The sequence below is a fragment of the Halichoerus grypus genome, chromosome 8 (assembly GCF_964656455.1).
Source record: "Halichoerus grypus chromosome 8, mHalGry1.hap1.1, whole genome shotgun sequence".
Lineage (NCBI taxonomy): Eukaryota > Metazoa > Chordata > Mammalia > Carnivora > Phocidae > Halichoerus > Halichoerus grypus.
Window position 1 is genome coordinate 68470708 of NC_135719.1, and position 496110 is coordinate 68966817.

Below are 496110 nucleotides of genomic sequence, written 5' to 3' on the forward strand. Positions count from 1 at the left end.
CAGAGATTATCCCCAGAAAATCAAAATATATTGTAAAGTCATAGTAATTACTTTGATATTGGTGCCAGAATAGACAAATAGATAGAAGGAACAAAGAATCCCTGTATAGGGATGCCTGGGTGGTTCAGTTGGTTAAGTGTCTGCCTTCAACTCAGTTCATGATCCCAGGGTCCTGGGATTGAGCCCCATATTGGGCTCTCTGCTAAGTGTGGAGCCTGCTTCTCCTCTCCCTCTGCCTGCCACTCTGCCTGCTTGTGCTCTTTCTCTCTCTCTGTCAAGTTAATAAATAAAATCTTTAAAAAAATAATAAAACTAGTAGCAGAACAAGTCCTTACTATGTGCTGGCACTGTGCTGAACATTATCTCATTTAATTATCACAGCAACTCTACGAAGAATTAACTATTACTTTTCCTATTTTAAAGATGAGAAAATGAAAGTAAAGTAAGATTAACAGGCCTCATGCCACACAGCTGAATGTGGTAAAGCCAGGCATCACACCAGGATGGGTCTAATGATGGAGCCCAGAATCTTAGCCAGTCTACTTGACCATGATGTGGCAACATGACCAAGTGGCTCCTGACAACAGGAAAAGGTGGTGGAAGAATCAGAGATCGCACTGAGAACTCTAGGTTTGGAGATTAAAATGGTAACTCTATTGAAAGAAATGTGTAGTTGGGAAAGAGAGGAAGTTTAAAGGGGGGAATGAATTTTGTTTCAGATGTGTTGAGTATGTCAATATGGTATACATAGATCAATTTCCCCAGGGCTAAGATGGGGTTTAATGGGACACAAGTGAGTTTTTAGGCCCAATCTATAAATTAAAGGTGTTAGTTTTAATGGGGAGGAGATAGTAAAGCCAATTTTCAAATTTAAAGACACACATTATTTTTGTTAACTTGATCCTCTGTGTTGCATTTACATGGTGATAAGTAAGTTTTTAAAAGATTTTATTTATTTCTTTGACAGAGAGAGAGACAGCGAGAGAGGGAACACAAGCAGGGGGAGTGGGAGAGGGAGAAGTAGGCTTCCTGCCGAGCAGGGAGCCTGATGCAGGACTCGATCCCAGGACCCTGAGATCATGACCCGAGCTGAAGGCAGACACTTAACTGACTGAGCCACTCGGGTGCCCCATACATGACAATAAATAATTTTTTTAACAAGTAACATATTTCCACTCCCTGACGTCAGGGACATTCACTCAGTCAAGTGACAGGTGAATTTGAAAAATCTAGAGAACATAAGTTATCATCGTTGTTCTGCATTCTGCAGAAAACTTTGGTGGTAACTTGAGTCCCTTGTAAGGCTCAGCTATTTCCAGATGCTGGACCCCGCCTGTGGTTTCTCAACAAACACCCTCACCCTTATTTATTATATCAAATAAGTTGTCAACAACCCATAGTCCTGCCTTCTTCATTACCAAAAAGTCTGAGTCAATTGCTGAGGTAATCACCATAGGTAACTATACTAGGACGGTGGCCAAACTACCCAGAAATGGAATGAAATGGGCTATTGGGCAGTGAAGTACATTACCGACTGGTCAATCTCTGTAGACAGGGGCTCCTTCAGCAAAAATAAGGAAGGCAAGAAAAGAGAAGGGCCCTACTTGAGCAGACATAGGCTTTTTAAATAGTCATAATTGCTTCTGTTTATTGAGAGCTGACTGTGCCCAGAAGTGAGCCAAGCGCTTTCAAGAATTATCTCCTGTAATCCTCACAACCCTGTAAAGAGGTACTATTATCATGTCCCTGTTGAAGATGAGGAAACTGAGGCTTAGGGAAGGGATGTAATGTATTCATGGACACAGGCTAATCATAGGGACAGGATTCAAACTCAGGTTTGAGAATCCTATAGTAATCCAGTCTCAAGATAGCTCCAAGGCTTGGACTGAATCCCACAGCACTGCACTAATCTGCCTTGTAAGAACAACCACCATGACAAAATGCCTTTGACATTTTACAGACCCAAACTGGAATAGTCGAGTTAGCGTCAAGGGAAGTACCTCTGAGAATGCACTGCTGGTCGGACTGGCCATACCGTCAGCATCAGCCCTGCCCCTGGAATGCCAAAACTCCCTCCATGCATTGTCAGCCCAGCAACCTGAAACCCATTTCTGTTGACTTTGAGACCTAAACCTTACATAACCCTTCACTGTCTCTACTTCTTTTACAGGCCCATGATTTCATGCCACGATAAAGTCAAATAACCCAGGCATTGGTTTCTGTTGCAGCAGCTGAACACACGCCATCAAGGGAAACCATTGTCCTTTTGTCCAGATCAAACAACCAAGCATGAAACTATGATGGAAATGTATGGCATTTCCCCGGGGCTGATGTAATAAAGTTAGCTGCCCCAGGTGCCCAATCCCTGTATTGTAACTTGGATGGCCAAGTTTTGGGACTAGTGCTAGAGGGTGAGTTAACCTGGAAGTCATTCTCTCATCCAGAAATGTTGCTACTGTTCTGTCAAGTTCCTTAGAAACCAGACTGCTTTTAGCTCCTGGTTTCATATCTATAAACTTATTTGCTGTAGGTCAAAAGTTGAGAGTAGGCATTGACTTCCAGATCCTGGGATAACTACCCCCAAGGAAGAAACGATGTCTATCCTGATATTAGACCTATTAGACCCCTCTGGGAGGCATCTTCCTTACCCCTTCTTGAGAGAATAAGTGTCATTTTCAAGGGACTGTGAGTAATTCTCTGGGCTAGGGCTGATGGAAACAGCCACTGTTTTGAATTTTGGAACTTAGGTTAATGGTTACACTCAGCACTTCATCTGCCCCAGTCCTGAGGTTTTGTTCAAATCACGGGACACATTGTCTCATTCTTAAAAATTGTCCAAATGTTCTCTTTTTGAGAACATATTGATGCTATATTTACAAGGAAATGGGGACTCCCATTTTCCTCCCTCTAATGTAAATCTTGAGTTTCTGCCTTCACAGAAACTCCATTTTATTGATTCATTTGTAGTTATTTATGGGGTCATAAATAATGGGCTGTGAAAAAAGATGGAGGCACAAGAGAAGGAGACCAAGATCTCTGTAAAGCAGCAAAACTCTTACCTGACCCAAGTCAACACTTCTCAAGAGATGAAGCCATCTCTCATTCAGGGCTTCTGGTGAAAGTAGAATAGCTAAGCCACGTAGCTGTCCTTAAATTCCGGCCTGGCCCATTGCCTTGTTACAGGATTTCGTCAGCCAAAGTTAGAGAACAGCCATAACTTGCCTTAATGATTTTTGCCCAAAGTCTGTCCCAGCCAATGACAATCCAAACTAGAGTAATCATTTACATCACCACAGACTGATGCAGAATGATCTTAACCTGATTTCCTGTCAGGTTCTGAATAAACCTTCTATCATCTATCACCTAGAGATGACTCTTCCTCTGGTTTAAATTGTTTTTCAGGGAGTTGCTTGAGCTCATTCCACATGTGAGTTGGACCTTCCCAGAACAGGCAGGGAATTTTCAGGCACAGGTGGAGTCCTAGGTCCTGCAACAGGGTTTTAGGTGCTATGGAATTATTGAATGCAAACCAAGGAAGGGTTCTCCTTATCTCTTTGTTCAAAAGACCAGAGGGGGCTTCACGCCATGGCTAAAACCCAGTCACAGAAACTCAGTGTGGAATGTACTCAGTCAACTAGAGAATATTCAGCAAGTAAAGAAAAGATCAGAATGACATACTCTTTGTAGAGAAATAGTACATGCCCTTTTAGTAGAAGTGGAAAAGGCAAGACCCTTCTGGGCAGGCACAGGGTGTATAGGAAGGGAACACAGTTTAGAACCTGGATTCACCACTGGATGAAGTGAGGGAAATCACATAATCTCTTTGGGACACAGTTTTCTCATCTGTAAAATGGGTTTGATAGTACCTACCTCACAAGGTGTATAAAGATCAAATGAAGCAGGTGTTTTGCATGGTACTTGGCAAGTAGGACACACTCAAAACAAATGTTGGTTTCCATCTCCTATTCTGCTTCCTAAAGTTCACATTAATCCCAGATCATTCTGGGTTCTACCACCCTCAGACCTGGGCAAGTGAGAGGGCCCTGCACTTTGGAGAGCTTTCATCAAAGTTTTCTAAATCCCTCTCTGGTGATTGATGGCAGTGTTGTCCAGCTTGGACCTGGTCCCATATGGGCCCCAAACTCTGTTTTTGACTCTTTCAGGCACTCTAACTCTCCATACCTTTCCCTCTCCAACATGGGGTTAACCAAATGCCCTGAGGAGCTCTAGGACTCACATCTATGGGGTTGTCCCTGGGCACTGTGGCCAGGATCAGGTTTCTGGAAGATGGCCTGGTGAACAGATTACTCCAATTGGCCAATGTGATATTTCCTTGAGGGATCCTGCAAGACTGAGCTGCCAGAATGGTGTTGACATGCTGACTTTGGGTGATTCCAATTTTTATTTAGATAAGGACCCTGCAAAAAATATTTGCTCAGGGGCTCTGCAAACTATAAGGGTGGCCCTGCTTTTAGGAACCCAGAAATACTTGTCCCCACAGGTGGTTGGACTTATGTGGGATTTAGTAACATAGTAATTATTTATATGCTAGCTTTCAAAATTATCAAATGTTTGGGCTCTAAAAAGGGCAGCAATTTAAAACGTTGCTTTTAAGTTAAAATTCTAATATCATTCTCATTTCCTTCCCCTTTCTACCAAGGTCCTGTCTCTCTCACAGTCACCAAATCCAGTCGGTTCTAATTCTGCATGTCTCTAGTCCAGATCTCCAAGGTGCCCATTTCTCCCTGGACTATTGCAATGGCCTCACAGCTTCCAGATTCTTCCCACATCATTCAGTCTCCCACACTGACTGGGAAGGAGGAAAAGCCAGTATAAAAATGGGTTACCATCCATAGCAGCACTATTCACAATAGCCAAAAGGCAGAAACAACCTAAATGTACATCAACTGATGAACAGATAAACAAAATGTGGTATATCCATATCCAATATTATTCAGCCATAAAAAAGAAGTATTGATTCATGCTTCAACATGGATGAATCTCAAAAACATATGCTAAGTAAAATAATCCAGCTAGGAAAGGGTACGTATTATGTGATTCCATTTACATGAAATATCCAAAATAAGCAGCTTCATAGAGACAGAAAACAGATCAGTGGTTGGCAGGAGTTGGGGTAGGGAGGAGTGGAGAGTGATGGCTTACTAGGTATGGAGTTTCTTTTTGGGGTGATGAGAGTGTTCTGGAGCTAGATAGTGGTGATTGTTGCATAATGGAATGTACTAGATGTTCCTGAATTTTACACTGTAAAATTGTTAAAATGGTAAATTTTATATATTAACACAATAAAAAAAATACATGTTATCAAGCTGGTCACTGTTATGAGCATCCAGGGCTCAGCCCTGCTTGGACCCTTTGGAAAGCCAAAAAGAATGTACCTCAGAATTTTCCACTTTGAAGGAGAGCAGAGGGAGCATTTATCTACCAGATCCTTTCTCCATGGTCAAGGATTACCCCTCAGGGTATTAACTTTCTTTCCCTTTTAGGTTTGCATATGTGTGAGTACACAGCAGGTCAGAGAAGTGCTGGGGCAGAGGGTGAGAGATTCCTGTTGGAGTTGAGACACAGTGCTATTGGGTCACACCAGACTGTTGCAGAAATAGCTGGAGTTAGAGACGGGCCAAGCGGATGTGAGGTGGGGCACGGGATGTGTCCAGTACACCCTCAGTTTGAATGCATGCTCACTGAAGTAGAAAATAGATGCGGAGGAGGGAGAAACAGGGAAGAGGTCTGGTGGATTCTTGTCACTCCTGATCTTCATTTGGGCTTCAGAGTGTTGTCATCCCATCTCTCTTCAGCCTCACTTCTCCCTCTCTACCACAATCACCTATTGTTCAAGCTTGCCTGCTCAATTTCTTCAGCAGGAATCTTTCTTCCATGGCAAAAGGAAGATCTCTACTTTCTCTCCAGGCTTCAGTCTCCTCCTGCCCTCATCATTCTCCCCAAACTAGTTTAGAATCCATGGTTCATACTTTTAGTCACTTTCTCAAGCAGTTCTAGACTCTTGCTCCTTAGCACTTTCATACCATTTGTCTGATCAAGTCCCAACCCCCCAGTGAAATCAAATCCCAGGTTTCTCCATGGTTACATCCTGGGATAAGCCCCACTGGAGAATGACAGGGCAGATCACCGTGGTAGAAATTAGCAGCTCCATACTCTAAGGTATATTCTTTAATAATAGGATCCTGATGTTTACTTGGACACATTGCTGCCAGGGATAAAAGACTGCATTTCCCAGCTGCTCTTATATATGGTCTTCTGACTGCATTTCAGTAAATGAGGAAGGATATAGGGTGGTTGCTGCAAGAAAGCTTAAGAGAGTTGATTCAGCAGGAAGAGCCACCCCCTCCCCCTTCTGCCTTCTAGTGCAACTCCTGTGGCCGTCTTGAACCATGAGGGGACCTTTGGGATGGAAGCCACAAGCCAAGATGGTGAAGCAAAAAGTAGTTTTTTTAACTATAGAGTACAAACTAAGGGTTAGCAGAGGAGAGGTATGTGGGGGAGGGATGGGGGAAATAGGTGATGGGGATTAAGGAGTGCACTAGTGATGAGCACCAGGTGATGGATGGAAGTGTTAAATTACCATACTGCATACCTGAAACTAATATTACACTGTATATTAACTGGAATTTAAATAAAAACTTTTTTTAAAAAGTCATATTTTTGATCCCTGATGAAATCATATACCAGCCCTAGACTTACCTCCATAATTCCTTTATATGAAAGAGAAATAAAAAAATTTTAAAAAAAGAGAGAGAAATAAACTGATTTTTGAAGCCATTATTATTTTGGTTGGTTTTGTTTCCTGTTATATGCAGCTGAACTTAGTATAATCACCAACCTCAGAAGGGCCTGAAATACTACCTAACAACCCTGTCATCTTTTTCATGCTCGAATTCTCCTCTGTGGCTCTATCAAACCATCACCACTCTCCTCAAGTATCTGACTTTCCACCTCCTACCTCATAGTCAACAGATGACTGGGCCTCTTGCTTCACTGGCAAAACAGACTTCTAAGGGGTGCCTGGGTGGCTCAGTTGGTTAAGCGACTGCCTTCGGCTCAGGTCATGATCCTGAAGTCCTGGGATCGAGTCCCACATCGGGCTCCCCGCTCAGTGGGGGGGTCTGCTTCTCCCTCTGACCCTCTTCCCTGCTCATGCTCTCTATCATTCTCTCTCTCTCTCTCAATAAATAAATAAAAATCTTAAAAAAAACAAAAAAACAACAGACTTCTATTTTCTGATCAGAAATCCCTCAAATTCCTGCCACAAACTTGTTTTCCTGCTTTCACTCCCTCACTACATTTCCTCCTGCTACCATAGAGACAGTTTCGCTCCTGCAGATGAGGCGAGTCTCTCCATCTGGGGTCTGGGTCCCGTTCCTCACATCTTTTCAAAAGTTTTATTCTCTCAGTTATTCTAGAGACCATAAAATGATGTTTGTGGCCCACAGACGTATCCTGTGTTGGGCTTATGTAGGTTTTTTTCCCTTTTATTTTTATTTTACTTACAATAAAGAAATATGGAAGGTAAAATCCATCCTTTTTAGTGTATAATTCCACGAGTTTTGACCAACACATACATTTGTATGCATACTAGCATCACAATCAAGAACAGTGCCCTTACCTCCCAGAATCCCCTGTGCCTCAGGCAAATACTCAGAATGAGCCTGTACTCTCCAGTCTCTGCAGTTCCTGCACTCTATTTTCTACATCCCACTGCCTCATGCATTTAGGTTATCTAGCTAGACCCTTGGACATTTGAGTTTGAAATCCCTGAATTATTGCTTCTCTTTCCTAATCCCTTCCTACTCATTCTTTCCTATCAACATCTGATCATGCTCAGTTCTTCTCCATTAAGGAAAAGCTCTCCTTTGACCTCTCCAGATGCTACCCTTCCCTCACCACCAAACGTCTTAAAAGAGTTGTTATTTGGGGACCCTGTGGTCAAATTCCCCCTTATAGGCCCAAAGTTCTCCTGGTATTCACCATTTGAGTACGAAGTTTTTTCTATTTCTTTGGAAAAAACAAAAAAATAGAAGCAAGTTTTGCTGCATCTTTCTCAAATGGCAAATTTCTGATGTTGCTCCAAATGCAACATGTAACACTACTTCAGAATTTTGGTAAGAAACTTTTACCCAAATCATTCTGACTGGCTCTTTCATGTTAAAATTACAAAGAGTGCAAGACCTACCCATTGCTGTGGGCTCAAGTGAGGGAATATGTTTAGATACAATGTTATATCTACAAATAAATCTGCTTTCACTGTGTCTTTGAAGAAAGCACCCATTATGAGAAACCCTGTGTGTCTTTTCTCCCATAAAGTAAGGGACCCAGATTGACTTAGATATTCGGAAAAGAAGAAAAAAAGAAAAAAAATACCCAACCTTGCCATCTCATCCACAGAGGGTTGAAACAAAGTAGGTAATATCTATATCTATATCTATATCTATCTATCTAGAGAGAATATGTCGGAGGTGGGGGAGGGGCAGAGGGAGGGAAGAGAATCCCAAGCAGACTCACACTGAGCATAGAGCCCAGTGCTGGGCTCAATCTCACAATCCTGAGATCATGATCTGAGCCGAAATCAAGAGTCAGATGTTCAACCAACTGAGCCACCCAGTTGCCCCAAAGTCAGTAATATTTAAATGTTATATTTATATATAGAATATATTGAATATTGTTTTGAGTAGAAAATAAAGGGACAGTGAAAGAATTCTCTTCAATGGGCCTCTTCCTCTTGGTGTCCTAAATTTTTCCCTTCGCTGGTTATTTTTAAAAGAATGAAAATGAAGCCTGGCAAAAGGAAAGGAAGTCCATCCCAACTCTGTCCATATCACTGGATCCATTCCCTCCCCTGCCATGCAGTCCTCTATTCTCTCCAATATCTTTTCCTCTCCCACCATCTCACAATCAAAATTTTTCTCCTCCGCGTCCAATTGTTTTCATGCCACAAGCTGATGGACACTTTTCAGACTTCATGTTACTTGGTGGCTTGTCAGCACTTCCTACCGATAAGCACTTTCTTTTTCTTGAGATACCCTTTCTTTGGCTGCTTGGGATAGCCACCTCCTGATTTTCCTACTACCTCTCTGGCTGCTGTTCAGCCTCTGTGGCCATCCTCCTACTCTACCCACCCTTTAAATGCTGGTGTTCCTCAAAGGTCCGTCCTAGGTGCTCTTCTCACTCTACAACCTTTCCCAGGTGCACATATCCATACCCTTGGCTCCGATGACTGTCTTCTTATGTCTCGAATCCACACTCATCCCCTAAGCTCCAAATTCATCTGTTCAACAGCCTAATCAGACTTTTTGTTGTATGTCTAAAGGGCATCTCAAACTCAACCACAAATCCTGAACCTGACCCCTATTCTGACCCCACAAAATTGGTCCTCATCCAGTGTTTCCTATTTGAAGAACAGCATCACTACCCATCCAGAAGCATGAAGCCAGAAACCTTAGGACTCATGACTCTCCTTCTCCTTCACTCCACATACCCAGTCAATCACCATAGCCTGTCAGTTTTACCTTCTAATGTCTCTAGTGTTCTCCACTGAGAGCATCTCTAATGCCACTACCCTGATCCAGGTCTCCATCATTTCTCTCCTGTTTCACTTCAGGGGTCTCCCCATAGGCTTTCTTCCATCCACCTCTGCCCTCCTCCCCACATTGCTCCTCCAACCTAAAGTCAGAATGATCTCTTTAAATACAAACATGACATTTTACTACCCTGCTTAAAACCCTTAATGGCTTCCCACTGCCATAACCCCAAAACGAAATCTCTGGCCTTCATCTCATCCAATGCTCCCCTTTGCTCTAGGTACTTTAGTCACACTGACCTTCTCTCACAAATGTTAGGGGACTCACATCTGCTTCTTTGTACCTCAGGGTGTTTGTACAGCTCTTTGCCATTTAGCATTATCTTCTCATACTTAGAATTTCCAGTTATCTTATAAAACAAAGTCAAAGATCTTTCCCCATGGGGGCCTTCCTGTCCCACCTTCCACTCTTCCCCAGACTGACCAGGCCCTCTTGAAATATGGTTTCAGAACTGTCTTTACTTGCTCACTTGGAGCTAAGTAATTAGTTTTGAGATGTCTATCTCCCTTGGTAGAGTATAAACTCTATGAGTATAGGAACCATGTCTGTTATTTACTGCTGCACCTTCAGAATCTAGTTGAGGGCCACACTCATGGAAGCTCTCAATTAAAATGTTTGTTGAATGAATCCATAAAAGACTTTCTTTGTTGAGGCACCTGGGTGGCTCAGTCAGTTAGGTGTCTGCCCTCAGCTCAGGTCATGATCCCAGGGTCCTAAAATTGAGCCCCACATTGGGCTCCCTGCTCGGTGGGGAGTCCGCTTCTCCCTCTCCCTCTGCCCCCCTCCCCCTGGCTTGTGCTCTCTCTCTCTGTCTCAAATAAATAAATAAAATCTTAAAAAAAAAAAAAGACTGTCTAAACTTGTAGAGGCTCATTCTGAAAGGAGTCACTCCAGACACCACTTGGGGTTGCAGAATTCCATCTGGGAAATAGTAGCAGCCCCTAGCGACTTGCTACTTGAATCTCCAGTGGAGCTTGGATACAGACACTCTTCACTAATAATCATATGTCTCCTCTGGGGACTAACAACCATACATCTCTTCACTAATAACCATGTCTACTCCACTAATAGCCATATGTTCTCCCTGGGGTTGGTTAGGGAAATCACTACTGTTTCTAAGTGAATAAACTTTGGAATTCATAGTGCTATCCATTTGAGAAGCAGCTAGGTCCCAAGTCAGTGCCTGTAATTAATTTGGAATTGCTACTTCCTCAGGCCTACTACATCTTCATTAGATGTATCTCTTTCAGCCCAAAGCCTAGAGATGCTCACTGTACCTTTTTTGCTCTGAAGGATGGCCGTCTCTTTGACGTATACCATGTAAACCACATTTCCTGTCATATCATTCTAAACATACCTTTCTAATTTGATGAAAATCTGTTTAATTGTATCCACAGAGCCTAGAACAGTGTCTGGCACATGACAGGCACTCAATACATTTTCATGGATGAACGAATGAAATGCATGAAAACTATGAGCACATTTATCAAGGAAGTCATCCAGAAGAAAGGAATGTTTAAGCTAGAGTTCTAAAGAAAGAGGAATAGTTAACTATGAGAATAGAAGAGGGGAGAATATTCCAGGAAAATGCATGTAAGGTGTTGGACAGGGAGAAAACAGATGTTCCCAAGGAACCAGGAAAGCTCAGGGGAAATCCCAAACTCCTAACCATAATTTACATGACCAGTGGGGTTCAGCCTCTTCTTCTCTGACCCCTCCCTCCAGTCATTCCCCCCACCAACCTCACCACTTTTCCTCTGACGAATGCTTGGCAAATATTTGTCAAATGAATGAATGGCTGCAGCAGAGAGAGAATGAATCTGAAAGATTACTCTGGGTGTTGTGTGGTATAGGGATCGTGTGTGTTCAAAATGTGGCCATGGGAGGCCAGTTAGAAGGTAGAATGGTCCAGGAGAGGTGATAGTGAACTGAGCTGGTGGTAGGTGGGGTTGGAATAAAAAGAAGTGGAGGAAACTAGATTATGTTCAGCCTGAAGAAGTAACAAAGTCTGGTTGTAGCATAATTGATGGGATTAACACATACAAAAAAAGAATAAAAATATTTTTGGCCATTTTGGGGTTGTTCTTGGCAAAATTAGGCATTACCTCCACCCTAGGTTTTGGATGCTTAGGCAAAACTCCTCCATTACTTTTCCTCCATCATTTTCAAGTGGCAAAGGAACCTCCTGGAAAATGGGTATTAGGAGACCAACATGACTAACTTCCTTTGGATGTTTATGCATTAAAACAAGTTTGATGGCCTGGGTGGTCCAGACTGAGGTCAGACAGACAGGCAGGGACTCACAACCAGGAAGGGGCTGTTTGGAAGAAAACCCAAGAGTCCACAGCAGGCGTTCAGGAGTTACCCAGGCAGTGGGTGTGGCTGATCTTATTAACCCCTCCTGCTACACCCTCCCAGCTATATAGCTAAATGCCTCTGCAATCCTCCCCAGCTTGTGGGGTTGGTCAAGAACCTCTAGCCTGGCAGAGCCAGTCAACCCATCCTTGAAAGACTGCAGCTGAGTTCCCATTCTCCAAGCAGGCACACCGGCTGTCAAGAGAGTAGAGCTGATTTGTGCTCTACAAAAGTAAGCAACCCTGGGCAGTTCTAGGGGAGGGGATCTAGTACTTCTGGGGAGGGGAGGGGATCCCAGGAGTTACTTGACTTCCAGCTAATTTCAGAGGGGAAGGATTGGTGTTGTTGTAGTTCAGATATCATAGAAAATGGGCTTTATTTTGCAAATGGCTCAGCCTGTTCAGGTGGAATCATGCAAATGACACATAGCAAGCAGGGAGTCTAGAGAAGACAAAGTATACATATGATTATTTCAAGTGTGATCAGTGCTGTGAAAGAGAAGCTAAGCGTTCCAAGAGAGTAAATATGGGGTCTCAGCTAGTTAGAAAAAGCTTCTGTGATGAAGTGACATTTCAGTGGAGGACTGGAGAGGAGGTAGAGAGTGTGACCAGGGAAGGGAATGGCTTGGGGAGAGGCTTTAATTTAGGAATTGAGGAATTGGGCAGGCAAGAAAAGATCAGCAAGCAAGTGAGAGGAAGAACGGTGGGCAATACCGCTGGAGATGTGGTCAGGGTAGAACATGGTGGCAGAACGTGTGAACCATGTGAAGATTTTGGACTGTGAAGCAATGCAAGCCATTGGTGAGTCTGAAGCAGGGGTATAACCTAATCCGTTCAGGTCATATATGTTTTCCATTCCCTTGAGAATAATCAAGCCAGGAGTAAAGCCAAGGCTGAGTGAGATTGGGCTGGACTAGGCTATGGCAAATTCTCCATGGTTATGAATGTCTCTTTGGGCAGCTTAGCACATCTTGACACGTTCTTGTGTGAATCTCACATTCTGAAGGATCATAAATATTACCGTTATTACCAAATAAAACTGGCTAATGTTTGTGTAGCACTTTAAGGCTTTTACAGACACTATCTATTTGATTCTCAAAGCAACTCTGTGAAGTAGGCCCTGCTACCGGCCCCATTTTATATAGGAGTGGGGTGCTCAGCAAGGCTTACTTGCTTATAGTCAGATAAGTACTAAATCTCAGAAAGGCCAAAGCAGGATCCTGAACTAATTCTCTAACCCAGAAACCTGTGCCCTATTCATTTGGTCATATAACCGTCAAACAGAAGGCTCCAAAAAACTAATGAAGATTTAGAATATTTACAAGGATGAGTAAGAATGTGAATTTGGGGGCTGGGTGGGACTAACAGATTCAATTTTGAACATGTTGAATTTGAAGTGACTACAAGATCTTCAAGTGGAGAAGCCAGTAGACACATACAAGGATGTGGAGCAAGGAGAGGATTAGAGTGGGTCTATTCTGTATTTATTTTAGAGTTAAGGGTCTTCAGAGCTTGCTACCTTGTTATGGGACAAATCTAGTGGATTAACCCTACCAGAGGTTAGTCTACTATCAACAGAGAGATGATTCTATGGTAGAAAAGCTTTTCTGTTCTGGAAACCAAATTTAAAACTTGACTATATTAAGCATTTGTCTTTTAGGGAGAAATCTATAAACAGAATATAATATAATCAGTCGACGAACATGATTTGTAATACCATGATGGATATTGATAACTTAATCATGTGATTCTAACTTAATTAAAAAAACTAGTTGCCGAATATAACTGCTTAGCTAAATTCCAGGTGGGCATGACAATCGTGTATAATGAGCTGGTGTAGGTGGTGGTATGAAAAAATGTTAGGGGTAATCAAAAGCTCAATTTGATCAGTGATGTTTAGGTTTTAAAACTAATCACTTGCTGCTATAAAAGTATACTTTCTAAAGAAGACCGCCACTGTTTTGAGCCTACAAAGGGCAGTCTCCTTTGTAGAGGATACTGTATGTGTTTTCTCTCCACCGATAGATTCTAAGCTCCTTTGGGTTAAAGACCACCTTTGTGTGCCTCAAAACTTCTAATATGGTGCGATCCAGGCATTCAATACTTGTAAAACAAAGGAAGGAAGGCATCAAAGTAGTAGTGAAAATTGGGACACTCAGTCTTTTTTTTTTTTTTTAAGATTTTATTTATTTATTTGAGAGTGAGAGAGAGAGCACAAGCAGGGGGTGGGGGGCGAAGAGGCAGAGGGAGAAGCAGACTCCTCTCTGAGCAAGGAGCCAGGACCCCGGGATCATGACCTGAGCTCAAGACAGATGCTTAACCCACTGAGCCATCCAGGAGCCCCAGGACACTGAGTCTTAATGAGGCTCTTAGGTTGACCAAATGAAATTTCTTTGGTTAACCTGGATAGTAATATGTGGTTATCTTTGGAGTAACCTCTTTTCTAATCTAAGTCCCCACCCAAATAAGTAAGTGAGTAAGTAAGTAAGTAAATAAATAAATAAAATTTGAGATGTGAAAGCTTATTTTTACAAGGCAAAAGTCATTATATTGTTAAAGCTGTATTTTCAAAGAAGATGGCAAATTGTTTTATATGGAAATTCGTACTTTAAGCAGGTCCTGTCCTCAATATACAGTATGATTACCACTAAGGAAAAATCCCACCTCCACATAGACAAAATAACAGCAAGGAAATTTACCAAAATGTATACTACCCTCTACCATTTAAAAAAATCTATTTTCATGGCGCCTAGGTGGCTCAGTCTGTTACCGTCTGCCTTCACGGCTCAGATCATGATCTCAGAGTCCTGAGGTCAAGCCCCGTGTAGGGCTCCCTGCTCAGCGCACCCTCTCTCTCTGGCCTTCCCCCTGCTCATGCTCTCTCTCTCTCAAATAAATAAATACAATCTTTTAAAAAATCTATTTTCAAAATATCTTCAATATGAATTAGAACTTCTGTTACAAAGAGGTGTTTTTTTTAATTCCGTTTTCCTCAAAAGAGCATATAGTTCTAATACAAGAGATTTTTGCACCAGTAACCAAAGTATATTTTTCTGAGCCAAAGTATTTTTTTTTTAAATAAAATAAAGTCCCTGGGGTGTTCAGTAAACATTCGGTAATGAGTAAGTTTAATGCATCTATTGAGGACCATTTCCTAAATACACTCAACACATTAAAAAAAGGCACAGGATGTGACAGAAAGCTTTGGTTACAATAGGTGTGGGAATTTTCGATGAATCACACAGATTAACCCAGAGAATTAGGCATCTCTTACATACCTTTGACAATGACCAGTGAACGTATAAATAGCTTTATGTTTTCTCTGCAGCACTATTCTTCACCAAACCAAATTCTTCCTTCAGGTGTGTTGACCAAATACTTCTGCTTCTCTCTTTACACTGTGAATCAGGTAAAATACACATGTCCACATTTCCAGTCATGATCTTCCTACCCCTTTGCTCACTTTCTCTGAAAAACGTTTTTTTTCCTCCCTGATTAAAAACATCTTAACCTCCCACCATGAAATTTTTTTTTAATTCAGATAAGTATAAATAAGGAAATCACAATCATTCACAATCTCACTGCTTTTAAACAATCACAGTTTATATTTTCTTCCATCTTTTAAAAATGAGTCTATGTATATAAATAATATTCTTTACACCATTGAGATAAGCTGCACTGTTTTTGTACCCTGCTTTCCCCCTCTCCTAGTTAACACTATTTATAGGCATTTCCCCTTGTCATTGGAAACTTTATCAACTTCATTTTTTAAAAAGACTTATTTATTTATTTTAGAGAGAGAGAAAGAGCACGCACAAGCCGGGGCAGTGGGGCGAGGGAAGAGGCCGAGGGAAAGGGAGGGAATCTCAAGCAGACACCCTGCTGAGCACAGACCCTGAGATCATGACCTGAGCCAAAACCAAGAGTCGGATGTTCAACTGACTGAACCACCCAGGCGCCCCTATCAACTTCACATTTAATCAGTGGCATAATAATTCACCATGTCAATGTACTCTGTTTTTCAAGATGCAAAGGTCTCCGGGTCCTAACGGGCTGTTCAAACCCATTTTCATGACCACTGGTGAATGACCTTCCTGAGGGCAGCTCTGCTCCTTACTCATCCCCATCTGGACACTGACTATCTGGAAGTGCCTGATACCAGACTGAGCTGGCTTAGACGGAATTGGGTCCCAAGCGTTAAAGAGAGAGAGGCGCAAAGGGACAGATCAAACCATGCTTTGCCTTCCACATCACTTGAGTCTTCTCAGCTTAAAAAGGAGGCCACAGAAACAAATCCCTCAGCAATTTTTTAAAAGGCTTAGGATAGAAGCTTTTTTCCTTATGCAAAGATGCACCCGGAACAACGGGGAAATTAAGAGCAGGAGGAGTCCTAGGAGGAGAAGGAAATGGCAGCCCCACCCAACTGGCTCAGGATGGGAGAAAAGGTGCTCGGAGGACAACTGTAAATGCTCAGAGACACAATTAGGTTCTGGAATCTTAATACTGATTAGTTGAAGGGCCCAGGCTGACAGAAGGAGGGTGATGGACCAGAGCGAGTACTGGGAATCTGATTTTTCTGAGGTGCTGAATTAAGAGATGGGAGGTGTTTGGGGAGGGTGGGGGGTGAACAGAAGAAACAGGAGAACTTAAATGGATGGTGATAGTTCACTTTGTAATCTGGCTCCTTCCTCCCATTTCCCCACCTTCATTCAGAAGACACAAATCATTGGGGCACAAATCATACAGCCATTCATTTTCATGTGAGTGGATTCAGCTTAACCCTAAAGCTGTGAACAATCTTTTCTTTAACATCTTGTGACTGAAATGGCCTTGGGAAGTCTGAGGAAGTCCATGAGGATCTTGACCTTTACCACCAGGCGCCCTAGGTACTTGGGAAGCCATTTCTGTGGCTAACCCTGCAGCTGTGGAAAGACCACCTCTTAGATCCTAGACCTTTCTCCTGGCCCAACCTCTCCTCTGACTCTCCGCTCCCCTTAGAGGGTGCTGCTCCTGTCCTCTGAACTCAGGCTCTTTTTTGGGTCCCCTCAGAAACTTTGCTGCTGGGAATGTAAAGAACACTCCAGCCTGGCAGGCACACAGGGCCTGCTGGGAGAGGACACTGAACACGGATTCTGTATTTCTTAAAATTGTGTCCAAAATTGTGTATCCCAGAAACTACTAGAGATTAGGGATGTACATGGTATTTTAACACAAGTCAGAGTTTAATAGAGAAGTATCAAGACACCTGTTTTATGCTAGATTCTAGGGTGTTTTTGTGCCAAAGTCTAGGGTAATTTTTCCCCTTGGCTATCCCCAACCAAAGCCTAAATGTTATATTACTTTTTTAAAACTATACTTTAGTTAAGCAAGTAATACACAAAAAACATATGCTTGTTATAAAAAGTAAAAAGTTCACATTTTAGGATAAAAAGGGCCAGGTCCCCCTTCACATACTTACGTACTCCCAATCCTGCTCCTTCCTCATGGGAGAGACCTGTTAACAGTGTGGTTAACTGTTTCCAGATAATAATAGATTATATAGAATTTTTTGTTTTATACAATGGAGTTATATAATACATATTATCTGCTGACTTGCTTTTTTAAAAAACTTAATCATATATCTTGGAAATCTTTGCATGTCAGTGTATACTGGTCTATCAAAAATTTTAAATGAATTATATATAATTTTCCATTCTGGGTATATAAACAATTTATTTAATAAATTCATTAATTTATTTAATTTGTTACTATGCCTTATTCATGGGCATTTAGATTGTTTCCAGTATTTTGCTTTTATGAACAATGTTGCAGTGAACATCCCTACTGATATAACTTTGCATATGTGTGCAAGTATTTTTTATATGAAAGATTTCTAAAAGAAGAACTGTTAGATCAAAGACAATATCCACTAAGTTTTTGATGGGCATTGTAGGAGAGGGAAAACTTCACTATTTTTCCTGCTACCAATCAAGTTCATTGGCTGGGGACCGATAATTAGACTGATAAAAGAAACAGGAAACACACAGAAGTGTATTAACATGTACATTGCACACACATGGGAGCACTCAGTGATGAATAACTCAAAGCGATGGTTAGAATTTGGGCTTGTATAGCATCTCAACAAGAGAACAAGACATTCTTAGAGAAGTGACAAGACAAAGGAAAAGGACTTGGAGTCTCTAGGGCAGAAAATTGTAGGAAGGTAAATATAGGGGGATACTAGTGGAAGAGAAGGGCCAGTTAATAGTTTGCTATGTAGATTCCTCTGGTGCCATCTCTGGGTTGATGAGGGTCTAGAGCTGTCTCTGGTGATGGGCTTCTGCCCTTCCTGGTAGAGAAGGGAGGAAGGACACCTTTGTAAGTGTATGTCCCGCTTTTAGGCAAATAGGGGGAGTGCCAAGAGCTTTTCTTATATCTGCTTCTCAAGCGCCTTCAGCTCAACATAATCTTTATGCCATAGCGGCATATTTTGGGATGGCATATTCTGCTCCTCTTCAATATCAAACGATTTCATCTAAAAAGTCTGTACAAATTTACACTGCCACCATCAATGTATGAAACAGTCCACTTCCATATATACATATTCACAGAATATGCTATTGTTATTCTTTTAAATAATTTAAATGGATCAAAGATAGGATCTCATTATTGTTTTAGTTTGCGTTTCTCTGATTACAGCAAGACTTCTTAATATTTATGGCAACTTTTATATATTATGGATATATATCCTTTGTTACATTTGCTGCAAAGGACCTAAAGATTTAAACTGTATAACCATCCTGGGGACACTTTTCTCCTGCCAGTAGCTATTTGAATTGCTGAGTACTAGGTGTAAACAATCACATACTATAGTTAATCATGGAGATATCATTAAAGGGAAATAGTGTTTCAAAGAAACAGCTTACTAGTACATGATTAACTGACAAGTAAATGGTTCAGAGTCTGAGAAATTCCAGAGAAGAAGAGAGGGACACAGGTGGGCCCAGGAACTGGTTCTGAACTGACCCGCTGGCATTTTCGGATGAGGAGGTTGGGAAGAATCTGTGATTTTCATTGTGTTCTTTAGACCCCTAGGGCTCTACAGAGAAGCCAGGGGACCCTTCCCCACTTCTTCCACCAGAGCAGCTCCTCCTAGGTCTGTTGATTACACTTTCATTTGAATAAAGCACAATATTCCCTTACTTGGGGAAAAAAAAAGTGAAAACCTCCAGATTAGGACCACAAGCCAGAGGTGAAAAGCTAGGCTCTGAAGTCAAACTGTCTAGGTTTGAATGACAATTTTGCCATTTACTAGGTAGTTGACACTTGGCAAGTTACTTAATATCACTGATGGTCTGTCTGCTCACCTGTAATATGGAGTTAATAATATCTTGTTGGGTAGTTGTAGGGATAGAAGGAGATAATGCATATAAAGCCTGGGCTTAAAAACACTCAATAAGTATTACCCAGATATAAAACTATTGTTACAGGTGTTAAGATATCTCCATGTTCCGAAATGCTTGGGGAGGATTTCGTGGAAAAGGTGGATGCTGAGTTTTGCTGGAAGAATGGAGATGTTGGGGATGTAGAGATTGGGGAAGGGACCATCCAGAGGTAGAGCCAGCCGGGCATGATCTATTAGGAAGACACAACATGAATGAAGCAGAGTTTATTTATGGGCTACTGGGAGATAAGAATGGATAGATATGTTGGTACCACGTTATGGAGGGCTTTGAATGCTTGACAAAGAAATTTGGACTTGAACTCTTAGATAATATGACATTTTTCTTCTTGCACACTTTAAGAGACACAGAAACGCTGCAATAGTCTCATCACTTAGGAATCTTCAAGTGCTCTCACAAAGACATACCCTTTCACACTTTTTTAAAGGGAAGAAATGAAAAAGAATGACGTATTTATGAAAGCACTAAACTGATAATAATAATGAGAAGTGGGAAGAGACAAGACACTGACAGAGGAGCTAGACTAAATGCAGGGACAAAGGCTGGAGAAGGGAAGGAGCCGAGTGCACCTGATGTTTGGTGGCAGGTACCAAGTCTCACGGCTGGCTGTGCCTCAATAATTTACCCTTCCTTATCTCTGTCTGGAGCTTTCCGGTCTTTCACCGGTAGCCTAATTGCCTAGGACATTGCTGGCTGTAGATGCTTTTAACCTGCCCAGTCTTCATCCAAACTAGCTTTAGGAAGCCCTGGAAATCAAGTGTTTACTAGCCTGTCACATGCCCATGGATGCACAGGGAGGTCCCTCTTTTCTTCTTGTGAACACCTTTGTTTGGGTCCTCTTAGCCTTTTATCTAGGTTATTACGACAGAGTCTCACTGCCTTTCCCACCCTAGACTTTTGCCCTCTGTTTGGGCTACATACCATAGCCAGATTAATCCTGACCTACAGCTTTGATGGTGCCACTTCTGTTCAAAAACCTGCCTCTAGTCAAAGTAACATTTTCCCCTAAATACAAAAGGAATACACGTTCAAAGCAAAAGCTTGGACAATACCAAAAAACTCAAAGGAAAGAAAAATTTTCCATAGTGTCACCACCTAAAGATAATCCATACCATACCACGTTTGAGGCTTTTTATGCTGCTTTTTAATACCTCATGAATTATTTCCCCATATTCTTTGTTCTTTTTGTTGGTTACACTGAAATGAGAGGAATAAAGTTTACGTATCCAACTCTTACTGTAGGATATTTGGGTTGGACTGAAGATCCTATTGCTTACGTTTTTGTACACAAATTATGATTTTTCTTAGGAAAAATTCCCAGAAGAGGAATTTATGGCTCAAATGTATTTACGTTTTAAGGCTTTCTTTTCTTTTGTAATAAATACTGATAAATTGCCCTCAGAATGGTGTACCATTTTATCCTTCCACTGTAGATAGCTGTACCCATTACTACTGAATCAAAGAGCAGCATCTTGGGCTGGAGTCAAGCACCCCCTCAGGTTGGCCCTGCTGCCCTCATGGGCTTCTCTCTTCCCCTACAGCCCTCTTGCCAAGTTATTCTCCTCTTACTTTATCCATGCTGCATATGTTACTTCAGCAAATATCTCAGAGCACCACCAGGGAAGGCAGGAGACTGTGAAGGTTAAGAGGGAAGGCTCTGGAGCCAGCCTGCATGGGTTCGAATCCCAGCTCTGCCCTGTAACTTCCTGCATGTGGGGAACAATATTAACACCTCCACCACAGGGTGGTTGAAAGAACAAGAATGATTTCAGACACATAAAATGCTTCTGATGGTGCCTGGCACGTAGTAGGTATTCAGTGAGCATTAGCTATCATCAATAGCAATTAGGAACCATGCTCCATCCTAGGCATGGGGGATCCAGGTGTGAGAAAATGGCCAAGGTCTCTGCTAATTCTAGATACTATTAAGTGCCCAGCAGAGAATAAAGAGGGTGTTGTGATGGCAAGCAATAGGGTGAGAGGTGGGGCATCATATTCAGTGGCTGAAGAAAGCCCCTGTGCAGTGGTTACCTCTGAGCTAAGACCCAAGGGCCAAGATGGAGCCATCCTTGAGAGCAGGGCCACCTCAGGCTTTGGTCTCAGGGGGCAGGAGCTTCAGGACTCATCTCAGAACTCATCACGAGCAGATGGTTGTTTAAATGTCCTCCCTGTCTCCCCCCAACACTTTTTAAGGCTAATAATACATAGGGGTATATTTTGATCCTTTAGCACCAGGAGTCATGTAGCTGGGGCTTACTCTCTTCTCACTCAAGTCATTAACCCTGGTGGGCCCGTGGCCGAGTCAAGAAGGCCTCATGGGTGCTGACGTGTTTTTACTAATTGCTTCTGCTTGATTTCCTGCTTTGTTGAACCTCTTCTTGATCCTCTTGCTTTTCTGTTCCTGCTCCCTTGAAGGACCTCCCTTTTGTTCTCTGAAGTCGCTGTCTCCCTGACAGGAAATGCACTTTAGTGAGCCAAATGCGTGATGGCGTTAAGTGGAATAAAAAAGAAAACCTGAGTCTCCAAAGGAAAACGAGTTTTCTCCATAAGCTGCAACCTCAGGCACAGAGAGGAAGGCATCCTCCTTCTTCCTCCTCCCCTTTCCTTCCCAAACCAAGAACCTGCCTGGGTAAAGGGAGAATTGAGTTGGCTGCCCTCAGGAGCTATGCTTCTAGCTGTGAACAGCAACCAGCAAAGGGCTGCCCCCGGTCCTGTTCCCTCCCATGGAAGTGATGTAAGCACGCCTGGGTGCTCTTCACTGCCTCCTTTGGAAATCTGAGCTTTCAGGGTGGAATGGCCACTGGGCGCTGTACATGGGGTGGAGGCCTCCTTCAGAGGCCCCGTGGTTCCTGGTATGAAAATGTGAGACCCCTCAGGGACAGAGAAGATGCAATCAGTTTCTACCAGTATCTAGGCCAGTTGCTTTCACACTTTTTGATTATGACCCACAGTTTACATCATGACCCGGTTACACATAAAATTACACTTGCTCTCCTTATGGTGATACATTGAAAATATGGGTCACATTTCTCTAAATTGATTTTCGAACTACTAATGGATTGGACCTGATTTTTAAAAAAAATGTCCTTAAGTAACTCAAAGGCATCTGTCTTGGGTCTTGCCCTGACTTTTCTTGTTCCAATAATATAATTATTTAAGTGCCTAAGTTACATTGAGAGGTTTAAAAACTTTGTACTATTTAATCCAGTAATTCATCTTTGAATCTACCTCAAGGAAGGAAGGTTACAAGAAGGGGGATCAAGGGATCACAAAGAACATTCTGTTTTTAGCCAAATGTTTAACAAACTTGTGGGAAAGATGCAAATATGAAAGTTGGATTTGATTTTAGACGTGAAAGATATTTTTTAAAGATCTTTTATTTATTTGGCAGAGAGAGTGAGCAAGAAAGCACGAGCAGGGAAAGGGGCAAACCCATATAGGCTGGCTCCAGAGCCTTCCCTCTTAACCTTCATAGTGTCCTACCTTCCCTGGTGGTGCTCTGGGCTATTTGCTGAAGTAACATGTGCAACATGGATAAAGTACGAGGAGAATAACTTGGCAGGGAGAGGGAGAAGGAGGCTCCCCACTGAGCAGGGAGCCCAGTGAGGGGTGGGCTTGATCCCAGAATCAGGGATCATGACCTGAGCCGAAGGCAGATGCTTAACTAACTGAGCCACCCAGGCGCCCTTGTGAAAGACATTTTTAAACACCTAATCCACTTTCCTCATGTAAAGTATTAGATGTAGTCACAGGTAGTTGAACAACTATACTTAAAGAGTATTTCCTAATAGCTCAGCATTAACCTGGAAGAAAGCTCTAACATGATACTCCATTGGCTTCTGACTTAAGCCCTAATGCTCAGAACCATCTTATTACCAGTGACTTGGATGAAGAGCTGGAAAACAGTTTAGGCAATCCCCAGATGGCAAGGTAAAGCATTGAGTGAAAGAATTAGGATTTAAGAAGTCCAGCCAGGTAGGAAAGATGGGCTGAAACTAGCAAACTGAACTCTTTTAGCAAAAACATAAAGAATATATGTGGAAGTTCAGGGGTGCCTGGGTGGCTCAGTCGGTTAAGTGTCTGCCTTTGGCTCAGGTCACGATCCCTCCTTCTACCCCTCACCCGGCTCGTGGTCACTCTCTCTTAAATAAATAAATAAATAAATAAATAAATAAATAAATAAATAAAATCTTAAAAAAAATATGTGGAAGTTCAAAATGTGAATGGCACAAAAACCAGGTGGGTGTTAACATTTGTTTTTCCTCTAGGATGCTGTTTGGCAGCATCCTCAGCCTCTATGCCCAGTTGTGACAACCAAAAATGTCTCCAGACATTGCTAAATTTCCTCTAGGGAACAGAATTTCTCCAGTGGAGAGAACCACTGAGATAAACTGATACGCTACTCGGGAAAAAGACCTAACGGATTTTTGTTTACAGTAAGTGCAATAAATACCACCAGCAAAAATAACTAAGCAAATGAAATCTGAGGCTGCATTATTCTAGCACTACGAGCGATTGGATTCCTGAGGGCTTACTCTCTACCTGCCACTATAGTAAGGTCTTTACATGTGAATCCTCACTCAACGTTCACATGAACCCTATGGGGTAGGAATACCACTGTCTCCATTTTTCAGTGGAGGACACGATGTCTAGGACATAAGTGACTCACTCAAAATCTCACAGCTGAGGTGGTGAGAGCCTGCGCTCTGGCCCATTGAGCTATGAGAGACTTTAATCTGTATATTAGGTGTACACCTCCAGGAGCATCCTGGGAAGAGTCAGTGCCCTCATACACCTGGAATGTGGCTGACAGGTGAGAAATAAGCCACCCACCCAGGATCTTAAAGCCTGTAGCTGAGGTCCCAGCCTCCAGTCAGCTCACTGACTTAACTTGTACAAAATTCTAATATGCTCTTTCTTCTATCAGCAGGACAGTAGAGTAAGTTTTGGAAAGACTGTCAACAAAGGTGGTTAATAGTATGCGGGTGGCCCTTCAAGGGTTAAGTTTCAGCTCTGTGGAGACATTTCTCTTCCTGGGACCCTAATTCTTAAGCCCTGTAGCTCTGGGTCCAGGGGCAGAGGTCATGAGGATCACAATCTTCCCACTCCAGGGTCAGGGCCTGCTACATTGCCCTCTGAGGCCAGACTGTGAAACTAGGAGGCAGGGCTAAGGTCTGGACGTAATCCTACCAAAGTCAGAGTCAGGGTGCCGCGGCTGGGTAATGACCTATCTCCTCCCCCACCCCCCTCCAGTGGAAGCCTTGGAGCTCAGGTCTGTGGACCTGCAGAGCCCGAGGAACAACAAGGAGCATCACACACAGGAGATGGGCCTGAAGCGGCTCATTGTGCGGCGGGGCCAGCCCTTTGGGCTCCAACTACATTTCAACAGACCCTTCCACTTTGGGACAGACTACCTCACCTTTGTGGCTGAGACTGGTGAGTTCACCCGGCCCCAAGGCAAAATTCACCTGTAGGGCTCCCACCTCTCCTTTCTGAGTGCTCCCTCCCCTAACTTTTCCTGGGATCCCCAGGACCCTATAAGTGATGTTAAGGAAAGATTTGGCCAACTCAGAAAACTCAGATCAGAAAATCTATCCAATTGTGATAGAAACAGCTGATTTTTCAATATGCAACAGACACTGCTAACTTTATACATATTATTTCATTTAATCCCCATGATCAGAGTTTCAGGTAGGTAGAGTTATTATCCCATTTTTCAGATAAAAAAACTGAGGCCCACAGTTGGCTTTGCCCTTTGGCTTTGCCCTTTGGCTTGCCCAAAGACACCCAGTGGCAATAAAAGCCTTAAGCCAAAAGGATTAGCAAGAAGGTGAGGGTCCTCCCAGTCTCCCTGGAATCATGTCACATAGATTTTAAACCTCACTCTGGGATCATTCTCTCCCACACAGGACCGGCGTCCATGGAGTTGCTGGGAACCCGAGCCACCTTCTCCCTCACCCAGGCTCGAAAAGGCAATGTCTGGAGCGCCTTTGACTTCACCGTTGACACCAACTCACTCTTAGTCTCCCTTTTCACACCAGCCAATGCAGTCATTGGTCCCTACACTCTGAAGATAGAGATTTCTCAGGGCCAGGGTCACAGTGTGGTTCACCCACTGGGGACTTTCATCCTGCTTTTTAACCCTTGGAATGCAGGTATGACTTGCTCACAGGCCATAATGCTAACCTGATCCAGTGGGAATGCTTGGTGAGGTTCTTCTGAGAAAGCCCAGAAGATACAAGCCACCTATCTATGCCATATATTACCATGTGCTCACTAAAAACCACCTTTACCCCCCCCCCAAAAAAAATGAATGCCATGATAAAAATGAACATGGTGTCAGGTTAAGTGAAATAGATTAGAAAATGGAACACAGTGGGACCCTAATTGTATTACATATATGTGGAGAGAAAGAATGGTTGGAATACACCAAATTGTAACGGTGGGTATCTCTGAGTAGTGGGACTGAATGATTTTCATCATCTTCTTTCTGTCATCTGTATTTTCCAAATCTCTACAACAAGCTTTCTACTTTTACCATCAGCAAATGATAATCATTATGTTCAAAGAACAGAACCTATCACTGGCCTCTAGAAAAGCACAGTAGACTTTTAAGGGGTCCAGTCTTGATTTCTATTGCCATCAACCTGTTCCTTCCCCTATTATCCTGCAGGACACTGTCATCACTGTCTTTTAACTTTATTACTCTGTTTTTTGCCCCCTCCACTATTTAACCACTCAGAGGATGATGTCTACCTGCCAAGTGAAATACTGCTGCAGGAGTATATCATGATGGACTATGGCTTTGTTTACAAGGGTCATGAAAGATTCATCACTGTCTGGCCCTGGAACTACGGGCAGGTAACACTGTCACTGAAAGTGGGCCTGGGGCGGGTGTCCTTAAGTTGGTTCTTAATCAACTCTAGTTGCCCATGAAGGGCCACTAACATAAGTAAGGGTGCGTGGCGCTAGGGCAATTTCCCATCCAGTAAGAGAGGCAAGGAGGGAAGGGGAGATGTCTTGCAAGGTTTTTGTTTTTGTTTCAAGATTTTTAGGTAATCCCTACACCCAACATGGGGCTCGAACTTACAACCCACAGATCAAAAGTGGCATGCTCTACCGACTGAGCTCCAGCCAGGCGCCCCTCAAGTTTTTAATATTTTATATAAAAAACTTCAAACATAATCCAAGTAGACAGGCTACTAAAATGAACCTATCTCTCAGCTCCAACAGTGAGCAATTTATGGTGAATCGGATTCCATCTACACCAGGGGTTTGCAAACTATACTCCACTGATAGTTTTTATATAGCCCCTGAGTTAAGAATGGTTTTCATGGGCACCTGGGTGGCTCAGATGGTTAAGCGTCTGCCTTCGGCTCAGGTCATGATCCCAGGGTCCTGGGGTCGAGCCCCACATTGGGCTCCTCGCTGAGCAAGGAGCCTGCTTCTCCCTCTCCCTCTGCCTCTCTCCCTGCTCATGCTTTCTCTCTCTATATATATATATCTGTGTCTCAAATGAATAAACAAAATCTTTAAAAAAAATGGTTTTCGTATTTTTAAATTGTTGAAAAAGAACTAAAACTTTTTTTGATGTGCAAATTATATGAAGTTTAAACTTCGGTGTCCATAAATAACATTTTATGGGAACACAGCCATCCATGTTCATTCACTTACGTATCATCCACGGCTGTGTTGACGCTACAGTGGCAGAGCTGAGTAGATGAGACGGAGACCCCACAGCCTACAAAACCTGAAGTACTTACTCTCTGGCCCTTTACAGAAAAAGTCTGGTCTATACTGTCTGTACTGTCCCCATCCCTCCCGACTCATCACTGGAATTTTTGGAAGGAAATTGTAGATACTATATCATTTAATCCAGTAATACTTCTGTTTATCGTTCTAAAAGATGATGACTCTTTCTGAAAACTGAACCACAATACATTATCATAACTGAAAAAATGAACAGCAATTCCTTTAATAACATCAAATATCCAGTCAGTGTCCAAAGGGTGGGACTTTTGGCTCTGGGCAACTTTTCCACTCCCAACCACCAACCGAGACTGGTGTACTTTCTGCCTCCCTCCCACTTGCATCTCTGCTCCATCCACACTCACCAGGAGGGTAGTGGGGAGAGAGCAGGGGGCCTTGTCCTGGTCTCCGACTGTGACAACTTGTGTGATTTTTTGAAACTGAAACAAATACCAGTGCATTTGGCAGCCAAAAGGGTTGCAGCATGTGTCGCTTTATATGTTATAAACATATGTCATGAGCCTACACTGGCTTCTCCTGGGCTCCCAGCTTCAGCTGAACTCCTCTACCTGATTTCAAGGCTCCCCACACTCCGCCGTCTCTCCTCTCATGGCTGCCCCTGTATTTATCCATCTGATCTTTTCTACTCCCTCATGTCCTCCAGAAACAAGAATCTCTATGCCCTGTCCTTGGCACCACCAAACTCAAAGACCTCAGGTGAACATCCCCACCCTCCTCTCTTCCTGCCCACCTAGTCCTTCAAAGCCCCCTGGCACCAATGGCCTTCTCTGATCTCTTGGTCAACAGAGATCTCTCACCTCCGAACTCTGTTTGCATTTTTCCATCAGAGCCACACAGGTTCGTTTTTCAGAAATCTGAATCTCATACATTCCCAATTTGATTTGTAAGCTCTTTGAAGGTAGGACCTTGTCTAATATTTAACCCTACCTCTATCCCCAGCATATATGCCCTATCTCTAAAAGTCTGTGTTACGGACTTGAAGTTTCAGGATGCTAGACATTTTTACTCTTCTCTTTTCTCTCCCTTGAAATCACTTGGAAGTTTGAAGAGGACATCATAGATATCTGCTTCGAGATCTTGAACAAGAGCCTGTACTTCTTAGAGAACCCGTCCAGAGACTACTCCCAGCGGAATGACCCGGTGTACGTCTGCAGGGTGGTGAGTGCCATGGTAAGGATAGCAGCCCTCCCGCCTCTGTCTGAGGACGATCTGGGATTCCCCAGGGGCACTGAGGAAATGCACCTGTCTGGCCTTTGCAGATCAACAGCAATGATGACAGCGGTGTACTACAGGGGGACTGGGGAGAGGACTACTCCCAGGGGGTCAGCCCGCTGGAGTGGAACGGCAGCGTAGCCATCCTGCGGCAGTGGTCAGCCAGGGGCAGGCAGCCTGTGAAGTATGGGCAGTGCTGGGTCTTTGCAGCTGTTATGTGCACAGGTGAGTGAGGGGGAGATGGGGATGCAGAGCCATTCATTTAGTTTTCGCGATAACCCTTTGAGGTTGGGCTCTGATGATCTCCATTTTCTTTTTTTTGTTTTAAGATTTCATTTATTTATTTGAGAGAGAGAGAATGAGAGAGAGAGAGAGAGCACATGAGAGGGAGGAGGGTCAGAGGGAGAAGCAGACTCCCCGCCAAGCAGGGAGCCCGACGCGGGACTCGATCCAGGGTCTCCAGGATCATGACCTGAGCCGAAGGCAGTTGCCCAACCAACTGAGCCACCCAGGTGCCCTGATGATCTCCATTTTCACATAAGTTAACTGTGGCTTGTCCATAGCCCCCCAGCTAAGGAATGGCACACACATGGACTCTTACCCGGCACACTGCATAGTCTTGGGGAGTCTTGCATCTTTGCCTAGGAGTGAGGTTGACCTGTTGCAATCATTCGGCAGTCTCCTGGATGGCAGGGGGCCTATTAAAATGGTCACCTGGATAGAGAATCTTGTGATCCCAAAGTGGAGGCAAAGGCAGCTTCTTTCTACCACGGCTCAGGCTTCTCAGCTCCAGGGGAGCCTGGAGTCAGGGACAGGCTGGGGGAAGCTTGAGGTGCAAGCAGATGGTCTGGAAAAGCCTGATCTTACCTGTGGGCAGAGCTGGCAGCTCCCAAATACTTCTCGGAGAGATTCTTGAGGAGTTACAATTGGAGGTTGGCTACTTTGCTAACTGCCTGCATGGAGCATCAATGTTTTATGCATTGTCATTTATTACAATTCAGTGCAAAGGTGTTGATTGGATTATCTGTGAAGATGAGGGAAAGACAGAATACTGAGGTACCTGCCTGTGTCCCCCCATGCAAAGCAGGAGCCCCTTTCACAGTGCTACCTGTTACACTGTGGTGCTCAATGTTTGCTGAATGAATGGATTGGCTCTCAATTGAAGGATGAGGGAACACAGAACAGGGAAGATAGAGACAGAGGCCAAAGACAAAGTTCTAGATTTTTCTGAGAGGGACAGCATAGCTTGGCAGTTAGGTACGGGTGCTGCAGACAGGGGAGATGTTTAAATCTGAGTGTTCAAATCAAGTGGCCTCACTTTGCTCTTCCATTTTCCCCGGAAAATGCTCAGCACAGCACCAGAATTTAGTATGGCCACATTTTCCTGTGCTGGGAAGCCCCTGGTTAGGCAGGTGTCGTGGAGGAGGACTCGGGCCCTTAAATGCTGGGGTGAGAGGGGGAGGTCTAGGTCTGCATCCTTACTCCACCTTGAAGCTTCTCCCTACTCCCAGGCCCTAGAGTCCTGGGGCCACTGAGCGAGGGGACAGCTGCTTCCATCACAAAGCCTCTGGCCACTTGTAGCCCTGGTCTAGCTGTCACCCCTGCAGAGGGGTTGTGAAAAGCCCAGGAGCTGTGCTGGGAGTGGAGAGGTGACTGTGAACAGGTGACTGGCTCCCTTTGGGGTCTTAAATCAATCAGAACAAAAAGATAGGTCAATCTCAATAGTCCTCTTACTTTTCAAAGCATTATTAACCTCCCAGCAGCCTCGGGAGGCACCCTCTGCTCCTCCTGAGCAAGGGAGAGTAGGATAAACCTCCGTCTAAACTCCCCATCTAGGCCAGCATTACCTTAATCCCCAAGCCAGGCAAAGACCCCATCAAAAAGGAGAATTTCAGACCGATATCCCTGATGAATATGGATTCCAAAATCCTCAACAAAATCCTAGCTAATAGGATCCAACAATATATTAAAAGGATCATCTACCACGACCAAGTGGGATTTATCCCCGGGATGCAAGGGTGTTCAACATTCGCAAAGCAATCAATGTGATAGAACACATTAATAAGAGGAGAGAGAAGAACCATATGGTCCTCTCAATTGATGCAGAAAAAGCATTTGACAAAATACAGCATCCTTTCCTGATTAAAACTCTTCAGAGTATAGGGATAGAGGGAACATTCTTCAAGTTCATAAAATCCATCTGTGAAAAATCCACAGCGAATATCATCCTCAATAGGGAAAAGCCGAGAGCCTTTCCCTTAAGATCAGGAACACGTCAAGGATGCCCACTCTCACCACTGTTGTTCAACATAGTACTAGAAGTCCTAGGAACAGCAATCAGACAACAAAAAGAAATAAAAGGTATTCACATTGGCAAAGAAGAAGTCAAACTCTCTCTTTTCACAGATGACATGATACTTTATGTGGAAAACCCAAAAGACTCCACCCCCAAATTACTAGAACTCATCCAGCAGTTCAGTAATGTGGCAGGATACAAAATCAATGCACAGAAATCAGTTGCTTTCTTATACACTAACAACGCAACTGTAGAAAGAGAAATTAGAGAAATGATTCCATTTACAGTAGCACCAAAAACCATAAGATACCTTGGAATAAACCTAACCAGAGAGGTAAAGGGTCTATACTCTAGGAACTACAGAACACTCATGAAAGAAATGGAAGAAGACACAGAAAGATGGAAAAACATGCCATGCTCTTGGATCGCAGGAATAAACATTGTTAAAATGTCTATGCTACCCAGAGCAATCTATACCTTCAAGGCCATCCCGATCAAAATTCCAATGACATTTTTCAAAGTGCTGGAACAAACAGTCCTAAAATTTGTATGGAATCAGAAAAGACCCTGAATCGCCAAGGAAATGTTGAAAAAGAAAAACAAAGCTGGGGGCATCACGTTGCCCAATTTCAAGCTATATTACAAAGCAGTGATCACCAAGACAGCATGGTACTGGCACAAAAACAGACATATAGACCAATGGAACAGAGTAGAGAGCCCAGATATGGACCCTCAACTCTGTGGTCAAATAATCTTTGACAAAGCAGGAAAATATATGCAATGGAAAAGACAGTCTCTTCAATAAATGGTGCTGGGAAAATTGGACAGCCACATGCAGAAGAATGAAACTGGACCATTCTCTAACAACAGACACAAAGATAAACTCAAAATGGATGAAAGACCTCGATGTGAGACAGGAATCCATCAAAATCCTAGAGGAGAACATAGGCAGTAACCTCTTTGACATCGGCCACAGCAACTTCTTTCAAGATACATCTCCAAAAGCTAGTGAAACAAAAGCAAAAATGAACTTTTGGGACTTCATCAAGATAAAAAGCTTCTGCACAGCAAAGGAAACACTCAACAAAACTAAGAGGCAACCCACAGAATGGGGGAAGATATTTGCAAATGACACTACAGATAAAGGGCTGGTATCCAAGATCTATAAAGAACTTCTCAAACTCAAGACCCAAAAAACAAATAAGTCAAAAAATGGGCAGAAGACATGAAAAGACACTTCTCTGAAGAAGACATACAAATGGCTAACAGACATGAAAAAATGTTCATCATTAGCCATCAGGGAAATTCAAATCAAAAACACATTACCACCTTACACCAGTTAGAATGGCAAAAATGGACAGGGAAAGAAACAACAAATGTTGGAGAGGTTGTGGAGAAAGGGGAACCCTCTTACACTGTTGGTGGGAATGCAAGTTGGTATAGCCACTTTGGAAAACAGTGTGGAGGTTCCTCAAAAAATTATAAATAGAGCTACCCTATGACCCAGCAATTGCACTCCTGGGTATTTACAGATGTAGTAAAAAGAAGGGCCATACGCACCCCAATGTTCATAGCAGCAATGTCCGCAATAGCCAAACTGTGGAAAGAGCCGAGATGCCCTTCAACAGATGAATGGATAAAGAAGATGTGGTCCATATATACAATGGAATATTACTCAGCCATCAGAAAGGATGAATACCCAACTTTTACATCAACATGGATGGGACGGGAGGAGATTATGCTCAGTGAAATAAGTCAAGCAGAGAAAGTCAATTATCATATGGTTTCACTTATTTGTGGAACATAAGGAATAGCATGGAGGACATTAGGAGAAGGAAGGGAAAAATGAAGGGGGGGACATTGGAGGGAGAGACAAACCATGAGAGACTATGGACTCTGAGAAACAAACAGGGTTTTAGAGGGGAGGGGGGATTGGTTAGCCCGGTGATGGGTATTAAGGAGGGCACGTACTGCATGGAGCACCAGGTGTTATACGAAAACAATGAATCATGGAACACTACACCAAAAACTAATGATGTATTGTATGGTGACTAACATAACATAATAAAATAAACAAACAAACAAACAAATAAACTCCTCATCTAAACTCCTCACCTCGCTGGCTGAGGTGGGGACCTATGTTCCAAAAGTCACATCTGGCCCTGGGCAGGTGTGTGTGTGTGTGTGTGTGTGTGTGTGTGTGTGTGTGTGTGTGTGTGATGGTGGTGTAGGTGGTGTAATATCTGCTTTGTATAAGTAGATCTTAACTACTTAAGTGAAATTTTAAGTGAAATATGACCTCAGCTTTAAAAAGCCTTTGTAGTACTATCCTGAGATGCCACAAGAGGATGCTGTTGCCTTATCAAAGATGCTTGTTGCCTCTGTACCCGCAGGTTCCCTTTGTCCCTGAGGTCTTCCACTTACCTCTGTAAGTCTGTACTGCCTTTCTATCCTTTCTCTGATTTCTTTCTTACCTCCTCCAAATCCTTGTATTTCAGTAGAATTACAGATTCAGAATTTCAGTACTGAAAATCATCTGGTCCAATTCCTAATTTTGTTACACACAAGGAGACTTAAGACACAGAGAAGTTAAGCCACTTACTGAAGGTCACACAGCTTTCTCCTGAAACTGGCCGCAGCATAAGGCCTAACTTTTCTTATTTTCTTTCGAATTAGCAAATGTTTTAGGTTCTCTGTTTTTAATGTGGAAAGCTGCTGAATGAAAAAAGCCCTAAATGATAAATTCAGTTGCTTATTGTTGTTTTAAGTAACCTTCAAATGATTTCTTTCTCCTAGTGGGATGGAGACCATCAATGGGCAGGTAGGCAGCAGGGTTCTGGGCCTGGGTGCAGTGCTCTGAGAATAAAGGAGTTACAGGTATGGATCTGCAAGAATCTTGGCCTTCTTTCTCTCCTCCAGCTTAAAACTTAGAAAGGATGCATGGGAAACCAATGATTCTGCTTGAAATGAACTCAGTGATTGTCCATGCTTTCCTTCTCTTTAGTAATGAGATGTTTAGGTGTTCCAACTCGTGTGGTTTCCAATTTTCGTTCTGCACACAACATGGATGGGAACTTAACCATCGACACCTACTATGACCAAAATGCAGAGATTCTGTCAACTCGGAAGCGAGACAAAATATGGTAAGGGGACGCCATCTCAAACAGATCTCTGCTCCATCTCAGGACAGGCAGGGAAACTCTGACACGCTTCTCTCTGGTTTTGAGGCAATATCACCCTGCCCTTTGTGGCTGGTGCCCAGAGAGTAATTCCCCAACCTAGGAGACTGTTGTGGATAATTAGATCATCATATCACACTCATTTCAGAGATAGACGACTATTGGGATAACATTCTGAAGCCCACAACCGAATGAATAGATTGTGTGGGTCTGTAAATACTGATCTCAAAATCTGTATGCCTCTTACTCTTCCTTCTTTGAGTCATTCTGTTTGTGCCATTCTCTGCTTGCCCTGTTGGGCCTGGACTTGCTGCCTCTGCCTACTTCCTCAGTCTCTCCTGCTTCTTCCTCCACCTACCTCACTTCCTCGCTGCGTGCATGCGTGTGTGTGTGTGTGTGTGTGTGTGTGTGTGTGTGTGTATCTCTGTGTGTCCCTTCATTTCTGTATCTCTAACCTCTTCCCCTGGCTCCTTTTTCCTCTGCTCTACTTCAGATCTGATTTCCTGTTTTTCCTTTCCAGCTAGTTTCCAGGTAAGATCTTTGAGTTGTGTGAGAACTAGTGGCTGTCCTAGGAACCCCTCCCTCTCTGAGCTCCTAGAGGGCGAAGCATCCTCCATTCAATCAGCAGTGGTATATCTGGGAAGGCGGTATCACTTATGTAGAATTCTGTGTATGAATGCATAATCTGAATCTAATCATGAGGAAACATCAGACAAGCTCAAAATTAGGATCACTCTGGCAAATAAATAAATACCGTATTCAAAATGTCAGTGTAATACAATAAAGGCTGAGGAACCACTCCAGATCCAAGCAGACAAAGGACACTGCACAACTAGATGCAATGTGTGATCCTGGACTGGGCAGAAAAGAATGCCGTAAAGGACATTACTAGGTCAATTGACAAAAGTGAAATATAGACAGTAAATTAGATAAAAGTATTATATCAATAGTAAACATATGAGGTTGATAACTGTACATGATTATGTAGGGGAAGATCTCTTTTCTTAGAAAATACACACTGAAGTAAAAAACAAAAGGAAAAAATATATTTATAATCTTCACATCCATACTGAAAGAAAGCCAATGATAAAGCAAATGGGGCAAAATGTTAATGATAGATGAATTGGGTAGATGGGTATTTTTTGTATTATTCTTGCAACTTTACTGTAAGCTTGAAATTACTTCTAAATAAGTAAAAAAGGGGGGTGAATATAATTAATACATAATAACTTTATGCAGTGCTAGACGGTAGCTAGATTTTTCATGGTGATCACTTCATAATTTATATATATGTTAAATCACTATGGTGTACAGCTGAAACTAATACAATATTGTATGTCAATTACACTTTAATTTTAAAAAACTGATATAAATTACAGCATTCAGTATACTGTCCAGTACCTGGCAAATCTTCTGAAAACATAAATCCTCCTCTTCTTACTCTTTTCTGTAGGAATTTCCATGTCTGGAACGAGTGCTGGATGATCCGGAAAGATCTCCCACCGGGATACAATGGTTGGCAGGTTCTGGACGCCACTCCCCAGCAAACCAGCAGTGGTGAGTGAGGCCTTTGTGGAAGGAAGGGTCTGGGCTCTGTGGGGAGGCTGGGCAGGGGGACTGACCACATGAGCAGGAGGCCCGAAAGGAGCAGTGTTTTTCTCACTTCGTTGCCTTCAGCTGGGTAACCCAGATGAGTCACAGGACCTCTCAGTTGCTTCCTCACCTGTAAAGTGGGGAAGATGATGATAACTACCCCTTCACAGGGTGGCTGTGAGGATCAGGTGAATTTGTGGGAAGCTGAGAGTACTCGGTGGATGTGGGTCTTCTCCATCCCATCTCCCTACCTGCCCCTGTCCCCTCCCCCTGCCACCAGCCACCCCAGTCCACAGGCTGGCAGCTGGCCACCATCCACAACTTCTGTTCCCTCGCCAGGGCTGTTCTGCTGTGGCCCTGCCTCTGTGAAGGCCATCAGGGAAGGGGAGGTCCACCTGCCCTATGACACCCCATTTGCGTATGCCGAGGTGAATGCTGATGAAGTCATTTGGCTCTTCGGGGATGGTCAGGCCCAGGAAATCCTCGTCCATAACACCAGTTCCATTGGGAAGGAAATCAGCACCAAGATGGTAGGGTCAGATCAGCGCCAGAACATTACCAGCTCCTACAAGTATCCAGAAGGTGCTTGGGGCCCCGGGGATTCAGGGAGGGGGGGGCGGGTATAACCTCCTTTGTGTGCCTCCCAGTGAGGATGGTTCGTTCTTGTTAAAACCATCACCGCCTGATCACTTCCTCCTCATGGAAAACTCCTGGGGGCTTTCCTGGACCCTGGCCATGGGGCCCTAGAGTTGCTGGATTGAGCAAATAAAAAAAGAGGGTGCCCATTAAATCTGAATTCTAGATAAATTCAGACAAGCAAATATTTTATTAGTATAAGTGTGTCCCAAATACATTATGCAATATATCTAAACTAAAAATTATTCACTGTGTATCTGAAATTCAAACTGAATGTCCTTTATTTTTCCTGGCAACTCTGTCCTAGGGTCATATCACGATCTCGTTATGTCATGGCAGTGGGGGTGGGAGCAAGGGGGGAGGTGGATGCTTATGGAGGGAAAGGATGCCTGGCCTGTGGAAGAGAGTAGACGTCCCTGCGGAGAAGGCCAGGGGGAGTCAGGCTGCCTGAGTGCCAACCAAGGCCCTGCTAGGTTCTAGCCGTGTAAGCCTGGCTGTGTTCTTACCATCCCTGTGCCTCCACTTCCTCATCTGTAAAATGGGGTAACGTCACCTCAGAGGGCTGTTGTGAGGGCAGGTGAGTGGAATCACAGAAAGCACTTGGAGAAGTACCTCTGGTGCACAGTAGCTGCTCTAGAGAAGTCCACAGTTTGGGGTGAATTGGGGTGCAGCCTGAATGTTGAGTAGCCCCCAGGAGCAAGAGCTGAGGATCCGTTTAGAAGACATGAACATGTATTTTAGAAGTGAGGATGCTGGTGGGGGAAGAAGTCTCTGGCTTTGATGATGACGACAGCATTGATGGTGACAATACTCACGACAAAGAACAATGCTGGGTGCTTGTATTCAGCAGCTCACGTAACTCACAATTCTGGCAACTCTACGAGGCAGGGAGATACACCTGGGTTATAGATGAAAGAACTGAGCACCCAGAGATTCAGGGACTGTGCCTGAGCCAGGATTTGAACGCAGCGCCCAGCAACAGCAATCCCCATGTTCTCAGCCATGATGCTGTCCCGCCTCCTGATGCAGCTATTCATTCACGTGGTTGGGGCTTTGGGAGGGGAGCTGGGAGTTTTTGGGGTGCTTGGTTTCCCAAAAGAGGCCCCTGGTCCTCTCAGTCTCTCCTCACTGAGGTCTTTCCTGGCTCTTCTTTCGGCCAGGATCCCCCGAGGAGCGATCTGTGTTCATGAAGGCTTCCCGGAAAATGCTGGACCCAAGAAGGGCCTCTTCTCCCTTCCTAGATCTGCTGGGCTCCAGGGGCTCTGAGGCCCAGCCCGTGCAGCTGCAGCTTCACCTGGCCAGGACCCCCGAGTGGGGCCAGGACCTGATGCTGAGGCTGCGTGCCCGGAGGGTGCCAGACAGAGTCCACCCCCAGGGTCCCATCAGACTGGTGGTGCACTTCAGGGCACAGGCCCTGTTGCACCAGGGTGACACCAGGGAGCCCCTCTGGAGGCAAATAGTGCACGTGAACCTGGACTTTGGGAAGGGTGAGTATGAGGTAGGCCTGGAAAGGCACCAAGAAGGATGGGAACTTTGGGGTCATAAACAAGGCCGGGGATGGTTCAGCCAGATTACACGGCAAGCCCTGCACCCCAGCACACACACACGCCAGGCAGTGAAGCTGCTGGTGGCAGGAGGTTGCATGTCATGTGCTGTACTGACACCATCCCACCAGGGGAAACACAGCAGTGACCTCTGGGGGCGGTGGGTATAGGGTAAGTACGCTGGATCTCTCTCTCATACACACACACAAACATACTTGCACACACATATAGACTCACACACATATTCTCTCCCACACATACGCATATTCTCTCTCTCTCCCTCTCTCTCTTTCTTTCCAGACTCAAGGTGTCTTTTGTCTGTGCTTAGAGATACAGTGGCCGCTCTTGCTACCCTACGACAATTATAGAAACAAGCTGACAGATGAGAAGCTGATCCGGGTGTCTGGCATTGCCAAGGTGGAGAATACGGGGAGGTCCATGCTGGTCCTAAAAGATATCTCTCTGGAGCCTCCCCACTTATCTATTGAGGTAAGGTGTCTGGACAGAGATGGGGCCCAGGAGCCCTCTGACTCCCCCAACCCAGGGGCTTGGGCTACAGCAGTGATCAGAACAGAGTCCCTGCCTCAGACACCCAATAGATAATTAAAGCCCAGTATGATGTTATCTCATGCTCTGTGCAAAGTGCAGGGCAGAGCGGAAGGCTTCTGAGAGGAGGTGACATTTTGTGGGGGATGCATAGGAAGACACTGTCCAGAGACATGAGATGGAAATGAAGGCATTTTAAGTAAGGAAAACGCTTTGCAGAGGCAGAGAGACACGAGAGGTGTGGCTGGGAGGTGGAGTAGAGGAGTCGGATTTGAGAAAAAACACAAGTCAAATTCCAAAGGTGACTGCAGATAATAATGTAGGTGTGACAGGGAAGAGGAAAGACAAATGAGAGGCAAGCCTCAGACTTTGAGTTCCAAGATGGTGTGGCTGGCAAGGTCATTACATGAGGAAGGAACCCAGGTGGAAGAAGGGTAAATGGAGGGCAGAAATGTTCCCCATCTCCTGTTACCAGGGTTTTTCTTCCCTTGAAGCCTCCTTTCCCCACCCCACCGCCCATTCTGAAGGACTTGTCCTCTGCTTAGTCCCAAACTGGCTTTGCACCTGCTGGATCTGGTAGCAGCATACTCACCCCCACCCAGAACAAGAATTGAGTGGCTCCACATCATCAACCGCCTGGCCCCCTGACCGTTTTCACCGGGCCATGCTGTCAGGTGGTCAGGCCACGGTGTGGCAGACCGTGGGCAGAATCACGGGTGCAGACGCAGCCTGGTGCTGAGGTGAGGACGCTGCCTGCTACCCAGAGTCCTGGGGACCAACAGGATCTGGTGCAAGCACATCAGATGCTGAGGAGACCATTAATTGGTCCACATTGGTAAGGGACCTGGGGATGATTTGTGTGACTATGAGGGATTCCAAAGACCTTTTTACCTGTTCTACTTTGACACCCTCACTAGAATACAAGGGGTTTGTTTCTTTCATTTGAATTTTAGAGAAGTCACGGTGTGTTCTTGCTTTTCTTTGATTCTTTTTTTTTTTTTTTTTAATTCTCTTTTTGAGCCAGAACATGTCCCAAGTATGATCTGGGTGGTCAGAACTCATTTTAGTTCAACATTCGTTTATCAAATATCCACCACTTGGCAGGCACTGAGCTAGGCACGAGCTCTAGAAGTGAGTAGGATAGAATCCCTGCCTCCCACTCACAGGCCAAGGCCATGCTGCCCTATGACACAGACCTCACATGGGATGCACAGACCACACCTGGAAAAACTCACACTGTTTCTACTGTCAGAGCAACATGGGGGGAAGATCCTGCCTGGGGCCTGGGACATCTGGGTTAGATCCTGGCTCTGCCATATTGTGTGACCTTGGCCTTGGAATGATGTCCCTGATAGCATATAGGTGGCACAGAGGACACCACTTCCTTACCCCATGCCTGTGTCAGACATTACTAATTGATCACAGCTCTCTCTGACTCTGGATTTGTCCTCGGGAATCTTTCCAACACACCATTCCTATTAGCCATGATTAACAGACTGGAGCTGGCACTTAAGTTGAAATCAAATTGCCAGCCTGAACTAGATGGTGGGGAGGGAAATCAGTTTCAACGTGGTGGCAATTCCCAGCTGGTAGCGGCTTCCTGGAGCGTTGTGACCTTCTAAGGCAGGTCAGGATACGTGTTAACCTTGAGTACTCTTGGCTCATATTCTTCTCTCCCTGCAGGGGTTGAGCCCTCAGGAAGCAGTCCCTGGAGGTCAACAGAGGGATGGTGACTGAACTGGAGTACAGAAATAAGGCCAGTTGCCCACAATATCCCCACCTTCTCTCCACACAGGTGTCTAAAAGGGCTGAGGTGGGCAAGGCACTGAGGGTCCACATCACCCTCACCAATACCCTAATGGTGGCTCTGAGTAACTGCACGATGGTGCTGGAGGGAAGTGGCCTCATCGATGGGCAGATATCAAAGAAGTAAGTACCATCTGTCTCATGCTGGTCTCTGGCAAGGGGCACCTTGTGGGGTCATAGGATGGTCCTTCATCTCCTGGATGGTGCCTACTTGCCCCCACTTGTGCACCCTCCCTGGGGAAGGTTGAGCTTGGTGGTATTGGGGGGTGGGAGGTTCTTACCCACCAAGAGGGAAAACCAGATCACCCACCCTGGCAGTTACTTAAGGCTCTAACAGGCTCTTTTTGACTTTCAGCATTGGGACTCTGGCACCTGGACATACCATCCAAATTCAAGTGGACCTCTACCCCATCAAAACTGGCCCCCACCAGCTGCAAGTCCTCATCAGCAGCAATGAGATCAAGGAGATCAAGGGCTACAAAGACATCTTTGTTGCTGCCTCCAGGGCTTCTTGAGCCCCCACCCCACCCCCTTGGCCTCCCAATCCCCCAGCCCCTCCCCTCCCCCTACTCCTGATGCCCTTCCAGCCCCCTTGCAGCCCCACCTTGGTCTTTCCTACTCCTGAAGGTGTAATGTTATCTTTGTTCCTTCTCTGTCCTCTTCCTGCCTGCCTGGGGTGAATGGAGCTCTGTTAGAACAGCTGTGCATCTTGGGAAGAGACAATAAAGACGTCTTTATTTGTCACCTGTGTTCTCTCTTCTCCGCTAACAAGGTCCTTGTTATTATTGCTACTGGCTGGTCCTCTGGCCTGGCTGCCAGCTGTGTTGGCTGGGCCCTCCCTGCTCTTCCTGTCTTCTCTCTCTTGCTTTAAGGTCCCCAACCACAAAATAAGCCCAGTAGGATCCCCTCTAAATCAGCTTCTCTGGAATCAAGGATCCCAGGTGTCTCCATTTAAATGGTCTTAGCGAGCCTGCAGGCAGAGGCGGGAGGGAGGTCAGTGGCCTGGGACGACAGTGATTGTGCCGCCAGGGGGACCGGCCAGAGCTACCTAGCAGGACTTCTCTGCTGCCTCCTGAGAGCATGGGAATGGCTGGGCAGGGCTCACTCAAAACCATTTCTACTCAGTCTAGATAAGTTGGAAAGAAGAGAAAAGTGAAAAGGAGCAAAAGAAAAAAATCACCAATAGCTCCCCATCCCAGAAGAAATCTGCTAACGGTTTGCCATGTATCTTTCTATTCACCCCCCTCCCTGCCATTCATTGTGCTTTTTTAAAATTATCATTACATGGCTATCATCAAAAGATAAGAGATAACAAGTGTTGGTGAGGATGTGGAGAACAAGGAACCCTCGTGTACCCTTGGTGGCAATGCAAGCTGGTGCAGCCACTGCGGAAAACAGTACGGAGGTTCCTCAAAAGTTAAATATAGAACTGCCCTCCGATCCAGGAATCCCATGTTTGGTTATTTATCTGAAGGAAATAAAATCACTATCTTGGGGAGATATCTTCACCCCCATGTTTATTTCAGCATTATTGACAATAGCCAAGATATGGAAACAACCCAAGTGTCTGTCAATGGATGGATGGACAAACATGTCTCACACACACACACACACACCCGAATATTATTCAGTCACGAAAAATAAAGGAAAGGCTTCCATTTGCTGCAACATGGATGGACTTTGAGGGTATTATGCCAAGTAAGAGATAAGTCAGACAGGGCATGACAAATACTATGTCACTTACACGTGGAGTTGAAAAAAGCTGAACTCCTAGAAACAGAGAGTAGATTGATTGGTGGTTACCAGGGCCTGGGGGTGAGGGAACTGGGGAGATGTTAGTCAGAGAACTTCCAGTTGGTAGATGAATAAGTTCTGGAGATCTAATGGCATTGTGATTATAGTTAACAATAGTGTCTTACATACTTCAAAGTTACCAAGAGACTAGATCTTAAATGTTCTTACCACAAAAAAGAAATAACTATGTGATGTGATGGACTTGTTAGTAACACAACTGTAATAATCATATTACTATACATAATTGTATCAGATCAACACGTTGTATACCTTAAACTTACGCAGTATTATATGCCAATCATCTCTCAGTAAAAAAATTAAAAACACAGTTACTATAAATTGGCATATTTCCATCATGGAAAACTTGGAAACTCCAGAAACGCAGAAAATGAGAGCATCCTCCTGCAGGTTTTCAGGCATGGGCCCTTCATCCTTGCCACTCCTCACCTGTGCAGGGGCTCTGCAACTTGGCACCTCTCCCCACCCTCTCCCCTCCTCCTCCTCCTCTGTTTTTTTTTTTTAATTTATTTTGCTTTCACAAGCTCCACCCTGTGTGCCCACTGCGCCCATCCCCACTGAGTGCTGTGGGCATTTCTGCGGGGCTCTGTCACTGCTTTGTCACTGCTTTTTCACTGCTGTGTTCCAGCTGGCTCCCACCCACTGAGGGAGACCTAGAACCCGGGCTGGCCCCTGTGGAAATCTGAAACCTTGCTCCACCTGCCAAGTGCCTCGTCCTCTTTTGTTTAGTCATTGCCCCTTCTGTCAGGTTGGTCTGGGGGTACAAAGCTCCCTGGCTTTGTTACTTGTGTCCCTGGAGGGGGGACAGTAGACAGGCTTCCTGCTGGGCCTTCAGGGGCCTTCGTTCGGGGGGGATTAGCCACTTCTACCTTCCCAGTCAACCTTTCAAATAATTTCCAGTCTCCTCGTCCAAAAATTGGCTTAAAAAACTGTACTCTGTAGTGTTTTCTTGTTTTCATGTAGGCAAGCCTGTCTGGCTTTATTTCCCCACTTCAGTTGGACAAGCTAGACAATCTCAAAGTCCCTTCCAGGGCCCAGGACTCTGGGGTTCATGCCCCCTGCTGCAGAGCACCTTTAGATTACGTCCTGACTGACCCTGCTTCACCGTCCTCACCCTCCCCTTCTCTCACAAAACCCAGTGTGCTGGCCTCCCAGGCAGTGGTGTCCACCAATAAACTCTGACAGAAATGTCTGGGGTGCGGAGCAGGGGGCACAAAGTAGGCCGGCCCTCAGCCCCCAAGTCTTCCCCAGCAATCCCCCATGGTGTTCATGGAGACCATGGTGCTCATGTCCTTTTGGCTGGTAGTTTTGGGGTCCATGCTGTTCGGCGTCATTGTGTGATATAAAGCAAAGAGCTCCAGGGCTGAGTCCTGGGTCCCTCGAGTGCAAGACAATACCAACAACAGTAGCAGAGCCAGCCCTCAGAGGGTTGCTGTGAGGATCAAATGAGAGTGTGTTCTAAAGAGCTTTGTCATTCGGGAAGTCCATTCACACATAGAGGTCCTCCCATCAGTTTAATCACCTCTCCTGGGTGACTGTCTCCATTTCTGGTCATAGCAAAAGGGAGGAGGCAGAGGAACACACCTGGACCTGTCAGTTTGGGCTTCCCTTTGCTATTGTCTGTGGGGAACTCCCTCCTTCCCCTCAGACCTGGGCACCCATGGAGCCATGGACCCTGAGTCTACAGATAAGGAAACTGGAACGTGGCTAAGGGCATAGTGGGAATTCATGGTAGGGCCAGAATTAGCATCCTAGTCTCTCTGAGTCTTAGAAAGGTCTGGAGGTACCCCAACCCTATCTTGGTAGAGCCAGCCTAGGGGGATGGTAGGTGAGCCCACACCTCCCTTCTTGAGTGCTCCAGGATCTGCTCTGTGCCCCTCCCTTGCAGGTCACAGCCCTACTTCCTTCCAGACAGGAAGGTGCTCAACAACTCTGCTCAGCTTCCCTGGCTATCCTCGGCCTCCCTTACCCTTGACCAAGGGACAAGCTGCTACGATCAGCGCTGCCTCCCTCCCCCAGCACACACACCTCTGACTAATGGTTTGTAGGAATCGAAAAGCTGAACCTGTAAATCAGCTCATTAGCCCAGCGCCAATGAAATAGGCTGTTATTGTCTGATGGCCATCCAGACCCACCCACCCTCGCTGCACTCACCTTCCTGTCTCTCCTCACAATTAAGCTCTCCTGCCTATGCCTCCTCCACCTCCCCCAGACTAACCCATTTCCACTAATGTGGCAATGGGTTCAGGCATTTATCCATTTGTTCATGCATGGGTCATCTTTTAATTCATTCACTGCCCTGGACAGCAAATATGAACTGGAAAACTGCCCATCCTTCAGATAGTGCATTAAGCATGTACACAGGACTCTGGAGTCTGACTGCCTGCCTTCGAAATCTGGCTCCACTAGGTCTTAGTGATCTTGGGAAAACTATTTAATGTCTTCAAGCCTCAATTTCCCCACCTGTAATAGAGGAACAATAATAGTACCTAACTCATGGGGAACAGCATGAAGATTAAGTGGGATAAGGCACATAACGAATGTAAGACAGTGTCTGGAACTGAAAAGATGTCACTAGTCTTACTAGTAGTTTTACTATTAGCCCCCATCATTAGTAAGCACTGGAGATATATTAATAAGACATAGGCCATGCCTTCCAGGGGGGCTGGGGGGGAAAATAGGTTAAGTATTTATAACGTTGTGTATGAGTCGGCTAATATGGAATGAAAAGGGGGTGCCCTTAAATGCCTGGTGTGGTGGAGAGGATGTTAGGAAGACTTCCTGGAGGGGCAGTGCTTGAGCCTGGATCTGAGGAAGTAGACAACTGAGAGAAGGACATTTCAGAAAGAGAGAGACTGACAGGTGCAGGAGAGGAGGTCTGCATCAGGGGTTTGGCCTGAGTGGAATCCAGGCAGGAAGGAAAGGTCCTGAAGGGCTTTGGGGGCGATGTTTGGAAGTTTGGACTTGACCCACTGCTGGATTATTTTTTTTTAAGATTTATTTATTTGAGAGAGAGAGAGAGAACACGGGATGGGGGGGGGGCAGAGGGGCAGAGGGAGAGAGAGAATCCCAAGCAGACTCCTCACTGAGCACAGAACCCCATACAGGGCTTGATGCCATGACCCTGAAATCATGACCTGAGCCGAAATCAAGAGTCAGATGCTTAACCAACTTAACCAACCGAGCCACCCAAGCACTCCTAGAGGGAGAGTGGGAGAGAATCCTAAGCAGGCTCCATGCCCAGTGTGGAGCCCCACACGGAGCTTGATCCCATGACCCCGAAATCACGACCTGAGTGGAAACCAAGAGTCGAATGCTCAACCTACTGAGCCACCCATGCGTCCCAACCCATTGCTGGATTTTAAGCCAAGAGCAACCTGACTGAACTGGCACTTCAGGAAAATCATGTGGATGGCTCGTTTGGAAAAAGGATGGGTGGGAGATTGGTTAGGAGTTGTCCAGGCAAGGGGGTGTTTCAATGAAGGCAGGGCCAAGGGGCACAGGGAAGACAGACTAATGTTAGGAGATAATCAGGAGCTGGACTGGCAGGGCTCAGCAACTGATGGGCTAAAGGAGGTCAGGAAGATGGAGAAATACAAGGTGGCACCCAGGTTTCTCCCAAAGTGACTGGGCAGGCACCATCCTCACTCATCAAGACCAGAAATGCAGGAGGAAGGGGAGAAGGTTAGGCGGTCCATTCTGGATTAAAGGCCCATGGGTGTGTGAGGTAGTGAATTGTGCATGGATACACACACGGTAAGAGCAGACTGGGGACAGGGAGAGTCGAAAATACGGGAGAGAGAGCGGATGGTGGTGAGTTGAGGTTCCTGAGGAGGCAGGTTAAGGGACCCAGAAAGCAGGAGAATGCAGGGAGAAGGGTCCCACAGGAGGGAAAGGCAGTGTGGGGGTTGGGTGGGGGAGGGCGGCCTTAGAGTGTCCCGCCCACTCCCTGTGAAGAGCCCTTTCCCCTCCTTCCACCTGTCCTCTCCCACCTGTGCTTTTCTCCCTGCACACTCACTCCCAGGACATGTGCTGTTCTTAATAGAATCAATGTCCCTCACTGGCATTCCCACCCTCTTACCTACTTCCAAAACTCCTCCATGAATCTTCCCAAGTTTGCTCCCTCCACTGCTTTTATTTGAGTTTCGCCTTCCCCTGGCAGGTTTCACCCAACACAATAGCTCTGCCAAAAAAGGAGTACCAAAAAAAATCATACCAAGGGTGATTCAGAGTGGGTTCTATTTGCTTTTGATGTCTAGAAAGTGACTTTTCAGGAAAAAAAGCCAAGCAGAGTTCTAGGCTTGAGAACTCTCCCAGGCTCTTGCAGTTGTGAGCTGTAGTCTTGGGACCCTGGTATTCTTTCTCGCAGGGGGCACAGGCCCCTCCATCCCAAGAGGCCCCATCAGCTAACCTCTCCCACCTGGCTCCCCGACTACAGCACAGCACCTGCCATGGAAGGCCCCATTGCCCAAGAGCTAGCAAAAGCTCACATGGCACAAGGCCCTGAGAGTTCATCGGCCTCCACACTTCCTCTCAGCCGAGCAACACTGCCAAGAAAAACCTGAGGGCAAGTGAGAAAACCAGTTGTGATCTGCCCAGTAAGCAGGTGGCAATGCAGCAGTCAACCTGCCTTCGGTGTCTCCTGGAGTCTTGAGGATGGAAGGGGAAAAAAACACTCCAGGACCAGTTTCCTGAAGCTCCACACCGCCCAGCTGTTCTGTGGGGAGCAGCCCAGGAACCAGAGGCAGCCACCATGGAGCAAGGTAGGGGAGGCCCATGGGGCTGCTGGAGCTGAGGGAGAAGGAAGACAGAGAGACCGTAGGAAGTCAAGGGGAGAAAGGATTCAGGGGAAGAAAGGAGTAAATCAAGAACTGAGGTAGAAAGAGTAGAAACCCAGGAACCTCAGAATTTGTTGGTAGCCTGAGACCCAGGAGACAAGGTGGAGGCTGGTTGGTAAACATAGCCAAACAGCTGTGTACCAGCATGCCTGCTTCCACAACCCAGTGGTGCGGGGCAGAGCCAGGGATGAGTGGGTCAGGGATCCTGTCCTCTGCCACTTGCTGACTCCTTGACATTTAGCAAGTCACTTCTCCAGTTTCCAGATCCCAGCCTGAAACATGGGGTGGGGGTGGGGGGGGGTGGCGGTTGACAAGACAATCTTGAAGTTGTCTTTCAGCTCCAACATTCTATGCATCTTCATATCTTCTCTTCTTCCCCCACTTCAGAAGGTCTGTTCCTCATTTTAGCTAATCTTCCCACTACCACTCTCCTCTCTATATCAGCTCCCTCTCTAGAAAGCCTCTATGAAGAGTAAATGGTTAGTTGAAACCATTTATAAGAATGAACTCGAAGCTCTACAAATTTAACAGCCTCACCTTCATTTACTATTTTTTGTGTTTAAATTTTTATAATTTTTAAATAATATTTGATGCATTTTTTTTAAAGATTTATTTATTTGAGAGAGAGAGAGCACAGAGGGAGAATGAGGGGGAGAAGCAGGCTCCCCACTGAGCAGAGAGCCCAGTGTGGGACTTGATCCCAGGACCCTGGGATCATAACCTGAGTCAAAGACAGATGCTTAATGACTGAGCCACCCAGGCGCCCCTAAATTTTTATAATTTTTAACTACACAAGAAATACATGAATACATAGTTGGGGTATGTATTCATGTCCCCTGACTGTCACCTCCAGCCCCAGCCTCATCTCGAAAAACCACTGTGGTCATATCTAAGAGAAACCACTGCTACTAGTCTTTTGTCTCTCTCTATATATAATCAATACAAGACTAGCTTGTTTTTGGTATGTCATGGTATCATCACATTGTACATATTTTTCTACAACTTGATTTTTTTCCACTCAACAGTATGTGTTGGAGCTCTACCCATGTCAATTAGTACTTATAAATCTCCCTCAAAATTTTCTACTTTGCAAAGTATTCCATAGTATGAGTGTAAGTAATTTATTTACCAGTCCAAATTTTTAAAAGATTTATTTATTTATGAGAGAGAGATAGCAGGGGGGAGGGGCAGAGGGAGAGGGGAAGCAGACTCTGAGCTGAGTATGGAGCCGGCTACAGGGCTCAATTGCATGAGCTTGAGATCAAGACCTGAGCCAAAACGAAGAGCAGGATGCTCAACTGACTGAGCCACCCAGGTGCCCCTATACAGTCCTATTTTGATGGGCATTTAGGTTGTTTCCCATTTTCCAGTTAAATAAGCAATGTTGCAGGACACATCCTTATGTATGCCTCTGTACTCATGTGGGAGCATCTCTCTAGGATAGATACTGAGATGAATTATTATAATTAAATTACTATAATTTCCTTTCTATTTCCCTGATCATTTCACCCCCATCTCCCCTCACATCAAGGAGAACAAATATGCCCAATAGTAAATGTACCTTCTATTTGAACATCTGGTATCTGGGGTGAAGAATAATCCCAGCATTATAGGCAGAGATTAACTTGCCCCATGATGTATCCGAAGATGAGATTTGGTCCCAGTGCTTGCTGTGAGGCAAATGTTGCCATAGCTGTTGAGTGTTCTGGGTCACATGCCCAACCTGAATTGGAGCCAATTAGTGATGTCTGTCCAGTCATCTAGTCTCCAAAAGGGGAGAACTTCTTTTTCCACTAATAGGGGAAAACCAAGAGCTTTCCCAGCTGACAGTGGGCTAGATGCCCTTTCTGAACATGAGTGAAGACCAGCAATGGGCAGCAAGTGTTGGGTAATGGAAAGAACACAGGACTTGGGCCAGTAACCATAGGTTCAAGCTTAGACGAGACATGTAATCTGCCTGAGCCTTGTTTCCTCATCTCCAGGTGTGAATGACATGGCATTTCATCCCTCCAACATTGTGGTGAGGATTCAATGAGATAGAGTGTCTAGGATGGTGCCCAGCACATAGTAGACAGGCCTCCAATGAGGTGTTGGTTGAATTTGAAATAAGTGCAGAATGATTATGTAAAAGATAGAGAACTCTATTCAAACTAACAAATATCTTTTTTTTTAAGATTTTATTTATTTATTTATTTAGAGAGAGCAGGGGCAGGGCAGAGGGGGAAGGAGAGGGAGAAAGAATCTCAAGCAAACTCCATGCTGAGTGTGGAGCCCAATGCAGGACTCCATCTCATGACTCTGAGATCATGACCTGAGCCAAAACTGAGTCAGACACTTAACTGACTGAGCCACCCAGGTGCCCTAACAATCTTTTATTACCTACAATGTGCTGATCATTATGCTTATATTTCTTTTATAAGAAACCCCATACCCATTAGCAGTCACATCTCATTCCCACCTCTTCCCAGGCCCTGTCAAACCCTAATCTACCATCTGTCTCTATGAGTTTACTTATTCTGCATATTTCATACAAACTGAATCATAATATCTGACCTTTCATGTCTGACTCCTTTCACTTAGCACAATGTTTTCATCTATATGGGTATACCACATTCATTCATCCTGTAATCAGTTGATGGTCATTGGGTTGTCTCCATCTTTTGGCTACTATGAATAATGCTGCTATCAACATTCATGTACAGATTTTGTGTGAACGTATGTTTTCAATTTCTTGGGTACATACCTAGGAGTGGAATTGCTGGGTCATATGGTAACTCTATTTTTTGACATTTTGAGGAACTGCCATACTGTTTTCCAAAGTGACTGCACCATTTTACAGTCTCACCAGCAATGTATAAGGGTTTCAATTTCTCCACATCCTCACCAACACTTGTTATTTTCTGTCTGTCTTATTAGAGCCATCCCAGTGGGTATGAAGTGGTATTTAATTTGCATTCCCTAATGATTAATGATGTTTAGCATTTTTTCATTTGCTTACTGGTCTTCTGCATATGTTTTTGGAGAAATGTCTATTCAGATCAATTGCCCATTTTTTATTTGTTTTTTTTTTTTATCATTAGGTCGTACAAATTCTTTATATATTCTTTTTTAAGATTTTATTTATTTAAAAGAGAGAAAGAGAGCATGTGCAAGAGAGAGCATGAGCAGGGGAGAGGGGCAGAGGGAGAGGGAGAAGCAGGATCCCTGCTGAGCAGGGAGCCTGATGTAGGCCTCCATCCCAGGGCCCTGGGATCATGACCTGAGCCAAAGGCAGACGCTTAGCCAACTAAGCCACCCAGGCGCCCCTCTTTATATATTCTTGATACAAGTCCCTTATCAGATTTATGATTTACAAATATTTTCTCTCATTCTGTGGGTTGTCTTCTCACTTTATTGATGATGTACTTGAAACAAGAAGTTATTAATTTTGATGAAGTCCAATTTATAGTTTTTTCTTTTATTGCTTGTGCTTCTATTGTCATATCTAAAAAACCATTTCCTAGTTCAAGATCATGAAGATTTACCCCTATGTCTTCTTCTAAATATTTTATAGTTTTAGCTCTTACATTCAAGTCTTTGATTGATTTTGAGTTCATATTGTATATGGTGTGAGGTAGGGGTGCAACTTCATTCATTGCAAGTGTATAGAAATATAATTAATTTTTGATGAATGTGAATGAATGTGTCTACTAGTTCCAAATTTGTGTGTGGATTTGTCAGGTTTGCTATATTCAAGATCATGTCATGTTAATAAAGATAATTGTACTTCTTTCCAATGTATATTGGTTAGAAAATCCAGCACAATGTTGAATAGATGGGGAGAGAGGAGACATCCTTGTTTTGCTCTTAATCTTAGGGGAAGTATCTAGTCTTCCACTATTAAGTATAGTTTTGGCTGTGGATTTTTCATAGATACTCTTTATCAGGTTGGACAAGTTTACTTATTTTCCTAGAGGTAATTTACTTGTTGTATTTTTATTACGAGAGGTGTTGGATATTGTCAAATATATTTATATTTGGTTTATATTTCTTATAATCTACATACAGCTGAGACAAAACAGCTAGGCCTCTATCCTCATTGGCTTACATCTCGTGGTGGAAGACAGACAAATAAAAAAGTAACTACAAAAATATCTGAACATCTCATGCTGATCCTGAAATTAGTAGGCTCTCAGTAAAAGTTTGTTGATAAAAATGAACAAATGAGCATGATATTAACTAAACGAAGCAATTAAGTTTCTTGGTAAGTGATGAAGTTAAGTACTGTAGGTCAGTGGGAGATGGGGAGAAGGGTGGGTCAACTGGGGCAGGCTTCATGAAAGAGGTGGGTCTTCAACAGACCTTGGAGGATAGGTGGAATTTGGTCAGATATTTGGTTGGGACAGATGGAATGAGAGGGCATTCTAAGTTGGGGTTATAGCAGGATCAAAATACATGGACAGGCAAGGCTACCATTTGCTTGAGGACAGATTAGCTAGAGGAGAGGGCCCACACTGGGAATGGTGAGAAGTGAGAATGCAAGTGTAGGTAAAGACCAGGCGTGGAGGGTCATAAATGTCAGGTTAAGGAGTGTGCCTTTTGTATGGTGGGCTGTGGGGTATCTCAGAACTTTTAAAGCAAAACGATGTCATGATCAATTTGTCTTGAAGAAAGATAATCTGGTGATGTGTTAGGAGGGGGTGGTGTAGGAAGCAGGAGACCTGGTGGAGGCTGTTATGGTCACTAGGTATGAAGTGAGGAGGTCAGAATTGTGTAAATGTGGAAAGGGACAGGTGGACACCAGAGATATTTTAATGGGGTAGAGGGACTTGTCCACACATAAATGGATAAAGACTAAGAAGGAGGTAGGTGAGCCAATTGTGCTTTAAAGCTTGTGAGCCCAGGTGTCTGGGGACCACTGTAAGACCATGGTCAAACATGGAGAAGTCAGAAATGGAGCCCTTTTGGGGAAGACACCTTGGAGAACAGTGAGATCAATCTGTATTTTATTAGAAGCTCCAGAAGGTGGAGAGTGGGCCTTTTTCTTTTCTTCTTTTTTTTTTTTAAGATTTATTTTTATTTGAGGAGGGGGAGGGGCAGAGGGAGAAGGAAAGAAGAGGAAACCCAAGCAGACTGCCCGCTGAGTGTGGAGCCCTACTCGGGGCTCAATCTCACAACCCTGAGATCATGATCTGAGCTGAAATCAAGAGTTGGACGCTTAACCGACTGAGCAACCCAGGTGCCCCCGCGAATGGGCCTTTCTTTGACTGTCCTCAGCATCCCAGATCCCAGAGCATTAGGCACATGGCATTAGTGGTGGTCAGAGAGTCAGCAAATTGCTGGGAGCATAGTACTAACTACCAGATCTAGATGTGGAGGCTGGTACGGGGGCAAGTGAAACTGTTAACTTGAGTCCAAAAACTGGATGCTAGGGTGAATCTGGAGACATGCTAGGCTGAAGGGAGTGATCACACTTAGCCAGGACTACAAAAGGGGTTGGACAGAGGCAGAAAACCATGCATCTCCAGGAGGAGGGTGTAAGCAAGATGGGGACAGAGGGTCCTGGAAGCGAGGAAGGGAGGGAAGAAGGAAGTAAAAAAGAGGCACTGGCGTGCATGGATCCTCATTTAATCCTCGTACCAACTGTGTAAGTCTGGTATCATGGAATCTGTTTTACTGACTTGGAAACTAAGGCTCCGAGAGGTTAAGTTTCTTTCTCAAGTTTGTACAGCTAATAAGTGGTGGGCAGGATTGGGCCAGGCTCCACAACCCTGCTCTTTCATATGCCCCTGGCTCCCTGTTGCAGGGCTGGAGGTGGCCCTCACAGACTTCCAGAGCGCCTGGAACAACGTGCAGCACCACACAGACGAGATCAGCTCTGACCGCCTCCTGGTCCGCAGGGGCCAGGCCTTCAACATCACTCTGTACTTCAGGAACCGGGGCTTCCAGCCAGGCCTGGACAATATCATCTTCGTGGCTGAGACTGGTGAGGACCCTTGGGGTGTGTGTGTGTGTGTGTGTGTGTGTGTGTGTGTGTGTGTGTGGTGTATTTAGGGAGATTCTGGAGGGTTGAGAAGTTACTGCAGAGAGCCTCTGTTCTGCTTCCCTCCCAGGACCCCTACCAGACCTGTCCAACGGGACTCGAGCCCTGTTCAGCCTGACAGGTCGTCATGGCCCCAGCCCATGGATTGCCTCACTGGAGACCAACGGGGCCAGCTCCCTGGAGGTGATCCTGTGCGCCCCTCCTGTGGCAGCTGTGGGTCGGTATCTCTTGAAAGTTCATATTGACTCTTTCCAGGGATCTGTCACAGCCTACCAGCTTGGGGAGTTCATCCTGCTCTTCAATCCCTGGTGCCCAGGTAAGGCAGAGTGCCTGTGGGGGTCTCTTGTCTCTGCCCCTTTGTCAATGCCACAGAGAGCCAGGCTCAAGGATTTCTAGATCCCTGTTCCCTGGCTACCAGAAACCTCCCAACTGCATGCACTCAGCATCTACTCCCAAGCACCAACAAACAGGGCAGGGAGAAGTTGCTATTTATTTACTTATTTAGAATTTTAAAAACATGAGCCAAGTCATCTTTACTTAAAAAGAAAACTATTATAATTAAATTTGACCACTATTAACATCTACCTTTACCACACATTTTTAAAAAAGATTTTATTTGTTTATTTGGAGAGAGAGAGAGCAAGCAAGAGAGAGAGGACGAGGAGGGTGTGTAAAGGGAGAAGCAGACTCCCCACTGAGCAGGGAGTCCCAGGCGGGGCTTGATCCCAGGACTCTGGGATCATGATCCAAGTCGAAAGCCAACACTTAACCAACTGAGCCACCCAGGCGCCCCACCATACATTTTTAAGTTAACTTAGTTTTTTTTCATTATAAGAGTAATAAGCGCATTGCATTGAATGTGCAATGAAGTAAAGGGAAAGAAAGAAGAAAGAAGAAAAGAAGAAAAGAAGGAAGGGAGGGAAGGAAGGGAGGGAGGCAGGGAGGAAAGTATAAGGTGACAAGTAAAACCTTATCACAATCTCCAAGTTCCATCTTCCAGAGGAAAATCCTGTTCACATTTTCTTGTGCAGCCTTACAAAAATGTTCTATGCTTAAATAAATATGTATTTATACACATATGCGTATATGTGTGATTATATATTCATACCACAAATGGGATTATATAGTACATAGCATGCCTTAACTTGCTTTTTTCATTCAATAATTCAATTTTGAATGTATTTTCCTATTAATATGTTCTTTTTAATGGCTACAATTACTCCACTGTTTGGATGCACCAAATGTTTTTAACTAGTCTCCTATTTGTGGGTATTTTGGCTGTTTCCAGTTTTTGTCTTAGACAAACAAAGCTACAGGGAATAGCCCAGCACTACCTGTCCCACAATCCCTGTCATCTAAATCTACCTGGGGGCAGAATAGTTATACAGACATACAGACATGTTGTGGGCAGAATGAAGGACAAGCCAAGAGGAAAGAGTGGGAAGAAAGACAGGAAGAGTTGAGAGTAGAGACTTAACAGTCTTACTTCTAGTTCGAGGATGTCCCTTCCCCTTCCTCCCTCTTATCTACCTGCTCCCCCAACCTTATCCTGAGGGGGCCAGGTGAGTCGTACCAGAACCTGAATGGGATCTAGCATCTCCAACCACCTCCCACCACCCACAGCAAGTGTCAATGAGTGGCCCAGAGCTCTCACCCATTAGCCATGTGAAAAGGCCCTGCCACTGGTCAAGGAGGACAGTTGTCTGTCTCTCTCTATCTCTCCCTCTCTTACACACCCCCCTTCTGGCCTCCAAGACTGTGAGTTTCAGACTGTACTGAGGCCTCCCCTGGACTGTGAGGAGGAAAGTGATATCTGTGGGAACTTCTTTTTTGTAGCTGTGCCCCATCCAGGTCCCAGGGAGACTCAGTATGAGAGTAGGGAGCAGTAGGGGCTGAAGTCAGGATCAGTGGCTACCCCATCAGCATGGCCAAGATATTGGCTGGGGAGCCCCACCCTGGAGCTCTGGCCACTGCTAGCCCCCGCTGCGAGGAGGGATGTGTGTGGTCTCAACCGTGAACCCTCAGGTCTCACCACACTGGTGCAAGACCTCAATGAAACACATCTCTCCCAGGGGTCCTCCTCCACCGATGTCCATGCAGGCTAAGTCTGAGGAAGCAAGGAGAGTACTTTTACCTAAGTGTTTGGCAGGACTTTCAGACTGTTCCAGGACCTGCAAAGGGGACACCTGCTCCCATGGCCTTTGTTTATTCTCAATTTTAAAAAGATAATTTTTCATATCATGAAAGTAATACATGTTCATTCCAGAAAATCTAGAGAATACCAATAGGCAAAAAGGGAAAAAAATTACTATTAACACCTTTTAGAATAGCCTTCAAAATCCTCTGCATAAATATGTTTTTAACAAACATCAATTTATGCTGTAACATTATTACGTAACCCATTTAAACTTAATATATCACGTGTAGATTTCAATGCCTATATATACAATTTTGTGATCTTATATTAACAGTGTACAGAATTATGGCTATTTAACCAGCTCCCAAGAACCAGGCGTTTAGGTTGTTTCCAGCTTTTCAGTGTTATAAACAGCACTCAGATAAACAGCTTAGTATCCAAATCTCTGTGCACTTCCTAAATACTGTCTTTAGATTAAATTCCTACAAAAGGAATGAGGAGGTTAATGTCGACCCAGAAATTCTGGTTTGCTCTTTTCCAATCGGGATTAGTTGAGTGTAGCAGAAAGATCATGGAATATGGTATCATATGGACTTTGTATTCAAATTTCACTCTGTACTTACATGTGATTTGGACAAGTTATCGCTTTGAGCCTGTTCCCTCAGTCTTGAACGGGGTCAGGATGTAAATGTGCTTTGCAAACCAAGAAATTCCACCAAAGGTAAATTTTTGCTGTTCAACCTCATGTTTGTATTGAACCCGTGGCTAGTGTTGAGGGATTATAGAAGGTTGGTCTCTCCAAGAACCAGCCGCCTTCTGCCTCTGTTGGTGTCATCCAATGTCTTCCCCAGAGCTCTTTTTTTTTTTTTAAAGATTTTATTTACTTATTTGAGAGACAAAGAGAGCACGAGTGTGGGTAGGGGCAGAGGGAGAGGGATAAACAGATTCCCCACTGAAGCCAGAGCCTGGAGCTCAGAGCCCAGAGCAGGGCTCGATCCCAGGACCCTGAGATCATGACCTGACCCAAAGGCAGACGCTTAGCCAGTTGAGAAACCCAGGTGCCCCCAGAGCTTAGTTTCCATGGGACTTTGCCTTCTGGGGATGGGAATGGGGTGGGAAGGGCAAACTGACTTCTCTGCTTTGTGTCCTCCCACTTTGATTCCTAGAGGATTCTGTCTACTTGGACAGTGAGCCCCAGAGGCAGGAATATGTCATGAATGATTACGGCTTCATTTACCAAGGGAACAAGAACTGGATCCGCCCATGCCCCTGGAACTATGGACAGGTGAGTTTCAGCCCTACTCTTGGCTCATGGGAAGAGGGGAGCAGGAGCAGGGTGGGAGGATTCTCCTCATTCAGGGTCCACCCAGAACTGACAGATGGGAACAGTAAGATGTGAGATGACATCTGGGAGCTAGAGGAGCAGTCACAGATGGTTGGAAGGTGTTCTTTGCTGATCATGTCTTGTTTGGAATCAGGATCTAAGGGAGAAGAGCAGCTAAAGACACCCACCCTGGAATTCCATTGAGCACGATGATGAGGATGAAGGGACAAGAGTGATGATGGCCATGATGGTGCCTGGTTTTTGTTTGTTGAACTGTTTCCAGTAGGGCCCCCTTTGCCTCTCTCACTTCATCCTCATCGCCCAGGCCACGGACCCTAGATCAGTTATGTCACACTGAGGAAACTGGTCCCTGAACATCTCAGCCAGAAGCAGGGTTGGCGAGCAGCAGTGCATTTCCTTCCCGGTTACCATTGCTTCTTTGTTGGTTTTGATCAGATATCTGTTTCATTGTAAAACTAATACATGGCTGTTTTAAAACTTTACAAGGAAACATTGCAAAAATAGGTACTTAGAGTATGAAGGCCATGCTAAGCACTGTCACCAGCATGGTGTATATTTCTCTACATTTTCTTTACTGTGTATATTCTAAAACATTATTTTATTTGTAAAAATAGCATCGTGTTCATCGCAATGCTTTGCAACTCCTGCCTTAATGAAAGTCTGCCTCCCAAAAAAAAAAAAAAAGAAAGCCTGCCTCCCACATAAAGCTCAGCCTCCAGCGGGTGCTCCAGGAAGTCCAGCACCATGCCAGGGAAGAGGGGTCTCTCTCAACACTGTTGCCGGGAGAAGACCAGCCCCGGCTGCCAGATGGCTACTGGCTGGGAAATCCTGGGGGCCCTTGTGGAGTCTTGTGTCCATTTGATATGGGTTCCTCTCCTGGATTTGCCCAAATAGAACTCTAACACATGTGGCTTTAGTCACACAGCCTAGGCCCATCAGGTGGCTATAGGCAAGATGAGACCTGGCAACCTCAATGGGCCCCAACTGACCTCCCCAGCTCCTCACTTAGCATGGACAAATGAGGATCTGGAGAGTCCCTGGAGACAGGAGCTTACCGTCATCTGTGAGCAACAGAAGTGAGCAACTGCTTCTTTCTGAGCCATGGATCCCTCCCTTTCTCCTTCCCTCTCATCCAGTGGACATTGAATGCCTGCTGAGTGCCAGGCAGGGTGCTAGGTGCTAGGGATGTGAAAGTGAATTAAATACGGTCCCTGAGCTCACAGTGTAGTGGAGACTCAGTCGCATAAGCAGGTCACTTACCATGCAGTAGGAATTGGCAAAGACTGAGATGAGCACAGGATGTTCTGGGAGCCTGGAGGAGGAGCACGTGGTTGGGCATGGAGCCGTCAGGGAAGCTTCCTAGGAAGGGAGGTGCTTGAACTGAGTTAGCCAAGTGAAGGCAAGTGGGGAAAATATCACAGAGGGAAGCATGAACCAAAACACAAAGGTGAGAAACAGTTTGGTCTGCTGCAAGGGTTACAAGGAATCTGGTGTTGCTGGAGCAAAATCATGAAGCAGAAGGTATTGAGACATGAGGCTGGAGAAGTAGAAGGGGGCCAGATCAGGGAAGGTATTATGTGACTTATAGAGGAGGTTAGAGCTTTGATTCTGAAGGCTTAGGGGCCTTTGAACATTTCAAAGCAGAAAAGTGAACTGATGAAACTGTCCGCTGGGGAAGATGGGTCAGAGAAGCCTCCTAATCTTGCTTATTGTCCAGGATATTACAATATGGGAATATTACATGGGAATAACTGCATTCATTTACTCTCATTCAACGTTGGAGTTGAATGTATGGAGTCCCTACTATGTGCTGGGTACTGTGCCAGGTCTGCGGCATAGAGTTACAAGAACAGCTGGAGAGAAACAGAGCATATGCTCAGGCAGGGAAGACAGAACTTGGCTCCATCATACCTGAAGCTAAACCAGGCTCGGGTTCAGGGAAAGCCTCAGATAAAATGGCATGCATGCCAAGCCCGAAGGACAAGTCAGCCTGCCTTGGGTGGGAAGTTTCCATACCTCACATGCTATTAGTCATTCTAGAGCCCGAGTCACAGATGCCAAGGCAAGTTGGCACCAGCACCTGAGCAGTAGTTGCCAATGATGAGCTGGGTCAGCAGCTGGAGGTAGAAGATGAGGCAACACAGTTTTGGCAAGAACATCCCATGGGCTCCGGGAGTGTGAGCATTGAAAGGTGAAGAGGGAGAAAGAGACTTTTTAACCAGTCAGACTATTGGGAAAAAAACTCCAGGGATTTGATTTGTAGGATATACAAACCGGGTGGGTTGTGACCACAGAGCGCTGAGACCCTGCACTTGCTCAGGAGGCAGTTCGTGTCTGGGCTACTGGACACAGTTACCTTCCAAACGGGTTTACATTCCACAAACACACTCTATTGGAGAGCCGCGTGGGGTAGGTCATGAATTTCTTTCCATATCTACGTGTGCCAATCATGGGTGTTCTGCCTCTCTGCATCTCCCCCCTTGTAGTTTGAAGAGACTATCATAGACATCTGCCTGGAGCTGCTAGACAAGAGCCTGAACTTCCAGAACGACCCAGCCACAGACTGTGCCCTGCGGGGAAGCCCCATCTACATCAGCAGAGTGGTGTGTGCCATGGTGAGCTGGGCTCTGGCTCTGCCCACCCAAGGTGTGTCTAGGGAGGGAGGAAGGAAGCCATGTGTGGGGTAGGGGTGCCGACTCACAGTGGCCCCCTACAATGGGAGGGATGAAGAGTCAAGAGCAGGGGCCCTCTGGCAAGGCCAATTTGGCTGTGACTAGGGAAAAAATCTGGGTAACAGGTTTTCTCAGCTGAGCTCTGAATTCGCTGGGTGGGGGCCATCGCCTCAATTAATTCCAAATTGCATGTTTTAGGGAAGGCTGAGTGTAGCTCTGGTTTGGGAAATGGTCTTGTCTTTTTGAAATTTCCTTTGCTCTGAAGTATTTTTAAGAGCTCGCAGAGCCGAGCTCTAGCTTTGCAGGGGGTAGGTAGAAATAGAATAATAAATTAATTAACAGTGGAGACAAGTCAGAACGGCTGGCTTCCCACCCCGACCCCTTCCCTAGCAGGTCTGGAAATTCCCACGTGAAATGAGATCAAAGAGTCCGTTGTGTCTCAGGCCCACAGACCTTGGGAGGCAGCCCACACATCACATCTTGCTGAGGAAAAGGACACTTCTAATGTGCCTATGTATGGTTTCTCTTCAGATCAACAGCAACGATGACAACGGGGTGCTCAATGGAAACTGGAGTGAGAATTACTTAGACGGCATCAACCCTGCGGAGTGGACGGGCAGCGTGGCCATCCTGAAACAGTGGCATGCCACAGGCTGCCAGCCGGTGCGCTACGGGCAGTGCTGGGTCTTTGCTGCCATCATGTGCACAGGTAGGGAGCGGAAAGGGCCCCATGGAGACAACCAAAGTGTACTGGCTCATGTCGTAGCCCTCTGAACCACTCTCGTCCCAGGCTTGCACAGGTCCCACCAGGGAACATTTCGAAGGAAGCCCTTTCTGTAAAACTGCCTCATCACTGGCTCCAGGCTTCATGTGTCTGAGCTTATCTTAGAGGATGGTTCTGAGGTAGAAATCGTACCCTTCCCTGTTCTTCCTTTGATTTTGGACAACCTAAGAGCCTGGCTAGAAACTGTCTGGTCCAAGACGGGAATGAGATGAAAGGCCAAGTAATTAGAAAAGTTACAAACTGATTAGTGCCCTTTCTGAGCCTGTAGAGTGGTCTTGACATGGAAGGGAAATGTGCTTCACAGTGGTGGTGTGGGCCACGGGGTCAGAGCAAGATGGCAGTTGAAGTAAAATGACTTTGAATATGGAGTTGTCTCATGTTCAGCAGGCCTAGAGGCCTGACTCAGGATAGGGAGGTAGGTGATGGAGGAAAATGGGAGATCAGTTTTTCAGATAGGGAGTAGATGCTACACTAGTAGAAGAAAAGCTAAAAAAAAATGTATGGGGCGTGGGGGCACCTGGGTGGCTCAGTCAATCAAGCATCCGATTCTTGATTTCAGCTCAGGTCATGATCCCGGGGTCGTGAGACTGAGCCCTGAGAGACGTCTCTCAGGGCTCAGCAGGGAGTCTGTTTGAGATTCTCTCTCTCTCCTTTTGCCACCAACCTCCACGTGGCCCCACCCCCGCTCAGGCTCCTGTGCTTGTTCTCTCTCTCTCAAATAAATAAATAAATCTTTTCAAAAATTAAAAAATAAAATAAATTTTAAAATATGTATGGGAGAAAGAAAGCAGATGGAAGTTGATTTGTAGGTGGCAAGAGGGCAAGCAGAAGAAAGAGGGGGGAGTGGTGAATCTTGAGACAACTGACACCTGGAAATGAGTCACACATTAGAGATAGCAGGAGGAAGCCTTTTGCCTCACCCAGGGCCCAACTTGCTACTGGTCCTGACCCTCACCCTGCCCCCCATGCCTAGGCCAGCTCTCAGCCTCTAGGCATGCATATGTGTATACTTGACTTGGGTCACAGTCAGGAAATTCTTATTCTTGTTAGCTGGGGAAAGAGGCCAAATAACAACTTTTGTTCACAGGACTCTCTAGTCCACCCCAGGGAGGCCAGCTTAGTGTTTATTGCAGGCTCAGCCTTTCATGTAGAAAGTCCCTATATGACAAAGGCGCCTGGGTGGCGCAGTTGGTTAAGCATTTAACTCTTGGTTTCGGGTCAGGTCGTGATCTCAGGGTCATGGGATTGAGCCCCACGTCAGGCTCTGTGCTCAGCGTGGAGTCTGCTTAAGAGTCTCTCTCTCCCTCTCCCTCTGCCCCTCCCCACTGTGTTCTGTCTCTCTCTGAGATAAATAAATAAATCTTGAAAAACAACAACAACAACAACAACAAAATTCCCTATATGGCAAAACCTGGTGCAGTCTCTGTGCACATGTGTGCTAAGCCCATCTCTGGGCTCTTGGAGGAAGCCTAGGGACCTCTCCGCCTCCAGCTGTGAGGAGCGAGCGCCAGGACTCCGGCCAAGGGTACATGGAGGTTTCTGTCAACACCTACAGAGGATGACTTCACATGGGTTGATGAGGAAGAAGTCCTGAGCTCTTCCTCCTCTGCTGCTGCAGAGCCTCGCCTTGAGTTGGAGGCTTTGATTCCCCAGGGACAGGAAACCAGGAATTCAACAGCTTTGATGCTCAGAGCCACAGAGACATGAGTGAACTGGGATGTCTGAGTCATCCAGGGAGCAGGCACAGGACTGGGAGGCAGAGAATGGATCATTCTTGTGCATAATGGAGAGGGAACTTTTCTCTGCATGGAAAAACCTAGAGACTAATGGGCTGGGTGTGTGTGTGTGGAGAGGGAGAGGACCAGGGTTTTGGGTGTGGTTGTCTGGAACTGGATGATGAGAGGGGTGCAGCCAGTGAATGGAGATTATGCAAGGAGAGCAGGCCAATTAAAATGTTTTTGAGAATCATGGCCCCTTAGTGACCTGGGAAGCAAAAGGTTGGGCAAAGTGGGTCAAATGTGGCTTGATCTACCTGTAGCTCAGGCAGCAGCAGCCTTCCCCAAAAGGGCCAGCATGGTGTATATTAATAAATATATCTGTTTGAAAAACTCATTTATTCATCCAGCCACACTTATTGAGTCTTTATTCTAGCTAGGCACGGTGCTTTAAGTACTCTTGGATACAAAGATGGGTAAGACCCAGCCTTTTTCCTCCACCAGAAGTTAAGGATTTATCAAATTCCTTAGCTCCATATAGCTGCCAAAGCACATTTATTAGTACTATTATTTCACACTCACAATAGCTGTCATTTACTGGGGATCTCTTTTGTGCCAGGCACTGTGCTAAACTCTTGACAACCTAGAACAATGGTGAGGCATGTGGACTCTGGAGGTAGGCTGCTTGGGTTCAAGTGCCAGCACTACCATCAGTTGGCTGAATAGCCTTGGGCAAGTCACTTAGGTTGTGCCCCAGACTTATAATGGAGGAAGTAATAGTACCTACCTCATAGGGTTATTGGAAGGATTGAGGGAATTCATACATGGAGAGTACTAAGAATAAATAGCTTCTGGCTACAGTGAATGTTTAGTAAGTACAGCTAGGATCACCTCGTTTGATCCCCCCAAATGACCTTGTGAGGTATGGTCTATCATCATCATCTTCACTTTGCAGACAAGGAAATTGAGCAGCAGGGCCAGTCCCAAGTGTGGCAGGCTGTGACCACTAGGCTGTACTGATGCATAAACCTCACCAGCAGCTGCCATTTACCCAGCATCCTCTAGGCTTCAGGCAAATACTGGGCACTTTCACTCATGACCACCTGCAAAGTAGATATCATTACCATCATCTTACAGATGAGAAAACTGAGGCTTGAAGTGATCAAGTGACTCTTGTCTGACTCAGAAATGCATTCTTCCCTCTGCAGCACTGCTTCTGTTCAGAACGGCCTTTTTAAAATCAACATATTAATTTCAACTTCCTCAAGAAAAATCACCAAAAGGAAAATTTGCATGCATCAAAGATACACTTATAATTTTCGAACGGGCTTTTTCTTTGACATCCATTTAGTTGGCTGTTATTTGGGGAATTTCAGACAAATCTCTGGCCTACCTTTTCTGTACTCCGGGCTGGCCACCCACAGCTCTTAGTCATCAGGCTTTTTCTGTTCTGGCCATCCACTCCCTGTGACCAGGAACCTGGAGAGAGTTCCAGCAGATACCCCCCTCCACTGGCCATTTGTCAGGGTTCTAAGGCTGGTTCCTTTACACTCTCCTTGCCCTTTTATTTATTATTTATTTTTTTAATTATGTTCTCTTTGCCCTTTTAAACTGCACTTTTTTTTCTGTGTCCCAGGGCAGACTAACTCACAGTGCCCCAGTACTATCCCTCCTCACTGCAGTTCCCAGAGCTGGGGTGGGTGTTAACTTCATCACCATGTCTCCCTCTCTCTTGCACTCTCCATGTGGTCTATCTTTTGTTGTGCAGAAGCTGTTCAGTCAGCCCTCAGTTCTTCTTCAGAGGAATTGCTCTATAAATAGGTGTAGATTTGGCGTGCCTGGAGGAGGTGAGTTCAGGGTCTTCCTACGTCGCCATATTGGACCGGAACTCCTGAATTGTACACTTTATAAGGGTGAATTTTATGGTATGTGAATTATATCTCAATAAAGTTGGGGTTTTGTTTTTGTTTTAAAGTCAGGCATCCTAGGAAGGTGCCTGGTCTGTTCCTGCCCACAGCTGCATTGGGTGGGGGCGGGGGCAGCAATGACTTGAAAGACATGAATGTTTACTGTGAGCAGGCCTATGGGGCATGATCCCCTCCTCTGTAGACACCTGGGCCCAGGAGCCATGGTGGGAAGGGTGGTGGGAAATGAGGAGGCTGTGTTGCTCGGGCCTGGGCCCTCCTCCCTTCACCCAAAACTACCCCATGTGTATATCTTTTGTATATTTGATCCCCTCTTATGCCTTGCCTTGCAATGATCCTCTGCTTAAAACTTTTTTGAACACACCTGGGCTAGATGCCCATCTAAGATTGCCTCTCACTCAGTTGTGTAGTGGCCTCTATAAAGTACCTCATTATCTTCATTTGAATACAACTCTTATTCTCATTGTTTTTACTGAGCCTTTAGCTCTCACAAAAGGTACCTCAGCCAACGTCCTGGTGCATTATTTTGCCTCAACCTTTGGCTCAAACACAAATCTATTATTCTCCATTGATTTATGAGACATCTTGGATTGTGTGGAATGTTCCCTTACCAGGTTGTGGGTTAATATATGTCTGGCACCTAGAAAAATACCTGGCACATGATTAGCTTTACATAAATGTTAGCTATTACATTTAGTCGTACTGATACTGTTTTAATCTCAGCCTTTTGGACGCCAGAGGTCTTGCTGGGTCTCACTCACAAAGTGTTTCTAGTCATCCCCTACAATTCAGTTCCCCATCATCTCCATCACCTTTTTTACATTATTTCCTTTCTCTGTTCCATGGAGTGTTTAGGGTTAAATTAATCATATTCCTCATTTCATAATATTTATCATAACAGGTCTGCTTCAGGCCCCTTTTTAAAAAATTAATTAACTAATTGGTGTTTCCTCCCTTTTGTCTTATAACCTGTTCCTATTCACCTCCCCCCATGATAGGGAAACATTTTGATGTATTTAATATGTAACATTGTCTCTGAAAGTGCTCTTACAGAAGAAAGAGTATATTGTTATAGCGCAATGTTTTGTCCAAAATTTTTTTGTTTTATATATTGTATTTTTCATCTTTATAAGTTCCATGAAATCATCTTTCTATCTTCCATTTCACTTCTTATGTTCATGTTTTCCTTTACCTCCTCTTGAGCATATTTATAATATTTAAAATAGCTGTTTTAAGGTCCTTGTCAGTTAATTCTATCATCTCTGTCATTTCTAGATCTAGTTCTATTGATTGACATTTTTCCTGGTTATGAGTCATATTTTTCTGCTTCTTTACATGCCTGGTAATTTAAGTAGACAATTTTTTTTTGAGAGAGAGAGAATGTGTGAGTAGGGAGAGGGACAGAGGGAGAGAGAGAGAGAGAAAGAATCTTAAGCAGGCTCTACGCTCGGTGTGGTGCCTGATGTGGGGCTCGATCTCTGATATCATGACCTACATTGAAATCAAGAGTCGGACTCTTACCCGACTGAGGCATCCAGGTGCCCCTATAGTAGACATTATTTTTTAGAGCAGTTTTAAAATTCATTGCCATTGCAGACAGTCAAGAACAGTTCTAATATGACCTTGTGAAGGTATATCTGAAAAGTCAAGACAATATAACCATCTGGGTTTAAGCAACAATTAAAGGCATAGGAGCAGAAGATACTTTTACCATTTGGAAGCTTAATGTGTCCAGGGAGAAATTAAAAGATGCTAAATATCATCACATTTAAATGCAATCACTTCAACTCTATTAGCTGAAGCTTTGACTGTATTCTTCAGTATAAACCACGGAAGTGTGGCAGCAAAGCTGACCAAACAAATTTCAACAAATGGAACTCTAACTTTCCACTGAATTCTCTTTTAAATGGGAGCCACATTTCCACATGAAGAGGTAGTAGGGGAGCAGTGGAGGGAAAAGAACTGGTGAGAAGCTTTGCAGCCAGTCCTGAGACAGACTCCATGTTTTAATACACCACTGGGATGATGTCCCTCACCAGTCAAAAATGAGCTGTGCTCCTTGAGGACAGGAATGTCTTTCATTTTTGTGTATGCGTCTAACCCATTGCCTGGTTAATCTCAGGGGCTTGATACGTATCACTGAATGAGTGCTGAATGGCTGAGAGAAGAGGCATAGTAATTCATGCTGGGAGTGTGGTGTGGTATCTACCTTGGGAACCCTGCAGCCCTTTCCCAATTCAGATATCTTGTCCACCTTTGTCTAAGTGTCACTGTGTCAGTGTGCATGCACGTGGGTGCACACACAAACACACACACCTCCTTTTTACGGAGGACTCAGCTCCCACAAAATTATCACCATAAGAGTCATCTGAATCTCAGGTCAAACTGTGACTCACTAGGACTGATAGTCTGCAGAAATCTTATCCACAGGTTAAAGACAACTCATGTCAACATAAATTTAATGAGCATCTACTCTGTGCCCAGCACTGTGCTGGAAACAAAGAAATGCAAGAAAAATGTCCTCTATGAGTCCTACTCTAGGCGGATTTGTGATCTGGCTGACAAGATAAGTCAAATGCAGGAGATCCCAGAGAGTTCCATCCAGTGATAAAATATGCGGCACAGGTGAGAGCATGGGAAGGGAGGCCAGTGTGGCGTGAAGTAGGCAGTGAAAACTTCACAGAGAACGGTGCACTGAGAATGAGGTGCTGCCGGGATGCCTAGCGAAGTTGCAGCAGTGGTGTGGCTTGTCGCTAGAAGCATGGGGATGCTTTGAGATCAGAGAAACGTGGGCTTAAATCCTGCCCTGGCTCTCCTCTTTCTGCCATGTGACCTCAACCTCTCTAAGCTTCAGGTTTCTCCTCTTTAAAGTGGTGATAACCCCAGGGTTGTGGAGATGATTTAATGAGATCATGCCTGTGCAGTGCTTAGCACCGTGCCCGGCATGATGTCGTCAGCTGGCAAGGAGGATAAGTGCAACTGGGGATGTGTTTAGAAGCAGCGAGGTCTCCATACAGGCTCAAGATTCAAATTCAGGAGTTGTGGGCACACAGGGAGAGATGAGTCCATGAGACAGGATGAGCTCTTTGCGGGAGGACAGAGTAAGCAGGACAGAGGGAGCAAGAGCCCAGGAAAAATAGATGTGTATGACTGCATGCAGATCTGAGCACTGTTAGCTCCCATCGTGTGATGTGGAAGCTAAGGGAGGCCTCACTCCCCATGTAAACAACCATTCTAGCCCCACCGTAGCCTCACTGGGACAAGCTGTTGTTCCCCATCCCAGGCCTCTCACAAGCCAGGAAGAGGAATGAGTGGGAATGGATCAGGGCAAATCCATCACCACTCAAAGCTTATGCTCTACTGACAGTCAAGCTTGATACCCAAACCATAGCCCAGTCATTACGATAGTGCTGTGTGTCAAGTCAGAAATCACCGGAACGGGCAAAAGATTCATGAGACACTCATTCACCCATCTAGCAACGAGGCACCAAATTTCTGCAAAACAGGTCTGGCTCTGTGTTGCTAATGGCTGTATAATGGTAAAGATGAATATTATACAATCCCTGCCCTCAGGAGGGCCAACTAGCAAACAAATCATTACAAGCCGTGTCCTATGTCTACTAGAGAACTTCAGAGTGCTGTGAGAATAATGACCTGTGTTCAGGTGGGAAAGGTCCATCCAGCCTTGTTGAGTAGGAGCCGATACCATCACTGACACTCCAAGTGGCTGTTTATGAATTCATCAGTCAGGGTGCATTTCGGAGGCTTGCTTCCTGCTCTCCCTGCCCACCCTCCTTGGCGTGCCTTCTCTTATTATCATAAGTGGTACCCACCCTCCTGACTGTAATCTTAGCATAAATATGTTCAGTGCAATGCTCCTGAGTCACCTGAATGCTCTTGCCTTACTCCTGTCTCATGTTCCTTTAGTGGCAGCTTTTCTAAACTTCACCCTCCCCTCTGAGGCTGTCCTGTGTTACCTCCACCCACAATTCACTTGTCAGCTCTCCTCACTCCCTGCCCTCATTCCTTGGCCCTGCACAGACCTGCCACTCCAAGAGAGCTCCAGGTTCCCCTCTGGGCTTCTCTCCTCTCCATTCCAAGCTGTATCCAGAGATGTGTCCCCACCCTGACCTGGAGAGGATTTGTGCCAATATTTGATCACATAGGAAAATGCTTGATGTGTTTAATAAGATGAAAACACTAGAGCGCTGAACTGTGTGCATAATACTGGGAGGGGGGCTCAGAATTGAGTACGAGCTCAACAGTGAAATCAGGATTTGAGTGATAGGTCTGCAACTTCCCAACTGTGTGACTTTGGTCAAGGTTGCCAACTTTTCTTAGCCTCTGATTCTTAATCTTTTAACATGAGGATAATAATAGCAGCTTCCATGTAGAGTTGTCCTGAGGATAAATTAGCAACATGCCTGGTGGGTATTATTATTATTGAATTATTTTTATTATATTATTATTGAATGGGGTGACCTGCCAATGCTGGACTTGAAGTGGGAGGGTCCCCAGAGCATTGGTGGTAGGACAGGCTGGGGGATATTGCTGTACGTAAAGAGTGCAGAAGGGGGGAAATATGGCAGGGGACAAAGAAAAGAAGTTGGCTGGCAAAGGGAAGATACCTCCTCAGGAATAAAAGCAAGGGTGTACCTCCTTTCTAGAATTTCTCTACCAGGTACAAACTCTCACTTTTCTAAGCTTTTGTTACAGTTTCCATCCTTTTCTGCCTTCCTTTGTGATGCTTTCCTTGATAAGTTTCCAAGACAATACACCCATGGGGAAGGGGGAGTCCAAGCCACAGACCTCTTTGTCTAAGAATTTGATGGTCTGAGCCAAAATTCTAGCTATTTGGCTTGAAGATGGAGATTCACGGCCAAGAGAGAAGTGAGACTGAGTCAGGCCACTGAGTCTTGCCAAAGGGGGTGTGCCTGTCCCCTGCTGCTTGCAGGCAGGAGAACTCACAACTTGCTTGGCCTTGGCATTGTTTGTCCGAGCAACCAGAAGCCCAACCTTTGCCCGGAGTCTCTTCCATGAGCCCCAGAGAGGAGCTCAGGAAGGTGGGGAGAGAGGTTGGCAACATCCTCAACCCATAGCCGCAGACAGCTCCTGACCCGTCCTGCAAGTGCCAAATGAATGGTTCCCCTGGGCCCAGGGAATCCGTAGGATTCCTGAATCCACAGCCCATAGGAGATTTTTTTTGGTCTTTCTGCAGTGATGAGATGCCTGGGGATCCCCACCCGTGTGATCACCAACTTTGACTCTGGCCACGACACAGATGGAAACCTGATCATAGATGAGCATTATGACAGCACGGGCAGGATCTTGGAGAACAAGAAGAAGGACAGTGTCTGGTGAGAGACAACCTCTCCGTCTCTTTCCAGGGCAAACCCCTTCAGCAGAGAGCGGGTCAGGCCTGCGCCCACGAGCGTGCTGCCCTCTCATGCCCCCCTCACTTTCACCAGTCCCAGGGCTCTGGATCCCCAACTCAAAGGCTGAGACACAGCTGAACACAAAACCGATTCTGAGTTTAGGATCCTCACATCCCAAGAGCTTTCTCCCCCGGGTGAGGTTTCCCTCTTTGTCATCTCCTTCATTTAATATCAGCCTGCAGCTCTGGCCACAGGCGGGCCTGAAGCCTCACCCCCAGACACACCATGACTGGCCCTGTGAGTCAGCAGCACACACAGGAAAGGGCCATGAGGACGTTTTGGAGGGAGTGAGAGAGAGATTTTTAACTTCAGTTAGTTCTAGAAGCCTTCACTCTCTATTCACAGAAGAAAGCTATTTTCTGAGCAAGTCGAGGCTCACACAGGAGGAAGAGCTGCTACCACTCCCCCACGGAGGTTTGAAGGCCTAGGGTGCACTAAATCTGTCTTTCTACTTAGCGGGCCATTTGCCCACCATCCCCTGCCTTGCTCTGCAAAGAACACAAGCACTACAAGCTCTCCCTTAGCTTCATTTGACACTGACTCCTCTGGCTTCTCCTTTAGGAACTTTCACGTGTGGAATGAATGCTGGATGGCCCGAAAGGATCTCCCTCCTGGATATGGAGGCTGGCAGGTGCTGGATGCCACACCTCAGGAGACGAGCAACGGTGAGGCTGTCCGGAAGGCGGAACCCACTCCCACAGACACCGCCCTTGCCCCTGCCTGACCCCGCAGCAACGGCCCATCATGGCTCTTCTGTTCTCCTCAGGCCTCTACTGCTGTGGCCCTGCCTCGGTCAGAGCCATCAAAGAGGGAGAGGTGGAGCTGAACTATGACACAGCCTTTGCCTTCTCCATGGTGAATGCTGACTGCATGTCCTGGCTTGTCTACAGAGGGAAGGAGCAGAAAATTCACCGGGACACGAATACGGTTGGCAATTTTATCAGCACCAAGGGCATTCAAAGTGATGAGCGAGATGACATCACGGAGAACTACAAATACATAGAAGGTATGACGGAGCCAGCCCCTGCCGGAGACCAAGTCCTGGGGACACCCTCCCAGCCAGCTAGGGAACCAGACAGAATCTGAGGGACAGAACCCAGGTCCACTGTCTCCTCAGTTTTAAGGTCCCAGTTGAGATGTTCCCACTGCCTCACTTGCTTGTGCCCACCGCCACCCCACATCCCACAGGCCAGTGAGCAACCTCCACAAGACGGTCACATTGACCATAGGGCCACTGACAGGCATCCCATCAATAGTATGTGAGTCCTTCCCTCTGCCTTCCTGAAAAGTTAGCCTCCTTCTCAAGATGGGAGGGGATTTAGTAAACCCTATCCTATTAATTTAATGAATTTCATTTGACATATTGTCTAATTAACTTTGTTTTATTGAGTATTTGGAGGACAATCCAGACCACTAACCAGCACCACGGCTAATATAAGGCCGAATGTTTACTCCAACACCTATCCCCTGCAGAGGATGGGTCTGAGGGGGGCGGGGGGGTACCTGGCAGGGGCTTCTTACTCAAGTCAGCAGGGGTGAATAGGCAATTAAAGTAGTCAGGCATGAACTAATTCCCAAAATTTGAGAAACACCAACCACTCGGTTCAACCACAAGGGAGCCAAGTGAAAATATACAGTCTATGAGGGCCAGAAGCTGAGTGAGCGGCAGGAGCTGAGCAAGAGTGAATCAGGAAAATAGGGGAGTGGCAGGTAGCTGAGCAGTTGCTGGGAGTGCTGGGGAGTAGGTATCCGTGGTTTGTCTATGTGGGCCTTTGGGACCCACAGAGAAGCTCCAGAATCTGAGCCTAGGAAGGGGTTTTACACAGTGAGAGGCAAGCATTGAACACAGCCCAGGATGCTGCTCGTCATCCCCTTCACCTCCATCCACTCTGGGGTTATCTTGGTGGGGTGCCCAGAACAGGTCCTGAGGCAAGGATTCAAGTACAAGTGGTTGATCTGTGAGGCCATCCAGGAACTAGTGGAAGGAAGGAGAGTGAGCAAGTGAGACAGGGGAGCGGAGGAGGCCAACACAGGGTGCCTCGTCAAGCCCGTTAGCAGCACAGGCAGCTGGAGCTCAGCTCCTGCTGGGGAGCTCTGTGAGTGGGGTTGCCAGGGAAAATACAGGATGAGTAATTCTTTCATCTAACCATGTCCCAAATTATTTGTTGTTAATCTGAAACTCAATTTACATGGCCCTGTATTTTTATTTGCTAAATCTGGCAACCCTATCAGGGATTCAGTATCAAGTGTAGAACACCACCACAGATTTATCCTACCCAACAGGCAAGGGGGCTAGGCTATTTATCCACCAACTCCTGTCAGTCAGGGATTGAGGCCTTCTCCTTGGGGTATCAAGTCCCTAGCACTTTCGGCCTGCTCCACACATAGGCTAAGGCAGCTCTGGTAGTGAAGAAAGCCTCAACAGAGTGGAAGGTGCTAGAATTTGGAAGTAGGGCATGTGGGCACTGAACTGGCGAGCGCTAAGGGGATGTGGGGGGGCATTGACAGCATTTGCTAGAGGTCCATGGGGTTCCACTGTATTTTGGGGGGTTTGTAGCTATATTCCTGTGGGCCTGAGGGTGCTGCTCAGTCGGGCAGTATTTGCTCTCCTCCCACTCAGCCTAACAGGATCTGGGGGTAGAGCAGACCACAGGTGAGCTAAATCTAATTCATATCTCCCTGGGCCCACTCTTGCTGAAGCAGATGCCTTGAGATCCTCTTCTGCCTGGAACCAGGCTTAGAATAACCCCCAGAGCAAGGGGATAAAAAGTGCCTCTGCCTGGGGAGGATGTGGGGGCAGACTGAAGGGGTGGGGACAGACACTGGGGGCAGTGAGTGCTAGGTGAACACATCTACTAGGATTATTAGGGAAGCATGGGTGAGTATTCCTGCCACGGTACCTCCCAGGACTGAAGCCAGGCCTCTCTGGGAATTCAGCTTGCTTGAATTTTATTTTACTTTATTTTCTTTCTTTCTTTCTTTTTCTTTCTTTCTTCTTTCTTTCTTTCTTTCTTTTCTTTCTTTCTTTCTTTCTTTCTTTCTTTCTTTCTTTCTTTCTTTCTTTCTTTCTTTCTTTCTTTTCTTTCTTCCTCCTTCCTTCCTTCCTTCCTTCTTTCCTTCCTTCCTTCCTTCCTTTCTTCTTTCGGCTTCTCACTTTCATTTCCAGGACTTAGTCTACACCTGATCAATCATTTGGTTCTGGAACAGGAAATCACACCATGCTGCTGTCTTTAAGAGCCTTACTCTTCCCCATTTGTGGGCCTTTATCTTTCCCATGGGGAAGGCAGAATAGAGTCCCATGACCATGAGCACAGATTTTCATGTTGGGTAGATTTGGCTTCCACCCGGATTCTGCACCTTGCAAGTTGTGGGACTTGGACAAATGACAGGACCTCTCTGAGCCCCATTTTACTCATCTATATATGGATTATTTTGTTGTTACTGGCGAGAATGTGGAGAAAGGGGAACCCTCGTGCACTGTTGGTAGGAAGGCAAACTGGTGCAGCCACTGTGGAAAACAGTATGGAGGTTCCTCAAAAAATTAAACATAGAACTACCATATGACCCAGCAATTGCACATTTGAGTATTTCTCTGAAGAAAACTAAAACACTAACTTGAAAAGATATGTGCACCCCCATGTTCATTGCAGCATTGTTTACAATAGCCGAGCTACGGAAACAGCCCAAGTGTCCACTGATGGATGAATGGATAAATAAAATGTTGTGTATATATATATATACACCATGGAATATTATTCAATCACAAAAAAACAACGAAATCTTGCCATTTGCGACAATATGGATGGACCTTGAGGGCATTATGCTAAGTGAAATAAGTCAGACAGAGAAAAATACTGTATGATTTCCTCTCTAATATGTGGAATCTAAAAAAAAAAGAAAAGAAAAGAAAAGAAACCAAGTTCATAGATACAGAATACAGATTGGTGGATACCAGAGGCAGGGGGATGGGATGGGAGAAATGGGTAAAGGGAGTCAAAAGGTAAGTAAATAAACAAATAAAAAAGTGCTAGTGATTTATTTTATTTTTTAAAGATTTTACCCATTTATTGGACAGAGAGAGAGAGCACAAGCAGGGGGAGCGGCAGGCAGAGGGAGAAGCAGGCTTCCCGCTGAACAGGGAGCCTGATGTGGGACTCGATCCCAGAACCCCGGGATCATGACCTGAGCTGAAGGCAGTCGCGCAACCACCTGAGTCACCCAGGTGCCCAGTGCTAGTGATTTAAAAAAAAAATAGTTCTAGGCCTTTTGTGGCACCAAAGAGAAGGTCCAAAGGGCCCTCCCTATCTCCACTGGGGAGCATCAGGCTCCTTGCTCAGTGGAGAGCCTGCCTCTCCCTCTGCCCCTACCCCTCTCGTGTGTGCTCGTGTGCTCTGTCTCATGTAAATAAATAAAATCTAAAAAAAAAAAAAAAGAAAGCACCTGTTGAATGGTAGGGAATGTCTGTTGTTGGAAATGAAGGTTTTAACAGCCCTACAGTGTTTGGCCAAGGCTTACCTCCCTGGGTCAATCTGGCCCACAGCCAATGCTGTCTCTGCCCTTCCAGGTTCCCCCCAGGAGAGGGAGGTGTTCCTGAAGGCTCTTCAGAAGCTGAAGGCTGGAAGGTCTGAAGACCCCCACCAAGCAGACTCACAACATTCCACACCTGAGCCACGGAGCGGGGACGGCCTTTGGAGGCTGCACACACCTTCCCTTCGGCCCAGTGATATTGTCCAGGTCTCCTTGAAATTCCAGCTGCTCGACCCGCCCCACATGGGCCAGGACATAAGCTTTGTCCTGCTGGCTCTCAACATGTCACTCCAGTTCAAGGACCTCAAAGTGAACCTGAGTGCCCAGTCCCTGCTGCATGATGGCAGCCCCCTGCCCCCTTTCTGGCAGGACACAGCCTTTATCACACTCTCTCCTGAAGAAGGTATGGGCTCTGGGTCTGGGCATGGGGACAGTCTGTGTACACAGAGTGCATTATGGAAATGCCAGTGGGGACAAGCCAGACCACAAGGTTCTGGGGACAGATCTCTGTGACACTAGTCTTCCTTAATGTCCCCTTTGGCACAGATTCCTTCTCCCCCCATCCTTTTCTCCTTTCTCTTCCTCCTCCTCCTCCCCTCCCTTTACTACTTCAAGGAAGGGAGCCTGGTTTAGTAGGGGAAGCCTGAGCTTTGGAGACATCCAGAACTTGGTTAGAACCTCAGCTCATCCATTCACCAGGAGAATGACTTTGGGGAAACCATTTTACCTCTCTTAACCTCAGCCTCTCCACCTGAAAACTTAGTACCTGCTTTACTGGGGCTTAGTACATGTTGGTCCTCTCTTCTCCAAAGAAGGGTTCCCCAGATCCAACCCAGGCCTAGCTGATTTTCCCAGCTACTTTCACCTCATCTTTTTGTTTTCTCCCTAGCAAAGACCCATTCCTGTAGAATTCCCTATTCCCAGTATAGCCGGTACCTGTCAACAGACAAGCTAATCCGCATCAGTGCCCTGGGTGAAGAGAAGAGCAGTCCGGAAAAGATCCTGGTGGACAAGATCATCACTTTAGCCTATCCAGCCATCATAATTAATGTAAGTGGCCTGGGGGCTCCTGGGGATCTGGCGTGGGGTTGTGGGGAGTGCAGCCCTCTGAGAGTCTGTTCAGGAAAGCAGCCCCTCTTTTCCACTTCCTCGTCTGGTGTCCCCAGGTACCTCCCTATCGGGAACATGAGATTCATCTGAAAACATTGGACAAGGTGTCCATCCTCTTGCACCATCAAAGTCCTTATGGGTGGACCTTGAGCAGGTGCCATGGAGAGGACGGGAAGAGATCCCGCTCTTGTGCCACCTCCCACTGTTGGCCTTCCCTGGGGTCAACATGAGGAACTATGAGCTCAAATGGGAGGAAGCTGAGTGGGAAGAAAAGCACTGCCTGAGGTCAGCTCAGGTGTGATTTGCCATTTCTTGGCTGTGCATTCTTGAACAAGTCCCTGGGCCTCTGCTTCTTGAACTGTCAGATGAGAGGATTAGACTAGCTGGCCTCTGAGGACACCGCCTGCTGTGACGTTCTGTGGTCCTCTGAATGGGAAGACTTCATGGGTTTCTTCAGTGCTGTCTCCCCAGGCCAAGCAAACTCCTAGACCCTACCAAGCGAGCCTGTGGTGCCCCCTGGTGGGGAGCATCTGGCCAACCCAGCCACTGGAGTCTTGTTTTAGGGAGGGTTTCCAAAAGTGCCTCCAGGTTTCCTGAGGCTACTTCCATCTCTCTACAGTCTTGAATGTTCCATTGCTCTTCACTCACACAATGGGGCGAAAGGAAATGAGCCCGTTATGTTAAGAGGGAGAAATGGGATGGAGTGGACTTGCAGTAAGAAAGTGCCAAAGAAGATTCTATCCATTCAAATTATGCATGAGAATCCTTCGGGATTATTTTACACTTGGAGGAAATCCTTGGAGCAGAGGAAACATCACTAGAGGCTCCAATTTATCCGACTTTTCCATATGCTGGGTTGAGGGATATAAAATATTTTATACAAACATCTATGAATGTATAAATGAAGCACAGTTTTACATAACTATCTCATGTTTCTTCTATTTCATTTTTAAAAAACATTAATGATAACCCATCGAGTTGGTTTTAAACCATAGCTGGAAAAACATGGGCCACAGAAGTCCAGCTCTTCAGGAAATAGATCTGAAGAGCAATGCCCTCTGTAAATGTTTGGTGAATTGGGGAATGAGATTAATCTTCTGCTCCATTCTTCTCCTCTGGATCTCTCTGTTTAGGTTTTAGGAGCTGCCGTTGTGAACCAGCCACTCTCCATCCAGGTGCTGTTTTCAAACCCCCTCTCAGAGCACGTGGAAGACTGTGTGCTAACTGTGGAAGGAAGCGGGCTCTTCAAGAAACAGCAGAGAGTCCTGTGAGTGCTGGCAGCGTGCGGCCTTTGCCCCCATCCTATCCTTTCACGAGCCTTCTTTCTGTTGACGGGCACCGAGGCCAGTCTCTGAGAACACCACGAAAGGAAAGCCCTGGTTGCTCAGTGGAAAAGAGCTTTGGGGTTCTCATGATGCCCATGGTCTTCTAACATTCTCTTTTCTCTGCTACAGCATTGGAGTCCTCAAACCTCAACACAGGGCCAGCATCACACTGGAGACTGTCCCCTTCAAGAGTGGCCAAAGGCAGATCCAAGCGAATCTGAGGAGCAACAAGTTTAAGGACATCAAGGGTTACAGGAATGTCTATGTAGACTTGAGGTTATAAATTCTAGAACAATGAGCCAGATGCATAGATTTTAAGCATCAGGAGAAGGTGCAAGTTCAAATGCAAGCTGTGCCACTCCGCACCACAACAGAGGCTTTGCGGGGCTCCAAAGTAAGCAGCAGAGGAGATGTCAGCGGTGGATAGTCCCCTGGGCCATTTGCACAGCTCCCCAGGACTCTGATCAGAGCCCAGGGACTCTATGGTATCCAATCCAGAAGTGTGAGATAGCACAGAGGTCTGAGGACACTGGTTGGACTTGGTCAGGGCTTACTGCTCCCACCCCAAAAATTGGCTGAGCAGCTCACTGTCATTTTGTCACTGCAGTGGCTAGCACCCTCGTCCCAATAAACTTCAGTCCTTATTCTCACCCCCTTTGCACCCATGCAGTCATCACTTTCCCTGCAGCAGCCCCCACCTATTGCCTGGACGCTGGCAGTGTCCTCCTGTTGCAATGCTGGAGTCCATTCAAGGGTGACTTACTGAGCGCCTAGTATGTGCCAGGCACTGCTCTGAGTGTAGCGGAGAAGACAGTGAGCAAAGCAAAGGCTTTGCCCCCATGGAGCTTACATTCTATTTATGGTGGATGGGCGGGATATAGACAATAGACATGTCAACAGGTAAGGAAGGTATTTACAGATGATGTATCAGTCATGATCTGGTTGGGGAAACCAAAACCCCGTAAGAGTTTCTACATACTACTGACTCTTTGTATCTTGGGGGGAAAAAGCCTACGAGATCTCTCACTTGGCCTTCCTTTGAATCCCTTTCCATATCACATCTAAGATGTCCCTCAATCTTAACAGTTCCAGCCTCTTGGCTCAAAGTCTACCAGTACATTGTGGTGCTGGGTGGACCTGGAATGACCGTGATTCTGGAGATAAAGCCAGCTGAATAATGCAGTGAAGTAGATTTTTGATAGGGAATGAAGTACTCTCAGACCTTTCTATTGGCTGTAGCTTGTGTGTTTGCTCCTTCTGAACCAAAGCAATTCCAATCATTATCTCCTCTCAGATACACTGCTTTCTCATGGCACTGTGCCAAGTTCGAGATGGAGAAAGGCATGATGCACCTGCCCTCCAGGCACTAGCTACATGACTGAGACAGCTATGTTGGGCATATAGTAAATGCATGCACATGAAATAAATACTTCTATTATATATAAACAAAAGGTTAAGTGTAATTGATCAGAGGGAGAGAAGAGGGTGTGGTGAGAATTACATAGCAGGTTGAGGTCCTATTAAAGAGTAGGCTGAGAACCAGGAGAACCCTGACAGCAGGGATCGGGAAGTAACATATAATTTTTTCATTCTGTAACTGTTGCCTAACAATCATGAAAAATGATTTCAGGAAAACATTGTGGATGGGAACATCTTACAGAGACAGTGACCTCTGAAGTACTTGGAACATTTCAACTACCACCCTCAGACTCTTTCATGAATCTTGATTTTAACACTACATTCATTAACACTTTCACTCAGCAAATATTCACAGAGTTTCTACTAGGGACCAGGCCCTGAGCTAGGCAGTGAGGACACAAGAAGGACCAGGGCCTGCCCTCAAGGAGCACAAGTCTAAGCATGTGGAGAATGAAAAATGAATAGGTTATAACACAGAGTGGTGAGAACTACTGTTGGAGTGAGTGTAGGGTGTTGCGGGAGCACGAGGAGGGACAGCTTGTCTAATCTTGGGATTGTGAATCAAGGAAGGCTTCCTGGAGGGAGTGGCATTTAAGCTAAAAGACCAGGAACTAGCCAAATAGACTCAGGGTCAAAGGGGTTGGGGTGGAATAAAGCAGTCAGAAACTGCAAGTCAGTCAGATAGCTAGAGATCAGAGCTGGAGGAGCTAAGTAGCAGGAAAAAATAAGGCTAGAGCCAAGGGATGAAGAGCTTCAGGCAGGCAGTCTAGGGAGTTTAGACAGTGATCACCTGTAGGCATCTGTTTCCTGTAAGTCTTGGATCACAGTCATTGCCTACAATGTCAGTGCTTAGAGTAGATTCCATTTTGCAGAGCTGAGCAGACTTCATGTGATTTGAGAAGCATGTAAAGGACACAGTTCTCCACCCTGGTCTGTTATAGAAGCCTGCAATTCCCATCAGAGTCATTCCTCTGAGTTAAAGCCTTCCCTGAATGTCAAGGTTGTCTTTCAACTCTTCATTTAACATTTATTGAGAACGTATGTGTTGAATATTCTAGGCCCAAGTGATAGAGCAGTAACCAAAGCAAACAAGGCAAAGGATTTGAATAGACATTTCTCCAAAGATGACAGACAAATGGCTAAAAAGCATACAAAAAGATGCTCAATATCACTAATCATGAGAAAAATGCAAACCAAAACTACATTGAGATATTAAAAGTAAATGCCACATGAACCAGTAATTCCACTACTGGAATTAAACAAAACAAAAACGTTAGTTCAAAAAGATATATGCACCCCTATGTTTATTGCAGCATTAGTTACAATAGCCAAGATATGGAAGCAACGCAAGTGTTCCTCCATAGATGAATGGATAAAGAAGATGTCACACCACACACACACACACACACACACACACACACACAGTAATATTATTCAGCCATTATAAACAATGAGATCTTGCCATGTGTGACAACATGGATGGACCTAGAGTATTATGCCAACTGAAATAAGTCAGAGAAAGACAAATATCATATGATCTCACTTGTATGTGGAATCTAAGAACAAACAGACAAAGCAGACAGACCCATAAATAGAGAGAACAAACTGATGGTTGCCAGAGGGGAGAAGAGTGGAGAAATGGGTAAAATGGGTGAAGGGGAGTGGGAGGTACATGTTTCCAGTTATGGAATGAATAGGTCACAGGAATGAAAGGTACAGCACAGGGAATACAGTCAATGCTGCTACAATAGTGTTGTATGGTGACAGATGGTAGCTACGCTTGTAGTGAGCACAGCATAATGTAAAGACTTGTCTAATCCCTATACTGCACACCTGAACTAATGTAACATTGTGTCAACTATACTTCAAAAAAAGTCCTACACTGAGATACTAACTTACACCCATTAGGATGGCTATTAAAAAAACAAACAAACCAGAAAATAATTATTGGTGGGAATGCGGAGAAGTTAGACCCTTGTGCATTGTTGGTAGGCTTGTAAAATGGTGGAACCACTTTGGAAAACAGTATGGCAGTTCCTCAAAAAGTTTAAAATAGAACTACCATATGATTCAGCAATCCCACTTCTGGGTATATATCCAAAATAATTGAAAGAGGGTTTCAAAGATATATTTGCACACCCACATCCATAGCACCATTCACAATAGCCAGGAGGTAGAAACAACCCAAATGTCCATCATTGGATGAATGGGTAATCAGAATTCGGTATATTCATACAATGGAATACAATGCAGCCTTAAAAAAGGAAGAGAATCCTGTCACATGCTACAACGCGAATGAACCTCGAGGACATGATGCTAAGTGAAGCCACAAAGGGATAAATACTGTATGATTCCACTTATATGAAGTATCTAAATTAGTCAAATTAATGATATAGAAAGTAAATGATGCCTACCAGAGCCTGAGACGAGGGGGCAAAGAGGGAGTTGTAGTTTAACTGGTAGAGAGTTTCAGTTATGCAAGATGAAAAGGTTCTTGAGATCTCTTTCACAACAATGTAAACATACTTAACACTACTGAATTGTACGCTTAAAAATGGTTAAGATGATAGAGGCACCTGGATGGCTCAGTGTCCAACTCTTGATTTCAGCTCAGGTCATGATCTCAGGGTCGTGAGATTGAGCCCTGCTTTGGGCTCTGCATTGCGTGTGAAACCTGCTTAAGATTCTCTTTCTCCCTCTCCCTCTGCAACTCCCCACGACCCCTTCTTGAGCACCTGCTCTCTCTCCCTCTCTCTAAAAAAAAAAAAAAAAGGTTAAGATGATAAGTTTTATGGTATGTGTTGTCTACCACAAAATTTTTTTCTATGCTATTCCAACATTTATAACTTTATTAGATAAATAGTGGTGATAACAATAGCATCCATAGCAATGTCAGCAGGAATAAAAATCTCCATTGACTGAGTGCCCAAAAACAAACAAGCAAAATTGGGTTTCAGTCTTTGTAAGTGTTGGTCTATTTCCTATTACCTTTACTCCTGGGGAACAGTCCTTCAGGAGTCCCAGTTGAAAACCGGGGTGTTTATTGGGGTCTGTCATTCCTGGTGGCCGTGGAACTCCAATTTTTATCCTCCAGTCCTATGAGCTCATCAGAAGATGTGCTCAGATTTTCAGGCTGTCATCTGCCAATTGTCAATCAGCAAACATCCTAAAGGGAAAAGTGGCATGCTGTCAGGCTCACCTCTCTCTGCTTCTCTTCTCCCTGAGATCTTGATCCCTCAAATCCGTGCTGCCTTGATGCCTTCAGGCAGAGCTTTGAAATATTTTATTCAGCTTTTCTGGTTACTGTCAACAGGGGTGATAGGATCAAGCTAGTCTGCTCTATCTAGAAGCAGAAATCCTTGAGAGGTTTTTTTTTAAGATTTTATTTATTTACTTGAGAGAGAGAGAGAGGGAGAGCACGAGCAGAGGGGAGGGGCAGAGGGAGAAGGAGAGGCAGATTCCCCGCTGAGCAGGGAGCCCCAGGATCATGACCTGAGCCAAAAGCAGCCACCTAACTGAGTCACCCAGGCGCCCCCCAGTCAGGCTTTTCTTTCCCTTGCAAGTTTTTGTTATTTTTCAAATAATAACAACAACATATTGTCATGATATAAAGATACTAAAGGATATACAGAAAGAAAAAAAAAAAAGCCGTACACCCAGGCACTGAATTTCCCTAGACAGAAGCATTAACTTTCCAGAAATACTCTAGGCAAACACAAGCAAATTCATATATATTCTTCCCCACACCCTTTATACAAAGGTAGCATATTGTTCACACTGCTATGTACCTTGCTTATTCCATTTAACGATGTAGTTTGGAGATTGTTCCATATCAGCTTATGTAGAGCTACTTCATTCTTTTTCACATTTGCATGGTTTTCTATTGAATGCATGTCCCATAATACGTCTATCTAGTAGCTTATTTATGAATGTTTATGTAGTTTCTGATATTTTGCTATTGTAACTACCAGTACAATGGATATACTTGTATAAATTTCATTTTACATGTTTGATTATTTGCATTAGAATATCTAGAAGTGAAATGGCTGAGTCAAAAGTATAGGCACTTAAGGTTTGGGTAAATATTATTTAATTTCCCTTAGAAAGCTATACCAATTTAGGGGCACCTGGGTGGCTCAGTTAAGTATCTGCCTTTGGCTCAGGTCATGATCCCGGGGTCCTGGAATGGAGCCCCACATTGGGCTCCCTGCTCAGTGGGAAGCCTGCTTCTCCTTCTCTCCCTGCCCCTCTGCCTGCTTGTACTCTCTCTTTCTCTCTCTCAAATAAATAAATAAAATCTTTTTTAAAAAATAAAATAAAAGAAAGAAAGCTATGCCAATTTACATTCCTACCAGTACTATAAGAGAGTAACTCATTCCCCACATCATCACTAACTCAGAAAGTTGACAAACTATCTTGGTCAATCTGATAGGTGAAAGAAATGATATCCCAGGGTAGTTTCATTTTGCATTTCTATTAAATGAGGCTGGACATATTTTCCTATATTTAAGAGATACTTGAATTTTCTTTTCTGTCATATCCTTCACCCATTTTTCTATTGATTTGTTGTTCTTATTGATTTGCAGATACCATTTACATTAAGGAAAGTAACAATTTGTGTTACAAGTTCCAAACATTTCTCCCAATTTGTTGTATATCTTGTAACTTTATGGATTTTTCCAAGTAAAAAAATTAAGGAATAAAATTTATCTATTTTTTCTTTATGGCTTCTGGAGTTTGAGTAATATTTTAAAAGGCCTTCCCCAGGCTGGCTTAAAAATAAGTCTATTATCTTTTCTTCTAGTACTTTTTGGATTTAATTTTTTACATTTAGAGTTTGACCCATCTGAAATTTATTTTGTTGTATGGTGAAAGTCAGGAAACCAACTTTACTTTGCAAGCTAGTTGTCCCCAAACCATTTACTAGTGAATCCTTATCTTCCCCACTGATACAAAGTGCCATGTTTAGCCCATACTTAATGTGTACATTTTGGTCAACGTGCTTTTTCAAGTGCAGTGATATCATACTATGTTTTAATATCTAGGAAGCTGGTTATACTACATAAGAAGTTAGAAATGTAGCATGACGAGGCCTACTAGATAGTAAAACACATCTTAGATGTTTTCATCTAAAACATCTTTATATCTTCTTAGATCTTTTTAGATTATATCTTATATCTTTTAGAAATTTCCTTTTGAACCTTAGAATCAGCTTTTCTACTTTCAGAGAAAAAACTTAGCATTTTTATTGGGAATGCACTAAACTTAAGAATAGGACTCTAAATTATCTTTTATAATCATTTTTTAGTTGATTCATGGTTTCCAGGTAAAAATCACATCATCTCCAAATAATGAAAAATTTACCTCTTCATTTCTCATGAAGAATCGTTTTTGGGGGGTGTAAAAAGGCAGCAGCTTCATTTCTTTCTTTTTTCTTAACATAATAAGATTCTTCAAATGGACAATGGTTCAAAGTTTTAAAAGTTAGTGTAAACAGGAGGAAAATTATCTTCCTACCCCCTTCTCCATCTCTCCTCTCCACAGGCACCCGATGTTCCTTGTAGTGTCTTTTATATCTTTCTACAGATGACTCATATGCGTGCAGGCCAGCACAGCTGCCCCGAGCGTGCTCCAGGTGGCACAGTCGTAGAAGCCCTAGCAAAAGCTGGGCTTTAGAAAACCAAAGAGGGCCAAAGAGGAGGTCCTTTCCTGTGTCTTATCTTCTCAGTGACTAAATAAGTAGAAATAGAAAAGACATAGGCCCTGAGTCCCAAGATAGTTCCCACCGTTCTCTGGAAGAGTGTCCCAGACCCGGAGGGCTTAGAAGAGCTGGGGCTCTGACTTCTACTTTTAGGACATTTATTTTTCACCAACAAATTCTACCTCCTTATCTGCTTCACACAGATGAATCCCAGACACACAGGTTCTCTCTATTACCAAAATAGCCACAAACATCTAGCAACTTGAAGCCCAGGATATGTTTAGGGCCTGAGATCTGGAGTTGGATGTGGGCCTCCTGTTTATGGAGTCATCTCTTCCAGAGTCTTCCAGTGTTGTCCAGGTAATATCTCTGAGGGTCTCTTGAGACCACTGAAGCGACAAGCTTAGAAGTTTCCTCTTAGCTTCTCTAGCTGGCGGATCTTCCCCCATTCCACCCCCTACTGCAGCCAGGAGCAAGAGATAAAATGAAAAGGGTAACTCCCAGCAGCTGGCCCAAGAGATAGCAGTGGGGAGGGAGCAAGAGAAAAGAAATGTGTGGGAGCTCACCGGAGGAGTGGAAGGAAACTCTACTATTTACAGATTCTTAAGCCAATGAAAGTACCTCCATCATTTTCTCTCGGGACAGATCCAGAGAGGCAGCACGGAGCAACAGTTCAAGACAGGCATTTTCTGTGGTCGAGTGGAGAAGAGTGGCCTGCAACCATGGGACAGGGTGAGCCAAGCCATTTCTCCATGGGGCTTACTTGACTCTCAGTAGCTCCTCCACAATAACGTGTTTTCATTAAGAGAAATAGGATGGTGGTGGAGGTGATGGTGGTGTGACTCTGGTGGGGGTGGTAGTAGGTGCTGCTGGTGGACGTGATGGTTGGTGGGGCTATGTCGGGGAGTGGTACTGGGTGCTGTGGCAGCGGTAGCCGTGGTATGGCTATGGGTGGCAATATGGTAGGTTGGTGGTGGTAAATCAGTGGTCATAGTTGTGACGACGGTGATGACAGTTAACATGGATTTATGGCATCACAACATGATTATTCTCACTGGGTTGTGACACCCTGGGAAAGCATGAGGATGTCATAGCCTCAAAGCTAAGTGGGAGAGAAGGGGAGGTAAGAGTCAGGGAATCCAAATACAAGGGACAGAGGCCAACATCAAGCAAGAGAATAGGTAGAACCAGAGGACGCAGAAAGTTCAGGGGCCTCTGCATAAGTCTGTTAGTATATTTACTTACAAGACTTACTGTAAAATGAGAACTGCCTGATAGGCTGTCATAATACTCTCAGGCCCCCTCCTTGGAGAGTTTTTCTGGGCTGCATGGGGCCATGGGTTTGGTGAGCCTTTAGGTGAAAGAGCCAAGTATGATCTCAGGTGAGTTGGTTCTACTCTCTGGGCCTGACTCTTCCCGTCTATAAAACAAGAGAATCGGCTCAGTGATTTCAAAACCAGCTTTAAAAATTATCTGTGTTTGAAGAAGAAAGGAGTAGGGGTGAGCAAAATTCCAGGTTTTATTCATTGTTTTGTTTAGGGACCAGAAAAGAAGGTCAACAATGAGGGCAAGCATTGCTCTTACTAAATAGTAATAGTCTCATTTAGTGGGACTTCCTACGCGTCTGACACTGTGCTAAGTGTATTAATACATTAACTCATTTAATTTCTCCAACCCTGCAGGGAAGGATGATTATTCTAAGGAAGAGGAAACTGAGGCTCAGATGGTTAAATTACTTGCTTTAGGTGGCGCAGCTAGTATGTAAGTTGAGCCAAGGATTTGAACCTCAGTTCAACTCTGACTCCAGGGTCTCCGCTTTTACTAAAGTTGTCACATTTACCTCGTCTTCATGACTTCCCTTTTCCACAACAGCCATGGGGATCAAGAACTGTGACTTCCAGGCAGCAAAAAACAATGAGGAGCACCACACCAAGGCCATCAGCTCCCAGCACCTCATTGTGAGGAGAGGGCAGCCCTTCACCATAATCCTGTACTTCCAGGCTCCGGTCTATGCATTTACATCCACCCTGAAGAAGGTAGCCCTCATTGCACAAACTGGTGAGTGGGGCAGGCCTAGACCCCTTTGGCGGCAGGCCGGCGGTGGCGGGGGGCGGCGGGGGTTCTTTCTCCAGCACCTCCTCAGGGAAAAAGGGGCAAATGGCCCACAATGCACCTGAGCCTCAAGAAGTCCTGTCCACCTGGCAGGGCTGTGGTGAGGATGAAATAACATGCATAAAAAGTAGTGTTTATTGGGGTGACTGGGTGGCTCAGTTGGTTAAGCAGCCAACTCTTGATTTTGGCTCAGGTCATGATCACAGGTCCTGGGATCGAGGCCCTTCATGTGGCTCCGCACTCAACGGGGAGTCCGCTTGAGGATTCTCTCTCCCCCTCCACCCTTCCCCCTGCTCTCTCTCTAAAATAGGTAAAATAAATCTTTTTAAAAATCACATTTATTATGACTCAGAAGTTGCTGAGCATCATTATCACTAAGGGGCTCCTTTTGCTTACAAATATATCAGTGCCTGAATGGATCTCATCTAGGCTTAAGATAACATTTAATTGCTGCTATTTATTGAATTTATACTACATATCAGATATTGGGCCAAGTGCTTCACATGCAATATCTCATTAAGACCTCACAACCGTCCTACGAAGAAGGCGTACCACTCCGCCCATTTTATACACTATGGACCTTTTCTAGATGTGGGTCCATGAGCACTGAGAACTTGTGCTCTCCTATCACCCTTTACTGCCACCCATTACTGGATGGACTTCTTCCATCCTCACCAAAAACCAATTTTCACCTGTTCTAACTTTATGATACTTGACTTTATTACTCTGAGTTGTGACCAAAAGGTCCAAATGACTAATTCATCTCCGTGTGACTGCAGGAGAGCACCCTTCCAAGGCCAACAAGACCCAAGCCATGTTCCCAATTTCCCGTTTGGGGGACCAGAAGTGGTGGAATGCAGCAGTGGAAGACAGAGATGACCAGTGCTGGACCATCTCTGTGACTGCGCCCGCAGACGCCATCATTGGCCGCTACTCGCTCCTGCTGCAGGTCTTGGGCAAGAAGCAACTCCTCCTAGGCCAGTTCACAGTGCTCTTTAACCCATGGGCTCGAGGTGAGTTTGGACCTGAACCAGCCTGGGCTGCACAGGGACTCCAGGCATAGGAGCTGGGACACAGCTCTGGCAGGAAGTGACTTCCCCAGGCCCCGGTGCGCAGCTCCAAGGACAGCACCAGCACTCAGTTACTGTGGTACCTGCTCCCTGGATGAATGGCCTCTCACACCCGGGGTCTGTGTTGGTGTCACCCTTGGCAGAAGCAGCCTGGGGCCTCCCCCTGAAAGGAAAGGCTTGTCTCACCACCAAACCCTGGTGCCAGGTCGGGCTCTTTGGTCACAGGAGCTGAGACTCACTGAGATGACCCTGGGAGAGCTACTCTTTATTGTGACAGTACAGGGGCTGAGAACTGGAAAGTGGTTCAGGAATGGACACACCCTGAGGGACGGGCTTCTCGGTTTCTTCCCCGGGCTCCCATAGTCTGTGTCCAGGGTGAATCCAGGGTTTGCAGGACCTGAGGTTTATTTATATAATTTGGGGGACCCTCTTTAAGAAAAAGAATACAAAATTTTGAATTGCTCAGGCCTAAAGTGGTCTGTGCCAGTGAAGGGCCCAAAGCTTCAGCTTCATCAGCTCCACAATAAATCTGCCCTGTTTGGTTGTCTGCTTTTCTCCACTTGTATGTTCTGTTCTTACTACTGGCTGCTGGGTCCTCTCCACATCAACTTAAGTATTTGCTAGAGTGGCAAATCAAACAGCTAGTGGCCTGTAGCTCAGCAGACTAAGGGTGGGCTTTCCTGAGATCAGGTGACCTCCTGCAGCCCAACCAGTGGCTACCTCTGGCAAAGCTGTTGGGACTATTTCATTTTCAAAAGATCATCAGATGTGGTTGACATGCTCCAAACACAAGGAGGGCATCTCCTCTTCCTTCCCATTCTGAAGGTTGAGTCTGTCTTTCCTTTTTAAATCTGCCACCCCCCACCTTAATCCTTGGGGCTTCCTGAAGCATTGCTTAGGGGGATGGAAAACAATTTCGACCAGCTTTCCCTCGCTACCCAGACAACAAATGCAGAGCCTTTTTCTTTCAGGAGTTTCACTGCCAGCCTGAAGGGGCCCTTGTTATACGGCAGGGCTGGGAGACAAAAGGAAACACAGGGAAGCAGAAGAAATCTTCCCGGGTTTCTCCAGCCAGTTCCTAACTCCCTTTCTATGTGGCATCTGAAACCCAGGGGACTCCCTCTCTCCACGTTTCTTGCATGGGGTGGGGTTCTCCAGTCCCCCCTCCTTCAGATAGCCCTGCCTATTTTCAGTTCAGGCTCTTATTTCCTGATTCAAGGGGATGAGCAGGTAGAGCAATAGATAGGAACGAGTGTCCATTCAGGTGCAGCTGCCCCATGCGGGTAAACGTGGAGTCAGGGCCCCTTCAGCTGGGGGAGGATCCATGGCTCTTGACATATTTCCCTCCAAAGCTGAGGCCCTAGTGTCCCTGCCTCGCTGACTCGAACCCACAACCAGAGCTAGGCCCTTGTGGCCAGAGCAAAGACACAGCAAAGACAGTTCTGAGACCATGCTCAGTTCAGTGGGAACTCTTAGTCTTGACTCCATGCCGGGTTTCTCGCGTCTATGCTTGGTTTGACCCTGCCTGGGAAAGGCCTCTCTGTGTGAGTCCGTATGGAGAGGTCTGTGTTGGCAGGGGTGAGTTATTGGCTCTGCTTCTCTGGGAGGTGATTAAGAGATTTTCAGATTATCTGGGACTCAGTCCATCTTAGCATACTTGGAGATGGGACTCTCCTGGACTCAAAAGGAAATTTTATATCGTATAAAGAAAGTCCTATTCATAAGCAGAGAACTTTATAAAAGGGGCCACACCCTGGGGCGGAAGGGGAGGGTGATGCTACCTGTGCTCTGATAAGGTACCTCCCAGAGCCCTGCAGAGCCTGGGGCCTAGCACCTCACTTTGAAGTGATTTTATAGAGAGTCTCAAGATGGAGGAGCAGGAGTCAAGGGCTCCTTGGGCACATGGTTCTGTGATTTTAGGCCTCATGTTCTTCAGGGCTTCCCGATTTTTAATATCCTATCCTTCTGTTGTTGTGAGTACCCTCATCGCAGCAGATGCCTGGAGGGATAATCTGGAAAGCTTTTTCTCTTATTAGTCCCCAGGAACCAGCCTAAGCACCCTCCTCCTCCTCCCCCACCCCCCCACCCAGCAACAGCTGCAGAGAGAGACACTTGGCAAACAGAGCAGATCTCCCCTGCCGCTCCCGGCTTTCTAGAGTGTCCTCCTTAAAGCCTACCAGCCTCCTCATGAACCCCAGCCCGACCCTGTGAGGAAGGCAGCAGGACAGGCCAGAGAGACTGTGGGAGTCTTAGACGCACTTGGACGCCCCCAGGGCTTCCACTGGCTTCTACCTCACCCAGCTCCACCATTCCCTCTGACCTTGTCTTACCAGATGCTCCTCTTCCTTTCTGCTCACCCCTGTCAACCTATGTTTGATCGTTTTTTTTTTCCCTGAAACACTATTTTTAAAATTTTTTTTAACATTTTATTTTTAAGTAATCTCTACGCCCAACATGGGGCTCAAACTTATAACCCAAGATCAAGAGTCGCATGCTCTACTGACTGAGCCAGCCAAGCATTTGGCTGTGAGATATAACAGGCCCACTGGGAAGTTCCCTGAGCTGTTGCCAAATTCTCTTGGGCCAAAAGCACTCTGGCTGCCCATGTCTTCTGGGAACCAGTAGGCTTTTTAAGCTTGGCTTGTTCCTGTCTGTCTGGCGGACCATGAAGGCCACTTTGGCTGACCCAGGGACTCTGACCCCTGTTCCTACTCTGCACCAGAGAAGAGTCTGGGTCCCAGTGGGGTCACTGAAAAAAGGGAATTCCTCTCCAGTTTTCATCATGCCCAGAGCTAAAGAGAAGGCCGGCAGCCAAACCTGACCTGAGCAGGGAGAGCAGAGGCCTAGGTGTGGAGGGCAGGCCTAGCACCCCATAGGCCCTCATCCCTGCCTGCTTTTCACCAGAGGATGCTGTGTTCCTGAAGAAGGAGTCTCAACGCACGGAGTACGTGTTGAACCAGAACGGCCTCATCTACCTGGGTACCGCTGACTGCTTCCACGCAGAGCCCTGGGACTTTGGCCAGGTATGGGGATCTCTGGGAAAGGATAGGGGCCAGTAATTGCCCCATAACCTTCAGTGTTCAGGCCAGACAGAGCTGGCAGGTCCAAAAGCCTGTAGGTTATGAGGCCATTTCTTCTTCTTTTTTTTTTAAGGATTCATGCCATAAGTTTATTTATAAACATCTTGAGTATGTTGAATTCAAGAGTTTGATCCATTTTTCAAAGAGATTGCACCTCTTAAAATGATCCTTTTCACATTTGTTTAATGGATTAATTAAAACACCCTTATTTCTGAAGCAGTTAGTGTCCTACTACAAAATAAGGTGAAGCAAATCCAGATCCAAAGTACAGTCATCATAATTAGTAACTGCCACTTGTTTTCCACTGAAAATGGCCAATTCTTCCCTAGGCCCTCCTCATAGTGGCTTCTACAGACCACAGAGGTTGGTGAACCTCCAGATGCTCTGTCCCAACATAGCGCTCTTGGAAGTTCTGGGAAAGGTGCAGATACCCAAGATCGAAGAAATGATGGCACCACACCGAATCCTTTTTTCACAACCTTGTTCCCTGGTGTATCAGTGAGGCTTCTTTTGGCCATTTCAGCTATGTGGTGCCTCTCTTTCCTCAGGGCCACGTCAGACCATCTTCCACAGCTTCCAGAGTTATCTTCCTAAGGGCCACAGCAAATCAAACCTCTGTTAAATCCCCACTGTCTACAGGATAAAAACTAAATGCCCTGGCTTGACCTCCAAGGTCCTTCAGAGCCAGGCCACTGCTTTTCTTTCCTCAAGAGCCACCCCACGCTCCAGTTTCTGGCCATCCCCTGAACAGACAGGCTGAATATGCCTAGAATACCTTCCCTCCTTTATCACCCCAGAAAATTCCTATCCATCTTTTAAGACCATCAGAATGTTTTCCTCAGCCCCCAAAGGTTAAGAGTGACTCTCCCCACTATGCCCTCTGCTCTGGGTTGGCATCTCTCCTAGAGCCCTGGCCATGTTGCTGAGATCTGTAGTCTACCGGCCTGCGTGTCCCCCTCTGCTCCCAAACTGCGGGTCCCTCAAGAGCAAACGCTGCCTTGGTCTCCTCCCCATGTGGGTCAGTGATGGCAGGAGCAGTAGGAGCACACAAAATGGGCAACAACAAAAATCAAACAATACAGCTCTGGTCCTCAAGGGCTCACGCCCTGTCAGGAAGGTCAGACAACAGAACAGGCAAAGGATGGGACTGCATGGACACAGGGACCAGGGGGCACAGCGGGAGAGAGGGAAAAGCCAGAACTCCCACAGGACACAAGAAGGCAAGGCAGGAAGGAGTGGAACCTGAGTCTGGGAGAAGGATGAGGTGATGGTGGGGGAGGAGTACCCAACCTGGAGGCCCTTCATCACGGTCCTGTGTGCTCCTTCCAGTTTGAGAGCAGTGTCATTGACCTCAGCCTGGGCTTACTGAGCACGGACAAGCAGGTGGAGGAGTGGGGCAACCCGGAGCATGTGGCCCACATTTTGGGTGCCTTGGTGAGTGAGGTGGGGAGGGAGGGGAGCCTTCTGCCGGAGCTGCCTACATTTACGGCCCTGGAAACCTTCAAATCACAAATGGTCCCTTCCTCCCAGGATGTGGGGGTCAGTTCCTGGAGAAAGTCTGAGTGAGGAGGGAGGCCAGTAGCATCCACAAGGGAGAGAAAAGCAAAGGGAAGTATCATCCCTCAGGACCCAAGCCAGGAGGACTAAAACTGGCCTGGAGTTCCTCAGAGCCCTCCTCCCTCCGTTGCCTCCTCCCGTCAGCCCAACCCGCAGGCTTAGGTCTATGGGAAGGAGGGGGTAGGGTCTATCTTGCCCAGTGTTTGCTGCTCAAATGGTTAATTGTTTTCATTTCTAAATTACTCCTAAGAATATACAGACCATGAAGGTAGTTTGGTAGCTTCCTCCTCTCCCTAAATGTCCTTTCTGGGGAACCATGAGTTCCCCATTTCAGCTTGTGCCTCTGGACTCCCCTCTGAAGAAGTGGAGAAGGACAAGGTCAACCTGTGAGGAGGAGGAAGCTTGGGACAAGTGGGCCTTGAGGCTCCAAGAGCAAATGCCCTCAAAGAAATCAGGGTCAGGCAAGTGAAGGAGCACTGAAACCAGCCCCCAGTGAGAGGCAGCTCTCCTGCTCCTCTTGTGATGTGTGCTTTGCTTGCCAATGTGGTCCACAAACCCCTGGCTTCCAGAGGACTAGATAAAAAGAATTCCCCGGGCCCCACTCCTAGAGATTATAATCCAGTGGGGAGGGTGAAGCCCAGGAGTATCCAGATGATTCTGATACAAGTGGTCTAAGCCCTCTTACTCCCTGCCCCCCTCCAGAGGCGGTTCTGTCCCGGGCCCCACATAACATCCACACATTTCCACAAACAGCTGCATGCTCTCAAGGAGAAGAGTGTCCTGCCCACCCCACAGACCACCGCCGCCGCCCAGGAAGGGGCCTTGCTGAGCAAGCGCCGGGGCAGTGTGCCCATCCTGCGCCAGTGGATCACAGGCCAAGGGCGACCTGTGTGTGACAGTCAGGCCTGGGTGTTCGCCGCAGTGGCTTGCACAGGTACAGAGCTGGCTTGCCTGCCGCACCCCCGGGTCACCCTGGCTACTGTACAGCGTGCCCGCCCTGCCCCATGGCTTTCGCCCTGACACCTTCCCTGCCCTTGCCCCAGCAGGAGCAAGCCCCGGTGCTCTGTTGTACATTCTGTAAGCCTCGCCCTGCTGTATACTCTGCCTGCTGTGTAAACTGTCTGTACCTCCTCTCTCGGCCTTTACGCATCCCGGGCCTGTGGGTCAGTCCTACCTGCCAGGTGCCTGCGCCCCTCCTCTTTCCACGGTGTCAGGTGGCACTTCAGACCATGCCTGCCCAGAGGAGACACTGAGAACACTAGCTATACATACCCAGGCCTCCCTGGCATCCCCTGACTCTCCGGCCCCCTCCCATGCAGTGCTGCGATGCCTGGGAATCCCTGCCCGCGTCATTACCACGTTTGCCTCAGCCCAGGGAACCGGCGGCCGCTTGTTTGTAGATGAATACTACAGTGAGGAGGGCCTTCAGAATGGAGAAGCCCAAAGAGGCAGAATCTGGTGAGAAGCCCACAGACTGAGGTCCCAGGCATGGGAGGGCTCCGAATCCACAAGGTATAACCTCACAGCACCCCCTGCACACGCTGAGTGACCCTAGCACTGAGAGGAGACCCTCAAGACTCTTGTAGGCAGGATGCCGATGGTCAGTCGTGGCATGTGCCCCCCACCCCCGGGAGTGTTGCAGCCACCCTTACAGTGTCCTCCCATCCCCATGGCAATAATGACTCTGCCATGTCTAGTCCTCTTCAGGACTACTTTTTTTCACCGAACTTGAATTACTCCTTTGGTACCTTCAGGATCTTCCAGACTTCCACGGAGTGCTGGATGACCCGGCCTGCTTTGCCCCCAGGTTATGACGGATGGCAGATTCTGTACCCACGTGTTCCCAGTGGAGGTGGAGGTAAAGGCTGGGGGTAGGCCCAGTACCATCCTGGGCTGCACAAAGCTGTACAAGCAAGAAGTCCCTCGAAAACAGGAGCAGCAGGAGGTCCAAAGGGGGTCTGCATCTCCTAAAACAGGAGAAGTGGAAGGAATGATAGTGGCCAGCAGAATGCTTACCTGAAGCCAACAGGCTCAAGGGAACAAAGGTGTTAGCCATCTAGGCCCAAGGCCATGGGGAAACTTGCCCTACCTCAGAGCAACGGGCGAGGGAGCAGAGTCTCAATGAAGGGAAAAAGGTCTTAAGATAGCTGGTGGATGTGCTGGGTTAGGGGCTTGTGGCATGGGATTTCTGAGGTTCTGGATGTGGATAAAGAGGGTATCAAGATAGGCTCAAGCTCAGAGAGGAAATCTTCAGGAGCCATAAAAGGATTGCTCTTCCTTTCTCAGCAGCTGAATAGTAATAGAGCCTGGCACATAGTAAGTGCTCAATAAAGGTGACCTACTCCTATCATATCCATAGCAGAGCTGGCTAAGGAACTCTGGTGTACTACATTCCTCTGAGGTTCTACCTGTCCAATTTGAGAGGGCTCCTGCCACAAGCCATGACCAAAAAGTACTGTCACTAAATAACTGTGAATTTCACCACTGCAATGCCCTTTCAGAAACTGCCTAGTGCCCACCTCTGACCTTAATCTTGGGGGAGGGAAAATAGTGTATAGGCTGGGGACAGAGGTTATGCAGCTCTGACTCAGAGAGAGGTCTGGGTATGGTTCCTCTTGCTCACTGACCTTTTTCTCCCTCAGTTCTGGGGTCCTGTGATCTGGCCCCTGTCAGAGCAGTCAAGGAGGGGACACTAAGCCTGACCCCTGGAGTATCAGACCTTTTCGCCGCAGTAAATGCCTCGTGTGTGGTCTGGAAGTGTCGTGAGGATGGCGCACTGGAGCTGACCAACTCCAGCACTAAGTATGTTGGCAACAACATTAGCACCAAGGGTGTGGGCAGCAACCGCTGTGAGGACATCACTCAGAACTACAAGTATCCTGAAGGTACTGGGCAGGGGAGGGCCCCAGGCTTCTCAGCACCTGAAATGCCAACAGAGGGGAAGGGATGGGGCAGAAGGACGCAGGCCAGAGAGACTCATAGTCTTCTCCTCATCATATAAAATAGGGCTTTGTAACCCCATTTGATACTATCAACATTTTGGGCCAGATAACTCTCCATTGTGGGGGCTTGTGCATCATAGGATGTTTAGCAGCATTCTCAGACTGCATCCACTAGATGCCAGCAACCCACAACAACAGGTTGTGACAGACAACCAAAAGTCTCCAGGTGTTTCTAAATGTCCCCTGGGGGGCAAACTTGCCCCCAGTTGAAAACCACTACTATAAAACAACACACTTAATACCAAGCCCAGCTGCCAGAAGATGTTCTCCCTCTCTCCTTCTCGCCCTCTCTTCCAGCACCCCAAATCTGTTCCTTCCTCCATATTGATTAATGGCACCACCGTCACCTATTTGTCCAAACAAGAAGGCTTGCACCCTCTTCAACTCTCCCTCCTTCACTGCCCCACTTTCTCTCATATCTGTTTCCTTATCTCCTTCCTCACTGCTTATAGAAAATTCAGGGCCTCAACATCTCTTGTCTGCAGCATTTTAACAGCCTCCTAACTGGACCCCCAGGTCCCATCTCTCCATTATCATTCCCTTTCCAACTCAGTTTCCAGAGTGAGCTTTCTAAGACACAAAATAATGTTACTCCCCTGCTCTAGAATATTCCATGGCCCCCACTGCCCTTGGAATAAGTCAATTCCTTCACTTAGGAAGATGTGAGTCCCTGCAGATCTGTCCTCAGAGTCAGTATGACTTGTCCAAAAGCTTGCTCTCCCACCATTCAAGGGGCAAATGCATAACACTTGAAGAACTGGAATGACCTGGAAGAGACATGCTATATCTGTAGTGGATCTGCCCAACATAGACCTTTTTTTTTTTTAAGTTTTTATTTAAATTCCAGTTAGTTAACATACAGTGTAATATTAGTTTCAGGTGTATAATATGATTCAACACTTCCATACATCACCCAGTGCTCATCATGACAAGTGCCCTCCTTAATTCCCATCACCTGTTAACCCATCCCCCCCACCCACCTCCCCTCTGGTAACCACCAGTTTGTTCTTTATAGTTAAGAGTGTTTCTTGGTTTGCCTCTCCCTCTTTTCTCCCCCTTTGCTTATTTGTTTTGTCTCTTAAATTCCACATATGAGTGAAGTCATAGGTATTTGTCTTTCTCTGACCGATTTATTTCACTTAGCATAATACACTCTAGCTCCATCCATATCATTGCAAATTGCAAGATTTCATTCTTTTTTATGGTTGAATAGTATTCCTGTGTGTGTGTGTGTGTGTGTGTGTATCACATCTTCTTATTTATTCATCAATTGATGGACACTTGGGCTGCTTCCATAATTTGACTAGTTGTAGAAAATGCTGCTATAAACATCAGGGAGCATGTATCCCTTTGAATTCGTATTTTTGTATTCTTTGGGTAAGTACCTACTAGTACAATTGCTGGATTGCAGGGCAGTTCTATTTTTAACTTTTTGAGGAACCTCCATACTGTTTTCCAGAGTAGCTGCACCCGTTTGCATTCCCACCAACAGTGCAAGAGGGTTCCCCTTTCTCCACATCCCCACCAAAACCTGTTTCTTGTGTTGTTGATTTTAGCCATTCTGACAGGTGTGAGGTGGTATCTCATTGTAGTTTTGATTTGCATTCCCTGATGATGAGTGATGTTAAGCATCTTTTCATGTGTCTGTTGGCCATCTGTATGTCTTCTTTGGAGAAACATCTATTCATGTCTTCTGCCCATTTTTTAATTGGATTATTCATTTTGGGGATGTTGAGTTTTAGAAGTTCTTTATTTTGGATACTACCCTCTATCAGACATGTCATTTGCACATATCTTCTCCCATTCCATAGGCTGCCTTTTAGTTTTGCTGTTTGTTTCCTTTGCTGTGCAGAAGCTTTTTGATGTAGTCCCAATAGTTTAATTTTGCTTTTCTCTTGCCTCAGGAGACATATCTGGAAAGAAGTTGCTATGGCCAATGTCAAAGAAGTCATTGCTTGACTTCTAGGATTTTTTTATATGGTTTCAGGTCTCACATTAGGGCTCTTTTTTTTTTCTTTTTTTAAGCTAAATGTGGCCTTAGAGGGTTGCAGAGCTCTTGTGACTTTGGCATTTGAGTAGCAGTGGGTAAATGAATCTTAATCTTGGACTTTTATTAGAAGGGTCTATACCCTCTGGATAAGAGGCCTGCTTTGTTTCCTCCATTCTTCAGGATCTCCTCAAGAAAAAGAGGTGCTGGAGAAAGTCCAGGAAGAGAGAATGCGACATGAAAAACACAGTGGTATCCATCTTCCCAGTCTCAAGACTGCTGAGCCTCTATACATGTTCTTGGAAGCACCCTGCTCCGTATACCTGGGAGGGAATGCCCAGTTCTCAGTGAGCCTGGTTAACCCCAGTGACCAGGAGAGGGCAGTGCAGCTGGCATTTGGGTTGCAGGCAATATACTACAATGGCATCCTTGCTGCTGAGCTCTGGAAGAAGAAGCAGTCCCTGATGCTTGGTGCCAACATGGGTAATTCTATGGCCCCCCAGATATCCCCAAACCTCAGCTCCCACCCTGGGAGGCAGCAGCCATGGGGCACCCCTGAAGGTCTGAAGAGGTGGCTTCAAGCCCCTGGTGTGCCATTTCTCTGCCATTCAACACATACTTATTGAGCTTCACACAGACCAAAGCCCCCCTAATTTCAACTGCAATCAGATAAGTAAACAGACAATGGTAGCAGTTACAGAAGTGTTTGATAAGGTCAACAGAATACAAGGCAGGGGAGCATCTCACCCAGGTAAAGCAGACTGCACTGGGTCTGAAAGGACAAGGAGGAAGGGCAATGACAGGCAGAAAAGTGCATCATGAATATTCAAGGAAGAAGGAACATGTGCACAGGTTCTTCCTCTCCCCCAAAGTCCTACTTCATTGGTCTGGGGTGGGGTCCAGGCATTGGTACTTTTTAAAAGCTCCCTATGTTATCCTAGGGTTGAAAGTCCCTGGATTAGAGCAGTTGTTCTCAAACTTTGCTGCCTATCAGAATCACCTGGGGAAGTTTGATGCTCAGCCTGCATCCCCAGACCAACTGAATCAGAAACTCCATGGTTGGACCCAAACATCAAAAACGATTTAAATTCATCGGGTGATTCCAATGTGCAGACAAAAGAGAATCAGTGGACCGCAGCTTGTCTACATTATTGCAACAGCCTCCTAACCAGCTCCCCTGCCTCCAGTCTCTCCACCATGTTCCCTTTCTGCAGGGGGCGGGGGCTGGATCACACAGGGGGTTGTATATCACGCCAAGGAGTTTGAGTTTTGTTCTTTGGGCAGTGGGAAGCTGGGGAAAATTTGAACTAGAGGGGCTACTGTGATCAGAAATCCGTCTGAAAAAAAAAAAGAACAGTTGTTGGAATGGAATGGAAGAGGTCATATTAGAATAATGACTCTCAAACTTGGCTCCATGTTGAATCACCTGGGGAACTTTAAAAATACGCTTGCTGCCTGGGCCTCGCTGCCAGAGTCAGATATAATCGATCTGGTGTGTAGCCTGGCACTGGGACTATTTTCATAAAGCTCTCTCTCTGATTCTAATGGGCATCTAATGTTGAGAACCACTGGATCAGAGGTTGGAAGGTTTTGTAATAAGTTAAAGCATGAAGGACAAATTAGACTAGCAGCACTTCAAATGAAGACATATTAAGGAGGTAGGATAGATTGGACTTGTGAGTATGTGTGTGTGGGGGGCTGGTCAGAGTGTTGCTTCCTCTCTAGGATAGGGAAAATGAGGAAGAGCAAGTATGGGGAGGATGATGAGTTCTGTTTATGGTATGTTGGGTTTGAAAGCCCATGAGACATCCAAACAGAGATGGCTAGTAGGCAGCTGGAAACCTAAACCTGGCATTCAAAAGAATGGCCTGGGTTGGAGACCAGATGTGGGAATCCCAGCACAGAGGGAGCGGCCAAGAGTCAGGGCATTGATGAACTCCTGGGAATGGAAGGATTGTGAGAAGAGAAGAGGCTGAAAGGGGAACCCAGGCAGCACCAGCATGTAGGCGGCAGGCAGGGAAAGAACAGGGAATAAGGGAAACAGAGAAGTCAAAGAGAGGAAGGAGCACCCAGCAGGGGCAGCAGAGTGGCCATGAGATTCAAGGCTGAAAAGCAGACGCTGAAGGAGTGGTCTTACTGAGAAGTGATGGCAAAGTCCAGCTTCCTGGGGGCTAAACTGATGGAGAGTTGAGGAAGCGAGACATCGTATACAGTCCTTCCTGGAAGAACAGACCGAAGTCAGCCAGGGACACTGGGTAGAGGGAGGGTGGTTTTTTGCTTATTTAAGATGAGAGAGCAGAATCTGCTTACATGCTGAGGAAAACAATCAACAGAGAGGGAAAGCCTGAAGCCTCCGGAAAAATGGGTTATAACTGATGGTGCAACCCTGAGGGGACATGAGAGGCAACTAGAATAACTATAGCCTACTTTTGGTAGACACAGTGTTAAGTGTTCCATACACACGGTCTCATTTACCCTTACAACAACCTTCTGCGGCAGCAGCTACTATTATCCCCACTTTACAGATGAGGAGATCAAAACACAGAGAGGTTACATAATTTGCCCCAAAGTTAACGAGCAGGCAGTGGTAGGGTCAGGATGGGGCACAGACTTAAAAAGTGGAGGGTTTACTTGGGGGAGGGAGGACATCTCATCTTCCTGGGGATGGTGGGAGCAGGGGTAGATGACTATGTCTGCAGGCTGGGACTGGGAACATGAGCTTGAGAAGATTCCTAGACAGTGAAAGATGCCTTCATTTTCTCAGCAAAAGGAGAAAGCAGAGAATAAGAAGGAACTAAGGGCATATATTCAGCAACAACTGTGTGGCAGGGTCTGAGTTAAGCACTCAGTATCTCATTTAACACAAGCCACCCATCAGGTAGGCATTCTTATTAGACAAGGAAGCTGAGGCCAGAGAGCTTAACTTGTTCTAGTTTGCCGGGACTTTCAACAACCCCACTGAGGTGGTCTGTCAAGAAAGTTGGAGGCAGTGATGGTGGTAGGGAGTGGGGTCTTGACTGAGTTCGTTTGAAATTGCTATGAGAAATGAGGCATCTTTCTGGCTTCAGTGAGATACAGACTCCTTTGCATTGTGTGTAATATTGCCTGTTTCCAGGGCACACACCTTCATGATTTGCACTGACTCCACTTGTCCTGTTTCAGTTAACAAAGCCATCAAAAACCTGGCCTTCTTCCATTTTGAGCAAAGCCCACCAGAGAACAGCTTCCTCAGACTCACTGTCATGGCCACGGCAACACAGTCTGAGCCCAGCCTTAGCTGCTTTGCTCAGGAAGACATCGCCATTTGTAGACCACACCTTACCATTGAGGTAGGCACCAGTCTTTCCCCAAATCACTCTCGTTTGCTCCTGTCTCAGAAGGAATCAGAGCCTCTCAAGCTTCACGGCAAACAACTATGCTGTAGGATTACCAGGAAATGCTAGGTTGAGAGCTCCTTCTCTTGAGATGGTTTCTTACATATGCTATTAAGGTTTACATCTTCCAACTTCTTTTTTTGGTTACATAAAGATTTTAAAAATCAGGGCCTCCCCAGTTGCTGCCTTCATACTTGGGTAATACTAGCCTACATTTATTTAGCAATTTATACATATGCCAATGTATTTTCACCTTCTTTAATACAAAATCCTTGTGAGGTAGAATTATTCCCATTATACAGGTGAGGAAACAGTCCTAGAGATTATCATACCCATGATCATGAAAATGGGATGTTTTAGAGGCTTATGGCTCTTGATCTAGTCCTCTATCCACATGTCTACCCTGACCAAAATGAATGTGATCTGGTCCTAGCCCTCAACGAGGTTATGTTATAGTTAAGTAAATGAGACACAACGTTAGGTCTTTTATGTAAGTGCTTCAATAGAGTACAAAGTCATTACGGCATAAGTGAAGTAAGGGGATTAATCTCAGCTGGTGGGTTTGAGGAAGGCTTAATAGGAGGCACTTATGCTGAGCCTTGAAAAATAGGTAAGCTTTAGTGCAGAGATCGGGGAAGGCCATTGCAGGCAGAAGACTGAACAGAGAGGCCCCAAAGGGAGTCTGAGAGGGGTGCTGGGATGTCATTTAGTCAAGGGAAGTAGAGGTGAGGCTGGAAAAGGGGATTGGGGTCAGACCATGAAGGGCTCTGAATGCCAACCAAAGCTGAATTCTGAACACAATGGGAACCCCTCCAAGGTTTCTAAGAGGAGGAGAGGCACCATCAGAAATGGCCATGGATGAATCAAGGCAAGGGTAAATATAAATGCAGGAAGACCTGTGGAGAGCTAAAGAAGTCAGGTGTGAAGTTTGGGTCCGGATGGCAGAGACAGGAGAGTAACTGAGGAGAGTACAAGGAGGGCGCCTAGGAGGGGAAGCAGTAACTGTAGCCCTGTGCTCTTTGCACCTGCTCCAGGTTTTGCCTCTTCCTACAGATGCCAGAGACAGCAGAGCAATATCAACTTCTTAAGGCTTCAGTCCGCCTCCATAACTTCCTAGATGCTCCCATGAAGGACTGTGTGATCTCCCTCTTTGGAAGGGGGCTCATTTACAGAGAGAGGAGGTACAGGTAAGAGACCACAAGCTTCTTGGGGCGCCTGGGTGGCTCAGTCAGTTAAGCATCTGCCTTCAGCTCAGGTCATGATCTCGGGGTTTGAGCCCCACATGTGGGCTCCCTGCTCAATGGGGAGCCTGCTTCTTTCTTTACTTCTGTCCCCTCCTCCCCCACCCCTGCTTGTGCTCTCTCTCTCTCAAATAAATAAAATCTTTAAAAAAGAGAGAGAGAGACTACAAGCTTCTCATCTCACTGAAACATCTCAACTGGTCAGAAAGGCAGGGACCCAAGATTAATGAGATTTGTCTGCAGAATGACAGCAGAAGTCCACATTCCCTCCAGCAGTACAGGAGTTTCTACCATTTCTCCACTTTTCTCCATTCTTGGCAATACTCAGCTTTCTTTTTTTCCAGTCTAAGAGAAATAAGGTAGTATCTCATTATTGTTTTAATTTGCAACTCTTCATGTTTATTACCCTTTTCTGTTTCCTCCTCGGTAAAAGATTTTTTTTTATCTTTGCCCACTTTTCTTTTGGTGTTTCTGCCTTTCCACCTTGTTGATTTGTAGGAGTTCCCGTATGAGTCCTTTTTGGTTTCAGATGTTGCAAGTATCTTCTTTCATTATCTCTTCTTCTCTCACTGTGTCCACCACATTCTTCGTTGAAAACACAGTATACAGTTTAGAGTTCATGCTGCCTACTCCTGAAATACCTGGTAGTTGTCTTGTTATTGAGCCAATGCCTCAGCCTTATGAAACTCAATGAATCACTCTTGCCAATAAGTTGAGAGGATGGACTGCCAACATTTAACTACATTTTTGTGGTATCCGAGATCAACTGTGGGGGAAAGCTCCTCAAAGGAAATCTGTGCTACTCCTGTTGTTGGTCACAGGTAGGCCGGAAGGTTGCTGACAGGACGCCAAACACACCTGTTAACATACTGACATGTTCTGTATATGTCTACTGTACCCTTACAGCACTGAGCAATGTGAGGGGTCCAGAACCATAGCCTCCCCAAACATACCCCGGTACTACTACCAAGAGTGGGACCAGACTGAAGTCACAGGTGATAAATAACAGATGCAGCCTGGAAGCCCTTAGAATAGGATGTTTTTCTTCCTAACCATGTAATCATTTGCCATAGGGAGGCTCCTTAAAACCTCCTGTTTCAACAGCAAGGTACTTAAATGTTTATTTCTTCACAGTTCACCTCTTCAAGCAGGGAAGGATCAGTCACCGGGACTAGCAAAGCAATGGGACAGAACTACCACCTGCCTTTTCCTTTATTTCAGATTAGCATCCGTGTGGCCTGGAAACACCTTGCACACCGAATTCCAGTTCACACCAACACAGGTGGGGCTCCAGAGGCTCACTGTGGAAATGGACTGCGATATGTTCCAGAACGTAACCAACTACAGAAACGTCACTGTGAAGGCCCCTGAACTTCCCGCTTAAACGTCCAATAATCAGCGCATAATTAAAGTCTGATGTTGATAACATGAACTTGGTCCACTAGAGAAATATGAAAATTATTAGGTATATAGAAAACAGGCCCTAGGAGAAAAAAATAAAAGAACTGGACTCCTTTTATACAAAGTTATCATTTTTGGGGGTTTACGTTATTTTGTTGCTATGGCACTCTCTCAGTTTGAATTTAGTTCCTTCTCTTTATGACTCTTATTACAAGTATAAAATGGCACTTGATAAAAGTAAATTAAAACTCATTTGACGTAAGGAATTTCAACCCAAGTACCCACTAATTGCTCAGAAGAATGAATGCTGTGGCTGATTATACCTAAAAAGACCCTGGGGACATCAGCAGGGCAGATGGGATAAGTTGCACCCATGCAAGGAAAAGGACTGGCATTAGATGTTGTGGAGACCTGCAGTACAGGCATAAGGGCTAAGTCAGGTCACCGGAATACACATCATACAGGTTTATCTTGCTTTCCAATATGTGATCTTCCAGACCAATGCAAAAATATAATTAAGTCATGATGATTGTGCAAAAGGATTAACTGAAAAGGCCCTTAAAACTATATAAACTCTCTTATACATTTACAAATTTTTGATGTATAAAAATTTTGTATTTACATTTGGAAACAGATGTAATATATAACAGAACAATAATACAAGTATGCATAAGAAAAACAAATCTGTTCAATAAAGTGGACAAACCTAACAAATGAGCTCAATACTAAAAAATAATTTTGGAGACATGGATGGAATAATATTCAGAAGGACTTAATGGTAAGAATAATAATATGTAATTGCTGAAGCACTCAGAGGAGCTTTGAAGTCATCAAGTCAGGTGTTGGGTACCTGGGTGGCTCAGTTAAACATCTGCCTTCGGCTCAGGTCATGATCCCAGGGTCCTGGAATCGAGTCCCGCACTGGGCTCCTTGCTCAGCGGGGAGTCTGCTTCTCCCTCTGCCCACCCCCTCTGCTCATGCTCTCTCTCTCTCTCAAAATAAATAAATAAAAATCTTAAAAATGAATAAAAATAAAGTCAGGTGTTTTTATTCTAAATACAGTTCTGATCAGAATCAGACGTTTAGACCTATAAATCCAAATGAAAGAGCAATGTGCTAGTCTCAACCCACTGTATTTCTGGTAGAAAGAAACTCTGGAAGGGTACTTATTGAACTACCGGCAGGTCAGCATTTTATTAAGACTATCAACATGTTTAACAATGAAACACACTTTATAGCAAATAGGGAATAAGGCAGCTTCTACACGAATCTCTGAAAGGCAATTCAGGAACACAAACTCATGCAATTACCATCTGAATCTAGCACAGAAAAAGATAACATACTCGTATAGTTTATAAATAATTGTCAGTCTGTCCTAACCAACAATCTTTGGTAATAATGTCTCTTGACAAATTTGGACAGGAATTCCCTTTTGATCCAGAGAGCTTTCTAGCCCCATTTTAAAAGAAGACATCAGAGGCTACCTGTGATAGTAAGGAGAGAGGAGACTAAATAATGAGTCTGAAAACTCACAATTCAAGTTCATTCTGAGTGAGTTCCTTGATTCTGTTCATGCAATGATCAACGGCATTAATGAGTAAAGGGATCCAACTATCTTCTGGCTGTGGGGTCACATGACTTGCTCTGCAAATGGAATGGGGAGAAAGAGAAGTTAAATTTACACTGTCAAGGGAAAATCTACTCTCAACAGGGAGCACAGAGGAAACTAGTAAGACAAGGCAAATTTCTTTGTAGAAACTTAGCTGCTCCACAACTGAAGTAGAAAGAAAACACCACACCCACCTTCTTCCACTTCTTGAAATGGGGCTTTAGGAATTGAGAATGACTGGATGGGTTTATTCTCAAAAAAGCTATTTGATGAGAAGTCCTTATACTCACTTAGTAATTTCAAGTGCCTTCTTTAAGACAGATACAAGTTTCGCAGACTAGAAAAGAAACAAAGAAGTTACTCACCCTGAGCCCCACATAAAAAGGGAAGGAGAGCTAAGATATATTAAAAGACTCAAGTAATGAACTTTAAAAAAAAAAAAAAACAACCTTGAAGGAAACTGCAAAAACAAAAATTCTGATTAGATTAGGGTGGTAGGATTACAGGATTCTTCTCTATTTACAAAATCCTATTAATATTGTTGATATAACATTCCTATAAGTTTTTAAAATTTTTTAATACTTTTAAATTTAAAAACTAGAAAAAGTTAGACTATAACCTGAATTTACCCCAACTGCGGATAGCTCCAAATATATAGCAGAAACTGTGTTCCTTTTAAAAAAAAAAAAACAAAAAAAAAACCTATGTACAGAATTTTAAGCACACAAATAACAAGATAACATGAGGACATACATATGCCACCAATATATGTTACACATTTTAAAATTTTTATTTGGGGTAACTGGCAAGGCATATTGCTAAAGATGTTTATTTCTTAGGAAGTCAATTTTTAAAAAGTGGATGTGGAAAGAAAAAGTTAACACCAAAAGGATCCTATTCTACTTTAAGGTGTTCACATACTGTGAAGAAACATTTGATGAATTTAATTTCCACCATCTAATTTATCAAATATTTCTAGGATTGATAATTCTGAATGTAAGATATAAGCCATTTGGCAGTTTTACTTCTCTTTCCAATAACTGTAGAGATAATCTGAATCTCTAAAAAGAAGACAAGAGAATTCTCTCTAGCACAATACCCAGGACTTGAAAAAATACAATAAAACCAGATTTTTATAAAGAGCTTGACCCTCTGTAGTTAAATCACCCAATGTGTTTATATTAGAACAGAGTATGTTTCTGGACATGTATTTTTGCCTACACCAGAATTCAGAAACTTAATGACTTTAGATTAATAGGATCCTAAAGTACTGTGGTAATTCAGACTTTCTTTTCAAAGTAGCATTTTCTAAGGTCTTTGGGTTCTTCTAAGTGATTACCCAAGTGGTTATGGAAGAGAGTACTACCAAGACTCATGGCTTCAGTAAATATTTATCGAGCAGAAATACATGTAAGAATTGTGACATTATTGTTGTACCTGCATCCAAATGTAACAAATAAATATATTTCCTATAGCTTAAAGGAAATACTAGTGGTTAGTGAAATCCTACCAGTTAGGTCAGTAGCTATTCCCTCAAAGCTGGTACTTACATTGATTCGCACAGTCAAGTGGCACATAGGTGGATATATGCTCAGAGCCAAATCATCCACGCTAAGGGCAGAAAGCAAAAATAACCATTAACAAAAAAGGAACAAAGCTCAACTGGGTGGTTTCCAGTACACAGTTAAGGATGTGACCAGGGAGAACCTAACTGTCCCATAAATGCCTCTCAATTCCTTAAATTGGGTAACCAGAATCAATTCAACTGATACTTACTAAACACATACATACCCCATTTCACTAGGAAGCTGGGGGGGGCGGGGAACTCCCTTGGTCCATACGATAGGACATGATTCAGTTAAAAATGGGAGGATCTGGGGGCACCTGGGTGGCTCAGTGGATTAGGAGTCTGACTCTTGGTTTTGGCTCAGGTCACGATTTCTGAGTCCAAGTCTGGAGATCGAGCCCCACCCCTCTGGGCTCCGTGCTCAGTGGGGAGTCTGCTTCCCTTCTCCTTCTCCCTTTGCCCCACCCCTGCGCTCCCCTGCTCACTGCTCTCTCTAAAATATTTTTTAAAAATGGGAGGATCCAGGGGCGCCTGGGTGGCTTAGTCGTTGAGCATCTGCCTTCGGCTCAGGTCATGATCCCAGGGTCCTGGGATCGAGCCCCGCGTCGGGCTCCCTGCTCAGCGGAGAGCCTGCTTCTCCCTCTGCCTGCCACTCTGCCTATCTGTGCTATCTCTCTGTCAAATAAATAAATAAAAATGTTAAAAAAAAAAAAAAGGGAGGATCTGAAACCATTAATTTAATAACTGATGCAAGTGGAGTTTATCCATGGAACGCCACTCAAGTGGGCACTATTTTAACCAAGTGATGAAATTTAGTACCACCAATAATGGGACAAACTAACATTACGTGCCTCCCCCATATGATGCAATGAGAAGCACAAAACACTCAAATATGTGATATCCTTGCCAAAAAAATATTTAACTTGAATATAATCTATAATCATGAAAAAGACAATCGCATGAATTCAGACTTTTTGGATATTCTGTAAGACAACTGACCTAGATTCTTTAAAAAGTCAATGTCAAAAAATACTAAAAAGGACAGGGACTATTAGAGTTGCAAGAAGCTACAACCAAACCAGACTGCAAAGATGACAACCAAATGTAATGTGACACTGTGACAGAACCCTGGGTAAAAAAAAAAAAAAAAAGGCTATACAATACATTTGAGAGACAAATGGGAAAATCTGAATATTAATTATTATTCTATTCAATGTTAAATTTCTTGGATGTAATAATAAGAATGTCTGTTCTTAGGAGATAAGTGCTGAAGTATTTAGGGGTGAAATGTCATTGATGTCTGCAACTTACTCTCAAATGGTTCAGGAGGAAAATGGCACATCTATCCATAGAGAAATGAACCAATATTGAAAACCATGTGTGAACAACAGGTGAATCTAGATGAAAGATATATGGGTGTTTACTACAATATTTTTTCAACTTTCCTATAGGTTGAATATTTTCAAAATAAAAAACTGGGGGAAAAGCCTGGGGTGACAGCACAAGCTAAAATATGCTGCTGCTCACATGTTTCAAGTGGGGATGCCGCTTACCTAGGGCTAATCTCATCAGAAATATCCACAATGTCGTCCAGCTGGGCCACCTGATCTTTCTTCCCATTCTCTGCCACTGAGATCCGGATTTTCTTCAGGCAGGCTTTGGATGCTCTCACAAGTGCAAGGCATGGGATTATGAGCTCTTGATCTTCCTCTGACCAATATAAGTCCCGATTGTTTGGACACCCCAACCCATCATCCTCTTCATCACCATGGTTGTCAGGATTGTCCTCAGTGTCATTTAAGAGGCCACAGTATGGGTCACATTCTTCCACGGCCTAAGACATGCCAAAAAAAAAAAAGAGCCTGTTATACTTTCAGCATCATGTCTGAGTTATCCCAAAACATCAGCCAGGTATTTAAGCAATGGCCACAGACTTGATTCACTTCATAAACCCCATTCTCACTCTCCTAGCCCAGCAATGGACAGAGGGGAATGGCACTAAAGCACACAATGGCATAGGGTAGGAGATGGGAGTCGAAATTCAGGAGTGAGGATGGGACTTAATTGAGTCAATGCTTAGGCCATCTCCTTTCTTTTTTTGAAGATTTTATTTATTTATTTGACAGAGAAAGACATAGCGAGAGAGGGAACACAAGCAGGGGGAGTGGGAGAGGGAGGAGCAGGGAGCCCAATGTGGGGCTCAATCCCAGGACCCTGGGATCATGACCTGAGCCAAAGGCAGACGCTTAACGACTGAGCCACCCAGGCGCCCAGGCCATCTCCTTTCTTTATATTCTCATCTACCCTCACCTGCTCCATCTCCTCATGTGCATCCTTCACAAAATCCACACTCTTCGTCAGCATTGAAAGAGCCGCAGCTTTGTTATCTATGAGGGAAAATCAGAAAGCACTAGAATAAAAGAAGAAACCTACAATTCTGTCAAGTCTGCAAATGACAACCAATTGTGTTCCCATTTGAGGAGAGTGCCCAGGATAGTCAACAAGAGCAGTGGTTTAATGTAAAATTTTTCTAATACCCATCGTCTAGGTACCCAGATAGGAGTTAAAAAGCTTTTCATCGTTAACCACAAAAAGAAATAAAATGGACACACGAGGCGTGCGTGGGTGGTTCAGTTGGTTAAGCATCTCCCTTGGGCTCAGGTCATGATCCCAGCGTCCTAGGATCAAGCCCCATGTTGAGCTCCCTGCCCAGCTGGAAGTCTGTTCCTCTCTCTCCCTTTGCCACCCCACCACGTGCTCTCCCTCTTTCTTACTCTCTCTCAAATAAATAAATAAAATCTTAGAAAAAAAAAAAAGGTCACACGATATTTCTCATCAACGTCCTCTTGGATGAACACTGCTTTTGACCCAGCTGGCACCACCTCAGAAGTGCTTCAGTGTGTCCTGGGCAGGACCAGTAGAACAAACCACATTTGTTCAACAAGATAGGGCCCCAGAAAGAGGGCTAAAAAAAGTATGAGAACTAAGAACACTGAGAAAAAATATTAATACTTATCTTTTTATGTTGGTGGTAAACTATATGTATTCTACTAAACTATAAGTTAAAATACATCCATGCTACAAAACTAGAAACTAGATAGGAGAGAACTGTCTGCTTTGGCCAGCAGAGTCAGTGGCCTGTTTCCCACTCTCACCCACCTCTTGGTATCCGAGGCACCTGCTGGCATGCAGTCCAGACACTGTTATAGGAAATAAGGTCACTGTTCTCTGGGCTGGAGAAAGGAATCAATAAGGGTATATCAATAACCAAGGTTCTTCTCTCCTAAAAAGCTCCTTCCTGTTAGTCATCATTCTCAGCTGTTAGTAACTTTGCTGGGAAAATGAGTTTTTTGGGGGGGGGGGCGCCTGGGTGGCTCAGTTGGTTAAGGGTCTGCCTTCGGCTCAGGTCATGATCTCAGGGTCCTGGGATCGAGCCCCGCCATCAGGCTCCCTGCTCTGCAGGAAGCCTGCTTCTCCCTCTGCCCCTCACCCTGCTGTGTTCCCTCTCTCACTGTCTCTCTCTTTCAATTAAATAAATGAATAAAATCTTTAAAAAAAAAAAAAAAAAAGAAAAGAAAATGATTTTTTTTTTCCCTCCCTGAAGCAAGAAACCCCATTAACTGATAACCCCAACTGTGGCATTACTACCTCTGAGCTGGAGTAATGAAAAGCACATCCACAAGTTGAGCCATTCCATCTACGATGTCCAGAGTAGCATTCCGTACCAGCTTTCTCAGGGTGATTCCTGAAGAAACCCAAAGACTAAGTAGCCTGGTCTTCTTTCCAGAAGTCACCATCTGCTTTCTTGAGCATTTAAACCCTTCAGAACTTGAGGTAATGCACACCCACATGCTTTAATTGCAGTGCCAACACAAAACTCAGGTCTTATGTATTTCCCCATGTCATTTTCTTGCTCCTCCCACCATTCCTAAGTACTGTTCTCCAAGAGAGATCAGGAACAAAATCTTTCCAGGACAGCATGTATCCATTCATTAAGGTCAATGGTCCCTTGACAACGGTGGATGAAGCACTTGAAGTTTAAACCATCTGTGACTAACCCTGAAGATCCATGAGACATGTATTCATTTATAATTTTGTCACAATTATATTCAAAGCATTAATCTACGGGCAGAGCTGGAGCTCACTTAACCGTAAGGGAGCTCAGAAACAGGGTGTGATGTAATATGGGTGGAGGAGACTGGGGAGGCCCCTATAGATCCAGCATCTGTAGTGGTTAGAATGGGTTAGAGAGGGAGGAGCCAGTGAGAATTAAAAGCCTTAGAGTCAGGCAAAGCAGGGAAGATGGTGGCACAGCATCCGTACCTTAGCATATAAAGGCTTATTTATGGATGCTATAAGATTATCCGTGAGAGGGTTTTATGAGAGAAAGTTACATTACATGCTCAAATTGAGGACAAGGGAAAAGTCTCAAGACATAAGCTGTTATATTAGCAAAGATCTACCCTATAAACCAAACATTTCTGTGTACACAGTGGCTTACCCTGATCCTTGGGAAGTGAATAGTATACTGCAATGACTGCCGTGATGGCAGCACGCACTTGTTCACAGAACCTCTGGGTTTCCTATGAGGTGATGGATCAATTTCAGAATGAAAAAAAAAAAGGATTAGATTCATCAGCCCATCTACTGTAAAAGAGAGCAGATGTCTGTACAGCATGATCTACAAACATTTTCTGTAGTCCCATAATGACTTAGGCCTTGTGCTGTTCCCGCCACACAGCACAGAGGAGTTAGCTGGACACCAGAGAATGAGGGGACAACTCAATAAAACATTAAGAAACAGCAGGAAAAACTTATTCCTAATACTCTACATCCTGAGATACTCATGATCCGCTGTGAGGTATTCATCATATCTTAGACCAGGAGCTGGCAACTATGGCCCACTGCCAGTTTTTATAAATAAAGTGTTACTGGCACACAGCCACACTCTTGTTTACGTATTACCTCCAGCTGTGTTCACACTACAAGGACGAAGTTAACTAGTTCACCTGCAAAGCCTAAAATATTTACTATTTGACTTTTTAGAGAAAAGTTTGCCAACCCTTAGACCATTAGCCAGGTGTCTGATCTCTCTCTCTAACAGAATCACAATATATCTAAAGGTAATTAGCACAGACTCTACATTGCTCAATGTTGACTACTTTCCTTCTAAGCAGTCACTGACTTTCTCCTCTCTTCCTTGTCCTCACTTTTCCGCTAAATTCTAAGCCAGTGCTCCATAAAATGTGGTCCACAGATTGGTGCCAGTCTTTGAACAGTTACCAGTCTGGGATGGTGGATAAGCACAATGACTGAGAGTAAGTGTTTAAAAGTTTTTATGGCAATGTGACATTGCTTCAACATCCAAACACATAAAAAAAAAATTAATTAAAAAAAAGCCATTCTTCAGTAAACTAACGTGCTAAGATCCTAAGAAAACAATCGTCATTCAAATACATATAATTCAAATAAAACTAAAACTTTTCACCTATGAATGAAACCACTGTCCTGAGCATGTACAGAAAAATAATACTATGCTACCTCCTCATGGTATCCCATTAGCTTTGAATTCTAGCAACAAGTCCTGAGTATATCTGAAAGAAAGGAGGCAACAGATAAGAAAAATAAGGTAATATTACTCCCTTTAAAATAAATATTGACTTTCTTGCACAAAGCTTTTAAAATGCTCTCAAACAATTCATTTCTTATTTTCTCATCATAGATCTCTGGGGTCGATAGGGGGAGAGTTTATCATTATAGGTGCAGCAAAAGAATATTTTTTCATTTCAAAACATCTGGATATATAGATTGAAAAAGAATGAAACTACTGATTATGAAAACCAAATAAGGCAATGAATACGCCATTTTAAAATAACCTTACTTCTGAATTAAGTATACCTAGTTCTAGAAAAACGGCATAAAGCATACCTGGTCATAGCCAACATGTTTACTTTCATCAGTTTTACAGTAACAGGTTATTTAAAAATGCATACATTTGGGGTGCCTGGGTGGCTCAGTCAGTTAAGCGTCTGTCTTTGGCTTGGGTCATAATCTTGGGGTCCTGAGACTGAGCCCAGAGTTGGGCTCCCTGCTCAGCGGGGAGTTTGCTTCTCCCTTTGCCCCTCCTCATCACTCGTGTTCTCTAATAAATAAATAAAATCTTTTTAAAAATAAAAATGCAGGGGCGCCTGGGTAGCTCAGTCAGTTAAACATCTGCCTTCAGCTCAGGTCGTGACCCAGGGTCCTGGGATCAAGCCCGCATCGGGCTTCTTGCTCAGCGGGAGCCTGCTTCTCCCTCTACCTGTCACTCCCCCTGCTTGTGCTCGCACGCTCTCTCAAATAATAAAATCTTTTAAAAAAATAAAAAATAAAAATGCATAAATTCCTTTTCCAGCAATTCCACTTCTGGGAATTTTTTTTTTTTTTCTGATACACATACATACAAAGATTGTCCTAGGCAATTTACCACAGCACTGTTTATAATAGTTACAAGTTGGAAAGAGCTTAAATGTCCACATGAAGTATTGGTTAAATAAATTATGGTTATATCCACTCTACTGAATACCATGCAGCATTACAAAGAACTGAGCAACTTTTTATGTGCTAAGAATCAATGTGCAATCCATGTTGTCGATTTTTTTTAAAGGAAGGTCCAGAAAAGTGTTTATGGTATCCTATCATTTGTGTAAAAAAGCAGGCATATACACATAAGTGTGTATATGCATCGAATATATATGGAATAACACAAAAGTAACTGGGGAGGGGAAATATAAACTTTTTAGCACATTTAACGTTAACATCTTCTGAATTTTATACTGTATACATATGTTACTGATTAAAGTAATTCGATCCGAACGGTATTATGTAGTATAACAGAAAAGGTGTAGTTTAGACATCATAGACCCTAATTCAATCCCAGCTCCACTGCTTATTTACCTTAACCTGAGTTTCTAAGGCTGCTTACTCATCTGTCAGATGGGAATCACGTATGTGAAAACACCTAGCAAATAGCGAGTGTTTAAAAAATATATATCAGAAAGGGGCGCCTGGGTGGCTCAGTCGTTAAGCGTCTGCCTTCGGCTCAGGTCATGATCCCAGGGTCCTGGGATCGAACCCCGCATCGGGCTCCCTGCTCAGCGGGAAGCCTGCTTCTCCCTCTCCCACTCCCCCTGCTTGTGTTCCCTCTCTCGCTGTCTTTCTCTCTGTCAAATAAATAAAATCTTTAAAAAAAATAAAAAAATAAAAAATAAAAAATATATATCAGAAAGGAAATAACCAGGATGAACCGCAGATTGAACGGATACCTATTTAGAACACCTGCCTACGCCGTGCCAGGTACCGCACTTGGCAATTTGGCCTTCACCGCAATCCTCTGAGAACGGCAATCCTATCTGACAGGTGTGGAAAATAAATGCCCTGGCTTGAGTGTAAAAGGTGGAAAGAAAGTGACTGGATTCCTAATGAACGATGCAGCACAAGATTTCCAGGAAAGTACAGCCCACCTGTGGAGAGGGCAGTGGCACTCGAGAGAAGACTTCAGTCAGAGTCGTGGCTTCCCTTGACACGTTCACAGCTGCCGCGTCTGAGGGAAGAGCCAATACGTTAGTGCCAAAAGGATGAGCCTGCAGCTGCTGCATGGGCTTTGAAGATGCCAGCCTTACCGGCTGAGACGTCTCAAAAACACCTCCCAAAATCAATGTTTCATATCCCAAACTCCGAAGTACAAAGGATGGGTAAGGTGAAGTATCCCCACTGAGAGGATGCGGCGGGGGTAAAAGCGGGAGGGAAAGGGGTGGGTACACTGGAAGGATGAGAAATGCTAAGTCCCCAACAGGAGAGGCACTCACTGAGTCTCCTCCAAAACGTCTCAGGATTAAACTCCTTGGTGGTCTCTCGGGCTTCTCCAACTAGTGGGTTTAGCATGTCGGTCGGGCGGTGGCAAAAGGAAGAGCACAGGTAAGCGGAGCCACCCCCAGCCCCCACCTCCTCCGCTCGTGCCCCCGCCCCCGCCCGCGCCACAGCCGGCCTCTTCCCGAACCAAGCCCGCCCCTGCCGTCGCCCGTCTCAAGGGCGTCAGCTTACCCCGCACTCCAGGCAGGAGTAACCGCAGCTCCACTGCCAAGTGCCGGATCTGCTCCAAAGGCGGAGCTAGGGTGGGGACTGCGGCTGTAGGTGCAGCTGCGCTCGCCATCTCAGTAGATCGCCTGGAACCTCCAGACAAAAGCGGCCACGGAAGCTGCCAGGGCCGCACTGCCGTAGGCGCTTAACTTCCGGGAGTCACAGACCAGGGTTCGTTTCCGGCAACAACCCGCCCGGCCCCGCCCCAGAGCCCCCGCCACACCCCTTCCGATCTCCCGAGGCCGGGCCACGCCTTTCTTCCGCTCCGGTTGTCCGGCCCCGCCCCCACCCGCCCCCACCCGCCCCCTCCCGCTCCCAAAACCCTGGTCACAGACGCAACGCCCAGTCGGAGTTCTTAATCATCACTCTTTTATTTGATTAGCTGAAAGCACCCACACCTAAGAAGCCGAGAGCCCATAACCCCGAGAGAAAAGAAGACTTGGAGCTAATATCTCGAGGGTAGTCAGGGGAGGCCCCAAGTTCGTACTGCTTCGCTGCCTCTGAAGTGGCACTCTTGCCGGCTACTGAGTTCCACATACTGTGCTAGGTACTTTACGTGAGGTAACCATAAAAACACACTGGGCTTCTGATACTCCCATACACACATCCAGACCCTGCCCTGTGCATCTCCTGATTAGAACTTTCTCTTCACAAAAGTAAATCAATCCCCTGCCTTCTTGGAGAAGGAAGGAATCGTGGCATTATTTAGAGATTTTTCTGCAGTCCATTCTGCAGGAATCAGAAGTGGGTAATCCCCCCAACTCCTAGGTGTCCCGAGTGCAGCAGCTCCCTGAAGCTCGCCCATCAGCACTGGCCTTCTACCTGCTGCTGGGGCAGAGGCCTGGGCTCCAGGGGCAGATGGTGAGGCAAGGCCTTCAGGAGCTCAAGTGGCTTTTTAACTGTGCTATGAAGGTTCCAAGGTCGGTAGAGTTCAGAGTCCACACACAACGAATGATAACAGGTGTCAACAGTGTCAACCAGGTCCGCAAAGGGGAGAAGAAAAAAGCCAGAGTGCCGTATGTCATATGAAGAAAGTAACAGGAATAAATCTGCCAGATGTACAGCAGTAACATAAGTAGGTGAACAGGTATAATTTTCAAGTATTTTCCTTGACGGAGATGAGACCGGAAGTTGTGACCACAGCACCGCTGCAGCAAGCTCCAACACAGGTAAGCCATCAACGGTATGTTAAAAAATGCCAGCTGGAAAGAGAAGCAGAACAGAACCATTAGCTTATTAGCAAGACCTTAGAGGGTCGGGTCTCATGAACGCATTATTGGTGGCTGCTAAGAATATGTTGCTCTCTCTCGGGGGTTAACTCTCTGATTCTTTATGCTTCAATCACACTTGCTTATAACACTCAAAATAAGTGACTTATAGTTGTGTATTTACCTGTATCCTTTTGTTCATCTTAAAAGTAGGTATCATTTATGTTGAAGCCCTCAGTAATGTTTAAGGTGGAAATGAACTGAATACATACACACTTCTTTTTGGCACAGTGAGGGGGGACTTAGGTATCAATATTTTTTTCTTATCTCTGTATTTTCTATTAATTTTTTTTATTCTAAGTAAACTCTATACCACACATGGGCTCGAACTCAGAACCCCAAGATCAAGAGTCACATGCTCCACCAACTAAGCCAGCCAGGCACCCCCGTTATCTCTGTATTTTTAATTGAAGTAGCATCATGAGTACTGGAATACAAATCAGAAGATTTAAGTTATAGGGACGCCTGGGTGGCTCAGTCGGTTAAGCGGCTGCCTTCGGCTCAGGTCATGATCCCAGGGTCCTTGGATTAAGTCCCACCTGGGGCTCCTTGCTCAGCAGGGAACCTGCTTCTCCCTCTCCCTCTGCTGCAGTTCCCCCTGCTTGTTCTCTCTCCCTCTCTCTCTCTGACAAATAAATAAAATATTTTTAAAAAATTTTATTTATTTATTTGACATAGAGAGACAGCAAGAGAGGGAACACAAGCAGGGGCAGTGGGAGAGGGAGAAGCAGGCTTCCCGCTGAGCAGGGAGCCTGATGCAAGGCTTGATCCCAGGACCCTGGGATCATGACCTGAGCCGAAGGCAGATGCTTAATGACTGAGCCATCCAGGCTCCGCTATAAATAAAAACTTTTTAAAAAAATTTTTAAAAAAGATTTAAGTTATAATCTAAGTTTAGCTGCTGTATGATTCATTAATTCATTCACCAAATAATTATTGTGTGCCCATTACATGGCAGGCACTGTGCTAGGCTCTAAGCTAAGGACACGGTGGCAACTCAGAGAGGATGCATCATAGAGCTTACATTTTAACAGAGAGAAGAGAGACCAAAAAAATAAACACAAAAGATCACTATAGATTGTGATAAATTCAATGAAGGAAATAACTGGGTCACAAGGGGGTAACTGAGAGATGGGTTCTCTGAGGCCTGAAGAACAGGAATGATTGAGTGGAAGGTGGTACATTCCAGGCAGAAGAAACAAATAAAAAAACCCCTGCGGTTCCCAGGAGAGGCCTTGGCCCATTTAAGGCCAATAAGCCTGGAACATGATGAGCCAGGTGGAAACTGAGGCAGTCAATGAAGGAGATAACTGGGTCACATGAGAGTAAGTAACTGACAGATGGGTTCTGAGGCCTGAAGAACAGGAGTGACTCAGTGGAAGGAAGTACATTCCAGGGAGAGGAAACAAGTAAAAATCCCTGAGGTGGGAGAGGCTTTGGCCTATTTAAGGCCCATTAGCCTAGAACATGATGAGCCAGGTGGAAACTGAGGCAATCAGCAGGACCCAGATCATGTCACTGCTCTGCTTAAAGGGTTTTAAGCTGAAGAGTGAGCTGATTAAGGTTTTAAAAGGACAACAGTGGATGCTCTATGGTAAACTGAGAGTAGGGAGGCAAGAGTAGCAGTGGGAAGACCAATCTGGGGTTTCTGCAGTAGCCCAGACAAGAAATAATTATGAGTTAGACTAGCGTGGTGGTAACAGAGATGAAGAGAAGTGGTGGATTCAAGATATGCATTGGAGGGAGATCAAACAAGGTATTACTTGCTAATGAATTAGATACAGGGTATTAGAGGGAAAGGGAAAAATTAAAGATACATCCTAGAAAAACTTACTGAAATTGGAAAGAACTGGGGGAGGAACAGGTTTGAGGTAGAAACTAAAGGTCCTATTAGACACATAATATTGAGATGCCTGTTAGATATCTAAGGGAAGATATGAAATGGCAGATGGGTATATAGGCACTTGAAGTGCAAAGAAGTCGAGGGCAGAGATTAACATATTTGGGAGCCATGGGCCTATATGATACATAAAATCCACTAATGGTGTATTACTTATTAAAATATGAATATATTCCCCACCTTTAGTAAGGCTCAGGTTTTATTTGGTATCAGAGTGCTCCTGAGAGACAGCCTTCATCTACATAATGGAAAACTGAACCAGACTCAGGACCTACTCACATATAAAATGCTGCTATACAGAGAATGTTCTGTCTGTGGTCAATGTTTCCTAGGCAGAAGTCTTCCCTGTTTTGCTGATCACCTTTTACTGTCCTGTTATGAGGTTGTGAACTCATTCTGAACAACATTTTTGGATCTCTTCCCAAACATGAGATCATCACCTGAGATTTTAGTACCTTAGCCCCATTAGGTGAATAAAATACATAAATAGGTAAATACTTTTCAAACCTATATACAGAGATTTGCTATTAGTCAGTTTTTTGTGTGTTTCTTTCTTTTTTTTTTTTTTTTTTAGATTTTATTTATTTGAGAGAGAGGGGGAGAGAGAACGAGCAGGGGCAGAGGGAGAGGGAAAAGCAAACTCCCCAGTGAGCAGGGAGCCTGATGTGGGGCCGGAGCCCAGGACCCTGAGATCATGACCTGAGCTGAAGGCAGACACTTAACTGACTGAGCCACCCAGGTGCCCCTGTGTGTTTCTTTTAAAGGAATCTCAATCCATGTGTAAACGTAATCTATCAGTGTTTTCAAACAAGCAGCAGCTAAGACATCACTGAAAGGCCCAGATCTGGTGCTTGCCCAGTGCAGCTTCCACTGGACAACTGACCCATTTTTCTTGTAAGTCTATTTTTCCTTTCCTCCCTCTGAAACATTTGCCTTCTTCATTATCATAATCAATTTTGGTTTACTTATTTATTCTACTATAAGTCCCTTATTTCATTTTTTATCAATGGAAAAGCACAGTAAAACAAACTACAAAAACAAAAATCTCTTTCACTTTTTATAAACCCTTCCTGCCAAAATGTATTTTAGATGTTTACGAGAGAGTGGTGGAAGAAAGAGCTTAGGAAGCACTTGAAAAACAAACAAAACACCAAATATTCAAGATTGCCCTGCCAGTAAATTAGGAAATATGATCTGTGGTGTTTAGTTGGAGGCTCGGGATTTAATTCATAACTGTTATGCAGTAGTCCAAAGGCCAAGGCATTCTTACATTCCATTTCTGACTTCTTACCTGCAGAATTCCAACTACAAATGTTAGGCTGCCTTGTAGGAAATGTCCATCAACAAAAATCCCAAAGGAAAAGCAGCAACCCAGTTTGCCTTTAGTGATCTCACCAACAAACCATGGTCCTGAAAGAGGCAATGGGCACAGAAGGAGAAGATTAAATGACTATGATTCTGATTATATACATCACAAGGTGCATTTATAGGAATAACAAAGAAGTATGAGAGTAGTTGCTGATAAGCATTTTATTGGCATAATTTTTCTTCTTTATTAATCTCTATGTTGCACCATACGTCCTAGCTAACCAACCACTTGCTCCTTTGCTCTCTACTTTTGTCTGATCATAAAATCATCTGAGTACATGCTATACCTGAATAGATTCAAGAAACAGGTCAGAGTATGTTCAGAAACTTTAGAAGATTCTGTTGCAATAATAATCTCAAAATAATGCATTAACATTTCCTTTAAAAAGCAAAGAGGTATTCTATGGAAGTTAATTTTCCAGATAACTGATATATACTCCTTTAAGCAATAAAACTTCAACCACTTTCATCTTTCTAAAATGCACTTCTTCTCTTTCTTATTAATGAATGTATTCTGACCTTTTCTTGCTGACCCAAGTCATTACTTTGTACATCAACTATACACTTGAGGTTAACATGTATAAAATTTAACTTCTTTAATTTTTCATTTAGAATGCCAGAATGACTTTTCTCTCCTCCCTATTATTTACTGCCCTTCCTAGTGTGCAGGTTTCTGGAACTACTATATTGTCAAGGGTGATTAATGAACAGTCAAGACTTTCTTTCTCAAAATGCAAATACCATCATCTCCTGGTAAGAAGAGGGTTCAGCTTTAAAAAATCATAGGTAATTTTAGACTGTGGACGCACAGTCTAAAAAAGTGTTTTCCCTGCAAGTTTCAACTTTTAAACATGGAGCAACTTCTGTCCTTTTAATGTTTTCTTTTACAGCCAGGAACCAAATCATGTGCTTTCCCTTCTAGTGTAAGGCAAGTGTCTAAAATAGCTTCAACCTATCTTCTAACAAGGAAACTGACCTCCAAAGGGCCATCTGCCATAGCCTGGTACACAGAATTGTAGAGTGTTATATTTTTTTTTATCTAACTACTCTCTGTTCTCTGGTTGGAGTTACTAATGAGCAAAGAAAAATCCTGAAGTGGAATAAAAGTATAAGACAAAGACCAAGCAACAAGTAGGCTAATCTACTCCTAACCTTTAGTCACTAAAGAACATTAGTAAAAAGCTTTAAAAACAGAATCACAGTGCTTCCTGCTTCCATAAGTGGCTAAGTGACTAAGTATTAGGTATAATAATATAACAGAAGAACCTGGATATGCCTGAACTCACTGCTCATCTCAGTTTCTCTTTTTTGAGCTGAGTTTTTAAGGGGCATCCATAAGTAAATATTCACTGAACTACATACTAGACATTTTGCTTAGTGCTGGGCATAGAAGTAAACAAGACAGACAAGACCTCAATGGATATTCTAATGAAGGAAGAGATGATAAACACAAGATAATCATAGATTCTGATAAAGTAATGAAGGAAATAAAAAGTGTGAAGAAATAAAGGATAAAATTTTAAGGTAGTCAAAGAAGGCTGCTCTGCATACACATACTAATTCTTTAATGGTCTTCTCAGCTTAAGTTAACTCAGTGTCAACTAAATGTCCTTTAAACATGTTAGGAAAGAACTTTATTTCCTAAAACCATGTTCCAGGAAATGATTTATGAAGAAGCCATGTGGTGCCGTTCATTATGCTCTCAAGAGTCTAAATGACTCTATTGTCAAAATTCTCCATATATTCTTTGGCAGAATTCTCCACAATTCAGGTTTCCTAATTGACTTACCCAGTGCTGTATATAGGGTTAGCAACAACACAGAATAATAGAAGATGTTTAGTTTGCTCAGGACGTGGAGGGAAAATGAGGTCAAATTTATAAATCCTGGAGACCCTAAACAGAAAAAATTTGAAAAAACCCAGTGAGCACATGCAAAGTTCAATTTCTTTTTTTTTTTTATTAGTTTCAGAGGTAGAGTTTAGTGATCCATCAGTTGCATACAATACCCAGTGCTCATTACATCAAGTGCCCTCCTTAATGCCCATCACCCAGTTACCCCATCCTCCCACCCAACTCCCCTCCAGCAACCCTGTTTGCTTCCTAGAGTTAAGAGTCTCTTACAGTTTGTCTCCCTCTGATTTCATCTTACTTTATTTTTCCTGTCCTTCCCTTATGTTCATCTGTTGTTTCTTAAATTCTACATGAATGAAATCATATATTTGTCTTTCTATGACTGACAAAGTTCAAATTCTTTATAACATTTTCTAGACTTCCATGGGCTATCTTTCGTTATATAGTAACTATACAGATGACACCACTTTAAATTCAGAAGTTGACAGGAAGCCTGATAAGCCGGTCCACTTGGAATTGCAGAGGGGGGGGGGCGCCTGGGTGGCTCAGTCGTTAAGCATCTGCCTTCGGCTCAGGTCATGATCCCAGGGTCCTGGGATCGAGCCCCACATCAGGCTCCCTGCTCGGCGGGAGGCCTGCTTCTCCCTCTCTCACTCCCCCTGCTTGTGTTCCCTCTCTCACTGTCTCTCTCTCTGTCAAATAAATTTAAAAAATCTTTAAAAAAAAAAAAGAATTGCAGAGGGTAGGAAGTTCAAAGCAATGGTGTAGTTGGGAGACACGCATGTGCACACATGCACACATACACACTTTTAAATGATTAAATGATGTAGGTTTGAAATATAGTGCTATGCTCAAAGTCTCTGTTTTCTATGGGATTTAGTATCCAAATGTACAAACTTCCAAATCATGTATCAAAATATATCAAAGAAGTATCAAAATTTCTCCAGTCTAATCTTAAGTATGACTGTCCAATATTCCTTTCCCATATGTGACATAGCTCTTAACTCACAGCCATCCTCTTACTCCAACTGAAAGGGATCCCTAAAGCTCTTCAAATTAAGATCTCTTAAAATATAGTGCCAAAAATGCCAAGCATATGGGCTTCACACAGAGAAGCTCCATTCTGTGGCCACAGACTAAAGTATCACAGATCCTCAACCTCAGCCGCCATTTCACTCATCTGTGTGGCTGGTCATAAACCGGTCAGCAGAAGACTACGACACGAAGCTCGGTACACACTGAGCGCCCCTAGAGGTGAAAGACAGCCTGATATAAGTTAAACAGTATGTCTCTCCTAATAGGCCAACATATCCATTTTGTACTTAAAACACTGTTCAGCCTGACAGTTGATTTTGTACAAAACCTGATAATGCATGACCTCCCCCACTCCGTTACATTCTTGCTACTCATTCCTTAGATTCTTTCTTGTTCCAGTCTGGTACTTCTCAAAGTATTCATCTATATATCCATCTATAATAATTATTTCTTTTTAAAGATTTTATTTATTTGAGATATAGAGAGAGTTGCGTGCGAGCATGAGTGGGGGGAGGGGCAGAGGTAGAAGCAGACTCCCCAGTGAGCAGGGAAGCCTGACATGGGGCTCAATCCCAGGACCCTGGTATCATGACCTGAGCTGAAGGCAAATGCTTAACCAACTGAGCCCCCCAGGCACCCCAATAATTATTATTTATTAAAAATAAATAATCCTTTAGCCTTGGAGGCAGCTGTGCTTTAAACTTTAAGCATAAACTTTAAACGTGATTTTTTATTTCGGCTCCACATTAGAATAACCTGGGGGAACTCTGAGAAAATATTCATGCCCAGGTCTCACTCACCAGAGATTCAGATTTAATTGACCTGAGGGAGAGTGGAAGCTTAGGCTGCAACCCAGGTGATTCTAAGCAGCCAGGACTGAGAAATACTGCTTTAGTCAGAGCTGAACGCCTCAGCCTTGACTGCCCATTGGAATCATCTGGGGAGCTTTATAAAATACTGATGCTTAGGTCCTACCCCTAGCGATTCTGATGTGATTGGTCTAGGGTGCTTTGTAGAGACCGAGATTTTAAAAGTTTCCCAGGGGAGTCTAAGGTGCAATCGAAGTTGAGAAGTGTTTAAAGAAAAGAACTGACCTGGGGTCAGAAGACATAGGTTTCAAGTCTCTCCTTTATCTCTTATTAGCGATGAGACTTTGAACAACCTTCACAACCTCCCCAGTCCTTAGTGTCCTAATCTTTAAAACGGGGACAATAATACCTATTTCACAGGATTGCTGTAAGGATTAAGTGAGATAATGCAGGTAAAAATATGTTGTAAATTTTAAATAACTACACAAAGATATTGGTATCCCCACAGAATGAGGCTGGGGCCCTCAAACATTTATTTATTTACATTATATGCAGGAACATATATGTGTGCAATAATGCTTCTTGAACTTCTTCATAGAATTTGTGAAAATATATATATGCAGGAAAACATTCAGTAGGATGTGTACACTCCCTCTGTAGTTAGCCATTTTACTGTTGAGTCATTGCTGCAGTACTCCCCTCCCCTACAATCAGTCCCTGATCCCAGGGATTTCATCCAAGCCAGGAAGGGGTAAGGAAAATTTAATTCAACAAGTATTTATTGTCTGTTACGCACACACTCAGTGCTGGGTGCTGTGAGAAACAGAAAAGAAGCAGAAAACAAGAGCTCCTATACTGAAGAACTTACAGTCTGGTTGAGGAGAAAATGTATATATACATTTGGGGTGCTTACATAAAGCAAGGTGACTGACTGGCCAAGTATAGCATTAATTGTCAGGAAGGACTACGGGGATTCAGAGAAGCAAGAGCTCATTATGACCTGGAAGGGGTGGAGAAAATGGTATGGAAAAAGAAGGTTTGAGGTGAGCCCTAAAGGAGGCTAAAATATAGATAAGTTTAGAAAAATAACTTAGAGATAATAGCCTAGGCAAAAGCACAGAAGCAGAAATGAGTATGGTGTGTGTAGGGAACAGTGGAAAATTATCTAGGCTGAAATATAGGTAAATGGTTGAAGATGCGGCTAATTAGGTAAGACCCAACTGTGGAGGATCCTTAATATCTGGCAGAGACATTTGGTCATTTTGAGCTATATTGTGATTTTTCCCCCATTTTCAGGTTGAGTTTCATATTACTGCAATGTAGCAGCAAAAAAACTGATTTTTTTTAAAAGCTCAAGTACTGTGGACAAAGTATAGTAAGTTTGAAGAATGCACCTCACAAAGCTCAGGAAAGATAATTTATATTTTTATCACTTGGCAATAGGACATTATATGACACTTAAGAATGAAGTCTTCTGAGAATAAAAGGAACCATGACTAACCTTTATGCTCTGGATATCCCCGGTACCTAAAAGTAATGAGAATGGTGAGCTGGATCAGCACAATTATCACAAAAAGGACCCGGGCCTGCAGAGAAATCAGTGTTAATATGAAACAGATACATGGGTACAACGACAGTTAAGGTTTTTAAAATGGCCTCATTAACAAAAATGGAAAAGACATCATTACCAGAAATGACTATGCAAGAAAAATAAATGACCAAAGAGAATCAAACAACTGATCCACCAAAAAAGAAAATTATAAATTGCCTCATCATTGGGGCGCCTGGGTGGCTCAGTCGTTAAGCGTCTGCCTTCGGCTCAGGTTGTGATCCCAGGGTCCTGGGATCGAGCCCCACATCGGGCTCCCTGCTCAGCGGGAAGCCTGCTTCTCCCTCTCCCACTCCCCCTGCTTGTGTTCCCTCTCTCACTGTCTCTCGCTCTGTCAAATAAATAAAATCTTTAAAATAAATAAATAAATAAAATAAATTGCCTCAGCATTACTCTTTCAGAATTTGGATACTGAGACCAATACTGAAACAAAGTAATTCATAGTTATATAAAGTGATCAAATTAAAACAGTCCACCTTCGCTGTACTAGAAGTATAATTGGTTTTATTTCAAGTTGTAGAAGAGTAAAGAAAAACAGTACACAGTGCACTGCAGGCTGAGTGAACTGAGACCGCATTTTCGTTTGCTTTCTCCGTCAGGGTGGCATTCACTTGGAGATTAACTCACAGTGAAGAGACATAATCTAGGTTCTGGTTTCTCAAAGTATGGACCCCAGCTCATCATTGGGATCGCCTTGTGCCTGTTGGGAAGGCAGAATCTCAGGCGCCATCTCAGCCCTACTAAATCAGAATCTGTCTCTTACTAATGTTCCCTGGTGATTCATAAGTACATCAAAGTTTCCAAAGCCTAATCTAGGTGACTATTAAAAAACCCAAAAGAAAAACAAATGACACAAAAGGAACTTGTAAAACTGAGATATAAATGCCCATTAGTCATATTTCTAAAAAGCTTAATCATACAAGTAATACAAGTAAATTAAAATAATAATAAATTTACATTGTAAGGCTGTGAAGATATATAGTAAAGCTATGTCTGGAAGGTGAAATTAAAGGAGGCTTAAATTTTCTTCTCAACATTGTAGGGTGTCTCTTTGGTATGTTTTATGTCAATACCCAGTTAACAATAGAAAAATGGTTAAATAAATTAAGGTATATTTATGCAAATAGACATCATTTTTTAAAATAATAGAAACTGAAGTCAGAAAATAGGGGATGCCTGGGTGGCTCAGTCGGTTAAGCAGCTGCCTTCAGCTCAGGTCATGATCCCAGGGTCCTGGGATCGAGTCCCACATCGGGCCCCTTGCTCAGTGGGGAGCCTGCTTCTCTCTTTCCCTCTGCCTGCCGTTGCCCCTGCTTGTGTGTGCTCACTCTCTGACAATAAATAAAATCTTAAAAAAAAAAGAAAGAAAGAAAATAGTCAAAACAAATTCCTCAGTAGAAAAAAAAATCAAACCGCAAGAGAATGAAAATTACTATTTTACATTAAAAACTCATATACCAATATATATGAGAAAAAAAAATAAGAGTATCATAATGACATACAATGGATATAAGTAGCGTGATAAAAGAATAATGTGGGGCTGATTTACTTTATTTCTAAATTTTCCAAGTTCTCTACATTAAGCATGTATTATTTATGTAGAAAGAAATATTATTTTTAAAAGATCCTTAATCCAATTTTACACAGTTCCTACAATTCCCTTAGTTATTCTGGTTTTATGGTATTGCTTAGAACTAGGTTCCAAGGGCGCCTGGGTGGCTCAGATGGTTAAGCGTCTGCCTTCGGCTCAGGTCATGATCCCAGGGTCCTGGGATCGAGTCCCGCATCGGGCTCCCTGCTAGGCGGGGAGCCTGCTTCTCCCTCTGCCTCTGCCTCTCTCTCTCTCTCTCTCTCTCTCTGACTCTCATGAATAAATACATAAAACATTTAAGAACTAGGTTCCAAAACAGGTATTACTTGTCAGTGCCTCTGCTGCTTTTAATTCAAATCAACTTTAAAGCATTGTAGTCTTCTAGACAAATAACTAACTTAATTTTATAAGGTTTGTCTTTCTCACCACATGATTATATTAATACTTTGGACCCACCACTAGATTTGACCTAATCTCATCTAAAGCTGAATTTACTCACCACGATGCAATGGTCAGTAAGGAGAATAAATGATGCCAGGGGATCAAATCTGAGATGAATATCCTCTTGAACAGAAAATAGGTGGTGAACACTCTTACTTCTTCCAGCAGAATCCTAGTTATAAGCACAGCAGTGATTCTCATGCACATTTATATGTATAATGTTCCAAGATTAAGGTTCCAGTAACATTTGTCCGTTATCTCTGAATAGCTGTATTTTTTTCATTTATTTTTGCTTCTTCCTATAAGCACTTTAAATATAACTTCTTTTAAACCCTGTAATTCTAGATTTGAACTGGAAATATCAGCATGTACTCACAATATATTTTCTCTTAAAGAAAAATTTGTATTTTCCCTCTCTCTGCTCACTGAAAAGGCCTAAAAATAGTAACAAACCCAAGATCAAGGGGCTAGCTGGGCTACTGCCCAGACTGTACCCTCAAAATAAAATTTCTCATTACAAGATCAGTGCTCTTTAGAGAAATAGCTGATTCCAGTTCTTGAACAAGAAATACACAAGAAGAGCTTGAAATATCTTCATACCAGAAAGCAAGAACACTTAACAAAGACTACTGGGATTATATCGAAAGATTTAGTGGCCAATTTGGAGAGGCTCCCACTAGCCAAAGGTGGGACAATTTGAACATTAAAAATATAAATGCCATGGATTGAAACATACCAAATATATATATAACTTTTAAATTTTGAATTCATAATGATACTAAAAATAAAAGATTCATTTGGTTGCCTTTGGCAGATGCTAGAGAAGCAACTCATTATTCTGAAAATTGGTTTAGAAAAGGGAAGGTGGGGGAAGAATTAAGAATTTATCCCACTTTTCCTGTATGAACTTCTCTATCTGGGTGCCAAAGAGATAAGGGAATTTTTTTCTTTATGGTACTATTCTAATTAATACTCCTTTTACAAGGAGTGCAAATTTGAATACCACCATTGTACAACTCTAATGAAATAATGGACCTAGGCCAAGACCATCAATAGCTGCTGGAAATCCTTCAGTGAAAAGCTGATTGGGTACTTCATAATGCATGGAGAGAAATGCCAGCAGTGTGCTGGAGCTGGCTTGACAGGCTCACAAAAGCCAACTGTTAAATTTTCAGGAATTTTGCAGGCCAGTTGATATGTTGGTAGCTTAAAACCAGCTATGGTAAAAATATTTATACTATGGAAATTGGTATAAATCAGGGAAACACTACAAATCAGGGTTCCCCCTTCAAACCTGTCCCAAGCTGGTGGATAGATATTTACCACCACACCAATGGGTAAAGTTAACAACACCTGAATACAATGATCAATCCTAACATTACTAAAAGAGAGACAACCAGATATCACAGACTTCTGATAAGAGCATAAAACACCAAATGAAGTATTCCTGCCAAAAAACAGACTCAAATCTGATCAAACTCCTAATCTAACTACCAGTTATAGAAACTAGAGGGGGTGGAGGAACATGCTGAAGGATACAACATGAATTTAAACAACATAAATCTAGAATACAGGAAACTCTACAGGATAAAAGATCCAGTTTCCAAAGTTATCTAAAAAATAAATTGCAATGAAAAAAAAAAGGAGAGGGAACCTGTAGATTAAAAGATACTGAAGAGACAAATCAGCTACATGCAGTATTTGAGCCTTGTCTGGATTCTGATTTGAACCAACCACATGCATGTCATATATATATATGACTAATTAGGAAAACTGAATACTAGCTAGTTTGATATTAAGGAATTACTATTGATTTTCCAGGTGTGTGATGGTATTATGGTTACATTTTTAAAAAATAGTTCTTTTAGGGATACATACTGTCATATTACAGATGGAATGACATCATGGTGCAGGGGTATAGATGAAACAAAATTGGTCATGAGTTGGTAACTGTTGAAGTTGGCTAATGGATACATGGGAATTCATTATAGTATTATCTCTTGCATATAATTTTAAAGTTTCCCATCACATAAAAGTAAAAAATAACAAAAAAGAATTTATACTTGTTTTTATCAGACTTTTATTGCTCAAAATGTTATTTTAAGTTGTTTGTTCTTGTTTTAAAGCAGAGTTTTTCTTTAATTTATAGATATAGAGATATAGAGATTTCTGGAGTCTGCTCTTTCAATTGGCAAAGTAGGCACAATAATCTAAAGTTCTGGTTCTCAAACTTTAGTGCACATCAGAACCACCTGGATGGACTGTTGAAACAAGATTGCTGGGTCCCAACTCCAGAGTTTCTGATGCAGAAGTTTGGTATGGGACCTGACAGTTTACATTTCTAACAAGTTCCCGGGTGATGCTGATGCTACTAATTCAGGAACCACATTGAAAATTGATCTAAAGGTCTAGTTGCTACTAGGCTGCTCAGAACTATAGACATTCAATAAAAATAGTGAGCGGATAAAATATAAGACAATAAATTAATGTCTCTCACAGATTTTTCTCAGACTTATCTATAGTATACTGTATTTAAAAGAATAGAACTTGGGGCGCATGGGTGGCTCAGTTGGTTAAGCATCTGCCTTCGGCTCAGGTCATGATCCCAGGATCCTGGGATCGAGCCCGACATCGGGCTCCCTGCTCAGCTGGGAGTCTGCTTCTCCCTCTCCCTCTGCCCCTGCTCATGCTCGTGCTCTCTCACTCACTCTCTCCTCAAATAAATAAATACATAATCTTTAAAAATAAAAATAAAAGAATAGAACTTTCCCATTGACAAATGAAGGGACCAAGTTCCCTATTTAATGTTCAGTAGACTAATCTTTTAAAGTTTTACATATATAGAAGAAAACAGGTCAGTGGTTTCCTGGACATGAGGGTAGAAGGAAGACAGCTGCAAAAGAACACAAGAAAACTTTTGAGGTGATAGACTGTATTGATTGTAGTAATGGGCAAGGATATATATGTATGTCAAAATTCACTGAATTATACTCTTTAAATATGTAGAGTTTTTTGGTATGTAAATTATACCTCAATAATATAAGAAATGTTAAACATGTAAAAAGTATATGTGATTTCACATTTTTACTAGGATTTAACGAAGCAGCCAGAAATGTTTCAAGGAACATGAGCTAAGTTTTTTTTTTTCCTCATAAAATTATAGAAGCTGAGGTTTTGAGGCAATCCAAGGATTTGGGAGTTCCCCATTCCTACAGCGAGCAGGTGTCCTATGATTGCTCCCACTTCCTCCTCATAACTGTAAAGATAGGGAATAATTTATTCTAGGTGCACTTGTACCTTCAGGTTTTCTTTCAATGATCCAACTTCTGATAGAAGGGATATTAAGAGTTCATCCCCAGTCATAATTCCTTTCACATCCTCCCCGAGTTTCTTCTTCCTCCAAAGCAGAACACTTCAAAGATGGGTGGCATTGCAAAGTGCCTTTTCTTCCTTCCTCATCTATGAACTGGGGATAAAACTACCTACCATAAAGGATTGTTATATGGATTAAGTAAAAAATTCTAAGTGACTAGCATTTCCTTAGAAGGAGCTCAGTAAACAGCTCCTTCCTACTCAAAATCCTTCTCTGTCACACACACACACACACACACACACACACACACACACACAAGATAATAAAAATAATTACATGTGTTTTCTGAAGGATTACTTGGTAATCTTCAAACTTAAGACTTAACAGTAGAAGATGAAATAGTTAAAAACTGTCATCAAATCATAAAGTCGTGGCAATCGATAGATTTTTTTTTCAGAAACTAATTCCTGAGCACAGTATCTCCTAAAGAATTTCACAATATTGACGAAAGTGTCCTATTTTGGTAATGAATGAACACTTGCTACTCTGGCAGGTGCTAGTGAATTAAATGCCCCCAAGCTGAATTGGAATAGCAGGCAGACTGTTACTACATATGCTATCAATGCATACTCCCCAAACAAAAAAATTCTCTGGGATGCCTTGAAAATACTCTATCCTACAGCTTTCAAAATAGTGACACAATTTTCCTGTACTTGAGAAAGCAAGCAAAGGCATGGGTACATAAATACATATTTTCTGACTTATTCTATTATCTTTGGGTATGTTGGGGAATTTGCTGCCATTATTAAAAGACTCTAGCCAAAGTTGAAAGACAATAAAAGAATGATTCCCTGGGGCTCAAAAAGAGGGGACTGTGGCCAGTAGTTACACACTGAGAAGTCTAGTTTTTTATCTAACAGAATGACTCCTCTGAGTGCTCATTTCCTGAATATACTAAATCCAGTGTATTCAAGTTTTGTTGTTGTTGTTTTTTTAAGATTTTATTTATTTATTTGAGAGAGAGAGAGAGAGAGCCAGGGAAGGGGGTGGGGAGGAGCAGAGAAAGAGGGAGAGGGACAAGCAGACTCCACATGGAGCACAGAATCTGACACGGGGCTCAATCACACAAAACCCTGAGATCATGACCTGAGCCGAAATCAAGAGTTAGATGCTCAACTGACTGAGCCACCCAGGTGCCCCTCAAATTTTTAATTAGCTTAGTTTCATCTCTATCAATTGACTGAAAAAAAAAAAAACAAAAACAAAAAACCCACAACAGAGTTTAGTGTAGTTACAGCCAAATCCTTTATATAGCAAGTTGAAAATTACTAACTTACCTGGACAGTTACTTCTATGTTATGTGTTCTGTTACTGTAGTTTCTTGGGTTCCACTTCAGTATGAAAATAGGACCAGATAAATGAATAGCTTGCCCTAAATGAACTCCATCAATCTTAACTGTGACAGAAGTAATGGAGGATAAGGAAAAGGCCAAGACTCTAAAATGAGAACATACATACGCATGTGGTTTTAGATATTTTCACTGTTTTTAGAAAGGAGAATAACTCTATTATAACCTAAAGAAAATATAAATGTAGGCAGAACCATCACACTGTATAACTGTTTATATGACCACTACTCATGATCTGGTTTCTTTCTGAATGGTGGCTTTTGGAGTTATATAATTTAGCAAACCTAAGTTGGTGAGAAATTAGAAACTATTTTTGTACTTTTTAGAAAGGAAAATCAATTTTCTTTTGACAAATAAAGCTAGAGTAGATCCAAAGTTCTTTCTGATAAGTCCTGATTTTTCATATAGGAAAAGAACACTGGTTAGTCATCTTACTTTGTTAATCTCATGTTAATCCTACCATCCACTCATTTGTTTCCCAACTGTCAACAAGACGCAGTATCACAAACAGAGCTAAGGCTACCAGGTCCTTTCAGAGAATATAAAGTCTAAATCAGATATCCAGCTCCTATCAAAAAAAACCTGAGAGTCACTTCACTGCTGACCAAAAAAAAAAAAATAGAACAGCTCGATATCATTTTTCCAGATTAATTAGTACATCTTTTTAAAAGTACAATATCCAAAAATGATAAGAGTGCTGTGAAATTGGTACTCATTTGCCTGGTAACATTATAAATTAGTATCTGTTTTAAAAAGTAATTGGGTACCTTATGCACTGCTCGTGGTAATGTAAAATGGTACAGCCGCTATGGAAAACAGTATGGTGGTTCCTCAAAAAATTAAACATATAATTACCATGGGATCCAGCAATTCCATTTCTAGATATATACCCACAAGAACTGAAAGCTGAAAGCAGGGATTTGAACAGAATATACCCACGTTCATAGTAGCATTATTCACAATAGCCAAAAGGTAGAAGCAAAAGTATCGACAGATGAATAAACAAAATGTTGTATATACACACAATGGAATATTAGTCAACCTTAAAAAAGCAAAGAAATTCTAACACACTCTACAACATGGAGGAACCTTGAGGATATTATGTTAAAGAAGCCAGCCAGTTAAAGGACAAATACTGTAGGAGTCTCCTTATATGAGGTTCCTAGAGTAGTGAAATTCAAAGAGAGAGACCAGTAGAATGGTGGCTGCCATGGGCTGGGGAAAAGGGTAAATCAGGGAGTTATTGTTGGATGGGTACAGAGTTTCAGTCTTGGAAGATGAATATTCCGATGATGGATGGTGGTGATGGTTGCACCACAAAATCAATATACTTTAATGCAACTGAACTGTATACCTAAAAGCTGGTAAAATGGTACATCTTATGTTACATATATTTTACTGCATATTTTTAAAAGAAAAATGATTTTAGTTACAAAAAAAAAAGTAATTGGGCAATCTTTATCAACAGTCATAAAGGAATTCATATTCTTTCACCAAGACTCACACCTTTAGAACTTTACCTAAAGAAATTATTCAAATGGAAAAAGAATCTACATGCATCAGATGCTCATTCCCAAGTTAGAAAAAAATTTAAGAGTTCACCGGTAAGATAAGAAAATGGTTAGATAAATTGTGGTACATTCTCTCTGTTGAGAGATAAAAAGTAGGAATTAAAATAGACTTTGTTAATCTCATGTTAATCCTACCATCCACTCATTTGTTTCCCAACTGTCAACAAGACGCAGTATCACAAACAGAGCTAAGGCTACCAGGCCCTTTCAGAGAATATAAAGTCTAAATCAGATATCCAGCTCCTATCAAAAAAAACCTGAGAGTCACTTCACTGCTGACCAAAAAAAAAATAGAACATTACAACTATATAAAAACATGCCTCAAAGAGAATGCCTGAGAAGGAAATCAGAAATGTCAGTAACAGCTCTATTTGGGGTTAGGGGGATTATAGCATGTAAAACATGAAAATAAAATACACAAAAATTGCAGTGGTAGGGTTATGGGTTTCTGGAGATTTTTTAAATTTCAACAGCTTAAAAAAATTATTTTTTAACTGAATGGGAATAAAGCAGTAAGCATTTTATCTTTATATAATGTTTAGATTGTTGGGAAAATTAAAGTACAGCATCTCACAGTTTTCACATGGGATTATAGTCACATTGACTTATTCTCCACTAATATCAAACTGAAAGGAAATTCCGAAAAACTGCTACATACCTGATGTGTGTTGAATGAAGAAGTCTTTCTAGTGGTTCATGTCTAGCACAGCTATATAGGAGTGACTTAGGATTAGTGATAAGAACCACAGGCCACTCGCCAAAGACCAAATCTGCAAAGCTAAAGAGGTCATGATCAAAAGCAAAGATCCGGTACCTAGAGACCAGAGACAATAAGGTAATTTAGTCACTTCATATTATAAGAGGGTATGAAGGTTATACACAGAACAAATGTAAAAATATAAAACTATACTTTCTGAGATCATGAATTTATACAAAGTAAATAATATTGTTTCTCTGTCCTTCTTCCCTTGCCTCTACCGCTTTATAGTTCACGTTTATCACAAATGGAATCTTACTGAAGACATAAATTTACTGTGCCCTAGAACAATGCCTGGTACATAGCATGCACACTTTCATTTTTAAATAAATGCTTGATAAATTAATTCGTTTGGTTTCTATACTTTAAGACTGTTTTGAATCTAAGACATTCATCATAAGCCTAATACCTGATATTCCTCATCTCATCAAAAATGCTAATATTAACATAAACACAATCAGACATCTTTCATTCTTCTTTTAAACCTTTATTCCTATAATTTCAGAGAAATTAACAAAATTTATTTTGGTTCTCTAAATGCATGGTGAGAGGTATAAATATTCATTAAAGAATAACCAAAATTTTATATTTTCTACTTTTTGAACTGAGGAAAGAAATGATTAACTATGGCAGAAACAATAGTGCTCACCAAATACTCCACGTGCTCCCCTGCATTTCCCAGTCTCCCTGGTATTAGGTTGGGACCATGTGACTAGTTCTGGTCAATGGGCTGTAAACAGAAGTGACATGTATCACACTTCTGGTCCAAAGTACTTAAGAGTGGGTATGAGTTCTCCATGCTCTCTTCCCTGCCCTGGGATTGAGGTGTTGAGATAGTGGCATTATGAGATGAAGGAAATCTGAATCCCTGAGTCACCCCATGGAAGAGAGAGGTCCTGGCTCATACCAGATTTACATAAATGAAAAAATAAACATCTGTTGTGTTAAGCCACTGATATTTTCCAGATTTATTTGTATCCACAACAAAGCCTAGCCTAATATTACTAATACACTTTTAAAAGCTCCTCTATTATCCTAACACAACTTAAATGTTTCAAAGGGCAGGTAAAGGTTAGGTCCTTTCAGTAAAACTCCAGATAAAACCCCAGGGGTGGAACAACAGGAGAGCAGGCGGAAAGAGAAAAAGAGGAAATGGTTTCATGACAGCACTTAACTTGTAACTATAGCATTTATAAGAAATAAAGAAGCTGATCAAGGATTAGGAAGGCTATCTAGTAAAAGGCAATCCCAGCCCAGCCCACAACCTCACAGTCATGAATAGACAGGTCTAGCTCAAAGTAACTACAGTTGCCAACTAATTTCAGGCTTCAAGCATAGCTTTTAGACAGTTTCTAGCAGAGCCAACTGAAATGAGTAAGTACCTTCCAAGATGTAAAGCTATCTTTTAATTAATGGAAGTAGTTAAAAACAGAAAGAACATATTCAGCTCAAAAAATATTTACTAACTAACATCTTCAGAGAACTGAGTTTGAATAAATTAAATAGTAATTGATAATAGTTCAACAATGAGATGATACTCATCTATATTTAAGCTACTGTACTCAGTTATTCTCAAAATATGTATTTAGTTCTTTTTTCTCTATATATTTAACTATACTGTATGCTTTTGATAAACAGGCTGTGTTTTCGCATAGAAAGACTTTAATCTTAATAAAACCAACTATCGTGTATTTGAAGAACTGAAATCACTAACATAGTAATAACTACAAAGGTAGATATAAAATTCAGAGGGTGATACAGTTCCAGTTCTAATGTTTCTCTAACTGTGGTCCATAGAACACCTGGTGGGCTTTAAAAAACATGCAGGTCCGAAACCAGACCAACACAACCAAATTCTCTGGAGATAGGGCCTCCAAACTGTTATTTTTAATAAGCTCCTCCACAATCCTTGTGCACCCTAGAGTTTGAGATCTATTTCCTAATGGATGCATCTTGAAAATCCAATGTAACATAGTGATGGCAAACATAACTGTTGCAACGAGGTTTTTACACACTGACACACATAATATCTATATTACTTTAAAAACTTAGGGAGATCATAAGTTTTTCCTTGACTGGGATCACCCATGGTAGCAATAAGAAAACTATCATTGTTTTAGCGAAACTTACACGTATAAGTTTTATTGTGTGGGGTAGTTCCCTTACCTTCTGTTATCCTTCCAGTCTCCCACCTCAAGTTCCAAAGTGCCCTGGAGGTGACGAGTGTGCAAAACAGGCATCAGTCCACCGAGAGTATGGAGGTGCCCACACAAATACGCTGTAGCTGAACTAATCGATGAAAAACGAGCAGAATAAATGAACAGATAACTTGCAATGCCAAACTAATAAAAAGATCTCTTCAGGAGAGCAAGAGTAACATAAAAGAATTACAAGCAATTAATTTTGATTTTGGAATCCTGCCTCACCTCATTATTGACCGAATTCCAGGTGATGGAGAAAGGATAGTGGATGTTGTATAGTGACCAAACCAAATACTGTGGTTACTCCGACTACTCTCCTTGGCCAGTAACAGAAGTTCCTCCATCTGCTTCTGAAATGGCAGAAAAACAGAAGGATCTTTCATTAGGGCTCAGGCTGAAATCTACAGATTAAACATCTGCCTTGAAGTTTTATAATAATAAGTATATTATGTCTAAGGCCTAAACCCTACTAATTAATGACCTGCATGGACCTGTATAAATTTCAAACTGTTTTCATATACATTATAATTCATTTGGTCCTAAAAATAACTCTATGCTAAGTAGGGCAAGTATTATCCCCATTTGATAGAGAAGGAAACTGAGAAATAGAGAACAATCTTTAAATGACATAAATTTCTTTCTCTTTTTACAACAAAGTTCTTTATAGAAAATAAGAACCATTAATCTCTTCAGCCCTGTATACTACATTACAATTAATAAAGAGGAACTTGAAACCAAACTTCTGAAATAAGATGTACATATGTCCACAAAAAGCCTGTACCTGAATGTTCACAACAGCTCAACTCAGAATAGCCAAAAACTAGAAACCATCAGTATATCCAAACAATGGAATGCTATATAGTGATAAAAAGGAAAGAATTACTCAAACACAATAATATGAATTGTAGAAACAAATCACAGAAATATACTGAGCAAAAGAAGCCAGACACAAGAGTACATACTGTATGATTTCATTTACATAAAATTCTAGAAAAAAAATTAATCTATACTGACAGAAAACCCATCAGTGGTTCTCTAGGATTGGGGTGAAGACTGACTACACAAGAGAACTTTCTGGGATGATAGAAATGTTCTCTCTTGATTGTGGTGACAGTTATACCAGCATATATATTTTTTGTCAAAACTCTTCAAACACTTAAAATGAGTGCATTTTATTGTATGTAAATCATCCCTCATAAAGTTGATTTCAAAAATAACTTGTACAGGGGTGCCTGGGTGCCTCAGTCGGTTAAGCAACTGCCTTCTGCTCAGGTCATGATCCCAGAGTCCTGGGATCAAGCCCCAAGTCGGGGTTCCTTGTTCGGTGCAGAGCCTGCTTCTCCCTCTCCCTCTGCCCCTCCCCCCTGCCTGCACACATGCACACGTGCTCTGCCTCTCTCTCTCGCTCTCTCTCAAATAAATAAAATCTTTAAAAAAAAAATAACTTGTACATGTATAAATATACATTAATTATCTGTAAAGTGCTAATAGCAATGAATTCCTGGACCATACCCTCAGGGTTTCTAATTTGATAAGTCTCAGGGAAAGCCTGGGAATCTGCATTTTACAAGAGTCCAGCTGATTTTCATGAAGATGATCTTTGAATCGTATCTTAAAAAACACTGCTCTAAAGAGTAGGCTTTAAAATAATAAGTTAATAAACTCTGTCTAAAGACAGTTGGAGGATAAGAAACCAAATATACCTTCATTAAATAAATGCCTAATATAACACAATGCATTTCACAACATTCTATTCACTTGATTTCAAGGTCTTCTGAACCTTCATATCACTTTGAATCTCTTTCAGCACTTAGCAAATTCTGCCCTTTATTATAGTTATTTCTGCACTAGTCTTATGCCCCTCCACTAGATTAAATATCCTAAGAGGTGAGTGACTTGATCTTGTCGCTCGTGTATTCTTCCATGCAGGCACATATGTCTTGCATGTAGGCAGGTGCTCATTAGTGAGCTGACATCTGTTGTATTAAGAAATAATGAGAGGTTCTCATATGTGACTTTCCAGACAGTTTTAATCCAGCAACAGTTTTCACCTAACTTGCCTTAACAGAAATTTATTTACTTCAGTGGTTGCCCTTCTCTTATTAAAATAAATATAGTCCATTAGTTAGAAATGGCAACTATGGGGATTTAGGAATATACCATATGGTATAAAAGCTGTATGCCCTGCACCTTGCAAAGTGCATGTTGCACTTAGTGTATATTTAATAAATGCTTACTGAATAAATATAAAATGTGAGGTATTTCTTCACGAGATTTGGGGACCAGAACATGGACAGCAGTGATAATGCTGAAGTAGCCAGTGATTTCTTCTAGCCATACTTGTAACCACAGTAAAATTTTTCTCAAGAATTTCTAGATAAGAACTAGTTTACCTAGGATAACCTTAAGTGAGCCACATTTATCCAAGAAAAAACAAAATAGGTTAGCTACAAAGGGAAGTGAGATTTTTACTGTACCTCATCTAAAATTCCAAAGAAATTATAGGGTCTCTTAGGCCCTGGATTTGGGGTGGCATCCAAAGAGATGAAAGAATAGTTGCCAAAGGGAGTACTGTGGACATAATGGAAAGAGCCATCCCTACGTACGGCAGAATATTTCCTAAAAAATATAAGACAGGAAAGTTTTAGTGCAATCATAAAAAAACAGAATGAGTTTAAATTCCTCCCCGTATATCACACTATATTTTGCCTCCCTTTAAAAAATTTCCTAATCTGACAGAGAAATACATAAACTAATCCACAATAAGCTGATGAAAAGAAATTTTAAAGATTTTTCTTCCCATTTTCTATAAGGATTCAGGCAAACTAATTCATAAGTAACCAAACACAAGGTCACCAAGCAAAGCAGAGAAGGAGGCGGCTATTTTCGGCAGTCCACCGAACACTTAAAGAGAGATCAGTCAGAATCCAGTGAAATGGTACTTATCCATCATTGAAAAATTTAGTGAGGACCTATGAAGTGCCTAGCAGAACTCTTGGTGTAATGAGATAAAAAAAGGTGTTTACATCTTAAAATAGGACTACAGAGGCTTAACTCACAATAAAGCCTTGCAAAGATGAAGTCATCAAGAAAAATGTCAGGTCTGGGTCAGTAAATGTTTTTCAGTTCCTAAAAATATATCTGTAACCTATACAGGGTATACATTCGGTAATGAAAGTCCTTACTACCTAAGTATCAACAGTGTTCAGGTGTCTATAAGGTTGGAGAGTGAAGAACAGGGGAAAGGGGGGGTAACATAGTACACAGTGTGGGAACTCATTAGTATTTGTTGAATAAATGTGAAGGAAGGTATAGGTTGGGGACATACCTATATTACTCAAATGTCAAGACATTATAAGAAAATAGATAAGGCACATATGGAAAAATACAAATAAACTCCTGAAACCTAATGTGCTATCAGGGAGCTATATTTAAGCCATGATAGCCATCAAATATATCATAAAATAAACACATTATCACAGATATTATAATTAAAAGTCAATTAGTTCTATTGCCCCTCTTCCCAGTATTTTTAAATTTTCTATTTTGGGGGGCACCTGGGTGGCTCAGTCAGTTAAGTGAGCAACTCTTGATTTCAGCTCAGGTCAAGATCTCAGGGTGATGGGATCCAGCCCTGCATTGGGCTTGGCACTCAGCATGGATTCTGCTTATTCCTCTCCCTCTGCTCCTCCCCCACTCGCATGTGCTCACGTGTGCACACACTCTCTCTCTCTAAAATAAATAAATAAATAAATAACAAAATCTTTTAAAAAAATAAAATTTTCTATTTTGAGGTTTTTTTTCTCTCATTAAAATTTTTATTTATATTTTTCCTGCTTAATTTGTTTTCAGTTATTCTTTAGGATCTTTTTTTTCTTTTAAGATTTTATTTATTTACTTGACAGAGAGACTGAGAGAGCACAAGCAGGGGGAGCAGTAGAGCCACCTGAGCCACCCAGGCACCCCTCTCTGGGCCATTCTTAAGATCAAGATTTAGCTTTAAGCTTTCTCGTTCAGGCTGATCTTTCTGTAATGTCCATATCTCTGGCTGTTTATTAAAATGCTGTTTATTGGGGCACCTGGGTGGCTCACTCATTAAGCATCTGCCTTCAACTCAGGTCACGATCCCAGGGTCCTGGGATCAAGCCCCACATTGGGCTCCCTGCTTGGCGGGAAGCCTGCTTCTCCCTCTCCCACTCCCCCTGCTTATGTTCCTGCTCTCGCTATCTCTCTCTCATTGTCAAATAAATAAATAAAATCTTTAAAAAAAATAAAATAAAATGCTGTTTATTAAAAATTCAGATACAGTTTAGGTGGTTAGTAACAAAAATATAAAGGTAAGAAACTTTCAAATGACTAATAGCTTTACCCTCCTGATAACCAGTCAGACCCAAAGTCCTGTTAATTCTTTGAAAATGTTTCCTAGTTCCATTCCATAGTCACCATCAAAGATACAAATAGATAAGAGAAAAGGAAAGATTTTCATCTCTGACCTTTTCCTTTCTCACATTAAAAACAAAGGACAGGGCGCCTGGGTGGCTCAGTTGGTTAAGCGACTGCCTTCGGCTCAGGTTATGATCCCAGGGTCCTGGGATCGAGTCCCACATCGGGCTCCCTGCTCTGCGGGGAGCCTGCTTCTCCCTCTCCCACTCCCCCTGCTTGTGTTCCCTCTCTCGCTATGTCTCTCTCTGTCAAATAAATAAATAAAATCTTTAAAAAAAAATTAAAAAAAAAAATAATAAAAACAAAGGACAACTTCATCCTCCAAGTTACAGTGACTCTAATTATATGTTAACCAATGCTGTTTGACCTGCCACCCTCCAGCTGATGACACTGTCCCCATATCTATGGACTTTGTTAGACAGGTATGTCTCCTATTCATTTCAAGTCCTTCCATATCATGACTGGACTATTACAGGACTCTCCTATTTGCTCTACAAAACTCCAATCTCCCTGCTTTTTTCCTTATTATCCCTATCTTTTCTCTTTTTTGTTGTGTGATTGCCCTTTATAAAATATTATTTCATTATCTGACTTGTCTCCTTAGGAATCTATACTGGATTATGAACCATTACACAACACATCTAAATTTCTACACCTGTCACTTAAGACCTCCATAAATTGGCTCTAAGCTACCTACCCAATGTCATACCAGTCCTCAAAATGATCCTTTATTCTGGTGATACCAGTTTCCTTACTGTCCCTAAAAGCTCATTCTAGCTTTTAAAATTCTGTGGTTTTGCCTAAAATATACCCCTCAAAATTTCTTACTTCTCCAAATGCAACCCTTCTTTTAAGACTGAACACAAGTTTTACTTCTTTTATTAAGTCCTAACTTGCAACTAGGTAGATACATAAATTCAGAAGATCTAATGCACAGCATAGTATAATCAACAAATCTGTTTTATAAGCTTCAAAGTCACTAAGAGATAGATCTTAATTATTCCTACAAGAAAATGATAATTATGTGATAGTGATCGAGGTACTAGCTAACTCTATGGTGGTCCTCATATCGCAATATATATATGTGTCACATGAACACGTTGTACATCTTAATCTTATACAATGTTATATGTAAATTATATCTCAAAAATAAGATAAAGTCTCCTCTATGTCCAGCCCATGCTGACTTCTGCCCTTTCCGATTTCTCATAGTGATTATCATGTCTACCAAATAATGTAGCATTTCATCAGTCATCCCTTCATGTTCTTTTCTAATTGTTTCCCAAACAATTCTTATCTCTCTTAACTGGACTTCCTTGAAGGCAGAGGCCATATTTTTTAATATTAGCTCTTGTATCTCTCACGCTATCCAGCTAACGATGGGCTCTCAACAAATTCTCACTACTTGAGTGATGGACAATGTAGGACAAAGCTGTGGAATATCCTAGAACTGGAAGTGAAATTGCAACTAAAAGAATCCCAACACATTGAAACTAGAGAACTGGTTTTCCAATGCAAAGAGCCTTTCATAGTCATAGCCTTTTTCACATTCATGGCATATAAAGAAAATTTTAATATTTCTGTGACAAAGTGGGTGACCAACTGGGCTCCTCAGCCACTGTAGAGGCTGAGAGCATCAGTTTCTCAGTATTCCTAAAATCTACAGTACTCTCATAACAAGCTCTAATCTAAGTGACTTCTGATGTATAGCATGGTGACTACAGTCAAACACACTCTATTATATATTTGAAAGTTGCTGAGAGTAGATTTTTAAAGTTTTTATCACAAGAAAAAAAATTTTTTTAATTATGTAAGGTGATGGGTGTTAACTAGACTTATTGTGGTTACCATTTCACAATACATACAACTCTTGAATCACTGTGTTGTATACCTAAAATGAATATGTTATATGTCAATTATATCCAAGTAAAAAAAATGACTAATAAAAAAATGACTTCTGGTAAGTATCAATGGCAAAAAAAAAGTTTGTGTGAAATATTTGAAGTATCATTAGCCAATAAAAAGCATAAAGTGTATGAGATAAAAGGAATTAAAGGAAAGAAAAAGTCTTGGGGGGGGCGCCTGGGTGGCTCAGTCGGTTAAGCGACTGCCTTCGGCTCAGGTCATGATCCTGGAGTCCCGGGATCGAGTCTCACGTGGGGCTCTCTGCTCGGCGGGGAGTCTGCTTCTCCCTCTGACCCTCCCCCCTCTCATTCTTTCTCTCTCTATCATTCTCTCTCTCTCAAAAATAAATAAAATTTAAAAAAAAAAAAAAAAGAAAAAGTCTTGGGGGAAGAAAGGAACTGAATCTGTCATACACACATACACAAAAATTCTAAGTTACTAGAAGTTCTTCTATTAAAAAATATTTTCACCCATTCATTGACTTGACTGCACTCCCCTTGTACTACTTCATGGTCTGTATTCTGTTCACTACAGTACCTGTAATAATTCTCGACACTCTCCAGACTTGGAATGTTGAATGCATCTAATTAAAAAGAAAAGAGCAATGAATCACTAAATTCTACTCCTGAAACCAGTATTACACCATATGTTAACTAGAATTTAAATAAAAATTTGGAAAAAACAAAAAACAAAAAAACCACATGGGAAAAAAAAAGAGCAAACATCATCTATATTAAAAAGAAAAATACAAACATCTTAATGACTAAAGAAAAATGACAATATTTTCAATAACAACTCTAAATGGCAGAATGCCAATAAATTACCCTGATAGTTTTTAAAACTTGATAACAGAATTCAGATTATCTGGAAACTAATTTAAGGTACCCCATATACTGGAGAATAAGAAATACTTTGATATCATGTACTATTCAGAATAAATCAATTTGCCGTTGTAAGACTGGACTGTTGCTGCTGTTTTAATCATGACTGATACATGGATCCATGCCAAGTGTTTCTAAACAGCTAATCACTTTGATAACAGGACCTAAGACCCTCTCTTCTTAAATCTTAAAGAGATTCAGTAAGAAAGGAGTTATATAATGGTAAGGGGTAAGGTAAAAGATGTCATAGAACACTTATCTGGAAATAAAATTATTTCATTGAGCTTGATTGCCTGCTTGCAATAACTAAAATTACTTACCAGCTTGGAATTCCAAGAATCCACTATATTTCTAATAACTTCAGAGAATAAGCTGTTAAGTCCAATTTAAGCCAAAAGAACTTATTGTGTATACAATCCTCTTACTAAGAGAACTACACTGTTATAGTTAAATCTTAATAAAAATTAGTTTCCTCCTATCTTAACACAATATATAAACATATATATATATATATATATATATATATACACACACACATACTATAAGCATTTGTGCTTATACAAGTCAAATTAGATTATCATGACCTCCAAAGGACAAGCTCTGTTCACAAGATCTCATCACAAGAGTCTGATATTTGTTACTTGAAATAAATCAGTAGTTTGGCTTAGTCAGTAGATTGACTAATGCTGTTAAAAAATAAACTTTTTTATTATGTACAGACTTGCTTTTATTGCAAAAGAATTTGACCTGTACCACTAATTAAGATCAGGAAAAAAGGGAAATGTAAATTCAGATCTTCCTCAACTTACAATGGGGTTATGTCCAGACAAATCCATTTTAAGTGGTAAATATTTAAATAGAAAATGCATTTCATACACTGAACCTACTGAACATCAGAGCTTAGCCTCGCCTACCTTAAACATGCTCAGAATGCTTACATTAGCCTATAGCTGGGCAAAATCATCTAACACAAGGCCTGTTTTATAATAAAGTGTTGAATATCTCATGTTGAATATCTGAGAGTGAAAAACAGAATGATAGCATGGGCACAGAATAGTTATAAGGTTAATGGCTTTTTACCCTGGTGATTGTGTCCAGCATAACCAGAGTTTCATATTGCATATTGTTAGCCCAGGAAAAGATAAAAATTCAAAATTCGAAATATAGTTTCTATTGAAGGTGTATCACTTTCATACACTGTAAAGTTAAAAAATCGTAGGTCAAGGGGCGCTTGGGTGGCTCAGTCGGTTAAGCGACTGCCTTCAGCTCAGGTCATGATCCCAGAGTCCCGGGATGGAGCCCTGTATTGGGCTCCCTGCTCAGCAAGGAGTCTCCTTCTCCCTCTGCCACTCCCTCTGCTCATGCTCTCTCTCTCTCTCTCACTTGCTCTCTCTCTCTCTCAAAAAAATAAAATCTTAAAAAAAAAAATCGTTGGTCAAACCATCATAAGTTGAACCATCATAAGTTCAGGATCAGACTTACAGGGTATACCAGAGAAAGCTGTAAGCCAGATATCCCATCATCAATTAATAATTCCTAGCTGCTTTGTAAGAACTATTTATAAAAAGGGCATTTTCTGATCAAACCAAAACTGTGTATTTCACCAGACAGAATTATCTGTTTAAAGTGATAGTTTTAAAAATATATATAATTAGGCATACAGCAGCAATTAATAATCAAATGAAGCAGACAAAGTACTTAACAACCAATAAGAAAGTCAACCTTTATAAAACAAACCTGTTAGGACACTGCTGAAGAGTTCATTTCCTTACTAACAAGACAATAATAATGTAAAAAATGTGAAGGGATTATCCATTTCTCCCCTCATACATAGAGATTTATTTGCAATTTTAATTTTTTAATGTATACACAGTAAAATTCATTCACTGTAATGTATAGTTCTTTGGGTTTTGACAAATGCACAGTCATGTATCCACTGCAATGGAGATACAGAACAGTTCCATCATCCCAAAGTTCTCCCATGATGCCTCTTTGTAGTCGGCCTATCCCCCCACCCTCAACCCTTGGCAACCACAATCTGTTCTTTACAGTTCTGCCTTTTCTTGAATGTCATATAAATGGAATCATACAGTATATAGACTTATGGGTGGTGGCTTCTATTAGCAAAATGTATATCTATCGATCTATATATATGTATTTATGTATGCGGTGTGAATGTATATACGTATGGACTGATTGATTGTAGGCTCCACACCCAATGTGGGGCTTGAACTCATGACTCTAGATCAGGGTTGCATGCTCTACCAACTGAGCCAGCAAGGCGCCCAAAATGGTTATATTTTTAAACACTGTCCTACATAGGTTTTGCTAGAAGCTTTTCTTCATGTAAAGAAGAAATGACCATCCCAACTTTCCCCTCAAAGGCTTAAAGTGATATCTGAAGCTTTAAAATCACATAATATAGTTGTATTTCAGAGTTGTGGCCTTCAGTCTAACTAAAACTATGTTACAATGTTCCCATTTTATAATTTTATATTCTAAATTGGAGAATCTAGGCTCTTGAAGGGAAAAAAATCTAGTTTTAATTATATGTGGGTCTTGACTCTTACCATGATTTCCTTTAACATCGAGCCACTTTGTTTTTTCCATGACCCTTGTCTTCTTCAGAATACCCTGGTAAGTTTGCCATTCTACCTCATGCTGCCTGGATCCCAAGTGTTCCTTTGTTTTGGCATCAGTCAGGTCTCCTGTAGATTTACATAAGACTTGAATCACAATGCAAAATAAACCCAAGGGGGTTAAAAATGTTTTTAAATGCACATCAAAGGAACAAAGATACTTAAGTACTCAACATGTACAAGCATAACAACTTGTAAGTCCATCTATGTCCAGAGCAAGCCCTATAAAATGAGATTTTCTTGGCAGAGACTTTCTTATAGGTTAGCAAGTACCTATTTAACTTCCCGTGGTATTAGAAATGGGTTCTGAAAAAAATTATTTTTAAAGAGAGCAGTACAAAACGCATCGTGAAACTCTGACAAAAATGCAAACTATAAGAAATTCCAACACTCTGGGCAGATGCCTGATATCTATGACAACCATATTTTCCACACCCAAAATCAGGTTATGTAATCTGGCCAAGTGTTATTTCTACAGCAAGAAGTAATCTAGAAGGTGTGGTTGGTCAATGAAATACCAAAATTTCTGGAAAACTAAACGGAAAGTTGAAATGGAGGTTTTCCATAACATAAGGACTGATAATCCATCATATCAGCAGAGGTGTTTCAGTAAGGTGGGTAGGATATGAATCCCCCAATAAACATGGCAGATGCTCCTTTACTTTTTCTACAATGCATTTAGGGAGCAAATAGAAGTTTGAAGACTCTAGAGAACCCAAGTCACACAAGTACCAAAAGATGAAGAAAAGTGTCCTAAGTCACTTTAAACCTCAAACAATTGACAACATAAGATTGACTAATGCTGTTTAAAAAAAGGGGGGGGGGGAGTTAGTTTTAAAAAAAAAGATAACTTTGGGGGCACCTGGGTGGCTCAGTTGGTTAAGCCTCCCACTCTTGGTTTCGGCTCAGGTCACGATGCTCTGCTTGAAATTCTCTCTCCCTCTGCCCCTCCCCCCTCAAAGAGAGGAAAGAAAGAAAAGAAGAAAGAAAAAGAAAGAAAGAAAAAGAAAGAAAGAAAGAAAGAAAGAAAGAAAGAAAGAAAGAAAGAAAGAAAGAAAGAAAGAAAGAAAAAGAGAAAAAAAGAAAGAAAGAGAAAGAAAAAAGAAAAGAAAAAGAGAAAAAGGAAGGAAGTTAGGAAGGAAGGTAGGTAGGAATTAAGAAAAAAACTTCATTTGTGGTTAAAGGGCTTTCCCTAATTCTCTCTCAAATCAGAACTATAACAACGACGAACGAATACAAACATAGCAGACGGTATGTATACTAATGAGAATCATGAGCCTTGCTTCTACTGCTTTGACAAAACCTTGCTATGGCAAGTCATTTAGCTTGGATCTTGACTCAATTATCCATAGGCAAAGGAAATTACAATGTCCCATCTTCTCTAGAGGAGGACTCACCTGGAGCTGGGGCTATAGTGTTCCCAACATGCCCGAAGTGAAAAGCTGCAGCCCTGGCTAGCATTCTACCATCCGGACCACAGAACAACGCGACAGCACGGCAACCCTCCCTACCTGTTGCCAGGACGAGAGCTGGTTGAATGATGCCAATAGTTTCTGAACAGAACTTCTCTAAGTCTACAGCTCTGCCTGGATCACGAAACCTGCTCAGGTGAATGTCGGATATCTGCCGAAAGCAGGTATTAAACAGAGATATCTGAGTCAGGAAGAGGCAGCACGGACAGCAGGCGACCAGGCAGCTCTCTCGAGGCGGAAGGAAATGGCAAGGATGCAGTGCAAGAACGAACCCCCCCTTCCCCCCAAGGAAAGGACAGAGCCCCCAGCCGGGAGTTTGGGTCCGCGGCGATCGCACCCCGGCGGAAACTGCCCGCGTCTCGCCGCGTAGTGACGCCTCTGCACCCACCCCAAACCCTGCTCCCGCTGCGTCACCTGCAGCCCCCAGAAGATGTTGCTGGCTCCGGGGCCCGGCGCGGGGTGTGGGCTCCGGGAGGCGCGGGGCTGGGGCAGCGGCGAGGGCTGACCGGCCAGGCCATAGTGCTCCAGGAGCACGGCCGCCAGCGCCGCTGCCGCCAGCCCCACGACCACCCTGATGACCAGCACTGCGGCCATTCGGCCCGCCCGGGCGCTGCCCTCGCTGTCCCGGGCTCGGCCCGTGCGGCGCCCCCGGGAGCTGCTCTGGCCGCACTTCCGGACTCTATGGTCGCAGGGGCCTAAAGCTCAGCTCGGCCGCCGCCGCCGCCGCACCTGCACCTCGTCGGGCACCTGCCACCCGCCTGCCGCCCGCGTCTCTGGGGTGGGGTGGAAAAAGAAATGAGGGTGAAATAAAGGAAACCGAGACCACCAGCACCAATCAAGGTTGCCGAGGAGTGGCGGGGAAAGAACCCAGGTCCGGGAGGCGGAGTCCTGGCTCCGCCTTAGTCAATCATTGCTGACCCCAGTGGGTCAGTTTCTTACCTATAAAACGGAGCTAATGATGTCTCGCGTGCGTACTTCACAGGCTTGTGAGAATCAAAGTATGTATGAGGACGCCATTTAAATTCCTGTTCAGATGTGAGAGCCGGCTTTCTCTCGGCCCTTCTGATTATTAACACGTTACGTGTTTCCATAGGTTTTTAATAGATATAGTACGTATGTTTTGTAAAGTTATTTTTTCCTAAACCTTATTTCTTACGCACTTGGCTATATAATATCCCGTTGCCTGGGCGCCTGGGTGGCTCAGTCGTTAAGCGTCTGCCTTCGGCTCAGGTCATGATCCCAGAGTGCTGGGATCGAGCCCCGATTCCGGCTCCCCGCTCAGCGGGAAGCCTGCTTCTCCCTCTTCCCCCCCGGCCCTTGTGTTCCCTTTCTCGCTGTCTCTCTGTTAAATAAACCTTAAAAAAAAAAAAAAAAAATCCGTTGTCATGTTATACCGTTCATTTAATAAACTGTAAATACTCCCTATGGGCAGTCACAGGAGAAGAATTAGATTCGGGTCCTGCCCTTAATTTATCTAACCATTCTGTTATTGTTGAACTTTTGGATTACTTATGTTCGGAATGTTCTGAATAAACATTTTTGAATAAACATTCTGAGTAAACATATTGCTGTTCTGAAAAAAACATTTTTTGTACAAATAGCACCCTTTTAAACACATCTTCGAGTTATTTTCTTGGGATATGTTGCCAATATTGAAGTTACGCCAATTTCAATTCATTAAAATACTTTTTGTGTACATTTGGAAAGCAAGACATTGATCTAAGCAGAAAATATAAAGAAACATAAGTAGCTAAAGAACCATGGTTCATTATCTTAGAAGCTTATGTAGAAGAGAGAAATACATTAAGTTTAATATAAGACCAATATGCCATTTGGCACAAGAGACAACAAGATATAAAAGGCCAGAGGAGGTTTACCCAGGACAGATCACATCTATAGAATCAGGAAAAGTTTAAGGAGGTGGCATATAGTAGATGGATAGTATTTTTGAGTGGCAGAGATTGGGGATGGGGTAGGGAGAAGCACTTTCCACCAGGACCTAACATGAATCAAAGCATTAAGGTGCGAAAATGCAGGACATGATGAGGAGACAGTGAGTACTTCAGTTTGTCTAGGCCTAGGGTATGCCTAGAGGAATAGTGGTAATTGTACCAGACCTTTAGTTTGAGCCACATTTTGGAAGGCCTGTATAAATGCCAAGAGTGAAGATAGACCTGGCAACAGCATAGGGAACCAACTGGACAGAGGACAGGTATGGCAGAGACTCCGGTTGGAATGATATTGGGATAATCTAGTACTATGGTCCGAATGTGTCCCCACAAAACTTATATGTTGAAATCCTAATACTCATTGTGATGGTATTTAGAGATGGGCTCTGCCCTTGTGAACAGAATTAGTGCCTTTATAAAAGAGACCCTAGAGAGATCCCTCGCCCCTTCCACCATGTGGGGACACAGTGAGAAATCAGCAATCTGCAACCTGGAGGAGGGCTTCAGCAGAATCAAATCACTCTGGCTCCCTGATCTTAGAATTCCAGCCTCCAGAGCTGTGAGAAATAAACTGTGAGAAATAAACTGTTGTTTACAACCCAGTCTGTGATGTTTTATTTTAGCAGCCCAAATAGACAGACTCCAGGTAGGGGGTAACTGCAAAGTCCTGAAGAAAGAAGATGGGAGAGTGTAACACTGAGATTACAAAGGAAGGATCATATGTAAAATAATTGTGAAGACCGAAACTACAGATTTTGACAGCTGATTGGGTATTTGAAGGAAGAAAAAAAGATAGTTAAAAGTTAGTGCCAAAATTTGGAAACCAAGTGACAAAAATACTAGGGCTATGATGTATGTGTGGAGAGCACTGTCCATATGAATAAAGTTTTTGGTTTTGTCTAATATTGCACTAGAAAAATATCTATGGATACCTCTAAACCAAATTTGGAAGATATGTTTGAGATGATCGGATTTAAAACATAAGCAGTATGGCATATATGATATGCATTTGGAGAGGCCTTAGAGGAACTTTAAAAATATGAGAATTATTTTCCAGAAATGGAATACAACAAGAATCTGCGTGATAGATGATAGGAACAGACATGCTATTAAGACATTTTGGAATTAGAAACATGGTTTAAAGTCACAAAGGCCAGCAGTCTGGATTGCAGACACTGAATTGTAACCAAGCTGCTTCACTCATAGTGTTCATAGGGAGTAGAAACAGGAATTATTTATTTAATGATGGTTAATGATTCTTCAGGGAATACAGCTAATACACCACAAATCATCATACAAGGTGATTCTCAGTTCCTAATAGCCAAAGGGGAAAGGTAGATATCTTATCTCATAAAGAGAGCAAGCAGGAATGCACCATGAAAGCAAAATATCCTAGAACTAAAGTCAAGAGAGAATGTATCATTGGGGCATTTCACAAACAATGGACATTGTCATCAACAGTCATAAATTGAACTATGTGATTCTCATAAACATGTAGAAATTATCTTCAGATTACTATTTCTTATACTAACTTTGTTTAAAAATCAAAAAATATGGGGGCCTGGGTGGCTCAGTCAGTTAAGCATTAAACTCTTCGTTTTGGCTCAGGTCATGATGTCCGGGTTGTGAGACTGAGCCCCACATCAGGTTCCATGCTCAGTGCAGAGTTTGCTTTAAATTTTCTTTCTCTCTCTCCTTCTAACCCTTCCCCCTCTTGCACAGGCTCTCTCTTTCTCTCTCTCAAATAAATAAACCGTTTTTTAAAAATCCAAAAGTACAGTATTTAATCATTGTTCTGTGAAGTTATTTCTGTGGACAGCTAAAGTAATGTAATCAAAATAGCTTTTTGTGTATGTAAGGATTTTTAAATTTCAAAATTGTGATATATATAAAACTGACCATCTTACCCATTTTTATGTATATAATTTAGTGCCATTAAGTACATTCACATTGTTGTGCAACCATCATCACCATCCATCTCCAGAACTCTACAGCATCCCAAACTAAAATGCTGTACCCATTAAATATTGGTGCCTCATCCTCCCTTCCCCACTCCCTAATGAATGTTTTCACCCATGTTATAGCATGTGCCAGAATTTCCTTCCTTTTTAAGGCCAAATAATATTTCATTGTATAAATAGGGGTGCCTGGTTGGCTCAGTCGTTAAGTGTCTGCCTTTGGCTCAGGTCATGATCCCAGGGTCCTGGGATCGAGCCCCGCATCGGGCTCCCTGCTCCGTGGGAGGCCTGCTTCTCCCTCTCCCACTCCCCCTGCTTGTGTTCCTGCTCTCGCTGACTCTCTCTCTGTCAAATAAATAAATAAAATCTTTAAAAAAAATATTTCATTGTATAAATATACCACATTTTCTTTATTCATTCATCTGTTGATGGACATGTGGATTATTTCCACTTTTTGGCTATTGTGGATGCTGCTACTATGATCATCAGTAGGTACCAGTTTTTCAGCTTTTTAGGGAGCACTCCATTCACTCCTTAGGAAAACAAATTTGAGGAGAATTTCATCTAGGTAAGTTAAGGCTCTGTATAAGGAACCTGAAACACGAGCGTTAAGTAAGAAATCACAGATCAAGGAAATTCTCGCACATGCTATAATATGATGAACCTTGAGAACATTATGCCAGTAAAATAAGCCAATCATAAAAGTACAAATACTGTATGATTCCACCTATATGAGGTACTGAGAGTATTCAAATTCACAGAGACAGAAAGTAGAATGGTGGCTGCCAAGGGCTAGAGAGAGGGGTAAATGAGGAGTTAAGGTTTAATAGATACAGGTGGCACCTGGGTGGCTCAGTCGTTAAGCGTCTGCCTTTGGCTCGGGTCATGATCCCAGGGTCCTGGGATGGAGCCCCACATTGGGCTCCCTGCTCGGCGGGAAGCCTGCTTCTCCCTCTCCCCCTCCCCCTGCTTGTGTTCCCTCTCTCGCTGTGTCTCTCTCTGTCAAATAAACAAAATCTTAAAAAAAAAAAAAAAGTTTAATAGATACAGATTTTCAGTGTTGTAAGATGAAAAAGTGCTGTAGATGGATGGTGGTGATGGCTGCACAACAATGTGAATGCATTTAATGCCACTGTACACCTGCGTTGGGCTCCCTGTTCGGTGGGGAGCCTGCTTCTTCTTCTCCCTCTGCCACTCCCCTAACGTGTGCTCTCTCACTCTCTCTCTCAAATGAATAAATAAAATCTTTAAATATATATATATACTAAATTAAAAAATAAATGTGGCAAGCTTGATCTTAGGTTACTATTAAAATGATCACTATTTAGGGGCGCCTAGCTGGCTCAGTCAGTAGAGCATGCGACTCTTGATCTTGGGGTTGTAAGTTTGACCCCACATTGGGTGTAGAGATTACTTAGAATCTTTTTAAAAAAAAAAGAGCACCATTTATATGTCATTTTATGGTTGAGTAAAAGAAACAATGATCACACAGCCACTTTGGAATGAGGCAATCACGACAAGTTTGGATGACATTAAATCCTTTACATATGTTTAAATATATAAGATAGATGGAAAAACAAGTTATAGGGTTGTCAGCTTTCACATTCCTGAGATACAAATGCTACTTTGCCATCCCTGCAATGAAGCATGAATCCAAAAGCCTTAAAAAATGCAGAGAACTAATACCCTCATCAAAAGTTAGGGAAAGCACCAAACTCAGTAATTAAAATGAAAACTACCAGAGAAATATGTTGGTCACATTATTATTATTGTTATTGTTATTATTATTATTAAAGATTTTATTTTTTTTAAGATTTATTTATTTGAGAGAGAGCACAAGCAGGGGGGAGGGGGGCAGGGCAGAGGGAAAGAAAGAATCCTCAAGCAAACTCCTGCCGTGTTTGAGCCCAATGACATGGGGCTCAATCCCAGGACCTGGAATCATGACCTGAGCCAAAATCAAGAGTTGGCTGTTTAACTGAGCCACCCAGGAGACCCTTAAGATTTTATTTTTAAGTAATCTCTACACCCAACATGGGGGCTCGAGCCCACAACCCCGAGAACAAGAGCCACACACTTTGCTCCACTGGCTGAGCCGCCCAGGTGCCCCCCATTATTATTTTTTTAATATTTAAAAGTTAGCCTTTATTTCTTAAGTTGATGGTGGATATACTGGTCTTCATTTTACTGTTATTCTTTAACATGTACATATGTTACATGTAACCTTTAGTATTATAAAGTATTTACCATAAATTCTTATGAGAAACATTTAATAAAAATGCAATAAATGCACTTATTTTTTCCATTAAAAATATGAAAAATATTTAAATGTGCATCTTATTCAACCTGGCATTTCTACTTAAAATAATTTATCCTAAGGTAATATATGGATGTTTATAGAGACTTACCAATAAGTAGGTTTATTTATTTTTTTTTTTAAAGATTTTATTTATTTATTTATTTGACAGAGAGACAGCGAGAGAGGGAACACAAGCAGGAGGAGTGGGAAAGGGAGAAGCAGGCTTCCTGCCGAGCCGGGAGCCCGATGTGGGACTCGATCCTGGGACTCCAGGATCATGACCTGAGCCGAAGGCAGTCGCTTAACCAACTGAGCCACCCAGGCGCCCCAGTATAAGTAGGTTTATTAAAGCAAGTTTATAATAGGAAAAAACTGGAAACAAAATACAGTGAATGTTCTACAATAAGAGTCTTAAAAATAAAATGACACAGCCATATAAGGTAATACCATGCAGTAATCTTAAAATAATTTTGAAAAAAATTAACAGTATGAAAATACATTGATAACATGTTAATGGGTATTCTGTAAAACTGTACAGTATGCCATTTTACACACACACACACACACACACACACACACACACACACACAGAGAGAAAAAACCCTGGAAGCATATACACCGAACTGTCAATGATGGTTATTCTGGGATTCTGAAATTATATGAGATTATAGGTTATTTATATTTTCTCCTCTTTGCATATCCATATTTTCTGAGTTTTCAACAATGACAATGTAAAGAGAAAAGAAACCTTTTATTTTGTTTTGGGTTAGCAAAATTTTTCTATAAAGGCCAGACAGTAAGTGTTTTAGGCTTTGTGGGCCAGGGTGTCTCTATTGCAACTATTCAAATCTACCATTGTACAAAAGCAGCCATAGTCAATATATAAATGAATAAGGTGGCAGCATTCCAATAAAGCTTTATTTATGGACACTGAAATTTGAGGTTTATGTATTTTAAATGTATTATAAAATATTCTTTTGACGTTTTTTCAACCATCTAAAAAAATGTTAGAACTATTCTTAGCTTGAAGACTATATTAAAATAGACAGCAGGTGGATTTGGGGCCGTATTTTTCTAACACCTGTTAAGGACAACTTATTCTTTGCTTGCACAACTCATTTTTCTGCACTGGTAAATTATCTTGATTTTTTCTTTATGTTTGGTCTTCCAAGCTCTTAAAACTAATTCAACCTTAATCTCTTCAGCAGTTGTCTAAACCTCTACCTGGCACTTTTAAAACCTTGAAGTATTGTGTCATTTGTATTTTTCAGAAGCAGCCTCTCCCAGAGCTTTCTGACTTCTACCTGTTTGCTACCACATCTGGTGCACAGCTTAACAGCTGCATCTGGTATCTGCTTTCACTCTGTGCTCAGGGATGGATTCTTTTTGCTGTTGATCTGTTAGTAATACAGTGTTCCATGTATTGCTCATACTCAGCTCATCTACCCTTTAATGCAACTTTTGTTGAACCTTTTCTCCAAAGTGCCTAGCACAGTGCCTAGAAAACAATGTTTAAATATACATATTTATTATTATTACTATTATTTATTATTATTTTTAAAACAATTTTATTTTATTATTATTATTTTTTAAAGATTTTATTTATTTATTTGACAGAGAAAGACACAGCGAGAGAGGGAACACAAACAGGGGGAGTGGGAGAGGGAGAAGCAGGCTTCCCGCCGAGCAGGGAGCCTGATGTGGGACTCAATCCAGGGACTCCAGGATCATGACCTGAGCTGAAGGCAGTCGCTTAACCAACTGAGCCACCCAGGCGCCCTAAAACAATTTTAAAGGAATAAGATGCCTGGATAGAATATATGGATGGTTGGTAGGCTGCATTGACAGGTGCTCAAACCATCATGGGTCCAGCTTGGGTCCTCTTTCCAGAATTTACTCAGATCCTGGAAAAATAAATTTGTTGACGTTCATTTAATCTGTTCACCAAAGCACTTGACCCCATCACTGATGCAGTCTGCTGCAAACTGGGGCATACAGCTCTCCACAAACTTTGTGGAAGGATCCAGTTTGTCTCTCTCCAAGTCAGATTTTTTTAATGATCTTTTTTTAAAGATTTTATTTATTTGAGAGAGAGCGAGACAGAGGGCATGAGTTGGGGGAGGTGCAGAGGGAGAAGCAGACTCCCCACCGAGCAGGGCGCCAGACATGGGGCTTGATCCCAGGACCCCAGGATCATGACCTGAGCCACTTTGAGGCAGATGCTCAATCGACTGAGCCATCCAAGCGCCCCTCCAAGCCAGATTTTATTCTCCTGGTAGGTTGAGCCATTTCTTGCATGTCTAAACAAAGTTCCTTCCATTGATCATTCACTCTCATTTCTTCTCAGTCATGTGCACATTTCCGTGTCCCGGCTCCGCTGTAAAGAGCATGCTCCCTGGAGTTGTATGGACCTTGACCCACATCCCGATTCTCTCTTCCTATTTGTATTACCTTCGGCAAGTTATTTATCTATTTCTCTTCCCAGACTTTTTCCCCTCTACCAGGGCTGAAATGTTTTTGTGGTTTATCACCTGCACAGACAGGATTGTCTGACCAGCAGAGCCCTTAAAATGAAACCTCTGGATTCAGGGCTGAGAGTGAACCCAAGATCCAGGCCTATTTGGACCCTCAACCTAGATTTGACTCAATTTGAACCAGCAATCTGAGTTTCACTCCAGAAATGACTCCCTACGTATGGCTATCTTTATTTTTAAAATGAAGCCAACCCCAGAAATGATATCTCTGAACCCAGGAATGATTCTCCTAAAACTGGTGCTGAAGCCTCCAGTCCTGACTACTTTATCACATTCTCAGGACTTTTCCAGTTCTAACATGGGGCTATCTCCCCACAACTGTGGGAATGACCTTTGTCCAAGACTAAACATTTCTGTTCTAATGAAGACCATCCCCTCTCCATCCTGGTTTTGACCCTAAAGACCTTAATGATCCCTGCTTCTCAGCTCAATACGGGAGTCTTTTTCTTCAAGTATAATCTGCCCCCACATGGGGATGCCATGGTCCACAGACTTCCTGAGAGGACCAGAGAGCCCCAGGCCCTTTCCTTAGCTCAGAAACTAGCACTCTTGGAAACAGCAACTTATAAACAGCAAAAGTAGACTACAGTCACAAGATGAGGACAGTGGCACCATTCTATAATTTTTTTCTTTTTTGTTTGCTTCTTTAAAATTTATATTTCCTTTAGTAAGTACAAAATTCAGTTTGGCTTTATATTGTTTTGTTTTCTAGACTAATCAGTAATAGTAAGTATCCTCCTGTCTGAAGGGTCTGGGTTAACTTTTCCACCGAAATACCGCAAAACAAACAATCATCAATCTAACCAATAAACATTCACCATACTGTAAATACCTTTTCAAATTTGCAGAGGGTACATTGGATTATCTCTGAACATGCTTAATTTTTATATTCAAGTTGCTGCCATTTAAAAACCATGTTCAAGGGCTTCCCAATAGCTACATTTCCAACAGACCAAAGATTATGCAAAATGAAAAACAGTCTCTAATGTTAAAAAGGAAATATTTCTTGACAATGAACATGCCAGGCCCAATTGAGATAATCCAGTAACTCAGTCAATGAATTAGACAAATAAAAGGCTAAGAATTGCCATACATGTAAATGAAAAAATAACTAATATATATGTATATATATCTTAAGCATCTAGGTTGGACTGAAGGTTTCTTTTTGTAAAAGTTGTCAAGTTATTTTTGCAACTTTAGCAAGATTATATCCCAGTTTCCTCTTATTCTTTCATTTAAAGTGCAATGAAATTGCAGAGGGAAAATTTTGCATGTTGGAAAATGAGAGAATCAGAAAACTTCTCAGAGGAAGTCATATATAAACTGAACTCTAAAAAATAAGCAGAGGGGCGCCTGGGTGGCTCAGTTGTTAAGTGTCTGCCTTCAGCTCAGGTCATGGTCCCAGGATCAAACCCCACTTCGGGTTCCCTGCTTGGTGGGAAGCCTGCTTCTCCCTCTCCCACTCCCCCTGCTTGTGTTCCCTCTCTCGCTGTGTCTTTATCAAATAAATAGATAAAATCTTTAAAAAATAAATAAAATAAAATCTTTAAAATAAAACATACATACATACATACATAAGCAGAAATCCCTTTATAGGAAGAGGTGTTGTTATCATTGCTCTTTTCTGATCTAGACCAAGGTGTGGCTTGACCTACTTTAGAACAGAATTATGAATTTCTTTGATTCTTCTGCAATTACATATTTCTTTTTAAATTAGCATCAGCTCACAATAACTTTTGTGAGTAAGTAAGTTGCAAGGTCATTTTTCAGGTGTCATTTTACTGTTTGAAGTATCATCAACAGCTAATATACATTAATTAGTTTTCTCAAAGCCATGGAATGACACAATTAGGACAGCCATACTCAGAACTATGTTTTCCTTTTTGTAAAAGTTGTCAAGTTATTTTTGGGGGGCATTCTAGGCCAAAGGACTAACCTATGCAAAACTACAGAAGTATGAGACTGAATGGGATATATGTGAAATAGGGTGTGGATAGTTTAAGGTGAGGGGTGGCAAGGGAGATTAGACTAGCAAAAAGTGTTTCAAGCCAGATTGAGAAGGGCTTTGAATGCCATGTTTAAGAGTTAAGTTTTATGCTATAGGGCAGTCATCTAATTTATTTAGGTAAGAGAGTCACATGACCAGATTTATATTTACAAATAATTTTGGCAGGAAAATAAATGATGGATATGAGCAAGAGAGTGGAAATAGGGAGACCAGATGGGAAGATTGCTCTTTGCTAATCTGGATGAGGAATATCAGGGATTTGTACCAGACAGGTGGAATCATGTAGGCACTACTATCATCCACATAAGAAAATATGCCAGAGAAAGAAGTCTATTAATCACTGAGGGTTTCTCAACTCTGACTGCTCATTAAAAACACTTGGGAGAATTTTTTTTTTTAATGGATATTCAGGTCTTACTCCTAATTAAATCAGAATCACTAGAGAGACCTGGTATTGGAATTTTTTTTAAAGATTTTATTTATTTATTTGAGAGAGAGAGAATGAGAGAGAGAAAGAGAGAGAGAGCACATGAGAGGGGGGAGGGTCAGAGGGAGAAGCAGACTCCCCACTGAGCAGGGAGCCTGATGCGGGACTCGATCCAGGGACTCGATCCCAGGACTCCAGGATCATGACCTGAGCCGAAGGCAGTCGCTTAACCAACTGAGCCACCCAGGCACCCCTGGTATGGGAATTTTTAAGAAGTTCTCAGGTGATCCTAATGTGTAACCAGGGTTAAAAACCTCCAACACAATCCATAAATGAGGAGTCTAAGGAAAACATAGTTCTGAGTATGGCTGTCCTAATTGTGTCATTCTGTGGCTTTGAGAAAACTAATTAATGTATATTAGCTGTTGATGATACTTCAAACAGTAGAATGACATCTGAAAAATGACCTTGCAACTTACTTACTCACAAAAGTTATTGTAAGCTGATGCTAATTTAAAAAGAAATATGTATTTGCAGAAGAATCAAAGAAATTCATAATTCTGTTCTAAAGTAGGTCAAGCCACAACTTGGTCTAGAGCAGAAAAGAGCAATGATAATTCATAAGTTTATATCTATTTTATCTGGTTCATGTCCTATAAAAAGTCTAATATAAGCATATCAGGATGTTAAATGTGTGCCAGATACCTGATATTTTTGTTTATTTAACAATAAACATTTATATTACAACATATAAAGTGGTAAAAGCGACTCAAAAAAATTTTTTTATTAGAGGTAGGATAGTGAAATGGTTAAAGACACACATTTTGAAGCCAGATAGACCTAGGTCTTGAATCCAGGTTTTGTCACTTAGTAATTGTGGATATGAACAATCTCACTTGTTTAATCTATAATTTCCTTGTCTGTGCAATAGCGATAATAGGAACGACATCATAGGACTGTTTTCAGAATTATACTTTAAAATGCATCTAAAGTCTTTAACATAGTAGCTGACATTTCTAAGTATGTGTCTTGGCTCCTGCACTCAAGGAACTAACAAATTAGAGAAGGAATTAAATTAGGCCATGAAAAACTGTAACATAAGGCAGCATTATAGGTTATTAATAATAATTTAATAGGTAGGAACCTAACAGCTTCAGATAATAAAAACCACCTTTAACTATCTTAAGAAAAAAAGCACATCTATTGAAAGGTTATCAGAGACTCAAAGATTCTGCAAGAAGCTAGGGACAGGCTTAGAAGAAAAGCAGAAACCCAAGGAACTGCCATGGACCAGGAAGCCGGAGGCACAACAGTTGTTACTTTTTTTTTTTTTCCCCCAAGATTTTATTTATTTATTAGCCAGGGAGAGAGAGAGAGAACACAAGTAGGCAGAGCAGCAGGCAGAGGGAGAGGGAGAAGCAGGCTCTCCGCTGAGCAGGGAGCCCGACACGGGGCTCGATCCCAGGACCCTGGGATCATGACCTGAGACGAAGGCGGCCGCTTAACCAACTGAGCCACCCAGGTGCCCCATCATCATACAGAATATTTAAAAGACTCAGGTTAAGATTTAATAATATTTTTACTGCTTCATCAAGGACGTTGGGAAACATGCTTTAAATTCTTTTTTTTTCTTTTAACTGCAAGAGCATGGTAGTCAAGAAATGACTTCTGGAAAGAAAAAAAGAAGAAGAAGAATGTAGCAGGAGGGGAAGAATGAAGGGGGGGAAATCGGAGGGGGAGAAGAACCATGAGAGACAATGGACTCTGAAAAACAAACTGAGGGTTCTAGAGGGGAGGGGGTTGGGAGGATGGGTTAGCCTGGTGATGGGTATTGAGGAGGGCACGTTCTGCATGGAGCACTGGGTGTTATGCACAAACAATGAATCATGGAACACTATATCTAAAACTAATGATGTAATGTATGGGGATTAACATAACAATAAAAAAATTAAAAAAAAAAAAAAAAAGAAATGACTTCTGGATCGTTTTGGTGACTTGTTGAATTTAGTGCCCCTGCTTTTATTTTGTGCTAAGGGGCCAGCAGTTTCACCCATCATTGCTTCTGCTTCAGTTAGTACAAATACCACATGGTTAAAAAAAAAAAAAAGCACATAACTTTTTTATTACCACAAAAGTTTTCACCTCACAAACTTCCTAAATTTTGGGAACTCTCAGACAGTCTGTGGACCACTCTTTGAGAATCAATGTTCTACAACATATTTAGTGGCTGTAGAAAATTACATTATATGAGTGACCACAGTTTATTTAGCCAATGTCCTTTATTGAGGGCATTTGAGTCATTTCTAATTTATCTCCATTACCAGTAATGACGTAGTTTAAACTCCATTTCCATCCTGAATTATATCTTTAGAATACAGCCTTAAAAATGGAATAAATGGGCCAACGAAAAGCATTTAAGAAAAAATGGCTTCTGAATATTGCCTTCCTATAGGTTTACTAATGTACACGTGTATTTTATATGAGTATCCTTCCCGCTTACCAACATGGTGGTTATATATTTTTTAAAGATTTTATTTATTTATTTGAGAGAGAGATCGTGCATGAGAGAGGGGAGGGTCAGAGGGAGAAGCCAGCGGGGCTCCATCTGAGGACCCCTGGATCATGACCCGAGCCAAAGGCAGATTCTCAACCCTCTGAGCCACCCAGGCCCCCTGATGGTGGTTATTATTATTATTTTTTTAAAGATTTTATTTATTTGACAGAAAGAGAGGGAACAGAAGCAGGGGGAGTGGGAGTGGGAGAAGCAGGCTTCTCACTGTGCAGAGAGCCCGATGCGGGTCTGGATCCCAGGACCCTGGGATCATGGCCTGAGCAGAAGGCAGACGCTTAACGACTGAGCCACCCAGGCGCCCCGATGGTGGCTATTTTTAAGGAAAAACAAAAACTGACCAAATTTACAGGCAAGAAATGGAATCTCATTTTAATTTGCATTTATTTGCTTATTAGTTAGGTATTTTTCATATGTTTATAAAAATTGAGTTGCATATTTATGTATTTTGTCCATTTTTCTATTGATATAGTCGTCTTTGGGATTTTATCCGTTGGTCTGTCATGAATGTTGCAGTCATTTCTTCCCAATTTTTGTTTACTTTTTAACTTTGTATAGTTTATTTTTGTATGTTTTAAATTTTGATTAAATTACCTATCAGTCTTGGGGCGCCTGGGTGGCTCAGTCGGTTAAGCGGCTGCCTTCAGCTCAAGTCATGATCCTGGGGTCTTGCGATCGAGCCCCACATCTGGCTCCCTGCTCAGCGGAGAGCCTGCTTCTCCCTCTCCCTCTGCCTGCCACTCTGCCTACTTGTGCTCACTCTCTATCTGTCAAATAAATAACATCTTTAAAACAAATTACCTATCAGTCTTTTTATATTTTCTGCCTTTGGTGTCATGCTTTAAAAAGCCTCCTCCAAAAAATAAAAATAAACAAATTTAAAAAAGGCTCCTCCATCCCAATATTATACAAATATTTACTTTTTCTTCTTTTTAGTAGTTAACTCTTCAATTCATTAAGAATTATTTTGATATGTATACTTTTAGGTAAAGATATGACTTAATCTTTTCCCAAATAGTTAACCTTTAATTCCTCAAGCGTGTTAGATTTATCGTTATTTTCCCCTTTGTTAAAAACATACTATTAAATTACTGGTTTGTAAACAACTTAAAACTTAAAACAATATAGATAAATCTAAAGGAGCTCTTGACCAACTTCCTCCTATCCTGAGAGCTATTAGTTTGTTCTTTTCCCTTTCAGGCTTCTTCCTTCGCATTTTAACGCATATAAGCGCAAATACATAGTTTGCGGCAACTTGGGCCCCCCACTCCCCGCACACACTTAATTCATCTTTATCTTTCCACGGAGGTCTACCTTGTTCTTTTCGACACCAACGCATGGTGTTCCATAATGAGCATGACCATGTTTATTTTGTCTTCCCTCGACCGATGCATGACTACAAGGTTTCAAATTTAATATTCACCAGATCTCCTCAAAGCGGCCGGAGCCCGAGCTTTCTTGTGCGCATGTGCAAGTGTCCAAGGGCTACATTCCTAAACACGGAATAGCTTTGAGTATTTTTTCATTCTGTGGGTTCTGGGGAACCACTGCGGGTACGTAGGGCGACAAACACCCCCAGACCAAAACCTGGCCTGAACGAGACGCAGAATAGGTACTCAGCCCCTGACAGTCTTCCTCCTTTCAAAATGGACGCTGAATTTACTTTTTACCTCGCAGATGCAACAGTTCGCAGCAACGAAACCAGATGCACAACCATTCAGGCACTGGGGACTACAACTAAAAAATTAGGGGAAGAAAAACCTCCAGCCATACCTGCCGTGACGCTTGCTTCCGGGAAGCGGACCGGAAGCCGCTCCTCGATTCTGCGTCAAACCCGACTTCAGGGGCCGTCGTAAAAGTGTCGCCCCTCGTTTCTTGGACCGGCCACAGGTTTCCGCTCGTCTCCGGCCGGGGGTCTGGAACTGCGGGTGTCAGTTTCCCTCAAGATGGCGGACGAGGAGGCCGGGGGTGCGGAGAGGATGGAAGTCAGTACCGAGTTGCCCCAGACCCCTCAGCTCCTGGCATCTGTAAGTCCTTGTAGGCAAGTTCCTTTTGTCCCCCCCAAGTCCTTCCCTACCGCGCTCTGGAGGATGTCGGGCTTCACCCCCTTTCGCGGCTCTGGGGAGGGGGAGTCGTATGGATTGGTCTGGAAGGAAGCCATCGAATAAAAGTTAGTCATTACCCACATTCCTGCCGACCAAGTCTACGGAATATAATGACTTTGTCATTTATTAGTCGTGACGAGTTCAAGCATGTCTCTATCCTTAAGTAGAAAGAACTGGTGATGTTACTAGATGGTCTGGTGTGGGGGCTGAGGCGGGATTAGAGGAAAAGCCATTTTTCGATAGACGCAGTGCCAACCCCTCTTGATGACAGGAATCCAGGACGCTGCACCTAATGTTATATTGCATAGCTGGCTGGGTGGGGCCTGATAATGGCAGGGAATTACTGCCACTGTCAACTCGTCAAGATATTGGGTGTAGGAATTGTAGTCCCTCATTCTGGTGTCTTGAGAACCCCAAGCCAATGGAGAAACCCGTCGTCTGTCCCTTCTTATTAAGGGTGAAGAAACTTCCAGACATTTCGAATCAGAGCAGTACCATTAATTAATATCGCAATCTATACTCTGCCCTTGTATTTTGAAAGAATGGGAAGGCAGAGACAGTGAGCAAATTTGAGTCTATAGTCTGGCCACAGGGAGAAAGCAGATGAGGAGGATAAGAGCTAGGGGGCAATATTGGGGAATGTTCTGGATGTCTCTGGGCATCTAGTGGGGAGATATACAGGAAATATTCAGATATTGATTTCTGCATGATATTAAGTCTTATCACTTTGTCTTTATTGCTGCATATAGAAAAATGTGGGATATACACCTTTCTGAAGTTTTTTGGTTTGTAGTTTTAATAAAAGCATTTTTGGACTATTTTAATCATGCAAACACTTCAGCATTGTTTTATGAGAGAATAAAGTGAGCTCCAGAATTAAGAATCCACCCCAGGGACTGGGGAGACTGGCTGGGAGATAGAAACCAGGTAGGGAGGAAATTGGAATAAGGATTTGGCCAACTATAGCAGTGCGTGCAACCATCTTCTATCTCAAATAGTAGCAACCTCACTTCACTGCCAGTATTGAAGGAGGAAGCATCTCTTTGAAATGAGAAGGTAGGGAAAATTGAGAACCCCTGAAACATCTTAATGGTAGCTTGTGCTTTCTACATCTTAGAAGCAGTACAGAAATTGTGTGGATAGAAGTGTTATTGTAATTTTGTATTGCCAAAGATGGCTAGTGTTTATTTAAAGCTTTGATATATTAATTCCTTCCAGGTGGTACAGTAAAACCTCACCAATCTAGACTCCACTTATTTTTAATTGGAGATAATGGTACAGAAATCAAGGTAGAATTGGGTTGCAAACTCATTAATTCAAGAAATACTGGATTTCTTGGGGCAAGAAGTAGGTTTTGCAAAGTAATGGGTAGATGTCAAGAGAAGTGTAATTGCCTGAGGGAACTCACAGTTTAGTGACACAGATAAGACAAGTGCTCAAAGAACTTTAATACAAGATAGGGTGATGTAAGTGGATGAAGAACTGTGACAGGCCTCATGATCATTTTTCTGGCTTGGATCGTTCTATCTACTTAAGGATTCCAGATACCTCTTTACTTTCCTTTTCTTTTTAAAGCTACTGTCTTCAATTTTATTCTGACAGTGGAGTAAGATACTGGCTTTCCAGTTTACTACTTATTTGCTGTTAAATAAAATAAGCTCAGAGACTCTTTAACATTTGAATGATTTGTATTTTAAATCACTATTGGGAGGTAGGGAAAACAAAAATAATAAATATAGGACAGTTACAAGATTTTAGAAATCTCACCAACTCCATTAGAGCCTTGTCCTTGGTTATACTTTGTTATCCTTAAATCAAACTTTCTTCTTAAACCCCAGGTCATTTCTTTGTCATACTGCTATCAAAAGCATGAAGGCTCTCAAATTCCTAATATCACCTAACATGCAATTAAGGTGAAATAATAGATATGAATTATTGGACATTTATAAAAGTCATTGCTTAAGAATCATTAGAGGAGTTGATTTTGTAGGTCTGGGGTCGGGAATTTTCACAAGCATGCCCAGCTGATTCTGAAGTCCTGGTCTGTGAGCCACACTTTGAGTAAGACTTAACTAGACATTTGGAAATTCTCAATAGAGTGACAGTTGAGATTGTGGAAATGAAGATCTTTGAGGAGAAAAGTGTGTGTGTGTGTGTGTGTATGTGTGTGTGCACGCACGCATCAGCACATACACACAGGTTCAGACACACAGGGAGAGAGGGAAAGAAGAGAGGGAGAAGGACTAGGGACAGGAATGATTGAATTTCAGGGATAGAAGATGGAGGAAGAACCAGAGAAGGACCTAGAAAGGGAGCAGCCAAGCAAGTAGGAGGTGAGAGTAGTACGGTGCCATAGGGTCTAGTTTCTAGAAGAGGGTGGTTTATTGGGTCCAGAAGATAAGGACTGAGAAAAACTGGGAATTCAGAGAGTATATGGGGTGGTTTGACAAAACTTCTGCCTTCTGTCTACTTTGACTGGATTTTCTTTCCTAAGTCAATCTCAGAAGGTATCTCCTGGCTTGGTACTAAGGTCTTTGCTTTTTCCTGTCTACACCCTCTGCCTATGTGATTTCATCCAGTTCTTTGGCTTTAAGTACCATTGGTATGCATTCAGTTCCCAAATTCATATCTCTAGGTCATCTCACCTTTGAACTCCAGATTCACAAATTCAACTACTTGCCTACTTGACATAGCTACTTGGATGTCTGATAAGTGTTTCAAACAGGGGGAGCAATTAGGAAGCTACTGCTATAACCTAAGCCTTAGCTGATGGTGGTTTGTACTAGAGAGACATCACGGAGATAAAGAGAAGTGGATAGATTTGAGAGAGATTTTGGAGGTTTGGTAGAAGCAAAAAGATTTGCTAATGGATTAGGCATGAGGATAGAAGGGAAGAAACAAATCACATCTGGATCCTCAGTTTTTGGCTTAAGCATTCATGGTCATGGTTGGTCATATTCTGAGAGAAAGGACCAGGTTTGGAGAGGGGTAGGAAGGGAGGCTGATCAAGAATTTTGTTATCCCTGTCTCATGGCACTTCCATAATAGCTCTCGAACACAAACAACTCTCTCTGTCTCCACTCCACCTCTCTAGTCCTAGCCACCATCTGTTGCCTAGGCAACTGGAGTGGCCTCTTAACTGGTTCTCTTTGCTTCCATTTCTGCCCTCTTCCAGTTTATTTTCCACAGATCACCAGAGTAATCTTTTTAAGACTAATTCAGATCATGTCAGCCTCCTGCCTAAATCCTTCAGTGGCTTCCCATTTTACTTGGAATAAAATCTAAACTCATTATAAGTCTTTCAAGATCCTGCATGATCTGGCTCCTACATCTCCCCCTCATTTCCTGTTATTTCTCCTAATTTAGTGTTAGCTACACTGGCCTGTTAGTTTCTAAAACAAGCACAAGATCTATCTTGCTCTAGGGCCTGTGCCTTTGCTTGCTGTTCTTTTTTCCAAGAGTGTTTTTCCTCTGCTTTTTCTTGATACTTACCCAGTCTAAAAGATGGGTTCTTCTTATCCTTCTGTGTGTAAGCACCCTGTTTATTTCCTTTACTGCACTTATTACAATCTGTAATTACTATGTTGTCTTTATTATTTAAGTATCTGTCTCTCCCACCAGAATGCAAGCTCTGTGAAGACAAGGATCATGTCTGACTTGTCCACTGATATGTCCCAGTATGCGTTTGAAATAGCAGACATTTACATACTCTTAATGAATAACTGAGAATCAACATTAGTGATTTATTTTAACAAGATTGGTAGTGATTGGGGGAGGGAGTTGTGGAGGAAGGATGGGAAGAGAAATGAAGGAGCATATTAGGATAGTACCTAACACTGGGGTCCAGGTGAAGGTGGGGGGGTGTAGGAAAAGCCAAAACAGGAATTCTGTGGGGAATTGATGGGATTTGAGTTATTAAAAGTTATGATGTTGACATAAACGGAAGACCTGAGCATTATGGTCAGTAAGGGGTTTTGGAGTTTGAGAACATGGAGGCACATCAGGTTCTGTGATGGTAGAGCCAGGTTAGATGAGCCTCTGTGCATTCCTAGAGCACCCTTTTCATACTCCTGTTGTATGTAGCATGTCTCAGGCTGTCCTGAGCATTGCCTGTTTGCTGCCTGTCTTTCCTTCTAGACAAGAAACTCCTTGAGAGCATAAGCTGTTTCCTGTTCACACCTGTATCTCCAGTACCTAACACATTGCTTCAGAATTTCTGTTGAATGCATGCACGAGTGAATGAATGAGGAGACAATAACTGAGGTGGAGTGGAGGTGGAGGTAATAGGAGTTGAGGCGATTAGGCTAAAAGGTTTAAAATTGAAAGAGGAATTTAAAAAAATTAACATTATCGAGTTATATTTTAAGTACAATAAAATGCTTCCATTTTAAGTGTTTCGGTTGATGAGTTTTGATAAATGTATACACCTATGTAACTATTACTAAATTGGGGCTACAGAACATTTCCATTACTCCCAAAGTTATACTGTCTCCAAATGGGGGGATTTTAGGTTTTTTTTTTTTTAAGTTTAATATTGTTATGTTTGTGCTATAATCATTATGAAAATCAAGAAAAAATTTATCTACAATCTCATATGTGTAGTGGATCTTTAAAAGATAAAAATTTGTTTTGATAGTTGACCTTAAAATACTGAGATGGGGCACCTGGCTGGCTTAGTCAGTGGGGCATGTGACTCTTGATCTCAGGGTTGAGTTTGCGCTCCATGTTGCGTGTACAGATTACTTAAAAAAAAAAAAAACTTAAAGAAAAAAGTAAAATACTAAGATATAGAAGAAGGAATAAGAAGTTATATGTTATTTTCAGTGGTGGTGATATTTCTTAGAAATTGAAATCTATATCATTTTAGGCCAGAGGACAGCTTTTTTTTTTTTCTCTCAAGATTTTATTTATTCGACAGACACAGCAGGAGAGGGAACACAAACAGGGGGAGTGGGAGAGGGAGAAGCAGGCTTCCTGCTGAACAGAGAGCCCGTTGTAGGACTTGATCCCAGGACCCTGGGACCATGACCTGAGCCGAAGGCAGACACTTAATGACTGAGCCACCCAGGTGCCTGCACAGCTTTCTATAGTAAGGACACACTTAAAATGAGAAAACTAGGATGAAAACCAAGGTCTCTTGAGCCCTGACTGAAGTGCTTTGTCACCAGATCATAGCAGGGCCTACTGCCTGTTGTTTTTTCATCATCATCTCCTAATTTTGGTTGTGGACAGCTAAGGAAAATTCTGATTTTCAGTATCAGACTCTATAGACCCAAATATGAAGTTGAGGTGTAAAACTGCAGATTAGAGTGATAGATTCAGTCCCACTACCTGTAATAGTCTAGGGAAGAATAGTAATTTAGTGTGGATAAGCTGGTGCTGAAGATGGACTGCTTATGTTTAATAACAGACACTGTCCTGCAAATAAAGAGGTTTTTGTCCTCAATAATGCATGGAGGGACTGGGTAGATATGTGTATAAATCACTGATACAGGATGAACCAATACAGTGTCCTGACCTATTCTCTTCATGTGTGCTGGCCTTGAGGGTTATTTCAGATTTCCCTTGCCATCATTTTACCCATTTCTCTACAGGTGCTAATCATACACTGTGCTCTGTGAAAGTTTCTTTAAGCTTTTAACTCATTGCCTCAGGTGACTTAAGACAAAATATTAAGACCTCTTTAGTCCCAGGTCATCTACTGTGAACTCCTATATGTTCTTTTAAGGTATTCTGAGTTAACATGCCTCCTATTGAAGAAACAATTGTTATTTGATGAATTTGGTTTTTTTTTAAAGCATTTGGTACAGCCTTTTTTTTTTTAAAATGTTAAGTTGCACCCTATAATACACTAAGTGCTTATGGAAATATGCTGTACTAAATAAATGTTACTGAATGACTCTAGAAGAGTTATTGTGCTTCCCTAAGTGCCTACTTACTATCCGGGAATGATATAGGCCCTGTCCAGGTTGGAGTCTACTGTTAATCACTTGAATATAATAATTCTCCTTCTAATAGTTTACTTAATGCCATTCTTCAGAACAAAGTCTATTTGACTTGTTTGGAGGAGTGGGGCTTAACCACTTAACTGTGTCTTTATGGACTACTTTTAAAAATGCCTTTGAACTTTTGGTATTTATGGGTAAGCTAGAATGACTTGAGAACAGGAAGAAAAATCTTTTAATTTATCCATTTATTTTTATATACACACACACTCTACTTTGTAGTCTAAGAAAGGATTTTAGTCCATTTGCAAATATATATTCAATACAGTAGAAAGAGGATATGGGATGTGTACTCCACACTTTAGGAAAGCAGATTTCATTGTTCCAAAGATTTCAAGGAGAGCTTAGAAAATTGGAGCATGAACCTATGATCAGAGAAGAAAAAGGAAGAGAATGACTTAGGAGGAACAGAATGCTTTTAAAAACTAAATTCTGACAGTATGCTTATGTATTATCTTAAAAGAAAAGAGAGGTGACTTATTTGTCCCATGACTCTATATTTGACCCTGGCTTATTTTATCAATGCCATGAAGACATAGTATACTTACTTATCATATTTACGAACAACACAAAGCTGGCAGGGATAAGAAATACGTTATAGGACACATATACAAAAAATGTCCTTAGTCTGAATATTGCATCAAAACTAACAAAGTGAAATTTAATTGTGGTGAAAGTACAGTCTTATACCTCGGGTTAGGTATTTGTATATAGGACCAGGTCTCTTATATGTGATTGACCTAAGGGTTTTAGTTGTCTGCAAACCTAAGTCATAATATGATGTGGCTGCCAAAAAAAAAGAATGTGACCTTTTTGAGCAGTTAAGTACCCTGGATAAGGAAGGTAAGAAACAGTCCCACTCCTCTATACAGAGGCACATTGTGCATGTTCCATAAAAGAGTAATCAACGTAGAGAGTAGTCTGAATACCGTGGGATTAGGGATGGCCAAATGTCATTTCTAGGGATGGACAGATTTCTTTAGTTTCTGTGTTCCAGTGTAGCTCCAGAATAAAGAGACCGATGAGAGACTTAATAGTTATCTTATTTGAAAGGTTGTTCGATGAAAGAACAGAGTAAATTGTATGGATTATTTCAGGCAATATAGGATAAAAATTACAGGAGAGTAGGTTTTGGCTGAATTATGAGCTGTAAGAATGGACATTGGCTGAAAGGAAGTGTTCAGACAGGCTTAGGGAACCAATTATCAGATATGTTATAGATAGGATGCCTCATGGGGTATGCAGTGGAACTAGGGGTTTTGCTGTTACTGTTTGCTTGTTTTTATGAAACTTTATGAATCTGTCAGATAGTATTACAAGAAAACTTTGTGTAACCAAAAGATTTCTTGATGCCTGTAGATACTCTAACTACACTCATCCAGTACTTGCTATGAACGATCCTAGAGCCTCTAGATTTTGTTACTACTTTAAAACAGAAGAGTTGGAAAAAGAGTTTCAGGGAATCTGAAGCCTTGTAGATGTCAGCAGTTGTCTAAGGAAGTGTAAGTTGTGGTTTGAACAAAAAGAACGTTCTAAAAGTACGTTCCTTTTTCAGAATGGTGTTCCCAAACAGGCATCCAAGTCCCTGGGTCAGAATTGAGAACATATCTTAATCTCCATGGGGATGAAGAAAATGTTTGGAATGTTTGGGAATTTAAATGTTGTGAGAACTTGTTTTTACAGAACAGTCAATTAAGAAAACCTTCTCTGACCTCCAAATGTCGAAAAAAAAATTTTTTTTCCTCCTGGACATTGAAATTAAAAATTCTTAATTTTGTGATAGACATTGGGGAGGGTATGTGCTATGGTAAGCGCTATGAATTGTTTAAGACTGTTGAATCACAGACCTGTACCTCTGAAACAAATAATACATTATATGTTAAAAAAAAAAAAAAAGAAGAAGATAGCAGGAAGGGAAAAAGGAAGTGGGGGAAATCGGAGGGGGAGATGAACCATGAGAGACTATGGACTCTGAGAAACAAACTGAGGGTTCTAGAGGGGAGGGGGGTGGGGGGACGGGTTAGCCTGGTGATGGGTATTGAGGAGGGCACGTACTGCATGGAGCACTGGGTGTTATGCACAAACAATGAATCATGGAACACTACATCAAAAACTAATGATGTAACGTATGGTGATTAACATAACATAATAAAAAAAAATAAAAAATAAAAAAAATTCTTAATTTTATTCTTATCTGAAGTGGGTAAAAATATTAAAACAACCAAACAAATAAATAAGAAAATCAAGCCTACTCCAGGCACCAATAATTCCTGAACATGTCACCCAGTAAAATACATGCTGTGTAGTTTTTCTTATCTGGAAACAAAATTAAATCTTAGTTGAAAAAGATTTTTCATAGATGTGGCAGTCATCTAGGAAAAAGTCTTCATGAAAGAGTGAAATTATACTTTATCTCCTATAAGAATTCTATAGTTTTAGAAGGCTTAATGTCAATATTTGCTTTGTTCTCTCTAGCAAGAAATCCATAACATTCAGCAATGACTGAGAACTTTTTTTCTTCAAAGATTTTATTTATTTATTTATTTATTTATTTATTTATTTATTTAGAGAGAGCATGCAAGCAGGGGGGAGGGGCAGAGGGAGAGGGAGAGAATCTCAAGCAGACTCCTCACTGAGCACAGAGACTGATATGGGGCTTAATCCCAGAACCCTGAGATTATGACCTGAGCCGAAATCAAGAGTCAGACACTTAACCAATTGAGCCACCAAGGTGCCCCAAGAGAACTTTTGTTAAGTATTTGTGGTGGGCCTGTGGTGATACAGGGATTTGGAAGGCAGCGTTCCTCCCTTCAGGGAATTTATAGTCTGGGTGAAGAGGCTAGGTGTACACATACAAAGATAATTAATGTTATCTGACAGGGTATTGGTACTGAATGAGTACGTCCTTCAGTAAGTGCTGTATTGGAGTTACAGGGGAGAGAAATTTTCTTAGGCTGATCAGTGTAGTAGTCAGAGAGGAGTGCCTTGAGTTTGATGGACCTTAAGGAATAACTCCCAGCAGGGATGGAAGGATGGAGAGGTAGTGGTAAAATCACTGGAGAGAGCATTTAAGGCATCAATACCCAGACATTCTGCCCAAATCAACCAACAGTATAAAGATAACATTTTAAAATATTAGTTCACACAGGGACGCCTGGGTGACTCAGTTGGTTAAGCATCTGCTCAGGTCATGATCCCGGGGTTCTGGGATCGAGTCCCACATTGGGCTCCTTGTTCAGTGGGGAGCCTGCTTCTCCCTCTGCCTGCCGCTCCCCCTGCTTGTGCTCTCTCTCTCTGACAAATAAATAAGTAAAATCTTTTAAAAAAATAAGAGTAAGGGGCGCTTGGGTGTGTCAGTTGTTAAGCGTCTGCCTTTGGCTCAGGTCATGATCCCGGGGTCCTGGGATCGAGCCCCCCGTGGGGCTCCCTGCTCAGTGGGAAGCCTGTTTCTCCCTCCCTACTCCCCCTGCTTGTGTTCCCTCTCTCGCTGTCTCTCTCTCTGTCAAATAAATAAATAAAATCTTTTAAAAAAATAAGAATAAAATATTAGTTCACACCAAGACATGTAATGACAGAGATACAATTTAAGAATATTTAGTAGTACACAGGAATGTTAGGCAGATGTTAGTGAAGAGTCTTCATTTGGAGGAAAGAAATAAAAAGAAGACAAAACTATGTTTCTTGTATTGTTTTACGATTAAAATGAAATTGATTAGTTAAAAAAAGAAGATAGTAGGAAGGGAAAAATGAAGGGGGGGAAATCAGAGGGGGAGACAAACCATGAGACTATGGACTCTGAGAAACAAACTGAGGGTTTTAGAGGGGAGGGGGGTGGGGGGATGGGTTAGCCCGGTGATGGGTATTAAGGAGGGCACGTATTGAATGGAGTACTGGGTGTTATACGAAAACAATGAATCATGGAACACTACATCAAAAACTAATGATGTAATGTATGATGACTAACATAACATAATAAAATAAAATTTAAAAAAATGAAATTGGGGCGCCTGGGTGGCTCAGTCGTTAAGCGTCTGCCTTCGGCTCAGGTCATGATCCCAGGGTCCTGGGATCGAGCCCCGCATCGGGCTCCCTGCTCGGCTGGGAGGCTGCTTCTCCCTCTCCCACTCCCCCTGCTTGTGTTCTCTCTCTTGCTGTGTCTCTCTCTGTCAAAAAATAAATAAAATCTTAAAAAAAAAAAAAAGGTAAATTTAAAAGTACTGTGCACTTACATTTGGTTGAGTACAATGAGCACTGAACTCTAGGAGTTAGGATATCTAACTTCTGTTCCTGACTCTGATACCAATTGGTTATTCAGTCTTGGAAAAGACAATTTACTTCTCTCTGTGACTCATATTTTTCATCTATAAGATGCAAGACTTGAACCAGAAGATCCCTTAGGTTTTGGTGACTGTCAAATTTCTCATGTTCTTCAAAGTATTCTTCAAAAACTTGAAAAGAACTAATTCTGTGCCTTCCATAATTAGATAACACAGAAAAATTTTTTATTTGGTGTATAGCAGTAAACATACGGGATTTTTTTTTTATTTAGTGCTGTTTGGAGAAAAGAACCTTAGGTATACCATAGAACATTAGGTATTCTTTATTTCATAGTTACAGTTGTTGCTGGATTTGTGGAGGAAACAAGTTGTTGGTCTGTGCGTACCCTAGAAAAGTTGGGAGTTAGAATACTGGAAGGTATAGATGTTTTTTTTTAAGGTTTTAGTAAAATATTTTTAATTTTACAATTAAAAAATTCCCCCAAATATGGAAAATATCACTAAGAATATTATTCATATTAGGTAAGCAAATGTACACATTCTGTGAAAATATGCCAAACTCTCACTACCTACTGCTGTTAACATTTTGGTGTATATTCCTCCTGATTTTTTCCCCTCATATAAAATATTTAGCCACAGTGAGATTTTATACATACTGCTTCGTAACCTGCTTTACCAAACTGTGTATTATTAATGGCTTTCTGTATTAGTAAATAATCATCTTCAGTTTTGGTTCTTTTTTCTTTTTATTTTGAACTCATTTTAGACTTACAGAAAAGTTGTGAAAATAGCAGAAACAGTTCTCTTATATCCTTCACACCTGCATTCCCTAATGTTAGCATCTTACATAACCATAATATAATTATCAGGGACAGGAAATTAATATTGATAGTAACTAAACTATAGACCTTATTTGAATTATAATAGTTTTCCCACTGACATTAAATATTTTTCTGTTCCAGGATCCTATCTAGTATCTCACATTACATTTAGTTATTTCTCCTTTGTTGCCTCTGGTCTCTAATAGGGTCTTATTTTCTTCATAGTCTTTTCAAGTTTATAACAGTGTCTTGTTCTTGCCTTGTTTTTCATGACCTTGACATTTTTCAACAATATTGAAAAATTATTTTGTAGAATGTTCCTCAGTTTGGATTGATGTTTTCTCATGATTATAATGAGGCTATGCATTTTTGGCAAAAATAACACAAAAGTGATACCATAGCCTTCTCAGTGTATCATATTCAGGGATTTTTGGTATCATTATTCTTATAACTGGTGATACTTATGTTAATCACTTGGTTAAGTTGATATCTGCAGGGTTTCTCTACTTTAAACTTTTTACCTTTTCCCTTATAGTTAATAAGTATCTTCAGGGAGATATTTTGAGACTATTTGGCATCACTTTTCTTTTTAAGGTTTTTTATTTTTAAGTAATCTCTACACCCCATATGGGGCTCAAACTTACAACCCTGAGATCAGGAGTCACATGCTCCACCGACTGAGCCACTCGGGTACCCCAGTGACTCTCCTTTTTATCTTTTAAGCTATGTACTTTGAAATTTGCTTTTAAAATTTACATAAATTAAATAACTTTTTATTATACAATTCTGTGAGTTTTGATATTTGCCAGTTGTGTAACCATCATCATAATACAGGTATGGAACAATTCCATTGCACTCCAAAATTCCCTCACTTCAGGGGCGCCTTGTGTGGCTCAGTCGGTTAAGCGTCTGCTTTCAGCTCAGGTCATGATCTCAGGGTCCTAGGATCAAGCCCCGTGTTGGGCTCCCTGCTTAGCAGGGGAGTCTGCTTCTCCCTCTGCACCTCCCGCCGTTCCTGCTCTCTCAAATTAATAAATAAAATCTTAAAAAAAAAATTTCCTCACTTCTACTTTGTAGTAAACCCCTGGCAACCACTGTGCAATCCTCCGTCTTGCTAGTAGTTTTGCCTTTTCCAGAATGTCATATAAATGGAATCATACAGTACATAGCCTTCAAAATTTTAAATTATTTTTTTAGAATATAACTTTGATGTGAACAAATACAAAACTATGTATAAATGCTAGTTTTTACATAACTATGAGACAAACATGAAATACCATAGCTAACCCATTTCAAATGAATAATATTAATTTAATTAGAAGGATGTTAAGTGTAACTAAATTGTCAGTGTTGGGTTGATAGTAGAGATCTGTGCACTCAACCTTCTGTTTCCCTTACCTCTGTTCATTTAAGCTTGCTGTTACTGAGTGCCATTGAAAATTGGTCAGGCTGGGCTGGTAATCATACCTCACATTTAAGCCCAAATGAGTAATCCCCAAATGTCTTTTTTTAACAGGGCATTTCTTGATACTTGGAAAGCTGTCTTGTTTGAAGATAAGAGTGGAATGGTGGTGTTCTTGAAACCTGCATATAGTGTCTATGAAATCCCATGATGGGAATCAGGAATTTGGCACAGAGATGAGCTCTGCTCAGTTCACACAGATGCTGTCACTATGAACATGTCCCCAATTGCTAAGAGGCAGTACATAGCCTTTTGAGTTAGACTGCTTTTACAATAATAGATTTTGATGTTGCATGAATTGATAACTTACTCTTTTTATTGCTGAGCAGTATTCCATGGTTTGGCTGTAACACAGTTCCTAATTCACCAGTTGAAGGACAATTGGGTTATTTCTGGGTTTTGGCAATTTAAAGCTGCTGTAACATTCGTCTTTACTTTTTTGTGTGAACATAAGTTTTCATTTCTTAGGTAGATTCTTAAGAGTTTGATTGCTGGGTCATAAGGTAATATATGTTTAACTATAAGGAAACTACCAAACTCTTTTATAAAGTGGCTATACCATTTTCAGTTCCTACCAGCATTTTCCTTTTCCAGTTTTCTGGATCCTGTTGATATTGTTAGTTTTATATTTTATTTTTTATCTACACCTTAATATAATAGGTTGTGTAGGGGTATCTCACTGTCATTTTAATTTGCATTTCTCTAATGACTAATGATGTTGAACATGTTTTCGTGTACAAATAAGCCATCTGAAATCGTTTCTTTTAAAGAGCAGAAGGGTTTAGGTGTACTTTTGATGAGTCTAATTTACCCATTTTCTTTTATGTTCAGTGCTTTTGGCATTCTAAAAACTCTTTTGCACTCATTCATTTTTATCTCTCAGTAAATGTTATGGTTCCTTAAAACAATTAAACTAAGACTGGGGAATGTTTTGTCTGTACAGCACCTGACTGGTCATAGAATTGTCTTCACAGACCAGGAGTTGCCCATTCCAAGAGGGAAGGGTAATTCTCATCCAATACAGCTGCTCTTTTTTTTCCAGGTATATGTGGTATGTGGGCAACCACTTATTTCCAAAGCTATTTTTTTTTTAATTACCCACTTTCCTTTTACCACTTTCCTTTTGTATTGGTGAGGGATACGATAATATATTGTAAATCACTTTCTCTGAAGTTACAGAATTATGCCAATATTTGTCCCCCTACATCTTCAAGAGGAAACTTGTAACAAAGTCTAATTTTTGTTTTCTTTTCTTTCAGTGGTGGGATCAGCAAGTTGATTTTTATACTACTTTCTTGCACCATTTGGCACAATTGGTGCCAGAAATTTATTCTGCTGAAATGGACCCAGATTTGGAAAAGCAGGAGGAGAGCATACAAATATCCATATTCACTCCACTGGAATGGTACTTATTTGGAGAAGATCCAGATATTTGCTTAGAGAAATTGAAACACAGTGGAGCATTTCAACTCTGTGGGAAGGTTTTCAAAAGTGGAGAGACAACATATTCTTGTAGGTAAGAATTAGAAATTTTCAGGATTGGTTATAATTTCAATTTTGGTATTTTATACTTATTTATGATGTATTTTATTTTGTGTATTACTATTTATAATATACTTAATCATACTTAATTTCCTTTTATTATGCACTTATAAATCTGTTTTTGCTTGTATAGCTTGTTTGTGAATATATGACTTAAACAGTTGTCTCACTTTTCTGTTCTCTAAAAGTATTTAAGAGATGGACTTTTGCCTTGTTTATAATATAGTCCACATACTCTTATCTGAAACCCTAGGGCCAGGTGTATTTCAGAGTTCTAAACACTTTTCCAGGAGTGTCAGGGCAGGATCCTATCATCAAACATAGCATTTCTGTAAGAAATCTATGAATATTCACAGCAAGTGGTATAAATAAAGTCTGTAGTCTTATGTCATTTCAGGTCAGTTTTTGCTACCAAGTGAGATTTGGTGTCAAGGGATTGTGGACCTGTAGGGACAGTTGAAATTCAGTTGAGTAGAAAAAGCCATTGGTAGGAAACTGGAAGCAGCTTTAGGCTTTTTATCCTTTGTAAGAGCGGTGTTTTTTTTTTTTAAAGATTTTTTATTTATTTGACAGAGAGAGACACAGCGAGAGCAGGAACACAAGCAGGGGGAGTGAGAGAGGGAGAAGCAGGCTTCCCGCCAAGCAGGGAGCCCGATGTGGGACTCGATCCCAGGACCCTTTGATCATGACCTGAGCCGAAGGCAGACGCTTAACGACTGAGCCACCCAGGTGCCCAAGAGTAGTTGTTTTAAACATCAGGGAGCACACGGAACGTTTTTATTCCCTACTTCTGCCTGACGTTTTTCATCTTTTAGATCTTAGCTGCACTCTAGTTTTAGTGGGGTTTTTTTCCCCCTTTACTAGAGGTAGTTCAGGTTAGGAGTGAATTTTTAGACTTTATAAATTCAGAGAATTGTTTTTGGCTTCACTATAATTCTAGGTTTGACTGGTTTACATATAGGTTTTTTTTTTTTTTTAAGATTTTATTTATGGGGCGCCTGGGTGGCTCAGACATTAAGCGTCTGCCTTCAGCTCAGGTCATGATCCCAGGGTCCTGGGATCGAGCCCCGCATCGGGCTCCCTGCTCAGCGGGAAGCCTGCTCCTCCCTCTCCCATTCCCCCTGCTTGTGTTCCTCCTCTTCCTGTCTCTCTCTCTGTCAAATAAAATCTTAAAAAAAAAAAAAATTTTATTTATTTATTTGACAGAGAGAGACACAGCAAGAGAGGGAACTCAAGCAGGGGGAGCGGGAGAGGGAGAAGCAGGCTCCCCATGGAGCAGGGAGCCCGATGCTGGGCTTGATCCCAGGACCCCGGGATCATGACCCGAGCCGAAGGCAGATGCTCAACGACTGAGCCACCCAGGCGCCCCTGGTTTACATATAGTTAACAGTTGTTTAGAAGATAGTATCTTTATCCTGTTCTTTTCTCAGGAAAAAAGGCAGCTTTTGTATTTTGTGTACTATTTTGCTACATAGGTAGTAAGGTTTATTTATCTTCTTTATATATATTTTAGCTGAAGCCCAATCAGTTTCAGCTAAAACATAATAGACATTTGCAGATCTCACTTCTCCAAAAGTGTCATGGAGACATTTTAAATTGTCACAACTGGGGCAATGGTACTAGCATCTAGTGGGTAGAGGACAGGGTTGCTGCTGAAGCATCCTGCAGCACGGGACAGTCTCCTCTATCCGCAATAAGTAATTACCCAGTTCAGAATGTCAGTACTGCTGAGGTTGAGAAATTCTGCTCTAAATAGGTCGGTAGATCATACATATTTTCAAGAGTATAGTTAGGCAATCTTTATTTCCTAATAGCCTTTAAAATCATTTTTTAACTTGCCAATTCCATCTCTTTGACCCTTCTAAATCAGATATTTTAAAAATTGATTTTGAACTTTTCACCAATTTATGTTGCTCTTAATGTTTTCCTGAAAAAGTTAAATAAGATAGTGACTTTTAAGAGTTATTATTAGGGAAGAGATTAAGAGAGATTGAATTTTTTTTGTTCATTCAATAAATATTAACTGAATACCTACCATGTGCCCGGCACTATTCTAGGTACTTAGGACATAACAATATACAAAATAAAGAAACATTCCTGCCCTTATGCTGCTTACATTCTAATGAATTTTGTCTTTATCCAAGCCTCATTTACCGATGAACAGTCAGTGTTGGTGAAAATATGTTTATAAATGCAGGAGGGTAAGATGATGACAGGTAATGGAAAAAACAGCTAATCATTTGTTACAAAACTAATTTTAATATGCAACTTAGCAGTCTGAAATCAGGTAGAAGCTCAAAGTAACGAGGATGATTTAAGAAGCAAAACCAAACCTAGGTATTCAAATATGGCTAAAATTATTTGGAATTTAGTTTTTGAGACATTTTCATATTCAGCTTGTGCACCATACAGGAAACTCATTCACATTATATTATAGTCATACCTTAAACATCATTGGCATCCTCTAAATTTTGGAATCTAATTTTTAATCTTTTTCAGAGACTGTGCAATTGACCCAACATGTGTACTCTGTATGGACTGCTTCCAGAATAGTGTTCATAAAAATCATCGTTACAAGGTATGGAAATAGATCCATAAAATCTCTAAATTAGCAGGAACCTGGTGGCCATCTAGTCCAAATTCCTACCAGTACTTGAATTCCTTCTGCAGTAGCTCTGATACATGAACATTTAGCTTTGGTTAAATAACACGATAGGAGAGCTACTACCTCAAGAGGCAGCGCTTTGTAAATTTTTTGTGAGATACATCATTTTTATACAAAAGACTGTATAAGGCATATGAAGAACTTAGAGAATAACTATGAAGCGAACATCTGTGTAACCACTACTTAGGTCAAGAATAGGCATTGTCAGCTCTCAGAGGCCTCCTGTTTATCCCTTCTAGATCACAGTCTTTCTCTCTCCCGTTGGATAGCTTTTCTCCTGTGTTGTGTGATAATGGTTTTCTTGATTTCTCTTTTAGTTTATCACCCAAATCACACTGAATAGTTTTATCTGTTTTTGAGCTTTATATAGATGGAGTCATGCTGTATCTTTTACTTGCTGAGTAGCTTCTTTCACTCAGTATTATGTTTAATAGCTGTAGTTTGTCCATTGATCTTATAGTGTTCAATAATCCATGTTGTCTTTATTCATTGTACTGTATATGTAGACAGTTTCTAGTTTGAGGCTGTTATGAACAGTTGTGCTGTGAACATTCTTATTTGTGTATTTTGGTACACATGTCCAGTAGTTTCTTTAAGGTATATATCTGGAATAGAATGCTGAGTTCTAGGGTATGTGAATCTTCAGTTATAATAAATAATGTCACATTGTTTTCCAAAGTGGTTATACTAATTTATAGTCTCTCCAGCAGTACATGGGAGTTCCCATTGCTGCACATTCTTGGAAGATTTGGTCTTGTCAGTCATTTTAATTTTAGCCAGTCTGGTGGGTATATAATAGTATCACATTGTGGTCTTAATTTTCCTAATTACTAATGAGGTTGAGGGCTTTTTCCTTACTTGTTACATTTTAGACAACTTTATTTTGAGCTGAAATGTATTTCTCAAATATTTGTATTGGTTGTATACTTTGTATACTCTGGACTTAGACAGATGTTATTGATGTTATTGATGGTTCTCTTTAATATCCTGTTAAACATTGTCTAAGGTCCTGTGTAAATGTATATAACATTTTGAAGTTATGTCTGTGTCTTCCATAGAGTTGAAAGCGCTATTCATGTTATGAGACTGGCCTCAACATTACCACTTCTATTTCAGGAGGTGATGGGCAAGAGATTATAGGTATTATTATTATTGTGCACAAGAATAAACAGATAGAGGAACCTATGATATAGTGTGGTTCAAATGTTTTCCCAAGATTGCAAAGCTAATCACTGATGAGATTTATAGAGTTAAGCATTTGTTAACTTTATTCCATATTTCCATATTTCCTCATCACCTCCATTAATTATAGTATTTCTTATGCTGGAGAACCAAAGAAAGAATGCCAGAAGTAGAGACAGGAGGAAGTTGTTAATTTCTTCTCATTTTTACTCTGGGAGACTAATAGGAAAAGATGCTAAAAGTCTTAAGACCAAAGTTTTCCAGTTCCTCAAATTTAAAGACTTCTAAGCTTATGCTTTCCAGGCTTTGGGATTTTGTGGGTCAGTACAATTTGCAAAAGCTTTGGCTGAGACATAGGGTTTTCAAATTTTTCTTTGGCCATGTAAGTTCAATTTTAATTTTAAAAAGGACACAAGGACAGCACCAAATATACCGGCCATTTCCTATCATTTTGTAAAGGAAAAGACATTTTAATTCCAAGAAAGTAGGATAATCCCAGAATAAAGACCAGTCCTTTAAATTGTATCCATGTAGCTCTGTGAAAGAGCTCGCTACATTTCTTCCTTTTCTGGTTTTTCTGTAGACTGGTAAAAACTTGTTTGTTAAATTTTGGGAACCTTTTCATCAAGCTACCTTTAAGTTTTTAAAGCTTACCAGTTTACATCACCACCACAAAGCACTCTTTTATGGAACATACTTAGGTTTACCATCTTGAGGTTCTGCAGAGTTCTTCTTACAGAAGAAGGTGCTTACATGGTTTACTCAGGAACCTTTGAGTCATCAGAAGGATGGGCTATTTTATGACTAATAAAAGATGATGTCTATAAGCTTTAAAAAATATTACCCATCACATGTGAGTGTGAAGGGACAGAACACTTTTGATGAGAGAATATATTGATAGAATCTCTCTGGAATACCTGTATGTGTGATGAAATTTTTAAAGAAAAGCATATGAATGACTAATAAGCATAATACAAGTGAGTAGTAACTTCCAGGGCAGGTAAGAGAATGGGACTCTGGATGATCACACAGGCAGTTTCAGCAGTATTCATATTCTCTTGGGTTGGGTGCTGGGTTCACGGGTGTTCATTTCATTGTTATACTTTGTAACTTACCTATACTCTGTGTATATTCTTTTGTATAATAAAACACTTCATAAAAGAAAAAAGCCATTAAAAAAAAAAAAAAGATTGGAAGAGGTAAGAAGGGATATGTGTTGCTCCAGAGAAGAGGAAGAAGAGTGTAATGACAGGGGACCGACGGAAGATTGGATACTATGTGAAGAAGACAGGACCAAGAAAAACTTTTAGTGGCAGAACAGTCCAAAACAACTTGAGAACAAGAAAATAACAAAGTTGAAATTTTGAACTGTTTGTTCTGCTGTGTGTAATGTGACTCTTTATGATCTCTAGGTTCTCCGTAGTTTATCCCTTAAGAAAACCTACAGTAAGATAAATAAGGTCTTAAGATCTAACGTACAATGTGGTGACTATAGTTGATAACGCTGTATTGTGTAGTTGAAATTTGTTAACAGAGTAGAACTTAGAAGCGCCTGGGTGGCTCAGTCATTAAGCGTCTGCCTTCAGCTCAAGTCATGATCCCAGGGTCCTGGGATTGAGCCCCACATCCAGCTCCCTGCTCAGCGGGAAGCCTGCTTCTCCTTCTCCCACTCCCTCTGCTTGTGTTCCCTCTCTCGCTGTCTCTCTCTCTGTCAAATAAATAAATAAGAACTTTAAAAAAAAAAAAAGAGTAGAACTTAAACGCTTGTGGACACATTAAAAAAAGTAGATATAAAAAAAAGAACATAATACAGTACTATTTTTTTAAAGATTTTATTTATTTATTTGAGAGAGAGAGAGTACAAGCTGGGGAGAGAGGCAGAGGGAGAGGGAGAAACAGACTTCCTGCTGAGCAGGGAGCCCGATGCGGGGCTCGATCCCAGGACCCTGGGATCATGACCTGAGCCTAAGGCAGACCCTTAATGACTGAACCACCCAGGTGCCCCAGTACTATTTTTTAAAAATAACCTGAAGCTAACCTCTGCATTTTCTCCTCAAAATAAACAAGCACCCACTGTTAAAGATTGTTTTTAAATAGATAAATGTTTCCTTTATCTAAAGCAAGGAAAGTGAGTTACAACAAACAATATATAGGCATACCTTATTTTATTGCACTTAATTGTGTTTTGCAGATACTGTGCTTTTTACAGTTGAAGGTTTGTGGCAAGCCTGTGGCAAGTCTGTTGGTACCATTTTTCCAACAGCGTTTGTTCACTCCATGTCTCTGTGTCACATTTTGGTAATTCTCGCAATATTTCAGACTTTTCATTATTATTTTATTTGTTATGGTGATCAGTGATCTTTGATATTACTATTGTAACTGTTTTGGGCTGTCACAAATTGCACCCATATAAGACAGCAAACTTAATTGATAAAGGTTGTGTGTGTTCTTACTGCTCCACTGACTGGCTATTCCCCTGTCTCTCTCACTCTCTTCAGGCCTCCCTATTCCCTGAGACTGAAATGTATTGAAATTATGCTAGTTAATAACCCTGCGATGGCCTCTAAGTGTTCAAGTGAGAGGAAGAGTCACACATCTTTCACTTTAAATCAAAAGCTAGAAATGATTAAGCTTAGTAGGGAAGGCATGGTGAAAGCTGAGTGAGGGCTGAAAGCCAGACCTCTTGTGCCAGTTAGCTAAGTTGTGAATGCAAAGGAAAAGTTCTTGAAGGAAATTAAAAGTGCTACTCCAGTGAACACATGAATGATTAGAAAGCAAAACAGCCTTATTGCTGATATGGAAAAAGTGTGAGGGGTCTGGATAGAAGGTCAAATCAACTACAATATTCCCTTACAGCAAAGCCTAATCTAGAGCAAGGCCATACCTCTCTTCAATTCTGTAAAGGCTGAGAGGGGTGAGGAAGCTACCGAAGAAAAGTTGGAAGCTAGCAGAGGTTGGTTCATGAGGTTTAAGGAAAGAAGCCATCTCCGTAACATAAAGTGCTAAAGTGCGAGATGAAGCAGCAAGTGCTGATGTAGAAGCTGCAGCAAGTTCTCCAGGAGATCTAGCTGAGATCATTAATGAAGGTGGCTCTACTCAACAACAGATCTTCAATGTAGACAAAACAGCCTTGTATTGGAAGAAGATGCCATCTAGGACTTTAATAGCCAGAGAGAAGTCATTGCCTGGCTTCAAAGCTTCAAAAGACATGCTGACTTTTTTGTTATGGGCTAATGCAACTGATGTCTTGAAGTTGAAGCCAGTGCTCATTTGCGTTTCTGAAAATCCTAAGGCCCTTAAGAATTACATGAAAACTAGTTTGCCTGTGCTCTATAAATGGAACAACAAAGCCTTGATGACAACATTTCTGTTTACAACATGGTTTACTGAATATTTTAAGCTCACTGATGAGACCTACTGCTCAGATAAAAGATTCTCTTCAAAATGTGACTGCTCACTGACAGTGCATCTGTTTACCCAAGAGCTCTGATGGAGATGTACAATAAGATTAATGTTGTTTTGATGCTAACAGAGCATCCATTCTGCAGCCTGTGGATCAAGGAGTCATTTCAATGTTCAAGCCTTATTTAAGAAATACATATCATAAAACTACACCTGCTGTAGATAGTAATTCCTCTGATGGGTCTGGGCAAAGTAAATTGAAAGGTTTATGGAAAGGATTCATCATTTTAGATACCATTAAGAACATTCATGATTCATGCAAAGAAGGAAAAAACATGAAAAGGAATTTGGAAGAAGTTGATTCCAACCTTCAAGGATGACTTTGAGGGGTTCAGGACTTCATTGGAGGAAAATAACTGCAGATGTGGTAAGAATAGCAAGAGAACTAAAGCTTGAAGACATGACTGAATTGCTGCAATCTATGATCAAGCTGTAATGGATGACGAGTTGCTTTTGATGGGTGAGCAGTGGTTTCTTGAGACAGTCTTCCTGGTGAAGACTGTTGAAATGACAACAGATTTAGAATATTCCATAAACATAGTTGATAAATTACTGGCAGGGTTTGAGAGGATTGACTTCAATTTTGAAAGAAGTTCAAGTGTAGATAAAATGCTATCAAGTAGCATTGCATGGAACAGAAGAATTGTTGATGAAAGAGTTCAGTCAATGTGGTATATATCCTTCATTGTTGTCTTATTTTAAGAAATTGCTACAGCCACCCCTTCTTCAGCAGCCACCATGCTGATCAGTCAGCAGCCATCAACATCAAGGCAAGACCCTCCACCCGCAAAAAGATTACCACTTACTGAAACCTTAGATGATGGTTAGCATTTTAAACAGTAAAGTATTTTTAAATTAAGGTATATACATCATTTTTTAGATATAATGACAATAATTTAGATACTTAATAGACTACAGTATAGTGTAAATGTAACTTTTATAAGTACTAGGAAACCAAAAAAGTCATTTGACTCACTTTATCATGCTATTTACTGTTTTTGAGTGGTCTGAAACTAAACCTGTATGATCTCCGAGGTATGCCTATATTCATACAATCATCCCCTTTAATCAGAAATAAATGTTTTCAAATGAAGCTTAAAAAGTTATGAAAGAAAAAAATTCTCATGGTATACTTTTATATGGAAAAAGCAAAATATATAAAATTATGCATTCAGTTTTTGGTGTTTCTTTTAAAACATTGTATATATAATACTTAACCATAATTTATTTTAATTGTTTATCTATTATTGGGGGAATGTAATTAGGATTGTTAATTTTTTTTTTATAGTAAGCAGTGTTGCTATAAACATCTTTTTTTTAATTAACATATAATGTATTATTTGTTTCAGGGGTACAGGTCTGTGATTCATCAGTCTTACACAGTTCATAGCACTCATCATAGCACATAGCCTCCCCAATGTCCATCACCCAGAACATCTTTTTTTTTTTTTTTAAAGATTAATCTATTTTAGAGAGCATGTGTGTGGGTGGTGGCAGGGGCAGAGGGAGATGGAGAGAATCTCAAGCTGACTCCACACTGAGCGTGGAGTGCAACCTGGGCTCAAACTCACCACCCTGAGATCATGACCCAAGCCAAAATCAAGATTCAGATGCTTAACCAACCAAGCCACCCAGGCACCCTGCTATAAATATCTTTATGTGTGAATCACTTATCTATTTGTAGGATTATTTCCTTAGGATAGGTTCTCAGAGGTGGAATTACTGGATTGAAAAATATGGACATTTCAGAAAATAGAAAGACAAGCCACAGATTAGGTGAAAGTCTGCAATACATGTATGTGATAAAGGACTGGTATCCAAAATGCACAAAATACTCTTAAACAGTAAGAAAATTAACAACCCAGTTAAAAAATGGGCAAAAGATCTGAAACAGACTTCACTAAGAAGATATATAAATGGCCAACGAGTACATGAAAAATGCTTAGCATCATCTGTTATTAAATTAATACAAGAATGAAGTACCACTACACACCTATTAGAATGGCCTATCCATGAGGATAGGAGCAACAGGAACTCTTAATTCATTCCTGGGGGAAATACAAAATGGTACAGCTACTTTGGAAAACATTTTGGCAGTTTCTTACAGAAGTAAACATACTGTAACCATATGATCCAGCAGTTGTGTTCCTTAATATTTACCCAAATAAATGTAAAACTTACACCCACACAAAAAACTGCACAGGAATGTTTATAGCAGGTTTTTTCACATTTACCAAAACTTGGAAGCAACCAAGATATCCATCAATAGATGAATAGATAAGCCACTTCGGTATACCAGTACAATGGAATTTTTTTTTTTAAGATTTATTTATTTATTTGAGAGACAGAATGAGATAGAGAGAGTATGAGACAGGGGAGGGTCAGAGGGAGAAGCAGACTCCCTGCTGAGCAGGGAGCCCAATGCGGGACTCGATCCTGGGACTCCAGGATCATGATCTGAGCTGAAGGCAGTCGCTTAACCAACTGAGCCACCCAGGTGCCCCTACAGTGGAATATTCTTCAGTGATAAAAAGAAATGAGCTACTAAGAGATGGCAGGACCGTAAATGCATGTTACAAAGTGAAAGAAGCTACTGTGAAAGACTAGATACTGTGTGGTTCTAGCTGTATCACATTCTGGGAAAGGCAACACTGTGGAGACTAAAAAGTTCAGGGCCTGGGGGATGGTGGTGGGAGGGATGGAGGAATGAATAGGTGGAGCACGGGGGATATTTAGGGTAGTAAAACTATTCTGTATGATACTGAAGTGGTATATACATGTCATTATTAATTTTTAGAACCAAAAAAGTGTACAACACAGAGAACCCTAATGTAAATTGTGGACTTCAGTTAATAATAATGTATCAAAAAATAATGTATCAACATTGACTCCTCAATTGCAACAAATATATCACTCTAATACAAGGTGTCAATAATAGGGGAAACTGGTCGGGGGAAGAAGGGGTATATGGGAACTTGGTATTTTCTGCTTAATTTTTCTTTAAACCTAAAACTGTTCTAAAAAACAAAGTCTGTTAATTTTTATGAATTTCAAAAGTTCTTAGTACATTTTGCCAAAGTGCTTCAGGAAAGAATTATACCAAATGTACAAGAGTGGTATAGAATCCCGCAGAACCTGCAGAAACCTTTAAATAGAAACCCTTTAAACTAAAACCCTTCAAACTGAATCCAACTTAAAAAAAATTTTTCCCCACTTCATTGAAAAGTATATTCCTGATTGTTCTAATGTTGTTTCTCGTTGCTTATTCTGGAATGGTGAATATGAAATACCCTTGCATTGCTACTTTGCCATCTTCCTGGATAAAAGGAACAGGCTGTTTGTTTTGCCATCATCCTTGCTGACAGGGCCAAGGTCATTGATTTGATAAGTAGATTAAATTACAGGAAGCCACGATCACAGTAATGTAGCTTTGATCAAACAACCAAAATAGTGGCTGAGTTCACCTAACCAGGGTCTTCTTGTATCTTGGAAACTGATACCAAAACCAGGTCTGCTTCTAACATTGGTGTCCTTTTATTGAACACATTCCAGAGTCAATTACAATAAGTCTGGAGAAGAAAACAAAGCCCACTATGAGTCTTCTTTTTCTTCTCCCTTTCCTGTGTAATGTTTCTACCTTCATTTACTAAATTGCAATGATATGTCTATGTGTCCTTCATCCCCATCTGACTGTAAACTCTCTAGGACAAGGCCCAGGTCTGACTTTACACCTCCTATGTCTTTCATAGTACCTGGGACATAGAGGCTTTCAACAAACGTCTCTTGAAATGAAGTGTTAAGGGGCGCCTGGGTGGTTCAGTCGTTAAGCATCTGCCTTCGACTCAGGTCATGATCTCAGGGTCCTGGGATCGAGCCCCACATCGGGCTCCCTGCTCGGCGGGAAGCCTGCTTCTCCCTCTCCCACTCCCTCTGCTTGTGTTCCCTCTCTCGCTGTGTCTCTCTCTGTCAAATAAATAAATAAAATCTTAAAAAAAAAAAAGAAAGAAATGAAGTGTTAGGATCAAGAAGACTAGATCATAGATAGAGCTGATATCTAACATTTAATTATAAAAATAACCATGAGGGTCTATTTTAACATCAGCCTGCTGTAATCCTACATGATGAGATTTATTCTTATATTGTCTTTGAAACACAACAGCACTAAAAAATAATTTACCCAGGGAATACAATAAAACTATCTTTTTAAAAATTCAAACAGTACAGAAAATATAAATAAAAATTATAGTTGCCATTCTGTCCCATTGTACTTTCTTTGTTAAACTAAATACAATTTAATGTATGTACATCCTTACAAATCTTTATGTATTTACAAACATGTACACACATTTATATGTTTAGGAGGGGTGTGTGTATGTGTGTATGTATATAGATGGGATCTTACTGTATATCCTATCTTGCAGTTTGTTTTCAACCTAACAGTATGTCATGGGGATAATTCTATGTTGATACATATAACAACAACTCCCCTGCCTTATTTAATTGTTGCATGTATTCCTTTGCGGGATTATATCATCATATATATATATATATATATATATATTTTAAAGATTTTATTTATTTATTTGACAGAGAGATACACAGCGAGAGAGGGAGCACAAGCAGGGGGAGTGGGAGAGGGAGAACCAGGCTTCCCGCGGAGCAGGGAGCCCGACGCGGGGCTCGATCCCAGGATCCCGGGATCACGACCTGAGCCGAAGGCAGATGCTTAACGACTGAGCCACCCAGGCACCCTATATCATTATATATTTAGCCCTCTCCTTTTTTTTAGACAATTATGTTTCCAGTTTTTCACTGATCAAAAATATTGGAGTATACACATATACCTTTGTTTTCATATGAACCGATGTATATATATATTCAAGAATGCCTGAGGCTAGATATTTAGAGATAGATTTTCTGGATTGAAGGGTGTATGCATTTAAAATTTTGTTAGATTTTTGCCAAATATTTTCCTTGAATTACCATGAGCTACATTCTCAGTAAAAGAATATGAAAATGGGAACACCTGGGTGGCTTAGTCGGTTACGGGTTTGTCTCAGGTCATGATCCTGGGGTCCCGGGATCGAGCCCCGTGTTGGGCACCCTGCTCAGGGGGAGTCTGCTTCTCCCTTTTCCTCTGCCCCTCACCCCCGCTTGTGTGCTCTCTCTCTTAAATAAATAAATAAAATCTTAAAAAAAAAAAAAAGAATATGAAAATGTTCTTTTTCCGCAACTGTCCCCAATCTTTAATTAGTCTTTTTTTACATTTTGCCATCTGTTAGATAGATTTCAGATTATTGAATAATGTCATTATTTTAATTTGCTTATCTGTAGTATTAACATCTTTTCGTATTTTAATTGTTTAATTTCTTCTATGTATTGTTTATTTCTTTACTCATTTTTCTATTGCCTTTTACTTACTGCTATGTTACATACTTTACAAATATTATCTTATTATGTTTGTCTTTTAAAAACTTGTTTTTGGGGCGCCTGTGTGGCTCAGTAGGTGGAGCATCTGCCTTCGGCTCAGGCCATGATCCCAGGGTCCTGGGATCGAGCCCCGCATGGGGCTCCCTGCTCAGCGGAAAGCCTGCTTCTCCCTTTCCCATTCCCTCTGCTTGTGTTCCCTCTCTCACTGTGTCTCTCTCTGTCAAATAAATAAATAAAATCTAAAAAAAAAAATTAAAAAAACCTTGTTTTTAAGTGTGATTTATTGAGATATAATTTATATAAAATGAAATCTACACTTAAAGTGTACAGTTTGAAGTTATTACAAACATTATACAGTTCAGTAGCCACCACCACAATCAAGACATGTTTTGACATCTGCCAGGTAGGTACCCTTTGCATTCAGTTGCCTTGCCTCCATACCCCTAGTTCCCGGCAGTCACTGAACTGTTTTCTGTCCCTATATTTTTGCCTTTTGAGAATGTCCTATAAATGAAATCATACAGTGTGTAGTGTTTCCTGTGTGGATTTTTTTCACTTAGCATAATGCCTTTGAAATCCTCTCATATATCAGCATTTTGTTCCTTTTATTGCCATTGTATGGATCTGCTACAATTTCTTTTCATCAGTTGGTGCACATTTGTTTCCAGCTTTTAAATAAAGCTTCTTTAAACATTCATGTACAAGTCTTTGTGTGGGGAAATGTTTGCATTTCTCCTGAGTAGCCTAGGAGTAGGATTGCTGAATCTTAAGTGTATATTTGATTTTATAAGATCTGTTTTCTACCTTTTAACTTGATCTATGCTATCATTTGTCTTGACGTTTTAAATATATATATATTGTTAAATTTGCCAGATTTTTTTAAGGCTTCTAGATTTTGTGCCTTGCTTCTATGCCATTCCCTATTCTAAGATTATGCTTTTACTTTTTTTTTTTTTTAAGATTTTATGTATTTATTTGACAGAGAGATAGAGCCAGAGGGCACAAGTGGGGAGAATGGCAGAGGGAGAGGGAGAAGCAGGCTCCCCGCTGAGCAGGGCACCCGACGCGGGGCTCAGTCCCAGGCCCCTGGGATCATGACCTGAGCTTAACCATCTGAGCCACCTAGGTGCCCCTAGTCTGTCAGTTTTAATGGTATCTTTGATTTCCTCTTAATACCTGTGTAATAGTTGATAATCTTATTTTCTCTTTCCCTTGTCCCAATTTTTAGTTGTAGCCCTTCTGATTGTTAGATCATATAATGTTTACGTTCTTCATCCATGTCCTTACTTTTGATTTGTATCTTAACTCTGCAATTAAATTTATAAAATGTTCACCATCTGTCCTTTTTCTGAGGTCTTCCTAGTCACCTCTTGGTCAGATGAAGCTCATCCTCTAAGGGTTGGTGAACTAGTTTGTGGGTCAGATCTGATTCACTGCCTGTTTCTGTATGGCCTGCAAGCTAAGTTTGTTTTTACATTTCTAGGTGGTTGGGGAAAAGATAAAGTAGTAATTTATGATACATGAAAATTATGTGAAATTAAAATTCCTATTTCATGAAAATTATATAAAATTAAAATTCTAGTGCCCATAAATCAAGTTTTATTGGAACATAACCTTGCTTGTGAATGTATTTATTATCTGTGGCTGTTTCTGCACTACAACAGTAGATTTGAGTAATTCAGCAGAGATTATATGACCCGAAAAGCCTAACATATTTACTATCTGTTCCTTTTTTTTTTTTTTTAAGTAGGGCTTGAACTCATGACCTTGAGATCAAGACCTGAGCTGAGATCCAGAGTCAGATGCTTAACTGACTGAGCATCCAGGCACCCCACTATCTGTTCCTTTATACATAAAGTTTGCTGATCTCTGTTCAAGTAGATTTCTCAGGAAGGGCTCATGTATACAGTATTCCCGATGTTCCAACATGTTCAAAATTGTATTTTATAGCTTGGTTGGAGATAACATCCTTGATTTGCATTTTCTTTCCTTGAAAACACAGCTCTGCTGTTGTCTTGTTTTATACGTTGTCATTGAAAAGTCTGATACCAGTCTAATTTTTTTTTTTTTATTAGAGAGAGAGAGATAACGAGAGAGGGATCAAAAGCAGGGGGAGTGGGAGAGGGAGAAGCAGGCTTCCCACTGAGCAAGGACCCCGATGCGGGGCTCGATCCCAGGACCCTGGGATCATGACCTGAGCTGAAGGCAGACGCTTAACAACTGAGCCACCCAGGCGCCCCACCAGTCTAATATTCTTATACTGTGTTATTTCATCTTTTTGCCAGAAAGCCTCAGGACATTTATCTTTAAAGTCTTAGAGTTTTAGTAGGATATACTTCAGAGTTGATCATATTAGGTGAGTTTTAGTTACTCATGGGTGCTTTCAGTGTGTAGATTCAGGTCTTCTTTTATTTTAGGAAATTTCCTTAGATTACAGTTTTAAGTATCAGCTCTGTTCCATTGTTCAGATTTTCTTCTTTGGTGACTCCAGTTAATGCCTGTTTTCTGTTGCAACCCCTTTCTCTCTGACCTTGTATTTCTTTAATTACCGCATTTTCATTTCTTGATTGTTTCTCCTGCTTTGTTTAATGTTATTTATTAATTTTTCATTTGAATGTATTGTCTTGGACACCTTGTAATTTAGAATTCATTTCTGATAGGATTTTCTAGTTCTCTTCTGTTTTTTTTTTTCCTGAGTTCAGTCAGGTCTCATTTATTCCTTTTTTGTCCACTTCTGTTCTTAGTTTATTTCTAATTAAAGCTGCTTTAATCTGATTAAGGGTTTTCATATCCCCCAAATGCTTGTTTGAGGCTATGTAATTAAGTTTGAAACATTAGATTACAGTTTTCTTCAGCTTTGTGATTGGGTTTTGGCTCTTACTGCATTTTTTGCCTTTCTTTTTTGGTAATAGTTCTGTATGAATATGGTCTACTTCTTTTTTATTTCATGGACAGTGTCCACAAGTGCTCTCTTCTATAAGTTTGGTCCTCTTCTGTGTAATTTCTTTTATAGATGATGTTGGTAGTAGAGGTGAGGTGAGGAGAGTGGCCTGTGTTGTTTCTCTCATTTCTGTAGGATCCTTAATTTTCCCTTTTTATTTCCTTTTTTCATTTACTGCCACACTGTTAAGGTTTATCACTTTTTTTTTTTAATGTATTTCATTTTCCTCCAAAAGCAGTGCTTCTCTCAGGTTGCCACTTCTGGTCATGCTCACTTTTGATCTTTCCCTGGGAACTGCCAAGTCTCAACCTATGTTCCTCAACATTGGGTGTGACTTTGTGTGTGCTTCATCTAAGTCCTCTGTACCTCTCTGTTTTCTTTCATGGATCTCTTAAGCTCCTCTCTCGTCTGCATTTGTAGGCTTGAAGCAATAGGCAATAGGAACTCTAATGGAACAAGTCATTTGAAGGCCGTTGGCATTTATTTTTCATCTCTCAGTAATGCTGCAGACATGAATTGTGTGATTTTATTGCTCTCCTTGTTTATTTTATGTTTTGGAGAGGGAGGTTTTGGGGAAGATTCAAAATCAGGCCACTGTCATCATCCTATATCAGGATTCATATATGTTGCATCATTTATTTTTTTGTTTGCAGGAACCCTGAAAGGAAAAATAAATAGTAAATAATAATAGTAAAAGTAAAAGTAAATAATTTTAATTGCAGTGGAACATCAAATAGATGTAAATACTGTAAACATTTCTTAACTATATAAGTATTATTATAATGATTTTTAGAAGTGTGTTTAAGCAGAAAAATGTCATTACTCAAGCATTCTAGGTGTTGCATAGTGGGCTGTTTTGTTTTTGTTTTGTTTTTTTTGCATACTTCACAGTCTGTTCTCCATTAGTACACAATTTTAAAAACTATTATTTAAAAGTTAGATGTTTCAAAGCATATTTGTTTCAAAATTTTGTCAGTTTTGAAGGCTCATTTTTGTTGTGATTAAGTATTCAGATTTTTATTTATTTTGGTTAACTAAAATGGTTTTTGGTTTATTTGGTTTCTATTATATTAATGGCAATTAAGGTTTAAGTATTGGGGAGCATTTATTATTTGAGTCATCTTCATCCTTCTTGCTTTGAATTATGTTTGAAATCAAGACAAACTCATTTTTCATTTATCAGATGCATACTTCTACTGGAGGGGGATTTTGTGACTGTGGAGACACAGAGGCATGGAAAACTGGCCCTTTTTGTGTAAGTCATGAACCTGGAAGAGCAGGTACTACAAAAGAGGTAAGAATAGTATTTTTAAAAATTGCTAATTATTTTAAGCTTGATGCAATTAGATAGAAAGAAATGTTATGTGTATGGGTTAAACTCAATTCCATTAAGAAGCCTGCTTTTTATGTTCCAGTATTTAAATGTAAGGAGTTTTATTCCACTCTGTATTCTTTGTCTAAAGAGTGAATTTCTTCTGCTTGTTAAGCAGTCAATTTGATAAGTAAGAGTAAACGACATATAAGGCTAAAAGAGCAAATGGAACAGTAGAACTGACATGTAACTTCAGTAATTCCTTTTCTTAAAGAAAAAACAGTCAATAAGTTGATTATCTGCTATATATCCTAATCAAGAAAAGTGAGTAAGCCCAGATAAAGGCTATTAGGAAGGAGAATGAGGAAAAAACAAAAACCCACAGATACAGAAGAAATTAAAGGGGTATAAAAGACTCTTGATAAGACTGTGCAAGTACATTTGAAAAATGGATTATTTTATCAGACTGTATAAAATTTCATGATTTTTTTCAAACATGGAGAAAATTTGAACAGTTAATAACCAATGAAGAAATTTGGAATGTTGTTATAAGAAAGTACTTCCTAATAAGTACTTCCTATGTTCAAATGGTTTCACAGAGTAACTCTTTTCAGAACTGCAAGAAATAAATAGTTTTTGTACTCTTTAAACTGTTCCAGATAATCCTCTAGCATTGAATACCCCTAGGGCCCAGATTTTGATCTCTTTAAGTACTATTACCTGACCAGGTAATAGTACTTAAAGAGATCAAAACCTTCTTTCTAGGTGAGTCAAGGAATAGGTAAGCTTATGAGGATGGGTTTGTGTCTAAAGAATCTAGGACCCAGCTTGAAAGAGCTGTCATTGATCGAAGTTGGACAATTGGAGCATCAAAATAATACTAATAACTACTATAATTGATTGAATCATAATGTATGAAAATTCATGAGTTCCTAATAAAACTTGCAGAGAACTTAAACAAACAAATAATTTTGCCATGGCAGTGGTTCGTTGCCATGGCAATGGTTATTATATTAATTTCTCACTTTAAAAACTGGTAATTAAAGAGAATGAACTAAGCATTTATTCTACCATTTTTTAAAAAGATTTTATTTATTTTAGAGAGGGAGAGAGCGTGTGCGAGAGCAGGAGTGGGCGGAGGGGCAGAGAGAGAGAATTTGAAGCAGACCACGTCCTGAACTCGCTCTGAACTGGGACCCCTACTCGGGGCTCTATCCCACGACCCTGAGATCATGACCTGAGCCGAAATTGAGAGTTGGACGTTTAACCAACTGAGTCACTCAGGAGGCCCTATTCTACCTTTTCAATAGGAATTATATTTCATGGTAAACAAGTATTTCCAGTTTATGAGGTAAAGCTCTTCTTTCTAGGTGATTGCTAGCTAGCTAATAGAGACGGGATAATAGAATAATCAACATTTTGCAAACCTTGAGGAAATATTTGATTCAGGCAAGGCTCATTAATGGATGCTAAATCCATTAAGACATGAGTTGATAAAGAACAATATTCACATAGTTCTAAATTGTCATGTCATAGATTACTTGCTAGGCATACAGAAAAAAAGTGAAACTTTATAATGGAGATATCATATTGTCATCTCCTGAAACTGGTCATCAGTATTAGCATCATTACTAATAGTGGGGTGATATGGCATAATGAGCCTCCTCACAGGATGTAAAATAAAGTACATAGGTTAACATCTAAAAATCAGCTCACTTGGCAGCACATATGCTAAAATTGAAATGATAAAGAGAAGATTAGCATGGCCCCTGTGTAAGGATGACACACAAACTGGTGAAGTGTTCCATATTTTTATGATTTCACTCATATGTGGAATTTAAGAAACAAAACAGATGAACATAAGGGAAAGAAAAAAAAAAAAGAGAGAGGGAGACAAACCATAAGAGACTCTTAACTATAAAGAATAAACTGAGGGTTGCTGGGGGCAGGGGGATGGGCTAAATGGGTGATGGATATTAAAGAGGGCACTGTGATAAGCACTGGGTGTTATATGTAAGTGATGAATCACTAAATTCTACTCCTGAAACTAGTATTACACTTTATATGTTAACTAAAAGAAATTTGAAATATTGGGAAAAAATAAAATTTTCTAAAAACTGAAAAAAACATACCGCATGATCATCTTAATAGATGTTGCAACGACGTGGATGAACTAGAGGGTATTATGCTAAGCGAAATAAGTCAATCAGAGAAAGACATGTATCATATGATCTCACTGATATAAGGAATTCTTAATCTCAGGAAACAAACTGAGGGTTGCTGGAGTGGTGGGGGGTGGGAGGGATGGGGTGGCTGGGTGATAGACATTGGGGAGGGTATGTGCTATGGTGAGCACTGTGAATTGTGTAAGACTGATGAATCACAGACCTGTACCTCTGAAACAAATAATACATTATATGTTAAAAAAAAAAAAGAAGAAGAAGAAGATAGCGGGAAGGGAAAAATGAAGGCGGGGGGAATCAGAGGGGGAGACGAACCATGAGAGACTATGGACTCTGAGAGACAAACTGAGGGTTCTAGAGGGGAAGGGGGTAGGGGGATGGGTTAGCCTGGTGATGGGTATTAAAGAGGGCACGTACTGAATGGAGCACTGGGTGTTATATGCAAACAATGAATCATGGAACACTACATCAAAAACTAATGATGTATGGTGATTAACATAACATAATAAAATAAAATTTAAAAAAAAGTTTATGTGGAATTATAAGGGACACAGAATAGCCAAAACAACCTTGAAAAAGAACAAAGTTGGAGAATTCATACTTCTCTATTTCAAAACCTACTGCAAAGCAACAGTAATCAAGATAGTGTGATATGACATAATGATAAACAGAGAGATTATGAGAATAGGTTTGAGAGCCCAGAAATAAACCCACATGTCTGTGGTCAACTGTTTTTCAACCAGAATAGGAAGGGCATATCCCTAAGAAAAGAATAGTCTTTTTATCAAGTGGTACCAGAACAACTAGATATCCACATGCAAAAGAATGAGTCTGGATCCCTAGCTCACACCATACATGAAAATTAGCTCAAAATGGATCAAAGACCTAAATGTGAGAGCTAAAACTATAAAACTCTTAGAAGAAAACATAGAGGTAAATCTTCATTACCTCATATTTGGCAGTGGATTGATAGATATGACAGCAAAAGCCTGAGTAATACAAGAAAAAATAGATAATTGGACTTCATCAAAGGACACTGTCAAGAAAATGAAAAGTATACAGAATGGGAGAAATATGTTTGCAAATCATATTTTCTGATAAGGGACTTGTATCTAGAGCTTATAAAGAGCTCTTAAGGGGCGCCTGGGTGGCTCAGTCATTAAGCATCTGCCTTCGGCTCAGGTCATGATCCCAGGGTCCTGGGATCGAGCCCCGCATCGGGCTCCCCGCTCCAAGGGAAGCCTGCTTCTCCCTCTCCCACTCCCCCTGCTTATGTTCCCTCTCTCGCTGTGTCTCTCTCTGTAAAATAAATAAATAAAATCTTGAAAAAAAAGAGCTCTTAAAACTCCATAATAAAAAGACAACCCAATTTTTAAAACAAGCAAATAGTCATTTCTTCATAGTCATTTCTGGGGCACCTGGGTGGCTCAGTCCGTTAAGCATCTGCCTTTGGCTAGGGTCATGATCTTGGGGTCCTGGGATGGAGCCCCGTGTCGGGCTCCCTGCTCAGTGGGGAGCCTGCTTCTCCCTCTCCCTCTGCCTGCTGCTGTGCCTACTTGTGCTCTTTCTGTCTTTGTCAAATAAATAAATAAAATCTTTAAAAGTAAGTAAAAGCTTTCACCAAATTAGGAATAGAAACAGTGAAACAAGCAGAATACAAAATGGGCAAAAGACTTTAATAGACATTTCTCCAAAGAAGACATACAAATAGCCAATAGGCACATGAGAAGATGCTCAACATCACTTAGGGAATCCTTAAGGAAATACACATCAAAACCATAATGAGGGCACCTGGGTGGCTCAGTTGGTTAGGCATCTGCCTTCAGCTCGGGTCATGACCCCAGGGTCCTGGGATCGACCCCACGTCGGGCTCCCTGCTTGGCGGGGAGCCTGTTTCTCCCTCTCCCCCTGCCTGACACTCCCCCTGCTTATGCTCCCACTCCCTCCTTCTCTCTCTGTCAAATAAATAAATAAAATCTTTAATAAATAAATAAATAAATAAAATTTAAAAAAGGAAAAAAAATGAAGTCATTTCATCAAAGAGTGTGTACACACACACACACACACACACAGCCAATAAGCACATGAGAAGATGCTTAGCATCATTACTCATTAGGGAAATGCAAACCAAAATCATGACATTCTTTTTCCTACCCACTAATGGCTGTAATCAACAAGGCAAATAATAACAAGTGTTAGTGAGAATGTGACAAAGTTGGAGCCCTCATATGCTGTTGGTAGAAATGTAGAATAGTGCAGCCACTTTGGAAAATAGTCTAGCAGTTCTTCAAATGATTAAATGTAGAGTTATCATACACCCTAGCAGCTCCACTTCTAGGTATATACTCAAAATAATTAAAAACAGTTGTTCAAGCAAATATTTAGACATGAATGTTCATGGTAGCGTTATTCATAATAATATTGTTATGACAGTATTATTATAGAATAATATATTACTCATAATAAAAAGTAGAAACAACTCAATGTCCATCAACTCAATGTCCATCCAGCTGTCCATAAGCCTCCTTATCCCTCTGCCTCTCTCTCTCTGTCTCTCGTGAATAAATAAATAAAATCTTAAAAAAAAAAAAAAATGTGTTTAGCCTGAACTTAATAAAACCTTGAGGTTTAACTTTTAGGAAATACAGGGGAGACATGAACATGATAAAGAAGACCACAAGGAAGATAAATATAAATTAATGTAGGACATTTCAAGGCAAATCTAGAAGATAGGAGTTTTTATAGGAAGTATGGCCTGGTTTCTGTCATGAAGAACAAAAGCTGGAAGTGGGGATGGGAGATTCATTTAGATGTAAGTGATGTAGACATAATAACCAAATGCAGTAGATATTTTGGGAAGAATTAAGGAAATTGAATATGATCAAGACATTAGATGATATTTAAAAATTATTAATGTTACTAGATATAATAATGGTATTATAAGTATGTAAGAAAAAAATTTTTAGAGATACATATTAAGTATTTAGGGGTAAAATATAATTAATTTTTACGTTAAAATACTTGAACAAAAAATACATATATGGAAAAATAACAGTTATTGAATTTAGGTAAAAGTGTGTTTATTATACTGATCTTCCTCTTTTTCTGTATTTAAAAAATTTTACTGATTAAAAATAAAAATCAGGGATACCTGGGTGGCTCAGTTGGTTAAGTGTCTGGCTTCAGCTCAGGTCATGATCCCAGGGTCCTGGAATCAAATCCCACATCGGGCTCCTTGCTTGGCTGGGAGCCTGCTTCTCCCTCTGCCTGCCACTCCCCCTGCTTGTGCTTGCTCTCTCTCTCTCTCTCTCTCTGACAAATAAATAAAAATCTTGAAAAAAAAATAAAAATAAAAATCACTCAATTAAACACCAAGTAAATAACAAAAACATAGAAACTGTCCTTAAGCATAGAAGGGGGAAAAGAGAAAGTTTCCAAATTTGTTACCTAAAGCCAACATTATATTGACCTCATATCTGACAAAATAGAGAATTTACAGATCAGTTTTATTAATAATTGTTATGCTGAAATACTAAATAAAACATTACTGGGTGAAATCAAGTTTAAAGGAATCATGTAGCACTATCATGCTTACATTCCTGGAATGACCTCTTGGAATTCACTTGTGAAACCATTAATCCTGGCACTTTCTGGGAAAGTAGCTTCTTTTTTCTTTTCTTTTTTTTTTTTTAATTTTAAAAAATTTTTATTTAAATTCAATTTAATTAACACATACTATATTATTAGTTTCAGGGGTAGAATTTAGTGATTCATCAGTTGCATACAACAACACCCAGTGCTTGTTACTTCAAGTGCCCTCCTTAATGCCTGTCACCCAGTTACCCCATCCCCCCACCCTCCTCCCCTGCAGCAACCTCAGTTTGTTTCCTGGAGTAAAGAGTCTCTTATGGTTTGCCTTCCTCTCTGTTTTCATCTAATTTTATTTTCCTCTGTTTTCATCTAATTTTATTTTCCCTTCCCTTCCCCTATGTTCATCTGTTGTGTTTCTTAAGTTCCACATATGATTGAAATCATATATTTTTCTCTGACTTATTTTGCTTAGCATAATAACCTCAAGTTCCATCCACGTTGTTGCAAATGGCAAGATCTCATTCTTTTTTTTTTTTTTTTTAAAGATTTTATTTATTTATTTGACAGAGATAGCAAAAGCAGGAACACAAGCAAGGGGAGTGGGAGAGGGAGAAGCAGGCTCCCTGCCGAGCAGGGAGCCCGATGCAGGGCTCGATCCCAGGACCCTGGGATCATGACCTGAGCCGAAGGCAGACGCCTAACGACTGAGCCACCCAGGCACCCCAGGATTTCATTCTTTTTGATGGCTGAGTAATACTCCATTCTGTGGAATATAGCTTATATATACATACATAAACACACTACACACCACATCTGGGCTCTTCCCATATTTTGGCTATTCTGGACATTGCTGCTATAAACATTGGGTTGCATGTGCCTCTTCAAATCCGTATTTTTGTATCCTTTGGATAAATACCTAGTAGTGCAATTGCTGGGTCATAGGGCATTTCTATTTTTAACTTTTTGAGGAACCTCCATACTGTTTTCCAGGGTGGCTGTACCAGTTTGCATTCCCAGGAACAGTGTAACAGGGTTCCCCTTTCTCCGCATCTTCACCAACATCTGTTGTTTCCTGAGTTGTTAATTTTAGTTGGGAAAGTAGCTTCTTTGATAACATTCTCAATTTCTTCCAGGATTATTGACCTGAAATCAAAAGTCATTAATCATGTTTGATGATAAAACACTAGGGTATTCCCATTATAGAGAGAAGAAAAGGAAATCCACTGCTGTTGTTATTTAACACTGTTGTGGAAGTCAATCAAATAGACTCACAGAATAAACTGAAATACATCAGTATTGGAGAGGAGGCAAAATCGTCATGATACCTGGAAAACCCAAGAATGTTAACTGAAAAAGAAATAGAAAGTAGAGTTTAGTCCAGTTATTGGTTACAGAACTCATATTAAAAACCATTAGTTTTTCTGTTTAATGTATTCAACAAATATTACTTGAATGCCTTACAAGCAATAATATCTTTTAGAAAATATAATGGAAGGGGCACCTGGGTGGTACAATTGGTTAAGTATCCAAGTCTTGGTTTTGGCTCGGGTTGTGATCTCAGACTCGTGAGATCAAGCTCCATGTTGGGCTCTGCACTTAGCATGAAGTCTGCTTCAGATTCTATCACTCTCTCCCTCTGCCCCTCCTGCTCATGCACGCTTTCTCTCTAAAATAAATAAATCTTGGGGGAAAAAAAAAATGTAATGGAAGAGGGGTGCTCGGCTGGCTCAGTCAGTGGAGCATATGACTCTTGATCTTGAGGTCGTGAGTTCAAGCCTCATGTTGGGTATAGAGATTATTTTTTTAAAAAATGTAATGGAGGAGAAGATCTCATTCATTATAGCATGAGAAAAAATATACTTATGGAATAATACTTTGGAAAAAAATAAATCTGCCAGGTCTATTTTAAGAAACTTGAAAAGTATACTCCAATAGGCATGAAAGAAAGAAAAATCAGGAGATAGGGCGCCTGGGTGGCTCAGTCATTAAGCATCTGCCTTCGGCTCAGGTCATGATCCCGGGGTCCTGAGATCGAGCCCTGCATCGGGCTCCCTGCTCCGCAGGAAGCCTGCTTCTCCCTCTCCCACTCCCCCTGCTTGTGTTCCCTGTCTCGCTGTCTTTCTCTCTGTCAAATAAATAAAATCTTAAAAAAAAAAAGTATCTCTTTTAAAAAAAAAATCAGGAGATATACTTCATTTTTGGATTGGAAGATTCAATATTACAAAAAAATATACAGTATCAAAATTTTTTCTAGAGTTCATCCACAAAATCAGTATTTCCCCAACCAGAATAATAGCCAAATACTCTTTTGGAACTTGACAAAGCAGAAGTTCTTCTGGAAAAATAATCTGTGAGAATTGTCAGGAAAAGCTGAAATAAAGAGTTATGAGTATGAGTAGGTCTAACAGACTTAAAATGTACTAAAGAGCTGTAGTAATACAAATAATGTGACTCTTGCTACAGCAATAGACAGCAAAGAATGGAATAGGAAAGAGAATCTAAATCCAAATTGGTAGTAAAGATAGCATTTCAGATCGGTGGTGGTATGTAACTGGCTGCCCATTTGAGGGGAAAAAAATATAAAGCTTGATCAGATAAATTCCAGAAATATCAAGGATTTTTTAAAGCTTTTTTTTAAAGAAAAGAAATTATGAACTTGTTAGAAGGAAATATGGGTAAATTTTTAAAAATAATCTTGAAGTAGATTGGGCTTTTCTAAGATTTTTCTTTAAATTCAGAAGCCATAAAAAGGAAACGATAATAAATTTCTTCTGCAAATATTAATAACTTCTTTATAGTAAAAACTTTGTCATGAGATTAAATGACAGACCAGAAAAAAACATTGCAATGTATCATAAAGGATAATGATCTATCATTAAGAAACCCCTGGTATTCTGTATGTTTGTGCTATGTGACCACTTGTGTGTAGTGTACTCTATTTTACAAAACTCAGAATGGAAAGAAATGGAATTATATTTGGAGAGGTAAAATGTGTTGTCTTCTCTTGAGTAGAAGCATCAGAGGGCAACAGTATGGGCTCTAGAACAGGTGTCCTCAGTTTGTTTTAGAACCCCACTGATAGCTCTGTGACTTTGGCAGAGTTACTCAACCTTTCTACCTTTCAGTATATCTCTAAACTGGAGATAATACCATCCGCCTCTCAGGGCTGTGAGGATTAAATGAGGTAATACATGCAAAGTGCTTAGCTCTAGAATTTGCCTGGGAGTATTCTAAGGGCCCAGTAAATGTTAGCTGTCGTCATTAGTATTAGTATTACAGCTCCTACTACTTTTCCCATTACCTTTCTTACTTCTGATACTAATAATACCTCACATTTGTATGTTTTAGAATTAACAGAAATCTTTCATGCGAATTATATAATTTTATCCTCATTACTACTTTGTGAGGTAGATACAGTAGCTCCATTTTATAGAAGTAGAAACAGAGCCTCAGTAAAGTGACTTGCTCAGCTTTGCATTATCTAGTCAGTGGCAAAGTTGGACCTAAAATTAAGATCTTTAGATTCTGCGTTCCAGACGGTTTTTTTAAAATCTTGAATTTAGAAATAATTTCAAATTTATGAAAAGCTGCAAAAATAAAAATAGTACAAAGAATAGTCGTATACTTGTTACCCATTCACCAATTGTTAGTCTTTTCCCCCATTTACTTTTATTCAGCATTCGATTTTTAGATTGCCTCTTCCCTCTTACTCGTTTACTTGTCCTAATCTCAGATGGCCATTCCTTCACTTGACAAATACTTATCAAGTGCCCGTTTCTTGATTAAATATTACCAAATGTCCATTACCTGGAATACCAGTGTAACCCTTTCAATTTTATTCTCATTTTTGTTTTAAGGAACGCTTTTAATTCTGATTATTTCACTTTCCTCTTCTAATACGTCAAAATATTTTGAAATCTTTTGGCACGTAGAGAGTGATTTGTGGCTTGGTTTTTATAACCTGTTCATTCCATAACTAGTCATTCTGCAAAAACTGTCTTTGTGTTTTATTTATTTATTTATTTATTTAATATTTTATTTATTTATTTGACAGACAGTGAGAGAGGGAACACAAGCAGGAGGAGCGGGAGAGGGTGAAGCAAGCTTCCCGCTGAGCAGGGAGCCCAATGCGGGGCTCACGGGGCTGGATCCCAGCACCCTGGGATCATGACCTGAGCTGAAGGCAGATGCTTAACGACTGAGCCACCCAGGCACCCCTGTCTTTGTGTTCTTTTTTTTTTTTTTAAGATTTCATTTATTTTTTTGACAGAGAGAGACACAGCAAGAGAGGGAACACAAGAAGGGGGAGTGGGAGAGGGAGAGAGAGAGAGAGAGAGAAGCAGGCTTCCCGCTGAGCAGGGAGCCGGATGAGGGGCTCCAGGACACTGGGATCATGACCTGAGCCAAAGGCAGATGCTTAACGACTGAGCCACCCAGGCGCCCCTTTCTTTTTGTTTTAAATACCTGAAGAATCCTTGGGAGTTAAGTTGACTCACTGAGTTTACAAAACTAGCTTCCCTCCCTCTGCCTCATGGATTTCCAGTCCGTTTGGGGTTTTCCTGAATCATAGTGGCCTCAGAACACTGAATTTAGTCTTGAACTAAGCTGATCTTGGATTTAGAATTAGATTCAAAGGGTGATTGGTCGTTCAGGCTTATCCAAAAAGTAAACCTGGATATTCTGGAACTTACTGATTATCTGGAGGTGAAAGAAGGGCACCTATGGCTAGCATATAACTAATCAATTCATGCAACACAAACAGTCCTGTGTACCTAGCGTTTTGTTTCATCTTTGCTTTGATGAATGTGAAAGCCATACTCTACCAGGTGCATGGCATTGTGCCAGTCATAGTGGGGATCTACCAAGTGTAATCTGCTCTGGCTGATACTAATCAGCCAATCATCCAGCTTTTGGCAATGTCTTTTGAAGAGAGGCCTCTTTCCTGTATATGTATAAAAGCAGTTTCTCTCTAGTTTTGCAGTACATTTCTGGGTTAATTATTAAGTTGTTTTTTTTTTTTCCTGTTTAGATTATAGCCCTTTTGTTTCCTCTCATTGACCTTCTTATTTTCTAAGCATTAGATGCTTTGCTTGAAAGTTTCTTATATACTTACCAGACCTCTTCTAAAGGACTTACTTCTGATTGCTATGGCATGGAAGTAATGAGTTGATTCTTTTAACTCTTCACCTCAGACTACTATTTTGAAGAATTCAAAAGGATATACTGAGCTAAAAAAAATACATATATATGAAATAGGAATGTAGTGGACCAATATTGCTCTTAGTACTTTGGCACTCTTTGTATCTCTCTCTAGTAAATGCTTCTGAACAAAATCTCCAGAGAGAAGGTGACATATTGAAGAGAAGGTAAAAATTGAAATCATAAAGCATTGGAGAGTGAGAAAGAATAGGTGCAAAATAGTAAAAATGTGTAGGTTAAGAGTTTGGTGAATGCAGAATGAAACAGTTCATTAGAACAGTCTGTAGCAGGTAGGTTAAATTTTAATATTAAAGTCTTATATTGAATTTCTACTGGATTTTTTTGTCTTAAAGAGCTCCTTTGTTTTATTTTCCTGTTTACTCTTTGTTTAAACAGCTTATTGAGATGTAACTTGGTACCATATTAAAAAATTCTCCCATTTAAAGTGTATAATTCAGCACTTTTTGGTGTATTCACAGAGTTTTTCATCCATCACCTCAATTATAGAACATTTTCATCACCCCCAAAAGAAACCCTGTATCCATCAGCAGTCACTCTCCATTTCTTACAAACTCCCCAGCCTTAGGCAATCACTATTTTACTTTCTGTCCCTATACATATGCCTATTATGGACATTTTATATAAATGGGATCATATAGTATGTGGTCTTCTATGATTGGCTTTTTTCACCAGCATAATGTTTTCAAGGTTCATCCATGTTGTACCAGGTACTTTTTGGTACAAGTAATATTCTGTTGTATAAGAATTCATATTTTAGGGGCGCCTGGGTGGCTCAGTCATTAAGCGTCTGCCTTCGGCTCAGGTCATGATTTCGGGGTCCTGGGATCAAGCCCCGCGTTGGGCTCTCTGCTCAGCAGAGAGCCTGCTTCTCTCTCTCCCACTCCCCCTGCTTGTGTTCCCTCTCTCGCTGTGTCTCTCCCTGTCAAATAAATAAAATCTTAAAAAAAAAAAAAAGAATTCATATTTTATTTATCCATTCATCAGTTGATAGACATTGGGGTTGTTTCCACTCTTTGGCTATTATAAATAATGCTGCTATGAATATTTGTGTATATGTTTTTGTTTCAGACATGTTTTCATTTATTTTGTATAGATATGTAGGAGTGGAATTGCTGGGTCATATAACTATGCTAAATATTTTGAGCATCTATCAGACTATTTTCCGAATTGGCTGCACCATCTTACATTTCCACCAGCAGTGTATAAACGTTCAAATTTCTCTACATCCTGGCCAGCACTTGTTATTATGTGTCTTTTTTATTACAGTAACTGTAGCAGGTGTAAAGAAGTATCTCATTGTGGTTTTGATTTGTATCAAAATCAAAAGAGCATTTGAATGGATTTTTTAGCTGACTGATTTCAGCAAGCCTTTTGTTAAGGAGGTAGTGGTCTGTAATAAAGAGAACATGGTGGGGCGCCTGGGTGGCTCAGATGGTTAAGCGTCTGCCTTCGGCTCAGGTCATGATTCCAGGGCTTGGGATCGAGCCCCGCGTTGGGCTCCTGGCTCAGCAGGGAGCCTGCTTCTCCCTCTCCCTCTGTCTACCCCCCGCTCATGCTCTCTCTCTCTCTGTATCTCTGTGTCTCAAATGAATAAATAAAATCTTTAAAAAAAAAAAAAAGAGAACATGGTTTTTTGTGGGAGCCAAAGACTCAGGTTTTAGTCATTTCTGCTATTTATAGGCTCTTTTACCTTGGATGGGTTCCTTATCCTTTAAATGTCACGAATTCTCGGACATCTGGGTGGCACATTCCGTTAAGCATCTGCCTTCTGCTCAGGTCATGATCCCAGGGTTCTGGGATCAAGCCCGCATTGGGCTCCCTGCTCAGTGGGGAGCCTCCTTCTCCCTTTCCCTCTGCCTCTCCCCCCCTGCTCATTTTCTCTCTTGTGTGTGCTCTCTCATGCTCTCTCTCTCAAATAAATAATATCTTTTTAAAAAATGTCACTAACTCTCTCCCTTTCTTACAGAGTGGGTATGAGGATCAGTTGAAATAATGAGAAAAGTTTTTTGTAAGGTCTAAGGGATAACCAAATGTTCTCTGATATTACCATAATTAGGCTACTCAGGAAGGCAGAGAACATTCATAAGGGAGAGCATCACTAAAAAGGGGACTCTGTGTTCTATCTCCTTTCCTTTCTATCTGTAGCACCAACTTGGCCACAAGGAATTAAGCTAAACTGATGTGAATAGCAACCCTCCTGAGCTCAACTTGAATTTGTTCCTGAAGGATGGTGTAATGAAGTCATTAAAATAATTACAAATTAATAACATTTTCTCAACCATTTATTTGTATACAATGTTAGTAGTTATATTTTTTCTATATTGTCTTACAGAATTTACGTTGTCCATTGAATGAAGAGGTAATTGCCCAAGCCCGGAAAATATTCCCTTCAGTGATAAAATACATTGTAGAAATGACTATATGGGAAGAGGAAAAAGAACTGCCTCCTGAACTCCAGATAAGGTGAGGACATTTTTCAAAAGGGAGAAGTTTTAGCAAAGATTATAATTTATTGGCATTATGACAATTATGTAGAGAATTCTCTTTTGGGAATACTTCCAAAATGTCCATTTATATGAGATGCTCTGCACAGGCACTAACAGAAAGTAAGCCAAAAGAAGACCCTAAACAGGAGCTGCTGACTTTTAAGAAAGAGCATTTTGGGGGTCTTTTTTTTTGGTCGGAAAACATGAGGTGTTTTCACATTTTATTAGCTACAGTATAGACCCTAGAGCTGCTTCATTCCCTCCCCTCCCCTTCCCCCACCACGGGGTCAGGCCTTCCCAGAAGCCCCTGCCTTGGCTGCCTGGGCCCGCTGGAACTCCTGCTGCAGCTGAGTCAGGGTCTCCCTCTGTTGCTCTGACTGCTGTTCGAGGTCCTGGAGCTGGGATTCATATCGCTTAATTTCAGCTGTGATACAGTCCAGCCTCTTCCCCACTGTGGCCTGAGCCTCTCCCAGCTCCTGTTTGACCAGCACAGGACGCAGAAATTTAAAGACCATGTTGGATGCATCTAGCAGGGCCAGCTCCTCCTTCACAGTATTACTTTTCTGTTAGTTGTGCCTCAAGCTTTGCCACCCCGACATGGATTTACTCAAGTCCTTCTGTAGCTGCTGATATTTCTCCCCCTTTCCCTGTAGCTTCTTCTGGATTAGCTCAGCCCATGGCGGGGATAAAGGCCTTTCTTTCATTATTTGGGCTGGGGGTCTTATTCTAAATGATTTATAAGGACCTAGTAGCTACTCATCCCAGAAGAGAAGTAAATTGCCCAGTTTGATCCTGTCCTAGACCACCACCAGATTCCCCAAGAGGTTTGTGATGGTAATAAGAAGATAGCCCTTTACCATGTGCTTTGATACCTAGGATTATTTCCCTACTAGTTGTAGGGATTTAACATTTTAAAACTAAAACCCAGCAATTTTTAACAGCCATAAGTCTTTCAGTGACAGATTTGCTCTTAACTTACAAAGGTACAAGAGAATTCCAGATCTGATATGAAGATACAGTTTGGGCCTTGTGGGAATTTTTCTATCCATGTAATATTAGGAATTTCACAAAATTGCATCACAAATTCAAATACTGTTGTTCCTTTTACGGATTTTTTTTGTTTTAGGAGGAGAGAGAATTAAGAATTTTAATTTATAAAGACATTAAATGTATTGTTTTGACTCTTTGTGGGCCATAAACTGCTTGGGGAAATAAAGGTCATCAGAGATTGCATCCAAAAAAGCTTTAATTTCAGATATGTGATAATGTCAATTAAACTCTTTAAGAAACTTTGTGTTGTTGGGGTGCCTGTGTGGCTCAGTCGCTTAAGCGTCTATTTTCAGCTCAGGTCATGATCCCAGGGTCCTGGGATCCAACCCCCACGTGAGGTTCCCTGCTCAGCAGGGAGTCTGCTTTCCCTCTCCCTCTCTCTAATAAATAAATAAATAAATAAATCTTAAAAAAAAGAAAAAGAAACTTTGTGTTGGTAAACATGATACTAGCAATCTGCCAGCATGAAAAGGGAGAGTTGCTTGAGTTTGAGTGTATGTATAGCAGCACCAGACTTCAGATTCATAGATCTGAATTTGAGGCCTTCTAACTGCTTTTTGGCATTGTGACCATGGAGAAGTTTTTTTGGTTTTTTTTTGTTTTTTTTTAAAGTAAGCTCTACACTCAACATGGGGCTTGAACTCTTGACCCCAAGATCAAGAGCCAGATGCTCTACTGACGGAGCCAGCCAAGCACCCCTGTTTCCTGAGCTCTAACAGGCCTGAGAAAATCTGCCTCTTAGAGTTATGAGTTGAATAAATAAATAAAACCTTAAAAAAAAAAAAAAATAGAGTTATGAGTTGGATTGAGTATATTATAAAAGCATACTGTAAACTGTTTAAAACTCATAATAACATCTGACATTTGTGTAGCCCAGGACAAGTGCTTTCACATTTTTTATGAGATCCTCACACCACTCTTGAATGTAGATACTATACTCTTTTTAAAGATGGAAGAGGCACTGTCATCTCAGCAAGTTTAAAAGCTTAAGCAGCCTGAGGTCCCTCAATCACATGGTAGTGCTAGCACTTTCAATCTGTACACCTTTTTTTTTGTTAAACTTAAATGTTCCTATAAAACCAGTATCACTTCAAGTAAGTAGAAAGTAAAAGCAAAAACAAACTCAATAAAAATTAAGTGTTAATAAAATCTTACCATTTATCATTGCCTGTCTGAAGGTCCTGAGCCTAGGGCTGTCTCCCTTTGCCGCAGTAAGAGTAGTATTAAAAACATATTGCCACTAAACTGAAAGTAATAATTTACATCTGGAGGTAATAAAAAAATGAAATGGTATCAGGGTTTTTAAAATTTCATGGCACTGTAACACTTAAAATAACTTCCTTTATCAGTATTGCTGTGGTACTTTCTCATACATAAGAAACTACGCGGTGGTTATATGTTATATATTATTTTAGTCTATTTTTCACATTTTCCTTTATTTGTTTCAGTATCTGAATATGTATCTTTTATTTTTTAACAGGGAGAAAAATGAAAGATACTATTGTGTCCTTTTCAATGATGAACACCATTCATATGACCATGTCATATACAGTCTACAAAGAGCTCTTGACTGTGAGCTCGCAGAGGCCCAGTTGCATACCACTGCCATAGACAAAGAGGTTTGTGAGCTTCATTTGAATTCTTACGCTCCCCCATATCAGCTTCCTGGGAGTCAGGTGTTGACTGAGTCCTTGACAAGTGCTCTTTTGTATTGTGTTAGGAATAATCATACTCTTCTTTTATTCCTTATATCCTAGGTAAATTGGTTAAAACTTGATTTTTCTGTGTATCATAATTGTAAATAAACTATTAGCTTTCTTCTTTTATTCTAAATAATTAGAAAGTTACTGAATATATTTGGCAAAAAGTAGTTAGGAATGTCTGCTTTAGTTTGTTTCTATAATTATTTATTAAAATAGCATTCTAGGGGCACCTAGGTGGCTCAGTCGTTAAGCGTCTGCCTTCAGCTCGGGTCAGATCCTGGGATCGAGCCCCACATCGGGCTCCCTGCTCTGCGGGGAGCCTGCTTCTCCCTCTCCCACTCCCCCTGCTTGTGATCCCTCTCTTGCTGTGTCTCTCTCTGTCAAATAAATAAATAAAATCTTTAAAAAATAATAATAAAATAGCATTCTGTAATTATTGAGCACATGAATAAATGCATTAATTTTGACATTTTTAACATTATTTATTACAACTATTTTTAGCATAATACTGATGCTGTGGTTTGGCTTTTTAAAAAATATCTATCTAAAGCAAAATGTGTTCCTCAGGTATATAGAGGGAATATTAACTTAATCCTTGTCCTTGAGAGGAGTGTAATATAGTGGAAGAAGCAGCATGGCATTAGTAATTAGTGTAGTGGTGCTAGGGCTTGAGGAATCAATATCCTGGTCACACCTGTCATCCACTAGTGGATGCCAAGTGTGTTGTGGAACACATGTTGAGGAACTTGTAAATTCATTCATGGAAAGTATTTATTTTTTAAAGATTTTATTTATTTATTTGACAGAGAGAGAGAGAGAAAGTGAGAGAGCACAAGCAGGGGGAGTGGGAGAGGGAGACAGGGAGCCTGACACGGGGCTCAATCCCAGGACCCTGGGATCATGACCTGAGCTGAAGGTAGACACTTAACTGACTGATCCACCCAGGCGCCTGCATGAAAAGTATTTAAAACATATAGCAGGATTTTAGTAAAAACCTAAATTATTATTATTGGATAGAAATAGAGTACACTATAGCAAGTGAAGAACTAACATTCTTGCCAAGCAGGAAATCCAGCATCCTAAAGTATATTCTCTGCTAGCGGTATCAAAAGTTCTGAAGTTTCATAAAGATGTTAAACATTTATGTTTATCGTCCAGGTATTGCCCATCTTACTACTTTTAGGCAGTTGACAAATGATTAATAATTAAGAGCTCATTAGGCCTTTGGGCTACATATTACTTATTGATTGGGATTGTCATTCTACTACTTAATTCTCATGTTTGTTTATAATTAGGGTCGTCGGGCTGTCAAAGCAGGTGCTTTTGCTGCTTGCCAAGAAGCAAAGGAAGATATAAAGGTAATTTTCTGAATTAGGGACAAAAGAGAATTGTAAGAGGAATTCATATTACAGGAGCCGAAGTAGAATAATCACATTGTTGAAGTGGTTTGGTATCCTAAGTAAAGGTAGTATTGGGCCATTTAGACCCAGAGATTTGAAACTGTAAGTGTTATATAAGATTTTTTCTTGAAGAATAGATTACTTAGTTAAAACAAATTTTAAAACTAGTGTTTTGTTTTTAATATTCCTTTCATTTGTAGAGTCATTCAGAAAATGTCTCTCAACATCCACTTCATGTAGAAGTATTACACTCTGAAGTTATGGCTCATCAGAAATTTGCTTTGCGTCTTGGCTCCTGGATGAACAAAATTATGAGCTATTCAAGTAAGCATATTGCCTATTTTTCTTCTTTCTCATAAAATACTGGTTTTTGAAATAGCCACGAATTTGAAAATGTCATTGAGTATAAAACAAAATTTCTTTTTCATTTTTGGTTTATACATTTTGATTAATTTTCAGATTTGTATCTCAAAACGCCATAAATAATATTTTATCAGCTTTTGATTCTTCGATGTTGACAGAATTATTGTTGATATTAAGCTGGGAAGATTAATGTTAATTTTTTCACATGTTATTGTAGGAAACATACTTTTGGGAGGAATATTATGAAAATAAAAGTTATGTGACTTCTTTTGTTTGTAGGTGACTTTAGACAGATCTTTTGCCAGGCATGCCTTAGAGAAGAACCTGGCTCTGAGAATCCCTGTCTCATAAGCAGATTAATGCTTTGGGATGCAAAGCTTTATAAAGGTAGGTGGATCTTTGCTTATGCTGCTTGCCATGAAGCATGACCTTAAAGTGGAGCTATAATCTTTTTTATTAAATCAGTGCTCTTGATTGATAAGATATTGTACGTTAAGAAAAAGTTAACCAATCAATATGTAGTCTTCTGTGTTAAAACTTAAGGATACTTCTAATTATAGTGTTTTTTCGTTTAGTCAGGGCCAGTAAAAAAGAGTATGTGTATATATTCATTTGGTGCCATTATTAAAGCTATGTTAATTTTCATTTTTAAAATCCAAATGCAGAACATACAGTGAAAGGTGAGAAAAAGGCTTAAGGAAATGGAAAAGGGAAGACACAGAGTAAGAGTAATTTTGAGTGAAATAGAATAAAAAGGAATGGAGAAAGCTTGGGCAAGGTAGAGTGAAGTAAGGCAAAGCGGAGGGGCAGAAAGAGAGGGAAAAGGTTTATATATATGTATTTTAAATTCTAGCTATTATTGTGATAAATGCTACTCATATTTGAGTTCTTGAGGTCTGTTAGTATGTGAAATATTTTTATAATATTCTGCCACTTCTAATAGCCGGAATGTTTTTTTTGCCTTGGTGATACTCTTCCACTTCCCCCAAAAATGATCTCTAGGTGCCCGTAAGATTCTTCACGAATTGATCTTCAGCAGTTTTTTTATGGAGATGGAATACAAAAAGTTCTTTGCTATGGAATTTGTGAAGGTAATTGCTCTTTATAAATAGATATCAATAATAGAAAAAGAAAACCATTTTGGAAATGAAGTTGTAGAAACAAAGCAGATAATTATGAATCAGTTTAATTTTGTGATGTATTTCTTTTTTTTTTTACATTTTAAAAATTTTATTATGTTATGTTAATCGCCATACATTACATCATTAGTTTTTGATGTAGTGTTCCATGATTCATTGTTTGCATATAACACCCAGTGCTCCATTCAGTACGTGCCCTCTTTAATACCCATCACCAGGCTAACCCATCCCCCCTCTAGAACCCTCAGTTTGTGATGTATTTCTTTTTCAAAAGTCCATTCAGTTTCACATTTGGGAGTATGGAAGCAGTAGTCTTGGAGAGGAGGTAGGTGGAAAATGACCTGTTTTTTGCCTGGACAGAGCAATAGGAAGTTATCACATTACACATGCATTCATTCTTCTTTATCATTTGTCTGGTTTTTTTTGTTGTTGTTGTTGTTTTGTTTTTGTTTTTTTTGAGTTTTTTCTGTCATATTTTTATTGACTTTTATACATATAAGTGTATATATACACTTTCTCTTATTTGGATAATATTAAGAGCATTTACAACTGCATCTTTTTCTTTATATCTTTAAACACTTTTCTTTTTTTTTTTAATTTTTTTATTGTTATGTTAATCCCCATACATTACATCATTAGTTTTAGATGTAGTGTTCCATGATTCATTGTTTGTGCATAACACCCAGTGCTCCATGCAGAACGTGCCCTCCTCAATACCCATCACCAGGCTAACCCATCCTCCCACCCCCCTCCCCTCTAGAACCCTCAGTTTGTTTTTCAGAGTCCATCGTCTCTCATGGTTCTTCTCCCCCTCCGATTTCCCCCCCTTCATTCTTCCCCTCCTGCTACATTCTTCTTCTTCTTTTTTTCTTTCTTAACATATATTGCATTATTTGTTTCAGAGGTACAGATCTGAGATTCAACAGTCTTGCACAATTCACAGCGCTTACCAGAACACATACCCTCCCCAGTGTCCATCACCCAGTCACCCCATCCCTCCCACCCCACCCCCCACTCCAGCAACCCTCAGTTTGTTTCCTGAGATTAAGAATTCCTCATATCAGTGAGGTCATATGATACATGTCTTTCTCTGTTTGACTTATGTCGCTCAGCATAATACCCTCCAGTTCCATCCACATCGTTGCGAATGGCAAGATCTCATTCCTTCATTTGTCTGTTTTATAACAAGTAAAATTATAAGAGTAGAAGTGACTAGTTGAAAGGCATAGCATGGGAAAGGAACAGATATGCATGCTAAAGGGAGGCAGGAATGAGACGAGCAAGAGTTTTACTTAACTGAGGCTAAAACATAAAGATAAAACTTCACAGTTTTTTAATATTGTTTTATTGATCTGTTGTCTGTCCCTTACATTGTTTTATATATATATTTTGTGGGGAGAGGGGTCTGTCTCTCAAGTTAGGTAAATACATGACAGGTACTTTTTGAATCTTTTACTTTTCCTTATACAAAGGTATCCAGGGGGTGCCTGGCTGGCTCAGTCAGTAGAGCATGTGCCTCTTAATCTTATGGTTATGAGTTTAAGCCCCAAGTTGGGCGTGGAGCCTACTTTATAAATAAATAAATAAATAAATAAATAAATAAATAAATAAGTGTGTGTGTGTATATATATGTTACATATATCTAAAAATAAAGTAACATTAAAAGAAAAAGGTATCAATAAATACTTGTTTCCTCTAATTTTGAGTTGTAGGCAGTTCTGTAAAAATTAGAACAGGTCAGAGGTAGGATCCAGGATAGGATTAGAAAAAGAGAATGAAATAATGACTGTTGAAGGCAAATGATACTCTGGGACAAGATACCTGCACTTGCTGGATTTTACAAGTAGAGTGTTAAAAGTAACACATTTAGTTTCTTGAAAGATGGTAACAACTCAAGCTATTAACTCTATTTTTCTAAAACTCTTAGAATATTGGACCATATCTGTGATCTGAAATGAATTTTTTTTCTTCTACAAAAGCAGTTCTCTCTACTTAAATGAGATTATTTTATACCATGGTTACTTCTTTGTAGGAATTCTAGTGGATAAAATTAAATATGTAGGTCAAGGATCTAACACTCTGCTTGTACATGAGTGGATGTATTATTATTTTTGTTTCCCACTATATCAGGGTTGATTTTTGGCTGGTATGCATCAGTATAGTTAAGAAGTTATTTGCAGGGGCGCCTGGGTGGCTCAGTCGTTAAGCGTCTGCCTTCAGCTCAGGTCATGATCCCGGGGTTCTGGGATCGAGCCCCACATCGGGCTCCCTGCTCCACGGGAAGCCTGCTTTTCCCTGTCCCACTCCCCCTGCTTGTGTTCCCTCTCTCGCTGTGTCTCTCTCTGTCAAATAAATAAATAAAATCTTTAAAAAAAAAAAAAAAAGAAGTTATTTGCAGCCAGCATCCATTCTGTTTAAGGTTGGATTGAATCTGATTGGTTGGTTTTCTGGGTCCTATCAGTTTTTAAATACTTAGAATATTGCCTCTGCCGTATACCACTGCAATAGAATCTGCTAAAGATTGTCCCAGATTCTGTTTAGAGAAAGGATATATGGAACCACCACAGTCCTCTATGACTCTTACGTGTGTGTGTGTGTGTGTTTTGTTTTTTGTCTTTTTATAGTTTTCACTTACAGCTCTGCTAGATTGGGTAGCTGAGTTCATATTTGGTCTTTTGTTTGTTATTCTCTGATATATTTTTGTTCACTATATTATCTTCCCTTTATTTTTTTTTTTTTTAAGATTTTATTTATTTGACAGAGAGCACGAGACAGAAACAGAGAGAGAGCACAAGCAGGGAGAATGGCAGGCAGGGGAGAACCAGGCTCCCCGCTGAGCAAGGAGCCTGATGTGGGGCTCGATCCCAGAACCCTGCGGTCATGACCTGAGCCGAAGGCAGCCACCCAACCAACTGAGCCACCCAAGCACCCCGTCTTCCCTTTAGAAATAGGAATTATAGGGGCACCTGTCTGGCTCAGTCAGTAGAGCAGGCAACTCTTGATCTTGGGGTGGTTGTAAGTTCAAGCCCCATGTTGGGTGTAGAGATTACTTAAAAAATACATCTTAAGAAATAGGAATTATAATACTTTTAATCATATGCATGGAAATAAATCAGCAGCTATTAAAATTGGGATTTTAAAAGTTTTCAGTAATTTATAATTGATTGTCCATTTACTATATTTTTCAGTATTATAAACAGCTGCAAAAAGAATATATCAGTGATGATCATGACAGAAGTATCTCAGTAACTGCACTCTCAGTTCAGATGTTTACTGTTCCTACTCTGGTATGTATTGATCATTTCTTTGCAACCTTTGCAAGTAAAACCTGTTTTGCTTTTTAAGAACTTTGCAGCCACTCTGGAAAACCGTATGAAGGTTCCTCAAAAAGTTGAAAATAGAGCTACCATACGACCCAGCAATTGCACTACTGGGTATTTACCCCAAAGATACAAATGTAGGGATCGAAAGAGGTACATGCACCCTGATGTTTATAGCAGCAATGTCCGCAATAGCCAAACTATGGAAAGAGCCTAGATGTCCATCAACAGATGAATGGATAAAGAAGATGTGGTATACACACACACACACACACACACACACACACACACACACACACACACACACAAAGGAATATTATGCAGCCATCAAAAGGAATGAAATCTTGCCTTTTGCAACGACGTGGTTGGAACTGGAGGGTATTATGCTGAGCGAAATAAGTCAAACAGAGAAAGACGTGTATCATATGACCTCACTGATAGGAATTCTTAATCTCAGGAAACAAACTGAGGGTTGCTGGAGTGGTGGGGGGTGGCTGGGTGATAGACATTGGGGAGGGTATGTGCTATGGTGAGCGCTGTGAATTGTGTAAGACTGTTAAATCACAGACCTGTACCTCTGAAACAAATAATACATTATATGTTAAAAAAAAAAAAAAAGAAGAAGATAGCAGGAAGGGAAAAATGAAGGGGGGGGAATCGGAGGGGGAGACGAACCATGAGAGACTATGGACTCTGAGAAACAAACTGAGGGCTGTTGAGGGAGGGGGGTGGGGGGATGGGTTAGCCTGGTGGTGGGTATTAAAGAGGGCACGTACTGAATAGAGCACTGGGTGTTATACGCAAACAATGAATCATGGAACACTACATCAAAAACTAATGATGTAACGTATGGTGATTAACATAACATAATAAAAAAAAAGTAAAAAAAAAAGAACTTTGCCTAGTATTGAATCAAATTAAAACAATGTCAGTACTATATTGCGCTAATTTCATTTGGAAAACTGAATAATAATTCAGTGGTATCTGCATGTGAAGTATACTTTAGTGGGACCCAAGGACAAGATAGCTTTGGAGTGGTAGTGATGGCATGACCGTTATCCAATAGTCCTGATCCCTGAAGGTGAAGTCCAGAACTGGTTTCTCAGATTCTAGACTAACTTGAGAGCCCTGTCTTTTCAATACCCAAACTACTTTTTTTGCTATTCTTTTATTCTTTAGTTATTGTTTGGGGGCAGGGGTATAGATTAAGATAAAACAAAGCAGGAGGAGAGACTACTCTCAAGCATTTGCATGAAATAGGTGCTGATATGGTACTGTATAGGCTTGGGAGGAGAGTGGAGAATTCTGCTTTTTTTTTTTTTTAATACTACTACTTTTCATGTTTCTTCTGGATAGTTTGGTTAAATATTTTTACTTTCCCATTTCAAAGGCCAGAGAAAAGGATGGAGAAGAGACAGTGGATTAGGAGTGACAGGGAGATAGTAACAGATAGTAATATGATAGAATAGATAGTAATATGATAGAAGTCATGAAGTGTATCTGTGTTCTACTTTGCTCATTGTGTGATTACCGATGGTGAACATTTATGTAGGTAACCTATGTGATGGGCTTGGAGTGTCCAGACAGGTGTTACTGAGGAGTAGGGAATTTTTACTTTTAGAAAATAACTTCTCTGAATTTACTGTTCTGTGAGACTAAGGACTGTGTTTGATGCATTTATTTGAAACATTTATTTAAAATGACTCACTGACCAACCAAATGAATGAATAAATTAAGTCCATACTATCATGAGTTAATAATAAAGAATATTCTTGAAATATTCTGCAGGCTCGACATCTTATTGAAGAACAGAATGTTATCTCTGTCATTACTGAAACCCTGCTAGAAGTTTTGCCTGAATACTTGGACAGGAACAATAAATTCAACTTCCAGGGTTATAGCCAGGACAAATTGGGAAGAGTATATGCAGTAATATGTGATTTAAAGTAAGTTGTTCAAGTGAAATGGTAAGGGTACCTGTTAATTACAGTGTGCTTATATATTCCATTTTATAAATAAACTTACAATCCTTTTGGTTATTTAGAATTCTCCTTATAATGATGGCAAGTACAAAGAACTGTTAACTGTCTCATGTCAATAAATGTTTTAAGTGAAGGCTTCTTAGAGAGTTACAGCCAGGTTAACAAAGAAGGTATTGAGGAGGGGCCTGTTACAGAAACTTTGGGTCTCTTGGGGTCACTAAATGAATCTCCATCATAACTGCCATGCCTTCCACTCACTCTCACTCATGCACTTTGGTTTTGTTCTTTTTACATAGTCTATTTGTACATAGTTTCAGATAATCTTGTTGATCTGAGTTTCTTTTTAATTCCTTTTTCATACGTACAACCAAATTATTAATGCTCATCAGGGGTTTCTTAAGTTTTTTTGCTTAAGAGGATGGAATTTCCTTTTAAACTAAAGTTGGAATCACATGATAGATCACTTTTGGGATTGTTGGACTTAAAAGGAAGTAAGTTTCCATTTATTTTAGAATTGGTGAATATTATAAGGGTTGTGATATATCAAGTATTCAATAAACCACAAGCTTCAAAAAATTCTTTTAAATGGGCACCTGGGGGGCTGAGTCGTTAATCGTCTGCCTTCGGCTCAGGTCATGATCCTGGGGTCCTGGGATTGGGCCCCCAATCGGGCTCCCTGCTCAGCGGGAAGCCTGCTTCTCCCTCTCCCACTCCCCCTACTTGTGTTCCCTCTCTCGCTGTCACTTTCTCTGTCAAAATAAATAAATAAAATCTTGGGAAAAAAAAGAATATATTAAAACAAAATACATTTCATTTAGTTCACCATTTAAAGTAAAGAGCTTCAAGGTGTATAGGATTAATTATTTCTAGTCCCCAGGGGAAAAAATCATTCTAATTTTGTCTACCTCTTTTAGTGACCGGTTAGGGCATAGAGAGGTGGAAACAGGCTTCCAAACTAACCTAGAAATAGTTTGGTTTGCTTAAAAATACATTTGACAGGGGCACCTGGGTGCTTAGTCAGTTAAGTGACCAGCTGTTGATATTGGCTCAGGTCATGATCTTAGGTTCGTGAGATAGAGCCCTGCACTGGTGGCTCAGCAGGGAACCTGCTTCTTTCCCTTTCCCTCTGCCCCTCCCCACGTGCCGACCTTCTCTCTCTCTTTCTCTCTCAAATAAATAAATATTTTTTAAAAAGTACATTTGACAGATTTCTGAAATTATGCATTGGATCCTTGATATTACTAAGGAGAAAGTTTCCAGACCTTTTCAAATTTCTCAGTTTTTAAATATGATTATAAATCTTTCTCTAAAGTTCAGCAAATTATTACATTACCACAATTTCAGTACAGAGATGGTAGATGAATTCAGTAGTGAATCACTATTTAGCCAGTGTGCTTCACAAATTATGCATAAATTACATGTATGCAAAAACAAAAAAGCACAAAATGCACAAAAATGCCAAATGACTGTACTTAAACTTAACAATGTTAAATCGGTGTATTTATTATTCCTTGGTCTAATGTACAGGAAAAATCTTTTTACTATGGGCCTCATTACTGTGAAATATTCTTGTAGCTGAGTTATTTTTTTATCCAGGGAAGTGGTGCATAATCACCTCATTGTTTTATCACATTTTATTTTATTTTATGTATTTCTGAATATAGTTATTCTCTACAATGAATAATTTAGAGTCAGCACATCCCTAGATACTTTACCGTATGTTAAAATTTTAGGGTTGATGGTTTAGATGTTAACTTTAAAGTTTTCCCAGTCTTTTGATTGTTATTACAACTTCTCTCCTACATCCTTACCTAAACAGAGGAATCTCTAATGACAAGGAAAAGGGGAAATTCACATATTTTGAGCAACTAGAAAATCTGTACTATTGTTGTCCATCTGTGATAGGCTAGGTTGCTTCCAAGGATCATTAAGCAGAACAACTTCTGAGTAGAGAAGTCAGGCTTAACTTTGACAGCCGCCTCTCATAGAGCCTTCACATTTTGCTGGGATAATCCTAGCTCTGCGCAGAGCGTCTAATTATTTTAAGAAATTAGAATCCATAATGTTGATGAATCAACATTGTCTGTAGCTTTGAGAACTTTAAAATTATCTCAGAATGGGAAAGTGAAATATTTCTTTGTCTTTTGAAATGATAGGTATATCCTAATCAGCAAGCCCACAGCATGGACAGAAAGATTAAGAATGCAGTTCCTTGAAGGTTTTCGGTCTTTTTTGAAGATTCTTACCTGTATGCAGGTATGATAGTTCTTCTGTACATCAGTAAAATAAATTTATTTTTAAAAATTTAGCCCCAGTCTTTCTTTGTTTTAAGCAAATTCTGTTTGTTATTTGAGGAAGACTATATCTAGTAAAGTAGTAATAAAATTTAAACACTGCCTCACTGATCCTGCTTTAATAGATCTTTAATAGGTATAATTTTGTTACTTTAGTTAACTGCTGCTATTACTCTTTAATGTTTATTGAATGCTTATTATGTGATATGGTAGTAACCACTTTACATGCATTATCTCTGCTGAGCATCATAGCAATCTTATGAGGCTGTTACTATTATTATTTTTATTTTCCATATAAGGGAATTGAAGTCTAGAAATAATTTGACCAGGGTCACATGCAGCTAGAAAGTGACAGCTGGGATTTGAACCCATGCATTCTGACCTTGTATAATAGCCATGTTAAAAAAGCTATGCATATATGAATATGAATCCTAACAATTTTATATTTTGACAGTAGAGGAGCAAAGAAAGAGGGCGTACTATATATATATATATATATATATTAATCACTCTTTTCTTATAGGGAATGGAAGAAATCAGAAGACAGGTTGGGCAACACATAGAAGTGGATCCTGACTGGGAGGCTGCCATTGCTATACAGATGCAATTAAAGAATATTTTACTCATGTTCCAAGAGTGGTGCGCTTGTGACGTAAGTAAAATTTGTTAGTAGGATCAGTGCCTTTTTAAGTGCTCTAATGGTTATTAGTAGTAGAGTTTTATGTAGCAACTTGCTTGATGTAAAATTTTATTATTTAAGTAGTTGTGTATTTGAATTTGTCTTATTAAATTTAGAAGGCAAATCCAGTGTTTGTTTTTTGTTTGTTTTTAAAGATTCTATTTATTTAGAGAGAGGGAGAAAGAGCATGAGCAGGGGGAGGGGCAGAGGGAGAAGGAGAAAGCATCTCAAGCAGACTTCCCTCTGAGCATGGAGCCCAACGGAGGACTGGATCTCAGGACCCTGAGATCATGACCTGAGCCGAAATCAAGAGTCAGATGCTTGGGTGCCTGGGTGGCTCAGTCGTTAAATGTCTGCCTTCGACTCAGGTCATGATCCCAGGGTCCTGGGATCGAGTCCCGCATTGGGCTCCCTGCTCGGCGAGAAGCCTGCTTCTCCCTCTCCCACTTGCCCTGCTTGGGTTCCCTCTCTCATTGTGTCTCTCTCTGTCAAATAAATAAATAAAATCTTTAAAAAAAAAAAGTCAGATGCTTAACCGACTGAGCCACCCAAGCGCCCCAGAAAATCCAGTTTTTATACTTAATTAAAAAAATGTGCTCCATAGTAGTTTCATTTACCTCTGGGAATTGTGGGGTTTAAACAATACAACAAAACACTATTTACATATTTCCTTATGCAATAATTTTAGAACATAACCCTCTTGAAACACACAGTCCTACCCTAGATTCCCTTTTGGGAAGGATGACCTCATTTATTTCTGTTTTGAGAAAACTGACATTATCTGCATCAAATTCTTTCATTTTCTCTAGTTTCTCTGTACCTCTCACATGACATAGTCTATTCATTAAGTTTGTGTCTTCACAATTGGTCCCTTTCTTTTCATCTCTTTCTTTCTAAAACTAAGGTCTCTACCTAGGCTCTTGGTCCTGAGCTACTTCTTCCTGGAGTTGGCTTCCTCATTTGTCTCCTCTACGATTTCCCAGTCTTTCATTCATCTGCCTGTACACCCACAGGACTCCCCTATCCTTAAAATCAATAAGAATAAAAGCCCCTTCATTGTCTCTGCTACTTCTGTGAACTTTCTTTTCTCCTCCTTTCTTCTGCTTCACCGTGAGCAGTTGGTCACAGGTTCAGAGCAGTCATACAGACATGACAGTTTAATCTCGCACTGTAGCTTTGTAGAACAATAAGGACAGGAAATATTGTCCAAACAAATTACTCTAAGAGGGAGGAAAAAGAATTACAAACCACTGGGAAAACATATTTGTGAAAGCATTTTTGAGTGGGTGTAAAAGAATATGCAGAATTTAAGTATGGGGAAAGTGGCATCATAAGCAGAGATACAGAGTAAACAGAGAAATAAGGGGAAGTCCAACTCCTGTTCAGGCAGTGTGGAAGAATAAAAACTAGATAAATCAAAGGATTTATGGATGAAATTAATGAGCAATTAAGCTGGAAATAATGCCTTGGCATCAGTATGTGAATACACTGATTGTGTCTAAAGTGTAACAATGTCAACACACTGCTTCAGGAAGAATTAATGGGTGTCACTGAAGATGACAGATTGGAGAGGGTAATGTTAGGAGACAAGGGAACCAACAGAAAGATTACCATGAAGTCTAAATCTAAGGTGACAGGATCTTAACTAGGGTGGGGGCAGTCAGGGAAAAAGAGAAAGAACCCATAGGAAATAAGGATTATAAAATAAATTTAGGATAAGGAAAACTCAAATCGGGGTAGTATGCCAGGAAGAGAAGAGTCAAAACTGACTTTTCAAGATAGTGTTTCTCACACTAATTTTATCCCAAAATAGGAATTCTATGATCAAATAAATTTTGGGAATATTCCACTTAGAAATCAGCACAGTGATTAATTAAAGGGTTTGAAAAGTTCAGTGGCATTTAAAAAAATCTTACTTGATCTTGTTCAACCTAGCATTTCTCAGTCTTATGTGAACACAGAACTTTTTTCCCCTGAAAAATCTGTTAACATCTAACACACAGAATGCAGTGGCTCTGAGATTTTCTGTGTGGATGAATGTATGAATCATAGTGTCATTAACAGAATAAGGGAAGTTGAGAAGGGAAGTACACAATGAAGCAGAAATGATGACAAACCAATTTAATATATTCTGAATTTGAAATATAAGTGTAAGACCTAAGCAAGAATGTCTAGCACATAAACAGAAATGATATAGCTTAGGAGAGTCATCTCTGCAGTTTTAAATGAGGTGGTAGAAATTAAAGACCTGTAAGAAGAGAATATTGGGAATGTCTCATTTAGTAGGCAGAAGGAATTGGGGGGAAAAAAAGGAATCACTGAGTGAAATCTTTAATCAATAACAGAAGTATCAGAATAAGTATGTTTGTAAAAATCAGAGGGAAAGAAAGTTTCAAAAAGATTAAGGTACTCATCAGGGGTGCCTGGGTGGCTTAGTCGGTTAAGTGTCTGCCTTCGACTCAGGTCGTGATCCCAGGGTCCTGGGATTGAGCCCCGTGTTGGGCTCCCTGCTTAGCAGGGAGTCTGCTTCTCCCTCTGCCTGTGCCCCTGCCCGGCTCTTCCTCTCTCTCTCAAATTAATAAATAAAATCTTTTTTTTTTAAAGATTTTATTTATTTGACAGAGAGAGACACAGCGACAGAGGGAACACAAGCAGGGAGAGTGGGAGAAGGAGAAGCAGGCTTCCCGCAGAGCAGGCTTCCCAGGACCCTGGGACCACGACCTGAGCCGAAGGCAGACGCTTAACGACTGAGCCACCCAGGCGCCCCAATAAATAAAATCTTAAAAAAAAAAAAAAAAAGATTAAGGTACTCAACAGAATACAATGCCACACACATTTTAAGGAAGATGGGGACTTGGAAAAGACCCTCTGAATTTGGTTACTACATAGATCCTTTGAATTTTTTTTCAAAAAGCAGTTCCGATCAGTTGGTAAGGGCAGAAAGCAGACCCTAAAGAAGTTTCAGAAGCTAGAGTGACAATAGCAAATGTAGATGACTTCAGAAAGTTTGGTAAATGTCCAGATGAGCAACGCATACTTTGACCTCATCTTGAATAATTATGCATGCCTTCCGTAAGATGAGGGTTGCCAAAAAATATGTGATATGGCTAGTTGCTGTACCATTTACGTGGTACTTAAAATGTTTTACTTTGATAGTGCATGTGTGTTTGTCTGTCTGATATTTCCACCTAGTTTGCAGATCCTCTGCAGGTATCCCTGCTATACATAAAATAATTTTGTGCTTATATTGACTATTTATTGAATGGTGTGGTAAAGTAGATAACTTAATGTATTTGCATTTTTCTTTTTCTTTTAGGAAGAGCTCTTACTCGTGGCTTATAAAGAATGTCACAAAGCTGTGATGAGGTGCAGTACAAGTTTTATATCTAGTAGCAAGACAGTAGTACAATTGTGTGGTCATACTCTGGAAACTAAGTCCTACAGAGTATCTGAAGATCTTGTAAGCATACATCTGCCACTCTCTAGGACTCTTGCTGGTGAGTGTTTGATTTTTTGCATGTTTCTATTAGCTTTGTTTTTTAGATATTCAGGGTAGTGGAATTATTTCTATTTTTGTTCTGTGCTCAGTATGTACAGACATACTCAGATCAGATACTGCAGTTAAGAGCTGTCACTGTCCTTCAAAGAACATCTATTTAAGAATGCTTGTGTATCTGGGCCTTTTTTTAATCTGGATCAACTAATGGATCCTTATAATACACACTTAAGGACTAACTTGGTAACTCATCTCCCACTCAGACTTAAATATAGCAAAATCTTGTTGCTGGTTTGTTTTTGTTTCAATTTTTTTTTTTTTTAAGATTTTATTTATTTATTTGACAGAGAGAGAGAGCACAAGCAGGGGGAGTGGCAGGCAGAGGCAGAGGGAGAAGCAGGCTCCCCGCAGAGCAGGGGGAGCCCAATGTGGGACTCTATCCCAGGATCCCGGGATCACGACCTGAGCCGAAGGCAGTCGCTTAACCAACTGAGCCACCTAGGCACCCTGTTTCAAATTTTTATTTAAATTCTCATTTGGGTTTTTTTGTTTTTTTTTTTAATTGCACTATAGTTAACATACATTGTTACTGGTTTTTAACATTCTTCTCTGCCTGATTATGCCAGTGTGTTGTGTGTGTCCTTGTTCCTTTCACCACTCAAAGAAAGAAATCATAGATTTTCTTTAATCGTTCTTTGATTTGCATTTCCGTGTAAATTGGCCCTGTCAGGTTTTTGGTTTTTTTTTAAGATTTTTATTTATTTATTTGAGAGAGAGAGACTGAGAGAGAGAGCACATGAGAGGGGGGAGGGTCGGGAGGGTCAGAGGGAGAAGCAGACTCCCTGCCGAGCAGGGAGCCTGATGCGGGACTCGATCCAGGGACTCCAGGATCATGACCTGAGCTGAAGGCAGTCGCTTAACCAACTGAGCCACCCAGGCGCCCCCTGTCAGGTTTTTTTAAAGCAACTTTATATAAGTGCATTTATTTATTTATTTATTTTTAAACAATATTGATAGCAGCTTTCTAATTTAGTTAGTTGGGAAGTAAGGAAGCTCTACTCCCAACATGGGGCTTGAGGCTCACTATCCTGAGATCAAGAGTCACATACTCAGGAACCCTGTGTGGTTCAGTCAGTTAAGTGTCTGACTCTTGATTTCAGCTCAGGTCATAATCTCAGGATCATGGGATCAAGCAGGGCTCCGGTCTCAGCAGGGAGTCTGCTTGACATTCTCTGCCCCTCTATCTCCCTCCCTGTCTGCCTCTCCCTCCCCCGCCCCCTGGTCTCACACACTTGCTCTCTCTCTCTCTCTAAAATAAATAAAATCTTAAAAAAAAAAAAAGAGTCGCATGCTATACTGACTGAGCCAGCCAGATGCCCTACATTTATATTTTTAATTGTGGTAAAATATGCATATAACACAAAATTTATAATTTTACCATTTTTAAATGTATAATTCAATGGCATTAAGTATATTCACATTGTTATGCAGTCATCACTACCATCCATCTTCAGAATTTTTCATCTTTCCCTACTGAAATTCTGTACCTATTCAACATAACACCTCAATCCCCACTCCCTGCAGTACCTGGCAGTCACCATTCTACTTTCCATTTCTATGACTTGACTACTCTAGGTACCTCACGTAATTGAAATCATACAGGTATCCTTTATAACTGGCTTATTTCACTTACTACAGTGTCCTTAGTTTATCCATCTTATAGCATGTATCAGAATTTCCTTCTTTTTTGAGGCTGAATAATATTCCATAGTATGTATATACCACCTTTTGCATATGCATTCATCCACAAATGGATGCTTGGGTTGCTTCCACCTTTTGGCTGTTGTGAATAATGTTGCTGTGAATATGAGTGTACAAGTATCTCTTTGAGCCCTTGTTTTCAATTCTTTGGGGTATGTATCCTAAGTGGAATTACTGGCCCATAAGGTAATTCTACTTTTTAATTTTTTGAGGAAACTCCATACTCTTTCTCATAGCAACTGCACCATTTTACATTCCCACTAGCAGTGCACAAGGATTCCATTTTCTCCACATCCTCACCAACACTTCTTATTTTCTGTTTTTTTAATAGTCATCCTAATGAGTGAAGTGGTAGCCCATTGTGGTTTTGATGTGCATTTCCCCAATGATTAGTGATTATTGAGCATCTTTTCCTGTGCTTGTTGGCTGTGTTTATATCTTCTTTGGAGAAATGTTTATTCAAGTCCTTTGTATGTTTTTTTAATCAGATTTTTTTGTTGTTGCAGTTTTCTATATATTCTCAATATTAACTGGATATCAGATATATGATGTGCAAATATTTTCTCCCATTCTGTGGGTTGCCTTTCTACTCTGTTGATAGTGTCTTTTGAAATTATTGCTAAATCTAATGTCTTGAAGCCTTTTCCTTATGTTTTCTTCTAAGAGTTTTATAGTTTTAGCTCCTATGATTAGCTTTTTGATTAATTTAATTTTTGCACATGGTGTAATTGATGTGATTTGTATGTCACTTCTCTTTTTATAAGAAGAAATACTTAAATTAGTTTTCAATTCTTTTGATGCTTGTTTAAGAGCAGGATAAGGATATCTTGAGAGGCAACATATTATTTTTACATAATGTATAAACACAACTTGCACAATGTAGGATCTTAAATGTATTAATACTACCGTGTTTCAAAATTAGAAATCAAAAGTTTGCATTTCTAAACTCAATAAATGTATATTAACATCTCACAAGTTCCTAAACTTGAGGAGTTAATGAGACAGATTAACTGGGTTTATTCCTTTTTCATTTTTCTCTCTCTTTTTTATAACTGTTAGGTCTTCATGTGCGTTTAAGCAGGCTGGGAGCTGTTTCAAGACTGCATGAATTTGTGCCTTTTGTAAGTAACTCTATTAAGTGTTGATTTACTTATATCCTATTTCTAAATACTTTTTGGTTGATGAGAGGGAAGAAAAATTTTGAAACCTACCTGAATAATTTCCATTCAGTACTTTTATGTCTATATATAAGAACATTGAAATCTGAATCACAAGAACTTGGAATTATCTCATTCAGGTCCATCCATTTTACAGATGAGAAAACTGAGGACTGTTTAGTGCCATAACTTTGAGACACATCCAAGCCCTCTGAAAAATAACAAAATTGCTCATTTGTTTCAGGAGGACTTTCAAGTAGAGGTACTAGTGGAATATCCTTTGCGTTGTCTGGTATTGGTTGCCCAGGTTGTTGCTGAGATGTGGCGAAGAAATGGGCTCTCTCTCATTAGCCAGGTATGGCAAGGCCTGTTCACATTTATGAGTGTGTTCTATTTCTGATCATTTTTTCTTTAATTTTACCTTGTGTCCCTGGATTTTGCTGACTATTTACTTTCTGTTCTCTTATATAAACTCAGAAATGAAAGTTCTAGTAACCATATAGACATTTGTTGTTTTATCCTATTGAGTGGATAGATTAAGTGAAAGCCAGTAGAAACCTCTCCATTAATATAGGTCTTTTCTGAAGATTTCCTTACTTGGGGACCTGTAGTCTTTTTTTTTTTTTTAAGATTTTATTTATTTATTTGGCACAGAGAGAGAGCATGAGCAGGGAGGAGGAGCCAGGGGAGAGGGAGAGGCAGCCTCCCCCCCTGAGCAGGGAGCCCAATGTGGGACTTGATCCCAGGACTCTGGGATCATGACCTGAGGTGAAGGCAGATGCTTAACTGGCTGAGCCACCCAGGCGCCCCCCCACCATTCTTAACTGAAGGCTACCTGAACAATTTTTCCTTCCATTCTAAAGCAAATAAAGAGGAATGCTTTTCCTAAAATGTGGGAAACTGGACTTGTAAAGCTACAACTTGGGAGATAAATGGCTTTATGATTGTAGAAATTGGTTTACTTTTATTGAAATGGACATTTTTTTTTAAGAGAGGGAGATATGACTTTATTAGGAAAAAAAAAAAAAAAACAACTGAGGTGATGAGTTGGTCCTTAACAGATGCCTTGGTGGGTGAGGCTGCTCTTGCCTGCACTGGCCTTCTCCTGCTCCCGCCACCGTGCAGGGTCCAACTCAAAGCAGTGCCATAGCTGCAGGGTCTCATCTGCTGCTGCTGAGTCCGTGGTGGCCCCATCTGGGCTCATGGCCAGACTTAGGACCCAGGCAGTGTGACCTTTAAGCTCAGCCACATTGGCCATGGTTGGGTACTTCCAAATAACCAACTGGTTCTGGGCAAAGCCATGGCCTGAGATGAGCTCCTTGTAGTGGGGAGACCAGAGGATGGAGCACACCTGGGATTGAGCATCCACAGCACTCAGACAGGCCCCAGAGCAGACATTCCAGATTCGAATGTGTCGGTCGCTGGTGCCCCCTCCAGTTGCCAGGACAATGGACTGCCAGGGACACCAAGCTACAGCCTTGACAGCCCCTTGATGCTGGGTGAATGTCTGCAGGAGAACCTAGCCACCCTCTCTAGGAGCACTAGGCCACACATTGACCAAGTTATCGTTGCCACCACTGGCCAAATGTTCGCCATCTGGGGCCCAGCGCAGCCCACGTACCTCCTGGCTGTGGCCACTCAGTGTGGCCACGTGGTGTTCTGCCACCCAAACATCATGGTGGTGGATGTGGCCAGAATGTGAGCCACTGGACACGATATAGCTATTCCAACACAGGGAGCTCACACAGGCAGAATGACTGGTCATGTTTCGAAGCCACTTCTGCTGCTGCACATCCCACAGCTGCACCTCCGCAGTGCCACGTAGTTGCCCTCTTTGATCCAGGCCACAGAGGATATACAGTCCCCAGCCTGCTCCATTTGCAGCAGCTGCAAGATGTCACCAGAGCTAGCACTCCACAAGTACACACTGTTGTCCAACGCCACAGCCAGTACATTCCCAGAGCTCCAGGCAACAAGGTTCAGTCATTCCGGATTTCAGGGGCATCCACGATTCGGTCTGGCAGGGAAGGAATGTAACCGCAGGTCTTCCGGCTGGAGCCAGGCATGGCCTTCTGGCTGTAAAGCACTTTCAGTCTGTTCTGGTAACCCTCTGGGGCATTTTGTGGTTTTCCACTGAGCCGAAGGATCTTGGCTTCCTCCACATCAAAACCATTCAGGTTCAAAGCCCAGGCTTTCTGATGTTCCTTCTTGGTGGGCATCTGGCTATCTGCAGGCTGGTTTTCCTTGCTCAGGAGGAAACTGGCCACCTCCATCTGGGAAGTACTGCGATGGAGGATATAGCGGTCACTGCCAGGTTTGCTGGGACTGGTCTGAGCCTTGGAGATGGATTTGCCGGGAGTTCGGCCTGGGGTCCTGCTGGCGCTGCCCGCATGGGTGAGGGAGCCGGCCCCGCGGCTTCCTTAGCTTTGCGCTGCCAGCGCGCGGGGCGGGGGGGTGGCTGCATTGGGGATAGGCGCGTCCAGTTGCAGCAGCAAGTGCAGGTCACTCTCGAACACGAACTGCGCGGAGCGTCTGCAGGGGGAGGGGTCCTTGAAGTGGGTGCCCACCGAGTCCTTCAGCCCGCAGCAGGTTCCAATCCCAGACCGACTCTGAAGTGGGCATTTTTAACTTAGAGGAAATAAATTATTTCATTGTTGAGTAATAATTAATATAGAGCATTTTAAACTCAAGTATTTTCATGCATATTTCCTTCAAAATCTCACAAATCCCTTAAAATAATTCATAGATGTACAATTTTTTTCCCACTAAGGAGTTCTTGGAATTTTTAGTTTTGAGAAAGTTTTAGAAATAATTTTTGTTGAGAATTCTGTTTAAAATAAAATAATTCTTGTAGCTTCTATTCTACCTTTTATTTTATAGGTATTTTATTACCAAGATGTTAAGTGCAGAGAAGAAATGTATGATAAAGATATCATTATGCTTCAGGTACCTATTGAAATTACTTTGGATATCTATGTCTTAACTTTCCTTCTTAGATCCCTTGTAATGAGAAAAGATACTATAATTATTTTTAACTTTATTTAAAATTTTCTCATTGTTAAAACGGAATATGGCATCATAAAAACGGAAGGGACTACTACATTATCTTCTGCAGACTCTATACTATTTCTGACAGTCCTACTAGAGACAAATGTTTCTTCATTTAATACATGTAGAACTGTGATGCTGCATTTCTTTCACAGATTGGTGCATCTTTAATGGATCCCAATAAGTTCTTGTTACTGGTACTTCAGAGGTATGAACTTGCTGATGCTTTTAATAAGACTATATCCACAAAAGACCAGGTAAGCAACAGAAACAGATATGTGAATTAATTCCAAAGGAAATATTTTTGTTAACAATTTTAATCATATTTAGGATTTTTTATCTTTAGGTATATTTCCAAAAATCACACATATACATACAACATGCATATATATCTACATATGCACACATATACTCTTTATAAAAATTTAGAATATATAGATTAATAATAAGAAAAATCACATGAAACAGTCTGCCTCCTAGAAATGATCACTTTTTTTTTTTTTAATGTTGTTAGTTAACATATAGTGCAATATTGGTTTCTGGAGTAGAATTCACTGATTCATCACTTATATACAACACCCAGTGCTCATCACAAGTGCCCTCTTTAATACCCATCACCCATCTAGCGCATCCCCCACCCACCTCCCTCCATCAACCCTTCATTTGTTCTCTTGCGTTAAGAGTCAATTATGGCAGGGTGCCTGGGTGGCTCAGTTGGTTAAGCATCGGCCTTTGGCTCAGGTCATTATCCCAGGGCCCTGGGATCAAGCCCTGCATTGGACTCCCTACTCAGCAGGGAAGCCTGCTTCTCCCTCTCCTTCTGCCTACCGCTCCCCCTGCTTGTGCTTTCTCCTGCTCTCTCTGTCAAATAAATAAAATCTTAAAAAAAAAGTCACTTATGGCTTGTTTCCCTCTCTCCTTTTCTTTTCCACCTTCCCATATGCTCATCTGTTTTCTTTCTTAAATTCCACGTATGAGTGAGATCACACGGTGTTTGTCTTTCTCTGACTGACTTGTTTCTCTTAGCATAATACACTTTAGCTCCATCCACATTGTTGCAAATGGCAAGATTTCATTCTTTTTGATGACTGAATAATATCCCATTGTATATATATATACCACATCTTCTTTATCCATTCATCAGTCGATGGACATTTGGGCTCTCTCCACAGTTTGGCTATTGTTGATAATGCTGCTATAAACATCGGGGTGCATATACCCCTTCAAATCTGTATTTTTGTATCCTTTGGGTTAGTGCAATTGCTGGATCATAGGGTATTTCTATTTTTAACTTTTTGAGGAACCTCCAAACTGTTCTCCAGAGTGGCTGTACCCGTTTGCATTCCCACCAACAGTGCAAGAGGGTTCCCCTTTCTCCACATCCTTGCCAACACCCGTTGTTTCTTGTGTTGTTAATTTTAGCGTTTCTGACAGGTGTGAGGTGGTATCTCATCATGGTTTTGATTTGTATTTCCCTGATGATGAGTGATGTTGAGCATCTTTTCATGTATCTGTTAGCCATCTGGTTGTCTTCTTGGAAAAGTGTCTATTCATGTCTTCTGTCCATTTCTTAACTGGATGATTTGTTTTTTGGGTATCGAGTTTATTAAGTTCTTTATAGATTTTGGATACTAACCCTTTATCAGATATGTCGTTTGCAAATATCCCATTCCGAAAGCTGCCTTTTAGTTTTGTTGATTGTTTCTTTCGCTGTGCAGAAGCTTTTTATCTTGATGAAGTCCCAGTCATTCATTTTTGCTTTTGTTTCCCTTGCCTTTGGTGACTATGGCCGAGGTCAAAGAGATTTCTGCCTGTGTTCCCCTCTAGGATTTTGATGATTTCCTGTCTCATATTAAGGTCTTTCATCCATTTTGAATTTATTTTTGTGTATGATGTACAAAAGTGATCCAGTTTCATTCTTCTGCATGATGCTGTCCAGTTGCCCTAACACTATTTGTTGAAGAGACTTTTTTCTATTGGATATTCTTTCCTGCTCTGTTGAAGATTAGTTGACCGTAGAGTTGAGGGTCCACTTCTGGGTTCTCTGTTCTGTTCCATTGATCTATGTGTCTGTTTTTGTGCCAATACCATACTATCTTGATGACTCCAGATTTGTAATATAGCTTGCAATCCGGAATCGTGATGCCTCCAGTTTTGTTTTTCTTTTCTTTTCTTTTTTTTAAAGATTTTATTTATTTATTTATTTATTTGACAGAGAGAGGGACAGCAAGAGAGGGAAAACAAGCAAGGGGAGTGTGAGAGGGAGAAGCAGGCTTCCCGCTGAGCAGGGAGCCCGATGCGGGGCTCGATCCCAGGACCCTGGGATCATGACCTGAGCCGAAGGCAGACGCTTAACAACTGAGCCACTCAGGCACCCCTCCAGTTTTGTTTTTCCTTTTTAGAATTGCTTTGGCTCTTCAGGGTCTTCTGTAGTTCCATACAAATTTTAGGATTGTTTGTTCTAGCTCTGTGAAAAATGCTTGTGGTATTCGATAGGTGTTGCATTAAATGTGTAGATTGCTTTGGGTAGTATAGACATTTTAACAGTGTTTGTTCTTCTAATCCATAAGCATGGAATGCTTTTCCATTTCTTTATGTCCTCTTCAGTTTCTTTCATAAATATTCTATAGTTTTCAGAGTACACATCTTTTACTTCTATAGTTAGATTTATTCCTAGGTATATTCTTGTTTGTGGTGCAGTTGCAGATGGGATCGATTCCTTGATTTCTTTTTCTGCTGCTTCATTATTGGTGTGTGGAAATGCAACAGATTTCTGCCATTGATTTTACATCCTGTGACTTTGCTGAATTTAGAAATGATCACTTTTTAAGTTTTGGTGTCTTGTTTTTACACCAAAAATTGGATCATTTTGTATGTGCTTTTTTGTAATTTGCTTTCTCTTCTTAATGAGATATTTGCTATATTTTTTCTTGTCATTAAATACATAGCCACATCATTTTTTATGTCATAATTTTTAATGGCTATATATTATTGCACTGTATGATTGCATTATACCTTAGTCCCCTATTGCTGAAGCGGTTTTCTAGTTTTTTTGGTCTCAGAAACATCTCTGCACCTCAGTTTAAACACTTGCCTAATTATTTTGTTAAGATAAATTTTTAAAAGTGGATTTGCTGAAGAAAACAATGTGCTCTTTCTTAAGACTCTTTTTTTTTTTCTTAAGACTCTTAAAAGTTACTCAGATTTACACTCTTTAGCAGTATGTACATCTGGTATTTTTACCAGATGTACCAGTATGGCACTCGTATTTTTAATCTTTGTTGATGCAGTAGGTGAAAGCTGGTCTTTCATTTGTAGGTGTAGTTCTTTAATTAGCAGTGAGGCTGATCATGTTTTCATGATTACTGGCCTTTTTCTCCCCCTTTCTGATAATAAATTATCTTTCTAGTCCTTCATCCTTTTTCTGTTTTTGTCAGAATTCCTTATTTAGTAAGGATATTCTTCATTTATTGTATTGTTACATTTTTCACAATTTATTATTTGTTGTCCTATACAGTTTCATCATCCTTCATTGCTTTAAAATTTGATACGAACTTATAAATTAGTCCTTACCTACTTTGAATTTATGAATTTATTTTATGCTTTCACATTAGAAGTTAGTTGCAAAGAACCAAAGAATAGGATATAAAATACAAAGCTAATTTTTAGTCATGTTTTATACTCAATGTAAAAATGAGTATCTAATTTGCTACATTGCTTAAATAAGAGATGTGTTAAGGAAAGCTACTGTCACCGTAGCTGGTATCTATTATTTGAAGCCACTGTCCCACCAACCCAGATAAGAAGGAAGTCATTAGAATTAGTTTGTTGACTTAAGGCTCTATGGTAATGATAATGAAAACAATAATATTTTTATTGAGTTATTACTTGCCAGGTATTGTGAACCTTGTGGAATTTGATGTCAAAAAAGGGAGTTATTCACCTAATAATCTGTTCTAGTCTGAGGAAAATACTGGACTGCATGGGCCATGAGCCTGATCCAGAAATGTATGTTTTATGAAAGCTTTTGGTTCATATGTAACTAATTTATTCTTTTTTGATTTAATAGGATTTGATTAAACAATATAATACATTAATAGAAGAAATGCTTCAAGTCCTCATCTATATTGTAGGTAAGATTAAAACATGTTTGAAATAGGATATGAGTTCTTTTTAGAGAGAACGTTAATAAAAACTGTAATTTATCATTTTACTCTCTTCCCAAACATAGCATAGAATATTAATGTGACTAATATGATTGATACGTTTAGAAACCCAGCTTTTAAAAAAGCACAGCTCTATTATATCTTTATTTTTCAGTACCTGATTTATAATTGTTTGGTCTTGTTTGTAGAGGTCTGGAATACAATTATCCTACTTAGAAATGTAGATGAAAAATATCTGTACATTGACTGCTGAAAATCTTATTTATATATGAAATTTCAGGTCTAAAATATTTTCATCGTGTCATTCTATTGAATTACTTTGTGCAATACTGGCCATACTTTTATTTTTTTATGTTCATTTTATAGTCTTTATTGATTTTATCAGCTAAGTAAAAGTTCTTAACTTCTCATTCTGGCTGTTGTTTCTTACTTTACTGCAGCAGACATGGCTTTATATTAGTAGTTCCTAGTGAGGATTCTAGCCATTAGTTAAATCTGAAAACATGGGTTCATTTTACTTGTTGTGAAAGAATTAGTTACTGACTGGCTGCTTGTCTCAGCAGGAAGTATGATAAACCTTAATTGCTAAATGAGATATACATGTGTAAAAGATTTTTAAATTAATGCTATACTTTATTAAATTATAAAAACTTGAGGGGAATTTTAATGTTTGTTCTTGGAATACTATATGAAGAATTTCTAGTACTGTATTAAATTTTTGCTATTTTATATTTTTATTGTTTTATTATTGCTACTGTTATTTTTCTGTTATTGTGTTTATCCAGATTTATTGGGTTTTTCCTCCTATGTGATTTGATTCTTGGTTAATACTTGCTATATTCTTGAGTATAATAAGTTCATTACTTTCAGGAGTCAACATTTAATATATATCATTAATATATATGTGTAAGTAATATATATGTAATTATATTCTATAGTAATTACATATTGTATTGTTATACATTATATTATTATACTTCCATTATTTATAATATATTAACTATCAAGAGCATGCCATCTATATTCTTTGGGTCTCAGATTCCTGACTTGTAAAACTAGAAGCTAATCTGTATGATCTCTAAAGTTCCTTCTAGCACTGAACTTCTAGGGAATATTGTTTTAGGTGAAAGGAAATTGAAAGTTACAAAGTGCTTTACAAATGTTAAGAGGAATGATCTGTTTGAAATGAATTCACTTCACAAAAAGTCATTCTTTGGCTAATGTGTAGAATTTATCAAATCTCTTAGGCAAAAGTTTCCTATCTTTAAAATAACCTTGTTATAAATATCATAGGACTTTTTATACATGCTGTAGTATTGAAAATCAGTGGTGACATAAGGCCAGTTATCATAGGCCTTCTTAAGGCAATTGGAATTAGATGATATGACACCAATGAAGTTCCCATAGTTAACTATATTTTCTCTCTCCATTTGGCAGTTTATTGAGATGAAAAATGGAAATGTGATCATGTGGGCATTTTAGCAACACCAGTCATTCCTGATACATATTATTTTAAGTATTTTGTTTTTGAGTTTCACTTTGTTCTTTCTTAAAATAACAAGTAGAGACAAAATTGAGGAAGATCTTGAAAGAAAAGCTATCGTTCAACAATGGCCACTACTTTTTCAATGCCATGTGCTTTGTTTTCTGATTTAGAAGCACATGCTAATTTAATTGAGGGGCCTTGTTTATAATGTATATGTGTACCTCTGTGTGTTTGTGTGTGTATAAATTACAAGAAAGCCTGTGTTTTTAGATCTCTTCATTTTTCTTCCTCTGGCTTTTACATAATTTTATTCAGATTTTGGAACATGTGCAAATAATTTTTGGTCCCTTTCTCATGGACTTACTGCATTGTTCTGTGTATAAGTGTTCCTGGTAGAAGAGATTTGAATAGAAAATAATGGTTTTACTGTTTTTTTTCATTGTTTGTATTAGGAGAGCGTTATGTACCTGGAGTGGGAAATGTGACCAAAGAAGAGGTCACAATGAGAGAAATTATTCACTTGCTTTGTATTGAACCCATGCCACATAGTGCCATTGCCAAAAATTTACCTGAGAATGTAAGTCCAATACGGTTTTTTACTCCATTCACCTTAAGATGGGATTTTTTTTTCTTTTTTGTTAATTGGAAACTACTATGAAGTTTGAGGAAAATCTATTTGGCAAATTTTCCAGATCTAAACTTTAATTCTGGACTTCGGGGCATTAGGAAACATTTAAGAAACATCATAGCTATTTGTTTTTTGGGTTTTTTTTATTATTATTATTTTTAAAGATTTTATTTATTTGAGAGAGAGAGAGCATGAGGGGGGGAGGGTCAGAGGGAGAAGCAGACTCCTCGCTGAGCAAGGAGCCCGACGCAGGACTCGATCCCGGGACTCCAGGATCATAACCTGAGCCGAAGGCAGTCGCTTAACCAACTGAGCCACCCAGGCGCCCAGAAACATTATAGCTATTTGGAAAACATCTTAGAACAAGAAACTCCCTGACTTTTTGTTTACCTTAAAATAAAATTTCTCCAGAGAAAAAGGGAGCTCCCTGAAATACTATTTGGGTAGTATGTTAGTCTGGATCTTCCAAGAAGCAGATGTCAAGCCAAAACATACAAGAATTTATGAGGAATGATGCCTATGAGAGAAAATGGTGAGGGAGTTTGGAAAAGCTGGGGGAGCCATGAGACTGTCAGGCGAGGCTGATTTCAGGTGAAGAAAGGAAGAAAGGTTAGATAGAAGCATTCTAGACCACTGGGTAATCTACTCCAGGCTTGATGTCTTCCCCTGTATCCCAGAGTGAGCCTGCGTTAGTATCTCTGCTGCCTCTAACTGAGGCCTGCAGGGTGCAGTCTCAGGGCCACCGCAGGTGATACTTATGTTTTTGTATATACTGATTATCGAAGTAATAATTCTAAAGATTATGAGTCTCATATTTTTTCTCCTGAGATTTAATTATGAATTAGAACAATGATTCTTAAAAGAGAATTAGACTTATCTAATATCAAGGTGTTCTAGAGAAGTAGAATAGAGATAAGCTTGGACTATTGGTCATTTTTCCCAAAAAATATTTGTATCTTTTTCCAGTTTCATTGTTAACTGATTCTCAAGCTAACCATTTGGCATAACACCTTCATAATTTCTGCATATCTATCTACCAATTTTATAATTATTAATACATTTTAAGATTAACTTACTTTTTTTTTTAAAGATTTTATTTATTTATTTGACAGAGAGAGACACAGCGAGAGAGGGAACACAAGCAGGGGGAGTGGGAGAGGGAGAAGCAGGCTTCCCACAGAGCAGGGAACCTGACGTGGGGCTCGATCCCAGGACCCTGGGATCATGACCTGAGCCGAAGGCAGACACCTAACGACTGAGCCACCCAGGCGCCCCAAGATTTAACTTACTTTTTTAAAGATTTATTTATTTGAGAGAAAGCCAGGAGCACAAGAGTGGGGGGAGGGGCGATGGAGAGAATCCTCAAGCAGACTCCCCACTGAGTGCAGAGCCCGATGTGGGGCCCAATCTCATGACCTATGAGATCATGACCTGAGCTGAAATCAAGAGTCAGATGCTCAACTGATTGAGCTACCCAGGCGCCCCTAACTTATATTTTTTCTTAGCATCTTTCTAGGCAGTACTATCAGTGAAATAGTAGGTTTAGATTCTGGATTTTTTTTTTCCTAATTCATATTAAAATAAGTGAGTAACTATTCAAAATTTTTAAAATATGTAACTGTGTGCAACCTAAAATAATTTCACATACCACTAGTGATACACATACCGTACTTTGCAAAAGAAATCTTTAGGGCATATCCTAACTTCATTGCTTACCCCAAGTGCATTATTTTTAAAAGAAGTTAAATATCATAATTTTTGCAAAACTATAGGAATCTGTGAGCTTGCTTTAATATCTTTAGTATCTTGACTATGTTCAGTCAGAAAATTATTATAATGCAGAAGCCGGAATACATTTGGGCATCTACATGTGTTTTGCTGTAGATCCCATTTATTTTATAACCTTAGTTTTAGGTGTTGGTACAGCATGGATATGTGCTTAAATGATGTGGATGATGAACATATTACATAAAGGAAAGCTCTTTTTCTTTGAACTGTTGGGCAGGTATGTGTGTGTTTGTGTGTGTGTATCTATATGTATACATATATGAGGGCAAACTCAGATAAAATTTCTTCCATAAGTAGTTTATTTATAGATTTTATTTCTGTTTAGAAATTGATTCCTCAAAACAAAGCTAATTGGTTTCAGACCTAATTTTTTTATATTGGAAGTTGATTTTTTTTATTGCTTACAAAGTACTTCAAGAATGCTGTTGAAATGTATTTCAGTTCACAGTAAGAGAAGGAAAAGTCGTAACATGAAGGTAAAATGACAAAAATATTGTTTCAACAGGAAAATAATGAAACTGGCTTAGAGAATGTCATTAACAAAGTGGCCACATTTAAGTAAGTACTTAATATTTATGCTTATTCTGAGAGATAGACCAGTCTTTGTTCTTGTACTTTGGATACTTTGTAGAAGCTCTGAAGTCCTTGCCTGAGTTCCCAAGAACAAGAATGGAGTACAGATTAGAAAGAGTGAAAGTGAGAGGCACACAATAAGCACTTAGTATGTGTTTGTTGAAGAAATGAGTATCTTTAACAGGTGTATGAGAAATACTCATTTATGATATTAAATGACATAGATAGTAAGTACAGTTGACCCTTCAACACAGGTTTGAATAGCATGGGTCCACTTATACATCGAGTTTTTACAGTACAGTACTGGAGGGTATTTTCTCTTCCTTATGATTTTCTTAATAACATTTTCTTTCCTCCAGCTTTATTGTACAAATATGGTATATAATACGTTTAACATACAAAATACATTTATTAATCAACTGTTTAGGTTATTAGTAAGGTTCCTGGTCAGTAGTAGGCTATTGATAGTTAAGTTTTTGATTGATAAAAGAAATAGAAGATGAACAAACAAATGGAAAGATATTCCATGCTCATGGATTGGAAGAATTAATATTATTAAAATGTGCAAATTATTCAAAGCAATCTGTAGATTCAATGCAATCCCTATCAAAATACCAACAGCATTTTTCACAAAACTAGAACAAATAATACTAACATTTGTATGAAACCACAAAAACCCAGATAGCCAAAGAAATCTTGAGAAAGAAGAACAAAGCTGGAGGTGTTACAATTCCAGATTTCAAGACATACTACAGAGCTATAGTAATCAAAATTGTATGGTCAGATTGGTTAAAATCAAAAACACAAGAAACAGCAAGTGTTAGTGAGGATGTGGAGAAAAAGGAACCTTCTCATACTGTTGGTGGGAATGCAAACTGGTGCAGCCACTCTGGAGAACAGTTTGGAGGTTCCTCAAGAAGTTAAAAGTAGAACTACCCTACGATCCAGTAATCGCACTACTGGGTATTTACCCAAAAAGTAGAGAAACACTAATTCAAAGGAACACATGCACCCCTTTGTTTATTGCAGCATTATTTACAATAGCCAAATTATGGAAGCAGCCCAAGTGTCCATCGATAGATGGATAAAGAAGAGGTGGTATATATTATACAATGAAACATTATTCAGCCATAAAAAAGAATGAAATCATGCCGTTTGCAGCAACATAGCTGGAGCTGGAGAGTATAATGCTAAGCAAAATAAGTCAATCAGAGAAAGACAGATACCATATGATCTCACTCATATGTGGAATTTAAGAAACAAAACAAATGAACAAAGGGGAAAAAAAGAGAGAGAAACCAAGAAACAGATTCTTAAAAATAGAGAACAAACTGGTGGTTGCCAGAGGGGAGATTGGTGGGGGGATGGGTGAAATAGATGATGGGGAGATGAAGGAGTGCACTTGTGATGAGCACTAGGTGTTGTATGGAATTGTTGAATCACTATATTTTATACCTGAAACTAATATAACACTGTTAACTGTACTGGAATTAAACTAATAATAATAATAAAAACCGGTATGCTACTGGCACAAAAACAGGCACATAGATCAGTGGAATAGAAAAGAGAGCCCAGAAGTAAACCCATAATTATATGGTCAATTAAGCTATGGCAAAGAAGGCAAGAATATGCAATGGGGAAAACACAGTCTCCTCATAAATGGTACCGGGAAAAAAAATTGGACAACTCCATGTAAAAGAATGAAACTGGACCACCTATTAACACCATACACAAAAATAAACCCAGCATGGATTAAAGACTTAATGTGAGACCTAAAGCCATAAAAATCCTAGAAGAGAACACAGGCAGTAATTTCTCTGACATTGGCCATAGCAGCATTTTTCTAAATGTCTCCTGACAAGTGAAACAAAAGCAAAAATAAACTATTGGGACTACATTAAAATAAAAAGCTTTTGCACAGTGAAGGAAACCGTCAACAAAACAAAAAGGCAACATACTGAATGGGAGATTTTATAATTCTTTGATTCTTTGAGATACATGAAATGGAAATAAGATTTTAAGTGGATTAATTCTTAAAATTCAAAAAATTCCTACTGGTAGTGAATTTCTACTTTCTATAGTATGGTCATAAATTAGTGGTTTTAAATAACTTTTAAAATAGGATATAGCTTTTTTATGGTTTAATAATACTCAGTAACCTATTTCACTTAAAAATTCAAAAGAAACCAAAAGCTGTTTAGTGTGCTGAACAAATACGAAGTATTCCTTTTGGCTTTGATGCTTTTCCTTATAGTGCTGTATGAAGGATTCAACACTGTTTTTTCTTTTTCTTTTTTTTTAAGATTTATTTATTTATTAGAGAGAGCGTGCGTGGTGGGGGGAGGGGCAGAGGGAGACAGAGAATCTCAAGCAGACTCCCCGCTGAGCACAAGCCCAGCAAGGGGCTCCATCTCATGAGCCTGAGATAGTGACCTGAGCTGAAATTAAGAGTTGGATGCTTAATTGAGCCACCCAGGTGCCCCAACACTGTATTTTCATCTCCGATTTGATATCTCACTACTGTTTTAGAAAGCCTTAGCAAATTAAGTAGGGCATCAATCAAATGAGGTCTGTATAATATAAAATAAGTTTCCTCAGCTTTATTTAAATTTCTTAATTATGAAACACAACTTGGCTGTTATAAGGACTTTGAGCTTGCAGTGTAGGTTTTTAGTTTTACTGTTGGAATGAAATTAGTCATTTCAGTTTAAGCAAGCTAATTGATAAATGATTGTATTTCTTCTAGATTTTGACAGTTTGATTAATTTTTAGGTTCTTATTTTCAGTATTTTATACTACAAGAATACCACAGTTCATCTCTATATTTTCTGTTCAGGAAACCAGGTGTGTCCGGCCATGGAGTTTATGAACTGAAAGATGAATCATTGAAAGACTTCAATATGTACTTTTATCATTATTCCAAAACACAGCATAGCAAGGTAGGAAAGATATGCTTTTCAGTAAATAAGCCTAAAATGCTTTATGGTTTCTAACTCCACAGAAAATTTCCTGGTATTTATGTAGTTTCATACTGGTTCTCACTAATAGGGCCATTATCTCACCCAAGAAATAGTAATGTTATCTAGTGTACAGGCAGTATTTAAATTTTTCTGATTTACCAGAAATATCCTTTATCACTGTCTCATGGGGAGGAGGATTCAGTCAAGAATCTTGCACTTCATTTGGTGTCATGTTTCTGTAATCTCTTTTAATTTAGGGTAGTCTCTTTGCCTGTTTAGTCTCTCATAATATTGCCATTTCTGTAGAGTATGGACTACTGATCTTTTAGAATATCCTACATTCTGAATGTGCCTGATTATATTCTCATGGTTAGATTCAAGTTAAACTTTTTGGGGCAAGAATATTATATAGGTAATATATTGTATCACATCAGTAGGCACATAATGTCTATTTGTCCCATTAAGGGTAATGTTAAGTTTGATCACTTAGGGTGATGTCTGGACTTGTCCTTATAAATGTGATTGAATAATTTCCAGCCCATAGTACGATGCCCTGAATATATAATAGGCACTAAATGAGTATTGTTGACTGAAAGAATGGGGAGTAAAATCTTGAGGAGGGATGTTCCTCATCTGGTTTGCAGTTGCTTTTCCTAGGACAGTCATTTTATTTCTGGCACAAGGTAACATTTTGAATACATACTTAGTATGTATTTTGGTAGGCTCCTGGATCTTTCCTGCCTGCTTCAAACTATTCCATTTGTTTCATGCTTGCCAAGCAGTATATTTAAAGTTACTCTTTTTTTCTTTTTTAATACAAAGGCGGAACATATGCAGAAAAAAAGGAGAAAACAAGAAAACAAAGATGAAGGTAAAAAGTGAGATTCCGAATTGACTCATTTTTTTAAGATTTTATTTTTTTATTTTGAGGGAGAGTGAGCAGGGGGAGGGGCAGAGGGGGAAGGAGAGAGGCAAGCAGACCCCGCTCTGAGTGCACAGCCTGATGCACGGCTCGATCTCACAACCCTGAGATCATAACCTGAGCTAAAATCAAGAGTCAGACGCTTAACCGGCTGAACCCCCAGGCGCCCCTGAACTGACTCATTTTGACTATTTTCTGTGGTTTTTGTATCAGTGAAGCGTATAGTGTTTTTCGTTTTTGTTTTTGTTGTTTTTTAAGAGTGGGCAACTAATGGAAGTGCAACGAACCCTTTAATTCTTGCCCTCACATTAAGTTATGGCTTACATCAATCGGGACAGAATTTTTAAATTTATAGCAATTAGAGTCTATTTTGGGTGATTAATATAGTGACATATTTCCCTTGACATTGATGTGTTCACTGCTCTAAAGGTAACAAAAATCATGTGTTGTTGCATGTAATATGATTTTGACATATGCAATTTAGCATGTAGGATAACCTAAATAAAAATATACTTGTTTGTCTCTTCTGCTATCCATCTTCCACTCACTACAGCATTACCACCACCACCACCTCCTGAATTCTGCCCTGCTTTCAGCAAAGTGGTTAACCTTCTCAATTGTGATATCATGATGTACATTCTCAGGATCATATTTGAGCGGGCAATTGACACAGATTCTAACTTGTGGACTGAAGGAATGCTTCAGATGGTATGTATACTTGAAATATTTTTTCTACTTCCAATACTGTCTCTACATCGTAGGGTTTGTGAGGAGCCAGGGAAAAGAAGATCTTTGGTCTAACTTTGTAACTTCAGTCAGAACCACACTAGAGCACCTGAGACCTGGGGGTCATTAAAAATAGTTTAGATGTGGCATAGACTTCCTTAGTCATACATTCTCATGTTTTTAGTATCCTTACTCTTGAGAACCATTTATACTGGAAAAATAAAAAGCCTGCCCTGCTAATAATAAATCGGTATATCCTTATTGCATTATAATTTTCTACATTTCTTATTTTACTTGTATTATGAGCAAGTAGTGATTTGAAGACAGACTTGAATCTTGGGTTACCCCACTCCTATTTAGGAGCAAAGAATAATTTCTCCATTTTACTGGTAAGTGGGTATAAGTATAATTATTTCATAGAGTTTTTATGAGAATTAGCTCATTAAGTAGAAGCAGCTATTTTTTCTTGATATTGTTATACATAAATTACTTAGTAGTGTCATCTTTGGTAGCTATAACTGGGTATTTAACTTAATTTAAAATTTAATTAATTTAATTTAATTAATTTTCTTTCTTCCTTGGCTGTTATTGGTCTGGAGGTTCTAAATACTGGTCATACTGTAATATGTATCTCAATTTTTGTTATAACAATGGTAAATACATGAGTAAAAAATTTCAGGCCATGGAGATATATATGAAATCAAAGGTTAAAATTTCTCTCCCTACCCCCTAGTGTCCTACCTAGGAGATAAGCACTGTTAAAGGTGTGTATCTTCTGGAAATCATTCCATTTTAGCACATATAGGCCTATTTCATTCTTGATAGATGATTGCTCCATTGTGTGGATATGTATAGTTCGCTTAACCAGTCTCCTATTAATAGACATTTAGGTTATTTTTAGGTCTCCGTGTAATAACACTGAAATGAACATCCTTGTACAAATATCTTTGCATACTTGAGTGTATTGTCATACTGATTCCTAATACTAGGTCTGTACCTTTACATTTTTGATAAATATCGTCAAATTGGCCTTCAAAATGTTACACCAGTTTACTTTGACATAACCAGTGTGGTGGAAAGTGCCTGTTTCCCTGCACCTCAGCCAGCTCTATTTTACTAAACTCTAAAAATTTTGCCACTCTAATAGGTGAAAAACAGGATGGTCTTGTTTCGGTTCACATTTCTTCAATTTTAAGTGAGGTTGAACATTTTTCATATGTGTATTTATCATTTCTCTTTCTGTGAACTGCTTATTTATAACCTTTTCCCCTTTTTTACCTATCAGATTGCTTATTTTTACCTTCATTTAAAATATATTTACCTCTGGAAGCACAGTTTTATAGATCTTTTCATATTCCTCTTTCAGGCATTTCATATTCTGGCACTGGGTTTACTAGAAGAAAAGCAGCAGCTTCAAAAAGCTCCTGAAGAAGAAGTGACATTTGACTTTTACCATAAGGCTTCAAGTATGTTTTAGTATTAATTTTCAGCATAGCTTCAGCTAATTACGAATTTGTAAGTGAAAGTTTAGCTCTTACAGAGTGTTAATCTACCACTCCTTAAAGTATAGACAGTTCTGAAATTAATACTTTTCCTAGCATCTTTAGTTTTTAACTGATGTTTTCAACAATAAAAATATATTTTCAATCCCCTACTACAATCTTTCTCACTGCTTAACCCCCCCCCTTTTTTTTGAGTGGGGGATGCATACATTGATGGTTTCTTACTTTCATTCTTTGTCTCAGTATTACAAATATTTGCTTCTTAATCAACCATAACATTCACACTACCCATCTACAGAAGATATTAATGTTCCTGAATATAAAATGATTGTAGACGTCCAAGTGAATGATAGTGAGTTTGTCTTGCACTGTTTTCTTCCTGGCAGAACAGGATAGGTTTAGATTAGATTTTTACTAAGATGTATTTAGATTTATTTATTACATTAAGACAGTTTCATCAAAGCACATTCCAGGGACATTGATTACGAAACCAATAGGAGAAAAACATCTCATATTCTGTTTACAGACTGTATTTTTTAGGTCCTTGAAGACATCCTAAACCTATTCAGTTTATGGATATAAAAAGCCCCCACTTTCATATTTTTGGGAGCTTTGGTTCTCATTAACTACTTTTACTAGACAGTGAGCCAAGTGGAGGAAAGGCGGGAGACAGATCATTAAAGGTAGCTTTTATTTAGCAGCCCCAGTGGAAAATGTATTAAGAGTTTTAAAATAATTCAAGTTTTTCAAGTTGTTTAATTTAGTACTGAGTACTTCATGTCATTGCAGATTCTTCCATTGAAAAATTAATGTAGTTAAGGGAGTGATTTTGAACTTTGGTTAGCAATGTGAATAACATAACACTATATAACTATAAAGGTTTTTATTTATGATTTGTAACTTTTGTGTTTTAAAAAAGGATTGGGAAGTTCAGCCATGAATGCTCAGAATATACAAATGCTTTTGGAAAAACTCAAAGGAATTCCCCAGTTAGAAGGCCAGAAGGACATGATAACATGGATACTCCAGGTGAACCTGATAAATAAACTGTACCATATCTTAGTTTAAATATTGAAGAATCCTCTGCCTGTAATGTTAAACCATTATTCTCCAATTACAAAGTCATTTACTACTGATTTCATGGTCACTCACATATTTTCATGTTTTAGTGGAGGTTTTTTTTTTTAATAAATTAAGATTTATTTATTTGTGTCATTATTCAGTCAGCATCTGTTGAATGCCTATTATAGTGCCATGGTCATTTCTAGACTCAACAACACAGATAAGGTGCTTGCTATCATGGAGAATACACTAGTTGAGGTACAGTCAATGAACAAGAAAAGGATAATTCAGTAGATGAATAGAGGGTAACTTCAGATGGGTAGTCAGAAAGGCCTCTTTTGGGGTACCTGGGTGGCGTAGTCAGTTAAGCATCCAATTCTTGGTTTCGGCTCAGGTCACGATCTCAGGGTTTTGAGATCAAGCCCCGTGTCGGGCCTTGCACTCAGGGCGGAGTCTGCTTGAGAGTCTCTGTCCCTCTCCCTCTGCCCCTCCTGCTTCTTCGCATTCTCTCTCTCTCTCTTTCAAGTAAATAAATAAATCTTTAAAAAAAAAAAAGTCCTCATTTAGGAGGTGACATTGGAACTGAATGACATGGAGCCAGACTTATAAAAATCTGTTAGAGTATTCCACAAAAAGGAGACCACACTGCAAAAGCTCTAAGGTGGCCAGAAAGAAGGCCAGTATGACTGAAGCACAATGAGGGAGGGAGAGAAGGTAGGAAACAAGGTCAGAGGGGCAGCCAAGAGCCAGATCATATAAGACCTGACAGGTGAGGGTAAAGTGATAGATGTTATTTTTGAGGACAGTGGGAAACCATTAAAGGATTTGAGTGACATAATCTGGTCTCTACTTCTGTAAGATCACTGTGGCTCCTATGGTGTAAGTGGATTATAGGGGACAAGAGTAAAAGCAGGGAAACTATTACAATACTGTTGCAGAGGGGCGCCTGGGTGGCTCAATCGGTTAAGCGTCTACCTTTGGCTCAGGTCGTGATCTCAGGGTCCTGGGACCGAGCCCCATGTCAGGCTTCCTGCTCTGCAGGGAGTCTGCCTCTCCCTTTACCCTTCCCCCCTGCTCGTGCTCTCTCTCCCTATCTCTCTCTCAAATAAATAAATAAAATCTTAAAAAAAAAAAGAAAAGAAAGAAAACTGTTGCAGAAATCCTGTTGAGAAATGAGTGTGACCAAGGCTCAGGTACAGATGGCAAGAAGCTGAACTGATTCAGATGTAATTTGGTGGCAGAATATATAGGATTTGTTGATAGATAATGGTGGAAAGGATGAGGGAGATCACGGAGTCAAAAATGACTCGGATTTGAAGCTTGAACTGTTGGGTAGATGCCACTGCCTTTGGGGAGGAGTGAATAAGGGGTAGTAAGAGAAGCCAGGAATATTACCTTAATGGGAAACCCTCCACATGGAAACATGAAGCAAGACTATGGAGCTTCCCCTCACTGTATTTATTAAAAAATTCTGATGTGATCAGCTAGATACTGTTTTGATAACCAGAATATGGAGTGGTTATTTTCCATATTTACATCAGTTGGAGATCTTTGTATTGATCTGTACTTCAAGAAGTCAGCTTTTTTCTTAACTAGAGATGCTCCTTAAACATGCTTGATATAATATAAGATAATGATGTTATTATTAAGGTTTCTCTTAGAGTAGAATTCACAAGTATTTAGTATTTGTGTTAAATTTGCCAATATAATAATTTTAAAAATACAAACCCAAACAGAAACAGGTAGATAAGTATTCAACTCTTATTAAGAAAATAAATTGAGGGGGCACCTGTGTGGCTCAGTCAGCTAAGTTTCTGTCTTTGGCTCAGGTCATGATCCTGGGGTACTGGAATTGAGCCCCAAATTGGGCTCCCTGCTCAGCGGGGAGTCTGCTTCTCCCTCTCCCTCTGTCCCTCCCCCTCGCTCATGTACGCTGTGCTGTCTCTCAAATAAATGAAATCTTTAAAAAAAAAAAAAAAAGAAAGAAAAGAAAAGAGATCAGGGGCACCTGGGTGTCTCAGTCAGTTAACCATCCAACTCTTGATCTCAGCTCAGGTCTTGATCTCAGGGATTTGAGTTCAAGCCCCACGTTGGTCTCTACAGTGGGCATGGAGCCTACTTAAAAAAAGGAAAGAAAAGAAAAAAAATAAATTGAACTACATTTAGTTCAACATTTATATCTTATAGATACAATGTTATATTGGAGATCTGTGTCCAAAAATTTATTTTCTTTTAGAATACCAAAGTTCATTGTCAAAATAGACAAAAAGTCCAAGTATCAGCTCATACACTTACTAGGTATTTTCCCCAAATGTTTAATATAAAGTTGTGTTGTAAGTTCCTTGTGGGAGGTTTTTACACATGAGAATGTGACTCCTTCAAAATAAAAATAAGTTTTGTGGATGTACCATCCTATTGCTAAAACTTTGATTTTTGTTAAAAAGAATGAGACTGATCTATATAAGCTATTGTGGAAATATCTCCACAGATAAATGTTTAAGTGAAAAAGAAAGATAGGAAACAGTGTAAATGGTAGGGTTGCTTTTGATGAGAATATATGTAAATATAGAAAAATATATATTCTGATAATTTTTTTTCTGCAAAAAAATGGTAATTGTTTTTTGGTTTTTTTTTTAAGAGAAAGCAGGGGAGGGGCAAAGGAAAGGGAGAGAGAGAATCTTAAGCAGGCTCCACACCCATAGTGGAGCCCGAAGCAGGGCTCAGTCTCATGACCCTCAGATCGTGACCTGGGCCAAAGTCAAGAGTTAGACACTTAACTGACTGAGCCACCAGGTGCCCCCTAATAATCTTTAATTTAGTTAATTTTGGGGAGAGCAACTGGCTTCAGGAAGAGAGGGTTTCACTTTCCATTTTGTATTTTTGTCTTTTTATGTCTTTGTACTAAAAATGTTAGTTTAAATTAAAAAAAATTTTTCCCCTGGCAAAAGTAGAGGTACTCTCATATCTGCAGATGGAATCAGCTGATTCTACTGCCTGCAACCTCCTCCTTAGCTGTATTGCTCATCAACTAGGGGAGGTGTTTGTCAGAGTCGGGAGTTACTTTTTATATACTTAAACTAATTATATAACTATTTACATGTGTAACTGTGTGTGTGTATATATGTCAAGTTTAAGTCAAAGATATTTGGTGACATGATGACAAAATCAAATTACTGAATTTTTCTGTGTCTGGTCAGTCTAACCAAATCTTTTAACATTTCATCTGTTTCTCACAGATGTTTGACACAGTGAAGCGATTAAGAGAAAAATCTTGTTTAATTGTAGCAACTACATCAGGATCAGAATCTATTAAGAATGATGAGGTAATAGCATAATAATGGTGATGTTCTTCTCTGTCTTTGAACTTTACTGGTGTAAGAGACCTGCTGCTTTTTTGTTAGAAGGAAACTGTTTGTTGTAAAGTTTGTGAGATGTCCATCTTCTTTTGTTCGTTGTGTTTCTATATCACAGGGATTAGTGGTATTTGACATATAGTTGTCCAGTATAACATATGTATTTTATAAAAGCAGAGGAAATTGATGTACAGTGGAACTCTGTTGGAAATACCATAGTTTATTAATTTTTGAAATATTTTAATATCTGAAATTGGGATATATCCTATAATGACTTCTTATAATTTAATCAGCAGCATTCTTTTCTTAGTGGAACGTAAGATAATGCTACATCTTAGATTCAATGAAATGCGGTAATATTTAGGTTATGAATTTCTATAATATAACGAATCAGGTTTTGATTAATCTTAAAATTATTAGAACACTATTTTGATTTTTTTTATTGTGATTTTTAACTAACCCTCCTAAAAGAAAAACACTGGACTTAAGTTAGATATAAACAAAAAGACACCATACATCTCAGTAATATGTTTAAGTTCTCAGTCTTAGCAGTGCATCTAGTCGTAACTGTTAGATATCATCAAATTGGGTAAAATTGATTAAATGTCAGTGATTAAATGATTGACATATGATTTAAAATTTTTTTCTTTCAACTTTATTTCTTAATCTACCTGCATTGAGTATAAAATGCAATTTATTAGATATTTAAGGTACTTGGGGCTTTTACATTGAATTATTAAAATAACCAAAAGAGCAGTTAGTTGTATGATATGATGGAGCCTGTATGCTCATTTTGAGACATTAGATTGAGTCTAAGCTTAAGCGGTAATCAAATTTTATCAGACTCTTACTCTAGGAAATTTTGCCTGACTGAACAGTATATGTAAATTTCAACAATGGATCTTACCTAATTTTTGTGGCTTCTTAATACCCAGATTACTCATGATAAAGAAAAAGCAGAACGGAAAAGAAAAGCTGAAGCTGCTAGACTGCACCGCCAGAAGATCATGGCTCAGATGTCTGCCTTACAGAAAAACTTTATTGAAACTCACAAACTCATGTATGACAGCACCTCGGAAATGTCTGGGAAAGAAGACTCCATTATGGAGGAAGAGAGGTAAAACCAAGCAAAACTAGAAATTAGCAACTCAGTTTTTTGGAGGGAAAATGACGTATTCATTTTAAATAAAATTTTTCCAAAATATGTTTCATAGTAAGAGAAATTACATTTATTTTTAAACTACGAAAGGCACAGTGAAAGCTCTTAAGGTACTAATTGAATGTAAGTTTATGTTCATAAGCAGTTCAAGTGCACAATAGTTTGTTGAGAGGGTTTATGCACAAAAAGATACAAAATGGGAATGGCACAAATCAAAATCAACTTCTGTTATCTTGTATGTACAGGCTCTTTTATTTATTTTTTTATGTTAAAAAAATGTAAGTACTGATTGTACTTTTTGTGTTTCTTTGAACTTATTATTTTAATATTCTTTTATATTGACATAATATATTGCAGAGTGTATTACATATTGCACAGGCTTTTTTAGATGCACATTTATGTATCAGTTCAAATATTCCACATCATTTTTATGATTTCTGGTAAAAATGACTGCAGTTATTACAGATTGGAAAAAAAAATCCTTCACCTGAAAAAGGTGGTTTATATTCGTTTTTCATTTTTTCTTAAAGAGAAAGAAGACAATGCCTATAGTTGTGGTCATGGATACCACATTAGAAAATGGGAATCGGGGCGCCTGGGTGGCTCAGTCATCTGCCTTCGGCTCAGGTCATGATCCCAGGGTCCTGGGATGGAGCCCCGCATCGGGCTCCCTGCTCAGTGGGAAGCCTGCTTCTCCCTCTCCCACTCCGCCTGCTTGTGTTCCCTCTCTCACTGTGTCTCTCTCTATCAAATAAATAAAATCTTTAAAAAAAAAAAAAATGGGAATCAGTAAATCTAGTGTTCTGGGTCCCACTGTGGTGTGCTCTTGGGGAAATCAGCTAACCTGCTGAGAGTCAAACTCTGTGGGATGTTATATAGATACAGTGAGAAAAGGAGGCAAAATAAGGGTACTTTTAAAAGCATTCCAATTAAAAATATTGTAAATACCTCCTATGCTTATTTTTAAAAACAAGCTTCCACTGCTCTTTAAACAGTGTGTGTTGTGGATAGTTTTAGGAAATTGTGCCTTTGCAATAACAATAGTAACAATATACATAATATATCTGTATTCCTGAAGTTGAATATGCTAACAAGTACCGATAAGAATAAAGACTATATATTTTAAAGATTAAAAAAAAGATATAAAGGTTAAGGTATCCTTGGCTGATGATAGTAATAAAACTAGAAATTAACACAAAACTTTAAACAACAGAAGTTCTAGCCCTCTAGATATTACATATTGGCAGCATACTCCTTAGAAAGTAATGAAAGAGATTACCATATATTTATCCAAACAACAGGATATAAGCAAATATGTGCTCTAGAGTTAATTAATGGCCTTAATATTTTTATTATTTATTTTTTATTGCCTGATTGATTGCATACATAAAATTGTGTTCTCATTGAAAACAATTCAAATAATACAGTAAGTTCCCTTTGACCATCCTCTACATTCCTTATTATTCTGCACAGATAACCATTGTTAATAAATAACTCTGTTCTCTACCTCTTTCTGTGCATTTATTAATGGGCACATAAATGAATTTTGTTTTGTGTTTTTTAATAGGTTATTTTACCATGCCTTTTGTTCTGCAGATTGCTTTTTTACTCAGTGTCATAAATCTTTTCATGTCACTGCATATAGATCTATGGTATAGATTCTACATGATGCTTTATGACTACTGCATAGTAGTCCATAGTGTGTATATACAATATTTTATTTATCAGACTTGGAGCATTTAAGTTGATTTTCCCTTATTTTCCATTTTTCCCTTATTATAAACCATGTGTCAGAACATTTTTAGCTGTTTGCTTTCTTGTACAATTGTATAAGTACTTCTCAAGGATGGAAATAATATGTGAAAGAGCTAAGTCATAATTATTTGAAATTTTAATAGATACTGCCACAGTGTCCTCCAGAGTAGTTTTACCAATTCCTACTCCCAACAGTGTTTGAGAGTTCCTATTTCCTTCATATTCACCAATAATTACTATTATCAGTACTTGAAAAAATTAGATATAATCAACATTATAAGTCTGTGCCAGTCAGAATTTCCCTGATTACTAGTTAGTATTAGGTTGAGCATCTTTTCATATGATTGTTCACTAGTCTGTTGTGTTTTGTCTTCTGGGAATTACCTGTTACTATCCTTTGCCCATCTCTTTTGGATACTTTGCTTTTGTTTTATTGATCTTTAGAAGTCCTTTCAAATTATGGATACTAAACTTTGTTGCATGTTTCCCGTATTTTGTCCCAATTCTTTTATTAATTATAAAGTTAAGCCATAGAGAAGTTTTCAGTGTTGATAAGGACAGATTTATCAGTCTTTTAGAGTTTTAATTTTTTGTATCTTAAGGCTTTCTCAATTCCAAAGTCACAAATATATTTTCTTATATTTTTTAAAACAAAATTTTAATTACAGTTATATTGACACATTTTCCTTTTAAAAATCAAATGTTAGACATAAAGCTAAAGTTCTGTTTGAGCACTGGCCTAAACCCAGAACCCCTTTCTGACCTTCCTCAGTAGATATTCTGGTTACAAGTTTTATGTTTATCCTGTTAGAATGGCTATTATGCTATTACATACAAATATATGTAACTATAGAAATTATATTGTATCATTCAGTGTTTGGTTTTATTTGCATAAGTGTTATTACATGTGTGTCATTCTGCAACTTGTCATTTTCACTTGGAAATCTATGCAATATGTTCTTACATACAAAACGAGCTCAGTGTTTCTCAGTCTTGACATTTGGGCAGCAGTTCTTTTTCATGCTCCATGAATTGCAGGACAGTTAGCATCTCCAGCTCCTCATCCACTCATTCCAGTAGTGTTTCCTAGTCTTTATGATAACCAAAAAAATAAACCTTACCCCACGTCTTGCTGAACACCTCCTATGAGGTTGTACCACACTTAGCTTTTTAAACTGCACCTTTTAAAAACTGCGTAATATTCTGTATTATATAATTCCATTTCATGGATGATAAACATTTAAGTTATTTCCAGTTTGTTGAATGATCTGTGACATTTCAGGGAGCTTCTTGCACAGGGAAAGAGGCAGTATTGCAGAGTAGTTTAGAGCATGGCCAATGAAGTCAGATCACATGGGTTAAATCCTGACTCTGCTACTTCATAGTGATGAGTCATTAGGTAAGTCTCTTACTATCTCTAGGCCTCAGTTTCTTCATCTTAACAATGGAAGGTAATATTAGGACCTACCTCGTAGGATTGTTGTAAAGATTATATGAGTTAACATAATGTGAAGTATTTTAAACAGTATACCTCACATTGCAATTGTGCTTTATAAATATTTGCTGTTATTATATTATTATTACACACATTGAGTACATACTAAGAATTGCTAAATCATTAAGATGTAAGTCTTTATTTTAATGCCTACCAAAATAGAATAGAAACTCAAATGCCTAGTAAGAGGGAATGGATAAAACTATTACTGGCACATATAGTAAGAGTACTGGGCAGCCATTTAAAAATAATGTTTCTGAGGAAATTTTAATGACATGAGAAAACAACTAAGATACAAGTGAATAAAGCAGGATGCAAATCTGTATATGTAGTATGATCTTAATTATGTAAAAAGAATGTTATAAATAGAACATGAACTGGATGGGAATATACGAATGGTTATCTCTAGGTTGTGAGTGTATAATGCTTTTTATTTTTTTCTTTATACTTATCCAGATTTTCCAAAATTTCTTAATAAGCCTCCATTACTTTTATAATCAGAAAAAAACAATAACCCAGCTTCTTGGTACAATAAATTAAGTATAATTATACAGTCTACTTTGTGATCTGCTTTTTTTGCACTTAGCAGCACACAATGTATTTTCTAATAAGCAAATTAACTGATAAGAGTCAGAAAAATCAAGGGGAAAGATTTTAAGCTAATACTGCTAAGTTATTTTTATTTTACTATTTTTGTCCTTAAAGTTCTTGCCCTACAGTTACTTAAAATCTACCAAAATATAAAGACAAGTGACCAAAACATGTGTCCTCATTTCTGGTCGTTTCTCTTGGTAGCACCCCAGCAGTCAGTGACTACTCTAGAATTGCTTTGGGTCCTAAACGGGGTCCGACTGTTACTGAAAAGGAGGTGCTGACATGCATCCTCTGCCAAGAAGAACAAGAGGTGAAAATAGAAAATAATGCCATGGTATTATCGGCCTGTGTCCAGAAATCCACCGCCTTAACCCAGAACAGGGGAAAACCTATAGAACTCTCAGGGGGTATGTATTGTTTAATAAATATCCTTTTGAGCATTTCTTTTCATACTTATGTAATTAGAAAAAATATTGAAAGAAGTTTGGGAATGAGACTGTATTTAGCTTTATTTAGTCAGATCACATTTTATCATGTGTAAAATGGACTCTGGGTCTTTACATGCCATGTTGGCTCCTTTGTTTTATTTTTTTATTTTAATTTTTGTTACACTTGGCCACATTGCTCAGTCTGTCTCTATCTACCTGTCTATCTCCACTTCTCTTTGCTGAACCTTTTGAAGGTAGGATGCAAGCATATGGCTTTCATCCCTAAATATTTCCATATGCATTTTCTAAAGCTAAGGATAATCTATTACATATCTATCATACCATTATAACATTTTAAAAGATGAATGATAATTCAGGAATATCACCTAATCCATATTTGGATTTTCCCAGTTGCCCTCAAAATATCTTTTTTTTTTTAGCTAGACTTTTCTTTTTTCAGGATCCAGACATGTTTCATGCATCACTTTTATTATGTCTATTTTAGTCTAATTTAATCTAGCCTTAGTCACTTAGCCTTTTTTTTTTCATGATAACTTCTTTGAACTTCTTTGAACAATGCAGACCTATTGTTTTGTACAGTATCTTACATTGCGGATTTGTCTGTTGCCTCAAGATTAGGTTCATATTAAATATTTTCTTGGCAGGAACACTAATTAGGTAATGCTTTTGGTTTTTGTTTTGTTTTGTTTTTTGGGGTTTTTTTTTTACATTGCATCAGAGTTAGCTGCTTTATAACATACCCTTGAAATAATAATAATAATAATGATAAAAAGAGACTAACATTTATTGACTATGTACTGTATGCCAGGCACTGATTAAGTGCTTTTTTGTGTATTTACTCACTTAATCCTTACAACAACTCTATGAGTTCGGTACCAATATTGGCTCCATTTACAGGTGAAGGAACTGAGGCATAGAGAAGTTAAATAATTTGCCCAAGGCCATGAGTTATACGTAATGAAACCAGATTTTGAGCTACTTCGTCTTTGCTTTGGATTTTTCCAGTAGATTATAATGCCTTAAATATCCCTTAAAAAGTAATTGAAATTACTCTTAAAATTACAAAAGCAAATTGTGCTTCAATCATAGAAAATCACTTCAACAACTAAGACAAAGCAACTTAAACCTAATGTTCAGAATAAAAATGCAAATCAAAAATAGAGGATGTCATTAATTCATACTAATTTTAAATCCTACCTGGAAGTCTAGCTTTTATTTTTCTCTAAAATTTTTATTTACTATTAAGAATATATTTCCTGCTATCAAGATACTATGGCAGTTTAGTTGGACATTCCTAAGAAAACTTACGGTTAGAAATTTAGACCTGATAATCTCTCTCTCTCTTTTTTTTTTTTTCCATTTTATGACCATGGGGGAGATGAATACATACCTCCTATTTTTGTCCTCCTGTACCAGAAACCGTGGACCCCCTTTTCATGGATCCAGACTTAGCATATGGAACTTACACAGGAAGCTGTGGTCATGTAATGCATGCGGTGTGCTGGCAGAAGTAAGTTGTCCTTCTGACCTGTTCTTGAAAGAAACTAGGAATAGGGCGCCTGGGTGGCTCAGTTGGTTAAGCCACTGCCTTCGGCTCAGGTCATGATCCTGGAGTCCCAGGATCAAGTCCCGCATCGGGCTCCCTGCTCAGCAGGGAGTCTGCTTCTCCCTCTGACCCTCCCCCTTCTCATACTCTCTCTCTCTATCTCATTCTCTCTCTCAAATAAATAAACAAAATCTTTAAAAAAAAATAAAAAAATAAAAAAAAAGAAAGAAACTAGGAATAATTGAAGTTCACTAAAGGACACAAAAAGGCATGTTTTCTCATGTCTTTCCTTCCTTTTTATGTGAATAAGTGAAGCAGTTTTAATTACTAATTTTGTTTGCGTGATACTCATTATCACCTTTAGAAATGGGTGTAAAAAGTTATCAACTTTAAATTTTCACTACCCCTTTGTATTTCTTCTCCATAAGCTAGTTAGTTGCTCTTGATCAGTATTTGTGTAAAAGAAGCTGTAATCTTTCTTCCTAAAAAGTCTCATTTCTCTGAAAACAGAATAAAAAGTATCTTTGAGATAAAATAGGACAAGAAATTCTAGTTCCACCTCTAAAAGAGAAAAATTCAGAAATATAATTCCTAGGAAATCTTTTGTATAGGGTTCACCCTTTTGACATTATTAAAATACGTAATTTTCCTGTAACAGCCTTTACTATTATAGTTGACCATTGGAAACTGAGGGAAGTAGTGTCTACATTGTATTTCCATGCTTTTGAGTTAGGAGCCATGTTATGATTCAGTAGAATTATTTTAAATTTGTTTCTGGCATGGTATGTCCTCCATTTTGCCTCCAAAAGAATGAGTATCCTGTTTCTTCTGTAATTGTAACTTGGGTATTGGGGCATATAGATTCTAAAGACGTTTATTGAAGCAAAAATTCCAGATTTTTGTCTCTTGGATTAGAACAAAGATAAATGCATCATTCTGAATGGACACATGCCTTGGAATTTTGCAGGTATTTTGAAGCTGTACAACTGAGCTCTCAGCAGCGCATTCATGTTGACCTTTTCGATTTGGAGAGTGGAGAATATCTTTGCCCTCTTTGCAAGTCTCTGTGTAATACTGTGATCCCCATTATTCCTTTGCAACCTCAAAGGATAAACAGGTATATTTTAATTCATGTTTTGGTTAATTTTTTTAAAAGCTATCTTTAATCCTTTCATTTGTATCTGTTTTGATTAGATTGCTAGTTTCTTGTGCTATTTAAAGTAAGTAATACTTTTTCTTTTCATAACTTGTATTCTACTTTCTAAATACGATGAAAAGCCCCAGTTTTTGGTCTCTAAAATAACTGTAATGTTCATTAACTCAAATCTGTTATGTTGTGTGTGTATCTTCTAACAGCCATGAAAGCAGTAGAACTTGGATCTCTACCTTAGCATTCACATAAGGAGAGAAGATGCAGAGAAGATTCATTTCTTTCATATAGTCCTTTGATACCATTAGAGTTACTTTTTAGAATTTGGTTTCTCTAAAAGTCTTTGTATTATTATTTTTAATTCTATTTTTTCAGAAGATCCAGTTTTCTAGTTGTAGAGATGTGGACAAAGTGTTAAAGTAAAAAAAACACTAGATTCATTGTGTATCTTTGGATAGCCTTTGAATTTTTAGACTAAGTTTTTTTTGTTTTTTTTTTAAGATTTTTTTATTTATGTATTTGACAGAGAGAGAGACAGCTAGAGAGGGAACACAAGCAGGGGGAGTGGGAGAGGGAGAAGCAGGCTTCCTGCTGAGCAGGGAGCCCGATGTGGGGCTCGATCCCAGGACCCTGGAATCATGACCTGAGCCGAAGGCAGGCGCTTAACGACTGAGCCACCCAGGCGCCCCTTAGACTAAGTTTTTAAACTTTTCTGTTTTGACCATTTACAAATGGAATTTAACAGCATGATAACTGTAACACTTAATTGTATATTTCTGTGTTGTCACTGTTGTATATGATAACAGTATTATTATTGTTACTTTATTTTTTTTAAACTCAACGAATTTGTAATAATCAACCTAAGTTTTGCTAAAGAAAAAGATTTTGTTGATAAAAACACTTTTAACATGTTTCCACAACAAAAGTGCTCGAGGGTGATAGGCTTGGCAATCAAGGTCAATAAGTAGTTGTTCTGTCTCTACTATTCCATGTCATTAGAAAACCTGATTTGGAAATTGTCTTCTACTCAGCATATTGGGACATAAAATGTCATCTTTTAGGAAGAAGGTGGCATTGGAAGCATTTATCTTTTTTGAGTAATTGATATGTTCTAGGCACTCTACCAAGCACCTGCTACATTATTTTTTTAATACTCAAATAGCCTAACAAAGGCAGGTACTGTTATTCCCATTTAAAAGATAAGGAATTGGAGACTATGAGTAGTTTTTACTTGTCCCAAGACAGACTCAGGATTTGAACCCAGACTTGACTCCAAAGCCTTACCTAACTATACACATGAAGACAAAAAACAAATCATAATAAAATTAAGTGACTTTTCCAACTTCTTGTTAGGCTGTATAAGCCTTTTTTTTACACAGTGGTTTCCCAAGTAAGGATTATTAAACATGTAAATTATTCTCTAAAGGAATGTTCAGCACTACTTGTCTTTCACTTCATTCAGGTCCCTACTCAAATGTCATTATATCTTATACATTATAAATGTCAGTATACCTACTTCCCTTGATATCTTTAAGAATAGGATGCTCCAGGGGCACCTGGGTGGCTCGACTGAGCCTCTGCCTTCGGCTCAGGTCATGATCTCAAGGTTCTCCCTGCTCAGCAGGGAGTCTGCTTCTCCCTCTCCCCTTGTCTCCCCCACTTGTGCTCTCTCGTGCTCATGGGCTCTCTCTTTCTCTCTCTCTCAAATAAATAAATAAAATCTTTAAAAGTAAAAAGAAAGAACAGGACACTTCAGGGCAGTCCTTTCTGAAGTTAGACCAATCCTTACAACTGGGTCTCTTTGAACCTGTGACACCTTTAATGTTTAGTAACACCTTGTTACTTAGGATCTGAAATACATAATTATATATAACATTTTTATTAGGCACTTGAACTTACCTATGTATTTGAATATATTTGCCTTTTTTGTTTTTAGAAAATCAACATGAGTATAATCTAAGATGTGAAAGTTAAGGGTGTATAAAAAATTCTTAGGTCAAATTTATGTCCAGATATGTGAATTTTGGCACAGTTCATTGTATAATTTCACTTCACAAGACTGTCTTTTCAACAGTCCCTTTTAATAACATTGTTTCTAATCTTCTTGGTTGTTAATAAAAGTTTGGATCAGGTCCCTGCCCTTATGGAATTTATATTACAGAAAGGAGAGAACAACAATAAACATATGAATACAAAATGAGAAATACTATGACAAAACTAAAGCAGCAAGGTGAAGGGCTAGAAACAGACGGGGTGCATGAGACTATGAACACAGTCATCAGGGAGCTTCTCTTTGGGATAATGACATTTGAGTAGGGACCTGAATGAAGTGAAAGACAAGTAGTGCTAATTTCTGGGAGAAGAGAATTCCAAGCACAGGCAATATAAAGAGCAAATGCCCTAAAGTAGGAATGTATCAGCATGTCGGAGGCACAGCAGAAAGGCAGTATGTTGGAATGGAACAAGCAAAGAACCAGATCGTAGAAGGGCTTATAAGGTTAGAAATTAGAATTTTATTTTTAGTATTAAAAACACATAGTATTTTATGTGTGATGGGAAACCATTGGAGTATTTTGAACAGAGGAGTTATATCAGATTTACATTTTAAAAGATCCTTCTGGCTGTTGTATAATGAATACATAGATAATAATGAAGCACTGTTGTGGAAACTTTGGAAGAACAGTTAATGTATTGAAATAGTTCAGGTGAGGGATAATGTAACTTGGATTAGGGTAGTAACAGTGGAGGTAGAAAGAAGTGATCAACTTGGGTTATATTTAGAAGGTAAAACCAGCAAGACTAACTGCTGGGTTCGAAGGTGGGCTGTGAGAGAATCCGAGAAATCAGTGATGACACCTAGTTTTTTATTTGAGCGACTAGAATGGTGATTCCATTTATTGACATTTGTTACTTCTAGGTGTTGGGCCTATGAGTGGTATCTTACTCATTGTACTTGTAAAATTCTCCTCCCTCCTCAAACTACATTTTTTCTTTTATTTATTTATTTTATTGAAATATAGTTGATACACAATGTTACCTTAGTTTCAGGTGTACAACACAGTGATTTGACAAGTCTGTATGTTATGCTGTGCTCACCACAAGTGTAGCTACCATCTCTCACCATACAACACTATCACAATACCATTGAATATATTCCCTATGCTGTACCTTCATCCCCATGACTTATTCTTTCCATAACTAAAAGCCTGTATTTCTCACTCCCCTTAACCCCTTTTGGCCCATTCCCTGCCCCTCTAGTAGCCATCAGTTTGTCTTTGTATATGGGTCTCTTTGTGCTTTGTTTGTTCATTTGTTTTGTTTCTTAGATTCCACATATAAGTGAAATCATATGGTATTTGTCTTTTCTCTGTCTGACTTACTTCACTTAGCATAATACCCTCTAAATCTGTCCATGTTGTCACAAATGGCAAGATCTCATCCTTTTTTATGGCTGAGTAATATCCTGTTGTGTATATATACCACATCTTCTTTAACCATTCATCTGTCAATGGACACTTAGGTTGCTTCCATATTGTGGCTATTGTAAATGATGCTAAAACTACATTTTTAGACATATGTGTTTCTGTGACCTAGGAAGTTAATCTGAAGGAATTTGACCTTTTTTATACAACCATTTATCCATAGAAAGACTCTACAAGTTCAGCTTTTCAGTTTGAGTTGGTGCCAATGACTTAATAATTTTTAAATGTCATTTTTCAGTGAGAATGCAGAAGCTCTTGCTCAACTTTTGACCCTGGCGCAATGGATACAGACTGTTCTGGCCAGAATATCAGGTTATAATATGAAACATGCCAAAGGTTTGCTTAAAATTATTTTATATTTAGTTGTGTGAGATTTAAGTGTCAGAGTCTTTAATTTTTTCTCTAGTACTAACTGCTCTAAAATACGGTTTGCCAATACAGATTTGCTGAATATCAGGAAGTAAAGGTTTTCAAAGGCAAGACTAAGTTTGGCTTAAATCACTTTATTTGATTAAATAATTTTTATACTGGCAAGCAATATAGACAGTGGTTAATCTAGAGTCACACTGCTTGGAGCTCACTGTCTCTGTGATCTCAGACAAGTTATTTAACCTCTCTGTGCCTTAATTTTCTTGTTTGCAAGGTGGGAATAATAATAGTACTGATTGAAGGATTGAGTTATCCTTTGTAAAGTGAAACAGTGCATGGTACATAGTATAGGCATTAGCCGTTACTGTTACCAATTTCATTAATATGTTGTTATTAATAACAAAACAACATTTAAAAACTGTTACTTCATTTATATATTCCTTACAGTTGAGAGATAAGACTATCTAACAACTCTGAGAAGTAAACAACGGCAGGCAGATTGAGGAAGGAAGTCAAAATTTGAAGAATGCTTGGCAATGAGTTTCCTGGGTTTTTTTCCTCCTGTATTTCCCAGCTTTGACCCCAGGGTAGCCTGAGTCACAGAGCTTTGCAATGGACATGAACAGCAAAAAAATTCAAGAGAGATCCCCTTTTTGGCCAGAGGATCAGGAAAAGAAGCCCCTCAGAACTGGAGAGTGTAAAGGGAATTCCTGTTGTGGTGTTTTCATCTTCTGACCCTCTCCTGAGGTCAGCCCCAGTCATGGAGCTACAGTGCCATGGTGGCCATATAGACACGTAAAATCCCAAGAGAAAAGCAGTATCTCTGGCCGGAGGAACTGGAAAAAAAGGGACCTCTGTGTTCCAAAGAAGGCAGGGTGAATCCTCATTATTTTTTTCTGTCTTTGCCTCACAGCTCCACCCCACAGGTAACCCCAGTCGCCTGAATCTACTTAACAACAGAGGATACTAAAACTGAGGGAAACATGTCATTTTGGCCAGAGGAACTGGGGAAAAGGGCCCCTTGGAGCTAGAGAATATGGGGGAAATCCCAGAGAGGAGAGAGCCTATAGAAGGGGAATCTCCTGTTTTTGAGACCAGCACAAATCTTGGGCTTGCCTCCAAGATGCACTTGTGTAGAATAGGCCCAAAGGAACAGCAGCAGGGTTGAGAATGAAGCTGCATTAAACCACTGCTTAAGTCTCAGACTGACCCCTGAGTAGTACATGTACAGGCAGACCCAAGCAGCATAGCAAAGGCTCTAAGACTAACACTGGAACCACCATACACAGTGAGACAAAACTTGTTGAACCTAATTGGGTTGTTTGCCTACTGAAACAAAAAGAAAGGTACATTTTCCCAGAGAATTTTAACAAGAACCAAAACTTCACAATGTAATATTCAAAATATCCAAGATAAAATCCAGAATTACTCAGCATACAAAGAACCAGAAGAATCTGACCAACTCTCAAGGAAAAAAAAATCAAATGCCAATCCTGAGATGTTTTAACATTGAACTTTTTTTGACAAAAAATTTAAAACACCTATATAATCATTAAACATAAGGTAAAGGTGAACACTTTTGAAATGATTGGAAAAATAGAGTTCTCAGCAGAAAAAAATAGAAACTATTAAAAAAAAAAGAACCAAATGGAGATAATAGAATTGAAAAAGTACTGTATGAAATAAAAATTAAGTGGATGGACTCAATAGTAGAATGGAGATGGGAAGGGTAAGAGTTAGTGAACTTGAAATTAGATCAGTGGAAATTCTCCAGTCTGAGGAATAGACAGAAAAGTGATGGAGAAAAAAAAGAAAGAACATAGCTTTAGAGACATATGGACCCAATTTTTTTAAATCCAATATTATGTCCTGCAAGTCCCCAAAAGAAAAAGGATGGTAGAGAAAAAAAATTCTTTTTGAAGAAATAATGGCTGAAAACTTCCCAAATTCAGCGAAAAATACAAATTTACATATTTAAAAAGTTCAGTGAACCTCAAAGATAAACTGAAAGAAAACCACACCTACATAGATCATACCCAAACTGTTAAAAATCAAAGATGAAGGGGAAAAATCTCAAAGGTAATCAGAAAAAGACAACTTGTTTCATATAGGGGAACAACAATTCTAATTTGATGAGGAAATGGAGCCAAAGTAAGGTTAGTGTTCACCCAAGGTCTTAGTAATGGTGGCAGAGCTAGGATGCAAACCTAGGCAGCTTGGCTCCAGATCGTCTGCTCTTATTCACTAATGTATACTGCCTTACTAATAGAATACTACGCATCCATTAAAAATGGAACTATAGAGGGGGAGTTACCAATGTGGAAAGACATTTATGATCCGTTGGTGAAAAAACAAGATACAGAACAGTACTGTGGTTTTGTCTTTATAAAAAAATCTGTATGTGTAACATTCATATGGAGAACAGAAGAATATCACCCAAATGTTATTAGGGTAGAGAAATTTTAAATGATCGTTTATTGCTTGTTAACATTTTCTAAGTATTCTAAAATGGTCATATATAATTTTAAAAAGCTAGGAAAGTGTGTGTCACATAAACCCTCATGATTTTTCTTTCTTTTTCTTTTTCATTTATAAGGAGAAAACCCAACAATTCCAGTCTTACTGGATCAAGGAATGGGCGATTCCACTTTTGAGTTCCATTCTATCCTCAGTTTTGGAATTCAGCCTTCGTAAGTATCTAAATAGTTAAAAGAAGTTTGTAAATGGCTGTGAAAATAAGAATGAAGAATAATCCTTCCTTCCATCCTCCCATCTCTCCTTCCTGCTTTATTTGTAAAATTATTTCTTTACCCCATTTTTATCTTGTTTTCTTTCTCCCTGAAGTTTTATTTGTACAATAAAATTAAGTGGTTTGAGGTATTAAAGTACTATGTATTAGGGTGAACCATGTCTATAATTAACCATTTTTGACCAACGAAAATGCCATTTCTCTATAGTCCTGCCTACAATAAGAACAGCATTTAAGAGACTTTAATTAAAGTCATATCTAACCTGCCCTCTGACTTCTGAAAAGTCTCCAGTCACCCACCTCTCCAATTCATTTTTCTTGTTGGTAAAATTGAAACAGTAGCCTATTATCTTACATTATAAGATTATTGGAAAAATACTTATGTGAAGACACTTTGAAAAATATAATGTATCCAAATCAGGTATTATTATTTAATAGATATTATCTGATGTACATTTTTTTAGTTGTGATCCTTGTTTATATTGCATATCTCATTGTTATTGAAAATACTTGTTAGAAAAGGAAGTTCAGGAAACCAGAAATTACCACTCCAAGTACATGACATACTCTTTTCTCTCTCTCTTTCTCTCTCTGTGTCTCTCTCTCACGCGTGCTCACACACACACACACACACACACACACACACACACACACAATGTGTTAACACTGAAGTCCTTCTTAGTCCCTTTTCCAGACACTAAAACTTGTTAAGTCAGATCTGTTTCCTCTGAATTTTATTCCTTCTCTGCAGTTTGTCCTTAATTTGGACCTGGATCCTTTCTGCTGTGATCATTTACTGCATCTTTTACAGGAACTAAAGTTATATGGGCCATTATCATTTTGTAAGAGATATTTTTCTGCCTCTAAGAGATAGAGTTCTGCTTTTCCCATTTTTTCCTAATGAATAAATCTTCAGAGGCTCTAATCTCTAATTTGACAAAAAGCAGTTTACTTTGTCAAAAGGAGTTAAATTGTTACTTCAATACCTAATTGGACTTCTGAGTAGGTAACCCCGTTTACTAAATTATTATATAAATTTTTCTTGTTTTATTTTTAGGATAAAATATTCTAATAGCATCAAGGAAATGGTCATTCTCTTTGCTACAACAATTTATAGAATTGGACTGAAAGTACCTCCTGATGAAACGGATCCTCGAATCCCCATGATGACCTGGAGCACGTGTGCTTTCACTATCCAGGCAATTGGTAAAGCCTATGAGAGACTGCTTTAGAGGGTTCATAGAAACAGAATTAACATTGATTCACCAAATTTTTCCTCTTTTTTCCCCTGATGGCTTAAAATAGCTTGAATTGTTGGAGAAGTATTAGTATTTCAGTGTATTAGTGTGGCCTGATGCCATTTAGTCTGAGAATTTTTGTATCAATCCCTTTTTAACTACAGTATTGGCCATATGCAAAATAAGCTCAAAATATTTGAAAGGTATAGCATGAAGCAAGCTATATTCAAAAGCTGGCAGATTTACACTAGAAAATCAAGAAAAAAGGCAAAGGAAGAAGAATCAAGCCAGAAATGTTCAGTAATTTTTGTTTCTTTTACACCTTGAGAGAAAAAGAATGGAAACCAAAGTCACCTAAAACATTATCAGGAAAAGGAAGGGAAGACTGAGGTAGTCAGGAGAGACAGATTAGCGGGCAGGAACTAAGAGGTCAGAAGGGAAGCCCACTGACAAAATCCCAGCCATGTTGAAAGCTTCTTATAGAAAAGTGTAGCAATCAAATCAACATTTGTGTTTTTTGTTTTTTTAAGATTTTATTTATTTGAGAGAGAGCATAAGTAGGGGTAGCGGTAGAGGGAGAGGGAGAAGCAGGCTCCCCACTGAGCAAGGATCCCGACGTGGGATCATGACTTGACCCAAAGGCAGTTGCCTAACTGACTGAGCCACCCAGGCGCCCCTCAAATCAACATATTGTACACCTTAAATTTACACAGTGTTATGTGTCAGTTATATATCAGGAAAGCTGGGGAGGGGAGAAGAGTGTAGTTGTGAAGAATTGCTTAGATTTTAAAATTAGCATATTTGCTTATTACAGTCATGAGATACAATATTATCTGAAAAAGAATAAAAACTGTAATACTTTTATGTCCCCTTTATCCAAGACAGTTTCAATTTCCCTTTCCAGTGTAGATTTTTAGCAGTTGTTTTTAATAGAGTCTACCATTTTGTCTTTTTTTTTAAGATTTTATTTATTTATTTGTCAGAGAGAGAGAGCACAAGCAGGGGGAGCGGCAGGCAGAGGGAGAAGCAGACTCCCCGCTGAGCAGGGAGCCAATGCGGGACTCGATCCCAGGACCCTGGGATCATGACCTGAGCTGAAGGCAGACGCTTAACCAACTGAGCCACCAGGCATCCCAGTCTACCACTTTTTCTTGATTTACATATATTTTTGTAGCAAGACACTATTTTGTGATTCAAATTAAGTAGGGTGAAGCCACTTCTTTCACAAAACCTTCCTGCATACCAGCTTCAGCCTCCTAAACAGATTTTAGGAGTTACATCCAAACCTGTCAGACTTAAATCATGGATAAAAGATAATATACAGGTTTATATTTACTATGATTAAATAAAATGGGAAATAGGAAGAATGAGATTTTTTTTTTTTAAGATTTTATTTATTTAAGAGAGAGAGAGCATGAGCACGGAGGAGGAGCAGAGGGAGAGGGAGAAGCAGACTCCCCTCCAAGCAGGGAGCCCGGTTCAGGGCTTGATCCCAGGACTGTGGGATCATGACCTGAGCTGAAGGCAGACACTTAACCAACTGAGCCACCCAGGCACCCTGGAAGAATGAGATTTAAATAGAATAGAATCTAAACAAATTGATAAGAAATATAACGTATTCTTTTAGAGTCATGATCTACTACTAAGTATCGTGAGACTTTCAACAAAGGCATTTTACACTTTACTGTCTTTGGCAAGACAAACATAAGGAATCAGAAGTTTATATTTAGAGAGTTAACATTTAAAAAGTTCAGTTTTTGGGCGCCTGGGTGGGCGCCTCAGGACCCTGGGATCGAGTCCCACATCGGGCTCCCTGCTCAGTGGGAAGCCTGCTTCTCCCTCTCCCACTCTCCCCGCTTGTGTTCCCTCTCTCGCTGTCTCTCTCTCTCTATTAAAAAATAAAATCTTTTTAAAAAAAATAAAAAGTTCAGTTTTTGTCATAAAAGTGATGAGAAATTCACTGGAGAATAGGACTAAATTTTTCTGTGTGGTTCTGTAACCTAGTAATTGGATTTTATTTGATTACTCTAGTGTTACACTGTTTTCACAGTGCTTTTTCCATCCAGGGGACATAGTGCTCTACTTTATTCCTAGTGCATAAGCAGCTAACTGAGCTCATTCCCCATGGGTGTGGAGTGACATATACAGGATGTGTTGGCATAGTTAGGAACTATCGTTAAGGAATCAATATACGACATCTTTTATTAATGTCCATTCAAACTTGGAAAAAGAAAATAGGAAATAAGCCTTCCTTACTCATAGATGTATCTGCTGCCAGAAAGCAATGAAAATACAAGTAATATAGCAATAAATACCCTAGCCAGCAAGGCAAAATGTATATGAATCCATGGGTTTTGTTTTTTTTTTTAATTTTTGGTTTTGGTTTTTTTCCTATAAATGTAATTCTTTTTTAATAGTACCTATAAGAGCAATAGTTACTTGCATCTGCCTATGTATTTTAAAACAAAATAAGTTGTGATTATACATAAAAATCACTTGTTTAAAAATTGTTGGCATAGAAGCAATGTTAAAAGGATGAAAAATGAACCAGGATGCTTTGTTTTTCCCAAGTATTCTCTATAGATAGCTGCAGGGGCTTTATTATTTATAGTAACAGTTTGTAAGTGATCTACATTTGCTTCTATAATATCTTCTCACTCAAAAATTTGGAAATTTTGGCATAGACATAAACATGAAACTTTGAGGGGGAAAAGTGCAAATCATCTGGTCAAAAATAGAATCAGTTAAAGAACATCTGAAGCCAAGTATACAATTGTAGCAGTATTCAGGATTTATTATTTTTGTTTTTCTTACTCTTTGAGAAAACCTCTTGGGAGATGAAGGAAAACCTCTGTTTGGAGCACTTCAAAATAGACAGGTGTGTATATTCCAGCAGGGTATGTGTAATTCGTGGTAGGCTTTTTTTTGGTATAGTCTACAGTTAATTTACCATTTTTTTTAAATCATTTTTTTAATTCACTCCTTTTTCTATAAAAATGAGCAAAATTCTTTTTTTTTTTTTTTAAAGCTACTTCAGTCTCACAGGAGACTGAATGGCCAACATTGTGCGCTTTAGAGAGCTTACTCAATCTTGGTGGTTAAATGTAATTCATAGAGAGATTTCAGATGATACTCAGTTACTTTTTCTCCCCCTACTCTGTTTATTGCCAAGTCAGAAACCTCCTGTCTCCTACATTTTCCTTCCTCACTAATTTTGCCCCATTGTGTAACATTAAGTATTAGTGTTGGCTTAACTATAAATGAATCATCATAGTAAATTCAAGAATAAAACTAAGCCATGGCTCCTTGATGGACAGATCTTGGCACTACAGGACTATACTCCTATCTCCAGGCCTAAGCCTCATATTGTAGGGGACCCTGGAAAATAGTGCTCAACAAATAGCCCCACGAAAACAGAGTGGGCAACCAAGGATTCCCTAGACCACACCCTCCTTGCCATTTCCCTCTTATTTTCCTGACAGCTGGCACAGGGGACTTATAGTCCACAGTGTGCTTCCCTACAGTTCCTGGCCTTCTGGTTAGGAAGCAGAAGATCTGAATTCAATGGAACATTGGGGTTTTTTGCCATCGTTTTAGAATTTCTGTAATATATTTTTTTTGCCCAGGCCTCAGCAGAGTAAATTAGTCCAGACATTTAAGAATTGACTGGGGAAAATGAGTACTTAAAGGAGAATTGAAATAATTAATAGCTTTAATACCTCTTTGTCATGGGAAAATCTGTTAAAAACTTGATGAGTTCATAAAACTTTCTAAAAGTACTAAAAATATTGTAATTTATTTGCAAGAATGTAAAGTATATAATAAGTCTGCATCTAATTCTTGCAGACTGGGATTGAGTTCTACAGTGAGTGACTTCAGCCTATCATCGTCCCTTATCTTTTTATGTTTCCCTCTCTTACCGTCTAGCATAATGGTCTGAAAGCATTAATGCAGTTTGCCATTGCGCAGAAGATTACCTGTCCTCAGGTCCTGATACAGAAACATCTGGTTCGTCTCCTATCAGGTAGTCTCTTCTGAATTATTATTAAATTATTACTTATATGTCTTTTTCCATTGCATTTCTGGCAGTGTATTTCATTAGGAAACAACACACTGCACTAATTTTGAACACTCACTGCAGCAGCTTTACAAAAGAAAAAACAAGAGACCTGGATGCCCCTATAATACCTGCAATCTTATTTTATTTATTTATTTATTTTTATTTATTTTTATTTTTTTAAAGATTTTTATTTATTTTTTGACAGAGAGACAGAGACAGCGAGAGAGGGAACACAAGCAGGGGGAGTGGGAGAGGGAGAAGCATGCTTCCCTGCCAAGCAAGGAACCCGATGTGGGGCTCGATCCCAGGACCCTGGGATCATGACCTGAGCCGAAGGCAGACACTAAACGGCTGAGCCACCCAGGCGCCCCCCTGCAATCTTATTTTAAAACTCAGATTATTTTCCAAATGTTTTTAACTTACATCTACCCACCTAGGGGCTTTACTGAACCAACGTCCACAACCGCTAACATGTTTGTATCCTAATCTGGTTAGAAAAGGGATCAATGATATGGATAGATCATTTAAAAATAGGTTTAATTTTGCTGGATCAGGGGGATATTCTTCATCCTCATTTCACTTGCACTGCTTTGCAAGCTCTCTCTGCTCCCCACTCCAAATTCTTCACATATTTTATGTATCACAAGACATTTAGAGGGGCGCCTGGGTGGCTCAGTCGTTAAGCGTCTGCCTTCGGCTCAGGTCATGAGCCCAGGGTCCTGGGATCGAGCCCTGCATCGGGCTCCCTGCTCCGTGGGAAGCCTGCTTCTCCCTCTCCCCCTCTCCCTGCTTGTGTTCCCTCTCTCACTGTGTCTCTCTCTGTCAAATAAATAAAAATCTTTAAGAAAAAAAAAAAGACATTTAGAAATGTATAGTTTGGAAAAAAGTATTAAGGAACATTGGATAAAAGTAATTCTTATTATTCATTGAGCATATACTTATTGAATAATCTCTGTTTTCTTTATGCTATTTACCTTTTTTCCTCCTGGATCTTATCTTTCAACTCTTAAATTATATACAGGGCTTTCTAGGAAGTTTTTGTCAGTTTAACTTATTAATTATGGTTCCCATATCTTAAAGGTGTGAAGTGCCAGTTTACCAGTTTCTGTATTTTATAACCCTGTTACATTTTTGTTTTAGGTGTTTTACATAATATTTAACTACATTGCTATCTTACTGAATGAATTACACTGTTTTTTTTCTTTTTCAGTTGTTCTCCCTAACCTAAAATCAGAAGATACACCTTGCCTCCTATCTATAGATCTCTTTCATGTTTTGGTAAGTGTTCAACAAAAGTTCTTAAGTCTCTCAAGTTTATAATTTCATGTATTTTCCCATTCAAATTCATGTTCTTTGTTCAAGATTATAAATTGTTAGTGTTCAAACTATAAAATTTAGTTTCTTGTCCATTCTGTTTACAAATAGATACAGATTTGACTGAGACCGTCAAAATGACTTTAAAGGGTGCTTAGGTGGCTCAGTCGGTTAAGCGTCTGCCGTCAGCTCAGGTCATGATCCCAGGGTCCTGGGATCTAGTCCTGCATCGGGCTCCTATTCAGCGGGGAACCTGCTTCTCCCTCTCCCCTGCTTGTGCTCTCTCTCTGTCTCTCTCTCTCACAAAAATAAGTAAATAAAAAACCTTTTTAAAAAAATCACTTTAAAAATGAAAGCACATTTACTCTTTATTTTGTGACAGGCATCATCCTAGTTGATTATATTTAGTTGGTATCTGTCCAAGCAGACTTTTTCTTTTTCTTTTTTTTTTTTTTAATTAACATATAATGTATTATTTGTTTCAGGGGTACAGGTCTGTGATTCATCAGTCTTACACAATTCACAGCACTGACCATTGTCCCCAGTGTCCATCACCCAGCCACCCCATCCCTCCCACCCCTACTCCACTCCAGCAACCCTCACTTTGTTTCCTGAGATTAAGAATCTCTTATGGTTTGTCTCCCCCTCCAGTTTCATCTTGTTTCATTTTTCCCTCCCTTTCCCTATGATCCTCTGTCTTGTTTCTCAAATTCTTCATATCAGTGAGATCATATGATAATTATCTTTCTCTGATTGACTTACTTTGCTTAGTATAATACCCTCTAGTTCCAGCCATGTTGTTCCAAATGGAAAGATTTCATTTTTTTTTTGATGGCTGCATAATATTCCATTGTATATATATACCACGTCTTCTGTATCCGTTCATCTGTTGATGGACATCTAGGCTCTTTCCATAGTTTAGCTATTGTGAACATTGCTGCTACAAACATTGGGGTACAGGTGCCCCTTTGGATCGCTACATTTGTATTGTTGGGGTAAATACCCAGGAGTGCAATTGCTGGGTCGTAGGGTAGCTCTATTTTCAACTTTCTGAGGAACCTCCATACTGTTTTCCAAAGTGGCTGCACCAACTTGCATTCCGACCAGCAGTGTAGGAGGGTTCCCCTTTCTCTGCATCCTCGCCAACATCTGTCATTTCCTGACCTGTTAATTTTAGCCATTCTGACTGGCGTGAAGTGGTATCTCATTGAGGTTTTGATTTGTATTTCCCTGATGCCGAGTGATGATGAGCACTTTTTGATGTGTCTGTTGGCCATTTGGATGTCTTCTTTGGAAAAATGTCTGTTCATGTCTTCTGCCCATTTCTTGATTGGATTATTTGTTCTTTGGGTTTGATAAGGTCTTTGTAGATTTTGGATACTAGCTCTTTATCTGATATGTCATTTGCAAATATCTTCTCCCATTCTGTCGGTTGTCTTTTGGTTTTGTTGACTGTTTCCTTTGCTGTGCAAAAGCTTTTCATCTTGATGAAGTCCCAATAGTTCATTTTTGCCCTTGCTTCCCTTGCCTTTGGCGATGTTTCTAGGAAGAAGTTGCTGTGGCTGAGGTGCTGTGGCTGCCTGTGTCCTCCTCTAGGATTTTGATGGATTCCTGTCTCACATTTAGTTCTTTCATCCATTTTGAGTCTATTTTTGTGTGTGGTATAAGGAAATGGTCCAGTTTCATTCTTCTGCATGTGGCTGTCCAATTTTCCCAACACCATTTGTTGAAGAGACTGTCTTTTTTCCACTGGACATTCTTTCCTGCTTTGTCAAAGATTAGTTGACCATAGAGTTGAGGGTCCATTTCTGGGCTCTCTGTTCTGTTCCATTGATCTATGTGTCTGTTTTTGTGCCAGTACCATACTGTCTTGATGATAACAGCTTTGTAATAGAGCTTGAAGTCCGGAATTGTGATGCCATCAGCTTTGCTTTTCTTTTTCAACATTCCTCTGGCTATTCGGGGTCTTTTCTTGTTCCATACAAATCTTAGGATTATTTGTTCCATTTCTTTGAAAAAAGTGGATGGTATTTTGATGGGGATTGCATTGAATGTGTAGATTGCTCTAGGTAGCATAGACATTTTCACAATATTTGTTCTTCCAATCCATGAGCATGGAACGTTTTTCCATTTCTTTGTGTCTTCCTCAATTTCTTTCATGAGTATTCTATAGTTTTCTGAGTACAGGTCCTTTGCCTCTTTGGTTAGATTTATTCCTAGGTATCGGGGTGCCTGGGTGGCTCAGCTGGTTAAGTGACTGCCTTCGGCTCAGGTCATGATCCTGGAGTCCCTGGATCGAGTCCCGCATCGGGCTCCGTGCTCGGCAGGGAGTCTGCTTCTCCCTCTGACTCTCCCCCCTCTCATGTACCCTCTCTCTCATTCTCTCTCTCTCAAATAAATAAATAAAATCTTTAAAAAAAAAAAAAAGATTTATTCCTAGGTATCTTATGGTTTTGGGTGCAATTGTAAATGGGATCGACTCCTTAATTTCTCTTTCTTCTGTCTTGTTGTTGGTTATAGAAATGCAACTGATTTCTGTGCATTGATTTTATATCCTGCCACTTTACTGAATTCCTGTATGAGTTCTAGCAATTTTGGGGTGGAGTCTTTTGGGTTTTCCACATAAAGTATCATATCATCTGCAAAGAGTGAGAGTTTGACTTCTTCTTTGCCGATTCGGATGCCTTTTATTTCTTTTTGTTGTCTGATTGCTGAGGCTAGGACTTCTAGTACTATGTTGAATAGCAGTGGTGATAGTGGACATCCCTGCTGTGTTCCTGACCTTAGGGGGAAAGCGCTCAGTTTTTCCCCATTGAGAATGATATTTGCTGTAGGTTTTTCATAGATGGCTTTTATGATGTTGAGGTATGTACCCTCTATCCCTATACTCTGAAGAGTTTTGATCAAGAAAGGATGCTGTACTTTGTCAAATGCTTTTTCTGCATCTATTGAGAGGATCATATGATTCTTGTTCTTTCTTTTGTTAATGTGTCGTATCACATTGATTGATTTGCGGATGTTGAGCCAACCTTGCCGCCGAGGAATAAATCCCACTTGGTCGTGGTGAATAATCCTTTTAATAGACTGTTGTATCCTCTTGGCTAGTATTTTGGTGAGAATTTTTGCATCCATGTTGTTGGGGTCTTTGTCTGGTTTTGGGATCAAGGTAATGCTGGCCTCTTAAAATGACTTTTGAAGTTTTCCTTCCATTTCTATTCTTTGAAACAGCTTCAGAAGAATAGGTATTAATTCTTGAAATGTTTGGTAGAATTCCCTTGGGAAGCCATCTGGCCCTAGGCTCTTGTTTATTGGGAGATTTTTGATTACTGCTTCAATTTTCTTAGTGGTTATGGGTCTGTTCAGGTTTTTCTATTTCTTCCTGGTTCAGTTTTGGTAGTTTATACGTCTCTAGGAATGCATCCATTTCTTCCAGATTATCTAATTTGCTGGCATATAGTTGCTCATAATATGTTCTTATAGTTCTTTGTATTTCTTTGGTGTTGGTTGTGATCTCTCCTCTTTCATTCATGATTTTATTTATCTGGGTCGTTTCTCTTTTCTTTCTGATAAGTCTGGCCCGGGGTTTATCAGTCTTACTAATTCTTTCAAAGAACCAGCACCTAGTTTCGTTGATCTGTTCTGCTGTTCTTTTGGTTTGTGTTTCATTGATTTCGGCTCTGGTCTTTATTATTTCTCTTCTCCTGCTGGGTTTAGGCTTTATTTGCTGTTCTTTCTCCAGCTCCTTTAGGTGTAGGGTTAGGTTGTATATTTGAGACCTTTCTTGTGTCTTGAGAAAGGCTTGTATTGCTATATACTTTCCTGTTAGGACCACCTTTGCTGCATCCCAAAGATTTTGAACAGTTGTGTTTTCATTTTCATTTGTTTCCATTAATTTTTTAAATTCTTCTTTAATTTCCTGGTTGACCCATTCATTCTTTAGTAGGATGCTCTTTAGCCTCCATGGATTTGAGTTCTTTCTGACTTTCCTTTTGTGATTGAGTTCTAGTTTCAAAGCATTATGATCCAAAAATATGCAGGGAATGATCCCAGTCTTTTGGTACCGGTTGAGACCTGATTTGTGACCTAGGATGTGATCGATTCTGGAGAATGTTCCATGAGCACTAGAGAAGAATATGTATTCTGTTGCTTTGGGATGGAATGTTCTGAATATATTGTGAAGTCCATCTGGTCCAGTGTGTCATTTAAAGTCTTTTTTTCCTTGTTGATCTTGTGCTTAGATGATCTGTCCATTTGAGTGAGGGAGGTGTTGAAGTCCCCCACTATTGTTGTATTATTGTCGATGTGTTTCTTTGATTTTGTTATTAATTGGCTGCTCCCATGTTAGGGGCATAGATATTTAGAATTGTTAGATCTCGGGACGCCTGGGTGGCTCAGTCAGTTAAGCGTCTGCCTTCGGCTTGGGTCATGATCCCTGGGTCCTGGGATTGAGTTCCTCATTGGGCTCCTTGCTCAGCAAGGAGCCTGCTTCTCCCTCTGCCTCCCACTCCCTCTGCTTGTGCTGTGTCTCTCTCTCTCTCTGTCTCAAATAAAGATAAAAAACCTTTAAAAAAATTAAATAAATAAATAAATAATAAAATTGTTAGATCTTCTTGTTGAATAGACCCTTTAAGTATGATTTAGTGTCCTTCCTCATCTCTTGTTATAGTCTTTGGTTTAAAATCTATTTGTCTGATATAAGGATTGCCACCCCAGCTTTCTTTTGATGTCCATTAGCATGGTAAATGGCTTTCCACCCCCTCACTTTCAATCTGGAGGTGTCTTTGGGTCTAAAATGAGTCTCTTGGAGACAGCGTATCGATGGGTCTTGTCTTTTTATCCAATCCAATACTCTGTCTTTTGATTGGGGCATTTAGCCCATTTACATTCAGGGTAACTATTGAACGATATGAACTAAGTGCCATTGTATTGCCTGTAAGGTGACTGTCTATATTCCTTTCTGGTCTATGTTATTTTTAGGCTCTCTCTTCGCTTAGAGGACCCCTTTCAATATTTCTTGTAGGGCTGGTTTTGTGTTTGCAAATTCTTTTAGTTTTTGTTTGTCCTGGAAGCTTTTTATCTCTCCTATTTTCAGTGACAGCCTAGCTGGATATAGTATTCTTGGCTGCATATTTTTCTCATTTAGTGCTCTGAATATATCATGCCAGTCCTTTCTGGCCTGCCAGGTCTCTGTGGATAGGTCTGCTACCAGTCTAATGTTTCTACCATAATAGGTTACAGACCTCTTGTCCCGAGCTGCTTTCAGGATTTTCTCTTTGAGACTTGTGAGTTTTACTATTAGATGTCGGGGTATTGACCTATTTTGAGGGGGGTTCTCTGTGCCTCCTGGATTTTGATGCCTGTTTCCTTCCCCACATTAGGGAAGTTCTCTGCTATAATTTGCTCCAGTATACCTTCTGCCCCTCTCTCTCTTTCTTCTTCTTCTGGGATCCCAATTATTCTAATATTGTTTCGCTTTATGGTATCAGTTATCTCTCGAATTCTCCCCTCGTGATCCAGTAGTTGTTTATCTCTTTCTCAGCTTCTTTATTCTCCATCATTTGGTCTGCTATATCACTAATTCTGTCTTCTGCCTCATTTATCCTAGCGGTTAGAGCCTCCATTTTTTATTGCACCTCATTAACAGTCTTTTTGATTTGGACTTGGTTAGATTTTAGTTCTTCTATTTCTCCAGAAAGGGATTCTCTAGTATCTTCCATGCTTTTTTCAAGCCCAGCTAGTATCTTTATAATTGTCATTCTGAACTCTAGTTCCGACATCTTACTAATGTCCATATTGATTAGGTCCCTGGCAGTTGGTACTGCCTCTTGTTCTTTTTTTTGAGGTGAGTTTTTCCATCTTGTCATTTTGCCCAGAATAGATGAATGAGAGAACAAAATGCTAAAAGGGTAACAACAACCCCAGAAAAATATACACTAAACAAATCAGAAGAGACCCGAAACCGGGGGGAAAAGAAAGGGGAAAAAAAGAAAAGAATATGATCAGGCTGGTGAATAGAACAGAGCCACACACTAGATTTTGGGTATATTTTGGTCTGTTAGAAGAAATTGTCTCCCAAAATTTTAAGGAAAGAAAAACTTATATATATACAAAAATAAGGGTAAGTACGATGAAGGGATGAAATATGACTGTAAAAATGAAAATTAAAAAAGATTTTAAAACAGGAATTGTTGGGGTGCCTGGGTGGCTCAGTCGTTAAGTGTCTGCCTTCGGCTCAGGTCATGATCCCAGGGTCCTGGGATTGAGCCCCACATCAGGCTCCCTGCTCCATGGGAAGCCTGCTTCTCCCTCTCCCACTCCTCCTGCTTGTGTTCCGTCTTTCCCTGTGTTTCTCTCTGTGAAATAAATAAATAAAATCTTAAAAAAAAAAATTAACTTTGAAAGACTAAAGAATCATTGGGGAAAAAGCCATGAATTCTATGTGCTGTATTCCCCTAGTGCTGAAGTTCTGCTGTTCTCATTGATCGGTAAACTTGGTCTTGGCTGACTGTTCTTGCTTATCTTCTAGGGGAGGGGCCTGTTGCAGTGATTCTCAAATGTCTTTGCCTGAGGCAGAATTGCAGTGCCCTTGCCCGGGGCCAGGCTAAGTAATCTGCTCGGGTTTGCTCTCGTAGCTTTTGTTCCCTGAAAGCTTTCCTTACAGCTTTGGAGGATGAGAAGAAAAATGGCGGCCTCCCAATCTCCGACCCGGAGGAGCCAAGAGCTCAGGGTCTCACTCCTCAGTGCGCCCCCAGAGAAAAGCAGTTAATCATTCCTTTCTCCCTGGTCTCTGGCCGCACTCCGTGCGCTCACTCACCCGGTGACTGAGCGTTTCTATCTCTGGCACATGACCCCGTTTGGAGTCTCCAAACCCAGCAGAACCACGCCACTCCTCCCCGGGGGAGGAAGGGGAGTCTCCCCAGAGCTGCTGCTTATTGGGTCCCTGCTCAAAGAGCAGTGGCCCGACTGTGCCACGGATCACAGTTTATGGCAACCCTGAGCTGAGAGCCCACTCCTCAGCTCCATCTTTGCAGCCGGCTTCCCAGCTCCGATATGTGTGGGAACTCTGCCACACTCAGGCCCCCCCAGTCTTCCTGTGACCCCAAGGGTCCTGAGACCATACTGTCCCAGCAAGGGTTCCACCCCCCCAGCACCCCCACCCCAACCCCCCCCCACCCTGCTTAGCCACCAGAGTGACGTCCCTCAGCCGAGCGAACTTCTAAAAGTTCTGATTTTGTGCTCTGCTGCTCTGTCACTTGCTGGTAGCCGGCTGACGGAGGCTCCCTACCCCAGTGGTCTATCTTCCCGTATATTGCCTCGGATTCGCTTCTCCGCACATCCTACCTTCCAGAAAGTGGTCGCTTTTCTGTTCATAGAATTGCTGCTATTCTTTTCTTCAATCTCCTGTTGAGTTTGTAGGTGTTCTGAATGGTTTGATAACTATCTAGCTAAATTCCTGGGACCAGACGAAATTTAGGTCTCCTACTCCTCCACCATCTTGCTCTTCCCCCTCCAAGCAGACTTTTTCTAAATAAATATTATGCTTTCCTCCTCCACCTTTTTCTTGTTTACATTATAAGCAGTAAATGACAGTGTGAGCTATCTTAAAATCATTGATTATTTGGTGTTGGGGACCAGGCCATTGACACATCTAGGCTTCCCCCAAACACCTATGGGTGGCAACTGTTTTGTGAGTTTCTTTTTTTTTTTTTTTTTTAAGATTTTTTATTTATTCATTTGAGAGAGAGACAAATGGAGCACAAGCAGGCGAGGCAGAGGGAGAGGGAGAAGCGGGCTCCCAGCTCAGCGGGAGGACCCTGGGATCATGACCTGAGCCAAAGGCAGACACTTAACCATCTGAGCCATCCAAGCGCCCCTGTTCTGTGAGTTTCTTGCAGAGGTTTTTCCTCCCTGCAGTGACTTCATTCCTTCAAAATGAGTTCTCTAGAGAGATCATTGATGAGGTTAGGAGCATGGAGTTTGTGGATACGGGTTAGCCAGTATTCTCCATCCCTCATTGCCCAGGACTCTGCCCAGTGGTTGTCACTCCTGTCTTTTGGAATCTTTGGGGAAACTTTGAAAAGAATGCCAGTAATTGCTCCCTATACCCTGAGATTCTGATTTGATTGGACTGGCCTGTGAATCAGTGTTATTTTAAGAGCTCCCCAAGTTATTGTATTGTTGAATCTTCTGAGCCACAGACAGGATTGAGACCACTACCTAGAACAAGAAGTTTCAGCAAAGGGATAACCTGTTTGGTGATGACTTTTGTTCTCCATTTACGGTACACTATATTCTAAGATATTCTGTTGAATAATTAGGAAAAATATGGTGGTTATAAAAAGCACACAGAAACACACTGCAATATCTGATACATTTAGTTATAAGATTAGCACATGCTGATCTTTGTTGTCACCCATGTTGATGTCCATTTTCTCTCGCAGGTTGGTGCTGTGTTAGCATTTCCATCCTTGTATTGGGATGACACTGTTGATCTGCAGCCTTCGTCAATTAGTTCTTCCTATAACCACCTTTATCTCTTCCATTTGATCACTATGGCACACATGCTTCAGATCCTTCTTACCATAGACACAGGTAAAGCTCCCATCACTTGTTAACTGTAAATAATATTTACCCATGGTTTATTGGCAAAATTAATTATTGTGATTAATCATATATATATGCATATATATATATTTCTAAGTTGTATGTTATATCTCTTGTTGAATGATCTTTATAGATGTTTCTTTATAGATGCTATTTAAATAAAAAGTCAGAAGAGCTGTGAAAGGGATAATTAGCTAAACCACTTGATTCTCTAACTTGTGGCTGCTCTCCAAATATACAGGGAAACCATTTGGACCTGCTGTACCCTTTTTCAGATTTCCTAATTTCAGTGTTGGGGATTAGTGTCTCCAATATTTGCCCCTACCTAAATACTTTCAGTCTTTTGATAAGCCTGTTTTTGAAACCATTGTTGATTCCTCCAGCTAGAATGATAATTCTTTGTTTTATAGCATTTGTTGCATAGTATCTTGTTTTATAGTTCTATGTTGTTCTGCTTCTTTCCCTGGTTCTCCTTTCTCTTTACTCCTTCCCCCCTGCAAGTTTCTTGAATAGGGAACATTCACATTTTAAAATTTTTTCTCATAAAGTTAAAGTATCTGGCAACTTTTGTTATACCAAATAAGTATTCATTAATGTTTTTTGAACAAATGTTCAATATATATATATATATATATATATATATATATATATATACACATATACACCTGAATAATATAACATCATGGAATTATGATGTAGTTATTCTCTTAGACTCTGCTCTTAGTTGAAAGCAAAATCTGCTTCCTAGGTATCAGTGATCAAGAAGGGCTCCTGAAAATTCAGGTAATTTAGAAAACAGATAATTAAAGTGACTTTAGAACAATGCCTAGCAAAACTAAATATGCATTTATTCTTTGACTTACCAACCCCACTTCTAAGAATCTATCCCAAAGCTATACTGGCAAAAATATGAAAGGATATATGCACATGGTTATTCATTGTGGTATTATTTGGAATAACAAAAACCCCAGAGATCGGTTGAATATCCTTTGGTATATGCATATAATGGAATGTTCTGCAGCTATAAAAAGGAATGAGCAAGATCTACTGAAGAAGTAGTCCCTAGGAGATACTTATTAAGTGAAAAAAGTGGGGTACAGAACAGTAGTTGTAGTATAATATCTTTGTATAGGGTATTCTAGGTATATGTATGCATATATATGCTTACATATATTCATATTTGCTTACATTTTTTATAAATGAAACAATAGAAGTATAAACCAAAAACTGAAGAGTTGCCTCTAGGTAAGGTAGAGAGTCAGAGATTTGAGCAAAGACTCTGTGAATGTCTTTTTAACATAGGTTTTTGTTTTTTTGTTTTAAGATTTTATTTATTTAGGGGTGCCTGGGTGGCTCAGTCATTAAGCATCTGCCTTCAGCTCAGGTGATGATCCCAGAGTCCTGGGATCAAGCCCCACATTGGGCTCCCTGCTCCATAGGAACCCTGCTTCTCCCTCTCCCTCTCCCCCTGCTTGTATTCCCTCTCTTGCTGTGTCTCTCTGTCAAATAAATAAATAAAATCTTAAAAAAATATATATTTTTTTTATTTATTTATTTGAGAGAGAGCACACAAGCTCAGGAAGGGGCAGAGGGAGAGGGACAAGCAGGCTCCCCACTGAGCAGGGAGCACTACATGGGGCTCAATCCCAGGACCCCAGGATCATGACCTGAGCCAAAGGCAGACGCTTAACCAACTGAGCCACCCAGGTGTCCCTAAAACACGGTATTTCAACTGTATTTCCCTAATAGGATCTATTCTGACAATAAAAGAACTAACCAAAAAAAAATCATTAAACTGAATTCATATTAGTGGTACAAATGGTATTAGGTACTAGTATTGTTATTTTGAAATTAATTTAGGTAATTTTTAGGATAAACCAAGTGTTTGTGTTAATGTCACTGGGACCCAAGATTTTCAATATAGGAAGGAGGAGACATAAGAATAAATTCAGAACTGTGCATTCTGAAGTATGCTTCAAATAATAGATATTCTTATTGAAAAAAAATTAACTGAGGGTACTCATTTAAAATAAAGCATATCAAGGACACCTGGCTGGCTCAGTTGTAAGAGCACGCAACTCTTGGTCATGAGTTCCAGCCCCACATTGGGTGTAGAGGTTACTTAAATAAATAAAACTTAAAAAATAAAATAAAATAAAGGGGTACCTGGTGGCTCAGTTGGTTAAGCATCTGCCTTCAGCTCAGGTCATGATCCCAGGGTCCTGGGATTGAGCCCCGCATCAGGCTCCCTGTTCAGCAGGGAGTCTGCTTCTCCCTCTGCCCCTCCCCCTGTTAGTGCTCTCTCTCTCTCAAATAAATAAAATCTTTTAAAAAAATAATTAAAGCATATCAGAGGGGAGGTGAGTGGGGGGAATGGGTGAAATAGGTGAAGGGGATTAAAAGTACACATATAAGGAGCACTGAATAATGATGTATAGAATGGCTGACTCATTGTATTGTACACCTGGAACTAATATAACACTATGTTAACTATATTGGAATTAAAATGGAAAACCTTTAAAAAAAGAATAAATTCAGAAAAGTTAAGTAAAAACCCAATAATTTCCCAGCCAAAATTTTAGCAAGTTATTATGTGGATATCAACAAATTGATTCTAAAGTTTATATGAAAAGGAGAAAGATCCAGAATAGCCAACTCAGTACTGAAGCAGAAGAACAAAGTCAGAGGACTGACATTACCTGACTTCAAGACTTACTATAAAGCTACTGGAATCAAGGCAGTGAAAAAACAGACCAAAAGATTAATGGACCAGAATAGAGAGCCCAAAAAATCTATACACGTCAATACAGTTAACTGATCTTTGATGAAGGAGCAAAGACAAATGGAGCCAAGATAGCCTGATTTTCAACAAACGTTGCTGTAACAGCTGGACACCCACACATAAGACAGAGACACAGATCTTACAACCTTTGTAAAAGTTAACTAAAAATGGGGATGCCTGGGTGGCATAGTCGGTTAAGCGTCTGCCTTCAGCTCAGGTCACAATCCCAGGGTCCTGGGATTGAGTCCCACACCAGGCTCCTTGCTTAGCAGGGAACCTGCTTCTCCCTCTGCCTGCCGCTTCCCCTGCTTGTGCGCTCGCTCTCTATCTCTCTCTGATAAATAAATAAAAATCTTTAAAAAAAAAGTTAACTAAAAATGGTTCATTAAAAAAAAAAAATGGTTGATAGGCCTGAATGTAAAACACAAAACTATATAAAACTATTAGAAGTTAGTGTAGGAGAAAACCTAGATGACCTTGAGGTGTGCAGTGACTTTTTAGATACAAAGCCAAAGGTACAGTCCATTAAAGAAGTAATTGATAAACTGGACTTCATTACAATTAAAAACTTCTGCTCTGCAAAAGACAATGTTGAGAATAAAAAGACAAGCCACAAACTAAGAGAAAATATTTGCAAAAGACACATCTGATTAACTGTTCTATAAAATATACAGTTAACAATTCAACAATAAGAAAATAACCTGATTAAAAATAAGTAAAAGACACCTCACCAAAGATCTGCAGATGGCAAGTAAGCTTATGAAAAGATGTTCAATGTCATAAGTCATTAGGGAATTGCAAATTAAAACAAGATATCACTATGCACCTATTAGAATAGTTAAAATCCAAAACACTGACAACACTGAGTACTGGTGAGGATGTAGAATAACATGAATTCTCATTTTCATTGCTGAAAGGAAGGAATTCCATGCCATTTTGAGATACAGTTTGGCACTTTCTTACAAAGCTAAACATACTCCTACTGTATGATGCAGCAGTCATGCTCTGTGGTATCTACCCAAATGAACTGAAAACCTATGTCCATACAGAAACCTACACACAGATGTTTATAGCAGTTTTATTCATAATTTCCAAAATTTGGAAGCAACCACATGTTCTTCAGTGGGTGAATGAGTAAATAAACTGTGGTACATCCAGACAATGGAATATTCTTCAGCACAAAAAGAAACAAGCATTCAAACAATGAAGAGGCATGGAGGAAGCTTAAATGTGTATTACTTCATGAAAGAAGCAGATCTGAAAAGGCTGCATACTATATGATTCCAACTACAATTGACCCTTGAATGACACAGGTCTGAACTGAGAGGGTCTACTTATATGGGTTTTTTTTTTTTTCAATAAATGCAGTATAGTACTATAAATGTATTTTATGATTTTCTTAATAAATTTTCTTTTCTCTAGCTTATTTTATTGTAAGAATACAGTATATAACATACAAAATAGGGCTCCTAGGTGGCTCAGTCGGTTAAGCATCTGCCTTCAGCTCAGGTCATGATCCCAGGGTCCTGGGATCGAGCCCTGCATCAGACTCCCTGCTCGGTGGGGAGTCTGCTTCTCCGTCTCCCTCTGCCTGCTGCTCATCTGCTTGTGCTCTCTCTCTCTCTCTCTGGCAAATAAATAAAATCTTTAAAAAAAATAAAATAAAAAATAACATACAAAATATATAACATGTAGCATATATATATAAAATACATATATAAAATATGTTTTAATTGACTAGATATGTTATCAGCAAGGCTTCCAGTCAACAGTAGGCTGTTGGTAAGGTTTTTAGAGCGTCAGAAGATAATAGGTAGATTTTTTACTGTGCCAGGGGTCGGCACCCTTAGCCCCCGGTGTTGTTCAAGGGTCACCTGTATATGACATTCTGGAAAAGGCAAAGCTTTGAAGACAGTAAAAATATCCATGATTGCCAGAAGTTAGGGGAGAGAGACGGGTGAATAGGCAGAGCACAGAGGATTTTTAGGGCAGTGAAACTACTCTGTATGATACTATAATAGTGGATACATGTTACTATGTATCTGTGAAAACCAATAGAATGTACAGCACCAGGAATGAACCCTAATGGTAACTGTGGACTCTGGATGATAATGATGTATCAGTATAGGTTCGTTGATTGTAACAAATGTACCACTCTGGTGCTAGGTGTCCATAGTCACAGATGATGATGGATTTGTGGGGACAGCAAGTATATGGGAACTCTGTAATTTCCACTGAGCTCTGTAATGAACCTAAAACTGCTTTAAAAAATAAAGTTTATTAAAAAAAATAAAGTTTATTAATTTAAAAAAATCTTGTTACATGGGTGTTTGCATTTATCAAAACTCATCAAATGGTACTTTTAATATTTGTGTATTCCATTGCATATAAAATTTACCTCAATCATGTACAAATATTGAACTCTTATATTTAAATTTGAAATATCAATATGATAATATATTTTAATCTTTTTTAAAAAGGGGCGCCTGGGTGGCTCAGTCAGTTAAACGTCTGCCTTTGGCTCAGGTCATGATCCCAGGTCCTGGGAACTAGCCCTGCTTCGGGCTCTCTGCTCAGTGGGGAGCCTGCTTCTCCCTCTTCCTCTGCTGTTTTACTGCTTGTGCTCTGTGTCTGTCTCTCTCTCTGTCAAATAAATAAATAAAATGTTTTTAAAAAAATAAACTAGCCATTTATATCCTTTAAAAAAAAATAAAAAATAAATTTAAAAAGTATGTATTTCCTAAAGAGACCCTAATTGGAAAGGAGAAAAACTAGCAATATCCAACCAAAGTAAGAGACGGGGTAATTTTAATTGTTGTCTTTCAGATGAATTAATGTATATTTTTAAAAAGCATTTTTGAAGCAAGAGAGTGCTGCTCAAATGGGATGTAACCATCTGTCACATTGAACTACAAGGTTGGCATTTTTATCCCCATTTTAATATAATAAAACTGAAGTTCACAGAACTTAAGTGGCTTACCCAGAGTTTTAACTACTCTGTTGGGTGAGTTAGCAATTGCTGGAAGGGTTTAGGATGGTTTCCTTAAGGATAGATTAATGGAGGAAAATTACCTTACAAGGTTTTTTAATTTTTATTTATTTTTTTATTTTTTTAAAGATTTTATTTATTTGACAGAGAGAGACAACAGCGAGAGAGGGAACACAAGCAGGGGGAGTAGGAGAGGGAGAAGCAGGCTTCCCGTGGAGCAGAGAGCCCGATGTGGGACTCGATCCCAGGACCCTGGGATCATGACCTGAGCTGAAAGCAGACACTTAATGACTGAGCCACCCAGGCGCCCCGCAAGGTTCTTTTTAATGTGTTTCATTGCTTGAGCATAAAGGCAGGGCAGCAACCTACTTCCCTTTCTAGAGTCTGAATTTCTACCTGTTAGCTAAGACTCCTAGGAACCCAGAGCAGATGACCACTAATTTGTTTACCTGGTCATATTACAGTGAGATAAATATTTATTTATTTTTTAAAGATTTATTTATTTGAGAGAGGGAGAGAGAGAATCTCAAGCAGACTCCCTGCTGAGCATGGAGCCTGATGCAGCACTCGACCCAGGGCTTGACCTTATGACCCTTAAGATCACAACCTGAGCCAAAACCAAGAGTTGGACACTTGACCAACTGCGCCACTCAGGCACCTCTGAGATAAATATTTATTAAATATCCATGTGATTCTGCCCTATTTGTTTCTTCACCTAATATACTGATAAAGTTTACCTAACAGTTCTAATATTTAAAATCAGCTATTTATCCATTCATAAAAAATAAAATAAAATCAGCTATTTAGATTGAGAACAAGGAAAAGAACCTCAGCTGAGTTGACATTGTTTATTATCCTGGAACCATGAAATTGAGGTGTAATTATAAATTGAATAGCAAATTCATAGATTTATCTTTCAGAATTTCTTTTTCAGACCTTCCCCTTGCTCAGGTTCAAGAAGAGAGTGAAGAGGCTCGTTCTGCATCTTCTTTCTTGGCAGAAGTTTCTCAATATACAAATGGGTGAGTAGCAGCCCATTAGTCCAACCTATTTGAATGTTGTTTTAATAATTCTACCTTTTAGTTCAGTTGTTTGGCAGAATAACTTTTGAATCATTTTAATTCCAGTTTTTAAAAATTAGTTGAGGGCTTTTGAAATAACAGGTACCCATTTGTTTGTTTCTGAGACTGAAACAAGTTTGGATACATCTTTACTCTTGTAAATTGTTCTGGGAACATTGGCAAAAAATAATAGAATTTTAACAAGTGTCAGCATTTAGAATTTAAATAAATGTAGAAAATAGAAAATAGGTCATCCTTTTAAAGCAATCTATACAGTTGATGCACTTTACTAAATAGAGGTTTTTTAAGACTGTTCTCTAACATGTGAAATACCTTGGCAGTGCAGAGGCTAAAACCAAAAGTATAATAGGAGTGCCCTGCTGAGCTCCACTTGCTACCACACTCTCTCATCTTTGTTTTCACCTTCTTCACCATTTTTTAGTTGGGTTTTCTGTTTCATTTTGGTTTTTAGTTTAGGCACTGAAGGTTGGAGGGGGGTTGCAGAAGAGAGAGAGAGAAAAAAGAGTGTGTGTGTGTGTGTGTGTGTGTGTGTGTGTGTGTTACTAGACTTTATTTTTTAGAGCTGTTTTAGGTTTACAGAAAAATTGAACAGAAAGTACAAATCATTCCCGTTTACTCCCTCCCCTCACAAGTTTCTCCTGTGATTAACATCTTGCATTAGTAGATTTGTTAAAGATGACAAACCAGCATCAATACATTGTTATTAACTAAAGTCTATAGTTTACATTAGGGTTCACTTTTTGTGTGGTAGCATTATAAGTATCATATAGAATAGTTTCATTGCCCTGTGAATCACCAATTTGAATACAGAAATCAAGAAAGTATTAATTTTTTTTTAGCTAACTTAACTCCTTTGGTTAGTTATTGATAAATATATCTGATTCACATTTCATCATAAGGGTTAGGAAAATGAAGATAATAGTTATTTGCTTTAAAAATCTACATGGTAAAAGATGCAAGATCTGGGGGCGCCTGGGTGGCTCAGTCGTTAAGCGTCTGCCTTCAGCTCGGGTCATGATCTCAGGGTCCTGGGATCGAGCCCCACATCGGGCTCCCTGCTCCGCAGGAGGCCTGCTTCTCCCTCTCCCACTCCCCCTGCTTGTGTTCCCTCTCTCGCTGTGTCTCTCTCTGTCAAATAAATAAATAAAATCTTAAAAAAAAAAAAAAAAAAGATGCAAGATCTGTGGTTTTCTTTAGGAAACTTACAAGATTTAAAGACAGAAGCTACTGCCAGTTAAATATTTTGTATTAAATGGATAAAAAATATTTAAATATTTAGCTGTGTTTTTAAAGGGGGATGTGTCTAGAGTTTTAGTCTGGTCAGTATTCTGTTCTATTCTGGAATTATTTCCCCCCAGCTGCATTGGATGTGGTGTTCCTGGCTGGTATTTGTGGATCTCATTGAAGAATGGCATCACCCCTTACCTTCGCTGTGCTGCACTGTTTTTCCACTATTTACTTGGAGTAACTCCACCTGAAGAACTGCTTACCAGTAAGTAGGAAAATGAAATCTCAAAGTAGCAAATAAGGGATTTTTTTTTCTTTATCTTCAGCCTCAAAAATATAAGGTGGGGACAGGCAAGAACCACTTCTCTATTCCCTATCTTTTTCATCAGCGTTCACTCCCGACATGTGTGCCTCTGCCTGGTGTAGGTTAAAGGTGAGACCAAAAATGAGATTAGCCTCATAAATATGCAAAACCTACTCATGGCTCCTATCTAGGTATAGTTTATGTACTTGAGCTTATAAGATGTCTGCACACAGAATATAACTGAAAGGATATGCAGAAAATTAGAAACATTGGTTACCTTTAGGGAAGAGAATGTTTTGGCTAAGTAGGAGGAAAACTTTATTGTATACTCTGTTATTTGAATTTTGAACATATGATTATTACAAAAGAACTAAAATGCTGCTAGGAGAAGCCTGTTGGAACAAACCCAGGACACGTATATCTGAGTAACAATCATTTCCTTTCTTCTTTACTTGCCTTAAATCTAGATCAAAGTAGACAAGGTTTCCTTGTGGCTTTGTATGGGTAAAAATCTGAACGTTTGTATGATTTTGGAAGCGTCACCAAAATTGTTCAGAGAGTCTTGCTTTTGTCCTTTGAGATTAAGCTGAACGGGTCAGCTTTACTGGCTATCACCTTCTTTATCTTGAACTTAGTTCAGTAGGGCTTATTTGAACTAGGTTTGTTCTGATCCTATGTACAGGCATACCTTGTTTTATTGTGCATCACTTTATTGTGCTTTGCAGATACTGTGTTTTTTACAGATTCAAAGTTTGTGGCAAGCCTGTGGCAAACAAGTCTGTCAGCACCATTTTTCCAACAGCATTTGCTCCCTTCATGTCTCTGTCACATTTTGATTATTCTTGCAATATTTCAAATTTTTTCATTATTTATTAGGGTGATCTGTGGTGATTGATTATGACTGGCTGAAAGCTCAGATGATGGTTAGCATTTTTTTTAGCAGTATTTTTAATTAAGGTCTGTACATTGTTGTTTTAGACCTAATGCTCTTGCACACTAAATAGACTACAATCTAGGGGCACCTGGGTGGCTCAGTCATTAAGCATCTGCCTTCGGCTCAGGTCATAATCCCAGGGTCCTGGGATCGAGCCCCACATCGTCCTGCTCCGCAGGAAGCCTGCTTCTCCCTCCCCCACTACCCCTGCTTGTGTTCCCTCTCTCGCTGTGTCTCTCTCTGTTAAATAAATAAATAAAAATCTTAAAAAAAAAAAAAAAAAGACTACAATCTAGTAGAAACATAACTTTAATATGCCCTGGGAAACCAGAAATTCACTTGACTTGCTTCACTCCGATACTAGCTTTATTGTGGCAGTCTGGAACCGAACCCGCAATTATCTCCACAGTATGCCTATAAATGGGGGGCTACTTTCCAAGTAGTTGTCTGTACAGATGTGTTGTTTGCATTTTTAGAAAATCATGTATTAATTTATCTAGTCGGTGCTGTAATACAACAGTGAGTAAGATTAAGTCTTTTACTGGGAGGAGACTAAATGTATACAAACAGATAAATGTATGTAATATAATGTCAAGTGGTGATAAGTGCTACCAAGAAAAATAAAGCAGGTCATGGGGATAGAGAGTGCTGGGCTGGAGTAATACTTTTAGTAGATAGTCATAGAAGACTTCTCTTTGAGGACACTTTGAGCAAAGAGATGTTGAAATAAAGATGGGGTTGAACTGGACAAGAGTTAAAGGAAGAGTATTCCTAAGCAGAAGGAACACTAAATGCAAAGGCTTTGCTTGACATCATCAAAGAATAGTAAAGAGATGAGTGTAGCTGAAGCATAATGAGCAGGACGAGGGTGGTAGGAGATGAGGTTCAAGAGGCAGCCAGGGGCAGATCATGTAGGGCCTTTATGTGTTTTGATAAGGACTTCGTGTTTTTTCCCTTTTGGTGGTGTGACATTGGAGAAACCTCATCAGGAGAATGAATCAGATTTGTGTTTTGAAAGAATCACTGTGTCTTATTTGTCACCCAGTTTTATAGAGTATAGAAATGAACATAAACAATGAAGAAATTCTATTCACAGGTTGACCAGATAAGAATAATGTGCTTATTAAATGTATTTTTATTCTCTTGCAGATCCTGCAGAAGGAGAGTACAGTGCACTCTGTAGCTATCTATCTTTACCCACAAATTTGTTCCTGCTTTTTCAGGAATATTGGGATACTGTAAGACCCCTCCTCCAGAGGTACTGTGAGGGCAAAATATCATTGTTGGGTCATTATACAGTTTGGAAATTTTAAATTAAAATTATTTGCTAAGCTTTTAGATTGATTAGACTTGATTGAAGTGGGTAACAAAAATATAGGAGATTCCCAATTCACACACTCAACGAATTAGACATAAGTCCAGCAGCCATGGGCAGCTGGACTTTGCACTTGTCCCACCGTGATTACCATTCCTTGTACTACTCTTCCCTGCAGCTGCCATTTCTTGCCAGTATCTACCATTGACCCCAGCCCCTGGGCTCTAATAATACCACAATTTCCTTTTGTTCCTCCAGCCTGGGAGAGGTGGTGGCTTCCTGTTATTGGCTAATCTTTGGGTCGCCTTGCTTTTTTCTCTCCTTCTGTCAGCCCTTGGATTGGATTTGCAGCCCTTCTGCCACCTTTATTACCAATTCCTGGTATTAAATTCCATCTTCAGAATGGTTTCTGTTTTTCTAGCAAGACTTTGATTGATTAACCCTTTAAAAAAGAGATGAATAGGGGTGCCTGAGTGGCTCAGTCGGTTAAGCATCTGCCTTCGGCTCAGGTCATGATCCCAGGGTCCTGGGATCGAGCCCCGCATCGGGCTCCCTGCTCAGTCAGGGAGTCTGCTTCTCCCTCTTCTCCCTGCCTGTGCTCTCTCTCGCTATCTCTGTCTCCTCAAATAAATAAATAAAATCTTAAAATAAATAAAAATAAAAAAGATGAATAAAAGAAAGGGGGAAAATAAATAGGCAGACACAAAAACGAAGGGAAGAAAAGCAAAGGGGTAAGATGTGAGATAGAAGTCTAGCTGAGGGAACATGGAAAGAAGGGACAGAAAGATTTGGAGTGGGTGGCTCATTGATGAACACTGAGCTGAAGTTGTGATGACCTGTTTGCTTTTCTCTTGGCTCCCCCATATAGGTGGTGTGCAGATCCTGCGTTACTAAACTGTTTGAAGCAGAAAAGCACCGTAGTCAGGTTGGTTTTACTTCTCAATCCTCCCCTCCCCCCCAACCATCTACAGGTTGTGTTTCCAAAAGTAGTTGGTTTGTGGAACATGCTTTCCAGTCTGTCTTCTTCATTCTCACTCAGTACATTGTTTCCTACGTTTCTGTTAGGTCTTTGCCAGAAATTGGATTCTTCCTACAGTTGATTTTTTTCGTGGAGTGGCTATCTTTTCCCTCTTAAATTGTTTGAGCCCACCAGCTCCTCTTCCTTAAGCTCGTACATGCTTTTTTTTTTTAAGATTTTATTCATTTATTTGACAGAGAGAGACACAGCGAGAGAGGGAACACAAGCAGGGGGAGTGGGAGAGGGAGAAGCAGGCTCCCCACAGAGCAGGGAGCCCGATGTGGGACTCGATCCCAGGACTCTGGGATCATGACCTGAGCCGAAGGCAGACGCTTAACGACTGAGCCACCCAGGCGCCCCTCATACATGCTTATTAAAAGGCACAGGAGGAGATGGCATCTTGGAGCTGCCGGTTTATTAAAATCAGAAAGTAGTAACAGTATTCCTATACACCACTTTTTTCCTTTTGAGAATAGAGTAAGATATAAATAGAACTATTCCCTCTTCCCCTTCCCTTCCGATCTGTATACTTAGAGATGACCCAACAAAACTGTTCTTCAGCCCTCCTATCTCCCTTAAGTTATGTCTCGATCAAAATCCAGTTCTCCCTCAAAGACCAATTCAAATGTGACCTCCTCCTGCAAGTCTGCTCTAGTAATATCCTCTCAGCTGTGTGTGTGCATGTGTGCCTGCCAGCGCCACAAAGCACTGAACAGTAAACTCACCAGGGACCAGACTGCATGCTTATTTTCTTTGTATCCTCTCCTGGGCCTGCTTTCTGTTATGTATGTGTCTGATTTTTATTCCAGTTGAATTGCATCAGTAAACAAGCAGAGCAATTGACCCCCAACCTTAATGATAACATCAGTACCATTTTTCCATGGCTAAAGCAAACGTTGTGACACAATGTGCATTTGCCACCTTCTCTTTTCATCTTTCTTACCCCTTGAACTAACTTCCCCTTTACTGTAAATGTACATATGCTACTTACTCCTAACCCAACTTTAGTGATTTAGAGATTATAGATCTGGCTTTTATAACTTAAATACAGTAGTATTCACATCACCAAGAAAAGAAAGAGAGAAAAGTTTAAAAGATGAGTACTTACTTTAAAACTGTTAATCTCACACAGTTTTCCCTTTATTTCAGTTCATTGTGTGCCTTTTAGAGAACTACTGTTTCCTCAGCATGGTGCTAAAATACTTAGGGAGAGTTAAAAGACCTAACACATACAGCTTTTTGGTCATGGGTAATTTACAACCTAATTATGTACATAAACTAAAGACATAAAATAGTATATGGAATATATTGTTAATGCTATAGAAATTTAAAGAGTAAAAGATTCTTAATGATGCAAAGTTAGTCTTAGAGGAGATAATTTTTAGCTGAACTTAGAAGGAATTATAGAATTTAAGTTGATCTGGGAGGCGCCTGAGTGGCTCAGTCTGTTAAGCATCTGCTTTTGGCTCGGGTCATGATCTTGGGGCCCAGGGATCAAGCCCCACATCAGGCTTTCCCTGCTCAGCAGCATGTCTGCTTCTCCTTCTGCCTCTGTGATCTCTCTTGCTTTCGCTCTCTCTCAAATAAAAAAATAATAATAATTAAAAAAAAGAATTTAAGTTAATTGGGGTTTGAGGATAGAATTTCCACGTGATTGAGATGATGTTCCCAGGGCATGCATGCAAGGCTTTTATTGTATCTGTATTGTGTGGTAAGAATGAATAATAATATTTGCAAACATGTTTTCAAGTACTAAGTGTATTATGTTCCACTTCAATATCTTATTGAGTCTTCAACAGCTGTGAGGTTCCTCCATACTATTATTTATATTTAACATTTCTTAAATCAGCATGAGTCTTTATATTTCTCTCTCTCCACCATCTCAAAAATGTGTTATTAAATTGATGGTATGCCTTATGGCTGAGAAAGTATAATATGTCCATCCTCTATTTACAGACCAGGAAATACAGGCTAAGGTTCAGTGACTTGTCAGATATCAGAGAATTTAGGATTTGTAGCGAGGTCTGTCTGATTTCAAAGGCTGTGTTCTTTATATTACCTTCCTAGCCATCATGGAAGTCTAGCTAGAACAATTTAGTCTTAGGAAATAGTGGGAGTTGAGTTTGGAAAGGAAACCAGATGATGAAAGATTTGAAATTCTAGGCTGAAAAACTTGGATTTAATGTAGTCAACAGGAGGAATTACTGTGGGTTTCAAGTATGGATCCTTTTGTTATTTTTAAAATACTCTTTACTTGGTCAATTTTTGGCATGGGCTTATTTACTCAGAAGTAAAATTGTCTTTTAAATTACATTTCTAGATACCCTAGAAAAAGAAATAGTTTGATAGAGCTTCCTGATGACTATAGCTGTCTCCTAAATCAAGCTTCTCATTTCAGGTAAGAAGAAATATATTTCTAAAAAATTTTTAAGCTTGCAATTATGGTATGCACCACCACTAGTAGACTTTTTTAAAGTGACCACAGAGCATCCTTTACAACAATGATTGTCAATTTCTTTCTTATTATTGAGGTGAGAACCATAAAACAAACAATTAATGATGATAAAGTATACAATTCAGTGCTATTTAGTGTATTCACAGTGTTGTGCAACCACCACCTCTCTCTGGTTTCAAAACTTTTTCACCATGCCAGAGAAACACCTTGTATCCACTAAGTAATTGCTCCCCATTTCCCTCTTTCCCGATCCCCTGGTAAGCAATAATCTGCTTCCTGTCTCTGTGGATCTGCCTACTCTGGGTATATCCTATAAAAGGAGTCATATAACATATGACCTTTTGTGTCTGGCTTCTTTCACTTAGTATAGCTTTTGAGGTCATCCAAAGTTGTAGCATGTATTCAGTCCTTTGTTGGCTAAGTAATATTCCACTGTAGGGACACCTGGCTGGCTTAGTTGGTGGATCATGCAGCTCTTGATCTTAGGGTTGTGAGTTTGAGCCCCATGTTAGGTGTAGAGATTACTTAAAAATAAAATCTTAAAAATAACAATGATAATATTCCATTGTATGTATATACCAGAGTTTGTTTATCCGTTTATCTATTGATGAGCATTTAAACATCTTTTCATGTGCTTCTTGGACATTTGTATATGTTCTTTGGAGAAATGTCTGTTCAAGTCCTTTGTCCATCTTGTAATTGGACTGTCTGTTTTGTTGTTGAGTTGTAAGAGTTCTTTATATTGAAGGGGAGGAAAGAGGGTCAGAGTGTCCTTTTTGCACCTGCTGTTTCTTAAGTAACTTTAATTCAAAATAATCTGTATGCCAAAGTGGCATATTTTGGGGTGGCCTCTTCTGTTCTCTTTCAGTATATTCTGGATATTCAGCCCTTATCAGATTTTTATTTTGCAAATATTTTCTCCCATTCTATAGGTTGTGTTTTCATATTCTTCATAATGTTTTCAATACATAAAAGTTCATTTTATCTATTTTTTTGTTTGTTTCTTGTGCTTTTGGTGTCAAAACTAAGACTTCATTGCCAAATCTGAGGTCATGAAGATTTACCCCTTTGTTTTCTTTCAATAGCTTTGTAGTTTTAGCTCTATATTTAGACTGTGGATTTGTTTTTTAAGATTTAATTTATTTATTAGAGAGAAAGAGCACAAGCAGGGGGGAGCGGGAGAGGGAGAAAGAAGCAGGCTCCCCGCTGAGCAGGGAGCCTGATGTGGACTCGATTCCAGGACCCTGAGGCAAAGGCAGAGGCTTAACCGACTGAGCCACCTAGGCACCCCTACACTGTGGATTTGTTTGAGTTAATTTTTGGAATGAGACAGGAGGTCCAACTTCATTCTTTCTTTCGTGTGGTTTCCAGTTATTCCAGCACCATTTTTTAAAAGACTTTGTTCCCTCATTGGATAATCTCGGCACCCACATTGAAAATCAGTTTGTCATAGATGTTTGGGTTTCTTTCTAAAGTCTATTCTATTGGTCTATATGTCTATCCTTATGCTAACACCACACTTTTAAATTACCATAGCTTTGTAGTAAGTTTTGAAATTTAACGTGTCAGCCTTCCAACTTTTTCTTTTTCAGTGTTGCTTTGACTGTGAATAGGCCATACTTTTCTGCTTCTTTGTAAGCTCTGTTAGTTTTGTTGAGAATTGGACATTTTGATTATTGTAGTAGCTCTTTAAATCAGATTCTACCCCCTCCCCAAGAATTGCCACCATTGCTTGATAAAGGCTGCAGGTGTCTCTTCAGTGACTTTTCCAAACTATTTTTTGCAAAGACTGTATTTCGTATTGTGTGTTCACCGAAGTCTCTGTTCTATTATCTCTGCAGTCAGCCAGTGAACTGACAGATTTCCTTAAATTTCTGGATCCAGTAAGAAAAGTGAAGAGAAGAAGAAAATATAAAGAATATTCTGTCTCTTTAAATTCCCTCTACCATCACTGCCAAGAAAGTCACTTCAGCCCATAGGGGTTGAAACAATGGCCAGTCTCTGCATCAGCCCTTCAGTGAGCTACCAGGCAGAACTAAACACACAACCATGATTTTTGAGGCCAACGTCTCTATTACCCATCCTGGCACCAGCAAGCCACCACCCCCATAGCTACCTGCTATAGGGCTGGGGGATAGGAGGTGGTAGCCACTACACAGAAAGCCAAAATTCATTGAAATTTACCAGCCTCTTCGTTAAGCACTGCTGTGGATGCTGCAAGTGTTCACCTAGATTCCAAATTCCAAAATAGTTGCTTCAGACAGTTCTTGCCAGATCAACAGTTGTATTGGTAAAGGAAACAATTCCTGGAGCTCATAACTCTACCATCTTATAGGATATCTCCCCTCAACTTTTTTTTAAAGCTACAGGAGCCTTTTTTTTTTTTCTTTTAGCATTCTAAGAGTCATCATTTATTCATGTATCTTTAAACAGTGTTTTACATGTAGAATTATGGTCAGTACATCCATCCACTGAAATAACACTGTTCTCAACTTCATAAACAAGTAGTTCTCTTAGAAATATCTTTTATACATATCTCTTTAGCACCGTTTTATGTACATTACAGTGAGGTGACCATATCCTCACTGAAATAACACTGAAGAACCCTTTTTCTCCCAAGCAAAATCTTATATGGAATCCCATAGTAACAAAACAGGTAATAGCATTGTGGCTCAAGTTTAAGCCTGGGTACTAGAGAGAATAGTACACCTCCTTAGCCTTTTCTGATACCGTGTTCCCCCCACCTCAATCAAATTAAACACCACACTAAAGCAGTGTTTCTCAGACTTTCTTTCATCTTCCTCTTCCCTTTCACTGATTACTTTCAAATAAAAAAAAAATCTGGATGATGAAGACTAATAAGAAGTACAATAAACAAGTTACATTATATTCATTACTAATACCATGTATGAATTACCTGTTAGTTGCTTTTGTAAGAAAACAGCATGAGCTTAAACACATGATTCTATATGATAAAGTAATGTCCTATAAAGTTAACAGTTTACACTTACCTTGCTATAATATGATGTAAGTTATTCAAATAACATAAATTCATGAGCTGCACACCACCAATATAATGTCCCTGAATGGAGAAATTATATTCATACCCACCTTAGCCATTGGTGTGTGAATATTTCATATTTGAATCACAATGCATCATGTCTTAAAAATAATAGGCTAAAATTACTATTGATGCAATTATGTATCCTTGACACTGAGGTGGCATCACACCACCACCCATAGCAAATCAGATTAATAATGATGACATATTAGCAGTAACTTGTAAGTAAAAGGCAAGAATCCGGGGCACCTGGGCGGCTCAGTTGTTAAGCGTCTGCCTTCGGCTCAGGTCATGATTCTGGGGTCCTGGGATCGAGCCCCGCATCGGGCTCCCTGCTCCGCGGGAAGCCTGCTTCTCCCTCTCCCACTCCCCCTTGCTTGTGTTCCCTCTCTCGCTGTGTCTCTCTGTCAAATAAATAAATAAAATCTTTAAAAAATAATGTAAAAAAATAAAAGGCAAGAATCTCAGCAGTCTGAAAATCAAAACCTATTCAAGACTTCATTGATGATATACTGGTAATACAGCATCTCTTCCCCAAATTGCAGGAATTCCAAAGCTCAGTTAGGAGTTTTGTAATATTAAGTAAGCATTGTACAGCAGCCAAACTTCTTAATAAACTTAATTAGAGCTCTCAGAAAACATAAATAACTCTTAAATTTTGTTTTAAGGGTACCAGTTAGTAATTCTAATGAACTGCCTTGGCGTACAAAGTGACTATTGTAGTCCTTAGTCATATGTTAAATAACTTGCTGTCATTTGAAGGGGCAAAGAAAGGGATTGCAGTTTATCATCATTTTGAGGGTTTGAAGAGCCCTTATGTGGCCCATTCTGAGAATCACTGCCCTACAGAAGTCTAAGGAAATTCTCCTATTCTGTTATAACCATTGCTTTGAACCCTGAAGCCGGGGAGTTTAACAGGCCCAGCAGGGGCTTGGGCAGCCCATACTCCCGCCTCTGTTACAAGATAGAATTGGTCTTGGTGTTAGTTCCCTTGCTGTTTGTCCCATGCAGATTAAGTTCAGCCACCTAAAGAAATGGCTGAGCCATTTACCTTGCAGCCCATAAAACGTTAGCTAGATGGGGGCGCCTGGGTGGCTCAGTCGTTAAGCGTCTGCCTTCGGCTCAGGTCATGATCCCAGGGTGCTGGGATCGGGATCGAGCCCTGCATCGGGCTCCCTGCTCCACGGGAAGCCTGCTTCTCCCTCTCCCACTCCCCCTGCTTGTGTTCCCTCTCTCGCTATGTCTCTGTCTGTCAAATAAATAAATAAAATCTTTAAAAAAAAAAAAAAAAACATGAGCTAGATGATTTCAGAGATTGCATCCAGCTCTGAATTCCGTGATTCTCCTATTTTTAGGGCTGTATTGCAATCCCAGTGAATAGATGTTATCTTCCCAGGATTAAAGAGTATCACTGTGGGCTCTTAGGAGGATCTGAGAAGAGTGTTAGTCATTAATCACAGTGAAGAGCCCCTTGGATGATATTACTACATACTGGTTTCAAGTAAAGTGAAAATAAATCTTATGATCTCTTCCAGTTTTATTGTCACCACCAGTTTCCATTAAGACTGAGCCATTTCTACTGTAGGAGGGTAAGCTGCCCAGTTACTATACTTTAGGTATCACCCCTATTTTCCTCTATAGGATATTAGTGACTAGGACTCAGCCATCCTGCGTGAAAAGTGAAAGATTTTGGCTTTATCCAAAAAGAGCTAAAATTATGTTCTTCCCCCTGGAAGTGAAAATAGCCTCCTCATCTCCAGGAGATAGGCGTGGAATACCTACGCACAGGGTCCTTCTGCTCCTATGTGGACAATGGTTTTCTTATCTTACCTGAGAAACAAGGGATCAGAGAATAAACTGTTAATACCTTACTGGAGATGGAGATTCTTTTGGTGCTCTTTCTTCTGACCCCATTATAAGCCACATTGGATCTCAACTTAGTGGTTGCATTTATTTATTACTCCCCAAATAAAGGAATTCTTGATGTTTCTTGTATGTCCATTATAAGGCAGAGAGAGGAGTGTAGAAAGCTTCTTTTTTAAAAGATAGCCACTATCGCTTTAATTCAGAGAGTGATACCCCTCTCTGAGGGGCATTATAGCAAGGCTGTAGCACACTACTGTGTAAAATGGTACATCTCAGTGTACTACTTGGTTCAATTCAAGCAAGTCAATTCTGTCACTTTTTCCTTCCTAAAGACTTGCTTTGTTTCCCAAATAGAGGTGTATGAACTCTAAGACTACAGTCTTTCATTTCAACCCTAAAGATCTCAATACTTATAATGGACAGGAAATGTGTCTAAACCCTTACTGCACATTTGTGATTAAAAAAAAAAAAGTACACCTAACAGGGTCATATTCCTCTAATATTGAGGACTTTAAGCTTGACTAAACCAGTCCAGAGGAGGGAGTTGACTATAAATTGGTCATGTCAGATGAAGACTAGATTCTATCAAAGTATCTCAATCTCAAGGCATATTTAATTGCCAAACTATGGGAATTATCAGGACACTGTATATTTAATAATACGTTTTCTTACTGTGGATTAATCAGGAGATTTTTTTTGTTAAGTCCTTATTAAAGAGGAATGATCTAATTAAATGTTTTCTTGTGTTTTGGGCTGCCTGGGTGGCTCAGTTCATTAGGCATCCGACTCTTGATTTCAGCTCAGGTCATGATGTCAGGGTTGTGAGATGGGGCCCTGCATCAGGCTCTGCAATAGGCATGGAGCCTGCTCTCCACGCTGGACATGGAGCCTGTGTGGGATTCTCTCTTTCTCTCTCCCTCTCTGAATGAATGAATGAATGAGTGAATGAATGAATGAATTTCTTGTGTTTTAAGAGCTTTCTTTGCTGCAAAGCAGCCAGTGATGAACACAATTCATTGCTAACTGGATATATCATGCTTTTATTGTTTCTCCACCATACTGAATGTTTTCTTCCCCTTTGAGGTGCCCACGGTCTGCAGATGATGAGCGAAAGCACCCTGTCCTCTGTCTTTTCTGTGGAGCCATACTGTGTTCTCAGAACATTTGCTGCCAAGAAATTGTGAATGGGGAAGAGGTTGGAGCTTGCATTTTTCATGCACTTCACTGTGGAGCTGGAGTCTGCATTTTCTTAAAGTGAGTAGTGAGTGTTCTGGAAGCTTATAATGAACTTAAGGAATCTGAATCCAATCTGGAGGCTATTATGGTGGGACACTATGTTGATAGGAAATGGTCTATCAGAAGTTAGACTATAGACCGGTTATTCACATGAAATTGCATTTGAGAAGATACTACAGAATTACAGATAAGCTGGGGTGGAGCAAGATGGCAGAGGAGTAGGAGACCTGGATTTCGTCTGGTCTCAGGAATTCAGCTGGATAGGGATCAAACCATTCTGAACACCTACAAACTCAACAGGAGATCGGAGAAAAGAATAGCAACAACTCTCTGAACAGAAAAGCGACCACTTTCTGGAAGGTAGGACGTGCGGAGAAGTGAATCCGAGGCGATATTCAGGAGGATAGACGGCGGGGGAGGGGCCTCTGTCCGCTGCTTCTGGCAAGTGATAGAGCTGCGGAACACAAAATCGGAACTTTTAGAAGTCGGCTCCGCTGAGGGACGTCGCTCTGGTGTCTAAGTTGGGGGTGGAACCCTCGCGGGACAGTATGGTCTCAGGACCCTCGGGGTCACAGAAAGACGGGGGGTGCCTGAGTGCGGCAGAGCTCCCAGGTATCGGAGCGGGGAAGCCGGCTGCAGAGACGGAGCCGAGGCGCGGGCTCTCAGCTCGGGGTTGCCATAAACCGTGATCCGCGGCACAGTCGGGCCACTGCTCCTCCAGCAGGGACCCAACAAGCGGCAGATCCGGGAAGACTCCCTTCCTCCCTGGGGAGGAGCGGCGCGGGAGTGCACCGCAGGGATCTGCTGGGTTTGGAGACTCCACACGGGGTCAGGTGCCAGAGATAGAAACGCTCGGTCACAGGACGGGTGAGCACGGACTGCGGCCGGAGACCGGGGAGACGGGAGTGAGTGACTGCTTTTCTCTGAGGGCTCACTGAGGAGCGGGGCCCCGAGTTCTCGGCTCTTCCGGGGCGGAGATTGGGAGGCCGCCATTTTCACTCTCGGCCTCCAAAGCTGTACGGAAAGCTTGCAGGGAACAAAAGCTCCCGAGATCAAACCCCCCGAGCAGATTGCTTAGCCCGGACCAGCAAGGGCGGGGCAATTCCGCCTCCAGCAAAGACATTTGGGAACCATGGCAACAGGCCCCTCCCCCAGAAGATCAGCAAGAACAGCCAGCCAAGACCAAGTTTACCCATCAATGAGAACAGCAGAACTCCAGTGCTAGGGGAATAATGCACATAGAATCCATGGCTTTTTTACCATGATTCTTTAGTCTTTCAAAGTTAATTTTTTTTTAATTGTCTTTTTTTTTTGAATTTTTCTTTTTCCCTTTTTCAACCAACATCTTATCAATCCCTTTTTTAAAAAACATTTTTATTTTTTATTTTTAGAGTCATATTCTATCCCTTCCTAGTAGTTACCCGTATTTTTGGCATATATATATAAGTTGTTCTCTCTTTAAAATTTCAAGCCTTTAAAATTTTGAGATAGTTTCTTCTAACAGATCAAAATATACCCTAAATCTCTAGTGTATGGTTTTTTTCTACTCCCCTGCCTGATCACATTCTCTCCCTTTTTTTCTTTTTTTTTTTTAAATCCTCTTCTTTCTTTTTTCAAACAACTTCTTATCAATTCCTTTTATAAAATTTTTTATAACTTTCATCTTTACAGTCATATTCCATCCCTTCGTCATATCAACCCTTATTTTTGTACATATATAAGTTTTTCTTTCTTTAAAATTTTGGGAGGCACTTTCTTCTAACAGACCAAAATACACCCAAAATCTAGTGTGTGGCACTGATCTATGTACCAGCCTGATCATATTTGATCATATTCTGGTTTTTTTTTGTTTTGTTCTGTTTTTGTTTGTTTTTATCTTTATCTTTTTCTTTTTCTTTTTTTTTCTTTTTCTTTTTTGTCTCTTTCCCTTTCTTTTCCCCCTGCTTCAGGTCTTTTCTGATTTGTTTAGAGTATATTTTCTGGGGACATTGTTACCCTGTTAGCATTTTGTTCTCTCATTAATCTGTTCTCCTCTGGACAAAATGACAAGACAGAAAAAATCACCTCAACAAAAAGAACAAGAGGTAGTACCGACTGCTAGGGACCTACTCAATATGGACATTAGTACGATGTCGGATCTAGAGTTCAGAATCATCACTTTAAAGATACTAGCTGGGCTTGAAAAAAGCATGGAAGTTATTAGAGAAACCCTTTCTGGAGAAATAAAAGAACTAAAATCTAACCAAGTCGAAATCAAAAAGGCTATTAATGAGGTGCAATCAAACATGGGGGCGCTAACTGCTAGGATAAATGAGACAGAAGAGAGAATCAATGATATAGAAGACTAAATGATGGAAAATAAAGAAGCTGAGAAAAAGAGAGATAAACAACTACTGGATCACGAGGGCAGAATTCAAGAGATAAGCGATACCGTAAGACGAAACAACATTAAAATAATTGGGATCCCAGAAGAAGAAGAAAGAGAGGGGCAGAAGGTATATTGGAGCAAATGATAGCAGAGAACTTCCCTAATTTGGGGAAGGAAACAGGCATTAAAATCCAGGAAGCACAGAGAATCCCTCTCAAAATCAATAAAAATAGGTCAACACCCCAACATCTAATAGTAAAACTTACGAGTCTCGGGGCACCTGGGTGGCTCAGTCGTTAAGCGGCTGCCTTCGGCTCAGGTCATGATCCCAGGGTCCTGGGATCGAGCCCCGCACTGGGCTCCCTGCTCAGCAGAGAGCCTGCTTCTCCCTCTCCCTCTGTGGGCTGCTCTGCCTACTTGTGCTCTCTCTGTTAAATAAATAAATAAAAATCTTTAAAAAAGAAAACTATTAAAAAAAAAAAACTTAGGAGTCTCAGAGACAAAAAGAAAATCCTGAAAGCAGCTCGGGAGAAGAGATATGTAACCTACAATGGTAGAAACATTAGATTGGCAACAGACCTATCCACAGAGACCTGGCAGGCCAGAAAGGACTGGCAGAATATATTCAGAGCACTAAATGAGAAAAATATGCAGCCAAGAATACTATATCCAGCTAGGCTGTCATTGAAAATAGAAGGAGAGATAAAAAGCTTCCAGGACAAACAAAAACTAAAGGAATTTGCAAACACAAAACCAGCCCTACAAGAAATATTGAAAGGGGTCCTCTAAGCAAAGAGAGAGCCTAAAAGCAACATAGACCAGAAAGGAACACAGACAATATACAGTAACAGTCACCTTACAGGCAATACAATGGCACTAAATTCCTATCTTTCAGTAGCTACCCTGAATGTAAATGGGCTAAATGCCCCAATCAAAAGACACAGGCTATCAGATTGGATTAAAAAACAAGACCCATCGATATGCTGTCTGCAAGAGACTCATTTTAGACCCAAAGACACCCCCAGATTGAAAGTGAGGGGGTGGAAAACCATTTACCATGCTAATGGACACCAAAAGAAAGCTGGGGTGGCAATCCTTATATCAGACAAATTAGATTTTAAACCAAAGACTGTAATAAGAGATGAGGAAGGACACTATATCCTACTTAAAGGGTCTATCCAACAAGAAGATCTAACAATTGTAAATATCTATGCCCCTAACATGGGAGCAGCCAATTATATAAGGTAATTAATAACAAAAGCAAAGAAACACATTGACAACAATACAATAATAGTGGGGGCCTTTAACACCCCCCTCACTGAAATGGACAGATCATCTAAGCAAAAGATCAACAAGGAAATAAAGACTTTAAATGACACACTGGACCAAATGGACTTCACAGATATATTCAGAACATTCCATCCCAAAGCAACGGAATACACATTCTTCTCTAGTGCCCATGGAACATTCTCCAGAATCGATCACATCCTAGGTCACAAATCAGGTCTCAACCGGTACCAAAAGACTGGGATCATTCCCTGCCTATTTTCAGACCACAGTGCTTTGAAACTAGAACTCAATCACAAGAGGAAAGTCGGAAAGAACTCAAATACATGGAGGCTAAAGAGCATCCTACTAAAGAATGAATGGGTCAACCAGGAAATTAAAGAAGAATTTAAAAAATTCATGGAAACCAATGAAAATGAAAACACAACTATTCAAAATCTTTGGGATGCAACAAAGGCAGTCCTAAGAGGAAAGTATATAGCAATACAAGCCTTTCTCAAGAAACAAAAAAGGTCTCAAATACACAACCTAACCCTACACCTAAAGGAGCTGGAGAAAGAACAGCAAATAAAGCCTAAACTCAGCAGGAGAAGAGAAATAATAAAGATTAGAGCAGAAATCAATGAAATAGAAACTAAAAGAACAGTAGAATAGATCAACGAAACTAGGAGCTGGTTCTTTGAAAGAATTAACAAGATTGATAAACCCCTGGCCAGACTTATCAAAAAGAAAAGAGAAATGACCCAAATCAACAAAATCATGAATGAAAGAGGAGAAATCACAACCAACACCAAAGAACTACAAACAATTATAAGAACATATTATGAGCAACTCTATGCCAGCAAATTAGATAACCTGGAAGAAATGGATGCATTCCTAGAGATGTATCAACTACCAAAACTGAACCAGGAAGAAATAGAAAACCTGAACAGACCTATAACCACTAAGGAAATTAAAGCAGTCATCAAAAATCTCCCAACAAACAAAAACCCAGGGCCAGATGGCTTCCCAGGGGAATTCTACCAAACATTTCAAGAAGAATTAATACCTATTCTTCTGAAACTGTTCCAAAAAATAGAAATGGAAGGAAAACTTCCAAACTCATTTTATGAGGCCACCATTACCTTGATCCCAAAACCAGACAAAGACCCCATCAAAAAGGAGAATTACAGACCAATATCCCTGATGAACATGGATGCAAAAATTCTCACCAAAATACTAGCCAAGAGGATACAACAGTACATTAAAAGGATTATTCACCACGACCAAGTGGGATTTATCCCTGGGCTGCAAGGTTGGTTCAACATCCGCAAATCAATCAACGTGATACAATACATTAACAAAAGAAAGAACAAGAATCATATGATCCTCTCAATAGATGCAGAAAAAGCATTTGACAAAGTACAGCATCCTTTCTTGATCAAAACTCTTCAGAGTATAGGGATAGAGGGTACATACCTCAATATCATAAAAGCCATCTATGAAAAACCTACAGGGAATATCATTCTCAATGGGGAAAAACTGAGAGCTTTCCCCCTAAGGTCAGGAACGCGGCAGGGATGTCCAGTATCACCACTGCTATTCAACATAGTATTAGAAGTCCTAGCCACAGCAATCAGACAACAAAAAGATATAAAAGGCATCCAAATCGGCAAAGAAGAAGTCAAACTCTCACTCTTTGCAGATGATATGATACTTTATGTGGAAAACCCAAAAGACTCCACCCCAAAACTGCTAGAACTCATACAGGATATAAAATCAATGCACAGAAATCAGTGGCATTCCTATACACCAACAACAAGACAGAAGAAAGAGAAATTAAGGAGTCGATCCCATTTACAATTGCACCCAAAACCATAAGATACCTAGGAATAAATCTAACCAAAGAGGCAAAGGATCTGTACTCAGAAAACTATAGAATACTCATGAAAGAAATTGAGGAAGACACAAAGAAATGGAAAAACGTTCCATGCTCATGGATTGGAAGAACAAATATTGTGAAAATGTCTATGCTACCTAGAGCAATCTACACATTCAAGGCAATCCCCATCAAAATACCATCCACTTTTTTCAAAGAAATGGAACAAATAATCCTAAAATTTGTATGGAACCAGAAAAGACCCCAAATAGCTAGAGGAATGTTGAAAAAGAAAAGCAAAGCTGGTGGCATTACAATTCCGGACTTCAAGCTCTATTACAAAGCTGTCATCATCAAGACAGTATGGTACTGGCACAAAAACAGACACATCGATCAATGGAACAGAACAGAGAGCCCAGAAATGGACCCTCAACTCTATGGTCAACTAATCTTTGACAAAGCAGGAAAGAATGTCCAATGGAAAAAAGACAGTCTCTTCAACAAATGGTGTTGGGAAAATAGGATAGCCACATGCAGAAGAATGAAACTGGACCATTTCCTTACACCACACACAAAAAATAGACTCAAAATGGTTGAAAGACCTAAATGTGAGACAGGAGTCCATCAAAATCCTAAAGGAGAACACAGGCAGCAACCTCTTCGACCTCAGCCGCAGCAACTTCTTCCTAGAAACATCGCCCAAGGCAAGGGAAGCAAGGGCAAAAATGAACTATTGAGACTTCAAGATGAAAAGCTTTTGCAAAGCAAAGGAAACAGCCAACAAAACCAAAAGACAACCGACAGAATGGGAGAAGATATTTGCAAATGACATATCAGATAAAGGGCTAGTATCCAAAATCTATAAAGAACTTATCAAACTCAACACCCAAAGAACAAATAATCCAATCAAGAAATGGGGAGAAGACATGAACAGACATTTTTCCAAAGAAGACATCCAAATGGCCAACAGACACATGAAAAGGTGCTCAACATCGCTCGGCATCAGGGAAATACAAATCAAAACCTCAATGAGATACCACCTCACACCAGTCAGAATGGCTAAAATTAACAAGTCAGGAAATGACAGATGTTGGTGGGGATGTGGAGAAAGGGGAACCCTCCTACACTGTTGGCGGGAATGCAAGCTGGTGCAGCCACTCTGGAAAACAGTATGGAGGTTCCTCAAAAAGTTGAAAATAGAGCTACCATACGATCCAGCAATTGCACTACTGGGTATTTACCCCAAAGATACAAATGTAGGGATCCGAAGGGGTACGTGCACCCCGATGTTTATAGCAGCAATGTCCACAATAGCCAAACTGTGGAAAGAGCCAAGATGTCCATTGACAGATGAATGGTTAAAGAAGATGTGGTATATATATACAATGGAATGTTATGCAGCCATCAAAAGGAATGAGATCTTGCCCGTTGCAACGACGTGGATGGAACTGGAGGGTATTATGCTGAGTGAAATAAGTCAAACAGAGAAAGACATGTATCATATGACTTCACTGATATGAGGAATTCTTAATCTCAGGAAACAAACTGAGGGTTGCTGGAGTGGGGGGTGCAGTGGGAGGGATGGGGTGACTGGGTGATGGACACTGGGGAGGGTATGTGCTCTGGTAAGTGCTGTGAATTGTGCAAGACTGTTGAATCTCAGATCTGTACCTCTGAAACAAATAATGCAATATATGTTAAGACCAAAAAAAAAAAAAGATTGCGGGAGGAGAAGAATGAAGGGGGTGAAATCGGAGGGGGAGACGAACCATGAGAGACGATGGACTCTGAAAAACAAACTGAGGGTTCTAGAGGGGAGGGGGGTGGGAGGATGGGTTAGCCTGGTGATGGGTATTAAAGAGGGCATGTTCTGCATGGAGCACTGGGTGTTATGCACAAACAATGAATCGTGGAACACTACATCTAAAACTAATGATGTAATGTATGGTGATTAACATAACAATAAAAAAATTTTTAAACTAAAAAGAATTACAGAATAAGTTTTTTTAAAAAAAGGATTCTGTTCACATTTTAATTATTTGTGGTATATTTTAAGCATGATAGAGTTTGTATTAATTACTCTGGTGTTGTGTAACACTCAGGTGTGGTGAAAGGGCTTGGAGTCTCAACACTTATATTTAAAAAGTACCTATACAAAGTTGTCCTTTGAATATGTTCATTTTCTTCATTTCCTCTATCAAGCAACCATTGTTTTCCCTGGTCTCTCAGCAAAAGGCTGAGAGTGGAACAATATGTTTATGAAAGAAGAGTACAAGTTCCCTGAGAGAAATATGATTCAAAGTGGAGACGTGTGCTTTTTCTTTCCATTCTCCCCATGTAACGTAGTTTCTGTTTATGTAAGCAAATATCTCACTAACTATGGAATATATAATTATTGCTTGTAGGCTTCTGTTGGAACAATGGTAATGAATTCATAGAAGCCACACCCAAACACCTATTTTCTTCTTTTAGGAAATTTACAGCATATAAACCCATTACCTATTCCAACTATTTATTTTATGTTACTCTGTGGTACTTATCCCTTCTGTACACATGCACACAAACATTCTTTTTATAGCTTCATTTCTAGGCAATGAGAGTCCCAAGTAACTTCACAGTGGCGGTGGTTCTTTATAATCTGCACTGTTGGAGGCTGGCTCTAACCGGAAATGGCTTGACACTTCCCTAGCTGACCTTCTTTCTGGCCCAGCATTATCAGAAGAAGAGATGTTGTTCTGTCCTTCTGTTAAGCTCCCTCCCCACTCTAGGTTGTAGGTCAGGAAACAACAGAAACAACCCCGGCCATCATTTTCCAGGGTATCTATGGCTCAAGTAGGACAGCTTCCTTCCTCTCTTCAATATATTCAGTCGGTATTAATGGTCCCATTTCCCTAAATCCATTGATACTTTCCCATAACTTCAATAAAAATAGCAGTGGTCACTCTCTTTTATTTAGACAAAATACAATTTAGTCTATTTGTCTATGTTTATTGTCTTTATACTGAATTCCTAACAGATATTGGCCATGTCTTTTCTCTAGATTAACTTTGATGTAGTGCCTATCATTTGCATATATGCACTTAATAATATTTCCTGTTACTGTTTTGTCCTTCAGAATCCGAGAATGCAGAGTAGTCCTGGTTGAAGGTAAAGCCAGAGGCTGTGCCTATCCAGCCCCTTACTTGGATGAATATGGAGAAACAGACCCTGGCCTGAAGTAAGATTGGTTTGTTTTTCATTTTAGTCACATTATTGTACATGGACGGTAACAGTTCTTTAAACACAGAAACTGATGCTAAATATTGAGAGATATTTTTAAATAGGTGCAAATTAAAAATATTAAGGATGATACCATTCTAAATGTAGCACATAATTTTGAACAACTTTGTGCTTCTCCAGAATGTGAGGGTAATACTTTCCTAAAATGAAAGATACAAGCCATCCAAATGTTTGAATGTTATGTTATTTTTAATCAGCCTTTCTTCAGAATTACTTAGAAGGTTTAAGTATGGAGATAGTCTTTGGATTAAGGGAGAAAATAGCTGAATGGTGCTTTGTCAATGACTGAGGATAAGATCTGGGTTGTTCCAGAAAGGTAAGAAGAAGAAGAATTTTTTACTTAATTAGGCACCTTGAAAATACCCAACCAGCTGAGACACTTGAGTGCCTCCAGAATGAGAATCTCATAGTTCTCCATAATTGCAACAGCCAAACTTTAGTCATTTCGGGTTAGCTGCTCTACAGTGTTACAAACTGTACAACCTTAGGATTGATGTGGAATAGTTTTGTTTAAATAGTTGCTAATCACCAGCAAATTTGTATGTCATAAGGACAACAATAAGCAAATATTTCTGAGCATCAGAATATAATTTGAGGGCTTAGTGTTATAGCTCAGACTTAATCTCTACTATACAAAGACCAGAAATCAAAGCTAAATAAACTGTATGAGGCCAAAAGCCATTAAAGCCCCATCAGACTACCCAAAAAAAGAATAGAGTTGCTTCATGTTATAAACCTCACATTCAAACGGGGTCTCATAATGCCTATGATATACTTTGCCTATTTTCTGAATAATCAAGGAGTAAATTTCTGCTTCATCAGCTAAGTAATCTATTAAGTTCATGGTGATTAGTGGTGAAGGGAGAATATCCCTTTTAAAACTCTGTCGTGGTGATTCCTCCCAGCTCTAAGAACATCTCAAGAGTGTGAACTAATTTAGGCAATAAAGATGTGGCAGTTATTTGATTTGAACTTACGTGTTGGGTTTTTTTGTTTTGTTTTGTTTTGTTTTTCCTGAAGGAGGGGCAACCCCCTTCATTTATCTCGTGAGCGGTACCGGAAGCTCCATTTGGTGTGGCAACAACACTGCATTATAGAAGAGATTGCTAGGAGCCAGGAAACTAATCAGATGTTATTTGGATTCAACTGGCAATTATTGTGAGCTTCAACTCTGCCTTGGGACAATCACAAATGAAGACAGTAATGAAGACTGATTCAAAATTATGGAGATCTTTCTGAGGGCTGGGGAGGGGTTGGAGGGTCTTTTGCTCTATGTCCAGATTCACATACATCAATAAAATATTCCTTAACGGAGTATTGCTTTCAATTAGTGAAAATATGCTTAAAGGAGAAAAAGGACATTGATTAATCTGTTTTATGTTCCAGAACACTAAAAAATGCTTCTTTACTCCAAGTGTCTGATTCTGCTATCTCCAGAAAACTCATTTCCCTTCCTAATCTGTCCCACTTCATTTCATTTCATTCACCTGGCAAATGAAGTCACATTAAGCAGTTGTGGACGTTTTTATATGTTGGTTAACTCTTCTACAGTTTTGTATTTGGTATTTCCCACACACACCCAGGTTTAGTTTAGCTGACGTTGGAACACTGACAGGACTCTAATCTGTGGTAGTCTTCCTTGCAGCTAAACAGGAATTGCAGAAACCATGCAGTATACTTCAATTGAGAAAGTTTCCAAAAGAGTAAATTTTTTTTATTATTTCTCTTTTAAGGAAATACCCCTAATGTGCCACTTACTGTTTCAGCCAGAAATTAAACAAATCTTTCTCTGGGCAAAGTTGCCATTTCTAAGGCAAATTTCTGCTAGTGTGGAAAAGCTTTTTTCGCACTGTAGACCTCAAGAACAGGATAGGATAGAATAATGTATTCATTATTCATCCCTCATGGGCCAAAGAAACTATAGTCCTCACCTCTTACCACAAATAGCTTTGCTGAGTTTTGAAACTATACTTTATTTTCCAAAGGCAAATTTCTAAAATGAGTTCGCTTATCTTTTGTTTGTGGCACCATCCTATTTGACTCTTAAAAACCTGATGCAGTTCTGATATAAGCTATCTCTAGAATGAGGATAAGAAAATTCCCCCAATGAATGGAGCATGGCAGCTGTCAATTAGAACAATCAGACTGAAGCCAATTCTGTAACTTTCTATGTCTTTGTAAAAGATAAATCCTTCAGTTGTTATCTGTGTGCAACCTTTTCATAAACTCTGGTTTTATGACTAGTACAGACAACCAAAAAAGCCATGTGATCAGTGGTCATGTGTCCTGTTATAATATGCTGTGGTTGAGCCATCTTGTTTATAAATAATAGAGCTCTCCCGAATGTGTGCATAGACTTCTTGATTTTTGGCTTTAACTTTTTATATCGAGAACTTGTGGTATAAACAGCAGACAGAAGATGAATTGAAACCTTCCATTTTAGCTTCTGTTGTCTCTGGAGTAATGTTAGGAATTTGAAAGATGCATTCAAAGACCATCTGATTTTGCCTTTGGTGACTATCGTCCTATATGTGTGTGAATGTTTTCCTATCTTCTTTTTGCTCAGCAAAGGCAAACAAATAAAAATACATTTGCAAAGTGATAATGCACATTTGGGGTTAGATTTTTTGGTATTTTTATGTAAAGTAAAGAAAAGGTGGGCTTTGCAATAAAGGATTGGCATGAACAGGCATCAGAATCACAATCATGATTATCTACTTGAATAATTATTATTCAGAAGGTATCAGGAAACAGATACAATTCCACTGAACAATTTGTAACAAGTGATGAGTGAGGATCAGAAAATTCAGTATTCAGCTTGTCCAATTTACCAGTATGATTAAATGATTAGAACATCTCCCTTTATTTCTGATAGAAATAATGGGTGGATTGTCTGGGAAATCTGAGCCAGAATAGGCAACAGAAGATGCTGACTTCTGCCCTGATTGGCCCCGGTTTAGCAAAGATAAACTGACTTTTAATTTCTAGTCTTTTTATATTCACTTCATAAACCCTGGGGTTAAGCTCTTAAGCTGCCAGAGGGACTACCCTGTAATGGCCAGTCAGACCTTTACTGCCAAAGAACACATTTCATATTGAGCTCCACTTTCGAGATTGACTCAGACCCCTGCACTGGAGATGAATATGTGTCTCAGTGCTGCCCCCAGCCCTAGGGATTTCTAATTATATTCAAATATCATAGTGGTTTGCCTTCATCATTGCAAACAATTTAATCATGCTTATGGAGTTTACTTACAAATGAGCAAAAAGTCACTTTATTTTCATTAGTGTAGTATGTGGAGGAACTGGTTCAACAAGATGGCTCCAAAACTGTGTTTTTCTAATGTTTTTGGTGAGGGGCTGACAGGAATTTTAATGATAGAGTGAAGAAAAACATATATCTGTATAATTAATTTATTTTGCTGGTGTATGGGCTGTGAGTTCACCTGTTAGTGGTCATTTGTCATTTCATAACAACTATGCATTTGGTTCACTGTGATGATGATCTATATCTAGTGACTGCAACATGTTTATACCACTGATTCAAATTCCATCCATGATGAAGTTATACAAATAATGCATATATTGATATCTTTTATTGCAAAATGTAAATTTAAAACTTGTATAATGTTCTTGTGCTTTTTGAAATAAAATATCTTATATGTGTATATTTACAAAGAAAAAAGGGACTTCTCATGTTTGGGGATTTGGGTTTGAAGTATAAAAACCTGTACCTAGAAAGGAGCTCTAATTAAATGTTACCTCTGCCAGCCCAGACAAATTCTTTAAAACACATGGGTATTGGGGCGCCTGGGTGGCTCAGTCAGTTAAGCATCTGCCTTGGGCTCAGGTCATGATTCCGGGGCCCTGGCATGGAGCCCTGAGTTGGGCTCCCTGCTCAGCGGGGAGCCTGCTTCTCCCTCTCCCTCTGCCTGCCGCTCCCCCTGCTTGTGCTCTCTCTGTCTCTCTGACAAATAAATAAAAATCTCTTTAAAAATAAAATAAAAGACATAGGTATTCAGTGTAATGGTCAAACTTTCTGACCATACATTCCATCAGTAAATAACTTTTAAGCATGCACTATACATATAGAGAGAGAATTTTTTATATTCAGTACAGTACTAATGTATTAAGTACATTATAAATGATTGCCCAAAAATGGGGGTTTAAAAAATCAGCTGAAAAATAGAATATTTCTATTTAAAAACTTCCAGGTGAATCTATGCATCTCTTTAGGTATGTACACCCCATTGTGGACACAACTGTCTAGAGCAACACTGTCCAGGAGAACTCTGCAATGATGGCAGTGTTCTCTGTTTGCACTTCAATATGATAGTCACTGTCCCCATGCAGCTATTGAACTTTTTGAAATGTGGCTAGTGCAACTGAGGACATGAATTTTTTATTTCATTTAATTTTAATTAAGCTTAAATCATCATGTGTGGCTAGTAGCTACTATATTGGACAGCATAAATCTAGTTAATGGTTCTCAGACTTGACAGTGTTAGAATCACCTAAAGAGCATTAACAAAATATAAATTTCCAGATTTCACCCTTGATCCTGAATCAGAATCTCCTGAGATTGAGCCTTTACAAAACCATTATGATCTCCTGTTTCTAAACCATTACCCTTAAATTTTAGAGCTTGCTTTCTTTTTACCTCAGTGATTTTAGTCTACGTGCCAAAGAGCCTCAGAAAAGTAGATCAGAGAGGGGGAAAAGTGCCAAACTTGGATAGTTGTGTTATTTCATTGTGAGTTTCTGTGTAAGCTTTCATTTAAGGAAAGGGTAACTAGAGTTAAAACAAAAAGTCATTGCTTTAGTTTTAAGATTATACAATATTCTGGGAGGGTAGTAGCACTGAAGGCAATGAAGAAAGTGTTTTGGTTATGAAAATACAAGGCACTTGGAATTAGCAGGAAGAGGTCACTATGGAGTCTTCTCCATACTTAGAGTAGCTGGGCACTACTAGGAAAAACAAATCATACAACCAGGCAAATTTTCACAATTTGCTTTAAAATTTAAAACTTCTGGGACACCTGGGTGGCTTAGTCTGTTACATCTTGAGTCTTGATTTCAGCTCAGGTCAGGATCTCAGGGTTGTGAGATCAAGCCCCACATTGGGCTCTGCACTGGGGATGCAGCCTGCTTAAGACTCTCTCTTCCTCACCCTCTGCTCCTCCCCACCCATTGGAGCGAGTGCTCTCTCTCTCTCCTCTCTCTCTCTCTTTCCCTCCCTCCCTCTTAAAATTAAAACTTATGTACAACAAAGAGCACCATTAATAAAAAGATATCCAGAGTTAAGTGGTATAATCACATCAAGAGTACAGCTTCTGAATTTGCTCAAAATTCTTCCTGAAAACCATGTACACTAACCAGGATAACAAAAGAAAAAACCCAAAGTTTAACAAAACAAGGCAGCGGGAAATCTCCATGAACTCCCAAGTATGGGCAGATATATTCAAAGCACCAACAGCAGCAAAGCTGTGCAGTGGAAGTGGTGGAAAGTGAAAGGGGAAACTGAGTAAGAGTTGCAGAACTGGCGGCACCTGGGTGGCTCAGTCAGTTAAGCATCTGACTTCAGTTCAGGCCCTGATCCCAGGGGCCTGGGATTGAGCCCCACGTCGAGCTCCCTGGTCATCGGGGAGCCTGCTTCTCCCTCTCCCCCCTGTTCCTGCTCTCTCTCGCTACCTCTCTCACTCTCTCTCTCTCAAATAAGTAAATAAATAAAATCTTAAAAAAAAAAAAAAGTTGCAGAACTGAGAAATTGCTAACCACCCCTGAGTGGGAAGAAACCCATTCAATAGAAAAAATGGACACTCAGGACTGAGAATTACCAGCAGAACTAACTGAAGTCCTCACATGCTGTGAGCATGGGTGAAAAACTGCTCAGTCTTGAGAGAATCAAACAAGGTGCTGGCATTCTAAATTCTCTACATTATAAATAACCATTAAATACTGCCTTCATTACAGAAAGAGCCTCACCCCATGGAAAACTGCTAAAAACAGAAACCAGACTGAGAGTGGCAGTAATACTGTGGGTAAGAGAAAGTTCAGATTGTATGCAAAATGGATGAAAGACCTAAATGTGAGATGGGAACCCATCAAAATCCTAGAGGAGACCACAGACAGCAACCTCTTTGACACTGGGTGTAGCAACTTCTTACTAGACACATCCCCAGAGGCAAGGGAAACAAAGGCACAAGTGAGCTATTGGGACTTCATCAAGATAAAAAACTTCTGCACAGCAAAGGAAACAGTCAACAAAACTAAAAGGCAGCTTTCTGAATGGGAGAAGATATTTGTAAGTGACATTATCTGATAAAGGGTTAGTTTCCAAAATCTATAAAGAACTTATCAAACTCAACACCCCCAAACCAAATAATCCCATTAAGAAATGGGTAGAAGACAAAAAGACACTTTCCAAAGAAAACATCCAGATGGCTAGCAACACATGAAAAGATGCTCAACATCACTGATCATCAGGGTAATACAAATCAAAACCACAATGAGAGACCACTTCACACCTGTCAGAATGGCTAAAATTAACAACATAGGAAACAACAGATGCTGACAAGGATACAGAGAAAGGGGAACCCTCTTAAACTATTGGTGGGAATGCAAACTGGTGCACTCTGGAGAACAGTATAGAGGTTCCTCAAAAAGTTAAAAATAGAACTACCCGATGATCCAGCAACGATAGAGAACAAGCTAAGGGTTGGTGGGAGGGAGGTGGGTGAGGGATGGGCTAGGTGGGTCATGGGTATTAAGGAGGGCACTTGTTATGATAAATGTAAGTGATCTATGTGTATTTATGATTTATGTAAGTGATAAATCACTAAATTCTACTATTGAAACCATATTACTCTGTATGTTAACTAGAATGTAAATAAAAATTTGGAGAAAAAATATATTAGCAAAATGCTGCATTTAAAGATGTAAGTACATGAGAGTACTATCTGAGTACTTGACATTAAAAATAGAGGAGGTAATGGGCGCCTGGGTGGCTCAGTCGTTAAGCGTCTGCCTTCGGCTCAGGTCATGATCCCAGGGTCCTGGGATGGAGTCCCACATCGGGCTCCCTGCTCCACGGGAAGCCTGCTTCTCCCTCTCCCACTCCGCCTTCTTGTGTTCCCTCTCTCGCTGTCTCTCTCTGTCAAATAAATAAATAAAATCTTAAAAAAAAAAAAAAATAGAGGAGGTAACTCTAAGCTGTGAAGCTAAGAACGTTTTCTTGACCCATCCCTGTCCATTTGACAAGCTCCTCCCCCTGATGGTCTAGAAAATCCATCTCATTTAAAAAAGAATATAACTGTGCTGGTTAATTTTATGTATTAATTTGACTGGCCTAAGGGATGCCTGGATAGCAGGCACAACGTAATTTCTGGATGTATCTGTGAGGGTGTTTCTGGAAAAGATTAGAATTTGATTCAATAGACTGAGCAGAGAGATCTGTCCTCACCACAAAGAGATCTGTGGTTGGGCCTCATCCAATCCACTGGGGGTCCAAATGGAACCAAAAGGTAGAGGAAGGATGATTTCCCTCCCTCTCTTTGAGCGGGGATGTCTATCTTCTCCTGTTCTCAGACTTCGGAGCTCCTGGATCTCAAGTCTTTGGACTCAGACTGAAATATACCACCAACTTTCCTGGTTCTCAAGTTCGCAGACTGCAGACAGTGGGACTTCTCAGCCTCCAAAACCACATGCGCCAATTCCTGTAATAAATCTCGCGTGGGGCGTCTGGGTGGCTCAGTCAGTTAAGCATCTGCCTTCAACTCAGGTCATGATCCCGGGATCCTGGGATGGAGTCCCTCATCAGGCCCCCTGCTCAGTGGGGAGTCTGCTCCTCCCTCTCCCTCTGACACTGCCCCCTGCTCATGCTCTCGCTTCCTCTCTCTCTCAAATGAATAAATAAAAAATCTTTAAAAAATAAAAAAATGAATCGTGTGTGTGTGTGTGTGTGTGTATTCTGTTGCTTACGTTGAGACAAACGTAATTTTTAAATGGGCAAAATATTTGGATATTTCTCCAAAGAAGATACACAAATTTCTAATAAGTACCTGAGAAGATGCTCGACGTCATTAGTCATTAGGGAAATGCAAATCAAAACCACAATGAGAAACCACTTCACACCCACTAGGATGGCTATTAATCAACAAGACAGACAGTAACATGTTGGCAATAGGAGGTAGAGAAATTGGAACCAAATACAGGCAGTCCTCACTTTGTATGGTAGTGCAAACTGAAACCATACAAAACATTCTTAATGATATGGGAAAGATTGTGATTGTTCCATGGTCTTTACAAACTGTGGTGGAAACAAACTCTTCTAAGTGTATAGGGAAATGAAAATAGTGAAACTGACATTATTGAGCACAGTGTGATTTATAACATTAAAAACATTGAAAATTAAAGTGTTTCATTTATTTTTTTAAAAACTTACCAAGAAAACAACATCAAGAGTGCTTGCCTTCTTTGTGTAATTTATGATACAGAGTATCTTTTCTATGCTTTGGCAAGTTGTCATTCTTCTAAATTTGAATCCCCTTCCAACACTGTATCCTTTGTGTTTTCAATGTTGTGAAATATTTCCAGGAGTTCTTTTCATGTGAAGTTTTGTGCCAGTATTGTTTTTTCTGGGATGTTTGCCATAACCACTTATTTATTTCAATGAGTGTGTCTCCGCGAAGTTCCTCTGACTGCATATGGAGAGTTTCTCAAGCAGCAGCAGTGTCCACAATCCCACAGTGTACTATTTCTTCTATAACTCCTGTATAACTTCGATGACATTTATATTTGGCCCAGATTTCACTTCCTGCATTATCACTTTAATGTCTTTATGGCACTTTTATCTTTGTTGGCCAATTCCCTCTTTTGATTATCAATTTTTGTCAAATGTCTCATGGGCTTATCACTGGGAGACAAGGAGACAACACAACTACATGCTTTGCTCCCTGTCCCTGAACTCAATAACAGACGTGCCGTGCTGATCACCAACAGACTTTGAAAGTAGTGACATAATTGGCCACTGATCATGACAAGCGTTGTTATTTGGTGATGTGTGAAGGGAAGAGCTAGCTGCAAAGTTCACACTTTATGCAATTACAATTAACATACCATCTTAAATGAAATTTGAATCGTTGTTGAGGGACTGGTGTTAACTTAAGTAAAACCCGGTAACTGAAAATTTTGCATATAGGAACCATACAAGCTGAGGATGCCTTGTAAGAGAGCAGCAACTTTTATAAAGTTAAAAAAAAAAAGGATAAATAGACACATTAATAAAGAGACTTTAACAAATATCTCCCAAACCTAAATAAAGTAGACAAAAAAATTGTAAGTATATCGTAGACCCAAACAACATAGTGAGTGTGTTAGTCGGGTTAAGTGGGTCCTACAGTAAGCAGACACTGAGACAGATTTGGGAGCACACAAGGATTGCTGCACTAATCCACTCAATTACAACTGGGCAAGGGAGTACCAAGAAGTGCCCAAGCAGATCATCTGAATTCCACAAGCAGTCCTCTCTTTATTTAACGAAGCCCTTATACTTTCCTGCTGATCAATGCCAGTTACCCCTGCCAAGATGGTGACTCTTCTTGCTTGCTAGTCCCTGGTTATATGCAGTCCCAAAGGCCCAAGCTGCAGCCATAGTTTGTAGTCTGGCGCGATCTTTGCCAAGTCCTCTGGCAAGGGCGGGCCCCTTTTCGGGACTAAGACCTCTCTATCTCTGAAGAGCTCAGAGTTGCTGGGACAGAAAGCATAGAAGCCTCCAAGGAACTATTGGGAATGATGATGAGTGGAGCCACTGCTTGGCCCCTGGAACCCAGATATACTTCCTATTGGAAACAAAGCACTGTGTAAAGGTTTCTGATTCAGTGCATATACTGCATCCTAGAGGATAGCACCCCACCCTCACAGAGCATTGCCTCTAAGCCGATACCTGAACTGCATCTTCCGCAGGCCATTCCAACATTCTGTCAGCCCAGCCGCTCCTGAATGATGCAGCATGCAATACGACCAGTATATCCCATAGCCATGGGCCCACTCCTGCACCTCCTTAGCTGTGATGTGTATTCACTGATCGCATGCATGATACGTTGTGTGGAATTGCATGCTAATGGAACACGCACTCTATAAGCCCCCAGATAGCAGTGCTACCTGCAGCTCTGTGGACAGGAAAGGCATACTTAGACCCTGAATAGATGCACAATCATGTGAGAATGAAGCATTGACTCTTCTAGAATAGAATCATCCCAGTGAAATCAACTTGCCACCAAGTAGCTGGTTGATCTCCTTGAAGAAAAATACCATATCAATAGAGCAATGGACCTTGTTGTTGGCAGGATGGACATTCAAAGGTGGCAGTAGCTCTAATGGTCTTGTTAAGTGGAAGTCCATGCTGTTGGGCACATGCTTAACCTCCATCTCTCCATTCGTATGCCTACTGTATCAGCTGCCAAAGGATGCTAATGTCTAAGTTGTTTTGATTGCTTCCTTGCTCAGTATGTCTCTGTAATAGTTGCTTTCTGGTGGGCATTAACATCTAAAGCAAAAATCTTCACACTTTGTGCACATACTATGTCCATCCATAGTATCATGCAGTGTGTCCTCTTTATGTCTAGCTTCTTTTGCCTATGAGATTCATCCACGTTGTATGTACCAGTCGTTCTTTTCTTTTATTGTATTCATCATTACATGAATACACAAAAATATATCCCTTCTATTGATAGACATCTGCATTGTTTCTAATTTGGGGCTATTATTAATAAAGCTGTTTAAGAACATTCTCATAGGGGCGTCTGGGTGGTGCAGTCGGTTAAGTGGACAGCTCTTGATTTCATCTCAGGTCATGATCTCCAGGTCCTGGGATCAAGCCCTGTGTCGGGCTCCACACTCAGCAGGGAGTCGGCTTGGGGATTCTCTCTGTCCTTCTGCCCCTCCCTCCCCCCCGTTTTCTCTCTCTCTCTCAAATAAATAAATATATCTTTAAAAAAATAAACCAAAATACTTGTATAAGAATGTTCTTTTTTTTAAGTTGTTTTTTAAGATTTATTTATTTATTTATTTTAGAGAAAGGAAGAGAGAGAGTACACAAGTGGGGGGAGGGGCAGGGGGAGAGGGAGAAAGTCTCAAGCAGACTCTGCACGGAGCGCAGAGCCTGACGTGGGGCTCTATCTCACAACCCTAGATCACGACCTGAGCTGAAACTTAACCAACTGTACCACCCAGGCTCCCCTACAAGTGTTTTGTTTTAGATATATGATATGCATTCATTTCTCTTGGAGATTACATGTGTATAAATATGTATGTGTATGTGTATATATTTAGTGATATATATAATGAAATATGTAATGAAATGTGTGTGTGTTTTGTGTACTGATCCATGTTTAACCTTTTAAGAAATTGTCAAATATTTTCCCAAAGTTCCTCTTGCTCCATATTCTTGTCAACACTTGGTATTGTCTGTCTTTTCAATTGTAGCCATTCTGGTGGGTATGTAATGGTAGCTCACTGTCTCATTAATTGTAATACTTTTTTTAGATGCTTTTGAAATTTACTATGTAGATGGCAAATATATTTTTTTCTCTTCCCTTCCAGGATTTATACCTTATTTCTTCTCTTACAGGATGGGCTGGAGTATAGAGTGTGGTGGCTTAGTAGCAAGAGTGGAAAATGATCGTGAAGAGTTTTGTAAGTGATGCTAAGGGCAATGAGGAATCACTAGTATTTTTTCATAGATGAATAATGTGGTCAAATTTGCATTTAGCAAAAGCCCTCTGGCTATAATGTGGAAAAAATAAAGACACCAGGGAAGGCCAGTTAAAAGGCTTCTGAAGTAATATAGATAAGACGTGGGTGACCTAAGCTAGGAAAGTGGCGATTGGAGTGGAGAAGAATTGATTTTTAAAAAATAAAATATGTCTGGCTCCACTTAGTCCACATCAAGTGTGATTTCAGTAAACCAATCAATAAAAATGTGCACATATTTCAAGCCATTCTGAGGATAGACATTTCCTTTAGGGGAAATTCATCTCCAGAAGCTACTAAAAAGAACATTTTAACAAATGTTATCAAACTGTTAACAAAAAGAACTTGAAACAAATAAACTATTGGGTTCAATGTGAAATATGAAATGAAAATAATGCAATTCAATGAGTGCAAGATGAGTTACTAAAACTTCTTTTCTTATAAACGTGCCCCAATTGAGGCAGGTCACAAGTTGTTTATGCCAGCTTCCAGAACTGATTAAATTGTAGTCATAGTTGATGTGGCCCTTGGTAAGCAATATAGATGAACTGAAAAAAGTAAACTACCTCTGGTTGATAGTAAAATAATAAGGTCACACCAACTTAGAAAACAACAACAAAAGACCTAGGTAAGAGAGATGACAAAAGCAGAAAATTTGAATGAATTATGCAAAAAGCAGATGACTTTTGGAGGATGTAACTCACTGAGCTCACCTAAGGCCTCAACAGCCTGAGGACTGCCTCCTTCTACCACTCCCCACTTTGCTCTTGGTCTTCTTTCCTTTTGCCCTGAACCCTCCCCTTGTCTCATCGCCTTAGTGGATACCCCATGGCTTAGGGCTATGATTTCATCTCTAGGTGAAAAATTTTTTAAATTTATGTGTGCATTCCTGACCTCAGGCCTGCATTTCCAACTTTTTACCTGGTAGTGCTGCTGGACCTTCGAGCTCAGAGTCTAAAATCAAACTCACCCTCGGCCCCAAACCAGTTCTTCTTCCTGCTTTTTAAATTTCTGTTAAAGATACCACTATTCTCCAAGTCATGCAGTTTTGACATCGAAATTATCTTTGACTCTTCCTTCCACAGGAAATAGCTTGGCAAACTGGCCAAGTCTCATCAACTGTTTCTTCTGATTATTCTCTGCTCTGTACTCTCACCTCCCCATTTCAGGCCCTTCTTCCATCATTGCCAGAACAGTTGCAGTGGCCTCTTTGCTGGTCTTCTTTCTCTAGTTTCTCACCTTTGTGAATTAATTCTGCATATCATCACAAATTTAATCTTCCTAAGCACAGATCTGGTAATATCTCTGATCGATACAGTGGCTTCTCAGTAGGAACCCCAAAATCTTCAGAGGCTCATGAAACTCAAGAGCCTCTAAAACATGGCTCCGGGTTATTTTGGGGTTTTTTTTCCCCCTTCCTTTGCAACCAGCTATGCTCTGACTTTTAGCTAATTTGTAAGAATAATTTTAACAGGTACTTAAAATTTCCCATTTCATCTCTACTCCTTGAGTATGAGCTGTAGATAGTGACTTTCTTCCAAACAATACAGTATGAAAGGAAGGAAAAAAGAATACAGTGGAGAAAACTGATAAATCCTAGCTCAGCCAGGTGATCAAGGTCAATATCAATAGTGATAAATCATGTTGGTAGTAGGTATCTTGGATATGATGTGATAAAAATGGCAACTTACACGCCTTTCCTCCCGAAAACCCTTAATAATAGGAGAAACATCAGACCAATTCCAAAAGAGAGGCATCCCTCAAAATACTTGACTAGTACTCCTCAAAACTGTCAAAACCATCAAAACCAAGGCTGTCATAGCCAAGGAAACCCTAAAGAAATGACATGTAAATAGAATGTGGTACCCTAGATGGGATCCTAGAGCAGAAAAATAAAATTAGGTAAGAATTAAGGAAATCTGAATAAACTATTAACTTCAGTTAACCATAATGAATCAATATTTTATTAATTAATTTTACAAATGTGCCATACAAACATGAGCTGTTAATAACAAGGAAAACTGGATGAAAAGATACATGAGAACTTTCTATACTACCTTCTTAATTTTCCTGTAAATCTAAAACTATTCCAAAGAATAGTCTATTTTTAAATCTTATTTCCAAATAAGTATTACACAATCATCAAAAAGAATGAGGCAGATTTTTATGCACTAATATTGAAGAAACTCTAAGAAAATATTGAAAAAAGCAAGTTACCGAAGGAGCGCATCAAATGCTGCTTGCTGTTTGTATAAAGAAAAAGAATTGATAGCTGTATTTGTTTGCAGACGGGCAAGAAAGCTACACAAGAACCCAGTAACTGGAGTAGGTGGACTGAGTGGCTGGGAGTCATGCATGGGAGGGAAGCTTACTCTTCACAATATACCATTTTACTGCTTTTCAAATGTTGAACCATGTGAATCTATTTTCCATTAAGCAAACAAGCACACCAAACGACAAAACCAGGGGGAAAAAAGATGGTCTGCCAAATCCTCCCTCTGACATTTTTAGTCAGAGTGGATGAGCATTTTTCCTGTCAGGAGAGAATAGGGCGAAGGCAGCTGAGAATAAGCCTTTGTAAGATCTTTTCAAGAGGAGTCTCTCGGCAGGTTTGTAAACACTGTGCAGTGAGGGACGTGAAAGCTGAGCCTTTCGCTCAGGCAGGTTAAGTTGCCCCATCCAGTGGCCTCCCCTGGATCTTGTCCCACCATCTTCCTTTTAAATGTTAGCTTTTCACCAGGTTCCAATCTTGCCCTCTTGCCTTCTTTCTGTGTATGCTCTTCCTTGTGGATTTCATCCATGAGAGACATTGATTCTAATTAGGGGCAGGATCAAATGACAAAAGAGAGAGAGAAACTAAAACTATGGGCTGAACAGCAGCTAATATTGTTTGAAGCTCAGTTTTATGGTCTATGAGGGCTTCACACTTGGGGGAGTTGGCGTACAGTAGTTTAAAGGTATATTTGTTTATTCCTGGATTCCTGTCATTCTTTTCCTTAGTGTGTGTGCATGACTCTGGGCTAGGCCCTGTGCAAAGGTTAGCAAGTTTACTCCCGCTGAGTGGGGCCTTATAATTTGGAAAAGGCCAACACAGTTAGTGACCAATGTATACTACGGTACAAAGTCAAATCAACAATTAGAGGAGTTTCAAAATGAGGCCGGTTTGAATTTTAAGTTGTTGGTTATAATTCTTAGCAGATACGAAAGAAACCATGGGGATTCTTGAAGGAATCCTGAACTTCTAACATAAAATTAAATGACTGATGCAGAAAGGACAAAAGCAAGAATATATCAATGAATAATATAATAATGCAAATTAAAAGTTGCAAGAAAATTTGAGAGTGAACTCAAGTGTTACTTTTTCCAGGAAGCTTTTCTTAACTCTCCCTGTGGTAGGCAGAGTAATGTCCCTTCTCTTCACAAGCTGTTCATTACTATCCAGGAATGTACAAATATGTTACCTTACATGGCAAAAGGGTATTCGTTGATGTGATTGAGGTTGTTGACCTTGAGAAGGGGAGATTAGCCTGGCTTATCCAGGTGGGCCCAGTCTAATCACATGAGTCCTTAAAAGTGGAAGAGGAAGATAGAAGAGTGGGTCAAAGGGATGAACCATGAGGACTTTGCCTAATGGTGGCATTGACTTTGAAGATGGAGGAAGAGGGTCAAGAGCCATGGAATGTGGGCAGCCTTTAGAAGCTGAAAAAAAACAAGGGATCTGATTTTCCTCTTGAGCCTCAGGAAAGGAACTGAGGCCTGCTGACACCTTGATTTTAGCCCAGTGAGACCCGCTTTGGAATTCTGACTTATAGAACTCTAAAATAATAAATTTATGTTGTGTTAAGCCACTATGTTTCTTGTAATTTGTTGTATCAGCCTAGAAAACTAATACATTCCCTTCAGCCCTGGGTAGAACTGAACAATCCCTAAATTCACATCCCCACTGGATCCCATGTAGACATCTACCAGAGAAGATCCATTTCCAAAATGGCTCACTAACATGTTTGTGAAATTTTTTTTCAAATAATCTATTGTGAATATTTTCAAACATACCTCAAAGTTGAAAGAACTTTACAGCAATCATCTATATACCTAGATTCTACCAATAAAAATTTACTACCTAGGGGCGCCTGGGTGGCTCAGTCGTTAAGCGCATCTGCCTTCGGCTCAGGTCATGATCCCAGGGTCCTGGGATCGAGCCCCGCATTGGGTTCCCTGCTCTGCGGGAAGCCTGCTTCTCCCTCTCCTGCTCCCCCTGCTTGTGTTCCCTCTCTCGCTGTGTCTCTCTCTGTCAAATAAATAAATAAAATCTTAAAAAAAAAATTTACTACCTAGATTCTACCAGTAATAATTTACTATCCTTGCTTTATCATATATCTATCCATCTATCCATCCCTCTATTCTTCCATTGATCCAACTTATTTCTTAGATGCATTTCAAAGTAAATTGCAGATAGGAATGCACATCCCCCTATATACTTCAGCATGCATATAATTAGCTAGACTTCAATATTTGTTTACAGTTTTTTCCTTTGGCTATAAAATTTGAATGCAATGTACACATCTTAAGTGTATATTCACTGAGTTTTGACAATATGCACCTGTGGAACTCAAAGCCCTGTCAAGATATGGAACATTATCATCACCCTTCATCCCCTTGCCAGCCAATCCCTTCCCCCATTTCCTCAGAGATTGCAATCGTTGTTGTAATAATTCTTTTACCATAGATTAGTGTGTCCTGTGCTACAGCTTTATGTAACTGGGAGAATTTAAACTCTTTTCTGTGAGACGTTTTCATATAAAGAGAATCGTGTGAACTTTTTTGTGTAAGGTTTCTTTCCTTCAGCCTATTACTGTTGAGATTAGTCCATGTTGTTGTGTGTGTCCGTTCCTTATTGATTAGTATTTCATTTATGAATACAGCACAGCTTGTTATCCATTCTCTTATTGGTGGACACTTGGGCTTTTTCTGACTTTGGGCTCTTCTCAATAAAGCCGCTCTGAACATTCTTGAATTGGTCTTTTTGCAAACACATATTTTCATTTCTCTTGGGTAAATATCTAGAAATCAGATTGCTAAAAATAGGGTAAATGTATGTGCAGTTTTAAAGAAACCTCCAGATATTTTTCCCCAATGTGGATGTGCCATTTTATATTTCAACGAACAATGTATGGGAGTTCTGGTTGCTCCACATCCTCAAACATTTGATGCTGTTAGTCTTTCTTAAATTTTAGCCATGTGGTATGTTGTTTGGCCCATTTTTTGTTCTCCCCCATAACCTGGATTTTTAAGGTTTTTTTTTTAATATATTCAAGATATTAGCTCTTACAGGTGATAAACATTCTAAATATTTCATCTTAGTCACTTTGACTTTCTTTAAGCTGTTTCATGCCATGGAAAGATATTTAAAGTTTTTTGTAGTAGTTTTTCAATTTTTTTTTCATTACATTTGGATTTTGAGTCATAGTTTAAAAGCTTCTTTTCACACCCAGGCTCAAAGGAATCCAGCCATTGTATAGTTTCATTGTTTACATTTAGATCTCTAATCCATTTGGACTTTATTTCTTTTTTTTTTTTTTTTAAAGCATGGGTTATTTATTTATTTATTTATTTGACAGAGAGATAGAGAGCACAAGTAGGCAGAGAGGCAGGCAGAGGGAGAGGGAGAAGCAGACTCCCCACCGAGCAGGGAGCCCGACGTGGGGCTCGATCCCAGGACCCTGGGATCATGACCCGAGCCGAAGGCAGCCGCTTAACCGACTGAGCCACCCAGGTGCCCCCATTTGGACTTTATTTCTGACTGCGATCCAATTTTATTATTATATTTTTCAAGTGGCTGTTTGATTGTCTAAACACAATTTCAATAAAGATCTATCCTTGTTTCACCTCTTTGAGATGTTACTTTTATCATATATTAAGTGTACTTGAGTCTATTTCCAAACTCCCTATTCCAGTCAACTAGGATTAAAGGTTTTAAATTTTTATTTTTTCAGCAATGGATTTCTTAAAAATCTGTGTGAGCAACTAAAATGAAGCTTCAATTTACTAAACAAACAAACAAACAAACAAAAAACCCCGAAGTATAAGGATGGCATCTTTCTGCAGGAGGGTAGGCTAGAGCTCATCTTCAACTGAATCTAGACACCCCCCACTTCCTTGCAACCCTGAATTAACCAGAGCAAGCTTACGGACATACATTGATGGGATGCAGTGCTGAGAATAGGCAGGGACTCTATTTGAATTCTGTGTATAAAGACAGGCTGGCCCAGGAACCTACAAAGTCCAGTTTCTGGCTCTAGTCTGTTGTTACTTGTTCTAAAGTAAATTTAGTAGGATTTTTCTCTTTTCTCTCTCTTCTGTGACCTCCGAACTGGGATTTTTTTCTTTGTCATTTGTTTTTTAATAATCACCCTTTGTTGTTTCTGGGTAGGAATGAAGGAAAATCAAAGAACAATGTATAATTATCTTCATACAAAAGATACAGAAAAAGGCAAACTGACAGGTGTTGATAGCACTTGTTTGGAAGTTAATAGCACTTGTATTTTTGTATTCTTAGTATTTTGTATTATTTTCTACTATATTTAACTTTTTGCATTGCATTCATTCATTTAAAAATACTGAGTGTGGGGCGCTGGGTGGCTCAGTCAGTTAAGTGTCCAACTCTCTCTTTTTCTGTTTTTTTAAGCAGAGAGAGAAAGAGTGAGCACAAACAGGGGGAATGTCAGGCAGAGGGAGAAGCAGGCTCTCTGCTGAGCAAGGAGCCCAATGCGGGACTCAATCCCAGGACCTTAAGATCATGACCTGAGCCAAGGGCAGCCGCTTAACCAGATGAGCCACTCAGGCATCCCTAAGTGTCGAACTCTTGATCTCAGCTCAGGTCATGATCTCAGAGTCCTGGGATTGAGCCCCGAGAAGGGCTCATCGCTCAGTCAGTGGGGAGTCTGCTTGAGGATTCTCTCTCTCTCTCCCTCTCCCCCTTGTCCCCGTGCACTCTCTCTCTCTCAAATAAATAAATAAATCTTTTAAAAAATTAAAAAATAAAAGTACTGAACATATTTAATAGATACAGAGTAAAGAAAGTATGGAAAATATGCAGTATAAGAAATGATTCTTCTATACTTATAGAAAGAAATGATATATGTACAGAAACTATAATTCAAAGTGATCTATATAGGAACCACATCTAATATTTTTGAATCCTCCATAGGATATCATACAGTAGTATCTTTTTTGTAGATACCCAATAAAGTTTTGGAAATTTTATTTGGCATCTGCAAATATATTTTATTTTGCAGAACATACGATGACCAAATATCACCACCAGAAAAATATTTTTAAAGATTATCTTGGTCATCATCATCATCAGGTTTCTAAAAATTATAAAAATCCCTAGTCACTGGATAGTCTGCTTTGGTCCGTTAAGATAGGAGACGAGACCATTCAGGGCACCTGGGGGGCTCAGTCAGTTAAGTGTCTGCCTTTGGCTCAGGTCATGATCCCAGGGTCCAGGGATCGAGTCCCTGCTCAGCAGGGAGTCTGCTTCTCCCTCTCCCTCTGCTTGTGCTTTTTCTCTCTCAAGATAGATAAAATCTTTAAAAAAAAAAAAAAGACGATGAAAGACAGGAGAGACTAAGGAACTTTGACAGACTGGAAAACACAAAGAAGACAGGAAACTAATGCATTGTGGCATCCTGGATTGGGTCCCTGGAGTGGAAGAAGTATATTAGTGGTAAACTGGTGACATCCAAATAAAACTGACAGTTTAGTTAAGAGTATTATACTAAACTTAATTCTCAGTTTTGAGAATTTTACTAAGGTTATGCAGGATGTTGGGGAGCTGGGTGAAGTAATCATGGGAACTTTCTGAGTTAATTTTGCAACTCTTAATAAAGCCCAAAATTATTTTAATAAAAGTTTTTTAAAGTTAAAAAAAAAAAAAAAAAGACCGTTTGGCTTTATTTCAATACAGGGGCAGTGGAATAGTATGATCACTAGGGTGCGCTATTAAGCATCCTCAGCCAGTCAGCCTCTGGGCAGCAGAGCCTGAAAATCACGGAAAGTTCGTGGTCCAGTGTTTCCAGAAGCTTATTGCTGGACCAGACTGAAAGTCACTGAACTTCTTCCACACTGTCACAGGCACACATCAGGAATCACAACATTACTTCGCCACTTTCACATTTGAAAATTGTAAGTATACAACCATGCTATGCTAATGAATGACCTTGCAACAAAGAAGAAACCTAGAAGGCTGAGCAAATATGTATAGAATTAACTGTTCTAAAGGGATAAAACTTGGAAAACGTTAACTGTTAACATTCAATGGTATAGTTGTTTCGTATTTCATAAAAGTTAGGCATAAACAGGAAGTAGATCAAGAAATAACATAGTAAATATTTTGTAAAGGCAAACATTTAGTTTCTTTTCTAACTTTACTAGTTCTTTTTTTTTGTTAAGATTTATTTATTTGACAGAGAGCGACACAGCAAGAGGGGGAACACAAGCAGGGAGAGTGAGAGAGGGAGAAGCAGGCTTCCTGCAGAGCAGGGAGCCCGATGCGGGGCTCCATCCCAGGACCCTGGGATCATGACCTGAGCCGAAGGCAGATGCTTAACGACTGAGCCACCCAGGTGCCCCTAATTTTACTAGTTCTATTTTTTTTTAAATTTTACTAGTTCTAATCAGTGTTAATCTTCCCTGATATAATGCTCTATTTTAATCATCATCAAACACAAACTGATATTCAGTATGTTAAAAGATAATAGATACAGGGGCGCCTGAGTGGCTCAGTCGGTTGAGTGTTGGACTCTTGGTGTCTGCTCAGATCCTGATCTCATGGGTCGTGGGATCTAGCCCCACGTCAGGCTCTGTGCTCAGTGGGAGTCTGCTTGGATATTCTCTCCCTCTGTCCCTTCCCCCGCTCTCTCTCTAATAAATAAATCTTTTTTTAAAAAGATAATAGATTCATATACTCAAAATTGAGATTACCTTGCCTTATCTCCCTACTCCCAGATTTCTCTTGCTTATTTCTTTTTGAAATTTAAAAAATTATACAGCTTTTCACAACAAAATAAAAGTTGAAGTTTTCAAAAACACAAATACTTGAGGTAGTTAATACATTTGGCGTGAATGTATCTCTGTCAAAATGAGAATGCAGTTGACACTGGCTTAAAGAGACCATGCTCTCAGAGGACCCCAAGGATTTGACTGGCCTGTAGGCTATAGCTTACTGACTCCTGTTCTAGAGCATCTATATGTGCCACAGAATATTCCTCTTTCAGAGCAGTTATTGCAATGCATTGTAATAGGATTTACATGTTTGCTGACCCATTGTGAAACAGGGACTGAGTTTATTCATATTTGTTTCCCCAGTACCTAGCAGAGTAGTTGGCATTAATAGGTCCTAAAATTTTTTGTTTAGTGGATTAAGCAAGATTCAAATAGAAACTCAAGATTGATGAAAAATTTAAAAAACAGGGCTGTTTCCTAGTTTGTGGAAACACTTGAGCACCGGTCCACTATTGTTCATGTTTCAAAGGACTGTGCAGTTTTAAAAAACAGATTTATTGAGATATATTTCACATACCATACAATCCACCCATTTAAAGTATATAATTCTGAGATTTGTTGTTGTTGTTGAGGTGTAATTGACATAACATTATACTGGTATCAGGTGTACAACATGAGATTTGTTTTTGAAGAGACAGCAAGCAAAAGGGAAGGGGTCACATTTCCTTGACTTGCACACTGGTTTATACTGTGGTGTTCGTGTGTTGTCCTTTGTTTTTTTTTAAGATTTTATTTATTTATTTATTTGAGTGGGGGGCGGTTAGAGGGATAGGAAGGGAGAGGAATAAGCAGACTCCCCACTAAGCACAGAGCTGGACATGGGACATGGGAAGTGGGATTCAATCTCAGGACCCTGAGATCATGACCCGAACCAAAACCAGGAGTCTGTTCCTCAACCAACTGAGCCACGCAGTCACCCCTGTTGTCCTTTTTTCTTTTTAATTAAAGATTTTATTTTTTGTCAGAGAGAGAGCACAAGCAGGGGGAGTGGTAGGCAGAAGGAGAGGGAGAAGCAGACTTCCCTGCTGAGTAGGGAGCCCGATGCGGGACTTGATTCCAGAACCTGAGATCATGACCCCAGCCGAAGGCAGATGCTTAACCAACTGAGCTACCCAGGCGTCCTGTCCCCTGTTGTCCTTTTGATAATGATGTAAATAACCCATTTAGATCGTTTCCTGTTTGGATTAGGGGAAAGTTAGAAAGTGGTAAATCAATGGGTGTCTAAAGATGGGTAGAGGTAGCCACAAATGGAGAAAAGGAGAAAGAAAAAGGTTCTCAAATATGTTATTTATTCTGTGCTGGGAGAAAAGAAGCAGTGTTGAAAGGGGCATTATGCTCTGGGTGGGGAATCAGTATAAATCTGAAATTTGCTCATTATCCTTGGAGATGCTCTAAGACTGATCCTAGGATGAGTCTCATTCTTTCAGACTCATTTATCCAAGGCATATGTCCCTAGACTTAAATCATTTCTTATTCTATTATTTTCAGAAATCTTACTGTATTAGTTATCAATTGCTGCATGACAAATTGTTCCCCAAAACTGAGTGCTTAACGTAACAGTAAATATTTTTCATATCACATAGTTTCTGTGGGTCTGGATTTGAGGAATGGCTTGGCTGGGTAGTTCTCGACTGGGGTAGTTCACAAGATGGCAGTCAAGATGCCAGCTGGGCCTGTAGTCATCTGAAGGCTTGGCTGGGGGTGGAGGATCTATTTTCAAGAATGGTTCATTAACATGGTTGACAATCTGGTGCTGATTATTGATGCAATGCCTCAGTTCCTTGCCAGGTGGCCACTCCTAAGGGCTGCCTGCTTAAGCATCCTGCTTTATGGCAAATGGCTTCCCTGTAAGTAAGTGATCCAAGAGAACATAAAGCAGAAGCTGTGAAGTCTTTCATGACCTAGTCTTGGAATTTACACACCATAATTTCTGAAAAAGTCTATTAGTTACACAGGTCAGCCCAATTCAGGGACTACACAACGGTGAAGATACCAGGAGGTAGGGATCATTGTGGGCCATCTTAGAGGCTGGCTACCACATTTGTTTATTTTAAAAAACCCTCACAATAGATAGATAGATCTCAAAAAGGATTCCTGAATTCTAGTACCAGCTCTTGAATAATACATTACCTGGCCATTTATCCTAACTGAAAAAATACCTCTTGGGACAGCCCAATACTTCTTAAATGGAAAAGATCAGAGTAATAGGGAGACTTGGGAAACTGTTTTCCTTGAGAAGTTCAATATCCCAGGATTCCCACTCCTATGGCATTAACTTTCACTATATATTCAATCTTACAATTCCTACTCTGAGATATACTATTGCTCTATTCTCAAGATCCTCATCATAGAACACTTCCCTCTGTGCTGCATTAAAATAAAAATTCATTCTTGGGCGCCTGGGTGGCTCAGTTGGCTGAGCGACTGCCTTCGGCTCAGGTCATGATCCTGGAGTCCCGGGATCGAGTCCCACATCGGGCTCCCTGCTCGGCGGGGAGTCTGCTTCTCCCTCTGACCCTCCTCCCTCTCATGCTCTCTGTCTCTCATTCTCTCTCTCGCAAATAAATAAAATCTTTAAAAAAAATAAAAATAAAAAAATAAAAAAATAAAGTAAAAATTCATTCTTGATATACAGCTACTGGATTGCTTTCTCACATACTCTTCTATTTATCTTACCCTTCATGGATTTGCAAATGGAGTTGGTTATAAAATAACAATCAGAAGAATAATCATCTGTCCATATTTGGAGAATCCAGCTATATCTACTGATACATTTAAAATAAATAAAATAGTAATTCTGTGAATACATTAATCAAAACCCTTACAGGGGTACCTGGGTCGTTCAGTCGGTTAAGTGACTGGCTCTTGATTTCAGCTCAGGTCATGATCTCGGCTCAGGTCATGATCTCAGGATTGTGAGATGGAGCCCCCCTGTCCCCAGGCCTCTGCCGTGCTGAGAGTGGGGGCCTGCTTATGATTCTCTTTCTCCCTCTCCCTCCACCCCTCCCCAGCCCCCCACCCCCAGCCCCCCAGCCCCAGCAGGCACACACACACTCTCTCTCTCCCCGCTCTTAAAAAAAAAACCCAAAACAAACAAACAAAAACCTTATCCATGATAGCAGAGATTATATCTGGGTAGCTTGAAGAGAACACTGTATTTGCTGAGTGAAAAATATTCTCTTTGAATAGAGAATAGCTATTTGAAATATTGCCAGGCATAATTTCAATGAATCTGGACTTTTTTTCCCCTAAAAACTTCTTTAATTTTAAAGAAAAGCATTTGCAGAAACCCTAATCCCTTCCAATTCAAATTACTTGCCCAGTCAATATTGTGAACTATATTCTGTGAGACAAAGTAATGGGAAAAACAACTTGTGGTTTTAATCAGTGGAAAGGAAACGATTTGGCATCTTCTTTAAGTTTGAATAGAACAAGATGAGCTGCATCATCAATTGCCTTTAATGTACACTTTGTCCTGTTTTTCATCCAAGGATCTAGACATGACAGACAGTGGAGGTATCTGCTGTTTTTTAAAGAATGTCGAGAGGCTGTGCCATTTCCTGACCAAGAAGAAACAGATTCTATAACAGTTCAGAGATTGAATATAGGATTTATATTTAACCTTTCCACACTCCTAATTAATCAGCTTTAATCATAATGTCACTTGAGTGAAGAAAAAGATTTAAAACAAAATGAAGCTCACAAGTCATTGCATATTTTCAGTCCCTTGATTATTAAGTAAAAAAAACATTGGGCACAGGAGTAAACTTAAGAGACCTGAGTTTTGGTTCTGCCAGTAGTTAGTTTTATAGCCTTGGAAAGTTGTTAAATCTCTTTGAGACTTTTCTTCTGTAAACTGGTGGGTGAGGATGGGAGAGGTTTAATCTTTTTTTTTTTTTTTTTTTTAAAGATTTTATTTATTTATTTGAGACAGAGAGAATGAGAGAGAGAGCACATGAGAAGGGGGAGGGTCAGAGGGAGAAGCAGACTCCCTGCGGAGCAGGGAGCCCGATGCGGGACTCGATCCAGGGACTCCAGGATCATGACCTGAGCCGAAGGCAGTCGCTTAACCAACTGAGCCACCCAGGCGCCCGGGAGAGGTTTAATCTTAAGGTTTCCTCTTCACCAAAGAGCTTGACACAATCAACACCTAACACAAATTCATCCCACACAACCTCTTTGCTCTGCTCTCCTCGTTTTTCCTTGAAAGTCTTCGAGGGACTCCCGCATTCCCGCGCTTAGATTCCCAAACTGGTGCTCGCAGGGGATGCTCATTGAACCCTTCGCTGGGGGTGTTTTAAAAAGGGAAGGAAATCTCATTCTTCATGGGTTGCAGAAACCGTAAGGATACTTCGGGCTCCAGGCTGGTATTCTTTTCTGGAGGTCTCCGTCTCCTTTCCTCCTCATACCTTTAGGCCTCTCCCTAGTGATTAGCTTCATGTTAGGCGGTTCTGGGGACAGCGCCAATTTGTCAGATCCTGGCAGCTCCGGTTCTGAGGAGGTGGCATGGTAGGGCCTCACGATTTGGGGCCCTTCTTCGTGACTGTCTCAGTGTGTAAATTCGTAATGTAACAACGCATTTCCGATTTTTTTCCAAAAAGCCCAATCCTGGGGTCACAATCATGCCCCTATAAGCAAGTTAACTACTGAGCTAGGAGGACACCACTGTGCGCCAACCACTAGTCTCAGAAGCTCTACTTCTCGACTCGGGACCGGCGGGCGTTTGCGGCTGCGGCTGGAACTACAAGGCCCAGAATTCCGGCGCACATGCGCGCTGCCATTGTGATGCTCCTTTCCCGGTAACTCGCCCTCTCAGGCAAACCTGAAGATAGCGGCAATTCTCCGGTGGGGGGCGGAGACGCTCCCTGCCTGACTCTCCGCCCACTTCGTGATAGGCAATGGGACCAGCCAACCGACGTGGCGGGCCCGGGACGCGCTCTCCAATCAGCACCTGTGGCGGAGAGGTGGGCGTGCGTACTGGCAGGGCAGGTGGGCTAGGCTGTGTCGGGTTGCGAAGGGGGAGAATAACGTCGGGTCGGGTCAGCGGGCGCTGCAGTAGTCGCCGCAGCGGCGATGGGAGCGGTGGGGACGAGGCGGGGGCGGCGGCGGCAGGAGGAGGAACAGGGGCTGGCACAAGAGCAGCGGCTGGGGGCGGCCAGCAGCAGCATTAACAGCAGCCGCCGCCGCCGCCAGTAAACGCGGACGGTACCCGAGGGGACTGCCAAGCCGGCCGGCCCTCGAAGCCGCGCTCGGGTCCCGCCGCAGTCGGCGGCGGGGGATGGGCAGGCGGCGGCGGTCCCGCCTGCTAAGGGTTGATATCTGCGGGTCCTGGCCCTGAGCTGGATCCGAGCCCTCCGCCCGAAATCCCTGCGTCCGCCACGGCCCAGGTAGGACACACCCCCCCGAGCCCCCAGGGCGCTGCTGGGGCGCACCGGGCCCCGCCCTCCCCCAGTCCTGACCCCCTCCTCCGGCCGCACCCCTCGCGGAGTGACCGACCCTGGTGCGGAGGGGAAGGGTACGAGAGACTCCTCGGTCGCTGCCCACGCCCTGGGCTTGTGCCAGATCTAGTCACTCCACCTCGGAGACCTTCTGCTTCTGCCCCCTTTCCCCGAAGGCTTGTGCCCCGTTTCCCGAGAAGCTTTTGGTGTCTTCACTGAACTTGGAGGGTCACGAAGCTTCGTCTGTTTCTCTCTCTGTGGGTGACCCACATATTACTTGTATTCATGCTGTTTCTGGTACCAGGACTGAACACAGAATTCTCAGGATACACCGAGCGCTTCTTTCGCACTCCGCTTCCCCAAATATAATAGAAGGGGGCATGGGACTATACAGTGTTCGCTGTGTAGTAACGACGATGAAGGCCATGACTTTTTGGTACTTAAGGTTCGAAGTAATGACCTGAGGGATTTGCCCGTCATTTGCCTTGACTAAGATGATGTTGACACTCTGGGATGCTGTGGGAGGGACAAAAGACTCCACACATATGTAATGTCAAATCAGGGAAGTAAATAATCCCCTGGGATGCCAGGATACTTTATCGCACAGTGAAGTTAATTTTGTTTCAGCGTGGCAGCATTAGAGGTAAAAATGACATTGAGTTGTACTTTGCTTTGAATTAAAGTTGATAGGTGGCAGCAATCCCGGTATTAACTCTTCTCATCCTTAGCTTTAGAAATTGTTCTTTCTTTGAACATTAAAGAGGGCAGTTTTCTTATAACCTGTGTTATAAGATGTTATGTAAAGATGTTCTGGTATTCAATAGAAATTGAGATTTTGTATGCATGTGTGAGGATCACATTATTATGAATGGGCGCATGTACATACACAGGGAGGATCCACTCAGTGTATTTTGTTACAGTGTTTGGTTCTGAGCCATTAATAACAGTTGCATTGGTTTCTAAACACTGATTTCCCAGACTAGACCACAAAGATGTGTTTGCTGTTTTCTTTTGGCTAAATAGAATAGAGTAACGTTCTGTTTTGGGGAAAGGGGAAATAGGAGATTGATTTTAAAGTACTGAGGAAATTGAATGCCATGTATTTCTTATAAAGAAGTAGTAATGATGACAAATATTAGTAATATGAATAATCTTGAAGAATTAATATTAACTCTAGAAATTTTTCAAATAATGACTTCCATGGCATATTGCAATCTATCAAATTGAAAAGATACCAAAAGGAATATTTAATTTAGAAGCTTATGTTTTCCTGTATGATACGTTTTTATCAAGGCACTGAAAGCGATGTTTGAAGCATGGTTATGAAAGAAAGTTTCTCTAGCACTTTTCCTTTATGATACAATGTTAAGAAATGTTTTTCCTCTTTCAGTGTTAGACATATAAAGGAAATTGAAGTCCTTAGCTTCTTTAACTTAACTTCTAATATGAAATTGAAACAAATTTGATCTTCAGTAGGGGGCTAAGAATAATACATCTCGCTCATCTTGTACTATGGTTAATACATAATTTAGTGAATTCTCTATTGTATTGCGTAGGACTTCAGATTTTGTGTCTTTTTTGACTTTAAAAAATACTGATTATTTTAATGCCTTAGGAAATCTTCATGAGATTAGGCTCATTTGCTTTAGCAAATTGAACTCAATTATGTAGGACTTCAAGTGTCTTTAAATGTAGTGTTGGAAGTGAAGTTTGTATAATTTAGACCATTTTGAAGGTATTTTACATAAAAAATGCACTAAAATGTGAGAATTGTAGTGATAGATTGTTGGTTTTTCAATGTAAATGAATGTTATGGAGCTGAGTTCACTATGATCATGGAATGTAACTTTGGCAGGGGCAGTCAATTCTTTGTTTTATAACTTTAAAAAGTAATATATAGAGATGAGAACTTGACTGCCACTCGAGAGAGACTTTGACCTGGAGCCACCCAACTAAGACACTCTCAGATTCCTAACACTCAGAAACTCTGTGAGTTAATGAATGCTTGTTGCCTTAAAAAAAAAAAAAATACGGAGGCGCCTGGGTGGCTCAGTCGTTAAGCGTCTGCCTTCGGCTCAGGTCATGATCCCAGGGTCCTGGGATCGAGCCCCGCATCGGGCTCCCTGCTCTGCGGGAAGCCTGCTTCTCCCTCTCCCTCTCCCCCTGCTTGTGTTCCCTCTCTTGCTGTCTCTCTGTCAAATAAGTAAATAAAATCTTTAAAAAAAAAAAAAAAAAAATACATAAGGGAAAAGGTTTAATGACCATATTGAACTAGTGTGGGCTGAATTGATTTGCAAAATAAAACAGGCTTTGAGAATTAATGGAGAATGTAGCTTACTTCCTTCCCCACTTAAAAAAAAAACTCCTATAGAAAAATTCTTTAGGGGCGCCTGGGTGGCTCAGTCAGTGAAACTTCCCACTCTTGATTTAAGCTCAGGTCGTGATCCTCAGAGTCATGAGATCCAGCCCTGTGTCAGGCTCCACACTGAGCATGGAGCCTGTTTAAGATTCTCTTTCTCCCACTCCCTCTGCCCCTCTCCCACTTGTGCTGTCTCAAAAAAAAAAAAAAAAAAAAAAAAAAATTATTTTATAGACGTGTGGCAAGCAACTTTACAATTTGAGCATATGGGGTGCCTGGCTGGCTCAGTCGGAAAAAATGCAACTCTTGATCTCAGGGTCATGAGTTTGAGCCCCATGTTGGGTCTAGAGATTACTTTAATAAAACTTTAAAATAAATCCTTAAAAAAAAAGACAATTTGAGCATATGTTACTCAAAAATATTCTAGTAATGTATTTTTTTTTTCTCTCTTTTTGAGGTTTTCTGCGAAATACTCAAAATATAGCTGGTGGGGGGGGCGCCTGGGTGGCTCAGTCGTTACGTGTCTGCCTTCGGCTCGGATCATGATCCCAGAGTCCTGGGATCGAGCCCCGCATAGGGCTCCCCGCTCTACGGGAGGCCTGCTTCTCCCTCTCCCACTCCCCCTGCTTGTGTTCCCTCTCTCGCTGTGTCTGTCAAATAAATAAATAAAAAATCTTTAAAAAAAAAAAACAAAAAAAAATATATAGCTGGTGGTTTGTCAGTTTATTTGATTAGTAATATTGCAGGACATCTTCAATATTTTTAAATTTTTGAAATTAAATTTTTTTGTTATCCAGTATATGGTAAACAATAGTGATGGCAGTGGTAGATTCCCCACCCCCCAGGCTTTACTGGCTAGAATCCTTGTGTTGAAAATACTTTTATAGCTTTTATTCTATAAAATACTCAGTGTTTCAGGTTAAATGTCTTATTTCCATGTTTGATACGAGAGCCTTTAAGTCTATATGAAAAAGTTGAGGTTTTTAGAACTGAATTTTCAGCATATGTACAACACATATAGTATTACCACTCAAAAGTTTCTATCTTCCTTAATATGTGGTGATCTTTGATTGTAGATTTAAAATACAGGGCGCCTGGGTGGCTCAGTTGGTTAAGCGACTGCCTTCGGCTCAGGTCATGATCCTGGAGTCCCAGGATCCAGTCCCGCATCGGGCTCCCTGCTTGGCAGGGAGTCTGCTTCTCCCTCTGACCCTCCCCCCTCTCATGCTCTCTCTCTCTCATTCTCTCTCTCAAATAAATAAATAAAATCTTTAAAAATAAATAAAATAAAATACAAATTGAGGGGCACCTGACTGGCTCAGTTGGTAGAACATGTGACTTATTTTTTTTAAATATTTTATTTATTCATTTGAGATACAGAGAGAGAGAGAGAGAGAGAGAGCGCGTGAGCAGGGAGAGAGGCAGAGGGAGAGGGAGAAGCAGGCTTCCTGCTGAGCGGGGAGCCCGACGTGGGGCTCAATCCCAGGACCCTGGGATCATGACCTGAGCCGAAGGCAGACGCTTAACCATCTGAGCCACTCAGGCGCCCCAAAGAGCATGTGACTCTTGATCTCGGGGTTGTGAGTTTGAGCCACATGTTGGGTCTAGAGATTACTTTAAAAAATAAAAGTCTTCAAAATACAGATTGAAATTAAATTATTTACATAATGTGAATGTCAATTTTGCCAGACCATTTCATCTTTTAAACAGGTGATTTTTAAGGAGATTTCTTGGTATATATTTATTTATTTTATATGACTATGGTAGACATAATTATTCTTCTTTTTGTAATTATTTTATATGTTCTTTTTTTTTTTTTTTTAAAGATTTTCTATTTATTTATTTGACAGAGAGAGAGACAATGAGAGAGGGAACACAAGCAGGGGGAGTGGGAGAGGGAGAAGCGGGCTTCCCGCAGAGCAGGGAGCTTGATGTGGGGCTCGATCCCAGGACCCTGGGACCATGACCTGAGCCGAAGGCAGTCGCTTAACCAACTGAGCCACCCAGGTGCCCCTATTTTATATTTTATGTGTTCTTGATTCTTAATTGAACATACAGTACTTGTAAATGTTTGCAAACATTCTGAAATTTTTCCCATGTTTTGTTTTACCTTTGTATATAAGATTCTTGATGTTTTGGGATGTTGATAGTTCCTTTTTATTGTATTATGAAATTTGCTTTCACTTTGATTAGAGTAAAGCTTTCCATGGTAAAAAATGAAGTGTTCTTTGAAAAGAATCTGAGGTGTTTTAGTGTCTTCTGAAGAAGGGGGGTGGTAGCTTCTTGGCTCCCTCTGGTAAGCTGTCAAGATTTAACCTAACCTTGTTTTGTTTTGTTTTGTTTTAAAGATTTTTTATTTATTTATTTGACAGAGAGATAGAGAGAGAGGAGAGAACAAGTAGACAGAGAGGCAGGCAGAGGGAGAGGGAGGAGCAGGCTCCCCGCCGAGCAGGGAGCCGGATGTGGGGCTCGATTCCAGGACCCTGGGATCATGACCTGAGCTGAAGGCAGCCGCTTAACCGGCTGAGCCACCCAGGTGCTCCTTAACCTAACCTTGTTTTAAGAATCAGTATTTTTTTTTTTACAGAAAGTTTGCAACTTTATTGAAAATAAGAATCAGTATTTTTAAATGTTTGAATTAGAAAACTTACTTGCCGTTGTATGTGTTTCTACCAAAATGCTTTTTATCATTATTTTGTTTTGTTTATTCATTGACATATGTAGTTGATACACAGTGTTACATTAGTTTCATATGTACACAACTCTATATGTTATCTTGTGCTCACCACAAGTGTAGCTACCATCTGTCCCCATACAGTGCTATTACAGTACCATTCACTGTATTCCCTATGCTGAACCTTTTTTCCCAAGACTTATTCCATAACTGGAAGCCTGTACCTCCCACTCCCCTTCACCTATTTTGCCCATCCCCCATGTGGCAATCATCACTTTGTTCTTTGTATTTATGGGTCTGTTAATGCTTTTTTGTTTATTTGTTTGTTTTGGTTTTTGGATTCCACATATAAGTGAAATCATATGGTATTTATCCTTTTCTGTCTGAATTATTTCACTTAGCAAAATACTCCCTAGGTCCATCCATGTTGTCACAAATGGCAAGACCTCATTCTTTTTTATGGGTGAATAATATTCTATCATGTATATATACCACTTTTTCTTCATCCATCTATGGATGGACACTTGGGTTGCTTCCTTTTATCCTTGTCTTTTTTTCTTTTTGCAGTTTCTAGGTAATTGCCTTTTTTAAAAAGTGATTTTGCATGGTTTCCCTTGTTTATCTAAATACTGTATTTTGTCTGACATTGAGTTTTCCGCATGTGTTGTATATTATGTATTAAGTTTGGGAAGCCCCTCTTTCTTTTTTTCTTTGATCCGCTAAGGGCTTCAGTTTCTAAAATACTTCAAAAATGGTTTTATCAACATTTCCCAATGGCCAAGAAGGCAGAGATGAGGGGGAAGAAATAGGAAAAAATAAATAGCCAAAGAGACTCCTGCCTCTCATGAAATTTGATTTGAAAAAATCATCTGGAAACTAATTCGTATGGTAGATAGTAAACTAGATTAGGACTTCGATTCTGCTACATTTATTTAGCACTTAAAAAATTCAACATGTCCAAGACAAAAGTCAGCCCTCTTTCAAGTGCTTTAATTCTACAAACGAAGGTATTACTATTTAATCAGTCACCCAAGCTCAAAAATCTCATTTTGTATATATGTTTTGGCTTCCTCTTTCCCCTGGTTCTGCTTGCACAAAATCTCTCCTTTTCATTTCCCTTGCTACCACCTTAATGTAGTAGCCTCTCTGCACCTCATTATCTCTCCTTAGAACTATTTTAATAGCTTTATCCATTCGTTTGTTAAATATTTGTTAAGCATCTACTGTGTTACTCTGCTAGGGGTTAGAGATTTGGCAGCGAAAAGGACAAAAATAATGTCACTTTTAGAGCTTACAATATAGGGAGGGCAATCTGTTGTAGAGTAAGGAATTACAGGTGTTCCAAGCATCATGAAGGGAAAATGCATGAACGTATTTACAGACAGACCTAACAGTCTCGGAAGTGGGTTCAGGGAAGTAGTCTTCTGTTTTGTCACCCACAGTTTATTCTACATTCTCTACCAGATTCAGAGGTTAGTAGATAATATTATAGGTGTAAGCAGTTAAATAATTAAAAATAATAAATAATAATAATATTTTTAATAATTAAATTTTAATAAAAATTTTTAATAAGAAAATGCTCACACAACTTTTGAAACAGCTTCAGACAAAATCCTTTCAGAACGCCAGGACACTTTGAAAAATTTGGTCCTACAGAGTTCATGTCTTCCTCCAATATGAGTTTCTACTTTGGGTTCTCCCAGGCTTCAATTGCTTGAGTATTGACAGAATTCCTATGTTATGTTTCACATTCTCTGCTTGAACCTCAGAAATTAGGACTAGGCATTACCAGTAGGAGGGTATGTATGGTTATAAGAAAGAGGTCTTCCAGGTAAGTAGAGAATTCTCTCTTAGCTAGAATCTAGCAGTTTATAGGTGAGTTATTAAATGTATAAGTAGGGGCGCCTGGGTGGCTCAGTCATTAAGCGCGTCTGCCTTCGGCTCAGGTCATGATCCCAGGGTCCTGGGATCGAGCCCCGCATTGGGCTCCCCGCTCAGCGGGAAGCCTGCTTCTCCCTCTCCTACTCCCCCTGCTTGTGTTCCCTCTCTCGCTGTGTCTCTCTCTGTCAAATAAATAAATAAAATCTTTAAAAAAAAATGTATAAGTAATTAGGATATAATTTTAATATCTTTATAAGTTTAAAATATATAATGCATTTATCAGAAAAAAAATCCCTTATCATATGCTGGCACCTAATTTTGGATTAGAAAATAAGGTTAGAGCCATTAACCTCTTAAATTAATAAATGCTTACAAAATAAATGAATATAAACTGTTAATTATGCATCAAGATGAGATTTGAATGTATTATCATTTCTACTGTAACATATCATAGGACCTTAGATTACTTAATCTCTTTTCACCTCAGTTTTGCATTTTTAAAAGGGGAAATTAATATACTTAAAATATAATTACAATGGAGATCATTACAGGGAAGTTTTCTGTATTGATGTTTTTTCCTTTGTCTTAGTGGGAAGATCATAGGTATAATGCTTTGTTTGGTTGATACGGTTACAGAAGATTTTACCCAAGGAATGGTCTTGTTTCGTGTTTTCATTACAATCTGGACATGTAAGTTACACTGTACTTTTATAGTTGTTAGTGTTGTAGTCAGGGAGAATAGAACTAGATTGTTTACACTTTTATCCTGTTGTCAGTAATTGTAACCATACTGACTTGTAAAGTTTCCCTTTAATAGATATTTTACTTTCTTGAATATATTTATTGAACCCAGAAAGATTCCATGCTGCTGGAAGCGTAATTCACCTCCTGTAAAAGTTTAGAAGGAACATTTGAAGTAAGGGTGGTAACTAAATGTTCCTTTCCTTTTGCTATCAGCAAATAGGGTTATTCACAAATCTTCATCACTTTTTTTTTTTAAAGATTTTATTTATTTATTTGAGAGAGAGAGAGAGAGCACAAGAGGGGGGGGGAGCAGGAGAGGGAGAAGCAGACTACCTGCTGAGCAGGGAGCCCGATGCGGGACTTGATCCCGGGACTCCAGGATCATGACCTGAGCCGAAGGCAGTCGCTTAAACAACTGAGCCACCCAGGCGCCCTTCATCACTTTTTAATAACCCTTTAGAGAGGCTCTTGCTAAAACCTGTGGGGTAAAACAAAAACAAAATCCTGTGGGTTTTATCCAGTTCTTGACTCTGTTGTTTACATTAATATTATTAGATGTCTTGAAAACTTACCTGTTGTGTAGTCTCTGAAAATTTGTGTCTGTATCTCAGCTTGTTTAAATACATAATTGAGATTATTTTTTATAATGTGAAAAATATAGTATTTTGCCTTTTGAGATATATGAGATAGCCACTCTGCATCTAACTATATTTATCTATTTTTGGAATATAGATTATGTATTCTAAATATTATTTACATAATAAATCATGATTACTTTGAAAGCATCTGATCTTTCATTTTAATAATAGCGGGTGTTTGGTATATTTATAGTTTTCATCAAATTTGAAAAGATTTAAGACATTTCTCTTTAGATTTTTTTCCCCCTAAGCATGAAATCTTTCTGGGCCCAATAAGTGTATCTAGAAATTAAAATGTCTACTAAAAGTGGAGAGAAACTTTATATAAGACAGTATGGTTACAGTAACTGACAACAAAGTAAAAGTGTAAACAATCTGTTCTTTCCTTCTGGGACTCCAGTTACATGTATGTTAGGCTTTTTGTTGTTAGCGCTTAGCTAACTGATGCTGTGTTGGTTTGGTTTCTTTTTCTCTGTATGTTTAATTTTGGGTAGTTTTTTCCTCTTTCTTGAAGTTCACTAATCCCTTTTTCTATGGTAGCTAATCTGGTGTTAATCTTATACAGTGTTGGGGTTTTTTTTGTTTGTTTTTTATCTCAGATAATCTACTTTTCATGTCTAGAATTCCTTGTCTATCGGTTCTATCATCTGTATCTTTTCTGGGTCTGTTTTTACTTTTCTTTTTTCTTTTCTTTTCTTTCTTCTTTCTTTCTTTCTTTCTTTTTCTTTTCTTTCTTTCTTTCTTTTCTTTTTTCACCCTTCCTTCCTTCCTTTCCTTTCCTTCCTTCCTTCCTTTTTCTCTCTTTTTTTCTCTTTCTTTCTCCCTTTCTTCCTTTCTTCCTCCCTTCCCTCCCTCCCTTCCTTTCTTCCCTCCTTCCTTCTCTCCTTCCTTCCCTCCCTCAGTCCCTCCCTCTTTCCTTCCTTTGTCTTGAAGTATAATTGATACACAATGTTACATTAGTTTCAGGTGTGTACAGCATAGTGCTAAAGCAAGTCTAGAGTTATGCTATGCTCACCACAAGTGTAGCTTCCATCTGTTACCATACAATGCTATTACAGTACCATTGACTATATTTCCTATGTTTAACCTTTCATCTCTGTGACTTATTAATTCCATTACTAGAAGCCTATACCTCTCATTCCCCTTCATACATTTTGCACATCCCACCACTGCCGTCCCCTGTGACAACCAGCAGTTTGTTCTTTGTTTTTGTGGGTCTGATTTTTTTAGTTAACTGTTTGTTTGTTTGTTTTTAAGATTCCACATATAAGTGAAATATGGTATTAGTCTTTCTCTGTCTGACTTATTTCACTTAGCATAATACCCTCTAGGTCTATCCATCTTGTCACAGATGGCAAGATCTCATTCTTTTATGACTGAGTAATATTCCGCATTCTATATTATTCCATATATATAAGTTCTTCTTTATTCATTCATCTCTTGATGGACACTTAGTTTGCTTCTGTATCTTGGCTTTTGTAAGTAATGCTTCAGTAAACATGGGGGTGCATATATCTTTTTGAATTAATGTTTTCTTTTTTTTTTTTTTTTTTTGGGTAGATACCTAGTAGTGGAATTACTGGATCGTATGGTATTTCTAGTTTTAGTGTTTTGAGGAATGTCCATACTGTTTTCCACAGTGGCTATACCAATTTGCATTACACCAGTTGTTTAAGAGGATTCGTTTTTCTCCACATCCTTGCTAACACTTGTTATTTCTTATCTTTTTTAAAAAATATTTTATTTATTTATTTGACAGAGAGAGAGAGAGCGAGAGCAGGAACACAAGCAGGGGGAGTGGGAGAGGGAGAAGCAGGCTTCCCGCCGAGCAGGGAGCCCGATGTGGGGCTCGATCCCAGGACCTGGGATCATGACCTGAGCCGAAGGCAGATGCTTAATGACTGAGTCACCCAGGCGCCCCTATTTCTTATCTTTCTGATGCTAGCCATTCTGACAGGTATAAGATGATACCTCATTGTGGTTTTAATTTGCATTTCCCTAATAATTAGTGATGTTGAACATCTTTTCATGTGTATGTTGGCCATCTGTATGTCTTCTCTGGAAAAATGTCTATTTAGGACCTCTGCCCATTTTTAAATTGGATTATTTGGGTTTTTTTGCCATTGAGTTGTCTAAGTTCTTTATATATTTTGGATATTGACTCCTTATCACATATATCATTTGCAAATATCTTCTCCCATTCAGTTGGTTACCTTTTCGTTTTGTTGATGGTTTCCTTTACTGTGCAAAAGCTTTTTATTTTGGTGTAGTCTGAATAGTTTATTTTTAATTTCCTGTTCCCTTCCTGCACAGACCTATCTAGAAAAATGTTGCTAAGGCCAATGTCAGAGAGATTACTGCCTATATTTTCTTCTAGGAATTTTATGGTTTCAGGTCTCACAGTGAGGTCTTTAATCCATTTTGAGTTCATTTTTGTGTATGGTATAAGAAAGTGGTCCAGTTTCATCCTTTTGCATGTAGCTGTCTAGTGTTCCCAGCACCATGTACTAAAGAGACCGTCTTTTCTCCATTGTTTAATCTTGCTCATTTTGTTGCAGACTAATTGACCATAAATGTTGGTTTTATTTCTGGGTTTTGTTTCATTGATCTATGTGTCTGTTTTTGTGCCAATACCACACTGTTTTGATTATTATAGCTTTGTAGTAGATCTTGAAATCTGGGATTGTGATACCTCCATCTTTGTTTTTCTTTCTCAAGATTGCTTTGACTTGGGTCTGTTTTTATTGACGATATTTTTCCTTATTTGCATCCCTGGTAATTTGTTTGAGTGCTAGGCATTATGATTTTACATTGTTATGTGCTAGAATTTTTTTTTTTTTTTTTTGCATTCCTTTAAATATTTTGGGGGTTTATTTTGGGATACAGTTAAGTTAATTGAAAATAGTTTGATGCATTCAAGGTCCTGGATGTTTTTGAAGGTCTTTTTCACCCTGTCTGGTGAGTATGCAAACTATTTGCAGCCTACTGCTATAGGCAGAGATTGTTCTGCCTGCCCATTTCCAGTGATTTGAACCTAACTTTGATCACTTCACTTCCTTACACACATACACTTTTAAGTACTCAGCCAGAGTCTCAAGGGGAATCAGTCCTCTTTAGATAGCCACAGCTCATTGTGCTGATCTCTCCTTTCCAGTGTTTTGTCCTGTTTTGACTTCCCCAGAACTCTGAATTTTGTCTCCTCAACTCAGTGAGACTGTTGGGCTCTCTTTGTTTTCCCCATTCCTGTGCTGTTGCCTGGAAATTCTGTCTCAAGTGGTGAGTTGGGGGCAATTGTAAGACTTGCCTTACTTATTTCCCTTTTCTCATGGATCCCTGTTCTGTAGTGCCTGTTTTCTATAGTGTCTAAAATCCATTGTCCTGGGGCGCCTGGGTGGCTCAGTAGGTTGAGCGTCTGCCTTTGGCTCAGGTTATGATCTCAGGGTCCTGGGATGGAGCCCCGCATCGGGCTCCCTGCTCGGCAGGGGGCCTGCTTCTCCCTCTCCCACTCCCCCTGCTTATGTTCCCTCTCTCGCTGTCTCTCTGTGTCAAACAAATAAATAAAATCTTTAAAAAAAAAAAAAAATCCATTGTCCTTTTTTCTAGTTGTTGAAGGTGGGAGGGTAAATATGGTCCCTATTACTTTATTGTGGCCAGGAACTGCAGTGGTCTGGTGAGTATATTTAAATCTCAAAGAAAGAGGAGTCATATTTCACAGCTATGCTGTCATTAGAAATCTATGTATTATCTTTATGCCCAAATATAGTTTCAAAAATATCTTCTATACCCTTTAGACACGTCATAAGCTCTTCTGATGATTAATGCTAGCATTCTTTCTGTTGGGATTAAAATTGTAGGTAAAAATAATTTTCCTGAGGTACCTGGGTGGCCCAGTTGGTTAAGCACCCGACTCCTGATTTTGGCTCAGATCATGATCTCAGGGTACCAGGATCGAGCCCCGAGTTGGGATCCCCGCTTAGTGGGCAGTCTGCTTGTCTCCTTCACCCTCTGCTGCTCCCCCTGCTCATGGGCACTCACGTGTGTGAGGTCTCTCTCTCTCTCTCTCAAATAAATAAATCTTTAAAATAATTTTCCTATTTTTCTATTAGAGCAGAATCTAACATAAACTATATATGGCACTACTTATAAAAACCACACTGTTTTTATTTTGTGAATTATCTAGCTTCCCCTCCAAATAGGAGAATTTTATTACTTTAGTGTATCTAGATAATAGTAGTTCTAACTGGACTTCCTTTCCTATTGCTTTATATCCTCCCCATGCTCCCAAGTCCTTCAGTGGCTCCCTTTTGTCTCCTGAAATAGAATGAGTTCATTTTCTTCCTAGCCTGATTTTTAGTCTGAACTTTACCTTTCGCACGTATGTATTCTTTCTCTATGATCAGAACCTTTTTAGACAAATCTTAGTCCATTTAGACTAATGTACACATTCATTTTTCCCATGCACTTGTATGTTGTGTTCATTTCCTCAGTTAGCTTTTGCCTTCAAACAAACCACCCCAAAGTTCAGAGGCTAAAACAACAATTTAACTATTCGGTGGATTGGCAGTTTGGGCCCAGATGAATGGTTCTTTTTTTGGTGTTGTCTGGGCTCACTTATGTGAGGCAGTCAGCTATCTTGGGTTTCTTCACAATCTAGGTTCCAAAACCAGCAAAAGAGGGCAAGTTCAGTGCTTACGTGCTTTTCAAGTTTCTGGTCATGTTTGCTAATGTCCCATTGATCAAAGCAAGTCACAGGGCCAAGTCCAGTTTCTAGGATGGAGAAAGAAACTACCTCTTGTTGGGAGATGAAGCAAGGTTACAATGTAAAGAGATGTGTATACAGGAATGGGAATTTTTGTCTTGCTTGATTTTTTTGTGGCAATTTGTGGCTATTTTGCAATCTACCGAACCATTGTAAATCCTTTCCACCTCCTTTAAGAAACTTTGTGCGATCATCCTAGCCCGTGTAAACCTCCTGCAGTTCTGATGTGTCATATGTACTTGGCTCGTACAATTTGATGTTGATTAACTTTTTATAATTTTTTACCTTTTAATTAAAAGGTAAATTTAATTTAATTTTAATTTTAATTTAGTTTAAATTTAAATTTAAATTTAATTTAAATTTTTAATTAAATTTAAATTTAATTAATCCAGAGATTAATGTTAATTTCTGTTTTTGTATTATGTATTCTATTTCAAAGAATAATTTGTTTACATTTTCTTCTTTCCTTGATGAAACTCATTGAGGGCAAAACCTGCATTATACTTCTATCTCCTCTTCTGTGTATTCATAGCAATTTATTGAATGACTATATGTTGTATTTTCAAATCAACTCTCAATTATTTGCTGGAGGATGACTTAATTTCAGTTAGCTCTAAAGGAGGTGAAAGAAGTTTCATTCATTCTTCCAGTAATTAAACATTTATTAGAAAGATTGTTCTGTGGTTGGTATTACAGTAAGTACTAAGTACAAAGATGAGAATAATTCTGCTTTTGACCTCAAGAAATTTATAGTCTATTAGGAAGACCTTGTAAATTATGTATATGTTTCTAAGCTTGTTTATTTATTGTGAACCTAGATTTCTGCTCTATGCCCAACTCATAGGTTAACTGGCTTTTCACCATTGCATAGTTGGAACAGTCTCTTGCTGGTCAGTCACACTGCTAGATGGTTGTTGCCTAATCTTTCCTGTTCTGGCTATCCTTGCCTCTGGTTCATATGAGTATTATCTGTTACTGTTCTTATTATAAGACATATCAATCACAGACTACATAAAACTTAGTTTTCAGTTTAACAAATAATTATAAATGGTTGAGAAATAGAACATTACGTGCATCTCAGAAGCCCCTTCCTGATCTCATCTCCCTTTACCCCAAAGGAATCTATTCTTGTGATTTTTGTGAAAAATTGTATCTGTGGTTTTCTTTATAGACTTACTATGTTTGTATCCTTATTTAACATAATTTAGTTTTACTTATTTTTGAACTTTATATAAAAGGATTTATATTGTATATATATATAAAAGGATTTATATTGTATATATTTATATAAAAGTATTTATATTATATACTTTATATAAAGGATTTTTGTCTTGCTTGATTTTTTTTCAATGTTGTTTAATTTGTTCCTGTAGTTCAGTGTTGCAGTAGTTTCTTCATTTTCATTTCAGTACAGTTCTTGTGGTAGGTAGAAAATAGTCCCTGAAAGATATTCATGCCCTAATCCCCTGCAGACTGTGAATGTGTGACCTTATATGGCGGAAGGGACTTCGCAGGTGTGATTAAATTAAGGCTTTTGAGGTGGGAAGATTATCCCTGATTATCCAGGTTGGTTCAGTGTAATCACAAGGGACCTTATAAGAGGGAAGCATATATGAAGAGCTGTGATGATGGAAGCAAAGGTCAAAGAGAGATTTGAAGATGCTACACTACTAGCTCAGAACATGGAGGATGGGGCCATGAGCCAAACCATCCGGGCAGCTTCTAGAAGTTGGAAAAGGGATTCTCCCCCATAGCCTCCAGAAGGAGCATAGCCTTGCTGACACCTTGATTTTATCCCCATTAGAATCCTGGACTTCTGATCTCTAGAACTATAAGATTATAAATTTGTGTTGTTTTGCCACTAAATTTGTAGTAATTTGCTAGAATAGCAGTAAGAAACTAATACTTTTTTTTTTTTACTCTATGAATATACTACACTTTATCCATTCTTCTCTTGCTGGACATTTGGGTTGTTTTTAGTTTTGGTTTTATGGATGGTGTGGCTACGAACATATTTGTGTATATTTCCTGGTGCACATTAGAGAAGAGTGTTTTTAGGATATATACCTGGGAGAAGAGTTGTTGGGTCATGGGGTATGCATATTTGCAGCTTTATAATATAGAACTATTTTCCAAAGTACATTCCTACCAGCAGTGTATGAGAGTAAGTTTTTATTTTTAAATAATTTCTTCTTTGATAGTCTCTATGATAATGCTTCCTTCCTTTATGTGGGCGGGTTCTCAAAATTTGCTTCAAGACCCATTTAGGAACTAATTTATACTGTTGCCAATCTAGAAATAGTAGGTGTCATTGATTTATTTTTATTCCCTTTTTGATCAACTAATTTTTCTATTAACTTTAAAAGCAAAAATTATAACAATTCAAATGCTGTGATTTAATTTGTAATCATAGTTGTGGAGTAATAATTTTCTCTTGCTGATAAAAACGTTTTTATTTGAATTTTATAAGTAGTAGTTGTATGATAGGTTTAAAATCAGGGCCTCCATGCAAACATAATTTCTTTCCATCAGCATTCAAGCAGTATACAGGGTCTGTTTTGGACAGTAGTATGTCTGTGGATATGACGATTTCACCTTCTTTTGGTTAAGAAGCATACGAAATGGTTTACTAAGTAGTGACAACCATTTATTGAGCATACTTATTGTGCCAGGCAGTATGATAAATAAACACTTTACATATATCATATATTATCACTTTTAATCCTTAGATAGCCGCCATTGTTATCTCTTTTTTATGGATGAGGAAATTGAGGCCCCAAAAAGTTAAGTAATAGGCCTTAGATTACACAGCCAGGACTTGAATCTAGGTAGTCTGGTCTTAATGTTTATTTTGTGAGAAGTCCCTGGAGTTAGAAGACAATAAACACAAGGCAGTATTATGTTAATTTCTCTTACAGGGCGTTCTCTTCATTAGGTGTGGTTTGGTTTGGCTTATGTTTATGGAATTCTTACACAATTTTTTTATCCATTTGCCATTTTGCCTCTTATCATTCTTATTTTCATTTTCCCTTTATTTCTCCTTTTCCTCTCATCTTTCTGTTGTATTTGTGTATGTGAATCTATATGACCTTTAAATTATAGCTTGATGTCTCATTTTCAGCTCATCAATTAACTTCATCAACTATCTATTGATTAACTGCAAAGTTTAGATTTTTTTGATTATGGCAGAGGGTATGTGATTATGATATGGTCTTCATCTTCAAGGGATTTATAATCTAGGGGATTGTCAGTGTTATTAATTTGTTGCCTACTTCTCAATCTTTTCTATCTAGCAAATGTTTCCAGTGATTTTTTACCACATGTTTTTTGGCAAGTTGAATCTCCATTTAGTATGTTTTGTCCATATTTTCATCATCTTTGGGTCTGTTTTGACAACACCTCCATATTTAGCATCATTGTCTGAATTTATTAGTATGCTATTTACTCCCTATTTTAGGTCATTAAGGATATCGTCAAGGAGGAATTTAATTTTTTTCTTGCAGTACCTAGTTTTCTTGCATCAAGATTGATAAACTTATGTTACTGAAAAAATGAATTCCAGTTATTTGACAGCATTGATACTGCAGCCAAATTACATTAATTTTTTTAGATATAATCGGTGATGTGGAATCAAAAAGAACCTGTGGTTCATGTACAACTTTGAGAAACTATTGCCCCATGCCATTGAAGTCTGGTGTATTAGTTATGTATTGCTGCATAGCAAATTACCCAAAATTTAGTGTTTTAGAATAACAATATTTATTATCTCACAGTGTCTGTAAGTCAAGATTTTGGTTTTTGACTCAGCTAGGTACTCTGTTTTAGGGTCAATCACAGGCTGCAGTCAAGGTAGGCTGTAGTTGTCACATGGCTCAATTGGGGAAGGATCTATTTCCAAGCTTAATCCAATGGTTGGTATGATTCAGTTCATTGTGAGTGGTTGGACCAAGGACCTCAGTTCTCTGCTAACTGTTGGTACCTATTGTAAGTGGAACCATATAATTCTGCTAGCAGGACCTGCCCTCAGTTCTTTGCCATGTGGGCCTTTCCTGGGGGTAACATGGCAGCTTGCTTCATCAGAGTAAACAAGTGGGAAGAGCCAAAGAGAGAGAATGTCAGCAAGGTAGACGTCACAGTCTTTTATAATACATCTGGGAAATGACCTCCTATCACTTTTGCTGTATTCTATTCATTAGAGGCAAGTCACTAGATTCACCTACACACGATGGGGGGGTGGTGATCAAAAGCATCAGATGGGGCATCATTGGGAGCCATTTTAGAAGCAGTGTAGTATACCTTGGTAGCTTATAGGATTCTGGGCTTTTTCCCTAGGGTTCATTTCCTAATTGGAACAGGTGTATTCTTAGATTTATTTCAGTGTTCTGTGAAGGACTCCACAAAGGTACCACTTTGTTCCTGGCAGTTTAGAGTGGGACAGTGAAAATTACTTGGCTTTTGTAGTTATATCTGAGGGGTACCTAGTAGTCATTTAAAAAAATTTTTTTATTGTGGTAAAATACATATAAGATTTACCATTTTAACCATTTATAAGTGTACAATTCAGTGGCATTAAGTACAGTAACATTGTTGTGCATGCATCGCTACCTGAACTTTTTCATCTTCCCCAAATGAAATTCTGTACCCAGTAAACAATAAATCTCTGTTATCCTGTCCTTGCAGCCCCTGACAACCACCAGAGAGAAACTACTTTTCTGTCTCTATGAATTTGCCTACTCTAAGTGCCTATTAAGAGTGGAATCATATATTTGACCTTTTGTGACTGGCTTCTTTCACTTAGCATAATGTCTTCAAGGCTCATTCATGTTGTGGTGTGTTTGAGAATTTCCTTCCTTTTTGAGATTGAATAATATGCCATTGTATGTACGTACTACATTTTGTTTATCCATTCATCTGTCACTTGGGATGGACACTTGGGTGCTTCCACCTCTCGGCTATTGTGAATAATGCTGCTATGAACATTGGTATGCAAATATCTTTTTGACTCCTTACTTTGAATTCTTTTGGGCATAAAATCAGAAGTGGAATTGCTTGATTGTATTTTAATTCTACGTTTTAGTTTTGGGGGAACCTCTAATACTGTTTTCTGTAGTGGTTGCATCATTTTACATTAACATCAGCAGTGCACAAGTTCTGGTTTCTCTTCATCTTTGCCAGCAGTTATTTTGTGTGTGTGTGTGTGTGTGTGTGTGTGTTTGTGTTTATAGTTGTCATTCTAATGGGTATAAAGTGGTTAATGGTTTGATTTGCATTTCCCTAATAATTAATGATGTTGAGCATCTTTTCATGTGCTTATTGACCATTTGCATATTTTCGTTGGAAAAATGTCTATTCAAGTTGTTTGCCTACTTATTTATTTATTTAAGTAGGCTCCATGCTCAGCGTGGAGACCAACACAGGGCTTGAACTCATGACACAGATCAAGACCTGAGGTGAGGTCAAGAGTCAGAGGCTTAACTGACTGAGCCACCAGGTGTCCCTGTTTGCCCGTTCTATTTATTTATTTATTTATTTTTAAGATTTTTACCTATTTATTTGAGAGAGTGAGAGAGAGAGAGAGAGCACAAGCTGGGGTAGAGGCAGAGGGAGAGGATGTGGGGCTCTATCCCAGGACCTTGGGATCATGACCTGAGCCAAAGGCAGACGCTTAACCAACTGAGCCACCCAGGCACCCCCACCTTCTGTTTGCCCATTTTAAAATCATGTTGTTTGTTATTTTGTTGTTGAGTTGTAGTTCTTTATATACTCTGGATATTAACCCCTTATCAAATAGGATTTGCAGATATTTTCTCCCATTCTATGTTCTTTTCATTCTGTTGATAATGTCCTTTGATGCACAAAAGTTTTTTAATTTTTATAAAGTCCAATTTATCTGTTTTTTTCCTTTTGTTTTGGTGTTATATCCAAGAAATCATTGCCAAATCCAGTGTCATGAAGCTTTTCACCTCTGTAGTCTTCTAAGAGTTTTGTAGTTTAGTTCTTACATTTAGGTCTTTGATCCATTTTCAGTAAATTTTTGTATATGGTATAAATTGAGGGTCCAGGTTCATTCTTTTGCATATGAATGTCTTGCTTCCCAACACCATTTGTTATGAAGGTTGTCCTTCCCTGTGGAATGGGTTTTGGCACCCTTGTCGAAAATTATTTGACCATATATGTAAGGGTTAAGATTTTCAACTTTTAAAAATAGTGTTTTTCTTCTTATTGTAAAAATATATACTTGCTGTAGTAAATTTTTTTTTTTTTTAGATTTTATTTATTTATTTGAAAGAGAGAGAATGAGAGAGAGAGAGCACATGAGAGGGGGGAGGGTCAGAGGGAGAAGCAGACTCCCTGCTGAGCAGGGAGCCCGATGTGGGACTCGATCCCGGGACTCCAGGATCATGACCTGAGCCGAAGGCAGTTGCTTAACCAACTGAGCCACCCAGGCGCCCCTGCTGTAGTAAATTTATAGAAGAGGAATCTTCCCCAAGAAAATAATCCTATTATATAGAAATATAATTGTTAATATGTTAATAGTTGGTAAACGTGACTCAGGTTTTTTCTATATGTAGTTAACGTGCACACTTTTTTTTTTTTTAAAGACTTTATTCAAGGGCGCCTGGGTGGCTCAGATGGTTGGGCATCTGCCTTCAGCTCGGGTCATGATCCCGGGGTCCTGGGATCAAGTCCGCATCGGGCTCCCTGTTCCTCGGGGAGCCTACTTCTCCCTGCTTGGCAGGGAGCCTGCTTCTCCCTCTGCCTCTGCCTCTCTCTCTGTCTCTCATGAATAAATAAAATCTTTTTTAAAAAAAAGACTTTATTCAAGAGGGAGGGAGAGAGAGAGAGCACAAGGGGAGGAGCAAAGGGAGAGGGACAAGCATACTCTGCGCTGAGCATGGAGCCCGACACAGGGCTTGATTTCAGGACCCTGAGAGCATGATCTGAGCTGAACCCAAGAGCCAGATGCTTAACTGACTGAGCCACTCAGGCACCCCAGTCTGCACACTTTTTTAAAAATACAAATGGGATCATACATATATGCTGTTTTATAATTCTTTCACTTAAAACATAAAAAACAACTTTTCATGTTTAAATGTCTTACAAGTTGCTTTTTAAATTTATTTTTTACTTTTTATTTTTTTAGAGCGAGAGAGCATGCAAGCGAAGGTGGGCAGAGAGAGGGAGAGAGAGAATCTTAAGCAGGCTCCACGCCCAGCACGGAGCCCAACGTGAGGCTCTATCTGACAACCCTGAGATCATGACCTGAGCCAAAATCAAGAGTCGGATGCTTAACTGACTGAGCCACCCAGGCTCCCCTTAAATTTATTTTTTATTTTTAATCAATTTATGCATATAAAGTTGAATGATTCTCTACACTTCATTACAGAAAAGAACAGTTTTCTGTCCTCCCCACCCTGCCCTGTTTCCAACTCTGCAGATGTACTCAATTTGAACTTTTTCCTGATTCTTCCAGTATTTAGCTCCATATCTCCAACTAATATGCTGTATTGCTGCTGATTAATTTTTAATTTTTTAAGTCATAATTTATTGGCTTTCTACTATAGAAGATGGGGATTTAGGGCGCCTGGGTGGCTCAGTCGTTAAGCGTCTGCCTTCGGCTCAGGTCATGATCCCAGAGTCCTGGGATCGAGTCCCACATCGGGCTCCCTGCTCAGCGGGAAGCCTGCTTCTCCCTCTCCCGCTCCCCCTGCTTGTGTTCCTGCTCTCGCTATGTCTCTCTCTGTCAAATAAATAAACAAAATCTTTAAAAAAAAAAAAAAAAAAAAAGAAGATGGGGATTTAGTTTTTTCACTACTTATCTTATTAGTTAGGTGCTATTTTTCCAGTAATGTTATATCTTAATTTTGGTTATGACAGTATTCAGACTTCAAGTTATCTTGACTCTGTAAATGCTTTGACATGTAGGTGAAATTTACTATCGATATAGAGATAAAGGCGGTGAGAATCTTTTCTTTCCTATATTGTTTTTAGTTTTTCCTGGAGCTAATAATTTTTTTCATTTGTTTGTGTGTTTGGTTGGTTAGTTTCCTAATCACTAATTCAATCCCAAACTTTCCACCAGTTGTACAGGTCTCCTCTTAATGTATTTCTGTTCATGTAGGTATTCTTTCAATAGCATCATCTTTGAGAAGTCTTTCCTAGAGCCACTGGTGTCCTACAGGCTAGGGACTGTGATTACTCATTTAGTATTACCACAGTTTTTGTCAGAGTCCTCATCAAATGTTTATTGAAAGAATGATTGGGGGGCGCCTGGGTGCCTCAGTCAGTTAAGCATCTGCCTTGGGCTCAGGTCATGATCCCAGGGTCCTAGGATCAAGCCCCGTGTTGGGCTCCCTGCTCAGCGGGAGTCTGCTTCTCCCTGTCCCTCTGCCTGCTGCTCTCCCTGCTTGTGTGCACGCACACTCTCTCTCTCTGTGTCAAATAAATAAATAAAATCTTTTTTTTAAAAAAAAGAATGATTGATATAAGTTCAGATTGTAGAATTAAAAAAAAGATGTTTACTCATTCAGGCAAGATAAGTAAAAGCAAAAACCAACGATTAGGACTGCATCAAAACAAAAATTCTCTGAATAGCAAAGGAAACAATCAACAAAACTAAAAGACAACCTACTGAATAGGAGAAAGTATTTGCAAATGATAAAATGATAAAATCTGATAAAGGATTTAGTATCCAAAATATATAAAGAACTGATATAATACAACACCCAAAAAACAACCCAATTAAAAAATGGGCAGAAGACATGAGTAGACATTTCTCCAAAGAAAACGTACCGATGGCCAACAGACACTTGAAAAATTGCTCAACATCACTTATCATCAGGGAAATGCAAATTAAAACTACAATGAGATACCACCTTACACTTGTCAGAATGGCTAAAATCAAAAACATAAGAAACAACAAGTGTTGGTAAGGATGTGGAAAAAAAGGAACCCTGTTGCACTGTTGGTGGGAAAACAAACGGTGCAGCCACTGTGGAAGACAATATGGAGGTTCTTCAAAAAATTAAAAATAGAACTGTGATCCAGTAATTGCACAATTGGGTATTTACCCCCCAAATACAAAAATACTAGTTCAGAGAGATACATGTACCCATATAGTCATTGCAGCATTATTTATAATAGCCAAACTATGGAAACAGTCCAAGCATCCATCAATAGGTGAATGGATAAAGAAGATATGGTGTGTATATATATATCTCCACACACACGCACATACACACACATATATATATATGCAATGGAATATTACTTGGCCTTAAAAAAAGAATGAAATCTTGCCATTTGCAATGATGTGGATGGAGCTAGAGAGTATTATGCTAAGTGAAATAAGTCAGAGAAAGACAAATACCATATGATATCACTCATATGTGGAATTTAAGAAACAAAACAAATGAGCAAAGGGAAAAAAAAGAGAGAGACAAACCAAGGAACAGGCTCTTAACTATAGAGAACAAACTGATGGTTATCTGAGGGGAGGTGGGTGGAGGGATAGGTGATGGGGATTAAAGAGTACACTTATCATGATGAAAACAAAACAAAACTACAAAATGGTATATTAGAAAACATCATAAAACAAATAAAAATGAAACTCTAAAAAAATTTACTCATTCAAATAACTTTGTGTACCATAAATCAAGATTTTTAATGGGGAAAAATACAGATCTCTGTAACATAATTTAGCTGTTCTCAAACTTTTTGGTCTCAGGACCTCTTACTATTCTTAAAATTCATTGAGGACCATAAAGAGTTTTTGTTTTTTTTTTTTAGCATGGATTTATATGTAATGATACTTACTGTATTGAGATTAAAATGTATTTTAAATTTATTTATTTTAAAATAAAACTATTACATGTTAACATGTAATAGGTGTCAAATAGTTCCCAAAACAGAAAAGCAAATTGGTGAAATGAGTGGCATTGTTTTATGTTTTTTCATGTCTCTTTAATGTCTGGCATGATAGAAGACAGCTGGATTCTCATACTTCTGTGTTCATTCTCTTGCAATATGTTGCTTTGGTTGAAGCATCTGAAGAAAATATGGCCTTATACAGAGACACAGTTGGGAAAGGGAGGAATATTTTACTAGCCTTTTTAGATTGGGATTTTCTTTTTATAAATTAGAAATTTTTTTATTTAAAAAATAATACATGATAAATGACTTTTGGGTTCTACAGTTCTATGAGTTATAGTACGTGTGTAGATTCATGTAACCCTCACCATAATCATAATAATCATAATAGTTCATAATAGTACTCATACTAGCTCCAACATGTCTTGTGAACTCCTTCATACTATTCCTTTATAATCATACTCTCACCCCGCCTTTAACCCTTGGCAACCACTGTTCTATTCTCTGTCACTATAGTTTTGTCTTTCTGAGAATGTCATATACGTGTAATTCTACAATATGTAATTTTTGGAGACTGGTGACTGATGTCAAACAACTCTTCAGTTATTTATTTGCAATCAGTATATCCTCTTTGGTGAAACATCTGTCTTTTTCCTAGTCTTAAATTGGTTCTTTTGTTTTCTTACTGTTGAATTTTAAGTGTTCTCTATATGTTCAGATACAAGCCCTTGGTTGTGATTTGCAAACATTTTCTCCCATTCTGTAGTTTGTCTTTTCATTTTCTTAATAGTGTCTTTCACAGAGTAAAAGTTTTTAATTTTGGTGAAGTTCAGTTTATCAGTTTTTTCTTCTTCTGTGAATTGTGCTTTAGTATCCTGTCCTAAACTCTTTGCACAATGATTGGCTCACAAATTTATTTCTAAAACTTTTATATTTTACGTTTAGATCTATGATACATTCTGAGGTAAATTCTGTATAAGGTGTGAGGTTTAGATTGAGGTTAAGTGTTTTACATATGGATATACAATTGTTCCAACACTATTTGTTAGAAATTCTGTCTTTTCTCTGATGAATGGCTTTTGTCTTTGTCAAATATCAGCTGGAATAGGCAAATCCATAGACACGGTAAGGAGATTAGTGCTTGCCAGGGGCTGAGGGAAGGAGGGAATAGAGAGTGACAGCTAATAGTGGGGGTTTCTTTTGGGGCTGGTGAAAATGCTCTAAATTAGATAGTGGCGATGATTATACAACCTTGTGAATATTCTACAGATCACTGAGTTGTATATTTTAAAATGATGGATTTTATGGTATGTGAATTATATCTAAATTTTTAAAAAGTTAAAAATTTAATTGGCCGGGGTGCCTGCGTACCTCAACCGGTTGTCTGACTCTTGATTTCAGCTCAGGTCATGATGTCAGGGTCGTAGATCGAGCCCTACATCGGGCTCTGTGTTCAGTGGGAGTCTGCTTGGGGTTCTCTCTCTCTCTTTCCCTCTGCTCCTCCCTGTGTGTGCTCTCTTTCTCTCAAATAAATAAATAAGTCTTAAAAGAAATTTAATTGACCATATTTGTGTGGGTTTATTTCTGGGCTCTTTATTCTATTTCATTTATCTGTATATATGTCCATTCCTTGCCAGTAACATACTGGCTTGATTACTGTAACCTTATATCGTTAAGTCCTAAAATCATGCAGTGTGATTCCTCTAACTTTATTATTACTTTTCAAAAATGTTTTGGGTATTTTAGTTCCTTTGCCTATCCACATAAATTTACAATCAGCTTGTCTATATAGGGCCTTTTGCTTGGATTTCAACTGAAATTTTGTTAAATCTGTTCATCAGTTCAAGGAACTTTTTTAAAGATGCCCTTTATCAGGTTAAGAAAATTACTTTCTAGGGGCACCTGGGTGGTTTAGTTGGTTTGAGCGTTGCACTCTTGGTTTTGGCTCAGGTCATGATCTCGGGGTTATGAGATCCAGCCCTGAGTTGGCTCCTTGTTCAGCAGGGAGTCTGCTTGAGATTTCTCCCTCTCTCCCTCTGCCTACTCCCCCACCCCCTGCACATGCACTCTTTCTCTCTCTAAAATAAATCAATAAATCTTAAAAAAAAGAAAATTCCCTTCTATTTCTAGTTTACTGAGAATTTATGTCATGAATGACTGTTGAGTTTTGTCAAAAGCTTCTCACATCAAATGATCGATTGTGTGGTTTCTTTTTTAGACTATGAATCTGATGGATATATGAATTGATTTTTGAATATTGAACCAGTTTTGTTCACTCAGGATAAATCACATGGGGTTAGAGTGTCTTCTTTTTATGTATTGCTGGATTTAATTTGCTAATATTTTGTTGAGAATTTTTGTATCTGTGTTCATGAGAAAGATTGCTCTGTTATTTATTTGTATTGTCTTTGTTTTTATTTTATTGTTTTTATTTATTATTTTATTTTATTTTTATTTTTATAAAATTTCCACACCAGACATTACATTTTTTCCCCCTAGTTTTATGACTGGTTTTGATGATGGGGTAATGCTGGCCTCATAAATGATTTGGCAAATGTTTCCTTTCCTTCTTTTTCTGGAAGAGATTTATAGATTTGTTTTATTTTTTTTTTAAATGTTTGAATGTGGTAGGAGTGCCTGGGTGGCTCAATCAGTTACGTGTCGACTCTTCATTTCGACTCAGGCATGGTCTCACGGTTGTGAGATTGAGCCCTGAGTTGGGCTCCAAGCTGGGTGTGAAGCCTACTCAAGATTCTCTTTCTCCCTCTCCCTGTGCACCCCCCCCAAATGTTTGAATATGGTAGAATTTGTCATTGGGGGAAAAAAAATCTCTGGGCCCAGAGATTCTTTTTTGGGACGGTTTTAAATTATGCATTCAATTTTTTTAGTAGGACTATTCAGGCTCTTCCTTTTATCTTGGGTGAATTGTTGTGTTTATGGTTTTTGATGAGTTGCTCCGTTGTTGTCTGGTTTATGTGTATAGTGTTCTTCATATGTCCTTCATTATACTTTTTTTTTCAATTTTATTTTGTTATGTTAATCACCATACATTACATCATTAGTTTTTGATGTAGTATTCCATGATTCATTGTTTGCTCCATTCATTATACTTTTAATGTTTGTGGAGTCTATAGTGATAATTCCTGTTTCATTCCTAATATTGATAATTTGTGTATTCTCTCTTGGCAGTTTTTCTTTTTTTTAAATATTTTTATTTATTTGTGTGAGAGAGAGAGAACACAGGCAGGGAGAGCAACAGGCACAGGGAGAGGGAGAAGCAGGCTCCCAGCCGAGCAGGGACCCTGATGCAGGGCTCGATCCCAGAACCCTGGGATCATGACCTGAGCCACCCAGGTGCCCCTCATTCTGAATGTTTTTTTTTTTTAATTTTTTAAAAAAATTATTTATTGAGAGAGAGAGAACATGAGCCGGGGCAGAGGCAGAGGGAGAAGCAGGCTCTCCAGTGAGCTGGGAGCCTGATGTGGGGCTCCATCCCAGGACCCTGAGATCATGACCTGAGCCAAAGGCAGATGCTTAACGACTGAGCCACCCAGGTGCCCCTATAGTTAAGTCTTTTATGGTTTGCCTCCCTCTGGTTTTATCTAATTTTTCCTTCTCTTCCCCTATGTTCATCTCTTTGTCTCCTAAATTTCACATGAGTGAAATCATATGGTATTGTCTTTCTCTGACTGACTTATTTTGCTTAGCATAATACAGTCTGGTTCTATCCATGTTGTTACAAATGGCATGATTTCATTCTTCTTGATGGCTGAGTAATATTCCATTGTGTATATATACCACATCTTCTTTATCCATTCATCAGTCGATGGACATTTGGGCTCTTTCCATACTTGGGCTATTGTTGATAGTGCTGCTATAAATATTGGGGTGCGGGCGCCTGGGTGGCTCAGTCGTTAAGCGTCTGCCTTCGGCTCAGATCATGATCCCAGGGTCCCGGGATTGAGTCCCACATCGGGCACCCTGCTCAGCAGGAAGCCTGCTTCTCCCTCTCCCACTCCCCCTGCTTGTGTTCCTGCTCTCACTGTCTCTCTCTCTGTCAAATAAATAAATAAAATCTTTAATAAATAAATAAATAAATAAATAATTGGGTGCATGTGCCCCTTCAAATCAGTACTTTTGTATCCTTTAGATAAATACCTCTAGTGCAATTGCTGGGTCATAGGGCAGTTCTATTTTTAACTTTCTGAGGACCCTCCATACTGTTCTCCAGAGTGGCTGCACCAGTTTGCATTCCCACCAACAGTGTAAGAGGGTTCCCCTTTCTCCACCTCCTCGTGCATGGCCAATGATTTAATCACACATGCCTGTGTAATGAAATCTTGATATTAAAAACCCTGAACAACAAGGCTCAAGGAGCTTCCTGGTTAGTGAACATGTGTACTGAGAGGGTGGCACACCCTAACTGCACAAGGACAGAAACTCCTGTGGTTGGAACCCTTACCGACCAGCCCAGTATACCTCTTCATCTGACTGTTCATTTGTATCTTTTCTTTTTTTAGATTTTATTTATTTATTTGTCAGAGAGAGACAGAGCACAAGTAGGGAGAGAGGCAGGCAGAGGGAGAAGCAGGCTCCCCGCTGAGCAAGGAGCCCGATGCGGGACTCGATCCCAGGACCCTGGGATTATGACCTGAGTTGAAGGCAGACGCTTAACCAACTGAGCCACCCAGGCGTCCCCATTTGTATCTTTTATAATAAAATGGTAATCATAGGTATAACACTTTCATTAGTTCTTTGAGTTCTTCTAGCAAATTATTAAACCTGTGAGAAGCTTCCACATTTGTAGCCAGCCAGGCAAAGCATGTGTGGCTTTGGGACACCCAGGACTTATGGCTATACTCTGAAATTTGTGCAATCTTGTGGGACTAAGTCCCTTAACCTGTAGGGTCTTCACTGATTCTGAGTAGTTAGTGTCAGAATTGAACTGAATTGTAGGATACCCCATTGGTGTCAGAGACCTGAAACAGAGCAACCCATCAACCAAATGAAATTAACACTTAAAGACACTCAACCCGGGGCACCTGGGTGGCTCAGTTGGTTGAGCAGCTGACTCCTGGTTTCAGCTCAGGTCGTCCTGGGATTTAGCCCCGTGTCGGGCTCTGCACTTGGTGAGGAGCCTGCTTGTGGACTCTCTCTCACCTTCTCCCTCTGTCCCTCGCCCAGCTTGCTCTCTCTCTAAAATCAATCAATCAATCAATCAGTCTTTATTTTTTTATTATGTTCAGTTGCCACTGTATAATACATTATTAGTTTTCGATGTAGTGTTCAATGGTTCATTAGTTGCATATAACACCCAGTGCTCATCACAGTACGTGCCCTCCTTAATACCCATCGCCCTGTTACCCCATCCCCACATCCCCCTCCCCTCTGAAACCCTCTGTTTGTTTCCCGGGGTCCATAGTCTCTTATGGTTCATCTCCCCCTCTGATTTCCCCCCCTTCAGATTTCCCTCCCTTCCCCTATGGTCCTCCGTGCTTATTGCCTATGTTCCACATATGAGTGAAACCATATGATAATTGTCTTTTCTGCTTGACTTACTTCACTTAGCATAATCTCCTCCACTTCCATCCATGTCGATGTAAATGGTGGGTATTCATCCTTTCTGATGGCTGAATAATATTCCATTGTATATATGTACCACATCTTCTTTATCCATTCATCTGTTGAAGGGCATCTCAGCTCCTTCCACAGTTTGGCTATCATGGACGTTGCTGCTATGAACATTGGGGTGCATGTGCCCCTTCTTTTTACTACGTCTGTATCTCTGGGGTAAATACCTAGTAGTGCAATTGCTGGGTCATAGGGTAGCTCTATTTTTAATGTCTTGAGGAACCTCCATACTGCTTTCCAGAGTGGCTGCACCAGTTTTCATTCCCACCAACAGTGTAAGAGGGTTCCCCTTTCTCCACATCCTCACCAACACTTGTTTCCTGTCTTGTTAATTTTTGCCATTCTAACTGGTGTAAGGTGGTATCTCATTGTAGTTTTGATTTGTATTTCCCTGATGGAGTCTGATTTCTTTTAATGGGAAATGATATTTAAAGTCCACAATCTGAAGGCAGGGGTATTCATTGCTACTGGGTTATCATTGCTATTAGGCCTTTTCAGGCCATTCCTCATGCCAAATCTTTTATCATAATTTCTTGATTGTCTGATACTTGTTACATGGTTCCTAGGGGAATTTCCTGGGAATAGTGTTCTTTGAGTTCTGTTTTTCATAACCATTTGTTTCCTTTAGCCATGAAAGTTAGTTTGGCTGTATAGAACATCCTTGGCTTACATTTTATTTCCTTGGGTATTTAAATATATAATTTCATTGTCTGCTGGTGTAAACTGTTTGTGCCAATGTCTGTTGTCGGTCAGTGCCAATGTCTTTTTTTCTTTCCCTTCTAAGTTATTTGGACTTACTGCACAGATGCCAATGAAATGTTTTTCCCCTTAAAATCCAGTAGTTTTATGAGACTGTGTGTTGATGTTAATCTTCTGAGTTGTTTTCCCAGGTATATGATATACCATTTCAATATGCAGATTTAGCCTTTTTTTTAATTTCCAGAAATTTTTTGAATTATAGTGGCTAGTATTTATTTCATAGCATGGGTTTTCTTTTTGGGGGCCTCCTAGAATATCTATTTGTATTTACTTGGCCTTTTATTTATCACTTTTACTTTTAAATTTCTGTTTAATTTTTTTTCTTTCTTTTTTTCTCCCTTATTTGTATGGTGTCTTCTCTCATGTCTCTTCTAGTTGAGTCTTCATTTCTGATCCTTTTCTGAGTTAGCTCAGATTTCTTTTTATGTCTTCCTGTTGTCTAGCTTTCTCATGTAAGGGCTTTTCTAATTACAATTTATGTTGTTTTAAAGCTTTTTAAAAAAAGTTTCTTTTAGTTTGTTCTATAACGTAAAGTTACAGTTTTCATCTCCTTTAGGCCAGATTTTTCTGCTGTATTTTCATTTTCTATAGGTATGCTATTCATATGACTATCCTCTTTTTCTTGAAGTATTGGAATTGATCAACTGCCCTTTTCTGTGGCTCATTTTTATTTTTTGTGCACTTCAATGCATTATGTACAATATGTAACGTTAAAATTTTATTAGCTCTGGATGATGTTAAGCTCTAAGTTACAACCTATTAAACTATAAGGTGTTGTAAGTAAGTTAGGTACCATGCATGTCTTTTTCTTTAGCAAGATGTTGTAGTTAGGACAGTGGTCTGTCTTGGTCAATTGCCATTGATACCATGCTTGCTCTATAGTCTAGCAATCTCAGTGATTGAAATTATATCTTTGTTGTAACATAATGTCTTTGTAATATCTAGCTATTTCATGGGCATCTGTAATGGAAAGATAAGTACTTTTATATGCACTAAACAGATTTTGAAACCTGAGTTTTGTGGGGTTTTTACCCGTCTTCCAACAAAGCAACCTAATTAATGTATAGAATTAGTAGTGCTACTTGGCCCTGGAATGTTTGTGTTACTTAATGAGCCCTGATATGCTGCTGCTGTTTTGTTTTGTTTTAGGTTAAATGGAAACCATCCTTGGGAGCTGGTTGCTTGTGTAGCCGTTTTATCACATCAGTGAATTGCAATGAGTGGAGGAGGAGAGCAGCCGGATATTCTCAGTGTTGGAATCCTGGTCAAAGAAAGATGGAAAGTGGTGGGTACACACCTTAGAGAGAGAGAGAAAATGTCAGGGGATAATTTTTGGTATAGAAAATAATACATATATTGCATATATGCCTAAAGCATATTTTCAGTTATTTTCCTGTGATTTAGTCCTGTTTACACCATAGTTCTTGCTTTATATAGTAGTAAATGTTCCTAACCTCTGATAGCTAATATTGAGTAAAGTAGAAAAAAATGTACTTAGGGAAAGACAAACCAACAAAAAAAATAGCGTACAATGAACTTCTCTTTTTAAAAATTTTTGAACTTTTTATTAAGGAAAATTGTAAGCATACATAAAAATAGCGAGACTGATTTAATGAAGCTTTATGTACTCATGCCCCAGCTTAAACAGTTATCATTTTATAGGCAATCTTGTTTTCTCTTTAACCTCCCTCCCAGAATATTTTGAAGCAAATCTTTTACCTTAGCATTTCTTCTGTATGTATTTCAGTTATGTATCTCTAAAGGATAAAAATTCTTTTAAAAATGTAATCATAATAATATCACACCTAAAAAAGTAATAATTTTTTAATATCGTTAAGTATCCTTTCAACTTCCACATTTCCCCTATTGTTAATTATTTTTAATGGTTTGAATCATATCCAAGTAAAGCCTGGGTATTGCAGTTGGTTGACATCACTTAAGTTTCTTTTAATTTCTAGATTTCTTTTCATCTTTCTTTTTTTCCTTGCCGTTTTTTTAATTGAAGAAAGTAGGTCATTTGCCTGTAAAATTTCCCTAGTTTGGATTTTTCTGATTTCTTCCATATGGTATTAACATGTTTCTCTGTCTCATATGTTTTATGTAAGTTGATATTTATTGAGGCTCAATTAGATCTGAGTTCAGGTTTGTTTATTGAGGTGGCATTTTTTTTTCATAAAGGGTATTGTGAACTGTCAATAGGAGGCCAAAATGTCTTATCACCCATTAAGACATTGTGTGTCCTTTTGCCCATTGTCATTTTAGCACTATTGATCATTTTCTAGGTTTATTAATTGCAGATTGTGACATTCTGTCATTCCTTCATTATTTAGTTGAAGTACATCTACAAAGAGAAATTTCCTATCATCAGCTATTTGATTACCCTGAGATACATTTTGATTAGGGAAATAGAATAAATACTTAATTCTTTTTCTTAATTTACCAGTTTTCAGAATAACGAATTGGCTCCCTAGCATTTTCTGAAAGTGACCAGTGAGATTTTTAAAAATATACAATTAAGAATTCATGGATTTAAACATATTTCATGTGTTTCAGTCAGTTGTAGTTATTACCCTTATTGATTCCCAGATTGTCTCATTTCACTAGGGGACACCCTTCACGTTGTCTCTTGAGTCTTTTCAACATGATCCTAATAATACTCTTTTAAAGTCTTCCTTGCCCTAGACCTGGAATCTGCCATCTTTCCTGCTCTTGAACAAATTTTGTTTTAGATGTATTTAAATATATATTTTATTGCTACCCATTCTTTTATTAAAGTTTTGTTCCATTAGCAGGTTTAGCAAAGTTATTTTAGTGGTTTCCTTACTCTATCACAGATTGGAAGAAGAAGATTGTTCCTTTAGAAATATAAATGTTGTGTCTGGGTTACAGTGTTTTACCAATTAGGCAAATCAGTAGGCTTTGAAAATTTACTTGAGTAAATATAAGAACCATGTTGTCATCATGGATTGATACAGAGGAATTCCAACAATTAGTAGTCTTTTATGTAAGTCAGGAATGAGAGTTTCTTTGGTGAGTGCTTTGTATTAAGTGCTGTGATAAAGCTTGGCCATTTCCAGTAGACATATCAAAAGGTGACAAATGAAGCTATGCCTGGCATAGTTGCTCGGTCCAGATAATTAGAGCTAATGTATGTATGGAACATGTTCCCCAAATTTGGGAGGCATAGTGGCATTTTAGTAAGAAATCACAGGCTCATTGTTACGGATGGTGTTTTGGTTACTACCATTATGAACAAACTACCTCCAAAAACTCAACAACTCAACGAACTACCTTTTATAGGCTTAAAAGAATTTTTAATTTGCTTACAATTTTGTGGATTAGGAATTTGAGAAGAGTTTGCTTGGGTGGTTTGTCTCTTAACCATGTAGCACTTGCAGGATTGTGTGGGTTAGAGGATCTACTCCCAAATGGCTTGTTTGGTGACTCGGAGGTCCTTCGTTCCCTTACTCACCCCGCTTCATCCCTGGTAGCTTCTTTTCTAGGCCCTCTCCACAGGTCTGTGGCTTCTCAGGATGGTCAGACTTTTTACATGGTAGCTGGCTTTTGAGAGACTAGAAACAGTAGCTGCAAGGCTATTAAGGGCTATTCTCAGGGCTGGTGCAGAATTACTTTGCTGTGTTCTGTTGGTCAAAGCAGTCACAAGATTTACCCAGATTTAAGGGGGTGGGGAATGGACTCTGCTTCTTGATGGGTGAGCGTCAAGGTCAAACTGAAGAAGAGCAAAAGGGATGGTTGATATTGTTGTGATCATCTTTGGAAAAGAAAGTCTGCCATTTACCTCTATACTTTCCCTAATCTGCATACCCTTATCATACTAAACTGTCTCTAGCTCTTTGCCTTGTAAGAATTGATGATGTCTTAGTGCTTTGCCAAGCTCAATAAAAAATATTGATGTTCCACTATTGTTGAAATGACATAAGAATAGACCAAGGAGCAAAATCATTACTTTGGTGTAGATTTTTTGTTCTGTCATTTGGTAAGGTTTTTTTGTGAGGTAAAACATGAAGTTACCTCGCACCACAGTCCGTAATTAGAGAGATGTCTCTTTTGTACTGTTTATGAGTTTTTAAAGTTACACTAGGCTTTGTTTAATGGACAAACGTTAAGAATCCTAAGTATCGCTCAGGGCCCAACAAAAAACTGTCTAACTGAAATGAAGTTCTGGAACTTTATTTTAATCCTGAGTTCATACTGGAGCTCCTCGGGGTATCTCTTCCCATCACCCAACTGGAATAAAGGATTATGGCTCTTTATACAAAGCATTGAATAGCTATTTAGCAATAATTATGTAGTTACCACTTAGCCACTTGCTACAGGGGAAACAAAAAAATAGAAAGGAGTGGCTCTCTCTGAAGAAGCTTAGTTTCACTGTGTGGGGCTAGGACATTGACAGTGGAAAGTTAAAAAACAGTACAGTGTATTAATATAAGTAATATCTGAGGTGTTTAGCCTAGTGAAATGATTAATTAAATGATTAAGCAAATAATTCCTATAGAAATTCAGAAGATAGAGAAATCAGCCTGGAGGCAGTAATCAGTACAGACCCAGTGTTGAAAGAAGTAGAACTTCAAGTGAGTCCTCTGGGGTGGTTAGGATTTAGGACCTTGTGCCTCTAGTGATGACTTGTGCATTATATCACATCCTGGATGTTTGATAATGTGGAAAAGAGAAGACTTTCAGGAAATGGAAGAAGGCTGATTCCATGCTGTATCTAACTTGAAGTATATTATCCACCTTGGTGCTTGTAGCCCTGTAGGTTCAGTTGTCACTGACAGTTGAGAATTTGCTTATATTACTCAAAGATCCTGGTATTCCTCGGTTAAGCTAACACATTTTATCGGGAAGGATAGTAAGTGTTGGTTTAAAGTGTTTTATTTGATTAGAGTTCAGTATTTGAGCATATGGTTATAAAGCAAACTCTGGGATAGCTTAGAATAGGAGGTTTCTGTCTCTTTGGAGCCGGCTGGGTGTCTCAGAGAGGAGGATGAGTGGTGCTGCGAGGGCTGGGCTCTGGTTGCCCCACTCCCATCTCCCCACATACACATCTCAGCTGGGTTCCAGATAAGATTTCAATTGGCAAAAAGATTTCATGGTTTAAAAAGTCTTCAAATGATTGCCTTAGAATTAAAATAACATGTGGTTGTTGAGGGACATTTGTGGGGAGTGAAACTTTCAGATACTGCACTTTTTTGTGACCTTTTTGATGCTGGCTGTAGATTAAATTTTAAAATTGTCTGTGGCTAAAATAATTTCATTACCTTTTGTGGGCAAAACTGGGAAAAGGTTTTGATGCTGTTTCTAGGCATTTGTTTTCTTCTTGGCATATGTATAATTAATTTAACAATATTGAGATCTTTTATCCTCAAATAGGGATAGTAACATTATATATATATTTTTAATATAAGAGATGAATTGATTTCCGATTAGAATGTTCTAGTAATTGTATGTGTGTATGTTCTTATTTCCTGTGCAGTTGAGGAAGATTGGGGGTGGGGGCTTTGGAGAAATTTACGATGCCTTGGACATGCTTACCAGGGAAAATGTTGCACTGAAGGTAGAATCAGCTCAACAACCAAAACAAGTTCTGAAAATGGAGGTGGCTGTATTGAAAAAACTACAAGGTAAGCTGCTTTGTATGATATGCCAGACAATTTATAATTTATTGTTATCTTTCTGAACCTCATTACATCCTTTCACTATTGACTGAATAATCAGGTGTCAGCTCAGTATAAACAATGCTTAGCATTTTTCTCTTTGAAATTTTATCACTAGCTTGTAGTAGTAGAAATATTAATTGCTTAGGCTAGGACTGTGGGAATTCCTTTTCATGGTGAGTAAAGATGAGAGAGTGAATTAGCTGAAACATTCTACTTTAGAATGTTATGGTAAAAATTTGCCTTCTTTTTTTTAAACCACTAAACATGAATACCTCTGAGTTGTTTCTACCCATGTTGTTGGAGGTAAATATGCTTTATTCACATTAAGAAAGCTGCCTTCAAATCACACTGCAGGGTTGATTAAAAATAATAGTATTTGTTATGTGATTTCATTAACTTCAGTTTCATAGAGTAACTTTTTCTGGCCCTGTTGTCATTTTTGAGATCTGTTTTACTACTTGGGTTCCTATTTTTTACTACAAGGATAAATAACTTTTTTTCTGACTTTAACCCAGTGATGTAAAACCCTGAATATATTGCTAGTTTGTATTCATCTTTGTATTTTCAGTTTAATGATATAATCTGATATTACTCGTATTTAAATATTTTATCTGAATCAAAATTAGATGATTAGCACATTAAATGATCTTGTTAAGTTCTTGCAAGGTTTGATATTGTTATGGGACATTCATTAGTATCTAAAGAAATTTAATACTAACATAGAGCAAAAGAAGTTGCTGGATTTAGTAGAAATAACTGTAGCTGGTAGAAATAGCAAGCACAAAATGCTGTGTAGCCTAGGACCTTCAAATTCATGGCTGTGTAGTCTCTAGGGCAAATGTGCTCTCGTGAATTACTGATGTTTGAAATTCTAGTGAACTAGTTTGTGTTAAGTTGATGAAATGTGTATTATGTATCCTGGCAATGTCTGTTCTTTTAATCATTGTCCTTTGCCTAAGCTTTCTCATTATCCAGGTTTCTCTACCAGTTGGCTCATTTGATTAGAGCCTGATGCTAATAAAATTATAGATCTGTTTAATAGTTATTTTTAGCCCAAACTTAGGTTTCCCAAAACATGGGAAATTAGGAAGGCAGTGGATAGATCAACACCTATTGTCACTACTAGGAAAAGTGTAACTCGAAAAGGAAGAATAGGGGAAAAAATGGCGCTCTCTTTTTTTTCACCTTTTCTCCTTACTCCGTATTTCTTTGGAGCTGTTCTCAGCTCAGTGACATAGAGGCCACAAATAGGTGCAGCTGGAGCTACCAATTCCTGGTTTGCACAGATCCTAGGAGATCTGTTTGACTCTCAGACGAGCCCATAAGGGATATGTCAGCATCAGTGTGGCCTGGAGCATGCCACTTCACCTTTCTCCTGCTTGGCCCTGAGGAAATGCTTACAGGTGAGGCAGGATACAGCTCCATAGCCCTTTCTGTAGGTTCTCTGGCCTATTTTGGCCTTGATTTACCCAGGATTCTATGGGATAAAGCTTGAAGATAACTCCAATGGATGAATTGGAGACCTTAGGACGCTAAGTCTTTCCTTCTATTTTATCCTTCATACTACTAACTAAAATGTTTCTCCTACCTGCTTATAACTACATCCTACTCCTCACAAGTCTTCACTTTTCAAAAACAAACAGGTTTTTATCTTCTGGTCTGTATTTCTTCTTCTTCTTCTTTTTTTTTAAAGTTTTTATTTTAATTCCATGGCGTGTATTTCAGTGAGGCAGCCCTTGACTCTTTTCTTGGCTTCCTAACTTATGCCTTCTGCATATTGAATGCCTCACAACTTATTTTGGTTGAGGGTGCTTTAGAATCTGGGTCTTTCTGAGAACATTTTATGGGACTGACTTACGCTTGCCTCCTTTTGGCATAATGACTTCTTACTGGCCCCAATAAAAAGGCTAAGTGTGTAAGAGAAGATATATAACCAGAGACTAACTCTTTAAAGGATTGGTTTTATTTATTTATTTATTTATTAAAAGATTTTATTTATTTATTTGACAGAGAGAGACACAGCAAGAGAGGGAACACAAGCACGGGGAGTGGGAGAGGGAGAAGCAGGCTTCCTGCCAAGCAGGGAGCCTGATGCGGGGCTCGATCCCAGGACCCTGAGATCATAACCTGAGCCGAAGGCAGGCGCTTAACAACTGAGCCACCCAGGCGCCCCGATTGGTTGGTTTTAAACTGATGTTCAGGGGTGCCTAGGTGGTGCAATCAGTTAAACATCACACTCTTGGTTTCCACTCAGGTTGTGTCCTCAGGGTCATCTCTCTCCCTCTCCCTCTGCCCCTCCCCCTGTGCATGCAAGCTTGCATGTGCATGCTCGCTCTCTCTCAAATAAATCTTTAAATTGATGCTCAGTTTTTGATAGGTGATATAAGGATTTGCTTCTTTACAAGATAAAAAGATATTTTATGATGAATTTAGCCAGAACCCTAAGTTTTGTTCTTTGTAATAAATCAGTTTCCCTTTTCAAAATTCTCACAGTGTTTTTTCCTGGATTCCCTCAGTTCTCAGTTTTCTCTCAGTCGTTCCTGTACTTGCTAACCTTAGACTGCCTCAGCTCATGTATAACTCTGATTACTAGTATGATCCTGTCTCATTGGCTTTGAAGTATGATGCCTTATTAGTATTTTACCCCATGTTTTCTTCTAAATGACCTCCCCTGTGCTGCTACCTCAGATTACTCTCTTATCACAACTTTCTGAACCACTCTGGATGTATCCTACAATTCTCTATTGAATCAAGTTAGACTCCTGAATTATATTTGGTTTTTACAAATGTGTTTGAATGTGTTAGTCACTACTAAAGGAAACAAACAGTAAGAGACTCTTAAATATAGGGAACAAACTGAGGATTGCTGGAGGGGTGGTGGGTGGGGGGATGGGGTAATTGGGTGACGGACACTAAGGAGGGCACTTGATGTAATGAACACTGGGTGTTATATGCAACTGATGAATCACTAAATTCTATCCCAAAACTAACACTATACTATATGTGAACTGACTTAAGTTTACATAAAATCTTAAGAGAAAAAAAGACAACTAAACCATCTGTCTGTAGGCCTGTTAGGTAGTATTTCTCCTACACTTAGTTATTATTCTCTAAAGTATCCCTAGTACATAGAATCACAAAACATAATAAACTTTTCTTTTTATTAACATACATCTCTGTATATCCACTTATTTGTGTTTCCTCCGTGTCTCCGTTTGGACTATACTGTCTTCACACCTTTGTCTTTCAGTTCATTTGCTTTGAAACTTGGAGCAAAGGGGATAATTGCCTCCCTAGGCTGTTAGATTCTTTTTTTCTTTCTTCTCTCCCATCTTCGATAAATGCTTTATGGTGATCTCCTGGCTATCTTCACTTCTCCATTTTAATGAACTCTTGAGCTGTATCTCACCACACTGCTCATTTTTGTCTTTTTAATAAATACAGTTTTATTTTCAGTGCTGGTGTAAGAGGAAAAAACTTCTCTCTTATGATTTCAAACTGAACACTAGTAATTCTGCAGTACCTGAGGAACCTACCATCAATGCTGTATAAAAAGATTCTTTTTATTTTTTCTAAAAGATTTTATTTATTTATTTGACAGAGACAGAGAGAGCAGGAACACAAGCAGGGGGAGTGGGAGAGGGAGAAGCAGGCCTCCTGCAGAGCAGGGAGCCCGATGCAGGGCTCGATCCCAGGACCCTGGGATCATGACCTGAGCCGAAGGCAGATAGTTAACAACTGAGCCACCCAGGTGCCCCTGTATAAAAAGATTCTTAACAAAATTTGATACATAGCTAGAATGCTGCAGCAAGACAGGCAAATCTTAAATTTGCTATTTCCCCTAATTTTTATTATGAAAAGTTTAAATATACACAAAAATGGAAATAATGATACAAAGAACATTCTTTGTACCCAGTACTCCAGTAAGTTATCAGCACTTGGCCAGTCTTGTTGCAGCTATATCCTGCTCCTTCAACACTTTTTCCCACCTTGCTGGAGTATTTAAAAAGAAACGCTAAGTGGCTTCTTTGTCCTGGTGCTGTGTCGTCACGAAGCCCATGTCGTCCCTTAGCTGAGATGCCTGAGGAAACCCAGACCTAAGACCAGCCGATGGAGGAGAAGGAGGTTGAGACATTAACCTTTCAGGTGGAAATCACTCAGTTGATGTCCCTGATCATCAATACTTTCTACTCGAATAAAGAGATCTTTCTGAGGGAGCTTATTTCAGATTCATCAGATGCTTTGGACAAAATCAGATATGAAAGCTTGACAGATCCCAGTAAGCTAGATTCTGGGAAAGAGCTGCACATTAATCTCATTCCAAACCAAGATCGAACCCTCACTATGGTGGATACTGGGATTGGCATGACCAAGGCCAGTTTGATCAGTAACCTTGGTACTATCGCCAGGTCTGGAACTAAAGTGTTCATGGAAGCCTTGCAGGCTGGTACTTATTTCTATGATTGACCAGTTTGGTGCCTGTTTGATTGCTGAGAAACTGATCATGATCACCAAACATAATGATGATGAGCAGTATGCCTAGGAGTCATCTGCAGAAGGATCGTTCACAGTTAGGACTGATACAGGTGAACCTATGGGTCATGGAACAGAGGTTATCCTGTACCTGAAAGAAGACCAAACTGAGTACTTGAAGGAAAGAAGAATAAAGATGATTGTGAAAAAACACTCCCAATTTATTGGCTATACCATTACTCTTTTTGTGGAGAAGGAACGTGATAAAGAAGTCAATGATGATGAGGCTGAAGAAAAGGAAGAGAAAGAGGAAGAAAAAGAAAAGGAAGAAAAGGAGTCTGATGACAAACCTGAAATGCATGTTGGTTCTGATGAGGTGAAGGAAGAAAGGAAAGACGGTGACGAGAAAAAGAAAAAGATCAAGGAGAAGTACACTGGTCAAGAAGAACTGAACAAGAGAAAGCCTATTTGGATCAGAAATCCTGATGATATTACTAATAAAGAATATGGATAATTTTATAAGAGCTTGACCAATGAGTGGGAAGATCACTTAGAAGTGAAGCATTTTCATTTGAAGGACAGTTGGAATTCAGAGCCCTTCTTTTTGTCCCAAGACATACTCCCTTTGATCTATTTGAAAACAAAGAAAAAGAACAACATTAAGTTGTATGTTCTGAGTTTTCATCATGGATAACTGCAAGGAGCTAATCCCTAATATCTGAATTCATCATTAGGGATGGGGTGGACTCTGAGGATCTTCCATTAAATATTTCCCGTGAGATGTTGTAGCAAAGCAAAATTTTTAAAAGTTATCAAAGAATTTGGTCAAAAGATGCTTAGAACTCTTCACTGAACTGACAGAAGACAGAACTACAAAAAGTTTTATGAGCATTTCTTTTTTTTTTTTTTTTTTTAAGTAGGCTCCACACCCAGCATGGAGCCCAGTGTGGGGCTTGAACTCATGACCCTGAGATCAAAAACCTGAACTGAGATCAAGAGTGGGACGTTTAACTGACTGAGTCACCCAGGTGCCCCTATGAGCATTTCTCTAAAATATTAAGCTTGGGGGCACTCGTGGGTGGCTCATTCATTTGAGCCTCTGACTCTTTTTTTTTTTTTTTTAAAGATTTTATTTATTTATTTGAGAGAGAGAATGAGAGAGCGAGAGAGAGCACATGAGAGGGGGGAGGGTCAGAGGGAGAAGCAGACTCCCTGCTGAGCAGGGAGCCCGATGTGGGACTCGATCCGGAGACTCCAGGATCATGACCTGAGCCGAAGGCAGTCGCTTAACCAACTGAGCCACCCAGGCGCCCTGAGCCTCTGACTCTTGATTTTGGCTCAGGTCATCATCTCAGGGTTGTGGGATCAAAACTCATGTCAGGCTCTGTGCTCACCGGGGAGTCTGCATGGGATTATCTCTCCTTCTGCCCCATCGCCTCCTCACCACCAAAATAAATAAATAAAATTTAAAAAACATATTAAACTTGGAATACATGAAGACTTTCAGAATTGGAAGAAGCTTTCAGAGCTGTGAAGATACCACACATCTATTTCTGGTCATTAGATGGTTTCTCTCAAGGGCTATTGCACCAGAATGAAGGAATACCAGAAGCATATCTATTACATCACAGGTGAGACCAAGGACCAATAGCAAATTTGGCCTTTGTGGAATGTCTTTGGAAGCATGGCCTAGAAGTGACCTATATGATCGAGCCTATTGACAAGTACTGTGTCCAACAGCTGAAGGAATTTGAGGGGAAGACTGTAGTGTCTGTTATCAAAGAGGGCTTGGAACTTGCAGAAAATGAAGAAGAGAAAAAGAAACAGGAAGAGAAAAAAAGTTTGAAAATCTGTGCAAAATCATGAAGGATATCTTGGAGAAAAAAGTAGAAAAGGTGGTCATGTCAAACTGGTGACATCCTCATGCTGCACTGTCACAAGCGCGTGTGGCTGGATGGCAAATAAGGAAAGAATCATGAAGGCTCAAGCCATAGAGACAACTCAACCATGGGCTACATGGCAGCAAAGAGGCACCTGGAGATAAACTCTGACCATTCTGTGACTGAGACCTTACGGCAGAAGGCAAAATGACAAGAATGACAAGTCTGAAAGATGTGGTCATCCTGCTCTACGAAACTGTGCTTTTGTCTTCCAGCTTCAGTCTGGAAGATCCCCAGACACATGATAACAGGATGTACAGCATGATCAAACTTGGTCATGGTATCGATGAAGATGACCCCACCGCTGATGATAGCTATGCTGCTGTGACCGGAAGAGATGCCACCTCTCAAAGGAGATGATGACATGTCACGCACAGAAGTAGACTAAGCTCTGCCCCAAGGAGTACTTGTACATGTATACAATACTGTGTCTTTATTCCCTCTGATAATATATTTTCAAGGATGTTTTTCTTTATTTTTGTTGACATTTTAAAAATCTGTATGACATGACAGTAACTACTTAAGGGGAAGATAAGGTTTCATTCTCTTTCTGATACTGTGATATTTAGGAACTAAAGCCCAGCTAGTTCTTCTTCTCTAGTTTCATGTGGGCTTATTTTAACAGGACAAGGTAAAATTTGTTGTAAGATGTACGTAACCTAATGTTAACTGTGTGGTCTAAAGTGTTTAGCTATTGGGGAGAGGCGTGGGGGGATGGGTAAGCCTGCTGATGGGTATTGAGGAGGGCATGTATTGCATGGAGCACTGGGTGTTATACACAAACAATGAATCATGGAACATTACATCAAAAACTAATGATGAAATATATGATGACTAACATAACATAATAAAATAAAATTAAAAAAAAAAGTGTTTAGGGACTCCTGGGTGGCTCAGTCGGTTAAGCGTCTGCCTTCAGCTCAGGTCATGATCCCAGGAGATCGAGTCCCATATCGGGCTCCGTGCTCAGCGAGGAGCCTGCTTCTCCCTCTGCCTGCCGCTCCCCCTTGTGCGCATGCTCGCTCTCTCTCTCTCTCTCTCTCTCTCTCTCGCTGACAAATAAATAAATAAAATCTTTAAAAAAAAAAAGTGTTTAGCTGTCAAGCGGATTCTTTAGTAAGACCAAATTTTTTGTCCCTGAAGTGTTCTGAGCTACACCTTGATGTTTAAAAGAAAAATATTGGTTAAAACAACTTTTATCTTCTAGGATCTACTTTTTAAATCTTATATCTCCTGTAGTTATGAAGTGCATGCATCAGGCCTCTAGAAACTAGTATGTTAAACTGAACCAACTTGATGGGAGTAACTATCTATAATAGGGTCTGTTTTCCAAAGAGCATTGTCTTTTTTTTTTTTTTTTTAAGATTTTATTTATTGGGGCACCTGGGTGGCTCAGTCGTTAAGCGTCTGCCTTCGGCTCAGGTCATGATCCCGGGGTCCTGGGATCGAGCCCCGCATCGGGCTCCCTGCTCTCCCTCTCCCACTCCCCCTGCTTGTGTTCCCTCTCTCGCTGTCTCTCTCTCTGTCAAAAAAATAAATAAAACAGAGAGAGAGACAGCGAGAGAGGGAACACAAACAGGGGGAGTGGGAGAGGGAGAAGCAGGCCTCCCGCGGAGCAGGGAGCCCGATACGGGGCTCGATCCCAGGACCCCGGGATCATGACCTGAGCCGAAGGCAGACGCTTAACGACTGAGCCACCCAGGTGCCCCAAAGAGCAATGTTTAGAGTAGCGAAGTTATAAGCCTACTTAGGTGTGTTGTGAAGCTCTTCAGAAAGTAAGCAAGTTTTGTGAGTGGAAATGTAGTGCTCAAGTCACGGTGTGCTTTAAAAGATTGTAACAGATACAAATGAACTTAAAAAAGAAATGCTAGACATTATATCATGTATAAATACTTCAGTATGTATCTCTACTTAATAGATAAGGGCTCGTTTTTTTAAATGAAAATATTCTTTATTTCAGAGAGTCATGAATTACCAGCCAATTAGGGAGTCTTGAGGTGGGGGGTATTTGGAGATACATCAAAATTTGACAGATACTACTTTGCCTATGAGAGCTTTGTTGATGATCAGGGATTTTGCGAAACCATTAACTTGCATCTGTGGGAGCCTAGAAAGTCTTAGCCACTTATCCTTCAAAAAAGAAAAAAAAAAGGAATGCTGAGAGAATATATTACAGGTAGTTTATGTTAAACATTAGGAAAATTTGGGACATCTGTATCATTGAAAAAGTGAAATAATAAGGCTCTGGAAACTCCTCAGGTGACCAGTTTTAAGAATGGATTGGAGAACTCATTGGAGAGGAAGCCCATGCTCAGAGTTTTACTTTTTTTAACTAATAGACTTTACGTTTGTAGCACTGTTTTAGGTTTACAGAAAAATTGAACAGAAAATACAGAGTTCCCATATTCCCCCTCCCCACCTACAGTTTCCCCTGTTATTAACATATTGTGTTAGTGGAATATGTTTGTTATAATTGGTGAAGTCAATATTGATACATTATTATTAACTAAAGTCTCTAATTTACATTAAGATACTCCTTTTTTTTAATAACATAAGCACAGTAGTTTTAAAGACCTAACAAAATTATTTCTCAATGCCATCTAAAATCTAGCCATTGTTTAATTTCTCCCATTGTCTTGAAAATATCCTATTGTTCTGTTTTTGAGGCATGTTGAGACCTTGTCAGCACTGATGGTGGGGTAGGGAAGCAACTGGTGAGTGAGGAGGACTCAGGGGGCATGCTTTGGCTATTGACTGTAGCATTGACCAGTGAGAAGTAGCAGAAGTACAATATATAGAGAAACATAACTTGGTTGATACAAAAAACTGACACCTGAGGAGTCAGGACCACCTCCACCACCTACTGCCCATGTGAACCTACTCAGCCCAAATTCCCAAGGGTAATACGGGAACATTAATACACAAATTATAGGGGGTTGTGAGAATGAAGTGATAAATGTCAAGTGTTTAGCACAATGCCCTCAATAAATGTTAGATTGATTGAAAACAATATCCTGTTGTTGACTTGTTCATATCAAGATTCACATACACTGTAGGCCCATTGCATTTGGTTGACTTATCTCTTCAGTCTCTTAATCTGAGAGTTCCACACTTCCTCCCTCATCCTCTCTGCCTCCCCCTTTTTTTGGCCTTGCCATTTATTTGTTGAAGAAATGAAGTTCTTAGTTTGATAGAAGAGTCCAGATTCTGGATTTGGCTAATTGCATACTTGGGTGTCTTTTAACATGTTTCTCTAGCCTCTGTGTTTCCTGCGAACTGGTAGTAGATGTAGAGCCTTGATGAGATTCATATTGTTGTTATTGCTGTTGTTTTTAGGAAGAGTACATGGTCTAGATCTGTTGTTTCCATAGGGTTGGCGAAATTGTGATTTTTCTGATTCTTTTATTCCTTCCAAATTTCTGAACTGGAATTATTCTACCAAGTAGAACTTTATTTCATCAGCTGTTTGTTTCCCCTGAAGTGTAGTTACTATAAGAAGGGCAATATAAAGGCTTGATTTTTCTTCCCTCTTATTTACCGATTCTCAGAAGAATGAGTTTTGTGCCATATATGACCAGTGAATTTGTTTTTGTTTTTGTTTTCAGTGTCACTATGAAGTCATGGATTTTATGTATTTTATTTCAACTCATTGTAGTCATTGTTATTTTGATGCTCAAATTTTCATGTATTTGGCTAGTGGAAGTCTTTTTAAGTTGGTTGCTGTGTCCTTCTAACTCCAATGTTCTTTGATACCATATTTCCTTTTTGGCACAGTCCATATTTCAGACTTTCCTTGAATTTTCTCTGTGTCATTGTTGGAATCAGGAACTCTGTTTCTCCAAGAAGCCCTGTTTCCTTTCATTGAGAAATAACTGAGACCACAGTATGGGCACAGGGCACTAATTGTTATTGGGCCAACACATTTCTCTCAATAGGTTTTAATAACTACTAGATTTTGTCTGGTTTCTTCTTCTTCTTCTTTTTTTTTTTTTAAAGATTTTATGTATTTAGCAGGGCAGCACAAGCAGGGGAAGCAGCAGAGGGAGAGGGAGAAGCAGGCTCCTGGCTGAGCAGGGACCCTGACGCAGGGCTCGATCCCAGGACCCTGGGATCATGACCTGAGCTGAAGACAGATGGCTCAACCAACTGAGCCACCCAGGCACCCCTGTCTGGTTTATTCTTATGTGCACTTTTCAATTGTTTGAATTGTTTATTTTTTAAATATATTTTTTAAAGATTTTATTTGTTTATTTGACAGAGAGCGAGAGAGGGAACACAAGCAGGGGGGAGTGGGAGAGGGAGAAGCAGGCTCCCGACCGAGCAGGGAGCCCGATGCGGGGCTCGATCCCAGGACCCTGGGATCATGACCTGAGCAGAAGGCAGATGCTTAACGACTGAGCCACAGGCGCCCCTGAATTGTTTATTTTTAAAAATACACTTGTGTTCTCTTTTAAATTGCAAGCCACTTAAAGAATTACATACATTTAAACTTTATATTATGCTTAGTGGCAAAATGATAGCACAAAGTAGTAAAGAATATAATGAGGATAAGGGGTTATCCCTAACCTTTTAGTCCCAGAGTTCAACTACTGTGCTTTCCCATAAAAGCAGTTATTGGAGATCTCCTAACACCCTTTGATGGAACAGATGAACCTTGATGAGGGCAAGCACTTTGGAGTAACTTTCATAGACAGTCTTCCATACTGGATAGACCAGTAGTCTAATCCAAAATGACATATGTCATTCTTATGGTTGGGGAGAGGTAGTAGTTGTACTTTGCAGCAGTAGCTAGAGACTTCAAGCAGGAAGGCAAAAGAGTTGCAGTTGCTCTTTTTTAAAAGATTTTATTTATTTATTTGAGAGAGAGAGAGAGAGAGTACAAGCAGGGGGAGCAGGAGAGAGAGAAGCAGGCTCCCCACTGAGCAGAGAGCCCAACGTGGGGCTCGATCCCAGGATCCTGGGATCATGACCTGAACTGAAGGCAGACACTTAACCAACTGAGCCACCCAGGAGCCCATGCATTCGCTCTTCTGTACTAATGACACTTTTTCCCAACTCTCAGTTTGTGCTCTGAAGTTTTCCTTTAGTCTTTTATAAACCTGTCATCTGTCCTTTGGTTTATTTCAGCTTGTACATTTTTTTCTCGAAAGTAATTTTTTTCTTGCCCTGGGTTAAAGTTCACCTGTTCCATCAAAGGTGTGTTAGGAGATCTCTGAGAACTTTATCTGTTCAGTGTGTTTATTTTAACATTCTCTACTTGAAAGATTTAACATTACCTGCTAGCTTGGGATTTGTCTATTCATTACTTTGTTTGGATTTAGGAAAATGATGTATAGGAAATAGAATAGGTCTAGGTTATCTTAAGGAGCAGAGATCCATTTCCTTGAAAGAGATTATAATGTATATATATGTGTGTCTTTGTATACACATATATTTATATGTGCTTTATAAGCACAATGAAAGTCTGGAATCATACAGAGCTCAAGAAGCTATTGAGAATGGTTATGTTTGGGTATTGGCATTAGGGGGACCAGGAAAGAAAAGGATCTTTTAATGTTTCCCTTTATGCCCTTCGATGCTTAAGAAATTGAAAAGAATCACACAAACATTTCTTTTATAATAAAAATGTATAATGGTAATAATGAACATCCTCAAAATCCATTCTTACTCTTTATTTTCTATTTAAATTTCTGAGTACTTGAAAACACATGGTAAATTAGTGAAATGTAGTATAGTGTAATATAATAAAAAAGGCTGTTTTGTGTTGTGAACTTACTTTATAAATGGTTAGTAATATTTGTAGGGAAATCTGTAGCAGTGTTTGAGTGCTGACTCTATGCCAGAAAATGGGTTACTGAATGCTAGGCTCATTCATACCTATCTTGTTTTAATGTATCTAATTCATGTGTAAGACCTCCCTCTATTTTTTTTACAACCCTTTTTAAAGGTGTAAATATTCACGCTAAAAGATTTAAAAATCAGACAGGAGAATAAAGTGAAAAGTAAGTTTGCTTTCTCTTAGCCCCCCACTCTCCTCCAAAACTAACCACTGTTACTGGTTTCTTGTGTTTTTTTCTGGAAACATTCAATACATATTATGTCATCTATATATTTTTACACACACATATATAATGATGTGATATATATCCTATATATGTAAATCATATGGAATCATCATGTATAAAATCATATGATTACATATGATGATTATGTGCATGCATATGTATGTGAAACTTCCCTCTCTTTCCCATATCCCTCAACAACGTGTGCAATCACACTATATGTGTATATATATATTTGTTCTGAAACTTGATGTGACTCCTAAGATTCACACAGTAAGACTCATATTGTACATACCTTTATGTTCTGTAGTGATTGTTCAAACATACCAGTTGGATCATGTCACTCCCAACATTTGCTAAAACACTTCAGGCTCTTCCTTTTCTCAGGTAAAGTCCAGCCACCTTAACCTGGCATACAAGACCTTGAATTGATTCCTGCCTGCTTTGCTAGCCTCTTTACTGGAAACTGTTGGCTTACACTTGTAGTGTTGGTCATCCTGAACTTTTTTCAGTTTCTTTTTTAGTTTTTTAAGATTTTATTTATTTATTTGACAGAGAGACACAGCAAGAGAGGGAACACAAGCACGGGGAGTGGGAGAGGGAACAGCAGGCTTCCCACTGAACAAGGAGCCCAACGTGGGGCTTGATCCCAGGACCCTGGGATCATGACCTAAGCCGAAGGCAGATGCTTAACGACTGAGCCACCCAGGCACCCCCTTTTTTCAGTTTCTTAAACAGTTTATGCCCTCTCATCTGCAGTCTACTTCCTCTGTCTCGTACTTTGTATAACTGCTACTTTTTTTTCTTCTTTTAAAAAATTTATAACAGTCCTAGTGTTTATAAAAGTCCACAGGTAAAATAAGATTTAAAGAAATAAAGCAAAGTACAGTTAAAAACTTCACTTTTTTCCTAAGCATATAATGCCCAAAAGAATATATGCTTAAAAAAATGTTATCCTACTGGCTTGCTTGTTCCCTTTTCCACAATAAGGTTAATACAGGATCTGCTTATTTTTAATTTTTAATTTCGTGTAGTCAAAGTTATATAAATAGTTTCAATAATCAGTTCGACAAAGTGTGTTATGAAAAACAGTAGTCCAGGTTCTGGTTCCAGATAAGATGGAGTAAGCACACTTCACCCTGTCTCTCCCACTGAATGCAGCTATAAAACCTGGACAGAATGCTTGGAGTGGCTATTTGAGGACTCTGAAAAATAAATAGTAGGAGGCAGATTGGGGAAGAAGACCAGAATTCAAAGTACCACTGAACCGGCGGTGAGTTTACCATTTTTTTTCTTCCGGTATGCCCCAGCCTGAACTTAATGTATCCTGAAACTTGGAAGTGAGCATTATTAACACGGACAGAAAAAGCACCAGGAGAAGCCCTCTGGTTCCGACTCAAGGAGCCGAAAGGGATCTCCTAATGTTCAGAGAAAGTGTGGCAATCCCACATCCTTCTTTTTTTTCTTCTTTTTTTTCCTTTTCTTCAATTTCTTGCAACCCAGGCCTCAAGCAGTCCTTGGCAGAAGCTGCAGTGGCCTCAGTGGGGGCAGGCAGGAGCCTAAATCTCAGAGAGAGGGGAACCTTTCTCCCATATTGGATGAGCTTTGTTGTCAAGAGAATGCAGCAAATCCCATTGCTTTTCTTCTCCCTCTGCTCTTCTGTTGCTTGGCCCTGATGTGGGCACAGTCATGGGAAGTACATTGCAGAGTAGGGTTAATGAAGCCCCAGCTTTCTGCTGGAAGGCTGGAAAAGGGGAGCCCCAGGGAGCCAAAAGATTGCAAGAGAATGAGGGGCTTGGGAAACTGACTACTTAAAGTTGCTTATGGACTCATGAGCTGACTTCCAAGCTGTACATGCATGAGTCTGATTCCTAAACAGCATACAGAAACATCGAGGACTGAATTATGGGATAGACCACCCCTAACCCCCAAACTGGACACTGCGTGGGACAGTTATGAAACACATTCAGTATGACCACAAACGGTTTGCAAACTGAATTGTAATTGGAAATACAACCCACAGAAGGCTGGTCAGAACTTGAAATGTGAACCCAACTGGGTCAATTACTGGCTAAAACAAACACACCAACATTCTCAGTGGGACTTAAATAAGATCCAGAGTGTCATAATATTCCAAGTGTCCAGAATACAATCTGGAACTACTCAGTTTAAAAAAGAACTAGAAAAATTGAACTCACATGGGAAAAGACAGTGAACAGATGGTGATGCCAAGATCACACAGATACTAAAATTATCTGAAAAATAGTTTTAAAATCAGCTATTATGACCATGTTCAAGGATTGAATGGGAAGATAGAAAGTCTCAGCAAAGAAATAGAAGATATGAAGAACTAAATGGAGATTTTAGAACTAAGAAATACAATGATGGAAATGAAAAGCCCATTAAAGGGCTTAGTAGCAGAGTAGACATGACCATGAAAAAGTCTATTCACTTGAAAATAGATAAACAGAAATGATCCAATTTGAATAACAGGGAAAAGGTTAAAAATAAAGAAGTATATAGCCTCAGGGACCTATGAAACTATGATAAGGTCTTACATTTGTGTCATCAGAGACCCAGAATGAGAAGAGAATGAGTGTGGTCCATCAAAAATACTTGAAGAAATAATGGCACAGAGATTGAAAAGGAAGAAATAAAACTACCCCTATTTGCAGATGGCATAATCATCTTATGTAGAAAATCCTAAGCAATCCACAAAAAAATTTTTAGAGTAAATGAGTTTAGCAAGTGATTCATGGTCAGCTCACAAAAAACAATCATATTTCTATATACTAGTGATAAACAATTGAAAACTGAATTAAAGATATTTACAATAGCTTCCCCAAAATGAAACACTTAGGCATAAATGCAACAAAATATGTATAGGATCTCTATGCTGAGAATTATAGAACCCTGATTAAAAAAAAACAAAGGGGATTTAAGTAAATGGAGAAACATGTATTTATGAACGAAGAATCACAATAGTAAAGATGTTGATTTTCCCCAAATTGATCTATAGATTTAATGCAGTACTGATAAAAACAGTCCCAACAGCACTGCTTCTGCTTATAAGCTGATTCTAAAATTTCTTTACAAAGGCAAAGGGCCTAGAATAGCCAAAACAAATTTTTAAAAGATTTTATGTATTTATTTGAGAGAGAACGAGGGGAGGTGCAGAGAGAGAGGGAGAAGCAGATGCCCCGCTGAGCAGGGAGTCCATGTGGGGCTCGATCCTAGGACCCTAGGATCATAACTTGAGCTGAAGGCAGACGCTTAACCGATGGAGCCACCCAGGCGCCCCCAAAACAATTTTGAAAAAGAAAAATGTTGGAAAAAATCAAACTACATGATTTAAAAAAACAGCATGAAGCTATCATAATCAAGACTGTGGTATTGGCAAAGGGAAAGACATGTAGATCAATGAAATAGAATAGAGATTACATAAATAGGCCCACACAAATATGGCCAGTAATTTTTTACAAAGTGGCAAAATGGAAAAAGAATCTTTTCAATAAGTGGTGTTGGAACAATTGGATATCCACATACAAAAATAATGAACCTTGATCTAAACTGCACATATTATATGAAAATGAACTTAAAATGTACCACACATCTAACTTTGAAATATAAAACTGTACAGCTTTTAGAAGAATACATAGGAGAAAATCTTTGTGACCTGAATGTAGACAAGAAGTTATTTCACATCACACCAAAAGAATGATTCATAAAAGAAGAATTGATGAATAGGACTTCATCAAATTAAAACCATTGCTTGCAAAGACACTGTTAAGAGAATTAAAGGCAGAGTATAGGCTGGAAGAAAATATTTGCAAATCACATACCTGCAAAGGACTTATATTTGGAATATGTAAAGAACTCTGAAAACTCAATGGTAAGAAAACAAGCCACTTAAAAATGTTTGATAGGCTTTGGCAAAGAGGATATAGAGTCGCACATCAGCTCATGAAAAGATGTTTAGCATAACTAGCCATTAGGGGAATGCAAAGCAAATGGTGAGCTACCACTGTACATCCATTAGAATGGCTTAAAACTGGTGACAGTACCAAGTGCTGCGGAGGATGTGGAGCAACTGGAACCCTCACATATTGCTGGTGGGGATGCAAAATGATTCAGTTCCTCAAAAACAATTAAGCATATACTTATCATATGTCAAATATGGATTTACTGTGTGATCCAGCAACCCTACCCCTAGGCATTTACCCTTGAGAAATGAAAATTTGTGTTCATGTATTTATATCAGCTTTATTCTTACTTGCCAAAAATTTATACTTCAAAAAGTGAATGGATAAATCAAGGGTGGTATAGCCATACAGTGGAGTACTATTTGGCAATAAAAAAGGATGAACTACTGATTTGCACAACTCTTGATTTCCTCTTCTTAGGGAAGTCTCTCCAGGGACCTCCTAGTCAGCTCTAGTCCAGCTTGGTATTTTGTCTACTCACAAGTATCATCCTTGTATCACCTTTCAATGTCTTCCTGGGGATTCTCTATGATTCTCTTTTATGTTGTATGCCTTGTTGAATCCCTTTCTCTTGTTTGTTTATTCTCATTTTAGTAAATCACCTCTTCTAATAGTTTCCTGAGTAAAGGATGCACGGGAGGTATGTCTTTGAGACCTCTCTTCCAAGTCTGAAAGTGTTGTGTTTGTTTGTTTTTTTAATTTTTTTTTATTTGGGAGAGACAGAGTGAGAGAGAGAGAGAGCACAAGCAGGGGGAGTGGCAGGCAGAGGCAGAGGGAGAAGCAGACTCCCTCCCAGAGGGAGCCTGATGCGGGACTCGATCCCAGCGCCCTGGGATCACAACCTGGGCCGAAAGCAGATGCTTAACCAACTAAGCCACCCAGGTGCCCCAGTCTGAAAGTGTTTTTATCCTACCCTGATGTTTAAATGAAAGACTGTCTGAATATAGAATTCTGGATTGAAAATAATTTTACTTCCAAAATTTGTCTTCACACTCCCTTGTAGCGGCTGAGAAGTGTAATTCTGTTATGATTCATGTTACTTTGGAAATATCTAATTTTTTCTCTTTTCCCCCAGGGTTTTGCAATTTCATGATGATATACCATAGTATGGGTGTGTTTTCATCTAGTGTGCCTGTCTTTGTCTTTTATTGAAACTTGTGATTTGAAGGTTTTTCTCAGGAAGGTTTTTCTCAGGAAGTGTTGATGATTTCCACCCCCTTAATTTTTTACCCCTTCTTCTCTGCAACACCTGCTATGCAGATATTGGGCTTCTTGGAATGGTTCCCCAGTTCTTGATCTTTTCTCTCCTATTTTTACATACATTTGTTCATACATTTTTGTAATAGCCACGTACATTTTTTAAATAGATAGGGTGATGAAATTGTGTTCATTTTTTTTCATTCTAACCACAAAAACCTGATAGTTTTAAATTGGCCATTGTGATAGGATAGTTTTGTTTAAATGATATTAATTCCCTGTGATGGTTATCTAGAGTGAAGAGCTTGGAAACTTCCTTTTGCCTTTGTCTCCTGGTGAGCTACTAGAACCTAAGGAATTATTAGATGGGCATCCTCATGAAAGCTAAAAGGAGCCTTTGTTCCTTAAACTTCTTGGCTCGATTTTTTTTCCTGGGGACTTGGTTTAGAGGACTCAGCATTCTTTTTGTTTTACCATCAAGTTAACTCAGTCAAGTTCCAAGCTCTATGCTCTAAGCATTCTGATCCACCTAATCTACTGATTTCTCACAGTGCTTATTCTTTGTTCTTAGAAGCTATCATTTGATCTTATATTGTCATATTATCTTCTAGTAAGTTCATTTCTTTCAAAAAGATAGTAAATTCTTTGAGGACAGGACTTATGCCTTATATTTTTCTGTCTTCCTTGGTATAACTATTTCATGAGCTGTTATTGTTAGATTGGGTGTGGTTTGTCTGTTTGGTGGTGGTGTGAGTGGGTAAATAAGAGGAATAAATGATAGATGGGTGAGGAAGCTAAGACTGGTTTTGTTGTGTCCTTAGCAGTACAGTAGTCCAGCTTTGCAGAATTTCCCAGTATTTGCTAGTTTGCCATTGACCTGGAATTTGTTCTTTGAGTTCCAGATCATCCCCATTAGTGGGTTTGGGATACTTTTAGCTAGCTTTTCACTTTATTACTAAATGGCTTTTTTATTTAAAAAGGAAAATAATCAGTGCTTCTTTCTGATTGATTTACTTTTTTCTGGCATATAAAAGTCATATAAAATAATATATTTGCCTTTTGTGTGGCATTGTTATGCATTAATATATAATGCTGGGACGTAGACCACCATACCATCACTTGTCATATCTTTTTAAGCTCTTGGATTGAAAGCAGGGGTAGTAGATGATCATTTGAAATTGTAAGAACAAAAAGATCCATTAAGGGGGCGCCTGGGTGGCTCAGTTGGTTAAGCGACTGCCTTCGGCTCAGGTCATGATCCTGGAGTCCCTGGATCGAGTCCCGCATCGGGCTCCCTGCTCGGCGGGGAGTCTGCTTCTCCCTCTGACCCTCCCCCCTCTCATGTGCTTCCTCTCTCTCATTCTCTCTCTCTCAAATAAATAAATAAAAAATCTTTAAAAAAAAAAAAAGATCCATTAGGTTATATGCATTTATTTAATTTTTTTATTTTTATTTTAAAAAATATTTATATAAGGGAGACAGTATGAGTTCGGGGGAAGGGAAGGGGAGTGAGAGAATCCTCAAGCAGACTCCCCACTGGCACAGAGCCTGACGTGGGGCTCAAATCCCAGGACTCTGAGATCATGACCTGAGCTGAAACCAATAGTCGGCCGCCTAACTGACTGAGCCACCCAGGTGCTCCGTATGTATTTATTTTAGAGTACAGCTTATCTATTCCTTTAAAAAAAAGATTTTGGACAGTAAGGAAGCGTTTATCACTTTGTGCCTCAGATGAATAAAAATCCTTTTTTCACACAATTAAAATTTGTGTTTAACTAGCAAGATGCTACCTTGCCTATAATATCTGTAGATATTATCCACCTATCTAAATTAAATCTACTTCTTATTGTCTTTTTTGAGTGGAGATATCACTGATTATTTCTTTTTTGCACAGTTTGGTGACAGACCACAAACATTCCCTATTGAGTTAGATTATTCAAGAGCTAGAAGATAAAAAAAGCCTTAGTGGTGGTATTTGGAGTGATTGGTAAAAATTTGGTTTGTATGTTCACAATTCCTTTATTTATTTATTTATTTTAAAGATTTTATTTATTTATTTGTGAGAGAGAGAGAGAGAGCGCGCGCACAAGCAGGGATGCTGCAGGGAGAGGGTGAAGCAGGATCCCCGCTGAGCAAGGAGCCTGATGCAGGACTCGATCCCAGGACCCTGGGATCATGACCTGAGCTGAAGGCAGACACTCAACCAAGTGAGCTACCCGGGTGTCCCATCAGGATTCCTTTAATCTTTAAAAGGATTTCTTTAACATAAGAGACAGATAAGCAGGGAGTTAAAATTGATTTGTTGTATATTTGCATACTGTGTTTTCTTGAGGTCAACAATCTATGACTCTTAGTGATCAGTGCTACCTTGCTGACTTTCTTCTTTCTCTACTTCCATCTTTGCAGCAGACTTGATCACTCTTACTCAACTCCAGGAAACTTATTTTAATAGTCTTGTTTATTTTTTTCCCTCAGGGCTTTGCTGAGTTTTAATTGGTTGATATTACTTCCTACAGGCATATTTAGATTTGAGAGTTGTATTTGATTTGAGGAAATGAGGTTGAGGGGAGTAATGTGAGCAAAAAAAATAGCACATTTTCACAGGAGAATAAAAAAACAAACTGACTTCATCAGCGTGTATGATATATGTTGAAGAACTGAAGGAAATGAAGTTTGGTAAGTAATGTAGAATGAATCGTGAATTCCAGGTTCACCATTTTATTTCATTTATTTTTCCAGAAAGTAAATTAAAAAAATTTTAATTCCAGTATAATTAACATACAGTGTTATATTAGGCGGGTATATAATATAATGATTCAACATTTATATACATTACTCAGTGCTTATCACCTGTTTCACCCATCCCGCTGTCCACCTCTTCTCTGGGTAACCAGTTTGTTCTCCATAGTTAAGAGTCTGTTTTTTGTTTCTTTTTTCTTTGTTTTGTTTCTTAAATTCCACATATGAGTGATATAATATGGTATTTGTCTTTCTCTGACTGCTTTTGCTTAGCATTATACCCTCTAGATCCATCCATGTTGTTGCAAACGGCAGGATTTTATTCTTTTTTATGTCTGAGTGGTATTCCATCACACACACACACACACACACACACACACACACATCACATCACATCTTTTTCTATTCATCTATTTTAAAAAAAAAATTTTTTTAACATATAATATATTCTTTGTTTCAGGGGTACAGGTCTGTGATTCATCAGTCTTACACAATTCACAGCACTGACCATTGTCCCCAGTGTCCATCACCCAGCCACCCCATCCCTCCTACCCCCTCCACTCCAGCAACCCTCTGTTTGTTTCCTGAGATTAAGAGTCTCTTATGGTTTGTCTCCCTCTCCGGTTTCATCTTGTTTCATTTTTCCCTACCTTCCCCTATGATCCTCTGTCTTGTTTCTCAGATTCTTCATATCAGTGAGATCATATGATACTTGTCTTTCTCTGATTGACTTATTTCGCTTAGCATAATAACCTCTAGTTCCATCCATGTCATTGCAAATGGCTAGAGTTCATTTTTTTGATGGCTGAATAATATTCCAGTGTGTGTGTGTGTGTGTGTGTGTGTGTGTGTGTGTGTGTATATACACCACATCTTCTTTATCCATTCATCTTTTGATGGACATCTATGCTCTTTCCATAGTTTGGCTATTGTGGACATTGCTGCTACAAACATTGGGGTGCAGGTGCCCCTTCGGATCACTACATTTGTATCTTTGGGGTAAATACCCAGTAGTTCAATTGCTGGGTCGTAGGGTAGCTCTATTTTCAATTTTTTGAGGAACTGCCATACTGTTTTCCAGAGTGGTTGCACCAGCTTGCATTCCCACCAACAATGTAGGAGGGTTCCCCTTTCGTGCATCCTTGCCAACATGTGTCGTTTCCTGACTTGTTAATTTTAGCCATTCTGACTGGTGTGAGGTGGTATCTCATTGAGGTTTTGATTTGTATTTCCCTGATGCCGAGTGATGTTGAGCACTTTTTCATGTGTCTCTTGACCATTTGGATGTCTTTGCAGAAATGTCTGTTCATGTCTTCTGCCCATTTCTTGATTGGATTATTTGTTCTTTGGGTATTGAGTTTGTAAGTTCTTTATAGATTTCAGATACTAGCCCTTTATCTGATATGTCATTTGCAAATATCTTCTCCCATTCGGTCAGTTGTCTTTTGGTTTTGTTGGCTGTTTCCTTTGCTGTGCAAAAGCATTTTATCTCCATACAAATTTTAGGATTATTTGTTCTATCTGTTTGAAAAAAGTTTATGGTATTTTGATAGGGATTGCATTAAATGTGTAGATTGCTCTAGGTAGCATAGACATTTTGACAATATTTGTTCTTCCAATCCATGAGCATGGAACATTTTTCCATTTCTTTGTGTCTTCCTCAGTTTCTTTCAGGAGTATTTTATAGTTTTCTGAGTACAGATTCTTTGCCTCTTTGGTTAGATTTATTCCTAGGTATCTTATGGTTTTGGGTGCAATTGTAAATGGGATCGACTCCTTAATTTCTCTTTCTTCTGTCTTGGTGTATAGGAATGCCACTGATTTCTGTGCATTGATTTTATATCCTGCCACTTTACTGAATTCCTGTATGAGTTCTAGCAGTTTTGGGGTGGAGTCTTTTGGGTTTTCCACATAAAGTATCATATCGTCTACAAAGAGTGAAAGTTTGACTTCTTTGCCAATTCGGATGCCTTTTATTTCTTTTTGTTGTCTGACTGCTGTGGCTAGGACTTCTAGTACTATGTTGAATAGCAGTGGTGATAGTGGACATCCCTGCCGTGTTCCTGACCTTAGTTTTTCCCCATTGAGAATGATATTCGCTGTGGGTTTTTCATAGATGGCTTTTCTGATATTGAGGTATGTACCCTCTATCCCTACACTCTGAAGAGTTTTGATCAAGAAAGGATGCTGTACTTTGTCAAATGCTTTTTCTGCATCTATTGAGAGGATCATATGGTTCTTGTTCTTTCTTTTATTAATGTATTGTATCACATTGATTGATTTGCTGATGTTGAACCAACCTTGCAGCCGAGGAATAAATCCCACTTGGTCATGGTGAATAATCCTTTTAATAGACTGTTGTATCCTATTGGCTAGGATTTTGGTGAGAATTTTTGCGTCCATGTTGATGGGGTCTTTGTCTGGTTTTGGGATCAAGGTAATGCTGGCCTCATAAAATGAGTTTGGAAGTTTTCCTTCCATATCTATTCTTTGAAACAGCTTCAGAAGCATAGGTATTAATTCTTCTTGAAATGTTTGGTAGAATTCCCCTGGGAAGCCGTCTGGCCTTGGGCTCTTGTTTGTTGGGAGATTTTTGATTACTCCTTCAATTTCCTTAGTGGTTATGGGTCTGTTCAGGTTTTCTGTTTCTTCCTGGTTCAGTTTTGGTAGTTTATACGTCTCTAGGAATGTATCCATTTCTTCCAGATTATCCAATTTGCTGGCATAGAGTTGCTCATAATATGTTCTTATAGTTCTTTGTATTTCTTTGGTGTTGGTTGTGATCTCTCCTCTTTCATTCATGATTTTATTTATCTGGGTCGTTTCTCTTTTCTTTTTGATAAGTCTGGCCAGGGGTTTATCAATCTTATTAATTCTTTCAAAGAACCAGCTCCTAGTTTCGTTGATCTGTTCTGCTGTTCTTTTGACTTCTATTTCATTGATTTCTGCTCTGATCTTTATTATTTCTCTTCTCCTGCTGGGTTTAGGCTTTATTTGCTGTTCTTTCTCCAGCTGCTTTAGGTGTAGGGTTAGGTTGTGTATTTGAGACCTTTCTTGTTTCTTGAGAAAGGCTTGTATTGCTATATACTTTCTTGTTAGGACCACCTTTGCTGCATCCCAAAGATTTTGAACAGTTGTGTTTTCATTTTCATTTGTTTCCATTAATTTTTTTAATTCTTCTTTAATTTCCTGGTTGACCCATTCATTCTTTAGTAGGATGCTTTTTAGCCACCATGAATTTGAGTTCTTTCCAACTTTCCTCTTGTGATTGAGTTCTAGTTTCAAAGCACTGCGGTCCCAAAATATGCAGGGAATGATCCCAGTCTTTTGGTCCTGGTTGAGACCTGATTTGTGACCCAGGATGTGATCGATTCTGGAGAATGTTCCATGTGCACTAGAGAAGAATGTGTATTCTGTTGCTTTGGGATGGAATGTTCTGAATATATCTGTGAAGTCCATCTGGTCCAGTGTGTCGTTTATTTATTTATTTTTTTAAAAAGATTTTATTTATTTGACAGAGACACAGCGAGAGAGGGAACACAAGCAGGGGGAATGGGAGAGGGAGAAGCAGGCCTCAGAGGGAGAAGCAGGCCTCCCGCTGAGCAGGGAGCCCAATGCGGGGCTCGATCCCAGGACCCTGGGATCATGACCTGAGCCGAAGGCAGATGCTTAATGACTGAGCCACCCAGGTGCCCTCAGTGTGTCATTTAAAGCCTTTATTTCCTTGTTGATCTTGTGCTTAGATGATCTGTCCATTTGAGTAAGGGGTGTGTTAAAGTCCCCTACTATTGTTGTATTGTTGTTGATGTGTTTCTTTGATTTTGTTATTAACTGGCTTATATAATTGGTTGCTCCCATGTTTGGGGCATAGATATTTACAATTGTTAGATCTTCTTATTGGATAGACCCTTTAACTATGATGTAGTGTCCTTCCTCATCTCTTACTATAGTCTTTGATTTAAAATCTAAGTTGTCTGATATAAGGATTGCCACCCCAGCTTTCATTTGATGTCCATTAGCATGGTAAATGGTTTTCCACCCTTCACTTTATTTATTTATTTTTTTAAAGATTTATTTATTTATTTATTTGAGAGAGTGAGAATGAGAGAGAGAGAGAGAGTACATGAGAGGGGGGAGGGTCAGAGGGAGAAGCAGGCTCCCCGCTGAGCAGGGAGCCCGATGCGGGACTCGATCCTGGGACTCCAGGATCATGACCTGAGCCGAAGGCAGTCGCCGAACCAACTGAGCCACCCAGGCGCCCCTCCACCCCTCACTTTAAATCTGGAGGTGTCTTTGGGTCTAAAATGAGTCTCTTGCAGACAGCATGTTGATGGGTCTTGTTTTTTTTATCCAATCTGATAGCCTGTGTCTTTTGATTGGGGCATTTAGCCCATTTACATTCAGGATAACTGTTGAAAGATATGAATTTAGGCCATTGTATTGCCTGTAAGGTGACTGTTACTGTATATTGTCTGTGTTCCTTTCTGGTCTATGTTGCTTTTAGGCTCTCTCTTTGCTTAGAGGACCCCTTTCAGTATTTCTTGTAGGGCTCTATTCATCTATTGATGGACACTTGGGTTGCTCCATTATTTGGCTATGGTAAATAAAGCAAAAAACTTTGGGGTGCATGCATCTTTTCGAATTAGTGTTTTTGTATTCTTTGGGTAAATACCCAGTGGTGAAATTACTGGATTGTAGGATAGTTCTATTTTTAACTTTTTGAGGAACCTTCATACCATTTTCCATAAGTTTGCATTCCCACGAACAGTGCAAGAGGGTTCCCTTTTCTCCACATCTTTGCCAACGCTTGTTTCATGTGTTGTTGATTTTAGCCATTCTAACAAGTGTGAGGTGTTATCTCATAATGGTTTTGATTTGCATTTCCGTGATGGTTAGTGACATTGAGCATATTTTCATGTGTCTGTGGGCCATCTATATGTCTTCTTTGGAGAAATGTCTGTTTATGTTTCTGACCCTTTTTGAATTGAATTATTTGGGATTTTTGTTTTTGGTGTTGAGTTGTATAAATTATTTATATATTTAGGGGGCGCTCTGTGGCTTAGTTGTTCAAGCATCTGCCTTCGGCTCAGGTCTTGTTCCCAGGGTCCTGGGATCGAGTCCCGAGTGGGCCTCCTTGCTCAGCAGGGAGTCTGCTTCTCCTTCTCCCTTTGCCCCGCCCCCCAGCACACACACTCTCTTTTTCTCTCTCTCTAGCTCGTTCTGTCTCTCTTAAATAAATTTTTTAAAAACTTCTTTATATATTTTGGATACTAACCCCTTACTGGATATATCATTTGCAAGTATCTTCTCCCATTCAGTAGGTTGTCTTAGTTTTGTTGATGGTTTCCTTTGCTGTGCAGAGCTTTTAACTTTGATGTAGTCCCAATAGTTTATTTTTGCTTTTGTTTCCATTGCCTTAGGAGACATACCTAGAAAAATGTTACTATGGCCAATGTCAGAGAAGTTATTGCCTGTGATCTGTTCTAGGATTTTTAAGGTTTCAGGTCTCTAATCCATTTTGAGTTCATTTTTGTGTATGGTGTAAGAATGTGGTCCAGTTTCATTCTTGTGCATTTAGCTGTCCAGTTTTCCCAGCACCATTTGTTGAAGAGACTGTCCTTTCCCCATTATATATTCTTACCTCCTTTGTCACAATTTAATTGACCATATAATCATGGGTTTACTTCTGGGCTCTCTATTCTGTTCTCTTGATCTATGTGTCTGTTTTTATGTGAGTACCATACTGTTTTGATTACTATAGCTTTGTAGTATAGCTTGAAATTTGGGTTTGTGATACCTCCAGTTTTGTTCTACTTTCTCAGTATTGCTTTGGCTATTCAGTGTCTTTTGTGGTTCCATAAAAATTTTAGGATTATTTGTTCTACTTCTGTGGAAAATGCTGTTGATATTTTAATAGGGATTGCATTAAATCTGTAGTTTGCTTTGGGTAATTTGGACATTTTAACAATATTTGTTGTCCCAATCCATGAGCATGGAATATCATTTCATTTGTTTATGTCATCTTCAATATCTTTTATCCATGTTTTATAGTTTTCAAAGTACCGGTCTTTCATCTCCTTGGCTAAGTTTATTCCTAGGTGTTTTATTATTTTTGGCACAATTGTAAATGGGATTGTTTTCTTAATTTTTCTTTTTGCTACTTTGTTATTAGTATATAGAAATGCTATGGATTTCTTTATATTGGTTTTATTCTGAGAGCTTACTGAATTCATTCATCAGTTCTGGTAGTTTAGTAGAGAAGTCCCGGTTCACCATTTTAATGGTATTTCTGTAGGCATTATTGTTTATGGTTTCTTAAGTAGGCAAATGACATGATAAAAACAGTATTTTGGGGGAGATTATCTTATGAATAGTGTGTGGCCAGTGACATTATGGGACATGTTTGGCCTGAAGTACAGTCAGATGTGACATAATGGATGGGGTCCAGAAGAGACACTGCAAGTTGAGCTTGTCAATAGATAATAGGTGGTAATTCATTAAAGGAGTCATCGTCAGGGGAGTCCAGTAGGATGTTTATAAAAGGTAAGTGAGCACAGGACAAGGCAAGCTCATGTTTATCATTCTAAGGTGGACATTTGGCCCTGGGGAGGGGGGTAGGGAAAGGGGCAGTAGAGTGGAGAAGAAGGGGCAAATGACCTTAGCCCTAGAAAGTACAGGATACTAGATAGTTTATGAATGTTTGTTTTCATTGTCCCTTCTTTCCTTCTTAGATGCCTGGTAAATGTGAACCACTATGCGAGGAGCTAGGGATATAAACAGGGCATGGTCTTTGTCCTCAGGGGTTCATAATGAAGTCAGACTGACACTGAGAATGAATAATGACATTATAGAATGATAAGTTATAAGAAAAATGTATAAAATATATAAGAAAGAAGAATGTAAGGGTGCCTGGGTGCTCAGTCGGTTAAGCGGTCTGCCTTTGGCTTAGGTCATGATCCCAGGGTCCTGTGATTGAGCCCTGCGTTGGGCTCTGTGCTCAGCGGGCAGCTACCTTCTCCCTTTCCCTCTGCCTGCTGCTCCCCCTGCATGTATGCACTCTCTCGCTCTCTTTCAAATAAATAAATAAAATCTAAAAAAAAAAAAAAAAGGAATGTATAAAAAGATCCATAGGAGCATTGACAAGGGAACAAAAGGGAAATTAGGCAGAAGCTCAGGTGTCAGAACCAAGGAGTTAGGTAAGGACAAGACTAGCAGCAAGGATGAATGACATCTAGAGTACTGTGGTTCCTAGAGCTCCATAAATGTTTCCTGTTGAGCCTAAGGGAGAGAGGGAGTTGGGCTTGAGTCTTTAGGTGAGAGGTTAAATGGCACCAGTAATGTGGAGAGGAAGGATGTATTGGCAAGGAACCAGTGAGAGCCTTAAAGTATTTGGAGAACATAGAAGCTAAGGATTCCAAGTAAATACTCTATGACATAGTGATGTCCTAGGCCAAGGTAGGCAGTCACAGGAGTGGACAGAGGGGAGATGGGCAAAGGATAAGAACTGGAAATTCACAAAAAGGGAAACCTAAACAATAAATAGATGAAAAGATGCTCAACCTTACTAGTAACTAGAGAAATGCAAATTATATAGCAAGACACTGTTTCATACCCTTCAGACTGGCAAAAAGTCTGACAATACCGAGTGTTGGTGAAGATAGAGAAAAGAGAATTTCCTCATGTCCTGATAGCAGAAGTATAAATTGGTACAACCACTTTAGAAAGCAATTTGTACCTATTATGTAATGAAGAGGCTAGCAGTCATTTATTCTTTCTGTGTCAGGCTTTGTTTTAAATGTGTTTTTAAAAAATAGTATTTGAGGGGCGCCTAGGTGGCTCAGTAATTAAGTGTCTGCCTTTGGCTCGGGTCATGATCCCAGGGTCCTGGGATCAAGCCCCGCATTGGGCTCCCTGCTCCGCGGGAAGCCTGCTTCTCCCTCTCCCACTCCCCCTGCTTGTGTTCCCTCTCGCTGTGTCTCTCTCTGTCAAATAAATAAATAAAATCTTAAAAAAAAAAAAATAAAAAATATTATTTGATTTAATTCTTACCACAACTTTCCCCTGATTTTATGGTTGAGGAAATACAGCCTAAGAGAGGTTAAATAATCTGTCCACAGTCACAAAAGTGGTAAGGTAAAGAGCCAGGATTTTAGCTTAGATCTGTCTCTTTCTAAAACTTGTGTTCATAATCACTAATGATAATAATAGGAAGCACATTTACTATGTGCCAGGTAGTATATTAAGTATTAGACATACCTTAGCTGATTTGCCTGTGTAATAACTCTTTGAGGTAAGTGTTTTGTTACCCATCATGTGGCTTTTAGAGATGAAGTAATAAGCTAGGAAGTGAAAAAGCTGATATTTACCTCAAGTGGTCTTGAGCACATGTACTTTTCTTCTACACCAAACTGAAAGATCCAGAGGTGTAGAATAGACTTTAGGTATATTTTGATCTGAATTCTCTTTTTTTCCTCTCAGTTCATATATATATAAATATTTGACATACAACTTTGTATTATGTACAAGATAAAGATTTGATACATATATATATTGCAAAATGATTACTATAAGTTTAGTTGGTTTTTTAGTTGGTTGAGTTTATCACCTCACAGTTACATTTTTTTTCCTGTGATGAGAACTTTAAAAATTTGTTAACTATCATCACCGTGCTGTACATTACATTTCCAAGATTTACTTATTTTACAACTGAAGTTTGTACCTTTTAACCACCTTTACCCATTTCCCCTACCTCTCACCCCCAACTTCTGGGAACCACTGATCTTTCTCTGTTTCTGTGAGTTTGGTTTTTTTAGATTCCACATATAAATTTTTCCCTGACTTATTTCACTTAGTATAATGCTCTCAAGGCCCATCGATGTTAACACATGGCAATATTTTCTTATTTTTTTATGGCTGCATAATATTGTTATGTATATAAATACTACGTTTTCTTTATCTGTTCATTTATAATGGACACGTAAGTCATTTCCATGTCTTGGCTATTATAAATAATGTTGCATTGAACATGAGCATGGGGTGTCTCTTCAAGATAGTAATTTCATTTCTTTGGGTATATACCCACAAGTGGAATTGCTAGATCATACGGTAGTTCTGTTTTTAATTTTTAAAATTTTAATTCCAATGCAGTTAACATGCAGTGCTGTATTAGTTTCAGGTGTACAATATAGTGATCCATCAGTTCCATACATTGCTTAGTGCTTATCAAGACAATCGCAAAACTAATCCCCTTCACTTTCAACCATCTCTTACACACCTCTCTTCTGGTAACCATTTGTTTGTTCTCTACAGTTAAGAATCTGGGTTTTTTTGGGTTGTATCTTTTTCCTTTTGTTCATTTATTTTGTTTCTTAAGAAACTATTTTTATTTTGAGGAACCTCCATACTGTTTTCCACAGTGGCCACACCAGTTTACATTCCTAGCAACAGAGCACAAGGATTCCCTTTTCTCCACATCCTTACCAACACTTGTTATTTCTTGTCTTTTTGATAATAGCCATTCTAGTGGATGTGAGGTAATATTTCACTGTGGCTTTGATTTGCTTTTCTTTGCTGATTAATGATATTGAACACTTTTTCATGTACCTGTTGACCATTTTACTATCTTCTTTGGAAAAATGTCTCTTCAGGCCCTCTACCCATTTTTAAATCAGACTAGTTTTTTGCTGTTGAGTTGTATGAGTTCATTATGTATTTTGGATATTAACCCCTTATCACATATATGATTTGTAAATATTTTCTCCCATTCAGTAGGTTGCCTTTTCATTTTGTTGATGGCTTCCTATGTTGTGCAGAAGTTTTATAATGTGATGTAGCCCCACTTGTTTATTTTTGCTTTTGTCATCTTTGCTTTTGATGTGAAATTCAAAAAATTATTGCCAAGACCAGTGTCAAGGAGCTTATTAATTGTTTTCTTCGTATGTTTTTCTTTATATGTTTTCTTCTATGAGTTTTATGGTTTCAGGTTTTACATTCAAGTCTTTAATTTATCTTGAGTTTATTTTTGTGTATGGCATAAGATAGGGTCTAGTTTTCATTCTTTTGCATGTGACTGTCCATCTGACTTTTTTGTGTGTAATTATCTCTTCCATATTGTGGACTTAATTCTTATGCTGGTTTCCTTCATGGTTGAGAGATAGTTGCTGATAGCACTGGAAGGGAGCTACATTCTTTCTCTTTAAAAATAACATCTTTTCTCATAATTGTCATATGAAACTTGAGTTTTGCCCTGATTAGAACATCCCTGAAACAGTTATACTCGTCAGAGTAATATCATGCATAGAGTGCCTTATGTCTTGAATATTTAGTTTTCTTCCCATCAACAAATCGATCTCTATAACAAAAAATAAATTTCTCTATTACTCTGGTTGACTTAGAGCAATTAAGGCCCAATTTTGGGCCTGGTAGTGGATCAAGCCCATTGAGACAGTAGATACATGATAAAGGAAAATCATTGCCCAAGGGTAATTTGGGTGCTATTAGTAAGGGGGAATGAACACTGGATAGTTAATCAAGAAGATGCTTTATGGGGCACCTGGGTGGCTCAATCAGTTAAGCGTCTGACTCTTGATCTCGGGGAAAAAAAAAAGATCCTTTATAAATACACGGTGTCATTTAATTTTCTCAGTAGTTCTGCTGAGGAAACTGAGACTTGCTTAAGGTTCCATAATTATTAAGTGGCAGAATTGGGATTTAACTCTAAGCTAGTACTTTTTTTTTCTTTCCATCAGTCTGTGTCTCCTTCAAAGAAAAATAATAGGCTGTTCCACATGGTATATAGCATTAATGACCCTATCTTCTAAGATTCCAAAGTGATTTTCTGTAGATTCCTTAATTACAAATCATCACAAGGTACCAAACATTTGGGGTTCTGTTTAAGCAGTGCTTAAATAGAAACTTATAACAGTGAACACCTGTATTAAGAAGCCAGAAAGATCTCCAATAAATTACCTAACCTTTCACCTTATGACCCTAGAGAAGGAAGAGCAAATTAAACCTAAAGTTGGCAGAGCAAGCCTGTCTGGTTCAGTTGATAGAGCATATGACTCTTGATCTCAACTTTGTGAGTTCAAGCCCCATGTTGGCCGTAGAGCTTACTTAAAAAACAAAACAAAACAATTTAAAGCAGCAGAAGGAAGGAAATAATAAAGATTACAGTGGAAATGAATGAAATAGAGGATAGAAAAACAAGGGGGGAAACTAAAAAAACAAAAATTGGTTCTTTGAAAAAAAAAATTAACAAAATTAACATACCTTTAGCTAGACAGACCAAGAAAAAATAAAGAAGAATCAAATTACTAAACTCAGGAATGAAAGAGAGGGCATTTCTATTGACCTTACAGAAATGAAAAGGGTTATAATAAGGGAAAACTACGTACATGACAACAAATTAAATAGCTTACATGAAATGGGCAAATTCCTGGAAATATGTAAACTATTAAAACCAATTCATGAATAAGTAGGAATCTGAGTAGACCTATTACAAGTAAAGAAATTGAATTAGATGTAATAAAAAAACACCTACCCATAATGGAAAGCCCAAGCCCGGATGGTTCCACTGGTAAATTCTAACAAGCATTTAAAGAAAGATTAATGCCAATTTTTTAGACTTCGAAAAAAATAGGAAAGGAGGGAACATTTCCCAATGCATTCTATAAGGCCAGTACTTTGACACCAAAACCAAGCAAAGACATTAGAAGAAAAATGTAAACTAGTATCTCTTATGAATATAGATGCAAAATTCCTCAGCAAAATACTAGCAAACAGAATCCAGCGACATATAAAAAGGATTATTCAGCATGCTATATGTGACATTAACCCTGGAATTCCAAGTTGGTTTAAAATATGAAAATCAGTATAATACACTGTATCAATAGAATCAAAGACAAAAACCACATGATTATGTCAGAAGACCTATTTAACAAAATCCAATACCCCTTTCATGATAAAAAATACTCAACAAACTAGGAATAGAAAGGAACTTCCTTATCCTGATAAGGGCCATGTATAAAAAAATCCAAAAACAAAAACCAAAAAAGCCACAGCTAATACAGTAAAAAACAACTCTTTCCCCTGAAGATAATGAACAAGACGAGGATTTCTGCAATTGCTACTTCTATTCAAGTCAGGAAGATGAAATAAAATGCACCCAGACTGGAAAGAAGGAAAACTAGCTCTATTTGCAGATGACCTCTTATTTTTAGAAAACCCTAAGGAATCCACTAAAAACTTTTTAGAGCTACTAAACAAGTTCAGCAAGATTGCAGGAAACAAGATCAATATAAAGAGATGACTTATCTTACTAGACATTAACCATAAGCAATCTGAAAATGAAATTAAGAGAACAATTCCATTTACAGTAGCATCAAGAAGAATAAAATAGGAATAAATTTAATAAAAGAAGTGTAAAACTTATTTTCTGAAAATTACAAAACATTGTTGAAAAAATAAGACTTAAATATATGGAAAGATATCTTGTGTTTGTAGATTAGAAGACTTAATATTGTTAAGATAGTAGTACTCCTGAAATTGATCTATAGATTGAACACACTCCCTGTCAGAATTGCAGCTGCCTTCTTTGGAAATGGGTAAGCTGATTCTAAAATTAATAATTGCAAGGGACCCCCAGATGGCTAAAACAGTCTTGAAAAAAAAAAACAAAAACAATGAAGCTGGAATATTTACATTTTCTGATTTCAAAACTTGCTACAGAATTACAGTAATCAAGACATTATGGTACTGGCATAAGGATAGAAATATAGATCAATGGAATAGAATTCAAAGTCCAGAAATTGTCACATTACGGTCAATTGATTTTTGACAAGGGTGCCAAGATAATTCAATGGGGAAAGGAGTCTTTTCAACAAATGGTGCCAGCACAACTCCATTGGATATTGTAAGAGAATAAACAACACATATATTGGTCTCTGCCCCTAGTTCCTGGCACAGACCTCTTAAAATCTGTGTAATCTCCTACGTGATAAGAGCACTAGGAGCATCTTTTGTTCTGATATTTGGTCTTAGACCAGATTTGGCCAGGACAGTGGTTCCTGACACAGAGCTCTTATGTTCCTTAGAATTTCCTGGGTGATAGCAGTGTCTCATGTTCCAATGAACAAACTCTTGGTGGGCCCCTTAATAGCTTCAGGATCGTAGCAGGTCACCAGAAAGACCAGGTCATGATGAGAAGTTTGGAATTTTCAGCCCCACCCCCTATCCTCTGGGAAGTAGTAAAAATTCCAGAAGTGTGGGGTTCAGAGATCTTCTGAGTTGGTGAACACATGGAGGTGCTGTAAGAGTGGCACACTCAGAAAGAGCATGGAAGTTCTGCACCACTTCCCACATAGCTTTCCCCATTGTGTCTCTAAATCCGGCTATTTATCTGTATTCTTTATTATATCCTTTGTAATAACCTGGTAAATGTCAGCATCTCCCTGAATTCTATAAGCTATTCTAGCAAATTGTCAAACCTGAGGAGGGGGTCATTTATACAGGTAACAGCCTGGGACTTGTGATTGGCATTTGAAGTAGGGGCAATCTTGTGGGACTAAGCCCTTATGGGGATCTGATGCAGATTCCAGGTAGACAGTATTAGAATTGAATTGAATTATAGGACACCCAGCTGGTGTCGAGAATAGCTTGATGTGTGTGGAAAGCCCACACATCTGGTGTCAAAAGTGTTGTGAGTGTGGTAGTAGTGTCAGAGTAAAGGAGAAACACAAGGGGAGTCTGTCTTTTACACACGTGCAAAAGAGTGAAGTTGGACCCTAACCTGGTACCATATATGAAAATTTATTGAAAGTGGGGGCACCTGGCTGGCTCAGTTGGTGGAGCGTGTGACTCTTGATCTCAGGGTCATAAGTCCGAGCCCCATGTTAGGTGTAGAATTTACTTACAAATAAAAAAAATCTTTAAAAAAATTTATTCAAAGTGGATCAAAGACCTAAACATTTAAAACTCTTAGAAGAATACATATGCGTAAATCTTCATGACCTTGGATTAGGCAGTGATTTCTTAGATATGATGCTAAAACTGCAAAGCAGCAAAATAAAAAATAGATTAATTGGACTTCATCAGATTTAAAAACTTTTGTGCTTCAAAGACCACCATCAAGAAAGTGAATAGATGGGGCGCCTGGGTGGCTCAGTTGGTTAAGCGACTGCCTTCGGCTCAGGTCATGATCCTGGAGTCCCGGGATCGAGTCCCGCATCAGGCTCCCTGCTCAGCAGGGAGTCTGCTTCTCCCTCTGACCCTCCTCCCTCTCATGCTGTCTCTCATTGTCTCTCTCACAAATAAATAAAATCTTAAAAAAAAAAAAAAAAAAAATTAAAAAAAAAAAAGAAAGTGAATAGACAACCCATGGAATAGGAGAAAATAGTTACAAATCATGCATCTGGTAGGGACTTTATCTAGAATATATAAAGAACTCATAACTCAGTAATAAAGAGACAAACAACCCAATTTAAAAATCAGCAGAGGATCTGAATAGACATTTCTCCATAGAAGATAATACAGATTGCCAGTAAGCACATGAAAAGATGCTCAACATTATTAGTGATTATGGAAATGTAAATCAAACCTACATTGAGATACCAGTTCACTCTCACAAGGATGACTGCAATAAAAAAAGATATAGAAAATAACAAGAGTTGATGAGGATGTAGAGAAATTAGAAGCTTCATATGTTACTGGTAGGAATATAAAATGTGCAGCTTCTTTGGAAAACAGTCCAGCAGTGCCTTTGGACTGCTTAAGATTAAACATGGAGTTACCATATACCCAGCAATTCTACTCCCAGTTATATATATACCCAGGATAAATGAAAGCATGTCTACACAAAAACTTGTATGTGAATGTTCATAGTAGCGTTATTCATAGCAAACAAAAAGTGGAAACAACCCAAATGGACAATCAGCTGATAAATGGCTGAACAAAATATGTGGTATAGCTATATAATAAATATTATTGACAAAAGAAATGAAATATTGATACATGCTACAACATGGATGGGTTTTGAACACATTATGCTACGTGAAAGAAGCCAGTCACAAAAACTACTTACTGTAGGATTCCATTTATGTGAAATGTCCAGAATAGGCAAATCTGTAGAGATAGAAAGTAGATTAGTGGGGCTGACTCTCATAGGGCTGGGAGAGTTGCAGGGGGAAATGGAAGTGACAACTAATGAGTATGGGTTTTTTGGTGGGATGGGGTAGGGCTGATGAAAATGTTCTAATGTTTATTGTGGTGGTGGTGGTTCAACTTTGAATATACTAAAAACAATTGAATTACACTTTAAATGGGTGGATTTGGTGGGGTATATTAGTAATGTTCCAATAAAGGTATTATAAAAAACTTATTCATTGTTTAGTTAGTGAGTATCCTGTGCAGAGCTGGGTACTAGAGTCCCTACCCTAGAAGTACCTACAGTCTAGGGGTCACACAAGCAAACAAAGACAATATAGCCTAAAGATGCTGAAATTAAATTTATATATCTATTATATTCTGGTGCCTTTATGTACAATAATGAGAATCTATGGGAGTTAATTAAGTAGGAATAAAATGAGGATTGGCTTGGGTTTGACATCACTCCTGCTCTAGAGTGACATTAAGATTATTTAGATGTCATGGGGCACTTGGCTGGCTCAGTTGGTAGCATGTGCAAATCTTGATCTCGGAGTTGTGAGTTTGAGCCCCACATTGGGTGTAGAGATTACTTAAAAATAAAATCTTTTTTTTTTTTAAAGAATTTATTCATTTATTTGAGAGAGAGTATGTGCGTGAGTGTGGGGGAGGGGCATATGGAGAGGGAGAAGCAGACTCCCGGCTGAGCAAGGAGTCTGCTGTGGGGCTCGATCCCAGTACCCTGGCATCATGACCTGAGCCATAGGCAGACGCTTAACCAACTGAGCCACCCAGGTGCCCCAAAATAAAATCTTTAAAAAAAGATTATTTGGATGTCTTTTATACTGGGAATTCTTAAAACTTAAAAGTTTATAGAATGGTTTACCTAGGGACTTTGAGTTGTTTCTGTTATATTTCTGGACCTCTCCTCTAATCTTACTGTGCATGAAGTTGAATAACTATTTTTGTGAACGTGGAGTCATGATCAGACCTAGTAGTGCATAGCGTGGGACTGTCTTTTTTGTTTGCTTACCAACTAGATATGACCTAGGAGACTGCCTAATTTACCATAAAGATTGCTATAGTTCTGGTATCTGGATTTTCCTCAGGACTATTACCTAAATGACAGTTTATTAGGTCTCACCTGATATATTCTGGGTTTGGCAAGCTGATTCTCTGTTTCCCTTTCTCCACAGCAATGATTTTGAATTATTAGAATTCTCTTCAAGTATAACCTACTCTGCTCCCTTCATTTTTAGAGATTATTTTGCTTAATTCTTCACATCTGAAAAATGGGGAAAATAATAATACTTAAACTGTGATGATTAAATGCATGTAAAGCACTTAATATAATGCCTGGCACAATATGCTTGCATATTATTCATGTTTTACTAGCTATCATTATTTATATTAATTTGTTTATTCACAGATATTGATTGGGCATTTCACTATCTGACAAGTACCGTGCTAGTTACCAGAGCAAGATAGATATGGTCCCTATACTCATGGAGTGATACCTCAGTTTGTACTAGTTATTTTAACACTCTTTAAGTGGTGGTGAAGAATTCCTGTTCCAGTTAAATTGTAGTTTCTCCATGCTTCTAAAAGTTTGTACATATTATTGAACTAACTTTATTAAGGATTTTCATTAATTGCAGGTATCTAAAATATAAGAGCAGTAGCACACTATGCTATAAAGTGTGAGGTAAGAACTCATTGAGCTCTAACCTAAAGCAGTGAAGATGTGTTGGTGAATCCTAAACAGTTTGCTACTGACTTTGTATTTTGTTTACCAGTCAAGGATCTACAATTGATTTCTTTTTTCTTTTTAAAAGTAGGATGTTTTCACTATTGAGAGATAAATAGTATTTTGGTATAACGTACCATAAAGATATTTTTGAAAGAGCATTCCAAGAAGAGTTAAATATAGTATGGCCTTTTGTTTTTAGATGGTTGAAATGTCTTTGTAATAGAGATCCTTAATTTAAATGTTATATGCTAGGAAGGTGGAATCTTGAATGGGTAACAAGAAGTAAATACTTCCTAAATGATTTTTAAATTGTTGCTTTGAAGCTGAGGGAAAGAGTAAGTTGCTAATTGGTCATCATTTCATCCTTTCATTCTTACTGCAATTTACTAGGTGACAGACACAGTTTTGCAAACATTTGTAAAATACATGTAAAGTGATGCACATGCATTGTACACATTGGGAATTATTGCTCCCACTTATTTCTTGCTAGTTCCAACCCTTTCCAACAAAAGCACAGAGAATGAGAGAATAGTGTAAAAGAAGTAGAATTATTAACTAAAATAAGTCTGGATTGTATTTATATTTTAAGTCAATCAGTAGAAAGTTGTTTTTTTTTTTAATTCAAGTTGAGATATATTTCTCATTCATTCACCAAATCTTGCCCTTCTAGCTCTTGGCATGTGACTTGCTCACTTTACAGACAAACTTCTTCAAAGATTGCCCTCACTGCCTCATACCTGAATTACACTTTAATCCGTTAAAGACTGGCTGCCGCCCTTTCCACTCACTAGTGACTTCCTAATTTTTATATTAACCGGCACTTCTCAGCCTTTCTGTAGCATTTGCCATTGGCTACTTCTGCATTAAAATGCTGCTTCTTCTTGTATTTCTATAATACCCCTTTCTCATATTTTCCTCATACCTCTCTGGCTATTACTTGATTTCCTTCATGTGTTCTTTTATTTTTGCCCATGCTCTAAATGTTGTATTTTCTAAAATTCTGTTCTTACGTTAATTTTCTTTTCATTCTTTATATTCTTCCAACCTGGCAGTTGTCCATCTGTGTATGTAGTTCTGTCTACCTTCCATGAATTAATGGTTCCCCAATGTATTTCTGCTGAGCTGCTTTTTGCTCAGCAGCAGGCTTGAAATTACAAGTGTCTGCTAAATTCAACAGGTTGTCCTTAAACTCAACATTCTAATATCCCTTACAGCCTATACAACCTACTATATATTCTCTTATTTTGGTACAACTTACCATTTAATTGTACCAGTTTCTAGTCAAAAACTGTCTTTAGTATCTCTCATATTTATCTTATTTTTTCCATCTCTCCTGTACTATTTATAATTTAAACCATGTTCTCTCTCTTGGGATATTGTAACTGTTCCCAGAGTGACCTTTCTGCCTTTAGAATTGACCTCTGTGTAGTCTGTCCTCATTGCCACCATAGCAGTGTTCTAAAGTATGATGTTTTAAGTGTGTTTTACCTCATCTTAAAATCTTTTAGATGCTTCTCATTACCCACCAATAGATCCAATAGATCATATGTCCATCCATGGCCCATCTGCTTTTGGATCATTTAGAGAACTTCTGAAAAGCTCCAACCTGTATTTTCCCCCATCGATTCTGAATCAGTAAAGAGTTTAGGAATTTACAAAGCTTCCCAAGATGATTTTGATAAGTAGCCAGGGCTGAGAAAAACTGACCTCTCCATGTGGTTCACTTTCCTTGTTACGGAGTCTAAGACCTTTCAGGGCCTCGTGCCGCTTGCTTCTCCAGCATCTTCTCATGCTCTTCTCCCTTCATTCACTGTGCTCCAGCCAAAATGCCCTCTTCTCGCCCTGGAGCCACCAGTCTTGATCCTTTTCTAGGACCTTTGTTTGCTTTTGTTGAACCAGGGCAGACCCTAGATTGCTACCTGCTCCTCTTCTGCTCTCCTCTGCGCCCTAGCCTGCACCTCCTTGGATTTCATAGGTAAAACTCAGGTTGAAAACCACAGAGCTAATCCAAATCAGTGAGGTCCAGAAAGATTAAGTGATTAAAGGACTGAAGTCATGTATCGGTGAATGGCAGACCATATCTAAAATTCAGGATTTATAATATAGATTTATTTATATTATAAATATAATATTTATATCACCTAGGATTTATATTCCTAACAGAGTTCTTATTTATTGCTCTTCTGTTTTCATATGTATAATGTCCGGGCAAAGTTGATCTGAAAGGACCTTTTAATTCTTTACTCCCTAAATAAATTATCATTGTTTATTCACTCGTTCATTTATTGAATGAATAAATTCAATAAACATGTATTTGACTACACACGGAGCAGTGTAGGGTCCAGGAGGAGGTGGGTAGAAAATTTGAATAATACAGATTTCCTATTTTTAAGGTTCTTAAGACAGGTCCTTTGTATGCAATTATAAAATACTGTACAGAAAAACAAATTATTAATTTTTTAGAAGAGAAACCATAATATAACCTTTTCCACTGTTTTCTGTCTTTCTTTCTTTTATCCAGGGAAAGACCATGTTTGTAGATTTATTGGCTGTGGGAGGAATGATCGATTCAACTATGTGGTCATGCAGTTGCAGGTAGGTTACTTGGAAATGTATCTTAAAATATTTCAATTTTGATCAAAGTACCTAATTGCAGTGGATATGAATACAAACAGAATTCTTGGTATCATCTCAGAATGTTTTATATTATGCAGATGGAATTTTATTTAAACAGATTTGACGCAGATTTTTCCAGAGATGGAAGTGTTGTTCTTGTCAACTGTTTTAGTTGATCCATATCTTCATTGAGTGTCATCATTGCAAAGTTTAAATCCCCATGTGGATTGCTGGATATGAATCTTGCCCTGTCCCTGTCCCTTCCTCTCTTTGTTCCCTTAAGGACTCTAGGTTTTTTTTGGTTTTTTTGATGGAAATAATGTAAATTTATTGAAATTGGTTTTGGGGAGGGTGGGTGGGTGGATAGTTGGGGATCTAGTTTTTAATCTTTGTGCTCAAGAACCAACTTTGACTACTTGAAAATTTAAGAATTACTTGATAATATAGGAGAAATGCCTTCCTCTTGGTGATTCAGTTGTATAATATCTGCCTTAAAATTTTTAAGGACTGGGACGCCTCAGTGGCTCTTAAAATCTGGGTCTTAAAATCTTACGGGTTCAAGAAGTTGTACTTATTTCTTTTCTCATTTCTACCAGCAAGACCTGGGACAAGTCTCATGAAATTTCCTTTAACCATTGAGGCTTTACATGAGCAGCTTTAGTATAGCCTAAGAGTGATATTTTGTGAAAAGCATTATCACCTAGGGAGGGGCAAAAAAATATTTTGCCTCTTGTAACCGTACAGATGTAGATCTAGTTTGCCTGACATCAGAGCTGCCATATTTTTAAAACTTTTTCTTATTATGAAAAAAATTAAACATACACAAAAATAGAATAGTATAATGAACACCCATGTACTCATCACCCAGCTTCAGTAGTTTTCAGTATGTGGCCCATCTTGTTCCTGATGTATTCTTCCTCTGCTCTCCCTCCCCAGATTATTTCAAAGCAAACTGAAGGCATATTTTATCTGGAAATACATGAAGATGTATTCCTATGAGTCAGAGATTCCTTTTTTCTCCTCTTAATCACAGTACACAGTAATTCCTTCATAATAGCATTAAATATCAAGATGATCTTCAGATTTCCTTATTGTATGTCTTTTATTTTTTTTATATTTGGATTCCTTAAATCTGGTTTCACACAGGGTTCCACACATTGCATTTGGTGGATATAATTCTTAAACTTCTCTTACTCTATAGGTTCCCTCTTTTTTTTTTTTTTTTTACAGTTTTTTGTTGTTGTTGTTCATACTGTCATTGATAAAAATGAAGTCATTTATCATGAAGTTTTCATATTCTGGAGTTTGCTGATTATCTCCCTCCTTGTTTAACATGTTCTTCTATCCACTGTATTTTCTGTAAACTGGTGATTAGCTCTTTTGTTTTAATTAGCCAGAGTACTTCAGAGGTGAGGGTATGCTTCCTCTTGCATCACATCAGTAAGCAATGTCTGGGTTGTCTCTTTTTAATATTGTTAGGATTGATCCTTGAGATTTAGGGAGACAGTCAGCCTGATGCATCCTTTTTAAAGTTCCCAGTGGTTTTTCTCCTAAGTTTTATCAACCCATTGGTAATCATTGCCTAGATCCATTACTTCAGTGGGGCTGTGGATGTACTATTCTAATTCTATCAGTTTTCCTTAATTTATTAGCTGGAATTCTTTTTCAAAAAAGCACTCCAACTACTTAGGTTACCTGAGATAAATTTTATACAGGAAGGGCAGGACTAATACTTGTTTCTTTTCTTCTTTTTACTAGTTTTCAGAATAATGAGTTGGTTCCCTAATATTTTCCAAAGAGGACAAATGAGCTCTCTCTTTTTAAAAAAAATGAGTTCATGCATTTCACATATTTTATGGTTTTCAATTATTGCAGTTGTTTTTCTTTTTAATGGTCAAATTGCTCCATCTTTGGCAACAGGTGAAACAAGATTGGCTGTGAACTGATAATTGTTAATTCTTGGTGATGAGTAGGTGTATGAGGGTTCATTATATTATTTTCTTTTAAGTGTATTTTACATTTTTAATAGTAAAATCCACTTGCATTTTTATTGGGATCATGTTAAATTTATAGAATTACTTAGAGAAAAATGAATTTGGTTTTTTCATTCAATAGTATTCATTCTATGTTATTATGAGTAAGGATTCTTTTTTTTTTTTTTTTTTGGTGGCTGCATACCACTCAGTAAGATGAGTGTACCATAATTTATTTAACCTTTCCTTTATTGATAGATATATAGATTGTTTTTGATTTTTCTCTATAACAGATAATAACTACTTTTAGTTTATACTCTGAAGTATAATTTGGTGGATAAAACCTGCTTGTACTTACCATGTTAATAACTTTCCTCCCCCAAAAAAACAAAACAAAAAAAACCCCACTTTCCCCCATATTCTTGCTAGCCTTATATTTTATCTTTTTGGATTTTGTTAATTGATACCTTAGATTTACATTTTAAAAGATTTGAAATTTTAGGGACACCTTGGTGGCTCAGTCGATTAAGCGTCTGCCTTCGGCTCAGGTCATGATCCCAGGGTCCTGGGATTGAGCCCCGCATCTGGCTCCCTGCTCAGTGGGGAGCCTGTTTATCCCTCTGCCTGCCACTCCCCCGGCTTGTGCGCTCTCTCTCTCTCTGTCAAATAAATAAATAAAATCTTTAAAAATTAAAAAATAAAAGATTTGAAATTTAAAATCATTACTAATACATAAACCGAATTAATTGATTTTCTTTCAAAAGCTTTTATAATGATGGAAGTTGTTTACAAATAAAGTTCCAATATTTCTTAGGTATATTTTTGGAAATCAAAATACTGATTTTTGAGAAAAAATTATTAGAATGCTAATAAGTTATTCGCTACTCATGGGATTGTAAAACTTGTTGTTGTAGATTATCACTTACTTGACATTTGCTGAGATGTAGAGAATAATAAATTCTCCTAACATGAAAACTTTGTAATACAGAGAACTGCCAGTTTGTGCTGTGAGAAATTTTTTTTTTTAGTTTTTTTAAAGGTTTTTTATTTATTTATTTGACAGAGAGAGACAGTGAGAGAGGGAACACAGCAGGGGGAGTGGGAGAGGGAGAAGCAGGCTCCCCACGGAGCAGGGAGCCCAATGCAGGACTCAATCCCAGGACCCTGGGATCACGACCTGAGCCGAAGGCAGATGCTTAATGACTGAGCCACCCAGGCGCCCCTAAAACTGCATTTTTAAAGAAGCGATGAAGTGGGAAAGGCTCCTGACTTTCTTGTACTTTTTCGATTCTTCAGTTACTTGAGTGCTAGTTAGTATTTTAAGTGGCACTGAAGTAATTTAAGAATTTATTACTTTTTCAAAAGTGAATCAGGTGTCTTCAGTTGAGGTGATGGCATTGGTGGTATTAATCCCTAACATACACTGCAAAATTTGGGGAATAGAGAGATTAGGCTATTTAAATTCTCTTGTGATGGAGCAGCCAGTTTCCATTCTTTGGGCCATAGAACTGCAGCATCGTAGCCCTGCTCTTCTCATCAAATTATTGGTTTGTTACCTAGGCAACGAAGAACTTTCCGGAGGAGCAGCACTGTGAAGTGAACAAAACAACAAGTTCAAATTCACACAGGTTTAGATTTGAAAAACAACTTTACCTTAGTAGGTTAACATTGTTTAAACTTTCTGAGCCTCAGTTTCTTCATCTGCAACATCTTTTATTTTAGGGGGCTGTGAGGATTAAATGCAATCATGATGTAACACGTCTGGCACAGGCCAAATATATTCATTGCTTTTATCTGTTGCTACAAGTAATTGAGTTTGTTTCATGTCATTTTTGTTTATAATAACAATCATTAGCATTTATTGAGTATTTAGTGTGTCCCAGACAGTATGGTAAACACTTTACGTGGATCTTCTTTAATCTTCATAAAACATTGCGAGGTAGGTAGGTATCATTGCCCTCATTTTATAAGGAAACCAGACACAGAAAAATTAAGTAGTTTGTATGGGAGTATGTTAGGCAGTAATGAGGAATTACTGCTCTGGGTACATACATTTTTTATATTTTCAAATAATCAAGACTATATTTTGTTATGGCATGAAAGACAAAGGGAAACACGATGACTCAAAAACATAATATGTTCAAAAACTTCTGGTTATTCTTAAATTTGTCTGAAACATTCATGTATTACCTTAATGGAATCTCTTCTCTTGAATGAGAGGATCACGATTTGGGTAAAATCCTTGCTCTTTCTGTCAAAACATTTTTTTAAAGATTTATTTATTTGAGGAGAGAGAGAGAGAGATCATGAGCATGAGTAGGGGGAGGGGCAGAGGGACAGAGAGAGTCCCAAGCAGACTCCCCGCTGAGTGTGGGCCCAGCGCGGGGCTCCATCCCACAACCCTAAGACCACAACCTGAGTGGAAACCAAGAGTCAGATGGTCAACCAACTGAGCTACTACCCAGGTTCCCCTGTCAAAACATTTTTAATGATAAATGAATAACTTCCCAGTCTTCTCTTATAACATAGTACCATATTTGGAAGTGTTTATTTGGTTTCCACAGGGTCGGAATCTGGCAGATCTACGCCGTAGCCAGTCCCGGGGTACATTCACCATTAGCACTACTCTTCGGTTGGGTAGACAGATTCTGGAGTCTATTGAGAGCATCCATTCTGTGGGATTCTTGCACCGAGACATCAAACCGGTAAGGGGCCTTTTCAAGTCAGAGCACAGAATGAGTTTGTTTTGTACTCTTAATCTGATAATGGGATCCAATAAATTATGAATGTAGCATTCTGTATTTGCTTTCCATTATTAAATATAAGGTAATATTTTAATTTCAGTAACTAGAAGCAAAATGTAACTTACCTCTCAATTTTTTAGAAAAATTCTAATTACATAAAAAAATTTCTAATTACAAACCACAATTTAACATTCAAGAGCTTTTCTCATACAATGAAAATGTTGCTCACAGCCAAATTAAAAATTATTAATGGTTGACTATTATGATTATGTGTGTTAACATTTCTAGTTACTTAGCCTTACATCTAAATTGGAAGTTATTCTTTAGATTTCTTTTTTCTGATACTGGGTAAAAATATATACATATGTTGCTTTTAGATATATGCACTGTGTTCTCTGAACTATTTCTCAAGTGACAAATTGTACTTATAAGGAACCATCAATTATGAAAGACCTTATTTTTTCTTCTGAGTGCTACAGTGGCAATATATAGTATTTTTTTCTATTCTGTTTTTTCTTAGAAATTGTCATTTCCATAACTGAAATATGCTTTTATTTTTCCTTCTTGGTTTTTTTATTGCTCACAAGGGGAAATGATCCATTTCTGATATACTGTATTTACTATAAATATATCATGTGTTGGTTAGTGCATTTGAAAATTACACCCATCTGTAGCTACATGATTTTTAAAATTAAATAGTTTACATGAAAATGCCAACTAAAATTAACATTGTAGAGTCAGACTTAATGTAATGTAGATTTCTCTTGCACTTAATTCTATGCCAAACTAAATGTCACTACTTTAAAAGCATGGTGACTGAAGACTTTCCATTTTCATCTGAAAGCTCCCTAAGTAGAACAGTATTTTAAAATAAAAGCTAACAATTCTGTTGCAGTTTTGCTTTTTCCTTTATAAATTCTCTTTTTACATACCATTTTGCGAGTCTGTGCTCATCTAACATTACATTTATTTTTTTAAGGGAAGAATGCAAAGTATATTTTCCTTAAGTCTGTTTTGAAATGTTTCCTTAAATTGAATTTTAATTTTTATGGTTAGTGAAATTCAGCTTTATGTTGCTCATAGGAAATTCATTTAAATTTCTAGCTATGTATTTAATTTTGCTCACTCCTAGTTCCTCCCATTTTAAAAAGGAAGAATTGGGCCGTCTTTAAAGCACTCAGACTAGAATTTCAAGGAACATAGAGTTACACTTAAGTCAGTGTTGTATGTAACTTTGTATCATCACTTAAATTCTTTGTTTCTCAAAGTTACCTGCTCCTGGGCATTAATAGAACCCATAATGAGATTATGTATTAACATCCAGTAAACATCATGGATTAGAATAGTGTATTTGAGACATATGTATTATATAGAGAGAGTTTAAATAGAATTAAAATATAGGAAGGGTATATGTAAGGACTTAGTATTGTAAGAATATGTATATTTTCCTTCTTTGCTTTTCTAGTCGAACTTCGCCATGGGTCGCTTTCCTAGTACATGTAGGAAATGTTACATGCTTGATTTTGGCTTGGCTCGACAATTTACCAATTCCTGTGGTGACGTCAGACCAGTAAGATTTTTCATATTATTATTAAATATTCAAGAATTAACCTGTTATTTATAGTATCACTTTTTAAAAAAAGAAATACGAATTATGTATAGAATGGATCTTATCCAAGAAGTAGCATACAGATTTTATGATGAAATTATAGGATAGAGTTAATTAATTTTATCGAAAGTTGTGGCTTTAATAAAAAAGTACATTAGGGGTGCTTGAGTGGCTCAGTCAGTTAAGCGTCTGCCTTCGGCTCAGGTCATGGTCCCAGGGTCCTGGGATCGAGCCCCACATCAGGCTCCCTGTTCAGCGGGGAGCCTGCTTCTCCCTCTCCCTCTGCTGCTCCCCCTACTTGTGCTCTCTTGCTCTCTCTCTGTCAAATAAATAAATACAATCTTAAAAAAAAAAAAGTACATTAGACACAGACTTAGAGTGGATTTGTAGTAAGAACACACATTGGCCCTTTAGGATCAAGGGTCTTTTTTGCAGTCTGAGGCTCTTTCTATATCCTGCAGTTCTGTTTTCATTGTTGTACATTTCCTACCCAGAATTTCCATTTGGTTCTTTAAAAAAATTTTCTCTTTATTGATATTCTCTATTTGATACAATGTTGTCATCATGCTTTCCTTATGTCTTTAATCAAGCTCTCCTTTGGTTCTGTGAATGCATTTGTAAGGGCTACTTTGAAATTTTTTCCTCTTAAATCCGACAACTGGTCACTGTCACAGGCGGTTTCTGTTGCCTCTCCCCACCCCCAAATGGATGGGTCATACTTCCCTGTTTCAATTTTTAATTTTTTTGTTGGAAACTGGACATTTTAGATAATATAGTTTTAGATACGGGTCCTCCTTTCCAGGGCTTTTTATTATTATTTGCTTGTTTATGTGTTTAGGGACTGAACTGGATTTCAGTGAAGGCTTTTCCGCTGCCACCCTCCCCACCCCTCCCCTTCCCCAACACATAGTATTAGGTCTCTGTTGTTGCTCCTGGGGCAGTCAGCCTGCGGTTGCCCTGGAATGACAGTTGTACTGGTAGGGCTCTCTTCTGCACTTGCCGTGGCCATACCCAGTTTTTAAGTTCCACTAATTGCGGGCTGATTGCTCTGTTGTTTACAGTAGTACCCTGGGGCATAAATTCCTGGACAAACTAATATAATCCAATCTCTGAGGTCAGAGTTTGTTTTTTTGTGACCTCAGGAGGCCTCCCTCCTTCCAGTTGTCTTACTCCCCCTGTTCTCTCTTACCTGGCCAGCCTGTAGTCTAGGCTTTATCTTCATTAGCTCCACAGATCTCCCAACTCCCTATACCACAACCTTCCCTATTTTTGAGAAATGCTTTAAGTTTAAACTTTACTGTTGAGAACAAGATAAGTTCCTTTGGGAAGAGATTAGGAGGTGTCTTTTTAAATGGCCTTTCTCCTGCCCCCCAGGCAAAATCTCTGAGCCAGGGCTCTAAAGTTGGGCTGAGGACTATGGTAAGCTTCTGAATGACATCCTTACTTTTTAGGAGCTGAGATGGGGCAGTAGGTGGAGATCTCTCAGCTTGTCTCTCCTGCATGGAAACACTGCTTCCTGAGCTGGGGGGGTGGTGCTGGGGGGTGAGGAGGGCTTTTGGGCCTCGAGTATTGTCAACATATACCCAAGGTAGAGCTTCCATTCCACGAGTGGCGCTGGGTGCAAGAAAGAAACTTCTCTTTCCACACTAACCCAGGACTTAGCCTCCTCCACAACAGAGCTGGAAGAACCTCAGAAATGCTGAAGTCCTGCTTCTATGGGAAGAAAGCCCTCCGGTTGGGAACTGGGGAATGAGGGAGTCCTGTGTCCTTGGTGGCAACAGTCTGGAGTGGAGCCACGCTCTCTGCTCTGGAAGAGAGGAGGGAGAGAACGGTTTGGGTTCAAGTACCATAGAATTTTCACTTTTCTTGAATAGATGTTTCTCCATTTGTTATTTGCCCTAAGGACCGTTTCCAAGAGCTTTAGTTTTTTAAAATAATTTTCACCAGTTTTACTGGGGATCAGGTCAGTGGAGCTCCTTATATTGTCCTACTGATAGTTCAGTTCTTCTGATGTCTCCTTTTTACCTTTAGTTTTGTTTTAACTTGGTACTGATTGTGATTTTCCTTTTCTAGCAAATTAGTTGCACAGAAGTTGAAATACTGACTTTCGAATGAGCTAAGTATATAATAATAGAGTTGTTTACATAAATGTAAATTATCTTTAAAATATAGGCACATGAGAATTTAGGTGCCTAAAAATTACGAGAGAATCTTTCTGATTCTGGTGAAGATCTTGCATTAATAGATAGCAAAGCAGGTAAATAATTTAGGTTCTGTGTAGCTTGCTAGATTGAATGTATTTCTGGAATCCCATTTCTTTTCCAGATATCTTTTATTTTTAAGGTTTTAGACTATTACCAGGTTATTGTTTATTCATACACATAACAGATATCTAATGAGCACATAATATGTGTGAGGCATGGATCTGTAGTGGTGAACAAGCTGACCAAAATGAGCCTCTTATGGAGGTTATATTTTATTGGCAAAGACAGATAGAAAACAAATACATAATTTTAGATAGTGGTATATGCTATGAATAAACACAAAGCAGTGTATTTTTTTTCATAAAGATTTTATTTATTTATTTATTTGACAGAGACACAGCGAGAGAGGGAACGCAAGCAGGGGGGTAGTGGGAGAGGGAGAAGCAGGCTTCCCGTGGAGCAGGGAGCCCGATGCGGGGCTCGATCCCAGAACCCTGGGATCATGACCTGAGCTGAAGGCAGATGCTTAATGACTGAGCCACCTAGGCACCCTGACAAAGCAGTGTATTGACATAGAGAGTGATGGGCAGTGAGAATAGGAGACTATTTTAGTACCAAAAAAAAAAAAAAAAAGAATATTTTAGAAGTATTAGTTTAAAAAGACTTCTCTGAGGAGGTATCAAGTTGAGAGTTGAATGAAGTATGAGAACAAGCCATGTGAATATCTGGAAAGAGAGTTTTCCAGGCAAAGGGAATAGCAAGTTCAAAGGCCCTGAGGCATAGTAAGTTTGGTCTGTTCAAGAAAAAGCAGGGAGGCTACTGTGGCTTTGCACAACATAGCATAGCATGATGAGTTAAGGGGAGAGAGATAAGGTGTAAGAGGTTGGTTGGCCCTAGATTGTGTATGATTTTGCAAAGACATTTTATTCTAAATATGATAGGAAGCCTTTGGAAAATTTTGAGCAGGGTTCTTGCATAATCTGGTACATGATCTGTCAATAAGCTGATTACATAATGGAATTATATACAGAAGTAGATTATATTTAAAACATAGCCATAGGAGAATTTCAGTGCCTGGAAATTGTAGGGAGACTATCTTCAGTTTTATCAGTATTCTTGTGTAAATTAGTAGCCATGCAGAAAAGAACTTAGGTTCTGTGTAGTTTGTTATATTTGAATATATTTCTGGAATCCCGTTTCTATTCTAAATAAACAGTTTTTCAATTTTTAGAACATGTGTTTTTTTTAAAAAAAAAGTCACTCTGGCTGTGAAGAAGAGACTGTTGAGAGCAAGAGTGGAATCAGAAAGTTACAAGTGAGAAGGCTAATGCCATTGGTCCAGTGATCATTGCATGCGACTGGGATCTAGGGCATTAGGGTGCACCAATGAAGGTGGTGAGAAATGGTCATATTTAGGATGTATTTTAAAGATAGATTTAACAAGCTTTCCTTTTGGATTTGTAAATATCAGGATGTCAAGGAAAAAGAAAAGTCAAGATTGACTGCTAAATTTTTCTCCTGAATGAATGGTCATGCCATTAACCATGATGGGGAAGAAGGCTGAAGAGTGGATTTGATAAGGGAAAAACGAGGTTCTATTTTCTAGAAGTCAAGTTTGAGATGCTTCTTAGATTCCAGATGGAAATAACAAGAAGGTGATTTGATATGGTAATATATAGCTCAAAAGAGAAATCAGGACTAGAAATATAAATTTAAGAATCATTTGATTGGAGGTGGGGGTATAGCCAGGGCACAGGGGTGCAAGAATACCTGGCTTTGGGGGTCCCAAGTAGATGAGGTTCAACTACTTGTCACTGAGAAAATCCAAAGGCAAAGAGACAAGTAGTGGTGAAACAAGAAAGGAATGTATTCAACGGATGCTCAATGGACTGAGCCACCCAGGGTGCCCTGAGAGCTGTTTTATTTTATTTTATTTTTTTAAGATTTTATTTATTTTAGAGAGAGAGTGGGGGGGGAGGGGCAGAGGGAAGAGGAATAAGCAGACTCCATGCTGAGCACAGAGCTCAACGTGGGGCCCCATCCCACAACCTTGAGATCATGACCTGAGCCGAAATCAAGAGATGGACGATTAACCAGCTGAGAGGTGTTTTATTTTAAAGAAGATTGGTAAAACAGGGAAGTAGCTGAAAGGGAAGTAAAATCCTTTATTCCTTAGTTTATTCACTTCCTTATTATTTATTTTTTTAAATGGCAGTTATTACAGCATGCTTGTGTACTGATGGTAATGCTCCAGGAGACATGAAAAAAATGATAATGTAGGACAGAGCAGGAACAATTCTAGGAGACACATTCTTGCATGACCAAGGGAAGGAACCTGAGCACAAATGATGAGGTTAGCCCATTCTCTAAGAGCAAGAACACTTCTTCCATTGTAACTGAGAAAAGGCAGAATAAGTGGACACAAATACAGGTAAGCATTTAGATTTGGTAGTGGGAAGTTGAAGTTCTCTCATGGCTTTTATCTTCTTCATGAAGGTAAGACCTTTTGCTGAGAGTGCAGAAAGGTGCTGGAGGTTGACGAAAGAGGACAAGTGAAATAGTTACCATGGAGAGGGAGAAGTGAACTAGCTTCAGCAAAATAGACTGTAGACCTGTGCTGAAAGCTCATTTGAGTATTATGGTAATTTAAGGTGAGATTGTCAGTACAGTTTGTTTTTCTCTAGACACCTTTAACTGCTTGTTTAGAAGTGCAGTTTGTCTAAGAGTTGGGTTTAACCTGGGTAAGGATCAGGTTAGCACTATGGAAGAGTGAGGGAAGAGAGTTGAGAGAATGTTATTGTGGTTGAACATAGTTCACGCTGTGTAAGGAATGAACTTTCCCTTTTTTTTGCATATCACTAGCTAGTTCCTTTTAGAATTTCAGTAGTTTCATGGTTTTCTTTAAATCTCTTAAATCTCAAATAAAATTAATTTCATACTTTTTTGGATCATGATTATGATTGAAATCATTTTTTCATATTGCTCCACTAATATAAAACCAAAGTTGCCTTTGTAGATTTGTTTCATATTATACAATTTTGTTTATTTATTCCTTTTAAGAAACTTGAATTGAGTCACTTGAATTGTCTAGGTATGCCATCATGTTATTTGCAAAAATCAATATTTTTATTTTGTCTTGCTATATTATGTATTCCAGAAGAGTGTAAAAAACACATATCAAAATTTTAAGGAAGAATATTAAAACATCTATGGCGTCCATCTAGGTTAAGAATTAGCTCATTAGCACTGTACATCTCATTCCCTTTTCTTTCTCAAGCAGCAGTGTCTAATTGAAGTTACTGTGAGCATGGAAATGTTCTGTATCCATACTAATACGGTAGCCACTAGCTACCTGGGCTATTGAACACTTGAAATGTAGCCAAAGCAAATGAGAGACTGAATTTTAAATTTCATTTAGTTTTAGGTTGCTATTACATTGGCCATTGCAGCTCTAGACATAACCTCCATTCTGAATTTTGCATGAATCAGTCTGTTTTCTGACTTCTGTAGACCTGAGGGTACTTGTTTTGGAGTATGGAGCAGATTCGGGGGCTTTTGTAAAATAGTACAGTTATCGTGGCTTTCATCTAGCTTCCCCCAGTGATAATAGCTTACATAATCATAGTACATTGTCAAAGCTAGGAAATAGATATTGGTATACTATTGCTAACTCAAGGGCAGACCCGAGTCAGCTTTCACTATAATTTACATGTACTTTTTCTTGAAGGAGGAGAGTATATGAAACTTTATCACATGTACGGATTTGTACACCCAACACCACAGTCAGTATACAAAACTATTCCATCACCACAAAGAAACTCCCTGAAAACAAAAATGTTAATTTATTTACCAAACTTAGTAATAGTATTCTTAGTATAGGACCATCAGTCAGAATGCATTACAAAGGGAATGATGGATACTCTCTGTTACACTATTAATGAATTGTTTTTGTGGTTGGTTTTGAGAGCCTCTACTATTTACTTTTAAGATGTATTAGTTACAATAAATAGGGACATGAGGTACAAAGGAGTCCAGAGCTATATATATTTACAGTACTCTGTTCCATATGGTTTCAGAGTTGAACTTCTTTTTACTTAATGATTTGAATCTTTATGTTCATTATTTTGTCCTCCTGGTTTAAAGCATGCCCTAGTTTCCTTACTCCTTCAGCTGGCATCTCACATTGGCCCTTTGTGTCTCAGCTCTTGCAATGCCATGTTTTCTCCTGCTGCTTCTTCCTACCATTCAGCTGAAACTCCCAGTGCCTAGGGCTATAGTGACCTACTTAACAAAACTTTTAAGTCTTTTTCTCTGTTACCATTCCACAACTTCAGCTATTTTCTTACTTCCATTGAGGGCTATATTACATAGTTCTCATGCTTTCTGCCCCTTTCCAGAGCCCCTCCCTTTGGTTAGCAATAGGCCTGGGCTCATGCCTACAGTCCTTCCCTTCTCCTGATAGATTTATTCTCCTGGGAGCTCATTTTGTCTCTGACATTCATCTCCTGAAGTTCACACTGCTCTGTCCTTGTAGTAGTCTTGTGGCTTCTCATTTGTTATTAAAAGAGTTTCCTCCTTGGTCTCCCTACATCCCCTTCCAGTCTCTTCTTTTTACCTCCAGAAGAGTAAGCATCCCAAGCACTTTATCAATCATGTCACTTTCCTACTTAAAAATTTTTGATGAATTCCATTTCCCTGCATGTTATAAACCAAACACCTCAATATGACATTCAAGGCCATCCTTGCTTAACCTGATTCCAACCTACTTTTCCACTATCTTCTCTCAAATTTGCTCCAGCCATATCAAACACTTTCCCTAACACACACAGTACTTTCCTCCCATTTTGCATTGCACACAGTGTTCTTTTTACATAAAGTGCTTTTCCTTCTCCCTGTTGTAATTCTTTCAGTTTTCATTTTAAAAAATTTATTTATTTGAGAGAAGCAAGAGAGCGAGCGAGCATGAGGGGGGGAGGGGCAGAGGGAGTGGGAGAGAGAATCTCAAGCAGACTCCTGCTGAGCATGGAGCCCAACTCAGGGCTTGATTTCACAACTCGGTCATGACCTGAGCCGAAATCGAGAGTTGGATGCTCAACTGACTGAGCCACCCAGGCACCCCCTTTTTCAAGGTCCAATTTGTTTTTTCTTTTTCATTTTCACTTAAATATCTAGGTATTTATTTTAGTAAAATGTGCTCTTAGGTTGTTAACCACTCTTACTTTTTTTCTTTAAAGATGTCTTTAAATACAATTTTTGAAGAGATATTTCTATAGTGCGAAAATAAGAAAGTAAAAATTCATCAAAGTTGGGGTACCTGGGTGGCTCAGTCGTTAAGCGTCTGCCTTCAGCTCAGGTCATGATCCCAGGGTCCTGGGATCGAGCCCCACCCACATCAGGCTCCCTGCTCCCCCTGCTTGTGTTCCCTCTCTTGCTGTGTCTCTGTCAAATAAATAAATAAAATCTTCAAAAAAAAATTCATCAAAGTTAAATACTTCTTTGAAAGACACTATTAAGCAAATGAAAAGACAAATCACAGACTGGGAGAAAAATATTTCAAAACACACATCTGACAAAGGACTTATATCCAGAATCTATAAACAATTCTCACAACTCAATAATAAAACAAATGAATAAACATGAGCAAAAGATTTGTATAGGCATTTCATCAAAGAAGAGATACTACAGATGACAAATAAGCACATTAGCAAATGGTGAACGTCTTTAGTTATCAGAGAAATGCAAATTAAAACCACAGTGAGACATCACTACACAGCAATAAGCCTAAAAACACAACTCTGAATGCTTGTGAGGGACAGAAATCAGAGGTTGCCAGAGACTGGGAGTGGAGGGGAAGGGATTGTGACTATACAGGGCTTTACGAGAACTCTTGGGGCGATAGAAATACTGTATACCTTGATTGCAGTGGTAGTTACATAACTATATCCCTTTGTTAAAACTCACAGAACTGTGTATACCTAAAGTATGAATTTTGCTGTGTGTAAATTATACCTTAATAAGCCTGACTTGAAAAGAATTAACAGATAAGCAGTGAAATAAATCTCTATTTCACCCCTGCTATCCCAAAGCCATTCATTTTCTATACTGCTCTTATGCCTTCCTCCAACCTTTAGGTAGCTATATTATTATTTCTTTAATGTATTCTTCCAGAACTTCTTCTTGCATATATAATACATATGAATGTATATTCTCATTTTTCTCTTTTTGATTCAAAAGGTAGCATGATGTACATTCTGCACTTGTCTTTTTTCCACAGTGTATCTAGGAGATCTTTCCATGTCAGGATATAGAGCTTCTTCATTCTTTTTTGCAGCTACAAAGTGTATTCTGTTACAAGCATGTATTGTAATTTATTTAATCAGTCTATTTATGAACATATTTGTGAACATATGGGTTACTTTCAGTCTTTTGCTATCACAAACATTAATGTAGTGAGTAAGTGTGATACATCCATTATTTTTGCACATATGCAAGTATATCTGTAAGATAACTTTCTAGAAGTGAAACGGCTTTGTCAAAGAGAATATATACATTTGAAATTTTGATAGATATTGCCAGATTGCCATCAATTAGGGAGGTTTCAAGAGATCACCTATTTTTTTTTTCTTTTTCAAATTTTTATTTAAATTCTAGTTAGTTAACATACACTGCAGTATTGGTTTCAGGAGTAGGATTCAGTGGTTCATCACTTACATACAACACCCAGTGCTCATTATAACAAGTGCCCTCCTTAATACCCATTACCCATCTAGCCAATCCCCCACCCACCTCCCTCCATCAATCCTCAGTTTGTTATATCTTTAAGAGTTTCTTATGGTTGGGGTGCCTGGGTGGCTCAGTCAGTTGAGCGTCCAACTCTTGGTTTTGGCTCAGGTCATGGTCTTGGGGTCGTGGGATCAAGCTCCGCGCCTGGCTTCATGCTTGGCGTGGAGTCTGCTTGAGATTCTCTGCCTCTCCCTCTCCTCCTTCTCCCACTTGTGCACGCTCTCTTTCTCTCAAATAAATAAATATAATCTTAAACAAAAAGTCTCTTATGGTTTGTTTCCCTGTCTCTCTTTCTCCCCCATCCCATATGTTGATCTGTTTTGTTTCTTAAATTCCATATGAGTGAAATCATATGGTATTTGTCTTCCTCTGACTGACTTATTTTCACTTAGCATAATACACTCTAGCTCCATCCACGTTATTGCAAATGGCAAGATTTCATTCTTTTTGATGGCTGAGTAATATTCCACTGTGTACATATACCACATCTTTATCCATTCATCAGTCAATGGACATTTGGGCTCTTTCATAGTTTGGCTATTGTTGATAATGCTGCTATAAACATCTGAGTGCATGTAACCCTTTGAACCTGTGCTTTTGTATCCTTTGGGTAAATACCTGGTAGGGCAATTACTGGGTCATAGAGTAGTTCTCTTTTTAACTTTTTGAAGAACCTCCAAGTGGGATTTATTCTTGAGCTCTAGGGGTGGTTCAGTATCCACAAATCAATCAACATGATACACCACATTAATAATAGAAAGAAGAAGGGGGGTGCGTGGGTGGCTCAGTTGGTTAAGCATCTGACTTTTGATTTCGGCTCACGTCATGATCTCAGGGTCCTGGGATTGAGCCCCGCATTGGCTCCTCGCTCAGTGGGGATTCTGTTTGTCCTTCTCCCTCTGCCCCTCCCCCTGCTTATGCTCTCTTTCTCTCAAATAAATAAATATCTTTTAAAAATAATAACAGAAAGGATAAGAACCATATGATCCTCTCAATAGATGCAGAAAAAGCATTTGATAATATACAGCATCCATTCTTGATAAAAACCCTCAACAAAGTACGTATAGATGGAACATACTTCAACATCATGAAGGCCATGTATGAAAGACCCACAGTTAATATCATCTTCAGTGGGGAAAAACTGAGAGCTTTTCCTCTACGGTCAAGAGATCACCTATTTTAAGGCCCCATTAAATGTTGCCTTATTCTTTATTTTTTTTTAAGATTTTTTATTTATTTATTTGAGAGAGAGAATGAGATAGAACATGAGAGGGGGGGAGGGTCAGAGGGAGAAGCAGACTCCCTGCTGAGCAGGGAGCCCAATGCAGGACTCGATCCCGGGACTCCAGGATCATGACCTGAGCCGAAGGCAGTCGCTTAACCAACTGAGCCACCCAGGCGCCCAATGTTGCCTTATTCTTAAGACTTTCTTCTTCAGCAGGACTTTTCCTTTTCGCTTCTCACCAAAGGGAACTAATGCTTACCACTCCTAGGCTTTCATAGCTCATTGTACCTTGCTAATGATATTAATTATAATCTGCTTTAAATTAGAATTAGTTGTATATATGGCTATTTTCCCCAGTTGGGTTGAGTTGTCTTTTCTGCTTTATATAAGGTGGCTGAATTTTCTTGACCTGGCATTATTTCTTTGATGAGTCGCATCAAGATCTTTCTAAACAGCTGGCTCAACCTTTCCATGGCAGAAGCAAAGTCAGGGGTACTCTTAACTGGAACAAGTCCCCTGGGTTTGTCTTGGCTAGAATCTATCTGGGGTCGGGGAGCATCTAGGTATCTGATTAATCGTGGACTGGGTCGCAGAGTGTGGTAATAGCTCTGGAGATTTTTATCCTGATAGTTACTGGAATGAAAATAACTGGGCACAAGTACATGCTATGAAAACATTTTTGTTAGTGAAGGCTCTTGTCAGGTAATGAATAAAAGTACAACCAGTGAAATGTTAGTGAAAAGGGTTGATAGTAGGCTTTCATATATAATCTTGTACATTCTTTGTCAAGACAAGAAATCTCTGATCTCAAAGTTCCGTCAAATTGAGAATATTAGATATTCCTGTTAGTTGTGATATCTTAGGAAAATATTGAGATCTACTGACTATGATTGTCAATGAATGGCAGCTAAGAAAAGGGATTTAAATATATCACAGGAACTTTTGATTATCGAGAGTTGTCATTAAATACAAAGAATATTTTTTAAATAGTTAAATCTTAAGACAAAAACAAAAAGAAGTAATTAAAAAGGGAATAGAAGGGCGCCTGGTTGGCTCAGTAGAGTATGTGACTCTTGATCTTGGGGTTGTGAGTTCAAGCACCATGCTGGGCACAGAGCTTACTTAAAAATGAAATGAAAAGGGCGCCTGGGTGGCTCAGTTGTTAAGCGTCTGCCTTCGGCTCAGGTCATGATCCCAGGGTTCTGGGATCGAGTCCCACATCGGGCTTCCTGCTTGGCAAGAAGCCTGCTTCTCCTCTCCCATTCCCCCTGCTTGTATTCCTGCTCTCGCTATCTCTCTCTCTGTCAAATAAATAAATAAAATCTTTAAAAAAAAAAATGAAATGAAAATTTTTAGAAAGGGAAGACAGAATTTCATGAAAGAAGAAATAAATAGAAAACTAATTTGAGCAGATAACACATAAATTACAAAAATGATCAAACGAAGGAAGAACACATAGACTGTTTATCTTATAGCATATGACCAGAATGATTCTGGTAACTAAAGATTTTTAAAATAACATTTGTTATAGTCTTTTTCTGACTATAAAAGTAATACATCTTAATTGAAGATAATTAGAAGTTACTGGGGGAAAAAATCTAATGAAAATTACTGGCTGTGATCATTTTCAGGTTTGTCAAGTTTTCATATTGAGCTGTGGTGCCATCCATGAGTCTTTAGGGTACTGAATTGATCCTTGTGAAGCAGTAGAGTGGAAACAGTGTATGATTTTAAGTCAAAAGACCTTGGTTGATGCTTGGTTTTATCATATACTAATTCTGTGTGTTCAGATAAATTTAGTTACCTCTCAGAGCCTGTTTCTATGTCTGTGAAATGAGCAAACCCAAGACCTTGCCATCACAGAGTTTATATTTCAGTGGAAGAAAATAGGCAGTGAACAAATAAGTAAAAGTTCAAATAAAATAATTTTATGAGAAAAAAATAAAGCAGAGTAAAAAAGAATGGAGTGGCATTGAGGGGGTGGGTAGTATTTTAGATTAGGATGATTAAGGAGTACTTCTCTGAGGAGGTGACATTTGAGCAGAGGGGTTAGTGTGGGGTAGAAGAGCTAGCCATTGGAGGTATGTGAAGAGATGGCTTTTCACTGGGGAGAATAGCAGAATAAGCTAGAAACACAGTTGGTTGTAGGAGAAACCATAAGTAAATCCATTTTGGAATGAGGCCAATGCCAAATCATGGAAATCTTGTAGGCCAAGTAAGAAGAGTTTGGACTTTATTCTAAGCTGAGCTCTCTAAGAACTGGGATCATGTATTATTCATGTTTGGATTTATTTCAGTACCTAGCATGTAATAGTTACCCAATAACTTGATTTATGAATATATGAATTGCATGCATAGGGAGGGATATAAGTTGCCATCATCGTCGAATTGAGTTTGAATGAAATAGCCAAGACATGAAGAGGTTGGCATCTTTACTTAGAGACTCTTTATGGTCTTACTGTAATTAAATGTAACCAGAGCCTGAATATTAGTGTATGTACTACAATGCTTGGCATGATTCTGGATATATGAAAGCATTTTAGTGTTTTCTAATGTACAGGATTTATTTGTCATAAATGCCACTTTATTTTAAAATGTAGGTACAAAAAATGGGACTCACTGATAATTAAAATGTTAATTTTTTTAACATGATTTAGAGATATTCTCTAATTTTCTGTAATTTCACAATAAAAAATTAGAAATTTAAGTAGTATTTTATTGTGATGGTAATGCATGTTTCTCCCATCTACTTCATGGGCTCAAGTGTGCTGAGTCTTTTGCTATTTGAAGCTTATTTTATTACTCTTTGCTTGGTTTTGTTGTAGCCTCGAGCTGTGGCAGGCTTTCGAGGGACAGTTCGTTACGCATCAATCAATGCTCATCGAAACAGGGTAGGTATCGGAACTAGAGTCATATCTACATAAGCATGCTAATTACTTGAATCAGAGTAACTTTTTTACATTAGAGTACACAAGTGTGGAAGGTGCTTGGGAGCAGACGGTAGGGTCTTAGTAATACTAATGTACCATAGTATGTATAGTAGATAATAGATGTATACAGCTGCATAAAAAAAGTTTTATTTGCCAGAAAAGATAATAGCTGTGTGTGTTTGTGTGTGTGTGTGTGTGTATAGGGAACCTTGTGTCCTTAATGAGGTATAAGTAGTAACAAATTTAATATTGAATTTTGAAGAAATAAAACATCTGTGTTCTAATCTTAAGAAGTTCTTTTGGGAATATCATACTTTCAATACCTAATGAAATACAGGGGTCATCATTTTATCTGTAGTATGCATCTAATCTGTGATATCTCTTCTCCATTAAACCTTTTCTTTTCATGAAGATTTCAAGTACAAACTACTTTAAAATTTTCATCTTTGTAAATTATACCTTTTGGGTTAAATTTTAAAGTCTCTCTCTCTTTTTTTTTTTTTACTTTGCTCCTTTTGTGCTTCTCTGATTTTTTTTTTCTCATTCTGAACCTTAATTATGAGTAGGAAAGGTGGGTATTTTATGGATTCTCAATCCTTGAACTTGGCTGGTTGGAGGTGAGAAATTTAACGTGTGATTCCTTGATAAAATAAAGAGAAATCTTTTCTTGATCTTACCTTATTCTTGTTCTGTGAAGCCAAAATTGCCTTAATGAAAATTTGACTAATGCTAACTATAGTAGGAAGAGAATGCTGTGGTCTTAATATGTTATGCTCCAGTTAATTTGGTTTCTAATAATATGATTATAAATTGAAAATAGGAAAAGTATTTTTATCAATGTATAATGTAGCACTCTGCCAAGGATTTCAGCTCATTTGGTTTGATTCAGTGTAATATTAAATTATGGCATCCAGTTAGGGTGCCTGCCTGGCTGGCTTAGTCAGAAGAGCATGTGACTTGATCTCGGGTTTGTGAGTTTGTGCCCCACATTGGGTGTAGAGATCACTAAAAATTAAATAAACTTAAAAAAATTTATGGCATCTAGTCAATTATTCTGTCTTGAAAAGAAAGTACTCTTATTTTCCAGATACATTCTTAAAAGCCTTTAAAATTACTAAGCTTTCTAATTCTATTTAAAATTTTGGTCAACATTGGAATCTTTGCGATAGGACACTCTTTCTGAGATAAGCATAAACATTTCCAGAGATCATAATAGCTGTAAAGGCATTTCCAAAATATCTAGTAGAAAGATTATATATTTTTACTTTCAGAAGAGATCTCCACAAATTAAAAAAAGTAAAAATACACTCCATTTCAATTTTTTGGGTACCTTAATCTTAAACTTTTAACATGAGTAATTCCCATACAGTATAGGACTTTTCAAAATACTTGAACTCTGTTCACTACATTGTTGTCCTACATTTCAGTCCTTTATTAATATTTGTTTTATCTCAATAATTTGAAGAAATTTTGTCTTCTGGTTCTATGGTTGCTATTGAGAAGATCTTTGTCCATTTAATTGTTGTTATTTTGTATTTAATTTGTCCTTTCTCTTTGACTGTTTTAGATATCTGCTCTTTGTCTTTGCTGTTCTACAGATAAGTTTTAATGTGCCTAGATGTGGATTTCTTTATAATTATTCAGTTTGGGATTTGTTGTGCTTCCTAAATCTGAACATTCATGTCTTTCATAGATTCTGGAAGATTCTCAGACATTTCTTCTTTAAATATTGCCTTTTTCCCTTTCTTTCTATACCTCTTTTTTCATACCTCAAATTGATACGTTAGATCTTCTTGTTCTGTCTTCCATGCCAGAAGTTCACACTCAGATTTTCTTTTTCTGTCTCTGTGTTGTGTTCTAGATAATTTCTTCAGATCTGTCTTCCAGTTCATTAATTTTTTTTCTGCTGTTTTTGATCAGCTTTCTAACCTATCCACATAGATATTGAATTTTTAATTTCTAGATATTCTTTTTGGTCCTTTTTGAAATCAAACTGGTCTTTTTATTTTTTTAGATAGGATATGGTTCCATTTTTTGCTTAAGCATTTTAAACATTTTAATTTTGTATTCTTTATCCTGTAATTCCATATCTGGAATTCTTGGATATCTAATTCTGCTGTATAATTTCTGTTGTCATTAGCTTATGATAGCCTGCTTCCTAATGTATTTTATACTTTTGAATAATGAGCCTATATTTTCTGGGCCTTTATCTGTAGGACTTCTGTGAGGCCTGAATTTAAAGGTGCTTTTATCTTTAGAGGATTTTCATTTGCATCTGTCATTACTACGGGACACGATCACCCAGAAAACAATTTCTGGATTTAGTTTCCCAGACCACACAAGTGGTATAAATTTAAACCCCAAATCTGAGTGAGGGGCAGGCCTATAGTAACAAATTTTCAGGGCAAATTTTTTAACCACTTACTTTATCCCTTTGATAGTGGTTAAATTTTACAGAAAAAAAACAATTATTGCAATATAATGTACATATCAAATATTGCACTAAAGATAGCCCTTTGAGGGTCCTAGCTATTTGGTGAGGGCCTAAGGGGAAGTGTCTCATTTACAACTCCTGTCTTGTGTAGGCTCAGTACTTTTACACCCGTCCCCTTCCTGATTGTTAAAACCCTGGTTGACAAAACCTGTAACAGGTGCCCCTAAAACCAAAGCTTCAGCATCAGCTTGCTTCTCTTGTTTCCAGCTTTCTTTTAATTTTGGCTCCTAGAATTTGCTTTCTTTTTTTTTTTAATTGTGGTAAAAAAATGTATCACATTAAATTTACCATGTTAACCATTTTCTTTTTCTTTTCTTTTTTTTTTTGAGTATAGTTGACACACAGTGTTACATTAGTTTCAGGTGTACAACACAGTGATGCAACAACTATGTATGTTATGCTATGCTCACCAATGTAGCTACCATCCACATTAACCATTTTTAAGCTCACAGTTCAGCAGTGTTAAGTATATTCACATTAGGGTGCAACAAAGTTCTAGAACTTTTTTCATTTTGCAACACTGAAACTCCATACCTGCTAAATGCTGATTCACCCTTCCCCTTTCCCCCAGCCCTTGGCAACCACTTTCCCTTCTTAATGAACTCATTTCTTAATTAACGGGCTGTTAATTACATTTCCAGCATTTCTGGGGTTTGGGGTTTCTTTGTAGCAAAAAGTACTTCATTATATCCATTCTGTTATGTAGATTGTTATATAGCTAGGTAGATATATTTACCAGATTTTATGGGAAATACATTAAACTTTTTAAGCCTAATAAGGTGAAACACAATGGTTAGGCCTTAGACAATGTAATATACTCAAAAGGAGTAGTAATGTAATGTGATTGAATTCTGTTTGGCTTATGAAGGAAATGGGAAGACATGATGACCTTTGGTCCTTATTCTACATGTTGGTGGAGTTTGTGGTTGGTCAGCTGCCTTGGAGAAAAATAAAGGACAAGGTAATTTTGGAAATGGAAATGGAAATATCAGTTTTGGTAAGGGAAGGAATAAAATTTTCTCCTGGGTAGACATAATGGATGAGAATATACTTATATATAAGAACTAAAATTAGGGTGATATTAAAGATCTAATTAATGTTATGATTTTTTTTCTATGTACATGGAGAATAGATACTCATTTAAGTATCTATTAAATCATCACTTCTGATTTGATTTCTAGCTTTCCCTCAGAGCTTTTCTTTTCCCGAGTTCTCCCTTTTTCTAAGTCACGTAAGCTTTTAAATTTTAATTGTTACATCATATTGTTTACTTTGAAAACTGTAAACGTGTGTTGACAAAGAAAAGTAGGCTAGATTTAAGATCAACTCTTTATTTTGGCAGACTGTCAGTTCACTGATGCAGAACTCTTTGTTACCATTTTGGTTATTCATTACAATCTTCCCTCCCTCCATAAAGCAGTGTGCATTAAGCTATTAGTAAGAGCTCAGTTCTTGCTTTATACTTAATTACTCACTATCTCATTCCCTAGTACATACCCTTGAGACTGTTACTGAGAGGCTGTTAATGTGTAGCTGCCAAGAGAAATTGACTTTGGTTCCTGTTCTCTTTACTTCCCAGGAGCAAGTAGGCTCTATTAAGGAGAGGTATGACCACAGGCTTATGTTGAAACATCTCCCTCCAGAATTCAGCATCTTTTTGGATCACATCTCCTCTTTGGATTATTTTACAAAACCAGACTACCAGGTAATCATCTTTCTGAGTTCTGTGGGTTAATTCTTCTCTCATTTAGTCTTTATCTTCACTTATTGTAGCTTTGAGGGTATTGTAAATGAGTATGGGCGGTCCCTAGAATATTATTTTAGTACATCCTGAGAAATGCAGTGAAATTGACTGATGAGGGCAGTGTGTGTGTGTGTTTCCTCCCTTCTGGATGGACGTACTTCATTAGAGTTTTAGGTTGGTTTATTATTGAACAGATTTTACTGTTCCTGCTGTGATTCATTTGGGGTATAGAACTGCTTATGGTTCAAATTATGTAAATCCTATAGCTAATTTGTTGACAAGAAGGAACTGTCCAGCTAGGTAATGTATCTGTCAAGGGCTTAAGGGCTGTAATATCATATGTTAATATGCTATGGAACAAAATCACTGAAGATTATTGGCTCCATTCTATCTGTGGTCAGTGAATCATTTCCTTAGGGTATCCATTCGTAAGGCCTTAGAAGGAATGACTAGGTTTACCACAGATTGCACCCTTAACCCCAACCAACTATATATCAGAAGATTCTGTTGCTCTCAGGGAGAAGTTAGAGCTTAATGCAAAATAATCACTACCTCTGAAGACATAAATGAAGCCACACATAGATTAAAACAGGCATACGTCATTTCATTGCACATTGCTTTATTGCACTTTGCAGATACTGCATTTTTTTACAAATTAAAGGTTTGTGGCAATCCTGCATTGAGCGAGTCCATCAGCACCATTTTTCCTGTCTCTGTGTCTCTGTGTTACATTTTGATAATTTTTGAAATATTTCAAACTTTTTTCTTATTGTTATATTTGTATAGTGATCTATAATCAGTGATCTTTGATGTTTACTATTGTAATTGTCTTGGGGTGCCATGAACCCTACCCATGTAAAATGGTAAGTTTTTTTTTTTTTTTAAGATTTTATTTATTTGACAGATAGAGACATAGTGAGAGAGGGGACACAAGCAGGGGGAGTGGGAGAGGGAGAAGCAGGCTTCCCGCTGAGCAGGGAGCCTGATGCGGGGCTCGATCCCAGGACCCTGGGATCATGACCTGAGCCGAAGGCAGATGTTTAACGACTGAGCCACCCAGGCGCCCCTAAAATGGTAAACTTAATTCATAAATGTTGTGTGTGTTCTGACTGTTCCACTGACCGGCCATTCCCCATCTCTCCCTCTCCTTGAGCCTCCCTATCTTCTGAAACATAATAATCTTGAAATTAGGTCAGTTAATAATCCTGTAATGGCCTCTAAGTGTTCAAGTGAAAATAAGAGTTGCATGTCTGTCACATTAAATCAAAAGCTAGAAATGATTAAACTTAGTGAGGAAGGCATGCCAAAAGCCAAGATAGGCTGAAAGCTAGGCCTCTTCTGCCAAACAGTTAGCCAAGTTGTGAATGCAAAGGGCAAGTTCTTGAAGGAAATTAGAAGTGCTACTCTAGTGAACACATGAATGATTTGAAAGCAAAACAGCCTTATTGCCAATATGGAGAAAGTTTTAGTGGTCTGAATAGAAAATCAAACCAGCCACAGCATTCCCTTATCCAGAACAAGGTCCTGAGTCTGTAATTCTATGAAGGCTGAGAGAGATGAGGAAGTTTCCAAAGAAAAATTTGAAGCTAGCAGAGGTTGGTTCATGAGGTTTAAGGAAAGAAGCCTTCACTGTAACATAAAAGTACAAGGTGATGCAGCAAGTTATCCAGAAGATCTAGCTTCTGAAGGTGGCTATACACTAAAAAAAGATTTTCAATATAGGCAAAACAGCCTTGTATTGGAAAAAGAGCCATCTAGGATTTTCATAGCTAGAGAGGAGAAGTCAATGCCTGGCTTCAAAGCTTCAAAGGACAGGTTGACTCTCTTGTTAGGAGTTATTGCAGCCGGTGACTTGAAGCTGAAACCAGTGCTCATTGACCATTCTGAAAATCTTAGGGCCCTTAAGAATTATGCTAAATCTACTCTGCCTGTGCTCTGTAAATGGGACAACATTACCCAGATGACAGCATATCTGTTTGCAACATAGTTTACTGAATATTTTAAGCCCACTGTTAGGACCTACTGCTCAGAAAAAAAAGATTCCTTTCAAAATATGATGGCTCATTGACAGTGCACCTGGTCACCCATGAGCTCTGTTGGAGATGTACAATGAGATGAATGTTGTTTTCATGCCTGCTCGCCACTACATCCACTCTGCAGCCATGGATCAAGATGTCATTTCAACTGTCAAGTCTAATTATTTTAGAAATAACATTTTGTAAGGTGATTGCTGCTGTAGACAGTGATTCCTCTGATGGATCTAGGCAAACTAAATTGGAAACTTTCTGGAAAGGATTTACCATTCTAGATGTCACTAAGAACATTGATGATTCATGGGAAGAAGTCAAAATATTATCACTAACAGAGAAGTTTGGAAGAAGTTGATTCTCACCTTCAAGGATGATTTTGAGGGGTCCAAGACTTCAGTGGAGGAAGTAACTGCAGATGTTGTGGGAATAGCAAGAAAACTAGAATGAGAAGTGGGGCCTGAAGACGTGACTGACTTGCTGCAATCTCAGGATAAAACTGTACTGGATGATGAGTACCTTCTTTGCTTCTTGAGATGGAATCTACTCCTGGTGAAGATGCTATGAAGACTGTTGAAATGACAACAAATGATTTAGAATATTCCATGAACTTAGTTGATAAAGCAGTGGCAGGGTTTGAGAGGGTGGACTCCAGTTTTGAAAGAAGTTCTGTAGGTAAAATGTTATCAAGTAGCATCACATGGAACAGAGAAATCACTTGTGAAAGGAATAGTCAATCAGTGTGGCAAACTTCATTGTTGCCTTATTTTAAGAAATTGCCACAGCCACCCCCTGTGTTCAGCAGCCACCATCCTGATCAGTCAGCAGCCATCAGAATCAAGGCAAGACCCTCCACCAGCAAAAAGATTACCACTTACTGAAAGCTCAGATGATGGTTAGCATCTTTTAGCAATAAAGGATTTTTAATTAAGGCATATATGTTGTTTTTTTAGACATAATACTATTGTATGGGATAATGTAAACATAACTTTTATATGCACAGGAAGCCAAAAAAGTAATTTAACTCACTTTATTGCGATATATGCTTTCTTGTGGTGGTCTGGAGCTGTGCCTGTAAAAATGATGAATTAGTTTATCATTTTTATCTACAAAGTACAATACATAGACTTTACTGTTAAAGTTTTACATTCTACAGTGTTGTCAGTTTGCCCAGTCAAATGACTATAAACAGCAGAGTAAACTTATTTGTATATATTAACTATTTCGGTGTGAAATGGCAGCTTTTGTATAAGATATAAATAGGATATAAAGCAGAGAGGCCGGGGGCATGTGGGTGGCTCAGTTGTTAAGCATCTGCCTTCGGCTCCGGTCCTGCGATTGAGCCCCGCATCGGGCTCCCTGCTCAGCGGGAAGCCTGCTTCTCCCTCTCCCACTCCCCTTGCTTGTGTTCCCTCTCTCACTGTGTCTCTCTCTGTCAAATAAATAAAATCTTTAAAAAAAAAAAAAAAAAGCAGAGAGGCAGCATACAGTCTTGGGTCCTTAGAGATCTTAAGTGAGTGAGTTTCTTTCCTATATGGCTATTTGTGTTAACAACTGTGTTAATAACTATAGACTCTAACAAATGGAGAAAGTACATTGTATACAAGGCGTTTTGGAGTATGTTCTTATATTTACATTTCATATGTATTTCTGAAATGCACAGAGTTCATATTACCTATAATAAAATAATGAAATTAAACCTATAATGCTAGATTCAGGAAGAACTGGCAAATATTCCAACTTTCCCACCTTAGGTGCAAAAAATTTTTTATTGATCAAGTATGCATGGGAGCATAAGAGTTGGGGAAACAAAAAATTTTTATCACATTCACCACTTAGTTATGTCTGTAATCTAAAGAAGACTATTGTGAGGGGCCCTTGGGTGGCTCAGTTGGTTAAGCATCTGCCTTCGGCTCAGGTCATGATCCCAGGGTCCTGAGATTGAGTCCCGAATCCGGCTTTCTGCTCAGTGGGGAGTCTGCTTCTCCCTCTGCCTGCCGCTCCCCATGCTTGTGCTCTCTCTCTCTCTCTCTCTCTCTCTGTCAAATAAATAAATAAAATCTTTAAAAAAAATAAGTTGCACATGGCCAACATCTCATCCAATAGCCTGCTAGTGCTCACTCTGACAGTAAATGTAGAGAGGAGCTGTTTTGCTCTTTACCAGGAATCTTTTATGCATGTCTCAATTAGAATAATGGTTGACACTTGCTTTTGAAAAGTGTTAACGGTGTTTTGGGAAATTACATCCAAGTTTATCAGTACTTAGTATTTATGTACAAGTGTGTCTTCCCAGCTGGCTTTTAAGTTCTGGAAGTACAACCATGTCTTCTTTTTTTATCCCACACTATCCTCACACTGTGCCTGGCACCTAAATTTTCAACAAATGTTAGGAAAATGGAACTGAATCTTAGTTTGCCTAACAGTCTCCTACTAAGGAAATCTAAGAAAAATCAACTTGTGAGTGCATAAATACTGTTTTCTCTCTGTTAAACTAAACTAGGTGAAGCTATCAGAATTATAACCAAGATTGAAACAGAGATCTTATTATGAATATTGTTTTTATGATTAGATTCTGAAAGAGTATAACAACTATAGGAGACAAAAAGTTGCCAGGCCATGAATCTTCTCAGGTTAATAAAATTGTGTAGATTTATATACACGCACACGGAAACACACACATGAGGGCATGTAAAACTGGTGAAATTTGATAAGCTCTGTGGACTGATAGTACCCATGTCACTTTCCTGGTTTTGGTACTCTACTCTAGCTGTTTAAGACGTTACTATTGGAGCACACTGGGTGAAGAGGATTTCTCTTACTATTTTTGTAATTTTCTGTGAATCTTTAATTATTTCAGATTAAAAGTAAAAAAAAAAATGCTGGGCCAACATTTTCAGAAATGTGTAGATAGTGATTAAAAACATTCAATTCTGGGGCGCCTGGGTGGCTCAGTCGGTTAAGCGTCTGCCTTCGGCTCAGGTCATGATCCCAGGGTCCTGGGGTCGAGCCCCGCATCGGGCTCCCTGCTCAGCGGGAAGCCTGCTTCTCCCTCTCCCACTCCCCCTGCTTGTGTTCCCTCTCTCGCTGTCTCTCTCTCTCTCAAATATATCAATAAAAAATCTTTTAAAAAAAATAAAAATAAAAACATTCAATTCTGTTGTGGCCACCTTATAATTTAAACACTCCTTTTTAAAGTGTTTTGAGAAAGGAACATGTCTCTGAGGAGTGTGTAGGAAGATCTTACCCTTGAATTCCACCACAAGACTCCACTGGTAGGTGACACAGTTACTAGTTAATGGGAAACTAAGATAGCATCAGATTGGATAAAGAAGAACCCTTGGTGCCTTTGCACATTAATTGTCACAATAATGACACCCAGCAGTGTCACAGTAATACCTGAGTAGTGTTATTATTCCCATTTTATGGAGATGTAGTTTAGACCTGTTGCCTGGGAAAACTCGTGGTGCTGGAAGTGGTGTCTGAACCCAATTTCTGACTCATTCAAAAAAGTCCAAATACTTGCCATTTTTCACCATCTTACCTTTGGAGAGGTGGCCACAAACACGACAGCCATTGTGAAATAAATATTACCATGACTGGTTCATGAAAATGCAGTAAAAGAATTAAAGTTACATGAAGAGTTACTAGAAATCTTTGTCAGTGATTAATAGAATCATGTGATCCTGACGTAAGAACATAAAAGTATATTTACTAGAGTGTCCCAGTTATGTTAAGCATTGTTTAGCAAGTTGAGAAGACTAATAAAACCCATAAATACCCACAATGTTGGGGAGCCTGAAACTAAAATGTGTCTATCAGCCAGTTCATACAGTGTGCCACAACATCGCTAAAATCAGAGGTTATGATAGAGCAGAAATCCAAAGCTGACCAAGCTTCTTATAATCTTGTTACATCGACTTTCCAGGTTTAGGAGTGGGACTGTTTAAGCAGAGGTTACATCAAAATGCAGCAGGTTTGCCTCTTGCTTCGGGGGACTTAGCTGTTGTAGGATTACCCTGACTCTGATGACATTGGAGTTAATTTTCTCAGAAGGCATAGCTGGGTTGTTAGGGAAACAAAAAAATCAGAGGTTGAGCTAGAGAGTAACAAGGGGGAACCTCACATAAATTAGAGGGCCAGAGGAGATCTCTCTATTTCTTTTGTTCTGTGCCTTCCATCCTTCTACCTCCTGCTGCTGGTCTCTGGTATCACCATCTTAGTAACACACTTTTTTATCTGAGGCCCAGTGGCATATGCTACATTTTCTAAGACATACAAAAATACTGTGATAAATGTAAGAAAATAATTCATGATAAAAGGACATCTGGCATAAAAACTGTTGAGGATCCATTCCCGTGGCAGCCCAGTGCGGGCAGCGCACTTAGTGGCAGTGGTGTAAGGGCTCACACAGCAGGGCAGGTGCTGCCTCATGCATAGGGGCTCCCTCTTTCAGGGGGCATGCAACTCGCTCTGTGGGAACCTCCATTTCCGGAGTCAGCAGAGAAGGTCAAGGTCTGCCACTTCTCTTCCCATATGCTGGGTCTCAATCCATCCTCCTTTCTTGTGTGTTTTCTAAAGCCCTCTAACTTTGACTTAAGTCAACAAAAAAATGACCAAAACAAAAATTCCCCGGTTTTATAACCATGCCTTTTTCAATTCCTTTGATCTTTTTAGTTTCCTTTTCTCCGTTTATTATTTTTTTTATATGGAATGTTTCAATAAATATATTTATTTATTTATTTATTTTTAAAGATTTTATTTATTCACTTGAGACACAGAGATAGAGAGAGAGAGAGAAAGCATGAGCAGGGAGAGAGGCAGAGGGAGAGGGAGAAGCAGGCTCCTTGCTCAGCCAGGAGCCCAATGTGGGGCTTGATCCCAGGACCCTGGGATCATGACCTGAGCCGAAGGCAGACGTTTAACCATCTGAGCCACCCAGGTGCCCTCTTTCAATAAATATTATCACAAATATTTGTTCTGAAAATGTTTTTAGAGTCACTAAAGGTTCTGCACGCATAATTCTTTTATTTTTTTAATTTAATTTTTTATTAACATATACTGTATTATTTGTTTCAGGGTTACAGGTCTGTGATTCATCAGTCTTACACAATTCACAGCGCTCACCATAGTACATACCCTCACCAGTGTCCATCACCCAGCCACCCCATCCCTCCCACCCCCCTCCACTCCAGCAACCCTCAGTTTGTTTCCTGAGATTAAGAGTCTCTTATGGTTTGTCTCCCTCTCCGGTTTCATCTTGTTTCGTTTTTCCCTCCCTTCCCCTACGATCCTCTGTCTTGTTTCTCAAATTCCTCGTATCAGTGAGATCATATGATACATGTCTTTCTCTGATTGACTTATTTCACTCAGCATAATACCCTCTAGTTCCATCCACGTTGTTGCAAATGACAAGATTTCAATTTTTTGATGGTTGCATATTCCATTGTATATATATACCACATCTTTATCCATTCATCTGTTGATGGACATCTAGGCTCTTTCCATAGTTTGGCTATTGTGGACATTGCTGCTGCAAACATTGGGGTGCAGGTGCCTCTTTGGATCACTACATTTGTATCTTTGGGGTAAATACCCAGTAGTGCAATTGCTGGGTTGTAGGGTAGCGCTATTTTCAAGTTTTTGAGGAACCTCCATACTGTTTTCCAGAGTGGCTGCATCAGCTTGCATTCCCACCAACAGTGTAGGAGGGTTCCCCTTTCTCCGCATTCTTGCCAACATCTGTTGTTTCCTGACATTAACCATTCTGACTGGTGTGAGGTGGTATCTCATTGAGGTTTTGATTTGTATTTCCCTGATGCTGAGTGATGTTGAGCACTTTTTCATGTGTCTGTTGGCCATTTGGATGTCTTCTTTGCAGAAATGTCTGTTCATGTCTTCTGCCTGTTTCATGTTTGGATTATTTGTTCTTTGGGTGTTGAGTTTGTTAAGTTCTTTACAGATTTTGGATACTAGCCCTTTATCTGATATGTCATTTGCAAATATCTTCTCCCATCCTGTCGGTTGTCTTTTGGTTTTGTTGACTGTTTCCTTTGCTGTGCAGAAGCTTTTTATCTTGATGAAGTCCCAATAGTTCATTTTTGCCCTTGCTTCCCTTGCCTTTGGCGATGTTCCTAGGAAGAAGTTGCTGCGGCTGAGGTCGAAGAGGTTGCTGCCTGTGTTCTCCTCAAGGATTTTGATGGATTCCTGTCTCACATTTAGGTCTTTCATCCATTTTGAGTCTATTTTTGTGTGTGGTATAAGGAAATGGTCCAGTTTCATTCTTCTGCATGTGGCTGTCCGATTTTCCCAACACCATTTGTTGAAGAGACTATCTTTTTTCCATTGGACATTCTTTCCTGCTTTGTCAAAGATTAGTTGACCATAGAGTTGAGGGTCCATTTCTGGGCTCTCTATTCTGTTCCATTGATCTATGTGTCTGTTTTTGTGCCAGTACCATACTGTCTTGATGATGACAGCTTTGTAATAGAGCTTGAAGTATGGAATTGTGATGCCACCAGGTTTGCTTTTCTTTTTCAACATTCCTCTGGCTATTCGGGGTCTTTTCTGGTTCCATACAAATTTTAGGATTATTTGTTCCATTTCTTTGAAAAAAGTTGATGGTATTTTGTGTCTTCCTCATTTCTTTCATGAGTATTCTATAGTTTTCTGAGTACAGATCCTTTGCCTCTTTGGTTAGATTTATTCCTAGGTATCTTATGGTTTTGGGTGCAATTGTAAATGGGATCGACTCCTTAATTTCTCTTTCTTCTGTCTTGTTGTTGGTGAATAGAAATGCAACTGATTTCTGCTGCACTCATAATTCTAAGATAGGTTCCCCACCACCATCACCTAGCAATGCTCTGGGCATCAGCCAGGTATCCTGCAATTCAACTTACATTTGACACTACCCACCCAGAGATAGATGGCATCAAATTCCACAGGTTAACAACTCAATCCCAGAAGACCGCCTCCACTTCAGATGTCAATCCCAAGTCCTGGTTGTCACCTGTACTTCTGACTGACCTATGACTATAATTCAGAGGTTCCCACAACCCCTTCCTTGCCTTTGATTAATTTGTTAGAGTGGCTCACAGGACTTGGGAAAACAGTTTTCTCACTAGATTAGTGATGTATTACAAAGGATATAACTCCAAAAAAGCCAGATGGAAAAGATGCATAGGGCAAGGTATGAGGAAAGGGTGTGGAGCCTCCAAGCCCTCTCTGAGGGCACCACTCTCTCAGCACCTCCATTATATTTACCATCCAGGAGCTCTCCAAACCCCATCCTTTTGGGTTTTTATGGAGACTTCATTATATAGGCATGGTTGATTAAATCATTCACCTTTGGTGATTGATTTCAACTTCTAGCCCCTCTCCTCTTTCCTGGAGGCCATGGGATAGGACTGAAAGTTCCAACTCTCTAATCATAGGGTTGGTTCCTCTGGTGACCAGCCCCTATCCATAGGTGCTTTCCAAAAGTCACCTCATTAACAAAAACCCAGTTGTGGTGGAAAGGGGCTTGTTAGGAATAACAAGAGAGCCATTTTACCTTTATGGCTCTGACGTGGTTTCAGGAACTGAGGACTACAGATCAAATATTATAACAAAAGAGGCTCCTATTGCTCTTTTTTCTCAGGAAATTTCAAAGGTTTGGGGAGCTGTGAGTCAGGAACTGTGGACAAAGACCAAATATATGTAAGAAATATATTTTGGTCATGCAGTTGACCAGACTTATTTCTTATAAATCACAGCACTGCGCTCATATATAAGATACTGTGTTAGATACTGTGATGAACAAGATCAGATGTGTGCCAGCCTCTTGGAGCTTACAGTCGGAGTGAAAGAGAGAAACCAATTAAATAATCAGAAATAACTATAAATCTACAATTGATAGCATTTGGCCATCTTCTTGTTGAGATGTTTTCTTCAGTTAGGCATCTAAAACAGCACACACTTTGTTTTTCTGTCTCACTGGCCACTCCTTCTTGGTTTCCTTTAGTGAGTCTTCTTTCTAACTAAAGGTTGGAGTGCCTTAGGCCTTTGCCCTTGGACCTCTTTGCTACCTACTCTGCTTAGATGATATCTGGTCCTAAGGCTTTAAGTAATACCTATTCATATCTATATGCTGATGACTTTCAAGTTTGTAGTATACCCTGTTCCACCCTAAACTCCCTAAAACTTCCAGTATCCCAGTCCTCAAACTCTCTGCTTTCCATTTAAGTAAATGACATCACCATTTATTTACCCAATGGCTCCAGACAGAAATCTAAATTATTCTTTATTCTTGGATACTAACAGGGTAAGAGAAACGGTGAGGAGAGAATGAAGCCATAATCATAAAATTAAAAATCAGAAACAGTAAAGGGCAGTCTTTGTGAGATCATTATCTAGATCACATCAGAGTTTTGGAATTTAAAGGCAAAAAAATGAGGGGTGCCTGGCTGGCTCAGTCTATAGAGCACGCAATTCTTGATCTGGGGGTTAATTTAAGCCCCATTTTAGGTGGAGAGATTACTTTAAAAAAATCTTTAAAAAAATAAAATAAAGACCAAAAATTGAAATATTTAATATAAACCAAATAAAGAGGCAGATTTCTTTGTGATAATTTGTGTATACACTCACACCACATACAGTTGAATTTTTCAAACTCCCCAAAATTGTAAGAAAGCACAATGAACTTCTATATACCCCTTAACCTAGATATAACAACTGTTAACACTGCTCACTTATTTAAGCTGAACCATATAAAAATACTCCTTTTTGACACACACAAAAAAATGATCATATAGTTGGTTGAAACTGAATACATATTTTCACATACAACACAAATTTCCTTTTGCCAAACCATCTGAAAGTAGGTTTTAGAGAAGATGCTTCATTATGTATCTTATAAAAACAAAGACAATTTCCTACATAACTACAAACCGGTCCCTCAACTAAGAAAAATCAGTATTTATTCAGTATCGTCATCCACATATAGTCCTTATTCAGAACCCTATTTGCACAATCTGGTTTTTTTGTTTTTTGTTTTTTTAATCCTACTACAAAATTAATTTGTGAGTCTGGCGGCTTTCTCTTAAAGAATAAAATGACATTGTTTATCGTTAGCTTACTCTGGCTTTTTTCTTTATGGCCTAGCTTCTGACATCCGTGTTTGACAACAGCATCAAGACCTTTGGAGTAGTTGAGAGTGATCCTTTTGACTGGGAGAAGACTGGAACGGATGGCTCCCTGACGACCACCACTACTTCCACCACCCCTCAGCTGCACACCCGCCTGACCCCCGCGGCGATCGGGTACGTCCTGCGCAGATCATTGAGCCGTGGCTTTCTTAGATGCACTACATTCGCAGAGATATCTTTTATTTCCTCTGGATCCTTCAGATGACAAAATGCTAAGACATAGGAGAAAGCCTATGGATTTCCTTGCATTAACATTGCTTTTATATATGTCTTTGTTCAGATTTACTTTTCTTAGAAAGTATTTACAGATCATACTTTGAAATGGGAACTTTGAGCTTGTATGACCTGTTGATGTCATATTTGCAATGGGTTTTCTTTGAAATGAGGAGGAGTTGTTTGCATTTGCTTCTTTTTTTTTTTTTTTTAAGATTTATTTATTTACTTGAGAGAGCGAGCCGGGGGGAGGGGAAAAAGGAGAGGGATAGACAGAATCCCAAGTGGACTCTCCACCCAGCATGGAGCCCGTAGCAGGGCTCTGTCCCATGACCCTGAGATCATGACCTGAGCTGAAATCAAGAGTCAGATGCTTACCGACTGAGCTACCCAGGTCCCCCGTTTGCATTTACTTCTAAAGAATATATGGGACCCTGGAAAGAATGAGCCAACTTTACTATGTTTTAGTATGAACAACACATGTAGCTTGTTCCTCTAAGAAAGTGATTTAATTTACAAAGTGTATTAGGAACAGGTTATCATGTATTTCCATCATCTTGTGTTTTTTTGTTTGTTTTCTTCTATACATGTATTAAATACAGTTGCTTTTGTTTGTTATTAAATAAATTGGGGGGGTCATCCTTTTTTTTTCCTGGTCCATTTTTGCCTGCTCTGGTTGCTTTAAAATGTTTGGTTAATGAAGAAAAAAGTAAATAGGGAAAAATCATCATATAATTGGGGCAGTTTATCACTAATCCATTGTTTTGATTTTATATTGAAATTTGGGATCACTAGAGCTTATTGAATCAGAAAACCTTACATGGACTCGTTTAACTGGGGATGATATCCTCATTAGCTAGTCTCAGAGTTCTTAAGTGAGGGACCCTGACTAGCTATATTAGAATCGTCACATAGGTTTGTTTAAAGTACTCGCTAAAATAAATAAATAAATAAAATCTTTTAAAAAAACAAACAAATTAGGAGATAATCCTAACACTGGCTGAGTGAATCATCTAACTTTGGTAAATACTAGTAACAGAGCTGGATCCTGTCTAGAAATTTTGATTCTTGTTTTCGTGCCTTTGTCCTCCTCCTCCTTTGATTCTTGTTAGAAGTAGGTAAGTCTCAAACTTGTAGAAATCCAGGTGATAAGGACTTCAGGGTAACTGAAGTCAGTGAAGACAGTTTAAGTACCCATCTCCCAATGTTTCCTCCTAAAATAAAACAATAACAAGAAAGGAAAAGTAAAGCTACACAAAAACCATGTCCTCGACATAATTTGAAGACAAAGGATACCTAGCCTAAACTCCAAAATAAGTAAAAAGAGGAACCAAAACCAACTCTCTCATGCTCCTGCCTCACTCAGCTCTGCCCCAAGGCTTTAGAAAGGCAGATCAATAAAAACCATGCAGAGGAAGCGAATTAGAAATCGGACTTAAGATTGATCTTAAGCCAACACCAGAAAAACTAATCCCATCCTACAAATGTAATTATTAGAGAGTGTTTGGGTAGATTAGATCATGAACTACAGAGAGGTAAAAATAGGCATGATTCAAATCATATAGCTTCTGGAAGAAGGAAAGAAGGAAAAAGACAAGAAAGGAGAAAATGCCTTTTATCAGTTGAGCAGTGAAGGAAAAAACATATATGCGTTTGGGTCCGATCAGGAGAGAGAAACTACATAGTAATTTGAACAGGGGAAGATGATACAAGGAATTATTAGCTAATTGGAGTAATGTGGGCTAGACTAATAGGAAGTAGAGAATACAGGAATAGCAAATGTAAAGTATAGCTCCTACTCCTGGGGCTGAGATTAAGCATCCAAGAAAGAGCTCTGCTAGCCCGACCCCAGGGCTGAGGTCCTGACCTTGTTGGAGAGCGTATGTCCATTGCTCACTGGATGGCAGGGAAGTCACTCTGATGCCTGGTAGAATTTGCTGAAAATCTGCCCTCTGGAACTTAATGGAAATCTGTTCCCTGGGGTGGCAGAAAAAGCTATTTGCTTTCTTCTAAATAGCGGGGATTGCTCAGGGAAGCTGTTGATTGCTGCTGTCCTCGTGCTGCGAGAGCCAGGTGCTGAGGATGCTGGGATGTGGCAGGTTCCTTGTGCTGGGCAAACTGGCCAAGCTGCGCACTGGAGCTCAGAGCAGAACACTGTCCTACTGCAGTGTCTCTCCAGTGCCCTCTACTGATAGAGCTCCAATGCTAGCTGGCAAAGGAAAATACAGAAAGGGCTCAGGTCTGCTTTCACAGAACTGGCAAAAAGGATGAATTTCAAGCTGAAGGCGATACATCAGTAATCACAGAAGGGCAAAAGGGGAAATAAAATTTGCCTACAAAAGGGAGAACTATAAAATCAGAGGATACTGTGTCTCTCTGACCATAAAAACAAACAAAAATCCCCCAACTTGTTTGGACTTTGCTACATTGACAGAAGAGGGCACTAATTAAACTACAGATCTCATGAAATACTCTAAACCGTAAAAATGAACAAGAAAAAGATTTCAAAGATCCATAAAATGTTATTGAAAAAAATCAGAAGAGAAAATCTAATTCATGCTAAGGAAATGTCCTCTCAGAGAAGCAGCCCTGAAGGAGAAGAAAACTGTAAAATAAAACCCCAAATAGAAGTTAATATACTTGTGCATTTGAAGATAGGGATAACTACCTTGAATCAGAAAGTTAAAAACTAAGAAATCGACCACAAAGTAGAGGGGGATGGGAGAAAAAGGAAAAGGAGAAGAGAGAGAGGAAGAAATGAGAGTTGATTGAGGTCGGGAAAAAAATGGAAGAAAAAGATGTCTTAGAAGTGAAAAAATTATAAAGTGCACAAAGGAGAGCAGGCTCAAATGAAGATTTAATAAAGGTCATTGAATAAAGGCAGAGGGGATAAAAGCCCTAAGAGAATGAAAATAAAATAAATCATTTAAAAGGGCTAGAGGAGCACCTGGGTGGCTCAGGCCAATAAGTGTCCGACTCTTGATTTCGGCTCAGGTCACGATCTCAGAGTGGTGAGATCGAGACCCGCATCCACATCCACACTTAGTGTGGAGTCTGCTTAAGATTCTCTCTCTCCTTCTGCCCCTCCCCCCAAAAAAATAATTAAAAGGACTAGAGAGAAAGTAGTGTAAATGGAATGTAGAGAGAGGAGGGGTAGCACTCTTTTAAGTCCCTAAAGGAGGAAAACAAGACAATACCAGTTAAAGCTGAGAAACTCAGTGGCAAGGTGAAGTAAGAAAACGGGACTAAGAGCATTTTAAAAGGTATATGTCCAAAGTACACCATTAGAACAAACAGGCAAACCTAAAATACCAAAAAAAAGAAAGAAAAAATGTTTAGAAATGGGAGTGTGAAGAAGATCCATCTTGTAGAGAAAGAAATATAGCAAATATAACAAAATACATATAATCATCAAATACTCTGACAGAGTTGAGACCAAACATTCATAGCAATAAATATACATGGGCTTAACTCATCTATTAAAAAGATTTTCAGTTTGGCTTATATAGTTAAATACATATGCTATATACAAGAGACACACCTAAAAATATTTCAGTAAGGGATGAACAAATATACGGGAAAAATGGGAGCCGTAAGAAGAGAATTAATGATCCTGATATCAGACAAATAGAATTCAAGCCGAAATAAAACAAGTTACGAAGATGGAAGGATACTTTTTAATGCTAAATGCTGCAATTCACAAATGTTTATTAATATTTAGTCCCAAGAATTCCATTAGTCACCTTTAGGAAGCAACAACTACAGGAGTTTCAGGGGGGCATAGCTAGAAACACACAAGTAATTGGAGATCTTAATATGTAACTCAGAACAAGATAGATCAAGTGAACGAAGAATAAGAAATAGACAAAAAATATGACCAATAAGATGGGTGTTATGCATATTTCTTTAACTCTACACCCTGCTGATAGAGCTTGTGCCTTCTGCTCAAGTGCCTCTGGAACATTTATAAAAATTGATCAGTTATTAGGTCACCAAGAAAGCGTATAAGTAGTTCCATAAAGCAGAAGTATTATACTATCTGATCACATTGCAATAAGAACTAGAAATTTCCAACAAAAACATGTCAAAGGCCCTTCCTTCTGGAAACTTAGAAACCTATCAACCTACTCTTTTTTACATTTAAAGCTAAGATCAGAGGGAAATTTATGGTATTAAATAAGGAGTCCTACATAATGTCAGTATGTCCTATTACAGATGGTATTGATGTTGTTAATCTGGCTAGGGTGATATTAGTCAGTTTCTCCACTGTGAAGTGACTATCTTTCCCTTTCTAAGTAGTAAGTATTTTGTGGGAAGATAACTTTGAGACAATTCAAATAAGCTTTGTTTTTCATCATAATTTTGCCCACAAGTTTTAGCATCTGTCACTGTATCTGCCTGAAAAGTATTAGGCCCACAGGCCTACCATTTAAGAAGTGAGTGCATTTGCTGACCTCTGAATCAAAACGCTGATTCTTCAGCAAACCTGGTGTGTAAGGGCCAGAGAAGTAGCTGCGGGCTGTGCTCTCTCTGCCACCACTACCACTGCCCGGAAGTGCAGCCGCAGCTTCACACAGTGTGTAAATGAAGGAGCAGGACTCCGTGCCATACCACCTGGTTTACGAAAATAGGTGAGCAGGTGAGCAGGTCAGATTTGGCCCACAGCCCTAGTTGGCCAGCCCTTGCCTTAGAGTATGGGCAAGGGAGTGTGAAAAGGATGTCCGTCCATTCTTCCTACTTTTCTTGACATCTCTCCAATTCTTCTATTTATGTCCTTACTTTTTTCCCTTAATCTGCTAATGTAATTTATACCTTATCTGCAAACAGCCAACACAGACCATGTGCTAATAATATTCTCACATATACTTAGGCACTCATTCGACTCCTGAATGTAATATAATTTTTCTGGGAAGGAATTTCTTTCTTTCCATATCTCAAACTCCAGATTTGGATCAGAGTTATAGGAGAAGGAAGAAAATAGTAATTATGTAAGGAGTAAAAATGGGGGAATAAATGCAGAGAGGAACCTGAGTCATGTGGAAGCGAGCCCGTGTGGGGAAGATGTGAGAGCCCCTTGAAGTGTGTAGTATCAGAGAGAAGGGGGAAACTAGAAGAGAGTAAGAATAGAAGCAGTTCATAGGTAGGGGTGTGCTTTTATTTCCTCAGGAGTGGAGAAGGAAATGCCAAGGAATTGGCGTAGTTGGAAAGAAGCAGAGTATTAGCTAGGCATAGGGAAAAAAGGATTTGGAAGAATACTGATTAAAATGGGAAAAAATGTGGGGCTAGTAGACTGACCTTCCTGAATTCAAATATTGATTCTTTTGCCATTCCCTTTCCTCAGGAATAGAGGGAATTCTTTCAGTGAACATTTGGATTACTGTGTAGCACATCTATGTTAGTGTCCACTGTAATGCATCAGTCAGTAAAGTATATTGAACTTCTAGCTGAAAAATCTTTTAGTGCTCCTCACGGGCTCTCTGATCCAAATCTGCAGTTTGAGATATGGAAAGAAAGAAATTCCTTCCCAGAAAAATTATCCTACATTCAGGAGTCGACTGAGTGCAAAAGTATACGTGAGAGTATTATTTATGAACTTTATGAACTTTATTTACTTTTGAACTTTAATTACTTTTATAATAAATCCTTTCACATGAACTATTTTAGGCTATAAACTACCTTTTCTTTCTTTCTTTCTTCCTTCCTTCCTTTTTTTCTTTTTTTTTTTCTTTCTTTCTTTCTTTTCTTTTCTTTCTTTTTTTTCAAACTCCCTTTTCAGTATGTTCCCAGTGTCAGAACTACAAGAACTGCTTTACAGGGCTATAAGGCTTTTTTTCCCCGGGGGCTATTATCAGTGCTTTTCTAAATTATACCTATAACATATCAGTAAGAGTTTCATCTTCTACTGTTGACCCAATAGGGAGAGATGATAGTGAGGGTCATCAACTCAGGTGGAACAAGTCCCTGCAAAATGACTTGTTCTCACAATATGACATATTGATGACACCTGGGCCAGGGTGTAGCTCTTACCCTTGGAGTGGCTCACTGAGAAGATGCCTGTTTTACCACTCAGAATAATTGTGTGTGTCAGGATAGTCTACTGAAAACTGCTTTTTTCTACTTTTAGACATTCCAGATCACGTCTAAGAAAATATTTCACTGTGTGGTAAATATTGTGTTCAGTCAGCAATATTTAAAAACAAAACAAACTAGTGTACAAAGTAGAGCTATAGAACATTAGAGCTGACGGGGACCTGAGCACTTAATGAGTGATAGCTGAGAACTGGAAAAAGCTCCTCACAAGCCAGAAGTCTAAGGGAGAGATGACCAGTTATATAAATAGGACATGAAATTACTTTGAAAGAAATATATCGATGAATGTCAATTAATATTTTTTTTATTTTGTTCCTGGTCAGTTCATGGCAGTTCTGTGTTTGTTCTGTATAGTTACAGTATTTCTAGTTTTTCCCAGAGGGCAAGAATTTCCTTTCTCCTCTTTATGTCCCTAAAGCCTTGCATATAGTAGATACTTGTCAAAAGTCTGTAAATGAAGAAGCAAATGTACATTTTACACTATTAAAAAAATATAACTGGGGCCCCTGGGAGGTTCAGTCGTAAAGCATCTGCCTTCAGCTCAGGTCATGATCTCAGGGTCCTGGAATCGAGCCTTGTGTCGGGCTCCCTGCTCAGCGGGGAGTCTGCTTCTCCCTCTCCCACTCCCCCTGCTTGTGTTCCCTCTCTCGCTGTGTCTCTCTCTGTCAAATGAATAAAATCTTTAAAAAATATATATAACTGGTCTCATACCTGCTTATGTCAATTTGACACTTGACATTTTTCTGTTTATAGTTTTTGTTACTCTTGCAGCAAGAAATGGGTAAAGAGTAGAAAATATTAAAATTGACAAAGACTTATTAGAAAATAGACCAAATATTTCTAACTTTTAAAGTGATTCTTAAATCAGTGAGTTACTGTATTAAAATTTGTATTTTTAGATCAGCCTGAAAATTTTCCTAATCAAAAATAGAAGTTTTGGGGCACCTGGGTGGCTCCGTTGGTTAAGCATCCGACTCTTGATTTTGGCTCAGGTCATGATCACAGGGTTGTGGGAGCGAGCTCTGCGTTGGGCTCCACAATGGGTGTGGAGCCTGCTTAAGATTCTCTCTCTCCCTCTGACTCTGCCCCTCCGCCCCCCCCAAAAATAGTTCTATTTTGTAGAATTGGCATGGTTTAAGTTTCTGAGGTTTTGTTTATGTTTTGTTTTACTCTTTTTTTAAAAAAAAGATTTTATTTATTTATTTGACACAGAGAGAGAGAGACCGTGAGAGCAGGAACACAAGCAGGGGGAGTGGGAGAGGGAGAAGCAGGCCTCCCGCTGAGCTCCCAACTGAGCCACCCAGGCGCCTTTGTTTTACTCTTTTAATTATATATAGACTTGATCATTTAAGTCCAGAAACAAAATGGAGGATAGTCTCATAGTAATTTTTGATTCTGGTGTTTTTAAGTTCTACATTTTTTTCACCCCACATTTTTAGAATTGCCAATGCCACGCCCATCCCAGGAGACTTGCTTCGAGAAAATACAGATGAGGTGTTTCCAGATGAGCAGCTTAGTGATGGGGAGAATGGCATCCCTGTTGGTGTGTCACCAGATAAATTGCCAGGATCTTTGGGACACCCACGTCCCCAGGAGAAGGATGTCTGGGAAGAGATGGACGCCAACAGGAACAAGATAAAGCTTGGGATTTGTAAGGTGCGTATTTCTTGCATAGGAGGGGGGTATCTTTCCTAAGTGCTTAATATTTTTCTTCTGTTGCTGTAGCAAAGTATCATGATTCTTAATTTTGAATGAGAAATAGTTAGAACATTGTATTGCTAGTGATTTATATATTTGTAGTTACAACATCTTGGCTGATTTTGCCCATACCACTCAGATATAGACACTGAACATTAATTTTCATCTTGTATTTTGGAAAAGATGAAAGCGTTTAAAAAAAAAAAAAACACTGAGACTAAAAGAAGAGACATCTATAGGTCAGAAGTTAATAGTCTTTCTAAATAATATGACAAGACTCTGGGTCCCTTCTCTAGTGTGGGCCTATGGAACTAGGAGTACCCATTCTGAAAATTGTCTCAAGTGGAGGTGGGGAAGTGAGAGCTAGAAGTAGAAAGCATCGAACTGATCACGAGCTGACAAAGTGGATGTTGAATAATTGACATGATTTTTTCTTCTTTAGGATTGTAAGCAGTACCACTTGTAAGGGGAGAGATACAGATTTCTGAATTAAATGGTTAATTTTTAGTAATCTTGGGCAGATTATCTCCAAGTTTCTTTTTGATTTTACTGTCCTTGTCATTTCCATTTTCATAGAAGATAAGATGAAGATAAATGGGAATGGAGGGGCAGTGAATTATGAACCAGTTAGCTTTTGGTGCTTCCTATGATTTTATAAAGGTTTAGTTGGGATGGAAGTTAAATTTATAGGTGTAAAATGAGACTTTGGGCTCATACCTTTTAACATGATAGATAGAAAGTTGGCTAGTCATGCTTTATGAAATGTATCTTTTTTTTTTTTTTTTTTTTTTTAAAGATTTTTTTATTTATTTATTTGAGAGAGAGAGAATGAGAGAGCAAGCACATGAGAGGGGGGAGGGTCAGAGGGAGAAGCAGACTCCCTGCCGAGCAGGGAGCCCGATGCGGGACTCGATCCAGGGACTCCAGGATCATGACCTGAGCCGAAGGCAGTCGCTTAACCAACTGAGCCACCCAGGCGCCCATGAAATGTATCTTAAAAAGAATTTTCCATGATCAATTCTGAGGAGCTTGGCCTGTCTTCAGACAGTATATATACTATATTGTTAAACTTAATAATTAAAAAAATTAACAGTATATACATTCAGTCATGGGAGTCACTTTGTAAAAACATTCTCTGCATAGATGTGACATGCTGCACTGTGGTCTGGTTATTGAAAAAGCCCTCTCTGGAATCCTGTTACACTGTTGGTGGGAATGCAAGCTGGCGCAGCCGCTCTGGAAAACAGTATGGAGGTTCCTCAAAAAGTTAAAAATAGAGCTACCCTATGACCGAGCAATTGCACTACTGGGTATTTACCCAAAGGATACAAACATAGTGATCCGAAGGGGCACATGCACCCTGATGTTTATAGCAGCAGTGTTCACAATAGCCAAAATATGGAAAGAGCCCAGATGTCCATCAGCAGATGAATGGATGAAGAAGATGTGGGGTGGGTGTGTGTGTGTGTGTGTGTGTGTGTGTGTGTGTGTGTGTGTGTGTGTGTGTGATGGAATATTATTCAGCCATGAAAAAGAATGAAATCTTGCCATTTGCAATGAAGTGGATAGAACTAGAGGGTATTGTACTAAGCAAAATGAATCAGTCAGAGAAAGACAAATACCAGATGATTTCACTCTTATAGAATTTAAGAAAGATGAGATGGAATAGAGGAAGGGAAGGAAAAATAAAATAAGATAAAAACAGAGAGGGGGCAAACCATAGGAGCCTCTTAACTATAGGAAACAAACTGAGAGTCGCTGGAGGGGAGGTGGGGGGGGCTGGAGTAATTGGGTGATGGGCATTAAGGAGGGCACTTGTGATGAGCACTGGGTGTTGTATGCAACTAATGAATCACTAAATTCTACCTCTGAAACTAATAATATACTATATGTTAACTAAATTGAATTAAAATAAAAAAATTTTTAAAGAAAAATAAACTATTAAGAAAAAAGAAAAAGCCTTATCTAGACTAATAATAATCAGGAATAAGTAGTGAAAAGTAGTCAAGAAGTCAGTATCGGATTTTTATAATGTCAACTGTGGCTGTCTTTATTGCACCAGAAGCAAAAACTGTTCTTACAGTAAAAAATCTCGAGTGACATTCTCAGTTGCCAGCCCACATGGGTATCTGTGCGTATGAGAGTGTGAAATGGCCCTTGACGTGGAGCTGACTTTAGTTTCTTTTACCCATCATCACTATTTAATCTGTATTTCGTTCTCTTCTATATGTTAATTTCTTCCTTTTTTTTTTAAAGATTATTTATTTATTTATTTGAGAGAGAGAGAGAGAGAGAGAGGCAGAAGGAGAAGCATAGGGAGAAGCAGACTCCCCACTGAGCAGGGAGCCCGATGTGGGACTCGATCCCAGGACCCTGAGATCATGACCTGAGCTGAAGGCAGACGCTTAACTGACTGAGCCACCCAGGTGCCCCAATTCCTTCCTTTTCAAAAACATTACTCAAATTAGATTATTAGTGTTGTTGGGTTTTTTGGGGGTTTTGGGGGGGTTTTTTTGAGAAGGAGAGGGGGTGGGAGAGGGGCAGAGTGGGAGGGAGAGAGAAAATCTTAAGCAGGCTCCAAGCTCTGTGCAGAGCCTTATGCAGGGCTTGATCTCACGACCCTGAGATCAAGACCTGAGCCAAAACCAAGAGTCGGACACTTAACCAACTAAGCCACCCAGGTGCCCCGATAACTGTTTTTTTTTTTTTTATATCAGTGATGTTTGTCTGGATTTTTCAAAGATGTTTACCATATCCTTGCATTTTTGGAAGTCCTGGGCTTGTCTTCTTTCTTCCTGAAGTATTTCTATTAGAAGTTCCTTTAGTTGAGGTCTTTTGGGAGGACTCTTTAAATCTTTACTTAGTTGTAAATGTATTTATTTTAGCATCATTCTTTTTTTGGGGGGGGGAGCAAAGCAAGGTTTATTGAATGATAGCAAGGTGATAGTACAAAGCTTCCGAGGAGGGAGGGGACCTGAGAAGGTTGCCCAGCATCATTCTTTAAAGAGAGTTTATACTAAAGGCGCCTGGGTGGCTCATTCGTTAAGCATCTGCCTTTGGTTCACGTCATGATCCCAGGGTCTGGAGATCCAGCCCCACATCGGGCTCCCTGCTCAGCGGGAAGCTTGCTTCTCCCTCTCCCACTCCCCCTGCTTGTATTCCCTCTCTCGCTGTTGTCTCTCTTTGTCAAATAAATAAATAAATAATCTTTAAAAAAAAATAAAAGATTTAAAAAAACTAAAGAGAATTCATACTAGATTCAGAGTTTTTGACTGACAGTTATTTTTCCTCTGGGTTCAATTATTGGTGTTCAAAAGTCTGTTACTCTTAATTTTTTTTTCTTTCTAGATGATCCATTGCCCTCTGTCTTTGCTCCCCAGCTACTTTTTAATTTTTCTCTTTGTCTTTGGTGTTCTGCATTGTAACTACACTGTGCGTCGGCTTACATTTCTTTTTATTTATCCGGCTTAGAATATCTTGTTTCCTGAATTTTTGATTCATAGTTTCGTATCATTTCTGGGAGATGTACAGCTATTCCCTACCAAAATATTGCCACTAATTCATTCTTTTTGTTCTCTCATCCTGGGAATCTAAGTAAATGTACGCTTTTTCATTCTGTTATAAATTTTTTTCATATTTTTCTTCTCCTGACTGTGCTTCATTGTAAGTAATTTCTTTTGCTATGTGTTCTAGTTCACTGATTAATAACTTTGGCTTTTTCTGGGTAATTTGATGTTTAACTTGTTAATTGAATATTTCATATTAAATTCATCAGTTAATTCCATATAATCCCTTGTTGATCTTTTTGATAATGACCTTTATTTATTTAAACATTTTATGCATAACTGTTCTGTATTCTGTATCTTAAGTTTAATATCTGATGTCTTTGGGAGATTCTTATTTTTAAAGATTTATTTATTTGCGAGAGAGCGAGAAAGAGAGAGTGAGAGAGGAGGGAAGAAAGAGGCAGAGGCAGAGAGAAACCTAAGCAGACTCCACACTGAGCGCAGAGCCCACACAGGTCTCGATCTCATGACCCTGAGATCACGACCTAAGCCGAAACCAAGAGTCAGACCCTTAACTGACTGTCTCACCCGGGTGCCCCTCATGTCTTAGGGAGTTTTAAATGTTTTTCTAAAAGTTATTATTTCTGGGGCGCCTGGGTGGCTCAGTCGTTAAGTGTCTGCCTTTGGCTCAGGTCGGAATCAAGCCCCACATCAGGCTCCCTGCTCCGCAGGAAGCCTGCTTCTCCCTCTCCTCCTGCTTGTGTTCCCTCTCTGGCTGTGTCTCTCTGTCAAATAAATAAGTAAAATCTTAAAAAATAAATAAATAAATAAAAGTTATTTCTGCTCTTAGTCATGGGCATGCCTTCTTGTGTTTGACTATCTTTAGTGTTTTACTTATTAGTTAATAATTGATAGCAGTCCTGTAGACCTAAATTGGGGATTGGGAAGCCTTCCTTCAGAGATTGTCTTCTGCTTCTGCTGGTAGCCAGAGTAGACCCCCAATTTGAGACCAGTTGGGCATCTTCTGTGGGTCTCTAATCAGAATAGACATACCAGACTTCCCTCTCTCACCCCACTACTGGGATCAGGTTTAATTTCTCTGGTAAGTGTACTGCTGAGGGATCTGTCCTTAGGCAACCCCACTGCTCAGAGCTGCATCATGTTCAACCTCCTCCTTCTCTACCCAGCTCCTAATTTTTCTAGTTCCAGGTTTTCTTGTTTTTGTTTGGTTTTTCACTTTTAGAGAGGGAATAAGAGGGGATATTCAGGCTTGGTGACCCATCCTACCTCTTGTGAGACCACTTGTGTCTCCAAGAAAACCTTTCCAGGTTTTATTTTTAGTTTAGAGGAATGGAGTCCTGCAAGCATCTCGTTAGACATAATACAAAAAGTCAAGGTGGGTAAACATTTTTAGACTGTTTATCTCTGTACCACAAATATAAAAAACTAAAATAATACTGAACTGAGAATAAATTAAGAAAACTCATTTTATGAAGGGTTAGTAGACAAGTATGTAATGATGTCGACTATCCAAAATATCGTGATTTCTGAAAACACCTCCCAAGCCTTTGCTTATATTATTTTGAAAGACTTCAATGATTGCTACACGTAGAGTCACCTGAATGTTTTTCATGGTTTTCTTTTATATTTTGTCTAGGCTGCTACCGAAGAAGAGAACAGCCATGGTCAAGTAAACGGTATTCTGAATGCTCCAAGCCTTGGTTCACCAATTCGTGTCCGCTCAGAGATTACTCAACCAGACAGAGATGTTCCATTGGTGCGGAAGTTACGTTCCATCCACAGCTTTGAGCTGGAAAAACGTCTTACACTGGAGCCAAAGCCAGATACCGACAAGTTTCTTGAGACCTGGTATAAAATACTTTTCCTTTTTCTTTAAAGCTAAGATACTGTAATTACCATCATCATCATCATCATTATGAATTTCTATTACATAGTCTTTCAAATAAGAAATTTTTGCATTTTTGTAGTACTGATTTGATTAAATTCTCATCTCCATCCATGTTTTTAATTATCATTGTGATTCTTAATGTGAATTGTCTTATAAAATTGTTACAAGTTCTGTAACAAAACCTTTGGCTTTGGGAGCTGAGCAGTGGGAGCTGGTAACTTTATGACACCAGGTATAAGTTAAATGAACATTTTGAACTCACTTTGTAAGGGATCTCTTTTATTGGAATGAGAAGATGCAGTGTAGAGTTGGAGAGTACATGATGAAGAAGGTATGAGAGAGGAAGGAGAGGAGTATGTGAAGGAGGGAAACAAGTAATTTATACACAAGGGACAGGCAATTCGATTCACTTTAATGAAGGCCTTTTATGAGTTAGTACTGTAGGGAAAATAGACACGAATAAGTTTATCATTTCTTCCTAGAAAGAAGGAAAGGTGGAACTTCAGAGAGCTATACATAGGTAATAACTATAATCCATGTTTATAAGTCCCATTATTCCCAAATTTTGATAACAGAAGACAGAAATGAAACTTTAGAAAGAATTTGGGATATAGTTATGAATTATAGAAGGCTGCAGTAATATGAAGAGCTGAGTGACTAGTGATAGTCACACACCCTTCAATGTATATCCTGGTGGCTGCTATTGGCAATGAAATGTTAGGTTAGAAGGACCATGTATTTGACTGACATGGTAGTTACTGTGTCCAAGGTAATTCAGCCTAATCTAATCTAGCTTCCATTTTTGACAGTCCTTCATATATGTGTATTCTTCCTTCCATGTAATCATTCAGCCTCACAGCTACGTGATAGAAACTTGAATCTATACATTAATATGATCAAAAGAATGGATTTGAGTTGGGGCAGTGCTTAAACATTTCGAGCTGTGGCTAAGATTAGGAATTTAGGATTTATATAGTTATTTAAATGCAATAAGAAAAAAAGCTTAGTTTGGTAAAGAATTAGTTTAATAAAAGAATGGAACTAAAAAGAGAGTCCCTGCTGTGGGAAGAGCTAAGAAATAAGACAGAGTTGAGAAAACAGAAGTAATCTAAGAAAATGAACTCAGGCCAGAACCTAGAATGAGTAGGAAACCGTTGAAGGAATTGAAGCACCTAATTACAAACTTGGAAAGAAAAAAACATATCGCTTCAAGTGCTTCCCTGACGATGAGGTCAGTTCGTAGAAGTAAGTGCAGCCAAATGGTCACACCACTGCCTGCCCCTCGGCTAGCAGACAGATTCATACCGTGTCGACTGCCTTTTAATCCACTCCAACTGACAATACATCTTGGAGCTTCCTGCACGCCACTGCCCACCGCCCCACTGCTGTGTGCCCCACTGTGTACATAGGGGGCTGGGCGTGCTGGAGCACATGTAGTAGCTTTTCTTAAAATTTCTGCCTTTGGAGTTTACTTGAATGAGTCTACATTTACATACATCTCTGAAGACAAAACACATGAAGTATTTGCCTAGCTTCTCCATTTCCTTTCCTATACTAGCTTCTTCATTTCCTTTTATAGGGCTTCTGGTGAAGCAAAATCCCCTTGGCTCAATTCTGCCTCAGTCCCCCAGAGAGAGCAGAGAGCAGTGTGATTGAATTGGCAAAGAAAAGGTGAAAGAGATCCCATCAGGCAACCTGATTAGGCTTGTCCCCTGCCTGACAGCAGGAGAGCCATCTTCCTCCCGGGGGTCCCATCTTCCAAAACCAGGTTATAACAGGTGGAGAAGAACATTATCAGCCTGTGAAACTTTCCTTATGCTTTATTTATATATTCTCTCATCTGTGTGTGAATATTAGTTCTGTATAGAGCTTATAGTTTATGTAATAAATATTTTCCTAGGGCAAATGAGTAACTTCTGTCTGTTTTTTTAAGCCTGGAGAAAATGCAGAAAGAGTCCAGTGCAGGAAAGGAATCTCTTCTCCCTGCTCTGCTTCATAAGCCTTGTGTTCCTGCCGTGTCCCGTACTGACCACATCTGGCACTATGATGAAGAATATCTTCCAGATGCTTCGAAGCCTGCCTCTGCCAACACCCCTGAACAGGCAGATGGCGGTGCCAGCAATGGATTTATAGCAGTTAACTTGAGCTCCTGCAAGCAGGAGGTTGATTCCAAAGAATGGGTGATTGTGGACAAGGAGCAGGACCTTCGGGATTTTAGGACAAATGAGGCTTTAGGCCATAAAACAACTGGAAGCCCTTCTGATGAGGAACCTGAAGTACTTCAAGTCCTAGAGGAATCGCCTCAAGATGAGAAGCTCCTACTGGGTCCTTGGGCAGAAAGTGATCATTTAAAGAAAGAACCCTCAGGTGTGGTCTTAGCACTTTCTGGGGAGTGCCCTGCCGCTGCTGCTTCGGAACAGTATACGGATAGGCTAGAACTCCAGGCTGCTGGCCCGTTTATCGCAGTGACACCCACAAGTCCGATGGAGGCGCAAGCAGAAGGACCCCTCACAGCGGTAAGAGATTTGTTCCAGTTATTTTTCTGTTACCTGCTCAATGTGCTGTTAAAAAAGAATGAACAGTTGATCAACTAAGATTGTTCAGCAGATGCCTAAGTTTGGCAGATGGGGATAGGGAGTGATGTCTGGACTAAGTTCTAGAGTCAGTCATCCAGTGTGAAATTTCTCAAAACAAGCGAGCTTTCCTGTCAGGACAGCAGCTCAACACATGAAGTGTCATTATAACCTAATTTCAGAATAACATCTATAATTAGACCACAAGAGCTATCTATCTAGGCATTTAGCTATGACTTTAAGAATTTGTAATTCTAGAGATTTTGAATCTCTACGTTATAAATCTGGTGAGGAAGGCATATGTGGTTTGTACTTTATAGGGTACACTTGGCTAGGCTTGATTCTCTTTGTTGCCTTTTTTTGTAATCTCCACACAGAAATTTGTCATATTTTACATAACTCTTAAACATAGTTTTCCAGCTTTGATGTTTGTTGTTTAAAATACAGAGTTCCGGCCTCTCTTCCAGAACTTCTACTTCAAGAGGTCTGGGATAGAGTGAGCCCAGGAGTCTGCATTTTAACAAGTAGCTGAAAGCAATTGTGATAAAGGTCTTCTGTAAAGGAACATCTTGAAGAAACCGTCCTCTTTACTCTCAGTTTGGGCATTAAGCTGGAGACGCCTGTTAGCCTGTTACTGTCAGTGATCAGTGATCCCCCTACGACTGTGAGCAGCAGGATCCCCGGAAAAGCCAAACATGGAGGCAGTAAGGAACTGTGTACACAGATTTTGGGCACCAGCCAAAAAGGTACATCTGTCCTTACATGGGTGCAAGTACCAGATTTCCTTAAATTCCCTGATCATCTAGCAGCCATCTCTTCCAGCTCACCAGAAACAACATTGTTCCCCAAGCTGAAATGTTTTTTATTAGAACACAATTCCAAATGCAGGTGTGAAACGGTGAGAAAAGATGACAAAATTTGGTTTTGTGTATAGCTCTGTAGGAATTCATCTGCACTTCAACATGGTAAAATAAATGCCTGCCTCATTCTTCATCAGAGTTAGTCTTTCCTTCGTTTGCAGGACTGCTTTGTACAGTTATACAGGTTGTTCACTGAATAAAGTGGCCTAGCCAAGGGAGCAAGTAGGGGCTGAAATCTTTTGAATCTTCCTCTCCAGTCTCTGCAAAAGAAAAGCTCCTCCAAAAGAAAGCTTATCAGCTGGACCTCTAGCCCAAACGTTGCTAACCAAACTGTGCGTCTTCATGCGGGTCTGTTCCCTCATTGAGGAGCATCCTTTTTCAAATTGTACACGGTAACCTATGGGCTAGAGGCAAATCAAGCCACCTCCCTCCCTTCCCCTTATCCCTTTTTCCTCCCACCTTTCCTCTTCCCTATTTCATTCCCTCTTTCCCTCTTCCCACATTCAGTTTCTTCTCTTCTGCGATTCTGTCCTGCTGCGCACTCACTGCCACTCAAGCATTTTGCTCACCGCATCCTGGCATGCTTCCCTTCAAAGACGCTTCTACGGCCCTGGCTCCACTTCTCCTAGTATTTTTTTGCCTTCTCCCATCAGCAATATTTTGTCCACAAAGACTTTTCTCATGGTTCTCTTACACTGTCTGCAGCATTTTCTCTGTCAAGTTATTGAAAGACTTGTATTCATATATTTGATATTATGAGTTTGATCTTATTTTCAGATATCTTTAAATAAAAGCATTTTTCTTAACTGAAGAAGGTCTCTAAAGAAATAACAGCTACATCACTTGTATACTTATGTCTAAGGTAATAAACCTACCATTGCCTTCACTTGGGCGGGAATTAGATTAAAAATATATTTATCTTGATTCTCTTCTTGAGGCTTAAATTCAGAGTTTACTTTTGCAAAGCAGACGTTATTATTTCCCTAATTTACTACAGACACATTAAATAGGGAGTACTGCCAGTTAGCTTCTCCGTGTATCTCTTGCAACTCTGAATATAATGTTCTAGCTTGGATGATATGCTAAACCATATTACTGGGCTATCTGAATACTTATAAATTAAGACATATTCTGATGGGAAACACTTTGTTAGTTTGTATCTTTTTCACTCAGGATTGTTTCTCTTTTATGAAGGGAAAGTATACTGATGTCTTAAAGTATGTAAGAACTATAAAAATGGGCAAAGCAAGGGGCGCCTGGGTGGCTCAGTTGGTTAAGCGACTGCCTTCGGCTCAGGTCATGATCCTGGAGTCCCTGGATCGAGTCCCGCATCAGGCTCCCTGCTCGGCAGGGAGTCTGCTTCTCCCTCTGACCCTCCCCACTCTCATGTGCTCTCTCTCATTCTCTCTCTCTCAAATAAATAAATAAAATCTTTAAAAAAAAAAAAAAAAGGGCAAAGCAAAAGTTTATCTATATTACAGGCATAGTTGGCATAATAAACTAACCAGTGAGAACTTTAGCACCCCCTAGTTCTCTTTATTTCTTAGTGCAGATTTATGAGCCTTCGTCCAGACTTCCCTTATCCCTACACATGAAACCGCTGATTTTCAAATAGCATGTGTAAACTTTTTAGATAATATATTTTGAAAGATGGATAAATTTGCTAGATTTGAAAGAAATTGGTTTGGGGCTGTGTTGGAAATTAAATTTTTTTCCTTGGGTAAACAGTATTGAAATTTGCCCACTGTCGGTCATTTCTAAAAAGATGCTAAACAACATGGATTTACAGGGAGTAAATAAGAACAACTTTTGGCTTACAGGAGAAATATTAGATTATGTTTTGATTAGAAAATGAAGAGACAAAATTAAGCTAGCATAAACGAACAAGGGTAGAGATGAAAAAGAAAAGAAAATGAACTGCTTCCAAAAGAGGTCTAACTACTAGTCCAGAATGACAGGAACTGTAGGGAAGAATGTGACCAGTTTTATGTGACATTGGGTAATCACTGTTGGTAGGGAGAAGGTTGGATTTGAAAAGTAATGTAGAAGTGGAAGTGCTTCATTTTAATATTACCTTTGGAAGCAGTATAAATGTGACTGGGGAATATTAATACCACCAATATGTTACCTGTTGCTGGGTAACAAATTACCCCAAATTTAGCAGCTTTAAATAACAGTTATTTCACCCTGTTTCTGAGGGTTAAGAGTGCAGGAGTGGCTCACTCTAATGGTTCTGGCTCAGGGTCTCTCATGAGGTTGCTGTCAAGCTGTCAGCTAGGGCTGAAATCATTGTAAGGTTCAACTGGGATGGGAAGGTCCACTTCCAGGCACACTCAGTGGCTGTTGGCGGGCCTCAGTTCCTCAGTAGCTGTTGGCCGGAGGCTTCGGTTCCTCACCACGTGGGCCTCTCCATTCTTGACGTGGCAGCTGGCTTTCCCACAGTGTGAGGAGAGAAAGAGACAGAGATGGGGGAGCGATGCGGTGGTAGCGTGAAGAAGCCTCCACCATGATGGAAGCCATAGTTTGTTTTATAACCTAATCTCAAAAGGGACATACCATCACTTCTGTTGCCTTCTGTTGGTCATGCGGACCACGTCTGCTACGATGTGGGACGGACTATACAAGGGTATGAATACCAGGAGGCAGAGGTCATTGGGGGCCATTTAGAGACTGGCTACCATATTATCTTACATTTATATTTCATAGAATACTTTGATATTTGATCCTAACAACAAGTCTGTGGAGCAAGCAGAGGGAATATTGTCCTTTTTAGCACTGATGAGACCAAGCCGTAGGACAGTGAGATGATCTGTAAAGAGGCAGGTGGCTGGTAGAGTAGACTCTCTGTTCTGTTCCCCACACCAGGGGATTATCAACATAATGAAGGAATTTTCTCATTGACTTGTTTCATAGCCATTGAGAAAAAGAAAGGGAGTGTACAATAATGCACACAGTGGGAGCAGGAGAGAAAGAAAGAGAGTCACATAATTTTTTTGTGTGATGTGTCTGGTAGTCAGCATCTATTAAGAGGATTCCTCTGACTATTTACAGGAGTACCAATGCCAGTCCTACAAAAATCAGATCAGCAGTGATTGCATTGCCTTAATTCTGTTCTTTTCATTCCTTCAGTTCTATTCAGTGTCTCTTAAGTTCCAGGCTTTATGCTATACCCCAGGGATAATCAGTTGGTACCACCCTGCCAGGTTGGCACTGAAGGCCCCCGTCTAACAGTTACCTTAAACAGCATGAAGCGAGTCTGGTGGAGCTGTGTACACAAGTGAGGACACAGATGGATCTGCTAGGACTGAGGAGTGTGATACTGGGGGGTTTTATTGTTGAAACTTTTCTTTATTTTCTAATTTTTTTTTTTACCATGAAAACTGAAATTTTAAAAATACACTACTTTCATAATTGGGGAGGAAATAAAAATTAAAAATCTTTTTCTGGGGAGATTAAGGTGCACTTCAAAAGTAAGAGGACTCTGAAGGATGAATTAGATTGCCGGAAGAAATGCAGGGGCATCAGGCAGAGAACACAGTACGTGCAGAGACATAGAGGCTTAAAGCACCGGAGTTCAGAGTGTTTAAATGATCTAGAATCTAAGTGCCCTTTCCTTAGGACAAAGGAAAAAGGCTGAAGATGAGCTACAGAAGGTAAGGTGATGAAGGGCATTGGCCAGCTCTGCTGAGGTGTGTGGGCTGTGGGACAAGAAACTGCCAAGATAGAGGGAGAGGAGTAACATGCTGTTTGGGAGCTGAGTGGGGGGAAATGGGCTGTGGCAGCAGCCAATGAGGAGGCTTTGGCATCCAAGCAAATATGATGAGGGACTGAACCATGACAATTGCAGTGAGAACTTGAGAGACATTTTAGTGGTACAACTTATTTGAAATAGTAGTTTCATGTGGCTTTCCCAGTGAAATGTGTTCCACTGACCGTTTGGAGCCCTTGTATAAACTAGAGGGACTATGTGGAAGCTCATGGAGCTACTAAGAGCCTCCACTGAAAAAAGGAATGATCCATGGAAGGTATTAATAGTATACTTTAATCATGTGAAAAGGTAAAGACTTTCTGGAATAATTGCCACCTATTAACTTGGAAGGGATTTTGCAGGAGAAATCTGCATTGACTGCATGTACCCTGACTGGGGAGTGGCCACATGTCCTCCATCTGACCACGGATACCTATTTTTGATCTGGAAAATTTGGTCCTTGTAATGATAGAAAAGTTTTGTTTGTATGCGGTTACTTCTCTGAAATTATCTATGATAGTGTAATTCAGTCTGTGAACAGAAAAGACCAGAAATTGGATGGTCTGATTTGGGAAGTAAAGAAAGCCCATTTGTGAAGTGTTCAAATAACGGACTGGACTGCCCCTTGGGAGAGGCTTCATGGAAGGGACCCAAGCATCCAGTGACCGAGTCAGTCACGTGTTCAACAGTTATCAAGCATTTCCTGTGTGTCAAGTACTGGACTAGGCATCAAAGAATTCAGAGCCCAGGGAGTCTCCTCACTGCTTTCAGGGGACTTCAGGCTAGTAGAGGGAGGAAACTCAGTTTAAGTGTTAGAGATGCTATGATAGAAATCTGTAGGTTATGGAAGTTGGGAATAGTTGAACTAGATTCAAACCTGAATTGTCTTCCAATATTGCATGAAGAGGCTTGAAAACGGACCGTGAAATCCTGTAGTCATGTATGTGATGTGTAATCACAGACCAGCCAAAGATATTTTTATTTCAGTCTGTCTTTTCTTTGACTTCTAATCTTTGGGTGTGAGTTGTGGCTTGCTTATGATTTTTAGCACCCACACAAAATTCTTAAGAGTTTCCAATCCCACTAAATACACTGTAACTATTAATGAGGAGTGACTGTCTCTGAGGAGTGGGATAACAGGGGGCACTGGATAAAGGGAAAAAGCAACTTCTACTTTTTGTTTGCTTAGGTCTTGAGGCTTCAGGTTTTCAGTTTTCCCCACCCGTGTAGCAGACTGCTGCCTGCCCCACTCCTCCTCCCGCCAGCCCCCCTATCCATAGGCCAAGTCACACTACAGCACCGTCTTCAACAATAGTAACCAACACAAATGTGGTCAGAGGAAGCAGTAGGAGTAAAGAGTGAGAGAGTGGGACATTGTGTTAGCATGTAGGGTTATTACTCACATGTTATCATTACTGTGCACTCTTTCTAGAAATAAAAATTTGACATATTAAAAACATGGTTCAGTAATAGTGTTTTGGTTTTATTCATAATTTTCCACACTTGTATAAAGTATCACATAAAAATGCTTTAAACAAAAGAAGTCTTTGGGGAATTTGAATGGCCCAAAGAAATGTGAATGTTTAAAATTTAAGTTTTTTAATAGACCAGGAATGTGTTCATATAACTCCGTTACTCTTGGCAATAGTAGAAACCAATATTCTACTACCTATATCTCATAAAGTATTTGTCAAAAAAACAAAATGAGATCTAGATATTTCATATATCACATACCTTTTATTTGGAAGAGAGGCTATTTGGTAGGAATGTTGGATTTCCCAAAGTTTTTATTATCTTAATACAATCCTTGAATTAGGTGAAAGTTAAAGGGTAATTATAAGTTAAATGTAAATAATAGTTAGTTTGCAGTTTATTGTCTCTTGCTATCTGGCCAGTTGTAAACATGGGATAACTATAAATAATGAGGCTGCTTTATCTGAATTAAACAGTAATGAGACTGATGTTAGTCAAACTGAGTAGTAGGCATTAGTAAAACTAACATTAAAGAAATGGAAAATACTGAGGTCATTTTCTAGTTCTGTAAAAAGGTGTTACCTTACACAGTTAGCAGAAGAAAGGACATGAGTGAATTCATGCCTTAATGAGATGTTTGTAAATTATAGAAATTAAAGATATAAAAGATGCATATGGCTTACTGGCAGATCATTGATTTAGTCTGTTTGTAAAGTGTCCCAAATATGGAAATTGCTTTTGTGTCTTACAGTGTAAGGTTAAGGAAGTTATTTTCAGCCATACTTAGAATTAGTCTTCCTTTTTCTACATTTGGCTATTGATCTTTGTTTTTTCTCCTTTTGTCTCATCAGATAATATTTTTGCAGACTCTTTTCCAAACTACATTTGAGTATAGTGCATGTCAGTAGGCTGTGTTATGCCATGCATGATTTTCAAAATCCTTAAGTCCTATCCCTGACTTTTTTGGACCAGGTTTTTTTCTCATTTGTGACATTTGTGTAAATAATAGCACCCAATTAAAATAGATATGAAATGGAATTCGTAAAAATGGTTTTAGGAATATTTTAGAAATTTAAAGTGCTATAGAAATATTAATATGAGAGTATTTTATGCAGTTTATCGTAAGTGCTCAGAATCTTTTTCAAGAAAATAGATTCTCCCGTCTGGTGGTTCCTATATCTTTTCTGTGTACAAGATTGTCACCCCTTTTTTCATAACACACACACACACACACACACACACACACACACACACACATATCCATTTATATCCTGAATCTAAGATGAGTTAAGCTCAGAAATGCATGGATTCCCTAGCTCTAGTCTCAAAGAGCAGTGGACTGTTATTTTTGTAAACACTGCTGAATTTAATTTGGCTGATGTTTTTGGAGTTACATATAATAATGAAGTGACTATTGGTTTATTTTCAGTGTAGGTAGAATCATCTCCCTTGTTATTTGGCATTTTTATAACTTCTTACCTGATTTTCTTACCACCATCACTCTTGGGTCTTAAAAATTACATTTTGAATAGTAAGTAACTATACATTTTAGGTTTCTATATGATTTTTGAAATACACTAGAAAATTGCCATCTGCCTGAATATATTTTAGAATAATGAAAGAGATACAAGTGTGAGGTGACTTCCTGAAGGGCAGCAGCACCACTAGAACTTACTCCCTTTTCCCGAAGGTCATTATAGGTCTGGGCTTATTGTAAGAATTCACATCTGAACCCAAACAGCCTGTCTTCATTCAATTAACCTGACAGATCCTCAGGATACTGGTTCTGTTCAGGAGCTATTTCAGGACATTAGTTAGGTGTTTTCTCCTGGACTGGGCTCAGGACAAGCTTTACATGTTCTTAAACCTAATTGTAATTCCTGACACACAGAGAAACCATTTCTCTGACTCTGGAACAACATCGATTTCTTGATGTCTTTGGACTAAGGTGGGGTCTAAGCATAATCTCCCACGACAGTTCCAAGTTCATTTTGCTTTGAATTCAGACCAATTTCCATAGTTTCCTAGAACTAAATTGGCTTCATTAAGTAATTTGACTTATTTCATTTCTCAGAAAGGCTTTTTTTCCATACCAGTTTATGTGGTTGACATTTGCTGCCTCCTTACGTGTCACTTTTGTCTTCTTACATGTTACTTTTAACAAATGTGGAAATGTAGAAACTTTAGGAGTCTTAATATAGGACCTTCTTATTAGACATTGAATCTCATTCACATAGAATTGAAATGACCTCAGTGGAGGGATGGTAGAATTTAATTTCTCATAGGCTTGACCTTAAAAAATTAAGATAATGAAACATTAGGGAACATCTTTGTATGTCTTTGTTTATAGGAAGATAAAATATTCCTAACATTGTTTGATTGATAAGAGTTATGGGGGAAACAAGATGGATGTAAATCTGGAGTTTTTATTTTTTTATTTTTTTAAGATTTTATTTATTTATTTGACAGAGAGAGAGACAGCGAGAGAGGGAACACAAGCAGGGGGAGTGGGAGAGGGAGAAGCAGGCTTCCCGCCCAGCAGGGAGCCCGATGCGGGGCTCGATCCCAGGACCCTGGGATCATGACCTGAGCCGAAGGCAGACGCTTAACTGACTGAGCCACCCAGGCACCCCTAAATCTGGAGTTTTTAAAGGTACAATAATTTGCCAGTAATTTTTTCCTATAATCCTGTATCTGGAATCTGGCAGAAAATAGCTGGCACACTCAAGGGGACTTGGAGAGAATTTACTGAAAAGAGCTTTTTACAAATGTGTGGGAAGAGGGGCGCCTGGGTGGCTCAGTCGTTAAGCGTCTGCCTTCGGCTCAGGTCATGATCCGGGAGTCCTGGGATCAAGCCCCGCATCGGGCTCCCTGCTGGGCGGGAAGCCTGCTTCTCCCTCTCCCACTCCCCCTGCTTGTGTTCCCTCTCTCGCTGTGTCTCTCTCTGTCAAATAAACAAATAAAATCTTTAAAAAAAAAAATGTGTGGGAAGAGTTAAGAGAGCTAACAGGATCATCAGTGGAGGGAGCCATTTCTGTCTTGAGTCCTGTAAGAGGAGGAAGAAGGAGCAAAAGCTGGGAGAAGGGCCATGCCATAGCAGCTCTGGCCAGAAGTGGTAGAATGTAGCCACCACCAAAGCTGCCGTCCCTTGGGCAGGAAGCAGAGAAAATTAATATCCAGACCTTGGGGTACCTGGGTGGAGCAGTCGGTTGAGCATCTGACTCTAGATTTTGGCTCAGGTCATGATCTCAGGGTCCTGGGATTGAGCCCCCATGTCGGGCTCCCCACTCAGCACAGAGTCTGCTTGTCCTTCTCCCTCTGCTCCTCCTCCTCTCTCTCTCTCATAAATAAATAAATCTTTTAAAAAATATTAATAAGACCCAGACCTTTCTCTCCTCCAGCTCTGATGCTCTGTTGATGCCCATTGAGCAAACCCAGCCAGAAATCAGAAGGCAAGGGAGCCTGGGTTGTGCAGTCTGTAGAAGTCAGTGTTGCAGAGCACAGAGCAGGCTAAAGAAAAGGCAGGGATGAGCCTAGAGGGAGACTGCTTTGTACAGCTCCTGAGTAGGAGAGCTTGAGCGTCATGTACTTTGATTTGGAGTTGCTCATTTTACGTAGGAGTTGGGCAGACCTGGTCAACATCTGTGTTCCTCTTTTAAATTAGAATTTGAAGTGTGAAATTTCAAGTGACGCATCTTCATTATATTCCACATTATTGCCTAATATTTTTTCTCCTGTCTCTTCAGATTACAATTCCTAGACCCTCTGTGGCATCTACACAGTCTACTTCAGGAAGCTTTCACTATGGTCAACAGCCAGAGAGGAAAGACCTTCAGCCTGTGGAACCCACCGTGGAACTTTACTCTCCAAGGGAGAACTTCTCTGGCCTAGTTGTAACAGAGGGCGAACCTCCTAGTGGAGGAAGCAGAACAGACTTGGGGCTTCAGATAGATCATATTGGTCATGACTTGTTACCCAATATTAGAGAGTGTAACAAATCTCAAAACCTGGGACCAAAAGACATTCCTGACCATAACAGACTGGCTGTGAGAGAATTTGAGAGTCTCCCTAGGGAAACCGAAGAGAAAAGCAATCTTCTAGGGTCAGATAATGATGAGAAATTAAGTAAAGGGCAGCATTATATCGAGATTGCCTCCCTTCCAGGAGACTTGGTAACTGCGGAAAGGGATCACTCAGCTAGTACTGAACCTCTTGATGTGACAAAGACACAGACTTTTAGTGTAGTGCCAAATCAAGACAAGAATCATGAGATAATGAAGCTTCTGGCAGTTGGAACTTCAGAGATTTATTCACGAGTCATTGACCCACATGTTGAAGGACAGATAGGTCAGGTGGCAGCAATGCAAAAAAGTAAGATATCTAAGGATGATGACATCAGGAGTGAAGACTTGCCAGGTCAGCAGGGGGACCTGTCTACTTTTTTGCACCAAGAGGGTAAGAGAGAGAAAGTGGCTCCTAGGAATGGAGAATTATTTCATTGTGTTTCAGAGAGTGAACATTGTCCCCCATCCCGGAAGGACGTGATTAGGTCATCCTTTGTAACTAGACACAGCCGAATCCCTGTTTTAGCACAAGAGGTAGACTCAACTTTTGAATCTTCCTCTCCAGTCTCTGCAAAAGAAAAGCTCCTCCAAAAGAAAGCTTATCAGCCAGACCTCGTCAGGCTTCTGGTGGAAAAAAGGCAACTCAGGTCTTTCCTTGGGGACCTCTCAAGTGCCTCTGATAAATTGCTGGAGGAGAGACTAGCCACTGTTCCTGCTCCCTTCTCTGAGGAGGAAGTCTTTGCTCCCTTTTCGAGACTGACTGTAGACTCGCACCTGAGCAGATCAGCCGAGGACAGCTTTCTGTCACCCATCATTTCCCAGTCCAGAAAGAGCAAAATCCCAAGGCCAGTTTCATGGGTCAACACAGACCAAGTCAGTAGCGCAACTTCAGCTCAGTTCTTGCCTCGGCCACCACCAGGGAAGCCTCCCACAAGGCCTGGAGTGGAAGCCAGGTAACCTTCTGTTCCTACTGTGTTAAGTGTGTAGCGTTCGCTCTGTGTCTGCTTGATTATGTTACGTCAGTGGCTTCATTTCTCTGTTGCCTGCTTCTGACGATCTGTTTCCTTCCCTGCCTTTCCCAGGTGTAGAAGAAGGGGTCATACTGATCCAAGTTCATTCTTAGCACTCCCACTTTCTAGCAGTATGACCCTTAGTGGTTTGGGGAGGATCGAATACGGTTGCATACATGTAGAGCTTTGTGCAGGGCTTCATTAGCAGGCAACCAAGGTTACTTCTCTTCTAGTCCATGTTACCTAGATACTCAATAATTTTCCAGCTTTTTCTAGTCAGAATCCCATTATAAGAGATGTCATTATGATGTCAAATTCTAGTGAAAAAGACTGTGTCCATAATTTGATGAATGGGTCCTGGTCACAGAGCTGTTTATTTGATTATAATGAATTAAACAAACACAAAAACCCTACAGGCAGTTTCCCTAGGTCTGATGACACAGCCATACGTAATAAAAGTATTACTTTAATACTTACTATATGGTATATACTTGTTTACTGAAGTATTCTCATGTATAGTTGACCATAGGGTGATTATATTTTAAAGAAGAGGGGAAACGATTGGGAGGTGTTAAACCAGTTAAGAGTGCTTTCCTTGGAGAGCCATTACTCATTCCACAGACTAGAAAGGTCTCAACCCTTGGAGAAGAATGAGAAAAAGGATGGCCTTTGAACAAAAACCAGGTGAAAATCAAAGTACATGAAGACCATAGCCTGTTCTAGATAGTACAACAATATGGATTATTGTTATGGATTCTGAAGTGTGTTAAAGTGAGATTCTATCTGTATCATTACCCAGCAGAACTTGCTCCCCTTAGCTAAGTTTAGTTCTGAGTTGCCATAGGGTTTCAGGTCCAGTGTAACCAAACATTGGATTTGAAGTGCCGGTGGGACTAGACTTCCACAGGAAGAATGGTGATGAGTGAACAGCAGTCATTTGAGACATTTTAGAAAGGTGATTCCATGAGCAGTAGCCACACATACCCTCTTCCTTCTGCTTGCCCTTTGTATTTAATAAAGATGCTGTAATCTGTGGCTTGAGCTGCTTTGGACTACAGCAAACAGATCTGGATTATCACTTACTACTTAGCACTTCGTGTGTCCCTTAAAGGCGGCACTTAGCAGCCAAGCCAAGCGGGTGGCATTGTGTCAGATATTACAGAAATCACCAGCCTGGGCCTCATCTGGGAACTCAGAGGTCACTCAACTTTCCCACGTAGGTCCTGGCACAGAAGAATTCTTTTATTCCATTCTTCGTATTTTACTATAACATCCATGAGGGTAGGCTTAACCAGAATGAGTTTCGTCATGTTAGAATAAGTAGATGGTGGGAAAGGAGGAGGAGAGAAAATTCAGAGAAAAAATCAGTAGCTGTTGCTGACCTATGATGGAGATGATGGCTATTTATGCCCCTGCATCCTGAGGGACTAATACAGCCTTGGAAGTTCTTCTCCCACTCCCTTCTTTAAGGAGGGGCATGTCAGGAGTTTGAAGTTTTTTTTTTTTTTATTTGAGAGAGTGAGCGAGCATGAGCGGAGAAGGGCAGAGGGAGAGGGAGAAGCAGGCTCCCCACTGAGCACAGAACCCAACATAGGGCTTGACACGGGGCCCGATCCCAGGACCCAGGACTATGACCTGAGCCAAAGGCAGATGCTTAACCGACTGAGCCGCCCAGGTGCCCCAGCAGTTTGAGGTTTAAATTCTTTAACTGAATGAATTTTAGGCTGAGACAGAAAGACATTTAGGGCAGAGAAGACACTGATACTCATATGGATATTCTCTAGATTTAGAATTCTAAGGCCCAAGCTCAGTTGCCAGTAAGACAGGGCAATCGGTCTCCAAACCCAGCTCTCTTGAATCTCAGACTATTGTCAGGGACAGAAACTGAGGCCCAGAGAAACCAGTGACTATGCTTTCCTTTTGCAAAGTGTTAAATGAGGTTGAAATATACTTCGATCTGTAGTTCCTGCTGTTGGTGAGTACACTTCATGTTGTGGGGTTTAATGTTTGCGTATACACATGCCAAATTTCTGTCGTGGGAGCCTTAAACAAAATGGCTTACTCTCTCTCTCACTTACTAACATGCTAGAGACGTTTCATTAAGTTGATCCTAAAATTAGAAGAACAAACATGCCAGGGTGCCTGGTTGGCTCAGTCAGAAGAGTGTGCGACTCTTCATCTTGGGGTCATGAGTCTGAGCCCCATGTTGGGTATACAGATTACTTAAATAAATAAATAAAAACTTAAAAAAAGAACAGCAAACATACCATAGGAGGAAAGGGACTAACAACACTTAAGTCCTTCTGAATGGCAGTCAGGCAGCTAAATACTTTACTTGGGCCATTGTTCTTGGTTGCTCAGTAATCCTGAGAGGTAGATAACATTCCCATTAAAAGCTAGGAGCGGTTACATGCACTACTGGTGAGGATGTGATTTATGCAGCAACTATGGAAAACAGTATGGAATTCCCTCAAAAAATGAAAAATAGAACTACCATCCAATCCAGTAATTTCACTGCTGGGTATTTACCCAAAGAAAACAAAATAGTAATTCGAAAAGATATGTGCACCCCTATGTTTATAGCAGCATTATTTACAGTAGCCAGGATATGGAAGCAACGTAAGTGTCCACTGATGGATGAATGGTAAAGATGTGGGGGAGCGGGGATATACATGTAATAGAATATTGCTCAGCCATAAAAAAGAATGAAATCTTGCCATTTACAACATGGATAGATTTAGAGGGTATTATACGAAGTGAAATTAGAGAAAGACAAAACCCAAATACATATAAGTGAAATCATATGGTATTTTCACATTTACATGTGAAATCTAAAAACACAAAATGAACAAGCAAGCAAACAGAAACAGACTCATAAATACAGAGAATAAACTGGTGGTTGCCAGAGGGGAGTGGGGTGGGAGGGATGGGCGAAAGAGGTGACGAGGGGGGCAGGGAGTAAGAGGTATGAACTTTAAGTTATAGAATAAGTAAGTCATAGGGATGGAAAGTACAGCAAAAAGAATATAGTCAATGATATTGTAATAACTTTGTACAGTGACAGATAGTAACAAAATTTATCATGGTGAACATGTGTAATGTATAGAATTGTGGAATCACTGTGCTGTATACCTGAAATGAATGTAACATTGTATGTCAACTATACTTCACTCAAAAAAAGGGGGGGGGGGGAGGTTAAGTAATTTGTCCAAGCTCTTACAACTGGTGTGTGAAAGAGTAACTCTGTTTCCAGTGTTCGCTGACTTGACTCGCATTATATACATTATCATTAGGACGCTGTGACTTTCCGGACACACTTGAATTAAAATGAAAAGAATTCTTCTCTGTTCTTTTAAAGGCTCCGCAGATATAAAGTCCTAGGGAGTAGCAATTCCGACTCAGACCTTTTCTCCCGCCTGGCCCAAATTCTTCAAAATGGATCTCAGAAGCCCCGGAGCACTACTCAGTGCAAGAGTCCAGGATCCCCTCACAATCCAAAAACACCACCCAAGAGTCCAGTTGTCCCCCGCAGGAGTCCCAGTGCCTCTCCTCGAAGCTCTTCCTTGCCTCGCACGTCCAGCTCCTCACCATCCAGGGCTGGACGGCCCCACCATGACCAGAGGAGTTCATCCCCGCATCTGGGGAGAAGCAAGTCACCTCCCAGCCACTCAGGATCTTCCTCTTCCAGGAGGTCCTGCCAACAGGAGCATTGCAAACCCAGCAAGAATGGCCTGAAAGGATCCAGCAGCCTCCACCACCACTCGGCCGGCACCAAAGCCCCCCCAGGGAAGAGTAAGTCAGCTACTAAACTCAGCAGATAGGAGCTGGGCTGCATCTCTGTGAAAGGTGTGAGATCTTCCTCCTAAACCTGATGCATGTGTGGCCCTGTACTGTCTATTTAAAAAACCAGTGTTGATCTTCTCTTGCAAAAGAAAGTAACATGATAAATTATTTATAAGAAGACATAAATACATGATAAGGAATTACCTAAGGCAGGCAGCAAGCAGGTCAGGGATCAATGCCTTTGCATAGGAAGGGGCAATCCAGCAAAATCCACGGGGGAGATTAAATGAACTCTCATTTTTCAGCTGCCTTTGAAACAAAAGAGTTGACGGTAGGAAATGGAATGGAATTTTAAGGGGTTTGGCCTGTTTTTTTAAGGCATTGTTAAAGATTATATAGCAAAAGTGAAATTTCTTGTTTTAATATTTTCATTCAAAACTTCCCAACCTTAGAGAGTCAGAATTGCTCCGATAGGAGGATATGTAACCAGTCTGTTGCTGGGGAGCCAGTGCTCATATACCCGAGGCTTGTGTGTGTTTACTGGTGTATTGAGAGTTCACACCTTTACTTTGCCTCACTCCTACTACCCTTCCTGGATTTCAGGTTTTAAAGTTAAGTATATCTCCCCGGATGCAATCTCCCTTATTTTAACAATACATTCTAATATGCTTTTAGCAGCACATGCTGAGAATTTCAAATCCAGTTGTGTTTTTAGTCCCCTAATATTTTTCTGTGGAACAGAAAAAAGTAAGTTAACAGTTCTTAACTCGGTATATTTTTATTGTGAAAAAGAGCTACTGAAACTTAGGTAAAGGAAGGAGAAGTCAAAACAGAGCTTACTGCACAGGCGTTAGAGCTTTGGGGACAGAGGGACAGGGTGGGGTGAATACCCTTCAAGACAAAAGAAACCTCTCCCCCTCTGTTTCCTCCTTGTGGAAGGAAGACCGACCAGAGTAGACCTTGCTTTCTTAGGTCTCCTGGAGACTGACTGTTTGCAATATCAACCTCCAAGATGATACCAGGGAAGTATAATGCTGTGGAATGTGACTTTATGCTCTTAGAGATTTAGAAAGAAAAACAGAAATTAGGTACGTTGTGGAGGCTTATAATCCTCAGACTTTGTATTTTATATACATTTAGCCAATAAGGAATGAGTATCTGGGGAAATAAATTTAGGCTCAATATTTATCTTTTAATGTTTTATTACCTGCTTCTCCTGTGCTTTAGTTTGAATATTTGGGCTTTTGGACCTGATTTCCTTGTAACCTCAATTTATAAAGCTGCGAGGAGGAGCATATTTGTTCTAATTTCACTCTTCTGCTAACAGGAATCCGGCAAAAGTAAATTATGCTAGATTTTTCAAATGGGCTCTTTTCTACTCTGTAGGTGTTTTGTGTTGTAAAGACCTGATTGAGGTCAGGTAAATTGGTCTGCTTGCTGTTGAAATTCGCCTTCTAGCAAACATCTGTGCTTTCTCTTTGACCTTGTGTTTGCTGCCAAATCTAATATGGTTGAATTGGAAAACAGGAAAAAAAACAAAAAAACAAAACAAAAAGTATATTTCCTCACCAAGCAAATACATTCTAATGCTGCCTCAAAGCTGCCCTGAAGCTGCACTGAACTTCTCTTGTTCTCTTTATCTGTGTTGAGCTTTTTTTAAAAAAAAAAAAACAAAAAAAAAAAAACCGAAACTCCAAACACTATCGAGTCCTATACGATCTCCTGTAAGAAATGTAGCATAGTGTGGAATCTTAATTTCTCTCCCGTTTCAAGCACTACAGAGGAATGCAATAGATAAGACATATTTGCTGTTTAACTAAAGCAACTGTAATATTGGAAGACCAGTCCTTCTGTATGATATTTGTATAATAGTTGCTGTCACACTACTTGCATGTCTTCATGGTAAATGATATAAATATTTATAAATATATAGAGAAACATATGCTTATATAAACTCATTCTTTCTCATTCTCCATTTGTAATTTCAAGATCACAGATGGTGAAATTCCTTTTTATTGTGTGCCTCGCGTACACTTGGGCCTTGCCTGTCTTCATTTTCTGAAAATATGTTCTTGGCATGGGACACTTCAGATTCTTCTTGCCTTCTTTGTGTATAATGCAAGGGTTGGCAGCCTTCAAGCCAAGATAGGTTATTTAATTTTCACTTTTAAAAGATGTTAATAGGAGAAAAAATTACCGGGTCAGGCTTGTGATACTGGCTCAAAAATTTGTCACATTAATCACATAATTCTGTCCTTATGGTTAAAGGGGATAAGCTGGGATGATAATCATGGGTCTGATATAAATTGATTTAAAGAAAAAAAATCTCTTAAAAATTGCCATTTTACGTTCCTCTTTTCACCTCACTATTTTTTGGATGGTGAGGGAGTAATCTACAATTAAGGAATTAACTTCTTTTTTCCCTTGTATTAGCTAAATTGTGCTAAAAGTAGCCAGCTTTAAATTCTGACCCCTGTCGTCAGAAATGTGCCCTTCATAACCACTGGAAAAGCGGATGAGGTTATAGTTGTGGTGTGTGTGTTATTTCTTATTGGTATTTCTTTTCTAGCAGTCAAAACAGACAGTGATGGCAACATGGCAATTGGGTGTTTTCTCTCTCTTGGTTTCTTCTGTTTTTCTCCCAACTCTTCCACTGTGTTGCCCCCTTTTCTAGATGGCACCGACGAACTCCATATCCAGAGAGAAATAGCCTCGGTGTATAAGAATACTTTATTTTGCATGTAGAGGAAAGAGTTAACCAAAGATGTTTCAGCTCTGACACTTTCAAAAGAAAACAGACTAGTTATATCATATGTATCAATAGGTCCACTTGAAAGTACTATCATATAGAGATTTATTTATGGTTTTTAAAAGCATAGTTTGTGCTTTTAGATGTTCAGTGTCTTAGGCTAAAAAGAGAAGTTGGCAGCCCTGAGCAAAACATTTTTGGCACAAGGATTTTTTATTATGTTTTATTTTAAGGTATGATACAGAGAATGAGTTGTTTGTTGTTTTAGTTCCTTATTTTTTTTTATTTATTTTGGGTTTTTTTAGTGATGGCATATTTCAGATTTCAGTGACAAACATAGATCATCCAAGTAATTTTAAACCACTTTGATTATTTTACCTAAGATGAGGGACATGGCCATTAATTAAAGTCAAGCCAAACTATACTAAGAGTAGTATGGGGCAAAAGTCAAAACTATCTTTTGAAAATCAAGTGCCTCCTGGTTTCTCCTCTCACGACACGATGGCAACTCTAGTCATACTTGCCTTTACCCCGCCATGTCTAGTCTCTGGAGTTACTTGGGTGGAGCAGAAAATGGATTCGCACCAGCTCAGTCCCTGTAGGCAGCATCCTTCTTACATTATGCCGCCAAATCTCCAGGGTATACAGATGCGTGGAAATCTTAGTATTTCACCTGGTCATCTTTTGCACAGCATCAAGGCATTTAACTTTAATGTATAGCGAACAAAGGAAAATCGGATCATATCAAATGTAACCTTAAAGCACAGACTGTAAACATCTTTGAATGGTAAGTGTCAGGCGGGCGCTGTCATTCCCACCTTGGTGTGCAAGCTGGTCTTGCTGACAAGGGCACCAGCACATTTGCATTTCTTAAGTTGCATGTTGTGAAGTGAATGTTTTTTTGTAAGTTACCAAGTCAGTCCAGTCCTAGATAAGTAGCAACATGATAATTGATACCCACTGTTGTCATTATCCACTTTGTATTATTTGCTTTAAAATACTAAACAAATCCCAGCTGCTTACTGATTCAGTGGACTACTTGTGCAGTATCTCTATTCAGCTCCTAGCCACTAGGGGAACTTGAGGCTCTTTGATAATCATCATAGATTCCTTCCAGGCCACAGATTTTTATGCAGATGTTTCTATGGTTGCATTCAGTCTACAAGGAAAAAGTGTACATTGGTGCATGTTTTATAAACCAACACACCGATAGTTAAAACTATAATTAGTTTTCCTATACCCGATAGCTTTGAATTAAAAACAGATGCTTTTTCCCTAGAGGATTCTTTGTTCTAGGAACTACATTCTTAATCTAACATTAGAAGTTGGCAATAGGAGAAACAGGATCCGGAATTCAGAGTTAGGCTTAGGGGAAAAAAATGCATCTTAGTCTGGCTATTTGGAAATATATTAATTTGTAGATAAGTCTAGATTTAGTCTTGGAGATCAAAGTTTTCACATTTTAAAACTTTGTTCATTTCTTTATATCTATCAAAACATGGCGTATGTTAGAGAATCATTTCTTCTGTCATGTTCATGTATTTTGGAATTAAGTTGTTTGCATTCACTTTTTTATATTCTGCCCACTTCTGTTTATGTGCATTTACCACAGATGTGCTGGGACTTTGCCTAAAGGGAGACATATTTTGGCACCCGTATCACTGAGGAGAGCTAGAATGGTTGAGGACAGCGGAAGTATTCAACTTTCTTGAGTTTGGGTCTGTACAGTTTATTTGCGGAAGAGTTACTTATCTAGGTTTTAACACAAAAAGTATTACAGGATTAAGGTATGTAACCACTATGGTAGTCCCCACAGGTCAATAGTCACCCGAGTCCCGAATCCAGAGGTGTCGATTTAGAACTTAGAGAAGGGAACGCGCAGCAGCTGCAGCTCCTCAGACCACACGGGAGGACGTGGTGCATGGAAACACCCAGGTGGTGGTTCGGACACCCCACTCCCCTGCCGTCATCTAGGAGAACTCTGGGGTACACTGGGAGGATGGGGGAGGAGTGTGGAAACATCTATCATTGGATTTTCTCAATAGCTGGGCTGCCCCTTTGGAATTAGGAGAATGTTAACCCAGATAGTCTTGGGAGCCTGCAGAATCTGTTGTCGACAGTGCAAGGGAGATGTGCAGGAGGGGTCTGGGGAAGTCCTGTAGTTCTTAGGTAACTCCAGGACATGGAACTAGGTTCCCTATGAATTTAAAGGGGAATTTGGATGCTGCACACCTCAGTCCCTGAGAAATCCTTGGCTGGACATGAAATGATGACAGAGTCTTGGCCCATCAGTACATTGTCTAATTGAGTTGCGATAATCTGCTCTGACTTCCAAAATGTAAGCTGGATGTTTAATTATTCCCCTTGAGCAAATCTGCATCAGAAAATGAAAGTGTGGGACAAGATCAAGATCACTTTGTGGTTATACACAATCTCAAAAAACTGAATAGCCAGCAAGTAACATTTAGTCAGTAATGATTTGAATATTTCCTTACACTTTGCTGGATCTTTGGTCTGAGGAGACATGTAAAGGAAGTGAAGCCTTTTCCTTCATGATCCTGTGGAACTTGAACAGAGCCTGCCTGTTAAATTGGAAGTGACAGTGTGGGCATAGTAACGTGTCACCGGTGATGCTGCCATGTGTCTTCGGTACCCCTTGGGCCAGTGGTTCTGGGTTCCTCGACCTAGAGAATAGGATTCCACGAGGCAGATCTTTGAGCCCATGTGACTAGAGAATTTGCCCGTGACATAATTTTACACACTAATGATAGGAATTTTACCTCTCTTTTCGGTTAGTTTAATACTGTTTCATATTGTGTACAGAAGTGTTCACTCACCCAGCTAAAAACATTGAGTAAACCCTAGTTTTTAATATACACTATCCTTGCCATATGACTCTTTCTCCTCACCTTAGAGTACACAGTGTAAAATCCTTAAAAAATGCATTCACAGCATTTCCCCATATTTGGAATCTGGGCTTTGTTCTTCATTCACCCACGATAAAAAAAGTGACCAGGGCTTGAATGTGATTTATCTTAGGGAGCAACCCAGGGAGGGGAAAGCCCTTAGGACTTTTCAAAACTATTTTCTTTTTAAATGATTCACAAGATAAATTAGTTCACTAAGGTAAAAAGCATTCAGAAATACAGTTAAGAAGATGAAAGAAACACAACACTCTGCCACTTGGGGCTCCGAAATTGGATTGAGTGAATTGAACAAAGAAGAGAACTGATCAGATGACCCATGCCTGAGCCCACACACTCCCTCCTGCACAGTTCCCGTCCCCCTCCTGGCTCCCATTCCTAAAATTGCCAGCGCTGATTTCACTGGGTCATTTACTTACCGGTTTGCAGCTTTTAGGAAAAAAGAGGGGGAGACATCTAGTTTTGACTTAGATACAATTCTTGAAAGTTATGAACTACTGGCAGCTGTTATATCAGATTGAACCACAAACCAGAAAAAGTCTCTTGTTGAGCAAAACCAGTAAGTTAGGATAGAAGACTTTAGTAATCCCACAGTTTTTCTCCCTTTCTCCTCCTCTTCATGAAACCAGAGTGATACGAAGTTGCTCTTTGAAATACCTCCAAAGGTATTGTATTGTCGTTTTCCCTCCAAGCAGCCCTCTTTATGCATTTTTGCTCAGGCAACCAAGGACATAAGAGTATTGGCAGAAACATGGAGTGCTTTTGTATAGGCCATCTGTACATAAAAGTGTAATTATTTATTTAATTTTCCCATTTGTATCATATTAAAGCTTTGTACAGTGTTTTAAGTTCTGTTTTAAAATTATTTTGTATTTTATTTTTATAATCTAGTAATAAAATATTCATTCCGCATGCACACTCTAGTTCTGTTTGTGTGATGGTTTGCTTTCAAAAAGGGGAAATAATATTTTTCTAATTTAATAAAGTTATTGAATGCACTAGAGGTTACAAAATCAACAGGGAACAGAAGATGTTGCTATAAAATGCAGTTCCACATCCAGAAGTGACCTAGAAAAAGCAGCACTGGACTAAATAGAAGCTAGGTGTTCGGAACCCCTGCAGATAAAAGCCAGAGTTCTGGGATACCAGGAGATGGTTCCCCATGTAATAAAACTGAAGGTGAGGTAATAAAACTGCAAGTGCTAAGGGGTGCCTAGATGGCTCAGTTGCTTAAGCAGGTTAAGTGTCAGACTCTTCCTTCCCCCTCAGGTCATGATCTCAGGGTCCTGGGACGGAGCCCCGTGTCCCGCTCCCCGCTGAGCGTGGAGTCTGCTTGAGATTCTCTCTCTCAAATAAAATCTTAAAAAAAAAAACTAAACTGGGGATGCCTGGGTGGCTCAGTCGGTTAAGCGTCTGCTTTTGGCTCAGGTCATGATCCCAGGGTCCTGGGATCGAGCCCCGCATCGGGCTCCTTGCTCAGCTCCCTCTGCCTGCTCTGCCTGCCGCTCCCCCCTGCTTGTGACCCCCCCACACCCTCTGACAAATAAATACTTTAAAAAAAAAAAAAAACAACTGGCAAGTGCTGAGAGCTCCCTTTAAGTCCTTCATTCTCTGGCTGAAGGTACTTTCTCCTCTGCAGGAAGCGCTAGAGTCATTCCTGTTCCCCTCCACCCTCTCCTGTCCACCTGTGACCTTTGAACCAGAAGAAGTCTCGGGAGGCACTCACACGGGCACTGCTTCCCCCCCCTCGTGTGGTTTGACCTGGAATGTTAGGGCCATCTGTCTTTCCCGCCTGGTTTCCCCTTCTTGATCTCTCAGTGAGTAGCAACATCCAAAGAGCTGCCTATCATGTGTTTCCAAATAAGAGAAGTTAAGAAATAACTCAAGAATGTGCCTCTTAACATTTCAACTGCAAGAAATAATAACCTGGTGTAAGGTAAAGATACAGACAGGTGACTGCGGGCACCTGAGGCACTTCAAGGGTTGCGGGCTGAAGATTCTAAAAATCGTCCTTGCAAGAATTCTTACGTCTTAAATGGTCGATCAGTTGGTGGTGGCTGCTGGAAAACCCGTGGGTGCCCACGAGCCAGGGCATAGAAAACTCAGCCTTTGAGAAAGACAAGGTCAGAGGTTAGGCTAATTTTATCCTAACTTCTTTAGGGTGGTGACGGTTGAATAGAGAAAACAAACTCTTGGGCGCCTGGGCGGCCCAGTCGGTTAAGCGTCTGCCTTTGGCTCAGCTCATGATCTCGGGGTCCTGGGATCCAGCCCAGAGCCGGGCTCCCTGCTCCGCGGGGAGTCTGCTTCTCCCTCTCACTCCCCCTCTGTGCTCTAATAAATAAAAAATCTTAAAAGCTTAAACTCTTGAAAGAAAAGGGTGTGCTTATCGCAGAAGATAAGGCAGGTGTCTTTCCCAACTGTTCACCTTTGCCGTCCAGCAGCTCTCCCGGGCCCTCGGTTTCCCCAGTCATGTCCTCCAGTCCCCGCAGGTCGCCCCGCGCACCCGGGCAGCCGCAGCTGGGCCTCGCCGACCGCGGTGCGGCCGTACCTGGCGGGCCACGGGCCTGTGGTCCGGAGCCGCGGAGCAAGCCGGGGCCTTGACCCAAGGCGTGAGCGGAACCTTAGCCCGGGGAAGCCCGGGCTCCGCCCCTCCGCCCCGCCCCCCCGCCCCGCGGCCCAACGGTCGCTCCGCGAGCCGGCCCCGCCCCTCCGAGGCCGCCCGCGGCGCGCCGGCGCCTGCGCAATCGCCTTCAAGCGCCCCGACCGGGATGGCGGCCGTTTTGGAGTCGCTGCTGCGAGAGGAGGTGTCGGTCGCCGAGGCCGTGCGGTGGATCGCGCGCAGCGCCCAGAGCTCGGAGGTAACAGCGACTGCACACCCCCGGGCCTGACCCGAGTCTGCTTTCCGCGGGAGCTACCACCCCTCCGGTCCCTTTTCTCTCGGGTGCCTGGCTGTCAGCCCGGGCCGAGTGCGCTCCAACTAGGGGCCGCTGCCCCGGCCGCCCGCCTCAGCGCGCACTGCGGTCCCGGCTGCTCGTGGCGCCGCGCTGGCCGCTGACCCTCTCGTCCCTCGCCGCTTCTCCCTCAGGATGACCCCGGGGAGGCGGCCGCGCTGAGCTCCCTCCGGCCACTGCGGAAGGAATTCGTGCCGTTCCTGCTGAACTTCCTGAGGGAGCAGAGCAGCCGCGTCCTCCCGCAGGGCCCCCCAACCCCCGCCAAGGCCCCGGGCTCCTCGGCAGCTCTGCCAGGGAGGCCGGGGGGCCCGCCGCGGGGCGGCCGCGGGGCGCGCAGCCAGCTCTTCCCCCCGACTGAGCCTTCGAGCGCCGCCGCCGCCGACGCCCCTTCGGCCCGCCGCGGGGGCAGGAGGCGGGGCCCGGGGCCGGGTCGCGAGCGGGGAGGCCGCGGCCACGGGGGCCTGGAGGAGGGGGTCGGCGGAGAGAGTCAGCCTTGGGCCGGGGGCCGGAGGCCCAAAGGCTCTGGCAGCCCCGGCAGCCCCAGCCTCGCGCGCTCTGATCCGCCAAACCTCAGCAACCTGGAGGAGTTCCCTCCCGTCGGCTCGGTTCCCCCGGGCCCTGCAGGGTGAGAATCAGCCCTCCCCCACGAGCGGGGTGGGCACGAAGGCTGTGCGAGGGGAGTCAGGAAATTAGGGCCGGGCGCTCCGCAGCCGAGCGTGGGAACGGCCCGAAGGTTGGGGGTGAGATAACCACAGTAGTGAGAAGGGCGTTTCGCAAGGGGCCCCCGCCCTTGAGGTGGTGAGGGGGACATATTTGAAGATGGGAATTTGAGAAAAACCTGTGGCTACTTAGCAGGACGAAGCCTTCACGCCGGATCAACCCAACTCCGGTGAGCGAAGAGCGGTCACTCTCCAAGCCCAAGACCTGCTTCACCTCACCCCCAATCAGCTGTGTCCCCAGTTCCCAACCCTCAGTCCCGGACACTAGCCCTTGGGGCCATGGCCTTCCCCCAGGGTGCAGAAGTCTGCAAGAGGAGCGGGAGATGCTCAGGAAGGAGCGGTATGACCTTGCCACTCCCTGGGTTGTCAGCTTCCTCCCACTGGGGGATCTGAAGGGCTTTTCCCTGAGATTGGTTTGCCCGCTCAGGCAGCCCTGGGTCTGTTTCCTGGGCTGTGGACGTCTGCTCTGGAGGAACCAGAGTGTGGCTGTGCGGGGGAAGCTAGGGGAACTGCTCTTGACATCTCTCTGTCCCCATAGCTCTAAGCAGCTGCAGCAGTCACCTACTGCCACCTGTCCCACCTCAGAATCGGGGTCTCCCCTCCCCAGCCGGACAGGAAACCTCACAGCTGAACCCGCTGACCCTGCCAGAGTGTCTTCCCGCCAGCGCCTGGAGCTGATAGCCCTTGTCTACTCTTCATGCATTGCCGGTGGGTGAGAGCAAAAGGTGCTGGAGTGGAGATGCTTGCGGAACTGCGGGCTAGGATTCCAAATGGTGCCTGACACCCTGAGGTTTCTTTTTCTATCCAGAGAACCTGGTACCAAACCTCTTCTTGGAGCTTTTCTTCGTCCTTCAGCTCCTTACTGCTCGGAGGATGGTGGCCACCAAGGACAGTGACCTTGAACTAACTCCAGGAGCACCAGGTCAGTGGGCAAGCCTCTTTTTGGGAAATGAGGGCTGGAGATGAAACAGTTCTTAACTGACAGCTTGGTACTATCCTTCTAGATTCCCTGGAAAGCCCACTGTTCCAGAGTGTCCATGACTGTGTCTTCTTTGCAGTGCAGGTTCTGGAGCATCAGTTTCAGTGAGTTTCCCCAGCGAGGCATTTAAGCCTCATTGCCATTGTCCATTTGCTTCTCTGGCCACTTGGGGTAAGTGCTGTGCTTCACACAGGTGCAGTGACCCTGGGCCTTTTCCTACACGTAGCCTGTCATTTTGTGTCAAGTCTATGAATTTAACCCCTGAAAGAATCAAATTGCCCCCTGTGGCCTTGGCATCTGCCCTTCGGGTTTGTGTCTGCTTCCCTGCTCCAGAGGTCTCTTTCCTGCCCCCTTGCCTCCGGCATCTTAAATGCTCGGCCCATGACTTTGCCTCACACACCTGCTCCGCGTTCAGACGACGTTCTCTGGGGTGTGCAGGCGCGGGCTCCTATTTGCAGCGCATCCCATTCTCAGTCATACGCGCTCTCGTCCCTGTAGGGTTCTTTCCTACCTGGACAAAGGGACCTTGAAGCTGTTGGCCGAGAACGAGCGGCTGCTGTGCTTCTCACCGGCTCTGCAAGGCCACCTCCGAGCTGCCTATGAGGGCAGTGTTGCCAAGGTAGGGACCCCAGCAAGCCCGGACCTGACCGTTCCCAGCCTCGTGCTTCAGGCAGCCCGGCGCACGCCACTCTGCTGTCACGTGGGCTGACCCCGGGCCGGAATGCGGGGGTGACGTTTTCTGAGCATGACCTGGGAGGGTTTCAGTCCCTAATGTCACTGCCATATTTTAGGTCTCTCTGGCGATGCCACCCTCTGCTCAAGCTGTCTCCTTTCAGCCAGAAACAGACAATCGTGCCAACTTCTCCAGTGACCGAGCCTTTCATACTTTTAAAAAACAGAGGTGATAAGAAAAGGGAACTTTTGGGAGGGAACGAGGTGGCATTTTCTCTGGGATAGGCAGCCTGTGTTGCTTTCATAGAAACTAGGAGTTTGGCACTAACAGGTGGTAGTTTAGCACCACTGGGCCCTTCCTTCCAACCGTCAGAATGGGCACGTACCTTCATCCTATTTCCTGCCGTGGACTGGAACCTCCGCCCTTAGGCAGCCTTCTCACAGGTGTATGACTTTAGTCACAGGGTTCTTCAACAAGACAGAACCAGATTTTGCTGTGCCCCGGGGTCTGTGAGGCGTGTGGCGTGCTGCTGCTGGGTCTGCAGCGTTGTCATCACCTAGAGAACTCTGGAGAGGATCAGGAATGGGGCTGCGGATAGTCCTGTCCTCCGTCCCTCTGAGCTAGAGAAGGCGCTGCTGGGAGTCGGTGAGGTCAGCTGCGCCTCCGTTGATCGGGCGTTCTTGTGTCTGTCAGGGACGTGTTTTTTGAGGTGCTTCGAGAGTGGGAAGATCGGCATGAGGAGCCTGGCTGGGATTTTGAGAAGGGCTTGGGCAGCAGGATCAGGTAGGTGCTCCCACACTGGTCACCTTGTCTCTCTTGCTTCTGGCAGTGAGCAGCTTAGGGGTGCTCGGGTAGCTGATTGGAGGAGGCCTCTTCCCCCCCTCCTAGCCCACGGACGTTACCTTCTGTGCGCCTTAATCTCTAGTTACTGGCAGCTTTGCCCCTACTCAGAAGGGATTTGTTGGGCCAGCTCCTTGCACTCAGACGTGACCCAGACTTGTTCCGTGATGGCGAATGCTTAGATAAGTGCAAAGCCCTTTCTCCAGATTGCTTGAGTGCCAGATTACTTGGCCCAAGTCACTGGTTAGACCCTTTCCAACCTCCATTTTCTCCATCATCTAGTTCAGCAGTTCTGAGAACTTTGCATAGCTAGATGAGGCGCAGAGAGAATATCCTCCGTCCAGGGATCTACCTTCCACTTGGGTCATGAAACTCACTGGAGCCCAGTGTAGACTGAAGATGAGAGGGGTGGTATTATTTCTTGTCGCGTTAAGTGTATCTCTAGCCTTGAGGGATCTTGGTGCTGAGGAAGGTGTCCCTTACCCGTTCCTGTATCCCTGTGCCGACCAGCTCTGGCCGAGGTCTGCTCGGGCCCCTGGTAAAGGACTGAAAGGCCCGAGGATTGGCTCGTTCTCTCAGATTTCTGCCCCCTTCCCTCACATTCTCTTCCTGCCTCTTACGCCTCAGAGCCATGATGGGTCAACTCTCTGCAGCCTGCAGCCACAGCCATTTTGTTCGGCTTTTCCAGAAACAACTTCTCCAGGTAATAGCCCCAGCAGGAGATTACAGTGGACAGTAGATATTAAAGGCAGCCAAGTAATGGCTGGCACTTTGGGATGGGGCGGACAGCCAGGCAGGTCCTGGGCTGGAGTTTGAACAGGAGTTCTGCTCCTTGTGGGGGGTGGCCAAAATGCAGGCAGCCAGAGAGGAGCCGGAGCCTTCTGTCACATGCCCTGCACGCCCTGCCTTCCTTCAGCCTCTCACTACTTCCTTGCCTTCGATTTGTGCCATGGTAGAGAGAGTACTGGCGTACGACTCAGGCCTGATTTCACATCCTAGCTCTGGGGAACCTAGGCAAATGTTTCACCTTGCAGTTTTAGCTTCTTCACCTATAAAACAGTATCATCCCTACCTTGAAAAACAGATCTGTGGCACCTGATGACGGGGTCGGCATTCCCTAAATGTTCATTACTTCCACCCTATTTTGTTCAGTCCTTCTTTCTGAACAAACTTACGGGTTTTCTATTTGTCTCCTCTTTCCGCTGCCCCAGATGTGTCAGAGTCCTGGTGGCGCTGGGGGCACTGTCTTGGGGGAGGCTCCGGATGTGTTAAGTATGCTTGGAGCTGACAAGCTGGGGCGGTTGCGGCGCCTACAAGAAAGGCTCGTGGCCCCTCAGAGCAGCGGGGGCCCCTGCCCACCCCCCACCTTCCCAGGCTGTCAGGGCTTCTTCAGGGACTTCATCCTGAGCGCCAGCAGGTAAAGGTCCCCTGTGTCTTGCAGGGAGTGGGGCTGGGGCCAGGAGAGGTTTGTCTTTCCAGAAGGACAACAGTTGTTTCTCTTGTCCTGGAATATAACAGGGTGGGATTGGGCCATGGCCAGGCTCCTTCCAGCTCACACTTATGCCTCTGTTTCCCTTCTCATTCTTTTACCCACATAGGTAACCTCACTGCTCCTTTGCCTCCCCCTCTACCCCACTGTGCCTTTCTGTCTGCAGCACCTCTTCTCTATTCTGGGTCTTTCTACACCTCTGCCAGTGTCTTTTTTTTTTTTTCCCTCTCTCCTTCCTAGCTTCCAGTTTAATCAGCATCTCATGGACAGTCTGAGTTTGAAGATCCGGGAGCTCAACAGCCTTGCCCTGCCCCAACCTGAGCCTAGCGACGAAGACGGGGAGTCAGACGTGGACTGGCAGGTTAGAAAGCGGAATGAGGCAGAGTACAGGGTTCTGACCTAGGAGGGAGGGGCTGTTTTCAAGAACTTTGTAACAGATTCAGAATTATTCTAGAAGCCCTATGCTTAGGACCTTTTACTTCCCTGATCCCTTGCAGGGTGAACGGAGGCAGTTTGCCATGGTGCTGCTCAGCCTGAGGCTTCTGGCTAAATTCCTGGGCTTTGTGGCTTTCCTGCCATACCGGGGGCCCGAGCCACCCCCCACCCGTGAGCTCCAGGACTCCATTCTGGCCCTGAGGAGCCAGGTGAATGGGGGCTCTGGTAAGGAGGGCTGGGAGGGGCCCCAGAGCCCTGGAGCTGGAGGGCATGTCCGGCCCCCGGCCTTGCCCCCTGACCAAGCCCTGCCCCGCCAGGTGCCCCCCGCCCTGGACGTGCGGGCTCTGCTGCAGCAGGGGCTGCGGGCCCGCCGAGCCGTGCTCACCGTGCCCTGGCTGGTGGAGTTCCTTTCCCTCGCCGACCACATCGTGCCCCTGCTGGACTATTACCGCAGCATCTTCACCGTCCTGCGGCACCTGCACCGGTGGGTGCGGCGAGGGCGGGGCTGGAGCGGGGGGAGGGGGGGGAAGCTGCTGAGGCTGCTGTCAGTGAGGAGGGCTGGGGGCCTGTGCTTCCTGGGCCGAGGCTGACCCGCAGCGGGGACGCAGGATGGGGTCCTCAGCAGACCACGGGCGGGTCCTTGCACTTTGGCCCTTTTTTATTCCTCCTGTGGCCCAGCTGAGAGGGAGTACAGATCTGGGAAAGGGCGGTGAGGAGATCCTGCTCGCCTGCACGACAGCCGTCCCCTTTTGGTCTGCTTTTGAGAATTACTTTCCCAGTGATAGCTTTCTTTCACTCCATTCCATTTCTTTCTTGGCACAAATGTACCTGTTAGGAGCTTGGTCTTGTCAAAGGAAAGCGAAGGGGAGATGTGTTTCCTGAACAAGTTGCTGCTGCTTGCTGTCTTGGGCTGGCTTTTCCAGGTTGGTAGAGGGAGGGAAGATCCAGATTGGGGAGGAGAGGCAGCCACTGTGGCGGAGATGGGGAGTTGGGGGAGGTCTGAGTGTGAACGAGGTCAGGGCCAGAAGATGGAGGTTTAGAGCGGGTGTGGGAATCCCCATGGTGTTGCTTTGCTGCTGGAAGCACAGGGTCTGAGTGTTGCGTGTCTGTAGTGCTGACTGGCGCTCACGCTGCCCTGGTCTTCTGTCAGATTCCCACGGTCCCTGAGGACCTGTTCTTTCTGGAGGAGGGTCAGTGGGATGCCTTGGAGGTGGATACAGTAGCTTCAGAGCATGGGCTGGTAAGTGTTGGGGTCCGGCCAGAGCCGTGGGGGTGGCAGGAACAAAGGAGGCAGGCAGGCTGGGAGTTCCTAGGCTAACTGTCTTCCCTGACTGCCCCATTTCTGGCACAGTGGGAAGGAAGAGAAACCTGCCTACTTAGCTCTGCTCTCTTCTCTCCCGCAGGACAGCATGCCTGTGGTGGACCAGCACCTGCTCTACACCTGCTGCCCCTATATTGGTGAGGACACTGGTCCTCCGCCGCCCAGGGTCCTCGGTCTGCCCCTTGATGAGCACCCAGCAGGCATCCCGTAGGCCTGACACGCTAATACGCTGTTCCCTTCTTAGGCGTCCCCCGGGTGCTTCAGCATCTTTACTCCACAAATACTTAAAGTCCAAGAGGCCTGGGAGGGTAGGGGTGGCTCTGGAACTAAGCAGTTGGGCTTCCCTGCCGCAGGAGAGCTCCGGAAGCTGCTGGCGTCGTGGGTGTCGGGCAGCAGTGGGCGGAGTGGGGGCTTTGTGAGGAAGATCACTCCCACCACCACCACCACTGGCCTTGGAGCCCAGCCTCCCCGGACCGCCCAGGGGCTGCAGGTAAGGGGCCGGTAGAGGCAGGGGGCGCCCGGCAGGGAAGAGAAAGGGAACTCTTCACACATTGTTGCCCCCCCCACAGGCACAGCTGGCCCAAGCCTTTTTCCACAACCAGCCGCCTTCCCTGCGCAGGACTGTGGAGTTTGTGGCGGAGAGAATCGGCTCTAACTGCGTCAAACACATCAAGTGAGCGTGGGTTCAGAGGGCCGGGAAGGCCGATGTGGAGGGTGCCGGGCCCGTTCCCTTACATTTTCCCCCTTTAAATCTCCTAACGTCGTGTTGCCAGGCTGAGGCAAGTTAGCTTGAGGGGAAGGATGTGGTGGGGAGGCTCAAACTGCTGAAGTTAGTTCTGACCAGATTTCCTTGAATTTGTAGCCCCTTTCGGATTCAGCCCCCTCAGTTACCTCCAAGCCTTTCTGTCCCTGCTACAGGGCCACACTGGTGGCAGATCTGGTGCGCCAGGCAGAGTCGCTTCTTCAAGAGCAACTGGTGACACAGGGACAGGACGGGGGAGATCCAGCCCAGCTGTTGGAGATCTTGTGTTCCCAGCTGTGCCCCCATGGGGCCCAGGCATTGACCCGGGGGCGGGAGTAAGAGACCCTCGTCCCCACTCTCAGCTTTTCTTTTTCTGACTTTTTCACACTCCTCTCCTTTATTCCATGTGCTCGCCAAACCCCCTTTGTTCTTTTGCTTCCTCTGTAGGCTCATATCTTGGGCTTTAGGTCCCAAAGTCCGAAGTTGAATTTGGAAGAGGGGGGGGTTGGTCCCATTCCTCCCAGCATTGGGGATCAGGGGTGGGCCCAGGGCTGACAGTGCTTCTCTTCCTCCCCCCCACCCCCACCCCAACACCTCCCCAGGGCAGAGCCCTCCTAGCTCAGGTGATGGCTATGCTTAGCCTTTCCTTCTGTGAGCCAGGCTGAAATCTCTAGCCATCACTGACAGCCTCTGTCTCCTTTCAGGTTCTGTCAGAAGAAGAGCCCTGGGGCCGTACGGGCACTGCTTCCCGAGGAGACCCCGGCAGCTGTAAGTAGGGCGGAGGCCAAGAGCCCGCAGACTAGTGTCTGGTGTGGGAGAGGTGCGCCGTGGGCCGTGCGTGCGCGAGGGTGTGCGTGAGGCTGCTGGTGACAGGCCCATGGCTTGGTCCCGGCATTGGGTGCACCTCACAGGTTCATGTCATCCCCAAGCCTCCCCGGGCTCCTGACGCTGCACTTCTTCTGGGTCACAGGTTCTAAGCAGCGCAGAGAACATTGCTGTGGGGCTTGCAACAGAGAAAGCCTGTGCTTGGTTGTCAGCCAACATCACAGGTAAGGTTCGGGCCCCGGGGAGGGCTGGCCGGGTTGTTCCAAAGTGGACTGGCAGAAAGTGCGAGGCCCTTGGGGGAGATGGAACACCAGGCAGCTGGAAAGGGTGCAGGGCATGGGTTGATGTGGTGTGACCCCTTTTCTGTTCTCCCTTTGACCTGCAGCGCTGATCAGGAGAGAGGTGAAGGCGGCAGTGAGTCGCACACTTCGAGCCCAGGGTCCCGAAGCAGCTGCCCGGGGGGAGCGGAGGGGCTGCTCCCGAGCCTGTGAGCACCATGCTCCCCTCCCCTCCCACCTCATCTCCGAGATCAAAGTACACAGCTCCCCTCCTCCCTGCGCCCCTCCCCTCTGCCCTCTCCCTGCTCTTTTCCTGGTCTCCCTCCTTCCTTGTGTCCGCCGCAGTGTTTCATGTAGCCGCTTTCTGTGTTGCGCAGCTAGTCCGGTGTCCATCATGACTGAATGGGGTTCGGTGGGGCAGAGCTGAACTGAATGGTTTTCCTCATTGCTCTTCTCGGACTTCTGGTACCTGAGTCACCCAAAAGGGGAAGAGGGCAGATGGGCAAGTTTGGGAGGGGCTGCATATTGGCGACGGGAGCCTGGTCACGAGGGGCTGTCTGGTGTTAACAGGTAGGAAAGTCTCTAAGCAGTCACCTGCTTTTGGGATCGGCTTTCAGAAACGTTCTCCTCTGTGGGCGGTGATGCTTATTTAGTTACAGACGGTAAGAATAAACTACCATTGCTCTTGATCTGAAAAATTGAGAGCCTGTCTAGAGTAGGGGTCAGCAAACAGCCCAGGGGCCCAATGCAGCCTGCTGCTGGTTAGTGTAGAGCCACACACCACACTTGTTCACTTCTGAACCGTCTAGGGCGTTACTGTGCTGCAGCAGCGGAGTGGAGTAGTTGGGGCAGAGACGTCATGGCCTGCAGAGCCTCAACTCTTTACTGCTGGGTGGGGCTAAATTAGGACTAGGGCTAAGGAGGAATGACTAAAGAGGGAGAGTATCCAGGAGGGAGAAGAGAAGGCTAAGTGGCCAGTAGCTACTGGTTTTCCCTGCGGAAGCCGGGCTCTCCCAAGAAGATGAACAGAGAAGCGGGAGAGAGAGAAAATCTACCGTGTATGGAGCAGGACGGCTCCCCTAAGTGTTTTCAGAGTAAGGCGCTGTCTGGGAATTGGCTAGGATCGCCTTTGTCCCAGGACGAGGGACATCTTGAGCTCTCAGGCAGCATGTTGTTCCTCAGCTGGCATCCACATGGTTGCTTCTCCCAGCTGTGCGGTCTGCCCGAGCCCCGGGTCTAAGGCACCTTGAACCCGCCACTTCATCCAGGGGCCCTGTCTTCCTTTTCCTTCTGCCTCTTTCCACTGGCTGATCCCTGCCCCAGGCCACGTTCTCTGTGGCCTCCTAGGTGCCAGCCAGGTATGCAGTCTCACTCTGCTTCCACCCCTACTGCCTCCAGGATGTGCTGTCTTTGGCTGTGGGCCCCCGGGACCCCGAGGAGGGAGTCTCTCCGGACCATCTGGAGCAGCTCCTGGGCCAGCTGGGCCAGACACTGCAGTGCCGCCAGGTGAGCCGCAGTGGGATGCTCCGCTGGGGGTCCTTGTCCGGTGCCCACGAACCGGAGCTGCAGCAGCTCGGGGCCACTGCTCTAAGGACGGTACTAATGCCCAGGGTCCCCCTGTCTCTTCCCCACAGTTCCTGTGCCCACCTGCGGAGCAGCATCTGGCGAAGTGCTCTGTGGACTTAGCATCCCTCCTTGGTATGGCTCTTTTTCATGACATCACGCTCTTGCCGGATCCCCCAGATCGCAGGGCCGGGTACAAGCAAGATTAGATATACGGAGCTTTGTTCCCTTTTTCCTCCCAGGGGCCAGCTAGGGGACCCTACCTCTGTCTCTTAAAGCTGGGCTTTCTTCTCTTCCCATAGTGGCAGACCACATCCCTGTCCTCGGGCCCCCGGCCCCGCGCAGGCTAGAGAGGGGGCAGGCTCGAAGACTCCTGCACGTGCTGCTCTCCTTGTGGAAGGACGACTTTCAGGTGCCGGTTCCGCTGCAGCTGCTGCTGAGCCCAAGGAACGTGGGGCTTCTGGCGGACACTCGGCCAAGGGAGGTGAGCCGGGGGCAGGCAGGCTCCTTAGCCCTCCGCAGTCCTGTGCTTATCCCACCGCCATGGGTGGGGTTCCTTTACTCCCCCTTTCTGGCAGCGGTGCTCAGTTTCTTTTGACACGCTAGCATGGGCTCCAGGCAGCCTCTGCGGCAGTTTTCTGTCCTTTGGATCAGTCAGGGTCGCTGTACGGTCCTAGCCACCCTGCTCTCCTCCGTGTGTGTTGCAGTGGGACCTGCTGCTCTTCTTGCTCCGGGAGCTGGTAGAGAAAGGGCTCATGGGACGGACAGAGATAGAGGCCTGCCTGGGTAGCCTCCGTGACGCCCAGTGGCCAAAGGTAAGGAGTCCTCATATTCTCATACCTAGATGGAGAACAGGAGTCCTATGCCCTTTTATCCTGAAATGAGGCAAGTGATGGGGCCCAGGCATCCTTAGGATCTTCCCAAATCTGAGTGGATTTTGTCAGGTATCTTCAGGACCGCCCTGAAATGGCGTGGCTGTTCTGGAGGGCGTTTTTCACATTTGAGTGGGTGTTGTATGAAAGACTGTGTCCGTGGAGGGAGGGAAGGCAGGTAGTTAGTTGGAAAGCAGCGTGGCACAGTGAGTAGGAGTTTTTAAAATCAGAATAACCTAGATTTTAATCTCAGCTGGTACTTAAAGTTATTGTGATCTAGGGCAGAATGATTTATACCTCCTACGGTTTGTCAAGATGAAACATGGTGGTGGTGAAGTAGTCACTCCATGGTTGAGTCTGCTGTCAGATTTCACTCTCCCTGCTGGAACTTGAGCATCCCAGAGTACTCATGGGAAAAGGGGTCACATCCATTTCGGTGTAGAAGGCAGGTGGGAAAAAATAAGGTTGTCTACTCACTGGTTAGCTAGGGCTTGATACTGGGGATTGACTTTTAATAGAAAGGATGTACCATCCAGAATTATGTATCAGTCAGTGTTGTCTGTCATCTCTCTGCTTATTCTAGGACTTCTCCGAAGAATTAGCGACACTGTTCCACCTGTTTCTAGCTGAGCCCCACATGCCAGAACCCCAGCTGAGAGCTTGTGAGCTGGTGCAAACAAACCGGGGAACTGTGCTGGCCCAGAGCTAGGGCTGAGGAGCAGCCGTGTCTTGGGTGTCTGACCAGAACCCCAGCTGACTATGCCTCAGGAGGAGGCCCCCACGTCCCCCTCTGAGTGCTCACTGCTGACCCTTGCTGAGGAAGGAGTAGCTAAGTCTGTAGTCAGGCCTCCTGCTCATGTGTGAAGGAAGTGTGGGGCTGCCTGGCATCCCACCGACCGCAGGCTCACCACCCGAGTCCTACAGGGAGGAGAGTTCACCTGATTCAGGATTATGATGGCAAAGCCTAGAGAGAGACTCCAGTCCTGGAGCAGAAGAGTTGGCATTTATTACTTGGATTATTAAATGACATGTGTGGGCTTGACGACACAGGACTTGAGCCCCATTTGCTGCTACCCCACTGTCCCTTAAAACTTACTTTGTGGTTTGGAAATCATGACAGAGGCAAATGACTTCTGCTTAACTTGTGGGTAAAGTTAACACATGAATCTTGGGAGTCAACATTTTCTTACCACCAGGAGCTGGACCGCCTGCCATCTCCTTAAAAATGCACAATACGTGAGGTGGGGCTGACCCGCCAGAAACCCAGCTTTGACCCTGCACCTTCTCTGCCTTCAGCCCTGTACAGGTACTAACTCTCAGCCGTAGCTCCATCCAGGGGCCAAGCACAGGGCAGAACATTAGAGCTTTTTAAAATAAACTCTTTTCTTTATCAAGGGCTTCCTGTCTAGTTATTTTCACCTGACCCTTTCCTTTAGCAGGCTGCAAAGTCCCAGGTGCGCTTGAAGGTGGGCACTGACAGCGTAGAGCCGCCTAAATGTTCCCTCATATCAGAGCCTGGGGCCCTGTTAACTCCTTGCCAATAGTAGTGACTTCTGTACAACTCCCTCTAAGGTTAAGTTAATATGCAAAGTCTCCACTCACCAGCTACTCTCTAACAAACTAGATGGCAGGGCAGCTCTTGTTAGGCTTGTTTCGTTAGGGCTGGGGGTATGTGGTTTGGCTCAGAAGTATTCTGTGTGTCTCTAACTGATCCATTGATTTTTGACCAAAAAGCACTACCTTGATAATGTGCATGAAGTTCGCTCCTGTAAAATTTATGGTCTTTCTGCATCAGCAGCGCAGACAGAGAGGTTCAGGCTGTGCTGGAAGAAGGAGACGGTACTCCGGGAACCCTCTGGAAATGTCTTGCAAAACTCCTGTCTGTTCCTCCATGTGTACTTCCTGGGGGAAAAGTGCACAGCTGTCAAAAGAGGCCGACCCAAGGAAGCGTCAGGTTCTCTGGGCCAAGGAGGCCTGCTGCGGTACCTTAGGAAAGCTGGGGGGCGGGGCGGTCCTTCCTGGTGGCCAGCAGCACAGAAGGATCCCTCCATCACCACCTGCTCCCGGCGCCTTCCCTCCCACCTCTCCTCCCAGTTGCTCCTTTCACAGGTTTTGGCAACTGAACCTTCCTTCCACAATCTCTTCATTTTCAGAGGACTTTATCTTTGTCCTTTAAATCCATTTGATACTGTAGCAAATTCACAAGTGCTGAATGCCTGGGAACCAAAATAGTTTTAAGAAGGGTTTTATCTTTGTGTGCCCAGTAGGTGTGGCTGAATGCAAGCACTGCCCTCGGAAGCTGAGCCCCGAGGTAAGCAGCAGCCCCTGCAGCTGGGGCAGCTCCCCGCAGATTCGGGACAGGTGGGCAGGGCCGGAGGCAAGCCCGAAGCCCCACGGATGCTGGGTT

The 496110-nt window shown here is 40.3% G+C and overlaps 8 protein-coding genes, 1 non-coding gene and 4 pseudogenes across 32 annotated transcripts; 8 read left to right on the forward strand and 5 right to left on the reverse strand.

Annotated features, from left to right (window-relative positions):
• Nucleotides 1-24632: 24632 nt before the first annotated feature.
• Nucleotides 24633-40646, forward strand: TGM7 (transglutaminase 7). Its single transcript, XM_036120058.2, has 12 exons — nt 24633-24846; nt 25320-25565; nt 26153-26271; nt 28222-28350; nt 28440-28617; nt 33693-33831; nt 35321-35424; nt 35800-36042; nt 37257-37583; nt 37969-38129; nt 39982-40115; nt 40348-40646. The coding sequence occupies exons 1-12, from the start codon at nt 24633-24635 to the stop codon at nt 40505-40507; spliced, it is 2154 nt and encodes a 717-aa protein (XP_035975951.2). The 3' UTR covers nt 40508-40646.
• A 5785-nt stretch (nt 40647-46431) lies between these two features.
• Nucleotides 46432-75979, forward strand: TGM5 (transglutaminase 5). The gene is made up of 13 exons (XM_036120054.2): nt 46432-46567; nt 52428-52607; nt 52735-52980; nt 55968-56086; nt 58633-58761; nt 59350-59527; nt 68461-68599; nt 69239-69342; nt 69444-69683; nt 73242-73607; nt 74094-74254; nt 75448-75581; nt 75769-75979. Exons 1-13 carry the CDS (start codon nt 46558-46560, stop codon nt 75920-75922), a joined length of 2160 nt encoding a protein of 719 aa, XP_035975947.1. The 5' UTR covers nt 46432-46557; the 3' UTR covers nt 75923-75979.
• A 3931-nt stretch (nt 75980-79910) lies between these two features.
• CCNDBP1 (cyclin D1 binding protein 1) lies at nt 79911-113052 on the reverse strand. 4 transcript variants are annotated; one of them, XM_036120061.2, is made up of 12 exons: nt 112842-113052; nt 112607-112666; nt 112262-112341; nt 109261-109342; nt 108408-108504; nt 107919-107992; nt 107070-107146; nt 106313-106593; nt 104743-104803; nt 103483-103529; nt 103117-103227; nt 79911-80224 (listed from the first exon to the last, which is right to left on the reverse strand). In XM_036120061.2, exons 1-12 carry the CDS (start codon nt 112948-112950, stop codon nt 80209-80211), a joined length of 1095 nt encoding a protein of 364 aa, XP_035975954.1. In that variant the 5' UTR covers nt 112951-113052; the 3' UTR covers nt 79911-80208. The 4 variants fall into 4 exon arrangements, with proteins under 4 accessions (XP_035975954.1, XP_035975953.1, XP_077935588.1 ...); XM_036120060.2 differs by lacking the exon at nt 79911-80224 and adding an exon at nt 84049-84179; XM_078079462.1 differs by lacking the exon at nt 79911-80224 and adding an exon at nt 94689-101623.
• Nucleotides 82859-101707, forward strand: EPB42 (erythrocyte membrane protein band 4.2). 5 transcript variants are annotated; one of them, XM_078079461.1, is made up of 14 exons: nt 82859-83119; nt 83405-83491; nt 84760-84817; nt 85651-85884; nt 88846-88964; nt 90351-90455; nt 91332-91512; nt 91898-92036; nt 92333-92436; nt 93221-93463; nt 95751-96050; nt 98730-98896; nt 99995-100128; nt 101404-101707. In XM_078079461.1, exons 1-14 carry the CDS (start codon nt 83081-83083, stop codon nt 101564-101566), a joined length of 2073 nt encoding a protein of 690 aa, XP_077935587.1. In that variant the 5' UTR covers nt 82859-83080; the 3' UTR covers nt 101567-101707. The 5 variants fall into 5 exon arrangements, with proteins under 5 accessions (XP_077935587.1, XP_077935585.1, XP_077935586.1 ...); XM_078079459.1 differs by having other exon boundaries at nt 83102-83119; nt 84632-84817; XM_078079460.1 differs by lacking the exon at nt 82859-83119 and adding an exon at nt 84442-84520 and having other exon boundaries at nt 83283-83491; nt 84632-84817.
• LOC118553077 (cytochrome c oxidase subunit 7C, mitochondrial pseudogene) lies at nt 89227-89611 on the reverse strand (annotated as a pseudogene).
• Nucleotides 113053-113229: 177 nt separating the features above from the next.
• On the reverse strand, nt 113230-160989 carry TMEM62 (transmembrane protein 62). 9 transcript variants are annotated; one of them, XM_078079466.1, is made up of 16 exons: nt 145756-146180; nt 145267-145492; nt 143801-143938; nt 140887-140932; nt 136479-136620; nt 134227-134351; nt 133967-134089; nt 131702-131857; nt 130240-130302; nt 129401-129560; nt 128048-128143; nt 124809-124922; nt 122611-122695; nt 119203-119307; nt 117337-117455; nt 113230-114079 (listed from the first exon to the last, which is right to left on the reverse strand). In XM_078079466.1, the coding sequence occupies exons 1-16, from the start codon at nt 145933-145935 to the stop codon at nt 113753-113755; spliced, it is 2205 nt and encodes a 734-aa protein (XP_077935592.1). In that variant the 5' UTR covers nt 145936-146180; the 3' UTR covers nt 113230-113752. The 9 variants fall into 9 exon arrangements, with proteins under 9 accessions (XP_077935592.1, XP_077935595.1, XP_077935599.1 ...); XM_078079469.1 differs by having other exon boundaries at nt 145381-145492; nt 145756-146178; XM_078079473.1 differs by lacking the exons at nt 145267-145492; nt 145756-146180 and adding an exon at nt 160859-160989.
• UBR1 (ubiquitin protein ligase E3 component n-recognin 1) lies at nt 160979-309957 on the forward strand. Of its 3 annotated transcripts, XM_078079463.1 has the most exons (47): nt 160979-161112; nt 175015-175271; nt 177797-177875; nt 192161-192271; nt 205616-205746; nt 208300-208438; nt 209818-209880; nt 210123-210246; nt 210565-210672; nt 211288-211376; nt 214613-214711; nt 216533-216690; nt 218883-218982; nt 219544-219672; nt 223016-223196; nt 226016-226077; nt 226358-226468; nt 228994-229059; nt 229317-229418; nt 233231-233294; nt 235266-235390; nt 237735-237787; nt 240639-240741; nt 241585-241633; nt 242238-242392; nt 243777-243876; nt 244832-244941; nt 248211-248297; nt 249263-249444; nt 253532-253737; nt 255196-255289; nt 256293-256442; nt 260196-260293; nt 262923-263016; nt 264133-264281; nt 267136-267191; nt 268241-268337; nt 269584-269651; nt 278129-278279; nt 284997-285084; nt 286503-286636; nt 288759-288867; nt 289793-289849; nt 292263-292340; nt 298408-298578; nt 307189-307290; nt 308373-309957. In XM_078079463.1, exons 1-47 carry the CDS (start codon nt 161032-161034, stop codon nt 308512-308514), a joined length of 5262 nt encoding a protein of 1753 aa, XP_077935589.1. In that variant the 5' UTR covers nt 160979-161031; the 3' UTR covers nt 308515-309957. The 3 variants fall into 3 exon arrangements, with proteins under 3 accessions (XP_077935589.1, XP_077935590.1, XP_077935591.1); XM_078079464.1 differs by lacking the exon at nt 292263-292340; XM_078079465.1 differs by lacking the exons at nt 298408-298578; nt 307189-307290; nt 308373-309957 and adding an exon at nt 296994-298382.
• On the forward strand, nt 194000-194103 carry LOC118524034 (U6 spliceosomal RNA). Its single transcript, XR_004911399.1, has one exon. It is a non-coding gene; the product is annotated as a U6 spliceosomal RNA (small nuclear RNA).
• LOC118524030 (prefoldin subunit 6 pseudogene) lies at nt 206002-206481 on the reverse strand (annotated as a pseudogene).
• LOC144382813 (cell division cycle protein 20 homolog pseudogene) lies at nt 226512-228857 on the reverse strand (annotated as a pseudogene).
• A 23209-nt stretch (nt 309958-333166) lies between the features above and the next one.
• Nucleotides 333167-480932, forward strand: TTBK2 (tau tubulin kinase 2). Of its 3 annotated transcripts, none has more exons than XM_036084591.2 (15): nt 333167-333556; nt 364072-364207; nt 368417-368564; nt 408407-408480; nt 413039-413179; nt 414684-414788; nt 427865-427930; nt 431332-431424; nt 432043-432168; nt 443373-443530; nt 451159-451375; nt 456581-456792; nt 458766-459348; nt 469233-470503; nt 473919-480932. In XM_036084591.2, exons 2-15 carry the CDS (start codon nt 364139-364141, stop codon nt 474379-474381), a joined length of 3726 nt encoding a protein of 1241 aa, XP_035940484.1. In that variant the 5' UTR covers nt 333167-333556; nt 364072-364138; the 3' UTR covers nt 474382-480932. The 3 variants fall into 3 exon arrangements, with proteins under 3 accessions (XP_035940484.1, XP_077935601.1, XP_035940485.1); XM_078079475.1 differs by lacking the exon at nt 333167-333556 and adding an exon at nt 333824-334250; XM_036084592.2 differs by lacking the exons at nt 333167-333556; nt 364072-364207 and adding an exon at nt 382237-382348 and having other exon boundaries at nt 368425-368564.
• Nucleotides 372524-375401, forward strand: LOC118530881 (heat shock protein HSP 90-alpha-like; annotated as a pseudogene).
• A 1833-nt stretch (nt 480933-482765) lies between the features above and the next one.
• Nucleotides 482766-495097, forward strand: CDAN1 (codanin 1). 5 transcript variants are annotated; one of them, XM_036084610.2, is made up of 28 exons: nt 482766-482874; nt 483102-483592; nt 483820-484026; nt 484225-484394; nt 484495-484608; nt 484691-484769; nt 485164-485284; nt 485457-485566; nt 486032-486121; nt 486806-486881; nt 487390-487595; nt 487908-488028; nt 488165-488311; nt 488420-488586; nt 488938-489025; nt 489253-489342; nt 489506-489560; nt 489777-489913; nt 489993-490096; nt 490342-490500; nt 490870-490933; nt 491136-491214; nt 491376-491524; nt 492667-492774; nt 492903-492966; nt 493134-493315; nt 493539-493646; nt 494287-495097. In XM_036084610.2, exons 1-28 carry the CDS (start codon nt 482785-482787, stop codon nt 494410-494412), a joined length of 3702 nt encoding a protein of 1233 aa, XP_035940503.2. In that variant the 5' UTR covers nt 482766-482784; the 3' UTR covers nt 494413-495097. The 5 variants fall into 5 exon arrangements, 4 of the variants coding, with proteins under 4 accessions (XP_035940503.2, XP_035940504.2, XP_077935604.1 ...); XM_036084611.2 differs by having other exon boundaries at nt 483823-484026; XM_078079478.1 differs by lacking the exon at nt 489253-489342.
• Nucleotides 495098-496110: the final 1013 nt, after the last annotated feature.

Bases quoted from the DNA above. Each gene is read 5' to 3' on its own strand.
- CCNDBP1 (XM_036120060.2), bottom strand. From the start codon at position 112,950: ATGGCGAGCGCAGCTGCACCTACAGCCGCAGTCCCCACCCTAGCTCCG. The intron at 108,505-109,260 runs GTAAGCCACTGT...GGGTTTCTTCAG, and splicing joins TTCACTTCCCAAGGATCAGG to GAATCACCCTGAGAAAGCTG. The intron at 103,228-103,482 runs GTGAGTATAAGG...TTCCATTTGCAG, and splicing joins AAGGCACTTGAAATTACTAA to AGCAAGTCATGTGACCCCAC.
- UBR1 (XM_078079463.1), top strand. From the start codon at position 161,032: ATGGCGGACGAGGAGGCCGGGGGTGCGGAGAGGATGGAAGTCAGTACC. The intron at 229,419-233,230 runs GTAAGCAACAGA...TTGATTTAATAG, and splicing joins CTATATCCACAAAAGACCAG to GATTTGATTAAACAATATAA. The intron at 237,788-240,638 runs GTAAGTACTTAA...TTTTCTGTTCAG, and splicing joins AACAAAGTGGCCACATTTAA to GAAACCAGGTGTGTCCGGCC.
- TGM5 (XM_036120054.2), top strand. The intron at 58,762-59,349 runs GTGAGCTGGGCT...GTTTCTCTTCAG, and splicing joins GCAGAGTGGTGTGTGCCATG to ATCAACAGCAACGATGACAA. The intron at 69,684-73,241 runs GTATGACGGAGC...CTGCCCTTCCAG, and splicing joins GAACTACAAATACATAGAAG to GTTCCCCCCAGGAGAGGGAG.
- TGM7 (XM_036120058.2), top strand. From the start codon at position 24,633: ATGACCTATCTCCTCCCCCACCCCCCTCCAGTGGAAGCCTTGGAGCTC. The intron at 25,566-26,152 runs GTATGACTTGCT...TTAACCACTCAG, and splicing joins TTTTAACCCTTGGAATGCAG to AGGATGATGTCTACCTGCCA. The intron at 35,425-35,799 runs GTGAGTGAGGCC...TTCCCTCGCCAG, and splicing joins TCCCCAGCAAACCAGCAGTG to GGCTGTTCTGCTGTGGCCCT.
- CDAN1 (XM_036084610.2), top strand. From the start codon at position 482,785: ATGGCGGCCGTTTTGGAGTCGCTGCTGCGAGAGGAGGTGTCGGTCGCC. The intron at 482,875-483,101 runs GTAACAGCGACT...CTTCTCCCTCAG, and splicing joins GCAGCGCCCAGAGCTCGGAG to GATGACCCCGGGGAGGCGGC. The intron at 488,312-488,419 runs GTGAATGGGGGC...CTGCCCCGCCAG, and splicing joins TTCTGGCCCTGAGGAGCCAG to GTGCCCCCCGCCCTGGACGT.
- EPB42 (XM_036120053.2), top strand. From the start codon at position 83,371: ATGAAAGTACCTCCATCATTTTCTCTCGGGACAGATCCAGAGAGGCAG. The intron at 92,437-93,220 runs GTAAAGGCTGGG...TTTCTCCCTCAG, and splicing joins TGTTCCCAGTGGAGGTGGAG to TTCTGGGGTCCTGTGATCTG. The intron at 96,051-98,729 runs GTAATTCTATGG...GTCCTGTTTCAG, and splicing joins GATGCTTGGTGCCAACATGG to TTAACAAAGCCATCAAAAAC.
- TMEM62 (XM_078079466.1), bottom strand. From the start codon at position 145,935: ATGGCCGCAGTGCTGGTCATCAGGGTGGTCGTGGGGCTGGCGGCAGCG. The intron at 131,858-133,966 runs GTAAGGGAACTA...TCTGGTCTCTAG, and splicing joins GACTGGAAGGATAACAGAAG to GTACCGGATCTTTGCTTTTG. The intron at 119,308-122,610 runs GTTAGTCATGGT...TTTTCTGTTTAG, and splicing joins GGGATATCCAGAGCATAAAG to GGTCTCCAGGATTTATAAAT.
- TTBK2 (XM_036084591.2), top strand. From the start codon at position 364,139: ATGAGTGGAGGAGGAGAGCAGCCGGATATTCTCAGTGTTGGAATCCTG. The intron at 427,931-431,331 runs GTAGGTATCGGA...TGGCTTATGAAG, and splicing joins TCAATGCTCATCGAAACAGG to GAAATGGGAAGACATGATGA. The intron at 443,531-451,158 runs GTACGTCCTGCG...CCACATTTTTAG, and splicing joins CTGACCCCCGCGGCGATCGG to AATTGCCAATGCCACGCCCA.